The following is a 576,716-nucleotide window of genomic DNA, read 5'->3' as shown; positions in this document are numbered from 1 at the left end:
ATAAAATCATAAAAATGGTGAATTGCTTAGGATATGAAAAGAGACAGCTGAACTACAAATTTTAGCTCAGAAGATTGCAGTCAGATGTGCTATAAAGACATGGCTTAACCTGTACCTCAAAGCTTGTTAAAAACAAAGCAGGCATCTTAGAAACCCAGCAAATTAGATATACTGCTGACAGTTAACAGGAATAAAGGAGGTTAAATGGCCACTAGTCACACTTTCAAAACCAAAGGAGAATTTAGTACTCATCTGAGCCACATGTTTAAATTGGAAAGCATTCCCCTTCAGATAAACAACACCTTTTTGGAACACGGGAACTGAAAACTTTTCCAGATCCTGATGATTTTTTATTAATTTTATTTTTGCTGCAAGGAGGAAATATGGCCTCCCAATCAGCTGCTCTCACTATTAAGAATGCATAAATATCAAAACAAATCAGGAATATGGAAACAGTATGGAAATATGCTCGAGGAATGACAGACTACCTATTGGCCTAGTCTGCAACTATAACTGAAAGTTACACTGAAACTCTCTTTCTGAATAGCTATTTAAAAAAAAAATTGCTGGCAAACCAGAAAGGTCTTGTCCATTTGCACGTTTGAGGGCTACACCATATCAGGAGCAGCCTAGAAAAACCCCTTGGAAAATATACATGGAAAACAGTGATTTAGGACCAGGATTAACATGACATAACAAAGCAGCAAAATGATAAAAACATTGTGAAGGAAGAAGTCCCCTCATTTGTAACTAATTAGACTTTGGATAATACTGCAAATCAGTATTTGTTCAAATTTTAATCTAATTTTTCTTCGTATTTGAAAGCATTATTTTTATGTATGTTAATACTAAGCAAGAGAAACAATTCTGTGTGTCAGCAGCTACTGGAGAAAATAATCAAGGAGCTGTTGTCCCTTTTGTGCTTCTAATCTAAATATACAGAGAAAGCACTGGGGAAAGGAAATGTTGTTATTCCCACCTCAGAGCTGGAGAATTGAGACAGATAAGAACTGAGCAATTTTCCATCCTTAGAAGGGAAGTCTGTGTCAGAAACTGGGACAGAAGGCAAATTTCTACAGCTATTCTCAAAACAGGTTTGTTGGCATAATTGTTTTTCGTCTGCACATGTCGCCAAATTCTGAGAAACGTTTATGGAAAGCCAACCTTAAATCTGTGTATTGAGCAAAGAGCCTTTCTTGTTAAGGTAGTGGAGGGAGAGAGAGATTCTGTGCAGCTGATTTCAGAAGATGATAAATAGTGACAAAAGAGAACACATGATCCAAGCAAAGTGAAACACATTCGTGTCAGATCACAAAAGCCCAAACTGCTGTGCCTGTGTGGAAGGTGATACCCAAACACAGCTGGGTGGTCTCTGGGCAAAATATCAACTCAAGTCCCTGAACTCAGCAATGTTTCTGCAGCGAGCTGAAAGCATTGTAATACACTGATTAACAAGGTGAGATCTAGATAGAGGGGGGGGAAATGACATACAAATGCATGGGGGTTTTGCTGAGAAAGAGCTCCTATAAATTCTGAATGTCATAAGCTGACACAAGACAAATATAAAAAAGCCACACATATGTTGTTGCTATCCCACTGAAATAAACGGTTTTCCACCCTCTGGTAGAGATAAAATTTCAAGATTGGGTGTGACGAAATTCAAATGCATTGGGATTTCACTGAGGAAGACAAAATTACAGGGTGATTGTGCTGCAGGCCACAGCCACAATACTGATGTAGTTTGACCTTTTATTGAAACCCTCTCCAGAAAAAAACACACTGTGCTTGATTCCAATGTCCAGATTTGGCACAAATAAAGCTATTTTGTTAGGAGCAATTGGTTAAGTATAGCACTTAAAAGATATGTCTCAAAGGATTGCCTACTGACAGTTCTTTTCTGTTTATGGGATAATAATAGTGGGTGGATTTGCAATTAGGTTTTAAATAAAATACTAATATTTAGTGCAACTGCTCTTTAGAATCAGAATGGTTTGGGTTGGAAGGGACCTTAAAGATCAAACAGTTCCAGCTCCTCTGCTGTGGGCGGGGACACCTTCCACTAGACGAGGCTGCTCAGAGCCCTATCCAACCTGGCCTTAGACAATTCCAAGGATGTAACAATCAGCAAATGGGTCCAGTGCCTCACCACCCTTAAAGAATTTCTTCTCATATTTATTCTAATTCTACCATCCTTCAAGTTAAAAGTATTCCCCCTTGTCCTATCAGTTCATGCCCTTATGAAAACCACCCCCTCTTTCCAGTGTCCTTGCAAGCCCCCTCCAGGTGCAGGAAGGCTGCTGGAACATCTCCCCAGAGCCTTTTTAGCTGTGCTATTCCCTGAATGCCTATGATTTTTCATCCCATTAAACAAAAGGATGGAGACCAAGTGAAGCATTTGTGTGTCTGTTCCCTGGCAGTGGCTGACTCAGATCTGAGGATGATGGGTGGCTCTGCTCGCCCGCTGGGCTCTATCAGATCTTCCTTGTGATGACTTTGCCTGAGAGGCTCAGCAGAGTTCCTCCCAGGATTGATCAGCAAAAGCAATGTCAGAATAAGACCCTGTGCACTTCTGCTACAGCCTGTGGCAAAAACATGATTTCCTATTTGGGAGTTCCTAATCTATCAGACGTTAATTAATCGTATAGGCTGTAGATAGAGCACAGTTGAACAAACTCAGTAGAGAGGAATCTGAAGCCAGTCCAATATCCTGAGGGCTTTTCATAGCTCTGCCCTCCTTACTCGGAAATGTCATTCTCTAAAGTAGGTCTTACATCTTTAGAAGATGAGCGTGGGGAAGAGCTCTCATCTGGGATACAGAGACAGTTTCAGGCAAAATAGCAGGAGAGGCTGCTCTAGTTTGATGAGGGTTTCCTCATTATATTCAGTGCATTTCAAATGTGAGAGTTTGGTTTTGTAATGATATTTCACATCATCTTTGAGCCTCCGGGGGCTGGATGTTGGATTTCAGAAATAAATATATTAGCAGGAACAATTGCATCTCAGGAAAAAAAAAAAAAAAAAAAAAAAAAAAAAAAAAAAAAAAAAAAAAAAAAGAAGTTACAGCTTTCCTGATTGATAACTTCAATGTGCCACCTACAAAGGCTTGTGTGTCTCTGCTCTGGATTTTCCCAGGCTCTGGGGTACTTCAATTAATTGTCATTTATATAACCAGTGCATCCCTTTCTCAGGGGCAATGAAAGCTCTGACTCAGGAGAAAGTCATGAGATCCCTTTCATCACTTGGGAGCAGGACCTGTGACTAAAAAGCATAATATTTCACTTGGGTTTAGTGTCATCTCTGAAGCACATTGTAACAGGCAGCACACTTTGCTGCCTAGTTTTTGTTTGCTGACTTCAGGACTGTACTTCAAAAGTTCCCTCTCTTCCTAATAAAAGTGCTACACCTGTCTTTTATCATGTCCTTTGTTGTAAGATTTAGCCCATATTCCCAAATGGAAGATGAAGAGTAGGAAAACTTATTCAGCATGACAAAATCGTCATTGTGTTATAAAAAAGTGTAGTGTGTATATAAGCGAAAATGTTAGAGAGAAAAACTCCTAATAGAGAGCAAACCTACTGAGACTTTTCTTCTAACAATGCCCCTGCCCTAAAACAGAGAAAAGAGAAACAGAAAAGGCAGGTAGAAAGAAAAGGCCCATGCATGTCTAGCTTTAAGGAATCCTGTTGAACAGGGTTGGAGGTATGTGACAGGACATGTGCTTCATGTGCTTCTCATGAATCCTCTACCCTCAGCTCTATAAACCCCATGTACCAACTTTATTGGGGTCAAAGGAAGACGGCAGCTAAAATAATCTTTAAAGAAAAAAAGGTTTGAGGCAAAAAAAAACCTCTGTATTTGTAAGGTGCATTATTAAAAATGCTTTTCCTTGGCTGATTCCTGCTCATCCAACTAATTACTTTGAGGCGTAATAGTGATTTGTAGCTTTATCTTCAGGATACATTTTTGATTGAGTTTGAAAAGGTAAGATTTTAATAGAAAGGCTGTAATCTCAGGATTATTTATGTCTCGCTATGATTAAAAAATTTAGTATTTGTATGTAACAAGCTCAGTCTAGTCTTTGTGCTCTTCCTGGTGAGAGTTACACAATACTCATACCTACCTCCTAGGTCTGATTTCCTTAACAGCACTTTGGACTGGATTTGCATCAGCTAATTAGTCATTCCAGAACAGCACAGCAAGTACCTTTCAATCCTAATCTCTTTTTGTACAATTTATAGTGGCATTTAGTTAGAGCAGAGCATGAATACCTTCCTGTGCTACTCTGAAGAGCTACTCATGCTTCACATAGTTTCTGTCTCTCAACAGCCTGATTTACCTGGGCTCTGATCTGCAGAGCCCTGGCACGAGGGCACACACCACCCCAAACTTCTTGAGAAAGTACAGTTATTGACTCACAGGTGTGTGACAGATATGGGGGAAAAGATAAAAAATGGCATAATTTCAGGAACATGGGTGGCATTGTTTGTCATAGCTCTCTATGAACCTGCTTCATCCTTTTTTCCCCTCCCTTCACAGCTGGCACAGCTGGCCTCCAGTCCCAAAAAATCCTCTTATTTGTAAGCTGGTTGGCCTTAATCTACTAACTCAAACTCATGCTGAATGACTTGTAAAATGTATAAAGCAATTTTTAGGCTCCCACAAGGAAATATGAGCCATTTTGTTTTAGTTTGTTTATTTGTCTGTATCAAGAGCACACATCTCTGTGGGTCTGAGCAGCTTACAGACCTCTGGTACTCACACACCTTTGTTAACCTGAAGTATCTCCAGCTTAAAGAAATTTATCTCTCTCACTTGCTCATTTTACTACTTGACTTCAATCAAAACTATTTCCACTGAAGTCATTCTAGAGATTTCATTTCTCTACTTAAACACACCATCTATCCTCACTTGTACCACCTCCCTCCTCCTACTCATTTAAATGGGCTGTTATAGCAGGGCAGATTAATGTCACCATCGTCTGCCTTGATTTAAATGGTGTTTGATTATATCTGTCAGGATATGCTTCTCTCTAAGTATGTGCTCTTGCCCGATGTGTTAATCTGATGGAGTAAATGGGCCTGGAGACATGGCCTAATCATTGCACAACATTAAATAGTTAAGGCAAGGTTCAGGCCTCCAGGAACAGACTTGCTGTGCTGGCAGTCCCTGCAGGCAGAGGAAAAAGTGCCAGGTTTTGATGATATAATGGCCAAAACACAAAAGAAAAGTAGCATTCTCTAAGCATGAGGTAGTCAGCAAATACATTTTCTATATTTTTACATCCATCTCTTTTTTCTATTTTTTTTTTTTTTTTTTTTTGAGTCAGTCTTAGAAAAAGCTGCTTTGTCTTCAGCAGAATTTTGAAGCTGGTACATCAGCCATGAAAGCTGCTTTTCCTGGACTTCAGAAGGAAAATTAAATTTTCACCCTAAATTTTTAGCCAGTCTCTCAACTCTCTTCTGGGTGAGGAGAGACCATGCCACCTCCTTCAGCAGAGACAGCTGCAAGGTGAGGAGAAAGAACAAGACCCTGGTGATGGGAGAAGCCCAGGGAAGCACAGCAAGGTCTCCTGGTTTAGGCCAGACCTAACTAAGGAGATCTGGACTCACCTTCAGAGCAGCAATTTTGTTGTTGTTGTTGGCACACAGTGTAGATGGTGCCATGTAGACTCCTTGAGGCCTTACCAGTCTTCAATCATAATTAGACACTCTTATTATACCAAATTCATTAGCAAGGTTGTCCAGTCTAAGAGTACATTTCCTATGGGAGAATCTCTGAAAAGGTGGTGGAATTCTGTCATTTGCTGAGAACTCCATAAACTTTGGAGTTAATTTTCATTCCAAAATAGCAAAACTTCAATCAGCAGAGGAATAAAACTTCAATATTTCTTAACTTTTTACATTAGTTTTTGCTTAAATAACATTTGAAATAAGCTTTTGAGATAAATGCTTTCAGATGAGAAAAATCATTAATGAAATATTGAAACAGACTAATGACATTATTGAGGGGCTTTTTGACATTTTTATTCTATCATTTCAATCAAAGTTAAACCAAAGGCATTCTGGTCTAGTTAAAAAATAATTTAAGTAGAGAAAGTTTAGAAAATCCATGCAGAAATTTTTCTGGGAACTTGAGTAGGAACTCAATGCCATTAAAAGATGCAAGTTTTAAAGAAAGCCCCAAAATAAAATTAAAGCCAGAGCAACCCCCACAGTACTTATTTTGGATTATGTCTTTGGGACAGGAGTATTATATTTCATATCTCTTTCTCATGACACTCTCAGCCTCAAAGACACATCCCCTACCACAGCTCTGTTGCACACTTCCATGGCTGTGCTGACTTTCAGGTTACTGCAGTCCTCACCTACACAAGAATTCACGGCATTACTTCATTTTCTACATCTTAGCCCAGGGTCAAATCCACTGAAAAGCCCCCTACTCAAAACTGCTGCATCCCTGGCAGATTCATGCTGTAAATAGGCAAAGAAGGGAATAACATGGAGAATAGGCTTCTTCCTTTAAATTAATATATCAGATAAGGATGAAAATCTTCTCTGCCAGAAAAATCTTTCCTCACATTTGTGATAGATGACAAATGAGGAATCAAAGAAACACTGAGCATAGATGATGACATGAAGGATTCCTAACAACAGCAGATGAACTAATTTTTTCCTTAGTTGCAATTTTATGACTAAGCATCATTTATGAGTGATAGTAGAAAGGAAACATAAAGCTATCAGCCTAATGTATGACTGTGGTCCAAAATACTGAGATAAATGCACAGGGAGTGAAGAAAGTCTAGTCTGGGGAGGGATTGTTCTAGAGCTCTCTGGTCAGGGACTTGTTAGTCATTTTTTTGCCAGCTGACCCAGTATCAGGTGTACATACTACAGAAGCAACCACCATAACTTCATGTTTTTCTAGCCCCTCTTTTCTAGATGGATCATTATTTATATACACTTGGCTGTGGGCTAGATGTCCCCTACAGGAATTTTACAGTCTCATTTTATTCATGACATTCTGTTACTGCAGTGAAAAGAGCCATTTATATCTAAAGACAGGCAAGCATTAAGGGTAACAAACAATGGGGGAAGCAATGCAAGAGAAAAGCAAAAAAACCCAAGATCCCAGAGGTTTTATATACTGAGAAGTTTGGAATGAGTTTCTCTAGCTACAGTTACTTCAGGGCGATGGTTTATCATGTTATACTTTATATCAGTACAAATGCTTCCTGTGCATATTCACTATTCTCCTATTCAGTCTTCATAAACGCTGGATTCAGCCTGATCCAACTTTCCCCCCCGTGTGGGACTGTGGTTATGCATAGGCCCATAGCAAAGGGTACCCACAACAAGGGACTGCAGGACACTTCATCCCCTGCCCAGCTCTGCAAACAAACAGTCCTGCAGCTGTGGGAGAGCGGATGGAGTTGTGCAGCTGAGTGGATGCATCAAGGAGAAAGGACCACAGCAAAGGAGGCAACCCCATGCCACAGCCAGCTCTGCCTCCTGCCCGAGAGCCCCTGACAAAAGTGCACAGACCCCAGCAACAAACAATGAGTTATGCAGGGCAAGAGGAAGAAGAGATTGCAAATAGCACAGAGCATTGCAATTCCCAGCCCTCGACCTCTTGTTTTATGTTTCATTACCCACAATAGCAAGGCTTCCCAAAGCCACCTGCAACAGAGCAAAGGTAACGTGCTTTCTCTGTCTCCTGAAACGAGTTTGTTTGTTTGTTTTTTTTAACCAAGAAGGTTTATTGATGGTATAAATGTGAGGGAAAGAGCTACTCCTAATTACTTGAGGAAAGCAGGAAAAACACATGGAATTAGAGGGGCTAGAAAGAAGGCTTGAAAGAGTCCTTCTTTCTACAAATAGAAGCTTAATGGCGACAGGAAAAACATTGAGAGGGAAAATCCTGTAGCAATAGGAGTGGCAGTGATTCACTACTTCTAGAATTAGATCTGGCAGTGTTATGCAAAAGCCCACCCATCCATTTACTCTTTTTCATTATCATCATCAGCTCATCCTGGTAAGGGGTAGTGGTATTTGCAAGGCTGATACACAGTGATGATTTCTGGTTAACCAATCAGGCTTAGCATCATTTGCATTGCTACTCTCACAGAATGCCTCTACAATGATATTTTACCATCCTGTATTATTTTGTGTACATCTTGTATCTACCCTTTAAACTGTAGTCCTTTCACACACTGGCTGCACAGTTAACCATGCGGGCCCCTGTGTAGGCAGTACTACATCATTAATGCACACAGTTGTGAGCTACTGAGAGGCATAATAATCCCCATGAACATGGCCCTTAGCTATTTTGACAAAATCCACAAAGAAAAAATAAAGATACTGTAGTTATCATGAATTTAAAAAAAATGTTTTTCAAATAGAATGAGACTGTGCCTTCAAACACAAGCCAAAATATTTTTTCCTGAACTATGTTCTAATGCTGTTCTTTACACAAACATTGATTGTGTATACAAGATAATAAATGTTGAGAGAAAGTTTTTAGAATTGTTCATCTAGAATGAAAGGTGGATGTTTCCTAATCAAAATAACTGTGCATAGAGAAACGAATGAAAGGAAAACAAACCCAGCCATTATCCACACTTGGCCTCACGAACAAAGTGTTAGGCTGAGCCAAGCACTGGTATCAATTTTCTTTGCTTAATGAAAAGGTTTTCCGAGATGTAGTCCTTTCTGCTTCACTGTGGATTGACAATGCATTCTGACCTAATGGAGGCTGATTGCTGTTTCCATTATGCAAGGCTGACAGAAGCAATATTTCTTCAAACCACAACCTGTTGTTGAGCACAGAGTTATTGTAGTGTGACTCTGGGCTACAAAGGCCTTTTCATATCACATGTTCCTCATCTTCTTTGAAGCACCACACGTCCTCCCACGTGATGATGGGAAGGCCTGCGGGGCTGTCCTGCTGTCACTGCTGGGATATCATTGCTCAGGATTAAAAATAGAACCATGTGGAAGTTTTGGTTCAACATGACAACCACATTAGACCCACACTTCGTTCTCTAAAGACAAAAAAGCACTAAGCACCACAATTGAGAGATTAACCGGGTGCCAAGTCCTCAGCTCCTCCTGATCTCACCAAAGCTTAACTGAGCAGTACCAGAACTGGCACAAGAAACCACATCCTTCTTTCAAAGCAGCAAAGAAAAATGCAAACTGCAGTGCTGTGTACATCTTGTCCCTGTCCAAGAGCTGTTTCTACTTGGAGGATTTGGGAATTCACCAAAGCAGGGGCAGAGCCTGGGGCTGCTCAAGCCAGCCCTGTGCTCAGAGTCCTTACATAACCCTGCTCCTCTCAAAGCCACTTGTGCACTTGGTGTTTTGCTTGTATTTGTTGATCACATGCATCAATGGTCTTTTCACCATTTACATTTCACAGCCTCACAGAAAAGGCCAGTTCTGCCAGGCTCTGATGGCACACTGGAGATTCATTTTGCTGGGTGCACTTTGGGCTGCACATCCCAAGGGGAGCTTCTCGTGTCCCTTCCCTGCACAACAAGTCAGCCTGGCCAAGGCAGGTGCAGTTAAACTCACAGGACTGTGTGAAACACAAAGCCAGCAGGCTGCTCTGCTGGCACCAGCTGTTACACAGCAGTGTCCTGTGAATAGCCAGTTTTAAAGTGACAAGCTTGTGGGAATCCTTTGAAGAAAAAATCAAGGTGGAAAGCTTGGTACCAGAGGCAGAAGAAAGCATATTCAAGGGGAGAGCAAAGAATCCAGCATGTCCCAGGTCTGAGCTGTCACTCAGAGCTGCTCGGAGGCTGCTCAGTGTTTTACATCCCTCTTTCAGCATCAGTGGCTGGGCAGACATTTCAGGAGAGACCCTCCACAGTGCTTTTCTCTTGCCCATGTGATCAGTGTCACTACAGCCTGTGGGAACCCTCAGTGTCCTCTAAATTAGATGCATCCTTGCTAAGCCAGCTGTGAAACATGCTTGTGCATGCAGAGCCTCAGGAAAAAGGAAAAAAAAAAAAAAAAAACACCAAAAACTGCCACCAACATGAATAGAAGCCTTTTCCAAAGACTATTAAAAGAGGGCTAACATGGTTTTCACATGCTGGGTGGGGAGGCCTGAGTCAGCTTGAGGAAGTGGTTGTCTCTGCACCACCTCAAACCCCTCAGCCCCTGAGCGAGTCTTCTCTCAGAGAGAACAAACTGATGCTAGAACACATTCCCTAGATTTTGGTGCATGCATTTGCTCCCTGTTTGGAGTATATTCCCCCCATTATCTGCTATCAGAAAGACATCAAAGCAAGTGGCAGAGGTGCTGGAGGGCATTGTCTGGACCCTGTCCCTGCGTGCTGGGCAGCAGAACCCATCAGTCACAGCTCTCTCCAGCCTCTGCTGACCCTGAGAAGAACAAAACATCTGTGATTGCTTGGAGGATTTCTCCCTACACTTATGCTGTGGCCAGAACTTCACCTGCCAAATGTTGTATTGCTGGGTGCTGGGATTTTCTTAAGCTGCTCCCAGAGCAAAACCATTTGTTGCTTTTGAAATAACAACTAGAAGAGTGGGTGGTGGGGAAAAAAAAAAGCACACAAACAAACCAACCAACCAACCAACCAAAAAAAAAAAATGAAACAAAACAAAAAAACCCCAAACCTCCAACCAATAAAAAGAACCAAACAAAACAAAAGAAAACACATTGCTGCATGTGATTATTCTGCAGGAACATAACTGCTGGCATGGTGCCACCAAAGACACAGCAGCTGAAGGGCAGAGCCACATGAAAGGCCAGACACCAATCAATTGTCAGACAAGAGTCATTACTTGTGCACTTGTGGCTTTATTTTTCTGGGGACCAAAGGGGACATAAGGCTCTACAGCTCCATGAACTACAAATTTTCACAGCAGGCTGCCATTGCAGGTAATCCCCCTCTGTTAATGAAAATACACTGCTGTCCTAAACTTGTCCAACACAAGAAACTCCCACTTTTTACAGCTCTGCCCAGCAAATAGCCACAGAGAGGGCAATACCTGGTTTTTCCACAGGCCACTTGTCACCTCCCCTGGATATGTGCAGCCAGGCCCAGCACCCAGGGGTCCAGCTTTGCCTGTCAGTCCAGCCTGAGATGGAGGGATTTCCCTAAACAGTGCTATGCCCATCCCCTGAGGAGTTACTTAAAGGCACCCATGATCAGCAGCACAATGTCCTGTCTGTGGAGGTTTCCTGCTTAAACTACAGAAGGTAGAGAAGGAAACCAATGAAGTGACCTCTTTAAAATCAAGTAGGACCACGAGTAAAACCACAGCTCTCGCTAGCTCTGTGCCACAGATTTATTCCTGGAGCCATAGACCACAGCATTAAATTGCTTGACTTCAAAAGCTTGTGTGGGTGAATAAGAACAGCAACTCTTTTTAGTTCCCTTTTGCTGTGTAAGATAATCCTGGTATATCTCACACATCCTTGAAGCTTCCTGTCATTTGGCTGGTTTTCCTGTATGGGATACTGTTTACCACCTTTCCTGGTGCTCAGGACAGATCGTTTGGGTTGTAAATTATTCAAAGTGTTGGGCATGGTGAATACCAATTTTGTTTGCCATTTTTGAGCTACTGAGATCCCACATCAATGCAGTGTAGGAATCAGCTCTGGTCACATATGGATAACTGTGCCTTGCCATCACTGCAAAACTGTGTACTCCCCTAAAACTGACTGAATGTGGCCCATGTAATGCTTTTGCCAAGGAGAAACGAGCTCACAAAACAATTCCATAAGACATGCAACCACACTGGCATTTGCATATTTGTATGCTTAATTTAAAAGGGCCTGCTATGTGCTGTGGCTTATTTCCCAGGCAAGACTAAGTCATCTTTTCCTAACTCTTCAATTTGTAGCAATTTCACTCTCCTTCAATCCCCTCCAGTTTGCAGTGAGTGCTGCTGCTGCAATACGCTTCCATTTAGAAGAACAAATAAGTGGCACGGCCCTGTGGAAATTGTTACCACAGGTATGCAGGAATAGCTGGCAAGGAGACTGCTGCAGTTCACAGCCCCCCTGGGGCAAGCACAAGATTGGCACAGTGCAAAGCCAAGCCAAAAGAATTCATAAATGCAGATGAAAAGAAAATTCAGCATAATCCTTTTCCAAAGCCCATCCTTCGTGAATCTTGGGGATGACAGGCTGAGCACTCGCTTGGTTTCTGCTGACATTCTCATGGCTGATAAGGCTTTGGCACAGGAGCAGCAGGGAATTAGCTGTGCCTGAGAGAGACCTCCAGTTGCATCTCATACAGCCTCAGCAGGAAACTTCACTGCCTGAAAGCAGCCCTACAGCACCCTCAGAAACAGCTCTGCTGTACCAGGGGAGAGCTTTGGGCCATGGAAACAAAAACGCTCTGCAGAAACATGCTGATGATGGCAACAAGGCAAATCAGGAAAGGGTGCAGCAGAAACACAGCGAGCACCTTGTCTGCTAGGTGCCCACAGCACCCCTGCCCGGCTGGCTCCCCACCAGTCTGCGGGTGCTACCTGCTAAAATCCCACTTTCTTTCATCTCTTTGCAGATTAGGCTGTGGCTCCCAGGTCCTGGACACTGCCTGGTCTCTGCTTATGCAGAGGAGTTTCCTCAGCACTTTACAGCAGAGAGGTTTTTGATTTTTTTCCCCTACATTCTGATTTCAAACAGGAGTTTCAGCTTCTAGTCAGGTTTATTTCTAACAATAACAGCCAGATCCTTGTTTGCTGTAGATGACTATTGCTGTAGAAAATAAGGATAACACCTGATTGAAGGTTGTATTTCAGGGAGCAGTATGATAATGACCAACTCAGGTCTAGTCAGGCCAGGATTTGGACCTCTTGGGGTAGAAATTATGCATTCCAATTTCTGTCAATATAGTGCTTGACTTTTAACCATAGGCTCCTGTGAAAATCCAAGCACTCTTAGACTGCATGATCTTTAATCACATATTATGTTAAGTATCTATTGTCGTTTCCTCTTTTGTGTAGAAAGAATTTCCTCTGTGTAGTAACAATTCGAAAGAAGCTACCTAAAATCAAGTTAGTGCAAACCTATGCAAGCCTGTTAGATTCTAAGTGGTCACACTGACTTAAATGCAAAGACTCCAGCTGACTTCATGGGAAGCTGAATCAGGTCCTTAATGAAGGCTGTGAATTCAGGTCTGGTTCAGGCACACCGAAGTTCAAAGGCTTGCCTGGATCTGTTGAATAAATGAAATCACCAAGAGTTTTGCACTTTGCAAGAGCAAATGCTGCCATAAGAGTCTTGAAAATGAGGATACTGCAACACTCACCCTTCTCACAGCACTGCTGATACACTGAGTATTGAAACAAGAAAGGCAAAAATGGAAGCATTTGGTATATAGATCTCAAAAAAAGGAATTTTTTTCCCCCTTCCTGGATGCTCATCTTTATTTTGCTTTTCTGGCATTGACTCTTTTCATCAGGAGAAACAGTATGCTCCTCTCTGCTTTCTCCTGTGCTAGCCTTGCTCCAAATTACAATCTTAACCACATATATTATTAGATACATGTCCATGGCAATCAGCTCCTGTCCTCAACAAAAGACTTCTTCTCCCCTATGAACAATATTTCATCGCTGCATAGATAGATACAGAATGACAAAGGCATATGAAATAATGAACAATTCAATGAAAGCCCCTTGGATTTTCCTATTCTGCCCATAGTACAGGACAAAAATGAGGAGACATTTCATGAAATTAGAAAGGCTGCAAAGGCTGATACAGATTAAAGGGAAGACTTTTCGTCTTTAAGCATGGTTTATAACCAGTCTGTGAAATTAACTGCAGCCTACTCAGAGCAGGGGAAGAACAAGATCATATTTTCCATGTCTTTTTTTTTTAATGTGGAATCTAGTGACATTCATATCATCAAAGCTCATTTTGAAATAAAGTAGCAAGGAAATATTTTAGTTAAAAGAAAATATGAAACAGGAGGAATTGGTCTGCATAAGGCCATTGTGGGAACTTTCAGTTTTCTGGCTGGATTAACAACGTATTTAAGAGAAGGAAGCTTAGAATAAGATGCTTGAAAGACATTCCCCTGGAGGGAAGGGTGAGATGCAGATCCAGCAAGCCAAAGCCCTTCAGATGTCCAGGTAGGCTCTGGAGTAGCAGGGGCAGCTCTGTCTGTGCCACAGTGGGAAGGGTGGCTGGGGCAAGTCAGAATTGCCTTGCTGGGCTGAGGCTCAGGATGAGGAGCAGCAGGCACAGGGGACACTGAGCTGGTGCTGCCTGGCCCAGAGGGGCAGAGAAGGCAGAGTGTTGAGCTCTGTCTTCCATTAGCCAGGCAGCTCTGGCCAGAAGCAGCCCAAGCCCTGCACTGCCCTGTGTGCTGCAGTCGGCCAGACAAATTAATAGCGAGTGTTCAGATAGCATTAGACTGCTGGGTCAGAATTGCTGTTGGGTTTATGCTGTCCTCAGTAGGTTCTGAGGGTGACTGATAACCTAAAATGATGTCTGGGAAAGGATTTTGTGGTTTTTTTCTGGTGAACGCTGCCTGAGTATAGGCAGTAGCTGAAGCCAAATTTCTTTTTTTCTTTTTGTTTTTCTTTTAAAGACCTAAATCTGGGGGTCTTCTGGGTTAAACCGGTTGGAAGGTGAGAGCAGTGGTAAAGCTCAGATCCAAGGGTGAGATCTGAGGCCACAAACCTGCCTGGAGTCTGGGGAGTTCCAGGTCATTCCCTGTCCCTGAGAGGGGGAGCAGAAGTCAGTGCCATAACCTAAACCTGGGGGCTATGGTGGTCTGAAAAGCCAGCTGGAAAAAGTTAGACACCAGTTACATCGAAAAGGCCAATCCCAAAACAATGGCCAGACAAATCAGTGCCGTCTTTATCTCTCAAGAATCTGCACTGTGCCACACAGAGCCAAGCGCCTCTAATTACAAAACTTAAAGGTTGCCTTTCTCTCGGTAAATATATCAGTGAAGGTAACACTCAGCTCCTGCTGTCAGCTTGTTCTGTGCCTATAAATCCCCAGTGCTAACTTCTGATGTACCTCATGCTCCTCCTGACAGCTCTGCTGGGCACCACCTTCTTCCACTGCTGGCACAAGCAGCTGTCCTGGCTGGTCTCTTTGGGCAGTGGGACAATACAAACACCATGCTGGACCTCCCCACCAGCTCCTTTTTGTCAGATGAAAATCTCATGGTGTATTACTCAAAGATACAAAAGCTCGTTGCAGTGGCTTAATATCCACTGGCAAAATTAAAAGTGATAAGGGATGTTAATCTTCATGCTCCAGGGTATAAACTAATTACCATCTGGAGTCACAGGAGGAAGCTTTCCTCTATATACTGATACAGCCTTTTACTGTTGCCTGGGAAAATGATGAGTTTGGAAGAGGTTGTTCCTCTCTTTGATGCATTGACCTTTGCCAAAGACTGGATTCTCAGCTAGTGGATCAATGGCCTATTTTGGGATGACATTCCTGTGTTGATACATCACTTTCCATTCAAATTCATCCATTTGATTTAACATCCATTAGCAAGGTAATGCCCCAGAGCCTTGTGTTTGTCAAATTGTTTGTTTACCCTTTTTATTCCGGAGATTAGTGCAATCTTACATGCAAAGTGCAAGTGAACACATTCATGGCTCTGTAACTTCCCTCTGGTCTGAAAGGTTCCTGTTCTCTCTGTGCCTTCTGGAGGCAGCAGCAGTGGTGACACTGGTACAGACCTAAGCCTTTTATCAATGAGCAGTGTGGCAGGTCTATTTGTTTGAGCCCTTGCTGACACCCACACTTTCTGTAATTCAGTCTGACAGATTGAGGCCATGTTCCAAATCTCACAAAAGAAGCAGAGGCGGGTATTGATTTTTCTGTTATTGTTGGCGATTTGCTGCCTCATTCCTTTAACAATTGTAAAAAAAAAAAATATATATATATATATATATATATCTACATGTCGTAAACAGGAAGGTCACAGCTCCTGGTTGCAGAGCACACAGTGCTCTGTTCTTCTCCTCTGTGTCTGTTTCAATGGGCATGTTCCACAGACCTTGAGCAACAACACTGGATAAATATGAAAAAATGGCCATGGTGCTGCTAACAACCCAGAGGGACTCAGGAGAAAAATCTTTCACACTGCAACCTTGAGTAAAGCCTCCTCAATCCTGAATCAGAGTAACATCTGCTTCTGCACTCTTTCCTGCACTACCCCTGGCGAGGAGAGACCCTTCAGGTTCATATGGAAACCAGGCCCCTCTGCACACTACGCTCAGGTTTAACTCCAGCTCACCTCAGGTATCATTTGGGAGTCCCACGCCCAGTGCAGATCCTACACAGATGTGCTGAGCACTGCTGGCCACGTCCCCTCACTGCTCCAGCACCATGAGGACAGCTCTGACCACGTGCATGCCCATCCTGAGCATCTGCTGCACTTGTTTGGCAAGCTGCACCTCTTGTACCACCTTAGACCTGATGTACAAAGATGCTGAGGTACCAATCCCCCATCAAAACCAACAGAATTCAAACACCTCAAGCCCTTCCCTAATCTGTTCTATTGGTTCCTGTGCTTCTGGGAGCTTTTTAATCTCCAAGTGTACTAAAGTAAACAAAAAGATAAATCTTTATGGGTCTGTTGCTTCTATCATACATCATCCTGAAATGTTCAGGATTTCCCTTTTTGCAGTTAATTCAGGACAGAAGTTGTGCAGATTCAGGTTTGAACTCCTGGACAGAGTGTGCTTCCAGGTGTGGAAATCAACCATTTGTAGTAATTCTCACTAATTTATTATCAGTGTCTTCAGATTTCTCATAGAAGATGCTGAACACTGCTTTGTGTTTAGCACTGTGTTAAAAAACCCAAACAAATAAAACAACAGACAGTTTTAGTTGCTCAAGTTTAGTGGTTTTGTTTCTTGGGGAAGTGGGATGACGTGGAAAGGCTGGACTGCTCCCACATATCCTCAGTGGAGCAATGGATACCAAACACTGAACACTTTAATGGTATGTTGATGCCTCTAACATAATTAGAAAATATATCAGAGATTTTTTTAGCAGCCTTTCAGACTTTAGGAGAGAGCAGTTATATCTTGGTGCTGTGAGCAGAGCCATTTTCACTATCACAGGGCTTTGACAACCAGCTTCCTACGCAGTTTGTCATGCTGAATGTCACTAATACCATCAGAATACTGATACTGCTCATGACTTTTTTGTTATGCTGCATGTAAAGATTTTATGTATGTAATTCAGAAAAGGCATTGATAAATGGATATAAATCTTTGGAGAGGCTACTGAAAAAACTAATTTAATATCACACTGATGTCTGTGCTGTGTTAGGCTTTAAAAATATTTTCTACCATTTTTATGAGCTCAGTTAGATTGCAGTGATTGTTCTTAAAGATGACGAAAAAACACAGCAAACTCCTGGGAACACTGACATAAATCTGGAGTAGCTTTGTTGCTTCTGATGGAGCTACCTGTGCATTACTGGGAGTGTTATTCAGTCTGGGGATTGTGTCACACCTGCACTTACCAGTAAGAAGAAATATAGCTATTTAGATTATTGCATGTTTGCACTCTTCTCTTTGAAATCTTTGGCTTACTTGCCAAAACAAGTTTTTTCCCTTCTCCATGGGAAGTGTTGTGAAGTGCTTTCTTCTGGCACTGGCTCTCAAGAAGCATTTTCTGCTCTCCCAGAGGATGAGAATGCAGCCAGCAAAGGGGAACCTGCTTCTTCGTGGCTCACTGGTCAGACAGAAGAAAGCTGGAGCACCAAAATCAGCAGAAATCCTTATTTCTCTTGCTCCTGTTATTGCTGGCTTGCACTTCTTCCAGTGCAGCCTTGCTCCCTCCAGCTGGCTCGTTGGAGAGCAGGAGGGCAGGTCCCTGAGTGGCCATTCTGGAGCCTCAGGCAGGGCAAACATCTGCTCCAGCCAGCAAACACAGTGGGTGTGCTTTCACCACTTACACCCATCCCTCTTCTACTGCCCTTTTAAAGTTTTGCATTATTACTTTTTTACATTTAAAAACAAGTGTGTTGGAACTAAAAATGTCTCTCAGACATTTTTAGAGGTTCCAGGCCTTGGTCAGAAGCATTTTAGACCCTGGCAGGCAGCTAGAAACAGTTGTGATTTTGAGTTTGAGCCATGGAATGAGTTAACAACTTTGGAGGTAGAACAAGCAGTCAAAAAGGGTTAGATAATATAGTAAAAGTAGTTACAAAACAGAGGGGAATTTTTTTTAGTATTGTACAGGGGGGTTTTAGCACCTGTACAGGGGGGTTTTTTACTTTGTACATAGGGGTCAGAAGTTCTAAGATGGAGGAAAGTGGGCTGATCCTGTTCTTCCTCCTTCTTCTTCCTTGCCTCCATGTTCTTGGTGATGTTGGCACTCACAGATTGGTTTAGAGTAGAAAAGCACTTTGTAATATAGGTAGTAGGTACTGGGGGGATGAGAGAAGAAGAAGACAGCAGACAGAGAGGATGTCAGGGTGTGTGTGTGCCTCTGCCTGAGTTGCTGACCAAGCAGCTGCAGCCCAAGAAGAAAATCTTTTAGATAACTTGCAATAAACTGCCTTGAGACCGAACAACAAGAGTCTGTGGAGTTTTTCTTTGGAAGCAGGGGTTGGAGGAGAGACTTTACCACCACACGAGACCCCAGACCAAGCCCGGGGTTCTCACACAAGTGTGATGCTTTCAAGGAGATAAATCGACACTCCCAGGCAGGCTGGACGACTCTTTGAAAGGTTTACTTGCCACAGAGCCTGTGCATTTCTGTTTTGGGCACCCTGACCTGGAGGTGGTAAGAGGGCACTGCACTCTGCACCTAAGGATGCTGGCACAGCAGAGAATGCAGCTTATCCCAGGAAAGGGACACTGTGACTGCACTGCTGCCATTAAGGCTGTGCCGAGAGGTGACTGCAGAGGCTGGAGGGAGCAGGATCACCCCGGGGTGGAGGAGCAAGCACCGAGTCCCAGCACCAATGCATTCAGCAAATATCAAAGCAGAGAGAGATGGGGGTGAAAAGAAAGGCACAGAGAGGCAAAGTGATTGACCCAAGGTCAAAGCAAAGCTGTTTGTCAGAGCTGCAAACACAGCTCTGCTGAGTCCACCCGTGGAGCTCTGCTGATACCCTGAGCAACTTTGCCAAAAGTGAAAGAAATGCCTAATTTGATAGTATTTATATTGTGTACAACTGTAATGGTGAACTTGTCATGGCAAATTTCTTGGTCTTATATGGGATATTACTTCTTCACAATGCCCACATTATCTGGTAGGAATGCCTTACAAATGCTATTCATGATACACCTCAGGAGCATGATAAATAAAACATAAATGGAGCAAACACCCAGGCACGTCAATGGAGAAGGCTGTGAGACTTCAGCTACCCTAGGAACTTTTCCATTTTTCTCACAGAAATTGTTTCCACAAGTATTTTGATTTAAATTGAGCTGAAAGGGAGGAAGGAAGAAAGTTTAATCAGAGGGCGGTCAACAAATTTCTCAAGAGTGGTGGGCAGCATCACTACTGGCAGTTTCATACAGTATGTGTCTTTCCTACAGATAAATTGTTCCAGGGCTATCTGGAGAAGTGGGGAGGGAGAATAAAAAAAGACCACTAACACATACAATATTAAATTTTTAACTTTGTTTTGAAAAAAGAGAAGTTGCTAGGAATTTCTTCTTTGCTGGCGTATTTTTGCAAGAAGAACCTTAAACTGGTACAAAAGAGGATCCAATATAACATTTACACCCAATTATCACACAATTTTCCTCATTGTTGGGAGCTTATTAGAAAACTGTTAGAAGAAGTTGTGTTAACCAAAAGAAGGGAAACCATGGAAACACTTTCTGCTGTAATAGATACAATCGTGATACAATAGACACAATCACCTACAAATTAAGCAGTTGAAGAGCTGTCAGCTTTGCCTTTTGGCTTCTCTATCCAAGATCTTGTCTTTCAGCAAGATCCAGCCAGGGATGAAAAAAAAAAAAAAAATTGTTCATCTTGATGAGGTGCAAATTTGTCAACCTAAAGAGAGTTTTCCTCCCCAGAATGACTCTTGTGAAGACATGGGAAGAGGTGTAGGACATCAGAGAGAGGTAACACAAAGTCAGACAGTTCATTTTGCACACCTTTGCTTTCTCCCTGCCCACACTGCCCTGACAACAGCATGATTTACAACAGGAGATGAGCCAAGTGATGGCAGGGACTTGGCAGCTTGGTAAAAGGGATTTTAGGGTAAGTTTTGGTAAACAAGTGATCTTCAACAGCATTCCTGCACTCACAGTTGCATTACTGACAAGCAGATGCCCCCAGGAACCTGGGGGAGTTTGGAAGCAGAGGGTGGCAGATTCATATCTGAAACAGTCATGTACTTCATTGGACTATGATATAATGATGACTGAACAGGTTCTTTTGATCAAAAAATAGGGTTTGTTTGTTCTTTTAAATAAAACACTAATTCAAGTTCGATAGTAAATACCTGTAACATCAGAAGTGGCAGAAGAGATGGAGAAAGCTGGCTCAGAATACAAAGAGCATTGAAACTAGAAGCAAATTAAGAAGTGCTTATAAATTGATAGTGTTAAAGTCTGGGGAACAGTAAATGAGGAACACTCCAGTCAGTTATAGGAAGACTTAGATCATTTAGAAGCTAATAGCAAAGACAGTTCAAAGCTGACAAACACAGAATAATGAGGAGTTTTAAATATCTAATACTCTCTGTGAATCTTAAAATGCACAGATTAAAAAGGTAGGGAGCTCCAAGGAGACAATCTAAGGGTTGTTTTGAGGTTTTTTTCTGCTCTGGATATGAAGAACAAAATGCAAGGTCTTTCTAGGGAACAAGTACATTAAGTAAGTGCCCTTACACTGGGGAGAAGTTTAGTCAAAACAGTTAAATTGTTTAGTAGGTAGCATAAAATCTAAGGAGAACAGCAATAATTTAGAACAAAATTACTTGAAATCATCAGAAGTAGGCATCCTGGTTGGTTATGTATTCCTTAAAATTGTAATAAACATCTGAATTCCTTTGCAGATATGGCCTTCAAGCAATTACAAGTCACATTTCATATAGAAGTCAACATACTAAGGAGTTCATTTGCTTTAAATCATCCTCTACAGTGAGACTAAGGCTTTAGAGTTGCTTTTGTGCTTTGAAAACACCCCTTTGTGCCCCAAATCCAGTCCATAAAAATCACACCCTCCAGTTCGTTCTGCCAGGCCACATTTCAAATTTAAACCCACTCCATGTGAATGTTCAGAGAGTAGCTTTCAAAGTCTACAAGATCCTATTGCTCATAACAGAAACAAGCAAATCTATCATTATTTGGCAGGTGTTTAATTAGGTGTTTTAATGTTTTTCTTTTTTCCTAAAATCATGTTTTTTTCCCAAATGAGACAGCTGACACATAGCTCCCAGCAGATCCTGGCTCTTATGTGGCTTTCCCAAAAACATAAAGACCTGAGTTTCTTTCTCCACAGTGGAGCTATTCCACAACAGTAAAAAGGTATCATTTTCATGGGGTGTTCTGCTCTGTGAAATCATACTCTGGACTTGACTCACCCCTCTCCAAGCTGACCAGCCTAGTCCTACACCACAGAGAGGAGTTCAGTGACAGCTCTGAACAGCTCCAGTGCTTCACTAAAGCACTAAACTGGTTTCAGACTCACAGCCCTCCCTGGCCTCTGAGCTGCAGAAAACACAGCAGCTCAATACAACCAAAAGAGTGGTTGGTTACCATATATTAAATAACATTGATGAAAACTTCACTGAGCTCCTACAGCACAGCATACAAACTTGGCCAACAAACATCATTAAGCTTTTCTTAATAATCTTGTAGCATTTGGCAAATATACTGTTCAATAAGTGCCTTATAAATTTAATAATTTAATTTCAAGCCTTCCTTTGAGATATGCAGTTCTAAGGGTGAGCATGTGTTTTATTATAAGATATGAAAAAACCCAATCAAACAGAGTAAGTGATTAAAAGACCTCAGAAGCTTTAAATAAAAAGGAGGAAAAAAAAATTTTAAAAGTCAAGCAGACCCACAGAACACACTGGTGCTGAAATTTGCCTGGATATGGAGTTTTCAGCCATTTTGTGGGCTAGACAGTGTCAGGATGTTATCTGTGGGTATTTAATGGCCAGCATATCTGTGTTGCTATGTCATACATACATGAGATGCATCAATATCAATACAATCAATCAATCAATAAGATAAAGGGCAATTTTTGAAGGGCTTCACACCTAGAAATAGTCTTGCAGGTACTAAAAGGACAATAATAAAAAACTGTGCTGAAATCATGAAGGGAACTATCTCCCATCAGCTGGTCTGCTCATTTTCATTATGTAGATGAGAAAACCTGAACTGGAAGAAGGATAATTAAGTAAAGCATCTTGTATTTAGGATAAATTGATGAAAAATAGATGCAGTAATAGATGAGGAAACTAACCTGTAATTATCAGAAGCACAAAATGTAATTCCTATAAAGTTTCAAAATTCACCAAAGAAATGAAATAAAGGCACAGAGTAACATGTCCTTTCAATTCACAAGTGAGTCACTGGAGAGCAGATTAAAAGTTAAAGCTAAGTATTGAAACTGAGAGAAAGAATAAGTAGATTTTTATAGTTGTGTTCAAGAAGGGAGAGTTAAACTAAAAACACAAGATTAAATAGGCCAAGTATGTTATTGCTGCTGTAACATCACATCCAGAAACCCCAATGAATTAAACAGCTACAAAACAAGAGAGATCCTGTGTTGCAGGTCTGTTGGATCACGTTCTCAGTTGCTACACCTGGCACTCATTAAACTCTAATGAGCCATCTCCCCTCACCAAACACAAGGACATGGACAGCTCAGAGCATCCTAAATCCCTTGTCCATCTCTTTGCCATTGAAATGCAGCCCCTTCCCAGAAATGATGATGATGCAATGCAAGGATCATATGCTAGGATGGAGGAGCATGCCAAGAAATGAACATATTTTCCACAAGGCAAACACAAGGATAAAACTCTCATTTATATTCTTTAAATGGGAAAAACTGATTTTTTTTTTTTTTCCCACCAGGAGACTGAAGCTGCTTTGAATCTTTTCAATATTTAGGTATTATCTAAAAGCTTTTTAACCAGTTTTGCTCTAACAGACACAAAAATGAAAATTGAAACAAAGATATCAACTGATGGCCCAGACTGCCCCAGTCAGCAGACCCCCTAACCCAGGATCTGCACCTTACCATGTGAAAAATATTATTTGTTATGAAACATCCACACAAAGGACTTTCATTTGCAATGTCTTGTCCAGGTAACCCACCCCTGGCAGCCTTACAATACTTCAATTTATAAGCCTCAGAAAGCCAAAGGAATGCCTTTTGAATATCCCTGAACTGGTGTTGGTCTGTGTGAAATCAATAGGCAGCATTCATTTAGCTGGAGGTTGAATCCACGCCAATTCTGAATTAACTGAAGGTCAAATAAACACAGATATTTCAAGATTAAGGTCTGGGAAAATTAATTGACCTTTCATACTCTTCTCTAAAATTACATCTTTAGTTCTGGGACCAAATAAGGGGAGCTGGTGCTCTGCAGTGTCTAAATCACATTGCTGGCACATGAAGTTACTGCCCAAAGCTTCAATTTAAAGAATGATGCCATCAATGACTGAGCACAGACATAAACAGGCTCTGTGGTTTCCCCACAGTCATTCATGTTTTCCAGCCAGTCCAATGGGTTTTGGAGGAGAGAAAGGCAGGTGTCCTGTCCTGTGTTGGACAAATAAGTGAATAAGTGACTGGCATTGGCAAAGCTCTGACTGCTGCTGCATTTTCATTTGGCATTGGTACATGCACGTGGCAGAGGTAGCCTTGCCCACAAGGGCTGACCACCTAAATAACAACTAATGGGGATGAAAATGCAAAAATATCTTTCCCTCACCCTTGGCCTTTGTCAAATATATCCATGGAAGCCACATCTGATCTTCTGGACTTGAATGTGCACCTCCCTCTCATCACAGAGATGAAAAAGATGAGCTCTCTCTTCAAAGAGAAGTCAGCCCCAATTACAATAACTTAAAATTCCTCAGTGAAGAGGAGCTTTCTGAAGCTGGGCCAGGCATGAAGGACAAAAGAAACCCAGTGTAGACAGTAACTGTTTCACAACATTTCTTCAAAGTTTCTCCAAATGATCCAATTTTTCTGCTGTTTATCTGTGAAAGAAGGAAAATACAGCTCACCTGAGCAGATTACAGTGTTGCTGCAGGATTAAGACTTTAAGCAAGTCTTGTCATCTTTTATTAGGTATAGTCTAAGAACACACTGGTAGGGCATAAACTGCATCATTGCTAGGTAACGTGAGATTTTCAATTATTATTATTCCAGTCATCATCGTGCTAGAACATGTAGAGATTTAAAAGGCAAATACCATAATTATACCCACAGGAGAAGCATGTGTAGGGGTGTCCTTGCTGGGTTCATAAGCAGGCATTCTTGGCAGGTCTGGTTTCTATATGAAATGTTTTTTTTAAAGAACAGCATTAATTCAGGCATTCACACTTCCACTACCACTTCCTTCTTGTAAATATGCAAACCAGTGCATTAAGTATAGGTGGTCTTATCCCATCTAATTTTTTTTTAGAAATCCTAACAGGGCTACAGTTTGACAGTGATCTTACTGACATTCAGGGTCTGAGTGGTGAAGGGAGAAACTCACTTTTCCTACTATTAATCAAGTATCACTTGTTACAATTCAGTGGTTCTATTTGAATGAAATTCAGGTCAAGAAGCTGTGGGAAATCAGTGAAACTTTGTTTCAATGAATTCCTGAAATTTTGGATAAGGTTGCATTTGTGCAGAGTTTAGCCCAATGCTGCCAAAGGCACAGGTTGTGTCCAAGACACAAAAGCAGGTAAATAATTTCTCCTCATCTTCCATGACCAGCAATTCTGCCCAAAGCCTGACCCCAGCACTTGGAAAAGAGAACTATACCTTTTCCAGTTTGTTGTGATGCCAGTCAAACCAGTAGTTCTGGCCATACCCACTGCTGCCCCTGCTTTTCCCTGTGGTTTGGAGATAGTTTCAGTCAATATAACACATTTTTCCCCCCTTTAATCCATCTCTCTGTTAACCTCTGAGCAACCCCAAATTGGAAAGGTATTGGAATAATTTCACATTTCAAGCAGCACAAGTGCCCAGAACAACTTCTAGTGAAGAACCAAGTGGAAAGGTTTAAAACACTCCAGCACTCAACACCTGGGAATATTAAAAAGATCTCTACAGTACAAATTCTGATCCTTGTCTGTGAACATTACATATATGACATGTTAATGAGAACCCTAAAAATAAAAACTTGAGTTTTAAAGGCATTTGAGCCTGAAGGCCAGCTCACCACCAGCAGTTATATATATACGGGTGTGTGTGTGTATAAAATATATATGTTTATATATATATATATATATATAACAGTTTTTTATCTGAGCAGTTAACAAACAGCAGGAGCTGCACAGCCTGGAGTGGTCATGGAAGAGTCTGGAGCTGTTCTGCTACAACAGGAGGGGAATCAGGGATAATTACAGGCTGAATGAGTTGCATAATACAGTGTGCATCCTCAGCAGTACATTGTGTCCTGATTACCAGCACAGAAGCTAGAGCTGCTCTGATACTATGGTTTTAAATTCAGCTGTCTTTTTTTTTTTTTTCTTTTCCCTGAGACTGAATGCAAGAGGCAGGAACAACCAATTCCAGAGTTCCAGAGATGGAACAGAACAAAAATTGGTCAGAAGCTTAGAAAGAATAGTATTGTCTTTTGGCTGGCAGTCTGACAGCCACAGATTTCTGTATTTCTGTGTAGTTCTGTGTCTAATAAATAGGTGGAAAGGCCTTTGAACAGCCTGGATGCCTCTCCTAAGCTCTTCATTAAAAACTTTAAATTTCAGGACACCACTCTCCTCTAATTTCCATGGGATCAGGAAACCTATTTTCAGTGACTGCTGCCCATGGGATAAATAATACCAGGTCCTGGCAAAAAGAGAAAGGATGAAAAGAAAGAAACAGCTGCGCAGTCTGATGCTCAGAGGCTGCAAGAGGACAGATTTTAAAATGAATTTATAACCTGCTATGTGCTAAAATGTCTAAATAGCTTTGAGTTCAGTTCCAGATCTTCAAAAGGAATGTTTTCAATCATATCATCACAGGGGTTTGAAACTTCCTATTCCCAAAATGATTTTTCTATTCTCACCTTCTAGAGAGGCTTGTCCCTTGCTGAACATCCCCTCTGGAACTATCCCCACCATCTGGACAGTTTGTCACAGCCATTTTCATTTGGTTTTCATGCCATTTCTCACTGTATTGCATTGCAAATGGATTAAACTAATTTACCTCCTTCTTATGTTAACAAACAACTTTTAGTGAAGTCATGGCTTCCTTCAAAGACAATTTTCCTTTTCATATCTTGCTGTATGTAAGATGCCCAAAGAGCCTCTTACAGATTTCATTATTTAATCACTTCTGATAGGAAAATAAAAGGCATACAGGACAGATAAAGCTGATTTTTCCTCAGAAGCAAACATCAAAATGTCCCACCATTGGTTTGGCACAGACATGCAGGTATATCTGAGTATTCAGATCCAGGTGTGTGCATATATATAGATATACACACACTTGTGATCACCTTGAATTTATGTTCTCCAGAGTAATTCTTAATGTATGTGTTGTGTATGGAATTCAGGTTGATGTATACAGTGCAGAATTTTAATTTTCATTCTGAATTAATTAAGAATTAATGAGTACTTAGAGTGCTAGTCATGTATTAAAATGCTATTTTTCTCAAAGGAAGGCAGTGGCAGAATAAGTCAACTTTGAATAGTACAATTAGATGCAGCTTCATGAAAAGCATGAAGAGTTCAGCACATTAAAGGATATTATTTTACTGAGCATGTTATATGCAGCGAATGAACCTTTTGTACGTCTGCAAACCATTTAAAATTAATTTATTTTTCATTCTGTCTTACATATTGTATTAGAACTTCAGCTAACCAAGTACCCTTCATTTCTTCAGTCATTAAAATGAATATATTACCATAGTCTGAAGTAGGGCTGTAGCTAGAGTTAAAACAGCTCCCAGCATTGCACAGCAGAAATGTTCTGAAGGGATGCAGAGCCCTGTGGTCATCATTTCTCCAATGTGCTACCAAGTGTTACACCATTCCCCCCTCTCCATGGGAGGCTAATCAGCAGCGAGGAGGCAGTAAGGAATTGTAAAAGCAGCCTGGTTCAGCAGCATTTCTGCTGTACAGGACTCCCTGTGGGTGTGTTCCTTGGGCTGGCAGTCAGAGTGTGAAAAGAAACTTTCACTACAAGAGATATTTGCACCTGGGAAGGAGCCCCTGAGGCAATCCATCTTCCTTGGCTGCAGGTGAGGATAAACCAAACTGGGATCCCGAGAAGCACCTTATTCCCACTGCAGTCTCCACTGAGGATTATTAAGCACTGACAGTGTGCTTGTCACCCAGGGTTAAACGCATCCCACGGAGAGGAATTACACAGGCCCATATGCCACGTTGCCAGAGCCAAGCAAATATTGTTCAGGCAAATATTTTATTCACAAAAAAAGGACTTCTTTCTCAACTGAAACGATTTGCAAATGCAGATCAAATTCATTGAATTGCCTCAGTGGTTTAGTAAAAGAAGGGAAAACAAGCTTCTAAAAAAAAAAGTGCATATTTTATTTGGGTAGTTTGAAAAACAAGGCTCATCTTTCTGTTTTTTATCAGCACTATTTCTTTCGCATAAGATATTCCAAGATCTCCATACGCAGAAGCCTTCCCTCCCTACATTTTGGGTCAAAGCTTAATTTCACACAAAATTATTTTCCAAGTTTTGTGGGTAAAGAAGTCATCTTTATTGGAAAAGGAAGTTGCTGTTATAGTTAGAATACCCCAATGTTTTGGGACCTGATCGTAATTTAGGTAAGTGTAAAAAAATATTTGTTCAAGTGAAAACTGCAAGGCTAGGCCAGTTTTTACGAACTGTGAAACCAAGGTGCTAAAACATGAGCTGTGTGTCTTGGGCAGATGAGAACATGAGGAGAGAAGCAGAAAATGAAAGAACATCCACTGAGATCCTGCAAGAAACAATATCACTGCTTTTCAAAAAGCTTCAAAAATTCCCAAGCCAGCAAGGCAATTCCCATCTTAAAAATTAGGAATGTTCTTACCCATATTGAGGCTTAAATTTGCTAAGGCTAGGGATGGGATTTGGGCTAATTTAATCTAAGACAATGGGAATACAGAAACTGTGCATAGAAAACAAGGGCATCAAGAGACAATCATAATAACAGAGTTCAAAACCCTCCAGGAGATGAACAGATGATGCCAGTCATCAGTAGAACAAAGGAAAAAAAGGAGATGAAATTTGAGGGGAAGAAGCATTTTTACAGCTCCAGCTAAATAAAATCTCTAACTCTCCTACAGCCTGTTAATGTTTATTGAGCAACAGAAATACAAAGAAAAATGAGACTGCGAGGTTACAGCCACCCACAGCTGTCCTCGGGTTGTGCTTGTAGGGATAAAAGATGAAGTGGTTTAATACCTTCTAATAAGATTGAGTCATACCTCCTCCTCTCATCTGTGGCCTTCGGATCAGCACAATGGGAATGTCCTCACCTCAAGGATACCTGCAATGCCACAACTTTCCATTGTGTGAGCAGAGCACTTGGGAGGGAAATTAAATATCGCTGCATCAGACAGGCAGTGTGTCTGCACTCCTGAAAAGGATTGTGTGAGGTGGGAGCCTGGGAGGGCATGGGACCAAATCTGCCAAAGGAGAGATGCCCTCCCCACCTTAAAAACCCACTCACACCCCAGACTGGGGCCCTGCCTGCAGACATAGTCTGGAAACACGGGCTTGGACACGAGTGGGGATGCAGCCATGAGCAGGAGACAAAGGAGAATCTGCTACAAAAGCAGAATTTATGTTAGTCGCCTCCTTTTTCAAGAGATCCCCAAAACCCACTGACACCTCTTTTACCACAGCACTTCATCCATGTCAGTCCCAGGGCTTGAAGTCAGCAAGAAAGATCCTATTTTAATTCATGGTCCTGCATGAATTTTAATTCATTTTAATATAATAATAATAATATAATAGAATAAGTCCTCATTTTAATTCATGCTCAGAAAATCCAGAAACACCAAAGATATCATTGTTTTCATTCCATCCTGCTATGCGTATGAACATAAATTTTGTCCTTCTCTGATACATCACCATTCCTCAAGAACCCCCACTTCTTAAGTGAAAAGAGGGGAAATCATTTGCAGGAAGAGCAATTAGTCAGTGCTTTCCTTAGATATCCTCACTTGGAAAAACCTCTCAGCCTTTTCCCTCCCACCTCTCTCAAGGCTGAGCTCTGACAATAGCACTGCTTGTTTCCTTGTACTCCTAACTGGAATATGGGACATCACACGGTACTTGCATGATTCATGAGGAATACAACACACATCTTCACTTTTATGAGCAGCAGTATATTGTTGTCATTTTACAGATGCAAAACTGAGATGCAAGGAGATTAAAAGGGGAAAAAAAATTCCCTTTGTTCCTTGCATTTTTAGGATAATTACTTTCCACACTCATGAAATTATGACAGGGATTTAGAAACAGAGCCTTTTGGTGCCTACTATCTCCTACTATCAGGAGATGTTATCAAGGCAGCAAACCCAGTCCCTCCCTTCCACGTGATAGCATTGGAGTAAATGGCTCCTAAATCTCTGCTGTTTGAAATCTTGCATGCAACTTCTACTTTCAGCCTAAATTATTAAAACCCGGTGTGATTAAAAAGAATTAAAGCCATAAGCAGCTACAGCCAGCCTCTCTCACGATGGAAAGCCAGTAAATATTGAAAGATGCATGTTCCAGTCTGGGTTCTAAAACAAAGAACAACACAAGGTTTGTGATTTAAAAAGGTCTATGTTGGCCTCTAAGCAGCCACCTTATTAAAATTCTCTCTCCTCAGCCCTATTCACTGATATGTGGCATTGGCAGCTCCTCTGAAAATGTGTCCAGAGAAAGAGCTAGAAGCAGCAATATAAACATGAAGATTTATTACCAGATTTTGACTTGTACTGGACTTGCCATTTTTGTCTATGACAGAGAGGATAATCTGAGAATGGTAGAAGGAAACATAGATGTGAAGTAGGAAAGGATGCTTTGCAACATGTTTGCTTTTCCTTTCTCTCCTTTTTCCTTCCTCTCCCCCATGATGATATGCTCCCAGAGAAGACCAGTTCCACAGCTCTCCAGACCCACAACCCTGGCATCAGAAGAACTCAGTTGTCTTCAGCACAGAGAGGGTTAGCTGAAGTATCTGAAATGCATCAGTGTAAATACAATCTTTTAGAGCACATGAAGAAACACCTTAGCAATACCAGCAACTATGATGAAACGTCGCTAAAAGCATCAGCATTCATCAGCGTAAAAGAAATTTTTAAAAGGAAGAAGAGAAGAAAATGAGACCAAATATTTATGGATTTTAAGTGTATCTTCATTAAATTCAGTTGGTTTCAGAAACATGATTATCAATAGACCAACAAAAGTTCCAAGTGAAAAAAATCTCACTAAATATGTCTAGAAAAAGGTATAGTCCCTCTAGATTCACTTAACCTGGAATGCAATACAATTCTTATTGGGACAGACAGCCCAGTGATGTCAATTTTGGATTACTTTCTTTCCTGAAATAGAATCTTATCTATATATGTAAGTGTGTTTTCTTTCCACTTGGCCACCCTCCCCACTTTACAACAGGTTTTACAGGATTGCATATTACTCTGTGAAAACCTTGGCCTCCATATTTTCAGAAAGTAAATTTTAGTCATAAGGTGGGGCACAAAAGCATGAGACCTCTAAGGTACTGAAACCAACTGAGTCCAACTTCAGTGAGGGCTTTCAATGCACAAAGCCCACAAGCCAACTCTGTTTTGTATTTTTCTCCTACTCTTGATTTCCTGTGCACTGCATCATGTTTTCCATCAAGGAAAATAAAATGCATCTCCAGACTTAAGTTTTGTTAGAACAACTCATCTGAAAAAAACCCAAGGTCAATGTTAATCATACCTCGTATGTTTTAAGTGCAGTGGAAACAATTGTGGATAACATTCTCCAGCCATGGCTGCGATCCAAACATGAACTGGGGCAAGACTAACTCAAAACAGATGGCAGGAAATAGTGATATGTAAATAACAATAATGTCAACAGTGGTTTATGCTGTCTGCGTTGAGAGAAACGTAAGCAACCAGTCCATTGTATTTCCGAAATTTTCCAAGTTTCAACGTAATGTTTTACTATCAAAGAATATTTACCATCTGAGGCGAAAATTTTAATCAACTAATGTCCCATTATAAACTGTGTTTTTGAATACGATGTTTTTAATAATTTTAGCTGATCAATATCTCGATTAACACAATGATCCTTTATTACTAAATAGATTTATATTGATATCAATAGTATGGGGCTTTGGATTTCTAATCCTTTATAATTCAGAAAGCTCTATATTGCTTGATTGTCTAATACTGTAAAACAACAAACATGAAGGAAAGTTGTCGTTAATTTGGAAAGTAATCTGGAATCCAATTCTTTCAGACAATTTATTCCCCAAAATAACTCCCACAGCTTCAAATATTTAAGTGCTATTTCATTCCCTGAGTGAGTTCACTTGAAGTCTTTCTTTTAAAGCAATGTATATTGGCACTGACTGCTCTGAAATTAGTTTAAGTTAGATCAGAAATAGACCTATTGCCTATAAAATCTTATCTGCTATAGATCAGTGGTTAGCTCATGGTTACTGGAAAATATTTCTCTCTCCCTCTTTAATCCTGTTCTAATTTTTTTCCCTCCTTCTTTAGAAAACATACACAACACAGAAAAGTAAAAACAATTAAACTTCCCCACCCCTATAATTCTGCATCAGTGTAGACTTCAAATACTGTGACCTAATTCCCTCAGGCCTGAGATCCAGGACTCAGAAAATTCTTTCAACACAGGTCAAAGATCTATAAAAACAATGTTGCTGGAAGGGGCAAAAGCAATCTTCAAAGTCATCCAAGCTCCAGTGAAAAGGAAACATTAAAAGCCAGATTTAGGACTTTTTCCGAATTTAAGGTAGATGAGACTCTGGCCCAGAATGAGCAACAAATAATTTGTTAATTTCCTTTCAAATAAGAATTGCAACATCTCACGGGTTAAATCTGTTTAAATAGGATTCATTCTACTTTTGCAAAAAAGCTATTTTCCATCATCTTACTCCACGTATTTCCACTTCTGTGTGGGTCTCAGCAGATAATGGAAAATACAAAATGCCTTTTTCTTTCCTTGGACTGGAGAAGCTGAAGCCCTAGATTACCTGTTACCAGCAGTGCCTGGCACTCAAGTTTCATCTCTGTGCCCTGAGCAGCGATGATGTGGATACGTGCATTACTTTAACTGTCTTCTCAGTCATCTTGGTGATTATTTTTTCAGATACACAATACCTGGAAATATGCTGGGTTTTCCTGATAATACATTAAAATAAATTTGCCTGTAAAAGTAGTGCTGAAGTTTCCAATCCAAGCTGATAGCAATCACAAAATCTAGGCCAGAGTTTACATCTGGGGTAGACCAGCCGAGTGCTATTTAAGTCTAAAAATATATGACAATTTATATCAGTTGAGAATCAGACCAGCTGTTTTTAATGGGGTTTCATTTAAAGCAATTAGAAAATGTAAAGTTGGAAATCCTATCATCTCGTTAGTTTTCCAAGGGCTATTATCTAGTCCGTATCACTTCTAGAGGAGTGGAGATCTTCTCCAATTACTCATTCCTAATTCATATGCCAGACTCTCCAGCTTCTCCTTCCACGACTTCCCAGGACACAAAGAGAAGCTGCTGCATCACCTAGTGGCTAAAGCAAAGCCTTCAGAGGAGCAAGGACACTCCTGAGAAAGGTTTGCTTCCCCCAGTGCTTCAGTGTCTCACTTTAATAATGCACAGAATTAAGTGCATGCAATATGTAGCTGTTTTGGTTTTTTTGTTTTGGGTTTGTTTGGTTTTTTTTGTTTTTATTTTTGTTTTTTTTTGGTGGGGGAAGGGTTGTACATTATTTAGAGTAATAATATTAATGAATACCTAAATATATGAAAATAGCTCCTCAGTGGGAACTACATTCTGTTACAAGGTAGAAAGCAGAAGTTACCACACAGAAGAGGAGTCAGGCAGGTCTTTCTCAGTTAAAGGCTTCACCTCCAGACTCCAGGTGTGGCTTAAGCCACTGGAGCAGAAGACAAATATTTCTCCTCTCAAACCCAACCCGAGTGCTTCTTGTGTCTCACAGACTATTCATCTAACTGGAGGGATTTCACTGCACATGAATTACCCTCAAATCTCAGTTTCTCAGTAAGAACCCCTGCAGAAAGAGGGTTCAGCATTACTTTGGATGCAGTTGAAGGACAGACTTTTTCCACTATCCCAGTGGATTTGAACAGATTGTTACAATACAGGTAGAAGGAGAACAACTCTGAGTGCAATTATTAAAAAAGAAGCTGAATTCCATATTATTATTACTAGAGAAGTTGAATTTCATACTATTATTACTATTATTATTATATATGACTGAGAGTTTTTTCCTCAAAGTGATTTGCAATGAGAAAGAAAAGTCAATTAAGCAAACCAAAAAACCTCCAACAAAATCAGATTTTCCCAGACTGGAATTTGCCTCAGGAAGTACTTGCTGGTCTCTTGTCCTTGTTCAGTGCTTTGTGGAATCTGTTAAAGGGAGTTTAGCATGCATTAGACCATATTGCAAAACCATCTAATCCTGCACTTGGATAGAGGCAAGAGACACCTGAACTACCTTTTCCATAACATTTTCCCATAACATTGCACTGTATCTAAACAAAAGGTTAAGTATTTCTATACTACACTGCTCCTCAGAACTCCCCATTCATAAATTTTTTCAGTATTTATTTCGGTTCAAGACAGAAACATGGCAGAACATCAGAATTTTTTATGGGTAATGATTTCCAGTGTTGGCATAGTTCAAATAATATTTATATTCTACAGCACAGGTTTTCTCACAGAATATTTTACGTTTCAGTACTCTCAGAAGGACAGGACAAGCATTAGAAATTTGCAGACAATTATGCTCTTTTGATATCTTAATTTTGATAGCAACCCAGAGCATTGTTACCAAATGCAAAGTGAGGAGCACTCTACCCATGTAAAAAGTTGCAAGTTACCCAATACAGGTGGTTGGCTTGGTTTCTTGTCACTATTTTTCTCCCTCTAAGTGATAGGGAAAAGCAAAGAAAACTTCTAGGAACTGTGTATCCTAGAGGAAAACTAAATGCTTCCATAGACAGGCCACAGCATAAAATCTTATAAGTACCAAGAACACTTCCAAGGAAAGTTTTATATCCTCACATGCAGGTTGTTAATATGTGAGGTATTTTCAGGCCTGACACTTGGAGCTCCATGACACACGTCAGACTTTCACAGCATCCCAGGAAAGCTGCCTGCACAGTGAAGTCTTTGTCAGACACTTCCTCTGATTCATGCTCTCTATGACATGTGCTTATATCACTGTTACTCTGGTTAATAACCTGACCCTGAAAACTGGAAATATACCACAAATCACCACCATGGAAGAGTTTACATCTCAACTTCCTGACTGGATTCAAAGTTCAAATGATAAACTCATCAGTGGGTGTACTGCTTTCTGTTACCAGTGGAGAGCTATTAATCTTCCAAAAAGAACTGCAATGACTTACTCTGGATGATAACTTTGTGATGGGGAAAGCAAGAAAAATTGTATGGCAATCACTGCTGACCCCTGCCATTAAAACACCATTTAGCAACTCTGCAAACCAGGGCCTCAAACCCAGTGGGCAGCTTGCCAGCAAGAACAAAGTCACTGGGAGCCCTGCCTGAGTGAGTTAAGTATTAATAAGTGCCCAAATAAGGCACTTATCCAGAATGCAAATATTTCTTCCTTATTCAGCATGTGGAATTCCCATTGATGCAAATGAAAGTACCATGTGTGCACACAATGCAAACAGAATCTACAGCATGGATCAAGGCAAGGAATTTTGCCTGCAGTGTTACAAAATCTTAATCATTCATCCAGCTTGAGAACTCCAGGCTGCAGCAAAAAAAAGTTGCACATATTCTGTGTGAGAATCACACATCCACCATCTCAAAACCTTCTGAACTGGAATAGGGCTGCTTTTCAATTGCCAAGCTGAAGAAGTGAAGAAACTTGATGGTTTTTGCACAGTGACAGAGAATGAGGTTTATCAAATAAAATAAGCTATTCCTTACTCATGAATAAAAGTGTCAGGATATTTTTAAATGACCTTAGCTTAGTTCTATACCTCAGAAATGCAGTGTTTCTAATGCTAATGTGCAGGCACACTGACTTTAGCACCACATTTATAACTCTCTGAACAAGAATACAGTACCCTCCTCTGTGTCAGTCCTAGAGGACAAAAATACATAATTTTAGTTCACATGCCTGATATGGAAATCAGAAAACTTGCTCCCCGGTGGCCAAGTTTCAGAATTAGGCTTTATTTACAAGTAAATCAAAGCTCGGATGGACTGAAAGACACATCATTCATAGACAATGATTTTGCTAGCAGACTTAATGGATGTGGACAAATGACAAACTGACTGAAATACATCTGTAACTAAATGGCTGAGATGTGAATCATTATCATTCATGGAGGTCAGACTACCCAGGCTTCAGCAGTGCTCTTCTGACTGTTAATAGTCTTGAAAATGTTTGCAAATGCCCCAAGTTGCATGTTGCTTTCTAGTTGTCATTCACCATTTGCTACTCCCTGTCAAAATGTTTCAGTCATTAAACCAGAGAGCAGAAAATATACCACATGCCCAGTCACACATTGTGAATAATAAGAGTAGACAATTTGTGAACAAACCCAGAATCAGAATAGAATTCATGAAAACACTTTAGTAGACATCTGAATAACAGATCTCTTTCCAGACAACAGCAGTGATTTGCAGGTTTCTTCTTAATTAAAAAGGGAACAGTTAAATCCATCAAGCTTTGTGTTTTGAAAAGTGCTATTATTATAATCCTAATATTTCATCTATATTTCTGCTTTCAAAGTGGCTTTCAGGAGACTACTTCAATTTACCTTTTCTGTTTTGACAAAAATAACATTTATTAGGACTTCAAGTTGAAAATGCTTATAGAGAACATATATATATATATATATGACAAAATACATTACAGGGGAATATTGACTATCTCAAAACTAAGAATTCTAAGTCCAGAAAATGCAAAGAAAAAGTTCAATATTACAAGAAATCCAAGCATGTAACGATAAGGAAGAGTTTGATGGGTTCATCTTTAATTCTGCCCATCATAATTTTTAAAACACATCCTGACTGAAAAACTCACTGTTCCATATGCACTATGCAAAGTGACTTGCATGTTTGATCTCTCTCAGAGCCTCTTCTCTTACTGAACCAGCATGCAACCATTTTGTATCAAAGGCAGACATGACAGTCCACTTCTGATTTCTCCTGAAGTCACACAACAGAGCTATTTTTGTAAGCATTCCTAACTCCAAGTGTGACTATTTGCAGAAAGTCCACCCAAAAATAAGTTAAATGCCTCTGAAGTACTGGTAAATGGGATTCCTTTTGGGGTTATCAGCCACACAGCTCCTCCACAAATGGAGTAAACCACCACAACACCTGGGCTCTGCTCATTGCTCAGTTCTCCTGTTTGTTTAAAGACTGATATTCTCATGGCTTCTCTTTGGACTAACATCAGCACGTCCTATGGCAAAACAGAGCATTGGGCCTTGCTAGTGTGCAAGCTACAGCATAAATCTGCATTTCCCACCTCTGTCCCCAGTACAAACCACCCCTCCCTGGCACAGGTTTTACAAATGATCAGATTCCACTTTCTGTGTTCGTGGTGCTCTTTCTAGACACAATTTGTTTCTCCACAGAAGATGAGCACAAGGCTATTTAAGCCACAATTAAGCCCTCAGAAATAGGCCTTAAGTGATGCATAGGCTGCTGTCAGCTCCCTAAATTTCACCCTATGTAATTTCTGCCATCACCCACTCACATTATGTTATTGTCTATGGCTTCAGAAAATTGCTACTAGTGCATGCATAACTTCCATTCAACAAAGAGCCTCAATGATTGTTTTCTTAAACGCCCTCTGAGCTTCCCATATTGGCTCTCGTGCTTTTACAAAGACATTTCCCCAGTATGAAATCTCTCTCCCATCGTGTATGGGAAGGAGCATGATTCAGAGTTCACCCCGGAACATCTCATCAGGGAGAAGGAATTGGCTATGCATCATTTCCATTCCTAACACTATACTGACCTCTAGAGTAAGAAGTGCTGCACACCTGACAAATCTGGCTGGGAAGAAGGAGAAAAAAAGTAAGATGAGGTCTCTCAGGAGCTGTGTGCCCTCAGGACAGGTGCCAGGAGCCAGGCACTGGGACAGCCTTTGAGGCTGAAATGGATCTGCTTCAGCTGGCAAAATGGATTAAAGGTCTGGCTGTTCCTCATCCTTCATGAGCAGGACCAGCAGTCTCACAACACCCCATGCAGCATTTTACATTTTGATTCACATCCTGAGGATTAGAAAACTTCAGACTCATATAGACTGGCAATGGTTCACACAGCTTCAGCTCTTTACTCTCATTTTCACTTTTCAAACAGTATTTTAAGATCTGAACATGTTCTGAGCTGTATCTCCTCTAGGGAAAGCAATAAAAAATATGTTCACAGTTTTCTCTAATGGTATCAATTTCCTTTGCCTTCTCTTTTAGTTTTTCTAAGCACTCAACTGAAACACTGATTACAATACTTTTCAAGTATGAGCGAGCTCTCTTCAGGAAAACTTTTCAAGGCTTCAAAAGCATATTCCAAACAGACTCAGCTGGAAAATAGTCTTTACTTGTCTTCACCTGGATTTCTCCAGGAAACCCCTATGCACTTTTACTGGTAAAGTATTGAAATGTGAGCAGAAGGCAGCTGCTTGACACCATATTGACTGGACTGTCTCGTAGGTATAGCCAAGAAATAGAAATGCCTAAGAGCACATTACTAAGGCTGAGAGAAGCCAGTAGGGGACACATGGCTCCCTTTCAGGCTCTGCCACAAGAGCAATATGGACAAGCCCTGGCAGTTTCAAGAACTGCCCACAGAATTGGCTGGCTGAGTTACAAATGCCAAATGTCTTAAAATTTCATTTTACATCCCGAGTACAAAGTTCTCTGGACTTTTGAAGCTGTCTTGCAATCAATTAGAGATATTTTGGTGAGATGGATTTGCACAGTGATCACCTTCAACAATTTACAGTAGTTTCTCATATCTAGCAACAATATTTCTTTCATTTTTTTTTCCAGTTTAAGTCAGTTATTTCTGTTCTCTTGCTCCCTCAGGTGAAGTCAGCTCAATCTGTTATAAACAGGTATAGTCACAGGCAAGACTTCTGTACTTCTGCTGACTGGAAGGCAGAAAGCCACTTCATTTGATCTTCTGCATTACTGCAGCAAACCTCAGAGTAAATTTAAAAACAGCGCTAGTAAAAGTTTTTCTATAAAAAAAAAAAAATCTCTAAAATTACATTGATACTTAAAAAACCCTCCCAAGACATATGTGGCACTACAAAAAGCTTTTCTATGATTTTTTAAAATAGCAGCTTCCAATGAGACGTTAAATGAATGGAAAGCCTCATGCTTAAGATTTCAAAAGGTACACAACTTGTGCTGATTTTCTGCATTAATTCCCTTCAGGATCACAAGCAGCCTGTACTTTTCCACAAAACCATGAAAAGCTCAATTGTCAGTAAATACAGGTCAGCATAAAAGTATTTCAAGCAGCCAGGAGCTAAGCATGAACAGCCAGTGCAATGGCAGAGCCAAAACCAACTTGGTGTTAAAGCACAGGGAGCAGAGCTAGGCAATAAAGGGTAAAACAGGTTTCTGCAAAAAGGTTTATTTTTTGGTTTTTATCCAGACTACACCTTATCTGAGAATTCTCTGGTCTTGCCCTCAGCACTGTGTGAGCCTCCCAGCAGTCCCAGGGTGTCTCTGTGCTTGGGTGCTGACATTTCCCAAGCCTTGGCACACGTTCAGGCTGATGGAGACCGTGGACAATTGGCTGACTGGGGCAGGTGGGGAGCACAGGGCCACCCTCAGCTCCTGGCTTCAAAGCAGCTTTGGGGGCTGGAGGTGTGCACTGCACCACTTTGGAGTTCCACACACAAGGCTGTGATGCAAATTACACCTTCAGAGAAAGTTTACAGCAGGCTCAGTGTGGGGAGCTGGCTTGCACAGGCTGCTGAACATTGTTGTGATGAGTATCAGTGATGGAGCAGCTGCAACCTGACCTAGAAGGAAGCCACCAAAGCCTGCATTTTATTTATGTTTTACATGCTACCTCCTAAAATAAAAATCAATATGTGTCAGACTAGTGATGTTTAAATGGATAATTCCCTTTCTAGTGTACTGATGCTTCCCTTTGTCTGCATGATAAACAGTTCTGGGAACACAAAATAGGAAAAGACCTTGGAGAGAAGATGAGAGGTGCTCAAGAAATTTCAGGTTACAGGAAAAGGAGGAGGCAGCAGAAAACCAAACTCAAGGTCAAAAACCAATGTGCACTGTCAGGATGTGCTGCTTTGTTTTTTAATCCCAGAGCTAAGAGAAATAGAAGACCCCACCCATTGTGTGCATCCTCCAGGGCAGCACTGGGACAGGGACAAGGAGATGAACAACCAAAATTCAACAACCCAGAAGACAATGAGAAAAGCAAAAGAGAGTTGAGAGGACAAGGCGTGTCAAGAGGGGGAGCCCAGATCTTCCAGCAGCTTCATCAGGAGTGGAGGAAACACTCTGCATGGGGCAAATACACAGGTCAAGTGTGAACCTTCATTCCTGCTGCCATGTGAGATGCAGCTCTCTGCTTCAAGAGCACCTTGGCTGATCAGCAGCCAAGAGGGAGCCTAAAGGCTGTTCAGTCATTGGCACTATGCTGGGCTTTCTTGGTTTTCCTTGTAGCCACCATGCTGTTTCTATATTTTTTTATTTTACATCTCTAAATCTCTTTCAGTCTAGTGCTGACCCAGAAATGAAAAGAATTAACCCTGTTGCTGTTATTCATTATTGACACTCTCATTTTGTAAGTGCTTGGCTCTTGAGTGAGGAGCAGAGGGCAGTGGCTGAAGTCCTGTGGGCCAAGCTGGGGGAAACTGCCAGAAAGTTTTAATAAATATGGGTAGAAAATATAAATATAGATGATGCTGCATTGGATGCTGTGTTTTGTATTTGTTTGTAAGACCCTCAGAGTGTGCTGGGTTTGTATCTATGCTCTGCCATGCTATTCCTGATTGAATAACCTGCATGTTAAAAAGCAGTGGTGTTCCTCTCTCTGCAGTGCTACACACTTGGCTGCCAACCTGTGTGATTAGATCAGGTTACGAAAGTACAAGAAAATGCACCAAGTGACAGCACTGGGGACATAGAAGTGGGGCAGGACAAAGCAATTTTGTGAATATCCCAACTCATACTGGACAAGGGCACTATTTGATTTTTTTTTTTTCCTGTTGATAAAATTAGGCAAACATTTCTACTGGGGACAGAGAACCACTGGCCAGTGTATTTATATGATACCACAGTCTCCATCCCCCCTGAAAATATACTGAATATGGTGCTATGGTGGGGACTGCTGGTGCCTACAGACCTGCCAAGGGCACTCAGGAGATCCCACTGCCCCTGCAGGAGAAAGCATCCACATCTCAGAGAAGTTAAAACATGTTTCACATCCAGGGCAGTCACAAACTTGTTCAGGCTACGCAGCAGTTCCTCTTCAGGAATGGGTAACACTCATTTTACAATGTCATTTCTCAATCAGATGAAATCAGTTTGCACAGGCTGCCAGAAGAAAAAATCAAATTCTCTTCTAAAAACTCCCTGTGCTGCCAGCTCCTTTCTGTACCAAAACAAGCATCTGTCTGGCCAAGATTTCTCTTTGTCTTGTCAGCTTTAAGCTAGATCACTTGCTTGGCCTCCTTCTCTGAGAAAGCAAAAAGGGACTGTGTAGGATGAGGGACAAGAATGGGCAGGCAGCAGCACCAGCTCCAGAAATAGTGACAGCTTTTCATTACTTCATATGATTGCACAGCTATGGCATAAGTTGCATGATACCATTCTTGGATGAATAGCTAGAACTTCCTAAATAAGGATTACAAGTGATAAATAATTAATGAAATAACAGATAATACATGACAGGCAGTTAATACCTTTTCTGGGAACAAACGTCCAATAATTCAATTCCTCTGAAAGACAGCAATTCTTTAAACATGTATGTGAGCAAGAGAAGTCTAGTTTGAGCATCTGAGATGAATCAATAATGATGATGAATTCGGTCAAGATGCACAGTCATTGAGGACTGAAATGTCATTTGGACATGAGCAGTGCTTTTGTGGCATTCAAATAGTTCTCTGAAGGTTTTATGAAGTTCCAAAGCTTTGTAATGTCAAGCTCCTTTCCAACATTTGGAAGCCAAATATCTTGAAAAGTTCAAAGGGAGTAGAGGGAGGCAAAGAAAGGAAGAAGTGAAGAGGGGAAAACCTAAAGCATCATGGAAGAGCTACTTCTTTTCAGCTCAAAAGAATCTGTTGGGTTAAAAATGGCAATTTTCTCATTGTACCCTGAGGCCTTGCAGCCAGAGGTGTGAGCTCTGAATCCAAGAGTAATCCTCTTTAAAATCACACAGAGGATAGTGTGTGCTTATAGTGACAGCCATGGGAAGAAATTTCCAGGGATACTTTGAAACATTTCTGTTTACTCCTCACTGTGTGATCAGAGAGCCTGTGAACTAAACTTCCACAGAGATGTGCTTTGAAACAGATTTGAAATTCGTGCTTTTTGTCCTCACCTAACTTCTAGAAGCTGGACTTTATTTGTAAGTGAAACTAGTTTGGGCCCGCTTCAACGCCCACCAGATGAAAATTAATAAAGTCTTTCTCTTTCACTGCATCAGCTCAGGGTTCAGCCTTTCCAAAAGGTTTCAGGGAAAAATTCAAGGGGTCACTATCCCTGGCTGTTACCAGAAATTCCCAACACCTGACTAGGGGACACCTGGCACCCAGGCTCAGACTAACCCTGAAGGCTGAGTTAGAGCCACCCACTTATTTGGGTGCTTATATGGAAATTATCTTCTCTGCAAATCTTGCCTAGGGCAAGCAGTGCTCTGCACAGCCTCAGAGAACAGGACTTGCTGCCTTCCAGATGTGTCTGGGTTCCAAAGGCATTACTCATGCAAAATTCAAAGAAATGAAAAATAAACAGAAGGTAAAATAAAATAAAGACAAAACATTACCCCAATTATATTAAAACCTGATCCAAACTGTTAACAGCCCCACCATATTTACTGATTGTCAAACAGCATCAAGTCAGTATATAGGCAGAATTGTTTGTGATGTAAATATCAAAGGGTATCCCAGACAACTATAGCATTCCCTATGGCAACATCCTGTGAACTCTTCAAAAAATGTAAATACAAGCATAAAGTCATGTCACTGTGCACAAAAATCCTGCAGAGTGGATGCCCTAGAGATATGAACTCTGTAATCATTTCCCCTCCTGGAAGCCTTGATGATTTTCTTCCCACAGCTTCTTGTGTGTGTGTCTGAAAGGAGTTTCCTTCTTTTAAGGGCTCACATTCTGTTCTGGAGCTTGTTAGTGCAAAGGAGACAAGTCTAATTTTGCTAATCCATGCTGTGAAGAGAGTCAAACAGCATTTCCTACACTTGCTGCCAGTATGAAACAAAATCACACTTCTATCAGGTTCTTAATACTATCTCACAAGATAAACTTCTGTTGCTAATAATATCTGACACTTCTATGTATGAACACACCAAAAATACTTCAGAACAAATTGATCTCTGGTGTAACTGTATTGAATTTACTGGAATTAAACTAGAACTAGGCTGGCATGTTAGGGGGTCAAAGCAATAAGTCAGAGAGCCTCTGTTCCCCTCAGGCTCACCTGACAGCCAAGGTTAATGGTGCCAAGCATTCCCTACAGCCACCAAAGGCTTGAATCAAGATTTCACAACACTTAGAGGGAGCAGTTTTCCTTTTCCTTCCTTCTCTTCCTTCTGCAGAAAGCTGGGCAAGGAAGAAGAGCTCAAGTCAGTGTGGTTCTCTGATTCCTCATTCCAGGTTGGGGCATCCATGTGGGGTGTGCATCCTTTTCCTGCCTTGATATTTAATACACAAACTCCTCCTGCCTCCAGTGGAGAAGATGAGAGATGGAAAACTGTCAGAAATGCTCTGAGGTTAGGAGGAATGATTTGCAAATATAAAGTTTGCTCATCTGATCACTGACCAGAGACATTTTAAAAAAATGAAATTATCCCAGGCTTCATCTCCGTGTCCTGGGACCTCTCTTGCCTGGCAGAAACAGCTCTTCACGTGCCAGTAAGAACAGAAAGATCACATCCATCTCCTGAGGTGTGCATCTGGCTGAGCTATCACTGGGTATTGGGGGAACACTCTTGGTTTGCAATTTATGCATCACCTCACAAGCAGCATTTCATCCTAAATGGCCTGCTCAAAGTAGACAAACCAAGGAGCTGCTTCTTTTCTGCCAAGGTGTTTTACAGTACAATGTTAGTTTAGCAGATTGGAAATTATAATAGCCTATAACCATGTTCAAGGCTGCTCTGACACACAAACAAAGGTTGTATTTTATACACCTCCTAAGTGCCAGGACAGCAATTTAACAGACAGCAATTTACAGAATGTTCCTGCAGCTCCTGCAGACAGCACTGTGACTTCAAGAAAATCTATTTACAGCACCTAAGGGAGAGGGAAAGGCCCAGTGGTATGGAGCCTGTGTTTTGGAGCTCATAATGCAGCAAAGGTGTGAAACACATCCAGCCAGACATGCCAAGGGGTTTGGATACCTGGAAAGCAGCACCATGCAGCTGAGCCTGGCCTCCACTCATCACAATGTGAAACTGCCTCTTTGCAGGAGCCCCAGCCTAAGCAGTGGTTTATGTGATTTTATCCAAGAACAGAACACCAGACCTGCACATTGCAAATAAATACATATAAAAAAGTAGGTGAGCCAAGTTTTGTTCCTGGGGCATTTCCCATGAAAATATTAACAAAGTGACATCAGCATAAGAGAACCCCAAGGTGCTACAGGAATGGGTCATGAATACACCTGACAGGACAGAAGGCACAGAGGAGGCTGCAGATGCCTGGTTGTTTCAGTCTGTCTGCACTGATAACCTTCAGTGTCTGTGGGTGCTCAGACAGGCACATTTGAGACAATATTTATTGTTATACTTATTTGGCAATAAATGGCAAGAATATGACAATTATCAATGAATAATACTTCCATAAAATGGCTTTCTACTAAAGCAATTACTTTGGAAGCCGATATTGTACTGTGCATAAAAATTAGAAAATATCTGTTGTTGAAATAACCTTTCTAAAAAGAACATTGCAGGCCCAGTTGTCCTCTATTGATGTTAAAGGAAATCCCTCATCATTGTCACCCCAAAGAAAAAAGTGCAGGGAGAGAATGAATGTTTGGCTAAGTGCCCATGTCTTGGACATACCATATGGTAGCCATGTCTTCTCAATGCTTTAGTTATATTAAAATGTTTGTGGCATTTGCATGAGCCACATGGAACCTCTCAGTGCCATTTTCAGTTCCACAAAAGGACAATTTGGAAGCTACCCAACATAAACCACAATGGCAGTTTGGGACTGTCATTCCCCAGTGGCCAAGCCTGCAGAAATTTGGAGCAGAACTTTATTAACCTGTCCCACCCCCACTAACCCTGGGGCTGCCCTCCATGCTCACCTCTCACAGATATTTCAGTCCACAGATGGAGGCTTTACAGGGAAAACACCATGGAGCAAACAGGAAAAACAGTGGAACAAGGCTTAGAGGCAGCAGGTTCACAAGAAATTATACCCAAAAACTAAATGCCAGAGATGGAAGATGCACTGGGACACAGCAAAGTGAAGCTGAAAGCATAACCACAAAGCTTTAAATATTTAGAACATCAATATTGTAAGGGAGAAAAGCACAAAGGCAGTGCCAGATTCAAGATGAGGTCAGGAAAAATTAGCTTTAGGATAATAAGAAGATAGGAGACAGAGAGCACGGGTTAAAAAACAAGAAGAGACTACAAAGAAAAATCCATTGCAGAAGATCTGAGTGGCCCTCGGTGCACTGCAGATCTCAGTTCCCAAGACAGGGAGCCAAGAGAAGGCAGATGCAATGGCAGTGCCTTGAGAGGAATGCCAGGAAGCTGAGAGCAGAGCCCAGCAGAGAAATTAACTCCTGGCAACAGGGCTAAGGACAAGAACATTTCCGTGTGAATAAAGGACAGCCATGGTCACACTGAGCATAGGGGCCCAAGGAGGAAAACACGTGGATTTTTCAAGGCATTAAATAGGTCTTTTGTTTCCTTTCAAACTCTTACACTGGCAGCAATCACAAACCCAGTTGCATCTATACTAAAAACCTAAAGGAATTGGGAAATAACACACAGTCACCTCAAAGGGAGTTTGTTAAGTCCACTCAGGTTTTTGTATGCTAATAGCAAGAAAAGAATCTTAAATTCTGTCCTGTTTCTCTGGGAAGGTAAATATCAAGTTTGTTTGTTTGTTCTCATATTGTAGCTGATGTTTCCTCTCATGTTTTCCCATGGTTTACTCATTCACATCACAGACAGCTTGAGTTACAGGATTCAGTTTCCTCCCTATTAAAATGCAGCCCTTGTAGGGTGGAAATTGCAAGGAGAGACCTTGTACAGCAATGCTGATCAAAAGTTTGCCAAACAAGGTGCAAAATTTACCTGGGAAGGCCTCCTCCAAGGTGGTGTTGCATAAAAGAGGTGAGTCTAATCCATCAGGATGCTGGGTTTGGTTTTCACCTGAGCAGCACACACCAACTCACTACCAAAGCTCACATTTGGGGCTGGCATTGCTGAAATTTGGGGAAACAGACACTTCCCAGTACTGCTTCCCCCCACTCTTACACTGCCAGTGTTTCCTTCCCCTGCCACCAAATAAAATCAAAATGCCACAGGCAGATGAAAGCACAGCAGATATTCCCAGGATTGCCCAAGGAGAGTGCACTCCTGGGCAGGCTGTGCTGAGAGGCAGTGCACCCCAGGTACTGCCCATGGGAAAAGCTGACAGGTTTTCCCTCAGGATAAGCTGGATATCATGGATAGATGGATGGATGGATGGATGGATGGATGGATGGATGGATAGATAGATAGATAGATAGATAGATAGATAGATAGATAGATAGATAGATAATAGATAGATAGATAGATATAGATAGATAGAGCTGGGAGGGAACCAGCAAGGATCCCAGTTAAGATATCTGCTTTGGGGTATAAAATCCCAAGGTAAAATTGCAACACCAAAAGGAATTTTAGTGAAGAACTGACTGGGTTTGGAAATATGCCTTCCCCTTCCCAATGTAACCCAACAGTGTGTGAGTTTAAGAGTGTCTTTTATCCAGAGGAGGTGAAACCACGTTTTATGCCCACTAAACATTGTTTCACAACCTCCCAGGAAATTTGGCTTCATGAGGAATCACACAATATCTTAGAATGGCCTCTGGGTCAGGGTCACTTCTTTAATCTCAGCTGTTCTAAATATTATTTCTGTGAAACACATAGTTTTTTTTATGCACTTAGTCCCTGGAAATGTTTGCTTGACTGCTTTTGCTGATCTTACATGAAATAAACTGTATTTTTAAAGTGCTGGTTCTGGGTCCTGTTTTTTATTAGCAATGATCAGGAAGTTTAGCTGAAATATGTTATTTAATGAATATAATTTCTATATGTAATGTTTATATTTAATTTATAGATTTATTTATGGTCTCTTTCCAGGTTATGCAAAGGTGGCCTGTCCAAAAGAGCCCAGACTTTTGTTTTAATTGGTGATGTTGATGACACGTCATGTCCTCAAGCCCACTTCATTGTAGGATCTTTAGATAGGTCACATTTAAACTCCCAAGGATGGACAGCCTAGAAAGCCTCCATAGAATTGTTCTGACAGCAAATTCTCCTGTTAGGATTTTGCAGGTTCTTGCAAATCTGCATGTGACTATCCTCACTATCTATTTACATTCATTTTAGCAGACTGAAGATTTCCTTGTTATTACATTAGTATTTTTTCTGTAGGGTGCTTAAGACTAATCAAATACCCCTTAAATTCTCAGAATTAATCAGATGGGGCTGCTCTGAAAGTCATCCCTGCAGGTAAGGTCTTCCAAGGTGTTTCCATGGCTCTTCCCTCCCACATTTTCAACATGCATCTGGATCTGCTGCCAGGGGGACTTGACACCGAAGGCACTGAGATGGGGCTTGCAAGGGGACGCACCCCTCTCCTGTACAGCATTCCTACCTGGAATTGGGGCATTACATCAGCCCTTTCCACGGTAAAAAGTCATGTTTTTAATACTGCTGTCTCTGCTGGAATCCCTTGTTGATAAACCCTAAAACAGGAACAAAGAAGAGCAAGATCACTCATCAACATGCAGAAGTCATTAATGAGGACACAGATCAAGTAAAATTTAGTGGAAGGGTAAAGTAAATTAAAACTGATACTGACAGATGTTTATGAACAATGGACAGAAAAGAGACTGTAAAGATTTACTGTGTCTCACACAACATCAACAAGAGATGCACCAGTGACATTAAATGGCAGCAACCAGAGGAAAGGATGATAGGGAATCTTTTTTTCCCAGAATATATAATTAATTTGTGATGCATCTGCTCTGAATTACTACAAGGTCAAATTAGCAGGACTCAAAAACATTCAGCTGTTTCTATCAATAAGAATATCCAGATACTTTAAACCATGAATAAATTGTAAGAGGGAATTTCTATAAGTGCTGAAACACAACTTCTATGACAAAATATGTATTATCCTCTGAAACTACAGATAGCCAAGCACCACAAAACTATAATGTGAAGGGAATTTTCTTGAAGAAAAAGTGGAGTGCAGGGTGTTCAGGACCTGTCTTTTAAATAAGGAATAAAATAACCTGACAATAGATAGGGAATAAAGGTAAATGGTGATACTCAAAGCATCAGAATTCAAAAACAATCCCCAGAGGCAATACAAAATGGTCAAGGGTCATCCAGAATGGTCAAAGGTCACACCAAAAAGCAGAAAGTTATCAGAAAGGTCAAAGGTTACTGAAAATAATGAGTGTCACTGAAATCTCAAGGGTCACTAGAAATGCAAAAACTCACTGACACATCAAAGGCTACATAAAGATAAAACGTCAAGGACAGGTCAAAGGTCACACAAGGATATCTCACAATGTCAAAGTTCATCAAAAATTCAAGGATTGGCCTGAAATGTAAAGTCATGCAAAAGATCATGTCACAGAAAGGTCAAAAGTCACCCTGACAGTGAAATTTTTTGCCTGAAAAGTCAAAGGTCATCCCAAAGTTCCAAAGGTGGAAGACCAGCCAAATGTAAAAGGTCATCTCAAAAGATCAAAGGTCACCCTGAAATGTCAAAGTTCACTCAAAGAGTCAAACACTCCTCCTGAGGGTCAAAGACCACTGAGAGCTCAAAAGTAACCCCAAAATTCCAATGAATTCCAGTGAAATGTCTGTTGCTCTTTGCTTTCTTAGAGACACAACCAGGGAGTGAAATGGGCAGAGAATGGGGTGACTTTGGTGCCCCCAGAACCAGCGCCCTGTGTGAGGGCAAGCAAGCACTGATGCAATGGGGGTGTGCACACTGAAATGTAGTTATACCATTAGTTGTAATTAATTACAAAAGCTAAATATACATCCTGTTCAAATATTAATAAAATTAATATATAGAATGATGCAGAGAGGGGACAGCAGGACAATTTCAGTATTTTGGGTAGTAACCAACCCCTGTATTGACTATAAACCCTGTCCTTGTTGCACACAGAACAAGGTTTGGTACCTAAGAATTTACCCATGTTCTAGCAGTGCTGCTTTAATAGTGAGGAACAAAATATTTTGCTTCAAAGGCCCTTTGAAAGCCAGTAGCTTAAATATAATTTTGCTGGAAGTACTTCCCTTATTTTCCTTCATAAGATGACCAGCTCTGTGAAAAGTGAGAAAGCACAAATCCATTGCTGGCAATTACTCCAAACAGCTGTACCAACAAATTTATATGTTGGGAGGCTTGTAAATTATGTTCTACCATTAACCTGGCTCAATTATTCAGAGTTGACATGTCAAGCTTTTAACCAGGTACAAAGGCAGCACGGCCAGGTGCTCTTTCTGAGAGAAAATTATAAAGGAGGGGAAAGTGTGCTGTCATGTCACTCCACATTGTACCAAACCAAAAGGAACATTCTTAAAGGAATAATCCAAGAAAGACTAAAAAAACCAGAGTTTTCTGTTCTTCTAGAGGTCTGGATTTATACACAGGGACTTTAGTGGTGTAAGTCAATTGTCCTTTCCCTCCAAAATCAGTTGTCACCTCTTGTACAGTGTTTTCATTCCTCAGTCTTCAACCCTTGGCCAGATGCTGCTCTAGGGTTTGCAGAACCACTGCATTGGAGGGGAAGATGCAGGGAAGATGCTCCTGCCCAGGGAGCAGCTCTCAGCTTGAAGAGCAGCAAGCCAGGGCTGGGGACACTTCTGTCCCTCCTGGGTGTGTGTCCCAGGGCTGGGGACACCTCTGTCCCTCCTGGGCCTGTGTCCCAGGGCTGGGGACACTTCTGTCCATCCTGGGCTTGTGTCCCAGGGCTGGGGACACTTCTGTCCCTCCCAGGGCCATCCCTTATCTCAGCAGTGTGGATGGAGATGTTTTCAGGTTTGCTCATGGCTGAGAGGACCTCATACGGGAAAACTCCTTCAGAAAACAAGACTTGGAGGAGATGCTGACTGCATTTTCAAGGAGCACCAAGAGCACAGGCACACCTGCTCCACTGGATCTGAGGAGATTTGGGAGCCAAGTGGATTCAGGTCTCTTAATATTCCACGTGGGAACCAGATGACTCCTTTCTCCCATGATCTGCCTGATCATCCCAATGCATGATCTGTGTCTCTCCTCACCTAACACAAATTTTTAAAAGTCCACCAGCACGTGGAGATGGAAAACAGCAAAGCAAGATGCCACAGGGTTACAGGGATGGGGCTTAATATCACATTTAACAGGACAACTCCTGCAGCAGTTCTTTCACACCTCTGCTACTTCATACAGCATTTTCTGATTTTGTGCTCAAGCCAGGCTTCATTTACCCTGGTGAATGTAATCTTAATTTCTCTCAACCTCCCTGAAGTGGTTCCAGGTTTATTCTGAGGCAAGGGAAGAACCTGATACTGGCTTTTGGAAAACAAATGAATTTTCTACATCCTGGGAATTTTCAATACACGGTACATCCATCAGTTTTCCTTTCTGACTAACATTTGGCCAGGGGTACCTGTCAGAATTTTTTAATTCAAACCAAATTGTTTGTTATTTCTTCCAAGCCACACATTGACTGCCAGCACAAAAGTTTCCACGCTGCCCCTGTGGGCTCACACACGTAGCTACCCTGTGACCTACACCGAGGAACAGCCCTGGCTCTTGGAAAAGCTCAAACCCACTGAGGCAAGAATGTGAAAACACAGCTGGGCCCAGCAGCTTCTGCTGCTGCAGCAAATCCCTCTGCCCCTCCACACAGCTCCCTACCCTGAAAGTCTTTAGAGGTGAAATCAGAGTTTTCCTTCTCACTGCAGTTCTGTTTTGGCACTAAAAATCCTTTTTGAGACAAGGACAGTTTGGCATATTTTCCTTGTCTGCCCATCAAGCTCTTAAAAAATTAAGTTATTAATCATCTGAACATTCACCTCTGCTTCACTTGCTGGCCAGAAACTCCCATAGGTGGTTATTTCAAATATGAGACTGCTTCTGTTGAAGACTTTGGAATTTAAAAAAACCCCGAAGTATGGACAAATGCATCTTGTCATAATTACTGCCTAGCAGTGTATTTTTAAAGCAGTCAGCTGAGCTTCTAGTTTATATCTCAATAATTTGCTTACTTGGTAAAAAAATTAAAAATAATAAAAAAAAAAAATAACAACAACAACCAAAAAAAATGGACAAAGCCCACACTCATCACGTAGTTTATCTGAGGTCTCCTCTGTAGCAAAGCAATGCTTGCAAGAAGGAAGAGAAGTTCTCAGCTTAATTGTTTTGTAACAGATGTATGGATGGAAAAAGTTACTAACTGGGAGTGTTCTCTCCTTCCGAGCCTCGCCGTTGCTATTAGTGCTGGTCTGTAGGGTGTAGCTTTCCTCTTGGGCTTCTGTGTTTGCTTTACGTGTTGCTTTCCTCTTCCTTTTGCTCAGGAGCCTTTTTACGATCTGGCAAAATAACCCTGAGCAGCAGCACGGAATCTTCAGGACAAAAATGAGCCTTTGCCTTAAATATCCCCGAGACAAATGGAGGTGAGTAGGAGCAGTTCTGGGCTGGGGATTGCTGTTGGGTTGCTGTTCAGAAGTTGATAGCAACTGGTACTTTGGATTTCTTTGGGGGTTTTCCCCCTATTTGGCTGCAGTGTTCAGAATTTAACTGAAGTCAGGCATGGAAATATAGCGGAGTTGTAATTGCAATCCCCTTGGGTGGGGATTACAGATTTGGTTGGGACAGAAACCCTTGGAGCAGGGTTTCCTGGGCCTCCATGGCAGACTCAAACACATTTTCCTTTTCCCCAGTCTCTCAGAGTGTCTCTGTGTTTCTGGTTCCTGAGCACACTACACCTGATGAGAGCACTTACCCTGCTCCCATCACCTCCCTGTAACTCATATATAATGCAGAGGTTGTATTTGCTCAGCTGTATTGAATCCTGCTATAAAAGCAGGGTGCAGAGGGCAACTTCTGGATGCACAGTGAATCTCTGTAACTAATAAAATATAGCACCTGCCCTGCTGGAAGTGTCAGTGTGAAACCAGACTTGACAGGGTAAGTGATCCCAGTTCATAATCCTATCATGCTGGTACAGTTTGGTGGTACTGGCATAAATGTAGTACTGAGAGCTAAACTGGACTTCGAGATAAATTAAAAATGGTGTTTTTAAAGGAAAATTACTCTGTATGGGATTTGATGACATGCAGATCTTTTACTCACAGGGCGTCATACCTGGCAGTTGGGTGGATGAAAATGATTCTGTGTTGTACAAACAAGACTCCACATGAGTCAAAAATAGGCAATTAAAGACTAAATATTCTTGACACTCCTTCTTTCTGTTTTCTAAGTTATCTTTTAAGAATCTTGAAATTTACTGAGATGGAGGGTTTTTTCCCTGTACTGTTCAATGAGTATTTCTAATATCAAACTTTTAGGTTACATTAGTTTTGCATGCACACCTATGGTATGTTGGTATCCTGCTGTTTTTTCATGGGGTTTCCTGACTCTACTTCCAAAAATGAAAACATTGTTATTTCCTGTTTGCTGATAATTCAATCTTATGTCTATTTAAAAGTTTTCTAGGAAAATACTGATAGCAAACACAGGTCAGAGACCACAGGGCCAGTTCCTATATGAAACAGAATGAAAATATTCCTAAAATATTTGATGTAATCTAGAATCAACAAAAAATTCTAATAATGTAGAATTAACAAATTTTTAGGTTCATTTCCTCTACAGTTCACAGAGAGCTGACACTGCTCCCTCATGCTGTAAAGTACAAGAAAGCAGAGTTGTGTTTTGGTGCATGAAGGAAATGTAACTTTTGAGGGGACACAAACTCAGCAAAGGTGTTAGAGAGGGACAATCTTGAATTGGGGATATAAAAATTATCTTTCTCTTGATCATTGCCTCTGGCTTCTCCCTCCTCTCCCATGTAGACCTCGGGGCAGGGGCCTCCCTGACTGGGTGTTCACACAGTGCTCTGCTTTATTCATCCCTTTCCACTGCAGTGATGGAGGATTTGACATGTCTGTACCAGAGCTGACAGAATGACTGTTCCCTGGTTTCATGGAAACACTGAGTTTTGCTGCCTTTCTGTTGGCAAACCCAAGCCCAGACAGCTGAGTCACCCCACACTAAGCAGCAGCTTGGAACATTTGCTTTTCCAAAATACAACCTTCCTCTTTCACCAAGGCTTCCAGGACACTTCTTGCTGTAGAACTTTGCTTTTCATCTGCTACACCGAGACAAAAACACAGGCAGTCACACACTTGGTAACAAGGGAAGAGAGAGAAAGTCCTGTGTCAGGAGCAAACCCAGAAGGGAAGCCTGGATTGTGTTTAAAACCTTAAACCACAGAGAAAAAAATCATAAATAACCTGAATAGTTATTTTCACAACCTGACTTTATGTAAGGAAGTATTTTCTACTGGCTTTTTAGTTTATCTTTTTGCACAGCTTGAAATGCTGCCCACAGCCTCTGTAAAATCTGAAGGGGCAGTTTTTTCGGGCACATGGAAATAATGTATTGCAGTCATCAAAGGCACATCAAGGTACTCCAGGTGATGTAGGACCAGTCACCCCTTCTCTCCTGAGCTCTCAGCTGGAGCACAGACCTTGGATTTCTGCTGCGAGCAGCTCATGCTGACAAGTTCTGCTACTGAGTCATTCTAGGTGGCTATTATATTAGTTATTTTAGATTATTTTAATAATTATTCTATTCTGAAAAAAAAAAGGGGGGGCAGAATCATGTGAACTATAGAATCCAGAGGCTAAGAAAAAAAAAATAGCATCCGAGGAAGAGTACACAAAATATCCACCTGTGAAATAAAAATGTGCTGGGGAGTCAGTGGAGAGTGAAGGGAAAGAAACACCAGAGCAGCCAACTAGAAAAAAGAAAGGCCAGCATAAGACTTGATAGTTACAGGAAGATCAAAAATAAAATGAAACTACTTCAAAACCTCTCAGTTGGAATACTTTTCAGAAGAGCAACCAAGTCTCAAAGAAAGCTGTCAGAATGGCAAATTGAAGTCAGCAGGCAAATTTGAACAGGAGACGTCTTAAAAACAGGTGAAAACTATTCCTATAAGTAATATCTGACATGTCAGAAAGTAAAATACTTTTAAAAGAAACACATTGGGAATGGGCAAAAACTGAACTTGAAAATCTTCCATCCAGTGTTTTACTACCTGCTGCTGGAGATCTGACAGCCATTTAAATTATTTCTCAAGCTCATTTAAGGAAAAAAAAAAAAAAAAAAAAGCAGCTTGCTTTCCCATCCCCTCAATTAGAGAAAAATCATCACATCATTTTATGTTGAGAGTTAGTTGATGAATGTCATGTCATATATCACTGCCTCTGCATCTGACAGGAATCAAAGCAGACACTTTGAAAGGCAAGTGTCTTTGAACTGCTAATTAGGCTTAACAAAGAAAGTGTTTCACATGTTGCTTCTTAATGAAATTTCTGCTTTTACCTAAAAGGTTTTTCTCCCATCTTATTTCTGGACAGCATTAAATTATGTTGAAACTAACAGTAATCTATTGATTTCTGATTATACTGTAATGTTCAAAAAAGTGGGGGAATATTCTGTGTTTCTTGAATAACCAAAAGCTTCTGGAGATTTGTTGAGAAATAGTGGCAAAGGTAACCCCCTGGTAGATACGTTTGTCTTTTGGATATATGGTATTAAAGGCATCTCTGAATGTTGTGAATGTGAGAATAGCATTTTTGCTCAATTTCTCTACCCCCAGTAATTTCTTCTTCCTCAGCTTTCTCTTTGAAGCCTTATTCTCAGAGCAGTTTAAAATACCCCAGCAAAGTCTACACCCAAACAAATATTCTCAAACAAGAGCAATTACCAAACAGAAGGGTAATTTGTAGGGACAAAAAGATAACAAGGGTTGGGCCAGCAATTTGGCATTGTCTCTAATTCGACCACATTTAAGTATTTTGCATAAGGTTCAAAAAAAGAAAGCAGACACATTTTAAAAAATCAGCAAAACCCAAAAAACAAACACCCAGATTGCAGTGCAACCCGTCAAAGCCTCAAATCTTTTGACTTACATCCTTCTCTAATCTTAAAGCTTCTGAAGTGATGCCAAAAAGTGAAACTCCACGAGTCCTGGGCTAGGAAGCAAGTGGTGTGAATGTGTCTGCTCTGCTTTGATCTGCCAGAGAAGAGATTGTTTTTCTGGTCAACATCAAGCCATGTCTTTCAAATTAGGAATCTTCAGTCTAGTAAAATACTGGAATATGAGGCTGCAAAGAAAGTCCCAGTAATGTAGAGAGCTGCTGGCAAGTCAAGAATTGATAGTAAAACCTGCAGTACCTGATATTAATAAATAAGTTTTGTACTGTTACTCTCCGTCGCTGGAGTCATGGATTTTCCTGCTGTTAGCCAGACCAGAATCATGTTTTTAAACTATAATATTCTCTGTTTTATATTCCATGAAGTGAAGAAGGGAATGCAAGATTTGTGCTACCTCCTCAAATTGCAAGAGACAATGTAAGCTCAAGAGTGTTGATTCTCATTTTCCTTAAAACTACTTTTAAAAAGCTTTACATGTACAGACAGAATAAAAATGACAGTCAGGCCTGTTAAATAATTTAGAATTGCTCCTTTCCATTGCCAGCTGTCCCACACACTCCTGTGAGGTATGCAATTTTGGAAAAAATGCTTAAAACATATAAATAGTACAATTCAGTCAGTTGCTGTTCATCAGTAAATCAGGGAGCATCCAGAGGCACTGTCACACAGCAGAGCCTGGGATTAGCTCTCAATTGCCTCTTCTGTGAAATCTCCCTGCTGCTTCCTCATATCCATTCACAAACATTCTTCCTTTCCACCCACTCACAGTCCCTACAAGAGTGTTTAGGAGCTCAGCTAATTTGGCTGGGATTAAGATGTGGACATTAGATATTAAATGCAATTTTTAAAGTCCATGATGTGCTGGTGGTATCCTGAAATGCTTCTGATGCTGTGGCAGTGACTGGTATGAGCTCTGTGATGGTGCCAGTTTGACAGCCCTGGTGGGCTGCTGGGTTGCAGGAAGGAGGTTGGGTGCCATTCCCAGTAGGTCCTGGGGAGAAGTCCCTGGATTTGAAATGTGGGAGAGGCTCCCCACGGAACATGCAGCAAACTTCTCCCAGTGAGCCTGGGGAGTTCCTTTTGTGGGGCATGTTTATGCACTCCATAAAAATGTCCTCAAGGATGAAAAGCAAAAGGAAAAGAGGAGGATGAACCAGAGTTAGTCCAGTTTTACCTTATGCCCTGGGAAGGCAAAGAAAGAGGAGAGCAGCCTCAATGAGTTCACTAATGAGCACTACCTGGGAGCTGCTCAGTATGTGCCTAATCCCTTTTGATCCAGTTAAGCTCTTACAGGCAGCTGCATGGCACATGAGACCTAAAACCCCATCCAGCCAAAATTCACCTATGCACATTACCAATAACAACCTCACAGGCAAACATTAGCCTGTATCTTCCATTTTCCAGTCCTGAGGTTTGCATGTCCCCAAAGGATCATCGTGATTCCTGGAAGCATTAGGAAAGCACACAGTGGGTGTTGTACACCAGATTAGCATCCTTGAGAGAGGCTGCTGGCTGAACAGTTGTATTTTTCATTAAGAACACCTTTTACTTTATACCTAGTGGAGTGATATGTGATTCAGGAATTCTGGAAATCATTTTGGAGAACAGGTTAGGCAAAACAGAGAGCAGAGGTGCAGGTAAAGCTGAACCTGCCATGGGGCAGTAGATGGACCAAGTGACCCCTTTTCTATGATTTCTCTACCTTAATGCTTCTGCCTCACTAACTAGACAGCTGGCCCTGTGTTAGTCAGCAAACAAGACAAATAAATGATGGAGATGGCTTAGATGAGGCCAGTTTGGACTGTTTTGTTTGCATTCATGGGCAGCCATGAGCTGAGCTAACAGGCTCCATGCATGGCCAGTTGTTGTCTGTGTTTTCAGACAACTGAAAAACTGAAATCTCTCCCTGCAAAAGAAAGGTTGTGCATGCAAACACCGTCCATTTCACAGCTTCTGTAGAAAAGACCCAGTTGCCTACCCTAGTTTGTGATACTGCTGTTGTGGCACATATTCCTCCATTGCATTAGAATTCCTGTCACAATATTTACATTTAATTGAGGGAGTGAACTTCGTCTGTATGTTTGAAGGCAGAAGTTCTAAAAACTACTATAAAAAATTGTCAGTTCCTGACCTCATCCTCCAGCTGAGTCCTGAGAACTTTTGAGAGGCTGCTATTGGCATGCTGAAACATGAGCCAGGTTAATGCAGTTAACCCTGAATTCCTGGTGGTGTCCTGGCCTTGCCTGCCTGCAGGATAATGAGCTCACCAGTTTCAGGTGTTGAAGCTGCCTGGAAATGATGCAGCACTGGTCTGTGTGTTACTGGTACCACTGGGAAAAGGAGCAAAGGGAGAGGAAACACCACCCATTCCACCCTCACCCACACTGGGTGGAATCTGTTGGAGCAGCAGGTCCTGCTGATAGATCCCCTGAATCCTAGTGCAGTGCATTTACTCTGCTCAGGAATTTTGTTGAGAGACTTAAAGCCCTGGATTTAGAGCTATGAAAAAGCAAATAGTCTTGAAAATAAGTGTATTTGAGCAAGAAGAGCCAAGTCCTCATCTGGTGAGGAAACTTTCATCTCCCCACATCAGTCCTTCTCCAATTTTCAGTCTCAATTGTACACAGGGGAAGCTTAAGATTTATTTGAGTCAAAATACACCTGAGTTTTAGTTCTTTCATTGCTGAGAAATATGTACAGTTGTTCCCATTATTTCAGAAGGGTTGGCTTGTTGGTAGGTTTTTGACATCAACCCCCCGGTGCCTTTTTAATTTTGTTTTTGAAAGGCTCTTATTTTTGGAGCTTAGTAGTCATAATGAATAAAAACCTGTGAATGCAATTCAGTCCAGATCCACGTGTTGAGTCACGGGTTCCTCTTCTGTATGTGCAGGAGTCAAATCTTGTCCTTGTAAGGGGATTGGCAGTACCTTTGGAAATATCTGTCCTCTTTCCCAGTTTGCAATCATGAGCTGTACTTCCAGCTCAGTTTTTATATAAAAGCAAATAAACATTTTATCTACAGGCATCAGATATTGTCTTAGTAACCATCCCTATATCTGTGTGCAGCTGCACAGGGTGGGAAAGGAGGCTCTGAAATTTGTTATGTGCTCTGAGTGTGTCTTACACTGTTCATATCCATGCTACTGTGAGGAGATCCTTTTCTTTCCCTCCCTCTCATCTTTTACTCAACCTAAACAAAGCCAAACAAGTGCTTCCCACATCTCTCTGTCATCCATCACTATGTACTCTTTTATCATACCTGTGCAGCATTTTCAAAATCAATGCTCACATTTTGTCTGTTATTATTAGACAGTTTTTCAGTGCCCTAAATCCCTTGATTTGGAGATTGCCCGAGCTAATGAGGTGCACAGAACCAAACCATTTCAGGCACTGCTGGTTCAGTGAGACCCTCAGCTCCATCTCTGAGCTCCTCCTCACTTTGAAGAAGAGCTCACTTTGCCTCTTGGAGGATATTTCTGACCTTTGCCTCCTTTTACCTATTTGAAGTATATGTTCTTGCCATGCAACTGCTGGGGCAGCAGTGCCTCACAGAACCAGCCAGGGACTTCTTTGTGCTGTCCTGGGGATAAATGTCACCCTCACAGCCTTGTCAGCACACCAGACAGACACACACCTGCATTTACCCCCCATATTAATAAAGTGAACATTACTACATGTTTTGTTAAGCCAAAAGTACAACAACAGTACAACCCAGTCTTGACATTGATCCTAATCTAAAGGCAAAGCTGTGCTCAGGCAGGACAAGCTGTCAGGTTTTGATGGCTGCTTGTGCTTCCAGGTTTTGGTAAGGAAAAGTTGTTAAAAACACATTTGAAACTATTTATAATCAACTTTTGTGGCTCCAGATAGGTCAGATAAACATGGGAGCGAATTTGTTGAGGAAAACAAGCTGCCATTCTGAACAGCTGGAGGTTTAGCCATCCCCAGAGCAAAGTCCATCAAACCCAGAGATGTGGCAAACTGCCAGACTGCTGCATGTGTGTCACTTTGATGGTCACACAGGAATGCCCTCTGGGCAGGAGGGGATTAATGATAACTCTCTGAAGCCCCAAGTGCCTCATTTTTGATCTTCCTGTGGCAGTACATTTCTTCCATTTTCACTTTGTTCTCAAAGCTTCACTCTTCATTTAAACCCTCTAAGGAAACTCCTTGCAAGATAGATGTACATTACCCTTTCAGGAGAAACAGAATCTCTGGCAGAAAAATAAATTCTGAAATCTGTTTAGTAATGCCCCTCATGTAGACATCTCTCTCTCATCTTCTTTAAATATTAGTTTAGAAACCAGCTTTCATTGATAGAAATGTAATTGCCATAATCCAGATAGCATGGAATATTTCTAGAGTGATGCTCTAATGTTAATTTGCAAGAATGGGAGAACATTTGCCATCCTAACAAATTCCTTTTGTCCTTGGATGAAAGAGACAGCAAAGACAGTGCCCCTGGCTAAGTGGAGACATGAGATAGATATCCACAATGCTCTGTATGTGAAGTCTAGTGTTCAAGATGTTAAGAATTTTCAGTTTCACTCCTGCAGAAATAAAACTAAAGCTTTATACCCATTTCCAAGGAGAAACCTGCTTGGAAATAGCCTGACTTGGTGCTTTGAAAGAGGTCAAATATTAGCTCTTCATAATGACCTTGGAGATGATAATGATATCTGGGTATTTCTACAAATGGTTCTTCTCAGAGCTGCCCATCAGAGCTAATTTTGCCAAATACACATGCCAAAACCAGACACATCTCTTACTTAATCTGAATCTGTCCATTGAATGAGCCCTAAATCCTACTCCAGCAGTCGAATGTAAGACTTAAGAGCCACCATGTGAGGTACAAGATTTGGTGGACACTAATTGTAGTTAGTAACTGCAATTAAACCCATGTGCAAACCCCTGTGCTGATGATAATGATAGCACCAACCAGCCTGGACACAATTTCTACATCACCCTCCTTTTCTAAAGCAGTGGTTTAGGGCTAAAACTGTGGCTGTAAAAAAGATTTAGTTTCATTCCTCAGGCTTGATACAGGCACAGGGCACAGTCACCATGATTCACCCTCCTCACTTGTGGTTTATCCCTGTTCAATCCAGCCCTGACTGGTGTCTGTGGAGATGACAAAGGCTGTCCTATCTCACACATTCCAGACCCACCAGGAACACAATGCCTTTCACTGCAGCTAGAGGTGCTTGGGCAGAGCTGTATCAACCCTCCTTAGCTGTCAGAAGAAAGGTAAAATTAGGAAAAAGGCACCTATGGAACAGTACAGAGTTCAAGAATTGAGTTTGTCTGCAGACCACACACAAGAGTGCCATTCAGCCAGCCTGCCCTGTGGGACACTGGCTGCAGGACCAGGGCAGGACACAGGACAGCTGCATCCCTCTGCTCTGCCCAGGCTTGATGTGCACCTTGGCTTGTCAGGACCAAACAGGCTCTCCTCTGCCTGTGAGCCCCAGAGCCCAGCAAACAGATCTAGCCCAAAGTTAGAAAGCAGCACCTGCCAACATATTTGCAAGGACTGTTGTGAGCTCTGCACAAGCATTATTTGTGGGGAGCAGAAAGAGATTGGCATCTAACCACTGTCTCCCAGCAGAGTCACCTTCAGACCAGTCAGGCACAGTCCTGCTTAATCTACCTGCATTTCCTGAGCACTGATCACTATGTATCTTTGCATCATGGCCATCCATCACACCACCAGATTCTCATCTAAATACTGCCAGCAGCACTGTGAGCAGTAACATTCCCTCCTTCTCCCTCTGCATCTTATTACTGAAGTTGCTGCTGGCAAAGGAAAGGAAAGTGGCTGTGTCCACAATGACATTAGCAGAGCTGTCAGCTTAATCAATGCTGATCCTTTCCCCCCCACATCCCTGCTTCTCTGCCTGTTGTCCTTTTTGAGGCAGCAGAAAATCCATATAAATTCACCACTGTGCACAGCCATCCAGAAATCCTGGTGCCATGAAACCTTTGGTACCCTGACTGTCCCCAGCTGCACATGCCATGTCCCCCTTGGCCACCCAAGCCCCCAAGCAGAGCCATTGCCAGGGCTCCCAGAGGCCTGGCTTCTCCTGGACAGCAGGAGCATCCCTGGCAGCAGCCACAGCAAGGAACCCCTCTGCTCTCTGCAGTTCCTCATCACAGAGGAAACAGGATTCCAGCAGCACTAAAGGCAGAGCAGGGCACAAGAGGGGCTGGGTGCTTTGACAGAGACCATACTGCAACCAAATAAACTTGCAGCAAGGTTTCCCAAACCCTTGGGAGCTGGGATGGTTGTAAATAGTCTCTAAGCAATTCCATTCAATCAAAACATGGCTTTCCAGTTTGGAAAGGAGCAGGAAAACCTCCACTAGTGGTGCAACCCTAATCAACTTACTCATCCCACTTAGGGCTATTATGGACAACAGTGTGATGTGTAATTTTTGTATTATAAAAATATGAAGTATTGCTGCAGACAATATTTCATAATGTGAATTGCAGAGGATTCACCATGAGGGGACTCTCCTGGGCTCCAGGCACCCCATGAACTCAGGCAGAACTAGCAGTGTATGTGTGAGTGGAGAACAGCTGTATTTGGTCATACAGTTGTGAGGCATGACAGACACAGGCAGCTTGTTTGGTACTTCTGTTTGTGTAGGGTTTAGTTTTTTTTAAAGACAGCTTTCAGAAATGGGGATTTATTTTCTTCCTCCTCAGTTCACCAGCCTGAAACACAATTCATGGTGTTTCATAGGCCTTATTTGATAGGTGTCAGTCAGCTGCAACTGGATTTCATGTAACAAACTCCTAACAATGTACTTGGAGAGGGAGCATCAGAGCAAAGATAGACATTCCTGGACAACTAGCATTTCAAAAGTTTCAGCATTCATCCTCCTCCCTCTCTGTCTTATGTCTTGCACATTGAGGGTGTGGGTGTTTGCACACCCTCGTCTCCCTTTACCACTTGTCAGCTCATTGCAGTTCTCAGCCTGCTGTCAGTGTCACTGTCCCCTGCTGGCACCTGACATTCCCCACAGGCTGGAAAAGGAGTTCACTCATCTGCCCTGCTGTCATGCAGCCACAGGGCCTGCAGAGCCAGCACAGGCCAGGGCTTTGCCCCCTGCTCTCTCCTCCCTCCAGCCCAGCTGAACCACAGCCAAGGCACAGCTTGTGCCAGGGACAGGAGGGATCATGCTCAGGGGCTCAGCAAACACAGATATTGTCTTTCCTGCAATTTTTCCCATCACAGAGTAGATGTGGCCTGACATAGATGTGTTCCTTGTTCTGTTAATAGTTATTCTCTATAAACTTTCTCTCTTCCATTGTGTCTCCATTGCTCCTCTGGCATTATTTGGCTTCTTTGCAAAGCAGTCAAGGAAAAAATCAAGTTTTGTTACTACACCAGGTTTCCCTAAGATTTTGGGGGTTAGAGAAGGAAAGGTTTGTCTCTTCCCTCCCATGGCAGAATAACTCCCTCCAAGCAGCACTGCAGTACTAGCAGGTAACTGCATTTCAGATGGAGTAATTCCACCTGGTGCATATTCCCACCAGCCCAACTGTGGAGAGCTGGTTGTTTAATATCTGTAGATTGCACAGTGATATCAGCGTAATCATCTCCTCTCTCAATTTTCAAATCTCATTGAAAACCATACCAATTGTCTTCCTCAGCAGTACTGCTTCATTTTCCTCTTCCACTGAGCTGTTATTTCATTCACTGGCAGTAGCAGGCACTGACTGGAACACAGTTCACAGGGCTGACCTGGGGCCACAGCCCAGGGCTGAGCAGTCCTACAAGCTTGGACAAAGCACTGTGCCCCTGTTTCCTCATCTTTGACATAAGAGTAATGTTTCTGCTGCCAAGAGAGGCCGGAACAATTATGCTTCAGGAATATTCAATGCTAAACACTTCTAGCAGTCTATTCATCATGTTTATAGAGTAATGGCTTTCAGGAATAAGAGATTAGAGAATAGTCCTGTAGTTACAGAGCTGGGCTGGAGTACAGGAGAGCTGCCTCCTGGCTCTTAGGAAACAGGACAGACCCTAGCAAGTTTTTTGCTTAAATCTTTAGGATGGAAAATACAACCTTTTCCTCTGTGGAGGTTAAGTATTTGCAAACAGAACAGTTACTGTCAGTTTTAAAGTGAATTGTCACTTGTACAGTTCCAGTTTGGAGTCAGTTTATAAATAAAAGACAAGAAGGAATAGCTGTAGTTAGGAGAGGATTTGCAGCAATTGGTTAATATCTGTTCCATGTATTTAATGAAACCTTGCACACTAGAATTAATTCCATGAGGGAAATGTTTCTCACAGCCAATGTTGACTTCAATGGTCATTCATGACATTGAACAAGACAGCTGATACTTGTGTCCCTTTCACTGAAAATAAGGAGCACACCATCAGACCCAATACCTACTGAAAAACCAGACAGTAAGGCTGCTTACAGTCTGCAAAACCAAGGGGCAGGTTTTGTGGTTACTGTGGTTCCCAGACAAGCCTCGCTGCCACCTTCAAAGAGTTAAAGACTTGGCACACCTGATCTCCCACTGGAATTTTGAAGGAACAAGCAGATTTGATTAATGCCACGAGGTGTGAGCAAACAGAGCCCATCCTGCTGCTGCCACTGCCCAGCCCACCTGCTGCCCACAGCTGCTCTGTCGGAATCTGAGGTATTGATGATTATGAGATTGTAGAAAGTCTCTGTCTTTCTGCCCTCACTGCAGGAGCTGTGTGACTCAGGAATGGTTCAGCCCTCAGGATAAAAGGATGAGCCCATTAGCCCGAGGAGAGACAGACGAGGTGAGGTCTCCATGGACTCACCAACTTGACCAGAGCGTGGATGGAGTTTCTCCTTTCCCTTTCTCAATTCCCCCAGCAGAGGAGCAGCACAGCTCTGTTTGGGCAGCAGGTGTCATGTAGACATCTCCTCCCCTCCTTCAGAAGTTTGAGACCTTTGGGCAGAAACTAACTACAGGCTTAAACTGCTCATGTGCCCCTTGTGAAGGGCTGGGCTGACCTGATTTTCTTATCCTCTCCTAATTGCATCCCTTTGCTCAGACCTTCCCCTCCAACCCCCCAAGTGAAAAAGAGTGTCTCTCCAAGGCAGGCACCAAAGGCAGGCTGAACTTCTTGGCTGTATTAATAAGGAAATTAAGGCTAATTGAAGGAAGTGCAGTTACCTCCATATATAGCATTACACTAAATTGCTGCACTATTTCTAGCATCCCTATTTTCTCCAGCATGCTTAAATACCAAAGCAAGTGCAGATCCATAGCATTGGCAAAAGGCAGCAAAGGATGAGCTGGTTTCTTGGCTTATGGAACAGCAAATGTCAAGGAAGTGATTTAATTTGAATACAAAACTAGTTTTGTGAGGAAAAGAAGAATATCAGGTATAGAGAACTGTTTAATCTTTCAGAAAAAGCTGGAACAAACGGCCATCTAGAAGTCAGCTGTATCCCAGTGAGCAGCAAGGGGAACTTCCAATGACCAACCATGTCAGCATGGGTGGCAAGACTCTCCCTTCTTTGACCAGGTCTGGATCAATGGCATGCCTGACATCCAGAGAAGTTTTAACTGTTTTATATCAAGATCCTTAGACACAGACACACACACAAAATGTTACTTGAAAATAGCCCTCCCTTACAGTGGACAGGATTATTCAGTGACAAGGTGTGATCGCTTCCATACAGACTTGCTTTCCATGGGGCAGAGCTGTCCACATGACTTTTCCAGGATAACTTGCCCCTGAAGATCCCAGAGGTGCCTTGGAGCAGTGGCAGTGTATGGGAGAACAGAGCAGGCAGAGGAGCTGGGGCTGTAGCAAAGGCTCTGGGGGAGATGAGCAGAGAAAGGCCTCCTGTAGGAGGCCAGGGGTGCAGGGATTGCTAACAAGGGACCTCTGCTTCAAGGAGAGAAGGAGGAATCACTGAGTAGAAATCGGCTGCCCTTTCCTCTTCCCTTCCTTCTGGGAAGACAGGTGATCAGAAGGATCCTCCAGAAATCATTTCTGGTGGTCTCTTTGGTCTCAGTTCTACCAGGTCTGATATAGAAGGTAGGAATGGTCCTGACATCCAGGAAGGCTGGGTCCATTCTGCTTTGACTCCAGATCCTCTGGGACACTGGGAAAACTCTGGGGCACTCTTTTCCACAGCCCTGCAGTTGTGTGGTGCTCCCTGGGAGCTGGCAGCGCCTCTCTGCAGTCCCTGTGCCCCTCCGTGCAGACCCCCCTGGGCAGGGCTGTCCCTGGAATCCACCTCTAGATGCTGCTATACTACCAGCTATGGATTTCCCGGCAGAAATAAAACGGGAAAGCGATGGCAGAAACTTTTTCACGTTGCAGGAGGAAACTGCAGCAGTACTGGATCACCAAAATGTGCCTTTTTTAAAGTGTGGTGTTAATTCTTGCATAAACCAGCACACCGGGCACAGCTATCCCTCCACATCTGCATGGACGAGCCTGAGCATCACCTTCTGCATCAGGTTTTGTTTGAGGGACAGCTGTGGTTTAGCTTTTCACACAAAGGAAAAATAAGAGTTAAACTGAACTGGTGGCACTGTCAGGATGGGAGTTAACCCTGCCAGGTCAAGGGCAAGGGCACAAGTGATTTGTCACAGACAGCAGTAAATGCACTTGGGGCTGACTCTGGAGAGTGAGGTTTAAGGCTTCAGGCATTAGCAAATTAGCATTTTGCCTAATTAGATATTGATCACTCTCACAAAGCATGCCATGAGCACCGTAAGCTTACCACAGTGTGATGGAAAGTTAGAACATGTACCAGAAAGCACATTAATCCCTTCTCCTCCAGGAACTTTACTCAGACGTTTATCCAACCTGCAAGTCCTACCCTGCTGTTTTCCTAAACAAGTGACAAATATTCCGTTGTTTTCCCAAGGGCAACCTCAGTTTTTCTCTTTACTGCCATACAATGATTTTCACCTTGCATAAAAGAAAGATGTTGCTCCTCCTTTCTTGATGCCCCAAGGTACACAAATTAAGGTGTTCCATATCCAGCTGATCCCATGCCAGCTGTGACAATTGATGAAGAGGATTTTGTCTCCTCACCATCTATATATTCTGTATGAACTGTTTTCCTGTGTGAGTCCCATGCTGTGCAGGACTTAGTATGAGTTCTTTGTGGGCAGATGAGCCCTCAACAGCATCACACAAATATGTTGTTAGCATTGTAACAGTGGGTAACAGACCTCCCTGGCCCTGGGTAACAAAAACTATCAATGTTCACATTGCATCCCTGATAAGACATGTAGACTTACATAAGTGGTTTATTCCTGTATGTACTGCAGAGAGAAAGAAGCAAGAAGCCTGTGCCTCTTATAAGTTTACCCTGGTTCAGCTGGTCTGCAGGACCTTTCTGAAAGTGCCCACAGGACACTGTATTTCCTTTGAAACATTAATCTCAGCTTAGGGCAGGGATGGTGCATGATCAGGCACAAACCTTGGAGAAGAGCCCTTTAATTTTTCCATCTGGGAACTCATAGCAAGTGCTTTTAATGCCTATATGTGATCTCTGGTGGTCTTTGCATGCTGAAATGTGAGAGTTGAGTGATGCTACACATAGGATGGGAAGGTCTCAGGCATGCCATGAGAATTAGTTGGGTGACAGAGAGCAGGGTGCAGTGATGGGAGCAAACAGAAGGTGCTCTTCTGGGGCATAGTCCAACACAGGTGATCCTGAGACACAGGAGGCAAAACCTCAGGGCAGGAAAAGCCTTTTAACCTCAGGACATTTAGCTTTTGACAGCATACAGAAAGTAGTGACTGGCAGAAACTACAGATCCAGCTGCAGCAGTGTCCAGGCAATCCAGCAGGAACTGTCCAGAGACACACAACAGCTCTGCATGGAGAGGAACCTACAAAAGAATGGCCCCTACCCACTGATCTGCTATGTCAAGCCCTGTCCTATATGAGAAATGGTGCTCAAGGGCAGGGAGCAAGAGGTACCTACAGCCTGTACCACAGGCTGTGCCACCTCCCTGATGAAGCTCTGGACAGCTTCCCTGCACCTGCTGGAGAGCCAAGGTCTCTATTTCTCCTTTCCCTGAAACGAATGACAACATTTCCCCCAAATCACTCACGGGGTTGTGATGGCAGCAGAGCACTGGGTGGGGGTCCCTGAGTTCTCTCTTGGTGCCTCTCTTGATGTTTGGGAGCTGGCACTGCTGCTCCATCACTGCCACGGCCGACTGAGCCTTCAATACTGAGCAGCTCCCCCCAAAAGTGCATTTTGCAGCACTTTCCCTGTGGCCCAACCCAGAGCCGTGCTGTTACCCTGCCTTTGCCAGCCCCCTCATTCCTGTTTCACACAGCCTCCAGGCAAAACTGTCAAAGCAAGGTGCAGCTTCCTGGTGCTAAGCAGGGAAAAGGCACCTGGGGAATCCAGAGCTGATGCCAAAGTCTTAATGCTTGCAGAGGCATTAATGCCCCCCACGATATTCTGCTGTCCCAAGATGGGCATTGCTGCCCTGACTGACCCAGCTGCCATCTCTGCCCAGGCATGAAGCCATTCCCGATGAACAGATAGACAGGCTTTCCAAATATTATGTTGTATAGAATCAATCTTGACTTCTCACCTATCAGCCAAATCCTCACACTTCCCCCTGTGTGAGCAGACACACCCCAGCTTCTCTGCATTTGGAAGTGGAATGTTATTTCTAATTTTTATGCTATTTGTTGATACTGCTGGAGGTGTTTGGGGTTTGAGTGAAGAGGAGAGAAGGCAGTTTATGCTTTTCAGTACTGGAGTAGGATGTGTCTGTGGGCATGTTCTGCATCCGAGGTAATGTTACTGATGTCTGGGAGGTTTTCTTCTGGAAAACAGTGGGTACCAAACCTTGTCTTCTTAAACATTACAGGCATCATCTCTTGCCCTGTCTTGCAGTACCTCCTGTAATTAGCTTTTACATTGGAGCTCAGAGTCCATTTTCTGTGTCCAACAATGCCTCAGCAAATTTTAGGTCATGATTGAGGATTGGTATCTGTGGGAACTGAGCCAGAATTTATAGCAGAAACACAGTTCTATTTTTCACTGAATTATATCTTAGCAAATGTCAGCGGGTGTGATAATTACTTGCTGGATGAAATATACTTTTTTAATCATGTAATTTCTTCCAAAACACTGTTTCTGGTATTTTCTCCAAGGGTTGTTTATTAATGACACCTCACAAGCTGAGAAACTGGAACTTTTCCCTTCCAGCCTTTAACAGGAATGAAGGGCTTTGTTTGGGGTTACTAACCGAGACTCACTGCAAGCTCCCTGTATTTTAGGGCAGCCCTAAAATACAGATACAATTATCTGCTTTTCTTGCAGCAGATGCTCTTACAAGACCTCCTGTGACTTTGTGTTACTTGTGGCCAATGACTGCCATGAGCTACACGGTGCAATCAGAGGAAGGGCTGTTGAACAAGCCCAGGCTGTTGGGCAAACCCAGGTTGTCCTCCTCGAGTGTTGGTGGCATCCCTCCACCTCACACTGATGACCTGGTGGGAATCCAGCAGGGCAGAACCTGCTCATAGCTGAGTGCAGCTTCCCTGTAGCTGGAAAACATTTTCAGTCAGAAGAACAATCACTGCTAAAAATGGATTCAGGTCAGCTTTTTCACTGCTTTCTCTCAGGCAGGACATTCAGTGATTTGTCCTAGGCTGGGAGCACATTTTCTCTGCCCAGGGTGGGCAGGCAGTTTCCTCTGTCAGGAGTCCCCTCATGTCACACATGTCACAGCTGTCTTTCTGGCCCCTCTGTGTTCTGCATTCTTGTATTGCCTTTACTTTTTATTGAGCTGATCCTTAAAATCCTTCTCAGCATAAAAATCTAACAGTTGCCACCCTGACAGGGTGACATCTGTGTCCATCTCAGTCAGAGGCAGCTGAACCCTGCTTTAATTTTTCCTGCCCCACTCTCTTCTCTTTTCCACTCTTTACAACTGAGTGTAGGCTCACACAACACAGAGGTTCAGTTCAGAAGAACTAAGGGAAAAAGATCAAACACACATCAGTCATTTTTACTGTAGGTGAGGCATATATGCATATGACAAATCACTAATTTTCTGAGAACAGAGACTATATTCAACATGGGGGGAACCTTCCCTGTGGACAAGGCAGAGGCTGGGGCATCCACCACAGACATTTTAGGCTCTCAGAGGCTGTTAGGATCATGCATTAACTGTGCTTGTTGGCCCAGTCTGTGAACACTGATGTAAAACAAATGCTGTGCCACCTCTCAGTCACAGATATTTTCTGTCTAACGCCTGAGATCCAAACATATGTAATACGGGGTCTGGTTATGCTTCAGCATGTTTTCTAACAAATAATTTCTTAGAAATAAAGCACTAAACAAAAGGGAATTATAATGAAACAAGACAACAATGCTAATGCCATTGCATGTATCTGGGGTAATGATGGGGCTAGATCAGATAATGAAGGTGTAAAATGGATAAACATTGGCATCTCTAATACCCATAATAAATTCTAGGACATTGGAAAACTGCATGATATCAACCAATAAACAGTTCATAACACTAACAATAACGATCTCATAGAAAAAAATTATATTTAGAATGCTAGTCATTGAAGGAAAGTGTTCCAAAATACAGACACCACTACAGGACCACATAAAATGCCTATTTGCATCATGAAAAATAATCAGAGCAATTCTCTTGCTATTCCTCAGCTTCTTGGCTTACTCTGGTATCTCACAAAGCACCTTTTGCTCTTTTGGTTTCATCCTCGCACGTGCAGTGGGGGTGACAACTGCTAGAGTGGCATTAATTCCCACAGCTTTGGCATTAGCAAATTCTCTGCAGGTCCCTCTGCCTGACAGGCAGGAAGTTTTGTTTTAACAAAATGTGTTATGCTGCTTAAAAGTCCGTGTTTGTAATGATGGGGGGGAAAGGAAAGGATCTTCTGTGGGAGCATCACAGGGGAGGATGTGGAGCACAGTGGATGGGAAAGGCATTGCTGCTGCTTTGCCCCCTTGGTCCTGTCTCACCCCACACGTGGTGGAAGCAGCAGAGGTGACAGGACAGCAAACTGCAGCATGGGTGCCTGGGGCTGGCAGCCTTGCAGGGAGCTGCAGCCACCTCTGCTGCAGCAGCACTCGGATCACACCTCCAGCCCACTGACTCAGAGAGGAAGGGGATGGATATATCTCTCCTAACTGTCCAATCCTCACCTCAGTTCTCTGTTTGGCCAAAATTAAACCAACAAATCTGCTGAGGTCCAGCAGCCCCAAATTTAGCAATATATTGTAATAAACTGTACCAGCTCTGCAGAGTCCCTCTGGATGTCAGCGGGGATAAAGAGCAAAGGAGTGAAACCAGGTATCTGTCAGCATTAGCAGACTAATAACAACGTCTCACAGAAGGCAGGGCTGGGACTTATCCCTCTCCTTCAGAGCTTCCTCATCATTTTGCAGCAAGGGAACCGAGGCACAGCAGGGGTGTTGGTAAAAGAGATTCCTCTGAGCATAAGATCACCCTCCTGGAACAGCTGCCCCTGCAAGAGAGCAGCCCAGCTTACAGCCCTGGAAGCAGAGCCAGCCCCAGGGAGGTTTCAGCAGCCCACCCCTCCTGCACGAGCAGGCAGAACACCCTGCTGCCACGCTGGGCTTCGCTTCCCAGCAGATGTGGTGCGTTTGCAAGTGATAGCCATTCCTGTCATATACTGAAATTAATTTCTCAGACAGAAATCTGCTTTATTGGGAATGAAAATGAGCAGCAGACCCATCAACACAAGCACAAGTGTGTGGCCAGCAGGACAGCAACAACATTTGTGATTAAGCAGCCTTTCCCACTGATCCCTTCCTCCACATATGATAATTTAGTTATGGTGCCATTTTTCCAAGACAACTAAGTGCACATATTTTTCTCTTTTTAGTTGACTGCTGCAGAGTGGCTACACTTGAGAAAATTAGTTTTTATCACTTTAATAATCTAATTTTCATAAACCTTTTAACGCAAAAACAAAAACTACTTAACGCGCAGCAAGATAATTAATAATGAAAATAGACTCTGCAGGGGAACTGTAGTACCTGCTGCCTTGCATTAGGCTCCCAGAATAATGAATTAGCCAGGAACTTTAAGTAAGTTTGTAGGAACAATATAAACAGTACAAACACTAACACCACTTCCACTTGATTTAGACAGATCACATCAAGAGCCTGCTTAATATGTTAATGGCCTGACTTTGAGAATAACTTCACCAGTGTCCCTGCTGGAAATATAGTGACTCTTAAAAAACAAAATCATTCATATTCAGAATTTCCACTCTAGACGTGACAGCAAAAAAATAATTACTTACATGGCCTGAAGAATTTTCCTTTTCCCTTGCCACCAAGCCATGATGGAGTGAGGGAAGGGTTTGCAGCTGGAACACAGAATCTGCTCCCCACCCCCAGGACAAACATGGTCCAGTTTGGACCAGGGGCCCAGGATGTGGCTCTCTGCTGCCCTAAGGGAGTGGTAAAGGGGGATGTTCCCTTTCCTGGAAAACAATAAGTTTGTCTGGGTTTGTTTTTTGGTTGCCTTTTTTTTGTTTTGTTTTGTTTTGTTTCTTTTTCATAGAGTATGGGGAGAGATAGCAACTAATCCTTTCTGCTGAACACATCTATCCCTAAGCACATAACTCATTAATGCTGAGAACCAGGCACTGCCAGCAGACATTGAAAGGGCCCTTAAATGCCAAAAATAATGTGTGCATTTATAAAGCACTTAACACCTTCGAAATACTATACAAATATTAACTAATTATTTAAGGAAATAATTATTTCAGGAACTAATTACTGACAGCAAGATGTTTACTGTTTTTTTTCTGAGCATCAGGTGTATGCCAGGGATCCTTTGAAGGACCCTGATGAATTTGCTGGGACTGCAGCTTGCTCTGGGGGGCTTAATGGCTGATGTTTTGGGGAGGGAGCCCAACTTTAGCTTGTCTGGCCCATGGGAGGATGCTCAGCTTAGGAGGACACAGTGGCAGTGGTCCCTGTCCTGGCCCAGACCCTGCACCCATAATTACAAGGGACCTTTTCCAGAAACAACCCCTCCAACCTCTCTGGCAGCCATGATGCAGAATCTGCATGATTAATAAGTGTGCATGAAAAGTTTTTTGTCTGCCACAGTTACAGTCCCTTCACGAGGGACTGCTCAAAGGTGTGAGGTTAAAACCTGTGCTGGAATAGGAAACGGTGGGAGGGGAATCAAGCAAGAATACAGATTCATTTGAAGCTCATCAGGGAATGATAAGGATAGGAAAAAATTCAGAGTGAATTAATGCTGTCAAAGGGTTTAAAGGGAATATGAAAGATTCTTATTATATGAGTATCGGGGGAAGACAAGCACAAATCCTAGACAGATGATATGTCCATTAATTAGTAAACTAAGTTGGTATGAAAATAATGATGACTAGAACCTATCTTTAATGAGACAGATGAAAGAAATGTGAACAATTCAGAAATGAGGAAAAGCCAATAAAACACCTTTTCATAGTAGCATATGAGAAAATATTTCAAGGAAAATTAGCTGATACCTAAATCAGCTGAAACAGATCAGCCTATATTATTGGGGGAAGTGGTGAAAATGCCATGCTGCATGTGATTATTCCTCCTAATTAGCCACCAGAAGACTAAGAATTAGACTAATGAAAAGGCTAATCGACACTTAAAATGAGAAATAAATTATCCCAAACACTATGTTCTGAATATTTACCTAATACCCTTTCTAAAATAATCATCATTTCTCTGGAGGTGAGGGTGAGGAATACAAAGGCAAATGGCACAATTAGGACCAGCAAATGTTCCTTGCAGTGGTCCTGGGTGGCTGCACTCCCTGGTGGCAGTGGCCACTGCTGCCAGCAGCTCAGCAGGACAGGGAACAGGACAGGGAGAAGGACAGGAACAGGATGGGAACAGGATAGGAAATAGGATAGGGAGCAGGATAGAGAAAGGATAGGAAATAGGATAGGGAGCAGGATAGGAACAGGATAAGGAATGGGACAGGGAACAGGATAGGGAACAGAATAGGGAACAGGATAAGGAACAGGATAAGAAATAGGAAATAGGACAGGGAACAGGACAGGGAGCAGGGTGTTCTGCAGGGGGTGCTGAGGCAGAAATGCCAGCACCCAGCTCTCTGGGGTCTCTTGGGTGGCCTCACCACAGCAAAAGGGCTTTTGCTTCCAGCAGCTGGAGGGACCACAACCCCTGGTGCAGCCCTCCAGGAGAGAAGTTGCAGCCCAGGTTGCTGTATGGGATCCCAACATTCTGGGACAGAAATCACAAGTCAGTATTTTCACCTGGGCTTGCCTTGGTACAGTAATGACAGAAGTGGCATTTAGCTGAGCCCACAGTGTAGAATGAGCACAACAGTGCTCCCCAAACACTCGTTTTTAGAGGTGGTGACACATCCAGCTGCCTCAGCCACAACTCTGGTCACGGGGGTTTGGCACCTGAGAGCTGGACCCAGCAGCACAGAGCCTCCAGCAGCACCAGTCTAGCAAGAATAAATCTCACCAGACAAACTTGATTGCTTTTCTGATAGAAACAGAAAATTAATGGATGAAAGGAATGCTGGAGCTGTAATATATTTGCATCTGAGCAGTGCATCTGATACTGTGCCTCATGAAACCTTTCTAGAAAAATTAATTTAAATCAGCTTGAAGATCAACACTGTCTTAATTGAAAACAGGCTGGAAAGCCATAAAGAGAGTCTGACAGGGAATGGCAAACCATGGAGTTGAAGATGAGGAGACTGTAGAAGAACCACAAAGCTTACTCTTAATTTATATTTAATATCTTCACTGTTCATCTAGAAATGGTGAAGGGAACAACATTTTAATAAGATATGCAGATGAGATGAAAGTAAGAGGAATTAAATCCTCCACAAAAGATGCAAACATATCCAGAGAGAGAAGCAGCTGGGTCAGGACAGTATAAAATGCTTTCAGGATTAGTCACAGAACAGGAGACTGTGACCAGTTTTCCCATTTGCTGGAACAAACAGATCATTAGTTTTCATTGGTAGGAGGAAAGGAGGTTTGGGTTCATAATTTTGCATGTCTGCTTCACTGGATGTGAGTCTTGTGAGCCTGAAAGCTTATGAAAATCCAATTCTACACCAGCATGTTGTACAATTTGGATATTCTCTAAGTTAGTGACATAAGGCAAGATGTTACTTCCACATGAGTGATATTTTCAGACTGCAGTCTTCATGACAGATGTACATACTCAATAATACTTGCAAAAAAAAAAAAATTAGAATTTGCCTGCTAAACATCAGAAACAGAACAGTAGGTGAATTCCATCTACTCTCTTCAAACTTGTGGACACAAGTTAGAACCAAGTTAGAAATGAGCTGTGGCAGCAGAAGGGCAGAGCAGTTTGGGGCAGGACAGGCTCAGATCACCTTTGTGCTCTTCTGCTCTTTTTACACCTGGAACATTGTGCTCAATTCTGGGAAGCTCATTAGCAAGGAGATATTGAAAAATTGTGGTGAGTTCAGAGAAGAGTAACAAAAATTATCAAGGGGATAGAGAGATTCATTTATAAAGGAAGATTAAAGGAACTAAATCAGTACTGGAAGAACTGAATCTGTAATACACTCAGAAAAAATGGCTACAGAGAGATATTACAATCTAGTGCTGAAAGGTACAAATGCCAAAGACAGGGAAAATTAAGTGGAGGGGGGATTAAAGGAAGTATGAGAATTAGAAATGAGAAAGAGAAACAGATTAAATATCCAGAAAGAATTCCTGACAAGGAAACTCTCATGTGTTGCAACACTAGAAGTTAAAGTGAAGAAAAAGCCAGAAGAGGTGCAATGGAGGGTGATCACCCAGTCCCCCTGAGAGCCAGGAGATCACTGTGCTGCCCCCTGCTCTCCCTGGGATGGACAAAAATCCCCCTCTGGGGGTGACACGAGAGCAATCAATGTATGAATATGTATGAGACTATTGTTCACTGGGAGCTGAGGTTACATATATTTCAAATTTCCTCCAGTGAGCATTTGTTCAGAGTGGAGAATTTAGATTCTGGTGTCTGTGCAATTTTCCAATTGATTATCTGAGAGATTTAATGCTCGGTGGTACCGTGGGACCAGAGGTTTTATTCTCTGTGTAAAGTTTCCAGTTCAATCTCCCACCCTTACAGTCACTTGTCATCACTCTACAGTAGAGCACCTTTATGCTCTGTGCCACAGCAGATATCCTTTTTGCCTCCTCCATGCCAATACAAATCCTTCAGGATTTCAGCCACCTCAGGATTGTGTGGCTGATGCTACACAGCAGCTTGGGTTTCTCATCTATTTCACTTTACTTCATATTTCACCTCTCAAATAATGATTAAGTCAAGCCAAAGCCTTGTACTAATCAGTGCAGCAGAATTTGCATTGTTATACACGTGAGCCCCCTGTACCTGCCTTTGTAAAGCAGCACGTGAGCTATCTGTTTCCAGAATGAGACAAGGGCTGCATGTTTTAGCTGAGATCAGCTCCTCTCTATCACCTACGCTCTCTTCACGAGTAATTTTATGCACATTAGAAAATGTAGTTTGGCTCTCCCCCGCTCCTAATGATAGTTAATTAAACCAACTCATGTGAAGTAAACCACCTTCCATGAATGACTGAACAAAGAGGAAGGTTGGATGGCTGCATACCTTGGATATAAGCTGATAGATTGGAGGAAAAATAAGTGGAAATTAATTAAATTAAGGCATATTTGGGAGTATTGTTTGCCCCCACCCAAAAAGAAGACTTTTTTTTTGAAATGGAGAGTTGAATTTTTCTGTCTCTTGTACCAGGTGAAACTCCCAAAATGAGCAAAGCTTGTAGGGAGCTTATCTGGAGAGGAAGCACAGACCTGCTTTGGGAGCAGTGGCAACCAGTGGGGGAACTGTGCCTGCCTCGCTCCCAGCAGCTGTCAAGTGTGAATTCCTAATCTTTGCAAAAAGCCGGAGATGGAGTCAAATGACTTTGTATTACTGTCATTTGTATTCTGCCTCCGGATGCTTTCATTCCTCTTGCTTTGAGTAATATTTTTTCAACCTTGTCTTCCCATTAAAATTTCCTCTTCATTAGAGAGCATTTCAATATAATTTCCTCCTGAACGGAGCTCAGGGTACAGCCCAACTAATAAGAATTGCATGATCTGCATTATTATGCACACATAATCCATTATAATTGAATCTTATTCCACTTTAATTGCATGTGTTTACAAACACTGCAACAGATTATGTATTTTAGTTGATTGTGCCATTAATGATTGAAAAGTCAATGCTGTTTTGTGTTAAACCCATTTTTGGATTGCATAACAAGTGAAACAATATAAAAGTTCTGGGGAGTCACAAGATACATTCCTAACTTTCTCTGTTTTATTTTTAAGTGTTGAGAAGAACTCTCCCCAAACTGAAGCCATGCATCTTTAAAATTGCTACACTTTGTATCATCCAAACAATGTTCAGTCTTCCAGAGTTTGGCAGGATTTTAGTTAAACACTTGCTCTTGGTTGAATTTGGAAGCTAAAGGTACTTTAGTGACACAGACTTTGTTGTTTGCTGTGATTTACAACGGCCCCACCACCCACAAGCTGAGTGCTTCTGTATTTCCAGAGAAGAGCTTTGCACCCAGAACTCACACATTTCTGAGCAGGCTGAAATTCCTGAGCATTTCTGAGCAGGCCCCCATTGCCTGACTGGGACTTTTGCTTTTGGGCAGTGAGATAAGGTCAGCAGATGCAGAATTATTTAGGAAATGGACCTCCTGAGACTCCAGATACTGAAGAGAATTGGAAAATCTGGCAGCACACTGTGCTGTTTTGGTGCAAGGTCAGTTAGATAAGGTCAGTCAGGATGTTAAATCCAGCCACTGCCTAGTTTGTCATCACATTTTGTAATAGCAACGAAGAAGTCTGATAGTCCAGAATCCCCAGAAGAAAAAAATACGAAAACCAAGTCAATATTTTTACCAAGATTTATAGAAAATGTACTTCTTTTTATGTGCCTTTCCTCAGATACATTTACCCCGTGTAGTTTTAACAGAGATAGAAGTGCTTTATCTGGGCTCTGTTCAGCTTTTCTCCACATATGATTATTCTGCTGCTCTTTAAGCCTCTGTGCAGGGCATTTTCTCACCCTAAAATCTGTCCTTCAGACATGAGTAACACCTTGCTGAAGATACTGACAGGACCACCAATTTTAAGCATCTTGCAAAGAGTCCTCAAAACAAACAGTAAATTTTTGTCACCAGTGCATCACAAATCCAGTGGCTTTCCCTTGAGCCTCCCCTGATCCAGAAAGTCAGTAATTGGGAACTGACTTCATGGCCCCAAACATGCATATTGACTTGTTTAAATTACATTATAATGTAATAAAATATTGCTATGCTAGTGTAGGAGAAAGGGTTTGTCTGAGTGGAAGACAGGCTTTGGCAGAAATCAAAATGCAGGTGATGTGCTCAGCAACCTCAGGATGTGATTGTTTATGTCTTTGACAATAAATAATACATCACAGGCACTGAAAAATGGAGCTTCACAAAAGTCTTGTGAAGTAAATCAGCAGCTGTTACCCAGGACAGAGAGGGAAATGGGGCCTAAAAAGGTTAAGGAACTTGACCAAGAAGAAGCAGCAACCTGTGGCCACGTGCAGCTCCTGGGAGTGCCCTGGTTTGTGCTGGGAAGCACAAGCCCTTTCCCTCCCAATTCCCTTTTAGCTACCAACTACAAAGAAATAGCCACTAATAATGCATTTGGATACTAAGTTGTCAGGAGGATGTGAAACCAGGAAATAAATTAATGGTTTTTATGCTCTGTGATGGATTTACAGAGAATCTCAGAGGCTTTCATTTGGACAGGCTGGGTTCTGCCATCCCTTATTGTTTCATCTATTGGATTTCTGATAAATATAAAGCTCTCCAGTGGGACTGGGGATCTGAAGGGTTTTGTGGTGGAATTAGAGAAATATGGTGTGATTCTGTGTTTATACCAGGAAGGCTTTTGTTTTGTGCTTTTAGGGATTTGGGCAGGAACTGCGCCCTTGTCATTAATTGTTGTCCATTATGACTCGAACAAACTTACTGCATTGTTTAAACTATTTTCTAGGCATCACAAAATGTGGAGACATTTTGCCTATGTTGAAGTGTGAGATTCTGTCCACTTCTACACAGCTGTGTAAGATTCTAGATCAGGAGGGTATGCTGCTAATGCAGAGGTGATCTGGTAGACATTTATGTTTACTGTTATTTATGGCAGTTTGCTGTGATTTGAAAATACTTTGGGCTGAATCTGGTTAATCCACATGCAGTAAAGGCAGGATTTCATTGCTCTGCCTTATCCTTTCTTCCTTCCTTCCCTCCAAGGATGTGACATCCTGCTGCCTGCAGCCACATCCAGATCTGTTCTCTACAGCTCAGTGCCAAGTGGCCACAACCACAGTGGGCATTTCTGTTGAGGTTTGCACTCAAGCCAAGAATTTTTTTGTGCTTTTAGGGTAGAGGATGGCAGCATGCCTCTCTATAGTCAGGACCCAGTGCTGAGGAAATGCTTTGCTCTCCTGTGATGAGAAGTGTGGCAGAAGTGAAAAGCATCAGTGTTACTGCAGTCCTTTCAAAGGAGCCCCCCTGGGAGCTGACATTTGAGGGATTCCCTGTGTGTGGTGGGCTCTGGTGTCAGCCAGGAAAGCCAGGATCCATGAACAGGCTCACAGGTACTTTGTGAGGAGCTAAAGCTTGTGGTTTTGGGGAGCAGCTCTGCAGAGCTCTGGAAGGAGCAGCTCTGTAGCACAGGAGGAGAGCTGGTACAAGGTCAGAGCCTTTAGAAAGGGCAAAGAGAAAACAAACCATGCATGCCTCGCCTGTGTGCATTTGCATGCATGTGCATATGCAAGTAGGTCTGTGGGTGTAATTAACTCTGGTTCCTGGGTGCATTTGGAAAACAAAGTGTCAGGCTGCAGAATAAACCCTCCTCCTTGTGTAAGCACAACTACATTCCTCAAAACAGGAAAGAGGAGGGATTTAAAGCACTGCAAAAGGCTGTATTGAGGCTAAATCCTCGTGCTAAATCAAACTTGCTTCAGTTAAATAAGCTCATCCACTCCTCCATCATACAAACTAATAGTTTTTCACTCTCAATACTGAAAAAAAAAAAAAGGTCAAAAGTATTATCACTGTTTTTAACCTGGCAAAGTTATTTGCTACTGTCCTGAGGTGTGTCTTCCAAGCTTCTGGACCAATGCAATTTTTATGCTTGAAGCTTTGTACGTACAAACCTCTGAGGGTAGTGGGGAGGAGGTGAAAACAAACAAGTTATCTGACAAGTTGGCACAGTCTTAACTAGTGTTGAGCAGCTGGAGAATCTGGAAAATACATCAGACTTGGAGTCTGTGGGGAAAAGAGGAAATTCTGCAGTTACCAGAGTCTTTCCATAAAAGGAACAAATTAAAGAGAGAGGTGAGCAGGCAGAGCATTTCAAAGATGGAAAGTCTGCAGACAAGAAAGTGTGTTGATAAGACCATTAAAAGCCAGCAGAGTGATTAATGGAACAGAATTGCCTTTTGGTTCTTGGGATGAGCAGGCAATTGCATCCCAACGGGATCACCAGAGATCTGAGCACAGAAGTCAAGCCATCACTGAAAATATCCATTTATTCTCACTGCCCTGCCAAATACCTCTCCTTCCAGCAAACACTGATAAGCTGAACTTCCCATATCTACTGGGATTTTAGTGGGCAAGGTTCCTGGAAGATGCAAAAAGGCAGAGAAGTGGGGGAATAGGATTGGTGGCATGCAGAGCTTGAAGAAAAATATCTAAGTAGTTCATTGAGTAGAAACCTGGATGTGAGGACAGCTCAGGTCCCAGCCCCAGGAATTCCCTGGAATCCTGGGAATACCTGCAATGTAAACCCCATGGCCAGGGTGGGAGGTCACACCTCAGCACAAATGTTTTCTGTCCCTGCTAGGCAGAGTGCTGCGAGCTGTGGAGCAGCTTTAAGCTCATAGCCAGGAGCAAATGGAGGGGCTTTCAAGCACCAGAAATACCCAACGATTAACTCAGCAGTGGCTGAAATAAAAGAAGCGTCATGCGTGGAGGAATATTTGGCATGTTTCCAGGTCTTAGCAAATACAGAACCCCATCAGTCTAAAGAAGCATTAGGAGTTTATGATGTGGAAATAACTGGCTGGTGTGTGACGCATTTCCAGCTTATGGTGAGCCATCTATTAGAAGAAAATGTTTTAGACATTCTGGGGCTGGACCCAACCTCCCTGCTACAGGCCAAATGCCATGGACATGAGGCAAGTGTTTCAGAAACAGAATATCCTGCCATGGGCAGAGAGGGAAGAGATCAGGGAACATTAGGCATAATTACTTCTCAGCTGTTTGGTGCTCAGATGAGGTGATGGGGAAAAGTCTTCTGTAATAGCAGAGTTGGGGCAGCTTCTGTTTGTTGTGGTGACACCTCTGCTGGCTTCCTCTCACTCTGAGGCTTCCACTGCAGACACAGAAACCTTTTACAATTTGACCATTTGACTTGAAGAAAGTGCTCACAGTAAAAGGGAATCTGCAGAAATGGCAGGAGTGAGTGAACTGTTCTCAGTGCATTTATTTTAGCAGCAAGAAGAAAAAAAAAAAGGGTGGCTTAGTCATGTGCAGCAATCAAGGTCAGCATGACCTTGGGTTTGAGTAGCAGAACTCCATCCTCTCCAGTGGAGTCAGGGAATGCAGAGCATTCCATGGACACCACCTGGTTTTACAAATATCTTCAGCATCAGGAAAAATGCTTGCTTTACAAAGGAGCAAACTGAAACACAAGGAAATGCCCAAGAATCCAGCAGCACATCCAGCAGTGGCAGACTGTGGTAGGTTGTCAGTCTGTCTCTGCAGCTGCATTCTCCTTGGGAGTAAGATGGGGGAAAGTATCAGTATGTCACTGACAAAAGAGGGCAAGAAATCCTCTATCTCCAGAGTTAACTCCAAATGGTGTTCACAAGCCTTACAGCGATTTCCTTAATGGGCACTTTCTGAAGAGCGTTTCTCTAGAGAAATTCCTCATTGGAAGAAAATCTCAGGTAGTTTCAGGAGAGCAAACCTCTTCCTTCCATAACCCTGGGGTTACAGGAGCTGCCCCAAGGTATCTGCATCCTTTGTTGGTAGCAGACCCAGCAGTGAACCTCTGACTCTAAGAAATGCTGGCTTTCATATAGAGAATACAAGCAAATGGGAGCCAAAACTCAACTCAGACAAGCTGAAAAATGGGCTTGTATCTATTTTTTTTCCTTCTTTTAAACACTAATTTTCTGTCCTCTGAGTCTTTTTAATTCTTCTCTCTGCTATTTTTGTCAAAGACAAGATTTGTGCTTTTTATTTGACACAGTCTTTTCAGTTCCTCTGGGGGAAAAAAAAAAAAAAAAAAGGGAGAAGCTGTGGACATATCAGTGCCAGCTACAAAGGGCTACAGGGAAGATTTCTCTGCTGTAGAAACTCTGCTTGGTTTCACACAGCACCAAAGGAAGGGAGGTTTAGTCCAAACTCTTTACTTTTGGGCAGGCTTATTTTCCCATTTTTTAACCCTGTGACATTAAGAACCTTTCCAGAAGTAAATGTTCACTCTTCTCTCCTGAAGTACCAGGGCTTCTCAAATGTGTATAGGATCTGGACACACACACTTGTTTCCCTTTCAGACAATAACACCTGGTCACAGTGCACTTACTCTTCATGGCCTTTATGAATGAAAATGTCCAGATATTTGCAGGAACAGAGTCCCTTTTGCTTCCTGACTTGAATAACATAGTAAATTTATGGACTTTGCATGTACCTTCATGCTCAGAAGGCAGGATGTGTTGCAGGAGGAGTTTTAATACCAAATCACAGAATGCCTTAAGTTGGAGGGGACCCACAAGGATCATTGAGTCCAATTCCTGGCCCTGCACAGGACACCCCAAGAACCACACCCTGTGCCTGAGAACTCTGTCCAAATACTCTTGGAGGTCTGGAAGTCTTGGGGCTGTGACCACTTTGCTGGGGAGCCTGATCAGTGCCTGAACACCCTCTGGGTGAAGAATGTTTTCCTGATACTCAACCTAAACCTCCCCTGACACAGCTCCAGCCATTCCCTTGGGTCCTACTGCTGCTCACCACAGAGAAGGGACCAGTGCCTACCCCTCCTCTTCCCTCAGAAAGGGAAACTGAGGAGATGTTTGCTCAGACAAGAAAAATTCCTTGACTGGCAACGTTGCTGCTTCCATCACTCCTCTGCAAATGTTTCAAGAGGTACTTTAGTGGGGAACATGACATCTTAGCCATGCTTTACATGAGCTAAAGAGACATGTTCCTTGTGCCAGTAGAAGGAGAACATTTCCCCATGGGAATGGTGTCATTCTGCTGAGAAGCATCACTGTGGCACGGAGCTATGGCATTTTCCAACAGAAATGAGCAAGCCCAGCCAAAATACCAGGGCAGCCTCATGACCTGTGATGCACCAGCCCAGCCCTGACCTGGCCCTCACATCCCTCCCTGAGCCTGGGTGTGATAGCAGGAGGCCAGACCTGGGCTAGCACAGCCCTGCAGGGCTGGGGGCAAAGGGAGCTGCTGGCTCTCTGCAGGAGCTGTGCCTGCGAGTCCTGTGAGCACTGGGCTGTGAGCAGCACTGCAGCAGAGCTGCAGCCCTGCCTGCAGCAATCCTTCTGCACCTGGGGATGCCACAGCCCTCCCAGGGATGTGCTGGGTTCAGTGCTGCTCCCCGAGCAAAGCAGCGAGAGCTGGGGTCACCTACTGAGGGACTGAGGAGGGAACAGGGAGAAGAGCTGCCCCTGCTAAGCTGATGCCTGCCTGCTCCTCCTGCTGCTGTTTCCTGGGAGCTGAGGATCAGACCAGTTCTATTTTCAGGATTTAGATAAAAGTTTCAGCCACAGGTCATGACTCCCTCAGTTACGAGGGATTCTGACCATTTTTCCTGCGGGGTGGGAACAAGAGAGCAGCTGCAATGCTGAGCCTGCCAAGCTCTGTCCTGCCTGCCTGGAGTGCCCAGCTCAGGGAAAGCTGCTTCCTTCCTCCAGAGGCCATAAAGATGCTGACACCCACAAACGTGCTCAGGAGGGATATTCATGCATGGGCTCCCAGAGCTGGCCCCCAATGCATATTGTCTGTGCTCCTGACTGGTGCGAAATCTCTTCCCTGTGCCCTCCTCAGACACTGCCTTGCAAGGCACAGGATTTCACAGAATCACTGCAAAACCAGAGATCTGACAGGAGCAGGAAAACAGAGGGCTGGGAGAAGGTTCTGCATCACTGAGCCCAATTGCCTGCAGTCACAGCCTGTCCTTCCATAAGATCCCCTTCATCCAGCAGTGAAGCTGTATCATAAAACTGGTTTTACCTAGTTTACATAGTTTACTTTCTTTACCCCCGCCTCTGTCAACAGGACTAATTTAATGGCTCATTCTTCAGATAGCTGGAAATCTTCCCAAAATTTCCAGCCTTCTACCTATTTGTTCGTGTGTCAATCCTGCTCTTGAGTAGAAATAGCTCTTCCCACCCTCCAGTGTTAGCCCTCCTCCCAGCTGCATTTGTAGACAGCAATGACAAAGCCATAGAAAGGAAAGGCTGCATTTGCTACACTTCTCTGCAGCTGTTTCTTTTTGTCATAGACCTTTCCTGAGTTTCTGTGCCAGGACTGACTGTCTGGTGCTCCAGGTAAGATCTCATCAAGCCCTGGAGCAAGGATGTTCACACTGGATGTCTGATGCCTCATCATAGACTCACAGTCTCATGGGGCATGACAGAACATCTGAGCTTACTTTTTCTCTATCATTTCATAAGGATAAGCCCCATTTCACAGAAACAGTGCATGTCAGGATTCTCTCAGTGCCCAGCCTTGCCCTTCACATGATCACATCCTTCTTCACACTCCATCTCTCCTGCTGCAGCCTTCAAGTCTATCCCATTTTTGGAATAGTTTTCTGAGCCTCCACTATTGTGCTTATCCACCCTAATTTCATCTCAGCCACAAATTTTGAAGCATCTCCTTTTGTGCCACAAAAATTAGAATTATAAAATCAATCTCCCCCACCAACCCTAAGGAGACACCAGGATCACCACTATACCCCAAATTTTCCCAAAATATGGTCTCCATAGCTCTCCAGACATTTCCTGCACAATTCCACTAATCCATGTTTTCTGCAGTTTGACTAATCTTGTCACCATGTCCAATACACTGTAGAAGTCCAGAGAGATTAGATCTACTGCACTTCTTTGTTAGGAAAATCAATTATCCTATCAAATAAAATCATCAAATGCATCTGACACAACATTGCTTTGGTAAAGATTTGCTGCATTCTTTCCTTCAAAAAGAATTCCTTTTACTTCTGAAGCTTTGTATAACTTTGAGGCCAGACAAACCAGCCTTTAGTCACAGAGGCCATATTTTTCCATTAAAGAATATACTAAGTGAGGACTACACAAAGGGGTGACAGGAACAGTGACAAAAGGGTGACAGGAACAGTGCCCCATCTGAAGCCAGATTCCATACAAATTGGCTCTAGCAAAGCCACAGCAGAGTAGTACCTAACCTCTATCACCAGCCTTTCTACCTTCTTTTAAAAAATGTTTGGGCTTTTTTACTTTCTTTAATTCAAAAGAGGTTTGAAATCATGCTTTTACAATGTCAAAGAACAGACTCATGGGTTTAGGAGTCAAGCAGACCAAGTTCCAGAAAAATAATGTAAGACCTGGATTTTCACAAGACCCATGGAAACAAAATGCTGAATCGTTTCCTCTGGCAGTAAGGAAATCTCTTCCCTAAAAATGACAGGGAATTTTAAAGTGCACAGAAGCAGGTGATTAGAAATTAAAATAAAACCATGAATATTACATGTGTTGTGTTTGGGTTTGATCCAAAGGCTTCTGGATGGTGCAGGTAATGGGCTATTTGATGTTCATAGCCTTCTGGCTGGAGATCTAATTTTTAAGCATTTCTATATCCTTTGGTCTCTCATGAAAAAGAACCTGGGTTTTGCGACCTGGTGGGCTCCTATGTGCTAAATTTATGTTACCAAGTTATCCATATTAATATATTTCCTCTCCCTGTTTCCCCTTCCCCCTTCATCCCACCCACTGAGGACCTCCTTGTTCTTGCCTCAGCCAGGGCAGCTTTTTGACTTTTCTTCCTGAAACCTGATTTTTGTGATGTTCCTCCCCCTCAGGATGACCAGATGTGATTGCAGTGCCAGCTTTTCATAGCTCTGGTCTGTGAGGAAGCCCTAAAGAGATCATCAACCCACGGACGTGCAGTTTATGTGAAGACAGGGGCAGAGGAGGGTCGAAAGCCAGGAGCTGGAGGGGTTTCAGAGCCAAAAATGCCGTGGGTTTTGCAGGTCATATCACATCTTTATGATCCTTTTTCATGTCCTCATGCCTGAGAAAGAGTTTATCATTCATTGCTTGCTCCTTACGGTTCCTTTTCTCAGCACAGCCCTTGGCCAGGGCTCTGCATTCCCTCCTCCTCAGTTTCAGTATCCACTGGGACTGTTCCAGTAGCTGCTGAGAGAGATCTCCAAGCCAGACTGGCAGGTCTGCAGTAAGAATTTTTACTGGCTGTTTGTACTACACACACACACAATAAAGATGGCAAGTTAATGAAAATTAGGAAAAATGAGGACATTTCACTTGAGCTGTTCTGGGACCATCTTAAACAGCCTTGCATGGGTAATTGACCTCATACTGCTATTAGATAAAAGTAAAATGGTCAGTGACTGGAATCAGAAAAGAAAATAATGCAATTCAAACACTAGTGTTATCAAAGGCTCTAACAGGATACCAAAGTCCAGTTGAAAGTTCAGACAAATTTGAACTTAGTGGCAAAAAAATCCCACAGTTTTATGAACCTAATAAGGAAATCTTAGCAAATCTGACTGTGCAAGGAAAAAATTCTTGTTATAAATAATCAAACTCAGAAATCAGATGCCAGCAAAGGAGGAAGTTTCCTTCTCATTTATATTCTTGTCAAACCACTGAAATCAGAAGAGCTTCAGGAAAATTTAAGACTTCCTTTGTAAAGCTATATTGCTCGACACTAACAGGGCTCATACATTTAGATGGTTCTCCCATCATACTCAAATATTATTGACTGTTATTGTTTAATGGGCAAAACATCTCTGGAGAAAAATCCAGTATCAGGATTGAAGTTTTTCAAAACAAAATGCATTTCTATATCTGGAGATAGAGCAGACAGTAGTACTTATACATAGAGAATATAACATGTACATCATACCAAGTAGATAAATGTAGAATCTTGATCCTCTGTATCATTTGAAATAGCTGTACTAAAAATTAATGGCAGGAAATTTCTTCATGTCAGATATTCCAAGGAATATTCTAGTAACTAAAATATTGAGAGTTACTGAAATAAAGCACATGAATAACATCAGGCACACAATGTCTTTTTGTTCAGTGGCTGCACTGCTCCTGACACAAGAGAGCAGTGCCTGGAAAAGAAACCTGAAAGACTGAGCTGGCCAGAGTAATTAACACACACAGTGGTTTTCTCTGCAAAAGAGAGGACAGAAAAAGAACATCTGCTTTTGCACCCAGACATGTATTCCTCACTGTGTGTGGGACAGACATCACTTGCAACTAATCCAGCACCACTGGGCTCCTGCTTGGCTCCACATCGGTGCTCCTTCATGCTATCCTGCATTCAGCCATGCCAAATTCTGCCTGACTCTGGCACAGGTGGGAGCATCTCCATCCACTGGCCAGGAGCTGCTCTGTGTTTACACAGGTGGAGCTGAGGCATTAATCATGTCACCATTTCTTTACCCCTCTGATAGGTATAATTTGGATTCCTTCTGTCTTGGAAGCCTATCTGGACAAACACTGAAGTACCTCTGCCCTTAAATACGAATGCAGCCCCTGTTTTGGTTCTGCCCTGAGTTTTCCAGCAGAGACAAGAGGGCAGCAGTGACAATGGCACAAATGTTGCCCACAACCCACACTACTGCCCACAAGGGCCCTGCTCTGCCTCCAAAACAGGCCAGTGCTCCTGCCTGGGACTGCCTCTCACACAGATATTTCAAATCCTGCAGGCTGTGTGAAGGCAGGAGCCTATCACTGGTGTCGGGCATTGAGCCTCTCATACCCCACAGTCTGGGGAAGTTCAGTGCTCTCTTTGCTGGCAGAGGCTGTGCCAGGCTCAGGAAGGAAAACAAATCCCCATCCCAGGGGGCTTCACACTCCAGGGCCTTCCCTGCTATCCCCAACATCCTGCCAGTGCTCCTTTGCACCAGCTGCACCCAAGGACAGAGGAAGCCAGGCCTCCATCCAGGGAGCATCTTTCACACTTGACAGGCTCCTGCCACACCTCCAGAGCTCCAGAGCCCTCCCTGCTCACCTGGGCTTCCTGACCCTCCACATCCCACTAAACCCGGCCAGAGCAGAGGCTCCAGATCAGGAAGGACAGAAGCACTTGGCTTGTTTGGTGGATTCACCCACCCAAGTGAGATTTGGGGACACATCTGAGGATCTGTTATTCACAGTCTGTCTGGAGAGCCAGGCAGGCACCCCTTTGCTTTCCTGAGGGATCACACTGGAGCTGGCTGCTGGGGGTTGAGCCCTGCTCAAGCCCACCAGCATGGCAGGGGTTAAAGGTCCAGCTGGGACTGCCAGGAGAGCAAGCAAAAGCCAGTGAGCATCGAGGCAAGAAGGGGGGGAGCTGGTTTAGTCATCTGTGCAAAAATAATAGCGACTCTGAGGGGAAAAATTCCAGGTAAATAGACATGGTGTGTGAGATAAACGAGCCCCTGGGGATGTTTGTTCCTGCACTACCAGATCCATCACGCTTCCCCCAAAGGGTGTTGCATTTCCAGGGACTGGGGATTTTTAGTCATTTACTGCACCAAGAGGCATTTGAAATCTGAGCAGGGAAATCAAGTGAAGAAAAGAATCCTTCCTGCAGAGCTGGGGGTGGGAGGAGAGGGGATTAGAGGAGTGAGCCAAGGGTTAGAGATGCTGGGTGAGCCTGTGTGTCTGTGAGGCACAGCAGAGTGCCTTCATCCTCAAACAAAGGCAGCAAACGCATCACCAGAGCCTGATCCTGCAACATCCTGGTCACACTGGACATTAATTAGAAGTACAGACTTCCTGGGACTGTTTTTCCAGGTCTCTTCTATTCCCACCATTAAAACATTGCTGGTTTCTGTGGTGTGAGGCTCCAGCTGGGAACTGCTGCAATAGGGGTTTGGGTATTGTTGGAGAAATTCTCATGCAGTGAGGATATGGCCCCTGATCCCAGTAGGGATGAACTCCACAGCTTGTAATGCATTTTCTGTGCCTCTCCCCGAGATCAAATTTTGAGTCAAGGTTACTTCTAAGACTCCGAAAATAGAGCAAGTACAGACACAAAAACTTAAATAATCTTCTTAAAACTTCTCAGAGGAGAGAAAAGGTCAGATTACAGGTGTATCTGTGGACAATTTGTTCCTTTGTTGTTGTTCTTGTTTTAAAAACTCATGGAGGTGGAGAAATAATGACACATTACTTCAATACCCATAATGAGTATAAAATAATTTCAAGCAGATGTAAACAAATACCATTAGGTAATTAAAACCAGAGATAACTGACTGGCTAAATTCCTCTGGAGTCCACTTCAGCTTTTGATGATACATTGATATTTTTGCATATGCAGAATTGAAAAATTCATCAGAGAGGGTCAAAAAAAGAGATCAGTTTTATCAATGAAAAAAGGTGTGTTTATGCCAGAGGAGTATCCCTGTAGCTTGTCTTAAAAGCAAAGATTTATCATTATGCCTATTTCCTCTTGGAAAGCCTCTGCTAAGTTTCCAAATACCATTTTTCCCCAACTAATTTATTCATAAACATATCCTATGTCCTCAGCTGCTGTGGTGATGGGGAAGAGGTGGCAGGTTTGCACAGGCACTGTAAGATTTTCTTTATGGGAAAGAAATAACTTTGTACAAATCCTGTATAAAAGTGGAGATGTATGTTTAGGACCAAATGTTGTCCTCAGTGGTATAAATCCCAAACAACTCTGCTTCAGTAAGTATAATCAAATCCCTCTGGTCACTCCACAGGGAAACTGAGAAGAGATTTTGAGCTTTGGCGAATATTTGGTGTTCACAACCATAAATCCTGTGCTGGTGGATTTATGTGCCTCTCTAGGCACCTGCTGCAGAATATAGATCAGGAAAATTAAAAAGTGGCATCTTGTGTGAGGTTTCTGCTGCCCTGCCAGGAGGCATTTTCTCCAAATAGGCTGGGCTTTGAACCCAGCCCAGGCAATGTCCTTCCTGTCCCCTGGCTGCTGTGAAGCTGCCACCAAACCCCTCCTTCACCCTACAAACAAGCCTGCACCCCCACAGCCTCTCCCGTGAGAGTCTGTGGTGTTCTCAGACAGAAGAGCCAAAGGACATCAGACGTTGTGCCTTCATCAGTGGCTGTGTGTGAGCACAGCACCGAACACCCTGTGCAACGTGGGGGCTTCTCAGGCAGGTTTAGGCCCTTGCTCTTCTGAATTTAAAGTTCCTCAGCAAGACAGCAACAATAGAAACTTAGCAACACTGAGTTTCAGTCATCCTGTTTCAGTTCTCAGGCAAAGCTCACAAAGGAATTTGTAAAGGCAGAGGATAATTCTTAGTTTAAAAGTGGGGAAACTGAGTCACGGCACTAAAAAACCACCTCTCCAGTCCTGCTCTTGGCCTGGCCTTTTACCTGTCTGCCTCTGTTATTGCTTCACTGAAAACTCCCTCACTGGGGCATGGCAAAACCCCCTTCCCTCCCTCTTTGCACACTCTCTCCACAACTGGATCTTTCCCACTTGATCTTTCACTCCTGGAGTTCAGAGCTCAGTATACAGCACCAAATCATCAAAGAAACCCAAACAGGCGTCTCACTGATGCAAAGGACCTTTCAAAAGGGAGAGCACAGGAATAGAAGCATGAACTTCATCAGACAAGTGACTATTCCACCAAAGCAAGGCAGCAGCAGCTGAGTGGAGAATAAAAGGAAGAACAGATTAAAGGAGATACTTGAATCCTGAAGAGAGTTGTGCACAGCAGATGATTTGCAGGGGGGTGGCATGAAAAGCAAATGAATTATCTAGCAATATTTTGCTAAAATTGCTGAAGAAGTAATATTAACATAGGAATAGGAAAGTGTGGACAGAAAAAGCAATCAAGAGTTGGAGAAACAGCCAGGCACTGTGTGTAAAATCAGTGAGCATCTAAGTGGCCAATTTGGTGTTTCTGTGAAAGGTGAATGGCACAATGCTTTTTCTGCCACAAAGCAGGGAAATCACAGCAGTGTCGATTGGAGCAGTGCTTCAGGAAATTATTGAACAAGAGAGAAACAACCTCTGATCATGGCATTCCAGGAGAGGAGTAAATCCACTGAATTGCACACAGGGCTTAGGCCAATGTGGCCTGTAAATGTCTGAGCACTAATCCATTGCTTAACAAATGGGAAAGCAGCAGGCAGCAATTGCTGCTCAGCAGAACTGCTCGGGGCAGGGAACCATCTCTGCCCAAGAGTCTCACACAATATCAGGCTGAGAAAGCACTGCTACTGAGAACCAGGCTGAGGAGAGTAAAATTGCTGAAGTGTGAAATCCTGTTGGAATTACTCAACAATCACTCTGGAGACTGGCCCCAGCAGCTGGGTGTGCATCCTCAGATACATATTTTACCAGCCTTTAAGCAAGGAAGTATTCCCTGGGCCCAGCAAGCAGCACTGTGTAAGGAGACTGTTTTGTTGGATTCTGGTTTGTTGCTTTTTAAATTTACAGTCAATCTTCAGTGATTTGCTGAAGAGGATTGGGCACCCGGGAAATCATTTAATTTCATCATCTCTACCAAAAGGCTTCAATAGTTTGCGCCACCCATTGTTGTGAAAGATGATCAGTGAGCCTGGATTTCAACCCTGCAGGCAACCACAAAGGATGCCTGACCTGTAACTCTGTGGAAAGCATAATAAAGTCAGTGGTGTGGCCCCCGTTTGCACGAGCAGAAGTAGTCTAAAGAGGAAAAAAGGTTTATTCTGGTGCTTTGCTGATTACTGTCTTAGATATGTTCCAGCTCTGCTGCTCCTCAATACCTCAGGACTAGACACTATTGCAGTATGTGAAAGCTTTGATGTTTCTGAAAATTATCTCTGCTTTAGGACATATTTGCTCCAGGTAACATCCCAACTGGCAAGTGTTAAGTAATTGGCACATCTGGAAGTGCTGGAGAACTGTAAGCTTTCAAAGATGGAGTGGAAAATTAGGGAAGGAAGGGTTAACCAGCCTTTATTCTTGCCTGCAACTATACGTGCTCTGTTCCCCACCTGCCCCCGTGAAGTATGAAATGCAGCAGATGTTTGATCCTGATCTATCAGCCTCCATGTAAATGAAGGTTGAATTAGTGAAGAAGGAGGCAGAGTAATGTTTGCCAGAGTAGAGCAAGAAGATTTCTGACACCTGGGCAACTTAATGGTGGCAGATGGCAAAAGCTGAAGGCAAAGAGAGGAAGGGATGTGCACCAGCAGCTGGTGCACAAATGGGAAGTAGAGAGGCCTGCACTGAAACTACACAGGAAGGATTTAATACCAGCAGTTCTGCAAGAATGATAGTGTGAATATACAAAGAAGAGCCTGTGTTTTAATTCAGACAACTATCGTTGAAAGTACCCGATGGATTGTCAAGCAAGGAGATTTTCACAGCAAGAAGCCATCTATTTGCATCAAACACTGTCAGTCTGCAAAACAGCAGCTTCTGGGTCATTTAACAACACTCCAGATGTAGTTATTTTCTCTTAGGCAATCAGCTCAAAAAGAGCTGTGCAAGAAAAAGGCAGAGCTGGATATAAAGGGGGACAATCAAGCAGCATGTGGAAGCAATTAGCCAGTCCCTGTGATGTAACTCGGTTAAATGAACACTTGGGTGTCCTGTGGTTCTCAGCACGAGACTGCAAGACTGCTCAAACACGGGGTTGCATTCACACAGGTGCTACCTGCTCTGCCCCAGGAAAAAGAAGGGAAAGCAGGCAGAGCTGTAAATCTGGGGAGTCACTTCAACAAGGTTTCTTGATTTCTTTTTATTTAAATGACAGAAGTGAGATTAATGCTTGTTGCCAAGATAATTGTTAGGAATTTGTCTTCCCCCATGCTGGACTCATCCTTTTTGGAGAATAGCTGCCCTCTGCAAAACTCAGGTCTGAGTTCAGGCTGCACAACACCCAAGAGTATCTAGATGTGCATGACAGAATTTGGCTGTTTCTGGAGGATCCTTTTTCCTGCTAGACTAATTTTCACTGACACAGTGATTTTACATCCTGAACACAACCTGTTACCTGTCATGCACACCACACTTGCAGCCCTGCCAGGCTAATGCTGCACTGAACACTGACACTCTACAGAGACGCCCAGCATGGAAGAGTCATCAGCAGATCATTCCTGCAATTCCTTTAACACACAATTCACACCAAGTATCTATGGATTAGTGAGACTGCCTGCTGCTGTTTCAAAAAGACTCAGCAAGTGGGTAGAAGGAATGCTGTCTGATAGGTATGCAACTTCGAAATATACTCATACTGTTCCTAGGGAATTTGTGACCACAGGAGGAGAAAAGGTTATTGTATGTACAACCTGAAGCTTTAAATGTATCATGTCCTTTCTTTTTCAAGTAGAAATGTGCATTTGTAACTGATGGGTACACTTTCTAGTTACATTTCTATAAAATTCCTGTTATAATGAGGATGACTCACAATGAAATTATGCATTAGTCGCTCTGTTTGTTATATTATTTGACATATTTCAATATGCAAACTGCAAACCTCCTGAATTTCTCATGTCCTTCATCCTCCTTGGCCATTCCCTAAGTGCTGGTCAGAAACTGACAGAGGCATTCTAAATTGTTGCACTCCTTTGCAAGCAAAAGGTTTTCTCAAACAGGGTCCACTGCTGTACAGCTGAGCAGCAATTTCCTCTCCTACAGAACAGGATTTTCCTGATGGAAGGCAGAGTGAAAGCACATGTGAGCCCTCTGCTTCCCTACTTCACAACATTCATACAGTGCAGGAAGACAGAAAATTGGCATACCTGATCAGACCACCACTCCACTGCTCCCTGTTTCTTCTTTCCAGCAAGGAGCAGACTGGTGTGTCAGGAAAGCACAACAGCAGGAGAGCCACAGCAAGGATAGGGAGTACACCAGTCCCATCACTGATGGCAGCTGCTGCTGCTGCTCAGTGATTAGAAAAAGCCTGAGGAAAGTGGAGAGGATCATGGAATCTCTCCCTCAGATTGAACCATGTCAACTAATCAGCCCCAGAAATCTTTCTGGTCATGCCCTGCCTACGCTGCACATCTTGAACAGTTTATTCCCCCCTTCAAATACCACCCAAGGTAAAAACCTCTCCTCTGCATTCAGCCACACGACTCTCACAGGCAGCTGTCACCTGCTGAGCCCCAAGTCTGAGTGACTTCAACTTACAGAGAAGGACTGAGGCCTTTGGGATCACCCTGGCAGAGAGGTCCATGAAGGAGGGGGAGATGAGGGAGCTTTTAGGAATCTTCTCATATTCAGCATACACAGCTGGGGAACTGTGAACATGAGTGGCAACTTCCACCTGCTTTGACCTGGCATTGAACATTCTTGTGTCCATTCAGCACTGAAATCTCTCAGAAGGTCATCAGCAAAGTCAAGACTCCTAGACCTGGGTATCTCCAACCAGAATCTTATGTCTCTTGAACTGCTGTGTCATCCCATTTACAAATCAATGGCACAGTGAGACCCTTACTGAAACAAATATATTTCTTGCGACAATGAGAACTTTGAGAACTTTTGCTTTTTTTCCCATTTGTTTTTCTGCCTTAAGGTGAATGAAGGGCACATGAAAAATGCAAGATAGGTGGCACACACAAAAAAAATATTCTTTAAATTATTCAGAAAGCAGGTATTGTTCAGTCAGCCCTGCTATCAGGCTGTAAGTACCTGCCCACCTTGAGATTCCTGCCTACAAAATTCAAAGTCCCCTTTGCTGCCACCAGTTCTGGCAGAAGCTTGGTGTGCTAATAACACCTGACTGTAAACTGAAAAACAAAACTGGAGCCTCGAGCCCTTCCCTCCAATCCACTGACTGTGTAAAGAGGGGAAGGGAGGATGTCCAAGAGCGACAGCAAGTGCAGGCATGGGGAAGCACAGAGAGCACAGGTAGCTCTGTTAGGAGCAGCATGGATTCAGAAGCAAATATCTTGCTTGTGGTCCCTCCAGCTGTCCCCATCTATGGCTGGCTTGCACCAGCAACATGCTTGCTGTCACTCATAGCTTCAGTGAGGGACAATGAAGAAGGAGGAGAGACCAGTGGCCCATGCACTGACTTGCTGTTTGGTAAAGCAAATCTGCCATCAGTGCTATCCTAACCCTTTCCTACCCAGGGTCTGAGGCAGCCATAGCTGGGGTTTCTGTGTAATCTGCTTTCCTCCTTAATCTCTCCCAACACCATTCAGTTCTGAGATGTCTCCCAAATGATACTTTCATTTAGAGCAAAGGGCTGTGAACCAGGTGGTACTAAAAAAACAGGCAGGTGTGGAACAAGCAATGAAAGAACTAACTCCTCACTCGCTCTGTCCCAGGCTGCCTTGGCTCCAGGGTGCCTCTCCTGTCCTTCAGCCCATGTGTGCCACTGCTGCTGGCAGACACACATCTGTGCTGGTGGCTCTAACTTTTGTCCACTAGGGACCATACTGAGATCAGCAGCACCTGTGGTAGCAGACGCTTACAAGCCTTTCTCCACCTTGACCTGGGCTGGTCATTAACTGACCACCAAGAAGAAAGAGGCTTCAAGATCTCTGTAAGGCACAAATACCTCTGAGTGATATTTGGTGATTAGCACAACTTTACTGAAAACAGCAGTGTCCTGTGCCATCTCTCAGCACCTCTCTTTGAATGCTGTGCTTTGGTCTCATTTCTTCTGCCCACCATCATCCCAGGTGCTGCTTACTTAGAAATTTAGATTGCGAGTCCCCACCATCTGCAAAGAGTATTTTGTTTTGAGAAGCGCAGTGTCCGTCTGTGACTCTGTGTGCACAAAGCACAGCACGGTCCCTGCGTTCCCCTCGTTCTCTTTGTGCCCCAGCTGCCTCACAGAGTTTTAAGAACTTTCAGCTTCCAATCATCACTTCCACCGAGTCCTGCGCCAGCCTCAGCTTGCGGCGGGGGCGGATGCTGCCGGCTCCTCTCGCTGCTCGCATCAGCCGGGAGAGCTACGGCACCTTCCATTCCCGGGAGGGATTTTCTCTCTAGTTTCAAAACAATGTGTGAAAGCCTGCTCCGCAGAAACAGTAGCCTCAGTAAGTTTAAGGATGACTGAAGCTGTTTCCTCTCCCAGGGAGGTTTAAGAACTACGGAGGGATGAATGGAGTTAGACCTATCGCTGCATTTCTAGCAGCCATCCTATTACAGCCCTGAATAAAAGCAGGAATGGCATGTCTAGCCTAGGTTAATAAACCCTACGGAGTGCGCGCCTAAAAGCACTACGAAACAGCCTTAAGTCAGCTGGAGAAAACTAATTTCAAGCATGGCAGTCTAGTGTGCCTGTCATTCCTGTTATCCCTCCAAACTATTTCAGACATTTTGAGCAGCGAGTACTGAGCGATGAGTTAGCAGGGGTTGTGACATTAATGGTCCAAAAAGGTTTAAGCACCGGGAGGGAACGATGACAGCACTTAACAACCGGTGGCAGTTCGGAGGATTCCGCTGGATCTCTGTTTGTTAGCAATTAGGCTTCGCCTCGGAGGAAGATGTGACGGCAGTCGGAGGTAGGATTTGCATGGGGAACAAAGGGAGCTGTTGCTGCTCGGTGCCCGCTGCTGGTGTTTCGCTCCCCGGCTTCCCGAGCGCCGCCAGGCGCGGCGGCAGCGCCGGGGGGACAGCCGGGGGTGGAAATGCTGTCTGTGGATAGTCCTGTGTTTTATGGCAGGAATGCCTCGAGGACAAGCTGGCTCAAACCTCGCTGCCCGCTGAGTGTGCATTCCACGCTGTTCTTCCCGCGGAGTAAAATACGTAGAGGTCATGCAAGAAAACACTTTACTCCTTCGCTACCCAGCCAGCCGGGCTGGTTCTGAGATGGGAGAAGGGACAGGGGGAAGCCGCCCTAAAATGAAAGGGGAAGAGGAAAGATATGGAGCCTGTGAGATGAGGGAGACATGCTATTAATGTGTAAAATGTGTCTGGAGTGCCACTGTTGTCATTTGAAAGGGGGAAAACATTCGCGGGGGAAGGTGGTGGGAGGAATTTTCCGCGTGAGGGACTCTTTAGGTTATAACCTATTGCAAAAGAAGGCGTGATGTGTCCATCCATTTTGCATAATCAGAGCTTTCTCTGCACTGTTGGCACTGTTTTGCTGGACGAGAAATGTAGTTTCAGACGGAAAAAGGCACGATTTCCTCCCGTGTCACTGCCAGCCCCCTGAGACACCGGTGTGGGGAAGGATGTACGGCGTTTAGTTGGATGCTGAAAGGGCTGTGAGCAAGGGCTGAGGGGCAGAATGAACACTCAGCAGGATAACAGGAAGGCTTCCCCTGGAAAAAGCTTGTTTCTTCCCAGCCAGAAGTCCAAGAGGTGATAGGCAAAGTTAGAAGCCTCATGTACTTTTTTTATGATGTGCCTGTTAAGCATCACTAAGAAAGAAAATGTCCAAAAATCAGAGTCAGGTCTTCGTGGCCAAACAGGGCAGTGGGGTCTGCACGGGGTCCTGGGCAGGGCTGGGCTGTGAGTTCCTGTATTTGAGTGTGTGTGACCCTCACCAGGATGAGCAGCAGGAACATAATGAATGAAAATCATATTTCCATGCATATGCAGAGCCCCTATCATTTGGTGTGTTTGATCTGAGTGTGATGCTCCCTGGGTTGATGAATTGTTTCAACTTGTTCATTAAAGTTTCATTCCCAAACAACAGAGGGACTTCAGAGTGAGTGGTATTTAGTAACAATAAAATGTTCTGCTTGTGGAAATGCTTCTCACAGGACCCATTAAAAATGCACGTAAAGAAGCTGAGAGTCATATCTTGCAGCAAGAGGTATGGAGGCACTTGCTGTGCTAAATTTTCAAATTAAGGTTATGATACCATTCTAAATTTACTTTAATGTGGATGTCACTAAGGATATTTTACAATACAGTTGCCAAAAACTTGCAGCTTCAAGAATTCTGTTAGACTGATTGTTTTCATTAAATCTTCATCAGAAAAAGAATTCCTAAGCAGGGACTTATCAAGTAATTTGAATTTACTCATCCTAACCAATGTTCTCTTTAAGAAGAACTTCAGTGTATTATATTGCATTGTAAATAGATCGTGATATAATTCTTTTTAAGACAAAACACCAATGACAATTTAACAACAAAAGTGCTTTCAGTCTAAGTGAATACTGGTTGTACCAAAAAGAAGCAATATTGGATCAGGAATGGTAAGAATTCCTTTTAAGAAACATAAATATTCCTCATTTGATCCAAGCAAGAACTTTTCAGTTAACTGCATTACTTTGCATTGCAAATTTAGGGGGAAATCATTTCAACCTGTGTTATGTACTCTACTGAGTACATAAAGATAACAGTGAAAACTTTCTTCCAAAGAAATTGTTGCAGCAGTTTGCAATATGGATCAAAGAGTTATTACACACAGATACTAAATCTGTGCCAGAAGTGAGCAATGCATGCAGAAATCAAGTTTATGGTTTTTCCTCTCCATCTCACTTTTGTCCAGAAGCTTAGACAATTTTACTCTTGTTTTTACTGCAGTGCCTCTGAGAGAAGGGTCTGAAAGGGTAAAACCATGAGGAGGTGGGAGACTGTGTTCAGCCTGTGCCCAGACTTCTCTGGAGACTTGGGTAAATCCCTCAGCATCTCTGGGGAAAGTGCAGTGCAACAAGGCTAATGTGGTAGTGATGCAATGGAAATACAGACAAGTGGTGCTCGGGGAATGAGGCTGGACTCAGGCTCCAGATAGGGCAAAATGCAAAGCCAAACTGTCTAGCAGAAGGAGGTCAATGTTGCAGGCATCTTCAACTGTAAGATATGACACAAGGTAAATCCTGTGATACAAAACTAAATCTGCTCTCAAAACTACCCCAGACAAATTGGCCACTTAGAAAAACTTCTGCCAGGACCAAATACCCATTCATGTGAGAGCCTGTCAGAAGTGACTCCAAATCTCCCATCATTCCATCAATGGGCAGCAGATAGTGAAGCAAACTACATCAGATTGATTCACTGTGCTGAGGAACAGTTTCCCTGCTTTCTTCACAAGCTCAATGAGTACTTTTTGCCATGAATCTCACTTGCCCTTTCTGTTATGAATTGTCTTTGGAGGTCATGCAATTTTCTAATTTATTTATTTGATATTATTTAGGGCTTTCTTCAGCAAACAGCTTCTTGGCTTACAGATCTTTTGGGAATGGCAAATGTTTGCAAATTCATACTGTGTTGCTTGGTTCAGTCCTGTGGTGTTCCTTGATTAGTTGATGTGTGCACCTAACTGGCAGAAAACAAATTGCAAATTTCACAACCAAGTGTATACTGTTTCATACTGGATTTCCATCACTCTCTGAGTAGTCAGGTTTAAAATTCACGTCTTGCAAGTAGTCGTATGAGCAACACATAAGCACTGAAGTGCTCCCACCAGACAGATGTGAGAGCCAGGTTAAACAGCTTTCAATTTCATATGAATATTCATGAAAAGTGTCTGAATTCCTTCAGCTCTGTTAAAATGACTGGCATCATCCATCGTGCACTGCATGGGCTGTTCTCTCCCTTGCCATGTCCCTGTGGTCTCCCCATCTCTCCAGAGTAAGTCCACAGTGCCAGTGGAAACTGTTTGTGCAGCCAATTTAGAAGGAAAAAACACCATAATGGAAATTTCTAAATTTTCCACATTATAACCTCTCCTGTTGTGCCTGTCTTGCACATTCTGTGACACGAAGACAGCCAACAGGGAGGACAGCAATTGAGCATCAACAGTGAGGCAGTGAGTGCAGGAGAAAACACAAGAGGGGAAAAATAAGGGTGACTGGCAGAAAGAGGGATCAGTGGCACGTAGAGCAGGTATAGAGGAGGTAGGAATGGGAATAGCAGGAACACCTAATACACAAATACCATTTTTAACAGCGAATCTAGTGAATTTGGGTCATTAACCTCAAGGTCTATGGTCTTACCAGACTCAGCCCATGGCGAGCCCTGGAGATGTTGCTCCCAATCCTTCCCTGTGCTCACCAAAATTGCTACCAAGCAAGGGGGTGACATTTACTTTTTGTCATGTAGAGGGACTGTTAACATGCCATGGAGATATGGAAGAGTTGTGAAAATTGCAGATGAGAAGAAAACTAACACCTGATATATGGTTTAAAAACAGTCAGAACCAGTTGGGTGGAGAATTTCTGTCAAACTATTTCCTCACAGACACAAAAAAATTTCAGCTGTCAAAACACCAAGCTTTTTTACTCAGAAACAAATCAAGGGGAGAAGGTTATAAAACATGAATATATTTCCCTTTTGAGATATTTTTGCACTGTACTTATGTCATATAGGAGGAAACCTCATGTCTCCCACTGAGTTCTATTGTCCACGCACTTTATATAGAAAGTCTGGTGTGAGCTAAATCAATAGGGTTGCTAAGGCTTCATAGAGACAACCAGCAGTTACACCCCCATCAGATGGCCCCTTTTTACCTTTTCAATGATTTTAAAGTCCAATGATCCTAGATATCCTTTTTTATTCTAAAAATAGAAGTGGGCCTAAATTGGAAGTGCTGTGAGTCACACAGTAGAGTCACTACAGGCAACACACGTGTATTCATATTCTGTGAGGGCACACACAACACCAGACTGATACTGCCTGGGGAGAGTAAGAGAATAGAAGAATTAGAGGAACTAAAATTTGAGCAAATGCAGAGAATCTCTGCTAGGACAAAAAATTGACTAAATGTAGTTTGGAGTTAAATCCCAACTTGAAATTCCCCCTAGATACTGTTAAAACTCCTATTATGTCTTCAGATACTTTTTCTTTCTTAATACAAAGCTATCCTACTACCCATAAATAATCTCTGCTCGTGCCAAATGGGATGCCCCAGCCATTCACAGGTACCCAGCAATTTTGCCTGAATTCAGTGTTCCTCCCACTCTGTGCCACTGCATTGTCCTGAATCAACCACTGCCAGAAGGGTTTTGAAGACCAGAAGAACCAAAAGAGCATTTGTCCCACTTCCCCACTTCCCTTCCACAGGATCTGAGCTCAGAGTGAAGTTTCTGCTTCAGCCCAAAGTGATTCATCTCTCTAAGGTGGCCATCCTGGCGGGACCCCTCCATGTAGCATTGTCCCTTTGTGCCTGTTTAGGTGTATGTCCAAAGGAGGGACAAGATAATTGCCTACCCTAAAGAAGTGCTGCAGAAAACATCCCATATACTTGGCTAGGTTTTATTCATGGGTAAGCTATTTTCCACCTCAGCAGAGTGGTACTCCTCACTGACAGCCATTAGTTATTTGCAAATTTAGTTGGGCATTATAAATGTCAGGCTCCTGGGTGCATAAATAATGTTTCAGAGTAGTATCCTGAAATAAGTCAAACTAGGAATGGTGAGAAGATCTGGAGTATGGTCCCTCTGGGACCTACTACCACTTCTAATTAATATCTGGTACTTAAAGCATCACAGCCCATGGTTAAATCAAAGTCAGAGGGAATAAAGGAATATTAAATCCTCCAGGAGACCTGTGTCCAGGTCTCCTCAGCGCAGCTGCCAAATACACTGACTCCCCAACCTCAGTCAGAAGTGTATTGGCTTTTTTGGGGGGACAGCTTGGGGAACCCATCAGCCCCAGGGCTGGCATTGCCCCTTCTCTCTTGTTGCCTTCCCACTCCCATCCAGCCACTTTCCAGGCTCCCCTGGCCCTCCAAGCTCATGGAACCTCCTGAAAATTGTGCTTTGGTCTTGACTCGAGAGGGATTGCACTTGGGAGTGAACGAGCCCCAGAGCTGGTGCAGGAGGAGCAGGAGAAGAGCACGGCCAGGAGTGAGCACAGGGAGCAAGGAGCAGCCACAGCCCTGGCCCAGCTGAACACCCCAAATTGCTCTGCCTTAATGCTGGTGAGGCTGCTGCAGAACAGGCTTCAGACAGCCACAGGCTGACCAAGCAATGTGTTGCAGAGCCCAGGACTGGCTGGCTGAAGGGCAAAGGAGGACAGCAGTGTGTCTGCACTCAGTGCTCTTTGATCCTCAGGGCCCATCTGGTTACTGATGAGCCATTTTTAAGCTTGTATGTGGAATTCCAGAGCTGGCCTTATGGTGATAGGGAAAGAATTGATTCAGCTGTGAAAACCAGGCTTTGTGGAGATAGTGTAGGGAGGGCTGTTGTGTATTGGCAAAGTTTACTGCTCTGGAAAATAAGAGTTTTGGAAAGAAAGTCTGAACGGAAAGCATCACATTAACTAGAACATCTTTTAATTCCTTCAACAAAGAATATATAGTTCAAGGCTTAGGGAGCAATAACCCATGGAGGGAACAAAGGAAGTTCATTTGTAACCATAGCCTTTTATTAACTGGAGAATATGCAAATGAAAGGTCCTCTGACTCTTGAAAATCACTCTCAGTGATGCCTCAGGGCATATAGAAAAATTTCTGACAAATTCCCCCTTCTTGTTTGTTTCCATATAGCAAGTTGATCTGGGCTTCATTCTGCTCTTTAAAAGCTTTGCTGCTCTCCTAATTACTAAATGCATGAAATACATATTCCCCCATCTTGCTAAAAGCATCACGGGACAAACTCTCTGGATATGAAATATCCCAAGAAGTCCAAAGCAAGATTTCTTTAGGTCCAGTTTAATTAAGATGATCCAGTATTTTGTGTGCAGCTGATTTGGAAGGATTTTGTCACAGGTAAACAAGCTTTGGGAAAAAATTGCTTTTATCTCTCCTTGCTTTCTGTTTTAGGCATATTTCAAATGGATTAGTATAATCTTTCCTCGGCCAAACTCCACAGCCAGTCTATTCCATCATTGTTCTAATTTTATGAAAGGAAATGACTGAAAGCAATTAATTAAAAAACTCTTCAGAGATGCATATGTGGATGTACTTTTTTGCTAAAAATTAAAAAAAAAAAAACTCTGTATTTTAAAACTATTTTTCTGGTGCATTAAGCATGATCAGGAGGCCTTTGTTAGGTGCACCTACCTTTTGATATTTCCCCACATAAATATGCTCATTGTGTAGAGTTATCTGCAATAACAGCTCAGTCAGAGAGGAGCCTCTGTTAAAGCAGGTTTGAGTTTCAGGTGGGTTTTAATTTTCTTTTTTCCTGTGTGATAAAGTTGATTGATTTCAAGTGAGGAGTCTTTCCCTGCTGGGACCTGAGCTGTCAAAAGCTATCACTGAACCTGCAAAATTCTGTCATAACACCAGAAGCCCAAACTCTGCTCCAGAACCACCAGAGTTCAGGGAAAATCCCCAGTAATTGACAAGTGAGGTTTTCTTAGCAAAGATATTCTGCCAGACTGAGCCATTATTTTGTGCACACACAGGCACCCACCTGGGGGACAGTGCTAACACAAAGAGTAAACTCCATTGATACGAGTGAATTCATCATCACTAAGATGACACAAGTGGCTTCACACTAAAACCTTGGACTAGGCTATTCACAAACCCTTCAGATCCATCAAAAAGGCAAATTCCCACATTGCAAAGTGTATTTGATTTCTGTGGAATCAAATAAAACCTCTAAATTTCCTTGAATTCAGGGGGAGGGGTAAGTCAGAGCTCCTGACCCCAGAGCTGTGCCTGCCCTTAGTAAAACATCTGAGCTGTGAATGCAGCTAAGTGCTGGCATCCAGAGCCAGTGCAGAGGTTCTCCTGGCAGGGCAGGAAGAAGTTTCCTCTGCAGAGGTGCTCCTGCTCTCTGGTGAGTGTTCATCCACAGAGTCAATGCAGCAGCCCTGCTCCTCTGCAGGAACAAATTCCCAAACAGTTTAAATATTTCTAGGGAGGTTCCTAGAAGATTTGACATACCCTATTTCTTTCATCACGAAAATTTGAAGAAAAGGCATTTTTCTGCCCTTCTGTGCTTCTCAGTTTATTTATGAACTGAAAGGATCCATGAAAACATGCTGTTTGTCTGCCCTTCCACTCTCCATTCTCTTGTCTCTATTTAAAACTCTCACATACCACAGCCTGCTGGTCACTAGCCAGGTATCCAGATGGTATTTCTGCACCACATTGATAGGTGCCTTAGAAATAGCAGGGAGAGAGGGGGGAAAAGATATCACTGAAAATTTCAGATGCTCTTTTTGATAGATGGCAATTGTAGATCTAATTAGCCAGTTCCATCCTTTTGAGAAGCTGGGGAAACAACAACAGTTGCAGTCCCACAGAGCAAACACACCAGGACACGTCTCTCACTGTCAGGTTTTAGTTTTCCCCTCAGAGCAGTGTCAGACAGTGTCCATCTGTCCATCCTTCTTCTGAGAGAGACACCAGGTTCTGTCAGGGCTTGGAGGCTTGTCTCAGAGCCCATCACCCTCCTGCCTCAGCACTGTGTCAACTACTTTTATACAGACAACTGGTTTCCAGAATAAAGAGCAAACACTGCTCACCTTAATTGCATGAGCATCCCTCTGGCAGTAATCAGGCTAATTGCTTCAGTCAGGCCAGCAGGACTTGGCTCTAAATCAACCACCAAAATGATTGTAGCATAAGTGCAGGAGTTCCTTTACAACTCCAAGGCCCAGTTGTTAAACATTATTTACACCTCAGAAACACTGTTTTTCTCTTCCATTTTATCAGGAGAAAGGTAGAAAGGTGCCAGAAGCACCTGTGGGAGTGGGGGGCTGAGCCCACCCCAAATGCAATGTCAGGGGAGACAGGTCTCCTTCCCCTTTGCTGAAATGCCATGAGAAGTGTGCCCAGGGGAGCTCCCACTTGCATCATGTCTGGGAATCCCAACATTCCTCCCAGGAATGGCACAAAACTGCAGAGCAACCTGCCAAGAGGGGAAGCATTGCCTGAGTCTGCTGTAGCTGCATGCTTGACTTGCAGCTTAAAGCATGAGATACCATATCCTTGAAAATACTTAGCTTGCCCAATAAAATGGATAGATGCTCTCTTTACCTGCAGAAATTTCTAGGGGTTGTCTAAAAACCTGTTAAGCAATTGGTGTGCATCCTGTGGCAAATATTTTAGCATAATGCAGAAGTTCCAGCAGATTCATTTTAGCAGTTTGTGCTGGAGGGGACGGGGAGTGAAAACCCCCAGAGCCAGCTGGTGCACTGTGCTGGACATTTCCAAACCAAGGGACCTGGGCAAGGACCTGAGAGGAAAGGCTTAAAATCCCATTTCCACCAAGAGGTACATGGGATAGAGCCAGCTTTTGAGGGTGAGATCTTCAGTCTGTGTTTTAGAGAGCTTTAAAATAGCATTTGGGCCCCTTTTGGCTCTTTCCACAACCCCCAGTCTCAGGAAGAGCCCAGGCTGGGCTGTAGTTTTTGTCCTGTCCCCAGTGCAGAGCGTGACCCACATCTGGAGCAGGAGCTGCCACTCAGCTCCACAACCCTGAGCTAAAATCCCAGTGGTTTCTAGAGTTCAGGGGCCTGAGGGTTAGGGTGGAGGTGAGCAAGGGCACAGGGGGACCACGTTCAGCACCTACAGCCTGCCTTGGTCCTGCTGAGCTGCTCAAATCTCCTAGTGCAGCTAAAGCTGTTTGCTAAGCAGTTCCAGGCTGCTGCTTCCCCTCTTAAAAAAAAATCTTTACACGTCTCTAATAATTTTTACTGTCAATCTCTGCACTCTTTTTATAACCATTTAAGACTTTATGAGATAGGATGACCAGAAATGAAAAAAGATTCTGAGGATAAAGCATGCAATTGATTTATGTTAATGGCACTGTAATAATATTTTCAGTGTTTGATTTCTTTTTCGTTCTGTACACAGCTAAAATGATGATTACTTTTCTATACATCTTTCATTTATTGAACCACCACTTACTTTGGGCTCCACAAATTTGTTCTCAGGTCTGTTTCCAAAGCAGTTAAAGTATAATTAATTTAAAATCTGCCAACACATAAGAAGTTGAGGTGATTCTCTCCAATCCATCTTACTAGAATTCATCAATGAATTTCACCAGCTGTCATGCTTCTTGCGCATTTGTCTTTGTAAAGCTCCTCTGACTTCACCAGCTTTGACACACTTAACAACTGTTAATGCTAAAAAAAACTCCCACTCTGTAATTTCTATTGAACCACATCATCAGCCTTAGAAGTCCCCCAGATGAGCATGAATAAATATCATACCTGTGACAGCATCTTTAATGATTTTAGTATTTTTACACTGATAACTTTCATCTCTTATGCATAAGCCAGAGATACAAAAGTGAAGTGTGCCAAGATATGTTGGAGTTTATAAAGGAAATCAGAGAATAAATGCTGTTGCTTAATTTTACTTTCATAATAGATTCTGTCTTGAAATATTAGGTGTCAAATCACCTTACCCTAAAAAGGATTAGAATATGAAAAGCACCTCTCAGTGATGGGGGAATAAACCCTGACTATTTTTGTGATGGAGTTTGATAACCCAGCAGAAGGGATTTTACAGGACAGTGTCAACAATAGCCAGAGACTGAGCACAAATAGGATTTTAATCTTGTTTGTCAGCTAAAGATGAACAAAAACCAGCCCAATTCCCATCTCAAAGTTGATACAAAATCAACACAACTATTTCTTCAGAGGCCTGACAAAGCCACTTGCCTTTCTTCTGTTTATTGCAAGGTGGTTGTAGCCTTACCTTATTCTGACTGGTGGGAGACAGAAATACAATATCACAAATTTGGTATCTGTTGGAAGCTGGAAACAACAACAATAAAAACATTTTATCTTCAAAGAGCTGCCAAAATTAAGGGCTACATTTTTCAAAGCAGCTCATCATCAAGAGTGCCTTCAGACCTCCCTGGGAAACATCTGAGAGCAGGGGCACTGGACTTTCATTCCCAGCCTACAAAGCAACTTCACACCTTCCCCCCAGCCGGAAAACAGGCGAGATATGGGCAAGTGATTTATGTTAAAGGATTTCACAGTTGCAAATGGTGTCACACAAACCTGTTCTGTAGGTGTCACCTAATATCCAAAGTGTCTATTTTTTGGGATGAAGCCTTGGCATCATTAACTGCTGCAGGCACAGCATGAGGCCAGAATGTGCTCAGCTCGTGAGGCTGTGCAGCAGCTCTGGCATGCCTTCATGCATGATACATAACACAGAGCAGGTACCCAAATAACAAGTACAATTTTAGCTAATTGCCATATTTATTATTAATGTGTGGGACACGGTAGCCAATTAAAGCCTCGTGTTGAGCCAGGTGGAAGACAAACATGGAGCCATAAAGATCAATTAAATGCATTTAGAGGTTGCACATGAGTGCAACATGCAGGAGCCAGTGTGGTGTGTGAACAGGAGGGCTGCACAGAGCCCAGCACCTCAGCATCACACACACACACACACCCTCCCTGCCTGCTCTGGTCCTGGGGGCAGATTTCTGAGCTCTTTGGTGTGAGCAGCAGCCAGGAATGAACGACTGGGACAGTGGCAACTGCAAATGAATTGCTATATCACAGGTACTGAATGATGATTTTGCAGCTCTCAGAGGCTGGATGGGTGATAAGTAATGCCCAGGGGTGGAGAGAGGGAGAGCAAACTGGTCAGGCCAGGAGAGGGAAAGGCAGGGGATAATTAATTTGAGACCACACTATTTTCTAGCTCTTTCTCTCTGGCAATTTTTTATCTGGGTTGTGTGTTTACAGCATCACAGTACGAGGACCATCATCTTTTCTTTCAAAGAGCTGGTTACCTGCCAGTAAATTGCACTGTACAATAGCACAAATACAGCAGAACGACATTTTCATTCATGAGATTTCATAGTAACTGCAGAAACAAACCTTCCCTCTCTGAAGCAGTGACTGCCTTCCAGATTCTCAAGCTCTCATTTCCCAGGATAGCACTTTTTTCCTATTTCTTATGTGCTTTTTCATATGTTATATCTCTGGCTTTCATAGGCACATGACAAAATGGAAATGTTGCTTATCCAAATGGAGTTCCTTTCCCTCTCTAACTCATCTTTTTAATTTATAACTTATTTTATTGCCAGACATGAAAAAACAACTACAAGTTATATGACAGCATCTCCCCAGCTTCTGAGATTTCAGATGTGGCTTGTGCTGTGCTATCTCTTTCACTAAATCTGTGTGAATAAGACAGAATATGTGCTGTAAAAGAAGTATTTTATCATAAATTAACCCTCATTTCTTCATTCAGATTCTAGAGATCCTGTCAAATTGCTTCACCTTCTGCTAACTCCTGGTTCTCTTTACTATCTATCCTCACAATTGAAAAATCAAACTAACAGGCTGTTATATGTGAAAAGTAGTTTTTACTGTAAGAAAATGAAACATAAAAATAAATGCTGAAACCAATAAACTTCAGGAAAAGCAAAGCTACAGCTGTCATCCTTATCATCAAGAATGGCAGCAGCATCACAACTAAAAATGAAAATCCTCAAATTCAGTATTCCACTATGCCAGGTGCTGAATGTTCCAGCCCACAGGAAGAACTGACCCCTCCTCAGTGAAGGGTGTGTGTTTCAACTGAAAAGGCATCAGTAGAGGGATTGTATTTTCGTATTTGAAAGCAGATTAACAAAGACACAGAAAAATTGCCTGTGCTGCACCAAAACACATAGGAAGCCTAAAACAAAGTTAGCAGTCAGCCTCCCAAACCCCAGCACAATGACTAAACCCCATCTGATATCTCTTATATTCATAGAATCGTGCCCATTTTTGCTTTATTCTCCTGGGTGAGTGCACCTGCTGTAAGAGCTGCCACCCAAGTAAAACAAATGCTCTGCTAGATGCAATCCTGCCTTCAAAGCCAGCCAGCAACAGCCTTCTGAGGAGGCTACAGGAAATTCCTTAATTGGTAAACACAGGATAATCTATGCCAACGGTAGTTTTACCCTGACAGAGATTAACTTTAAGCCTTGAAGCATGAATTTCTATAGAGTTCCAAAATTTAATTTGTTAGTGCTAAATATTATTACTCCAAGCGCTCTCACAGCTCACAGACGTGTCCATTCCATCTCAGGAATTGCACTCCCATCTGAAGCATGCTGTCTCCTATTTAATTAGCACAATTAGTTGTGATGGACATTAGAGGATCAGGTGAAACCCAGAGATTTGTTGGTTAATTAGTATCACAGGTTAATGAAGGAGGAGAATGGAGAGGAGCACACAGATTTTTGACTGGTCCCAGTATTCACAAATGAGATTATAGAGGAAGGTAAATAACACTGAAATGCTGCCAGCCTCATTTCCCTGGATTTCTGAATTGCTTCCCCTTCACTGTTGCCATGCCAAGCTTTGAATTGCTCCGTGCCCAACTTCATACAAACAAATTTGCAGAAAATTCCTTTTAAAGTCTGACTTAACACTAATACAAGCAACAACCAAACATGAGAATAGTGTGTTTGAGCAGTTGGGCTATGGCTGCTCTTTCTGTGATCATTTAAATGTGGAAGAGAAACAATAAAGCCAGATTTACTTTTATCTCATCACAACTAAGCCCTGGATTTTGCATAAACAGATACCAAATGAACCTAAACCTCTTAATCAGAGGTTTGTATTTTTTTTTTTTTTTTTTTTTTTTTTTTTTTTTTTTTTGGTTCAAGCACACAAAACAAAGCCTAGCTTTGGGGTAGGAAGAAAAGGAAAACTTTGTTCTGTCCTTATAGGAATATTTGAACTCTCTTTTCAAAGGTCATTTTTCCCCATTAGAGCTCCCAGAAACTACATAATGCTGCAGTGGAGATGAACTGCACCAGGCAGCTGAAGGAAATCTGTGACAACAAACCCATGTAGAAAGCACACTATTTTTATATGCAAAAGTTTTTTACCAAACTGTGGGAACCAAAACATTTGTTTTCCCCTAAGTAACTGAATTTACAAGGATGCCAAAAGCAATTCAGTGCTGGGCAGGGAGAAGATGTGTGCAGGGGGTGTCTGGCCACAGGCAGCAGGAGCAGCTCCTTGGGCATCACACCACAACTGCTCCTGGGGAGAGGTGAGGCTGGCTAGGAGGCTGCAGGCAATTAGAGGTAATTAACCCAGCTGGAAATCCATCCCAAGCTGCTGTTAGTGAGACAGGAAGGGGATCATGAGTCCCGACTCTGTGTTTCCCTGTCTTGTGCGACTTACTTGACAGAAATATCAGTAGGAGCATCATTTCCCTTTCTTGTGCTGAGCAAAAACACCCCAGGGTGTGAGACACCCACCCTACTGCCCTCACCTGAAATTACCACTCCCTCTCCAGCTCCCTCCAAATATCCCAGGTGATCCTTGGGTCTCACCAGGTTTCCTCCACGCCAAGCCCAGGCTGTGAGGGGCATTCACTGCACAAGAAAAAGAAGGGTATGGCCAAGACCATGAACATGCTTTCTCTTAGGTGCCTCATTAGACACATACAGATGTAAAATAAAAGTAAAAATGAGGCAAGGATTGAGGCAGAGCTGTGGTGGTTCAGGGACACCCTGCCCAAGGGGAGGCAGGGACTGCCCTCAGCCACACTCCACAGATCTCAGAGAGTGCAGCACTTCCCAAACCTTTTCCCTTCCACTGCTCAGCCTGAAACAAAGCTGTGTGTCACTTACCCCAGTGGCAGCTGCAGCTTATCTGGGGACAGCCCAGTTTTCAGATTTGCAGCTTCACTCATGGACATTTAGCAGTTTTGTCAACAGGTAACAAGTTTGGGTCAGACCAGAGCAGCTTCCTTCCCTCAGTACAACTCTCCTTGCAGGGAATTCACTCTTGGCCTGACAGCAGCCTTGGCACAGGGGCTCCAGAGGCAGTAACTCGGTTATCTCTGCCCTACAAGATACACAGAACTGCCCAGAAGCTGTGCTTTTTTGTTCAAGAGAGCAAAGATAGCACAATTCCCTTCCTCACAGGCAGCAATTTGACCCTGCTGTGCAGCCTTTTAAAAACAACAAACGATCCAAGTAAATCCCCAGAAAAGCCTTTTCCAGCTTCTCCTTCGCCGTTAGACGTGTGAGCAGCCCAATTCTGCTGCCAGGGCTGGCTGGGCTCTGCCTTGCCCGCCAGCTCTGCTCTCACTGGGGCTGGATGGGCCCAGCTCAGAGCCAGGGGTGCCCTGTGCTGCCCCTTGTCACACCCAGCTCGGGGTGGCTTTGGCACAGCCCTTGCTCTGCACTCCAGCACATCAGGACTTTGGGTGCTGCACCCACAGCCCTCCTGCCAGCCGAGCCCTCTGCCAGCTCCTGCTTGCCCTGCTCAGCTGGGACTCAGCCTGGCACACACGTTCAGAGACGTGGGTGAAAGCAGATCACTTGGTGTGAAAAACGCCAATCACTTGGTTTTTAAAATTTTTAAAGTTTAGTAATAATAAAATGGTTATAAAAATAGTAATACAATTAGAGTAATAAAGTTTAGAGTTAGGAGAATTACAAGACAATAAAAAGCAAAGAATTATGGATGGCCAGATGCTCTCAGACACTAAGTCAGGAAAAGCATCCCTTGTGAACAAAGGAATCACCCTTAAACCAATACACTTGTTGCATATTCATACACCTTCATGGTTATGCATACATTCTATTCTAATCAAGAAACTCTGTCTGTTGTATGTCAACTGTTTCCTTTAATCCCCTGGTGTCTTCGAGTCTCAGCAAGGCCTGAAGAAATTAGCTTCTTCTGATAAGAAGCCATCAATTCCTCTCCTTTGGAAGATTTAGGTGTTCCTCAAAGCGAGTATCTCATTCCTAAAAAAAACTTCCCCACATACATAGCCTCTATTTTATCATTATGTTGGAACCTAAAACTATATTTAACACACTACTTAAGAGAATTAATACAGCATAACTTTCTAACATTACACATATAATATTCATTGTAACATTTGCGAAAAGCCAATCATAAAATATGCATTTTTCACACTTGGGTAGAATTACTCCTCTCTCCTTCCATCCCCTTTCTCCTCGTTGTGTCCTTCCCCTGCCCACGGTGAGTGGCCTTTAGCAGCACGTGCCCCATGGAGGTGGGTAGACATTTATAGTGCCCCTCAAGGTAAGCTATGGCCTTTAATCTTTCAGGACAATTTGCCTTACCAACTGTTCACTATCAGAGTTTGCTCCAGCTAAGATTCTCTGGCATCTAAATGTAAAAAATGTAGCGCACTTAAGACATGTTCTTTTGCTCTCATTAATCCCAGCTGGCAGTGGAATATATAAATATTTGCTGTCCCTCCAAAGTTTCAGAGAAGGTGACAAAGCACAGAGCCCAAGCCCACAGGGCAAGCAAAGTCCAAGGATCAAAAAATCCCAAACCCCACTTTTAGGTGGTACCATGTCAATACATTGAACACAGATGCAGAGAATGGGTCTGGGCAGTTAAATATTTCCTATTTTTCGGGCAGCAGCCTTTCCTGCCCAGCCATCACCACGAAGCTGACCAGAAAGAACCACAAAACGAGTCCCTAGTGCTGAGGCAGTCCATACAAGAATAACTACAAATGCAGAACCACCAGAAAATGGAGTTTATGGCATGAAAATGTCAGTTCAGAACTCAGTGGGGAGAAAAAAAAGTGTGAATCGTTCATTTTTAAGGACATGACTAGTTCTCACTAAGAAGTACATTTAAAGTTAAATTATCTCGACTACAGCAGAGAAAGGTCAGTTAATCCTTTTACTTGGAGCACACAGCTATTCCCTAGGATGTACTTTTTTCTTGTTCCATGCAAGTTTTTGTATCAGAGGGGTCCCAGTCTTCAACACAATTAAAAGTTATTGAATTTTCATTTGTACTGTTGCTTTGTTCTTATCTTGCTGGAGTAAATGCAGTTTTCAGCCCCTCTCCCCCACAGTATTAATTTTTCCATTGGCTTTATGGAAGCCATCAATTTACTGCCTGGCTTTTCTCATGATTTAAAAGCATCATCTCAGTAACATTGTTATCTACCAGCCATATTTCACAGATATTGGGAAAGTGGTTTATACTGATATCTTACTTAGCATCTGGCTGACAGGACAATTGCAGGGAAATATTGCCAGAGATATAAGGCCATTTTGTGATAAATAATGAGCTTTAAAGCTTAACAGGTTGTTTTCTTCAGAAGAAATCATAGCAGTTCTCCTAAGCACAAAATAGCCACTTACCATATAAAGGCTGAGATGGAAAGTACCCCTTAATGCATTGAATAAATCCTAGAGGGTGACCAAGGAACAGCTTAGTTCTGACCTGAGGTTTTTCATGGCTTCTTGAATTATCTAATTTGCCTGAAGTGAGTGACTGCTTCTGGGAGTATATGTTAGCTAATAATGCATTCCAGAGTTATTAAGGTTTATCATGTAAATCTTTATTTGAATGCTTTTAAAATGCATATTACTTTCTTGATAAACTATGATGGCTCCTTAGGAGCCATTAATACAAATTAGGGTGCATACCAGATGTAGTAGAAGGCCTTATGAAAAGTACTGATTCCACATGCAGAGTAATCAGCTTTTAAATTATATTAAATACTGCAGCTGTAATGTTTTTTCCCCAGTCTCAGGGATTAGATCACTTCTTAAAAAATATTTTTTAATAAATTCATTTCCTCAGATAAAAGCCCAGTGTTCAGTTGTGCAGCCAGGAGATGACAAGTTAAGAGACTGACAAATTGCAAGGAGGGGAGGACAAGCTCCTTTCATTTGTTCCAGTTAAAATTCCCCAGATTCTATTCATAAATAATTTCCATAATCTCAAGTATGTGTTGCTTTTGATCAAGACAATCAGAAACCTCCAATGTACATGCAGAGCAGACTTTCTTGGTTATTATTCTTACCTCCAGGTCCTTGTATTTGGTCCTTTTTACAACACACCACAGCTCCCCTGCCCTGCACAGTGAGCTCACTGTGATAAATTTATTTTCCATAGTCATAGTGGGCTTAGGTTTATTCACCACATCACAGCACTGTTGCAAACATCATCCCCACATGGAAAACCCTACCCTGATGCATGTTAAATGAATAGGATGTTGGGAAGAAAAGTTGCATTGACTTCAGCTAGAGTCAGGTCAAGTCACAGCATCTCTCCTTGGCCTCCTTCAAGCTCCTCCAAGGCAAAATGAGGTTTTGAGCCAGGCACACTCTGCAAGGCAAAACCAGGGGCTGTGGAAACAAGAGAGTTTCTGGGGGAATGGTGTAAACATTAGCTCAGCTATAATTACAGATGGCTTGTCATGGGGAGATATTTGTCATGAAATATGCAAAAGAGAAAAATCTGAGTGAAAGCCCCAGGATCTGCCCGATGCTGGATAAAGTGGCCTTGTAATCACCATGAGTGGCACATGACCTTCAGAGACTGGTTGGCACAGGCAGTGCCAAGGGAAGATGGGTTCATTTGTGTATTGGGACAGATAGAAAAACTGGATAAAAAGTGCCTTCATACAGGACGGAGACTGGAGGATGGGTCCTGTTTTGCTTTTCCAATGGAAAGCTCCCCACACCTCTCCATGAAGTGTCCTTGCAGCTCCATTCCTTCACCCCGTGCTCCCATGCCAAGCATCTTTCCTGCCTGGGTATGGGGCAATATCACTTGGCAAACATCCTCAAGGGCTTGCAAAATATTGCTGGGATCAAAGTAGCCATGAGAAATGGTTGAGAGTAACACTGAGAGCTTCTGTAGGCACTTGGGGAGCCATAAGGCGCTGCAGCACTCACCCACCCTACATGGTCAGCTAAATTAACTCAACAGGGGCTACAAACCCAGGGAGAAATCTCTTTCTGTCTGACAAAGACTGCTTTCTGATCACCAGTTACAATTTTTGCAAGCTTCTGTAGTGTCACAACTTGGTACCAATTATGCATTTGTAGACAATCCACTGGAAAAAAAGGTTTTGGCATTCTCTGACATATTTCTGCTCATTAGGTTGCAACAGGTAGCAGAGAACTATGGAAAGAAGGTTTGTTTATGTGTTAAACCTGCAGGGATCTATCTAAAAAGTCCTCTATTCATCAGTGATATATCACGCTGCTGTTGAGCACATCCTGTACACACAGATATATCTTCTTGACAGACTAAGACAGGCAGGATTTGGAGAGAAATTCTGCTTTTTAAAAACCACCTCAAGCAAACTGCCCATATCAGATTCAGTTTCCCTTATTTATGTTTTTGAGCCCCATCTCCATCATTATCACATTCCTACTGAAACCTCGTGGTTTCAGACTTTGGCAAGTTCTGTTGAAAGATAATTGAAACGCATTAAAACCTTTTTCAATGGCTCCTTATTTCATCACTGATCAAGTGAGACTATCTGAAGGATTATTTTCCTTCCCTGCAGCTGTTACCTCTATTACTTTCTTTCCTATGATGAACCTACTTGGTCCAAGTTCAAACTTTTACCTTTGCACAAAACAAGTTTGGTTTTACTATGGCAACCGTGCATCAAAGGTAGGATCTTTTCTGTCTCTAGAGAGAAGTCTCCAAACTTCTGCTTCTCTCTCCTTTAAGCAAAGATTGAAATATATGTGGCAGCAAGGCTTGTGGGTCTCAGATTCAATCAAAGAAAGAAACTGAGAGTTTCTAGCCAGGTAAAAGCCTGGGAAGGAGCTGGAGAAGAATGTAAATAATTCTTTATCTCTCTCGTTTTTCACATTGTCTATAGTTAAGTTCTATCACTGTGAGTCAAGCACTTTGCACCAATGCTGTAAGTTGTTTTCACTTCAGAACCAATGGATTTGGTCCTTGCGAAGCTCTGTATAAAAGAGCAGTGCATTTTGAATAAATTGGAGTTTTACTCTCAACATTCTTCTGAGTCAGAGTCTTCTCATTCCCGTCCTGCCTCGACAGTGACAAAGGCTTGTAAGATCCAGTTTCCACAGATGTTGGTGTGAATTTTCTGTGTTTATGAGGAGCATTGGACAGAGGAGGCAGATGCAGTGTCAGATTAGCTCTGCTCATCTCCCAGGTGTGGGGTGGGTGGCTCTGGATGTGCTCCAGGCACAGGGGCACTCAACAAATGCTGTCACAATAATGCTGCACTTTCATTCTGTGAACAGCAGTGTGAGGCACCAGTTCCCTTGTTGCTCCTTGCACAGAAAGGAACAGCACTCTGTAAGATTATAGCACAACTGGGGAGCATAGAGAAGGTATGATAATTTATATGATAATGTCCAGTAATAATGTGTGTGCATTTGTTCCCATGGATGCTGAGACACCCTCAGAAGTTTGGCATTTTCTGCACAATTGTGGTCACTACACAGTCACACACGAAGGCTTTCAGCTGCCAGCACATGTTGACATTTCTGGGGTTTTTCTGTTAAACTGAACAAGCATTTGATCAGTGTTGCATTAAGCCAGGCCTAGGAGGTGCCTTTGGCACAAGATGCTCCTGTTGCTGCCATATCCAGTGGCTCCAGTCACTGGCATGGAGCCTGTGCTCAGAGGGGGCACGGGGCTGTGTGAGCCAGGCGGCTGCAGGCAAACACTGCAGGGCTGTAAAATTCACACCTAAGTGCTGGGGAGAGCGTGAGAGCTAAAAATACTCACTGTGTGCCCACAGCCAGATTTGGAGCTTGCATGAGGCAGATTTTGTCATTTCTTACCCTGGCTCCAGGCTATCTCCTCCCAGCATGTGAGCCAGCCACTGCTCTGACAGCTTGGGAATGGTCACTGACACTCCTTTTTGTGGTTCTCTCAGAGGGAGCTGCCAGAGGAGCAGCACAGCTCCAAACCTCTTGGGAAGTGCAAGCAAGAGGGCTGATAGGCACCTTCCCACCTTGCTCTCCAGGTCTCCCCAGGTATGTCAGCAGCAGACTGGGAGCACTCGGGTCCCACTTCCACACAACTCTGAGAGGGGAGCACTGGAGAGAGCAGCAGAGAGAGAATTACCCTGCAGCACATCTAAGATGATTCCCATTTAATATAGGCTATTCTGCTAGAGACACTCAGAACTGTGTGCAATGGGCTTTGCCCTCCCAAGAACACTTCCTTTAAAATGGATTTTGTGATTATGGGAGGGCAGACAGGCACTCCCAGTGTATCACACTGGGACCGCTCTCAACCACAGCACAGAGCAAAGAGGGGTACAAATTCAAGTATAAGCAGCAGGGAAAAACTACATTTCATGCAGAGAGGAGGTGTATTGAAAGAGCAATGTGTTAGGGAAGCATTTTGTTTCCTTTCTCTGCAGTGCTGCTGTGCCTGTCATTTAAAATTTTTGAGAGGTGGAGTTAAATTTGCAAGCAGCAAGGACATAGGAAAAGTTGATAATAGCCATGGGCTCAGTCTATAGGGATTGATCCCACCAGTGATTGAGCTGCTTTCCATTAAAAGGCTGACAGCAGTGCTGGGTGTTTGATTTACCCTTCCAATATCAGGATTTTTTATCCTAACCTCTTCACTGTCCTCTCCAGAACTGTTAGAATATCTTTCCATACCACTTTTTTTTCCTTGATTACTGTAGAAATCCACAACAACATTAGTGTGTAGCAATACACTAATCAAGTAGATGCAAAAATTTCTTGAGCACAGTTACCACAGTGTCCCAGGGGGATTTCTGATGAGACTATGAAGCCAAAGTGTTTTTTACACAGTTTTAGAGCTCCCAGAAATGACCTTAAGACATTAAAAAAAAAAAAAAAACTAAAAACCTACAGACCTGCTAGTCACAGCAGTGTCTGGCAGCCTGCATTGATTTTCCTGAGTGGGTGAACTTTATTTCCAGAAGTGCTCACAAAAAGTCAGGTTGCTGCAACAGTCCCTGAGGAGATGGTCTTTCAGGAGGGCAAAACGGTGTCACTATTTATTACACACAGCTCTCCTCCACCTCAGACCTCTCCAGTCTGCATTTCCATCCCTGGAAAATCTGGTCTTATCAATCCATCTGAGGTATTTCAACCTCTCTGACCTGATACCACTCAATTCACTAATCAAGAGGTTTACAGTTCACAAAATCACAGTATCCTGAGTTGGAAGGGACACCCAAGGATCACCCAGCTCTTAGATGACTGGTTTCCCCTCAAGCTAAAAATCAAAAGTTGATCAACTACTAGTTGTTTTAAACAAAACACCAGAATCCTGTTAAAGTTTTCCTGAAGTGTCACAGGGCCTTCTTTAAAGCTGTCACTCAGTTCCATTTAGGCATCTCCAAAGCAGGATATCCTCCAGCAGCAGCTCAAAGGTCTGAGCTCAAACCACACAGCTGCCCCTCTTTTGTTGCAATCAGAGCAGGGAAATCCTGGAAAACAGATCACTGAGGGGCAAGGAGTGAGTGGAGCCCATGAAAAACTGGGACCAGGGATCTCTCTGAGAAAAGCAAAGCAGAGATTAGCACTGAGCACCCCCAGCCTCAGCAATCTCAGATGATCTATGGCTGAAGTCTGGCATGCGAGGCAGCCAGGCAGGAAGGGGAAATCATTTCAGCTCAGGGTTATTTCTATTTTTAATGCTTCTGTGCTTATTTCTGCCTTTCAAACAAAACGCAGGGCAGACAACTACTGTGCACTGAATTGCAGAGGTAACTGGGGTGGTTTGAAATGCAGGTGAAGCTGCAGAAGGAGGCATTTCTTAAGTGGAAAAGACCAAGAAAATTATATCAAGATATAATTTAAGAAAATTATATCACTTTTAACCACCTGGTAAATCTCCCTCTAGGCAGTTCTGGGACAAATTAGCAATAGGTTATAAACCTCAGAGGTTTACTAGGAAACCTACATTCCATCTGATGATTTTCAGGTCAACTCTTAGAGATTTGCATAAGAAAATGTTTTATTGGCCAAGTGTAAATATTTCTCCCTCCAATTTTTAAACAATGTCACTCCTGACCAAGGAATTGTTGGCAAATAAAGCAGCTACCCTCTTATCCAGGGGAGAGGGCTCACCCAGGCTAGGTACTGCAGACAGCTACATTGTAAGGAGTAGTTAGCAGTAATGAATAATTAATGAATAAATAATGTATTTGTGTCTCAATACCCCAAGGTCTTTGGGCACCTTCACAGAAAATAATTAAAACAATAGATTACAAATAAGATGACAAGTCCCCAGGCAAGTGGATGTACATAAACTCACAGTAATGTAAAAACAGAGAGGACATGAAGGCAGGAGCTTACAAGTTCTTGTGCTTTGTTCTACAGAGCTCACAGCTCCTGATGGTGCACTGTGCCCTACCCTGGGATGAGGAGAAACCAAAACCAAAGGCAAATACCTGCCCTAGCAAGAAGTATTCAGAAGCCTTGCTGTCAAACCCATCTAAACATTAAAGAATGGCAGCTAGGAAGGAAAGCACAGGTTTACTGAGGTGTCTGAATCCATGAGTGCAGCCAGTGATGCAGGTAGTTCCTGGCCATGTCTCCTGTGAGGGCCTTTTTTAGTCAATCCTCCAGGAATTCAAGTGGTTTGGTGGGGCAAAGATCAATTCCTGAGTATTTCAAGCTTTGTGCCTCTTATATAGACCAGTGCATGAATTTTAACTGCTGATAGCTGGGCCAGGCACCAGCATTAGCAGAAAGCAGCCCAACAGCAGGTACCTTGGATATTTGGGGTAGTCAGAGCCACCCCAAGCACAGCCTGAATTGGGAATTCAAGGGAGCAGCCACTGCTCCCTGCTGTACACAGACTGTTTTCAAACCCCCTTCACACCTACGTGAACAGCAGATTCTCCTTAGGAAAGACAGCAGTCTAAAAGCACCTTTTTCCAAATGACACAAAGAAAGTTTTCAAGCTACCATTTGAGGGGCCACAGGCATCATATTGAAATAATTCAGTGATCAGAATGGCTATGAGGAGAACGTGGAATGAGTCTGGCATTGCTAAGTCTTGGGGAGCAGAAGGGGAAAGTGGCTGTTTGCAATCTGGAGCACCTCTGTCCTCTCTGTGCAGATGCTCAAAGAAATCTCTTCCCAGATCTTTATTTCTCTCTTGATGGTGCTGTAGAAAGGTCACTGGAATCTAAAACCTGATATTAAATAACTTTCATTTATTTGTGAGCATTGTGAAACCAGTATTTCCCCACTGCAGAGAAAAGCACATTTGTCACGTGTGCCCATATATCCAGCCTGCAGCATTACCCCTTTCCACGTTACACTCCCAATTGTACAGCAGCTTGGCAGTGCTGCCACTGCACTTCATCTTCAGCATGAGCAGAAATCCCCCACTCACTCACACTCAGTGTTCCACCTGCAAACTGACCCCACTGGTCTAAAGAGAGCTGAGCCTGCCCTGTGCAATGGCACTGGGTGAGCAAAGTGGCAAAGCCTGCAGAGCCAGGACGTGAGACAGCTTCAGCAGTGCCCACAGTTAGTTCAGCTCCAGTTAGTTGGGAAATTTCCCCTTGGTTTTCATTGTTTACCTCATTGCATTCCCTATTACATTTGTAATTCTCTCAGTGAAGCTCATCATTACGTTTCTGCGTCGTTTCTGAACTCCTCCCCAGGGCTCAATGCAGCGATGAGAAAAGTGTGAACAGCCTCAGGAATTAATGAATTAACACAGCTCCTGCCAGCACCAGTGTTCCCCCACCTCCTGAAGCAGTGATTTTTACAGAGGGGACAGAGCTGGAAGCCTTGGGTGAACGCCTGAAAACCTCTGCAGAAGATCAGGACCCAAATTCCACGTGATCCCACAAAACCAGCCAAGCTCATTCAGAGATGCCATAGTGGGAATTGTATGTCCCAGCCTCTGCCTGGATTTGGGGTTAGACCTCCCCTATCCCTGAGCTGAGGAACCTCAGTGTGTCACTCCTTCCTCCCGGGGTCACGGCACAGCTGGTGGGACAGGTTAAAATCCACCCTTCAGCAAAGCAAAGTAACTTCTGGAGGTGACACTGCCTCCCTTCCTCCAGTAAAGCTCAGAGTAATGGGAGCATTTGTGTCCCTAGGCACTGCTAAGCCCCCAGATGAATTTATAAGAGACTTCCTGAACTCCAGCCCCAGTAGATGCCATGTCATGGTGGGGAACCCTTTGCCATCAGGTGGAGTTTCCAGCCAGCCTCAGCTCACCCACCTGGAAGGAGGATTCTGAGTCCTGGCCACCTTTCACTACCACCAAAGTAAGGATTTGGGTACAAAGCACAGTTCCAGAAAGGAACTTGCCATGTCCTTACACTTGGCAGAACATAACCTTGGGGTGATGTTGAGTTTAGAGGTGCTCCTTTTTCATACTTGAAAGCTATAACTATTTTTAAATAACTGTTTTATGTCCATTGTCTGGAGAATTAGGGTCAGTACATGCTATTGCTCTGAAAGGCATAAATAATTACTGCTTCAGAGTTCTTTATTCCAGCTGCCTCCAATAAGGCTTTTGGTGAGTTTTTGTTGTTTAATTGTTGTTGTGCTGTGCTTTGGTTGGTTTTTTTCAGTAGATTAAAGGGTTATTTCTTTTGGAAACTTCGGTAATACTGAAAATGAAATGTCCTAAATCAGAGCCTAGGAATGCATTATTTCACACACTAGCTACTGAATGATGAATTAATAACAGTATCTCAAATACATCTTCCATCAATATGCTTATTCAGATTCCATCAGCATTTAATTAACATAAATTATATGACATTAGGAGGATTCAGGCAGTCATCAAGAAGAACAGTTCTCTTGTAAGCTACTGAAATTCTTGTGGTTTCTGCAAGGCAGCAGTTTTTATTTTTATTTTCCTCTAGAAATTCATCACAAATCAAATGTTTTCACAGCAAATTTAGAGCTGACATTTTCCTGATTTTCCAAGGATGGGATATTAGATCTCTGGCTTTGTTTCAGGTGTTCCAAGTTTTATGCCAAGGAATAGCACTTATACAACGGAAGCATTGGCAGCATCTAACTGCAGAGGGACCTTCAGCAGTCCCTATAACTCTACAGTGAGGTGGAACATCAGTAAACCACACAAGCCACTTACTCGTTTAAGCACCTAAAGTCAAGAGAAAATAGTGATGAGTGCCCTAAAAAGACTGGGCTGTTATTTTGAATCTCACAACAATACGAAGGTCTTGTTTGTTCTGCCTTCAGGAGTGTGCAAGGAAAAGCAGAGTGAACCCAGGAATGGGAAAGTTCAGGTGCTAGAAGTGTCAGCCAAGTGCCCAGAACAATGAGGAGAGAAAGAACAGCTGTAGTCCCCCATTGGGCTGAACTGCATCCAAATGCTCATTTCCAAAAACAAGGGAACCAAGCACAAAAAGCAAGAGTGAAAATACAAGGACATGCAGGAGCCTGAAGACAGAAATGGGGATATCAATTTTTTTCTGTGCCTTTCTGAGGCTAAGAGAGGGAGGTGGCTGCTTTAACTTATCACAAAGAACTAAAAGCTGGCAGAGTTAAACTAATAAAAAGCTATTTGAGTAAAGTACCACTATAAAAGCTCATTTTGCTGTTGTTTTTTGTGGCTTGTGCTTCTGCTTAATTGTATTATTTTGTCCTTAAATTTTATTCAGCGAGAAAAGTTTAGTCTGAAAAGATGTGACAAACCAGAATATTTTATCCTGACAGATGTGGTTGTTCTTTAAACTAGGACAGGGGATTGCCAAGAAGTGTCCAGCTCCCCAGGAGGCTGCATGAATGCTGCTGTGTAGGCTGGGGGCAGAGCTGCATGTGCTGCTGGAAGCAGCATTTTCTAAAACTATACAAAAGTTTCCTGCATGTAGTAAAGAGCAGATCCTGGCCCCAGAAATCTCTGGGGAGTTTGTAACAGGGGGCTGACTCTCCTCTGCATCACATAAAGGAGAAAGAGTGGCAGTATAAATAAATTGATTCAATGTATACTGCAAGTGGTGAGGAAAGGATGAGCCCTGCATTCCATTTCACTGTTCTGGTCCATATAATCCACTCCAAATGACTCAATATAAAGCTCAGGATCCAATAGCCCTCCCTGCTATTGTTGTGAGTTACTGTATAGTGACAGCACTGAGCACCCTCAGTCCTGCAGCAAACAGCTGCTCCCTCTCCAGAGCATCCACAAGGAACCAAATAGGCAAAAGAAAATAATAACAGCACAAAGTGTTCAGGATTAGGCAGTAAGTCAGTAAGTGGAGCAGGAATAAAGCCCATCCCAAGTCCTTCCTGCCCTTGCTGTGTGCAGTGGGCTCCACACCTTTGGTCACATAGCTCCATTCAATGCAAGATGCTGTGTTAGGACTCCAGCACTAATAACCACAGTTTCCACAGGCATTTCCACAGGTCTGTACAGGCTGGAAAATACACCAGCAAGCATGGAATAGAGTCTTGAACAGGACATTTCTTCCCTGAGATGGCAGAGGATGTGTGTGCCCAAGGAAAGATCAGAGAGGCAGCCCTGTTTTCAAAGTCTGCCACTTCCACAGTTAAAGCATCTGTGGGTATTTGGGAAGCCTCAAAACCCTGCCCACAGAATAAGTCACATTTGGGGTTTCCCTATTGAAGAAAATCACTTGTCATGTTTGAGCCTCAGAGCATGGAGAGGGGAACTGCAGGACCATAATTTTTATGGTGTCATTCACTTCCATCTCATCCTTTTTCATATCAACAATTTAAAGGCTCAAGAGAGGTTCTTCAAAAACAGTAATAGTGGCCCTTAATCATCCTCCCACCTTAAGATACTATTAAAAACAGGAAAGATGAAACTATGATCCTTCCTTCATCCACAGGGCAACACGTACCAGCTGTATGTTTGCATGACCCACATGTCTTTGGGTACCCCTTTGCACCACAAAACACCCCCAGGAGCAGCTCCCAGGAGCAGAGGGAAGAGCACAGGCAGGGGATTGGGCACCACTAAGGCTCTGACATTTTTACTATAATGACTGAGATTTTCAAAGAGGAAACAAACTCTCCAAATCTGATTCTAGCTCACTGGACTCCCAACCTCTGGGGTAATTTTTTTAAAAACATCCAGATCAGAATTAGCAACAAAAGCATTTGCCCTTTTTTATCCTCCCTTTACTTCTGAATTTTCCATTACACAAGTAGGAAGCAATACTGTACTATAACAAGCAGCCCGATCTAAGCTGAAACACCTCTCCTGCTATAATCCCTCTCTTTCAGTTGCTCATTTCCTTTTCTCATGACATTCTCAAGAGGATTATTAATAATAACTGGGGACAGAGATCTTTTCTGTAATGGGTAAGTTTTCCCTGGAACATATTACTGAAATTTTTTTTGCCAGACATCCCCCTGCCATGCCCCACTCCTCAGGAGCAGTGATATTTCCAGAAATTAAGTTAGCTCCACTAACTGCCTTATACCTTCCATTCTTGACAAACCACCCTCCATTGCCTTAATGTTCCCATTATGTTTGATGCATTGCATCACTGTTCATTTATTATGGCATTTTAACTTAGGTTCAGATTATATATCACTGGTGGAGCACTCTGGGATAAAGGGCAATGAACGTTTTAATTGCCTGATAAATTATTAAGGACACTCCTTTAATTGGGTAACGTGGTGTTTACATCTTTGAAGCAAACACTTATGGAATCTGTATGGGTGCAGATTTGTCTAAACACACAACCAGCAGCCTCTATCTCCCCCTGAGAATAATAGTTTTATCAGGCTATTAAAATAAACACCACACAGGATAGATTGTACCAGATGCCAGGGGAGATCAGCAGCTGGAACAAAGAGATGAGCTTCCATCAAAGTCAGAGGAGGTGCACTGACTTGCATCAGCCAAGGGACTGGCCTTCCACAACCAATGGGGCTCACTCAAAGCGAGGCAAAATAGCAAAAACCTACATTTTTCCAGTGCTTTAGCTAACCTAGTTCATTTGAACTGAAATGGGTCACAGTGTACCCACACAAGGAGTTCAGCAGCAAACCTGACTTCAGAGGGAGCCCAGGGAAAATGCAGCTGGGGAGAGAAAGTGCATATTGTGCTAAACAGAGCCTGCTATGGCAGAAACCTGGGGTTTTGGCTGCTTCTGCATGCAGGTCAAAAGTAAAATATCCCCTGGAAGGACACAGCCCAAGCAGCCCCTTCCAGCCCACACAGAAAAGATGGGACAGTACAGCAGGGAGGAAGCACAATCCTGCCTGAAACCTCTCTGTTCCCAGCTTTTTCTTCTCTCTGTTCACCTCTGTACTTTAAAACTGGGATTTCTTCAAGTTTTGCCACATCTCTTCTTTTCTGAGCTATGTGAATGTAAAAGTATTTGCTGCATTCTTTCCAGACAGATGCTATGCTTCTTGCTTATTAAAATAGAGAGAAGGGAGCAGATTGTCTAGGATGAAGCTTTATGCTTCTTAGAAGTGTTGAAGAAATAGGCTTTTTAGGATAAGTTAACATTTCAAAGGTGTTTCATATCTATTTGTTATCAGCTTTTGGTAACACAGAGTGCCTGAGCTCAATCCCTGCATACAAAATAACACCATAATGAATTGTACTTTATCTCACTCTGACTTGACCCCTGCAAGTTAAGTTCTGCACAGGTTCAAGGTAAAGAGGTTCCAAGCCTGCAGGGGACAAAGCCACTTTTATTTCTGTGACTTTGCAGTGGCTCCACTTACAGCTGGCTTTGGTCTCCCTGTGATTCAGGGCAGTCCATGCTGGGCTAAGTGGCAAAGAGTGCACAGATCCCATGGGGAAGGTGAAGACAGAGGAAACAAACCCATAGCATTGCCCATTTTAGCAATTTGGGTACAGATACCCACTACTTTAATTAAAGGGGCTTGGCAGTGTCAGACAGTCAAGCAAAGGGCTGAGGTGCTTGCACCCATGTGAGATGAGCTGGAAGACAGGCAGATGTAGGGGGGAGCCTCTCCTGCAGTGCTCTGGTGCAGTTTGGGACCTCCTTCTCTCCCCAGAAATGTTTTCACCAGAATTGCAGGCATTGGGACACCTGGCTTTCACTTTATCTAAGGCTTCAATCTCATTCCTCTATGGCCAGAGGTCAGCAAAGCAGTTTGATAAGAAAATATGTGAACACACATACACCTTTATATACACAACTTATGTACCTAGACACAGTGCTTTTCCTAAGGAAAAATGACACTTTAGTGCCTCCTTTACCTGTCAAGAGGTCACTGTGTTTTGTTGGGGTAGGAATCTACCCTTATGCCATGACACATGACCCTATCTCACAGCTGGATTTGCCCCCCACTTCCACAGCATTTGAGTAAAAACACTTTTCAGCCTTACAGATAAAACAGCCCTCTGCCCTTTCAAGGGCTGCTGAGGAAAATGTAGTCACAAACTTGCTGCTTACTGCCAGTGAATCTAAAAAACAAAGCCAAATTAAGTGAAATCCCAGTTGTTGCCTCCTTACAGCTGTTACCTCAGCTTACAAAAGCTGAGGTTGAACCAGTGCATCCAGAAAAACAATTCGATGCTCAGATCTTAAGAAAATCAATTCCTGTGAACATGCACCCAAACAAAAACAAGTGTAGATGGAGAAATTCCTCAGGTTAATGTTTCCAAACAGATCAATGCACAAATGCCTGTGGATTGATTTCCTGGAGCTGCAGCCCCACATTAGCCCTTCAGGACAATCCTAATCAGCCATGGATCTATGAAAACAGGGTTAGGGCTATTACAGTTTCCTCTCCCACCTTCTCCAATTCTTCATCTTTTTACTTACTGCCAGACTCTGGCTCCTTGGGCACCTGCTCCAGAAAAAAAACAGAACAGCCCTCCCTACTTTAGCTATTTTAAATTAAAGAGTTAGTTAAAAAAAAAAAAAACAAAAAAAAAAAAAACAAAGGGACATTTTAAAACAAGAAAATTATTTCAAAACAGAGTGCAAGATTTTAATTAAAATATTGAAACAAGCTTTAAAGCAGAGAGAGATACAGTTTTGGAAGTTCTGAACCAAAAAATTCTGCACCAAAAACATCACTGACTTGGGACATTGTTGTGAAAAGTCTGAGCAACACTGAACCAAAAAAAATCTACTTGGAAAGAGTTAGTGACAAGTTCTGCAGCCTGTTGCCCATTCTTTCCCTCTCTGTGTGTCTTTACAATGAAAACATATCTAGAAGGGTCAGAAGCAGAAGTGTGTCATCTACACTATCTGCAGGGATTAGAAAACTGGTATGAATTATCCTTTTCATTAATTACTTGATCCTGCCTAATCCCCAGTAGATCATGTTGACCTCAATAGACCAAATCTAGGTTTCTTAGCCCACACAGCCCCTTTACAGGGTTTCCTAGCTCCCATTGCAGAGATGCTTCCCAGCTGTGTTACCTCCTGGCTTGTTCTCACTCGCTCACAAGTTCCATGGCACATCCACTGCCAGCTGCCCTGGGCAAACCCCAGCCCTGCTGCACCACTCAGCGAGCTGGGAGTGTCTGCCATAGTGCCCCAGGACATCACAAATCCTGCAGGAAGGGCAAGAAATACCTGAGACGTGTGTCACTCTGAAAATTCAGGGAGATTTACATCCTGCTGCATGTAAAATCTCAGTGGGCCAAACTAACACCAAAGGAAGGGCATAAAACTGCAGCATGAAGGAGGCAGCACTGGGGATGATCCCAAGCCAGTTCTGAGGAATACCAGTTCTGTGACATATGCAAATTGATTTTTAAGCTTAGTGGCTACTTATCTCCAACAGCAAGATTGCATTCAATTAGGCTTGCTAAATAATTCATGGCAGCACTTTTGACGTGGCAGGAAGTTCCAGCAGTGCATCACCAGTGTTTCACATCCTCGTGCTGACAGGAACTTGGATTGTTTCCTACACAAAGACATCTTTCATTGTTTCCACCATCCACACCCAATTTCTTCTGGGCTTTGAAGCCTCACGGTCTCCTCCTACCTAAGGCTGCATTTGAAGGGATAAAAGGCACCTGCAGCCCTGAGGAGAAGGGCTTGGCAGTGTTGGCTGACATGACTTGGCAATGATTCTCCCCCTCTATCGGCTCTCATGGCACCCCTGCTGCAGTGCTGCATCCAGCCCTGGGCTCCTCAGCACGACAAGGACCTGTTGGAGCCAGTCCAGAGAGATGCTCAGAGCACCTCTGCCCTGGAGACAGCTAGGAGAGCTGGGGCTGGAGAAGAGGAGGCTCTGGGGACACCTTAGAGCTCCTTCCAGTGCCTAAGGGAGGCTCACAAGGGAGCTGCACAGGGACTTTTGGCAAGGGAATGGAGATATGGGACAGGCAGGAATGGTGTTCAAATGAAAGAAAATAGGTTTAGGCTGGATATTGGGAAGAAATTCTTGACCCTGAGGGAAGTGAGGCCCTAGCACAGGTTGTCCAGAGAAGCTGCATCCACAGCTTCCCCATCCCTGGAAGTGTCCAAGGCCAAGTTGAAGGGGTTTGGGGCAACCTGTGCAGGCAGAATATGTCCCTGCCCATAGCAGGGCTTGGAACAAAATGATCTTTAAGGTTTCTTCCAACCCAATATTATTGCATGAAAAATAATTGTTCCTATTGTGGTTTTTAACCTAAAGCATTTTAACCATACATGGAAGCTGTATTTACTGCTGGATTTTTCTCCAGCAATGAAACCCTTTCGAAGCTCCGCAAAATTTTTTGTAGTGAAGTGATGCAGAACCACTGTTTAGTCATGCAAATGAAACGAGAATTAACTGTAAAGCATTCTGAGGACCATGAACTTTTTGCCAGAATTCATAGCAAAAGATTTTTATTGTCAATCAAAAGGCACAAACACTTCAAAACTGTCCTTTGTGTGTGTGCATTGTTGGAAGAAGGGCAAACAAGACAGAGTAAACATTTTCTGCAGTCTGCAGGATACACAGGGCATCAAATATTGCTGGAAGGATGAAAAGAGTTTTCTGAGAAACCTATGAAGAGATACATAGAATTACTACTGCAAGCTGAGAGGGAAGAAAATTTTCCATTCATCAGTGAGGCACCTCAACCTTTACCAAATCCATTCTTTTGCTATCTCTTTCACAACACCAGAGCAGACTTTCAAAGAAGAAGATTTCAGCAAGCAAGCTACAAAAATTCACTCTGTTCTGCTTTGCAGTCTGAATTATGTTTTCTCTTGATGGTCAGACAAACTGTTTTTCTCCCAGGGCAAACCCACTATTGCTCCACTGAAGCCTGGTGAGCAATCCCAGGCTTGGCCCAAGACAGCCAAAAATTAGCTGGCTCCTGGTCTCAGTAACTTTCTACTTTGGCATTTGAAAACCTTCTCATTAATTGTTTTTTTAAGACTTGCATTAATACACAGGGAACCTAGAAACATGGGCTGGAGTATGCTGGATTAGAAACTAAGAACCTGCAACTTTGCCTCCTGTTACCTGAATGGGTTTTTTTTATTTGTGCCATCATGTTTTACACCCTCCCCTGCAAAGGAGTGTAATTAAAGTCACCTGGAAACATGAGGAGCAGCAAAGCCACTGGCTCCAGTCCTGCATGACAGTATATTCCTCTAACTTGGTTTTACATCGTCTCCCAAATGCAGCCTGGCTCCATGTCTGCTCCCAAAAACAGGCAATTCCATAAATATGTGGTTTATTCCATAAACCCCATCCTCATCTACACTTTTCCCCTGGAAACACCAGGTGCTGGGGCCAGCAGTGCCAGCCTCCAGCTCAGAGCACCCACAGCACTGCCAAGTCAGATTTTCAGGGCACCAAGCACACACATTTAAAATCCCAGCAGAGGCAGGGAAGAGGGGAAATCCACACTGCACGTGCAGCACTTCCCTCTTTGAACTGAAGCATTTTGTAAACACAGTTTAGCAGGCTGTGTATAAAATTTGAGCTCTCTATTACCCTAATCTTAGAATTTACTACAGACTCTCACATTGCTGAGGGACCAAAGATGAATGGCCATTTTAACCTGTGCTTCCACTGTAGCCTTTACAACACGAGATGTAATGACCAGGTGCTCAGCTGGTATAAACTGCTGCAACTTTATTTTATCTGCTAACAATAGCAGCCAGTTCTCACTATCCAAGGACTTCTTGCAAGGTTAGTGTTAGACAAAGCTGGTGTGAGGCTCACTAAACTCTCTAGCATTTATTCTTTTTTTTTTTTGTCTTTGCTGAGATCTCCACTGATGCAAAACAACTCAGTAAGATATTGTCTCTGCTGCAAACACTTGAGTTTGTTGACACATGAGATCAGCAATAGATACTTTAAAAAAAGAAATATAGAAAACCCTTCCACCATTTCCAGAGAAAAGCTGGCACAGTGGGACTGAGATCCAGTGGTCCTGCAGAGCACGTGGCAAGGAAGGAGCACAAGCACTTAGATCCAGGTACAGGCTGCTTCCAAATTCCTGCTTGTCCCAGTTTGCAGAGTGTGCACCCTGCATGGCACAGCCACAGCTTCAACCCAGCCAGGGAAACAAGGTCATTGTCATCAGGATAGCAAGGAAAGATTGAAGCTGTGGACCCACAGCCTCAGGCTGTGTGTGCCTCCATGAGACAAACTGTGATGCTCAAGAAATACCCAACTGGTTGGGGGTGGCTCAACAAGCAGCAGCACCCTCTATAATGAATGAACCAGTTGTACTCTGCACAAAAGCCCCACAGAATTTGGTTTATCTCTTGGTGTCCAGTCCACTTCTAGAGCTATAACTGTCTGTGAAAGCCAGAGAGGAATCCAGCTCAAAAAGTTGTGTAAGGGAAAGATATAAAACAAACCACAGAGGTGTTCTAAGAACAAGTGTTACCAGATCTCTGGTGATGGAGCCAGGTGTCTGCTCACACCCTGCACTGAGAGCAGGCAGCACACATCATAAAACACTGAACACCAGAGGTTAAAAGATACACTGCAGGAGGAACACATGCATTATAAAAGAGTTGGTGAATTAGTCAGAGACTGGCAAAAGACCGGAAAGGCTGGAGAACACTTGAGCACGATGCCAAAAAACCACCAGCCACTGAATGGCTCTGCTGTTTGTGAGCTAAATGGCTGTTCACACCATTAGGGCCAAGAGTGACAGCACTAACAAGATTCATCACACAGCATCTACTCTGAGCTCAATGAAGAACTGCCCCAATAAAAACCTGCCAGCTCTGTTGATGTATATTATTTTTATTAGGACAGCCTCTCTGATAACCACGCTCATTAGGAATTTTAGCAATTCATTTCTTTGTAAAAACCTCTGTGTATGAATTCAGCACAGACAGATGTGAATGGGAGCTTTGGAAAGACAGCATTACACTGATTCAGAGCTATATTTGTCAGTGGGTGTAGCAAAGAGAAAGGTTTAAAGTAGTTATTGTTCTGCAAAGCACATTTATGAATGAAATGGTAAATTACTGAAGAGCCTGTGTTACCATATGAATTTGTCTTTAGTCCCCCTCTTAAACCTAAAGTCAAATGCAACATGGAGACACAGGCCATTACCCTCGGGGTGAAGTAATTAGTGTTCTTCATTTTCCATTTTTCTTAACCAAGATCTGCACATATTCCAAATTAGGCACAAAACCAAAAGTAAAGAACTTTCCTAATGGCAACTCGGTGAAGCAGGATGGAGCAGGATCCAACATCCCTCCCTCTGAGCTTTCCCACCAAAGCTGTAGGGTCAGGAGATGGCAGGCTTGGCTGTGACAACGAGTGCTATTTCCCTGCCAAGACCTGGTGAGCAAGGGTGGGGAACTGCAATAATTGCCACCTCCCATTTTCTTTCCAATTTAGCAGGGCAGACGCACAAAAGGATGAGATTTTCCCAGTGGGGCAGAGCAGCCAAACACAGTCCCTGATACATCCCCTGTGCATGGCGACCCCAGAGTGTTCCCCATTCCCATTCCAGAGCCTGTCCAGGACTTGGCTTTGTGATTCCTGCTTTGCACAAGCACTGGGTGAGCTCCAACCTGCAGCAAAGCAGGGCTGGAAAAGAAGCAGCAAAGCAGTGACCCTTTGCTGGTGTGCAGAACTTCCCAGCTGCATCTGGCCCAGTCAGCAAAGCTGCTTCTCAAGCTCAGACACACATGGAGCACAAAGCAAGATGTCAGAGGTGACCACGGGGACAAGGTGACACCTCTACCACACCCCTCCTCACCACAGACTTTTCCATCCCCAGGTTGCCCTTAGACAAGGGTGTTTCCAGCCTGGGCCATGGCAGGAGCTTTTTGGGAATGTCACTCCAAGCATGCAGAGTGAAGCTGCACTTTCCACATCTGCTCATCCAGCAGCCTAAAACCAGCAAAAATTTAGATAACAATTTCAGTGTTATCCCCCAGTGCCACAAGATGAAGCTTTTAGCAGCAAGGTCACCCAGAAATTCCCAAGTTTGCCATGCAACATCATCCCACTCCCACGACAGCCTTACAGGGCTCTCAGAAAAGGAATCAGCATCTCTTGTTTAAATCTGTGTGCATTTATGAACTCCTCAGCTCTCTGTATAAGCAGAGGATCACATCATACTTTAAAGGAAATGCAACAGCCTTTGACTTCTGAGAGCAAGGTATTCTTATAATCCTCACAGCAGAGACATTCACTGTGGTAGTGAGGGCCTAAAATCTACCTAGTCCTGCTGCTAAACTGGGGATATCATTAAATGTAGAGGGATACACTATGTTTGTAAGCCATGAACCATCAATCTGACTGTTCCCCAGTCTCTACGAAAAGCCAACACTCAGCCCCTCCTTTTCCCTGAACAGCGCTGAGGAGATGAAAATGCACGAAACAGCAGCAAGGTATGCTGAAAAAGTCAACATTTCACACCAGTAAATCCATCCTTTTTAACCTGTGAAGAAAGGGGTTTAACCTTGTGATAGTATTAACACAAATCTCACAGTATAGGCAAACAGCAACTTAATTTTAGTGGCATATTTTTATCCCTGGATGGCCAGTCTTGCTAAATGTCACTTTAATCCTCCAGAGGGACAAAGACCAGCAAAACCTGCAGTGTGCTGTTACTACAACAGGTGAGGAAAATCACCACACACATCTAGGAGCCCATCCCATGCAAGGGGACACAAATGATGTCAAAGGTAGCAAGTGCCACAGTGCATTTAACCAAAAATCTGCTGGAACAGCAGGAATAAGAGCTGACAGACATGCTCTCCTAGCAAAAAGTTCATCATGGCCTCTGTGGAAATGAGGTGTCCTCCCTGCACCAACTGGTGAACGTGAAGAGACAAGGGGAGAAAACAGACCAGAATTCTGATTACATGGTGCTGGGCTGGACACGAGTGCTACATCCAACTTCATTCTAATACTTCAAAGCCCTTCAGAGGCATTTTTAAACAAAAGGCTAAAATGCAAATCTCAGCTCTTGCCAGCTAGAGAAGAATTTTCCACTGCAGCCTCTGAAACATTGGGCACATTATTATTAACGTTGTGTGAGAAGTGGACATTAATTAATGCTGAATTGCAAAGAAATTCCAGTAGTATCACATATTTCACTCCTGCTGCTGCTCAATGAGCTCATTATGAATAAAGAAATTAAAAACATATATCAGAAGGCGCAATTAATGGTCTTCCACTTATTATTAACTGTGAGCAACTTATACCACCAGACTAGAATAAATGAGGAGGAACTTTTGTTAGAGGATAAGATCACAGCCCAAGGCACATCCTTTGCTGAGAACAAAGTGTTTATCAAATTACTTCAAAGATACTCCCTGTGACCTTGAGCCAAGCACTTAATATCTGCCAACCAGCAGGTCTTCTATCTACAAAACAGTACCAGCAGCTCTTACCTCCTGCACATTCAAAGTTGAGGGCGTGAGGTCCTCTTTTCTTCTCTGTCCTTGCACAGTGGATTCTATAATGCTTGTGAAGACCCTTCAGACTCCTTCAGCCACAGCAAGGGGACAGTGAAATTACAACTCGAGCTCTCCTGGGAGGTATTTAGGAGCAGCCCTGCTGGAGGAGGAGCTGGGGTAACCAGAAACACCAGGACACGGGGGCTGACAGCACCCAGAAGCCCAAAATGGGTGGTTACAGCCAAACAGGGGCTCAAAGAGTCAGAGGTGAGCCAAGAGCAGCTGAAGTGGGTGAGGCAGATGAGGCAGGATAGGGTCAGTCAGGCAAAACTTTGTGCTGCCAGGAGGGGAGGTGACACTTTTCTGGTGAAGGTCTAGGATTGCACAATCATCCTCAAAGAGGAGCGCCAAAGCCAGGGCTGCAGGAAGTCACCGAGGCTCCAAGGACACCTGAGAGCAGCTCAGCTCCTCCAGCAGACCTGGCCAGGGACACCAGCTCTGTTCCTCAGCATTTGCCCGTTCCCAAGACATCTGTCACCTTGCAAATTAACCCAGGCTGACATTCAGCCAGGCACAGCTGCAGCTGCAGTGAACCTTCCCTGCAAGTTCCCATGTCAGATACTTATTTCAGTACTTCTTGCTTTCACATTTCTACTATTTTTACTATTTCCATCAGTCTTTTTGGCTTGAAATGAACAGCTTACCCACGCATTATTTCCATCATTGCTCTGCCCATATCCAATATGTGTGTCAGTGACAGCAAAATTCCATGAAGCTCAACTAAATCCATGTTTTCTGGTAAATAATAGCAGTGTGTCCCCCTGTTCAAAGAAAATTATGAGAGATTTATTAATGTAGCATCAAATGAATTTCTGGTTTATGTAATTATGCATTGAATTTAAAAAGAGATGTCATGCAGGCAATCTTTAGAGTCATAATAGATAATCTGTAAGAAAGAACAAAGGAAAATAATGTTAATAAAACATTATGCCCTAAGCAAGAAATAGGCTTCAGATATCAAACATGAGTAAAGATAGTTATTTGATGTAAAACGGAGGTGTGACCTTGCTGCAGAAGTATTCATTACCTAACACTGCAACAAGAAAATTAATGGATTTTGGAATGGTGCAAATAGCAGTAATAATAATAGTAATTTTGGTTTCTGGCATTTGCTTGCTGACAGCCAGATTTAGCAGCAAGTGGTTTGTGTATTTTTTTTTATTTTTTTTTATGAAAGGCATTGCAAATAGAATTCCACATAACCTTAAAGGCATTACAGAAGCATGTGTCTAATGCAAGGGTATTGATGAGTAATCAAGGTTTTACAAATGCTTAAATGCTAAGCAGTGGAAGCCCAAAAACAAAAGGCTGGCTGCCAGAAGAGGATGTGCTTTACACAAGGACACAGGTACATGTGGTACTCTCAAGCATCCTCACATTCCAGTCCCTGCATAGGAAGGTGATGATTATGGTTACTATGGAAATTACTCACACAATTTCACATGCATTTTGCACCTGATAAATGGTGACAAACAATTAGTCTGTTGATGCTGTTTGAGGGAGATGTAGCACCGCTGGGAGGTGTAGAATTTGTTAGGTTCAAGCATCTTCCTCTCTGCAGAGACTCCCTTGCTAGGTCATAAGGGCTGAATTATGCCCCCCACAGGTCCCAGTTCAGTTCTGGCCCTCCTGGGCTGGGCTGCAGCTGTCCAGAGCCCTGCTGGCCAGCGTGGCACCACCTCGAATTATCAGCCAGAAGCTTCATCTCCAGCAGCTGCTGGAAAAGGTTTGACCTCCCCACCCCCTCAGCCTGTCTGCAGAGCACCAGGAGCAGGCCACAAGAATAATGTGCTATTTCAGGTGAAAATTTACTGCAAGAGTGACTGCTGCTCCTGGAGGAGTTGGACAGATAGGGAAAAGCTGATGGCACTGCAGTGATAGAGAGAGCACTGAAGCACGCTGGCCCAGCTGAAGGATGTGCTGCCAAAATTTACCAAAGGGAGCAGGAAACACTGTACAGGGGTTTTGCCTCATTAAACCTCACAAAACCTGAACTGGGCTTTAGGAGCCACTTGTGCTGGAGTTATGTGTGGATCTGGGAGGATTGCCTTTGTTTTTCAACAAAGATCACAAATAGATTTCTCAAACACTTTGATGTGTTTAAAACTGGGAAGTTACTAGGCAAGCAGGTACAATAAAAGAAACATCTCTGCAAATGGAAAACCCCCGAGCATATATACCTTTCTAAATGCTATTGGAATTTTAAACTCTGATAATTGCTTTGTAATGTAAGCAATTGCATTATGAGCATGAGCACCACAGCCCATGCATCACCACGGCTGCACTTTCAGCTCTGCCTTCAGTCATTTCCCTCAAAATACACTCTGCTTGCAATAGGCTTAAATCTAACTCATGGCAAGCACTGAAGTGAGCTCATTTAATGGACAAACTTTGTTTCTCTGTAGTTATCTGTTCAAGACTGGCAGAGGGAGGAAGCCCTGCGCCGTGGGGCAAGGCTGGGCACCAGCTCCAGTGCTGGGAGCCTGTCCTGGCATGGGAAAAGAGCTCCAGCAGCATTTCCAGAGGGCACCAATGTCTCTACAGCCATGATTTATTAGAGACCACAGAACAAGGCAACTTTTCTATCATAGAAAATGTCCCTCCTCAAAGTGAAACAAATTAAAATGGAGAAGGCTGAAAACAAACCCAGCTGCACCTTTGCAAGCTGTTGTTTCTTTCAGACCTGCTCTGCATTTAGCAGCTTCAGAGGCTGCATCTGAAATATATTTAGTCTGCCCTGGGTTCTACACATCTCTCCTCACCCATCATCACCCAGGCTGATTTCCAGCAGCCCACAGTGGAGCCCAGCTGCCCCAGGGACAGGTGCCAGGACAGACACAAGGATCTGCCTTTCTCTCCTCCACCTCTTCTATGGACTAGCTTACACAGTAAATCACAAAAAAAGCCCCAGCTGCATCAGGGAGGGAATGAAATGAGGAGGGAAATTGCCTGGAGGTGCAGGCAAGGCTGGATTTGGTCATGGAATCAGCAGCTCCCCAAAGCTGGAGCAGGATCTCCGTGATGCTGGGCTACAGGTGACCAGCCTGTGGCTGGTGGCTCCTCCCATGAGTTTGCTGCTTGTGTTTTTCATAGAATTTGGGATGAAGTTGTGTGGTGGGTGCCTGCTGCTGGGTTTCTGGAGTGGAAGTTTCACAAAATAGCATCACAGTTTCTGAGCAGTGGCCTGGAGAGGAAATGCTGTGTTTTCTCTGTGTTAAGAGCTCTGAAGCATTTAATTGAAAATCTTTAGCAACCTTGTACTTAGGAAGAGGAGCTTGGAATTTGACAGTAGATTCTTGGTGTGAGATGTGTGCCTTTTTCTATTTCTGGGGAGAAAAAAAAGAAAGAAAGCAAAGTCAAACTGGCCAAATTGTGACCTATCCAGCCTTGCAAATCCTCAGTAAAGGCCTGCTCAAACATAGGTGCCAAATTCTTCAGTCAGGCTTGCTCCCAAATGTTCTTCCCCCCCACCCCAGATCCCAGGAAGCGAAATTTCCTCTCCCAATTCCTCAGGTTTGGGAACAAAAGCAAAATCCCCTTCTCCCTTTGTCCTTCCAGAAGAGCCATCCCAAGTGCATCCCACAGCTCTGAGCTTCCTGCTGGGTGCTCAGGACTGGGCACACCCCACCAGGTTACAGGGGCTGCACTGTCCTCCCACAGATCCCAGCACAACAAGAGACCATGGATCATCCACACTTGGGACAGGAGTCTGTTTTAACCACCCCTGGACCCATGTACCTTTTGGCCATGCTGCAGTTGTAGTCATTATCACTTCTGAGAGTCCTGCAATTTTCTGTACTTTCAGTTCTTCAATTACATTGATTATCACATTAAACATTCCTGGTTCTACAGGAACAAACTAAAAATAATAAGCTTGTATCTTCCTAATACAAATGAAACCCATTTGTACTACTAAAAGTGTAGCAGGTTCATTGTTTCACAGTAATGAAGCTTTCATCTCAAGAGATTCAATTCATAAAAAATACTTGCCAAGGCTTTGCACGTTTTCTTCTTTTTTTTTTAACAGTCCTTTATGATCATATCTTATTCAGCATTAGGCCAACAATTGAAATAAAAGAGACACAGAAAAGCAGAAAAAATCCACCATCATCTCTGGTGGCAGGGACCCCACGTCACCCTCAGGCAGGGTCAGTGCCCACCCAGGCTGAAGGCATTGTGCACCTTCCCCTGCTATAAATAGCTGCAGACAACTTTGTGCCACTTCCCAAAATAGAGACACATTGCAGAGGAGATAGGAAGAGCAAAACACTGTACATAAGCTCTGTTTTTCTATCTATAAATACCAATTTGTAAGCAAGCCCACGCAGGGTGGGCAATAGCCCAGCTGAGGAGAAGCTGTCTGCAGGGGAGCCAGTGGAAGGATGCAGGCACCAGAGCTGGTGAGGAACAAGAAGGTTTTGGTGCTTTTCCACTTCTCCCCATGACATGGTCCAAGTCACAACACTGTGATTAAAACAGATCACATAAAAATTGAGATCTGGCCACTCCAGAGGTTCAGCAAAGGTGAACAGCCAGATCTGCTTCAGGTCTGCTCGCTGCCTCCATAGGTCAGGGCAGGCTTTGAGGGAGCATCTCCTGCTCCAGGAGAGTTGGGGGGTGGGTATGGCACCCAAGCTCTGCTCTGAGGCTCCCCCAGGGGAAATGAGCTCCTGCTACCCCTGGGCAAAACAAAACTGGTCCTGATTTTCCCAGTCTGGTGGCTTCTGGTGGATTCAGAGTGGCACTGAGTGGCAGTGCTGCTGACCTGACCTCTCTCCATCCTCTCCACGAGGGGATCCTGGAGATGAAGCCAGCCAGGACATGCCTGCAGACATCCCTCCCATCAGGGGCTCCATCTGCTTCCCTCCCTCCCAGAGGCACAGGCTCGCAGATCTGGTAGCAGCAAAGGCTTTCAAGCTTCAGGAAGGAAATTTAAAGGCAGGAGAGAGGTGGAGGAGAGGCTTCCCCTTGTAATTTCCCTTCAAGCCTGAAACAGCAGCACCTGACCCCACACAGCAGAGTCTCACCTGCCCATGCCAAGCCTCAGCACCCACAGTGGCAGCAGGAGAGCAGGAAGGGAAATGATGAGCATCAATCTCTCCTTTTCTTCCTGACTTGAGGTGGAAGACAGGCCTTGATTATCAGAACTTTGATTATCTGAAAACTCTTCCCTTAACCAGAATGAGGTCGTGTTCCTGACATGTTCAATTGCATCAAAAATGGGCTTGAATACATCAGCCCTCATTTATCAGAGCCAGTTTATTGTCACTTATATTCCTTGATAAATGCAGGTCTGAGCACTTTTGGCTTTGCTGGTATGGGCAGCACATTTACACACAAGCTTTTACCTCCTAAAATTAAAGACCCTGAAACCACAGGTCTGAATCTAAGCAGAGCTGGATCAGACCTCCCCAGGCAGAGCACCTGATGCTGGAACTCTCCTGCTCAGATATTAGAGGTGCCACAGCACCTAATGGGAACACAGATTTGGTCCCAAATTGCTGACATCCATGGAGTATGGTCTCCTTATTGCCTGGAAGAACCACACTCCAGCTGCTGGTGCTTCCCAGGGCTGGGCAAGCTTTCCCAGTGAGCTCAAAACCCTCTTGCAGGAATGGAAAAACATCTCACAGATCTGGTGCTTTGCTGCTGTTTGTTGTGATGATTCAGAGGAATTAGTGCCATGGAACATAAGGCAAGTGAGGAATTACAGAGAAGGATGTGGGTTGCCCAGTGTCTGCCTTGTGAACCTTCCCTGCTCTTCATCCTCTGCTCACCTCTGCCAAGGGCTGCTGGAAGGGTGTTGCAGGAGAAGTCTGGGAGTGATATTAACTCCTGATTTATCTGGGAAAAGGAACTGGAAGCAGCTTGGTTGCACTCATTTAGAATTTGATGTCCCCTTCACTACGCTGGTGGCCTCAGTATGACAGAAAGCCCCACACAGAGCAGGACAGTCCTGCTGGCACAGACACAGCATGCACAGGGAGTTGGAGCTTTCTGGCTGTAGGTGCACCAGACACGCACAACATGAACAGTGACCTCCAGTCCAAACCATTCCCTCATCCCTGAGGAACCCCAGGCAAATCTCTCCACAGAGCTTCCTGGCCTCCTTCCTGGCATCCTTCACTTACACCGACTTTCTGAGCACACTTACTCACTGTTTAAAACACAGAGTGTTCTTAGCCTCACCTTGGACCAACTTTTCCAGCAATACTGATTCCTAGGAAAAAAAACATCTTCAGCCAGCACCTTCCCTGCAGCTCAAGCAAGCACCAGAGCACAGACAGCACTTTGCTGTGTGTGAGGAGGGGGTCAGGCAGCAGGGGCTCGTTACCAGAGCCAGAGGGCAGCCAGGCAGCATCAAACACACCAGGCACACCTCCTGCAGAAAGTCTCCCCGTCTCTGAATCTTTGTACTTGGCAATCAGTCCCACGCAAGGCAGAAATCTGGCTTATTAAAGCATGAACTGCTGAGCCCCTTGTTAAATGCCAACCTCATCTTCTCCTGGGGGATTATTTACCCTGCAGATGGGGTTACTGACCCTGGAGCAGCAAAAAGGATTTCTAGCAGAGATGAGGCATTTGGGGCACATTTGCCATCCTTAGGGTGATACCATGCTGTCTCACAGAGAGGCTGCTTCCCACACACATCAGAAAATATCCAGTATAGCTGCATGCACACAAGGCATCTGTTTGTGTATAAGGTATCTATATAGTGTAGCTCCTCTTCTGCTTTCGCTGTGTTTTATCTTTAAATTGGGAGAGCTTTTTAGTAGCAAATCATCAGAGAGGAACTGCTAGTTACCAAGGAGATTCTCTGATGAATCAGAGACTGACTGGTATAAGACCTAGACAGGCTGTAGCTTCTTAATTTGTGAGACCTTACATTTTAAACAGGGGGAAAAAAGATCCTCTCACAACTAACTGTGGACCTCACCAGCAAAAGCCGCTTTTCTCTTTGCCACAGAAGCAAACAACAGGAGCTCAGCATGGGAAATCAGTGAGCAGCCGGAGACGAGCGGGAGCGCCTCTCCAGCACGTTCTTGACTCAGAACAGCAAACACCACCCAAGGACAAAGTGGTCCGATGGAGGTGACTGAGGGAAAGGCTGGGAAGCCCCTGATCTCACAGCAGCACAGGCAGGGGCACGCAGGGACGAGCGAGCGCTGGAGAAGGAGCCGCACGCCTGCTCCCGCACAGCCCTGACATTTCGGGACGCAGAGCCAGCGAGGTGCTGCCTGGCCACGGGCTCAGCACACTACTGGGACTGCCCCAGCCCTGAGCTCCTTTTTCTGCCCGACTCCTGCAGCTTTCTTCCAAGGAGCAGGTGAGAGGGATGAGCTTTGCCAAATGACAGAGCGGGCACCTACTCCGCACGGAGCATCCTGCCCTGGTGGAAATGGCCATCATGCCCCAGCGGAGTCATGGCAGCCAAGGATGTGCAGGCAGAGTGGATTTCAAGAAGAGTTTTTATAAATGTGGGGAGAACAAGGAGCTTCGTGAAATAAAGTTTGGAGAGAGAAAGCTCAGCTTTTTTTGGGTTGACTTTATTCAGAGGGTCTTCACACCCACTTCCTTCTGACAGCTTGTTTCTGTGTAGTTGCTGAATTCTGGTGCTTTGCCTCTATTTAAAAACCAAAAGTAATTAAAACTTCCTGGGAACTGTGAAAGCAGCAAGAAATACTTGGACACATTGAGAGACAAGATATTTGGAAGCCTTCTGCTGGTAGATAGGCTGTTTTCCCAAAGGTGGCAACTACAGAAGTTCGTAGATGAGAGGGAAAATCTCCCTGTCGCATCCCATTGAAATCTCCATTTTAGGCACTGCTGCTCCACTGCTGCTCAGGTAAACCTGATCCTTAAGGGGGGAAGCTGCTGCATGGCCAAGGCATTTGGGATGGGGTTGGTGGAAGAACTTAGGGAAGTACTGGGGAGTGGAGAGTAAAGCATGTATTAGAGCACATGCAGGTTTCACTGCTAGGTGTACACTGGAAAAGGATTTCCTAGAGTGATTGCATCTGACAAGGGGCTGGCACCAGCCAGGCTTTAACTGAGGAGTCGAGTGAAGGACATTTTATTAGTCAAACAGTTTCAAGTGCTGCTTTGAGTTATAAATTACACTTGCTCTTCTGAGGAATGAATTCACTGTTGGTAGCATTTGTGGACTGGAGCTAGAGGCTTACAGCAATGTCTAACTGGTGCATATTGTGATGTTTCAACTTATTAGTGTACCCTGTGGACCTCATTTGGAAAGCAAAATACTCCAGAATGCTGCAATAGAGACTGAAAACAGCATATGGGGTAGGGAAGGAACACAAGAAGCACTCCCTAACAGCAAGTGCTCTCAGAACCACAAAGAAAGACTGTCAGGAAATTCCAGGCTGTGGCTCCCAGCCAGGGGGGAACTCACTGTCCATTCCCCTCCAACTTCACACACAGGAGTTCACACAGCATTCACTGGCAGCGCTCCCCAGCTGTGTCAGGCAAACTAAAGGTGTAGGAGTAACAAATTAAAACAGGCTGCCAGCTTTAATGCACTTACTGGGGGTTTGTGTCTTATTTGACTTTGTATTTATGATCTTTATTTATTTTAGGGTGGACTCGAAGTCATGTATATGTTTGCATTTAAAACAGAAAAATGCTGAGGGAGCTGTAACTGCACACAAACTTCCCATTGACATAGCACAAACTTCCCCACTCTCCTCAGCTTCCAAGCTACACCACAGCAGTGCCAGTACTCCAGCCTTGGACTGATTGGGAATATCCATATTCCTCAGAATGCATTCAGAGTTTGTCCAAATGTGTACAAGCAGCAGAAGCTGCTGGAACAGGAACTGTATTATACACAGTGATTTTAATCCAAGAATAGCAAACAGGCAGGTGAGGAATTTATGAACAGAAAACCTAAGTCAGTGAGCATTTAATTTGGATAAAAACTTGAAGCTGGATAGAACAAGTGTCCAAATGGGAACTTAAATCTTCACTTGCACTTTGTAATGATATAATCTGGAAAGCCTTGGATGTTGCTTGCTTGTGATTTTTGCTACACAGTGCAGTTGGTCTGAGCACAGGGACCAGCAGTAGCAAAACCCCTTGTGGTGTGATCCCTGGGCTGGAGCAATACCTTTCTGCCTTTGCTTGTGAATTCTGACTGCAGTAAAGGAGCAGGAGACGGACAGTGGTCTGAATGGTGGCTTTGGAGTTAGGTTTGGCACAACAAACACTTGCCTGTTTGTGGTGAATAAGGTCAAGAAAAGAGGTGGGGATTCACAAGGAATGTAAACTGCCAGGTGAAGGGTGGTTTCCACCAAGCAGTGGTGCTTAGCAGCACATTTGGTCCCTCCTTCTAACCTGGTGTGGGAATGAAGAGAAATTTTGTTAGATAACACTAAAATACAAAGAGACTGAGAGGCAGAGCTTGCTCCAGACCTCCAGACATTCTTACATGGTGATTCTGGGCAATCAGTTATTCTCAGCACACAGAGTGTCTGTTTCTGAGCACGGAGTCCAGGCACTGGGGAAACTTATGAAACAGCCATACAGATTAGCTCTCTGCCATAATCTAGTCAGTCTCACTGGAAGGAATCCTGTCTTTCTCTAGGAAGCCTTTATTGCCCCATGGAAATCTTATTCTCCAGCAGCCCCTTGGCAGGGCAGATGGGGTTTGCCTCACAGGGATGCCCTGCACCAGCCTCAGTCACTGGATCCTCACCACCCAAAAGAAGTGGGCAGAAAGATGCCACAAGGTATTCTCCCTGTGCCCCCAGCATTGCCCAGCCTCAGCCATCACCCCAGGAGCCCCAGGGCTGCAGTGGGTTGACTCAGCCAGGTTTAGGAGCAGAACTCAGGACCAGCCCAGCATCTCCTATGCCCTGGAAGGCAAAGCTCCGTGCTGGCACAGCAGGGAGGTGCAGGATCATTCCTGACAACCTTTTATGAATGACCCAGATTGCATCAATGGGCTCTGGAGGGAGCCTGCAGGCAGCACTCTTCAGATGGGAGCACAGGATTTACAACATGGGCCCCAAGAGAGACAAGGAGCACAACCATGGGAAAGGAAAGCAAAAGGCCTCACCACCCTTCCCACCTTCAAAGCTGGTAATTGTTTTTTATATCCCTTTCTACTTTTGCTTTTAAAGCAGCTAGAGAAGTCACCCCTTCTCTGTGCTGCTTTGCACGCCAGGTGCAGACTGCTGGGAGAGCCCAACACCAAGGACTGAACCTTCCAGGGCCTTTCAGGCTACTACCCAAAATTCCAGAGGCAGCCTAGCAGACTGGAGCTTGCATGTATCCAGAACAGACCAACAACACCTCTCCCCTTTGTACTTCAGGATCATTTGGTGTGTCAGTGTACCCTGAGCCAGATGCAGGATGTTGTGCCAACAGAGGGCAGGGATAGCAAAGAATTCTCCTGGCTTTTTGCATGCTTGTTCAGAGGCTGCAAACAGAAGTACTGAGGCTTGCAGCACCCTGCAGGTGAAGGGCAGGCAGAGGCAGCAGAACCCAGTCAGTAAAGGGGCTCAGGGGGGACATGCCAGGAGTTCCCACTCTCACAAGAGTGTCCCTTTGGAGCACTGCAGCTCTGCAGTGCCTCTTGGGCTGAACAATCCTTTTGGCTCACACCAGCTAGTTTAAATGCAACAAGCATCCTCCCCATGCAGGTGTGAGCCACAAGCACCATTATCCCAGACACACGAGCCACTCAGAGCAACACTGCCTCTCTCTTAATGGAAAAGAGGCATCACAGCAGTAGCTACACCATGGACCATTAACTTACTGCCAGGCAGATTGATCCTAGACTTTAACATGCATTTAACTAGAGGTCTAGAGCAGAGGTATTGCAGTGCAACTGTAGAAATGCACTTTCACAGGAACAGCTTTAGTGCTGGTTGAACTCAATGGCAAAGCTGCCTCTGGCTCCCGTGTGACCAGGGACTCACTTCTGTGTGTGCAGGCAAACACTGGCAGGTGGAATATTTGGTTGTTAACAAAAAGTGTGAGGCAGTATAACTTCATTACGTGTTTCACCAGAAATTAGGCAGAAAATTGCTTAAATGTGGCTTATGTAAAACTTGGTTTATGCAGAACTGAAGATCTGCACTTCTGAGGCAGCCCTGCAGATGCTGGTAACCCTTGTGCTGCAGGCACATTGATGTTCCTTGCTGGGCTGCATCCAGATCAAATTGGCTTCACTTAGCAGAGCACCTGCCCCTTACTGCCCAACCATCATCTCCCAGCTGCATTGTTGGGGTGTGCAGGAGGGATAAATGGCCAGATTTCTGTATTTCAGTCCGTTTAATTGTATCTTGCTCAGCAGAGCCTTGCCCATTTCTAGAACAGGTCAGTTCTACCCCTCAGTTGGTAATCTGGCCTTGCTAATTGGTATGTGTCCAGCAGCAGTTATTTTCTTCCTAATATCAATGGAGATTTCAAATTGCCCTAATTGGAGCTTTCAAAGATCCCCCCCTGTTTCTTAGCAATTAGCTTCTCTACTGGGTTTGAGCTGAAGAGTAGCCCTCCACACTTGAAATACGACAAACTTGAAAAATGTTCAATTTTTTATTCTGATGTAATTCTTAAATCTGTTGTTGAAGTGTAAAGGCTGGCAGGGAGATGAAATGCATCCCATATGAGGGAAGCACAAGTGAAAAACCTCAGAAATGTTTTAAGCCCATCCATGTCCCACCCACATGCTTACAGTTGGGTTTATTCTGCTTAAAACTGAAGTCTGATCCCTGCTAATGACACAATTCTCTCAGCTTTAGGAAGCAAAGGCCAGTCCTGGGATTTCCTGTCAGCACAAGGTCTTAGTGAGGAAGGAAGAGAGCTTTCCCCCCTCACCTCATCTCCATCCCTCTCATGTCCCACTCAGCACATGTCCATCCTTCTGTGTCCCCCAGCTCTGGCATCCTTATCAGATTTCCCACCCAGGCCTTATTCTGCCTCCCCAGCTGTCCTCCAGCTAGGGCACTACATCTGACACTACAAATTCCCCCATTCTCACTCTCTTCCCATCCCTCTGCTCTCCATCCCATGGCCTCCTGCCCTCCTGCATTGCCCCCACACCAGCTCCAGAGCTGTCACAACATTCTTATCTATACTTCTGATGGGGTGCTTCCAGCACCTCAAAAAATCCCTTCAACCAAATTATTAAAGCCATTTAATACCACATCTGATTGTTAAAGGCATTGAACTAGTAAAAATAATTGCATTTCTTACCAGTTACAGATAGAAGAGACCCTTTTAAATCACTTTTTAATCATTAAGATACAGCCTGATGTGCATTACGAGATTATTAACAGCCCCATAAGTGAAATAACAGATACAAGACCAAAACCTAAATCATAAGTGTTCTCAGATGCCTGTAGATTAATCATTTTATATAGGCGCATTCAGCAAGGCTTTCCATTATCACAAAGTCTTAAAGCCAAAAGACAGCTCTGTTCCCAGTTGCATCTCTGCCTTTCCTATAGGAGACAGAAGAAGGGAAGGAAGGCACTTGTTTGCCTCCAAATAGAAGTTAATGAAAAATATGGAACAGGATATAGAAATTTTGTCTCCTCATTATTATGTTTCACTCAGTGAAAAAACAGTGCCTTGCTGTGTCTATCCTCTACAGCATTTATAAAATTAATACTGCTTTTAAAGTGTTTTTTTCCTTCAGTGCTTTCTTGAAAGTACACATCCACTCCTGATCTCATGGGCTCAGACTGTACTGTTGGTATTTTTGAAATTGATTGCAGACTCCTGATCCATAAAAACAAGAAATACCATGAACAAAACAAGCACAGGTGCTGATGAAAAGTGCAGCCACTGCTCAGAATCTGACCTCGTGGTTGCACAGCCAGAGACAGAAACCCACATCCTCCTTCCTGCATCACAGGGGCCAATTTCCCTCCATTTGGGGTTTAAAGAGATGCCCACACAGCAGTGCTTGAGCTCTGTGTACCCCTATCAAGTGCTGTAAGTGCTCAAGAAGCAGCACAGCTTGGTTTTAATTGCACAAGCACACAGCTTGTTCAAACTCCACTCAGCTCCCACTCGAGGAGCTGAAGTGGTCTTTAGAGCAGCCACGGCGCCGGATGCATCCGAATCCTCTGCGTGCACACAAGGTGCTTGAAGGCTCCCATCCTTGCTCCTGGGGTACAAATCACAGCATTTCCTTCTTTGCTGGCAACTCAAACAGACCAGCAAATTGCTGGTGTCAGGGTGGTCAGGGAAGGCAAGACAAAAATTTGAGCAGAAAGGCTCTACCAGGATTTGCTGTAAAGCACCAGATGAGTTTAACCCATCTCCTCTTTATCTTTGCAAACACACCCAGTGCACAAGCAGCACGTTTCATCAGGACACCTGGAAGCCACAGCACTGCTCCCAGCCCAGTATCTGCAGGAGGGACCAGTGTGTCACACACACAAACACCCATTCCAGACTGGGCATTTTTGGTTTTTCCGTTTTCTGCTGACACGAGCACCCAGCCACGCTCATAAGTCAGTCAAAACATCTGCAGCTTCCACGGGCAAGCCCATCCTGTGAGATAAATGGCTCACTTGTTCTCACCATGGTTAATGGCCATGAACTTGGAGGCTGAAATTTCAGTTCATGCCAAGGAATACAATAATTGCCAATAAATTCTGTCCACAAATAACCAGAGAAGCCCTGAGCTGCACTACAGACCAAGGATGGAAAGAAGACTCATTTATGCCTCAGTTGTTAGTGATCACTCCAACTACTCCCAAAACTGGCTCCCTCAGAATTACATGTAATGAGTTATTGCTGTAGCCTAACCCAGAAGAACTCAGTAGCATGTCATTAGATCTGACACTCCAGACAGCTGCTCCCACCCAAAATCACCCATTCACTTGTTCAGCTTGAGGCAGCACCTTCAGCGCTGGAGCACAGGCCAGGAGCAGCCAGGTACTCAGGTCTGGCAGTCAGAACCACCAAATACCCTCCAGGCAGGTGTGCCTGTGCTGTGAGGAAAGGCTGTTTGTTCAGGGCAGGCAGTCAGCTGGGAGAAGGGAAGCAGGTCCCTTGTCCCTGAGCAGAAGCATTACAGACTGGAGCTCCCTTTTGTGGGACCACGGCCAAGCTATTGCTTCTTCAAGGACCTGGCCAAAATCCAGCCCTTAAAAAGCATTATCAATGGCATGTTGTTAGGTGTCCTGAGGAAGAAGATATTACAGAAATATGGGCTATCATTCATTATTGCTGCCAATTTTATAGGACAGATGTCAGCATAACGCAGCCAAGGCCTCGTGTTTGTGATGCCAGCAGGAGCTCACAGCCCTGGAAAAGCAGCTCAGGCACCCTCATGTCTGACACCAGCTGGGGACAGGGCCACCACTAAGGGTGACCACAGACAAGAGCTCAAATCCGTGTAGTTTTATATCTTTCCCAAAAGTGCTTTTTCTTCCTCCAGCTGTAGCTGAAGCCCCTGACTGTGCTTTTCCCAGTGAGGTGGCTTGGTGCCCACATGGATCTTCTGGCTGCACCCTCATGCTTTCCCCCAAGCTGCTTCCCCATCAGGGGTGCTCACAGGAGCACTCAGGCTCGCTCTCATGCTGCAAACCATCTGGTACAGGGAGCATCAATCAGCTTCCCTCAGGCAAGGTCTGATTATTAGCAGTGGAATTTTCCAAATATTGACTCACTTTAGCCTAAATAATCTCATTCTGTTGTTATTGCCTACAAAGCTGGCTCTGCTTCACCTTCTACAATACTTCAAAAGTGACTTAGCTGAATCAAAGGCATCTCACATGCAACAGCACCAGAACCAGGGCAGGTTTGGTAGTTTAGTACAGTCCATCAGCTAAACTGAAGCTCCCAGACCCCCATCTGCTCCTGTCAGACAGTGATAGGCATAAATCAATACACTCAATTCTGCACTCTTTCCCCATGACTGCATGCCTACAACAGGGAGCAAAGCACATACACTGAGCCTTACTGAACTTTAACATAGATTGCAGTGAACATAAAAAGTGGCACCTTGTTGCAATATAAAATACACATTTCACCCCACAGGGGTGCAATACGGAGTAAAAATATTTTAAGAAGCAACTTACATATAAATAGGAAACACATCAGACTACTGTACACAGTACCTTGGAACACAAAGAACAATTTTCCACTTTCTTACAGCTCCCCACGCTTTGGTCCAACACCTCTTAAAAAAAACAAAACAAAACAAAACAAGAAAAAACAAAAAAAACCACAAAAACAAAAAAAAACCCCCAAAACCTCAAAATTTCTTCAAAATAGCCCACAAAGAAACACCACAGAACAAACCTCCAGGACTCACTCTCTCCTGGGTGAGCTATTCCTCTGCTCTTCATCAGCCTTGATCATGGGCACCTGGAACCCACAAGCACAGAGCTCATGCTGGGCTGATTGCTCTGAATTGCCATGGTTTCATTAACTTCAACAGATCCCTGATGATAATCAGTGTCAGCTGAGGATGCAGGAGCTGTTTCTGCTATTTGTTTATGAGCCCAGGCAGTTTGGAGAGAGTAGATTAAAAACATTCATGTTATTTTTCTTATTAAGCCTGAATTCAGGAGGGTGGTAGCTACAGTTAACTTGCTTGCAAGCAAAAGAGTTTGTTTTGTGATACATTGATTCTACCCCTGAAATTCAGGTATGAGGTTTAGCATCCATTCATTTAGAACAATTTCAAGGAACAGCAAGCAGGAGGTGGAAAAGGTTTTGGATGTTTTCCTGTTGCTAAGGAAACTTCCTCTGTGGTGGCTCTGTGCTCACCCCAGCAGGGTCACTTGGGCTTTGCTTCTCTGAGTAAGGAGTGAGTCATGGCTGGAGAGTAAATGCACAAACTTCCTAAGGGATGCCTTTATCGTGTGCTTCCACTCACATGTGAAAATAAAGATTATTAGCAGTGGTTCATAATAAAAAGCTCTAGCAAATCTCTATTAACACTTTCATTAATAGTCACATGCTCAATATTACCAATTGTATCTAACCCTTCAAACACACAAGAAAAAATAAAACTTTTTTCCACACACTTTTACAGGTCCTGTCAGCGTTAGGGTACATCATGCCAAAAATGTCACAACACTTTGAATAACAGTGCTCTGTAGTTCCCCTCACATGATACTGAATCCCCTCACAAAATCTGAATTACTCAACACCAACATATCTGAGTGGCCAACCTTAGGTGTCAGTTTGTGGTCACAGTGATTGCCAAAGAAGAAAGGAATGGTTATTAACCTTTACCAAACCAGCTGGGTGTGCTGACATACAGGAAGGGGCTGGTGCAAGGATATGACACACATGACCATTTCATGTAAATTTTGTGGTCCCTTTACACCCTTGTGTATTCTGTTTCTGAGAAGCCACCAAAGAAACACCTCCTGGTTTTGTATGTTTGTTTCAGGTTTTTCACATCTTGATTTTGTTTCTTGCAAATGGTGACAAGTTTGACATAGGACCAGGTGTTTTTAGGCTATTATAAAGTGTGGCTATTACAGATATCCATTACAAGGCTTTTGTTAATGATAAAAAATATTGTATTGTAGCTAAGGTTCCATCTGGATAATCATCCAAATGCTTCATTGAGCTTTCAGAACCTCATAGATCTTCAGCATGACCTGAAGCTGTTCTGATGTGCTCACCAGAGGTGTGAATCAGGCCCTGCTCTGCTCCTTCTTGAAGTTCTGGTCAAACCTTTGAGCCAGACAGCAGCAGTTGGTATTTCTCATCTCAGTGGTTTTCTTCATCAACCTCATGGGTCCCCTAGTTTGGGCAACACCTGTTCAGTATTGCCCTGGCAAAGATCAGGAACGAATCCCAGGGACCTGGCAGAGTTTCTGGTGAATCAAATAGTTCATCAAGCTGTACTGAACTGAAGAAATGAGCATTAAGTGACTTGTTTAACTTCACATGCCTTCCTGTAATGCAGATTTCATCTACATTTCCACTTACAGATATTTAATCTGAGATTAACAGAAGAAACTATCTAAGGGTTAAGGGTTTAAGCAATGGGGGTCATTCCTCATGAATGGGGGGCTGCTACCACACAGCACTGAGAAAGCTGGAAATGCCACATTCCTCTTTCCTCTCCTCTTCCCCTGCTCAGGGGCTTGTTTCCTTTTCACAGGCTGTAGGAGCTGGACTGTCTGTTTCTCCATTTTGCTGCCAGACAATTCTGAAAATGTCAGAAAAATAAAAGTCTACTGGCAGTCACCCAGGAAGATGGAGCTGCCAATTTGGCACCTGCCAGAGTCCTCATCCAGGGACCTGGCATTTTCAGTGCCAGGACTTCTGGCTCCAGCCTCCTGTTGGGGCTTTTGGAGGACCCCCACAAGAAGCCAGGCAGGTTTTATTTTTTATAAATGACTGTGAAAAAGCAGTGAGGGCTGAGCTCCTGCTGTGGAGCCTGAAGGCAGGCAGAGTTTAAGACTTTAGGCTGCCTGGTCCTGTCTTGCTTGACTCCTGGCCCCTCTGCTTTGGTAACCAATGCAAGCTGATCTCTGCATGATGCCTTTCCTCAGGCACATGGCTGCTGTCTCCTAAACCTTCTTACTATGGAAGTTTACAAGTGCCAGGATAAGCATTTAATCCTGCAGGGCTTGTGTTCAGTGTGCTCAGAGCATCTGCAGGAGCACTGCTGCTCATGCCAGAGCACCCACCCAGCAGGACAGCTGGGACAGCTCACTTGGAGTGACTTTAGACAGTGGATTTGGGGAGTAAAATTTAACTCAAGACTCTCAAGTAAGCATTTGACTGATCTGGGATCTGCTCAGGCACTTTGATATATATCTGACTGCCTCCCCCAGGCAGGCTGCCTTGCAGCAAGTCCTCACCATTTATTTTAAAGGAGACATGTCAGGACCTGAATAGGCATTGCAGTTGGGATTTTGGAACCCTCTGAGGCCCCAGGCTGGACAGTCTTGCAGTGCTCCTCTCCCACCTCTGCTCACCTCGCTGCTTTGCAGCAGCCACCAGACCAGGGAGGATGCTGGATTGTTGCTGACTTGTGGATCTCAACAAATGCAGTGGGTGTCTTAAGGGCAAGGGTCTTCCACACCCCTCTAACCTCCCCTCTGCCACATGTGTGTTGAATTTATCAACAAAATCTTCTAATATTTCACAGAATCATTTAGGTTGAAAAAGATTTCTAAGATCATCAAGTTCAACCATAAATCCAAAGTCCACCTCTAAACGTCCCTAAAATATATACCATGTTCCCTACTGTCTTTTGTGAAAATGTACCTTGGTAAACACTTACCATACTTCATTTACCCTTGATTTTATAGACTTTGCCAGAGACATCTCCTATATGCTGTTAGGTGCCTCCATTTGCTCATATAGGCTGCCATTTCCCCAAACATCAAAACATTGCTAGACCTCTATGTAAAGTCTCTCAAAAGTAGAAGAATGAGTTTTAATACTGCTTCTCATTAGTTTAATGGGAGATTTGTTTGGTTTTAGAGTAAAGTAAATGCTGTGGCAATAGTCTCAGATGTAACCATGTGGAAATGGTTTATGCTACACCCGTGCAACAACCAGAACACTTTGGGTATGAAGATTCAATGACAATTCCTCAAAGGCCCTTCCAAAATGCAAGCCAAAGCCCTCAAGGGAACATTTGACTTTATATCCACTGATTATATTTCTAATTATTTATAAAAAGCAATGACTGATTTCTGAACCAAAACTTTCTGAAGATTTAACAGCTTGGCCTTTGAGCATCAGTGACTTTGTTTCACTGAATTTTCCCATCCACTCCCTTAACAAGATGTTACCTCCCAACACAGAGCTCCAGGGCCAGCCCTGTGTCATGAAGAGCCAACAGGCAGCATATGGTGACATTGGAAAAAGGCAGTAAATTTTCACATGTTGTTTGGCCACTGACTGCAGTTGTACATGGCTCAGAGAGGAAATCTCAGAGCAAGCTCCTCTGTCCTCCTATCAAAAGCTGAATCATGCAGCAGGTCATGGGTTGCATCCAGGGCAACCAGAAAATTGAACCCAAAACCAGCCTACACTCCTTTGCAAATTTCATGCCTCTATTCTCCAAAATGTGACTTGCCCTAAAGATAATTCAATTTGCTTCCAGATTGCCTTAAAAAAACCTTCACCTAACTTTGACCTCAAATCCTTCTGTTCCAGTAAGGGCTGAGAGAAGATTGCTCTTTAGGACTCCAGCACTTGTTAATACTCCTAAAGAGATTACTCAAATCTCCTAAACAAATATCAGAATAGATTCTGGATTAAGCTTGGGTGCTAAAATGACCTTGCTGATAAAATCAGCATCATCAAACCTCACAGACTGAAGAGGGAAGCCTTGGATGTAATTTTGACTCGGTAGCTATTATTATGGTAAGTTATCAGACTTCTCTGCATCTCTCTCCCCATCTCTAATTCTCTTGCAATATTCCTTGGGAATCAGTATGAGAAGTGTCTGATATTCCAGATCCTTGTGGGAAAAACAATATACTGAGACAGTCACTGGGGCTAATGCACCACCCACTCTTTTCTTTCACTAACACTTCTTGCTTTTCCCATTTTGGGTATTTGAGTTGTCTGGTTTGTTTTGGTGTCAGCACAAGGCTGGTTTGTGGAGCATCCCAACTCCTGTATTGTTCAAAGTGCCATTGATCAGATGTGGATTCAGTTTTGTGCATTTGGCATGGTCGGGCATGTTGGTGCACCCTGGGGTCCAGCATGGACCATCTCCTCTGCCTTCCACCTCTGAGTGATTTCCCTTGTTTGCAGATAATGCCCAGAGTTATTTACATCCTGTGCCTGTGTGCAGTTTCCTTTGTGTCTCACTTGGGTTTCAGAAATAATAGTCCTGAAAAGACTGATGTGGATTTTAGCCTTGTAATAAATATTTTCTTAAGGACCAGGAGTGAGTTGGTGAGGTTTGTGTTAAGTATTTTTGTCATTGTGTTGTGGCCAGGAATGAATCCCAGAAATTTTCCCAGGAATCTGAGATGAGCATTTCACAAAAGAGAGGTCATTGCATCAGTTTCAGCCTACATCTTTTCTGTTGTTGTTGTTCTTCTACAATTCTTCTATAACCCCCTCAGATTTCTATGCAAAATCTCTAGTGTGTCTAATGGGAAAAAAATTAAATCCAATAAGAATTAACAGGCTATTTTAAAAAATATTCCTTAGAGGGCAAAGTCCATTACAACTGAAGCATTTGCATTTACTTCCAAATCTCTTTGCCCAATTTTCAGTTTAATTTAGTCATTTGCTAATCCTAATTTTCCGGCACTGTGCTTACAATATGTAACTGAATATCATTCATGTGGAAACACATTAAAACTCTGCGACAGACTGGAACTTATGGCCTCTGAACCCTTGTCACTTTGCTACTCAACTATCAATGTGTAATGGTGGGTCTGAGTCCCTCTCCTCACAAACATTGGCCACCAATCCCTTCCTGAGCACTCTGCTCCATTTCCCTGGACTGTTGTCCATTATGGCAAAAGTCTCACCAAACTTCAAGGACACCTAATGCAGGAACACCACTTTTTCCAAAATGTCTCTTCCTATGCTATTATTTGGGTTTCCTTTGGTCTTAAATAATTTAATACATTTCAATGGTGACAGTGTGGTGTCATGCATAGAAATAGCAAATAATTGTACTGTGTCAAAATACTGGGAATAGTGTGATTTGTGCACAGCAGTCAGAGCAGAGAAGCTGTGTGTTGTACACCCTTGACTCCCAAGTAAAAGGATGAGTGATCTGGTTTTGTTCCACTGAGGAGGGCTGAGTTTGAAGAGGCAGATCCAATCCCACCACATCACCCCAGCTCACCCGCTCCGGGTGGAGCAGGGCTGGGAATCACTTCTGGCAAAGAACACCATGCAGGGGGCCACGGTGGGCCTGGCCCTCTGATCCCAGCTGGGCTCACAGGAATCAAAAGTGTCTGCAAGGACCCCAAGCTGAGGCTGAAAGTGCATCTCCAGATGAGGCAGCTGGGAGACACTTTGTACTCAGTGCTGCTGGCTCCCTTCCCTCCACAGCTGCCTCATTCGCTCTCTCTTCAGGGGGTTAGATTTCTGTAGGCTAATTTAAGGAGAAAAGCCTTTTTAATCCAGTATCTTACAGACTCAGAGTATGTATACTTTTATATTGTGAATAAAATATGAATATTAAGCTCTTTAGGCGGGGACTTTGTCTTCCGAGATCTCTTCAAAGCCCTTAGCTTGCTGCTGGTATTACAGGCGTAAATAATGCAAATAATATAATACAGTTTGGATCCCAGAGATCCGTTTCATTGGGAATGGGCTCAAAAAGTGCATCTCTTTGTTGGACAGAAAAAGCTCAGCAATGAGGAGGGCTTTCCCAGAAGTTAGTACTGAGCCTTGACCTGGAAGAACCTGGGGTCAAGAGCCTGCTTTGATTTAGGTTTCCTCATAGCTCAAGAGACTCTTCTTGCCTTGGTTCCACCAGTTAGAAAGGGACAGCCTGCCCAAGGAACAAAAATACAGTTTAACATACAGAGCATTCCTTTGAGAAGTGGACGAGAGCTGTTTAACCCTGCCAGATAACAGCATGTAGTAGCTCAAAGCAGAAAAGGAGAATGAATACCTTAACCAGATGAAGGCAAAGAGGGGGGAATACTTAAGAAAGTAAAATCTTTATACAAAAGAATATATTATTAACTGAAAAAGTAATTTAACAGAATAGTAATGCTCTCATACCACTGAGCAAATCTAATACCAACTCTGCAAATTTAATAAAATCACTGCAAAGGCAGAGAAGTTCAATCTGAAGTGCACTCTTCTGAGGCTGAGGCCAATGCCCATTAAGTACAATAGAAATACTTCACCAGCCTCAACACCAGCTGGATCAGGTGTCCACTGGATTTGGATTGTCAGTGGCTGATATTGTCTCCACAGAGTAATCCACTCAAACTCGCCATGGTGATTAAAATAACATCTAATTTCCACAACAATACAAGCAAATTCTCAGTGTGGAATAATAACATCCTTTGGATTGGAGAAGACCTTTAAAATCATCAAGTCCAGCTACTAAACCAGCACTGCTGAGTCAACCACTAAATCACGTCCCTACGTGACCCCTCTACATCTCTTTGAAATATTTCCAAGGATGATTATTCAACCACTTCTATGGACAGCTTGTTCCAGGGCTTGGCCATTCTTTTGGTGAAGGAACTTTTAATAATAGCCATTCTAAACCTCCCCTGGCACAATTTGGGGCCACTTCCTCTTGTATTCTCACTTGTTCCTTGGGAGAAGAGACCAACCCTCACCTTGCTAGAACCTCCTTTAAGTGGGTCATAGAAAGCAATAGATGCCCCCAGCACACACATCCTTAAGTCTCATTTTCTTCTGGCTAAACACCCCCAGCTCCCTCAGCTGCTCCTCACACGACTCATGCTCTGGATCCTTTCCAAGCTCCCTTGCCCTTCTCTGGACGTGCTCCAGCCCCTCAATGCTTTTCTGGTCGTGAAGGACCCAAATCTGGGCACAGCACTCAATGTGTGGCCTCACCAGGGCTGAGTACAGGGGGACAATCCCTGCCCTGGTCCTGCTGGCCACACCGTGCAAGGTGAGATGCCATTGGCTTTCTTGGCCACCTCTGACTCCTGTTTGGCCAGTTGTTGACCTGTGTGCCCTGGTCCTTTTCTGCCAGGCATCTTTTCCATGCCATAATCCATGTGGAATTCAGGAGGCTGCAATGTACATGGAAAACTCTGGCCACTCACTGATATTTCACTCAGCTATCTTGGTTTATCACTTTTTGCAGGTCTCAGCAATGTCTCTCAGCTGAGTGTTCCATTAACTTTTTCACCTCTTATGTCTTAAAAAAGACCAGAAGTAATCTTAATCCCCCTTATCTTGCTGCACTATTATCTTGCTGCATTCCTGGTGCCTTCCCACAGAGACTTTGTGGAACTGTGTTTTTCAACTTAGCCTAAAATTGGCTTGGAGGGAGACAGTGCAAAGACTTACCTGAACAAATTACAAATAGAAATTAAACTCTTAGCTTGTTCCTGATTTTAATTCAGATCAGATCAGAGTGGGGATTGTTTTACTGCATTTTAAGAGAAGGGAGCATTTCTCTTTTGAGGTAGGAGATTGGCTCCTATTAGATACTCTCTATTGATTAGTCCCTTGGGTGATCCACACACTCAGGCCTGCTGGGACCAGCAGTTAACCCAAACCTGTCAACTCTGGAAAGAATGTCACCATGACATCAGTGATATTCTTTCCCCTGATGAACTCAAGGTGACTGTAATAAAAAAATGAAGTGTAAGATTAGCAACTGATTAGATTAAAATGACAAGAAGAACAAGTAGAAAACCAACTTCCTTTAGCATGGGATTGAAGTCATTTTGTGGATCATACATCTGTAGTAGCTTGCTGTATTAGTAAATGAAGTACAGAATCTTTCATGTTCAAAGCAAGTCTCTCACTTTATTGTATAGGTTACCATGCACAATACATAAAAGAAACAGGGAAAATTACACTCTCTTTGACAGAGAACATAATTAAATTGTAGAGCTTCTTGGCAAAAGACCCAGGGAAGGCAACGGGAGATGAGTTGGGACAAAGACCAGCTGTGAAACCTGCCAAGCACAGGATACCAGGAGGGTCTGAGAGGTCCCACAGGCTGCTCACAGTCCTCCTCACAGCTTGGTGCAGGTCCATCCACACCTGCTGCTCCTCACACCCATCCCCAAGCACACCCCAGCAGGAAGGAGCAGAGGGCAGGCCACAGGCTGATGCAGCTCAGCTCCACTGAAATCACACCAGACAGCCCCAGAGCATGGGAAACATCACTGAGTTTCATACATGGTCCAAAGGGCACTTAGGGAAAGAAAAACAGAGAGAGGGTCAAAATTTAAAAAGCATTGTGATAAAAAAACAAGGCATTGTCAAAATATCAATCAGAAGCCAAGATTTGGCAAGATCTGCTCTTGTTTAACCTTCAGCATGAGATCAGGTCTCCATCTTTCTATTCTTGGTAACAGCTGATGAACGCAGTGAAACAAGGTATTAATAAACATCTGCCCAGATCTTAGATTAATATGGAGAAGAATTAATGGAGGTCTTAGCACGTTCATATTTTCTAATTATGGCAGATGACTTTATTTATAGAAATAATAGAGAGAATGGAAATTGTCACTGACACCATGTCAATATACGTAACCAGAGCCAATCATTTAATTGCATTACATTTGGCCACGGAGTCACATCAATAAAGGGCCCTCTTTAGTCAGAGCAGTTCAGTGGTCACTACATACTTTCTGTTAGAAAGCTACTGGGATTAATTCTATTTTCAAGGAATCATGAGGAAAACAAGTCCTCTTGGACATACCTGTTCCTGTGTGTCTTTGCTTTGGCGGGCAAAGCTTTCTACCACGACAGGGGAATGTCACTGCCCCTTGTGCAGCTATCTGATTTTCATGCTCATTTCTGGACACACTTTGCTTCCAGTCCCCAGAACATCCAAAATAATGGAACAGCACCCAAACTCAGCTCTGTTTTAGATGTCACTGGCCATGGCTAAGCCAGCTCCTGCAGCAGCTCTGGTTCATGCGGTGCCCACCTCTCTACTACGATAAAGAATCACCAGTGCTTCTGTGGCAACAATAACACACTACACCACTGAGATAAATAAAGCATAATCTTAAGCCTTGATATGTTTACACCTCCTAAGAGAGGGGAAAGAGGCCTATAAAACTCCCACTAAAGGAGCCAGGGCTGTTCAGTTCATTTGCAGCTTGATAGGCAAACCCTGCAGCCTGTTTTTATTGGGACGTGCTGGCGCTGGTCTTAGGGAGCTGTTGGGGTTTAAGAAGGTTTTGGACTGAGTGTGGCTGATTCTTGAGGGTTTAAACAACATTTTATAATGTTCAATTTAGACAGGTAGCCAGGGAAGTTTAGATCTTTCATCCCAGGAGCAGGGAAAAGTAAAACAAGGCTACAATTATGGTGCCAGGTGGTTTGTCACACTCGAAGCATTGCTAGTAATTTTGCACCTTACACATAGAAGGAGATCTGGAGTGATTCTGAAGAGCTGAGAAAGTCCTCTAGTTCTCTCCTGTTCTTCCAAAATGTGTTTCCTAATCTATTCTGGCCTTCTGAAGCTATCAGTCTGAATTAATGGAAACAGAGCAAGGGAATGGTATAATTTCTATTAATTATAGAGGCAGGTTTGTGCAATAAACAGAATTCATATCCCTACAGTGCTGCTTAAGTACCTATAATTCAGCTGCCCTGCTCACAACTGCAGCATCTTCTTCACGGTGTTTTACAAATTAGCAAACCTGGAGTCAGCAGCTGTGTACAGTGTGGTGGCATTCAGTTTAACTGCAGGGAACCTGATCTGCTGAAAGCCACGGGTGGTCTTCCAAATGCTGGGATTGAGTTGCATCTCCCAAATTAAGTGCTCCTAGATCAGCTTAATGTTTTCCATAGAAATGAAAATACACTTAGGGAACAGTATCAGTTACTTATTGTAAATGCTCTTCCAAGCCAACACATGGGGGCTGCCCTTTCAAAGGTGAGCAGAAAGGGAGGTCGGGGCACTGCTGGAGCCAGCCTGACCTTCCAGCTCAGCCAGTTGGTTTGTATTTACAGCAGGGTACATGGAATAGGAACCCACACATTGGTATCTTTCCTCAGTGATCCATACCCCGCAGGAATTTATTCTGTGCATCAAAACCTGCAGAACAGAGCTGGATGTGCTGTCCCTAGTCTGCCCTTCCTCTCCCACTGTTGGGGTCCTGTGGGGGGACTGGCAGCAGCAATGGGCTGAATGAGCATCCTCTGTCACATCAGACCAAGGCTTGGACAGCAGAGCCTCAGGAGGACCTGGCTGCCCAAAGCACTGCTGCTCCAGCTGGTGAAACAAGTGAGAGCTTTGGAAGTGTGATAGACAAAAAAAGAAAGTTCCTGGGAACATAAAGGAAAGCTGGAAAGGCACAGAGCAATAATCATTTTTGTTCCACTCCTGCTTCCTGCTTTCCACATTAAATAAACTTCACTTTCCTCGGCACTGAGTGAGAGGATGCAAACTGCTGCTTCCCAGTTTCTAAGTGTGTTTGACTCCTGCTGCAAGCCCAGAACTCTGCGCCAGCAAACTGGTCTGACTGGGGAGCACTCTGGTAACTGAAACACTCCAGCAGCAACATTTTCCAGCCCCTGTAATGTGCCAGTAGCAGACCACTGTGGGTGAAAACGTGTTTTGATAGCAAATTACTTCACCAGACTACAGAAAAAAAAAAAAAAACCAAAAAGGCACTTCTCTGACTGTAGTGCAAAAGGTTGTTTTTTTTTTTAATCAACTACTCACAGGGCTGCTGGTGTTACATTTTAAGCATCTGACTCAGGCAGTCAAGTGGAAAGGTGATAAAATCCTTGACTTTGATTGAATTTCCATTGTGGCAAAATGTAAAAATAAATACAAACACTATGAAGAAATTTTAAAAACCTACTATTGGACAGAATGTTCCACATGATTTTTTGAAATCTGTACAGATACTGGAAAAAAAAAAATCTCTTTTTTGCCTTACATGAAGGTCAAAAATCAGCTTTCAAGCATTCCTTCAACAGTCATTATGTTTAAATACTGAACTGCCTGCCTGTTTAAGGAGCATGTTTCTTCAATTACATCCAGCATCAGTGCAGCTGTTAGGATTCCCCAAAGGACCACTGCAAACTGCAGAAAAGCCTTTGTCGTGGTGCTGACAGGCTCTGTGGCATTGCTCTGGCCCTTTGCTTGCTTCTGCATTCAGCTGCTGACCTCACAGGTGTAAATAAGAAGAAAATCAAATGCCCAGTCTCTTCTGAGGACATATCAAAGAGCACTGAAATGATGGACCTCATTAAGCTTGTACAGCAGCTTAAAAAGAAGAATTTTTAAAAAGCAGCTCTAGTGTAAGGAAGAGGAGCAAGTATGGGTGAAAGTTAAAATATAATAAAAATGCAGTTTCTGATAATTACTCTTATTGAATTACTACTATGAAATCAATAAGGGATAAAAGCCCTCTGAAAACATTTGGAGGAAGACTACCAGCTGTTATTTATTTACTACAGTGTATTAGAGAGAAAGGCACACACTTTACAACAGGGACAGCTCAAGGCACGAGCAGGGCATTAACTGACACCTTCCCAAGTTATCCTACAGGTATGGCTGCTTAAATGATCCAAACCATTTGGAGAATTCAATCACCAGCTTTTAGGAGTGAGGTAGAATTCTGATAATATCTCCATATGAAAAACATTTTTGGTTATACTTCCCTTAGCAGCCTCCTCAGTCACAAGCTCTGCTGTAAAGCACCTTTTTAATGGAAATGGTCTTCAGGATTTCAAGGTCAATGTGACCACACAGCTTTTCTGCATTTTGATTCAAATGTAATTCACATGATTACTGGGCTCAGAGATTCTTAAAAGACATGGAGGCAGGAAGAACGTCCATAGAAACATCAATTTGGGGGAAAATTGACATGTAATTGTTAAACTGTCCTAAACAGCAGAGAATACAGACATAACACATAGGTTCTGATTTTCAGCATCTATTTCTTTGTTTCATTAATAGCAGTATGAAATGATTAGTAAAAACCTTTTGCTCTTTGGAAGAAGATGGAGTCTGGACAAATGATGGACACCTTAGAGACAAAAACCAGGGAGCTGAGATGGTGCAGGATTTGAGGCAATTATTTGAACAAATCCCATCTGTGTGGCACTGCAGGACAGGGGCCAGCTTCTGCTCTCTGGGCAGGGGTCCCGTGTGTCTTCAGGGGCAGTGAGGCTGTGGGCACTGACAGAGCTGATGAAGCCACTCCCTGTGACATTTGGGGTGTTAGGAGAGCAATTTCTGCATTGATCCTGGTGTTCCTGCCACTCAGAGACTGCTGGGTGGCCAGTGACCAACACCCACAGCACAGCCCATGGCAAAGCCAGCAGTGTGTGGGGGTCCTTGATCCCAGGGAGGTGCCACAGCTTGGGAGTGTCCCCAGGACAGAGGTGGGGTGTTCCTCTGGCTGTGACTCCTTGGTGGTGAGGAATTTTGAGGCTGCAGCACATGAAGGTCCCAGTTTGGGATGTCCTCTGCACTCTAGTTCTGGTCCCAGCAGGCAAACGAGCTTCCCTGGAGCCTGGGAAAGGGGCGGTGCACAGAGCTGCTGGAGAAACGGGGGAGCTTTTCCCCTGAAGGAAGGTGCAGCGTGTGTGGACCTCACACATCCACACACAAGGACATGTGGCCTGTCCTGGACACTGCCCCTGAGCAGAGCTGGAGGAGGTGGGGAGGAAGAACCCCCACCCCTCACTGAGCTGCCCATGCACAGCCTCGAGGCGCTCCCCAGCAGCAGTGGGGATTAGGATGATGCTGAAATAGTGGGATTTGGAGCGTTGGGAGACCTGAATTAGGACCTTCCACGGATATGCAGCCTGCGCTGGGCAGCACAGCCAGAAGTGTTGTCAGGTGAACCCACCTGTGGAGAAGTTGTCCAGTGCCAGGCCCTTGCTGACTCTCCCAGAAAGTCAATTCTCTCTGGGAGTCTTGCACTGGAGCTCCAGTACTGAGGTGAATATCTTCCCGGGAGCTATTACAAAATAACTTCCCACAAAAAGCCCAGCAACCCAAAATCTATCCCTGCATTCTGACAATTTCAGTGTGTTGCCAGCTCACAGCTTTGCTGCCACCAATTCCTTAAGGCAGTTTTGCCCAGCACTGTTGAAAAGGAAAACATTCACTGTGCCCTGGGGGAAATGAAGCATGGAAGTCCCGTTATCACTGACAGAAGTTTTGTCTCTAATTCCCCATCTGCTCTTCTGAATGCTAACCTACAGTGCTGGCACATCAACTTAAATGATAAATAAGAATTCCGAGCAGGAAGCGACACAGTATTAGTCAGATAGGCTGGTGGTATCTGCAAAAATGTGGTGTGGATGCCCATGTTTCACAGAAGAGAAATTATAGGACAAAATATTGTTGATATATTACACAGATCAAGGGAAAATGCTGTCACAGAATAGGACAAATTAATGGTCAAAACCAGATTTATTTCTTATTCTACATTTAATACATATAGGATCCTGCATAGTTCCTCCCTATTCTTATTGTTATTTGTGTTTAGCAGCTGAGTAAAATAGCACACGAGGCAAGAAATCTGAGGAGAGTAATAATGTTATGCATAGTGTTAACTTGCTTGTTTTGGAAATATCCATTCATCTTGGTTAAATAGAAGCTTGGTCCAAGTACTAAGCCAAGTAATCATGATTAGGGAGAGAGAAAGATATTCACCTCCTTGGAAATTCAATACTTTTCAACAGTAATAGCACTGCATTGTTTGAAGCTGGATGCTTGCAGTAATTAATATAGATTATTTTCATATGAGGAATGGAAGCATCTGCGACTGCTCCTACCATTGCTTTCATTTCCAGATCAGTTATAAGACCAAAAATACACAGGGTTTTGGTTTCACGGACATGGCCCTTTCACTCTTCAGCATGCTCCACTGCCCTTAGAGCTGCAGAGATTTTGTTCTCATTTTTGGTTCAAAACTGCATTGAAGGCATATGCACACTCTTCTGCCTTAGAGAAACTTTGCTTTTGTTCTTTCTCACTATCTTTCTTCCTGACTCTAAAGAAAAACTGGTTTTATACTAAAAACTAACTACAAGGACACATCTGTAGAGATTCATAAATCCTGAGTTACTGTTTTCCCAAGAGGCTGAATCTGCATCATCCAGCCTACCAGGCACTGAACTCGTCTGCAGAGCAGCTGCTTTGGAGTTTACTCTGATTTTTGACCTCGTGGCTGATGCAGCACTGGGTAAGCCCAGTCATCAGCCTCACCTCAGCAGTCAGTTGACTCCTTGCCTCACCAGATTTCCCATCCACCCCGTACCACCTACCTGGTGCATTTCATTTCTACCTTGCTGCAGGATGCTGCTGCTCTCTTGTGCATCATTATTCTCTTTTATCTTGTGGTCCCTGTCTTTCTAACACTCTGCCTTCATGAGACCCACTTAGTTTCTAACTTTCTGCCTTGCCTTGTTCACCAGGCTGGATTTGTCTGTGTCCTAACCATGAATGTCTCCACTAGAAAGGCTTCCTTCTTCTTGAGCTGGAAAGGTTTGTCTGGGGCACATAGCTGCCCAGGAGGAATTAGGGTTTTGCATTGTTCTTCCAATCAGCCAGTTGGCTTCTGTCCCTGATATTGGCTTGGACATCCTTACCATCACTCCACAGACTATGACAGAAGATATCTGGTCATATATGAACAGAGGTCTCCAACTGGTGAGCATTTGCTGCGTCTAGAGGTCATTACAAATATGGTTTACACATTGCCCCCAAGAGCTATTCTATTTTGCTGTGAATAGTAGATCTACACAACGGAGAGAGCTCCCATTCAATTACTACCTTAATATTGAGCTCACTGTTAAACCAACAGCTCCTAATCAGCAAAAATTAATCAGGCAAAGCAACAGGGATCTCCAGAGGACACATGTGTGAGTTCAAAGGTCCACAGAGTTGTAGCCATGTTGCACATGACTTAGACTCAGGAGCCAATAGGCAGCTGCACCTACATAATTACATTTTAAAAAATAAGGACGCAGAAATTTAAAATTCTGTGAAAATTATGTGAAATGTGTGCAGGAAAAAAAATTATGTCTGGAGCTTTTCTACAGCACTTGGGCACAAAATTTTGTTTTGTGAATCTGAGCAATTTATCATATTCAACTAAGAGGGCTACAGATGGTGAAGTTTGTGTTCTGAAAGGAAGACGAGCCACTGCAGAGTGCTTATGATGTCAATTTTACCCTTTTGTAATAAGACAAAGAGGAAAGATGCTCATGAGAGCCAAGCTGGGTGTTTGTTTTTACCAGAGAGCTGCTTGTTTCACAGCTCCATGACTCAGTATCAGTCATATTGGATATTCCAAGTTTCTTTCTCCATCAAGCCCTTTCCTTACTTCCAAAGGAGACAAGCACTTTCTACCCAGGGTCTGCCATAACCAGGTTTCCAAGATGATGTGTCAGGACTATTCACAACCTACCTGCAGACATTCCCCTGCCTTCAGAGGTCCCCCAGCAGGTCCAGGAGACCACGTGTGATGGAACACAGCTGCCAGTCAGATGGAGATACACACTCAAGCTCCTCCTGCTCCTCCAATCCAGCAGTCTCTGACATTTAGAGCTCAATTATCTGTTCCTTGCATATTTCAGCAGATTTAATACAACATTTTTCACTGACAGACGGAGAAATTAAACCAGCATCACACAGCTAAGTAACTTCCTTGAATTCCCAGGTCACACTGGCAGGGCTGATCCAGCACTCCTCTTCCCTGGTCACTTTTTTGAATCAAATCTTTTAGGAACTTGCCTGCACAAACACAAAAAGTGCAAAAGTGATTGTGTGCAGTGGTGAAGGAGCTTCACATCAATACCCAAAGCAGAGAGCCAACCTGCTTACTGGGTGAGCAGTGCAGGCTGGAGCTCTTGTCTGGACCAGGGGTGATGCCAGGGAAGAGCTTTTGCAAATCCTTTGTGTCCTTGCTCTGCTCTGAGTCTCCGTGTCACACCTGTACCTTGGCAGATGTCTCTGGGCAGTGATCTTTAGTCAGCTGGGACACTGGGACATGAGAAGCTGCAGCAGTGGCTTTGTGCTGGTGCTCACTGTCCATCCCTCAGCAGTGCATGGGTCCAGCCAGATGTACTCTGCTAGATGCTAGAATATGAGCAGACTGCTGTATTTTACCACAGAAAATAAAGTCAAACAACAGCTAAAACTGGGGAGGGGAGGAGGGAAAGGGGAGCACGGAAGACAGACCAAAGGCAGCAGAAGAGTTGTATTTATTTTCTAATCCTATCTCTTTTAGTGTCTGTGATGAGCGCTGTAACTAAAGGAATCTAACTGAATTAGAATTTCAATATGTCCTGAGCAGATTGGAGCTGTTTCCATTCATGAGCAGCACGTCCCAGCTGTAATTGCCTGCTTGCTTATCCACATAGCTCTTTACAGCTAATCCAAATGCAGACTCAAAAATAAATAGTGCCAGAGTATTCACTTCCCGCTGGGCAGTAGTTTGAGCTCTCCTCTGCCTTTGCTTTGTTCTGGCTGCTGCTCTCCGTGGCACAGGGACTGACTCAAAGGAGATAAAGGATGATTGACCTGCTCAAGGAATTAGGTGACAGAAAAGCCACTCCTGCCCTATCTGCCCTGCCTGTTCATGCTTTTCCTCTGGGTGCTGCTTTGCATCTTTTTATGTTTCTCTGCCCTCACCCCCCTCCCCAGCCACATCTCTCATGCAATATGCTTCTCCTTCATGGTTTCCCTAAAAGCTGCTGGTGTCCTCTGTGTCCCCAGCAGCACATCACCCTTCTCTCCCTGTGCTGCTATCCTCAAACACACCATCAGTATTTTAGTGCTGAAGTGAAACTCTCTTCAGGGACATTGAAAAGCCACGTCCTTCTCAGATCAGCTTCTCTGGAGGGATGTAAATCCAAGACACAGTTGCACAAAGCTGGAAGGGGTGTCCCCATGGATGGGACTTGGCACAGCCACAAAGCAAGGCTCTGCCTTTGCTCTCTGACACAGGCATCTGTACGTGTCTTGGCTCTCCTCCCTCCTCGCTGGGTGGAAGGGCATTGTCCACCATTTTTTAGGCTGTTTTCTCAACTACAACCATCACAGACTTCCTGGGAGCCTTTGGCCAGGTCTCAGCAGCCTCTGTGCCTCTGCTCATCATCTCTAAAACAACATTGCCAATATTCTGTTTCACACTTTGGGGTGTAAATCTCAGGTCCCTCAAATGGAAGAGGTGAAAGGACATGGGAGTTAAGTCTGGAGCCAGTTCACTTCAGCATAGTCAGAGGCATTCAGCTCCCACTGTGCAACAAATTACTCTTAAAAATAGTTTTATTAGTATCCAGAACAGCATCCTTTAAGATCTGGTGAAGTAGGTACCCACAAAAACTCAGCTGGGGAGAAGGTCGTTCCCTTCTGATGACCATCACAGAGACTGACCTCAGCATGGAGCAGTGTGCCTCCACTCCATCTCCTTTCTCTCACCCCATCTCCATTTCCCACTGGGTTTATCAGGGCACAGCCATGAGCCACAGAGCCTCTTCACTGCCACCCACATGCTCTTGTCCAGCCAGCCTGGCCCAGCTCTTGTGGTGCAGTGCAGCACCCAGGGTGTTCTATCCCTCTGCAATTGCAGAGGGCTGTGTTAAGATTTAAAGGAGAGCATCAAGTGAGATAGTGCAGAACTTTCACTGCCTTCCTCCTTACCCCCAGGATCCTTCTCCACCAGTGTAATACTGCCTGGTCTTTGGCAGAGCAGATCTCACTATAAAACTCCCTTGGCTCAGCTGCACAGAAGCAAACTACAGGGAGGTGACCCTGCACCTGCCACTGCTACACCCCTCCCAGAGCCAGCCCCATTTTACAGGCAGATTGTGCCCTTCTCTGAAGCCAGGGAGCAGCTGAGATGATGAATATAGTGCTTGTCCAATGTGTCACTTGCTACGTAAATTCAAATTCAGCACGGAAAGCTAAAAATGTTTGCAGAATCCTGACAGGCAAAGTGGACAATTATGTTCAGCTGTTCCTCACAAATGTTGATCCTTATGACTGCAACGTGCCAAGAGAGGCATTGCCTCGTGCTTGGATTGCAAACTCACCAGCACCAAAACATGAGGATGGTAACAAGGGCTGGCTCTTCATTTCGTGCTCTGCCACCTGGGCATGGTGTGAAAGTGCCAGGTACAGTGGTGGCACCAGCGCTTCTCTTGCACAGACAAGGAAACTGAGGCCATAATGCCAGACTGCTCCAAGGCAACCAAAAAGTCACCAAAGAGGAGAAGTTGTGGGTCTCTTGCTTGCAGTGAGTGACAGACTGTAGCTCCCTCCTTTGTAGCTGAGATGAGGACACAGGAATTTCTTCAAGCTCACTGCTTCAATCAGCTAAATCAGAATAATTGAGACTAACAGAGTGTGGCCAAGGTGGGTGAAACAAGTTGTCACTGGGATAGTGATGTAGAGGAAGAGGCAAACAAATAAGGAAAAAAAATTGGAGAAGGAAGTTAAAGGTGAAAAGATCACAAAGAATAAAGGCTATAAAGGCTATAAAGTCTACAGACATGCTGGGGGGACTAGGAAGGTAGCTGTTGGGAAAGTGGAAGACAAGGGATGAGGGGTATAATTAAATGGCAAGGCTGGAAAGCTTTTTCAAAACAAAGATAGTCAGCACTGGAGAGAAGAACGTCAAGGAGATGGAAACCTGGAAGATTCAGAGGTTACTTTGGAATATTTAATTTCAAAGTGTAGACATATTGTTAGTTAGCAGGGAGATACAGATACCTCAGCCTTCCTAATACTTCTTTTTCTCCTGTATATACTGGAAAGAGGGAATGTGACTCTTGACACAACTGTCAAGAGTTACTTTAAGTACAAAGAAATACTGCTTTAGAAAACATACCCAAATGTCACTGTGTTCCACACACAGCTGATCTGCACCTCCACGTGATGGCTTCAGGTGTCTCTGGCAGCCCCACTCTCCTCCTTTGGATATGGAATGTCCTAGACATGCCTGTGACATGGGAATCCACCAAGACCACTCTGTGACCAGGATGTCTCCCTCATTCAACTCAAAATCTAGATGGAGAGCTCAGCTCTGAACTCTGAGGAGATTTTGGAGCAGGGTCAGAAACAGAGGTGGATCATTAATGAAGCATCATTAACCATCAGCCTTCCCATACTCTTGTACACTAGCACCAGCTGCCCACTGTCCATTTTCCCCTTGCCACAATGAGGATCCCCAGGCTGAAGGTCACCTGCTGGCTGGATCAGTCTGATAGAGCAGCTGGGGTTCCTGAGGTGCTGCAGCAATCTGTGTCACTCTGTCCTGCCCCTGTCCATCAGCTGTGGAGCAGCAAAGTTCTGTCACCAGGCACAAATTCACCCTTTGCTGTTGCTTTTGCTGCTCCTCCATTCAGAGCTGCTGCTGCCAGAGCCTTGAATGTTCTCTAAGTAGTGACTGTCCTCTGCTAATGCAGATGTATTTATTTTGTGAGTTAGCTTAATTGTGTTCTTGGTGTGTGTTTTCTGTCATGTTTTGGATGCAAACAAGGGTTCTTGGTCCAGTTCATTTATTCTTTTAATACCAGGACTGGAAAACTGCCCTGGATCATCTCCTGGATTGGACAGGAGCATCCTAATAGAGTAGTTACTTCCACCACTCTGCCTGGGAAACTCTTCCATGCTCTAAGGCATCCAAAAGCCAGATTACCCTCCAGTCAGGCCACACTTTACATTAAAAATTCAACAGGCTCTTTTCTTTATTCTCCCTTCCTTCATCACACACCACTTTTCCCTGTTTTCTGACTCATCAAATCCATTATAGAATATTCTATCCCCAGTCAGAGGCACGAGCAAGACCTATTGAGACACAAAGTCTAATTGCTGGTATTCAATAAATTCACTTCCAAGTGAACAACTTGTCTTCTTGCAGGCTGTCTTGGATGCCTGGTTTCAGTCTCTTCCTTTTCTCATGGGTGATGGTTGATGGGACCACTCAAAAAAAAAAGGTCTATCCAGGCATGAGAGAGACCAAATATTTCCCATCCCTCAACAGCCACTGACCCATCTGTCCAAGAACTGGCACTGGCTGCTGTGGGTGGCAAGGGGAAAGTTTAACATGTGGGCTAGCAGGAAAACTTTGGGGTTTCCAGAGAACTGCCTTGGGGTTTGAATAAATCTTCTGGCTGGGGAATACTGGGATAAAGCATGCAGCACTTGTGAGCATGGACAGTGGGGGATGTGGGTGTATTCAGACAGAGCTGAGGTGGTCAGTGATTGAATCTTTAGGTGAATGTTTAGTTTTGGTCGCCTTTTGATGAATCAGGATGTCTTTTATGAGGCAAAATTAATGCAAGTGTTTCTCTTTTTGTAGTGGCCACACTGCCCAGGAAATGAAATGTCATAAGGGGAAAAAAGCTCATTAGTTTGGTGCTGTAAATGGTTCTCTCAGGTCTCAGAAACCCTGTGATTAACATAAACATAGACAGAGGCAATTACAAGCAAACACACATATTAAACCCAGCTTTCCATCTAAAAACATGGTCTGCAACATCTCTCTGTGGCTGTTCACAGCTGTGGTGTCCTAGAGGTAAGGGACTTTTCATACCAATCATGACAGAAACTGAAGACAGAGGAAGGAGAGCAGCCAACCCAGGGTGAATGTGAGGACAACAGAGTAATATAGGGTATGTAATATAGTCCCCAAGGTACTAGCTGAGGGATTTGTGATTTACCCTCAGAATTGCATCCTTTTTTGTAGCAATTTGAAGCAAATGGTACCCTGTTGTGTTTCCTTCACACTGAAATCCTCAATTGGGTGGTTGCTGTTGTGTGGACATGTTGATACTCCTTAGGACAGAGCAGAAAAGTTCCAAAGAGCTGTCTCAAGGCTTTACCTTGCAATGGCTGAAAAAATGGACATCTTACTAGGTTTTCTAGTGAATTCCATGAAATCCATCAGCAGGTAATGCTCAGGAAGAGAATGGGAACAAGAGAAGATGGGAGGAGTGGGACAGCATCACAGACTCATGTATTTGTACCCAGCTGTGCACTTTTTACTCTGCATTTCTGCCCTTAGCCTTGAGATTTATTCAGGATAGACCCAGATGTGAAGAATGGGGTGTGTTTTGTAAAAACCAAAGCTTGGTCTCTTTGCCTGTCACTGTGGCAACCGTGTCAAGAGACAACTGCATTGATGCCACATTGTGTAAATAGTGAAGGAGACCGAGGTGTTCAGGCAAGGTCAGGTAGAAAGCCCAGAGTCCCACCAGGCACCCTGGCTAGCAAAAGTCACCTCAACTACAGCAGTCCTGTAGGAATATCCCCCACAGAGTCCTGGCAGTCTAAAGAGCAGCTTGAAGCATCTCTTCTCCACTGTTTTTAACAGGTATTTTCATGACTTTAGGTGCTCCGTCTGTTCAAGCAATAACACAATCCACTCTGAATGCAAGGCTGACATCCTGCAGAAATGAGTTGCACAGGCTGATTACTTGTTGCATGATAAAAATAAATTGCCAGCAGCTGACTCTGAGAAGCCATGGGGAAAAAAAAAAAAGAAAAATAAAAAGTAGTGTTATTTGTTTTCCCAGAAAAGAGAGAGGGGGCAGTGAAGAAACACAGTTCACAGTCCTGCCTAGTGCCCTCTCCAGCAGGGGAGAAAGGCGTGGAAGTTTAACTCACCTGGTGGGGCAGAGCATGCTCATGAAGGTTGCAGCTTTGGAGATTATGAATCCTCTAAGAACCTTCAAAGAAGGGTCCTGGGGATTTGTATTGTTTCTGGTGCACAAAAGGTTTTTATCTAATGTCTAACCCCTGCCTAAGAGAACCATGGATTTCGGTCACCTATTTGACCTCTGGAGTAGTGTTATGATGTCATCAGTGTTACAATTTTACACAAAATTAGCTGTGCAATTGTGTGTTAAATAGTGGTAGTTAGCTTGGATTGCTCAACTAACGAAGCAGGCAGCATTAAAGCTGTCACATATGGACTGCTCCAGGGCACTGGCACTATAAGGGAGTCTGAAATCACTCTGACTTCACTGGAAGAGAAGCATCCCTTTCCATTCTCTGGCTTCCCCTCAGTGGGACAGGCCCCCTCACCCAGCTCCCAGCCCAGCAATTTGCTCTGGAGCTTATAAATCTGGTTCCCTGCCCAGGGAGTCCTGTCCAGGTGTCCCTGTAGGCTCAGACAGGTGGCAGAAGCTGCTAATGACCTCTAATGTGTGCCCAAGTTTTGCTTAATTAAGAAAAGGCTCTCTAATAGCATTTGCCACCATCTCCTGATGGCTCTGGGACCACTCAGGCTGTGGCAGCACAACCAGCCAGGCTTCTCTGTGGTGTGTGATATCCTAAAGAGTGCAATGGCATAATTTAAATAAAACATAATTTTATTTTCCATCATTAAGGGACTCAGCCTGGGACAGGCTCAGTCCAGCATGCAATGTGGCCCTTGGCTAGTTGGTCTGACCCCTCCTGCATGGCTTGGAGCAGAAGTCCCAGCTGGGTGGTCACTGTGGTGCAGTCTGAGGTAATGTGGGTAAAATCTTATCCAGTGTGAGGATTTGGCTCAGGGTCTTACTAGTGAAATTCCTGACCAATATCACAATCAAAACACTTAGTTGTTGGCTATATTAATTTGATCCCAGCAGATGCTACTTCACCTTCTAAACCATAGTTATTTCAGAGAGGTAGAGCCTCATCTTGTTGTTCATTCCCCAGTACTTAACTACGGTGGCTGTATGGAAAGAGCAGAATTGTTCTTGGCATTCAGACTGCTCTGATCACCACAGAGTCAGGGCAAGGGCTGGGGAACCTTCCCCTCCTTCCTCCTCCCTTCTCCTGGACCACCTTCTTGTCCAATTTGCTGTCCACCAAAGCAGCCAAAAGCTTCATCAAACATTTCCACCTCTTATTTTAAGCAAGGTCCTTGTCTGCAAGTCCCAGTCCTGAGCCAGCATCTGAGCAGGGCAGCAGGATCCCAGCAGGGAGGAGGTGACAGGAGCACCACTTTGGCCAGTCTGCCTGGCCAGCTGCCCAACCAGGGTGTGAGTTTGGCCTGGGGCTGTGTCATGGCCCCTGTGGTGGGCTGACTCCAGATGGAATGCCCAGTCCCTCAGCACCCTCGTGCCTGTCTGCACGCAGATGGATTTTGGCTCCTATCCATGTCAGTCTTCCCCTGCAGCCACCTCTACAGTATTTAAGTATTCTCCTGGTTCACCACTATGCAAATATTGAAATTAGCCCTTTGCATGATTATGGAGACAGTGACATTAGAGACTTTCTCAGATTATGTGCCTTCTCTGCTGACAGTATCAGCCATCAGGTTTATTTTTCTGTGAACTAAAGAATGGCCCCCAGTGTATGAAAACTTCACAATGAAGTATTTGGTATCTGGAATATTTTTTTTTCCCTTAAGCCTGTATCGGAATGCATTAAAACCACAAAATGTTGTGCTGTGAAAGAATGTAAAATGCAGCCTTTATAGGAATGGCCCAATTCTCAGAGACCAGTATTTTTAACTGAGCCTCACAAAAGCCAGAAGAAATTAAGAAGGGCTACAAGGGGAGCCATAGCCCCACTAGCAGGTCCAATATGGCCTGAGATACTGAGAGAAGGCAACAGATCCCATACCCTGAGGTGAAACAAGGAAGTCCTTGGGTAGGGATCTAACTGGCCTTGGGATAGTAATTTCTCCATGGGAAAAGATATCTTTGTCATATCAGTTACATTTCCACAAAATGCTGCATTTACATCTCGTACTTGTGCTCCATTCAGACACCTTCCCTGAGAGCCCCACCTTGCAGAGAGCTGCAGAACAACCAAAACTATGTAATGAGCGTGGATGTGCTTAAACAATACCCATTTTCTCCCCAAAAAATACTGCTATAAGAACACTGGACACAGCTATTACCTTTTCTTGAACTACTGATGATTTCTTGCCCTTGGTGTGAATCCTTTGCAGCGTGGAGCAGAGCTAAGCCTGATTAGCCAGCCTCACCTTTTGCCAGTGGGGCTAATGGGGTTTATTCTCCATTCCAACACACTGGTCTCTCATCCCCATTATTTTACATCTCACTTCAAGTTAACAAATGTCCATCCTCAGAGCACACAGGGCACGGCTAAACTGGATATTATGTGCTCTGCCATGTTGGATGGGCAGTGACAAAAATTATCCCTCTTCCCCCAGGTCCTTCCATCGTCCCACTGCAGCGAGCAGAGCCAACACTGGGCAACCCTCTAAAATGTTTATTTGGACCAGTGGCCGGGGATCTACATCTTACAGACATGATGAGAAAAGGTAAAGGCGCCTGTGCTGATTGTCTCTTATGGGTTTGAACATTTGTGAGTGTGGCCCCTGGCTTCTCCCCAGTTGGAGAAGCAGGAGGGATGCAAGGGTGTCCTCCCTGTGCCCCACAGCCCCAGCTGCTGCTCCACCAGGCACAGGAGCAGCCAGGAGTGCCAGGGATGCTGTACCAAGCCAAAGCAGAACCAGGGGCAATGCCAGAGCCGTGGCCAAAGCTTTTCTTGTTCTCAGACATCAGCATCACACCACGACCATCTCTGATTCAGGTTCAAAAGCACAGCAATCCTCAGCCACAGGTGTGCAGCCCCAGCCCCTGTGAAGCTTTCATGCCTTCTACAAGTGTCCTGATTCCAGCCACCAACCACGCTGTCCCCCAGGCAGAGCATTGCCCCACACAGCTGTTACACACCTAAATGATACATCCAGCTGCCACAGATGTTTTCTGGTTGTGCAAGTGCACATGTGAGGATCAGGCTGTGTACAATACATTGCACAGTAGCTGGGGGCTGTTTAGCTGCTTGAAAGTGGTGTTGCTGGAGGGAACAGGCTGAAGGAGACAGAGGAATAAATGAGTTACTGGATCTCCCAGGGGAGCAGGGAAATGTGCCAAAGAGTAGGGAAGGGGAGGTTTGAAGTCCACAGACAAAGGCAGTGCTCAATTGGGAACAAAAGTTAAATATCAGTGATGAAATAACAATTGTCAGTAATATTCAGACTCATCCTTCCAAAATCCCTCTCCTTTGTAGTAAGATTTGCTGGACAGCTTGTCTTGTCACAACAAGGACACATTTGCCTTTCTTTTCTTTCCTTGTCCCCTTTCCACCTCTCCTTCAGTTTGTCTTGCAGCCACTATTAAATGTAATCACAAAAAATCACACTCCAGTGAAACAAAACCAGATATCAAATGTATCTACAATGCCAATTAGCAAAGCACACTCTTCAGTAATTCTAATGAGACATTACTGTTGTCATCTGCTTGGGAATATGCACTCCTGAATTCAGGCAGCAGAGCTGCCCTCAGGACCCTGAGATTCTTTGGAGAATTGGCTGATTTGCTGAATGTTTCTGCAAAGGTTGCATAGGTGTTCAGCTCTTTGGGTTATCTGATCCCAAGCAGATATTTTGAAGACAGCATGAACTTTAGCAGCATGAACTTTGCAGCATGAACTTTCATTGGAGCTGGTTGTCTAAATGCCTCCTGTACTTCTGCCAGCCTCTTCTTTAATGGAATTTTCCCCAGGCTAATGTCCTGCATTAGAACGCTGTCATGGTCCAGGGTTAGACAGTTGGAGGAGATATCTGCACACCCTTTGGGCTGGCTGGAAGTTCCTGATTAGCACAGCCTTTGACTCTCACTATGTTTGAAGCTAGGCTTATTAACTTGGGCTGAGGCTCACCAGAGTCTGGGCAGTACAAATCCAGGCAGAGCTCCTGCCTGCAGAAACAGGGAATAGGGAGTAATATCTCTGTGCCTACACACCAGCCATGGTAAATTCAGATATCTTGACAAGCCTTTGGGTGGGTTTATTTCCCAAGAGGTTCTGTAGAGCTGTACAGAAGGACTTCTTCTGTACCTCATGAGTGATTAATAAAATGTAGAGGGAAAGGGAGGAAAAGAGGATGGAAATAAGAGAGTGCTGATGGCAGCCTGAGGACTGCAGAGGAGAGGTGTGAATACAGAGCAAGTGCTGTTAGTGGGAGAAACTCATCCTCCAGTGTCTGGCAGTGATTTTAACACATGTAAGGTCACCAGTGCCATCATTATCAAACAGGTGGTGCCTTTCAGAGAAATTACTCACCTTAAATGACCCTTTCCCAAGAATTTTGTGCTTTAAACTTCAGACAGGAAGATTGTCATATGGATCAGCAAGCTTGTCACCCAACATATGCTACAACCACAGACTTCTGAGGGGTTGCACAATAATATTAACTGTGCTGCAATGAGCCACTTGCTCTAAAGGAATCACCTCCTCCTGGGTGGAGGGTATCTCTCAGGCATCTCTTTTTGCAGGATGAGCACCAGAATATCTGTATTTCATTGCTGTTTTAGCCATTGATGATTCCCCAGCTGCCACATTTTATGCTTTGGCAAGCTAGTCCAGCCCTCATTCTTTCTCAGCTGTCAAAGCGATTCTCCACACCATTGCAACCACTGGAAAAACAAAGCACTGGTTTGATTTGGCTTGATTTGGTTTGGTTTGGTTTGGTTTGGTTCAGTTTTGTCCAGCTTGGTGTGGAAGAGGGAAGGAATTGAGTGAACAAATCTGTTAATATCTATTTTGTGGGCTTCAGAGAGATTTCCTGTTGCCAGCAAAAACCGGTGCAGTCAAATAGATCTGTAAAGAAAAATGTAAAGAAGGTGACTTCTGAGCAGAAAAATCCCTGAACACAGGGAATTCTGCAGATAAGACACAGGAGTAGTTTCTGACCATTGCATTTGAGGATTTCTGATCTCAGTAAACACCTCACCATGAGGTAATTTGAGTGACATCTGCATAACAACTGTGATATCAGAGAAGGGAATGTGAATTCAAAGTCATCCTGAATTATTCAGGCAGGCATCCCTGCCTGACAAGCCCCACGACTGCGTGGTGCCAGAGGAGGCAATGTCTCCCTTGGTGTCACACCATGGTCCCTTTGCAAGGGGAGGGCTTTGAAGGTAGGTAATCTATGTTCATTTGGAATAAATAAAGTAGTTGCAGGTGCCTGGTAATTCTAGCTTTCCCATGAGGACACTTGGCACTCTTCACAGAGCTCTTAGTAGTGCTCATTCTGGAGCAGGAGGTAGGGAAGGATCTGCTGACCGCACTGCAGAGGGATCCCTGCACTGCTGCTGTGCAGGGACAGGGAGAGGGAAATCTCTGCCTGTCCCCAGCAGGCACAGTCATGGCTGAGCTCTCCTCTCTGGCATCTGAGCCAGGGGAGAGCAGCCAGTCTTTACCCCTGAGCAGCTTGGCAGAAAGGACAGGGAAATTTAGCAGGGGAGAACTTCAGCTTGGAAATTATCAAGGGCACAAAGACCTTTTCTCCTTGGGGGCTTGCTTGCTATTAAATGCCTTTGCAGAGGTCAGGGAGACCCCCTGTTCTGAGAGATGGGGCCACTTTAAACACCAACAGCCCCCCTGGATGTCATACGGGGAGTTATCCAGGGAATCACAAGGATTAGATGGAGTCACTTGGTGAGCAGTGCCTGGGATGCAGTGACCTGTACTCAAACACAGCCCAGCAGGCAGCTGGCCGTGGCTGTGCAGCTCTGGGATCCAAAATCAGCCAGATAAGCAGGGCATTCATTATTCCAGCTGGCCGAGCAGAGGGAGGCCCCTGAGCTGTGCCAAAAGTTCACAGGTACACGAACCCACCCCCCCAACACTGCTGAACTCTGATGTGCAGGGCACTGCTGCTGCCCCAGTGAGGGAGATGCTGAGACTGCTCTGCTTGTGGCCAAATACTGGGCAACACATATTGTATTCCCCAAACCAGGGCTCTCAGAGACAAAAATGTGAAGTTTTGTAGCAGCAGATGCTCCCAGCATCACACAAATAGAATTGGCACCTCCCCAGGGCAGGCACAAGCATGAGGAGGAGGAGGAGGAGGAGGGAAGGCTGCTCAGCGCTGTCTCCTGGGCTGTGGCAGGACTGCTGTCATGGGCTGGCATGTGCCACACCACCACCCACCCCAGCAGGGTCACCAGGCTGACTCCTGGCAGAAATTCAGGAGAAAAAAGCCCTGAGGTGTAGCAGGCTATCACTTTGCCGTTGTTGGGGGCTTTGAATAACAAATATTTACAAAAGAGCATTGGAAGCAGTGCTCCAAGCCTGACCTCTGGCAGAGCTTTCTTTAGTTTTATAACCTATAGTGAGTGAGCTTGGAGGATGCACCTGGCAGGTGGTCACCAGTCACCTCTGCCAGGCAGCTCATTTTCACTACACACCCTTCAGTCCATCCTTTTTGTACCTCTGATGGCGTGTTCATTGGCCAAAGGCCAAGTGGGAAGCACTTGTAACCACTCTCAATTAGTTATTTGTTTTCAAATTGTCCATTTGTATCCCTTTGATGTCCAATGACATTAGTGAGTGATTGCACTGGGCCTGTTTTATGCCTACACGTTGACATAAGTTATGCTGTGTGATCATTTAATGTTCTGGAACTGCATGACAATCTCTGCCTTCCTGTCTGCTTCCATTTGGGAGCAATGCAAATCCTAATGACAGCAGTTAAATACAGTGTGATAAATAATAATAGAAAAGTAACATTAGGTTATTACTCTGTGTTACTTCTTTGAAGGCAATTGCATCTACCAGTTTACAATATATATTTTTTTTCCCAAACAGCAGAGGAAACCTTGACAGGCTGAATTACCATTTCATTTCCAAACAGGAAAACACTGACAAGCCTTAAAGGATGGTTTTGAAGAGGAACCATGGACACCTAAAGATGTATTCTGCAGTTGGATAAAAAAACCTCAAGGGTTGTTAGGTACAGGAGACTATTGACAGCAGTACTGTCTAAGCAAGATTTTTGCTATAAAACCCCACACCATATGTGCTTTTCCTGGCTGTGACTCATCATCTAAATAGAAATTCAATTCCAGTCTCAGGGAGTCTATGATTAAACATATTTTTTGCTGTTGCTTCTACTGTGTTTATGTATGATTTTACATCTGTCTTATCTCTATTTCTTTATCCTTAATAGCCAATGTAAGTTCTCTGGTTGACCTGGCTCAGTGATTTTATTTTTTTCCTCACGGGTGAGTGAAATTTGGTGGCTTCAGCTGAGAGGAGTGGTGGGTTTGCTAGAGCCCAAAGTGACGTTGATGTTGCTCACCTGCCATTTTGCAGAGAGTAGAAGAGGAACTTCTCCCACTGTGTCCATGTTATGGTGGTGCCAGGGCTCAGAGCTGTGCGGTTCACATGCTTCGGGTGCTGCCTGGATGATTCAAAAGATCCATAACAGAAAACACAGGAGATTTTGACCAGCCTCAGGTCTGTAAGTACATTTTAAACCCACAAAGTTTGAGTGTGTTTGAAATGTACTCAAATATTTCCTTCTCCACCATTGTGTCCTCATGACCCATTGAATCATCAAAGGCTCGGAGATGAAAGAAGGACTTATGGTTAGAAAATGCAAAGGACTCTCTGCTGAAGGGGGAATGGTTTGTTGTATCTTCTTTTTCTCTTTTTTTTCTTTTTTTTTTTTTTAATCCCAGAACAAATAGCTCTGGTGGATAATTCTCTGTGAGGGCTTTCACTGTAATGAGTAACTGGCCTTCCAAAAATCTGTTTTATGAATACAGTAAATAAGCTCTCAATCAGAAAAACCCACAGAAGTCAATTGCAAAATCCCTATAGTGTTTCATGAGCTTTGAGTCACACTCAGGGTGGAAAATTGCCCGAACCAATAGCCTGTAGTTAGCCAAAAGAGAGCATGGTCCTTTCAGATAATATTAATGATGACTTCAGGCTATTTCCTACATGTGGTAACATAAGACTTGTTACCCTATTCAGCTGGAAAAAAGACACCTCATACACCTGGATATCTTTTGGTGGCCTGAGATGGCACTGGCAGGTCAAATGCACCTCTGGGATAATTCTACTGAGCCAAAGAGGCTGTACCAAAGAAGCATTTACTGAGCTGGCACAAGTGTGTAATGTTTATATTTGCTGTAAGGGGTTTTCACCTTTTCAGAAATGCTGTAATTTATTTTGGAGATGAATAAGTTTCCACCAGGTCAGAGTGAATCTGTTGGGAAAGGAGACCAGAGGACCTTTAACCCTTTCTCTCCCATGAGATGGGTATGGAGGTGGAATTGCCCACCCTGTAGAGGTTGCATTTGATGCTTAAACATGAACTTCACATAAGAATGTATTATTTTCAACCTCAGAAATATTTACCAAAAAATCAGGGATCACGACCTACTGGACAAAAGGAAAACAGTCACAGCCCTCAAAGCTGGGGAGGACCGGGCCATTCTCCTGGGGCTGGCCATGATGGTGTGCTCGATCATGATGTACTTCCTGCTGGGAATCACGCTGCTGCGCTCCTACATGCAGAGGTAACCCCCTGCTCCAGATGACTCCACCTGGCTTTTTCTTTTGGCTCTTTTTATTTGTCTGGGCTATTGATGATTCCAAAATTGCAAAAAGTCTCTTGTCTTTCTTCCCCTGCCAAAGAAGAAGCCATAATTGGTCTGTGCTGGTTTCCAGGTTGTTTATTCTGTTTATCTCTCACATGTTCTGCTGCCCTGCCCAGCTCTGTCCTGCAGGGCAGCGTGTGGGGCTCTGCCCTCAGTGGGATGTTACAAACATTAAATACCAGAAACTCCCTGGGCTGGATTTACAATAACGTGCCAATATCTATCACCTACGTTGGACAGTGTGTCCCCAGCCTGAACCAACAGAAAAATGCCAACACCACAGTGAGACATGGAGGGCATGAAGAAGGAGAAAAAGGACAAGGCACACCCAATTTTCTCCATCTTGTCCCCTTTGGACCCCTAATCTAGAATCCTAAAATTTTACTTTTGTACCCCTGCCACACTTAATTATTACTTATATCAAACACTCAGAGCTTGTAATTCATCCTGTAAGATTGAAAACCCTTTTCCATGGCCAGAGATCACAGACAGTGTCTCTGGGGGCTCTGTCCAGGGGGTTCCTGACCCCTGCCAGGGTCCCAGACCTGCCAGGGCAGCCAGAGGGAAGCTCTGGATTCCCACATTTATTAAAGTTTTATAATTGTTCATTTGGTCAGCACTTCCTTGCCCCAGTATAATAACTGTGCACTTCCTTGCCCCAGTATAAATTTGGCACAGCTGCAGTGAAAGCATTTCGGGTAATACTGGCATAAAGTGAGGGAAGAATTAGATCCCTGTTTGACAAAATCTCGATCCCCAGGCTTTAGACTTGGCACAGTTTAACACCAGTATAATATCCATATCAGCTGGCCTGCAGTCTGCTGAACCCTATAAGCTCCTCAGGGGCTGTTGCTGCAAAGCCCAGACTTGGGACAAAAAAAAAAAAAAATATTTTCCAGCCTTGAGAAACAGTACACTTCCAAATGAAAGATGGAGAATTAATTTGGGAAAGAAATCAAGCTCTTTGTAGAATGTAGTTTTCCATGTCAGTTATGACTTTCATTTTAACAAGTGAAATCCTCATGAAAGATAGTAATTTGCTGAAAGCAAAAGACCAACTTCCATCACTCCTGCACTGCACTTAATTTTTCTGAGGCTGTCTCTGCCTTCCTCCTCTGCCACCAAGAAGAGAGTGTGGCCTGTGATTCATTAACAACATTTGTAATCAGTTTTCAAGCATCAGCCCTATTTAAAATCCAGCACAGACTGCAGTAAGACTGTCAGTGATGGGGTTTTCCCTGTCCTGATTGGTGGAGTTCAGAGAATGAAAAATGTGTAACTGGGGATCAAAATATTAGTCTGCCAAGCTCCAAACCACACTAAGGCAGAGGCACATACCTGGAACATTTTGGGTTATACACCACAAGGCACATTCAAGAAGTGCCTAGAGTTAACTGGTGTGAGCATCCTCGGTTATACTGGTGCCCTGCATGAGAATATTCCCTCTAGACCCTGCAGTGATAAGGAAGACGGATGAGGATAAGCTGTACAGATTCACAGACATATTATTTATGTGATAAAGTTATTTGTCCCTTTTTAAATCAAGGCAAAATTTAGATTTTGAAAACTGAGATCAAGGCCTGTTAAGTATCCAAGAGCATTTGCTATTCCAAATTGCTCTTCCAGATCCTTCAGCAATATCAGGGTCAATTGCAGAGGCTGCTAAGGTCAAAATTGCTCATGTGGAAAGAGTTGATTTATATTATATGATATGTGAAAAAAAAAAAATTGCCAGATGATATCAAAACACCTTCAAGGCATCAACTATTCCATCTTCACAAGTCTGTGGTAGGTAGGTCTTACTTTATTAACCCCCTGCATGAATAAAACAGCAGCAGAAAGGTGAAAGTGAGGAGAAGACAACCCAGGAGCCTTTGCTGTCACTTTTTGCCACACAGATCTCCTCAGGGGTTATTCTCCTTTACAGCAACATCCCTCCAACAAATACTGCCTGGAAGGGTGAAAAAAAACCTTTCATTCAATTTCCCCCCAGAAAACATAGCATAATTTAACATAAATATAAAACAGAATATACAAGCAGAATTACTGCTTAAGTAAAACAGCAATAGAATTAGTGAGAAATCTTTGATATCCCTTGCAATGTAAAGCTCTCATAGTTTTTTACAGGGGCAAGCAGAACCTCATCCCCTTCGTGGTAGGGTAAGACAGGCTCCTTGGGGGTGAGCTGAAGGGCTGGACACGATTAAAGGGGAGCCCTGGGTGAAACCTCCCCCCAGCCCACAAAGGGCTTTTTGCAAAGCCCTCAGTGTGCCCTTTCCCCAAGGAAAACACAGCTGTAGATTTTTTAATACATGCCAGTGAATATTGCTAGTGCACAGCCAGGCTCCATCGTTCCAGTTTTAGCCTCTGGTGAATTGGAGATGAGTTTAAATCCTCCAGAAAAGTTACAACCAGTGACTTAACTCAGAGAAAACTGAGCTAGCTGCCACTAGGAAAAGCTTTCCATAGGTAGAGCTGCATGAGGTACCACTTGAGAGTTCCTATGTCTTCACATGTATGAGAATCCAGACCCTGTTAATTCAAAATTGTCCCCTCAAACTTCACTTTAAATTGAGCTGGGCTTTGAGTTAACCCTCAAGTCTTAGCTCAGGTGTCTTGTCATGCAGCACTGTGTGTGTTGTGCTCTCCCCAGCACAGGCTGCTCAGTTTTCTTTATATGGAAAGGTTCACTTTCCATTTATGCACAGACATAAGTGAATAGGGTAATTTTGTGCCCAAAGGCTAAACTTTGAGTACTACAGAATCAAACACTGTAATGTGTGACATGAGACAGCCCAGGCTTTGCTGAAACACGTAGCCTCTCCTGCAAGATGCCCCCAAGTATATTTCTGATGGGAATCCTGATGGATTTAGTGCTTATTTACCTATTCTTGCCATGCTCTAATGTCTCTTTTTTTCCTGCTTAGTGTCTGGACAGAAGAGTCTCAGTGCTCACTTCTCAATGCATCCATCACAGAAACCTTTAACTGCTCATTTAACTGCGGTCCAGAGTGCTGGAAAATCTCTCAGTACCCCTGCCTGCAGGTGTATGTTAATCTCACCTCTTCTGGCCAGAAGCTTCTACTCTACCACACCGAGGAAACAATGAAAATTAATTCTGAGGTAGGAGGACAGAATAAAATTTGTTCCTAAATGGGTTTCTGGAGGGCTTCTCATCTCATTACATCCATTCCTCGCTTTAGAGCAATATAAGGCTTCCAGCTCCTGCTTCACTGATAAATACAGAGCAGAGAAAGCAGAAATCAGGGCACAAACTGAGCTCACACGCCTGGAGCAGGGCAACTTTCAGCCTCCATCCATTCCACACGAGGTCCTGTGCCCCCAGGTCTGGAGCCTCACTCATCCTTTTCAAGTTCTTTCCAGGAGCAGGGGCTCGCCGAGCACATTCTCGTGGAGCTGTGGACAGGTCACTTCCCACCCAGGAATGGCTCCCCATGGCAGTGGACACCCCTAGAAATGTGCAGGGGGCATCCGTGAGGCAGTGAGAATGGAAATGGCACCATTTCTGCAGGGCAGGCAAGGTGGTGGGGAGTGCTGAGAGCCCATCTCCATCTCTGGTGACAAACAAAGACCCTGAAGGTTTGCTGAGTGGGGGGTGCCCAGATAAAAGCAGCAGCACAAACATAAAAGGCCTGGCTTTGGGGTGTGAGTAAGATAAGGAGTCGCCCCATCTTTGCAGCATAACTGATTCCAGACGTGGAAATAATGGAATTATTTTGAGCAAACCTGAAGAATTCCTGTCTCTGCTTCTGCAAGTACAAACTCCAGCATAAGTCCATGCAGGTGGGATGGAGAGAGCTCCTGTCTGGAGGCTGAAGGGAGGCAGCAGATGCACAGAAGGCAGCAGCAGCACAGCTCTGCAGCTGACACGGGCTGTGCATCACCCCCTGCCTTCCCCAGGGAAAGAAGAGCTGGGAACAGGGAATTGTCCCTCTCCCCACCTTCCTTTCTTTATACTGACAGTGCCTGTGCCCCTGAGAGTACAAACTGGAGGGAGCTGGGACACAGTGGAGTCATTAGACTTACAGGTGCCAGATTTTCTTTAACTGCTTGGTTATCCAAGGTCACTGAACCCCAAACTTGGCAAAGAACACCCCAGAACAGCAGAGCCCTGGATCAGGCTGCTGACAGCATAACCTATTGTGTTTCTATTTATGGAAGCTGTTCAGTAGAACAAATTAATCCTGCATATTAAGATGAAGTGATATTAAAATTAGTCAAAGTATGGCATGGTTGCACTAGGCTGCTTATTCTGCTGGATAATTAACTCTCGTGGCTGAGAGATGGAATCCTCTGGCTCTGAAGTGTGAAATGGAGAAGAGTTCCCCCTTTTTCCCCTCCACTCTGGCATCAGTGCAGGAAGAGGCACTCACTGTCCCTGCAGCCTGAGGCAGGACAGATCTCACTTCCTGCTGGGGCAAGAGCAAAACCGTGATGTTCATGCCTCAATTTGATTAAAAGAGATCAGATAGAGCTCTATGCTCCACTAATTCAAATAAATTGAGAGATTCAGCATAAATCTCCACATTATTTTATTGATGATTTTTCCTTGCTGAAATGGACTTTGAAATTCTCCCAGATGCCACCTCCTCTTAATTTAGTGTAGGCACAGTTAATACTTCTGCAGCCCAAGGTTGTTTTGCAGGTTAAGCTCTGCTCTCAGGAGGATTCCTAGGTTTTCCTGACATGCTGCTGGCTATGTGACCTGAATACGAAAGCAGTTTTGAGTGGAATTTTGCAATGTCTATAAAATACCTGTTTTCTTGCTTATGGCTCAGATCAGCAGAGTTTCCAAGCTCAAATCAGCACAGCCAATCTCAGCACTCTGGATGTGCTTTTCCCTCTTCCCTGGCCAGAGAGAATCCCCATGCAGCAGGAAAGCAGTCCTGAGCAGTGCTGGGTGCTAACCTGTCTCTCTCCATCCACTTACATCTGTGCTCCCTGTCTTTGCCCTTGCCAAATAAATAAAAAAAAACAACAACAACAAAAAAAAAAAAAAAAAAAAAAAAAAAAAAAAAAAAACACCAAAACAGAAAAAAACATGCCTGGCTCACTGAGCTCTGACATTACTGGGGACAACACGGAGCCCAGTCCTGACACTCCAAGACCAACACCAGTGACTTTCAAAAGGTGACATCCCTCCACCAACCTCTCTGCTTTGCTGAGCACCCACACACAGAGACAGAGCAGCATCTGGAGCCTGCCTCTCTCTTGTCCCCAGCAGCCAGCACGAACAGAGCAAAATCCACTTTGATTTTAAATCATGCTTTGTCCAGGAGAATTGCTGTCTAACCTGGCTGTCAGCTCAGAAGGTGGAGTGAGGAGTAGGTACAGTTTATACTGAGATCTACAGCATGCTGCTGCTGGTGGAATCAGTGGGAAGTCAGTGGATATCTGTCAGGCTGCCCGAGTTTTTCCAAGAAAAGTCAGTGGATATCTGTCAGGCTGCCCGAGTTTTTCCAAGAAAAGTACACAAGATTTCTTCTGGCTTTTCATTGCTCTTGCTGTGCTTTCTTTATCTCTAGCCTTTAGGACAAGCCCAGCCCCTTGTCAATACTACAGAAAAAACAGTTTAAATGCTTCCACATCTGCACTTTCCTCCCGCAGCTGCCAAAGGCTCTAACAGCCTCTGCAAGAGGTAAATCAGCCACGGAGCCAGGCTGTCACCATGAGGAAGGGCTGTGGTAGTTAAAGCAATTAGAGAGGCTCCATTTTGATCTCATGTAATTTTGACTCTTTTCATGTCATTGCAGCTACTGCTGATTTATATCAGTTCTCCATTAGTGAGATAACAAGAAGGATTTAATCACCAAAATCAGCTGCAACTGTCTGGGACTCAGAAATGATGTAGATTCTTGGGGTTTCTCACTGAAGACTCAGGTGTTTGTAAGTCAGGAAGGAGTTTGCCTGGTGCAGGGAGGGGAAACAGAGGTGTTCAGCTCTGGATTCCAGTTGGGAACTGGAGAATTCCTTCTGAAGGAATAAATTCAGGTCAACTCAGACACAGAACTTCAATCCTTCAATCTCCTTCAATCCTCCAAATCTGTTGCACTTTCCAAAGGAGATGTAAATTGACATCCTGACCACCTTCTCACAAAGATTGCCACAGCACATCCTGTCTAAATTTCCAGGCTCAGCTTGGACACCGATCCCAGTCACACACATATGATGAGAGCTGTGGATTTCACTGCCCAGCCTGAACTGGGGGCTTTTCTGGCAACAGCCTTTTTACTGTATCTTCACTGATTTGAGGGAAAGTGCCTCCAGCTCACTGGGAGAAGTTGTGTGATCTCCATCCTTGGAGATATTCATAACCTGACTGGACAAGTCCCTGAGCTACTCTGCACTGAGTAGGGCACTGGACTGGATGTGTCCAGGGGCAGGATACGTAGAGATGAAAACATTAAACACAACTTCTATTTGTAACTGTCTGATAGATCCTTCTGGTGCTCAGATTGCAAGGAACATAAGAACCACCTTTCTCATGCTGTATCACAAAATCTTCACCTGAGGTAGAGCACCAGACATTGCTTACTTGCAGATTTCCAAGTGTTTGACAATGCAGAAGTGCCAAAAACCAGCATTGATTTAATTGTCTACATTCACAGGTACAGCATAATACTTGTGGTATAAAATTCCTTATCAGGCATTGGAGAAAACTATTGAAAATTTATACTATGGAAAACAAAGAAAATATCAATACAATAACGATCCTGTTACTGAGTCTTCTTATTTGTTTGCCAAACACCTATGAAACACAGCCCTGGGATCTCACTGGGAAAGCTGAGATGTTGAAGGAGGCCAGGAGCACCCCACAACCAAAATTTAATGTCCTTGTGCTGGGGACCAAAGCTAAGATCATGATGTTTCCAGGAGCTCAGGAGAGCCAGATTGAGGCAGAGAGCACACAGGTAAGGGCACACATACCTTGGAGAACACCTGGGAGATCACAGCCTGGAGGGAGACACGGCTTCAGCACAAGGAGTCTGGATGAGAGGCAAAATAAATCAACTTCGTTTGCACAGCTGCACTTCAGTTTCATGCTCGCAGACCCTCCATCATGGGCAGCACAACAGGATGGGGGCTCTGTGCCAGCAGGTGCAGGGAACAGCTCAAGTTCTGCTTCAGGTCTCCCCTGAGAACACTTGGAGTACTTGGACTCACTGCACTCTTGGGATATTTCTGCAAACTTAGAGCCCAGGAATCTTTCATCCCTTTGGCTTCTACATACCTTCTGTTTTCTGTCAATGAGAAGTTGTATTTGCCAAAGTGGCCAAGTTCTCATTTAATCACCTCATTCAGGATACTTCATGGGAATTCCAGAAACAGAAATGAATAGCAAAAAAATGACAAGAAAAAACCCCCAAATTCCCCGAAAAAACCACAACACCAACCCATTTGAACTGGAAATACTGCTGTTATGACAGTGAAAGCAGATAATTTTCTAAGGGAAAATGAGGAACGCTTCCCTGAGAAATTTCCCCTACTTAGTAGATTATGATCCATTAAGGACTCATAGGCACTGGAAGAGGGCTCGTGACTTTGGACATCTAAGAAAAATTTGGTCAGAGTACAAGAGAATATCCTATAGGGAGCAGACACACACCAGCAGCAAGATGGATGAGATATTAATGCTCTGATATTTTTCATCTCTAATTTCTAGAGCTCTATGAAATATTCATAATGGCAGTGTGGCCACGCTCCACCATTAATGCTCCAGTCTGCTAACGCCAGACAATCTCTGCCATGCTTCAGATCATATTCTGTGTTAATAACTTGCCAATGAATCAATCAAATCCTATTATGAGGTTAATCCTTTGATCATAATTAGGACTAGAGATTTGTTGCAGTGTGTTTAAAAAAAGAACTCACAGCACATCATGAAAAAGAATGGAGGGACATTTATAAAGTATGTACATTAAAACAGTAATAATCAAAACCCATGGGTCACATTATTTTAATCAAAACATCTTTCTTTAGCAAAACTCACTTTTTCATTATTAAATTATAAACTCATAAATTATAAATTATCTGGGGCTACTTTAGGTTCTCACCAGGACAAGCAGCCTGCATGTCCAACAAGAAGTCAAGAAGCAGATTTCCACTCCTCCAGAAGCAGTAATTCAAAATCCTGTGCAGGTGTAGAAAACTTTCAGATTTGGTGGGGTCTAAGTGCATAGAAGAGAGAAGGAAGTGAGAGGCCCTGGGCTGCTCCCATCAATCATCTTCCAGACCAGCAGGAGCAACAGCAAGTAGAGGGGCTTCTGCTCTAGGTCAAAAATTGTCCAGACTTGGCCTCAACCCTTGTGTCTGCCTACCACCTCACCAGCCTGCACAGCTCTTGGCAGGGAGTGGTCAGCAGAGCCCAGGGCCACTGTCCTGCCTTTCCCATGGAATATCTTCAGTGCACGGACTCCATAAAGCAGTTGTTAAAATAACTTGCCTTTAGTATTCTCTGGAAATCTAGGTTGCAGATGTGCTAGATAGAGCCACCCCCAAATTTTATTTCCCTTCGGACTAAAACTGAAATTCTAGGATCATCTTCAGAGAGGAGGAACTGTTTGACTTTTGCTGGGGTCAAAAGCAAAAGAATCACAAAAAGCCACCCTGGCAACCAGGTTGATCTTCAGCTAGAGGCTGTCAGTAGGAAAACTTAGACTACTTATTTGTCTCTAGCTGAGGCATTACCCCCATGAGAATATTTGTGTAAAGGTCTCTCCTCTCCCTCTCCCCTCTGAGTGTACTCCTGTGCTCACTGTGACCACTTTGATCCAAGCCAAGTGAGAGCTAAACTTCCAGATTTGTATTTACAGAAGGTCAATTACCCATCTAACTGCAAACATATGTGTGCCACTTAAGATGAAGAGGTACTTCATCAGTTCTATTTTTGCATGTGTAAATTAGCAATAATAATATATTCACCTATCTCACAAGGCACTGTGCAGATTAAAGCATTAATGTTTGAACAGCACTTGGAGGTTCTCCAATGGGAAATTCCGTAGATGTGCAAAATATTGAGTTTTGCTGTGATAAATTCATTATTAGCGTAATAGTATTCCACTCTTGTTATGAAAAGCATAATCATCTGGAGATTTCCCCACTTGCCACCTGCAAACAGACATTGTAACAGGTTTGGAGACATTTTTCTCCCTCTGATTTCTCCCCAGTGTTCATACATCCCCAAGTGCGGGAAGAACTACGAGGAATCCATGTCGCTGGTGAACGTGGTGATGGAAAACTTCAGGAAGTACCAACGCTTCTCCTGCTTCTACGACCCCGAGGGCGTGCAGAAGAACGTGATCCTCACCAAACTGTACAGCTCCAACGTGCTGTTCCACTCCCTGTTCTGGCCCACCTGCATGATGATCGGTGGGGTCGCCATCGTCGCCATGGTAAAGCTGACTCAATACCTTTCCCTGCTCTGCGAGAGAATCCAAAGGATCAGCAGATAGGAAAGGAGACTTCTCTGAAGTTTAATTACAGTGAAAATACTGTTTTGCTCATTCTTCACCAAAGAACCTTAAGTTTGTAATGTGCAAGTCTGGTATGAGTTCCTTACTATATTCTTCTAAGTAGAGCAATAATGCAAAGGCTGTTCTATATGCAAACATGATGTTATTATTATGCAGACAACTGAAAAAGTTACTGTTTTGTGTTGACTGTCTCTATGATCTTGTTTTATGCTGGGATTAGTACTTTCTTTTCTACAGCTAAAATAGGGCTCAGTGTGACCATTGGCCAAGCTTTAGTCAATTGGTGTTTTCGGTGTAAAAGATTCTGGGGAAATTCACTGCTGGACAAAGGGCAGACGACCACTTGTGCATCGTTGAGGTCTCACACCTGGCTCAGTCCACTGGATGGATTTGTGGCTTTGGCTTTTTAATACTGACTGCAGGGGTGGGGGGAAGCACTGATAAGTATTTTTTTAATGGTAAGATGGACAAAAAGGATGTATTTTGAGGTCAGGCTGGGATAGGCATACAGTATTTTCAGCCTCGGTAGGACTTGGTGACTTTGTGTTTGCTCCCTCAGTTCAGAAGTCAATTGTACCCTATGGTGTTTGTAAGGTCTTTTGGAAAACACTTTGGAGTTTTATTTTGTGTAGTGCTATAATTTTTTTCTGTCTTATCAACATAATTTTTGTCACTTACAGAAGCTGTAGCCAAAAAAGCAAAAACACCTTGTTCCATTTTGTATTCTAGTCTGAGCCCTATTGATGGAGGTGGGACCAGAACTCCTTATGTAAAGGTTTATTATTCATTTGTCTTGTATTTGCTACCATATCACTGTAAAGAAAAAAAATAACACTATCAGCTATTTTTTCATTTTTTACTTCCAACTATTTTAGATTTTTTTACTTGATATATATACAGATATATATATATATATATAAAGAAAAAGCTATATTATATCTAGTTGTGTATTGAAACTTGTTTGGGGGGTTTTTTTCCTTTGTTTTTACCCGCTGGAAAATGAAGAGTACAATTCATGTATTTGTAACCTTCATCCTTGGATAATATCATAACGGAGAAGCAGCACTGCAGGATCTTATCCAATATTCATGATGTTGTTTCAGTCAAAGGTCTCTGTTGCTGTGACATGGGAAATGACAAAAATCTCATCCAATTCCATGGCTCTATTAACTGAATTGTTAGATAATCATCATAACACATTTGGAAATCTCTCCTGACCTTAACTCACTATGCAGTGCTGGCTGGCTGCAATGATTTATTGGAAAAACTGAGAATCTGGCTAAATTGTTGTCCTGCCTGTCAAATATTTACCACAGTATACTTGCCAGTTTAATTTCATACATACTGTAGTCACAATTTCTGCATAATTTATTTTTATTCCCCTATATAAAACATTCCTTTCTATGTTTTAAAGACACCTCTCTCAGTTCCTCACGCACCCAGCCTGAAGGACAAACACAAGGCACATCCTGGGAGAAATCCTGTGAACTCATTATACAATAGCTCAAAGAAACCATATACAGGTCTACTCAAACCAAGAAAATAACATTTTTCCCTTCAAAAAGACTGCAAATCAAGTATTCTGCCTAGTTCACCTATATATATATATATATATAAGTACCTTTCCTCATCATAGCATTAAAAATTTCAAGATGTTACAAAACAAGTCATGCAAGTGTAATGTGAGTTGTAAAAAAAAAAAAAAAAAAAAAAGAGTTCTCAGCAGTGAAAATAAACCTGCAATCTTGTAATCAGTAGTATAATTTTCCTTAGGTAATTAAATTCCTGGAGGGTGGGGGGATAATGAAGGTTCCAAAAATATGTAATAAAAATATTCAATTAAATCTTCCAGATTTCAGTATCTGCTGCCTTCAGATCTGGCTTGTTTCATCAAACTGCTTTCTGTAGCTTCCATTACCAAGAAAAGAGGAGTGCTGGTGCACTGGTGCACCAGGGAATTTCTAAATGTTCATTTGCAAAACCTCCTTTTTGATCAATATGTTGGAACTGCAGAATCCGGCGCTGGGAGATCCGGGAACCTCAGCATCAGTGGGGCTGGGCTGAGCTGCCAACCACAATTCCCAAGCCAGGAATGCAGCACTGAGCTTTCCCCACCACCACCAGCCCTTCGTGCTGCCCATCTGCACAATGCTGTACCTGCCCTGTGACATTTTTGGTGCCTGTGTTTGTGTTTTCCCTCGGTGGCAGGGAAGCTGATTGTTCAAACGCTCCTTTCAACATGCCACGCCATAAAACATTTCACCAGAGCTCCTGTGGGTGAAACATCTTGCTGCTCTTGTAGGCTGTAATCATTTTGTTGACATTAAGGGAGAGATCTGTGGGATAGCAAAACAACTTGAGTAATTGGATGGAGTGAAGTAAAACAATAATTTTGAAGGGAATTATCCATCTGATCCCTGGCACTGTTAGCCCCCTACTGAAGTGTTAGCGCTGCAAATGGGATTTTTGACAACTCCTGCTGCCCCAAAGAGAGGTGGTGTTTCAGCCAGGATAGTTAGTCTGTCCTATTTCTTTCTCCACTCTATTTTAATATCATGTTTTCCCTTGCAAAAGGCATTGATGTTCCTCTAGGCAGCTCAAATGAATGAAAAAGCATGTCATGCAGTTCAGCAGCCAGACAAACCAACCCTTGCTTCTAAGACTGGTTCTGACTCTTCCCAGCACAAACATTTCCACTCTCGATGTCCCATTTGGCATTTGGGACAGCAGGGACAAACCTGTCCTGGAAAACCATGGAAGGGAGAGGTGCAATATGAAAAAGGTTGTGCAGTATTTCCAGGCATCAGAAGCCTATGACAAGCACCCTTGTGTGATTTAAAATGATTTAAAGCCTTCATAAGAATTTCAGATACCAAATTCCCATGGCCTTTTAGTAGTTGTCATTTTCTTAATTAGATTGTATATGTCAAGCCTTATTCCTGTTCTGGAAGATCTAAATCTGAAGCTGAAGTGTGAACATCCTTGCTGTAATACTTTGAAATTTGGCACCTTGCAGCAGATTTATAAATGTCACCAGCTAGGACAACAGAGAGTTTATTTTGATTTAGTTTTCTTCATTGAGGAGATGTCAATTTATCTCACAGAATGTACCCAGTGGAAGAATTCCTATCTCCAGGGTGAGCCTGGGTGAATGCAGCAAGGAGAGAAGTTGAGGAAACACGAGGAGACACGAAGGCAATGACTTCCCACCTGAAGGACAAATAGGGAATAAAGTCCCACCTTGTGACTTTTTTCATTTTTTACTTTTGTACAGAGGATAGGAGTGAACTTGGGTAATTAATTTTTTTAATTCTCTTTGAAAAATAGGGTTGGGGTAAGGATTAGGGGTTGGGCTAGGATTATGGTTTGGGTTAGGGTTAATGTCAGTTCAATTGAAGAAGCTGCTGAGAAAGAGCTGGCTGGTGTTAATCTGTTCCATGAGGATTCCTGCTCTCTGTGACTGGCAAACCTTTGACCTTACAGCAGTACAAACTCTGTCATGAGTGGTGTTGTCCATTTAATACCACCTTTATCATTTTTCAGCTACTTTCCCTTCTCATGCAGTCATACAGGTATTAAATTAGCTCCAGGCATTCAGGGGTGTTATCCAATATCTCTGCAACAACACAATTCTTCCATAGGCTCTGAGCATCTTTTCTCCATTAGCCACTGTACTGTTCATCATCCATCAAAGATTTGGGAAAATCCCTCACTTTTCTGCTCCACTGGGCACTCTTCACTTCCCAGCATTCAGAGTAAAACCACACAGTTTTGGGAGTTCCCAAACATCTCACAACTGAATACAAGCATTGCCAAATTGTTTTTGTTGAACAGGATAGAGTGAAAAGCAGGAGTAAACTTAAATTATTTCATTCCAGTGATCTTAAAACAAAATGTTTCCATTATTCAGTTTGGACTGTAGAAGCATTTTAAAATCTAGGGATAAAGAGAAACTTTTTGTATAGGAAATCTTGAAAAATTATAGTTAGAAACATAAAAGCTCCTCTGATGTGAAAGAAAAAAGAAAAAAAAATATCATAAATTAATCTGTTCATTCAATATTTTGAAGTGTTTTTTTTTTTTTTTTTTTTTTTTTGTGAGGTTGACCAGCAAGGTTCTTTAATTTTTCTCTCCCACCAGTGAAGTGCAGGATCCATCACAAGGATTAAGCAGCAGAAGCAGCTCCAGCCAGGGTCCAGCCAGGTTCCTGTGGGTGATGGTCATCTCTGGAACCACCAGGATGGGCAAAGAAGAGCACAGCACCCACCTCAAAGAGTGTAACAGCTACTGAATGGAGGTGTTTGTGTGGACATACTCTGTGTTTGAAGTTAAATACCAGTGAACCAGGAGGCTTGATGCTACCTTTGGCCACCTGTTGGTCCCCCAACACTTTTTGTCCCTGACCTGCAGCTGTTAAATGTAAAACAAACTTAATTTGACAGAAAGGATCTTAGATTATATCTTCATCCTTCAGATATGATCTAAGAAAAAAAAAAAATCAGCAGTACTGCACCAAGATTTTTTAAATAAATCAAATTTCTCCGAACATGGAAAAAAGTGTGTTAAAATTAGCAGAGCCCTCCATACAGCCTGTCTACTTTTTCTAGTTCTCCATTTTCATAGAAGGAGCTGGTAGGTTAGAATTTATTTTTAACAGAACTACATTTATTTAGGTAAGAATTTAGTGTATTCCATTGCTTAGTGACTTTATTGTAATAGAGATGCTCATTCTAAAGTGCTTTTCAAGCTCTGTTGAAACATGGCCATTTCCAGGCAGAAGCTCAGCAAATGACTCATAAAACATGGGCAGAGATGGAAGACCAGCTCTCACTGAACACATAGAAAAGGTTTGTTTAATTTGGATGTTCAAGAAAAGCAGGTGAGAATTAGGAGCATCTCCAGAGGCAATCAGGCAGGTCAGATTTAGGGAACCCTATAAATTTGTGTTCATACCCTTCAGTATAGCACAAAGGGATCAGACAGTTCAATAGGTTGTAAAAAAAAATTTACAGGTTTTTTTTTTTTGTCCAGGAATGTGCTCAATTTTCAGGAAAAAAAAAAAAGTTAGAAAACTGCTGAAACACTGTGACATTCAGTACACACAAAAACTGGCTTCCTTTATGAAGATACCATTTTGACTGCAAAATCAAGCTGGAGTCATCTACCACTATCTCACCTCTTTTTATTGACCCAACTTGACTTTTTTTTCCAGGTTTTTCAGTCTGCAGAATATTTTGAAGATTTTTCTTCCCATTCACAGCTCAAAAAAATATTGTGGAATTGAAAACGTGCTTCCCACCCAGCTCAGGCTAAAATCTCTATGCTTCCTAGGACAGGTATTCTAAGATATCATATGGAAGGTGTCCTTTCCTGTGACAGGGGGTGGAATTAGATGATCTGTAACGTCCCTCCAAGCCAAACTATTCTATAATTCCCTGATGTGATAATGTGAATGAAGAAGGTGGGAGGTTTCATCTGCTCTTCCTAAAGTCTCCACCTCGGCAATTCTTTTGCATAACTGCAGGTGCTGTTCTGTATTCAGTTACCAAGCACTTTTTAACACCCAGCCACCTGCACAGTTAACTCTGGATCACAAGAAAAGGCTCTGCTGCTGCTGGGCAGCTCAATCCCCAAAATCCAGGGGCAAAAAGGAGGAGCACCTTGAAACCCTTCCACAGGGAAGGCACTTGTGATTTCAATTGCAGTGCATTTAAGATCTCCGTTATACTCATCAGAAATTAAATAGGAAGCACAGTCTGATGACTGAGCAGCAACACCTGAATCACTGCCCTCAGAAGGAAGAGTTCAGAGCCATTAGTACAGCAAGGCAGCTGAACACTGCAGCGAGAGGCTGCAAACACTGCAGGGGCTGCACAGCCTGACACAGAGGGGGTCTGGGTGCTGTCACTTGCCACTTGATCAGTGCCACCTCCTCATGTGCTCAAAGAGAGTGGGAAGGCAAATTTGTACCAGCAGCAGCACATTTTCCACCACTGGCAGCCCCCTTTCCTCCCCAGCACCTGCTGGCTCCCAGCCCCACTCAGGGTTTTTTTTTTTCTCAGTATGAGACAAGATCTCCCACCCGAGAGCAAAGCAGAGGCCAAGAAATCTGTCCCAGAGCAGGTTTTTCCACAGCATCTGACGTGCCACTAATCCAAGGTTTGTATTAAACAGCCGCCAGGAAGGAGAGGGAAAGGCAAACAGCAAACATGAGTAAATGAGATGTTCTGCTTTTGTCAGGAGAAATGAGGATTGTCTGCTCACACACAGGGGTTTCCCAGGGCAGGAGATGTTCAGGGGCCTCATTCTCTGTTGGCAGACACATCATCCAGGTTTTCATTTCATGGGCACAACACATGGCCCTTCACAAATCTCTGCTTCCCAAGGAGTAGCTGCTTACTAACCCCATTGAACCAGATGATAAAAGTTTTGAGTATTCAGTATCAAAACAGAATTATTCAAACAGTGAGTGATGTGCTGTATGAGGAGAACCTGCTGCAGCACAGGGTTGAGTATCCCAGCACCTGGTAGGCAAATGCCCTGAGTGCAGGTCTTGCCACAGGAACGGAGTCAAGTGAGAAGCTGTGATGGACTTGGCTGTGAGTGGAGAAATTGGTTAACTTTGTTTTAAAACCTGACTTTCTGCTAGTACTCCACCACACTCCATTTTTCACTCTTTTAACTCAAAGCATCCAGTGAAAGACATAGAATCAGAGCTGGCAGAGCTATCCAGGAGGCTTTCCCCTGTTAAAGAACACCAAAATTAGAAGTGGCATTGGAGGGAATCCAGATCCTCTGCTGTCAAAACCAGGAGGCTTTACCTGATAACTTCAACCAGAAAGTTAATCCTGAGACAAAAGCAAGGAGAGAGAGACTGCAACCCAAATCAGAGAAGGGCACAGGGGAGACCAGGCAGCTTCCAGTGTCCTTGCCCCACCTGCACATCGTGCCTTGTCCTCAGCACCCAGGGCTCTGAGGATGTGGTCTGTGCACAGGAATTTGGGAAGCACTCACTGCTCCTGTTTCTTCAGTGTCATGACACGAGCTCTGTGCCACTCTGCAGTGACCTTAAGAAGAGAAATCATCTGCAGATTTCCACTGCTGGCCCTGGCAGTCCTTCATCCTGAGCCAGTAACACTCTGGCTGCAAATAGCAAATTAATGATCTAGGAAATCAGTTGTTCCCTCGTACCCTTTCAGAGTCCTCTCCCACCCCTCCTGGCCTCTCTCCAGGTGAGATTTGGCCATGCAGATCAACACATGCAGGAAAGCAGAAGCAAAGATGAAATTCCATCTACTTCCCATCATCAGAGCCATGTAAACTGGGTCAGCACTGACCCACATTCAGATGCTTGGGCAAGGAGACTTTGGTGGCAGCAGTTCTTTGAGTTTGGTGCTGGTCACCACCACCAGCAGCTTTTTATGGACCCATCACCACAAATGACTCAAGGTCCCAAAGGGGACAGTGAGGAAGGAGCATCCAAGGCCCTCTCATGCAGTTGCTGGTCAATGACATTTCTGCTGAGCTGACTGACACCCCCAGCTCCCAAACCCTGCTGGCCCAAGCCTGAGGTAACCCTCAAACCTTTCACACCTCACACCAAGAGCAGGACAGGAGATGGCAGTCAGCTCTGGGCATGCCACCATGCCCATGGAACAGAGTCCAAATGCCACTCATTTGTTCTCCATCTCTGGTGCAGATATTTTGGTGATGATCTTTACCCTTCAACGTGCCTCTCCAAAGTTCACAAGGCATCCTGCCCACTGCAGAGGCTCTGTGTGCAGACCCAGGGGTGGGCTTGTCCTCTTCTCTGCTTTGTGACTGGGAGATGAGCAGCTTTGTCCTTCCCTCGAGCCGCTTGGCTGCTCAATACTAGCCTGACAATTACTCCCAGCCTTGGATAAAAATCTCCTGCCCTGATGCTGTTAAATTATGTAGAACAAGATTATAATTACATCCTAAAAAAAACCCTCCCAAACTCTATACTTAAAGGAACATTATTCAGGTTGCAAAAGCAGGCACTCCAAAGTTACAAAATGCCAGAAATAGAGCTGCCTGAAAAGCTTCCATGCTGCACCACTTGTACATAAGCATGGTGATACAGCTCTAACTCTACAGGGCTGTTCCATTTTCCAGAGCACCCCTGCCCTGCCCTGCGAATGTCCTTCAGGCAGGTCACAGCAGTGGCACCATAGGGGCACAGCAGGAGTGGAGCAGGGAGATGTGCCTGATGTCCTCCAGAGCAGAGCACTGCTGAGGGGCCTGTGAGGGTGGAGAGGATTAGTTTAAGGGAGGCTGATGGAGAGCCCTCTTTTCCCCAAAATACTGTGGATCCCTTTCCTCCTCAACTCTGCCAAGATTTGGGGAAACCACCCGGCTGGAGCAGAGCAAACACTGGGCTCTGCCCTGAGCAGGGCTCAGCTCAAGCAGATCATCTTCCTGCTGAAAACAACTTGAAGGAAACATTTTGACAGCTCCAAACTGATCATCTTCAGACATTTTTGGCCCATGGGAAGCAGGGCCAGTTTACTATTGGTTTTTGAACTCCTTTGTGTCAAACTGCAAAAAATCTGTTGACACAGAGACTCTGTAGCCAGCAAACCCCACATTCCTCCAGTTCATGCTGGCCACCCCATAAGCCAGGCTAAAGGTCAGGGTGTCTGTGCACTCAATGAAGTTGAACCTGGACAAAGCCAGCCATCAGCTCCACAGGTAGACCAAATCCTGTTCCTCTCACAATGGATTCTTCCCAGACAATACTTACAATAAGCCATGAGGGTCCACCTGGATGTACCATCAGTTTCCAGCCAGCAGCAGCCCTGGTGACCATCACCATGTTCTATGAAAATGTGGAGAAACACAGTAAGGCAGAGAAACAATCAGGAAGACCTTCTCTGTTCACCTGGGACAGACACCAACACTCTCCAACTCAGTTTGAGTTTTAAATAACCACGAGCGCAAGACCCACATTAGACCCAGGCTCATGGGACCAGCTGACAGCACAACCCAGCCAAGCTCCTGGGAACCACCAAATCCCACCTCAAATCCTTATTTTCCCTCTGCTACTTCAGCTCACTTGATGTTTTCCCCTGTAGGTTTTACTCCCTTGTCTTCCTTGCCCTGTATTTCCTCAAGTGTTATTAAGCATTCCAGCAACTCCCAGATCAGATTTGCAGGGAAGTACCAGCTCCTGCAGAGCAATTCCGCCTTGCTTTAGCAGAGGAAAAACCCCTCCTGCTCCAGCCAGACCTGACACTCTCAGCATAGGAGCGCTGAAATATTGAAGTACATGAATATCAATCAACCTGAAGCAAAAAATGAATTCCCTGCAGGAGCAGTACACTTCCTTCCTCAGAGAGCTGCTGATTAGCAAGGTTAATTGTGTAGCTGCCAGCAGCAGCCAGCGTGGGCTCACCTGTGCCCTGCAAGGGACAAGAGCTGATGGCAGCATCCTCGCTGTCCTTGGCTGTCAGCACCACCAGCTCTGCCAGGCTGGACTGGGAATTTGACTCAGGCAAGCCAGAAGCAGCTGTGGCTTCATGTACAACCACTGAAAGTTTTCTCCAGTAACATATCTTTCTACAGGTGTCAGATATTTCTCTCAGAAGCAGAGCAACCGATTTTTCAGCAAAATATTTTTTCTATTGGATAAGAATATTTCTTATCCCAAAATCCAGAGGTGGATTGTGATAGTATCAAAAGTGCTTTATCTTAAAAGATACAAAGAAGGCATTTGATCTCTTCAGATGAGGATTTTCTCTTTGAAATTCAAAGTAACATATTTCTTACTTCCCTTTACTCTCTATTGTAAACAAATCAAATGTCATTTTGGTGTCGAAATCAGGTATCACCCAACTGTGGCATTTGCACTAAACTGAATCATCACAAACCAAACTGTGGTGTTGAGAAACACATTCCAGGCTCCAGCTACAGCACCGAGAGCAGGTATTTCATGCTCTGAACACCCCAGAACACACAAATCTCCTGTTGGGCACAAGGGAAAATTTGGAATGCTGCAACCTCTGGGAAAGTGGGAATTGCAGTGCAAAAGCACAGTGGAGAGAGAGAGAAAGAGCAGGGAAATGGTTGCTGTATTTGGCTTGGGAGACCTGGAGACCTGAAGAACTTGGCTTTGTCAAGGGCTATTGTTTTTGGTGTGGAGCAGAACCTGCAGCAGTAACAGCTCAGCAGGGAGAGCACTCAGATTCTGGGTAATGGCTTGGGCTTGGAAGCTGGAGCTGAATTGGGTTATTTTGGCTTCCTTGTTGCCCCTTGAGCAAGCCAGGGATAGAGCTGGGTGCTTCAAGGATGTGATGGGCAGAGCAGCACATCCCAGGGCGTGCCAGAGAGCTGAGCTGGCTGCGTGAGAGGGGAAACTGAGGCTTGCTGCTCACAGGCATGGGAAATTTATCTTACAGAGGCACAGGTTCAAACCCAGCTGCTGAGCTTGCACCCTTGCAGTCGCAATTTGCCCATGTCTGTCTGGAGATGAAACTTCTGTGAGTATTTCAAATCATGCCCAGCTCATGCTGCAGTGTGGACTTAGGCAGTGGGACACCCATGGTCTGTTCTGACTCACTCAGAAATAGCAGATGCATGAAAAACTCAGCTCTCTGAAGAGCCCAGAAGGGCAGGGCTATGTCACAGCACTGCTAGAGGCTGCACTGAAGCCACCTTGGCCACTGAGGCCTGAAAGCCCCTCCAAAGCACAGAGCCAAGTGCAGAACAGCCGAGCCCTTTGGGCTGTGCCAGGCTGGCACCCCGCATTAGCAGCATCCCCCTCAGCCTCTGCAATCCAGCTGTGCTTCCATCTGCCACCCTGCTGCCACTGAGACAGCTGTGAGGCACCTCTGGAGGAGGATTCCACTCAGCTCACCTGTCTAGCACGGCACAGAGAGCTGTGCAAGGGCTTGTCTTCCAGATCCCAGCAGCAGCCAGTGCAGGGCAGCATCCAACACAGCTCCAGGAGGAAAAGAAACATTTCCAAACATTATCCTCCAAAGGCAAAATAATAAATAGTAGGAAAAGGGATGTTTGGAAATATCAATTCTTAAAGTATAAATAACATTTTTATAACCGTAGCTTTTTTTTTTTTTTTTTTCTGAAAGATGGATGCAAAATTGCAAGTTGGGTAACTTTACCTAAACAGCTGGAATGTTGTACTGGATCAGTACTGCCATTCAAGATGAAAATCAGCAGCAAGCTCTCTTTTAAAGAAATAAGTAATCCCAAGGCAGAGATAAAATTGAATAATGAATGTCCCATGTGACACTGATAAAGAGCAGGCTGGGACACAACTGAGCTTCTCTTAGTCCAAGTCAATCCCATTGCTTTTCTTCCCTATTTGACACTGACATTTTCTGCAGGGGAGGTGTTGGAGCAGCATCCATAAAGCAGGATTTCTACATGAGCTGGGCTGTGGTTCCTGACATTGCTGCAGCATGTCCCAGGCCCTGAGAGCTGCAGATCAGCTCTGACATTGCTCATTGCTCAGAGCCCTTCACAGCAGAAACACCAGGAATTCAATATACACACCTCAGTCAACTTATCAAAAGCATTCAAGATGTTTAGGCCATTAAGCAGCAATAGAGAGTAAAAATAAATAAATAAATAAATAAAAAAGCTTGCATTGCAGAGCATTACTATTAACTGCTGTGCAGTTCCAAGTCCCCAAACAAAACACTGCACAGCAAAGCCAAGGGAGGTGTGAAAAGTGGGGAGGGGAAGGTCATGGAGAAAGGAAGAGCAGAGTCCCTCAGAGCCAATGCACATCTGTGACCCCTCCTGCAGCCTCTCTGCTCATTTTCTTACTTTGGGGTGAATTCAGTGGGGAATTCAGAGCCCAAAGAGCAGACAGAGACCCCAGCACTTCCAGAGGCAGAAGCAGGGCAGGTATCCCAAGGCTGGCTCTACCACCTTGCTCCTGACCTGACATAGCCAAGAGCCTTTCTTGAGAACTTCCAAGTTCATCCCAAAAAACAAAGCAGAAGTGGCCTGGGAAAGATGATTCAGGTTGTGTCTAAAAGACTCAGATTGCAGCAGTGGTAAATACTGGATGTACTCACAGCTTGTACTTCAGCACAGCCTGACCTCTCCTCCCTGTGCCCCAAAATGCCCCAAAGCCTCTCTGCCTTCACAGCTCTGCTGGGTAAGGCTTGAACTGGGCAGCAGAGGCTGGGAGTGCTGAAAACCAGCACACAAACCCTGTCTGGCCACCAAAGTGAAGAAAAGCCTCTTGCAGCATCTGTGCAGGCAAGAGATTTTGCAGTATGTCCCACACTGGCATTAACATAGGCTCAAGCAGCTGAGAAGAAGAAAACATTGGTTTTCCTGAGTAAAAAGGCAGAAAGATGTTCTCTGTTTCTAAAAAAAAAAAAAAAAAAAAAAAAAAAGTTAAAACCTTTTAGTTCTCATCCCGTTTTTGTAAAATAAAATCATTAAAGTCTCTGGTTGGTAGATCAAAAGCAAGCCATCCTTTAATACAGAAAATTAAAACTCCCTTAAAATATGTTTCTTTCCTGTAAAATTTCAGTTACACAGAAAAAAAACTCCCATGATTCAGGAGAACGAGGGGTTCTAAAAAATTTATTATCAATTCTTCCAAGGATGCTTCAAAACTTTGCCACAGCCAAGGTAGCTGCACTGTATTCATAACATCACATGGCAAAAAAGGTGAACTATTATGAAAGCCTTTGAGCAAATAGTCTAGAGCTTCAACTCAAAGCCTGGCCTTGGCACCAACATCCTGCACAAGTCACTGCCCTTCTCCCCCATTTTCACCCCACAGCAAGAGCCCTGTGGTCCCTGCTCACCCCCAAATTGCTGTGCAACCCCCCAGTCCCAGAGAGCTGAAGGGTTAACCTGAACATGTGGGTGTTTATTTTGAGTAGAGCATAAAGCCCTGACAGGCCATAATTGCAGTGTTGATAAGCAGGAAAAGAATATTTGGTGTTTCAAACATCACATGACTCATTGGTGCTGGAACAGATGTGTGAGCAATTTGGGGATGCTGCAGCATGTCACCTCGAGCAGCACAGCCAGGGGAAAGAGGCTCCATGGACCTGTGCCCCTTCCTCTCGTGGTCCACCCCACCCCTGACACTCCTCTTAGAGCATTGTCAGGCTGAATGAATAGAAAAGTGAAGAAATAAACACCCATTTCCATTCTTTGATTGTTTTCTTGCATTGGTCTTCTCCACAGAGCATTACAGACACTCCAAAAAAATTCTGATAATTTTCAATCATTGGGCAAGAGAGCACCCAGAGAATCCTCAGAGGATGCCCTGGGCTGTGGAGAGCAAGGTGTGAGGCAGGTTGGAGTAAAAGACACCCTCATTTTCACATTCAGCACACCCAATTTTTCTTTTTTGAGCTGAAGATAAAAGCCAGGGATGTTAGTGGTCCCTAAATGCTATAAGAGCTTCAGAAACACCACAAAACCCCGAGGGTCAGACCCTGGTGGCACTGCCAGCCTTGCTGCACCCTTCACAGTGGGCTGGTTCAAGTCAGAGTGAAACCTCATTGTTTCTTTTGTCCTTCAACACTTCTCCCTTGGGACATCTTTCCACACCCATCCAGTTGGGTTGTTAAGTGAGTTTAGGTATTTATTTAGGAAGGGGTGAATATTTCATTGCTTTGAGTCTTCTTGTTCTCTTTTCTTTATCTCTCTTTGTGTCTCCAGTTTCCACCCTCCAGCTCTCCTTGGGAGAGGTCTCCCCACCCAGCTTTCAGAAGGGATATGAATTTCACAGGCTGCTCTATCATGCATCGCTTTAGAATCACTTTTTCCTTCTGTAGTCCAAAGGCAATTGTGAACTATATTTAAAGCAAAACTTGGTGCAATAAGAGCTTTTAATTATTACATACAATGTGTGCACCAGGGTATGGAGTTTGGTTCTTTTTAAGTCTCTTTAAGGAAAAATTAACATGTCTGTAACTGCTCATGAGAAAAAATCCTGACATTCACTGGTGGGAGCTATTTGCTATATGAAAGGCAAAGAACGTGCAAAAAAGAGAGTGTAAGGGATGAGGATCTGCCCCAGTCCAAGCTGGGATGGGGCCAGTGAATCCCCACAAAATCTCACATCACATTCACCACAGCAGATTTGCTGATGCCAGAGCCTCCCAGCACTGACCAGAGAGCCCAGTTCTCAGACAGAATTCAGAGAGTTTATAATTCTCCTCCATTTGCAAATGTGAATCTGTTCACCCCATCCCAACCCAGGGGCAGATGGAGTGAATGAGGCCAGCACTGGGACACTGCCCCCAGTGTCACAGACACTTTCTCTAGGACAATCCATCAGCATTTCCATGCACCTGCAGCTCCCCATTCTTCACAAAAACCTTTGGTGTCACGCAGGGACAGAGCTCCTCCCTCTTCCCAGAGCTGCCACACAGCTCCCCCAGGACCACAACCTCTCCACAGGAGCTGGATACAGCCAAAAACACCAAACAAAGTGGCACAGGCTGTGACCCATCACTTCACAGGCAGATTTGGCATCTGAAGAACCTCTGGAGTGCCTGACCACCAGGCTGGTTGGGACATCCTTATCGAGAGCCTTCAGCAGGGCTGATGGAGTCAAACCAAGAGCCTAGAGCTACAAAAATTCATTGAGAAATTCATCTGTCCTGGTGTGTTGTCAGAAGGTCCTTTTCCTCCAGCAGCCCTTTCTCTCCAGCAGCCACAGCAGCACAAAGAGCACCACTGAAGCTCACTCAGGACTCCAAAGTCACTTCCCACTGCCAGGCACGTGGTGGGTACCTGAGGAGCACCCCTGGGAGCAGCAAACGAGGCACACGTGGCAGACCAGGCTGCAAACATCTAAAGAGAGGGTCATGATTTCACCTCTTGCATTTTGCAAAGCCTGGTGCTTTACTGTAATGATGTTTTGGCTACAAACTGCAGAAGAGGGAAATGATTATGGGTTTTGCTATCTCTTAGAATTCAGCACAAGAGCCACTGAGCAGCTGTGGCTGAAATGATGAAGTATTTATATTGCTGTTTTTCCATCACAGGTGTTTCCTAGTATAAAAAAAGATTCCCTTGCACTGCAGGAAGGTGTAAGTGCACACTGATCAGAGCTGCTGGCACTTGGTCTCACAGCCAAGAGGAAAAACAACTTGCAGCTCATTTTCTATCTGTATATTTATAAGCTCACCAGAGTCATGTATGATATCATTGTTGTACCTATGCCTGATGCAACAGTAAGAGGGGTTCCCCAAATAATTTTACATCATTATATTTTCACCAGTGACATACTGTGAGGTAAATCTGAGTGTCTCAACATAGATTCAGGGAGGAAGAAGGAGTTTTTACTGTTTCCTTTTGTGGGGGGCAGGGGGAATAGATTGTGTGCTGTACTTGCCACATTTTTTTGCATGGAAAACCAGTAAATTTTTGTAGAGACCATTCTGGAGTAAATCCACTGTGACTGAAGGTGAGATAATTTAGCACTTAATTTAAAATCCACTATTATTGATTTCTGAAGGCTTTTCTTCCCCCAGGGCTGCAAATCACTGTCAGGGCCTGGCAGCACAGCCCTGCCTGTGGTCAGCTTGTGTTCCAGAGCTTAGCCAGAACCCACCAGCCCTGGGGAGAGCCCCTGCACCCAGCACGGCTGCTGTGGGCTGGGAACTGTCCTGCACCTTCCAGCCAGGCTGTCAGACATTTCTGCAGGTAAGGGGACACGGACAAAGCAGCTGCTTGTTTGGTTCTGCTCATCCTGGTCCATGGCTGTCATGGAGTGGATCCCCTTCGCTCAAAGGACTGCTGTCACCCACTGGGGCTCAGGATGTCCTTTCAGCCTCTTTTTCCTGCTTCCTCACTCACAAAACAATGTGTGTGCCCTCAAAAGCTTGAGCAGCAACACCTCAGGTGCTGGGCTGGGTGACATTGATGTCCCCAGCAGTGTCTGCTGGTGTGACTGTGGCCTGAGCTGTGCCTGTGAGCTGCTGCAGCCTTGGAGGAGCTTGGGGTGCCCTGATCTTCCCGCAGAGTCACAGCACAGGGGCCTCAGTGGGCTTTGGCCTCACCAGGGGCAGAGCTGCCCAAAGCCAGGGATGGACATCCCTCAGAGCTGGGAAAGAGCTGCCCAAAGCCAGGGGGAACAGATGAACATCCCTGGGATCCAGCCCGAGCCAAGGGCAGGGAAAACAAGGAGCTGCTGCTCTCTGGACATCAAAGCATCTCTGGAATGCTGAGCTCTGAGCTCCCCATGCAGGGGCCTGGGGATGTGCCCTGGGCACTGAGCTGCTCCCTCCCCACCCCACCCACAGCTCTGATTCCTGTGTGTAGGCAGAAAGGAAAGAGGATCCTGTGGGAGGCTTTTCCTCAGGATTAACCTCTGATATCAAAGGGAAGCTAGGGCAGTAGGATAGTTCATATATCCAAGAGCTGTGGTGGTGGTGATGGAGGAATAAACTCAGCAAGGAGACACAGATGACTGCTGGTAGTGAAAGATTTGGGATTGCTGCTCCTCTAGAAAGAATGCAATGGGAAAAGGAGAGAGGAGTTCTCAAAGGCCAAAAGCCACTCTGCCTCTTTGCACAGTCTGTGTAGCTGTCCAGACAGGAACCAAAGAGGGCAGCAGGATGTGGAAGGCCATTGGTTCCAGGAGCATAATTGAATAAGCATCCCTACTGAAAAATAAGCATCCCCACTGAAAAAAACAGAATTCCTCCCAGCTTACAAGCCTTGTTGCTGTTACTATGGGCTACTCTCAGGAGCTGCCTTGGCCATCCCACCATCTGCTGCCACAGGTCACTTAGACTGAACTAGCAGCAAGGCTCATCCCTAGTCGTGACCTAATTCACTGAAGTTTTTGCAAACTTAAGCTAAAAAATGAGCTCGTGGTGGTTTAGAAAAAGCCTAGACTGGAAGCAAAAAAACAAGCATCTTGAAAGCAAAATGAGGTTTAACTACAGCTGATGATCCAACTTTCAAGCAGATAAATTACTTTGCAAAAAGACTGGTACAGCCAAGCCCCTTTTCATTTACAGAAAGCTAACTCAATCAGTTCCTATTCTTTTTAGATAGATCCGCTGGATGTAATGAATGTGTATAATATGTGGACCATTTATTTCCAAGTACATTGCAATGAAAGTTTCTTTATGGATTTGCTGCAAAATCCTAAGTAAAGAAAAAAAATCAATAGATAATATCCACCTTTCTTAAAAAGAAAAGCCATTTTTCACCCCCAAGTTCAATTCATTTTGCTCTGGCACTTACTGACTTTGATTAAGAACCTTTCAATGTTTGTGCAGGGGCTTTCCTCCAACCTCCCTGGAAGAAGTTTCAAGTCCTTAAGCCACAGGGGTGTCTACAGAATTGGAGAGGCTTTGATGGGGCGTGGGCAGAAACCACAAAGCTGAATCTCATGTCTGCAAGGGAAGGTGAGAGTTGTTTTATTGCTCTTAGCAATAAAGAGGTGGGGGTGTCCTGAGTGCTGTCTGCATTGCAGTATCAGCTCCAGGGGCTGCAGTGCCCCCAGCATGACCAGCACAGGTTTGGTGTGACAGGCTGAGGATGGAGGACCAGCCCAGTCCAGCCTGTGGCCACCAGATCCCTCTGAGCTTTCCTGCTGCTCCCTGACTTTGAGACGATGCCTGAGGCTTGAGGGCCCAGCAGAAATCATCACTGAAGTGTTGGTGCAAGTCCTGAGGCAATGAGTTCAACAAGGGTCTTGGGAGCACAACAGTGCACTTGGTCCCACTTACTTAAGTATTTTGCCTTGATTTGGCAAAGGAAAGAGGCCCAAAAGGTTCTGGCACATCTGTCACAGCAGCACTGGGCAGCTGTGGGAGATCTAAGCATGAGTCACTCTGGGAGATGGGTGGGTACCAGCAGAAAGCAGGAGGCTCTGCCAGCTCCCTTTTCTCTCTCTCAAGGACTAGCTTGGCTCAAACACCATTATTAGCTAGCAGAGTCGAGGGTTTTCATCACCCAGCAGCTGCAAGGAGGTGGTTGTGCTCACTGGGAAAAGAGATAAGACGTGGGATGGGTGGGTTTGTGTTTCTGTGAGCTGCTGTTCCCCTGGACCTTCCAGCAGGCACACACAGCCCCTCCCAAGGGCTGGGCTCTGCAGGGGCAAGACCCTGCACAGAGGGATGCTCTGGGGGTGCTCCCAGAGTGAGAACCAAACAGATCCTGTGCTTGTAGTGAGCCTGAGGTTATCCTGTGTCTGAGGCAATGGAAAATGTCAGGTAAATGCAAAGGCACCTGTACCTTCACTCCATCCAAAATCAGGGGATGGCAGATGAATCAGATGTCTACACATACAACATGCTTTGTAGAACCTGTCTCTTCTAAAAATGCTTCCTTTCTTTCAAAAGAAAGGCAAAAACAAATTCAGGCTGAATAAATATTTGGAGGGAAATATTTTGCTTAATTTCTTGAGATTTCCTTAACTGGAAAAAAAATCCACGAACTCATTATTGAAAAGAATACACTTTACCTTTGATAAAACACTTTTTCATTCTGTTTTGCTGGTGTTAAATAGGAGATCAGAAGAGAAGCACAAAGGAGCAAATGATTTCCTGAGATAATTTTCAAACCCAAATATATGACTTGAGCCACTCTAGACATTGTTTATATGGAAGTCAGTTGTCCACAAATAATATCATGTAACTAATTAAACATTGTTCCTCAGCTGTTATAGATGAAGATATAATTGTGGTTTTTAGTAACAAGTGTCTTCTATCTGATAGTTTTACCTTTATCTGGGGTTGGGGAGGATAGATGTCTCAGATTAATTATCAACCAGATTGCAGATTAATGTGGGAAAATGTCTACCCTGGCCTTAAAAATGTCTGACTACTTTACATTAATTGGCAGTCAATTAAATTGTGGTAAAAAGTGCCCAGAGTGGACACACTCAGAGGAAAAGAATTCACTCTGTGTGCTGTGTATGTTAATTTAAAATCACTGTAACAGCCATTTCAAAGCAAAGTCTCTCCCAGCGTGACCAAGGATTAATCTTCATTCACATTTCAAGGGGAATAAGTGCACTGCTGTTAAATAAAGCCATTTTTCAGTTTCCCAAGCTAGAGTTACGACCTTTCTGTCAGAATATGAATCACAATTTTGGGTTTTTAAGTGACCAGTCTTTGAAGTTCTCCTCTGGGTACGCCCCATCAGACCTTGTGATGTAAGTGGAAAACCCTACACAGGGTGTGGAGTTTCCCTCATCCCCCTCCTTACCTGTGGAGGGCAGGTGAGTTACTCAGGGTTAGGGAGGACCCTCACTTCTCTTTGATGAGAGGGCTCCTGTGAACTGAGCACCAAGAGTTCATTTTTTATCAGAAAACCAAAAAGCCCAGCAAACAAAAAGTGTGAAATAAGAATTAAGAACCAATCAGGGAACTGTATGAATTTTATTGCAAGGACTTTCATAGGGACATTAAGGGTTTTGCTTCACTGCAAATTGTTGTTATGAACAACATATGAATTTCTTGTAGACTATTTTCTTCTTTCTTTACCTCAAAAAAGGTATTAACAATGCTCTCAGTTATTAAGGAATCACTTTATGCTGTCTGAAATTAATGTAAATTGAAATCAGAGCCTCGGGTACTGAGGCGAAATTTGAAGTTTTCTGTGATGTGAAGAAAAGAAAGCTGAAAAATCTCAAGGATACTCATCAAAATGGACTATTTTATCTGCATGGCTTTTTCTATTTTGAGAAGGCGACAGAGGTGAGATTATTGCAGCAGTCAAGAGAAGAAACTGAAGTCTCATTGAGCTGGCACACCTCGATAAATTGAATCTGGTTGTGAGATGTAAATGAATAAAGAAGACAGCAGACAAGGAAAGGGGGAAAATTGTTTCTATCCTGCCCCTGAATCCCCATCTCCGGCTTTGACTGTCCAGGCTGAATGCCACAAGAATCACAGAATGGTGTGGGTTAGGAGGGACCTTAAATATCATTTAGTGACAATCTCCCAGCCATGGCACCCACTGGACCAGGCTCTGTTCAGCCTGGCCTTGAGCACTGGGGTACCTTGCTTGTGTTTTGTGGCAGCTCACATCCTCTGTCCTGCAGGAAAAGCCCTGGTTCTGTCCATATTTACTGATGTGGTCACACCAGAATGTGCTGGAATGTCTGAAGTGTGTCCTTCAATGTGCAGCAAAGAGGTTGATAAATAAGACTGAGATTCTTCTCCAGAAGCAGCACAGGCAAGCTCCATCACACTTAAATACTTCTGCCTTTTAATTAAGGCTAATAGGTTAGTTCTGGTCTGGAGCAGCCTACATGGACCAGCTGCTGGCAGCCCTTGAAAACTTTCTGGCAGTGCAGCACTAGCTGCACTCCTTCTTCCAGATCCAAGAAAGTGAAAAATATAAATTAAAAGGTCACTTTTCCACATGGACAACTGCTATCCGTGCCAAGAAGGTCTTCTATTAACTCACATAAGGAAAATGGAGAGAGGAGGTGAAGGATAGAGCTCCAAGGGGAAATACTCCTGGCTTCCAAAGAACAGGTTTCTGTCTGCCTCTCTGTCCCACATACAGAATTAATTCAAATGTACCACGTGGTTGTAAAACACAATAATATAAAAAACAGTCAGCAGTTTAAATAGTGCAAATGTAATATAAGCTTTGGGGACAGAGGAAAATACATGGCAGTCTAAGTTTTCAGAGTAGAAAACAGACCTTTCCAGAGGATAATGTCTATTAGATTGAGGAGGGATGTTAGAGTAAATTGCCAGTGCTAAGCAATTTTCTGATCTAAGGCATAGGAGGTTTATAACAGCCTCATGTGCTTTGGTTTAGATCATTTAGTCTGTTTTGCTAGCAAATATCACCATGTGCTGAGCAGCTAATTTTCAGCAAAGCTTGGTAGAGCCATCAGGGAACCAGATTTGTTCTGTGCTTTAACTTCATCAGAACACTTTAATTTTTTTTTTCTTTTGACTGAAGCACTGCAAATACTCTGATCCCAATCTGAAGGAACAATCTTGCACAGCAAACACAAGCTGCAGTCCCTGGAACCTGCCTTGCCCTGTCCCAGGTCCCCCTTGGCAGGTGCTTTGGAGGAGTCACGATGCCACATCAATCATTCCAAGCTCCCGTGGTGCCTCCTCAACATCGACATCAGTTCCTTGATGTACAGCACTTGGAGAAGAATTAACCCAGCATTATTATGCTCTGGATTTCTAGCCTGCAGCTTCACAGCCAGCTTCCTTTGCTCCCATGTGCTGTAATTTGCCTTGTGGTAATTTCTGGGCCCCAGCCCAGCTCCTGGGGAAAGGTCACTGCATGCCAAGGTCGCTCCAGCCCTCAGCATCCAGCACAGAGGGAAAAAGGAGGAAAGGCTCCATTTTCTGTGGATGTAATCACATTTCTGACACATCCAAATTATTCATTTGGTTGGAACAGGGCAATCTCCTCCCCCTGCTCCAGCAATATTTCCACTGTGACCATCAGTGGATGCAACCCAAATCCCTGGGGTCTGGCTCCTGCCCAAGAGCCCACCCAGCCTCTGTGAACCTGACTCACGTGGAAGAATTCAGACAAACAGGGCATGGCTGTGCTGTGCCTAATTGACAGTAATGTTAAAAGGCTGATTGTAATTTGAATGCTAATTAAGGAAGATAGTTATTGATTTTAATGGGAGACAGAGCAGGCTTTTGCACATCTACCACATATGAAAAGTACCGGGGTTGCTGTCAGTGCTGAGGAAACAACCACAAAAATAATGTGCTGAGAAAAATGCAGCTTCCTCTTGATAAACCCATAACAGCAGCAAGAAAGGCACTAAAGAAGAAAGGATTTCTGTGCCCAGCCCTGGGAAGTTTAATAATTTCTTTCTGTATATTTTACCATAGTTAGAACCGCACTTACAAACCCCAGTAAACACAAATATGGATCTTATGAGGCCATCTACTAGTAAATTATATGGACAACTGGAGCTTTTAAGATGCTTGTGTAAAATGTCATTCTGTCCCCACTCATTCTGCTCAGAATTTTGAGTATTCAAAATTCTCAATTTTTAGTACAAAATTTTGATTTCAAAATTCTTTACTTTTAGTAGGTTTAGCATGAGCTGAGGTCAGCACATGGTCCATGATTTCAGGGAAATTTAGAGAGAAAATTATTTTACAGTGACATTTGGAACTAAGTATTTGGTTTACAAATATCCTTCCCCAAAATTCAACACAGTAAGATTTTTCCTGCCATTTCATCTTTGATTTATTGCTCCTTTTTTTCAATAGAGGAGGAGAGGAATGGGATGTTCAAATTCCACACTATCAAGGTCCTCACAAATAAATAAGAGCTCAAAAATCCATAAAACTGGCCATTGTCTTTCAGCTACAAAATCCATGTCCCATGCCAAAAATTACCACAACAATAAAAACTTATCCATCTTTATTGCAACAGAGAGTGTGAATCATTGCAAAGTTTTCCAGGAATATTTGTATTTATGCACAGGACTCCAAATTGACCAGAGAGGGTGGAAAAATCTCCAAGCCCTCTCTTTGGTCAAATTAGATTTCACAGCTGAATTGTTGAGATTATATTTCGATTTTCAATGCTGGTGCTGGCATTTTTATGACAGTGGCTCTGGCTTATTAACAGAGCATATTGAAACCAGCTTGGTGGTTTTCCCCTCTTTCTTTTCACTCTGTTATACCAAAGAACATTTATTACTTTTTGATAAAAGATGCACACCCCTCCCTTAGGAGAGGGGCACTGAAGCAGGATGAGATGGCTCCTGCCTTTGTCACTGTCTCCAGAGTAACTGGGGAAGGGCAGGGACTGGAGTGTAATCATTCAATAGAGTGACAAAATACAGGGCTGAAGTTAAAAAAAGCTTAGATTAAATATTTCTTCGGTGTCCCTTATGTCTTCATCTATTTCTCAAAAGGCATTATGTGCAAAGCAGAAAATGGTATTACTTTTTTGTGTTAATGGCAGAGATGAATCATCTAATGCCATTCAACAGTTGGAACTAAAATCAAGATTCAGGTTTCAGAGCTGGCTGTAAGGGAGACTAGAAAAAGTTGCATAGATCAAAAGATGTTCATGTTTTGGGGAAGGTCCCTCTCCAGTCCCTCAGTCTGTGACTTCCTCTGATCTTGGAAATTGAAGCTCTCACTTTAAAGCTTTCAAATTTAATTCTTGTTCTCCTGAATGCCAAACATCCAGAGAGAGCATCTTCAGGATACGCAAGGAGGGCAGCTTGGGCTTGCTGCCATAGCTCCAAAACCCCAACAAAACATTTAGGACGATGATGACAGGGTCCTTCAGGGTGTTCAGAGCAGCTTGTCAGGCCAGCAGCAATCTCCTGGCATCACCATGAAAGATCCAAAGAGCCAGGTGGTTGCTGAGGGTGGAGCCCAGCCTGCCAAGGACTCACTAGCCAGGGACCCCCTCCCACAGCCCACTGGCCCCAGGGACCTGGCAGGGTCTCCACGCACCCCTGGGAGGTTTGGAGGAAGTCTGGGGTACAAAGTGGCTTTGGAGCCATAAGTGGCATAAGTAGATCTACAGATAATGTCAGATCGTTTCCAAAGAGCTGTGCTTTTTGGGAGGTGCACTTGGAGTTAGAGGCTGAGTGCATGGATCATTCTCTCTCACCTAGAGGCTGCCTGGCCTCCACTTCCACCCATGCCCCACCAATCCCTGAATGACCACGTGAAGTGGCACCGATTTGTTGGTCTAATAAAGGAGCCCATGGAGCCCAGAGAAGCAGGAGCTGCTCCACACGAGGTTCAGCTGCTCCAGGTACAGACTGCCACAGCCATCCGTGGTTTATCCACCTGCATAACCAGTCAGCTTTTTTGGAAAAAGCCTGGATGTGAGTCCATGAGGACATTATGACTAATCATGAGAGGGGAAATAGAGGGAAGAGCACTCAAAAGGGGCATGAGTAGTAGTGTCTCCAGAGCAGGAGGAATTAATTGCTTGCATCCGAGTTCTTTGCAAGCTGTGGAAGTCAGTGTGAGGGAAGGATGCCCACAGAAGGAAGGTGTGTAAAGCCAGGGTCACCTTTCACAGCAAAACTTCATAGAAATTAGATGACAGCCCAACCGTGCTAAGAGTTTCTCCACATCAGAGGTTTTGAATTGCAGCAGAATAATTCCAGCATCTGTAATTAGCGTTTCCATTAAATCCTCGTTGCTCTCATATTAATTTCAGGAGTTTCGAACTGTCAGGAGCATTATTAAGGGATGCTATCCTTGTCAGGAGCTGCAAATAAAATCTGAGCCTCTAATTAAAAGTTTAGGGCAGCCCTCATTATTTCCTGTATCAGAAGAGCAGTTTTGGGCTACCCTTTCAGTCAGTACTGTTTCATTATGGAGGGTCTCTAATTATTTCTGCCTTGGAGCTACTAAAAAAAAAAAAAATAGTTTTTCACATGCTTCTTGGTGCAGCCAAATACAAAAATTCCCATTTGTTTCCAGAGCTGGAAGGACAGAGTGGCACTGGGAAGGTGCTGGGAGAAGTCACTCTTGAGTTTTCCAAATTACCTACCTGGACCAATGAAGGCACTGGGAAGTACAAGACCCACATGTACAGGGATTAATTGCCCCTCTCATTAAGAGAGAGAAACACACAACAGACTTGGGCAAACAGGTCCAGGACATGTGTTTCCATGGGATTCAGTACAATTACTTTGACTTTAAAAACAGACCAAACTTCCTGACTCTGGATCCAGCCATGCCACCAGCACAGTCCCAGCCACAGGGACCTGGGAGTTTTGGATGGGGAACAGGCATCATGTGGAAAATCAGGTATGGGAAATTTCTTATGGAAAACCTGGCCACCCTGTGCTACACGGCTGCACTGCCTATGTGCTGCTTGCATACACTGAAAAATAGGTGTACAGGCTGAAGGGAAGGCAGGCTGGGGCTGGTGCCAGAGCAGAGCTGCTCTGGGCCTGAAATCAGGGCTCAGGGCTTCAACTAGAGCAGCTACATGGTCTTCAACCAAATATTTGCAAGGAAATAAAGACCTGGATGAACTTAAACTTATTGCGATCTCCTGTCAAACTTGTGTAATTGTTAACATTGGAAATGGAAGTTTGAAAAATCAAGATGACTTATTTGATAAATTACAAACAAAGATTTCACTCCAGGAGGATGTTTTGGTTTGGAATTTATGCATTTGTTGTTTAATACAAACTCTTTCAATTAAAAAATCCCCATGCATTTGAGGGGGTTGAAAAACATTTACTAAACCTGATTTTTCCATGCATACAGACAGTTGACAGCATTTTTTTTCTTCATGGGCAGTAAATAAAGAAACTGACTCAATCCAGTGAGCTGCAGGTGCTTTTTACTCTATCTGAAGCTGAACATCTCTGAAGACCGAGTTCTGTATTCCCCTGGTTACTTTTTAATTACATTGCAATAAAATTGCAAGGAATCTAATTTTGCCAGACAAAACCCAGGGACTCAGTGGAAGGTGATGGGGGTCCAGCTATTTCACACACTAATTACACCAGCATGAGCCCTGAAATACTGTGCTATTTTTATTCATTCATGAAAAAAAAAAAAAAAAAAAAAAAAAAGAAAGCATTTCCATCTAGAGCTGAGTGACTGCTATTTCATTCTCAAAAATAGTCAATGCACTCTTCATTTCCCAAAAAACAGCTGCCCTCTTCTGTTTCCAGGGAATATTACTACCTTTCAAAATCCTAACGGGCGTGCTGTTGAAATCAAAATAAAATGCCATCACTCTGCCTGCCTCAAAACAACAGCCCAATCTCAACAAAGCACTGCCACCTTTCTTAAAACCTCTGCAAAGGGGGCAACATTGAATAAGAGCTTGAAATATGGGTGTAAGGAGGGAGTTGCTCGGGATTTCTAAAAGTATGTCTGCAGTGCCATCAGGAGGTGTGATCACAGCATAGGAGGGCAGGGTGAGGCACTGCAGCCACCAGGACAGACGGACACCGAGCATGGATGTGGGGAGAGGCATCCCACCTGCCCCCCTCCAGGGACAGCAGTGTTATGTGTAGTAAATATAACTCGCACCATTCCTTGTATGAAATATGTAATATTGGATACTTGTTAGATTCTGCCCGTTTGTATTAGTTCCCCTCCCTTTGCAGGCGAGACTGGGTGTATATTGGAAATTGATTTACAGGTAAAAGGATGTGGCTCGGCCAGGAGATGGAGATGGGCCATGGCTGGACTCCAGGTGCTGACCATCGGGACTCCAGGTGTTGATCATCGGTGCTGATCATCACATAAACAGCCCAAGATGGAAATCATGGAAATCCTCAGAGAGATCCATGTGAATGCAGCCTTCCCGTAAATCTCATCAGGGATTCACCTACTCCGGACACTGAATTATTCCTCCTCATCACCAAAAAAGAAAACCTTATTAACCTATGGACTCTGAATAGAAGAAAAGACTGATTGCTGAAATCTTGGCCTCAGGTGGAATTTTCCCTATAAAAACTGCTTGTGGCAGGATGGAGGTGTGTGGGCATAGGGGAAACCTCTGCTGAGGCTGACTCCTTGTTGCACATCCAGGGTCAATTCCCGGGCTCGGCACTGTTTCCGTGGCTGGCTAGATAGAATTTGGCCGCTAATAAAATTATTTTTTCTTATTTTTAATCTGGCCGAATAAATTCTCATTTATAACAGCAGCATCCTGAGTGATCCAGGCACCTGCCAGAGCCCCCACAAGGTGTTGCCACCTCTGCTGCACCTGCCTGGCTGCAGCCAGCACATCAGGAGTGATGGGAATTCTGCATCCAGGAGGCTCAAACACGTGGAAACAGGCAGTCTTCTAAGGGGCTACAAGACTTTGGTGATTTATTTTCTCTTAATTTTCTGGAAGCCAATTAGGAAACCACAGGCTGAATCTGTACAGAGACTTGTCAGTGCTGCCCAAGCAGGACACCACAACCCACAGGAAAGCTGCTGGATCTGCAGAGAGGTGGCAAAACTGGAGCCTGAGAAGGTGGATATCAACTAATATGAGTTATTTTTGAGGTATGAATTACTGTGACCCATTTCCACCAAACCTGACCTCAGATGTCTATTGTTCTCACTTTCCCAGTTACCAAAGCATCCCTCCAGGGAATAAAGATTAAATGCTTGTTAGAGAATTTCAGGAGGGTGACTCGTCCCCTCACACAACCACTGCTCACTCATCTCCTCAGCCCCATAAAATGCATCATAAAAATGCCATCTTTACTGCCTAGTAAAGAAAGTTTAAGTGTATAAACTGCATTTACATGAACGTTCAGGACAGTAAGATTTGCCACTTACATCTTACACCTTGAATTCTATTTTTTTCCTTGAAATAGGAATTAATCCAGTCATACCACATCTGTTCTTTCCCCAGAGAGACAGGAAAGATTCCACTGAGACAGAAAAACATACGAACTTCACTAAGGTCCCTTTAAAAAAAAAAAAAAAAAAAGGAGTGGCCCAAATAGGTGAAGGTGGAGAAAACAGCTGTTCCCTGTTCTGTGCTGTACAGGAAATCTGGGCATGAGGATGCTGATTAAAACTGGCCTCTTCTTGTGCAAGTGGAAATCTTCCAAATAATAGAGCCTGCCTGGACTTAGTGCATCTAGCCTTGTACATGTGCTCCAAAAGAACAAGTCTGCCCCCCAAAATATTGCATTTCAGCACCAGTTTAGCTACATAGCAAGAACCTCCACTGTACCTGGTGCAGAAAGGTTTAGAAAGGTAACAACAGAAAGATAGAAAAAAGTGGGAGAGAAGCCAGGTGGCTGCATTCCTCCTCAGCTTGGCTCTGGACTGGCACAGCCCTGGCATCTCGGAGCCCCTGTTTTGTTCCTCCTTCCATGGGCTTTCCATCCACACCACTTAACTTTCCACATTTCCCTGTGAGCAATACATTTCCATGCTTTGAGGGTGTAAAAGCTCAACTCTTTGGAAAGAGCCTCAAAGCACACAAAGCAGATGAAGATCTAACACTCTTTTAGCCATCAAAGGCCTAATTTCTGCAAGGTGACAATTAGCTTTGGTCATACAGCAAGTCTATGGAGGCAAAATGGTGCAGACAGGATTTTTTCACAGTGCTGTAGGTGGAACCAGCTGTATTGGGTTAAAGGCAGCACTTCCAACATAGATAAGTCATTTCTAATAAACAGAAATTGGAAAAGCCTCTAGCACCGAAATAATATTAAAGATTGAATCCTTCTGGGAAAGACATATGATATTTGTCAGGCAAAATTGCCACCAGCCATTCAATGCTATAATTGCATAACACTGAGTTTTATTCCAAATGCCAAGCATTAAGTGATGCTCCTGCATGATGTCACACAGCTTCACTTCCTTCTGGAGGAAATCTAGATCAAATTCAGTGGCACCTGCTGAGCACAGGGTGACCTCCACCAGTCTCTAGAAAGACAGTCAAATATTTGCAGTTTGACTGTGGCACTGCAGCATCGAGATGAGCTTCTACATGGAAGATGTAGCTTGGAACCAAAAATGTACCCTGGCAGCAACAGGGGACTGCAATCCTTAATTTTGGTGTAGGCAGATCAGACAGCTCCAGCTCTCTGCAGGGAATTGCCCTGGAGAGTTCTAGCCAGGCTCAAAGGCTGCAGCTTCACCCACTGCAGTTGCACAATCACATGCTGATGAATTTAATCCTTCTAGGGTTACAGTCTGTAAAAGACTAACTTGCTTGGGGGTTTAAGCCTTATTTTCAAAGATAACTTGCAACCAGATTTACAGAAACGCTACAGCAATTTAAAATGTCTGCTGGGGTTGATGAAAATGCCCAAGCAGATTGAGGTGCCAAACGTTCTTAAATGTTACTCATGACCTATATGCTGGTCTTGGGTCCCAGGGTTAGCAGGATCATGCATGGGAAATTCAAATTTTCTCTTTGTTTCTATTATTCTTTCTTCCACTGATTATTACTTTCCCTGCTGGGATGTGTATATAATATTCTCTTTAAAGTGTGACAGCCTGTGATCTGGACCCAAAGTGTATCTTTCGGTGCTCATATTTTAGGGATGCATGCTCTGATTTGGAAGACTTGTGCAGCATTCACTGTGGGAATATTATGTTGTATGCCAATGACAATAAGTGCTGGCTGGCATTTTTCAGCCTCAAAGCTCTCATGAACCATTGCAGGGAGCTTGGCTGCTCATCCATTTACCATGCAGTTTGTTAAGTGGGCAGCCTGACAGTGGCAGTACCACAGCTTCATTTTCTCCTAACAGCTTTAGACAGCATTTCTTAAATCAAGACAAAGGCTTTGAAGTCAGTGAGTGAAGAAGGCAGCCCTGGCTTTGTTAGAGCAATCAGAGATGCAAGTTGAAAGCATGTATGCTAATTGCCAAGACTGCTGCCATATAATTAGCATATACAGTCTGTACCCAAATTAAGAACTCCCTTGAAAGCTTATTATGCCCTAATATATCTCCAGTATGGCTATACCTATGGCTGTGCTCTGTCCCACCTTTGCATTTCTCAGCAGCTGTGTGAGGATCAACACTAATCTATGTGAACAAAGTGTCTGCAGAAACCTTTCCATGTGTTAGACCCTGGGCAATGCATGGCAGGAGTCCAGGCTGATGTATCTGTCCATCCAGAGCCCTGTTAAGAGGGGAGGTGCTGCTCTATGCAGCCCCTCTGACTTCCCAGTGCCTCTCTCTGTGTCCTCACCTGCAGCCTCCAATGCTCCAAAGCTCCAGGTATGTGGCCAAATCTTACATTTTTATCATGGTTGTCATGTCTTTTGTGCTGACACCAAGCTAACAACAGCCCACCCCCAAGGACATGGGCTTTATCCAACCTGCTTGGCTCTGCAGAACAATCCTGAGCCTCCTGCATCCCGCCTCTTGTCTGCAACTGCAGATCAGCCTTGGGGAAAGGATAATTCAAGTGGTCAGCAGTGCAGCTTGGATTTTATCACACTTTATTTTAAAGGTATAATTGCAAGTATGGCAACTGACCCTCAGATTGTCTTGGGACTGTGGGAGCAGCAAAATTGGAACTATCCACAGTTGCCTCCCATTCCTCACTTTTGTGTGCCTAGGGTCACCACAACCTTGAAAACCTCTTATTTATATTCTTTTTCTGTTACCCCTCTTCTTTGTACTTTTCAACAATATCCACTATAAATTGGGGTTTGCATAATAAAAATCTGTGCTTCATGCAAGTAAATGTTAAAACAAGGTGGTGTCATGCTAACTGCACTTGTGTGACTGTGACAAGGCAAACCAAAGATACACTGGTCAAAACCAGACCTTCAAGGACACAGCCACTGAGAGGAGGCACAACAGGAGCCATGAGAGGCACCAGCCCTCACACCTGGGTACCTCAGTGCTAGCTAGAGACCAGCAGAATGGATGGCAGCCCACAACCCCACCTGACATAAACAAATGCAATATCCTGCAGATGAATGGCTTTGCTCCTCTGTCAGAACTCAGATCTGCTAATCCAGACATGCTCCTAGTATCACCAGCTTTTACAAACAGGAGATACTTGTCCAAGATCTCATGTGTTGGGTGGTTTGGCCATTTCCTAATCAAGCTGCTGCTGAGATGCTGTGAGGTGTTAGAGAAAGCTGCAACAACTGGAAAATGATCTTTAATAATCAGTGGACAAGAACGAGGAGGAAAAGTCCTTAAAGGGACAAGCAAGTACATACATGGCAGAATTTGCCCCTGGAGGCTACTGAGATGACAGCCCTGCCTTGCACAGGAGCCTCCCCCTTTGCTGAAACAATCCCCTCCCACACAGGTTCACACAGAGCAAGAGGAGCTATTGTCATAAACGACATCTCAGCCCCCAAACTCTCCAGTCAGCTGCAATAAGAGATTCCTGGCATCATGATGATCTTTCTACAAGCCTCTTAATTCTGAAGTACTCTTTCCAGACTCCCCAACATATCAGGTGTTAAGCTGTATGTCATTATCTCTTCTGGTGCACATGGATTTAGAGGTAAGGGCTCAGTGCCTAGAATAAGAGAGGACAGGGGAGTGCAGGGATTCACAGTTGCTTTTAAACCCAGATCTGTGCCCCAACAGCAGTCACACCCCCAAATGCCTTTGGTGTGCCCCCAGGGCACTGCCCTTGAGGTCAACAGCTCACTGCACCAACAGCAGGGCTGCAGCACCTCAGAAGGGCTGAGCTCTGCTCTTACCTGAGTTGAACTCAAAAAGCCCAGATTTTCTCTGCTTCCAAGGCTCCACTCAGAATGTCCTTTCAGTTTGGAAAGTCATTTATGCTGCACAAGTATTTGCTCTTCTGGAGCCCTCAAGTAATGAAATGGGGAAAGAGCACACTGGTAAAAAAACGTGCAAATGTAAGTATCAGGCTCAGCCTGTCCCCAGCTTTTCACAGTCAGAGTTGAAAGTGGTTCAGCCTGGGGCTGCTGCAGAGCTTGTGCTGTCCACTAAGGGGAAAGCACAGACAGAAACAGAGCCTTTTGTGCCCCTCCTGCCTCCCACCCTGCCCCATGCTGAGCACTCCCAAACCCTCCTGAAGCCAGGACAGCTCTGAGCTGGCTTTCAGTAACAGCTGGAAGTACACTGACCCTCCTCCAGAGTAACAAACTCTACCTTGAATTATACTCCTTTATCAGTGTGTGAAAACATATTCATGTAGTTGCACTCAGAGCTGGGCTAACTCAGTCATTCCTAGTCCAGCTATGAGCAGCAGCAACACCAAACATCAGGGCTGTGCAATGGTAAGAGCAATATGGTTTATTATATAATGAAGAAGAAAAAAAAAATTCATTTTCATCAAGTATTCCCTTATGGGGGTCAGTACAATATAAAGGAAATAAGGAAAAATGTACAAAACAACCTGACAAGAAGGCTCTAGATGAAACATGTTCAAAGCACTTGCAAATGGTGTTGCTGGACAGATGCAGAAGGAAATGAAATCAAGTAATTTTTCCCCTGCAAAATACATATTGAAAAACTGATTTTATTTTCAAAAATTCAATTCTATCTTTACCTGCAGATATTTCAGGTAAGCTGATACAATTTTAGCTGTGATACATTTTTTAAAGGAGAGATTCCCAGAACTGTTTGACCACATTTATTTCAAAGTGGATTTTATTTTCCCTTCCAACTTGATGCAGGTGGTAAGCCCAGCTCAAAATAAAAGAAGTTTAGCCACTAACTTCAAACAAACCAGGTCCATATTTCTCCATTTTCTGTTATCCAACCATGGCATTTGTTTTTCCATAATCAGCAACAGATCTCCATTTCATCCAGAGCATCCTTGTATATGTGGTTGCAAAATTTAAAAAACATTCACAAAAAAAACACATATAAAACATCAGCAGTGAGAAATTCCTGAAGGTTTTCAAGTCTTGCTCCTAACCCAACTAAAGTCAAGGTACTTCAAACTATTTTAGCTGGAGCAAGACCAAATCCTTACAGATCCAGATAAACGGTCCTCAAAAAGCAAAACCATAAGAGTGTTGTAATCCAAACGGAGGAGTAAGAGACAAACTTAGTAATGTACCTTGCCTGGCCCCAGCCAACAAAATATCTTTGCCTTGGGTATTTCATTTACTCCTGACCCAAGCAAGATTCCCATTGTTTACAGTGAGAGCATCACTTAAGTAATGTAGCAAAGGGACATCAAGCATTAGTAAGCTGAAATATGAATCCATGCTTATGGCAATAGTTTTCCCTTCTAATGCCCTATAATAGGCATCTAGGAAAGGAAGTAAGCAGCTTTACAGAAAAAAAAATCTGCGTGTTGTTGCACTGATGACCATCCTAAGCAACTCCACAGAAGTTTTCAGTGTTCCTTTCAATGTGCATGAAGAAAGCAAAAAGTCAAAACCAGACCAACGTTAGGCAAGATTATAACAGATTTACTCATTAGTGCAGAATGCAAAACAAAAGCTAATGCTTAATACAAACAAAATAGTATCGCTTTCATACTCCTCACAAGTCATGGATTCCACATGGTTTACTTCTTTGCCTTAGAAGAAATGAATGTTTAAATGAAGCATGAACTTTGTGTCTCTAAAAATAACATCCCAAGTTAGCAAAGGAATCATTTGAGGAAAAAGAAATTGGAAATTGACATTTGATAACAAGTTGCAAGGAAATCCCCATTTTGTTTAGCATGAAAAGAAACAAAGATCCATGGGCCAGATCTGGTTGGGGGGGTTTGCGGTGGGGTTTGCTGTTTGGGTTTGGTTGGGTTTTTTGCATCAAGGGAAAGAAAACAATAGCTATGTGGGAGGAAAAACATTTTCACAAATACAATAAATAATTGCTCTGATCCAAAAGCAAAGTGCGATGTAGAATTTTTCCACTTAAAAACAACCTACAGCATAATGCCTTAAATATTAACAAATCAATTAGTGGTCAGCACAGTAAAATAAATATGAACAGATTGATTTACATTTTGTTTCTAGCAGCAAAGGTCATTAACCTACTGGCCAATGTGACAGCTTCACAGAAGTCCTGTTTCTTAGGTTTGGTACTTGGTTTAACATCAATTGGGTCTGGAAAATGGCACTTCAGCTGTACAGTGTTCTCCCCAGCCCACCTACATCAAAAGGGTTTGCCCAGAATGTGTTTTCAGTATTTTTTGAACAGTGGTTGGAGAACACCTTTCACAAAAAGAAATAAAATCAGGATCTACTCAATGTTGACAAGTATGAGTTTGGGTTGTCATGAACCCTAAGGATAATGGGGAGATTGGGCGTTTTCTCTTTGCAGTAAGCAACTTCCTATGCTGAAAAGGGAGTGGGAAGATCACAAGCCATTAAGCAATGCTGAAGAGGGTGAGGAAAGCTTTGGTAGCTTGCAGGAAGGGCCACAACAGAGCACTGGGGCAAAGGGAGTCTCAGCTGCTTCTCCCAGCAAGACATCTTTCCTTCCATGGAGGAAATCTGTCCTACCTTGTCACTTGAGTCCCACTGCCTGCTGTACATCTGCTCTACAAGCCACCACTCTGAAATTACGAGGATGATCACATTCACTTGTACTCCCTTGAACAGAACAAAGTAGATTCAGGCTTCTCTGCTCAGGGCCGACTGAAGCCACTACTCCAAACCAGACTCAGCCCTACGCAGAGAGGAGCCTGCAAGAGCAGTTCCCTGCACATCCCTCACACACCCTCTCAAAAGCACCAGCACACAGCTGGGCTGCATCTGCACAGCTGGAGCAAACCAGGTTTTGACACCTCCAGCAGTCACTGGAAATGCCAAATGAGGAGCAGATGGCTGGGCTGGGAGTAGGAGCAGTAACCAAAGCTAAGTGGTGAACAGCTGATTTTTTGGGACACGTGAAAGCAAGCAAAAATGCCTCCTCATCTCTAGCAATAAGCCAGACAGCAGCAGTACTGACAGCTCCTCCAGCTCATATTTCACAAAGGGTTGTTTTTCTGCTACTAATTGCAGCCTGTAGGAAAAGCCATGCTTTAATTTACAGCCAGAGGGGTGTTTAACCATAATGCAGGGATCACTGTGCTGAAGTACATTGTGGTAAGGCTCATCTAAGTCCCTCTGTCCCTCTGGACAGTAGTGTCAGACTGGCAAACCTAAGGACAGGACACAAAGAGAAAACCAGAGCCCTTCTGTCAATAGAATGATGGGGAAAGGCTGATGAGAGATTCTGGAAAGGCAAATGTTCTTCTAAGGCTACACAGGGGGTGAGGCAGGGGGCAGGAAAGCACAGCAAAAACAGATTTACAAAGCTGTCAGAACTGTTCAGTGAGTGCTCTACAACCTGGGCACCTGCTCTACCTTCTCATGTGCTCCAGGGCACAAACCCCATTTAACTGAGTTTTGCACAAGGGAGGGGAAGGAATCCCATTCATGAGGACACCTATTCCTCTGTGTCTATCTGCAGGGCAAGGATCAGCACAGAATGATCTAGGGAGTTGTTTTCAACTACTTTGCAAGCACTCACCTTGCCTGGATTCAGGAAGGCTGCATTCAGCTTGTATAGCTCCCTGATGCTCACTCAGGGAGCTGAAGAAAACAACAGTCAATTTCTGAGGAGCAGCCAAGTGCAACAAACCTTTTGAAGATGGACTGGGAAGATGAATAAAGTTTACCTGGATTTTTTTTGTTACTCATTCTTCATTTTTTAAGGCAAGCAGAAAGTCCTTCTGGAATGCAAGAGGCAGGATCAGAATGGCAATAAAAGGAGGTGGGGGAGCTACCTTCAACACTATGCACTAGGTACAATTCATCCCTGCTAAAATCCTACTAAAACTAATGGAGCTGCATCTAATTCCAGCTGCCTGAAGAGGGGTGAGAGATGAGCCATGGTGCTTCCTGGACCGTCTCTCTGCACCTGCCACTGAAGTCAGTGAAGCTACACCAGTGCACAGCTCCAGCAGCACAGTGGGGGATCAGGTCCAACAAAAGCCACCTACGTGCTGCACTTGCCACTTGGAGACACTGTGAACTGGATTCCAACCACAGCTCCTCACATCTACCCAAACAAGCAGAAGAATAATTGACAGTCCTACGTCTGTTTTTTTCCCCTTCCTACTTTTGCTAAGGAATATCAAAACAGACACACACACACCTTTTGAGTTTGCCTAGGATTCAAAAGTTGCTTAACAAGTTTCTTGAATACTTCCATGAGGCCAAAAAGCCGTTACTAAAACAATTATCACCCTGACGTTTAAATCCTACGTAACTTTGGATTTTTGATGGTCCCTAGAATAGTCAAGTATACATCAAAGAATGGAATTAAAACCCATCCTGAGATGGAAAAAGAAAGAGTGGGGGGAAAGTCAACCAATATTGGCAGCGCTAGTTCAAAGCTAGAAGTTTCATCTTTGCTAGGCTTTGCCCAGGGAATGGTGTGGAAGTGGGACACACCAATATCTGTTACACAGATTTCAGGCAGCCTTGCTTTTCCAGAGTAAGGACTGCAGGCTAGAGACCAATTCTTGCTCTCCTCTACATTAACATGCAAAGAAATCACAGCTGACAGCTCCTTCCATCTATTCTCAACCTCAGTCTAAGGCAGAATCAGAGCACAGCGCATCTCACCTGAGCAGGTTTGCTTTCCAGTTCACTAAGCCACTGAGATCCCCAGAGATTCTCTTCAGGGGGATGAGCTACATCCATGGTATATTAAGGTGTCCAGGCAACAATATCAAGAGTAGAAGAGTATTTCTGAATGGGGCTAATCAGCTGAAATCCATGTCAGATGTTCAGAATGGAGTCTGCATCACAGAGGAAGCAGTAAGAGGCAAGATCCTCCAAGGAGAAGAGGTATGCACAGCCTTTCTACAAGGATGTGGAAAGAACCTACTCTGGACTGTAATGGGGGCCAGAAGCAGCAAAGTGTGGACAAATACACCACCTAATTCACACATTGACAGGCCCTACTCCTTCCCCTCTTACAAGCTGCCCAGAGATTCAGTCTGCTGTAGGGAAGCATTCTGGAGCACTGCTCTGTGGTGTGCCAAGAGGGGAGTGGGCTTTGCACACAGTCCACCCATGTGGTAGGACCACAGAAGTTTCCAGCACTTCTTGGGCTTTGCATATTCATGCAGAAGGCTGGGGAGAAGACACAGTTCCTCCCCACCACTCAACACAATGAAGAGCCTTAGATAACTAGCAAACAAACACCGAAAACACTTCATGTCCTGCACAGCGTCATCCTGCCGACTATGATAGAAAAAAAATCTAACCATACCAGTAAGTTTGCAGGTGTTACATGTACAGCTCGAGAGCACACTCCTACCCAATGGAGCACAAAGCAGGGCATGTGGCAAACAGCAGGCGAGAGACAAGCTGCTCTAGTTGCAAACTACTGCCGAGGGCGGCGCGTCATTGGACGTAGCCCAGGTTCTCCATCTCGCTCCTGTAGCGCTGCTCGGACACTTTGCTCTTGTGCTGTTTGCTCTCCAGGTGCTGCCGGAACTCCAGCTCCTCGCTGGCGCCCGCGTTGCACATGGAGCAGTAGAACTGCCCGCTGGGCGTCACGCACATGGCCAGGTCCCGGGGGATCCTCTGGCGCGAGCGGGGGTTGAAGTAGGGACCTGGGGAGACAACAGAAAAGCCAGGTTTACCTGGAAGAAATCAAAGCTTGAGGCAGCTCAGTGACAATGCCTAAGTCCAAGGAATGACTGAAAAGCAGACAAAGGTTTGCTTCTTTAACAAATTAGAGTCAAGGCTTATTTTCCCCACAACTGCTCTGCTGATTTCCAGGTTGACAGAGGTGTAGCATACAGGACAGCACTTGATATTTTATAAAAGTGTCCCAGTCTTATTGAAAATCAGGAATCTAATAATTTAATTAATTAATCAATTCTTCTTTTTTTCCCTTTAACCATCTAATTGTAGAACTGGAACAATCTTTTGATTATAAGCTGCCTCAGTTTAAAACTCACAGAATTATATTTAATAGAACTTTAAAAGATTTATCTTTTCCACATGACAGTGATTAGAATGACATGATTAAACCAAGCTTCACCAGGATTCAGAGTTTCAGCTAATGTGTGCTTGTAAAACAACCTGTAATGAAAAAGAGAAATAGATGCCTGGCTGGAGACTGTAATACACTCTTTGAATCATAGTAAAGAGGCAAAGTTAGTATCTAACACCTGAGGAAGGACTCTATGCTAGGAACAGATGGTCTTAGAGGGAGGCTAACATGCTCTCTCATTCTGGTCATGAGAGTGCAAGTACAGGTTGATGTGCCACAGTAGGAGTCAACGCACCTGGCCACCTGCCAAGAAAATAAAGCAGGAAAACTGTCACCACTTAGAGACAGGCAGATGGTAAATTAAGTTACAAACTGAGAAAAAGAACTAACAAGCAGGCTGACAAAACAAAGCAACTTTAGCAGCTGGGGAAAAAAAAAACATGCAGATATGAAGGATCAGCAGAGCTTGGACCTGCTCCCTTCACAACCTGACTCTGCTAAAACAGACCTCAGAAACAGAAGAAGGACAAGTCTATTTATTATTAATTACTATTCCAAGTACAGAAGAGATGCAAGCGCCAAGTTACCTGTGTTGTTCTGAACCGCATACGTGTTTCTTCTGTTCTGCATCATCTTATATTCATTCCCTTCTTTCCTTGCCCTTCGTTTACCTAGTTCTGAGGCATCCCTGCAGATTAAACAAATATGAACAGCTGCAATTCAGAGTTTTCTAACAAAAGAACTATCAGAGGCACTGCCACATGCTTTCAGCCTGAGCATGAGGTTGAACAATACCTACGAGAATGAGTTATTCTGTGCCTCTGCAAGACGCAGCCGCTTGGCGTGATTTTTCCCTTGGTAGTGAGCCTGTGCCACAGCCGGAGAACTAAATGAGGCATCACAAAGCTTGCAGTAATCATTCTCTGTAGCCAAGATCACTCGGCCACCTGGTTTGCTGGATCCCATCTAGCAGCAAAGGGAGAGACAGCATGTGAAACAGAAGAAGGTTAAATCTCTGAAATATTTCAATCGAAGAGACTGAGAGCATTGCTGTCCTCATCAGACAGCAGGAGAGCTGGAATTAAAGCCCATGGATTAGGACACTCTCAAGTTGTCCCGAAGTGTTCTTACAAGAAATTCATTGTTCCTGCATCACCTCCAGGAGAGCCTGCAAATTCCTGGCCTGAGGTGGAGAGAAAAGCAATCTGAACAAACAGCTCTGCAACAGCCACAGAGGCTTGTTTACATCACAGCAATCATTTAACTCCTAACTGCTGGGAGCTGATGAGCAGTGACTTTCACTCTGAGGAACACCCACTGAAAGGCAGAGGTGCTTCTCTCTCCTATTCACAGTCCACCTAATCTCTCCACAGCACTCTCTCTTTACACAGTTCTGTGACCACAGCAAGAGGAAAAAAAAAAAAAAAACAGTAGCAAAGCTGCCAAACCTCTGATCCTTAACCTTCAGGTGGGAGAACACCTGGATCCAGACTTCAAAGGAAGGATCCAGTTTCACATGAGTAGCTCCTGCTATATGAAGGACACCTTCATGTGTCTGTGGAGTCAGACCACATCCAGTGACCCAGGCAGGAACCATGCCTCAGCAGGTAACATCCAGGGAAAAGTGTTTTGTAAACAGTGCAGCAGCAGTGATTCATGCAGCCATGTCACTGCAGCACTTGACAAGCCAACATTCTTTCACATCTCCTTTGATACTGTTCAAACTTAGAGACACACAGCTTTGACTTGAACCCTCACATGGCCCCAAAGGTATTTTTATTGCCATGGGCCATTTATTTCTTCCATTAAAAAACACACCACCAGATATCCTGGCAGGTACAACAGCCACATCCCCAGGCAGGACCCCACCCCATCCCAGTTCACATCTGTGAGCTGCAGTGCCAATTTACATGGGGCCAAATCTCCCTCTGGCCAGGAACAGTCTGCCACTCTGCAAATACTCTGCTTCCCTACAGGCAACACAGGCTTATGTTGTGGGGACTGAAAGGCAGAGCTTCAATCCCCGTGACCCTGCACAGTCACAGGCAAAAGCCAGGTTAGCTGTCACATTTCATGACAAACCTAAGGGATGAATTCTAGAAGGAGGTAACAAAAAACATATCTTTTTTCATCTAATGTGCCCAAAAGAGAATTAATCTGGATCACTGAGAGAACAATACATTCACTCTGCACACAGGAATGAGCATTTCAAAAGGAGCAACAAAAGAGGAATTAGCTAACAGCCCTGGGCAATGGGTGTAGGAGCACCAAAGCACTTTTTTCCTCACACAACAGAGGGATGATTATGCAGAGGATGCCACACCCTCACATCCAAATCCAATTCCAGCAATGCTGTTTTATACCTGCCCTTACACAGCTGTCATCAGGAGCACACTGGACTTACCTAGGAATCAAAATATTTGCCAGGCAGAAATAGAACATTTGAAGTCAAGCATTGTGCTGCAAGTGCAGATCAATATCTGCATCTTCAAAGGAAAGCAAACAGCTCACAACAGGCCATTTCCACCATCCTGTGCCACCACAAGGAAAATTCTTTCCCAACTCCTGTGGTAATCCACAAAGCCTGAGATCTGGTTATCCTTGCTGGGGTTAGGTGACAAGCAAGATGATCTCAGTCCCCTTCCCATGCCTTACCTGAGTTGGAAGGGAGACAACCTGAGGCGGGGCAGGCTCAACAGAATTACTCATCCTGGCAGGTGCAGGACAGCTGTTGGCAGCATAGTAATTCCGGAGTTTCTTACTGTGGTTTTTACCCTGCAAAGATAACCCAGATTAATTACTGTCCTAACAATAGTATCTTACTCTGAAAGACAAAGGATCCAGAGACTGAAATGAGAAAGTGTCCATGAAGGTGGCAGCTCAGGTAAAGGAGCTGTCACCCAGCTCTGAATTTAAGAGATGCAGGCATTCCTCCCTTTCTCCAAAATGCTCAACACCTAGAATGACTGGGCCCCATCTTCAGCTGATTTTCAATTAGTTTTTCAGTCTGATTCCATTTCACTTAAAACCAGTATTTTGTGTTTTAAGACTATCAACTGCTTTGCACCATTTTTTGATATGCCTAAACACACAACACAGATTTCATAGGACTGCAAACTTGAGTTAAAACATGAGATTGAATTTAAAACCCACTTCATATTTTATTTTTTCTTGAAAAACATATACCATATATGTTTTTGGTGTTCTGAAAACCTGATAGAATAACACAAGACTATGCATATGCACATTGTGGATGCATAGTAAGGCAAATGCAAGTTACATCCCCTCATGGCAGAAATTCTGCAGAAATAAGATGTTAAAAGTGTCACACCAAACCAACCTACCCCTTCACTAGCAGGATACCACTTTTTCAGTGCCAACAGCAAATCTGAAATCTGGCTCTGGTGTCCTGAGGTTATGGACAACCACCTTTTTGCATTCACTGGTGGAGAAAGTCACTATCTCCAATTGCAAATACAGCACTAGCTAGAGAGGCTGTAGGAAAATGGGATAATGCAAGGCTGGCATGTTGTATCTTTCAGCAAGAAGCATATGCAAAGAGTCCTTACCCTATTTCAGAAAGCTCAACAAGATCAACTCAAACAAAATAAATTTGATCTAAGCCAACCCAGCTGAGGAGAGTTTGCATAAAAGGCCCCACCAGATCAGTGCTGTGCATAGCCTCAGAAAGGAGACCCTGATAAACACATGGCAGCAGCCCCTTTCCTAATAGCACACCTGGATCCAGCAGAAAACACTTGACCAGGCCTCACAAAATCATGTCTGGAATCAGAAGGTCAATTTTACTAAACTAGTGTAGATATCAAATACAGGTTGCATAAAACAAAGGAAAAATCACAAGTGCCTGCTTTTTCACCCATGCCATATTGGCACCACTTCTCTGTCCCTATGGACAGTGTTTTTGCAAAAAGCTCCAGTAACAACACCTTAAAAGAAAGCACTGCAGCATGCCTGGACAACCAGCAAATCCAAGCAAGGTGAAGATATGTCTACAGAGCAGTTTCAGTCCATAAGGTAGTGCAGAGGAAGCTCCAGATGAGCAACTTGAATGCTGCTGCTGGTGTGCAGCACACAAAACCCCCTCAAGAAGCTGAGTTAGTCCTCCTGCATTAGCCCACACTTCCCTCTGTGCTACCACAGCAACGCTGCTGGCAGTACTCATGCTGGCACAGGAATGTCTCCACAAGCTGCAGATGCAGCAGCCCCAAAAGCTGTGCCTCCTGCTGCTCTTCTTACCTGGTAATGAGCCTGGGCTTGCTGGGCCGAATTCAGAGTGACATTGCAAAGCTTACAGCACAGGGGCTTACATAGTTCCTCCAGCATAGGGTCCTGCTCCACCACCTTGGCAAGTTCCTCTTCTTGTGTGTGATGAAAGGAAGGCCCCAGTCCGAGAGACTTTGGTGGGGACAGTGGTGAGCTGGCTCTTGGCCTTGTAGCCACTGACATAGGAAGGGATGAAGGCTTCTCAGGATGAGGAAGAAGTTCTGCTTGCTGTAGAAGAATCATTGGCCAGGAAGACTATGGGCATACTAATGCTGAAGGAGGAGGAGTCTTCTTCAGATCTAGACCAGAAAGAAAAAAATGCTGAAATAAGCAACAAGAACAGGAACATCAAGGATCCAGGGGCAATCCCTGTAACTCCACTGCCTCTACTTCATGCCTTTTCGAAATGCCAAGCAGGATAAAGTCAGTTTGCAACACTTTACCGCCCATGGGAACAGCAGCATCCCAGACAACCAGGGCCACATTACAAGATAGTTATATAAGAAGTGGGTCCCCTGGCACCTTCCTGGCAGGTGAAGATTCCTGACACCCACAGCACCTGACAGCAGCACTCTCTCCCCAGTGCTCCATGCCCACAAGAAGTGGGCACATACACCATGCACAGCACACAGAGCTGTGTCACTGGGGGGATACATCCACCTTCCACATCCTCCTTTGGAAGCCCAAGGACAAGATCACTCTCCAAGACCTAAACAAATATTACAGCAGACTACTGCAATGAACATTTACTAAGAATCCAAATACTTCAAAGCAGATTTATTGTATATAGGTAGATGCAAAAAACATAAACACATGTATCCCTCAAATACTCACAAAGACTTTCCTGAGGAAAAGCTTTCCTCCAGTAAGACAACAAAAGAGAAAGAGTGGGAATGAGCTGGAGCACACCTTGTTGTACAGTCAGCTGCCAAGGGCTCTCCCCCATGGTCTTCTTGAACGACCTTGAGCTATTTTTCACATTCCATTACTAACTACAAGCAATGCAACATTTAGAGCTACATCTTCTTCTGCAAAATGGAGAACTTATCTCATATTGACTTTTATTCAATTATTTCTCAGTTAATTCAAGTTATTAGAACTAGCGCCACATTTCCAACAAGAGGTTCTGAGAGATTTATTTAATTAAAGTTTATAAATCTCATCTACAGCCCAGTTGAACATCCCTAGAATAATACAGAGCAGTGACATTATGAATTAAGGCATAGCTACTTTTGTTCATGTCTTATTAGCTTCTTATCATAACAAATCCTGTTCAGTGCCACACTGGGATCAAGAGAAGCATTATCTTGGCCTTTGCAGATCATTCCCAGCTAGGGCTGCATTGGCACCAACCATGTTTATGCTCTGGGCTTTGTTCATTTGTTTAAGCAAATAAAGAGACACATCTGCATTTTAAAGCAACACTTGTGAAAAATTAGGGAAAATTACATGAAATGCCACTAAGGAATTTTGTTCCTGAGTCGCCTTTGAAAATAGGGACTTCAAAGGCATTTAGGAACCTAAAGAAGCAGATAGCATTTATCTGGGATAACTTCCGGGATTTCCAACCTGCTAAAATTAGCTGAAGATAAATACCCTCCACACTCAAGCTATGGAAAATCCCAGTTGAAGCCTGCAATTTTAGGTACTGTATTATCTTTGGATCTCTCTTCCCAGAGACGTCTATGTTCTGCTAGGAAGAATAAAACATAATTTAAATGAATGAATGGGACTAAAGCATTCAAGTGACAAAACAATCTCTGAAATGTTTCTCTCAAACCCAAACTTACTCTAATACAAGACTGGAGGTAGTTCACTAATTACTAATATTAAAGGTAAGGAAAAAAATTATTTTTAAAAAAAGACAGTATGCACTGGCTTGGGGACAATGTTTTAAGGCAATAACAGAGCCACCATGAGTTTTCATGTTTATATTATTCCTCCACCACCAAGGATCTGCAAAATTTCAGAGTAGAATCCACCACAAAGAAGGAAGAGGATACACAGGAATGGTGCTGCAAATCATCCATCAGCAGTGTAAATTCTTTAGTGTTACCTAACCCCTTTTCTATTTTCAGCACACATGACCCTGGTTAAACAGAACAGAAGACAACTTTTTTATCTTTATTTTCCTCAACTAGTACTCTGTAGACAGTCTAATTTCTGTGGGACTACAGATGGAACAAGTTCATATTCATGTTGGTTAAATACATCATAACATAGGCCTATCAAAGCAGTTTAAATCAACTATGCAAGCAGGTACACATGCCAGCTAATTTCAGAGTTTTATTACACGAGTATAATTGGCCCCTTACCTTAAAATGAGGGTAAATTATAGCCAAATACTTTGTAGAGCAACATAAAGAGATGTACAGTAAATGGCAATTGAGATTCATCTGCTTAATTTTGCATGAGCATTTGTTGCATTGCATTTTCTTGCAACTGTCACAAATGGGATTTGTCATACACAGGAGGGAACAGTGCTTAGGGAAAAGGTATAATGCAAGATTCTTAGTATATCTTTAACTGTAAGGTCATTTACTGTTTTTTAAAGTAAGCAGTTGTCTGAAGATAAAATTAAGGTTGTATGAGCAATTTCATAATAAGACTTCTTGATTTGGCTTATGCAATGTATGTAATTCTGGTTTTCCTCGGACAGTGATCTTTAACCACTGAAATTGCTCAAGTTATGTTCATTTCTTTCTTACTGGTATTATTTATAAGAAAAAAAAAATCAGCTTATTTCCAGGTTCCTTTAATCCTCCACTGCTGGTTGTTACAGCTACCCTGCACAACAGAAGGAAAAAGAACATTTCTAACTCCTCCTTTCCCTTCACATGAGAAGCTGTAAAATCTTTACCCTAGGACACAACAAAGGCACCTCCATCACCAGGGACCCCAACCAGCAGAGCCCAAGGCAGGGTAAGGATGCAGCTCTCCAGGGTGAGCTGAAGGAGCCATTCTGCCCCAGGACAGCACCTCTCAGATCCCAGCCACGCCAGGATACACTTCCACCCAATCCAGCTGTCCTTGAGTGGATGAAAGGGGGACAGGTGCAGAGCCCTTCTCCCTCCTTTCACCGGGGCATCCCAAGGGCAGCGCTGAAGGAGGAGACCCAGGCTCCATGAGTGCCATAGCCTGGTAATGCCCACCTAAAGAGCTGGAAAGGAGCTGGTCCTGCCTCAAAACTAAGGATGGGGAAGGCACAGCCTGACTTTCCTTGGTGAAAAGAATAAACCACAGTAAGAAATCTATGTGTCCACCAGAATTGTTTCTTAAAGGCAGCTGAGGCAACTAACAACAAAGATGAAATCTGTAGAAATGGTGAACAAGCTGTGAGTTCCACTGCTCTATCTTCGAGACAGGAGGCATTTCTTCTCAAGTTCACTCGTCTATCAATACATGGACATCTCTTAATGTAATTGTGCCAGAAAGTTTCCTTTGGCCACGCACCCGGCCTACACCCTTCTCCATGAAAGGCAGGTTGTTTTGTAACGCTGCAGGGCTTGAAGGCAGCACCAAACACACACACAGCATGCACAGCTCTACCTTAAGGTGCGCTGACCCTCCGCTGATGATACACATTTAGCAACTCAGAACCATCCCTTACGTCAACGGGGCTATCACAAACCAGGGTGTAAATCCCGACTCCCCGCAGGCATTCCTGCAAAGCTGCTTGCCTCGCAGTCTGGGGGCTGGAGAGCAATTTAAAAAATACATGCTCTGCTACCGTACTGCCCGGGCACCACCGCAACCTCAGGGCACCGCCGCACCGTTCCGGGAAGGCACCGACCACAGCCGAGAGGCAGCGACAGGCATCCGCATCCCCCGGGCGGCACGGGGAGCGATCCCCGGCACCACCCCGCAGCCCCCCGCGCACCCCGCACCTACCGGAGCGGAGCGGGCCGGGCCCGGGCTCGGGCGCTCTCAGCTGCGGGAAGTGACGGCGGCGGGGGCGGGCCGGGGCCGCGCCGCGCCGGGGCGGGGCCGCCGCTCCGCACAGCCCCCGGGCACCGCGGGGAAAACTCCTCCAGCAGCCGCGGGCAGTGCTCTTCGCTCCTGGCCCCTGGTTCTGCATAAATCTTTTTTCTTTTTTTTTTTTTTTTTTTTTTTTTTTACAGCAGACGTTACAATGAAGCTGATTTGCATATATAAACATCTTATTCATGCTGCTCGTAGCCAAAATGAGTAATGCTTTCCCCTCGAGCCACCAAGGCCTCACCCGTGTGGTTGGGCCACCCCGTTTCAAAGCATATGGAGTTTCTGTTGATTTTTCTCCCCTTTTGTTGGAACAAGAAAGTGCTGAGACGTCACTACAGGCTGAAACCATCACCCAGATTTTACAGTAGCCGTCAGCCAACCCACTTGGCAATTCATTGGTTTGACACACTGATTGTTACTAATTTGTGTTAGATCTTTTTAAAAAGTTCATTTAGCAGATTCATAGAATCATAGCACAGTTTTTGGGTTGGAAGGCCCCTTAAAGACCATCTCATTCCAACGCCCTTGCCATGGGCAGGGACACCTTCCACTAGCCCAGGTTGCTCCAAGCCCTGTTGAACCCAGCCTTGAACAATTCCAGGGATGGGGCAGCAACAGCTTCTCTGGGCAACCTGTGGCAGGGCCTCACCACCCTCATGGTCAAGAATTTCTTCCTAAAGTCTGATCTAAATCTGCCCTCTGTCCTATCACTACATGCCCTTGTCAAAAGTCCCTCTCTGGCTCTCTTGCAGGCTCCCTTTGGGAAGGATGCTGCAGAACGGAATCAGGAGCCGTGGTGATGTGGAGCCGAAGCAGCAAAGGGGCAGTTTGCCAGCAGGGATGCTCCCGGAGCCTGCTCTGCCCGAGGTTTGCTGGGTGTGTTCTGCCATGCCCCGCACGACTCCCACTTACCGCAGAGCTGCCTGCAGCGTCTCAGCCTGGCCACGGCTGTGAATGTGGTCCCATGCTAGACCCTGGGGCTTGGAGAACTACTCAAAGTAAGAGAATTCACCAACGCCCTCACCATGTTCACACCTGGCTCCAAAACTTGCTTATGCCATCTCAGTTGTTGAAAGGATAAATATCCCTTGACAATAGAGTGATTTACCAAAACGCCTTAACAATTAATAACAATTAATAACCGTGTCCTTCTTCCCTATCATCACCTCAGTGCCACCCTCACTTGTTGCATCTTGTTGGCTCTCACCAAGGTACCCCAGCCCGGCGTTCTCATTTCACACCCTGAAAACCCACACCCACTTGGGAGTGCGTATTTACGATGCTATTTCTCTTCGACTTCTAATTTGTACGGGCATTCGCTTGGCGGGCCAACAAAACACCGGACTCACGTACAGCGCCTTGATGCCAGTGGCAGCTGATTGTAAAGAAACCTGGTGGTCCAGAAGCGGGAAAAGGGTCAAGACTGGGCCAGCCGCGCTGAGATGTGCAGGGCACGGGGGTGTCACTGACATCAGGGCAGGACGAGCCCGCGATCCCGCAGCGCACGCCGCTCCCCGACCCGCTCCCCGCCACCGCCGCGCCCGCCTCCCCCCGCCGCGGTTCCCGTTCCGGCGGGCGGTGCCTTCCCCATCCGGGGTCAGCCCCGCTCCCTTCCTGTTATTCCCGTGCGGGAGGCGGCGGCTGTCGGGGAGCGGCTGCCGGCGCCGCTGCCGCCCGCGCCCGGGGCACAGGCAGCGGCCGAGGCGAGCGGGGCGGCCGCGGCGGCGGAGGCGGCGGCGCGGGGCGCGGCCGGCCCGGGGAGGCCGCGGCGGGCGGTGAGTGAGGCGGGCGGCGGGGCCGTGAGGGGCCGTGAGGGGCCGCTCCCGGAGCCGTGAGGGGCCGCTCCCGGAGCCGTGAGGGGCCGCTCCCGGGGCCGTGAGGGGCCGCTCCCGGAGCCGTGAGGGGCCGTGAGGGGCCGCTCCCGGAGCCGTGAGGGGCCGTGAGGGATCGCTCCCGGAGCCGTGAGGGGCCGCTCCCGGGGCCGTGAGGGGCCGCTCCCGGAGCCGTGAGGGGCCGTGAGGGGCCGCTCCCGGAGCCGTGAGGGGCCGCTCCCGGAGCCGTGAGGGGCCGCTCCCGGAGCCGTGAGGGGCCGTGAGGGATCGCTCCCGGAGCCGTGAGGGGCCGTGAGGAGCCGCTCCCGGGGCCGTGAGGGGCCGCTCCCGGAGCGCCGCTCGCTGAGGGCGTTCGGTGGCACCGTGGGCAGAGCTCTCCCGCCGCATCCCGCGCTCGGGGCGCTCGCAGGGACGCGACCCGGCAGAGGAAGAATAGCGGCTTGTTGTTTTCCAGCGTGGGTGTCTCCAGCCCTGGAGTGGAGCTGTTTGCTGGGGATGGGGCTGGGTGATGCCGCTGGGAGCACAGCCTCTCCCGATGGGTGTGTGTGGATCCTGCCGCACGAGCTTCCAGATGCGCTCGGCTGACAGCGGCAGTGTCTCGTCCCTGCTCCGTCTAAAACCTTCTTTCCTAGTTTATGCTGCCCAGAGATCGGTTCGTACTGATGTTAAATATGGAACTGCTGTTTCTTGCCGGTATTTGTGTGTTTTCTGGTAGACTCTATATTAGCAAAACTTTGGCCAAACTAGCACAAACTGCTTATTTGTTTTTCTTTGGGGCTTTTGTGGCTGTTTTCAATATTCCTTAAGTTATTAAGATATCAGGGCAATTACTTCTGTAGCTGTTATGTCTTTAATTTTTATAATTTTTGTGCGTATTTCTTTTCTTTTTTGACTAAAGACCTGATTGAACTAAGGTTGCTTTATAAGCAGGACCTATTCAGAACAAACAGGAGGCAAGTATATATACTTTAAAAGTAGACAGTAAAGAATATGATGCTTTTCTTGATTTAATTCTGCAGCAAACTTATAAAGGAGTGGTAAATTGGGTTCTGAGTCTAGATTTTGTAGAACTTAATAGAAGAGAATCTATTTTGTTTTGTTAGTTATTTATACTTTCACATCCCTGTAGCAATTCTGCAGCAAACTTATAAAGGAGTGGTAAATTGGGTTCTGAGTCTAGATTTTGTAGAACTTAATAGAAGAGAATCTATTTTGTTTTGTCAGTTATTTATACTTTCACATCCCTGCTTTGAGCTGTACCAGGTGTTCAAATTTATCACATTGGATAAAGTTATAAACTTTCCCATCATGATCTGACTCATTCTTTAGTTTCTTCCATCTCACAGTTAGTTTATTTTATAGAGGTGTACTCATACTTGTTGCTTCCATGCTGCAGTTCTATAATGCAATGTAATAATCAAAGTCCACTTCTTGTGTGTAAACTTTGGTAGTTCCTCGGAATATTCCAGTATGCAGGGTGATGGGATTTAATAATGTGTCTGCTATGAGGAACTGTCTGGATAAGCTGTTCCAAAATAAAGCCCCATGTGAACTTAAAGCTTCACAATAAATAGCTTTATTCTCAAAGAATAGCATTGGAAAACTTTCAGAGTTGTTAACTTATTTAGAAGCCTGTTTTAGCCAATGTAGAGAAAGCACACATCAACCAAGCTCACAGTGTTCACAGAGGAATTTCTGGAACCACACAATTCCTATGGGATCCATGGAATATTCCACTTTTCCATTAGGACAACGAATGCAGCAGGTCCAGAGCTGCAGTTGGAATTTGACTGATGAGATGCCCTGCATTTCCTAGGTGTTAACTGGTGCCATTCTTAGCAACCTGGAGACAGTGCTTAGTGTTTATTCAGGATAGGTGAATTCTAGCCTACAAATCCATCAAAGTGTTTTAATTGGCTGCTCCACATTGTCCTTCTGTATCCGTGGCAAGTTTATTCTGTTTGTTGTTGCATTTACTGCATTTACATTTTTTTTTCTTTCTGGAGTATTCTTTGGGAAAGGGGGTGTAGCTGATTTGTTTACAAAGCAATTGTGCTTTATTGGAAGCCATAAAGTGGTTCAATACTTAGTTAACTGTTTCTCTGATAATCACGGTATTCCTGCTTTCTGTGAGCAAATGGGGAATACTTCTTCCTGGGTAACTCTTTTAAAAAGTTGTTCAAAGCTTTAGAATATGAATTTCTGCAACCAGCAAGGAGTTCATGCTTTACGCTGGTGCTATCACAAAATGAACTAAGTAACCTCACAAGAGGTTTCCAGTTATTGGAAGAAAAGCACACCATTAAAAAGTGTTATGGCATAAGAAATGGACATCCTGATCCACAGATGCTCAGATTTGTGTGTGTGTGGCATGCTTTTTAATGAATTGCTCGTGTAATACAACTTAGAACAATCTTGATGTTCATCTTTAATTTCTTTATGAGCTAAAACTATCTATAAATGACTAGACAACAAGCCTAAAGCTGACATGAAGTCATCAAAAACTGTTTTCTTATATTTTGTTCTTAAAACATCAACTCATTATGCAATCTTTAAGATTTCTGGTGCAGGTTCTCTCTGGGTGTCAGGAATACCCCAAACACCTTGCAAATATAGCTCGTTTCCAAATGGAAGATTGTTGCTATTGGTTTTGTTTGCTTGTTGCAGGGGAGTGGGAGTTGGGGGAGGAAATTGGGATGATGATACCTTAGTTCCAAATCACACAAGAAATAATAGCAGCTCTAGACTGGTATCATGTAGCTTTGCTTTGCCTAGTGGAGTACATTAATGAAGTTAACAAAGACTGTAGTTAAGTGGACATTTGAAGAGCGTTGTCTTTGGGTGAGGGGAAGGTAAGATACTTTTTTTTTACTTCAGTACTAATGCAGAAACTGATTTTGTTATTTATAACTGGACAAAAATAATCCTGTAAAACTTGTCTTTCTAGTTTAGTCTTCAAATAACATACAACTAAGTTTTGTCTTATTACGTACTGGTTTGTAATTACTGAAAAATATGTGAGATCTAGTACATCCTCTCCACTGAGAAAAAAGTGGGCCATATCTCCATTTTTTGTGTGTATGGTAGAGTTCAAGGGGGAGCACTTGGAGGGAAAGAATAAGAATTTACACTTTGGCTAACTGGAGAACAGATGTGGCTTCTAGTGTGAGCTAAGGTTTGGGGGTTTTGCAGTCCATGCTTGTGGGAGTTTTGTCTCATACTTTTAAAAAGCCAGACATCCAGCTGCTCCAAGGGGATGATGCCTGTCTGTAGCTATGACTAGAAGAGGCCACAAAAATATTTATGCTAAAACTGGATGGGAATTTTCTTTTGCTCTTGAAGTTGAATGTGTCATGGCAAGGAATTCTCTTACAATTGTCTCTTTGTAGTATCCTAATCCAAATGGGAGCAATGGAGAGAATAGATTTGTTTCTCTCTGTATTTAATTGGACAAACATAAATCACATACATAACAAATGTATGTGATTTGTTTTGATTACAGAGTTGGTCAAAATAACCTCCAGAGGTTCCTCCCAAGTGAATTTGCTCTACAGATCTGTTTTGGAATGGTTAATGAAGTGTTAAATGAACCAGAAATAATACTCTGATTATTGTGTTTTGGTGTTTTTTTTTTGTTTTGTTTTGTTTTTTTTTTTTTTAATTTTTTTTTTTTTTGCTTTTGCAGCACTGGTATAATATTAACTTTAACAAAACCCAAACAAACAAACAAACAAAAAATCCAGCACAAAACAAAGCCCAGCTAGGGGATAGAGAGAATTAAACTGGTTTTAAAAAGAAAAAGAGTCATTTTTATAGATCCTGTACGTTAACTTGTAGCCATATAGAAATGCAGCACTGAGTACAGTTTATGTAATTCTGGATCTGACTTCTCAGTCTAAGCAATACTTAGCACATATGTTATTTTATATGGGATGTATCTACACTTGAATTCTATAAAAGTATTTTTCTAGTTAATTCTGGGCAGAGAATTTGTGCAAGGCAGTCTAAGAGGCCTTTGTACTTCAAAGAAGGAATGTGAGGGATAGTAGACATCATCACCTGTTCTCTATTTCCAGTGTTCTTAAAGCCAGCAAAGCAGGGGATAAAAGCACTTGGTGCATTGTGTCTGCTGAGGAAACTCCCTGGGAATGATTATAGTCTGTCTCTGGAAAACTACGCTCACATACCTGAGCTCCAGAAATGTAAAAACAAAGTTGTAAGAGGCCAGCTTACCTTTGCCAAGTTGAACAGGAAGAATGATGGAGCACTGGTGAAGCTTTGCCTGACTTGCAGCAATAGAAGTGGCTGCTTCAGTCGAGTTTAAGAACAGACAGTTGGGTCAAACATTCAGCTTTAGGTTCGGTGATCTCTGCTTTCATGTCCTGTTGCTTTTCACCAGTGGAGTGTTAGATAAATCCCAAAGAGATTTGGGTTTGTTGTTTGGGGTTTTTGTCTACTCATTAACACATTTGCTTAAATTAACTTACCTTCATAGATTTTTATGCAGGAAAACCTTGGCAGTTTTGCCTACACCTGACTGAAGAAAGATTTGCAGATGTAGCTTTTGAGGGTTGTGAACCACAAAGCATATTTGTTGAACACAGGAGACATACTGAATTGACTAAGACTGGCTGTAAATTCCCTGAAATTTTGAGTCAGCTGAGTCATATTTATTGTGGTAAATCTGTATATTCTGACCCTTTTCTAAGGGAAAGAAATGTAGAGAAACATCCCATGGGTTATTTCCTTTCCAACAGAAAAGAGAAAGCTGGATGGTTGCCTCCTAGATTATACAACATGTCAAAAACTTATCTGTCATTAGGACTTCACGGTTTTTCTTTTTCATACTCATTAGTCAGTCTTTTGCCAATACTTAATCTAGCAGTTAATGGTGATGAATGACTCTTGCCCAATATGTTCCAACACTGTTCCAGATTTTTAACTCCTGCTGTTAAATTAGGTCCCACTTCTTACAAAAACATGAATTTTCTGCTGAAATTACTATTGTTGTGTTGAAAAAATCAGCTCTTTAACTGTGGATCCTTGCAGAGGACACTAAATTATTGAATAAAGAAGTTACTCCTTGTTGCAACCTTGTTCCTTCTCTTAGCTATCAGCAATTAATAATGAAAAAGAATTCTTGAATGCTCTCAAAATGCAAGAAACTGAACAGTACTGAACTGAAAATATTCAAGATTCAGCATTTCTTGTGAGACTAATCAGCCATAAGTAGAAATACATGCCTGTTCTGTGATCTGAATCTAACAGAACAAAATTTCCAGTACCCTGGGACTTTGACATCTGACTTGCTGGAAAAGTGAGGAGATTGATCTCTGTAAAGACGTTGGCAAACAATATGGAATGCTTGAAAATACAAGTGCAAACGAGGGAGAATGAGCAGAGGGGTAAGGGCTTGTTTACCAGGCAGGCAGAGTGGAGGGGAATTGTTTCTTTCTCAAACTATTCCGTTTCAGTTCTGACACAACTCAATACATACACTTTCTGTGATGAGGAATGTTGTGATCCAGCTTCGGTGCTTGTGCCATTAAGATACTTTTCATTAAATCTGGAAAACACTTAACTTGACTCTTGACTACCGGCACAGTTTGAAAGACGGAAGTTAATGGTGCTAACAAAAGAACTTTCTAGATAGAGCTAACTTCCTCTGGGAAAAGGGAAGTCAAAACTAGCATTCCAAATACTCCAAAACACGCCTGTGGTGTCGTTAAACTGCTTAGACTCTAAAACATAACACTTAGTCATTTTTTTATTTATATTCCCAGCTCTTTACAGAATTATCAGGAAATGCTGTGACTAATAATAAAAGTGGAAGTGATACTAATACCGCTGAAAAATGCTCTTCTGCCTTTGTGGATGTTGAACAACCAGTTCTACTTACCAGTTTATCAAGGCAGTCTCTACTGGTGGGAGGGAAGTGATAAATATATTGTGTTTGATCTTCATGCAGTTTCATGCTGTCACCTCTGAAATCTTCAATTTTCAGGTGTTAAGTACTGTAAAAGAGTGCTTGTCCCAAGAAGGCTTCTGGTGTTTAAGAGCTAATTTTTAAGCAACAACCAGACATCTGGAATAGTCTTGATTATGATGTATAGTTGAGGATGTGCCTGTGAGTTCCACTGCCAGTCCAGCAAGTTTTTCACAAAGATCGATTTCTGATAAATTGCATTTGTATTTTAGTGTAAGATGGTAAGAAATGAAATTGTAATGCTGTAATTGGAGAGGATAAAGTTATACAGTTACATTAAGTTTTTGGATAAGAGATTGCTAGTTTAAAAAAGGGCTTAAATTGATTTTAACATTTTATTTGAGAAGGTAGAGATTAACACTTTTGCTCATGTTCAACCAAAGTTGAACATACAAAATTCTAATAACTTGCCTTCCTCTTCAGCTTGCTCTGAAATGGAGGATAAAGCACTGCTGTTGTTATCACTGCTCAGCAGCACTGCCTTGATCTCAGATAGCTCCACCTTGGGATGTTTTGACAATTCAGGAGCGATGGCATAAACTGCCACCAAGAGATAAAGATGAAAACAGAAGTGAACAGGCAATAAAATAGCAGAGTTTATACATGAAGGAAAGGATAGCAAAACCTATTCCTGACAATGGAAACTCTTCTTGAATATGTTGTCAAAGTGCTTTGTAATCCAGCTCTTCAGGTCTTCTTTCATCACCTCTTTTCCAGGCTTTTCATTGCACATCAGCAGATCGTGCAGTATCACAAACAGCTTCAGGGTGATACAAGAAGTGTAAGCATGATTATAGATTCCAGTCTCTTGTTGTCCTGGTATGTGAGCAGGCATTTATTTAAACAACAAAAAAGATGCTTTGCAAGATAGATATGCTTCCCTAATTGCTGTTTTTTTAATGGGTGGAAGTTAAATTCAAAACACTTGAGCTTTTGTTGTCTTCTGTTCTATTCCATGGTTAAACTTCACCAGGATGAAAACTAATTTCAGTATTTTTGAATATAGAAACCTAGAAAAACATTAATGAAGAAGAACCATCTATGTATTTAAAGAGTACTTCCATTTGTGTATAAATGTGTAAAATTTCCTCAATAACAGTGACTGATTACTACCAGTACCTTTTTGACTTTTTTAAAATAAAGGCCTTTCAATTTAATATATCCTTCTTACAGAGCTCTGATTGTAGTAGTAGGCTGCATGTGCCTTAGTCTCAAACCATTTAATCTGGGTATGAAAGTGACTTTCTAAACTGAGAAGCTGGAAAATCCTTAAACTACTGCAGAGATGTGGCTGATAGTCACTGCTTAAATACCTATGAGCTTATGTCACTTCTTTGGAAGTTCATGTTCACTGCAAACATTATCTATTCAGACAAACACTAGCCATTTCTTTCTGATGCATCAACTACAAATTGCTGGTATGCTGACCTTGTTAGAGAAACAATTTGGGTTACAGCTTGAAGTAGAGGAAGAAGGGATGTATAACACACAGCTTCGAGTTTCAGTAGCCCCGTGCTTACCATGCTTGTATTGCACAACATTGTTTGCAAAGCAGATGCTGTAAGGAAAGAGATAATAACATTTCCAGCATCTGCCTTAAACACTTGCTCAGTGGTGAAACTTCTTGCAGAAACACCAGAGCTACCTGTGCATGAGCCAAAAAAATGAAGCGTTTCAGTTCTGACCAAAGGTGATGCTTTTCACAGCAATGCTCTGTTGGAGTGTGTTATAGAACAGGTGTGTAACTGCACAAGCCAAGGAGTGGGGTCACAAAGAGGACTTTTGGTTTTAGGGATGTGTGCCTCGTATGAGCCACAGAGGAGACCCTTAATGACCACCAAAATAAGACCTGACCATGTGCAATGGTGAGACCACGCCCACTCTCACCTCTCATGCTAGTGAGGAACCAAAAACTACTCCCACTCTGCCTCATGCTAATGAGGATCTGGAAAACCACGCCTACTCTCACCTCTCTTGCTAATGAGGAGCCAAAAACCACTCAAGCTTTTCATGCTCGTGAGAGATGGTTTAAATCTGACTGGGAGTGAACCACTGGGATTTTGTCACCACTTTGAAGGGCACTGGAGGACCAGCAGGACACCACAGGATCCATGGTGGTGACTCTGTCTCTCTTGTTTGCACTCTCCTCTTTCCCTTGTACACTTACTGTGGCAGAATAATGTTGATATTGTTTAACAGGCATTTGGTTTCATCTGCAGCCTAAATTCTGCAGGGAACTTTAACATCAAATCATAACAGATGTTTCTAAAGTCATGTACAAGAATGATAGCCATTTGATTAAGGATGCTAAAGAATCCTGTCCTCTTTTACCAGAGCTGGTTTTGAGCTTCAGGCTGGAGTGTGCAGGGCCTGCTGACACAGGCAGTCACAGTGAATCATGTTTGTTTGCACTTGTTGAACCACAGATGCAAATGTATTGATGTCTTGAGCATCACGATTGTGGTATCCAGCCTGTAAATGCAGAGAAAAATGCTCTTCAACCAGGGTCAACAGCTACAATGAGAATAAACACTCCTTGAGGTTTCAGAGAAACTTTTCTTTGTAACTTATGTGAAGCAGTCAGATAAGTTTACAGAATTGGGAATTTAGTCTTGCAGTGTTGTTTCATATAGAAGGCTCAGTTTTCCTGTGTGCTTAGGTGCAGTACACCAGTGTGATCTGTGACCTTTAGGGAGATGAAGCCTGATGGGAGCAATTAATGTTGCCAAATTCTTTGCAGATGAATATTATCCCCACTTGGTGTGGGGGGTAGGCAGGACAATCTTGGTCTGTTGAAAATATTTTATGGAAAACTGTTGCTGTTTACCTCTCAGCAGGGTTATCATCTACTGCCAAATTAATATTTAGTTAATCACCATTGACTGTATCACAAACAAATGGTAAGGAGTAGGACTTCATTTGTGGGAGTAGGACTTCATTTGTGACTGACCCTTGAAAAGCTGTGGTATTTTCCTGTTGTGATTACAAGTGGAGGTAGACAACAGCTTCCACAGGGCAGGGTTTGCACGGCACCGAATTTGTTTGCTGCTGACTTATTCCATGTGTCTTTTATAGGATAACCTGCTAAGAACTGTGTGAGTTTCAATTGTTTATTGGATAAGTGTATTTAGCTGCAGAATTGAATTTTTTCATTGCAGTGGCTGTGCCTTTGTGTTAACTCTGCTACAAACTTCCTTCACTCAACAAATGGTTTTGAAAAGGGAGCTAAGGAGTAGCTCAGTGGAGAAAGCATTGTTTTAGTTTTTCAGTTGAGGAGTTTAAACAAAGAGAAAAATAAAACAACCTACTCTCATGGCTTTTGCTGAGGCATGTGGTTCCTTACAAATCCTCTAACAAAAATGAAGTTGCATGCTATCCTCTGTTTGCCAGTAAATAAAAGATAATGATTTCTGCTAACTGAACTCAGTAAGTCCATGCAGAATAAACCCATGCTCCTGTTTACTACTATTTGGCTGCAGAAGTCTGTAAAGATAGCATAATTGGGAAGCTAATTTATATTTGGATTACAGAACTGAAATTTCTGTTTCCAGTTCAGTGTTCTAGGTTTACTATTAAAAGTCTGTGAAGATGCAAGAATGGTGCTATCTACTGCCACTGCAAAAGCTTTTCTGGTTTTACACATTGGTTGCTTTCAGGGTCTGGAGTAACTTAATACAGCAGAAGCACTTTATCTCAATTTAAAGTTGCTGCCAGACTGCATCCTAAGAAATGTTACATGGGAAGTAAACAAGATACTGTAAGTCAGTCCGAATCTGATGTCTTTTTCAGCTGCTTCTCAGTAAAGAAAGGCTCACAGGATGACTATTCTATGTAAAGATGAATGTAAATTAATAATTGAACACTCTTGACACCGTTGCTTGTGTCAGAGAGGTAAGTGCAACTGTGTGAGGTCTGCAGTACCTCCAGAATTTATTGCAGTTCTTTCCCTGCCTTTCTGGGTAGGGACAGTTAGGAGAGGAAATCTTTCCTCTTCCTCAGTGCAACTGGAGGTTCATCATGCTGCAGCAGTTACTTCTAAAAGCCAAAGTGACAAATTTGGGGAGGTCAACACTGGGAGAGGCCCTGGATCTGAGTTACAGGTCTGCTACACAGCTGCTTATGTAGAGTGGGGGTTCATCCTAGACTGGAGCAGAGAACACCTGGATTAACTCTGCTCTGGTTCCTTGTCTGTGTGCCAGCACTTCCTGTTTTTAAAGATCCTGTTTACTGTCTGCATTCCAAATACCCCAGGAAGGTGGGAGGATGGGAAGAAACATGGAAAGAAATGTAAACAGCGTTATTTAAGGTGGAATTTTTTTTTTTTTTTTTTTTTGTTATATAACCAGTATTTGTTACTTCTCAAACCTGGTTTCATTAGTTACATTCTAGAGTAAGCTTTTGTTTACATCGTTTGGCACTAATTTCCAAAAGCAGAACTGCATGTAAAAGCTGACATTGAAATCATTAATATTTGCAGCAAGGGGCAGAGTAAGGTTTTGTGGTGTGCTTTGGCTTTGTGTTTTTCCTGGTGTTCACATAAAACAATGTTTTTCAGCCATGCAAAACGGAGTATTAAACAAAAATATGTAATCAAAGGAAAACCTTATTTCTATGGGTACGGAATGGCATGTTGCTCTGATTTTGTTAGCAAACTTTAAAACTTTTGATTTAAACAGCTTAAAAGAATTTGGGTGCTGCTCACTGACCTTCAGAGCTCACAGCCTACTGTGCAGGAGCAGCACAGAGCCAGGTGGAAAGGTAATTCTCATCCTGCTACACAGCAAGCCAAGCTAATTCCTGAAATAATGAGTAAGCAGCTATGTGAAGTGTAAATAGATGGTATGTTGCTTTTCTAATTTTTTGTTGTGCTTTATGACTACTAGTACTCTATAAATAAAAAAATCCTTCCTTTGAGTTGGTGGAGCTAGGGATGGAATTAGTGAATGATTTTGGACTAAAAAGGAAAATTTAATTCCAGGCTTTTCTTTGTTTAACAAAGAGAAAAAGTTCTGCCTTTAGCTGGAAGAAAATGTTCTAGGACAAATATTCTGCCTTTGGTATGTCATGAGATCCCCAGGGAGAAGGCACAGTCGTAGTGGGAGTTCTGGAGGTCACCAGCAACTTGAAAATGCTTCTTTCTCGTGATCCTGTTTTCATGGCTCCCAGGCAGTGAGGGAAGCTATAAACACTGTGCCTGCATGGATGGGGGAGGGCGAGCAAGGGGATTTCAGAATAAAAATTCACAAAGGACTTTGGTTCACTTGGAAAGGAAAAAATAGTCCAGCAATAGTAAATCTTTTTAAACTGATCATCTTGGATTTGTTTCATGTTTGATCCTGCAGCAACACAGCACATATAGCTCCTCTTGAGAAATACTTTGTAGTGAGTTCTTCTTTTTTCAGGATGACCTCACCATTACTTTTATTCATAGTATCTGAGAGTCACTAGGAGAATATTGTATTCCGAAAAAAAAAAATCTGGATGTAAGATAACTTTAAAGAGAACAGCTCTGAAGCGTAGCTACCCCATATTGTCATATCTAACTAAACTGAAACTGCTTTTCACTAATGTCTAGTGAGCTTTTGTATTCAGGAAAAAAAAAATCTAGTACTTCAGCAGTACTATTTTTCTACAGATGTTGCCAATAATTTTAGGGGTCTTTAGCTCAGTCTAGGACAAGGCAAATGTACTCAGCACTGGTTTTCAAGGGTGGAAGAAATGGGTAACTACAAATAAAATTGGTAGTATTTAGAAATACTTGCCTGTTTCAGAAGGAAACAAAATGCTAAGATGTTTTTGACAGTGTTAAATCCTCCTGTTTGCTTCCCTTGGGCTGCTGTTTGTGATCAGATAAGGAGTTCCGGGTATCTGCATGTTTTCTGGGAAATAAGGACGAAAGCAATACGTATGAATTAGACATGCCTGCAGTGCAACAGTCTGCTGTTTTCTGTTCTGAACAAAGCAGTATTTTTACCAGCTAAATCTGTGTATAATAATGTTTTCATGGGGGACAGTTTCAGACATCTTTGTACTAGTCTTCCTAGATTCTGGAAGAGTGCCAGCTTGGCAAAGAGGAAGAACAAAAGGACAGTACTGAAAATACCTAGTCTGGGTCAGTCTTACTGTCACCACACAGCAGGTTTGGACAGCAGCAAAATGAGACAGACAACTCTGTCCAGTTCTCTTCATGTTTTAGAGAGTCTGATTTGTCTGATGGTGAGAATAAAACATTTTGGCATTTAGAAAGGTTGAAATCTCCCTTGCATTCTGAAAAGTGTTGTTTTTGTTCCAGGAACTCTTTATTTGCACAAACTCACTGCTTCTGTTCTGGGAATTCCACAGAAAAGTTTATATGGGGTCATACCTGTAATTGATACTTCTGTCAGTGTGATAGAGAATCAGGAAAATCATTTAACCTACAGATGGGTGTACAGTAAATCAGGATCATAAATTGTTGGACTGTTAAATGAATAGAAGACAAGGAGTCTAAAGGAAACTTCTGCCTGGAAAAGAAATCAAATCCAGACACAAATCCTAATGAGCAGCTCTCTGATACCAAAGATGCCACATAATATTATAAAACATTGCTACATCCTGTCTGTAAAAACAGTGTAATGGGATTTGTCTTGTGACTGGAGAAACTAATGGACTTCAATTAAAGTGTAACAGTTTGCTGAATGACTCATTCAATTTCAATCGTGGGCTGATAAAATTGTATGGAGTGTTCAGTCTATCCTTTTGAATGGGTTTTGGAACAGTGGCTGATGTGTACAGCAGTGCAGATTGTTCAGTGCTCAGTCACTGGGATGTATTTACCCCTGCATGAGCATCCCATACTTTACACTTCAGTACAATATTACAGCATAGTGCACTTTTTGCTTCCTTGTATGCTACTTACATTTCTTGCTAGTTGGTTCTTTAGAGAGGGAAGAACTTCTTGCAGAGCCTCAAAAGTAACTGTAGCTGCTTATGCTGATGACAGACAGGCTATGTCTGCTAAAGTGAACAATAATATTTTTTTCCCCTAGATTGTCCCTCTGACATGCAGAGCATGTCTTCATCTGTGAGGTGATAAAACTGTCATAGTTTTCTAAAACCAAATTTTCTAAATTTGTAATATCATATTCTTAATAAGGAACTATACCATCTATATCAGATGATGTTATTTATGTAACCTATAAGAAAATAGGTTATATAAATTAGCATTCATATGCTAAGTGGAAGCTATGGAAGCAAATAAGAATCTGTATCATGGAAGGCATATTTATCTTCCTGCTGTCTTCCCTCATGCATGTTTATTCTTTTTGAATGGAATCTTAAAACTAGAGATTGTTTGTGCTAGTCCAGATGTCCCAAAGCTTTTGACAGGAGAAAAATGTTTAAGGTGCTTTAGGAAGGTCAGGGATTGCAGGTGTGATGAAGTGTTCATTTGGAGTTTGATTTAAATAGCATCTCTCTAGAATTCCCTTAAAATTACATTCCTTTTACTGTCGAAGAACATAATTGATTCTATTTATTCCAGGCAGCCTTCCAGATTCTAAAGTGTACACAGAAACACAAGCTGCCAGCTATACTTCAAAACTGTTTCTGTTTACATTCTTGCCTTCCAAATCCAAACCCTGGAGGCGTGCTTACATGTGCAAGTGGAATGAATGTGCACACAGTGACTGCATGCACCATTCTAGCACATGCCTGTATCCCAGCTTGTCTTGGTGCAGTTGCTCTAAAAATTGTAGATTTTGGTATGTCACATTTGGACCATTTACAAGTTTTTAAAGAAAAGGTACCAAGTTGTCATTTAACATTAGAATTGTTTAAGGAAGCCAAGGCTGAGGTTTATTTTGAAGGGATGCGTGGCTAAAAGGATTTACATTTATACCCCTCACTCCTGCCTCTGTTTCTTTGCTGCTGCTCAGGAGGGAGGAGAACTTGCAGTGGCAGGAGGCACCATCCTTGCAGCTGCCCTTGTCCAGCCCTGCTGCAGTCAGGCAGCCCCCCAGTGCAGACCTGCACTAGGCTGACTCCATGGGGATCTCAGGAAGGAGCTAAAGAACAGAAGGCAGCACAAGAAAGGGAAAGTGAATTGTTCTCTGCCTCTTCCATCCATCTGACCTGTAACAGTTGGCTCAGGGAGCCCCAGTGCCAGCAGGGTGAGGAGTGAGAACACACACCTTGGGCAGGCTGAAAATGCGCTCTTGTGGTTTAGAAGAGCCTCAGCAGGATGGTGGAACTGAAATTAAAAGGCTGCTGGTATAAGCTGAGTCTGTGTTGTGAATATTTAATTTGATTGCGTCCATCTGTACTATCATTGTGTGTGTGGACAGGAAAGCTCATATGACTGCATATTCTTGTTTGTTTGGGGGCTTTGTGCTGGTTTGTGCCATAACAGTGATGTACTTCTGCCTGTGTTTGCAATTAAGAAATGTAAATAGGCATGTGATTGAGTGATAGGAGAGGGAACCTTGTTCATGCTTTGCCTGATCAAAAAGATGCCATTTAACTTGTGTATTTCATTTTATCTGTGAGCTGAGGATAGTTATCAGTGGTTTGGAACCCTCCAAGTTACTCTGAATGGTGTTATTTGGGTTCACTGGTAATGTTTTGTAATTGGTAAGCTTCCCAGTTTTGTCTCTGTAAATACACTGTGTGTGCTGAGATCTTTCATTTCAGCATCCGCTCACTGAGGCTATCACAATGATGGGGAAATAAAACAGCTTCTTTAAGCACTTTCTTAAAAAGAAATCACTTGCAAAGTGTTTCTAAATATGCATGAGGTGGTAGTGGAGAAACATTTTTCTAAATCTGCAGTGGCACTTTAATACTTTTGTGGATATTTTTAAAAGCCTTAAACTACAACTACAAAGGAGGGATTAAAAAAGACAACCCTATTGCTACTCAGAGTTGCTTAGGAAGCAGTGGATTTGGGAAAACCTCATTTTCATTCTGATGTTTCTTTGTAAGAACCTGAAGCGTGGCAAGAGCAGGTACTGGATGTACTTGGAAGAAAACTTTTCAGAAAAGAAATGCTAATGCAGTAGGGAGGATCACTTTTTCTTTACTCATGTATAAAATGTTACACATTAAGTATATATGTATATAATTTAATTACCATATACAGAAATGTATTTTTATATAAATGCATAGTTTTAAAATTTGCTGAGCAAAGGGCAAGCATTTCAACTATTGCTTTTCCACAGCAAGAGCTTTCAGGAAGTTGATCCAACAGAAGACATGTGAAGCTGTTAGCTTGTGGGTTTCCCATCCTTTCTGTTGTGAAGCAAACTGAGATACAGAGGCAGTCCTAAGAGGGCTTGTGACTGTAGGACACAGAGGACAAGGAGTAATGGGTGCAAACTGAGTGAGGGTAAATTTAGGCTAGGTAGATGTTAGGAAGAAATTCTTGATTGTGAGGAAGGGGAGACCCTGGCACAGGTTGCCCAGAGGGGCTGTGGCTGCCCCATCCCTGAAGTGTCCAAGGCCAGGTTGGACAGGGCTCGGAGCAACCTGGGATAGTGGAAGGTGTTCCTGCACATGGCAGGGAAGTTGGAATGAGATGCTTTTTAGGGTCCCTTCCAACTTTTAACATTCTATGATTCTGTGATGGATCTATCCAAAATTAAGAGCAATGAATGCACAGATAAGCAACTTTATTTCATTACAGAAAAATCTAGGATACTGTGTGAAAGTATCAGGATTCCAGTAAAGAAGACCAAATATCTCACAGCATGAAATGTTCCTCAGTCTTGTTACAGGATGCCAACAGTTTGTATTTGAAAACATTCTAAACAAACTGGATTTCTTTTGCGAAGAGACAAATATTGCCCCTGGTTAAAGAAATTAAAAATAGGGATTAGGAGTGTTTATTGGTGAAGTGTCACTGTGTGCCTGCTGGGTAGTTCTGCTCTCTTTCTGGCATCTCCCCTCACCCACTGGGCTGTAAAACATCTCTGCTCTATCCAGACTGTGGTTTTTTCCTACTCTGTCCCATTCTCATTTTCTCTCTTTCTCATACTCGTTTCCTCTGCTCTAAGATGGCCTGAGCAGCACAGATAGAGGGTCACACGTGTTCCCCTCCTTTCCTTTGGCTTGGCAGGGACATTCATGCAGCTGCCAAAGGGAACTGGAACAGGGTATTGGCACTAAATAAAACAAGCCCAACTACAAAGTGTTAGTGGGGCTCTGTCTCATTAATGGAAAAAAGGGTTTGTTGTTGGTGTAAGTAGCTTATACTGATCTGAAACAGCTATAGCCAAGTCTTGTGTGTACATGGATTCTTAAAATCAAGTTTAGAGCTTTTAGTAAATATTTACAACTATAATGTAAGTGTTGTTTCAATATTTAGAGGCTTGATATGACAAAAAAACATTTTTAAATGTGGAAGCCTTGGTTTAGCTAAACTTAAAAGAGTTGATGGTTTGTATCATCCAAATTATAGTAAATACTTTACTTTCTAAATTAAAACTGTAGAGAACTTGGCTTGAGATTTGGTTAAAAATTTCTATAATAATTTGAGTATTAGGTATTTTCATCCCTGTGCTATTGAAGTGTTCTATTAATGAAATAAAAGTTCAGATTAAAAAAAAATCCTCTGTTCTTAAGACTATATGTATATTGGCATTTTTCCAGTATCAGCTGTTATGTTTGAGTAGATATTTGGATTAAAATATAAGTTCTTAGGCTTATTTTTATGAATGTAAAATACAGCCCTGCATATTCACCTGCAGTTGTAAGTGGTGTTTGAACCATTTTACCTGAAATTCTTGGTGATGTTTGTTTTTTTAATTTTGACAGTTAAATTTCTGATTTTCACTCAGGTTTACACGTACGAATCACTGCTTGAAATACAAAGTTACCCCAAGACTTAAAAATGCCTCCACGGCCATCATCTGGTGAACTATGGGGCATCCACTTGATGCCCCCCAGGATCCTGGTGGAGTGTCTCCTCCCAAATGGAATGATAGTGACTCTAGAATGCCTCCGTGAGGCCACCTTACTGACTATTAAACATGAACTCTTCAAAGAAGCAAGGAAGTACCCTCTCTATCAGCTCCTTCAAGATGAATCTTCTTACATTTTTGTAAGTGTTACACAGGAAGCAGAGAGAGAAGAGTTTTTTGATGAAACACGGAGACTTTGTGACCTGCGACTGTTTCAGCCTTTCCTGAAAGTTATTGAACCAGTAGGTAACAGAGAAGAAAAAATTCTTAACAGAGAAATAGGTGAGATTATCTTTTTTTGATTTTAAACACTGTTTAACTGATATTCCTCCTCAAAATATAAAAAAATGAAATGGGTCGTGTTTGTTACCTGTATCTGTCATGTTTCATAACTGCCAGTTGTCGCATCAAATGTCTAAAAATGCTGATCACAGTAAAGCCAATATTTATAATGAGTGAGTGAAACTCCTGTTTTCTGATCTGTTTCATTCACCTTGGCTTTGTAAAGCATATTTGTCGGCTAGAGAATATCTTTTTGCTCATCTGTTTTTTAACAGGATTTCATATTATTACAGAGCAACACCTGTCCTATTATTTGGGAAGTCAGTTATAATTTATCTTGGAGTTTACAGAATTGTGAGTTGTAGATTTAACTACAAATCTTAAACCATGTTTGTGGACACAGATTTTAATACTGATCTAGCTTGCTCAGAAGGTCCAATTTCAGAAATTAGGTTTTTTCACCTTTCTTCTTCCCCCTTCTGACAAAAGAGCATAGGGAGAGGAGGGAAAAAAACCACTTGAGATTGGAGATGTGAAGGTGAGACAAATTGATGTTTTGAATTATCTCTGGAGTAGCTTATGATTTTCCATGATCCATTGTGGAAGCACAGGGAACCTGACATTTGTTCAAACATCTTGGTTAAGAATTAAATTGAGGCAATACAAACATACCCACTCCTGTTTCATTGTAACATATGTGTGTACTGCAGTGGCAGAGACTTGTCAACTGGAAATACTTGTTCTGAGGTACTGCTAATGGTTAAATGATTTAATTGCGACGAATGCATAATAAGTAAATTACTTCTGTTTTGTAAAGTTCAACGTGTTCAGAACTTGGGGAGAGCAGTGGTTAGGTAACCATGCAACACGACAATTGAAAGTTTCCATTTGAACACTCATGCATAAATGATGATTTATCCAAGTAATCCCATTAAAGTAAATGGAATTACATCTGAGACTGAGGACCTGAAAGAAATGCACTGTTATTATGTGGATCTGTGTCAAAGAGCTTAAGTTCAGTGTCTCTTGGAGTGCTCGCTTAAATAATGTGGGTCATTAAAAAAAAATTAATAGCTGTCATTCCATTGTAAGCAAAGTTGATTGTGGTCCTAATAGCTACCAATAATCCTGCCAGGGTTTGAGAAAAAATCAAATTTCACAGCTTCTCTGGTCCCCTTAGGAAACTCTGTTCTGACTTCAAAGGTAGTCGAGTCCTGGTCCTTTACCTCCAGGAGGAATGTTGGCTGTGAGAGCAGTCATTTAAGGCTTCCAGGATCTTCAGGGAATGTACACCTGTTTTTTAACCTTTTCTGTGTCTGCTGAGTGCACTTAGCTTTAGAACTGTGTAGTTCTTGAATGGTATAAAACAATTATGTATGCATGTAGAAGCTGGCATGTATTTTAGGCTGTATTTTGCTTTTTCTGTGACTGATTGAAGAAATTTTTAGCTCTACTTGTCAGTTACAATTTTATCCTCATGCTGCTGCAATGCTGTAGGTTTTGCTATTGGCATGCCTGTCTGTGAGTTTGACATGGTCAAGGATCCAGAAGTGCAAGACTTCAGAAGAAACATTCTGAATGTGTGTAAAGAAGCCGTGGATCTGCGAGATGTCAATGCCCCACACAGCAGAGCACTGTATGTGTATCCTCCAAATGTAGAGTCCTCAGCTGAACTCCCCAAACACATATACAACAAACTAGACAAAGGTAAGGGCAATATTTACACCAGAAACATAATATATTTTCAGTGTTTGAAATCAAAGAGTACAGCTGTTGACATAGGCAGATCACTGTTTTATGTGCTGTATTTAGTACACTTCAGCAATATCTACACCTTAAGTTATTCAGAATAATCTTCTTGACGGACTCTACATTCAAAAGGATATTTAAAATTGTGCTATTCTAACTGAATCTTGAAATATAACTCAGTAAATAGAGGCGACTTTTTTAGTGGGTGGGAACAGCTTGTTGGCTTTGCATTTTTCTATGGCATTCAGATATCTGCCATAAATAATGCTGAATCACTGAGTTACTTTGTAGTCCTCAAATATGAAAGCGTTACTGCTGTTTTTTGAAGGCCAAATAGTCAGTAGTTTTCAGTTAATAAAAATATTCTTAACCTCAGGGTTAAACATTTGCTTTTCCACTAGAGTAAAAAATAAACTTAATGCATCTAGTTCCTTGCAGAAGTTATAAACCCTCTCAGTTTGGGCAGTGAATCTTGTTTACATCTTCTTTTAATGCTAAAAGCAAATCTTTGTGTTGGGGAGGCATGGGAGTTGTTTGGTTTGTGGGTTATTTTGGGTTTGTGCTTTTTGTTTGAAAACTGCATTGAAAATTATAGGCCTGACATTATTTTATATTTATTCCAGGGCAAATTATAGTGGTGATTTGGGTAATAGTCTCACCAAACAATGATAAGCAGAAATACACCTTAAAAATCAATCATGACTGTGTGCCTGAGCAAGTTATTGCTGAAGCAATTAGGAAGAAAACTCGTAGTATGTTGCTGTCATCTGAACAACTGAAACTTTGTGTCTTGGAGTACCAGGGCAAATATATTTTAAAAGTCTGTGGCTGTGATGAATACTTGCTAGAAAAATGTCCACTGAGCCAGTATAAGGTGAGTAACATAAAGGATTTCTTTTGAACTACACCAAAATAATCCAAATTTGTGCAGAGAAAAATGATCAGTATTTTTGGTCTGGCTTTTTTATTATATTAATCCAAAACATAGGAAGTGACATAGCACAGATTGCCTAATCCATGTGCTTCAGAAGGGAGAGGGGGGAGAAACGGTAGTTTAAACTAGAATTTCTATCAGTCATGTAATTTTTCTTCTTTGAATGTTTCCCTCAAATGTTAAATCAAAGGTAAGTTCTTTCAGAAATATCCTAGATTTTTAATGGCAAAAGATGAGCTATATTTGAATGATGCTGATGTAATGAAACAGGAAATTTGATCAGATTGTAAATTATGAAAAAACCATTACTGTAAATCCTGTCCTGAAGGGGTGTTAAAAGAGAAAACTGTTTTCCTGTTACAGCTTTATCGTTACTTTAATAAGATAACAAATGTAGTCATCCAGCACTACAGAAATCATTGCTGAGTCTTCCTTGTGTCTGTCTGTCCATCCTTCATTGCCTGGATTTGTTAGTGCTGGGAGTCTGAGACAGAACATGGGACAGAGGAGAATCTGAGCAGCTGCTGCTGCTTCCTCTTGGAGGAATGTATTGTAATAAACTGCTCCCATTCCTTCGGCTGAAATGGTTGACAATCTGATCTTCAGAGCAGTGGAGGAGAGGAGGGGTGGGGTATCCTGAATAATGGGAAAAGTATCTCTGTACTGTGGGAGCTGGGGAACAAGTGCAGGCATACATGAATAATTTTGCAGAGTCATCTGAAGATCAAACACCAGACCTATTTGATCTAGCGTGGTTTCTTCAGAAGCATCTGGTCTGCCTTTGCTGTGCCCCAGCAGAGCCTTCTCATTAACTCCAGGCTGGACCTGTCCTAACACACTGTGTTTTGTGGTAGTGCTGCCAGACTAAATGCTCTCAGCACTCAGACCTGAATGGACAGGTGAAGTGTGTCAGGATCAGTGCTGAGTGTGAGGTAATGAGCACAGCTGAGCCAAAAATGAGCGTGTCTGCTGCTTACCTTGTGTTCCTGTCCTGGGACTGGCACTGTCAGTCACCTGTGCTGCACTGCAGGCTGCTACAGCCCCTGCTGTTCCAAAACAGCTCAGCTGCTTCCAGGAACAGCTCAAATCCATCTGCTCTGTGCTGTGCTGGGGCTGAGGAGCTCTACAGCAAACCCAGCTGCTGTTTTTCTCAACTCCCATCTCTCTCTCCAGTTCAGCCTTCCATTATTGTAGATCCTCACATCTCAGAACCATGAGATGTGGCTGTGTGACCCTACCCACCAACATGTCCAAACTGCTGGATGCTGTACCTGCTATCACTGTGCAGGGTGTGCATGCAGGACACGATAAGCTCTTTCACTTTCCTGTCTCCCCAAGTATCTTTTTAGAGTGTAGGCTTTGAAAGGACACAGCACTTTGGTTGTTTCCTTGCAGTACATAAGGAGCTGCATCATGCTCGGCCGCATGCCCAACCTGATGCTGATGGCCAAGGAGAGCCTGTACACACAGCTGCCCCTGGACACCTTCACCATGCCATCCTACTCCCGCCGCATCTCCACGGCCACGCCCTACATGAACGGAGAGGCCACCACCAAATCCCTCTGGACCATCAACAGTGCTCTGAGAATAAGGATCCTCTGTGCTACCTATGTAAATGTGAACATTAGAGATATAGACAAGGTATGGCGTCACTTGTGGCTCTTCAGCAGCTCATGGCTTCCCTCTTGAGTGTTTTGTTTTGACATAGGAAAAGAATTGTTATTTAGCACGTTAGAAAATGATACAACTCTTTTACTTAAATTGGAGTATTTAATTCTAAAGAACACACCAATGTTTTAGCATCTGGAAATTTTTTATACTGCTTAAAATGTCTGAGTTGTGGTAATTAGCTAAATATTCTGCCTGGTAGGAGCAGGAGTCAGTTTGTGTAGCACTTCAGCAGAGATTGTAAGGGATAGAAAAAGAAATGTTGTTATCTGTCTTCTAAATAATTGTTTAAGAATGTATTACAGTAACTGAGAGTGCTTTTGATGAGGGCATGCTGTCTTTGTTTATGGAAATAAAGGTGTGGAGTAATAGGGGATAAAAATCAGGTATAGGGTTCAATTCCATTGAAGACATCTACAACCCTGGCCCTCTTTCCTTGGAATTGCTTTCACAACACCTTGGCACAGGAAGAATGGAGAATGAATTCCAGGGGTTTTAGTGTTCAAGTTTGTTACTGTTTTTCTTAAGAATTAGTTTTGCAATTAATGAGGAGAAAGATCAAAACACTTTTTCTAGAATGATAAGCTTATAAACACCCAACAGAGCATGAATTAACTTGGGGAGTGCTGGAGCTGTTTGGTTTTCAGTTTTGGTTTTGTTTTTCACTTGCTGAAAATGAAAGGATAATGTGTTGTAATCATGGTATATGTTGACTGCAATGAAAACATTTGTTTACAGTAACATTTCAAAGACTAATATGGATGTTATTTTCAGATCTATGTTAGGACAGGTATCTACCATGGAGGGGAACCTTTGTGTGACAATGTGAATACTCAGAGGGTACCTTGTTCTAATCCCAGGTAAGATGAATACCTGAGTGACTGCTGAGAACCTGACTTTCAGGGCAGTAAAGGCTTGACTTAGCCATTACTCAGGTAGAGGTCCTTGCTGGGAATCCTTTACCTTAAGTTTTGTAAAAATATATTACACATCCCTACATATATATATATATATATATAAATAAATGACATTAATTTAATTCAAACACAAGCATTTTGTCTTGCACATAATAGTATAGTATAGAATTTGTTTTCAGGAGTTTGACAAACCATCAGTATTACCTGGAAAAAATGAATCACCTGAACTTACAAGTGCAAAAAGAAGTTTTATATGAGCATATATAAACATTAGGGATATCTCTTAGCCAGCTGTTCTCATAACTTTAATGAAAGTGTGAAATTTCAGCACCTGCTAAGATTAGATGCAAAATATCTGTGCAGAGGTAATTCTTTGCTTGCATTTTCTGACTTCATGTCTTTAATAATTTTTGAAACTCTTATTTTTATGTGTACATTTACTATGAATATATGAATATGATTAGTTTTTATAATTAAAGAACTAATAATTACATAGTTGGTGAAAAATAGGCTCTCCTCCTGAGTTGTCTCAAATACTGCTGTACTTGAGCTGATAATTTCTACTATGTTAGAGATAAAATCTTGGAAAGGTGGTGAAGGTTATGCCTTAAAATCATGGATATGGTCACACAGATCTGTATTGTATGAAATGAACACATAAGTGAATTAAAGTTTATATGCCAATTTCTTTATTCCTAGAGAAGGGCTTTCACAGTTTTTTCTTCATAAAATTGCTTTCAGTAGCTACAGATACATTGGCTTCCAAGGATGGCATTAATTTTTCACTGTCTCTTTCAACTGAGAAAATTCTGTATGACAGTCTGCTTTGGGGAAGAAACTAGATCAGAAGTTCCTCTTCAAAAGCACAGTTCTACCAACTGAGAGCTAAATTCTCATTAGAAAAGTTAATGAAAACAAAATCAAACTGTTCCTGTAGAACCAATCTGTGTTCTTATTGCTATAGTAAATAGAAAAATATTTGACTTGGTAATATTGCTTTGGATTTCCATGTTCTATCCCCATCTTGCAGATACCTTTTTATGTTCCAACAGTTGAAGTTTAGTTTGGTTTTGAAAGCTCTTTTTCCCAGTTGCCTTTTTCCCCAAAGGGAAAACTCTTTCACAAGCTAAACCTTACATCAATGTAGCATATATGCAAATCCACTATCTTTAGGTTGCAGGAATTGAATTGACATGGCTTTTTAAACACTGTTGGGGCTAGAAGGCTATTGGGGAAGTTTCCATTCTCAAAAGCAGTGAATGTGGTCAAATGCATATATGGGGACCCTTTTTCAGTAAGAAAGTATGCTGTATATGCAAATACAGTGTAGCAATGTAACAAATGCCTTTTGGTTGAGTGGATGATGTCTCCTTTAACGTGGTTTCATTGTGCCTTTTGAATCCTGCAGGTGGAATGAGTGGCTGCTGTATGACATGTACATTCCTGATCTCCCACGTGCTGCTCGGCTCTGCCTTTCCATCTGCTCTGTTAAAGGCAGGAAGGGTGCTAAGGAGGTAAAACACCTCATGGATTTATTGCACTAATGAGCCAAAGCTACTTAAATTTAAGTTCGGGAAGATATTTGGTAAATGCTGTCCTGGCAATGAGTCTCAGTGCAATGTTTGATTTGAATCTGATTAAAATAAGGGTGTTTCTTTCCTTGTGGGTTTTTTTTTGTGTTTGGAAATTAAACAAGACAGCAGAAGCTTATCAGTTCAGCACTGTAACTCATACCTATACTGCATTGCAGACATAAAGAACAGTGTTAGTGTTTTGAGGTGGAAATGCTTTTAAAATTAATTTTCAAAAATCATATTGCTAACGTATTTATTTTTAAAGGACAATATTTGTACCTTTAGGCTTGAATTTTCAAGCAAAGAAATTCTGTATTCCTTTAGCACTTAATGCAAGATACCAAATAGTAATTTTGAATAATCTACATGCAACATTTAATTTTTAGCCAGCAGCATTGTTACATTGGGTTTCAGTGTGTGTCAGAGGTAATATATAGGATGTTTGTCCATGAGTAGGTCTGTGAACTTTTGGGTTAGAAAGGATCCTTAAAGATCATTCAGTCCCATCCCCCTTCCACTATCCCAGGTTGCTCCAAGTCCCATCCAACCTGGCCTTGAACACTTCCAGGAGTGGGCAGCCACAGCTTCTCTGGGCAACCTGTGCCAGTGTCTGACTACCCTGACATAAAAAATACATATTTCTTTTGTCCAGTCTAAAAATACTGGCCTCAAGTTTAAAACTGATGCCCCTTGTTCTGTCACTACAGAACTTGGTAAAAAATCTCTTTGTCAGAAAAGCTTTTTCCATCATCCTGACTTAGTCTGCTGTGAGAAAGATATGTGCATGTGTTTATAATTCATTTAGTATCAGTTTGTTCAAGGGCTGCCATGACAGTCATTCCTAAAAAAACATGGTAAAGCTTCCACAACTTGCTTTCTACTAATCTGGGAATGTAACAACTTGATCTGGGGTGAAAATGTTATTTCTCCTGACTTGCTCTAGAGTAATCCATAGATGATACTGAAAAAAATCATATTTTAATCTCTTTAAGGAGCACTGTCCATTGGCTTGGGGAAATATAAACATGTTCGATTACACAGACACTCTGGTATCTGGGAAAATGGCTTTGAATCTTTGGGCAGTACCTCATGGGCTGGAGGATTTGTTGAATCCTATTGGTGTTACTGGATCAAATCCAAATAAGGTATTTGCATGCCAGCTTCCCCCTTAAGAGTGCATTTTCAAAATATGTTTTCTTCTTGTTGCTATCATTCAGCAGAAAAAGTAATTTGAATTCCCTTGACATAGGAAACTCCATGCTTAGAGCTGGAATTTGATTGGTTTAGCAACCCTGTAAAGTTTCCAGATATGACAGTGATTGAAGAACATGCAAATTGGACAATTTCACGGGAACTGGGATTCAACTACAGCTACGCAGGGCAGGTAAGGCAAACTCCCCCTCCAGGATTAACTATTCAAATATGAAAGTATTATTTACTACTTTATTTTACTCAGTGTATCAGTAACAAAACATTTTTTACATCCTCATTTATTGTAAAATCAAAAAATTTTTGTTGTGTGTTTGGTAAAATGGGCAATATATTCTCCTTTCTTTATATTACCAGTAAAGTGCCCCAATGCTTCGCTGACCAACCAAAACACTCAGAAGAGAAACTGTTTTACTGTGTTTTGACATTTTTGTATCACTAATTTGGGTGTTAAACTACTTAGTTTAATCTTTTTAAAAGTTGCAGTTCTCCTTCAGTGATACTGTTTTACTTAGTTGCAGTTTCATGATTATAGTTAGGCTTTCCTGTGTAACACAAAGGTGCTTAGAACTCTTTCCTGTCTGTTTTATGGGGTAGTTATGACCACAAGCACAGGGAATTTTGAGGGAATTGATGGACATACACATGGGTGTAGTCCTTTATCTCACTTTTTCCACAAACAGAGCTTGTGCATTACAATTGGCTTTTTGGTGAGGTTTGGAGCTTTCTTCAAGCACTTTTTTGGATGATGAAAAAAAGTAAAAACAGAAAAGCAGTAAAGCTAAAAATGCTCCTTATTTAAAGCCAAGGCTGTGAAATTGGTTGGTGTGTTTTACATTTTCTTCTGGAGGCTGGTTCAAAGCTTGTGTTTGCCCAGGGAGCTCTGTGCTTTGTGTGAAGAGCTCTGTGGTGGGAGTTTGGCTGTGCTGGAGAGCATGGAGGTGGCAGGAGCTTCCAGAGTGGGAATTCTGGGGGTGTTTGCAGCAGTCCTGTCCCAGTGTATCCTGAACAACAGGCTGTGGGCATTGGATTTCTCTTGATACTCAGCAGTATGTCCATCATAGAGTAGCATTTCTACTCTTTATGCTGTGACTGAGCAGGGTCTTAATAAATGCTTAATGGACAGTTGTCTTCTTGGTAAATAACATTCCCCAGCCTCTCACCTGGGCTTCTGTACTCTCAGCTCATTGTTTTGTTCCATGTGGCACTAAGGAAAAATGGTGAGGAGGATAAACTCACTTCACTAACAATGTAGTTAATTTCTACTTGTAGCAGTTCTGTTTTCTGTGCTCCTTGGGGAATGTCTTACACTGTGATATAATATTTTCCATCTTCCTGTTACTCAGGCATTCCTACAGCCTTCTACCTCTTATTTACCTGCTTCATCCCACATGTTCTGCTTTTTCAGTTCCAATTCCTTTTCACTTCTTTTAACAGTTATCATCAATCCCAAGCTGGGGTCAGAAATTACCAGTCTCACTTTGTGCTGCATTGTGTCATTCATCAGATGTCAACTGCTGCTATTTCTCCTCACAGCTGATTTAGATGAAATGTGCCTCCTCTTGTGCCAGCAGTGACTAAAAGCAGTTGTGGAGATCAAAGGCCTAGTCTTTCATCTTCTTTCTAAATTTTGAGCTCCCAGTTATAACCAGTGAATACAGCAAGATAGTATTGCATGACACAGGCTGTAGTGGTTGCTGGGCTGTTCAAATACTGTACTTCATGTGTGTGGTTTGGCAGTAGGAGTTGTGTGGAGGGCTAAAGTGTCACTGTCTCTGCAGAGTAACAGAATAGCTCGGGATAGTGAATTAACAGAGAGTGACAAGGAGCAACTGCGAGCCATTTGTACCAGAGACCCTTTGTCTGAAATCACTGAGCAAGAGAAGGACTTCCTCTGGAGACACAGGTATTGCAAATCAAAACCCAAACCAAAGAAAAAACCTTCTTGGCATAATCAAACTTCACCCCATTCATTCCAAATTTGTCATGGGTTTTGCTCCCTTTTCTTCCATGCTGAGGAATTGGTGTTTTACACAAATCTTGTAAAGCAATCTGCATTGTGTGGTTTTGTTATAATCATCTGGAGAAAAGTAAGTTGTTGAATGAGCTCCCATTTTCCTTATTACTGCAGTTTTACATGCATGGATGGATCCTGATAGCACCTTGCTGACAAAGGAAGAAAAAGGTGCAAGGCTGTGGGGTTATCAAAGCAGAAGTTTTGTTCAGTACATGCAGCTTTTCTTTTTCCTCTTTTGCAGACACTATTGCGTGAATACTCCAGAAATTCTACCCAAATTACTTTTGTCTGTCAAGTGGAATTCTAGAGATGAAGTGGCCCAGGTAACATAAAGCACTGAAGAAGTGCTAGATTTTGAAGAAGCTTTAAAATATGCTATTTTAAAGAACTTCTGGAAGTTAAAAGCATATTATGTGTGCATGATACATTGAATGAATAGTTGGAGTTGCCACTATGATTGACAGGTGTCTCTGGTCCATAGTTCTTGATCTTTAGCCCAGTCTGGTCTTAAGATTTCCTCTTGCTGGCATTACTCGAATCCCTCTTATGCTGCCAACCTGTCAGTTAGAGTTAAATGTGAGGCTTTGTTTTCATTCTTTTTAGAGTGGCTAAAACAACAAAGTCAACAGGCAACTAATACCAGATTGTTGATTGAGAGGAACAGCAATTAAACAGCTTCTACTCAGATGTAGTTTGTGTCTGACAATGCCTTCTAATGGCATTAAAGCTAATGTGTTACAGCTTCTTCCTGAGCAGTGCAAAGTTGTAATGTGCTTGTTCTTCTTGCCCTCAGATGTACTGCTTGGTGAAGGACTGGCCCTCAATCAAACCAGAGCAGGCCATGGAGCTGCTGGACTGCAATTACCCAGACCCCATGGTGCGAGCGTTTGCAGTTCGGTGTCTGGAGAAGTCCCTGACCGATGACAAACTGTCTCAGTACCTAATCCAGCTGGTGCAGGTACTGAGCATATTTTGGCATGTTTGTTGTCTTGTGTATATCCAGTGATCACAGGGGCTTAAAGTACAGCAAAAGTTAAGTTGTTGTGAAAAAGAGGTCATCAGAAGTGTGTTTGCTTTGTGGATTATTTAGGAAGAGGTGCAATGTTAATTTTTCTGTAGTGCTGTGGTTTTGCTTGTTGGTACTTAAATGCCAACATTCTGCAGAGATGCAAGACTGTTCCACCAACTGGAACAGGCAGCTATTTCAGCTGTCCTAACATATGGGAAAGGATGAGCAGAAGCATCTTCTCAAAATTTTGAGCAAGTTGAGGCTAAAATATTTGGTAACAGAAAAGCAAGCATCAGATGGTAAGTTCCTGAAATAGAGGCAGCCAGTGAACAGTTGGCATATATTGTTCAAAGCCTAACACATGCAAATATTAATACCAAGATCAGTCATTCCAGAAAAAAAAGTAAAACGTAGATGGCTTTTTATTTAACTGCCTTTAATTTGTATATTGTTCACAGAAATAATGACTGTATCTGTTTTTTTAAAATTTTCTCTTTATACTTAACTAGGTCCTGAAATATGAGCAGTATTTAGATAATCAGCTTGTGAGATTTTTACTCAAGAAGGCACTGACCAATCAAAGGATAGGACACTTCTTCTTTTGGCATTTAAAGTAAGCTTATTATCATGTTAAGGGGTGGTGGGCTTCCTATTAGCTGTAAATTATTATTTATTCTAAAGGTTTCACATACTAAATATCCTTTCTTAGAAAAACATTACCACTTTAAATAAAGATTGTGTTATACTGGTTAAGAGTTTGAATACATAGTTTGGTGGCAGAAATCATGCCTTGTAGTTTCAAAAGTTACTTGATAGTACTTGGATTTGTACTTTGTTTTTATCTAATGATGTTTATTCTGAAAACAAGGTAGTCTGAGACTGCTGAAAGTCTCCCATATTGTTAGCTACCTGATGCCCCATCTATTTTTTCAGAAAACTTTACAAATATATGAGACCTAAAGAAAGCCACCCAGTTCAACAAGGTAAAGCTTTGAAAAATGACTAGTAAAAGCTTTATTTTTACTTCCTTATTAAAGGCTTCTTATAGAGCTTGATAGCTCAATCTGCAACATATTGGGTTGTATCTAGACGTCACCTAAAAATTCTGTTCTATTTCTGACCAGAAATAGAAGCAAGGCATCTTTGCTGTACTGTTTTCTACTTGCCTCGGTGTCACCAAGGATAAGGGAGGGGATTGTTTGAGGGGATGTATTTTAGGACTCTATGAAGATATCACAAGTACAGCTTCATTTTTGGCACCTCTAAGTGGTCTTGTCTCTAAGCTGTAACTATTCCTCCCTGTGTAGGTCTGAAATGCACAACAAAACTGTCAGTCAGAGGTTTGGTTTACTTCTGGAGTCCTACTGTCGAGCATGTGGAATGTACCTGAAGCACCTGAGCAGGCAGGTGGAGGCCATGGAGAAGTTGATTAATCTCACAGATATTCTCAAGCAGGAAAAAAAGGATGAGACACAGAAGGTATCAAAAGTGCTGCTGTTTAGTCACAGGAATTACTTCGATCAACGAGGAAAGTTTTAATGCTAATTTCAGTAGGTGCTGTTTCCTGGGGAGCTGCAGTATTTTCTGTGCAATGCCCTTGTCTAGCTCTCAAGGCAACAGAACTAAAGTTAAAGGTTTCAATTTGTGTAATATGTAGCTGGGCTGTACTTAGATAAGAACTGTGCAAAACCATGCTTGAAAACCAAAGCTAAAATCTGATACCTTGATTTACATGTAAATAATGTTCTCAAAACCTGAATGTGCTTATTGATCAGGTGCAGATGAAGTTTCTTGTTGAACAAATGAGACGTCCAGATTTCATGGATGCCTTGCAAGGTTTTATCTCTCCTCTTAATCCTGCCCATCAACTAGGAAACCTTCGGTATTGTATCCACTTTTGAAATTTGTCTAAATGCTTAAGTAAATGTTTAGTAATGGTAATAATAACAGTGTTGAGGTTGACTGTTAAATTAGTAGATGTCAGTATCTCCAAAGTGCACTGAATAGAATTTGTAGGAGAATAATCCGTAAAGAATAGAGTCGTGTCAATCTAATGGTTTAACAAACCAGGGAACGTCACCTTCAGTTGTTCATTTAAGGTGCCAGGAATTTCAGTCCTTTTTCCAGTTGTCAGAAGCTCATATTGCCAAAGGAATTTTTACAATATTCCCTTACAACACAACCCTTCTGTTGGTCTTGGCAAACATAGCATTTACTAATTTAAGTTTGAATCTGAAAGTGAAAATGGTGGATTGTCAGTCATCTTTGCATCTTTAATTTGGTGCTGGTTCAGAGGTTGACCAACACAGGTAGAACTTAGCAGTATTAGAAAAATATGGTACAAGGATCAAAGTATGCCTATTTCATAGAAACCTTTCTCTTTTAGGCTTGAGGAGTGCAGGATAATGTCATCTGCAAAAAGGCCGCTGTGGTTGAACTGGGAAAACCCAGATATTATGTCTGAATTGTTATTTCAGAACAATGAGATAATATTTAAAAATGGAGATGGTAAGGAAAGATAAGTGTAATTCAAAAGCTATATACCTGTCTCTTTTCCTAACCTTTTACTTAGTGTTTTTATAAGCTTATAAAATACATACATTAAAAAAAAAAATCAGCTGAGCAAAGCTATTTTCTTTTACAGAAAAATTAAGCATAGACAGATGAGTATTTATCTCAGTCACGTACAAATTTTATATGTTCTAAGATGCTCATGATACTATTAAATATTTGTTCTTTTATCGGAACACAATACTATTTAATATTTGTCCTTTAAAATTGTAAATGTCTTCAAGATATTACAGGTGTGTAAACTGTGATTCCATTGTCCTGGTTTTAGGGTATGTTTTTAAAATCACCACTATAAGTTTATACTCATTTTTTACTACCTACAACCTGCTTTTCTGTACTGAGGGAGCAAAATCTGCACAAAACCACGCAAACCTTTAGACGTCTTTAGACGTAGTTTTGGGGGGAAAGGGAAAGTAAGATCTAACCAAAGATTCTGGTATTACAAAATTTACAAATTTAATGTGTTTGACTATTTCAGACTTGCGTCAGGACATGCTGACACTTCAGATAATTCGAATTATGGAAAACATCTGGCAAAATCAGGGTCTTGATCTCCGGTAAGCATTAGAGGTCATTCCCAAGTAATGCTGATCTTAACGGTTTTGGCGTTAGTTTGTTCCCAGAGATTGCTTCTGTTTTCCCAAGGGTAATAAATGCTATAAATATACTTTTTTTTTTTTGTTAACTAAACTACTGGATTTTATAAACATGAGATCATATTTGAAAAATACTTAATTCTCATTCAAGCGGGTCTGAGTGAGCTGTGTACAAGGAATCGATACAAGAGCCAAAGTAGCCACACTGTGGCCAAGTGATTGTGTCCATAGGTTTGGCTTTGAACAAAGTGCCAAATCCTCAGCCCTGCTGAGCAGTGACTCTTTGTAGTTGGTATCTTCACTTCAGTTCACATTTCCCAGTCTGCATGAGCTTCTCCACCTCCAGACAGTCTGTGGGTGCAGCAGCTTCTGCAGGGCATCCAGGATAAACTGTTCTGCTTCTGGAAAACTGTTCCTAGACAGATTACACCTTCAAATTTGTGTTTGCTGCGTGGTATGTTTTTAGGTGGGAATGAAGGGAGCTGCCTATGCACTGTCTAGAAAGCCCCAGTTTTCATTTCCTTATCTAGGCAAAAGGACCTGTTGGTTTATGTTATCTCTCATGGGACACAGTTTTGTCTCCAGTACTGTAATGAGTGGCATAATTAAGCCTTTGTCCAAGAATGGTTTGCAGAATGGCTAGTCTTTAAGACATGGGGAACTGTAAACAGATAGAGGAATCTGCAAAAGTATATCCTCTCCCACCTCTTGCCACCATTCTCTATAAAGGAGGAAAAAACCCAACAAAACAATGAACCTTTGTCTTCCAGGATGCTGCCCTATGGTTGTTTGTCGATCGGTGACTGTGTGGGACTCATCGAGGTGGTGAGGAGCTCTCACACCATCATGCAGATTCAGTGTAAAGGAGGCTTAAAGGGAGCACTGCAGTTCAACAGCCATACATTGCACCAGTGGCTCAAGGACAAGAACAAAGGAGACATGTGAGATTGCCTGTCACCTCTTTTTCTTGGCCATGTGCTTCTTTTTGATTGAAACTTCAAGACAACTAAAGTTCAGCAAGTGCAAGATTATGTCCATAACTACATCAATATGGTTATGGTTTTGTTGTCTTTTTTACCTGTCCTTGTTTGCTCTTTTGCAAAAGAAAAATGTGCATGTCTGTGTTACTAGAATATCTGAGGGAAGTGTCTTCTTTTTTGTTGAATAGGTATGATGCAGCTATTGACCTGTTTACACGTTCTTGTGCTGGCTACTGTGTTGCCACCTTTATCCTGGGCATTGGTGATCGCCACAACAGTAACATCATGGTCAAAGATGATGGACAAGTAAGAGATGTTTTCTGAAATCATACCCTAAGGTCATCCTCACTTTGGTGTGAGTTTGTTTTGGAAAAAAAAAAATTTTTGGAATTATAACTAAATGATCAATTTTACTGCAACTTCATTTAAACAAGGAATTATTAATCTTAAAATACCTTTCTGTCTCTCCAAGCTGTTTCACATTGACTTTGGGCACTTCCTCGATCACAAGAAGAAAAAATTTGGTTACAAAAGAGAGCGTGTGCCATTTGTCTTAACACAAGACTTCTTAATAGTGATTAGTAAAGGAGCCCAAGAATGTACCAAAACAAGGGAGTTTGAAAGGTGAGCTTTCTTTTATGCATTTAACTTCCAGAGTGTTTTGTACCTAAAATGCACTTTAGTACTGGTGACCTTTAATAATTAGACCTTTTACTGAACAGTAGTCTTTTAATTGGCTTGCAGTGGGAATGTTCTAGTTTCTCAGTGGAAGATCAGCCATCTACTTGTAAGTCAGTGGGTAATCTTAGCACTTACATGACCTTTGGTCCATGAAATCTCACTTGAGATTTGCAGGGTCAGTATACATGGGAATAAAGATGGTAATTTTTCAAACATCTGATATTTCTTTGACTTTACACTTAAAACCCTCTTGAGATGGCAGAACTGCAGCTATTGATAATTCTTAAATGTTGGGTGTTGTGTGCATCAGAGCCTTGCTGGTCATCCAGCCATATTTCTCTCTCCTATAGCAGTTCTGATATCAGCTCTTCAGCTGGCCTGTGTAGTTTGTGACAATGGCCAGAACCTGCTGAGCAAGAACTTTAAAATAATAACAGTAAAGAAATAAATCTGTTGCTGTAGTCATTCTTAATATCTCTTTCCAACAATCCAGTCTTTGAGAGTTTTCAATTTTAATCTTAATTTAATTATGTTGATGGCAATGGAAGACAGAATTTGAATTATAGTGTCTTTCTGAATACTGCAGTGAAGCTCTTTTGCATTTTTCCCCTAACCTGGGTATTTCTTATCCAGTGTGATATAGTAAATGCCCCTGTTTTCAGTGCATTCTTCAGAGTACCTAAAGAGTAACAGTTGCTGCCTTTGTAAAACTACAGGAGAAATGCAACTCTGAAGATAGCCAGGAAAACTCTCATTTTAGCAGTGTGTCAGAAAATACCTTTTGAAATCTGAAATGTCAGTAGCAGTGACAAAAATGGCCCTGTGAGCTCACAAAAATTCCTGTTGAACAGTTGTGTGAATTGCAGATGGAGTTTAAGACTAGAAAGCCTGTCTTTGGATGTTGTATTAGTCTGACCACTATTAATCCTTACACAAATAAACTAAGTAGGAGAATGAGTGCATCTTCTCAGCTACATTATGGTGTTCTTACTAGACTAAGACTGCTTTTTTAGCATCTGGATACCTGTAAAACTGTTTTGGAGCTGAAGCAGTGATAGGCATGCAGTAGAGCAATGCACTGAGCTTTTTCCCCCTGTCTCTTCCAGGTTTCAGGAGATGTGTTATAAGGCTTACCTAGCAATCCGACAGCATGCCAATCTCTTCATCAACCTTTTCTCCATGATGCTTGGCTCAGGAATGCCAGAACTGCAGTCCTTTGATGATATTGCATACATTCGAAAGACACTTGCATTGGACAAAACTGAGCAGGAGGCTCTTGAGTACTTCATGAAGCAAATGAATGATGCTCACCATGGTGGCTGGACAACAAAAATGGACTGGATCTTCCACACAATAAAGCAACATGCTTTGAACTGAACTGACAGCAAAGAAAACAAGAACTGATACCCAGCTTTGTGGGTACTGCACTGTTAATACCTGTTAGCAGCAAAGACTGGTTGCATAGGAATTGCACAAACCATGAACAACATTAGAATTTATTGCAAGAAAAGCGATGAATTGTTCAGACAACTATTGGAAAATGATGTAAAACAGGGTTTCAGATAGCACTAAAATTATAAACTTAAAAAATTAAGCTTTAGTACAATGTGTGCAGGGACCTCGATGAATTAGAGAGATGGGCAATCACCAAGTGTATGAAGTTTAACAAGGGCAAGTGCCAGATTCTGCACCTGCAATGGGGCAATCCTGGTTGTGTGTATGGACTGGGGAGTGAGAGGCTGGACAGCAGCTGCAGAAAGGGACCTGGGGGTCCTGGTCGATGGCAAGTTGAACAGGAGCCAGCAGTGCCCTGCAGCCAGGAGGGCCACCTGTGTCCTGGGGGCATCAGGCACAGCCTGACCAGCTGGGCAAAGGAGGGCATTGGCCCACTCTGCTTTGCACTGGGGCAGCCTCACCTTGAATACTGCAGGCAGTTTTGGGTGCCACAATCTAACAAGAAATTAAGCTGTTAGAGAGTGGCCAAAGGAGGGACACAAGGATGGTGAGGGGTCTGAAGGGGAAGCTGTATGAGGAGCAGCTGAGGTCACTTGGTCTGTTCAGCTGGAGGAGACTGAGCTTAGACTTCATCAAGGTCTGCACCTTTTTCATGAAGGGAAGTGGAAGCACAGGTACCAATCTCTTCTCTCTGGTGACCAGTAATAGGACTTGAGGAAATGGCATGGAGCTGAGTCAGGGGAGGTTTAGATTGGATATTATGAAAAGGTTTTTCACCCAGAGGATGGTTGGGCACTGAACAGGCTCCCAGGGAGGCGGTCACAGCCCCAAGCCTGACAGAGTGTTTGGACACGGCTCTCAGGCCCAGGGTGTGATTCCTGAGGTGTCTGTGCAGGGCCAGGAGTTGGACTCTGTGATCATTGAGGGTCCCTTCCAACTCAGCATATTCTATAATTTGATGATTCATGTTATGCCTTAAGCTCAGAAAGGTAAACTTGGAAGAATGTTTCCTTTTCTCATTTGATAAGATAAATTAGAAGGAAAAAGAAAATAGTGCTAATGTGAACATAAGAGTCCATCATGTCTTACCTTACATCTGGTACAGCAGGTGGAGACTGCTGGATTGTGAAGAATGGAAAGAGAATTCAAGTGATAGCAAATACTTAAATGCAGCATAGTTTAAAGGGAAGAACTTTGAAGCTCAAAGATCTAAAAACATTAGAGGACAGTGCCTTTTAAATGTGCTCAGAGGCATTAACATTTGTGGGATTTGGGTGGCCCTTTGATTTCTGGGTCCGTCATCTGCAGAGTTTCTGAAAGCAGTAGGAAATAAGCCCGCTCAGTATGGTGTTTCTTCTGCTTGGTATTTCTAGGAGTGCGATTCATACTTTCACAAAGAAACTCCCTACCATCTCCAAAAACTGACTAACCTGGAAATTGAATGGTCAGAATTGGGTTTAGTGCAACAGAGAGCTGTAGTGTTCATCTTAGGTTTGCTTTAATCTAACTTGAACTGAATAGATTTTTTTCATACATGTTTTCCAGAACCTAAAGAAAGGTGAGTTATTAAAATTATTGAAAGATTATTTTTTTATAAAGGCTATTTATATAATAGGAACTATTATTAATATATATTCTTTATTTACCTGATTTGTCCAATATTAACTCTCTTAATTTTGCAACCCAGTTCTATCTGTCCAAGACTCCCGTTTTCATTAATGTCACTGAAGGTGACCAGACATACTCCTAGGACCAAATTCAGCCCTAGTGAAAGAGGACACAAGTACCAGTGAAGTAGTGGGAATATACCCACTAAAGCCAAAGGTGAACTTGGCCTAAGTCTCTAAAAAACTTTTGGGAATCACTTTTTGCATTACTGAAGTGATATGCTGGCTATCCCAAGAATGCTCATTTAAACCCTCAGAATTTGGGTCTACCATTTCTCCTCTTTTTTCCTCCTTTGGAAGTGGTTGTTGAATCCAGTAAGATATATCAGAAACAGCAATTTAGGTTTTCAATATGATCAATAATTAGCAGTTCAGCAGACAGATATGTTGGCTAGCTCAAAGCATGTGGAGTTACCAAACATTTTATAGCTTTGTCTGTTTTGTGTGTGTGTAATATATATTTGTAAATCTAGTTGTTGTCCTTTAACACAATTACAATGTGTGCAATCAATGAAATTGGCACTGTGTTTTGAAACTGTTCAGAGTACCAAGGATTTCGGACTGCCCTTATGCACAACTTCAGGTAGGACTGTTTTTCTAATTCCTAAACAGTTTTTTTTTAAAGTTAGCAAAGCCCATAATAGTTCTGTGGGTGATGTTCACCCTAACATTTTAAACTTGCTAGATTGGCAGCACTTGAATTCCAGAGGTTTGGGGCTTTTGGGGGTTCAGCTTGTTCACTTGCAAACACACACCGAGGTGCCACTCAGAAAGTGCAATACCACGTGTAATGTAAAATATGCTGGCAGTTGGTGTTAGACTAGAATATAAGCATATAAATAAACTGTACTTTGTGCAGGCTGTACTGATGAGGTAATGAGTGGTTGGCTTCATTTAGCAAATTGTAATATATTAAAAATGTGCAATCAATTACGTTATGAAAGACTTCGGGGATTGTAAAGCCAAGGCTTTGGTTTTCAAGACACTTTCAGAGTCAGCATCCTGCAGCTGATTACTGCATGCATGGATACTTGATGTTGTGGGGGGAAACCTGGTTTTGTGAAAACTACAGAAGCTCTGAGAATAGTATGGGAAATGTGAAGTTTTATTTTCTTAGCTCTATGAAATATTTTGGAGTAGTCCAATAGACTTCCCATTGCTCTTTTTATTGACTGTTACATACTCCTTTTTGTTCATACGAATATTTTAACTCCTGCTAAGCTTGGTTGTACTTTCTAGAGCAAAGTTACCCTTGTATCTATTACTTTGCAATCAACACACAATAATGGTTTAGCTCTTAAAATGGATTAGTTTCAGTTTAAGTTTAGTTCACAAAATCTGAAACCCTGTTGGCTATAATTCTTAATTTAACTGAGTAAAACTGTTGCACAGACATCACATTAGGTGCTATATTATCCGTATTTATCTGGTGTTGAAACAATGCTTTACCTCGTTTATGCAAGAAATGGTCAGCCTTTTTCAGCCTGGGTGAAAAGATCAACTCAAATTTATTGGATGTTATGAAGCCAAATTTGTTTGTACATTGCCCCTTCCTAACCCTTCTGTAAATATGAGTATAAATATCTTTCAGTTAAGCACAGTATTCTGCACCCTTTTTGCCCAGACCAAGGTATGAGGAGTCAGGCTCTGTTTCCGAAGTTACTCCAATGAAATGTTGTGCATAAGCTCTAGAAGTTATTATGAGAATCAAATAGTAAAAGAAAGGAAACCTCAGAGTAGTACATAATGCAGTTACAATAATATAGACATAATACAGTTAAGGATAATTGTAGGCTTTCAACAATTTTTTTTAACAAGTAGGAGAAGCTCTTGGGCTTTACCCAGTTCTTTGCATAACCAGGATGGGCATTTGAAAAACATTCTGCCAGTGTTTCACAGAAAACAACAATCCTTTTCTCAGTTTCAAAGTGTTGAACCCTAATTACTGTATCCTGCCACAGCAGTTCTGTGCTGATGTAACTTCACTGAGGATAGTGGAGGCACTGTTTGCTTACCCTGGTGGAAATGAGAGGATGTCATCTGCTCCCAGTATCAGAAAGAAGATCTGCTTGCAGACCATGAAAGCACTTGTAACTGAGTCCTAGTTTTTATGGAAATAGCTTGGAATTTGGCTTATTTTTAACTATTCCCACATCATGGAGATTTGAAAATTCTCCCTTTGTTCTGGGAATCAGATGCACAAAACACTAAAGTAGTTTATTTTGGGCTTGAAGTGAATCTGGTCACCTTGCTCCTGCAGAACTTGTAAGATTGCCAGAGCAAGGAGCCCAGGACTGGGCCATGTGTTTTATCACAAAGAATTAGGAAATGGTGTTTTAGTGAAATAAAATTTAAAACCAGTAACTTTTTCAGCTGTGAAACTGTGTTTGATATAATGACAGAACAGGCTGCTGCATATTAGTTTTACTTAGAATTACATTCATTGCTTTCCTAAATGTAGCAGAAAAAGTACCTGTACTGATTTTATATATGCATACTTCTTTGTCTGAAAGGGTGCATTAGTAGTTTTTACATAGATGAAACAGACTTACAGTATAACTTTTAAAATTTTTTTAAAAGGCTTTTAAATAAAACCAGAATTGTAGGTGGTTTGGCATCTTGTGAAAAAGATATGAGCCTGCATATTGAAGACAATATAGAAATTACCAGGTTTAAAATAACTTTGTAATGACCCTGCTGTTGGTGGTTTGGCAAGTTTTTTGTGGGTATTAATCCAATTTTCCTTTTCCTGTAAAGTATTAAATGCCCTTTAGTGGTCAGTTGCCCACGTTTGTTGACAATTTGAAGGTATTGTCTTTGCTTTGTCATTATATAACTGGCATGTTCAAATGTCTGTTCTTAATAGTCATTATGAATTCCTCCTGTTTTGCATGTCTGTACAGGTTGCAGACCTGGGCTGGACCCATTCAAAAAAAAAAAAACCAAATATCAGAAATGCCACTTGAAATTACTATTTTTGTTGATGTCTTTGACATCTTGAAAATACTTCAAGTTAATGAAAACGGTGTGGTATTACAGAAAGAATTGTAACTTGCTGCTTCTAGGTTTTTTTTTAACTTCTTTCAATTCTTTTAGTTTTACTTGAATGGAAGAACCACACATGTTTTTTAAAAACACTATATAGCTGTGGATGTTGTTGCAGATTGTTGTTGAATCCCAATTTAATTTTGCAATACATGTTTCATACAAATAATGAATTTGCATCTTTTTATTTTGTGCTGGAAGTTGTCTCAGTTTAGGAAAGGCTCTGGCTGTCCAAAATGATGTGTAGCTTACCACCCCATCAGCTGGTATTGGTTTGGGGTTCTTTGTTTAGATTTACTTTTTTTTAACCTGTGTTAATGAAGGCAAGCCAACTGGAAATTGGCTATAGAAGTTCTCTATTTGCATACACTAACCAAACCCATAGGTGCTCTGCTCTGAGAAATTCTGATTTCACTTCATGCTGATACAACACTCACTTCATTGGAATTGCTCTGGATTCACAACAGCATATGAAGTCAGAATTAGGCTGTATGTATATCAGAGTTCCAGATTATTTATTTCTATGATTCAGTATGAAAGGTTCTCTTAAGGAGGGGAATGTTTAGTAGCAGCCCAGTTAAACGCTTATTAATTTTACTTTGAAATAGTCTTTATTAAAAGTAGCCTTTTCAGCTCTCCAAAAGTACAGTAATCTTGTCTACAGTTTGTTTCATTCTTGACACTTCAATATTTTTTTTCCTTGCTAGCTTAAATGTTTCCTCTTCCTACTTGTTTGTAGCATACAGACCTGTTGAACCTACATTCAGGAAAAATCACTGTTCTTCATTTGCCATACAGTGTTCTGGACATCTGAGCTTTATGGGATAGACTCTGAAAAGTCTGAGCTCTTGCTGTGTTAGTGCTCCTGACTCAAAGCCAGAGGTGAATCCCTCTGTCCCTTCTCTTCTCTCTCCAGCACCCCTCTGGGACATGCCCAGAGCGTAAGAACATCAAAAATATTTGTAAGAGAAGATCAATTGAAGCAATGTTCTGCCTGTACTTTGAAGTTGGTGTCCCCACTGGTTTGTGTACATGTCTTTTAAGTGTCCTTACTGTCATTTCTGTATGTGATGCAATATTTCTGCAGCAGAAGGAAGGCAAAAAATACACTCTACTGTCTTGATTCTTTTTGAAATTCTGGTGCCTGATTCCCAGTAGTTATTAAACTGCTTCAGGAGCCATTCAGTTCAGTGTAACTGCATTATTTTGTCATGCTCCTCTTCCACACACAACTAAACCTGACTTAATTGTATTGCTGAAGTCACTGAAAGCCTAATTCAGGCAGAAGGTGTTTTTTTCAAGAATCTTTGTGTTTGTTGTAGTTTAGTTAATTCTTGTGAGCCAAAATATGGATATTCATAGTTGGAATCTCATTCTGCCTTGTTTCTTTAACTATTTTTAATCTGTTTTCAGGCTTTATTAATAATGTTCTATATCCTGAATTATCAACTGCCCCAGGCTGTCCAAAATTGTCTGTTTCATTCGGGGCTGAGGAATGAAAAGATACATATTAATCTTCTTATCTTATAGCAGCTGTGGTCCAAATTCTTCATTTCTCATGTGAAGATAAATGTGTGATCTGTTATCTGGGACTATCATCCTTTCTCTTTACCCCCTTGCACCTCTTCAAGTTTTAACTGTGAATATCCACTACACTATGAAAATCTACTTCCCTGGTGAAGAGAAGGGCTTTAAATATATACGGCTGCAGTCTGAAGTTCTGGATTCTTGGGTTTGAAATTTTGTAAGTATTGTTGTCATTGTAAATGGCAACACAACTGCAGAATTTTCACAGAACCATTGAGGCTGGCAAAGACCTTTGGTGTTCATTTAGCCCAGACACCCTGTTCAAAGCAGAGTCAGCAATAGAACAGGATGCCCAGGACATTGCCTAGCTGGGTTTAGAGTCTGTCTGAAAAAGAAGAACACACAGCCAATTTTTTTTCATAATGTTTATATGAAATGTCTTCTATTCCACTGCCTGTTGTCCTGTCAGTGGGTACTTAGAAGAGCTTTGCCTGTCTTTATTCTTCCCTACCAAGTATGTATGTACATTGACCAGAAGCCCCCCAGGCTTTCTCTCTGACCAGGATCCCAATCCCAGCCCTCTCCTCTCCTGTGCATCCCCTTGGCAGCCCTTCACAGAGCCATTCCAGCACATTCACGTCAGGTTTGGACTGGGAGCCCAGTGCTCCAGGGGTGGCCTCAGCAGTGCTGAGCAGAGGGGCAGGCTCCTCCTAAGGCAGCCCAGATCCTGTTGGCATTTTGGGTACAAGGAGAGCCCAGGAGGGTGTCAGCTCTCGATGCTTCTGTGTAACTTCACTGAAGTTGAGAGCAGTTGCCTGTCTGCATCAAAGGGAAAGTAAAAACCCCACCAGTGCTTCAATTATCTTTTCAAAATGAGACAATTACCTTTGAAATAACCACTACTGGGGCAGGGGGGATGTTGCCATGTGTGTGTCATTCTGTGATAAAGGTCTGTGGTAAAGTAGGTAGAAAGCAAGACATTTTTAGTAACAATGGGCCAAAAAGTATTTAAGATACAGCAAGATGCATGTGTTGTCATACTGAGAATAGTCTTGCAGTACTTTAAATAAAAAAAACACAACCCCTTTTTTAACCCTTCTGCTGTGCTACTCAAGTAACAAAAGTCTGCCTATGATACTTATTGTAGTTCATGTTCATGGGAAACTGTAAAAAGTCTGCTTTTTATTTATCTTTGCGGTCTGTATCATGCTGTTTATTAAAAGAAACTACTTTGGTTTTTATCACATTTTTGAGTGTTAATGTATATACTAACAACTAAATTAAAATTATATGGTTGGTACACCTGTGAATTCTGAAGTGAAGATTTAAGGAATATTCAGTCTTGGTGTGTGATTTGGTGTTGCAGCTCTGCCTTTGAAAAAGGCTAGAAGAAAGGAAATGGAAATTGCATACCTCAGTTAATTTGGAGGGAACATAAACAGAAATTGCATTAGTTGAGGGTGAAAAGTCCAATATGTGTGTGGCATTTGTTCTTGTAAACGCTGATCCTCAAAATAAGTAATTTTATTTTAGTTTTAGACGTGGGCTGTAAAAATCTGTGACAAGAAAGATGATGTTATTGAAGTGTTTCAGCTTGATGGTTTACATTCCCTGCTACATCAGTCTGGTTTTAAAAAATAGCTTCATGCTTTCATTACAAAATAATAATTTTAAAAAACAAACAAACAAGGTTATATTTTTGTATCCAATAGAGTGACAAACGTATTTGAGGAAATTATTCACTGGCAGTATAATAGCATGAGGTTGCAAAGGAGCTCCTCCTGTGACTATGTTGGCCTACTTTGGACGCCAGCTGCTAAGGATTTGAGTTCTCTTGTGAGGATTTCACTTTTTTTGGAGGGATGAGGCAAGTTTTTAATCAAGCCCCTTCCAAAACATTTTTGTCCCCAGTCAGTTCTAAACTTTGTACTGGTCGGTTCTGTTTCAGGTCACACTGCCCAGCTTTGAGAGGGGCTGTGTACCAGCAGGTGCTCAGTCTGTGCTGGACCAACCCTGTAATAAAAGATGGACATCATCATCCTTACATTTATTTTGAAGCTTCAGAAGAGCTGTGGTCTGAAAAGTATGGCTGAGGCTTTGGAACTAGCTACTTCAATAACCTGAACTAACAGGTTAAACTTATGTTTATTATACATAAGGTGAGTTTTACCCTTACCTAATAACTAGGAAATGGTTGTGAGTGGCTACAGCTGTGTGTTAGTTGCACAGGATGGTTCAGGATAAGAGGATCATCAGCTCTTGCTCAAACACAAATTTTAGACTTTACTGTCTTGTAGTGCCAAGGTGTGATTTTTGTGGTAGTTCTAAAGTCTAAACATGAAAAAAATCACAGAAAATTTGCAAAATAATGCTGGTGAAACAAGAAAGATTTGCAATGTGGGCAGTTTGCTTTAGCATGGGAATCTCAGTAAGCCCTCCTGATTTTATGCTCAGAAATCAGTCTGTTTTCCAACCTGCCTTGGAAAGACTCAATCTAAACTCTGAACCCATGTAGCAAAAGAGCAAAGAACCTGATGCTAGACAAGACACCTCAGGTAACCTCCTACATGTCCTTTTAAACACTAACAAGCCTACCTCCAGTGAAGGTTATCCTCATGAGCTGTGCTAAGTGCTTTCATTGAAGAAAGGGCTTACCCCATGCTTATTTTGGTCAGGATACATCCCCACTAATTGAAATGAGCATCATCTATGTTGTCCATTTAAACAAGAATGTGAATGTCACATGGGCTTTTCTCTGTTTTCAGTTCTGAGTGATTAAAACCTCACCCAGAGCTCTCTCAACATCCCAAGAACGTGGTGGTTTAAAAAAAAAAGACTAATTTAGACTAATTTAGGCTTTTCCGTCTAAAGCATTGATAGCTCTGTTTGATGCCTGTGACTTTGAACTGGATCTGCAGCTTCAAAGGGGATCCTCCTCAGATGTTCTTCTACTCAGAGCCTTGTCTTTTTATCTGACATAAGTGGTGTTGGGCTGTGCCGCGTTGGGTGGAGAATAAATCAGTCCAAAGGCACAGAAAATGCTTTGGTCCGCCTGAGTTTGCCTCACAAGCAAGACTGAATTCAAAGCAAAGGCTTGGGTTTGGTTTTTTTCCCCTCTCCCTTTGCTGTGTGTGGATTTTAGGTTCTCATCACTGCCCTCCGCTGGGAACTGGGGAAAGCGCTTTCCTGACGCTTGTATGGAAAACATTTCGGTGAATAGAGGGAGAGGTACGTGGGCATCCGCCCTTTTGGGTGGCTACAGTCAATCTGTGAGACCTTTAACACAAGCTGGTCTGGGGAAACCTCAGCAACCATGGCTGGAATAAAAAGCAGAGAACAAACTGAACTGGGAGACCAGCATCTTGTTTGATTGGTAACTCAGTGCAGGAGATTGTAGGCATACAACATTTATTTTGTGCCAGCAAAAGGACACCTTTAGTTCTACTTTGCTGCTTACCACCAAAACTCCTGTGTGATCATAGCATGAAGCTCTTTCCATCTGACTCTAAGCAAGTCACATTACCCTAAAGACATATTTCCAGCCTCAGGACAAAGGCTAAAGGCAGGATTTTATAGACAGAGTAAGTCTGGTTTCATTTGCCAGATAATGAATAACACTAAGGCCAGAAGATGGGTATGGTTTCTTTTTTTACTAATCAGTAGAGCAACACCATTAGGGATATTGTGGATTCTCTGCTAATTCAAAATTTTTTCAGAGAAGTAGGTAAATTCAGAGCAAAACAATTCAATGAATACAACACTTAGCAAAATTCCATAAGTTATTTTAAGTCATGGAAATAAGGGACTGTTGTGGCCTCATGTCTTCAAAATTATTGAGGTATTTTTTAAAATAGTAAGATGCTGTTTGTTCTGCTTTGTGAATCAATACCATTTGGTGCTTTGTCCTGTGGCATGATAAAAAGATTAAATAAGCAAAAAGGGATGTGACTGTAAATTTGGAAAAGAGAGTGATGCTTATTTTAATTTTCAAATCCTTATTTATACATATTTCACAGAATCATAGAACTGTTAGTTTTTGAAGGGACCTCTGGAGATCATCCAGTCCAAGGCACGGTCACCTGGAGCAGGTAACACAGGAACACATCCAGGTGAGTTTGGAATGTCTCCAGAGAGGGAGAACCCACACCCTCCCTGGACAGCTGTCCCACTGCTCTACCATCCTCAATGTGAACACGTTTTTCCTCATGTTGAGGCCAAACTTCTTGTGTTTTGGTTTATGGCCATTGCTCCTCATCCTGTTGCTCGGAACCACCAAAAAGAGTCTGGCACCATCTTCTGGCCCCTGCCTTTGAAATATTGATGTGCATCGATGCGATCCCTGCCGGGTCTCTTGCCCAGGCCCATCCCAAAGTCTCTCCACAAGAGACACTCACAAAGCTTTTGTGCCTCCCGGGACCCTCTCCAGCAGCTCCCTGTCTTTCTTGTATGTATTTCGTTATTATACTGTATATCTTTATGATATGATATTTATGATACACTTTATATTGACTCTCCTATACAGCAGCGTCTATACTGACACACAAACTAAAGTTGAGCTTTACGAGGTCCCGGCTTTGCCACCACCGTCTGACGTGTGTAAAAGCGGAGCGCTGGCGCTGCTCTGAAGCAGCCTTACGGGCTGCCGGCCCGGGCGGGGTGTGTGTGGGACGGGGCCGTGCGGACGGGCCGGTGCGAGGCCCGGCCGGGGCCTCACCGCGGGCCCGCGCTGTCGCCATGGCGACGGGCGGGCGCCCGCTGCCGGCAGGGGGCGCCGCGCACGGCGGCCGCTCTCCCCTTTCCCGCGCCGCGCCCGCGGAGCGGCCGCGCCGGGCCCGGAGGAGCGGGGCGGGCGGAGCGGCCGCGCCGGGCCCGGAGGAGCGGGGCGGGCGGGACGGCCGCGCCGGGCCCGGAGGAGCGGGGCGGGCGGAGCGGCCGCGCCGGGCCCGGAGGAGCGGGGCGGCTCTGCCGGCCGGCAGGTGAGTCCCGGGAGCCGCGGGGCGGGAGCCGCCCGTGCCCGGCCCCGCCGGGAGCAGAGCCGTGACTCACGGCCGGGCCCGCGGCTCCCGGCGCGGCCCCGGGCCGGGCCCTGTCCCGGCGCCCCTGGGCCCGCGGCTGCGCGGCCGCCCGGGGCGGGGCGGGGCGGAGCCTCCGCCGCGCTCCCGCCGGGGCTCCCCGCGCGGCCTCCGCGCAGGCCGCGGGCCGCTGGGATCCGGGTTCTGGGGCCTGCATCCCGCTTTTCTGGGCCGGGAAAGGCGCTGGAAGAGAGCCCGGCTTGCTGCCCCGCGGGCCGGGCCGTGCAGAAAAGGTTGAGCTTTTCACGTGCGGTACCTGGGGTGAGACTTGCGGTGTCAGTGCGCTGTCGGTTCTTCCCTTGCAATCACAGAAAATCACAGGTGAGAGTACTGATACTTCCAGATCACGATATAACGTTAAAATCAATTATTTTTTCATCTCCTGAAATAAAATTTTAGTACAGAAAATATTTAATCTCAGGAGAACACCGCTGACTTGATCGGGGCCCTTTTTTCCCTCCTTTCACCTCCGGTGCATGGCACTGACTGCAGAAGATCCTGGGCCCACAAGCGCTCTTCAGTTACGGCAACGTGCATCACATTCCTTGTTTGCAGCCTTTTCTTCCTCAAGACTGTTTGTCCCATATATAGCTCAAATATTTGTGTTGCATTTCCAAATATTTTTCTGCTCTCAGGAGCTGGCAAGTGCAGCAAAGCCAACTTACCTGAGACAAAAGAAAAAGAAATACAACAGTGCATGGACCATACTAATTTTGATGCTCTTAATAGAAATTAATATCGACTTCTTGTGTTGCTTTCTAGCTTCAATTTTCATAGATTTGTTCTTTGTAGTATTTGTATCACTTGTATCTGATTGTGTTTTTTCTATTTTGTGCTACTAAAGTTCTGAGCAGGTTAAAATGCCATCTCTCCGTAGGTGAAAGTTGTCTTGAGCTGATGCATTAACTACGTTTGGAAGCTGTGCAGTCACCAGCTTCTTACCTACTCTGCTTCCTGATACTGAAGAGTCTAGGATTTTTGGTAAGAGAGCATGACTGTGTTAGTATTTTAAACAATAAAACTTGTTCCTGAAGGGCTCTGCCTCAGAATGTCCTGTCTCTGGTGAAAAGGGTGATTGAGAGAGGGCTTGTAGATGACCCTTGGTGCTGGAGTTCTGACTTGTCTGTCTTGTAGGTGAACTTTTTGCTCCAGGGCAGGAATGTGAAACTGGACTTCAGCAGCTGTGTGTATTTAGTGGGTTCTTATCAAAATGGGCTGGGGGCAAGAAGGGGGAGTGGGAAAAAACTTTTGTCTTTGATATACAGGTTTTCAAAATGCTGGTATTGTTCCATAAGTTTCTGAAAGATAAACTAGATAAAGCCAGTCTAATTCTTTAATGTTTTTACTTTACAGTTCATGTAGACTGTTCAAAATGAATGAACATCCTAAAAAGAGAAAAAGGAAGACTCTGCATCCTTCTCGTTACTCAGGTCAGTTTAGAGCTTTAGTTATGTACACTTTAGTAAGTTAATCTTTTTTCTCAGAAAAATTAACTTTACAAGAAGGGACCATTTGTGCCAACATGTGGGAAAGCAGTGACACAAAGGATGAGATAAGAAATCTTGGCTTGAACGGGCAGCAGCACTCTGCAGGCTCCTTTGTTGGGCCACCTTGAGCCAATGCACCTGAATGGTTTGTTCTGTACTCCTGCACATGGGGGAACTGGCTTTAGCTGCAAGTGAAGGTGATTCTGCTTCCACAGAGGGGAGGAATTCTGTAAAAGTTGGGGGGTTTAGAGAGGAATGTTTAGCACCAAACAGACCACACACTTGTCAGTGTCCTCAGTGGGAGCAGGGACCTGATACTTCGAACATCAGGGCAGCAGCTGGAAGGTGTAATCACAACAGGAATTCTTGCAAAACAAGTAAAAATGTGAAAAGAATTTTCATTAACAAGAAATATATCTGTAGCTACAAGAAGACATGAGTACTTAGGTGTTTTTGTTGATGTTTTCTTTTAGATTCTTCAGGTGCAAGCAGATACATAGACAACAGTGGAATTTTTTCTGACCACTGCTATAGTGTCTGTTCCATGAGACAGCCAGATACAAACAGAGGTAAGACTATGTTTTGGGGTCTTGTTCTGTAGTTCTTTATTAATGTTCCTATTCATAGAAGCAGATAGAATGCACCATATATAGCAGGTGATTTCTGAGTGTCCTTGTGATTTGATAGGCCTTAGACTGGTGGGAGGTTGTTTGTTAGTTTTCACAGAAATGCGGTTTTCAAAGTAGAAGAAGACCCTTCAATTTTACGTTTATAACGGTGATTAAAGTATTTCCAATACTCACTACCTAGGTAGCAAAGTTGATGAGTTCAGATGGAAATTACCAACAGTTGCATTGAATTGTATTTGTACCTGGCAAAACAAAATGCCTTTTTATAAAACATCCAATAGTGGGTGGAAAGTTAGCAGAGTAAATGTGATGGTGGATTTTTAGTTTATTTAGGGTTTTTTATTTTATTTATTTATTATAGTCTATTTAGTTTCCTTTTCGCTTTAATAATTAATGATAAAGTCTGCACAAGTTTTAGAAAGTATCATATTTTAAAACTCAGTGTCCAGAAATATTGAAGAATAGTTTTTAAGTTGTGTTTTTTAAATGTAACATTTTATTTAAGGATTTTAATTTTTTTTCTGTATAATCAGCAGAGTATTTTCAGTAGTATATTCAGTATTTTTTGCTGAAATCTTCTAGACAGATTTGTCACTTTTTGAATTATTTTGGGGTTTTTTGCATGTCTGGAAATAATTTTCAAGGTATTTGTTGTTACTTTTTTAAAATGTAGGTTATTATGTGCTTAGTATATAACGATAAATTTATGCAAATAGAATAAATAAACAGTAAGTAAGGTCTATGACTAAATTCAGGAATCAGGATGGGAGAAACTATGAGAATGAAATGCTTCCCTTCCCTTTGCAGGAAGATTCCACAGTCCTGTGCAGAGCCTGGACACGGATGATGACGGGAGTCCGGTGCATGCCGGGAGCTCTCACTGGAGCGGGCCACACTCAAATGTTGGGATGCACTGCACAGACCCTAAAAAGAAGGATAAAGGTAAAGGCCAGTGTGTTTGCAGATGAGGTGCTGGGAGGTTGGAGAGCCCAGCTGCTGCTGGCTTTTTGTAGAACTTCCTTTCTTTGACAGAAATGCTGAAGAATTTATAGTTTCTGGTATTGCTTTGTTAGCTGAAAATACATCATGGTCTGGCAGGGAAAAAATAACTGGTCATTGCATTTGAAAGCTGCTGCAGCTGACTGAAAAGTTAAAAATGGGCCCAGGTGTTTTGTAGTGGTTTTTTTCCAACCTTCTACTATGTATTTCCTTCTGCAGATAAAGGTGCTAACAATGGAATGTGCAGAGACTTATGTGACTCACCTATATTCAGTGACAGCCCCACAGAAGAAGAGAAACCTCTAGATATCCAGACTGTAGAAATTTCTACAACAGAAGTGAATGCAGTAGAAGTTCATGATATAGAAACACAGACTGTGTCACCTGAGAAGCTGGAAGCTGAGGACCTTGAGGAAATCCCTCTGGAGACCTGTAAAATCTTTGAGAAGAACCAGGCTTTGAATATCACAGCTCAACAGAAATGGCCCTTGCTGAGAGCCAACAGCAGTGGTCTGTACAAGTGTGAGCTCTGTGAGTTCAACAGCAAGTACTTCTCTGATCTGAAGCAACACATGATCCTGAAGCATAAGACATGTACAGACACTCATGTCTGTAAAGTTTGTAAAGAAAGTTTCTCCAGCAAGGTGCAGCTCATTGAACACGTAAAACTACACGAGGAGGATCCATACATCTGTAAATACTGCGATTACAAAACGGTGATTTTTGAGAATCTGAGTCAGCACATAGCAGACACTCACTTCAACGACCACCTTTACTGGTGTGAGCAGTGTGATGTGCAGTTCTCCTCCAGCAGCGAGCTGTACCTGCACTTCCAGGAGCACAGCTGTGACGAGCAGTACCTGTGTCAGTTCTGTGAGCACGAGACGAACGACCCCGAGGATCTGCACAGCCACGTGGTGAACGAGCACGCGTGCCGGCTCATCGAGCTGAGCGACAGCTACAACAACAAGGAGCGTGGCCAGTACAGCCTCATCAACAAAATCAGTTTTGACAAATGCAAAAACTTCTTTGTGTGCCAGGTGTGCGGCTTTAGGAGCAGGCTGCATACAAATGTCAACAGGCATGTAGCTATTGAGCACACCAAAATATTCCCTCATGTTTGTGATGACTGTGGGAAGGGATTTTCAGGTATGTTGGAATATTGCAAGCACCTAAGCTCTCATTTATCTGAAGGGATTTATTTGTGTCAATACTGTGAGTATTCAACAGGACAGATTGAAGACCTTAAAACTCATTTGGATTTCAGGCATTCAGCAGATTTGCCTCATAAATGTACTGATTGTTTAATGAGGTTTGGGAATGAAAAAGATCTTCTAAGTCATCTTCAGATACATGAGACGGTGTGATTGCTTTCTTTCCCCGTAATCAATTTGTTAGAATTGGAATTAATTTCCAGTCACTGGAATGTGATATTAAATACAATTTTAACAGCAATTGTACATTTCTAATGTTTTCGTCTTTATATCAGCAAAGCATGTATAGCACTTGGTGTTGTGAATTCCTTGTCTAGGGGTTTCAGTAGGAATAATCACATTTACACTGTGATGGATCAGATTTTGGGGGGAGGGACAGTGGGAGTAATTGCATGTTGTGATACCAGTTCTGGTGGTCATCCTGCTCTTTTCATGTCTAGTGTACAAGACCAGTTCTCTTGAGTTTAAAAAGGCACAAAAACAAAGCAAATATCTAATTCCATGTTTCAATAATGCAGTACTGGTCTCAGTTCCACATCCAGCTCATTTTACCCTGTGTGGTAGCAGGTCATTGCACTGGTGTTTAGCAGTAGCACTGGCCTGCCAAAGATAAGGGTGCTCCAGAAGTTCCCAGGCATGGACATCTCCAGATTCACATACCAGCCTTCATTTCCCACCTCATGCTCCTGATAAACTTTTTCAATTGTCCTGTTTTTCTCCTGGGATACCTTTCTGACCTCACTGTTCACTTTGTTCTGTGTTTAAGTCCCATCTGTGGGACTGTCCAACATGAGTACAACACACTCTTCCACATATGTACTGCATGACTCCCACATGATATTCCCTTTATTTACCTTCAGTTCTTTTAATGCACTGAGGAGACACACATTGCTTGGGTTTGAATTGGATCAAGTTCTAAAGAATAATTGCGAAAGGAATTTGCAATGATCCTGCTGAGAATGTACAAAATTAATTTCTTACATAAAATCCTAATACAGCTCTCACTGAAATTATGGATGTCACCAACCTCTGACTAGAGAAAACTTCTAGTAATCTATATTATTGTAGTAATTCTGTATATTTATAATTATCTTTCCACCACTAGTAACTTGAGAAATGTTATTTTAACTCTATAAATTTTAAATTTCTATAAATGGGCTTAAAAGACTGGTACCTAACAAAATTTTTACTAATGACTCTCAAATTATTTCTCACATTTGTTTATATTATACAAAGCACTATCCTACCATCGTAATCATTAGAAGTGAGTTTTTACAGTTCATTCTGTAGCTCTTTATATGAGTGGATACTTGGACAGATAAAAAAACAAAGAGTGGGGTCACTTAGATCATGCTAGATACCATGGTGGAAATGCCCATAGTAATTACTGGTGGAGTTTACATTTCTTTCTTCATTGATTGTAAATTGTAATGTAAGATTGTCTAATGCAAGCTTTGTATAGAGATAATTAATGTATCAAACATTTCTCGAGCAGTGAGATTTGGTGTTATCAGCTTCAAGGCATGCAAGGGTCTTTGGATTTGATTTTTAAAGCTAAGGATAAAACTTGGCTGAATGTTATCGACTAATGGAAGTTCTGATTTCCAGAGAAGTATTTCTGGAAAGTCTATGAACCACTTAGTGTTTATTTTGTTGTGAGAAGCAAGACCATTTCTGTCATTTTGAAATGCTGATTTACTACTAGATCTTGTGTTTTGTCACTGAAAGGGCAACCTGAGGGTGTCTTGCTGTATTTTATTACTCCCTTGTATAGAGAATGACAGTATCTGTGGTAGAATTGCTGATTTCCTATTTTGAACACATTCTTCCCTGGCTGGCTTAAAATGGTAGCAATAATACAGTTAACAAAACACTAAGATGAGTTATTTTCTACATGGAAAGTTAATTTTGCTCATATATCTGAAAGGGGGAATGCTGGTTCTCTGAAAACTCTGCTCCTGCTGATGGCACAGGGGTGGAATGGCACAGCTGAGCTCTGGAGAGAAAGGTGCTCTGGGAGGCAGTGAGAAGATGTGGAAAAAAAGGCATTTAAAAAAACCCAAAATAAATAAGGGGCTTAAGAAGTGTGTATATTTGTGTAGACCAGCATCGTGTCCTCAGCAGGAAAGGTGGTGTCCTGTGCCAGCAGAGAGCCCTGTGACACAGCAAACTTGCTTGTTGACATTAGTAACTGTGGCTGTCTTTGAGTTGGGTTATTTCTGATCTCTAAAATGGGAATCAAAACAATCCCCCACAGGAATGCTGTGAAGCCAAATCATTCCAAACTAAAATGCAGCGTCTAAACAGGAAGTGTATCTAAGGTCATTTTAGGTTGGATTTTATAAATGAGGGATTAATGTCAGCATTTTCTTTTTAATATCTTTCAGTGAGTAAATGGAAGTGTACAGGAGTAGCATGTCTTGTTTTAAAAGGGAACACAAGTACACTGCTGGCTTCCATGTGATCTGCATGTTAAAGCAATAAAGTTACTGAGTAGTAGGAAAAAGTCTGCCTGGAATCTGGAGGGCTGGAAGGCATGGCCGAGCATGCCAAGGACAGGACAGGGATGACATTTGGGTTATTTGTGTGAGGTGGAAGGTGAGTGCTCTGACCTGTGCTGCTCTGGTAGTGCCACAGATCCGTCACCCTGCAGCCTGAGCGGCTCCTCTCACTCTGGAGAGGCACAAATAAACTCTAGGGACCAGGACTGTGCCAGTATTTATTATTTTTCTCCAAGGCAGTAAGTATCAAAAATTCTGGTTGTTCGCTGGTACCTGCAAGGTTCAGCTGTTTCAGGAACAGCGTTCCAAGCAGAAGCTATGCAAAATCACGAGATTGGTTTTAGTAGTGTTTTGTATTTGTGAGATACCTGTATTTGATTATTTGTTTTTCAGACTTTTGAACCCTTAGTTTCGATGTGTGACTCGATTTTAAGGGTATTTTCCAACCTTAACAAATCTCTGTGTGTCAGATTCCTGGACCGTGTTTCTTCTTGAGCAAAATACCTTATTTTATGTGAAAGACTGCTGACTTCAAAACAAAGTTTACATCCCACAAATTATTACAAGATCTTAAAATACAGTGGATTACTAATCATCAAACAACGTGTCCTCTAGAATGCTGTTGTCGCCGATTTTGATTTTGGTTCGCTTTTCCTGGTGCTCCCGTACCAAACGCATGCGGTACCGGTGCTCTTTAACTCCTGGGAGCCCGCGGCGTTGCCGCCGTGCGGATTTCGTCCGAACCGCGGTGCGGTGGGTGAGGGCTGGGGAATGGTGCCGGGGCCGGTCCCGGGCCCGGTCCCGGTCCCGGGGATGGTGCCGGGGCCGGTCCCGGGCCCGATCCCGGGGATGGTGCCGGGGCCGGTCCCGGGGATGGTGCCGGGGCTGGTCCCGGTCCCGGTCCCGGGGATGGTCCCGGTGCTGCCCGGGCTCTGCCCCGGCCTCTGCCCGGCTCCATTTCGCGACCTGCCCGCGCTCAAGATGGCGGCGGCCGCCCTCAGCCCGCACTGAACATGGCGGTGCCGGCGCGGAGCGGGGTCATAGAGGAGGAAAGGGAAGTGACGCCCCCGCCCCGTCCCGGCGGCGGTGACGGGCACGGCCGGGGCCGACAGGGCTCCGTGAGGGACAGGGGCCGGGACCGGGAGCTCCGTGAGAGACTGGGGGAGCGCGGGCTCATTGAGGGATCGGGGCTACGCCGGGGCTCCGTGAGAGACCGGGGCGAGCGGGGGTTTCGTGGGGAAACGGGGCCGAGCCGGGGCTCCGTGCGGGACCGAGGCCGAGTTAGAGCTCCGTGAGGGAGCACGGCTGAGCGTGTTACCGTGAGGGAGCGGGCTGAGCGTGTCCCCGTGAGGGAACACGGTTGAGTGTGTCCCCGGGAGGGACCGGGGCTGAGCGTGTCCCCGTGAGGGAGCGGGCTGAGCGTGTCCCCGTGAGGGAGCGGGCTGAGCGTGTCCCCGTGAGGGAGCGGGCTGAGCCTGTCCCCGTGAGGGAGCGGGCTGAGCCTGTCCCCGTGAGGGACCGGGGCTGAGCGTGTCCCCGGGAGGGACCGGGGCTGAGCGTGTCCCCGTGAGGGACCGGGCTGAGCCTGTCCCCGTGAGGGAGCGGGCTGAGCCTGTCCCCGGGAGGGACCGGGCTGAGCGTGTCCCCGTGAGGGACCGGGCTGAGCGTGTCACCGTGAGGGACCGGGCTGAGCGTGTCCCCGTGAGGGAGCGGGCTGAGCGTGTCCCCGTGAGGGAGCGGGGCTGAGCGTGTCCCCGTGAGGGAGCGGGCTGAGCGTGTCCCCGTGAGGGACCGGGCTGAGCGTGTCCCCGTGAGGGAGCGGGCTGAGCGTGTCCCCGTGAGGGACCGGGCTGAGCCTGTCCCCGTGAGGGACCGGGCTGAGCGTGTCCCCGTGAGGGACCGGGCTGAGCGTGTCCCCGTGAGGGAGCGGGCTGAGCGTGTCCCCGTGAGGGAGCGGGGCGGCCTCGGCCTGACCCCGCGGAGCCGGGGCTCCGGGAGGGAGCGGGGCACGGTGGCAGCGCTGGCCCGCGGGCGGTGGGGAGGCGGGAGCCGAGATTGACGAGGGGAAAGCCTCGTGTTTCCGGGGGACAGATAGCACCGGATCGGTTCGAACTTGTCCCCGAGTTTCCCCAGCTGCTCTCGGCGCTTGTGGCGAGGAGAGCAAACAGCGCAAACTGAGCTTACTGCCCTTTGGAGTTTAAAGCTTTGATTTGGGGCTTCAGGCGGGTTTGGTTTGGTTTGTTTCTAAATGGTTGCGTGAGCAGTGTATGAGTTTTAATTAGCTGGATGTACGGAGTGTTTGGTCACCTGATGCACCTTTCCTTGCAGCTGCAGCATGGCAGAAGCCTCCGTCTCTCCGCTGAAGCATTTTGTGCTGGCCAAAAAGACCATCACTGCCATCTTCGACCAGCTGCTGGAGTATGTCACTGAGGGAGCAGCGTTTGTGGAAGGTGAGCTTTCCCCTCAAACATGAGGGCCTTGTCCTTTGTTCTGAGTACGTTTTACAGCACCATCATGTACCTTAAGTTATCTGTTACTGTGCTGTTTGTATAAACATGCACCTTCAGAAATAATCACATTTTTCATTTGACACTGGGGTTTTTCTCAGCTTGTGCTGGAAGGAATGTCTGGCATTGCTACATAGCTGAAAAGCTGATTAACTCACTTGAATTGGCAGTCTGGTTCCCTTTCCATGAGGGTGAAAGCTTAACCACTCTGGAGTGACAGTTCTGTGGCGGTTTCTTTTGCATAGAAGGAGGGACAAACATCTTTCAGCAGAAAGGTGCATCCGTGATGCAATGCAGGGAACCACTGGGCACACCCTCAGAGGTTTTAGCAGCATGGAATTTTGTGACTACACAGAGTTGGTTGCTTATTATCCCAGTGAGCTCTGCAGGAGCAAGACAGCCCAGCTCAGCTGGTGTATCCATGGGAGGTCCTGGCTTTCCCTTCTGAAGGAAGCAAGTATCCCAAGGAACTGGGCAAGTGAGCCCATCAGGCTGTGTTCACAGGGTTAGTGGTTCCGTGGTTGGGCTGGTGATTGATCTGAAGTGATTTATGTCATGATTTCACCAGTGCCTGTGGCAGAGTCAAATGATAAGGGCTGTTTTTTCTTGTTTTGTTTAATTGCTGTAATTAAAATTTGTAGTTGGCATCTTAAGTACTGATTACTTACACTTTCTATCACAGAACACATTCTCTGTATGTGATTGCTTTTATGTTTTTTCTTTCTGTGTGTAGCCACATATAAGAACCCAGAACTTGATCATATAGCAACAGAAGATGAACTTGCAAAAATACAAGCATATAAAAACAAGTTGGCAGTCATTGGAGAGGTGCTCTCACGGAGACACATGAAAGTGGCATTTTTTGGCAGGTAATGAACAAAATTACTAGTATTTAATTTCTTTTTTTTTTTTTTTTTTTTTTTTTTTTTTTGACTTGGGAAAATTGGAGGTTGTCTTGTTCTCCACAATGGTTTTTGGGTGTTTTTTAAGGTGGTGGTTTTGTTTGTTTAATGTATTTTTTTTTGTTGTGGACTGTTCCTGCTTAGGATTTTTTATTTATTTGATCAGAAGTGCTGAAGAACTAAACTTGGAGCTGTTCATGTTTCTGTCTATAAGCAGCGGAAGAGAAACGGAGATGGTTACCTGGTTGGTTGTAACATCAGTCTGATTGATCTGTGTGATGATTTTAAGGATAGCAGTAACAATGTGGTCTACTAGTCCACTTTGCTTCAGGGAGATTGATTTTCCTGTGCTTACATTTAGGCATATTTTTGGAGTGTAAATCTTCATGGTTCTAAAGATTCTGTAATAGTATTGGAAAAAACTTGTACAACAGTGGCCTTGCCTTAATTTTGCTAAAAGTAGTTTAGTTATTTAAAGAAAAACTATAAAAAGTTCTGGAATAAAGAAATCCATTATATCTCAGCCTTGATATTTCAAAAAGTTAAAAGTTGAATACAAGCTATGATGTGTGATAAAAGTTTCCCTTTTGCAAAGGGAAAAAGTTCTGATCAGGACAAAGAGAAGTCAACTCTCCCTCTGGCATTTTGAATAAATTTGTGAACTGTTGTACAGTGAGTACTGAACTTTTTCTGGAAGTAGCTCAAAACCAAGTTACAGTCTATGTAACTTCATGCTGTTGTGTAATAGCTAAACCTCAGATATTTATGGGTGAGGGGTAGAGGGTTAGTGCATAGTAGGACACTGCTGAGCACTTGAAGTTGTTGCAGGAGATGGAGTTGGTGACCAGTTGCTCTGAATGAGCACTCCCCGCTCACCTGGTTGGAGCTCTGCACCCAAACCAGCTTGTGCTCTGTGGGGCTGGTGCATTCAGTTCAGCACAAAGGTGTGTTTAATGCTGCTGTGTTCTGCTCCAAGTACTTTTGTTTTCTATCCCTCTAGAACAAGCAGTGGGAAAAGTTCAGTCATTAATGCAATGCTGTGGGACAAAGTGCTTCCCAGTGGGATTGGCCATACAACAAACTGCTTCCTCAGTGTGGAAGGGACTGATGGAGATAAGGCTTATCTTATGACAGAAGGATCAGATGAAAAGAAGAGTGTCAAGGTACATTTCTTGGATGATTTAATGCAAATTGTCACATAAACTGACTCTCAAAGAGTCTCTTTTTTAACAACAGTTACAAGTTTGGCAGAAGTATAAGGCTCACTCATTCTGCATTTTTAAGTTCTTATTTAGGAAGGGAGAGCAAACTAATGAAAATGTTCTGCTCCACAGTTTTTCCTGGCTGTTCTAGAGAAACAACTAACGTGTGTCTCATTGTAGCATAGCATGTGTTGAGTGATTTATTTTTATAGAGCTCAGTAAGTCCTATTATCCATTAAGGATTTGGAATGTGCCCTTCATTTGGGCTTACAGTACTCATCTTAGTGAAGTGCATACACTGTTATCTTAAAGCTCTGAGGCAAATTCATGATGATGCTCAGCAGCACACAGTCCAGGCCTGTAGGGAGCCTTTGTGGCTCAAAAGAAAGTCTTGTCTGCATTTCAAGGCACAACTTGTTCTTTAGATGCTGGTGAGTTGAATAGCTTAAAGAAAAAAACCACAGCTATTCACCAGAACAAAGTATGAACTCTGTTACCCTCTTCAAGATAAATCCTGTCCAAGTTTGCTTGAGAACTGAATTAGACTGGTTTACAGACTTGTTTGAGGTGCATATTCATGTTTGTCTTCTCTTTAATGCTCTCTCTAGACAGTCAATCAGCTGGCTCATGCACTTCACATGGATAAAGATTTGAAGGCTGGCTGTCTCGTCCATGTCTTTTGGCCCAAGTCAAAGTGTGCCCTGCTGAGAGATGATTTGGTTATAGTGGACAGGTATCTCTTCTGTTTTAGTAAATATTTTCTTAAGCATATTAGCCAATACAGTGTTTAGTAAAGAGATTGGTTTAGATTGAAAATTCTTGAAAGGCTTTTCTGTTTGAAAGGACAGAGTTGTTTCTTTTGTATGTACTGCTTGTCATCACCCTCCTGATTCTGTCCTCGTAGCAGTTGGAACAGACAAGTGTCTTGTGACTGAGCTGAAAAGGGGAATAGCTTTTGCCTGAGGATACCTTTTAAAACAGACAGTATGAAAGTGTGAATAGGGTTGTTGCAGCAACAACCTTTTGCCCATTTCCTTTCTTGAAATGCTTCAGACTGATCATGTGAAGTATAAACATTGTGGACTTCGTTTTTAAAAGGTTCTGATACGACTTGCAGTGCCTACATGCCAAAGGAATGGGTGACCTCAAAATGTAGTTGTGACTATGGCAGCTGTGTGTGCCCTGTGTTAGGCTGACATTTCCTATGTGTTGATGTGTTTAAAGAATTCTGGAAGTGGTTGTTTTGTCCATGCTAAATGCCCTTATTTTTGGCCACTGCATTATAGCTTCAGACCTTCAGGTGATCTGTACCTGACATGTAAATCAAGAAATACTGAAGTTGAGATTAATTCACACAGGTATCAGTGAATTTTTAAGTATGGTTTCTTCAAGAAAACAACACTCAGAGTGTATTCTAATAAATTGCAGTGCTTTTTGTTCCATCTCTGTCTTGTACTTTGAAATCACTGGGAATTCGTTACTACTTTCTTGGCTGCATGATCGTGTATCTGTACAGCCTCTGTTGGTAAAGGGAAAAAAAAGAACATATATTCTGAGAGAGCAGGTACTTGAAAAAAGCAATTCATCTTTTTACTGTTAAATTGAGAAAATTTGAACCACAATATTTTAAGTGTTGCAAATATGGCCCATATTCCGCTTAATTTCTTTAATGGATAGCGCTATAGTTTTAACTTCATTTTCGTTTCTCCTTGAATCTATGCACAGCTTGCATAGCATATTGCTTTAAACTTGAACTTTATTAATGAAAAACAATATTTTATGAACTACAGTCTCTTTGATTAAAATTAGGATCTGAGGAGGGGAACCATTGTGTGAGGCTGTCTGGGTTTCTGATGGACTGCCTGTCATTTCACTTGGCAGTTAATTATATGTGCATACTTACTAATCAGAAATTACATTTTGGAATGAGTAGGTAGTCTAATGATCAAATGACTGATAAATTCTAGATGGTAATTGGCTTGTGCAGTGTTTATCTTAAGCTGGAGGTAGGCATCAGCCTGAAGATACAAACCTCTGTAATTTCTTGCAAGGCCCTTAGGCATTTCCACTCTGTTTTTATCAGTTTATAAAAATCAACTATTTCTTTGGTGTGTAAATAAGAGTTTGTGTTTTTTGTCCTTGACAGCCCTGGCACAGATGTCACTACAGAACTGGACAGCTGGATTGACAAGTTCTGCTTAGATGCTGATGTGTTTGTCTTGGTTGCCAATTCTGAATCAACTCTCATGAACACGGTATGATGTGCAATGATTTTATGTTCCTTCTTCATTTAAATATTCAGCAGTTCCATAACCAGAATAGCTGAGACCTTTACAGAAGGTGAATCACTGCACTTAGGTCTTGTGAATAGGATTTGGGGGTGGGAGGAAAGAAATAATGTGTATCCCTCACTAGGAAACAGAACAAAATTTAAATTTCTTACTGGCTTGGCTTACTCTACCTTGGGCATCATTATGGTCCTTTCCAGATCAGTTGCATTTTTGATAAATGAGTGATGGAGGGCTTGTCCTGCCTTGCAATTTGTTGTTATTTGTTACCAACAAAAGAAGACACATATTATCAAAGAAATTAAGGAGTGTTTCATATCTAAAAATACTCCATAAATTCAGTAAAATACATTAATGAAGTGAAAGGAGTTGAGTTCCCATCTTGCTCCTCTCTCAGGAGAGGGTGCATTCCCTTGACACACCTTGTGTTGAGGATGAGTGCTGCAGGTGCCCCTCAGTGAGCTGTGTTTCTTCTGAAGAAGGTGTTAGCAATAAGGACTCTGTGCAGTGTGGAGAGCTGAAGATACTTTTGTCTTTGTTCTGTAAAGCCTTGTTTCAGGAGAGAGGAGAGTTCTCTGAGCCTTGCAGCCTGAGTATTGTAGGACTTGTAAGAGGAGGGGAACATTTAAGGTAGCCAAAGCAGCTGTTGCAATAATCAAAATACAAGACCAGAAATTTGGTATAATTTTTGTAGTGATCTCCAGTTTTGACTTAACTAAGTATTGTGGATGCTGACAATAAAAGGTTTCCAAGTTATTGCAAGTGTGACTGCCAGAATGCAGAGTAATGCTACTGAGGAAATTCCTGATGATTTTTATTAAGCCTACTGCAGACAAATAATATGCTCTGGTTGTTCTGAGCATGGTTCTGACCTGAAAGGTGTGAACTTTCTGACTGTTGAGACAGTTTTTAATACAATAAAGAACCGAGTGTGCAAAGACAGTATTTCTTTGCATTCTAGCAAATTAGAATAGTTTGGTAGAAGTCTGAGAAGGATGCAAGTTTAAAAACATTGTGTTCCATCTTCTGAGCTGAGGCCACAAAGAGTCAAATACAAGGGATGTAATTTAGAAGAGAAAGAAAATTCTTAAAACATTCCAAAGAGGATTTGGAACCACTGTGGCCATATTGTCTCTGTTATGCACAAGTGACACTTTTAGGCTTTTAGTAAGTTGTTTACATTATGCATATAACACAGTTGCTGGGGTCTTTTAATTAAAGGAAAAAGAAAAATTATTTCAGTGAACATCTCACTGCTGTATTGATGCAGATAAAGCTTTTGACCACTAAAAAGTTCTCATCCGCCTTAAGCATTGTTTTTGCCTCTTACCATAACAGGTTTGAGAATACTTGGCATTGTTCTGCCACACTACCAGAGATTTTTTGTAGTGAAAATATGATTCTTCTACTGTTCCCTCATAAATTCTTTCAGGCAAAGTTCTGATTTCTACAGCAGTGATCTGGATTGCACATGCTTATTCCCAGCTGAGGGAGAATAATGGCTCTCCAGTGCTGTGACCAGGATATGTTGTGGTGTCTTGCTGCAGTCTGGAAAAGTTTATGGCAGCCCAGAGATCTCTTCTGTTTCAGCATTGTTGAGTGGGGACTCACTGCATCACGACTTACCCATTATGACTCTGTTAACAGCAATAATGGGTGGTAGGTGCAGACAAGAGACCTAAATACACTTAATTTTGTTAAATTAAGGCATTCATCAATGTCTTCTTTTTCTGTGTCTCAACTATACGTCCTCATGCAGGAAATGTTATTTCTGTAGCTCAAGCTGATGTTGCCTAGCTGAAGAATAGTTTAGATTATGTATTATCTGGGTATAGAACCAGATTTGACAGGGTTAGCAGGAGCATCTTGATAGTTCAGGTAAGGGAGACTTCATTCTTTAAGTCAGGCATCAGTGTATTTTGAACTAGTTTTTGGACGTTTTCTTAGTTTGTATTTTTAGCAAGTTTTAGAGAAAGTTGCAGTGTCTTTGACTAACACTAGCATCAGTTTTAAGACATTTGATGACTTTTGGACTACCCTAAGCCTGTTATGTACTGAATATCTGTGGGTTTTTAATACTCATCAATTCTTTATAATAAACTTTCAAAAAGCTGGATAAACTTCAGAATCTATTACAGAAGAAAGCATGACTCTGGTTTGGATGTCTGGGAAATTTTCTGTTTGTGCTTTAATTCTTAGGAGAAACATTTTTTCCATAAAGTGAATGAACGACTTTCCAAGCCAAACATCTTCATCCTCAATAATAGATGGGATGCCTCTGCATCAGAACCAGAATACATGGAAGATGTGAGTGAACTGATGGCTCTTACATGGGTTGACATTTAATTAATACATATTAATATGGAAACACCAGCTTTGTCTTTTTAATAAAAGGCTAAGGTACATGGTCAGAAAATGGAAATAACCTATTCCTCATTCCAACCAAAAAGCAACTTGCAATTCAAATGACAATATATGCAAGTAATAAAATGGGAGACTTCTTTAGATCCTTTTTCCTCCACAGTTAAGCTTGTTTTTAATCTTATTTATATTACCTTTTTTTTCTGCAGTGATGGTGCAGCCTGAGTGCACAGTTTATACATTTATATCTCCATAGAGTAGCTGGGAAAGTGCAGCGTTAGATGTGAACAGTTTGGATCTTCAGATCTGGCCAGCAGCAGCCAGCTTGCAGTAAGAATTATTTCTCCATGTATGGGGAATGAAGGGTTTACCCCAGTAACTGGCTGAGCTCTCTGAGTTACATAAATGCAGTTGTAGAAGGAAGTATTGCTGTGTCCAGGTCTGTTTAAAGGAGTAAGAGAAGCTGCTGCTTCTGTAGGGCTGGCAGGCATCTGCTCTCAGAGGGTGGTTTAGCATCTGTTTCTGACTCTGATGTTGCAATGTGCTCACAGCTCAGTTTTTGCCTTCTTTTGATGAGCTTTTTGCCTTTTCTTTAGGTGCGTAGGCAGCACATGGAGCGCTGTCTGACTTTCCTGGTTGATGAGCTCAAAGTTATTGATCCTGTGGAAGCAAGGAATCGCATCTTTTTTGTTTCAGCAAAAGAAGTTCTGAGTGCCAGGAGACAAAAGGCCCAAGGAATGCCAGAGGATGGTGTGTAGCAACTCCTGCTTTTCCTCAAATACAGAAAACCACCATAAAAGCTAATAAATACATTTAAGACACAGTCCCTGCTGTGAGGTACTGCTGTGTCCCTGATAGTGTGTTGTTTCACAGGTGGAGCACTTGCTGAAGGATTTCAAACAAGATTCCAGGAATTTCAACATTTTGAGCAGATATTTGAGGTATTTATGATGGGCTTTTTAAACTGCCTGTTTGTTGTTGTAAAGGTAGCTTTTTCTTATGCTTAGCTTAATTATACTGAGCATTACCCATATTAGCAAGTGGAGGAGTGTAAGGTATTTAAACCATCTGCAGCTTTGCTTTTCTGTGAGTTCTGTTCATACCTTCTCACCTTGAGTAGCAGATAGTTTTTGGAAAGGAGAATTATATCAGTTGAGGGAAGGGACCAAAACTCTTAGCTCATGTGTTGAGATCTCAAGACCAATATAGTCTATATAAGAAGAAATTATGGTCTTGAAACGTGTATCACTTACAGGCACGTGCTGGTGAATGTTCGCAGTAAGAAATTTAGTTTCATCCATGTAAATCTAAAAATTTACTTTCATTTCTAAAGCCAGAGTTTTGAATCTGTCACCATTATGTACCTGTTATCTCTGTTGCTCTGATCATTAACACTTTCCTTGCATCCTTTGTGCTGTACAGAATCCACCCTTCTACCTTGGTTTAGCCGTATTTGTAGTTCACAGTTTCTACAGAAGTAGGTCTGGCTAGACAGTTGAGTGGTTTCTTTGTGATAGAATCCATTTGACTTGGTAATTTGATAACTTTAATTAACTAAAGCCATTCTTGGATATCTTAAGGAATGGCTTTGTATATGAGTATTTTAAAAAAATCAAACTGCCTCTGAAAAGTCTTTGTTCTTGCATTACAACAAACCCATTTAACCTTAGTAAAGCTGAATTATGTAATCATGTGTGTATATGAGAAAGGCTTCAAATTAATAGCTTGAGTCGGTCTTGCATAAGCAAGAAAATGTCAGACTAAATTTAATCCTTATCCACACTCTTGTGATAGGTGACTGAAGTGTTGAAATGATAGGTTCAGGGTACTGGCAGGGCCTGGCTCCATGAGACATGACATTTCTTGTGTCACTAGCTGTAGTCAAACATGCATGTTGTTTGCAATTTTTGTCCTCAGAACCATAGTGGAAATTGAGCTTCTAAGATCAGTTATTGTGTTTTATTGTATTTTGCCATCTGCTGTACCCAAAGCTTTTTTGACAAAATCTCTTATAATTACAGTTGAGCACTCAATGCTTAGAATATTTCAATATGAGGATAGATGATGACTTATTGAATGATGTGATGCTGCCAGCACCCAGCACATCTGTAAATCAGATGTCACAGGCTCAACCTGGTCACCACAATGAGAAGTATCTGTCACAGGATCACAACCATGACAAGTTTCTGTGGCAGAGGCTGGGACAAGGAACAGCACTGCATGGCCTTAAACCAACCTTTTTTCTTTTTTCCCAATGTGTTACATTTGCTGCACAACCTGACTCCAGCAGTGAGAGTGGATTCTGTAGTATTTTACCCTGCTCAGCTGTCTTTCGTCCTAAAATCATTATTTATGGCTTTAAGTAGGGGTGTGATCCCATCATTTAGAGAATGACAGCTGTGCTGACTTAAGGTTGCCAAAGCAGTTTAAATTTTGAGTGCTTGCTGTTGCAGCCTCCTTCACATTCAGGTTTTGTGGCACTTTTCTAAGTTATAGTGGCAGTTCATGTGCTCTTAAAGCAAGGTTGAGACTGAAATGGTTTACCAGGTCTGAAGTTTTCAGACCTAATACTCAAATTTCTGTCACCTGAGTGGATAAAGTAGCTGACATCAGCATACTGCTGTCATCAGTTCTGCCTGCTAGCTCTAGGCTCTGTATTAATGAGGAATCTCAGGCTGCAGGGAGAACTTTCTGTGTGAAACCCTTGCTGATATACTGTGCCTTGTGCACTGCCAGACCAAACTCAGATGCTCTGCAGCCCTGAGTACAGCCTAAGCAGTTCTACCTAGAGCATTTTGCATTACTCTGTTTCCTGACAGAGGAGCTGCAAATCCCAGCATCTGGGGTTACATTCCAGTGTGTGAAAAAGAAAGGATGAGAGCACAGATGCTTCTGTCCGTCCTCATCAAACACTGATTCCTCCTCTACCTTAGTCTGTCTTGCCTTTAGCTCCTTGTCCTGTGCCCTCCTTTGACTTCCCAGACATCTCTCACTTTTCTGTCCAACTCACATCTCCCAGTAATCTGTCACCTCACAGACCTGTCCACATGTGCCTTGTTCTCCCTGGCTGTTACCTGCTGGGTTTGCTCCTCCTGGATTCTCTCGCCCTGTTTTTGTCGTCACTTATATTGGACAGCTTTTCCCTCTTCTCCATATGGGCTAAGAAGAGAAACTGTTACTTCTCCAGTACTTCCACATTCCTGATTTTAGTATCACTTCCCTGATGGGAAAGCCTGTTCATTCCAGGACTGGTATGAGCTCAGTATATATAGAATCTTTAAAAAAAAAAATTCTAGAAACAACCCATCAGTGCTAGTTAGTTGTGATATGAGAAAAACTTGGACTAATTTAGAAAGGCTTGTAAGATTTATTTAGACTTTTGTGTGAGGGCAAAAATCATTCTGAAACTAGATGAAACATGTTTGTCTGCAAAGCACAGGGTGGCTGAAATTGCTAAAAAAAACAGCTGGTGCAGGCATTACTAGAAACACTTTTAAGCAGTGGGAAATTGGGATTTTAGAGATTCTTGTAGTAGCTTTAAAATGTGATGCTACTATGTCAGCTGTATTGCAGCAAAGGAAAGGAGAGAGGCAGTCTTAAAGTATTAAATTCTTGGATCAGTGGTGGGTTTTTATATTGGGGAATAATAGAAAGTGGTCAGTGTCTTTCCTGTAGTTTTACACTGAGGTACATAGAATGCCTTATTAAAACAGCAGAGAAATGCCTGGACCCTGCACTAGAGGATATCCTACATAAAACCAACCCCACCAAGCCTTAGGTTGGTGTGCTTCTCAAGTTTCTGAGAACTGGCAGCAGAAGTGCTGTGGGGAGCAGTGGAGGAGGGAGGCAGGGTGGAGGAGTACTCCTGGCTGGCAGAGCTGGAACGAGGCAGCTGCTGCAGAGCCCTTCCCCAGCTCTGCCCAGGGATGGAATACAGGACACACTGGCACTAATGACTGTGCTGTGATTCTGGCAGTGGGCTGGAATGTAATTGGTTTTGGTTAGACTGTTGAAACATCTTGGTTTCAGTAAATACTTATGTACAGACTAACAGCAAAACTGCTGCTGTCCCCCTCTTATCTTTCCCCATTGTTTAACTAACCTTTGTGTTTTTCCTAGTGCTCTAACTTGGATTTTCTGATTGTGTTGTGAGTGATTGTCATCCTTTTATCTACCACATACTAACGTTGGGAAGACTCTGCTCTGTGCCTAGTCTAGCTCTTACAATGTGCTGATATTTAAGAAACTCTGGCCTTTCATTGCTGATTTCTAGATCTGCTTCGTCGAGGAACAGGGACTGTTTTATCCATTTTGTTTATTTTGTTTTCATCTATTATTTTTAGATAGCTGAAATTTATAATTACAGCCTATGCTAAGGTCATAGGCAAGCCCTCTAAAAGTAATCCAAACCTGTGCCATGAAAGGTGAATCCACAGATAGAGAACAATTCTAAAATCCCATGGATCTGGGTTAAGGAAGTCAGCTGCTTGCTCTCTTTCCCTCAAAGTCAAGAGTTCTTCAGTCACTGTCCTGTATTTCTGAATTGCTGTTCAGTGTTGAAGATTGATTAGAAATTGTATCATTAGAGCATTTTCTGCTTACTCATTTAACACTTCAATAATATGCAAACAAGCTGGTATTTTAAGGACTACTTAGATTTTGTTTATCCCATAAGAAAACCCTTGTTTCTTATTCCTAATTGTATCTTTTGTTCCTGGATGGTCAGTTTTGACATGAGAATGTCAAATTCTATTGACAGAATTGTCTTTTGAAAGTAAGACTGTGTAGTCCAAATAAAACTCAAGCCAGGCCATATTGCTAGCATTCATAAATAGATGGTTTTGAAAATTTCCTGAAGAGATAGATTTATCTTATGTATTCATCTGAGTTTCTTTTTTTTTTTTTTTACATTATTAATTTATTTTAAAAGAATAAAAACCTATGCACATTACTGTGAATGAACATGAAGGCAGATTTGCTGCTATAGATTCATTTGAGATTTCAGCTTCTGTTGTCTTTTAATTTCTTTATACTTTCTCCCTTTTTACTTCCCACTGGTTTAAGTTCATGGTAAAGTTGGCAGCATATGCTTTCTGAGAGTGAAATTCCTGATGGTGTTGGCATGGAATTGCAGTAATGTGTTGTGGCTTGGGCCCCTCGCAGGAGTGTATCTCGCAGTCAGCCGTGAAAACCAAGTTTGAACAGCACACTATCAGAGCTAAACAGATAATAGATACTGTGAAAAACATTATGGACAACATAAACGTTGCAGCAGCAGAGAAAAGGTAGGTGGGGTGGAGGGCTGGTTGGATTTGGTTTGTCCAGATCATCTGAGGAGCCATTTCTGGGCTGGTGATTTTCCTGGGCCATTATGGACTTTAAAGTTCACTTTTTCTGCTTGGTAAGAAACAGACAATTTCCCTGGTATGTGAATATGTCAGTCTTACCATTGTTCACTTGCCCACTCAGTTCTGTTCTTGGTCTGTGATTTCTGTACAGGGATCTTTGGTGTACAGGGTTTGCTTTGGTGTTCTTTATTACTGATTTGCAATCTGTGTGTTTTCAAACCTTTTTTCAGAAATATTTAAAATGTGAAGTTTTTCTAGTAATATCCAGCATTTCAGAGATGATATTTGAGCCTACTTAAAAATTTAAATTTAATTAACAGTTACAATGAAGAAGAAAAATGGAAGTATGTAGAGGCTTTAATTTGCAAGTGATTAGAATACTGTAAGGAATGAGATGAGCCCAGGCTAACAGAGGCTTGGCCTCTGGCCCTTTCCAGATTGGATCCTTAAATATCCTTATTCTCTTTTCACTCATGTAATCCTTTAGTGCTAATGATAGCAGCTCGTCTGTTCTGTCTGGTAGCTTCATGTATCCTTTGAGGTTTGCATATGTGTACAGTTTTTCCTCACTTTTGTTGCCACCTTGTGTCTCTTGTACACAGTGAACTTGCTGTCACAATTAATCCTTCCCATCCATCTCCTTCTTGCCTGTCAATAATGTGTCTTTGTGTTTCAGCAGACTTCACTGTGCTGTCAAACACTCATCCCCCTGAGTATGTCAGTTTTTACAGACTGCCTGTTTGCATACTGACTTGTCTCACATTGTCAGATACCGTGAAAACATGCTGTGAAATGTTTGAAAATATTCTGATATTCTGTTTCTTTCTATCAATTGACTTAACCAAAATATGTGTGGTGATGCCTCTTAGTCTGAATTGCTGTTTGTTGTTTCTGCTGGCCCTTCAAGAGGAAATTGCTCCAGGTTTTCAGGAATTTTTGCTTGAGTGATAGGTTAAGGAATTCTAAAGAGACTTGTTTGTGACAAGGTTGGTTACTGCCATGTCCCCTTTGCTTTGCAGGGTCATCAGACCCACATCACTGTTAAGGAATTGTTGAGTGCTGTTTGTGAGCAGCAGTTTTACCCTTTTTTAAAATCAGGGTAGATGAGTTATTAAAGGCCTCTGATTCCCCACACCTTTTTTAGTTGTAATTATGTGACAATACAGTGATAACAGTTCTGACTCGAAATGCTGGTTTTGAGTTGTGTTTGCTCAGCACAGCCTTTGAATGCTCGTGCACATGGAGCTGCCATGTACAGCCCTTCTTGGAGCAGTATCTCTGCTTTGGGCAGCCAGTGTTACCTGTGATTCCCCCTGGCTGCTCAGAAACCATCAGCTGGATGATCCAGGCCTGGTTAAGGGCTTGTTTCCTTCCTGGGGGAATACATGGTGGTGATGGTGATTTCCTTTCTGCTGGGTTAGAGTCCATTCCATGGAAGAGCGAGAAGATCAGAAGGACAGGCTGGACTTTGTTAGAAATCAGCTGAACATTTTGACAGAAGACACCAAGGAAAAAATCAAACGCGTTACTGAGGAAGTGGAAAACAAAGTAAGTAAAGGCAGTGGGAACAACTTCTCAGATCCAGGTGTTGCCTTTTCTCTCAGGCAGCTCCTTTTGCAGCCCACCCATCTCAGGAAATGTGTTTGAAATGTCAGAATGATCCTTTTTCAATTAAAAAAAGAACAAAAGCTTAAAATGGCAATCTTTCCTGACTGTCAGGTGATTGAATGATTTTTTTGGGACAGTTCATGCAGTAGTCTGTTCTCACTCTGTCTGGAAAAGGCAGGAGAAACCTTTTATGTGTTTCCTGTGTTCTTCCAGGTCTCCGCTGCCATGACTGATGAGATTTGCCGGCTCTCAGTCTTAGTTGATGAATTTTATTCTGATTTTCACCCTTCTCCTCAAGTTTTGAAGCTCTATAAGACAGTAAGTTTTCTTTAATGGTTTGAAGCCAGGCTCTTTGTCTTTCCCTTAATTTCTGCTTCTGTATTTTCATAAATTTCATAGATTTTTGTGACTTTGAGCATTGCAGGATTTTTGTTTGCTGATGTGTGCATATCTCTACCCAAAACTGAAAAAGGTTGAAAATACTTTTTGCTTTGTTTTTGGAAAGAAATTAATTTTTTCAGCATCTTTTTAGTAGTATAGTGGTTCCTAATTTCAAGTCTTCACTTCCAGTAAATATGATTTTGCATAAATAATTTTCACTACTCCTAAAATTAATCCAAAAAGAAAATGAGCTTGAAAATACTCAACACTTCTCATAAGAACTTCTTTGGGTTTTTTTAACTTTTATAAATTCCTCTTCAAATTTAGTGCTTTAAATTAAAGCACATATACCTGTGTTTGCCTCTTGTGCTCAGACTTTGCTGATAATGCTGACTGCCATAGCACCCCCCTGGTGTCACAGAGTGTTCTGAGTTGGAAGAGAGTCCAACTCTCACACAAATGGCTCATATGGGGATCAGACCCACAACTTTGGTATTAATAGCGCCATGCTCCAACCAGCTGAGCTCATCTCAGGCTGTTCCATCCTGGCTGATCACCTGGGAGTGCTGCATTTTCAGGACAGTCTGTGCTGGTTCACCTCAGCAGAGCATCCTGAGCAGGCCCCCATGGGAGTTGGTGGGATGGGTTTGTCCCTGTGCAGAGCAGTGGACTTGGCTCCCATCAGATGAAACAGTAAGGGCTTTGCAGGGCAGTAACTGGTGGTTTGCTTTTCACTGTCACAGTGAAAAGTACAGACTTCTGTGCCTTTTAATGTTTACAGTTCTAGGGAAATCTTTCTTGTGTCACTTTAGTTAGGTTTTCAGTCCCAGTGTACAGTTGGAAAACATGGTATTTCCATGGAAACATGCTTTTCTTCCCATTGTATATAACTTGCTTAGTGTGTAACATATTCCTGCTCCATGTAATGTAACTGAATGGCCAAATGCAAACTGATGAGCTTGATTTCTTTGTAACACTTCAGGAACTGAACAAACACATAGAAGACGGTTTGGGAAAGAACCTGGCTGAACGCTGCTCCACTGAAGTCAACCAGTCAATGCACCAGTCCCAGCAGGAGATGATTGGTAGGAGGAGGGAGGAGGAATGGTAACACTTCACATTTAAAGGAAGAGAATCTAAGAAAATTCAGTTTTAGAAGAATTTTCCTTCTGATCATGCTTAACATCGATGCTATAAAGGAAAAGCCATAATAGACCAGGAGTGTTTAGCTCTGTCCTCTGTTTCTGGTACTTACCAGTAGCAGATGCTGAAGGAGAAGAATAATGAAGCAGGGTAAATATAGCAATCCCTCTCCTTTTTATGGACTTCCTGGGCTGGTATACTGCATCTGGATTAATGGCTTAAGCAAGTAGTAATGGGCCTGTCCTTTGGAAACTCATCTAATCCTTTTATAAAGTCACATAAAATTTGGCTTCAACGGGAGACACACCAAATATACTAATTATTAGGAAATGTTCCTGCAGTATAATGTTCTCCCTATGTTCCTCCAAACCCATAAAGCAAAACAGTTCATTTCATAAAGGATTTGTGCACTCCCCTTTTTGTTTTTCTTTATAAGTAGTAACTATTGCACATCCATCTCTATTGGTCTGGTAATAAAAGATTCAGAGGAAGATTATGAAATTATGTGAACCTTTCTGTCCTCTTATCTAATAATGTTGCCTTTTCTGTGTGGCACGATGGAACTGATGGATAAATAGATTTTTTTTTCTTACTCCATCCCTATCTTTTGACTACTGGTAGACATCTTTCAGTTAATTTGAATCTTTCTTCCAGTAGTGTTTCCTTGGTGACCTGATTTTCATGACTGTTTTCTTGTATCAGAGCAATAAATTCCCTGCTCTGTTTGGGTAATCTTGATGAAATTCCACTGATTTTACAAATAAATAAATAAGTAACAGATCCGTTTAGATTCTCTGAATTGACAAAGCTGGTCAGCAGTGCAGAGGTACTGCTGGTGAATGTGCTCTTCTTGTAATGTTAACTCATCTTTACTGTTTGTTCTTATTTCTAGAAAATCTGAAACCATTGTTGCCTTCTAGTGTTCAGGATCAGCTCCACTTGCTAATTCCATGCAGGAAGTTTGATCTTAGCTATGATCTAAACTGTCATAGCCTGTGTGCAGATTTTCAAGAGGATATAATGTTCCACTTTTCTTTGGGATGGACTTCTCTTGTAAACCGTTTCTTGGGTCCTAAACAAGCTCAGAAAGTACTTCTGGGATTAGCAGATCCAAACCTAAATGTGAGTCCTTCAGTGCTTGGGCTGGTTTGTTTTACCTTGATGATAATATATTGATTCTTACTCTGTGCCAGTGCTATTTATACACTTCCTGCTACCTTTCCCTAGATCCATTGTGTGAAATATTTTTGGTGTGGGTTGTTTTTATTTGATTATATTCAGGGTTAAAATGGAACTGAAAATCTCTTAAACTTTCTGCAGCTGTTACACAAGTTGGTTTTCCTTTGGATTGAACCGTTTGAGTAGCCTATTCCATTTGTAACATTTGGATCCTGAGGTCTGAACCAGCCCTACACAGACCCTTATTCTCTGTTGGGGGAACTGTCAAAGCCACCATGGCTCCTCAGGAGTCTTGTTCAGATTTCACTGCTGAAGGGTTTCCTTCAAGTAAATCAAAACCTGAATATATGAAAATGAAACCCATCTGTGTAGTTCCCTGATGCTTTTGATTCAGGCTGCTGTGTTCCCATCTTCTAGATCCCTCGTCCTTTAGCCAGCACCCCGTCTGCTGCCAGCCTTCCTGCCATAACTCCCGAGAGCGTGCCCCAGGATGAGTTCATGGTTCCTTTGGTGTTGAGTTTAGCCTCGCTGACTTCCCGGACCTCCATGAGCATCATCGTTGTTGGTGGAGTGGCAAGTAGCACTGGCAGCATTTCCTGCTGGAAGGGGTGGCGGGGGCTGAGCTGCTCTGTCCTGCTTGGGGTGTAACACAGAGCGTGCCGTGGACTTGACACTGGGCCAGATGAGCACGAGCAGTGCTGTGGATACCCACAGTCAGTTTGTAAACCAGGCTAATCCCTCTGAGGATAGCTGGGTATATTCTCTGTCCCATAAGTCTGTGTTCAGTGCATGAATCAAATGATGATCTGATGGTACCTCCTTCAGTTTGAATTTAGTTGGAGTTTTGCTTCTTCCTTCATGAAAGAGCAGCAAGCTTCTGTAACCTGCACGTTCTCTGTGCCACTGGAGACCAGCTCATGTGAATGTACTTGTATTGCTCTGCAGTAATATGGAAAACATTTGTTTTCTCAAACAAGTCCAGTGAAAGGGCTATGGAGATGATTTTTAAAATATGGGTGGAATTAGCATTTATTCTGTAGGGTGACTTATTTAAATTAATGAAGATTTTATTTTTCAGATCTGGAAAACCATAGGCTGGAAAGTGATCTCCTTGTCCCTGAGCATGTACGGGCTGCTGTACCTGTATGAGAGGCTGACCTGGACCACTCGGGCCAAGGAGAGAGCCTTCAAGCAGCAGTTTGTGAGCTACGCCACCGAGAAGCTGCAGATGATCGTCAGCCTCACCAGCGCCAACTGCAGCCACCAGGTGCAGCAGTAAGTGTCACACGGGCTGGCCACAGGCCATTGTCACTGGCCCTGCACCTCCAGTGTCCCTTGGCACTTAGTGGGAGGGAGTTTGAAGAGAGTTTAAAATGCCCACCTGAAAAGGCCAGTACCTGCATCTGTGTGGCTGTGCGTGGTGCTCTGAAGATGGTGACTCTTTGTCCAGCACCTTTCAGTAGACACATGAGAGATCATTCTAGTGGAGGCTGAGTTGCTCTGTCCTTGGAGTCCCTGGAAGGATGAGAACAGCTTCTGCCCCAGGGGCTGCTATGGGCAAGCTCTGAGCAGCCAATCCTGGCTCTTCTGCACTGCAGGAGATGAACTTGGCTAGCCTTTCTGAACTATTCCCTGAGCTACACAGGAGAGGTGTTCTGCACCCTGCGGGCTAGAGGGCACATTAGCAGCCCTAATTTTCTGAAATAATAATTCAGTCAAAACACATAGTTTCAAGAAGCAGCTAAGGAAGACAGGCAGACATTACTTAGCAGAGACAGGTGGGAAAGTGTTTTGGAAAGAGAAAACAAAAAAAAAGGAAGTGAAAAGTTAAGCTTCAGTAGAGGAAATAGATCCATCCCTGTGTCCATTAGCTCTGTGAGGACATGGAAGAGCTGCACTCAAGTGCTCCAGTAGAGAGGAGAGGGTGCTTCATCTCCTGCATGAGAGCTTTGGTGCTGGGCCCAGGCTGGTAACTGGGTTTGTTTTCCCTTTGTTAGAGGAGGATTCTTGGAACAGGTTGGGGTGGGCAGGTCTGGAGTGCTCGTCACCCTGCACAGGGCTCATGTTCCTGTGAGCAGGGCACTGAGTGTGGCACAGGGTGCTGAGCTTGGTGGTGTGGGGCTGCTCTGGCACCTCTTGTCACAGCCAGAGCCCCATCTCAGACCTGGACCTGTTAATGTTCTATGAAAATGGCCAGGCACGATGTAGGTGTAGACTGAGGTGCATTGGGTGTGTTGAGAGTTTTTTTTCTAATTTAAAAAGTACCCAGTTCTCCTGCTTTCTGCTATTCTGTACTCCCTTAACAGCTGCAGGATTTGATTGCTGTGTTCTGCACACTTCAATGCCATGAGTTTTTATTTCTTTCCTTTTTTTTTTGCATAGACTTCTGTAAATCATGATTATAAACTTGTTCTTGCTTTAGGGAAATGGCCACTACTTTTGCTCGGCTCTGTCAGCAGGTGGATATTACTGAGAAAAACCTGGAAAAAGAAATAGCTAGGCTTTCCAAAGAAATAGATCAGCTGGAGAACATACAAAGCATCTCCAAGCAGCTGAGGTAAGTCTTGGTGTGACTGGCCACAAGCATCTCTTAGCCCTGCTGACTTCAGAGTGATCAGTGTTTGCTGTTACTCTGGAGTTGAACTAGGTTAGCTCAGGTGCAGGAGATGCAAAGATATCCTTAACAGCTCTGGGTAAGTTCATCAGTGAATCAGCTAATCTCCAAAAATATTATTTCTTAGATCATCTTTACTCTTGTCTGTCTTTAGTGTGGGAGACAGGCGTTTCACCAGAATTTTAGTCTCCTGTTGGTAACTTGAGGGTGGCACTTTCCCAAAGCCCCCTCCCCAGAGCAGAGCAGGAGAGCAGCTGTGCTGTTTTGAGTCATCCAGTGCAGTAGTGGTGGTGCCAGTGGTAGGTGTTTGCAGAGGAGGTACTTCCAGCAGTTGGTGGTTCAGGGACTTGGAAGCAGCCCTGCCTGTATTTTCCTGTTCTTTGCACCTGCTGAAAGGCTGCCCTGGCTCTGGGCTGTCGCCTCCTGGCCTCGGGTATCCACCACCACTGAAGGTGAACATCTGCCCCCACACACCCTTTCTATAAACCTGCATTTATGTTTTCTTAGTGCTGGGGCTGTGGGTAGACAAACAGAAATGAAACACTGATATTGATCCTGCCTTTGGGATGTTTGGGCACTGAAGTAAATCCTTTGTTTTTGTTTGTTTTACAGAAATAAAGCCATTCACCTTGAGAATGAACTAGATCGCTTCACAAAACACTTTCTTCAAAAGAGTAAATAAAACATCATTGTGAACTTTCCCGGTGCTCCTTTGTCGGGCAAAGTAGAAATTTTACAGGTGACACTTCTATAAAAATTATTTATATTTTTAATGTTACTGTGGTGACAGTTGTAAAACTTGGACTTTGATGGTGAACCAAACGGAAGAGCTGTGGTACTCTTGAGTGTTATGTTCGTTTTGCAGATTTTGGGTTAAAAATTACCTTTAAACACTAAATTTTTTGGGCACTTGACAATAAAACTCCAAATTCTCACTGGTTTTCATGAGTATGTAGCAGTGGCAAGTCTCACTTCCCTGGCATCCAGGACCTTACACAGGGAAAGAGCTTAGCCCAGTCTCCTGCTTTCAGCTGCTTAGGAAGCGTCCAGGTATGGAGGGTGCTGGTTTTCCACGTGGGTGTGAATTTGTTTAGTGAAATACAAAACTCTGGCATGGGAAAAGACTCCTGACATGTTTGGAAAGCAGGTGCCAGTGTGTTGAGTAGCAGTTCCTCTTGAAAGGGCAGCAGAGATGAGGGTGAACTGCAGTAAGGCAATGCAGTGGGCTCAAGGTTCCTCTGGCTACATCCTTGAGCCAAGAAGGCACTGATGACATAAAAGTGAACCTGTTTCTTGCAGTTGGTAGAGCAGTGAAGTGGTGTTTTGCCTGTGAGCACATGGCTAGAGCCAAGCACAGCAGGGTCTGGGCACAACTGGTTCAGGTTAGAAGGGGCTCAGGGTCCTGTTGCTGCATTCAGGGAGCAGGACATGGTGAAACTCCCTGCCCCCCCTCTGCTGTAGGACAGGTCTCCTCTAGGTCAGACTCCAGGCAGCTGTGCTGGAGTCCTTGACCTTTGCTTGCCTCCAGCAAAACCTCTTTAAAAGCCTTCTGCTGTTGCTGCCTGCAGTCATTCAGCATCTACTTTTTTCTAACTAGACTTTTTACAATTATTTTAAGAGAGGCCTTTCCAGAGTATATATTTTTATGGCAGTGTTAATACTGACTGAGTTAAAGATGGAGCTCTAAGGTATAGGAGTTTGCTATTTTCAAGTAATTAAGGGCTGTCTCATCAGGGAATAGATGTAAGATGCAATGCTAGAGATGTTAAGGGAAGACAGCAGTTCCACCAGTGTGCTCAGGTGTTTCTTCTAACTGTTGGTTTGAGGGAAAGTGTGGCACTGACCCCTGAGAAACAGCCCAGCCTTGGTGTTGGTGAGGGCACAGCTGCAAATCAGTGCTCTGTTTGTGGAGCATTTTTATTGATAATGTATCAAGATAAAACTTTCAATGCATGTGTTTTACAGTTATTTATTAAAAAACGTCTACCCCTTTGCTCTGCTAAGTTCTTTGGCAGCTCTGTCCCAGGTGGAGGCCTGCACATCACTCCCACAGGTAATGCAGATCCAGAACAGGTCCCAGCTGCTGCTGTGTGGCTGCTCCATCCCAGCCCAGGGACACTTTCAGCCCAGCGGCTGCTCTTACACAACACTGACAAATGAGCCAGGCTGGTTAAAAGCACTTGTTTATTGGTTACAATATCAACTCATGGCAACATCTTTCACTGAGCCACTGTACAAATACAAAGAAAAAGATCCATCGTGGAAAAAAAAAGCTATAAACAAAGTTCATAGCAAGTGATTTTTTTTTGTCACAGGGAAGTCTTTGTACAACAGCACTGTTAAAAGAACAAATGGCACAAGTCCCTGGTTTTTTAATAGCTTAAATAAAAGCTTTAAGACTGTTTCTGAATACATACATAATCCAAAGGCAGTGCAGAATCACTTCATAATTGGTAACATTACCAAAGTTTTCCAAAGTAGTCAGCAACAAGTAAAAACAAAACAAAACAAGCTGATGAGAGGTGCTGGTAACTAAAAGCAAAGTAAAATTAAGCAGGTTTAGAAACACTTTGCTTTGGACTCCTTTGGATGTAATATGTACTACAAGTGTTCAGATGCTTTTATTAAAAAAAAAAAAAAACAAAACACAAAGAGAGCACCATTGTGTAAGTAAAACAAAGGTTTGAAATACCTAAGACTATTCCACCGAAGTCCATATTAGTTAAAACCTAAACATACTGTGTGGTATAAGAATGTCAGGCACATGTAATCTGTTATCATTTATATCAATTAGTAACACTGTTCACACATTTACCATAACAACACTGCATTAACATTCTGCATGTATTTTACATAACCAGCAATTGGATAAAAGGCTCTGGTGCCTCTGAAGTGTAGGAGGAGTGTGACCAGCATGCATGCCAGAGTACTGGATACACAGTGCACCATCAACCCATGCTAAGTACTTGGACAGGAAATGCTATCTCAAAACCAGCCATTCTGCTACACAACCATTGATACCAACTAGTCCAATTAGCCAAAACTCTCACCAACATCTTAAAGCACAGCACTAAACCTAGTGGAGGCGACACTGTCCCCAGAGAGGACAGACACAACTCTGGGAATGTTTTCACAATGTTTTCATTCCATCTTAAAGTAATTAATGGGAACTTCATCAAGGGATGAGTGGTTACACAACTGAAGGAAGGAATCAACTACTTCCACCCTGTGCATTACAGTAAGGACACACTGAGAGCTGCTGCTGCTCCAGTTCAGCTTTGCCAGCGCAAGGTCAGGCCCTCTCCTGGGGCAGGAAAAGCCTCTTTAATGCATGTTCCCTTTGGAGTGGTACAAATCCTGTCAATCCACGCAGTTGTCAGCTCTGCCAGCACTGCCATGGATTTCCAGCTCAGCCCAGCAGAGGGACAGCAGTGTTTGGAAGGAAAAGGGCTGCAGACAGATGGAACCAGGCTGCATTACTGAAGTGCATGGACAAACATCAGCACAAAGCCACAGCAGCTTTCTGTGGTTTCCAGACTATCATACTGCTTTCTCCACCAATTAACAGCCATCTAAGGCTACATGGGAACAAGCCCAAGCTGGGCACTTGCCTGAAGGGAGAACTCTCTATTGGAAAGTTAGATCACATTAGAAAATGCTGACAAACTCTACCAGAATAAAATAAACCTTGCCACACCAAGCACATGGTTCTGCTTCCCAAGCCACAACAGATTGCCTTTAGAGGACAGGCTGGGCAAGAGTCACTGTGCCACTGTTTGGCACAATGCTTTTGGTTACTCCAGTTCTGTAATGACACAACTTATTTGAAATTCAGCTAAGGATGTAGTCTGGCTACAAGCTTTTAAAGCCAGTGAAGATGTGCCCACTCATGCTGCAAGACCTGCTGCGAGCAAGTTTGCTGTCATGGTGCGGAGTCAGAAGTCACACAAGCTGCACACCTGGGCCCACGTCAACTGCAGACACATGCCAGTTTCTTTGAAATTCAAAGCTGGGGTAAAACCTATCAAGGGTCATTTTATTACCTTCCTTCTTTTAGGAAGAGCTTTTACCATAAAAGCCACTTCTGCTTTAGCTGGGGCACCAACCTCCAGAGGTCCCTGCCAGCCATTGGAAGAAGAGAATGCCACAGCCTGAGTCATTCTGTGGCATCACACAGTACCTGTGGTACTGGAATCTGCAGGCTTGAAAAATAACCCACAGCAGGGCAGGAATGGAACAGCAAACACCACCTGGGCAGGATCTGTCACAGCTTCCAGAGGCTCCAAAGCCGTGCCAGACGCCAATTCCCCTGCTGTGCTCAGGCATCTCCCAGGCCTCATGTGCTGACACCGGAGCCCCTCAGACCTGGGGTGAGCGAGGAGCAGAGGCAGGCAGAGCTCTGTGATGCTGCTGGAAACCTCAGCAAGTAGTTGGCATTCCTTAGGATTTATTTTAAAGGCAGCTGAATCCAAGAGGCAACAGCCATCCAACAATGACAGTGAAGTTATTTGCTGTAATACCTGTACAAGAGCCATTACCACTGTTACAGGCTACCTGAACTGGTAAGAAAAGTTATATACAGCTGTAAAATTGGTTTTGGAGTTTCACAAGTAGAAACCAGTTTTAATACCAGAATGTAAAAATGGCACCTGTCTCAGCAAAGGTCCTGACTAGGAAATTGGTTCAAAACACACTTCTATGGAAAAGAATTTTTTTAGAAAAAGAATATTTTCTTAAAATTCCTTAGTAACAAATTTCCAGAATGATTCACTCAAGGCAGCTGTGAGTTAAAAAAAATAATCAAGTGCACCACTAAAAAATAAACTGAGTCTGCAAGATCCCAAAGAGCAGCTCACTTAAGAGAGTTACAAGAATTCCGTAATAGTTCTATAAATGCAGACATATCATTAAGCAAAACACTGAGGAATTCCTGTGAGACACAATACAGTGGGATTTTGGTCCTACACCACAGGCTGCTGTTAGGAAATGTTCCTTCTCCAGTATAAGAAGCGCCTTTTTCTCAGTTTAAAAGTGAATTTACCGTGATTGACTGGTACATTTATTGGCACCTTCACCATTATAGACATGGTGAGTTTACAGGCACAGTCTGGAAGTACTGAAATTTAGGATTAAAAAATGTCAGAAACTTGACAAAAGTAATCTCAACCAGAAAACCATTTGGATATACTGCAGGATTCTGGGTCCTTCTCTTTCCTACCTGACCCAGAGACACCCAGACTTCACATCAGTTCCAATGAATGATGACTAACAGCATCTTCCAACCTGGTAATTTAAAATTCACGTTATCTTTAAAGTAAACCACTTAAGAGAAGCCAATAGACTTAATCCCCCATTCCAAAATAGCCACAGATGTCCAGATTCCTTAAGGAACATCCACTGCGAGTGCAGACATGCTGCCAGGCACCAAAAAGTTAAGCAACCTCCCTGAGCAGTTTCAAATGGGCATCAGTCACATGATTTTCCTGTCTCTGCACTGAACTGTACTTGGTGAGATTTCTAGGGAACTGACATCAAAATCAGAATCAAATCAGGAAAAGAGCAGAAATGGCCGTTTACGATGTTGGAGCTGCAGAACATCCAGCATCACAAAACCCCCATGGCACAGCCCTCAGTGAGAACACGGAACAAGCACATATCCTCAAGGTTATCCTGGGAAGTTTTCAGGGGTCACACAGTTGCAGTTAAGTTACACAATTCCTTTGCTAATTCACACTGCACAGAACTGACAACAAGCACTTTTGGCTGTGGTGTGCTTTGGCAAACCCTGAATTTGGAGGGGAATTACGAGCAATTAACTGCACAGTTAAATCCTCTTTAGGAATTTAAGCAAAGTCCTCTTGAATTTTGCAGTTGGTGTGGAACAAGCACTCTTTGCACACACTGCTCTGGGCTCTGAGCAGCAGCCAAGTCACTGTGAGTGCAGATCAGCTAGAGCTTGTGAGGAGCCAAACCCACACGTTTGGACAGAGCTTAACTGGCCACAGCACTCAGCCACTTGGCTTCTGTACCCACAGACTGCATAGAATAACTGATGCAAAAACCTGCAGGGAGGAAGCTAAAACGTCTGGATTTACTTTATTTTCCAATTATTTCTTCTGTTGGTACAAGTCTACCTGGCATTAACTCCTTGGTGTTTGGAGGTCATGACTGCCAATGGATGAACCAGGAACCACTGGCTTGAAGGAAGAACCCCCCCAATCAAAAATAGGCAAGCAGGTCAAGAAGTGAGTGAATAAGGCGGTAGGTATTAACTGGGAGTCTCCAGGGCCTTTAAAAAAAATTCAAATGCCTTCCATTATAAAAAACACATACATACCATTGGCTTCACTTTATCTACAGTAAATTCACAAAAACATTTAAAACAGCAATCTAGTTCACCCACTACAAAACTCAGAAGTGACATCTCAGGTTAAAAGCAAAGCTATAAATGTAGTTCCATAAAAAATGCAAACATATTTCTTTACATACAGACAAATGTTACATGATTGGCTGCTATAATGTGTATATTCTGTTATGTACAAAAAAAAGTACAGGATTAGCAGACTGAGCACAAGCAAAAACCCTTCAAGGACAATCTAACCAAACCACCAAAAACAAAAAGACTGGCTCTTAGTTTGTCGGTCACCATGATTATGTGTGCTGGCCCCTTTTAAAAAGTCAGTGATTTCTTCCCCCCTCCCCTATTTCTTCACTTGATTTTTTTTTTTTCTAGTTTACAGAAAGCCTTTTTGTGTAATAATCAGTGAATAGAAAAACTTCACCTGCAAATACAAGGTAGAAATGTTATTTCACAGCTATAGGCTGCAGCATTGATCTCTCCAGATCTCAAATGGAGAATGTACATGTTTGGCTCCCAGTTAATTCCAGATTCTGAGAAAACTGTCCCAAGACCCTGTAGCTACAGCCATGCCGTCATCAGTAACACCTAAACAGCTGACACGGTTGTCATGGCCAGCCAGGACACCTGGAAAAGAAGAAGCAATGGAAGTTTAGTGTCTGCAAAATGTCACAGAATTCAGTTGTTACTCTGCTTTCCCAAGTAAATCTTAAGTGTACTAAAAAAGATGCAAGATCTTAATTCTCCTTTTTGTCTTTACTCTGAGGAACCACATAGAACATAACAGCCTTATCAAAAAACCTAACAATAAGGTATGTAAAAGTATCTACATAGAATACTGCCTCTATTTTTCTCTCTGCCCTTACAAATGTCTTCCTTCTAGACAGGCTCTCTACTGCTTTTTCCCTGTTTTCTACAGTGCTGTCCACTGCCATCAAGCAGTCCCAAAATCCAGTGTGATGTCTCCTGACAAAGTTCTGGATGCATTAACTTCCCTGAGTTTCCCAAATTTTGCAAACCCTAGGGATTACAAATCCCCCATATATTGTGAAAAATGGAAGAGCAGCACTAGCCTGCCTCTTTCCTACTTTGGTTATGTTTTCTCTCTAAGTCTTCTTGGCCTTGTCTGCTCTCCCAAGGTTCCCCATCCAGGTGTAGTAGAACTAAGGAAAACAATTTATTTTCAGTCTGACCAGCAGAACTGGTGTTGAGAACCAAACCAGGCCCAAGCATTTAGATTACTGAAAGAAGTGAAAAAGAAATAGCTGTGCTATAAAACATGCTGTGTCCTGACAAAAGTGATTGATTCAAGGACCAGAAGTTTCCACTTTCCCTTTCTCCCAGCAGCAGGGAATGCAAAGCCAAAAGACTCCTGTAGCTACATCTGAATTACTGCCACTCACGGGTGCAAAATACAATGCAAACATGTAATTTTGCACTACTTAATTCCATACACTTCCGTGAAATACATTTTCTGTAGATGCAATTTTGCAGGGTATTCCTCAGCCTGCAGAGCTGGGATCTCCCAGCACACAGATCTGTAAGGCCCAAGAACAGGCCTGTTCTCCTGACTCATTTACTGCTCACACCACAGGGATGGAACTAAAATGCAGTGTAACTTCTGGAAGACACAACCAAGTGCAATAAAAGGATGCCATTTCAAGAGAAAACAGCATTAAAAGGAATCAAGCAGATCGACACCATCGGCACCAGCACTGGCAGCGCCCTGGCTCTGCATTCTGCAGGGATTTGGGCGGCGCAGGCCGCCGAGGCTCGGGACAGCTGCCAGCAGCCGTGTCCTCACCTGCCCTCTCCCCTTTGAGGGTGTCCCACACGTTGCAGTTGAAGTCGTCGTAGCCCGCGAGCAGCAGGCGGCCGCTCTTGGAGAAGGCGACGGAGGTGATGCCGCAGATGATGTTGTCGTGGGAGTACATCATCAGCTCCTGGTCGGCGCGCAGGTCGAACAGCCGGCACGTGGCGTCGTCCGAGCCGGTGGCGAACGCGTGTCCGTTGGGGAAAAACTGCAAGGTGTGAGCAAGACAGGGAGTGACACCAGAAACACACACTGCTCACCTGCCAGTGAGCAACAGCACCAGGTTGTTGTACCACGCAAAGGCAGAATGGATTATTTTAAAGGATTATCTGCATGTTGAAAAATGCCTGTATGCAGCTGTGCAAGAGAACACCCCTGGAGATACCCGAGTGACTGGAATTAGTTCCTGTGTGTGCTGTCACAGGGGGTGCCGCTGACTCCTACAAAATGAAGGCTTTGCACACCCTGGCTGAAGTGGGACACTGCTCCATCCTGAGCTGTCAGCCAGGCCGGCTCAGCCAAGACAGAAGATTGCAAACGAGCAATTCAATTTCCTAAAAAAATCTACTCCAAATCCAAGTTATTCTCTTAATAGCAATATTGATTGAAATAGGAATGCAGAGAGCCCAGCACATCTCAGGGTCCAGGTCTAAGTATAGGAACTGCATTTTTGTACTTGTCATGTGTTTGGTATTTTCTCAGCCTTAACAATTTTTCATGTTTATCAAAAACAGATGCAGCTTCAATTTAGATTTCTTTCTCTATTTACCAGAGCCTGGATCTTGCAGATCAGAATATAGTGTTACTATGACAGAGGGGAAATATAATCCAGTTTCTAAATATTACCAAATTATTCCAGGGAATATTCAATATCAACAGTGATTTTAACTGCCTCCAGAATATTTTGCTAAAAGCTCTTTTTGTTCAACAAAAAAACTTCAAGATGAAGATGCCTGTCTGTGTTGCACCTTCTCTGTATATTGCTTTTATCTACCATTTTCAGTTTTTAACACATTGCCATGTTTCAAAAAGTTTCCCTAGTCCATTCTTTACTTCTTAAAAAGAGTGATGTCTCAGTTACAGAATAAAAACACAGGTGAAACTATTCCAGGGAACAGCACAGTGCATCACAGAAAATGGCAATAATAATTCAGTTACAAAGCAGATTGTAAGTTATTACACAACCCTTCTCCATTATATACAATTTAACATTCTCTACCCTAACTAATTGATTTAAATCAAGGCAGCTCAGTAGACTCTAAGCTGAATTCATGCAAATGTAGCCTTTATCCTCCCCCTTTCTTCCCACGTGGAAACAGGAGATCACTTACACAAACTGCATTAATGTCTGACACGTGCCCTGTGAACGACTGCCTGCACATCCCATCACGGATATCCCAAAGCTTCGAGGAGGCATCGCAGGCGCCCGAGACAAAAGTCCTCATGTCTGGACTCAGGGAGAGGCTCATCACATCTCCAGTGTGCCCAGTGAACGTGGTGGTCTGCTGGCCAGTTTCAATGTCCCACAAAGCACTGCAGGTGAAGTTAACACAACGTCTGTCATTATTTCAGAGTTCAAATTTTAAATACAAATTAAGGCACTGGAGAGAAAAAAAATTAAAGTAAGAAAGAGGGGGTGAAGGAAGGCCAACGGAGCTCAAAAACTCACCAAGTGGTGTCTCCTGAGCTGGTGACAATTTGGTTGTCATCTAGGAAGCGACAACAGGACAAGTATCCTAAAAACAAAACAGTTGTGTAAGGACTGATCCAGGAGTAATGACTGAAGGTTAAAATGCAAGAGCAGCATCCGAGTTCTCGCCCACAACCAGAGCACAAGCAGTGGCAGCCCCAGGCAGGGCTGCTCCCCTGGTGCAGGAAGCAGCAGGTGGAGCAGGAGCACGGCTGACCTGTGTGCCCCGGCAGCTCCCGGCTCACTCGCACGTTGCCCTCCCTGGTTTTCAGGTTGTAGATGGAGCAGATGTTGTCCAAGCCTCCGCAGGCCACGTAGTTGCCAGAGGGAGCGTAGGCACAGGTCATCACCCAGGAGGACCTCAGGGGGATGGCATGCATCTGCAGAGACACAGCTCCTGGGTCAGAGCACACAAACACCACAGGGCACCCCCAGGCCAGTACTTGGGCTTACAACCCACCACATCCAACTCACTGCATTTTACACACCCACACCTCCTGGGAGACAGATACCAGCTGTAACTGCAGGGCAGATTTACAGTATTTTAGTACGTTATTTCATAGCACAGCTATTGTAAACTTAACATTTACAATCTTCATTTATTTTAGCAAAGATTTTTCTGTCCAACTTTTTTACATCTTTAAACTCCAGGCTGTTAGACAGGATGGCTGTTCCCATGGAGACTGCGTGGTTTACAGAAGAAAAGCTCCACTCCATACTACCTAAGCTTTTCCCCAACAGCTGTTTTTCTTCCTTCTCCTTCCTCTGCGCTCAAATGCAAAGCACTCTTGTAAATTCAGAGGTTGTGTATTTCTATAATTCAAAACCAAATCAGTTTTAGAAGCAACACCACACAGGCAGAGAGCTACAGCTACTGCACTAGGAAAAGTAAGAGTGAAAATGTTATGTATTACTGTGTAATTAACTACTGCTTCAGAGATACAACATACAACACATCACTAGTGCTCACCCAGCCATGAAACGAAGAAAAAAAAAGATTGTCTGCATGAGAAAGACTGCTTTTGATTTTTGACTTGCAAACCATGCTAAAAAACAGACACAAACCCATTCAAACACACAACTTATACGTGAATTATTGATAAGGATTATAAATATCTACCTTATTTGTTGTATAACTATCCCAAATAATTAATTTTCCATCTTGAGAAGCACTGACTAGTAGCCTAAATATGAACACAAAATAAAATATGTTAATATAAAACCAACAAAAAAATCACAAAATAGACATACATCATGCATGATTATCAAGTGATTCAGAAGTTTCATCATTTATTACCCTCTGCTTTTCCATTTTTATCAATGGGGTGCATTTGTTGGAAAAAATCTGCAAAGATACAGATCTCCATATCACCTGACTGAGGAATCCCATGGGGACTCATGACTGAAAATGAACACAAGCAAACAACTCACTAAAAATACATTTTATGAACTCTCTCCACAACTGCTTTCATTATTCATATAACTACACAGTTACACAAAAACAAATAAGGAATTTAGGCAAAAATAAATCTTGAGAACAGATTATAATGAATTCCTCTCTGGAGGATTACAATACAGAGCAGACCATGAGGCAGTGTTTACACCTCATCATCAGCTACTCTAAAGGCAGCAAAACAAAACTCCAACTTACTTTTCCCATTATGTACAAAAGGCTCTTTCAATTAAATAAAAATTTGTCAGTAAAGTTTTTAAATCCCTACCATAGAAGTTACATTTTGGAAAGTACAACATCCAACATTCCAAAAAATCACATACTCTCTTGCTTTAACAGACTCAAACACTTAAGTTAAAACTGAAAGAAGGAGAAAGCAAAATGCCTATGGCAAGAACAGGCACAGTGCCTCCTCTCTGAACCCCCAGCAGTGCTGGTCTGTGGTCCCCTGCAAGGGCACCATGAGCTGCCAGGACGGTGCCAGAGGATTCCCAGCCCTGCCCTGGCACTGCAGGGCTCCGGGTACACACCTGGAGTCAGATCCCCAGTGCATGGCGTGGATTTTGGCTAAGTGACCTCTGAGCTGGCATTAAACTGACAGTGCCAGGGGAGCCCCAGCCCTGCCCTGGCACTGCAGGGCTCCCTGTACACACCTGGAGTCAGATCCCCAGTGCATGGCGTGGATTTTGGCTAAGTGACCTCTGAGCTGGCATTAAACTGACAGTGCCAGGGGAGCCCCAGCCCTGCCCTGGCACTGCAGGGCTCCCTGTACACACCTGGAGTCGGATCCCCAGTGCATGGCGTAGATTTTGGCTAAGTGACCTCTGAGCGTGCGCCGGGTTCGCATCTGGATTCGACCCACAGAGTCCAGACTTGTTGTGATCTAAAAATAAACAAAACAAATCCCTGAGATACTGGGAACTATTTTTAATGCACAAGATAACAAAAATACATTTGAACTTTGATAGAATATTATCTATCTTGGCACACAACAAAAACCATTACCAAGTAGGTACTGGTGTACACCCAGCAACACTGACACAAACAGATTTTTCAGAGACATAACACACTTCACAGTGGCTACAATGAAACTTCAGGAAGCTCTTTTAAAATACTTCTAACCTTATAATATTTCAGATTATTAAATTTCCAAGTTTTCAATTCAATCCAATGAAAGAAAATGCTCCAGCATTCACTGCACTGTTACTTTTTAAAACATGGCAGAACTTTATATGCAAAATAATTCTGTTTCCAAAAAACTGCTAAAAGATGTTTATTTAAGTATTTCTAAATATATTCAACACAATAAACATACTCTACTTAAAAGGTAAACTGGAAGCAGGATCCATTAAGGTGGGGGGGGGGGGGGGTTGACTTGCTGGGGTTTTTTCTGTTTTGTTTATTTGGGGTTTTTTTGTTATTTAAAACTAAACAAATACACTGTACATTTCAAAAGGTTTCTTCCACTTTATTCTTTCAGTTACTGAACAGGAACATGCTAGAGTCACAAACTGATATTTGTATTTTTTTATCTCTCAACTAACAGCCTACACAAAGAACAGGAACATACCTGAGCAAGAGTTGTATCACTACAGGCTTTCCTGGCATCCTGAAACAAAAATGGAACAAGCTGAATTGGAAAGGTAACACTGAGCATCAACTGAGAGGGTCTAAAGGAAAAGTAACTCTTGAGCTAAATTTCAACACACTCAAAGCCACACACCACCAACAACTGACATGCCAATATTCCTTCTGTCACCCTAATCTGTTTTATTGTGCAAGGAATCTAAAAAGCAATGGCACACAACGAGGGGTATTGGAGGAAGAAGGACTCAAGAAAGGCCATGCCCCAGCAGCCTTTGAATCTCCTTTTCTACAGACTATGGGATTCAAAGGCATTTGGAGCCATCCTGAAGTCCCAGTGCCTACCCTTTTCCCTGTATTCCTTCCCTGGGGTGGATGTGCTTGCTCAGGGTGTGCTGAGCACAAGGGAAGAACTGATCCACCTGGAAAAGTAACCACATATTACACAGGATTAGCAAGCTGTGCCACACGAGGCTCTTGCACAAATTAACCCTCTTGCTGCCTGGGAGAGGCAGGGTGAAAATCAGCAGGCAGGATCCCAGGAGCAGGACAGACAGCAGGATTATCAAATCTTAGGGATGATGTACTTGACACAAACTGAAGGGAAAAAAAATGGCCCAGTTACACCCTCACCCATTTCATGGAATGGATGGTGCCCAGATCTCCACACAGACACTCTGTGGTTTCTTCCTTATCACAAACTCTATGGACACAGAATTGTTTCCTGCAGATGATTCAACCTGACCTAGAAAACAAACTTGACTTTCACTTGCGTAATTCGGAGCCCCAGATTGAACCCCTGGCACAGGTGAGCTCCACTGAGCCTCACCTGCAACAGGGATTGTGCAAGACCTGGTTTCAGTCCCAGCTGTGACTGCGCCGCTCTCCTGCAGCTCAGGGCCCCTTCCCAGGACACAGAAACAGGCCAGCACCTCCCTCTGAGAACATGGCTTTAACTGGCTTGAAGTTAGGCAGGAACTGTGCAGCACAAATTGAAGTTAAAACCATCAACAGGAGCAGCCACAGAACCCTCTCAACTCCTGGAAATTTCTCCAACTTGTGCAACCACTGAAGCAGCCACCCAAAAACGATGGTGCCTCTTCACCAAGACTCTGTGTGTCCCTCCAAAGTTCAGTCTGTGCAGATTGCTCTGTCTGTCCCTTTGAGAGCAGGAACAGAAACATTTGCTTGCACATTTTGGAACTGCCTCAACACGTTCAGGCTGGGATCTTCACATTTTTTCAAGTTCTTGCTTGAGAGTTACTTGACATTGCAACTTTAACATTTCTTAAGTGTATGTTTATTTTGACCACCCTTTATAGCTCTCCTCCCAAAAAGCAAGCCTGAGAGTGGATTAAGTCATCTCAACTTATTTTTATAATGTCTGAACTGCAGAAATATTTATAAAATGTTGACGTCTAGAATCAGGAGGGGTTTAAAATACCAGAGCAGCAAATCCCTTAGCACTCAGGACTTATTTCATCCACAGGAAGAAAAACACTGGGTTTTAAATGACTACTTGTTTGATTGTCCTGAAATACTTGAAAATGTTCAACGTAAAATGAATTCAGAATGCAGTCTGAATGAAACAAAGCGTTTTTGCTGTTTAAGAGTGAGCTATTAGCAACTCCTATATTTGAAGCTGTCTAGTATTTTCCATACAACTAGCAAAATGGCAGGAAAAGGAGAGTTTCAACAGGCTATTTTAATTCTTACCTTGAAACTGTATTTCTACAAATGCATAATCATACCAGAATCATTAGTGTCAAAACATAAAAAAGCTCCTCTATGGAATTGCAGGTTTTTCTCAGTTCATGCCGCAGACAATGCAAAATTTGTGAGAAAAATCTAACTGCTTGATCACTGTGCAGCCCCCAGACTTTCCTAGCACACACTTCAGGTAGCAGTTTTTCCCCCAAACTACCTGTATTTTAAAAAATATATCTGACAATTCATTCATTGCTCAGTGTTCCAACTTCCTGCACTACAGATTCCTGCATTCTCAGGTCGTACAGTGTGCACAGACCAGAGCTCCAGCTGCAGGGAGAGGTGCCCACAGCACCTAGATACTGCAAAAATAAAATTAATAGTCATGAAACACTTCTAAAATACTGCAGACTGAAGTCCACTGGGGAATCAACAGCTCTGCACTGCAGTGTCTACACCTTAGGATGCTGCTAGCTACAATCTCATCTGGACCTCACTTATAGGCACAAAGCCGATTTTCTGTGATTATACTGTTAGAGGAAATAACAAAATGACAAAACCCAAGGGTTGTCAACAACTAAGACAGAAAAATGGTAGCTATACATAAAACATCCAATACTGTTAGTGACCTCATCTCTTTTCAGGAGTGCATCAAAAATAATTCCTGAAGATAACCAGCCTGGTAGATATTCTTGACACTTAAAAATCCCCATTTTTCAGATGCTGTATATCTATGCACTTACCCATCCCAAACAAAAATAGTGCAATGATTTAATAAGCAAGATAAGTAGCCATCTCTTCAAATATGAAATAGAATTATTTGGTCAGAAAGTTTAATGGACGTTAAGTCATCAGAAGTATTTTTAATTGCCTACTTATCCAAAGTTAGAATTAAGCACAAGGTATCCAAGCCTGCACTCAGATGCCAAGAGGCAATCACCAATTGCCACTGCTGAGCCAAGGGACTCCAAAGGCAATATAACCGTGGGACTCAGCTGCAGCTGATAGATCCAGTTACAAGTCTGGGTGGTAGAGTTACAAAGGAAATGTTAATTCGACCTAAAGCCACAAAATTACCCAAGAATCCATCAGATTTCTGTGCTCCAAAATTTAAAACATAAGCAAATGTTCCTGCAGCACAGCCTAAGCCCTCTAACTTGCCTGGTAGCTCTTTCTTCCCCCAGTTTTGCATGAAACCAGACTCACTGATTACCAAGTCTGAACCAAGACTTAACTGGCTCTCCTCAACATAACATCATGATAAAGTCTTTACACAGCATGCAGAGAAGAACTGAAAAATTATGTACCCCTTTCAGCAATGCAATTCTGCAATAAAGCTTAAACTGGAACCAAAACAAATTAGTATTTTAAGCTAAAAATTACTTGTATCCTCTACAGAGCTGGTGGAAGGGGCACAGTGCCACAGCACTGCCTGATGCCCACCTTGTCTCTCCACAGTGTGTGAAGTGGGAACAGGACACAGAGCCTTGGGTGGCACTGAATGAGCAGCATCTGCCCCCAGCACAGTCCTGACACACCAAGTGTGCTCAGCACAGGGCTGGCACCACCCAGCAGCCTCACACCTCACAGGAGACACCACAAACTGCTGCCAGCACATGCCATGCTAAAAAAAGCCTCTGTGCATGCAACATATTCCAAGAAACCTGTACTCTTCACTGATAGGAATGTTTGCAAATAAGCCATTCCCATATAAATCACATTTATGACTGCTTCATGCTTTGAAAATTTTGATGAAAAATAAACAGACTTTGAAGATCTTTATTATGCTTTACTGAAAAATGCATCATTGATACATAAATGCACATTGCAAAAGATTCCTGGAAAACTGACTTTGGGCATGACAGCTCATACTTGGTTTGTCTTCACTGAATAAATACAACAAAAAAAACCAGCCTGTATGGGAGCATCAGCATTTAATAAATATAAACTCAACAGGAAGCCAAGAAACAGTGCTTGTAGAAATGACATCCACTCTGGAAGGCTCTCTCACACTCCCTGCTTTAACCTCAGGCTTCTCAGGGATCACTTTTAGCCCAGGACCAAGCTGTTCTAAGACCCTTAAGCCAAACTTGTCATGCCTAAGTTCTAGAAGTTTGCTGCTCCCTTCTGTTTCTAAAAACCCAGAACATAAAACTTGCAGAAACACATACACCCATAGCACCAAAACTCAGCAAACTTCATCAGGAAATAATTTTTTTTTCAAGAAATATGACAAATTTACTTCATTATACCAATGGCTTTTCTGATTTTTACTCTAATATTCCAAGCTCTGCACAAGTTAAACAGGAACAACTGATAGATCTTTACAGTTTGTTCTCATAAAGGAGAAATTTCATCAAGGAAAACAGGCAATTCACAATTCTTACTCTGATTTGGTTTCGCAGCTGCTCTGCCTCCTGCCGTAACTGCTCCAGCTCACTCATCTTCTCCAGCCTCTATTTCTCACGCTCCACTGGTGAAGAAAATCTGCCAAGAAGAGGGAAGAAAGAGACACTGAAAGTTATTTTTCTCCTTTTTAAAAAACATAACAAAAAAATCTAAGAATTTGTGCGTATATGTATATATATTTATTCAGCTTTTAGAAGGCTTCCAAAGAGACATTCCCATTAGTACACCATATTAATGAATTTGGCAAGACCTGAGTGATTTCAATTCCTGAATTACCACAAAAAGCAGAATTAAGTTTAGTCTGTTTTGAATATAAAAGCAACTGTCAACAGAACCACCCACTACTTTATAAAGCTGTTTTGTAGCAGCTCCCAGCTCCCCCGCCCAGAAATCTCTGTCAGACTGTGCCCCAGGATGGCAACACAGAGCAGAGGCTGCAGGAGCCCCCAGCATCTACTCCTGCCTCAGCAGGGCTGTGATACAGGCACCTTGCACAGAACATCCAGGGCAGACTTGGTTTTAAATTAAAGATGAAATTTTTGAATCTTAGACTACAGCTGAAATAACAGATTATCTCCACTTGTTTCTCATGTATTTTTTGGGCAAAACACAATGATCTTTTGATTTCAAAAGCACCCACAGAGTGAGAAGGGATAGCAAAAACCAAGCCCTCCATAAAAGCATCATTTTGCTGATACAGCCCTCTGCTCCCTAAAGCAGTTGCCATCTGAACCAGGACTCCAAGCAAACTTAATAAAAACATCCATTAACAGTAAGACCACATGCAGGCACACTTTCAGATTAGTAAGCTTTTTTTTTTCAAATCAGATTTTTGCATTTGATTTTTTTCAGTGTGTTGAACAAAGTTTCTCAGATCAATTTTCAGGCTTTTTATTCCCAGCACAGCAGTGCAGTCAAACACTACTAGAGACCTCTTAAGTCTATTCACACACATGGAGACTTCAAAATCCTTGCAGTGAAAGCAACATCAGCAAGTAAATTGCTCACAGACAAGCGAGGCACTTATTTGTAATTTTTTCATGACAGAAAAAGCACACCAGAAAGGTGATGATGGTGGTCCCATGATATTATATAAAAAGCCAAAACACTTCCAGCTTGTAGAAGAAGACAAGTCAGACTACTGCTCACAAAATGAAAATGAGGAAGGAAGGAAAAGAAGCAGGAAGAAGAACCCATTCAAAACGTTAGTCTAAGTTTCCTATTTACTCCACTGAAAAATGGCCAAAAACCAGAGGAAAAAAGGTCACAGTGTGTCTGGTAAGTTGTAGACCTCTGGGGAAACCCCTTCATTTGGTCCAGCTATTGGTCCTCTGCAGTTCAGCAGTGATGCAACCAAAAGGCTGACTCTGGAAAGGTCTTTTCATCTATAAAACACTCATAGATTTAGAAGAGCAATTTGTAGTAGAATAATCATCCTTAAACTAACAGTTTATACAAGTGTTTGAGAGCTACAAAGTTTATTCTTCTCAAGAAAAGTATCTTCACTAATTATCAATCTACTTCCTTTCAATCTCTGTGCTTGCCACAGGTATCACTTCAAGTCCATTTCAGAACCAACTCACAAACACATATTACTTTGGATCATCTCCAAATCAAAATACATCTTCATCAGTAAGAGGGACGGTGACTCAGCTCTAACTAGTATTTCCAGCTACATGTAAGCAAACTGCGAGGTTCACACACTTCCCTTCCTTAAACCTGTGCTCTGCTCAACTACAAAGATGTAATTCATATGGGAATTCTCAAGGAGACTTCTCCATTTCCTACTGTGTTCCTTTTTCAGCAGCCCAGACTATTTAACACTGCTGAATGCACAGCAGGCATAACATACAAGCCATCAACATTCATGTCCAATTTTAAAGATTAAGCATTAAAAACATGACTTTAGCAGACACATTAATCACATACCTTTACAGGCTATCGAATTTAATTACAACCTTAATGCCTTTAATGGGGATACCTCCATGAAACATAGTCCCACTTTCAGTTCTGACAGTGCCAAATTAACCTTTTCAGTATGATTTTCCCTTTTTATTCCAGAACATACTCAAAGGTAACGTAGACAAAACAATGGTCTTAAAGGTCTAAAGCCAGCCAGCCATGCTGCCTGCCAGTGCTTATTAGTCTTGTGTGCTATTTTTAACAGAAGATGAAGATTCCTGGCAGGGAAGTTGATGTATCTCTAATTTTCTGGGAAGGGAAGTCAATTTCTGCCCTGTGATGTGCCACACACTTCAGTGCTCTGTAGACAGTCACTTCAAATTCTCACAGAGAATTACTGATCATAAAGAAAGCGACATTATTCACAACTGGAAGCATGCATGGCCAGTCACAAGCACCCAAAGTCAGGGCATTTTTCTATTCAGAGGTAAAGCTGTGAGCAGATTTGAGAATGGGCTGTAGCATTGCACTGGCATTCAAAGACCATCAGGGACAATTATGTACATAAAGTTAATGTTAATTAAAGTCACTCATATCGGCACTGTTCACCACATTTCTGCACCAAGCTGCACCAGCAGCTGCACAGCTGTTGAACTTCACAGCTTTAAATCATGTTATGCTTCTCCAAGTTCCTACATGGACAAACTGCAGACGCCTTCCCACTCACCCACATGTCTTTAGTTTAAAAATAATTCTGAAGCAAATAAAAGGATAATGATCCTTCATATTTTTGAAAGAAACTTTTTTGGTAGTGGAAAAGCCCGAGCAGCACCATCATGTTCTAAATCTGCAAAGCCTTAAGCGTCACTGCTCAGTAGAAATGTGTCACTGGTTCAAGGTCAAGCAGAGCTGCCTTCAAACCAGCACACACTTCCACAAAATCCAGGTTCACTTTAGAACTGGCTCACTCTAGCTTTAAGCATTAAAGTTCTTTTCCAGTACACAGCATTTGAACAATTAACTCTGAGATATTAAACTATGTATAAACACCAAGATACTACAGTAAACAAACTAAGTGCAGTTCAACTATTAAATTGAAGTCTATCCAACAGTGTTGCACTGCCTGGCAGCAGCTCCTAATGCAAAGGCCTGTGTTCAGATCATCTCCCACCCTTAAGTATTTAGCAGAACTGGGAGAAAGATGCTTCCACTTGGGATTTTCACTTTTTTTCCAAGCACTATTTTCATGTGCCCACAGGAAGCTACAGAAATTGAGTGGGTAGGGAGGAAGCTCTCACGGATGCATTTCCAGATTCACACCAACTCTTCAAGCAGCATCTCTGAACTCCTGTCAAACTCCTGTGGGAACATCTTACTGATGTCACCAGACTCACAACTCCAACACAGGAAGATAAGTGCAGGCTTAGAAGCTTGGAACTCGTGGATGCATCTGTGTCTGTTTTTATAGTTCAGATGCTCCAGCAGTATTGTTAGTTATGTTCAAAACCATTACCCAGACTAGATTTACTTGCTGTAGCAGTGTATCTAAGCCTACCAGCGAGTTGATCAGAGATGCACAGAAGAACACAGAACTGAGATGCTTGGCAGCACTGGCAAAGCAGAGGCTGCATCCTACAAACCTGTCCTCACTGCAGAGAAGCAAGACACCACCACAACCTTGAAGTGTGCTACCAGGAATCAGGTAAACAACTTGGGTTTTATCAGATTAAATTATGGGACTGCTTTGGCAATGCTTACAAGGATTGCCAAGAACAGAGGTGATTGCTGTGTTGCAGATTTTTCCTCACACAAATTACTGAAAACCTCAGTGGATTCATCACCAACCCATACTAGGTTACAAAGGGCATGATGCCTGTTCACTCTCCCCCTCCAACATCAAAATACCACAGCCTGGAAGGAATGCAGCTTCACAGCCTGGAAAAATCTTTATTCCAAATACAAATTTCTCCAGGAGCCCAACTGTACCATGCTTGGTCATATACACATCAGCTCCTGTATCTGTAGGGGCAGAATGAACGAGTGAGGATTCCTCCTCCCATCTCAGGAGACTGTGAGTAACATGATGTCTACCTCCCTGATTTACTCATAATTTTAATAAATGTTGAAGCAGATAAAAAATATATTCTGAGTTTGCTCAGATGCAAAATATTCAAGGTATCTGCTTTTCAGCACTCAAGAGGCAGCAGCTCTGATCAAAGAGGTCAGATGTCTCTCCTCAAATAAAACTCACCATGTGCACGATGTACTATGAACAATTCCACCTGCTGAGGCCTTGAGGGGAAGAGCAAGGACAGGGAAAAACCTTTTAGCATCTTTGGTAGCCGAGGGTGTGCCACTGCAGGACAGCCAAACCAGCAGGAAAGGGAGCCAAGGACACGAGATGCTTCCATGAGAAGCAGCAGCACAGGGAGCTCGTTGGGAGCAGTGATTTGGTGCAGCCAAAGGCACATCCTTGTCCTCAGTCATTTGTAGGCTGAACTGCACCTCAGTGCAACTTCTCCTCAGCAGACTTGCACAAGTGAATTTACTGATACCAAAATAAAGTGCCTCCCAAGGCAACATATTAACTAAGTCAGATTCCACAGTGTGTCTAGTGCCAAGAAAGCCACTGCCAGGCTTGAGCGCTCCACAGATAAATGACTCTCCTTACACTATTCCTGATTCAGTAGCAGTATCATTTGCTAAGAGTTTAATTCTTCATTATACAGGCAGACAGTGACAAATTACCCCAGGGTCTCGTCTCCAAAGTACTCTCTCTGCAACCTGTGAACTCAAAACCTTGTGGCTGGAAAAACACGATTTTCTCTGCAACAGTTACTAGAGAAGTGTAAATATGCCCCTCCCCACAACAAAGGTTTGCTATTTTCGTGCCAAATATATAGAGATTAAAGGGACTGCAGAAACAACAGTCTGCTTGACTGGATTCTTAAGAGCTATCAGACAGTTATTTAATGTAAGAATTTCATTTTGTTCAAAAACAAAAAAAATCAGTCCTTTAGAACTGAAATAAGTGCTTACCTACACATATCAACCTCAGGTTTTCAACTCCTATGCAGCAAGATCTCAGTGATCAACAGACAGGAGGAGAAGGGAGGTTCCACATGGCTTTCATGTGATCATCCCTACTAGTGATCACACACAGGGAATGTTAACTACAGCACTTTGCTAAAGATGGGGGAAAGACACCAAGGAATACTCCAGCTCTCTCAAGGGAGATGCACTGGGCACTCAGACACTCAAGCTGTGGACAATGGGTTCTGGCTCTGAAGCTGAGCCCTGCCACCACACACAGACCAACACTTTGTATATTCAGGATGTGCCAGAGAAGATTTTGATAAAACATTTCTTCATTCACTGTCACTAAACAAGACTTTGGCAGCTTTTCCCAGTCATTTATGTCTCCCCAAAGCCATGAATAGGGCAGAACAAAAAGAGGTTCTATCTCTTACAGACTGAAGAGAATGGATTTGACATATTCAAAATCTACAAACTTGGACATAGTGGACAAAGCCTTACATCAAGTAAAATCTCTGCCTGCACAAGAGTCCTGTAAAGTAAAGGTATTAATGCTGTGCTGCAGTTACATATCTCCACAGACAGCAACTATTTCAGGTGGAATTTTGCATAATGTATTTTCTACAGTAGAGCTGCCTGAGAACCACATACACTCAGCTCTGCACTGAGGAAAATGAAACATTTAATGGATTTTTTTACTACACCTCGGCCCTGTGCTGCCTCTCCTTTGTTTCTCAGAGACCTTTCCAGCTATCCATTCTCCAATCCTTCTTTGTTCTGACTTGTAGCAGTATTGCATCAATAAACAAAGACAACAAAGCACAGAGCTTTTATACTGGTCAACTAATACTTGAATCCCAGGAGAATAATGCTGGGATAAGTTGAAATAACAGTACGTAAGGGCTATAATTGCCCTATTGTGTACCTTGGTCTTTATCTTTCCTCTCAAACCTCTTCAGTGCATCTCCCTCCTTTCTTTATCTTTAATGTATGTTTTGAGGAGCGCACTAACTGCAGAACATCTTACACACATCAGTTAAGTAAGGAAATAATGGTTATTCCCTCAAAAACAGGTTACAATTTAGAAAATAAGCCTGGAAATCCCAACTGAATCTTTTCCTTCAGATTTCTATATGTCCACTTTGTCAGAAAGAATGAATTGCTGCTCTGATTTCTGATCCCCAGGCAGATGCAAAGGAGAGCTCTCCCATGCTCAGGGCCTCTGGTCTCCCCAAGAAGAAAACAGGAAGCAGCCTGGGTGTGACCTTGCTCACTGAGGTCAGTGCTATTGTTGCACTTCTGCACATTTTGGAAGTGTTTTAAAGTGATATGTCTCCATTATAGCTTTGGTACAAAAACAGGAAATAATCAACCAACGCCTCTCAAGAGGAAGGGTATGAGCAGAACTCACTTAAACACCCATTCCTCTAAGAGACACCATCCCCAATTTTAAGGGACCAATGAATGTGTGTGCTCAAAAACTGTATGGACAGCTGGAATGGGGAGGTCACAAGAGAGGCTCCAGCAAACTGCAGATGAGTGGGATTCCAGTGTTGCCTCTCGGTGTGCTCACATGCCCTGAGCAGTCACATCAGGAACACAACCCCACCCACCAGCCGGGTGGCACCAGCAGTTTCAAGACAACAACACTGCTCCTCCCTCCCTTCCCCAAAACACCTCGGACCTACTCATCCTAAAGAGCAGAAATATGTGCCATTTCATACACACGTACACACTCAGCCAGGGATTTTAACAGGACTTTGATATAAAGCCTGCCACATCAAAACACTTCTATATACCACAAGAACTACTTGGAGTTAAGAACAGAATTTAAAGCTCTGTGTTTGCCTTCAGATTGAGCCCTGTGAACATCACCCTGGAGTTGTTTTTCAGCCAGAGGGGAGCAAAGGGAGCAGTAGCTCCAAGACATCCCATGGTGCTGCTGCATCTCAAAGCCATCACTTGGCTCAGAGAGTGAACCCACACAGGCCAGGCTGGAATTGGGTCATCTTCAAGGTCCCCTTCCAACCCAACCCACTCTGTGGTTCCACAGGACCAGCCCCAGCACGGCCCATGTTGGCTTTGGTGACTGGTTTGATGACGGTTTCCATGGAGGACAAACAGACCAACAAACACTGACCTTGCTGACAGCAGTCGCAAACAGACAAAGGAAATCAGTTTAGAAATTGAAGTGAAGTGATTCTTAAGTTTACTTGTAAAAAACATCACTGACTTGAGACTGCTACCCTTCATTTGGCTGACAGCTCATGAGACTGGTTTCTTAAGCTCAGAGATATGAGAGTTTATTTCTAAGACCCAGCTGAAGTCTAAGCCAAGTACATTCATAAAACACATACAGAAAGGCCTTACACTTCTTAACCTACACATACTAGATTCTAGGAAAAAAGTCTCAAGAAATTCAGTGTTAAGCATAAAGCTGAGAAAAGCACAGGAAGGAAGGAATTTTTTAGTCATGAATATTTCACAGTCCAACAGTGATTTTTCCAAAATTAACATTCTTGCATCTTATATTCATTATGTTCATTTCCAGGTCAAAATGTTTTGGTACATAAGCACAGATTTATTTTTATCACACTCCCTGCAAACAGAACTACATGTGAAATTCAAATGATCTTGTCTTTAGTGACTATAATAATGATTCCACAGTAAAAACTTGGTTCACTGACCTCAGGACACTCCATCACTGAACAAATTATTACTGGTTTTGCAATTCAAAACATGTAAGAAATGGCAAGAAAGATCTTAATGAAGCAGAACAATATAACCCTAAGTAAGAAGACAGAGATGGTTCCGGTCCAATTTCTTCCTTGGGGACAGACAGGTGGACACACATACGGAGTGAGCTGAGGGCTTTTGTCTCTTCAAATACCCAGCCATACCCAGAAGCTATTTTAACATTTTAGTAGGAAAAGCATACTGCAGAGTGACAATTCAAAGTCATTCTGAAAGACTCTAATTTACATTTAAATCCACCTCTAAGCAAGTTTGACTTTGGATTTTTTTAAGGGGCTAATGCACTGGTATTTACTGAAGTGGCATCATGTAGGGCCAAGCAGTGCTATGCATATAAAATCTGGTCTGGCACCTACAGGCACAAAAGATTACTGAAGCAGCCTCCTGTTATCTGAGAGTGAGCAGACTGCACAGCATGCATAAAAAGCAGCAAGTGCATAGCAAATTTTAGGTTTAAAGTCAGTGAAGATACACATTAAGAGAAACTATAGTGTCGACAGGAAAAGTGCCTTCATTCATCTCAGATGACTGTGTTCACTTGCCTGCGATAATTTCTGGCTGACAGTTTTTGAAAGTGGAGCATTCTCACTCTCCTGAGCAGCAGAAAGCCCAGCAGTACCAGTTACACACACACACACAAAATATCCTTTCAAATGTACCACCAGCCCGGGAGAAGCCATGCATTTGATGGATCCATGGTCCCCAGCCCCTTCCCTCCTCCCCAGGCAGCAGCACAGGCACTGCCCTGGTACCGCAGTCACAGCGAGGCATTATGTGCTGCTCATCCCCCCGCAGCTGAACACAGCTTACAGCTGCACCCTTGCACAGCACAACAAGGCAACATCGACATTGGAGCTTTTCTCAATACCAGTTATCCAAAGGTCAGATAAAACTACTGCCCTCAGGTCTCATTTTCATTTTGCTTTTGGTTCACAATACATTTCTGGTCAATTATTTGTGATTTGAAGCCATGAAAATTGAGTTCTTGTCCAGACTAGAGTTCAGGCTACCTTAGCAGGCTTTTCTAAAAAAAAAAAAAAAATTTTTTTGAGATTCACATTTATATAAGATGCATATATGTCAAAAAAATCTACCAAAAACCTCACACTACAAAATGATCAGAAATCCAATGTAAGGAAGTAAAAACCCTATGTACTGTTTTTTCACCCCTATTACTGCAAATATAGGATTAAGAGCACATGGGCTGTGTTGCCACTTCTGGTACCACTTGTGATGAAACTGATATATCTAATCTATACTCCTTGGAATTGCTTTTGACGTTTCTCAAGCAGTAATGTCTGTTTTCAAACAGTCACTTGCTAAAGAAGATACAACATCCAACACTGAAGAAAGAAGTTATGTTAAGGAAATCAGCAGCACTGTGTTCCTAATTATCTCCAAACTTGCAGGGTTCTTAAAACAAAGGCTGGCTTTGTAGAAGTAATTTTTAACTGGTTCAAAGTCAGAAATTATCTATCTGCCTGGAAAGAAAATTGTCCTAGATTGTTTCCAACAGAAGAGGATAAAAGAGAAACAAACTGTTGCTGCAAAGTACAATATTGAACCCACCTGTAGTAGTCATCCACAAAGTATAACTTTATTTTTTGTATGAAAACTTTTTTATGAATACATGATGCTCACTAGGTTATAAATAGCAGAATTCCCCTCTGGAGACAAAACCTAAGATTATAGACAGGAATAATCAGTCAGGCACCATGGCCAGGAGAGAGCCCACGGCTCCACAACCTGCTTTGCTCAAGGTCTTTCCAATCCACTGGAACTTCTGTTGCTGTAAATGCTCCTTCCACGTCTCAGTCATGGTCAACCAGGCCAGATCAGCTAAATCCATCTGTTCTAGCCCTCACCACAGAGCAGACACTGCTCTTGGAAGTCTTTTGGGTTCAATGTTTGAGACATGCATTCCAATACTCAGGTTTTTCTCAGCAATAGTGACTGCCAGATTGATAAAAGTGGCTAAAGATTCTTGAGCTCCTGCTGCCAGAAGCTCCAGGCAAAGCACAGAGATGCCTGACTCCATGAAAAGGCAAAAACAGGCTCAGCTCTGAAACTCTGCAGCAATTCAACTGTTTGCTAAGGCTGTTAGCCTTTCTGCCACAGTTATCAAAGCTCTACAATTCAGGGCCATGAGGTTTCTGTAGAGATTGAGAACAGAGAATTCCTTGAGCTTCTGAAGCAGCACCACCAGGAAAAGTCAACTTTCTTCACTCCATCCCTTTTCAAAGTGCATGTTTAGCTTTTGATGCTCATCTATCTGCATTTTTAAGAATGGTCTAACAGATAAGCAGGAACAAAAAAAAGCCTTACTCACTTCCCATCTCCAGCTACCTGACCTTCCAAATTAGCTGCTTTTTCCTGAAGTGTGGGCAACTCCAGTGAAGCACTCACATCATCAAATACTCATTTCCAGGACATTTCCTCTGCACTAGAATTTTATTTTTATTTTGCTGTATAAAAATAAATAAATAATCCAGCTCCCTCTTTTGGGATGCTTCCAAGACAAAAGAAGAGTTTCCCCTTTTCTGGTGCCTATCTTAGAAATTAAGGTTGTGTTTGTAGCACCAAAGCCACAGTTTTACTTCCAGGCCAATCTCATTCTCCATGCTTTCAATGAATTTTGTGTTTAGACACCTTGTATTAAAACTACTTGAAAAAGCAATGAAGAAGTTTCTTGTCCAACAAGTGTCAGTCAGTGATGCTGAAAACAGGCATTCGCTGTCCTAGAAAAAGCTGTAACACTTCCCTGTGGACCACTGCTGTTCTCCCTGAGACTGTCAGGAGCACCCAACCCCCTGCTATGTCCTTCCTACCCTTCAATGGAAGGAGAATGGTACTCAGGTCATGATTAATTTCTTGAAATTCTAGGGCATCTGGACTTAACACTGTCATGGAAACTTTGCTGTGCTGCTTTTTTAACTCTGCTTTATCATGCCCAAAGTTGACACTACAACAAAATTTAATCTTTCCATCAGCACTGTGCACAAGCAAAGGGAAGGGCTCCAATCTGCCTCCTCAACAGCAACACAAGATAAACACATGGTCCTAAACTTAATTCATACTTTTTTGGGGGTAGAGAATGCTTTTATAGAATTTAACTACCTAAGACCTAGTGTACTCCAATTCACTAATTTTTAGTACCGTGGCATTACATTGTACTGTCAAAATCATTACATTGTACTGTCAAAATCTTTAAGGCAAATCAACACTGATCAAAATCACTAGGTACACACTAAATTTAGTGTGTGAAATCAGATTTTGACAAGCATAACATCCATACATAGAATATGAATACTTTTTTCAGCTCAGTAACAACTAAGCTCAACTTAAATCAAGAACTGAAAGAAGAAAAATCTCTTCCTTTTCCAAGCTAGGAAAAAAAAATGTTTTATATAAACAATCACCTAAAGCAACCAATTATGACACAAAGGGTCACCAGAAAATACTCAAATATATCTTTTAAACAGATCAATTTTAAATATAATATGCCAACAATAGATCACAAAACAGCATCTTCAATTTCAATGCAAGACTTCAAATGTATACAAATGCCACATAAATTTAATTTCAATATATAAACACAAAATTACACAAGTGTAATTTATGTTAGATGCAATTACTACATATATAGATATATATATATCTATATCTATATATATATATATATATATATATGAGGAAAAACATATTAAAAAATAATCCAACAAGAATTAAATCATCAGGTTATCCTGAAACTGCTTGGATGCTCTGTGCTGGACTAGATGCTGACCACCTGAATTAATGTCTGCATGCTGAAAACAAACCAGGCAGGTCCAAGAGTTCCCACTGCTGATTGCAATGAGGTGATTTGTTCTTGTAAAGCTGCCAAGACAGTCACTGAAAGCAGCTCCCAGACCAATCTCATTTAAGAAGCACATTCAATCCTTGGGATTGATTTTATGATTTCATTTTTTTTCTCCTCCTTACCCCATTTGAAAATTAAAACCTTATAAAATAATTTCAATGTTAACATTACTCAGCTCTTTTAGTGTTTCAAAACACTGAGATTCACAATGACTCAAACATTTGGCTTAAACTGAAAATCCATATGATTAATATTTGTCTGAGATCTAACATAAGAAGGAGGGGGAAAATAGACCCTGCAAATTGTCAAATCTGTTTTGCCCCAAAGAACTAATTTTATGTAATAGGTGGCACTTGAGAGTGATTTTTGCTCTACAATACAATCAGGCACTTCCATCTTTCCCCTTCTTTCCAGTTGAAACCCTTTTGGAAGGCAAGAGATTGCAAGAGTTACAGCAACTGAATCAAAATCTGGCTTAGTGCTTGTCAGCATTTCACAAACTTTTAGAAGCCCTTAAAGGAAATGAAACCATCTTCAGTGAACTGCAGAAGTATCTGCCAGGCAATGTCCACCTGCAGCTGTGTTAATTCTGGCTTTCACAAACCCTGAGCCCAGCTCTCCCTGGCAGTGCCCACAGGAATCTGTCTGCACGCCCAGGGTCACTGGTGGCATCCGAGCTGACATCCACTCAAAGCATTCACCAGTTCCCCTCCTGCTCTTGTGTTTCTGTTGTTCAAACACTGCTGAAGACATGACCCCACTGCTGAGCAGTGCCATCCTTTTAATTAAAGCTGCAGCTCAGTGCAGCCCTGCCTCCTGATATCCAGAAAGCTCCATGAAGCCCTCTGCACCAGGATCAGGTGCAGCCTCAAGAGAACAGCACACACTCTGTGTTTTTAGGAGCATTTGCTGTAGTTCTGTTTCAGATCTTTCATGAAAATTCTGTTACAAAACTCTGGGTTGCAAAACACAGAAGTTTCATATAAGAACAAAACAATAACAACTGAATTTAATTACACACTTCCGAAGATGAAGTAAGTGACAGGTTTGCATCCAACTAAAAAAGAGAAAAATTTTGGTGGAACTTAGAAAATATTTTCTTGATTACCAATACTGTGAGTACTTTCTAAACTGCTGGTTCCAGGCACTTGGGAGCTGCATTAATCTAAGCATGGATATTTCCAGACAGTGTTAAGTACAAAACACAATCCTGCATTACTGTCCCAAAGTATTTACCTTCTAGGAGCATGCACTGCACGTCAAGCTCAGAGATTCTGGATTTCTTACTAGTTTGATAAGACATTTCAAAGTCACTTCTGAGATATAAAAAAATATAAATTACTGCCTTCAGTAACACAACAATCATAAATTAAAGACTGTCAGAAAAGAAGAGTAACGGAAGAAGATCTCTTCTCTAGATACTGTGGGGATTTTTTTATTTGTATTTCTTATTCACCTTCAAAGTTTTATATTCATAAATTTTGTGCCATTTTTAAAATTCCATAATGGTCCAGGAGAGAATTACACAGTTCTGTATTCAAAACTATTTTTGCAAGGTTTTCTAGTGAGGTTTTTAAGTCCTGTATTTTTCTTTAGAATCTTGAAAATTAAAATACTTGGACAAATTAAACAAAAGATGCATTAGTCCTCAACTAAGCAACACGGAAATACAGTTGAAACTTCCATTATCTAACATAAATGTAACACATGAAATTTGCAGCCAACAATTTTTTATTTAATATTTAAATGACCTGAGCAGTTAACCAAGACCAACTTTCCAAGCACTCAGGAAAGGGCTAAAGTAGAGATAGAGCAGCAGCTATTTGCTGTAGGACTTTAATACTACAGAAGAGAGAAAAAGACACATCTGTAACCTGAAACTCAATTTTTTCATGATTAACAGGTGAAAGGTATATACTATATGCTATGAAGCCTTCGTTCTCAGCCTGTTAAATCTGTATAACCCATCTACATTGTCCTCCGTGAAAACTGCTCATTTTAGAGAAATAATAATTCAAAATATAGTTTGCCAGAGCAGACACACAGCGAGACATACCCATACATTTACAATCTCCCTCATTTCCCTAGCCCCTTTCTTCCAAGATAACATCAGTCTGTTCTTTGGAAGCACAAATTAACTTCACCACAGCTATCGTGCTTAAAAATCACAAACAAACACTGCAAAAACCCACTGAAGATTCCCATCCCATTAAGAGACTTTCAGGACTGTGTGTGCTTGTCATGTGGTTTGTTTAATCTTAATTTGTTGATAGTTATTATTCCTTTAGCACAGCTTCAGACTTCCCCCAGCTCTAACCAGCAACTGCAGCTCAACACTTCACTGCCAGGTTAGTGACTGTCTTTGACATCACTTCCCATATTTCTAACAGAAGTCAGGAAGCAGCTTCAGGTTTTCCTCTGAACACTCCCATGACTTTGCAGACTCATGTCCCTGCTATTCCTACAGAACAGTTTTCATCTCTCCCCGTGCTTTCACAGCGGGTTTTACAGGCTGCTACCTGTCTCCTCTCTCTGCACCATTTTGCCATTCCTTCCCCTTCCTTCTCCAGGACTCTCCACCCAGCAGAGGAGCATCTACTCCTCTGTTGCTTCAGAAACTGATTATACCTAATTAAATTAAGCACTTTTTTCCTCAGCTCATACTTAGCTTTGAGACTTACCCTGCTTCTATTTCAGAACTGAAAACCATCCTGGAAAATCATGTACTTTCCAAACTACAATAACCAGCCTAATAAAAGACAACATTTTCAACTGTATAATTAACAGGAGGGAATGGATCAGAGGCTTATTTTGCATTAGTTCAGATAATATTACAGCATAAAGTAGTCTACCACATCTATAGCTGGTAGCAATTTGGATGCTTTTCACAATTTCCAAAAGAAATCAAACTAAAAATTAAAGATTATAGTCTCAGCAACAAGTGCAAAATTAAAAAAGCAGATTCAAAATAAATCTGGATAGGGAAACGAGCAACACCTACGAAGTATGACACGAAAACCACCTAATGACTTTGCACTTTTCCTAAAGATGGGGAGCACTTTCCAATTCACCTTTGCCACAGCAGTCACGAAAAGCACGCAAGTCACAGCCCCTCGCCACAAAGCCGATTTACAGAACGCTGAGCTGGGCTGCTCTAGCCAGGTACAGAGCCGAGAGCGGAGCTTCCCGAGCCGTTCCCGCAGCCCGGGAGCCGCCGGTCGCCGCCCGCAGCACACACGGGACCGGCGCCGGTCCGGCCGATGCTGCTGGGCTGGCGGAGCGCTCCGCACGCCCGTGCCCCGGCCGGCAGCCGGCACCGCCCGCAGCAGCTCCTCCCGCTGTGTGTCACCCCGCGGTGTCACCCCGCGGTGTCACCGCCGCCGCGGCGCCGAGCCGGACCCGGCGGCACCGGGGGTCGCTGCCCCGCCCGCTCCTCACCTCCCAGCCCGGTGAACCGCCGCTCCCTCCCTTCCGCACCCCGTCTGCGGCACCGCCTCGGGGACCCTCCGCGGCCCCTCCCTTCCCCGCGGGCCCGGGCGGGACGCCGCCGGGCGATGCCGCCCGCCCGTCCCGCCGCTCCCGGCGGAGCCCGCGCCCTCCCCGCGCCCTCCGCGGGGCCCGCCCTGCCGGGGGCTTCACCTGCCGGGGGCTCAGGGCGCTGGGGCCGCTGCCGGCGGCGCCGCCCGAGCGCCGCCCGCCCCCCGGCGCTGCGGTGGTGCCGCCCATGCCCCCCCAGCGCCGCGGATGGGGCCGCCCAGGGGCGGGGCGGGCGCGGCGCTCCCGGGCGGCCCCGCGGGGGCAGCGCCGGCCGCGGCACCGGGACCTGCCCGGGACCTGCCCGGGACCGGCGAGCCCCGGCCCGCCCCGCCGGGGCCGAGCCCGTCCCCGGCCTCCGCGGCCCGAGCGGGAAGCGCACTGGAGCCTCCCGCTCGCCCGCAGCCCCGCGGGAGCGGCCGGCGCTGCCGCCGCGCCGGGAAGCGCGGCCGCGGCCCCACGCGGCCCCGCCCGGCCGAGGCTCCCCGGCGCGGCGAGCGGAGCTGCCGGGGGAACCGGGCACCGCCCCGGGGCGGCCGCGCGGAGCCGCGGGGAACGGGCAGAGCCGCCCGGCGGCAGAGCCCGGCCGCGGGGACATCCCCCGGGCGGAGGTACCTGCGGTGTCCGGGCGGCCGCGGAGCGCGGTGTCACCGAGCCGCCGCCATGGCGCTGCTGGGGCGGGAGCGGCTCCGCCCCGCCCGCATGGACCGGACAACGTGACGGGCCGTTGCCATGGCAGCGCCGCGTGACGTCAGAGCGCGCGCGGCGCCACGCCCCCTGCGGGCGGCGCCTCTGTCACCGCGCGTGGGGCGGCGCGAGGGAGCGGGGCGGGGACCGTGAGGGGACACAGCGAGGGAGCGGGGCGGGGACCGTGAGGGGACACAGCGAGGGAGCGGGGCAGGGACAGTGAGGGGACACAGCGAGGGAGCGGGGCAGGGACAGTGAGGGGACACAGCGAGGGAGCGGAGCGGGGACCGTGAGGGGACACAGCGAGGGAGCGGGGCGGGGACCGTGAGGGGACACAGCGAGGGAGCGGGGCAGGGACAGTGAGGGGACACAGCGAGGGAGCGGGGCGGGGACCGTGAGGGGACACAGCGAGGGAGCGGGGCAGGGACCGTGAGGGGACACAGCGAGGGAGCGGGGCGGGGACAGTGAGGGGACACAGCGAGGGAGCGGAGCGGGGCAGGGACAGTGAGGGGACACAGCGAGGGAGCGGGGCAGGGACAGTGAGGGGACACAGCGAGGGAGCGGAGCGGGGACCGTGAGGGGACACAGCGAGGGAGCGGAGCGGGGACCGTGAGGGGACACAGCGAGGGAGCGGAGCGGGGACCGTGAGGGGACACAGCGAGGGAGCGGGGCGGGGACAGTGAGGGGACACAGCGAGGGAGCGGAGCGGGGACCGTGAGGGGACACAGCGAGGGAGCGGGGCAGGGACCGTGAGGGGACACAGCGAGGGAGCGGGGACCGTGAGGGGACACCGTGAGGAACCGGACACGGGGCAGGGACAGTGAGGGGACACAGCGAGGGAGCGGAGCGGGGCAGGGACACTGAGGGGACACCGTGAGGAACCGGACACGGGGTAGGGACAGTGAGGGGACGCAGCGAGGGACCGGGCACGGGGACTTGGGGAATACGGACAGCGGGAAATGGGGGCTCTGTGGGTGACGAGCCTGAGTGGTGGTGGGACCCCAGGGCATGGGGACCGAAAGGATAGGGTCACTAGGGAATGGAGAGCTGATGTGGGGACCCAGAGATTGCAGCTGAGTGGGGAATGGGGACACTGGGGGACATCAGTGGGGGTCCATGGAACAAAACAAGGGTGGTGGGGACCTGTGGAGAGCAGGGGTGGGTGACACTCCTATCCCTCGCAGCCCCCCAAATCGCCAGATACACGGGGGCCTTGAGGGAAGGTGGATCAGGTGCTGGGCAAAGATTCCCAAAAGAGGCTTCAATTCCCCTGATGTGGTTAAGCTGTTTATTCTGTGAGATGAAGGGGAAAAGAGAGAGAACCATGAAGGGACAGAGCCTTATCCAGGCTCAGGCCAACCCCGTTGGGGCAGGAAGGAGGGGATCACACTATCAGATCCCAGTCACAGGGGTCCCAGTAGGGAGGGAACGACCATAACCCAAGAGCAATGCAACAGTGGGAGTGGGGATGTGGGATGTCCCCTGCAGCCAAGGGGAGCACTGCCTTCAGGAAGGCTTCAGCTCGCTGAGCAGCCACAGGGCAGGCAGCCCCTCTGCTGTCCCCAGGATTCCATGGCTGATGCTCCCCTGTACTGGCCTCGGGAGGGACCTGGGGGCTCAGCCTGCAGAAAAGGAGGCTCGGGGGGGACCTTATTGCTCTCCACAAGGTCTGACAGGAGGGTGCAGCTGGGTGGGTCAGGCTCTGCTCCCAGGGAACCAGCCACAGGACAAGAGGACACAGCCTCAAGCTATGGGATGTTTAGTTTGGACATTCCTTCCATTAGAAGGAATTTCTTCAAAGAAAAGGATTGAAGGTGGTGGTGGGGTCACTGTCCCTGGAGGTGTTTAAGGAAAGACTGGTGATGGCACTCCATGCCGTGGTCTGGTTGACACGGTGATGTTCAGTCAGAGGCTGAAGTTGATATCTCAGAGGTCTTTTCCAGCCTCAGTGATTCTGTGATCAAGTAAAATCCTATGTCCCCCTCAGCACGCAGCAGGGAGTGGTGTTTCTCTTTGGTTAGCAGCAAGAGTTCTGTCACTGAACTTGGCAGATCAGTAATGTGGGGAAAAAGAAGTGAAGTTTTGAATGGGCACTCAGATCCCGTGTGTCCCTCACAAAGCTGCAATCCCACATCCCAGAATGGGGCAGCCCTCCTCACACCAGCGTGTGGGAGACAGACAGACCGCAGGGGCTGGCTGCCAGGGGTCTGTCAGTCGTGTTGCACCTGTCTGACCATTCCATGGCTGATGCTCCTGCTGCATCAAATTGCCAAACTACAACCACAGCCAGCCAGAGACCTGGAAAGATGTGGGATGGCTGCTCTGGGGATGCTCTGGCCACAGCTCTGAGTCTCCTGCTCCACGGACCCTGATGGGACATGTGTGCAGAAGTCACAGCCCTAAGGCTCAGCCCTCCAGCACCAGCCATGGCACACTTGCACCATCCATCTTCTCAGCATGGTTCTGCCACACCCTCAGCAACACAAACTGCCAAAGTTTTGCAAAATACTTTCCATGAGTACCAGAACCTCTGTGAGTAAAGCAAGCTTTGAGCTGTTAGTGTGTCACTGATACATGGCTCAGTGTTAATGACAGCACGTGCTGGAACATACAGTACATACTGTAATGAAACAGCTCGTTGCTTACCCTAAATCAGCCTTACAAAACATACACGTTCCCTAAGTGACTCAAGCCTGTGATTTTAATAGCTCTGTCCTGGTTGCAAAGTCTGTGTTGTGCTTCCCTGTGCTGCAATACATCTGTCTTCCATTTATCCAAAGGACAGATGCCATTCAGCAATGTGTTTACTTTGCATTTAATGAGTGATCACACAGCAAAAATCAACAAGGAACATGTTTGATTTTGTTGGACCATATTTGAGGAAAATACACTTGTCTCAGAGTCACTGTATCACCATGTAAGTAACTTAAAATTTTATAGAGGGGAGAAACTGATGCAAGGATAGTTCTCCCTTAGAAAATGCTTGTTCCCTTACATTCCTCCTAATACAATCTTCAGAACCCTGAGGGGTGATTACTGACAAGATACCATCCCAAAATGAGCACACCATTTCTTGTCTTCTGTTTTCAAACAAATCTGGAAAATAACAGCAAGGAGAGCCCTAGAGAAGTTCAGATGGTATTTGGGTACTTACATATTATTCAATTATCAGGTTTCATCCTTCCAGTGCTAACTAAACATTTAAAATTACATAATCTATTCTTATGACTCATTTGGGAGACAGGGAAGATTCTTCAGTTGCAGGCAGTGAAAATGAAGCACACAGGACAGGGTTCTCTATTGATGTGGCTGTGGTGGTCCAAGGCAAACAGGAATATCCCATCTTGGACCAACCAACAAATAACAGCAACTGCCCCTTCTTATAAAACTCATCTCACCCACTGGGTAGTCAGTTTAGTAATTTATTAGATGAAGTTACAAATTCCTAATGAAATAGGAATCCTCAATTCTCCTGCTGGCAGTGTTTTACCACCAGCTTTTGTCCAGTTCAGCTTCTGATCACTGGTTTCATGTGCCAAACCCCACTCTGCAAAATCAGAGCTACCTCTAATGGAGCCATTTCTTATGCCAGTTCTGCAATATGCTTTGTATTATTTTAAAACTTATATAAGGCATCAATTTGTTCTGCAGTGAAAGAGAAATCTTGGGACACAGTGCCAGATTAGTTTTTAAAATCAATATCCAGATCAGTTTCTCTAACATGTTCCTTTTGAATTATGAGCTACTACAGCCAACACAGCAACTTTGGTTTCTGATAGATTAAATGCTACTGGAGGCCTGTGGGGCTTGGATTCCTGCCCGGTGAGTCTGAAACACCTCGGAAGGGAAGGCAGAGGAAGGGAACCTGTTTGGAGATTGTGCTGATTCAGCTGTAACTGAAAACCTCAGCCAGGGCAGCTCCAGCAGAGCCCTAAACACCCTTTGGATGGAAATCTGTGAAACAATGTGTTAGATCAGTGAGCGGGTATGAAAAAGCAATGAGATGTTTTCTAACAAATTTCCCAGTCTTTGCAGGGCTGAGGCTCAAAGGCACAAAGATGGACAGGGGCATGTATAATCTAAATTATTAAAAATTCCACCAGAGTCTCTGCATGTCTTTTCTTGGTTCCAGGAAGATGTAGGGTTCACTGTCAGCCTGGTACTTTGTCTGTACCAGAAAGCCCCCACATTTCATTAGCCCATTATCTAATTGCCTCCCAAAACACTTCAGGATACACATGAAGGTGTCATGTTTGCTCAGGAGACAAGTCAAAGGAAAAAAACACCCAACCCATAGCTAAGAAACACAGAGGGAATCCCCTGCACTGGTGTGACTGAGTCACACAACCCCTTTGACTGACTTCAGGAAAACAAAAGAAAAAATAAATTGCTCATTCAGAGTCAGAATTAATTTATCAAAGGGGCAGTCCACTTCCATGACACCTCTACAGTGGCAAGGCTGATTTCCTTTCAGGGTTGGTTGTGTCACTGCTCTCCCCACAGTTGCACCACTGCCTTTGCTTTATCCTCTTTCTTTGTTTAATGTCTGACAGCTCTTCTGCCACTGCAGTCGGCAGCTCTTCAGGTAAGATGTGCTAATCTACATCTCTTCTCCCTCACTTTGCACCTTTCTTTCCAGATCTAGGAGCTAAAATGGCACTTAACCCCTTATTAATAAGTGAGCAATCTCACTTAATTTTATTCAAACCTTATGGAGAGCATGAGACTTAAAAGTTCACTTAATTTACTGATTTAATTACTCTGTTAAGCAGGATTACACATATTATCTTTATATTCTATATACATGATGGAAAACATATCCTCCTTCAGATATCCCTTCCTCAGTTCATTCGTAAATATGACAGCAAAGGTTTTCCTGCTTTATCTTCCATCTCCTGGTTTTACTCTCACTGGGGTCTAACATTCACTCCTTCCTTCCAGACCCCTCTGCTTTCTCAGGGCACAGCTGGCGTGGGACAGATCCTCTTCTCTCCCACTGCTCTTCTGTCACCCCACAGCTGATGCAGAGTGGCCTTTCACAGCACCAGGGAGTGGTGACCTCTGCACATCAGGTGATACTCCACATGAAAAGCATCATGAGGTTCAGTTCGCGTTGTTTCCATGTCTCTAGAATTCCTGGAAGGAATGTGTGAGGCGCCTGCACTGGCTGCTCACCACCAGCTCTGCCCCACGGATCACTGATTAATGGGGCAGGTGGAGAGGAACGTCCTTGATGTGTTTTATGAGTGTCCCTGTGCTACCAAGAAACAGAGAACCTCAATTTCTAGGGCTGCAAATCCAGCAGTTCTTTTTATATCCTCATGCTAATTTTCTACTATTTAATTTAAACTAAAAATCAAGGAAAAATAATATAAGCACAAACCAAAATAATGGAGTAGATGTCAGTGTATTTACTTTTTGAGGTCCAGTAAAATAATTTATCAAGTTACACAGCTGGATTATTGTGCAGCTGCAGGTGACTCATCCTTTTAGGAGAACTGAACAATCACTGAACACTATTTAAATAGAAGAAAAGGGGAGTGGGGCTATATGGATAGATGCTTTACGTGCAGCCTGTATATATGCATGTATTTCTGAATATATTATTATTTCTTTCAGATAAAATGATGAAGGATACTTGTGGAATCACTGAAAGTGCTCATTGTAAAAGAAAAGCAAAGGGGCTGAAAAGGACGTTTGATCTGTAGTGCTCCCATCTAAGGATCAGTTTTGCAGGGTATTTCAGTGCTGGAATTTGCAGGGTATTTCACTGATATAATTTGCAGGGTATTTCAGTGCTGGAATTTGCAGGGTATTTCACTGATGTAATTTGCAGGGCTGGAATTTGCAGGGTATTTCACTGATACAATTTGCAGGGTATTTCACTGATATAATTTGCAGGGTATTTCACTGCTGTCTGAGATGACTCGGTGAGACAAAGGCAGAGCTCTTCTCAATCACGGTGCTTCTGCAGTTCTCTGCTGCTGCAGCCCAGCCCACTGGCAAGGATGGCAGGTAAGGGCTCAGAAAACTCCACAATGTGTTTCAGAAATCCTCTGATTCCTTCCGGAGGGGGAGAGGAGTAAGCAAGCAGAGGAAGGGGAATCTTATTTAAAACCTACACAGAGAAATGTAAGAGTCTGCCTACAAATGCCAGACTCAGGGAAAGAAGCCTCACATCCGCTGTAACTCTGGCAGCACCTTTGCTTGCCCTGGCCAGGGAAAAGGCTCCTTTCTACCATGGGTGTGGAATTGAAATAGACACTTCCATAAAGTGCTGTCTGCTCAAATGTCACGATGTTGGCTTTCTGCCCCATTTTCAGCTGCAGAGAACAGCAGATGGGAGGGGCAGAAACAACGAAGATCCCTTTTTAACTCTCAGTTTGAAAAATCTCCCAGTCCTTTTCAGCCAAGTAGGTCTTCTCCCACCTATCCTGAGCATGGCATTTTCTACATCCTGCTTTGGAAACTACACTTTGTTTACTATATACCAAACCTAATCCTAACCCCCCAGAATTCTACAGTGTGTGCAGTAGGGAGCAAAAAAGGACTAATGTGCTGCCCAAAGAACAGCAAGTGATCACTTTTTGGCATTTTTCAGTTACTTCCTCAACAAATGAAGAGTATAATGTACAAAAGTTGTGTGCCAGGTATAAAGTGTAATGAATGCAGACAAAAGAGAAAATTAATAGTCATGAAAGGAGCTTAACAAAGCATTCAGTAACTGACATGGGTAGTAAAAGTGTGGAATTAGGAAGAAAGGAGTATTAAAGAAGTGTTATTTTGTTCAGTCTGTTCAGAAATTGTTTAGCCTTTTGATGGAACAAGAGAGGAAGCCAACTGAATAAGCATGATCAGGAATATTCATTACCTTTAGAAATTCTAACAAATATAAGCTACTTTCTAATCACAAGAGAGCCAAACTGCTTTTCACATTTTTAATGAAAGATTCTTGCATTCCACTGCTACCCAATCTTAGGAAATCACAGGTGTAATATTTTTCAGTATGTGTATCCGCATAGTGCCACCCACAAGCACATTCACATCCGAAGCCCTGCAGCACATAACCTCAACACTGTCCCCTTGAGCACAGTTCATGGCAGCTTCCTGCAGGCTGCAGAGCACCAGGCTCCCAGGTGCCACACTGGCAAATGCTTCGGTGAAGATCAGTAAAATGAAGCAAGAATTTAACTCTGTGAGTCACAGTTGCATTACAGTAAAGTTCACAAATTTACTTTTGGGATCTAAGGTAACCCTCGGGTACAGTGCAGCAAGAAATATTCACTGCAGCCAGGGGTTGCATTCAGAATAATTACAGATGTATTTCCTCTTCCCCTGGACTTTGAGGCTGAGCTCACACCAAGCTGTCAGCAGTGGTGCTCAAGCTTGTCATTTTGAAGTTTTGCCATTTAATTTACAAAACCTTTGGTAGCCAAAGAGTTTCATGTTCATGAATCAGGAAATCTGATGGGAGAGGCTGGGATTCCAGGTCAGCAGGGAGACAGAGACCATTTTTAGGCAGCTTTTCAGCACAATGCTGCTGCTGGCTCTTTATCTCCATCAACATCCACAGTGCTGCTCTGACCCCAGCCTCTCCTGAGGGAAAAGGGATGCAGTTGTGAATTTATGATGCTGGAAATGGCACTGTGGAGGAACAAGACAGAGGGATGACACTGTCTCTGGTGTTACCTACAACACTTTTATAGGGCTGTAAGTAATATAAAGTTATGTAACAATTGTGCCCTTAACAAACTGCTGTGCCCTGCTGGTGAACACTTTATCCAAATTAAACTGGGGAGGGAGGGAATAGAGACAACATTAAAGTTTAAGGAGAGAGCAGTTCATACCCTCTGCAGTGCCAGTGCAGATCTGAACTGTAGCTGTGTCTCAGTAGTTACTAGGATTTGCTACTTGCATATCACACCTGTTAAATGGGCTGAAGTATCCAGAACATTTGCAAGTTAAAGGCTAAGGTGTCTATGGTGGTTTGGGTGTGTGCATCAATGATGGTGACTCAACATTTAGAACTAATTCAGAAAGGAGACTGAAGAACAGAGGCTTACTTAACTGATAGACATTTTTAGGAGCACATGGAATAAAATACCTGTTTTTACGTGTGTTTTCCTTCAGTAAATAGCATAAGTAGTTGCACAGTTCTTTTTTGTCAAAGATTTTGAACTGTTCTTCAACTATGAATCTCTTTCTCTGGGAAAGTAAGGCACAGAGTGATGTAAATAGCTTGCCAAGCAACCAGTGGCAGAGCCAAAATCAGAATTCAGATTGCTTGCCCACCTGTTTCCTTCTATCCTTGCTGCTGAGCAAGTTACCCAACACGTGAGGTTTTCAGATGGAAGAACAAGCGAGCAAACAAAGGAGTGAAATTAAATATAAGCAGAGTGAAAATGACCAGTGTGAGAAACTAAATAATCAAACTGCAAAAAAGAAATAGCAAAAACATTATAAAATAAAATCAGAGATTACAACAAAGAAATAATTTCCATTTTAACGCAGGACACCTCATAGTGTGCTAATGATTTTCCTCATACACAGAGGGCTTTGGTCCAAAACTCTGAATGAAACCATTCATGCTCTTGTGTGTCTTTTTTTACCAGAAGATATCCATGCTCCTAACCCAAGATGCTCCTGATTTCTCTTCTGTTGCCAGCCTGTTTTCACTGTGTGTCATCCCAGTGCTGGGCAAGGCATCACCCTGACAGCTCCACAGGCTGGAGTTCCCCCTCTGAGCACAGGGAAGGATGCGAGGCAGGAGACAGCTGCTCCCCCAGAGCCTCTGCCCTGCCCTGCCCCAAACAGCATCTCTCACTCTGGCATGTGAGAGAGTCACTTGGGGACAAGGGCAGTGCTGGCTTTTGTGATGCTCCTTCTGCTGGAGCTGGGCCGAGGCACAGCTCACATCATCCATCAGGCTGTGCTGACACGGGAACAGCTCCTGGTCACTCGTGGCCTGGACTGGGTTGCACTGGGCAACAGGCCATGAACAAAAATCCTCTGTGAGCCATTCCCAGCTCCTCTAAGCCAGTCAGGCCCCTGTAACTCAGCAAAAGAAGAGGCACTTTTTAAAATGAGGCTTCTGACAAATGACAGGGAAGCAGTCGCCCCCGCACACACCTGATTCACTCTGAACTGGCATTCCTTCAAGAGCTGGGATGGGCCAGAGCTGCTGATTCAAAGACACTTGGAATAAGAACTCAAGATTGAAAGGGTTTTGTTCCTTCCTGGCTTGGTTCTTCTTTCCTTGGCCTGCTCTGCCTGCCTTTGCTGAATGTCAATCAGCAGAGCAGTAGCACCTTTGCAAAGAAGCCCCAAGTATCTTGGCAAATACATTAACAGGTGAGTGGAAAAACCCCAAGGTTTCCACTAGTCCAAAGAAGAAAAGCCTGGAGTAGAGTGGTAGAGCTGAAAGCTGGACAGGACAAAAAGGGTTAGGAATTGATAAAGCTGTACATCCTCATTTAATCTATATCAGACACAGAGGTGTCTTTTCCAGAAAACATTTCTAAATGATGCTCATAGTGCATCCATAGCTGATTCTCAGAGACATTTCCATCAAATATTCCTGGAAAAATTCCCACAAGGAAACTGCCAGAATGAATTGCTAATTGCACATGCAGAGAATCTTATGTCAAAGTGGCTGTGATCAACCCGAAGTATTTCTCAAAAAAGGCAATTGCATTTTTATTCAAGTCTCTGCCACTTTATAATTGACAGCTATTTGATGTTCTTGGAATGAGGAACAGCTTAGTTTGTTATGAATTTCTTAAATCCTGCAGTTAGGACTAGCCTAAGTGAGCAGAGAAACCTGAATTGAATTCAACAAATTCAAGTCTTCCTCTTTGATGGTCTGATGAAACTGGATCATCTTGATCTTTTGTTACTACTGAATAGCTGGGAATAGGTTTCTTCTGCAACCTGTCAGTTTGACAGCTCCATTTAGAACAGGAGCTGTTTTCCTGATGATTTCCATGTGAAGCTCTAAGTGACTGAGCATTTTATAGTTTCATTTTAGGAAGCAAATGTTTTGTATTTACTATGTTTAACAGAATTTTCAAGGTCAATATAGCAGGATATTCCTTACAATAGTTTAAATTATTAAAACATTTTGAATCTTAGAAATAAATACAATGGTTTTAAGATGGCTGGTTGAATTCTGCACCTCCATTGATTAGAATCCTAAATAATTCCATTCATTTAATGAAATTCATTGCAGTTTCAACCACCTGTAACAGGGAAGAAACTTTGACTATTTTTTTTTTTTGCAATGCTAAAACAGAAAGAACAAATGAGCACTCAGTAGTGCTAATATGGATCTAACATTTTCTCCATTGGGATGCAACAAAAAGATATTTAATCTTTCAAGGCTAAGTCATGTTCAACAGTGCCTATTACACAGGCAGGGTAGGCTTCTCAGAGCAAGTATAAGAGGTTTGGTTGCTCTTTGGATATCTTAAAGTTTCCTGCAAGTTGCCGCTGAAACAGGGAAATGGAATGTTGAGCAACAGACCTGGCACAGTAACCTCATTGATCCCTCAATTATTTCTGCTAAAAGAAAGACAAATAAATATAACAAGAGGAATTGGAGAAGCCAGGCCATGCTGGCTTGTGTGTGCACTGCAGAAATGAGTAACAGAGGCAGAAATGGGGTAATGTCCCTGCATGATTATCTTCAGACTACCCTGATTAGTGGCAAATAGTAGAGAGCTGGAGATCTATACAAATGTCATTAGGCCGAGGGCTGTAATGTGATTTAGTGAGGTGGCTGCAGTGGTAGCTGGTCCCTTGACACAGAAACAGATGGTGTTTTAGCAGTGTTGGTGCTAAAGAGCAAGAACCCAGCAGAAAAGTGTGTCTGTGTGAGGATGGGGTTACTGGCATCCCTAGATGTCAAACTGGTGACTTAAGCTGGCTTGGGGAGAGTCGGGGCCCAAGACAAAACATCCTTCAAAACCCTGCACCAGTGCAATGGGGTTTGATTTTCCAGCATTCAAAGTAAAAGAGATTTCCTTTCCCACTGTTCCCCTGCCTTTTTTTCCTTTCATTCCTGCTCACTTTGCTTCATCTTGGACTCCCACAGGCCAGGCTGTCTCAGGCTTCTCCAAGCAGCACCTGCCAGGGCAGCTCTGCTGCAGCTTCTGCTGCACAGTTTTGCTTCAGGGGCTCACCAGTCCCAGTCCCACTGCTGGGCCCCAGTCAGCCCTGCCCATGCTCAGATTGCTTTTCCTGGGGATTTTTTTTGGCAGTTGTCTTCCCATAAAAGGGCAATTTTTAACTCTTCTCTCAAGGGAACTGGCAAGAAATAAACTTTCTTGGGATAATAAGAGAATGATGTTTGCAACTCCATAAAACTTTTGGGGTTGTTTTTATAATCTTAATTTAACCTGGTGGTCTCTGTGATATAGTAGCATCATCTGCTTCAAGGCATTATACCAGGAGAGCCAGAAGAAAGTCTGTAGGAAGCTGCCCCACTCCTTTTTTACCCTTCAGCCAATTAGGAATGACTGAGCCTCTCTCTGATGATTGACAAAGTCTGGATTTGCTCAGTGCAGCAACCTCAATGCACTCATAAGCAAATGGATTTCTGTCATCAAATGATAAAGTTTTAGGAATAACTGAATCTTAGTATATTTATATCCAAACAGCTTCCATCCATCAAAAAAACCCCAAAACTGCAAACAAAAAAACAAACCACACAACACAAAAGGACAGTGAGCATATAGGACAGAAGGAGGTTAACAATTTGAAATCTTGGTTGTCAATTTCATATTGGTGATTAGGGTCTTAACAGACTAATTGAAGCTGATCTGTTTTTTAACATTTTATGCTGTCTGTCATCAATCTGCAAAGCACATGAATACAGTGTTCTGGTTTACAACCTTGATTTAATTCTGTTTGTAAACACTGGGGAACAAATGCAGCGATGTCATGCAACAGACGAGCAAGGCCCTGAAACACAGCTCACAAAAGCTTATTCCCTCTCACTTCCATCCATCTTCTGAAGGACATCATGCAGTCACTGTTCACCTTCCCTGGTGGTCGTGCTGTTCCTAGCGGTGGGAGGATGCTCCCTCCTGTCAGTGTGCCTTGGGAACACGCCCTGCCACAGCGTTCAGGCACTCTGCGTCCAGGCAGAGATGGATGGAATGAAAATATTCTGGGTTGGGAGAGGGGAGGTGGTTCATAGGCTTTGGCACTTCCTTGGAGCCCCGGTGAGGTGATCAGCAAAGGCTGTCACAGATACACCTGAACTCCCTGACAAAGCAGGGAACTGGGTGCTGAGGGACCTTCTAGCACAGCTATTCCTGTGGTCATGCTGTATTTGTCAATTCACAGGGGAAGGACAGGGACTATGCACAGAAGACAGTGCTGTGCTTTCTGTTTATTCTGGACACAGAATAATACCCAGAGCTTCCTCTGAGAGCCTGCAGAGGACATGGGCTAAAAGAAAGCCTCTGAGAGGAAGTGCTGAAAAGTAAATAGGCAGCACAGGCAAGCTGCTGAGACACTGCAGAAGACAGGCATTGTATCAGAGTTTTGGTCTGTACCCTGAACGTAAGCCTGGGAGACAGAAATTGCCATATAATTCTTTCTGCGACATATAATTACATTCTTAACCTCTTTGTCTTTTTTCCTTTTTCTGATAAAGAGGAAATAATTCATTTCCAGGGATATAAGTGGTTTTAATTCACTTAGATCAAGCCTCTTTCTTTTTCTTTCTTCTTTTCTTGTTTTTTTTTTTTTCCTGATTCAGTGCCTGATTCAGAACCATCATTCTTACCACTTCTGTCAGACCATCCCACATTTCCCAGTGGTTTTTACTACTGCAGTTTGGAAGCACTCTTTGTTCTTACAGTCCCAGTGCCTACCAAGGCTTTTCTTTGCATGTTCTTTGACGTTTATGCCCTAGGAGCCGGATCCTTGTGTCCTTACATGTGAGCCAAATCTCCCAATGAATTTGCAAACATGCAGGATCAGCAACTTAAACAGTTTATTTGTTCTTCAGGGTTTTCTGTGTTCTCAGGAAAAAGGACGCCTATAGGCAAACACTGCATCACCAGGTTTCATCTGCACAAAAGGGAAGCTTAGAGAGGAAGGAAGGCACAGCAGTGCAGAGTTAACGATTAAAAAACAAAAACAGCCTTCTCAGGGGTTTTTTTCTGAGAGGATGGTGGTGACAGATGCAGTTACAGGACACTAAACTTGTTTCTTGAAATACATCAAAAGACTCCTTTGCTGGGTTTGGCTCAGTGTCAGCAGTAATAGCTGATTCCAGTGCGTTGTCAGAATAATATAAATCTTTGGCTGTATTTTTGAGACACCTTTCAGCTTGGATATCTATACTACATTTACATTTAGGAACCTGGAATTTCTAATGGCCTGGCACCTCAGGCTGAGAACTGCCTGCTCCCATTTACTTCAGCTTTGGTGTTTGCGTCAGAGGATTCTGGCTGGGCACGTTGAAAATGTAATGTATTCAGTTTATGCCCTACATAGAACTTGAGATCAGCATCAGCGACCAGATCCAATCTGCAGCATTAATTCAAACAAACTGCACCGCTGCCAACAGGATTGCTGTGGATAAGGACTCCATCTCACAAACTTAAATATTAGAGAAGCTTCAAAGTTCACTTTAATACAGGTGTCTCTCTTCTGGTGTCAGAAATTTTATAGCAAGTAGTGTTGGTGATGAGCCAAGGTTTGACACGATCTAACTATGTAATTTTGTGAAAATTTATGATGAAACAGGACCATTAATATTTTATTCTGCAGTAGAATAAAACCCTTTTTTTGCTCTCTGTCTGCTGTGCACATACAGAACAGAGGTATTGCTACAGATCAATGGATTTTCCAGCCAGAGGGATTATTCTGATCTCTCAGTCTGGCATTTTACAGCAACAGTCAAATGTATTCCCTGAGAAGATTGTGCATCAGATCCCTTAACTTGCTGATATTAATTCAGATTACACAGGTGTAGTTTGTGTGGACAAACCCTCAGCTTACTGTGAAACATCACAGTTCTTCTCCAGATATGCCAGTGACCCACACTAATGGACACATGCCTCATTTCCAGTCTGACTCTATCTGGACTCAGCTTCCTGCTATTGGATCTAAGTACATTCCAGAAATATATGCTGTTAAATTGTTCATCATTTCAATGGGATAGAGTTTGGGACATATAATACTGATTAATATGTACTTCCACAGGTATTTTACAAAGACTTTTACCCTAATTCTGCTGATTATTTAGGTCCACCATTCTTACATTTTCTACAAAAAAGTAGATCCATTCACAGATATTTACCCAGTTTTGTTTTCCACACTGCTTCAATTTCAGCTGAGATAATTTCCATACATGTCAGGTCCACTTTTTGCACACAAAAAAGCAAAGGACAGGGGTCTGACTGCTCAGCTGAAGGCAGAGGACATAAGGCTCAGGTACTTCTGCCTCTTACTGGGAGTGTTTTGTACACCTCTGTATTCAACCTTGAAAACAGAACACAGGAGACAGAGACAATGCCACCACCTACAGAAGTTTATACCACATCAGCACTATTTTGCCAGCATTCCAACAGAAAATCACATTTTGCAAAGGCTATTTCCCCCCACTGACATTAAGATGGGTGTCAAGGCCATCAGGGAAAGCATCAAACAGACACGAAGTCTGCCACAAGATCTCAGCTGTTTGTGCTGCTGCATGTGCCTTTATCCCTGATGGCATCCCTCAGAGCAGAGAGACTCATCCTTCTATGAGAAAATTCAGATAAATCCATGTTAGAACAGTGCAATGCTCTGGAACACTGAAATAGCTTGTGAATGTAAAAATCATTCACAGTACAAAACCAGGGCGTTGCTGCATTGTCTGCAGGAGACAGCAACGTTCAGCCCTTGGGGGAAACAGCGAAGGAAAAATGAATGCAGCAGGAAATCTTTCTAAACAAGAAGTTGGCCACATGCTAAGAACTATATGCACATTTCATAAAAGCTTACCTGTATTTCTATTTCTTATTATAATTATCTTTAAAGATGCTGCTCCTTCAGGTCAGAGCCACCTAAACATAGTCCTCTTCCTAAAAAAATTAAAACTCACAAATCCTTGGAATGAGGAAATATTCCTTTTTAAATTATATTATATTTTACTGCTATGGATAGTAACACTGTATATAGAATTTCTTACATTTATTTTTCTTTTTTTGGTGCCTGTTTTACAGGCTGAAGAAAATTACTGTAAATCAGTTTGCATTCAAAACACCACACTTGCACCTAAAAGAACAGGATATTACACCATTAAAAATAAGATTCAGTATAATGGAAAAATTTTCTGACTGACAGCACAGCACCTTTAGAGTCATAAATTCTTATTTTTATAGGACAAAAGGGACTATCACAATCACTCTCTGAATTCCTACATAACAGAGACAATGTAATTTTAGACAACAATTCCTGTGTCAGTCTTGCCTTCTGATCCACAAGAAAAACCTCTACTTTACATGCCACACCCTGCAAGCAGAATACCCAGAGATTCTTCATCTTTACCCATTACAATTATCAAACAGATTTACAAAAATCTGATAAGCAATAGGGCAGAATCAAATCCTAGTTCTAAACAAATTTGAGCACAGATAAATCAGCACAGGGAAATAACGACAGGATGGCAGTATCTTTTAGAGACATCCTCTTTTACAGGCTAAAATCAAACTATTTTATACTTCACAAAGTTCCTGTAATTGGATCTTGCAGAAGGGCTAAATGCTGTAATGGATCTGTGGCTTCATTAGCACACCCTGACATCCTGCAGCAGCGCATCCATCAGGCTCCTCACCCCCTGGGGCAGGCTCCGAGGGGCTCTGCAGGATCAGCAGACCTGGGGGCTTTGCTGTGCCCCGGCTGCAAACCCCCAAATCCATCACTATCTGTGAAATCCCACTCTCTGTGGAAAATGTGGTAACATATTTTGCTACTGAAGGAAGGAATTGCCTGCCCATCCCACCTAGGACATAAGCTGGGATTGAGTTAGCTTTAGCATGGCAGCTGGAAGGTCTGTGGTTTAGAGGAAAAATTGTTGAAAAGAGAGCAGTGTTTTGGCTGTTGCTGAGCAGTGCTGGCACAGCATCAAGGCTTTCTGCCCCTGCCCAGCAAATACCCTGGGGTGGGCAGAAGATTGAGCAGGGACCCAAGGTTGAAAAAGGGTTGTTGAATACAATATAAAATCATGCTCAGCAACAGAAACTGGGACAAGGGAAGAAAGGGAGAAGGGAGTGGCCATTGCTGGGAGACTGGCCTGGCATCAGTCTGATTGTTGGAGGTGGTGAGTGATTGCTTTGCATCCTGATTCCCTCCTTCCCTTCACTCAGCTCTCTGGATCTCAACCCAAGAGTTTTCTCACCTGGGGTCACTCTGTTCTCTCCCATCTCTCTGGGGGTAAATGTTTCTGCAGTGCCAAGTTTGGAGGGAGAACAGGCTGTCCTCCCCACTAAGGGGATCAGTGATTTCTGATGGCTTTGAGTCACCACGAAGCTGCTGTGGGTGAGTACAAAGGGCTGAGACAAAGATTATACTTGGGCCAAGGGAGCTCCAGGCCAGTTTGTTACTCTGCTGTTTGTCTGGGAGAGTCACAGCTTTATATTTCTACCCCTGCCTGCCTTTATACAGTAAATTAAGAAGTGCAAAGAATATGGTTAGCAGTAGCTCAGGTTAGAAGATCTCCTAAAAGCACTGATAAACCTAGTTAAACATTTCTGTCCATGGCCTAATTAGTATAAAAAAGTCAAGATGAGATTTTCAAAGGTTGTGAGACACCCAGTCCTGCGTTAATCTTAATTTTCACCTTATATTGCTTCTGTACTTACATGTGTTTTCTTTTAATTAGATCAACTTTAATTTGGAACAGTTTAATACCTGAAACACCTTATTAATACCACAGAAACATTAAACAGAAGTTTGCATTACAAAACTGGAAGTCAGTTAAAACCTGAAAACGTGACCTCTGTCTTCAAGCCTGTCTTAGCTCATAAATCTGTAATCAAGGCCTAAAGGCTGTAACATTTATGCCAAACAGCCCCAAAACACAGGATGAGCAGGATACTTTCTTGAACTTGGAGACTGGAGGCACCATCTGTGCCCACGTGTAGTTTTTACTGTACCTTATTTCTTAACCTTGAATACTTTATTTTGCAAAATTAGTATTGCTTTGTGTTTTATATTTTAAAAGAGCTGTGATTGTACTGGCAGTAGCACTAACATGGTTCTCGTGAATCCCAGTTACAGAAAGGACTGCAAAACACAGATCACTCAGATCAGACCTAAAGAGTGGGAAATAAACATAAAAAGCTCACTTACCATCACAGTTCTGGAATTGCACCAGGGATGACCTTGTCTCTGTGGGCTCTCCCAGCTCACAAATCCTAAAGCATCACCTGCACCAGGGTGATGCCCAGAGTTGCTGCCCTTGCATTTGAACAGAAAGCCCCTCAGCTGAGCTCAAGCTCTTTGCCTCCCCATCCACTGGTGGTTTAAGCAGACATTTGATTTTTCTGTTCCGAGTTTGCCTGTAACTATTCATAGCAGCTAATTCCCCACACCCTCGGGACTGTGATGTCAGCAGCAGCAGAGCTCCCCCAGCCAAACCCGAGCTCAGCACGGTGAGCTGGCTCAGGGACTGCCACCACCACAGCCCAGCTCACACACACCAAACAGGAGGAAGTCCACCTCAGCTTTTCAATTAAAGAAATCTCTTTCTCTCGTAAGTAATCTGCAGGCAAGATTTGTAAAATGGTATTTGTTTTTGAGGCTGCCGAGTACTTTGTGCAGTATTCATAAAAGCACTTATTGGCCATCCTCCTGTCAGTGTCACGTGCAAAAGTTTTGTGCACTTTTGGAATTAACACCAGTCCACAATACACATCACAAAAAAGCTACTGAACAGGCAACAAATGGCAGCTCAGCTTTGCTAGTGATCTCAGCAGAGGCTGCAATGGTGATGGACACTGAACCTTTCCACACACCAGTATTTGCTTCCAGTGTATTTAATGATTCGTCACCCTAGAAACCTCCATTTGGTTGGGTACATGAGGCATTTCTAATTTCCCTTCAAAGCTCCATTCCCTTGCTTATCATATACCTCTACTTTACACCTCTCACATTTAAGTTAATTTTTCTGAAAATTTTTACACCCAGCTGTAGAAATACTCTAAGAAGTTTACACTCCTTGTAAGATGGTACCAATGTTTCCTTCAAATTGTTAAAAACATATCTCCTTCCAGGACTGCATTATGTTTTCTACCCCAATTATATTCCAATGTTTTATCACATTCATCTTTCACCTGATAAGTGCATTCAGTTTTTTTCCCACCTCTGCTACTTGCAGTTCACAAAGCCCCGGGTTACAGGTGAGGTTATTATTGAACCCAGAGCATCTGGTTTGTACAGTATGAGACTTATTTATATGACATCACCAGCAAGCTGGTAAAAAAGTTAGCCTAATCCTTTTTGAAGATCAACTCAATCTTCCTCAGCATTGACAATGCCTCCCAATGTGTCTTACCCAGGAATTTCACCTCACCACACTGGTAAATATATTAAATAGACCAGGTCCCAGCTGCCTCAGCAAGTATTTACTGTCAATACTGCACACACTTCCTGGTGACATTATCATCTGAATTGGAACTCCCCTCTAGAAAGGGTCACTTAATATGAGGAGGAAGTTTCTTCTTTCTGCTTTATTTAGGGTTGGTGAATGCTGATGCAAGATCTGGTGATGAATGTCAGCTTTCTTGTACCATGAAACATATTATTGTCATTGTTCTCCTGCTTCATTTGGTCTAAAAACAGCTTCCTATTACTATTATGTTACACCAGGTCAGGCTTTTTTTATGGACAAATATACAGGAAAGAAGCATGTGCTTACGTTTTTAATTCCTGGTTGCAGCACTAAGTAAAACATACAGTGAATATCAGGATCAAATCATAGCATCTGTCTGTTAGGATTTGTTGGTATAGAGCTGTCACCCACACGGCTCCTTGTCTGGTATTAAACAAGACAAGTGCAACAGAGAAACATGAGAAGTGTTAATAATGCTGCAAGTCAGCTGCAAAGAACTTCCAAAGCTAGGCCCAGGATGCAAAATTTTCAGCAATTAAATTGAAAACTGTATTTTTAACAATAATTTTTTTTTAATTTTTCTTTGAGTTAAAAAAGCTATCTGTTTTAATGAAAAGCCAAACTTTACATATCTTCCTTTCCATATCTTCTTTTTCCGTGTCTTCCTTTCCTATTCTCCTTTCTTCCTTTCCAAGTAAATACTGCTTTCTTATTATATCAGATATGGCACAGAAACTATTGCTCTTGGTTTGGCTGTGAACCTTGCTCTGTTTTTCAGAGATGTTATTGAACTAAACAACACAAGTTATGATTTTGCCAGGGGCTTTTATAGAAGTTAACCCTGACTAGAGGAATATCCTCCCATGTCTAGGTAGGAACATAGAGAGTCTTGGACTTGGTTAAAAGTGCAATGCACAGACCTAAGATCAGCTCTGTCCTTCAGACAAATGATTCAGCCTCCACACATGAGGTCTGTGTGTCATATAAAGAGCAGAAAGAGAAGCCTGAGGGGAAAAAGGAAGTTTCCCAAGAAAAGAAGATTTTCAGTTGGGGTACAAAGTTGCCTCTGCAGTGGCCCTGCTTGGGCTGTGTTAACACCAGCCCAGGGGCTCAGGGCAGGCACTTCACCCCAGCTTCCCAAAAAATCACTGAAGGGTCTCCAGCTCCTCCAGAGGTGCTTCAGAGCAGAAGCCATATGTGTGGACTCTGATTTATTTTCTGAAATAACTTCCTCTGTATTTAATCTTTCAATAGTCCAGGAAAAATTGTCTTCCTCCTTTAGGCACCTGTGTTAGGCATGCAAGGTTTGGCCATAGGAATTGCCTTACACATCTTTTCCCCTGAGCATCTGCACCCCCTCTCTGATACCATCACAAATTTGGCTGAAGCTGAAGTAGCAGATTTTATCAGAGCAGTAACTGGTTCAACCACACTCTTCCTGCTCTGACACTTCTGGTTGTGTGCGTGCCTAAACAGCAGCTCAATCTTTGATCCCCTCTCGAGAGCATGTGCTCTTAAAGTTGACTATTTTTAGTTCTGTGTCTGTGACCATCCCCTCCAAGATGAAAGAGCATGGGATGATGATGCCTACCTATGCTTGTGGACTGCTTTCATGCTGATTTGTGAAAATTCTTTTACAGGAATAGTACATTGCATTTTTATGGACACGCAGTCACTGCTAGTCTCCTGTACTTCACCTGAATGTCAACTTATTTACTTGTAATTTGTCACACTTTGATAAAATCATTTCCCATTTCTGAGAAGACAGCACACTGATTAGTAAAAACTCCAGTCCACAGCTTGTCCTTCCTGCTGTGATCTGTGGGCATAGAACACATTGATACATTTTTCTGAAACAAGTGACATAGAAGAGTGGTTTAAACTTTTTGAACAGAAAAGTTATAACAAAAATTTTATGAAAAAGTCAGTACATTGTGCATGTAATTGACCTCCATTATAAAACACATTGAGATCTGTGGATGAAAACTACTGCATAAAAACTAATTATTATCATTTAGGGTGGAAAAGACCTCTAAGATCATTGAGTCCAACCTTCAGCTTCTCACTGCCAAGTCCACGACTAACACTTGTCCCCAGGTGTCACATCTCCACATCCTTTAAATAACTCCAGGAGTATTTAAAGGTATTTAAAAGACTCATCCACTGCCCTGGGCACATGTGCCAGGACTTGAGAATCCTTTCCATGAAGAAAGTCTTCCTAATATCCTAAACCTCCCCTGGTGCAGCTTGAGGCCATTTCCTGTTTTATTATCACTTTTTATTTGGGAGAAGAGACCAACACCTACCTTGCTACAATTCCTTTATGTCACTGAGTACTTAGTGTTGCTCTGTGACAAATCCAAGCTTTACTTGAAACCTACCTCATCATCTGTGTTTTACCATATTTCTTCAAAGAATTTGCTATTTAAAAGCTGAATGCCTTAGAAAATAGAATTACTATTTGCTCTCACACCAGTTTTCCTCTGTACTACAAACTGAACGAAAACAAAGCAGACACACATGGACAGTTTTATTGTCAAGCTGATTAGATTTTATAAAGCCATTCAGAAATTTATTTTGAGTATACCCTGTATTTCTGTAAGACCAAAAATATTGCCCTCAATTCTGTAAGATTTCAGCTTTTTTCTTGACAACCCCCTTGCTCCTTTTGGATGGTTTTTAGTCTTTTTTTAAACTTCTTTAACAGGAAAACTAAATCCTGCCTCTTGACAGCATACCAACATACCTAAACCAAGAAAATGTTTGTGCTGAATGCTTCTTTTGCTACATGCTTCAGATCAAGTCTTTGATGGGAAAAACACATTCTTTTTTGAAAGCTGAAACACGTCAGCAAATGCTGCTGCAATATATCTGCTTTAGTATAAAGAAAAGCCTCTTTAAGGAAGGGCTGTGAATTCACATTCCCAATCCAAACTGTGCGTCACTCTCTGAATTTCCCGTTCTGATAGCACCACTAAAATGCCTCCCAGAGACTAAATTCAGCCTTAATTCAGGTTTGTGTGGCCAGCAGAGAATTAAGGAAACCCCAGAGTGGGGTCTGATGGCTCTAACAACTTCTGTGCTAACTCCCAGATTCCCTCCACACAGAACGCAGCCAGGGAAAGGAGCCTTCCTCAAAAACAAATGTTTCAGAGGAAGATGAAAGAATCCCTATCCAAAGTAGGTAATTCAGAAGTAGTCCAGCCTCTAAATGACATTTCCTTTTTAGCCTCCATTGAACATTAATGATTACAACTCTACATTTCTAACTTGTTTTACGATGTTCTTTCTACATTGCATCACACTACCTGGTGTATAAAAACAATGGAATGAAAGCCTCTAATTTTAGCTGTCATAAGTTAAAGAATAAATGGCAGCAGAAGCTCTCACATATAATTGCAGGATTTTAGGTGACTACAGAAAAATGTCTCTTTTCTGTAGGTGCACAAATGCTCAAGCCTTCAAGCAAAATTTCAGGAACTGAACGAAGTTGTGTGTGCTCAGGAGTTAATGGTGAAGGTGTCACTGTGCTCAGAAATAGAGCCAACTTCCCCATGTCACATTCAGCTTATTAATAACCCATTATTTCTGTCGCAATGGCACATGTCTCTCCACTCCTTGTTATTGTTATGCAACTGGAAGAGCTTTCAGAATCTCTCCTGGCTGAGCTTGAACAGGTAAACTGTAAAATCCAGCTTGAATTGAGCTTTATGCTGAAACGCTACTGCAATTCACCCGAGGAATGCTGAGTGACATAGAGTATGCAATTATGCAAGAAGAGTGTTTGCAACAAGCCATCTTGGAAGTACTTCCATTTGTGAGAGGATTTTTTCATATTCTGAATCTGAATACATTAAAAAGCCTGTAATCACTTAATAGAGTCAAATCTGCAATTCTTAATTCTGAATATCTTCTATAACGAAATGAGCTTCTCAATTCTTGTGATTAACTTGCAAACAAAGCCAAATACAAGAAGCTGGCTCAGAAAAAATCAATGCGGGAAATCACTGCCAGATTCCTCATAAATATTTCTGCCTTAGAAACCACTGGAATTTACACTCTCTTTATCACATATTGTATGGGACTGTATGCAATTACAGCACTTCCTACACAAAATAATACAGATCTAGGTAAGATCTTGCATAAATGGATATGAAAATTCTATGCAACTTCCTGGCAAATTGCCAAAGTGGCCCTTATGCTTAGAAAGCAGCGCATCGATCTCATCTGGTCTCTGTGTTTACACGTGTATGCCAATATTGCCACAAAGCTGCTTTGTTTAGATGTGCATTTCCATGACCTTGAAGCTCAGGATAATGTATTTTTCATTCTATTCAGCATCATCACACAAGGGTAGCTACAATCATTATAAAAAATCTCCAGTTGGAGAAGTGGGAAAAAAAAAAAGGGACTTGGACTGCTCAGTTTCTAAATTAAGCTACATCTGAAGTTAAAAATAGCCCTTCCAACTGAAGATGCTATGCTGCCTGAATTTAAATAGCATGCTTCTTTCCCTGACAGATAACATTTATTGTGTTCTCTGCTGCAAAAATAAAAAGCCTTCTATAAAGAGGCTACCTTTATTTTTATGTCCAATTTCACTTCACTTACCAAGACAGAATTAAAGAAAGTCAGTATTGTCCCTGGGAATTTTATAAATTTTACCACAGATGCATTTCTCCAATTTTCCTAAAACAGACCTAAAACAATGCATGTTATATATGTGTGACCTTTCCTAGCTCTTCCTGCAGAATTTTCTGGGAAGGTCTGTAGTAAGAATATTGTCTGAAATTCAATCTGATTTCTACCACACATCCTCAAACTGCTTGTGCCATCTTTTGTTTTCATTTACTTAACATACACATACACACACACACACACACACACTCACACACACACACATATATATATATATAAATATATAAATTACATCTATTTCTAGATGTTTCATTGCTGTTCCTGGATAAAAAGAAGTATGAAATGCAATTGCACACAGCACATGTGAAATGGTTTACTCACCACTTTCCCCCAAAGCACTGAATGATAAGGAGAAGCTGTATCCCTTTTCTCTCCAGGCCTAAAACAGCATAAGGATTTCTATATTATCCATATTCCTACTGTAGTCAGAGGCTGAGAGGTCATAATTTAGGTACACAGGGTCTGCTTGTCACATAGTAACTCCAAAATTGGTTCATAGCACATGTAGATTAGAAAGGTAAAAATTCTTTCAAGCTACCCTGACCCTTCTCACCAGTTTGAGTTAGTTCCTTTTGTCAGAATTTCTGGTACTCCAATCTGCATAGTTTTAAATTCCAGTCCCTGTATTCATGCTCACCCCTGGGAAACTGTTAATTTTCCTCAATATTCATTCTAAATTTACTGTGCCTTAATTTCATCGTTTTATGAGATTAAAATCAATCAGATTCACTTTTACCTTTTAGGCAAGAAAATAAGAAAGGTGCACTTCTAATGTTCAAAGTGAAACTTGAATCTTGCTGTATTGAGAAAATTCTGCTTTCCCCCTCTTTGTTAAATTGCAGATTTTATATCAGCATTCCCAAAGGAATAGAACAGAGACTCAGGAATAAGTAAATGAAAGATGAGATGGATATAAATACTCCTCTAACCCCCGAGCAAGACCTCCATATTAGTCACTTTGTGGACTAAAACCCTGAAAGATCCCCAAAAGCTTTATGAGCATCAATAATATTTGCAGTGATGTAAGCCAGAGGCAGTGATGTAAATTCTGCAGTCCCTAATTGAATAAAACACCCATGGAAGTCAATAGGAATTGCAGTCAATTAAGCTGTAAATATTTCAGGTCCTGAGCTTTTTACATAATGTTACCAGATGGCATCTCTGAGTACTTTCATCTGTGCAGGGCAGTGTTTGCTCAGAGGCCTCTGTGAAAGCAGGCAGGGCTGGGGCAGGTGTGGAGTCACCAACTCCCACCACCCTCTGGCAGGGTGTCACATCACTTGTCCAGGTGCAAATATGAGGCTGCTTCACGTGAAGGCATCAAGCAGCAAGGGCAATGTATGGATGGGGGCTGAATTTGGCTCAAATTTTAGGTAAAATGGTAAATAAAGTTAAATCCTCATGAAATTTGATGTGCGTGCCCAGAGCCCATCGGAGGAATGCAATTTCTCTGACCAAGTGAACCCAGGCTGCAGGCAGAGCTGTTAATTACTTAGCAGTAAATGGGAGGTGTGTGGTGAGTCCTGCCATGTACAGAACAGTTCATATTACCCTTTGCTGTTACTCCCTAACTCTGCTTTATCCCAGCTGTGAGAAATGAGAGCCACACGTGCTGCCCTGAGGAATGGCAGAGGAAGCAGGGTTTGTGTGCAGCCCTGGCACTGAGGATGGTTTAGGATCACTCCTGCTGCTGGAGACAGGGCTGTGGCTGCCAGAAGCCATTCACAACGTGCTGTGTCAGGAGCTTCACAAAAGCACACAATAATGCATGTAATGAGTCTCCAGAATCACATTTGTGAGGCCTGCAGAATGTTTCTCTTTCCCAATGTGAATTACTGAGTCATCCTCTTCATGTGAGACAGACTGAATTCTCTTCCCAAAGAGCTCCTTTGAATCACTATTACCACCAGATAACAGATGTTGCTCTCCAGGAAAGTTTTTTCATACAAGCTCTTATAATCATGGGGATTATTTAAATTTGACCTTGTAACTACAACAGAAAAACAGGATGAACTGGGGGGTCCCAGAGGGTTGTGCTGCAGTACTTTGCATATCTAAATAACTAGGCCTTGAACAACATGGCCACTCAAAACACTACACAAAGAATAACAGGAACACCCATAGTCTTGTAAGGTAAATGCTACTAATCCCAGTTTACATAGGGAAGGAAACAAGCCCCGAAGTGTTTAATGGACTTGTCTGGCATCACGCAGCAGCTACATAACAATTCAGCAATAAGTGATGTAATGTTCAAAAGCATCTCTACTTGAAACTTATAGCCTATGGATGTGCAATGAAACTCAAATACTTTGAAAATAGGACTAAAATTATAAATTGGAAGCTTTTAGTAAAAGTGCTCTAAAGTGCCCATCTTCTATCAACCACTTCTGTTTTAAACCACAAGACATTTTCTCTCTCAGCACTTGCTCAAAGTGAACCATACCACACACTTTAAAAGACACATTGGCAATGCTGTAACACTTTCCAAATTTCAAGCTTTCCTAACTGTGCATATTGCTGGGCAAGCAGCAGTAATGCTTTCCTTTTGTATGCCTTTGTTGTGTTTCTGAACTGCAGTTTTGAATGATGAAGCACATTTTCACCACTCTTTTTTCAAAAATGCCAGTAAGTGACAGTTTAAAATGAGACATTTATGTTGCAACTGTTCTGTGCCTTCTGGGACCACTTTAACTAAGTTAATGCAATTAAATTATTCTTTAATGCTCTGAAAACACATGTACCATGATTTCACACCAGAGTTTTGGAATTACATCACCAGATCCCAGAAGCAACAGAGCTATGCTTACTCATAGCAATGAATAGTCAAGGCCAGGTAATGAAATAACAACCTGGTGATAACAAGATACAAAACCATAAAAATCATCATTGGTTTGATAAAAATGAATTAGTAAATTTTTCATCTGATGTTCTCATGAACCACTACAGTTACATATTAAAACTCACAGTATTCCTGTGAGATATAGATCCAGAGAGATACAGCTCATTGAAAAAACCTACAAACCAAAAATGTGATCTATTCCAGATCATGCATAGATGATGTCTACCAGATAAAATAATCCATCAGGTCAGGAGAACTGACCTCCAACAGCAAAGGCCACAGTTCAGAGCTGTCCAGAGCAGAGATAGCATTATCCTGTTATCAAAAGTGATTTGCTTTGTCATACACTGTGTTTAGAAACTATTGTTCCCTCGATGACTATTTACCTTCATTTATTTTTTGTTTTCTGTTTCTCAAGGGATAAGGAGTTTGGACTACTGAATGTTTCTAGACATCCTTGAACTTATCCAGCCTGTATCAGTCTCTCCTGGAGAGACTTCTCCTTTTGGCTTCCCTTTTGCCATTCTGACATGTCCCCCCTTTCATGAGCATCTCTTTGTTTTTCAGCCTGTGCCATACTTTCTCATCCTGGTCTGAAGCCTGACTTTTTGTCAGTGGATTACTTTGTGCTGTTAATTATTCCTCTCCTCAGGGCCACAGATACCTTGCCTGAATTATTGGCAGTTATTCTCGGCACAATACAGCTACAGAGCATTTTCAAGTTTGAAAGAGAGATGGTGAAGCAGATAGACAGGGAAAAGGTGGACAGAAAGATAAGGAATGAAGCTTGTTACCCACCATCTTCTCCAGAAAGGTTTACCTTTGAATCTCTCATTTGAAAACCTACTTTCCTAGTACCTGCCTTATCTAAATGTCTTCATGTTATTTCTCTGTCAAAAGATACCACCTAAAATAATACAAAACTATCATTTAGAGGTTCTGTTTCCCAGATTACTATAAATAGGGACATCATATGGAATGCTGATAAACATTAGATAACAGTAAATTTTCTTTGAGCTTACTGATTTTTTCTTCTACAGTGCAAGCATTTAATATTATTCATACCCTAAACTGCTTAAAAGTGATATCCAACACACAGATGTCAAAAAACAGCAATGATTTTTAGAAAGGGGAAAATTTCTGAACAAACATATTTTCTCAACAGCCTGATGAAAAGATCATTTTCATCTCAGACCTTTAAAATTGTCACTTTGAATTCTCTTCTCCCTCACGTATACAGATCCAGACTCACTGCTGCACTCCAGTTTTGATAATGCAAAGCTATCATAAACACATCTGAACACATAGCAACACCTAAAAATTAGCAACTGGAATTTACCATGCTAAATTAAGTACCCCAATATATTTTTCTGCCAGGGAAAAGTGTGAGCCAAAATGACACTTTTTATATAAGAAAATAGAGTGAAATGAATATATGCTTTATTCTGGTTTATATATACCATGCCCATCAGGACAGGTGAGATTGCCAGGATGTGAAGCACGTGTGTAGGTGCACATATATTAAGCAGTAAACAGTAATTCGGATGAGACACTTACTAATTTGAACTTTGATATATTGGCAATTTTACAGAATAACAATACAACCACCTCATCAATTGTCCTTCTTTCCCAGGAAGTTATCACACAAACAAGGAACTGTGCCAGAGTAGTTTTAGGGGGTCAAACAGCAACAACAAAAACCAAATGAAACCATCCCAAACCAACCACTTCAGTCACATCCATCACAGCCCAGATTACAAGTAAACACTTCACAGAAACTTCTGAGGTCATTGGGAACATCTGAATAGATTTTTTTCCTCCTTTCTCATGTATTGTTTAGGTGCCCTTTCATGCAAAAGAACAAACTCTGGGTCTATTCTGTGAGGCAATGACCACCACCAGCTTACATTACTGATCCTAGTGCCAGGAAAAAGGTTTGCAGCCTGAAGGCTCCATTGTCCATAGGTGAGGAAAGAGTCACCTGTGAGCCTGCAAGTGGCTATTCAACAGAAAACATTTAAAACCAACAGGAGTTCCACATCTTCAGCACCCGAAGACAGGACTCCTTTCTGGATTTTCAGTTCCCAGCTGATGTGGCCTAATATACACATACAGCACAACGAAGAGTATCTAGAACTTCCCATTTGCCTGAGAGACAACCACACTTCATGCTCTGGAATCTGCATTACAACACTCAATGTGTTTCTTATTTTTAATTAATTCTTCTGAAAATATTTTGGGGATGAGTGGGTGTATATGGTGATTACAGTGCTGAGAGAGGCTGTGGGGTTCATAATTACAAAGAGAACCAAATCCTGCCCTCCTGTATATGCAGCACTACTAAGATTTCATTGTTCACATTAGGCAAAACCTCTCTAATTTCAAGGTCAGTTACGAGTATAACAACAACTACAACAACAACAACAAAATAAAGTAATGTGCTCAATACTTTGAATAAATCCAGACAGGACAGTTAATAAAATAGAAAATTCCTCACTTACCTCAATAGTTGTAAGATGTTATTTCATACTCTGTAAACTTTCCCTCCCTGCTAACTAAACAAAAGTTCTGCAATCTCGATGCTAGAATAGCTCTCAAATACATACTGCAGAATACCAAAAAAGAGAAAGCCTATGTTGTCCTTACTAGCAGGCATCTCTCCAGGGATGATTGGTCATTACCCTGGCAACCCTCACAAATGGCAAATGACGTAAAGAGAGTGGGAAAAAAAGCCTCTGAGAGAAGAAAGCACTATATGCATTATAGATAGTTCTGGGAATCCATGCTCACATATGCATTAAATGGCTTCAGAGGAGCACAGGGACCTTCCATTTTGCAGAGCTGTCTGCTGAGGTGAATAAGAAACTTTCTAATTTTTTTCTTAATCAAAACATTGGGAGCGTCTCTAAGTATTTAATTGAAGCAAATTGGGGGTTGATTATTTTAATAATTCAGACACTGGGTTTATTCTCTTTTTTTTTTTTCCAATTCCGTTAAAATTTCCCATTAAAATGGCTCACAGTCATATTCAGATAAGGGTGGATGCATTTTTCATTGTTCCTTTGCACCTTATTTGTTGCTACATAAAGTTAACTATTATTATATTTATTCCCTTTATGTCTCATACCTTCATTTTTTCCCTAACAATTCATTTGTAAAAATTGTACAAGAGTTCCCATGTTTATGTCATTAAAACATTAGCCATTGTATTCAGTGCTACTGATAATTATGCCTAAAGAAGATGTAGCTCTAGCCGAACACCAGGGGACAAAATAAAAAGCATTTTGCTATTTTTGCACAGAACGATTACAGTGAATTTAATCATACTATGATCTGTCAGTCACACAGCAAGATGAATTTGGGTGTGGTTACTTCTTCTACAATTAGATTTTAAAAAGCACAAGTAAGATAAAAAGGAAATCTGCTTTGAGATTGTTTAGCATCTGCACCACTCTACAATTCAGTAAAACTGAAGGAATTCTGGATACAAAACCCAAGAAAAGCATCTTCCACCCCTGCTTGCGTGTGTTACCAATTACAATCCAGGCATCCTTCTCCTTGCTCTTTGTTAGACGTCAGATTTCTGCATTCCTAAATGTGCAAAAAACAACTTTCCAAGAGCATACTGGAGAGCATTAGCACTCAGATAATTTGATAACCTAAAGGGCACAATTCTCTGAAATAAGAACTGAAGAAGTAAGTGAGGTGAGGTGGCTGCTCTAACCACTCAGCTGTTATGGAAAAGTTGGATGGAAATGGCTCTACCCTGACAACTGAGTTTCCTGTTGAACTGATGGGAACATGTTAGGTGTATTTGAACTCTGCCCCACTCCAAACCTGAACTGAAAGGGAAATAACCAGCAGCTTCCAAAAGGATATTTCTGTCCCTGGCTGCCTAAATTCAATTAGTTACAGTTTTATGGAGTAAAAGTTAGCACTCGCTGCAATTCAGATTGTTATTATTTTCCAAATCTACTACTCCATTGCAATCAGGAGGAAGGTGTTACACTCCTATCATGACAATTTTCCAAAAAGCCTGAATGAGCCACTGGAAGTGGCTGAGTTTTATGACCAAAGAAGTAATGAACAGAAAGGATATTCCATAATGCTCCATTAGGTGTACTTTATTTATTTGCTGAAGACAACTCATTTTTAATTATTTAAACTCTGGCAACATCATACTAGCAAATGTTCTGCAGGGTTGTAATTGACAAATATCTTGGTCTGAACAAAGTGAAATCTCAGTATAACATTACCTCTAATATTACATCTTTTTCCTGACAGAAGGACAAGGATTACTTTGTGTTTAGAAACCACAGAAAGCAAAGTTTAGCCATTTGTGCAGGGCCAATGAAAGCTCTATGTTCCCATAAATCTTCATCCTGATGGTCCAAATCTAAGCTTCTAATTTTTTTACAACTACTCTTTGCAGAAATTGAAATCTAAATACAAACTTTCCATCCACCTTCCCCTCATTATCAAAACTAAACAAAACTCCTACCATTGGTGTTCCCAAAGTTGCTTTTGTAAGAACAAATGTGGCCTGCCATGGAAATATTTTGTATGAAATGTCAGTAGAAGTAAGACCAAAAATATTGAAATATAAAAAAAACTTTGTATGTTTTAGCAACACAGATTGTACAGAGATTTCTGTGTTTTGTGGTCTTAACAAAACCTTTATATTTTCAGATCATATCCAGGCCTGTCAACTTGCCTTTGTCTGAGCACGTGAGATTGACTCATGTGAATGTTCTGGGCAGCACAACAGGGACAAATCCAGGCAATGAGCGAGGAGATGGGGAAGACACTGGTGCAAAGCTGAAGCCAGGAAAATAGAGTTTTTAATGGAGTCTTAGGAAGAGGCACAAATGAAAAAAGGGTTGCCAGTCCTTAAAGGACCCTTTCTATACACTGGTATAATTTGCCAACACATTAGCAAATTAAATTAAAAATTCATCAGTATGTTAAAAAAGACTGGAGACAGGAATCACTCAATAAGTAAATTATTACTGATTTTAAGTGATTCATCAAAGAAAAGCATCAGCTCACTCAAGTGAGTGGGAATTAAAAGTTTTCAGCATTTTTCTGGCTCAACAGTTGAAATGCTTGTGAAATGCATTCTGTTGCAGAATCCATTCACTTGACTATGCCTCTAGTGACCTGGTGTAAAGGACAATCATACCTTCTCCGTACTTTCCAAATTCTGTCTTTTCTCTTAGGTGTGTCTACTCCGATCTGGTTTTTAGCTGAAAAAAAAAAATGAACTCAGGTTTAGCAGGCCCAATGTCCTTTATGCCACAGAGTTACAGAAAAAAATCCCAAACCTATCAGAACATATTTTCTCTCCAAAAGCCCTTACACTGTCACATCATGTAAACATCAAAGGGAAGAATGATTTTTCTTTCCTAGGCTATAGATATGATTCTGAACAATACCCTGTTGAGTAAGGACAATATATTCTTTTTCCTTCTCTGTCCTTCTAGAAGGACAGACGTGTGCCTCGCCAGATGATGCCAAACCCATTATTAGTGTCCTTGCACTTCTCCATTAGCAATATTGCAGCAAGACCAGATGATGTCAAGGGTGTTCATGCTGAAAGATAACAACATTCCTTAGGAGGAGATATTACAGCCTTTTAGCAATCTCTGGCTTTCCCACAATTTAGCTTTATCTGGGAACATTATTACAGTGAAATTCTGTGAGATAAACTAAGGAATAGAAAGTACTAACTTTCAGAAAATGCAAACATCTGAACAGGAAGACACTACTGTAAAGCAGTATCCTTCACTACCCCATTTTAATGAAATCCATATACACGGTCTGCATTTTAACACAGATCCATCCAAACACAGGAGTTTGTTCTCTGACTCTGAATTTTTCCCAGTTCCTGCATTTGTCATCCAGCACCGTAGTGACCCAGACCTGCCCTGCTGACCCCATAAACCCTGTGCTAAAATACTCCAGTGGGTGACAATCACTGTAATGGGGAATGCTGGGGCAGGACACTGGAGCAGTTCTGACCAGAGGGGACAACAGCAAGTCCAACCAGCCCATCACACCACAGGGGTCAGGGCCACACGTGCAGGTGGCACCTGCAGAGTCTTTGCTGATTCACTCTCAGGGCTGCTGGTTCAGATTGAAACCAGCCAACCAAACCACAGTCCGGAGGGGTGCTGCAGCCTCAGGATCCTCACAGCTTGGACTACAACTCTCAGTGAGCAGCAAATCTGAGGTGCCCAGCACTGGCTCTCCCTGTGCTGGCACTGGTGAGCCTGAAAACGCTCGTACACACGTAGAGACACCACATCTGCAGCTCTGATTAAGGCAGATCTAAACAAGCCATTGAAAATAAGCAGCTTCTGGGAAATACAGCTTAAAAGGCCTGGCTTCCTCCAGTTTTGTTTCATGTTTAGATTCTTTTGTGTGTCTCAAAAAAGCAAAAATTTCTGATCAAAGCTTTTACTAGGATAAAGATACGCATGCAGTCTGTGTTCTACATGGATGATCTGTTGCCAGCTAATACAACGCAGATTATGCTGCAGCCTTATCATTTGTGGAAGCAATCAAAAAGGTAGCATGAGCCCAGTTTCCTAAAACACTGCTTTAAAAATACCTGAGACTTGCTTACATCAGTTCTCCCTACCATAAGCATTCCACAGTGCTAGACAGATTTCTATCTCTATTTTTCTTGATTGCTCAAAGAAATCAAGCAATTAATAAATACAAAATACCAAGATTTTCATGGAGTGGTGCTTTTATATGCTGTTTATGCTCTATGAGAAAGAACATCCCTGACCACCCTCCTAGCCAGGACTCTCTATGCCACACCTAATTCTCATACATAGGAGTAAATAATGAAGACTACCCACACATGTAAGCTGACATATCAGAACTCAAGGAAAATCCATCATCTGCAGATCTGATCAGGTTCTCCACTGTACCACATCTTTTTCTGATAACACTTGGAAACACTCATTCCTCTCCATTTCACTTGCAAGGAAGATGTCTTGAGTCTGATGCACAGAATTTTGCCGTACTGAAATAAAAGACACTCTGTCAGTGTGTAGAGAGAGAAGAATCAGTCTACAAGATAACCATATAAGCAGAAGACAAAGGGATTACAAATTTGCATGTGATATAAAAGTCAGAATTCTTACATTAGTTATAAAAATCCCATGAACGTATCTGTTACAGCAATTTCAAATCATCAAACAATAAACATCAACAAATGCAAAGATCTTAAATATATCATACCAATACTTTTTAAAATGGAGCATAATAATGCAGATGTGTGCTGATGATGTAATTCAGCAGCTGACACTTTTGAACAGCTGTAGCATGGCTGCCCTATGATAGATCTTTTGTGAATTAATATTCAGATAAAGCACTGCAATCTGAAGCTTCCCTCTATAAACTGGTAATTTTTAACAGAAACAAACCCTTTTCTCATCAGACTTCTTGCTGCAATGCAATTGCATTGCTCTACATGCTCATTTTGAATGACAGAGTACCTACTTGTCACTGTAATGACCTGAATGAATTCAAGAAAGAAACGACAATCACTTTGCAAACATGCCCATCCAGCAGCAAATACACTGTTGTTTTTCCTCACTACTGTTTAATAATTTAGTTTACAACTATATATATATATATATTTGGTGATACAGTAATGCTTGTGGAAATGCTTACATAAATCTAAACCCCCAATACTTTGGTTTTTGAAGCCCACAGAAGTAACGCTGCTCTCACTTGTATTCCAAACCCTGCAGCACTATGTGCATTGCCAGTGTCTCTGCCCCTGCTTTGCCTGTGCCCTCTCCTGGTGGCAGAGCACACAGGACAAATGTGCTTACACCAACACCTCCCCTGCACAGCAAACATTTCCTGATGCCAAGTGCAAACAGCTCTCTAAAGTAAACCAGACCAAGATTCCAAGCCTGATGGTGACACAAAACGTGTCACTAGGTCTGTAGGATGAGTTGTGAGCACACCCTTACAGCTCTGATCCCCACACTGCCGCATTTCACCCACAGAGCCTCTGGAACAGGACCTGAGGTTCTCCTCTCTCAGAGGAGGAGGAGGATCCCATTGGGATTCCCCCTTTTGCACAGAACCATGGCTCTGAGCTGCACGGCACCACGGCTTGAAAATGCTACTGAGGCAACCCAGCACCTCCTGGAAAGCCAGGAACAGGGATTTGAACCTTGCCACGCTGCATCTGGCCTGGAAGAACATCAGTGCTCCATGCTACCTGCTCGGCTCTTATAAGCACATTCCCACTGTCACCAGGGGATCAATGCCCTCATTAATGGCAGGGCTCAGGTGACACAAAGATCTTCTGTTTGTCAGGCTAAGCCGGTTCCCAGCTCTAAGGAGCTTTGTTTCTGCAGATGAGAGGTACTGAGCCAGGTCAGGATTGGCCCAGCTGCCAAGTAAATAAGCCCTGCAAGAATCCAAAGTGACTGCAGACCAAGCACTAAGCCTGAAACAGTGAGTTCTGCCAAACCTGAGCCAAGTGAGACATACGTGCACAAGAGACTCATTTGAGAAGGGCCATACAGACACACTTCAGTTCTGGCCAGGGCCAGCTCATCCCAGAAAACCAATTACCTCAGAACCAGTTCCAGGCAAGTATTGCTGTCCATTGCTGATCAAATCTGGCTCTGTGATTCCTTACTCTGCCTGATCTGAACAATGAAAGGGTCTGGAGGCCTCTAATTGTGTTTCCCAGGAACCACTTACAGAACAGAACTATAAAATAGTTCTGTTATTACATGGTTTCCCCCCTATTCTCCAGCATATCCTAGTCACTATCACTCCAGACAGTCAGATGGAAGCTCAGCATGATCTCTGAAATTGAGTCAAGCCATCCATTGGTGAGGGAAAGTTGACTGTGCATTAATGGCAAGCACCATCACCCTTTCTTTCAATCATGTTCTAGAATGAGAGTGAGTCATGGCTCTTTTGCAGAACTAGTTAAACACACCAGCTCCAAAAGAAGATTCTGGAACATATAGCCTCAGGACTGCCTTACTGGAGTCACAGAGAGATTTCAGACACATCTCCGTTCCTCAGAATTTTCCATTGTTAAGAATCAAACAGCCTCTACGGTTCTTATCCAGGTTTAAGGTGTGTCTGTCTTTAGAATATTTTATATGAAACAGAATTAAATGCTTGGACTTCAGTCTGAGATAAGAACCTAAAAGTCATTGTGCCAGTGTTGAGGCTCCTTAGTGAGGCTCAGCATTTAATTTCTGTTCTTGCTCATTTTCTGCAGAAGGAGAATGATACTCAGCATCCCTGTGAGGAACGGAAGTATTTAAATTGACAAAGTACCCAAGTAGTTTAGCAAATAAAGTGGAAAATTGAGAGGTCATACAAAGTTATTGAGTGAATAAATATTAATGAGTATTTTGCTTTTTCATCTACAGATGTTTTCCTAGTTCACATAAACATTTAAGACCTCATCTGAAAGCAGGAAAAATAAAACCTTTAACATGCATTTTGCAATCCAGAAACAAGGAGGAACCCAGACATGCTGAATAAGCCATTGTCCCAGCCAGTCTGCTGGCACTGCAGCCTGGGAGAGTGGCTGGCAGTTGGATGGCACAGCTCAAAAGCAACAGGCCACCAGCCACCCCAACGGGGAAGTGCTGCTTGTTGAGAAACAAAAAATCATTCTGTTCAGTTTTGGCTTGACATGTACATTACTTTCCACATTGCTTTATGTTATCAAAAAGGTGAATGAACTTGCTTGAAACAATGAAGTCTTAAAAATCTTAAAGCAATAATTAGGAAACTTCTGTTTCTCCAGATTATCACTGATGGAATTATTTTTTGCCTATGAGTTAGCATCATAATTTGATGTCTTGGTTCATGCCTCACTTTTAAATGATTCTTCTCTTTATTCCCATGGACAATTTATGCCAGTGTTTGGTTCTATAATTATTACATAAATGTCACATACAGTAAATCAATATGTAATATTCCCATGAGAAGCACATGGTTTGTGTCACACTGGCATCCACAACTCCTGCCAAGATATTATGGCTATTTGTACCAATATAGGAACCTAGATAAAATACAGTTATTGTTCCTATCTACCCTGATTTTATAATCCTTGCTTCTGATGAAACAAAGCAAAAATTATCAAAAGATCCACAAATATTTGGGTTCATTGAGGAAAGGGGTAGCAAAACTACAGATTTCACCTGCTTTTATGCAAACATAGGATGATGTGCATGAGTTCACGGAAATAATCTGAAATTTGCTAGTCTGTAAATCAGGCTCGACCCTGCTGAAAACAGATGCCTCAAATCTATTTCTCTTGTGCACGGAACAGTGTAGAGTTATCCACCTGCTGCAAAGCAAAGTCACTGTAGAACCCTGTCAAACCACAGCAACATGATGCTCTGCACACTTTCCACTGATGGAAACACCCGGAACAGTACAAGGAAGACAAAAGTAGGATCCAGAGAGTTGTCAGTCTACATTTCCTTCCCCTTATACTCCAGACTTCTTGTGAATTGCATGGATTTGACTTTGTTCCTTATAGCTATCAAATCCTTAGACTTCTGGATACAACATGATTTCTAGGGCATGTTCTTGTGTTGAATAGTGAAGAAAAATAAAGCAGCAGAATGCTGTGTTGGTCCCTGTCTTGCAGGTCAGTCACAAGCAGCGGTTGTGCAGAGAGCAGGGTCTGGCTTAAAGTGTCTTTTATCACTTGAGTTCAAAGGATCATCACTGCAAAATAAAGTACAAGAAGGAGCTAAATGAAGAACCTCTGGCATGGTAATTCCAAATTTTCTGAACTGCTTTTCCCATCTGCAATTAATTCCTCCTCCTCAAAGAACCATGCCTTGAGTATTAGTGCCACATACTGGAAATCATGATAACATACTCGAAAATATTTCATAACACAAAATGAAGGTGCACTGGCTTTATGAAACAGCAGGATTTATCTTTATAATGCTAGAATCTATATGTTGTAGTGATATTGTACTATAAATTATAAAATAATTTCTTAATTGCATGATAAAATTATGACTTTGCTCTTTAAAGAAATAGACTCAAATTGTGTGTCAAATTAAGTTCCTTGCCCTTGAAAGTTAGTAAATAAAATAATCTCCTTGTACTGTTTAAAAAGCCCAACTCAAGTGGTTGTCCCTTGAAACTGTTGGATTTTACTACTTTTCCTATGTTTTGACACCCTCTCCCTTAAACAGGGATTGCTGTCTACCAGCCCAATGTTAACTGCAGCAATTTAGGAGCTGCAGTACAAACACACACATCTAGGCTGCTTTTACTCTTCACCAGCATAAAGTTTGCTGACATTTGTAGTAATTCATTCAATTCTCAACAGCTTTACTATTAAGCTGGCTAAATCGAATCACTTGAAGATTCTTGCTACGGCATTACAAAAATAAGCTACCTATCTTAGGTAAACTTTAAAAGAACACACAGCTTCCCATTCCATCCAAAAAAACCCACCTCACATAAAAATTCAAAAAGGTGTACACCAGGAACACTTGCCCTTTAAGCCAATTCCCTTGTTCTCCAGTTAAAATATTAGTCTTCTCTAATGCTAACTGTTGAGGTTTTTCTTTTGTTTTCTTTAATTCCAACAGCTTTATAGTTACCCATCTCTGGCTGTCCTGGCTGAACACCAGGTTTGGCTGAACGCTCTGACACCAAACAAGGCGATGTGAAATCCTAACTAGAAATCCAGCTGTAAAACTGGCAGCTGAACTGCCCAGCTCTGCAGACAAACCAGCCTCGGGGACCAAGGGCTCTGCCCCAAGCAAGAAGGGAACCACACGAGGCAGGCCCATTAAGATAGACTTCAAAAGCTTTATTCTCAGTGGAAGAGCCCAACAGAGCAGTGATAGCAGCAGGGGAATCACAGAATGTTACGTTGCAAAAGATCTCTGAGATCATCAAGACTACCTGTGCCTGGCACAGTTTGAGATTATAGCCTGTTGTCCTGTTGCTGGCTGCCCAGAAGAGGCTGATCCCACCTGGTTACAGCCTCCTGCCAGGTGGAGCTGGGGAGGGCCCAGGAGCAGCGGCTCCTTTCCAGTCCCGATGCTCTGGAGTCATCCCGCTCCTCATGTGGCAGCGAGCTCACCCTGCGAGCCCTCAGGATTCACAAGCCTCCTCTCCCGAGTCCAGCCAAGCCGGCAGCCTTCCCCATGTCCAGCTCTGGGCTCCTCAGTACAAGAGGAGGAGCTGCTCCAGCCGAGGACGATGAAGGGACTGCAGTGTTTCGTGAGAAGCTGAGCAAGCAGAGCCTCTCCAGCCTCGGAAGGTGACCTCAAAGTCACCAGGGAGGTGTCAGAGGATGGATCAGGCCCTTCTCAGGTGGTGCTGAGCAGCAGAACAAGAGACAAGGGGCAGAAACTGGTGTAGAGGAAGTTCCACCAGAACGTGAGAAAACTTTGCTGTGCAATGACCGCTCACTAGAAATGACTGCCCATAGGAGATGAGGAGTCGCCCTTACTGGAGATACCCCAGAACTCTCTGGGCGCAATCCTGTGCCACGTGCTCGGGGACGACCCTGCCGGCGCCGGCAAGTGCGACCAGAGGATCCAGCGCGGTCCCCTCCTGCCCGAAGCGTCCCGTGACTGCCCGCACGGTCCCCAGCGCACCTGCCCCGCTCCGCTCGCCCCGCCCGCCCCTGCCCTCTGCCCATCCCCGCCCGCCGCTCCCCTCACACCGCCCCCCGCCCGCACTCCCTCGCCTGCCCGCCCTTCGCGTCCGGCTCCAGGATTGGTTGTCCGCGGCAAGGTCCCGCCCCCCGCCGCCCGGGATTGGCCGGTTCTGCCCGCGCGGCGCTGCTATTGGCGGGCGGGCGACGGCGCTGCGGGTCGGGCCGGGCCGCGGGCGGGGAGCGTGGCCGGGGCGCTTTTGTTGCTGGGTCGGCGGCGAGAGGAGCGGGCGGGGAGCGCGGGCCCCGCGGACACCGGGGCAGGCGGGGAGCGGGGCCGGGCGGCGCGGGCACGGCGGACGGCGGGGCCGGGCCCAGCGGCAGCCATGAGCGGCGGCGTGTACGGGGGAGGTGAGTCCGGCGCCGCCCTCCCCTCCCCCGCCCCGCGAGGCGGCGCGTGCGGCCGCGGCGGGCGCTTCCCGCCTCCCTCAGCCCGGCCCGGCGCTGCCGCGGCCGCTCCGCGCCCCACGCGTGACGGGCAGGCGGCGGCGGCGGCGGGCCTTGTTGGTTCCTCGGCGCCCCCGGGCTGCCTCCCCGGCGCGGCCTTGGGCAGGACCCGCTCTGCCGAGGGCCGGGGAAGGTCCCCGCTCTCTGGGAGCCGGGTGTGGTTCCCCGAGCCCCTCTGCGCACCCCCCGTGGCCACCGCTCGTTTCCGACAGCTTTCCTGTAGGATGTGCGTAGATCAGCGGCGATCGGGCCCGTAGGAATGGGCGCTTATGCCCTGAGCCCTTCCCTCACACAGTTGATGTTTGCACCACCTTCCTCATCCTCATCACCCACAGGGGCTCTGGGCTCACCTGGCTTCGTGTGACTGCTAAATTAGAACTTTCTGAAAGCTTTATCTTGCCATCCGTTAAGCTGCTACTACGTTCTCTCTCTTGTACTAAAATTTTCTTCTAACACCAAACAGGGATTGCAATGCACCAGTTAAAGCCTGTCTGCAGTTTTCCAATAGCTCTCTGGTCGCGGGAGCTCTGAATAGAAAAGTTTGTCCTTGCTTTGTAAAAGATCTCTTGATTTGCTTGTCTTGTTTGCCAGTAAAGCAGGTGGTGGGCAGGGAAAGGTCAGGGTTGCAGAAGAGCATAACCATTCTTTCTTAACAATCTTTTCAGATGAAGTCGGGGCACTGGTTTTTGACATTGGCTCGTACACAGTGAGAGCAGGCTATGCAGGCGAGGACTGCCCGAAGGTGAGAGAATCTGTGCCTCGATGGAAATTGAACATGAATTTATGCCTTAGGTCTTCTTTGTGAGTTACAGCCCTTCTGAACACACTGGGGCTTGTTCTGACTGTATTGTATAAAGAAACTTCGGAATTTGTGAGAAAAACAACAATTTCCAAAACATTACTAGTCCTTATGTACTGCTTGCCTCTTGCCTTGCAGGTGGATTTTCCAACAGCCATTGGTGTGGTGCTAGAAAGGGACAATGGCAGCACTCTGATGGAGATAGATGGTGACAAAGGCAAACAAGGGGGCCCAACTTACTACATAGACACTAATGCCTTGAGAGTTCCAAGGGAGAATATGGAAGCCATTTCACCTTTAAAAAATGGAATGAGTATGGTGCTCTTGTCTTTTTCTACCTGATTTTAAAATAGCATTGCTAGGAAGTTATAGTTGTGTTGGCAGCTGTTATGTACAGCAACAGAGGCCATAGGAACAGATTCCTGGTTTACAAATTGCAGGGAGATGTGGTTGGTTTTCAGTGTTAGTGGGCTTTCAGCATAATTGTTGAAGTTGTGGTGGTTGTGGAGGAAGAGAATTCTGCAGATCTGTTAAAGGAGATGTGTATCTGCTGAGGACAGCTTTTGACTGAAGAACTCTATGCAAAAAACTAAATTGGAAAGCCTTTGTGTTTATGAAATGAAACAAAACTTAGGAGTAACTAACCTGTTTGTCTCAATGTTGTTATAGTTGAAGACTGGGATAGTTTCCAGGCAATTTTGGATCACACTTACAAGATGCATATTAAATCTGAAGCAAGTTTGCATCCTGTCCTTATGTCTGAAGCACCAGTGAGTAAAACCAATTGTGCATTATGATAAGTCTTTTTGCTAACTCTGCAAACATTAGTCCTGGATAAGTCTGACAATGGCTTGTAGGTGACAAGTGCTAAAATGTAGCTACAGAAATGACAGTTTTAAAATACTTGGACAGCTTCTGGAAAATGTCTAAAAAACCCTCATTTTGAAATAGTTTGTATGAGTTGTATTAGAAAGTATTTACAATATGCTATTGTTTTTCACTTACTGAAAAGAAGCCAAAAATTAAAAAAAGAAATTTTACTGCCTAGAATAAAGAGAAAAAAGATGTTTGGATATCTTTTATATTAAGTTACACTTAATAAAGTGCCATCAAAAATCTTGCTTCATTCAGCTTTACAAGTAGTATTAAATGACACAGAACAATATTTATAATAGAGAAGTTTTAATTTTTCTGTCTTTGTTTCTGTAAGTGGTCCTGTAAGGCAGCTGAAGTGGATGAAAACAAAGTTTAAAATGCTCAGCATTTGAAGGCAGATCTTGAAAGTCAGAGTAGAAGAGGTAGACATGCCATAGACAAGTGATGCCTTTCTGTAATAAGACCTTATGAATATTATTTTCTTGAATTTCATAGTTTCCTTGTGTTGAACCACAGCTTTTGGAGTGTGGATGAATTTGCAGTGGCTGTTTGATGGCTCAGTGGATGTCTGAATAGAAACATTCCCATTGAAATTCTGCTTACAAACCTCATCTTACTTTCTTGTATTGGCTTGGAAAAAAATCCACATTTTCCTTAAAGTGTTGAATATTTGAGATATATCCTGGCTTAATAACAACTACAGTAGAATCGTAGGAAGCTGCTTTGGGAACTGGAAAGTCTGGATTTATTTTTCTTCCCACTGGGCAAGTTCCTTCATGTATCTTTCCCCTTGTGGAAGGCAGGGTGCTTGCTTTAGAGAGTTCTTTGGGAACCTGACACTGGAAGAGCTGCAGAAGTGTAAAGAAATCAATTGTAACACCAGAGGTGTGCAGCACTTTTGTGTGACAGATAAGATTGATGTATTGCAGTATAAATGGAATGAAAAACGTTACTAGAAATCCATTTATGTAGAATTGTGGTATAACTTGAAACTGTGGCTGCAGGTTTTCTGCTAACTTCTTTATTGTGTTAGCAATCTATTAGTGTGCAAACGAGAGCTTCCTTTTGGTCACTTACTTGTGGTTTGGGTTTATCATTTTTAGTGGAATACCAGGGCAAAGCGTGAGAAACTGACGGAGTTGATGTTTGAGCACTACAACATCCCAGCGTTTTTCTTGTGTAAAACTGCTGTTCTGACAGCGTATCCTTTGAAATGCTTCACTGCATGCTTTTATTTTCCTCCCCCCAGGAAATTATGGTAAACTTTTTCCAGGCAATTCCAAGCTATGCCTAAGTTCCTTCAAATTTTTTTTTCAATAAATCCAGGGAGGAAGTAAACAATTGCATTTTCTAAACTTTAAGGGATTAGAGCTCATTTTTGAATTTCTCCCAATCTGACTCTGTCCTTGAGGGTCAAAGTATTTTTTTAAATTATGTTTTTTTTCCCATTGTATACTATGGATAAAAATATTACAGGTATGAAATGGCACACTACTGAATACAGTAATTAGAGCTTGATGTTTTCATAGCCTTAAGAAGAATATCTGTAATTATTTTAAACTAATAATATGTTCCCAGCTTCGAGTCTAAATGAGTTGGATGTACTTAGAGCTTGCTGCATGGCATTGGCATGAAGTCTCACCCTTGTGCCTCCAAAGCTTGAGTTAGTTCACAGATGGAAGGAAGTTAAATGCTGCTCTCTATGAGATGGGGCATTTCACAGAAAGATGGTATACACTGGAAATTCCTTTGTAGAGGAGAGGAATAACATGTTGGAGTCCTCGTTCCTAGTTAAGATTTAATTGTATGGCAGCATTTTTTTCTAAAGTGAAAATTATGGTATTTTCCTTAATCACTTTGACTAGTTTTGCTAATGGAAGATCTACAGGTCTCATCTTGGATAGTGGAGCAACACACACCACTGCTATTCCAGTGCATGATGGATATGTACTTCAGCAAGGTATAAACTTTCATGGATAACAGCACTGCTGTATCAAGGCCAAGTTAGAGTGACTTCTGCTTGTACAGTTTTGTTACTGCTTTTCCATTTGTGTATCCCCTTAAAAAGGAAAAAACACTAATAGTGTTCACTGAGAAATAATTGGGAGAGTATCCAAATGATCCATGATTTGGATACTTTCCAGGTTAGTTGTTTTGGTTTTTATTTTGGATCCCCTCTTTGCCTTCTAGGTATTGTAAAATCACCACTTGCAGGAGACTTTATCACTATGCAGTGCCGGGAATTGTTTCAGGAAATGAACGTAGAGATAATTCCTCCATATATGATTGCTTCAAAGGTGGGAAAGTGAATTTATTTAGTGAGTGTTGTCTTGGAGAGAGGCTGCAATGCTTACGTGATGACTTTGTACCCTACAATCTCAGGAGGCAGTTCGTGAGGGATCGCCAGCAAATTGGAAGAGAAAAGAGAAGTTGCCCCAAGTCACCAGGTCTTGGCACAACTACATGTGTAATGTAAGTAGGTCATTCCTCCTGCTCTCATCTCCCCTGAATGTTCCATAAATAAGATTTGTTTGCAAGTGTGTCAGTGCTTTCTCTTGAAGAACAAGAAAATATTTGAAAAGTTAGTGCCAATTCTATAAATTTTATAAAACTGAAGACTAAAATTATTATTATTTATGTTCATGTTATTTTTAACTCCACAGTGTGTCATTCAGGACTTCCAGGCTTCTGTCCTTCAAGTATCAGATTCAACCTATGATGAACAGTATGTTACTTTCTTCTTTCTTTTAAAATCAGTTGCCAGTTTTGTATGTGGTGCTCAGCCTGTTTATTGCTGTTGGCTGTTTTTGTTATGAAAGAAGGTTTTATCTAGAGCTTGATGATTTTTGGAAGTAGGAGTACTGCATATACCCAGGTGATAGTTTTTTGTTCAATATTCCAAGATGAGGTCATAATAAATATTATTGGATGTGTAAGTCTTATGGATCCCAGTATTCCTGTTGGAACTGTAGTTTATAACACTGCTTAGATAACTTGACATCCTGTTTGGAGAGCACTTTAATGTGTTGCTTTCTGTCTGATGCTCCAGGGTGGCAGCACAGATGCCAACAGTTCATTACGAGTTCCCCAATGGCTACAACTGTGACTTTGGAGCTGAGCGTTTGAAAATTCCTGAGGGGTTGTTTGACCCTTCCAATGTAAAGGTAAAACCAGTGTGATAGCTGTGATTGGAAGGCTCTGCATGACTAGGCTATCACATGGCTTTCATTTGTATAACATTTTTAATTTCATTATTTGGATGTATTTGCCCTGTAGGGTTCTCCTGGGTGTAGAATTTGCCTGTCTTGAATTATGGCTGGGGAAGGGAAGGATGAGCTGTTCAAATTGGATGGTGATGAGCTGACAGGAAAAATAGAGATATTTTTGTTCCTTCCCTAACAAAATGCTTAGCTCCCTCTCCAGTAATACTTGTAAAATTCAGCTTATTCAGGGCTTTTCTACGCCTTGCTCTCCTGAAGCAGTGATGTGCAGATTCCCAATTTTCCCTGCAGGGTTTATCTGGTAACACGATGTTGGGTGTGAGCCACGTTGTCACCACAAGCGTTGGAATGTGTGATATAGATATCAGGCCGGTAAGTATTACTCAGCCAGGCAGTGTTTTAAGGCACAGAGATTTTTGTGCTAATACATGTTTTTGGGACTAGAACAGCAACAATGATTTCCTAGGATAATGATAAATATGTTAGAATAATTCTGTAAGTATTTTGTATTTGTATATAGGGTTATGTACCATTAGCGTTTCCTCTTACAAAATGTTAAATCAGGACCTTTCACTTAGTGTTTCTACCTCTATTTAAAAATCTGATGTACAGATTTTGTGGCTAGCACTGCATAATGTGGATTGGACTGGCTTCAGATAAGTGTTTATGTTTCTAATTTGGAGTGTTACCTTCAGATTTTTAGGCATTGTTATGTTTAAAACATACATGGAATTTATAAAGAGGAGAAGTTCTAAAGAAAAACATTATTTTTAAAATTAATGTGCTGTTATTCTCAGGTGTCAATTTGATACAGATTGCTTGAGAGTTCTTCCAACAGTTTTTTTTGTTAGCCAGTGTGTGAGGAGGGCTTAGTGGGCTGGGCCAGGGTGTGAGTTCACCAACTGCAGCATTAGTGAGATAGAAAACTGCAGCAGGGCTGTGGGGTTTTCTTTTGAGGCTACATTCATCTGTAAAAAAACTCAACAATTTGCATACAGAGGAGATCTGCAGGTTGAGGGTTCTCCATAGTAGAAATTGTTCCCTGAAATCATATAGAATATACGGCTTCTACCTTCCTTTTATAGTTTAATATTAAACTGCCTTGCAGTATTTTTAAGTGATTAAATAATAAATTGAATTGGGAGAGGTAATACTGTTGGCATCAAGTGATGTATTGCTTTTGTTGACTATACATACTTGTGCCACCCCTCTCTATTGTAAGAGTTGTTTTCAGAATGATTTCTGAGGTGAAGCTCCAGGTTTGGTTTTTTTTTTTTTCTCTTTTTAGGGTCTCTATGGCAGTGTGATTGTAGCAGGAGGAAACACTCTAATACAGAGTTTCACAGACAGATTGAACAGGGAGCTGTCTCAGAAAACCCCGCCGGTAAAACAACTTTCCATTACTGCATTGAGTACTTCGTTTTACTTTGCTGCCTCATAAGTACACAAGGATATTGTGGCTTTGACTTTCTTAGGAACCTGACAGCTGAATGGATTTCTGCAGGGTTAAGAAACCTCCCTCTCTAAAGAAACAAAATAATTATTGAAGAGTTTTATACAGAATAAACTCCAATATTCCTTGAGTATTTTACTGCTCCACTCTTGCTTTCAGATTGTGATCCTAAGTTCTGTCACTGTCCCCAAGCAACAGCCAGTATTTCTCTTGATGGTCTCTCTTTTGAAGTGTTGCCGACTAACTTGAGGCACATTCAGTCAATCTGCCTGAGGTCACTTTGTTGTGGCAATTGTTTTTTCTTGGTTCTGTAGACAACCTAAATCATAGACCAGGTTTTATCCATGAGTAACATATTTACATAATTTTTAATCACTTGATGTCAAAGAAAGTATTGATACTTTGCATCTGAGAGTAGATATAGATTATGATATTTCTTGAATTTTAGTATCCAAGCAAAACTGTTCTGCTTGGGACAACTCTGTAATTATGAATGTTAGGAGAACTGAGAAATGTATTCACTGCTTATAATAGCTGAGGAGGAGCCCAATTGAAATTCAAAGATTTTATTGCTGTAAGGCATTTTGAAAGCAAAAGGAATGAATGGATCCAAATAAGACTAGATAACTTAGCTCTAGCAATATAAGTCATTTTAGTCCCAGTGCAATGTTGGAGATGACACTATGCAGTGTGATGTTACTGCTCTCCACCTGCCCCATCCTTGCCTTAACCATTGGGAGACAAGGTGAAAACCGTATTTCCTTTTCCACTGTAATTGTAAATGCAGGGCAGATAAGCAGTATTCAAGATGCACTAAAATGGACCTTTTTCAGCTGCATATTGGTATAGACACCGAGTTCCTTGTGCTGCTTGTCTGTAAAGGTCACCAAGTTACATTTATGTGATGTTTGCTTTTGCTCCGTTCTGTGCAGAGCATGCGCCTGAAGTTGATAGCAAACAACACCACCGTGGAGCGGAGGTTCAGCTCGTGGATTGGGGGCTCCATTTTGGCTTCTTTGGTTAGTAAACCTGGGTTACTGTGCTGCTGTGCTGAACAGCACTGCCACCCAGACATCTGATTCCCCAGAAGTGTGCATTGCAGAGTCTGTGCTACGTAGTCATAATTTTGGCTATCCTCATGGTAAGGGGAAGAGAATCTGTTTTAAAAAGAGGTGTGAATGTTTCCAGTCACAGCATATTCTCCCATTTTTAATGGCAAGGTAAAACCTTAAAATGCATGCACTTTCTCTAGACTGTATCTAGTAGACTATGAAAGTATCAGACCTGTTTCTGAATCATATTCCTGAGGTTAATTGTACAAGTTACTGAGCACTGAAATGCTTTTTGGGGGTTAATTTATCACTTGGGAAAGGGAGAGTGGAATCAGCATTGGGTGCTGCACTTCCTGTCTTGACTTTAATCCCTTAGCAATAAAACTGCTAAAAGCAAGAGACAGTTAAGCAGGTCAAGTCGTAAATGTAAGGACTTGCTTGTTTTCCTTCCTAGGAAAAACTAATCATGTTTCAATTAACCATAATTTGTGTTCTTATATTTTTTCATTGTGTGTTGCTTTTGTTTCTTTATTTTTGTAGGGTACTTTCCAGCAGATGTGGATTTCTAAACAAGAATATGAAGAAGGAGGGAAACAGTGTGTAGAAAGAAAATGTCCTTAGGCCTCTTTACTGTGAAAACTGCTGCCTGCTCGGTGCTCCTTCTGTTTTATAGCTTTAGCATACTCAGGAATGGGATGGACTCCTTTTTGTAGGAAGTTTATATTGGGTTTTTTGCATAATTCAAGCTCAATTTTAACAAACCTTAGAAATTTTGAGAGACCTAATTGGTACTATAATAGAAGAAGGATGTTTACCTCCCTTGTAAAGCAATAATTCCTGTAACAAGCATTTTATAATTTTGTATAAAGGTCTATTTTCTCTAGTATCTTTTCCTGGGAACAGCTTTACAGGTTAGCTAATAGATAGAGGCATAACCTTGCAAATGCCTGTGCTTATTTATTAATTATTTCTTGTCTATTTTCACATACTAGTCTTCCTTGCTGGTACTTTGGCCTTAAATTGCTCTTATTTTTCTCTTAAAAAATAAAATTCGGTCTTTTATATTTGAGCAAGCTTGTGAGTACTTACGGAGAAAGTTACTCTGCTGTTTTAAAAGTTGAAAGTTTGTATTCAGCAATCTATTTTAGTGTAAACTTTTGCTGTCTCACAGAAGTGTTACATTCCATGGAGTGAATGTTATATTAAGCACTGGTTTATTAATTTTTTTATTATGGAGCAGTTTCATTTCAATAAGCAAGCAATGCTTTCCACCTGATGTCTAAGAATGTATTTAATGCCTTTGTGATGGTTGGAGACAGGGAAATTAAGACAAAGAATTGCCTCTCCAGGACTGGGAGCAGGGTCAGAAGCTTTCAGTGCGTGGCTTGGCCCTGCTGCAGGGAGCCCGAAGTGCCGTGGCTCCCCCTGTGCCTCCCAGCAGGGTCTGTAAGTGCCTGTGTTTGCAGGGGGAAGGTGCACTCAGGGTCACAGGAATGGGGATGACTTTAGTTCAGCAGGAATTGGCTGTCAAGACACAGCTCAATGTTGCTTTTAAGCTTAATTTACAATGGTGTGATGATCTGTTTTGGGACACAATGAAGTTTTGCTCCTTATCTCAAAAGCTGTGGAAAACCAAATAGCATTTAACTGATCTAAAAAAAAAAAAATAAACAGTACTGCTACATTTTTGTATCCTAAAAGATCTTGTGGGTAAATAATTATGAGGCCTCTATTTGAAAAGTTTCACATTACCTCCAAATAATAAAGTAATTTATCAAACCAAACTGCTTTTGTTTTATCATGAGAATCTTGAGTTGCTCTTTAGACAAAGTTACTTGATCAGATTTTCAATGCTACTGACAAACCATATTTCTTTTGCAAAATGAGGCAAAGTGAAAAGTCACCAGTTCTTGTCATTGTGGAAGAAAGACTCAGTCCAATTTCCATTCAGGTGGAACGTGGAACATAACTGCTACCTCAGTTGTAGCTGCACTGCAGTGATGCACATCTGTTACACTAAACCAGGTAAATACTACCCCTACACTTGTTACTGTCAACTGGCACTCGGTGGCTGCTCTTCACTGTTGCTATCTCTCACTCTTCTAACAGCTGGCTAACACAACATTTGTTCCTGGAAATGTGAGAGATCAGATGGTTTGAGTTAGGCACCAAAGCTGCTTTTTAATTCCAGATCACAAGTTTAATTAAAATCACATGTGGTATTAAAGACAAAAAAAGATGGGAGACTCTGGAATGCTCAGTGGAGTTGTTTGTGGTTCCAGAACAAGATTCATGTTCCACAGACACTTGACCAGCTGCTTGCAGTGCTCTTCCAGCATGCTACTGGCTCTGGGATTTCACAGCAACATCAGGGAACTTCCTTTCCAAAACCTTCTGCCTCGTCCTCTCCAGGCTTTGCTGCCTTGCCCTTTTCCGTAAGGCTTTTTCAAGTCTGAGTCTGAAACAGAAGTTGGTGTGGTTAATTTCCAGCCACCCTGTGACCACTTTAATGAGCTCCCCCTCAAACAGATAGAGGCACTCAGTGATTAATAACTTCAGTATTCATTTGCTCCTGATAAATAAAAAAGCCTGCAGAGTAACATTTTTACTCTGCTTCTAAATTTTTGATATTCTGTATTTGAAGTTACTTTTACAGTGCCACTGCATAACCATGTACCTTAGTAACTAAGCTGAGAAAAAAAAAAAGAAACAGCAGCCTGTAATTTTAAAAAGCCCAATTTTCAGCCAAAATATTACAGCTATTTTTTCCTTTTAAATTGGAATAAGGATACAAACAGATCAGAAGAAAACTTTCAATGTCAAAATAATCTTTTTACCTGATGAAGTGATTCACGTGAGGTAAGTAATAAAATCTCTTCTTTTTGTGTTTTTTGTTTAAGTGCCATGGTATTGGCCATTCCTTGTAACTGTACCTGTTGGAGACAGATAAAAATGATTACAGAATGTACACGTTGTCTTAATTCTAGGATTTTACCAGTTTCTCTTGGTTTTAAGTACAGTGATAAAGTGGTCTGGGAGAGGGTGGAATTTGTATGTGGATGTTTATTTCCAGCTCCTGCTGGCTTGGTTTGTAACTGTCTCCTGTGTTCTGTACAGTTTGTGCATCCTTCCTTGATTAGACAAGGATTTTCTGGGAGAGAGACACACCCCAAGAAAAACTCACACATTAAAAAAGGTTTTCCATACCAGAAGGTGCGTCCCAAGAAGTCGTTTCTCCACTCGCCGGGGACTGGCTTTTCATGGCCCGTTTGTAAAAGCCTCAAAGCAATTTCTCTTTCTCTGACAACCAAGTCTATATTTTTCATAGATGTTTCTACCTGGAAATGGTAAAAAGTTTCAGGATGCACCAACAAAAAGTAATGCTGAAAAGTCAAAAGATCTCAAAGACTTAAGAAAAAATTTAAAGAGAAAACAAAGGTAAAACATGCTGGAGTTTGATCATGAGTTCTCTCTCAGCAGGCCCTGTGTACTAGAACAATAAGGAATGGGTGCTTCAAAAACCTGATTTGACAGCAGGAGAGATATAAAATAGCTGACAGTCTGATACTTGATTGAAGACAAGCTGGGTAATGCATAAACCCACATCCAATGCTGATGCAGAAGTATAAGAAGCTCTGAGGCAGGGATTAGAGGGACGCAGAAGATGCAAATATTTTTTGTAGTGGCTGTTGGTTATTTTAGTTTTCATTGGAGTCTGGTCACAGCCCCAGTAATGCCCACTGGACAATGAGAAAGCTGCCTTGACCAAATTATGACTTCAGCAGTTAGTGCATACACTAAAAATCAGGGAAATAATTTAAAAAAAAAAAAAGGTCTTTAACAAATTTACAAACATTTGATCTTTCAGCAATTTTATTTAAGAGTTGTAGTTTTTATGTAGCATGAAAAAGTTACCTTTTCTAAGCGTTCTGGACTTGGCATAGGCTTGCGCTGTCGTTTGGATTCTTGCTCTAAAGTTAAGAGCATGTTCTTTTCTTTCAGCAGGACATACCTAGAGCAGAAAGCACAGTAAATCAAAAATGCCTTTGGGATACCTAAGCAGTAATTCACTTCCTATTTGTAATCCCAAATCCTGCTGGTTTCATGTAATGAAACAAAAGAGGAGAATGAGGGAGACAGGTTTACATAGTCTGGAATAAAGAGGGCTTAGGAGAGAAGAGTTTAACACTAAGTTGTCTTCCACTACCTGGACAGAGCCAGATTCTTCTTACATGTACACATGAAAAGGACAAGACAAACCAAGGAAAAAGCTGATCACAGTAATGATTAAGTTCAGCCTGAAGTGGCAATGCAACCTTCAGCTTCAGACATTTCCAAAATCAGAATAAATGCAGGCCTGAGCACCCTGATGGAATGAAGTGCCCTCCCCACAAGAAGGCACTGACAACCAAGTCTGTCCCACTGAAACAACCCCCAGAGGGTTTTACCAAACCTGAGCCCTCTGAACTAGCCACAAGTGTCCCACAGCCACCTGCACTGCAGCTCTGAGCAGGGCCAGGGCTGCTCCAAGCCCACAGCTGGCTGGAGCCTGCAGAGCTCTGTGCCAGACTCAAATTACTGGATCATAAGTTCACCAGCCACATTTTATTGACAACTGCAGAGCTGCTCTGAAAGAAGAGAAGCTTCTTCACTAAAACTTACTTACCAAAGTTTGTGCAAGTCTTCACTACTCTTGCCCCTTAGCTGCTTTATATTCCATGAATCCCCTGTAAAAGATAGAAAACCACCATTAATTTAAAGAAACAAAGTTCTCTCATGCTGGAAAATAAAAAGTGCTTTTATTAGGCTCAGCTGACACAACAGTACAACAGTATAAAGACCACTTTTAAAATACTACTGCTTGGACAGCCATCCTTGAGGATATTCAGCTTTACTTTTAAAACATAATACAAAAAAGCAATTATATGTAGTGTTTATTTGTGCTTGTAAAAGGCTGGGAATACAGAAAGCTGTCAGATGAAACTTTACACTGAACTAATTTTCTTCCATAGTACTTACATTTCAACAAAGCACATCTCTTCTGTGATACTTCAGAGCAAGGCAGAGGATTTACAGCAAAATATTTTGCTGCACAATTGCTATTTGCTTTCATAAACACAGCAAAAATTAACAGGCATAAGGATGCACATGTGGATGTATGTACATATACATAGAAAAATAAGTTTTATGTTTATAGGGAGCATTCATAAATGCTCCCTATAACACAAAAAAAAAAAAAAGGTCATATTTCAGTTCAAAGATCACTACCAAAAATGCTATATAAAGCTCACCAGACTTTACACTTTTCTCCCCCCAGTTTCCTGGATCATCAAAAAATTCCTCCAGACCTCTCCGAGACACAGTTGTGTGCAGGAACTTCACCTGATGGAGGGTCTCAACTTTTGGTAGGTTCTTGTGGTACAGGTTCAGTGCCATGCTGCATAGAAGATAGAAGGAAAACTAAGTATTATAGGAAAAACAGTATTCTGCTAAATGAGAATATTTGTTTCATTCATCATGCTGCCCTTGCACGATGCCGGCAGCCACGCACGGCGCGCAGCCCTCAGGGACACACGGACACCGGGACAATGGTCACCCGCCTTCCTCCCGGGAACGCGCCCGCCCTCCGTGCCTCAGCCCGAGTCCCGGGGCGCAGTGCGTACCCGGGGAGTCCCGGCCGAGCCCGGGGCAGGCGGAGCGCGGCCGTGAGGCTCCGGCCCAGCGCGGCCGCGGCCGCCGCCATCGCCCCGCGTCCTCCCACAGCGCCGGGGCACGGGGCGGGACCTGCCCTTTTCCAAGATGGCGCCCGCTCGGCCTCACCCCGCGCTCTGCGACTGTACATGGACCGCAGGGAAGGCTCTGCCCTTTTCAAAGATGGCGCCTGCGCGGCTTCACCTCCATGGCATCCCACGGCGCCGGGGGCACTGGGAAGGCTTTGCCCTTTCCCATGATGGCGGCCGGCGGCTTCACCCCGCGGCGGGAAGCGGCGGCGCCGGCCCCGCCCCGTGCCAGTCCCAGCCATGGCGGCCATGAGCCGGGTGCTGCGGGCGGCCGCGGCCTGGGCGGCGCGGCGGGCGGGCAGCGCCGGGACCAGCGGGATTGCCGGGACCAGCGGGATTACTGGGATCACCGGGATCGCCCCCCGCCTCCCCGGCATCCTCGGTACGGCCCAGAGAGGGAGGGGCGGGGCGGGGGCCAGGTGACCTTGCGGAGCGGGACAGAGATGCCCTCCGCGGCCGGGGCTGAGCCGGTGCCGTGCTGTGACCCCGTTCCTGTGGAAAATACCGGGTGTGGGTACGAAACGAAAGGGAACGGGCAGGGGGCTGCCCCTCCTGGCGTTGGAATTGTCCATTTACTCGGCCCTGTACGGTGACATTCACTGACTTCGTGTTGCTGCTTACAGGTGGGCATAGATCTGTATAGTTAGGAGAAAAATAGGTTCATGCTAACAAAATACGAAATTACTTCAGACGAACTGAAGTAATAAGATAAGCGAGGTGAAATTACTTCACTTATCTACACCACTAACAACAGAGGTGAGATTTAGGAAGCCCAACCTGAGTTTGACCCCTCCAAAATCAGGTTTTGGATAAATCCTATTATAAGCAGCAATAGCTGATTTGATACAACTCCCTTCATATGAACTGCAGAAAACTCAGCTGCTGTTGTATGTACACTCTTTTTTTTTTTTTTTTTTTTTCTCCTTTCCCCACATATGTTTGACCTTGTCCTGGCATAAGCACCAACAGGGTACAAAACCACAATACTCTGGTTCAATTTGCAGTTCCTGTACGACACGGTGGTGACCATGGGAAGAGAATGTTTATCATCAAGGCAACAAGTTTTTATGATTCTCGATTTCTTAGCTTGTTGGTGAGTTAAAAATCAAATGTATTGCATTCAGTGTAGCACCTCACTTGCAAATGGTGTAAGAGTGCCTAAAATACAATTTCTTCTCTTGTTTATGTGATAGTATCTAAAATGTGGCTGGCACTGTTTACCTAAACAAGAACTTCAGGTCCTCTTTAAGAATTTTGTGGTCATATGCTGTAAAATCAGGGCTAGATGAAATTCAAAGACTGCCTATATAGCAAAGGTTGTGATAGGTACTTAAATTACTGCTGTAGTTGCATTCTTAAATTACACATCTGTGTTCATATATGCATGACCCACAAATGCTTTCTACTCCATCCTCCTTTTTGAAACATATCAGTTACTCTTCTGCAGGGTGTGCCTTCACTTATCTACATCACTAACAACAGAAGTGAGATTTAGGAATTCCAACCTGAGTTTGACCCCTCCAAAATCAGGTTTTGGATAAATCTTATTATGAGCAGCAACAGCTAGTTTGGTACAACTCCCTTCATGTGATCATTTCTGTGCCTTCCTCAGCCACAGAGCCCACAGTGGCTGCACTGGGGTTGGATTCTTGCTTTGCTGATTGCAGCTGAGTGCTGGAGCCAGCCCAGCCCTGCCAAGATGCTGAGGGGTTTCAGGGAGGTGTTGCTCTTTGCTGCTGCCCACACTGACCTCACTGGGAGATGGGAACTGACCTGAACAGGCTCAGGGCTGACACAGCATCACTTCTGTGTGTTCTGGTTCATTAACGAGCTCACTGCAATCAGCAGTGTTTGCACAAAGCATCCCTTTCCAACCTAGAAATGCAAATCTCAGAGTTACTGGCTGTTCCACTATTTTCAGATATTTTCAGATCTCATGTAAGTTTTGTCAGGGCTCTGAGTTTCCCACACTGACTGTTTTTATCCCCTCTGCAGAGATTCTATTTATTCGTGACGGGAATACCAGTGGCTGTGCTCTTAACATATATCAACATCTTTGTTGGTGAGTGCTCTGTCAGGGCTAAGCAAAGTACAGAGTTACTAAATGGGAATTAAGCATGCTGGATACAGAAAAAAATACTCTTTTATGGCTCTGTCTTTGGAAGACCATGGAATAAGCCTAACAAATACAGTGATATTGTATAACTACATTGAAAATATTCCCAGTATATTTGCTTTAGTTGTTGCTTTTTTAAAAAAAAAGTTTCTCACATAAAAATAAAAATACATTCTCTCTTCTGGCAGTCTTTCAAATATCAGTGTAGTTTAGTAACTTGCTTTAACAAGATTGCAACTCTGGCTTTTTATCTAGAAAAGATGCCAAAATTCTTCTTGGGAATACGTGTAATATGTAATTAATTTAATAGAGAAATCAGAAAAAGTCCATGCTTTCAGCTCCTGTCCTTTAAAGGGTATTTCTGTGGACTTGATCCAAGTTGTTTCTTCTGTAAAGCTGCTAATTTTACCCTTTTGGTGTGTCACTTAAAGTCTGTGAATAGATATTTGCAGTGTGATGTGTCTGCAAAAACTGAAAGTTCCATTTTTCTGAAAAGAGCTCACACTGAGGGATTTAGTACTCTCTGTGTGGAACAATGATCTTTTCCTTATCTGAAAGGCAGAATATAAGGTAGCTTTGAAAAATAATCACAGAGTTAAATATTCCTCCCCTCCTTTCCTTGTCAGGTGAAGCAGAACTTGCAGAGATTCCTGAAGGTTATGTTCCAGAGCACTGGGAATACTACAAAGTGAGTGTAACATGTTATGGACAGCCTTTTGGGATGATCCTTTTGGGATGATGCTTTTGGGACTAAAATTAATGGAGTATGACTAACTCAAATAGCACAGTTCTGATTTTTGTAGACTTTTTTTGTGGCTTTATGGAACATGTAAAAGGCTGTAGGAAATCTGTTTATTGACACAAGCAGATGCAAATGCTCTGTATGCAGTAAACTGCTGGAACTGTATGCCAAGAATTTTTCTGTAATATTACTAAATAGTAAGAAAAGTCTCTGCATTCATACCATGGTTTTGTCTTTATTGTTTTTCTTCAATGTCTTAAGAAACTGGAGTTTACAGTGACATTTCTTTCTTTTGTGTTGTTTGCCAGTATTGTTTTAAAGTCCTATATCACACACACTTTTGGATCTAGAATTAAAGATTTTTATAATCACAAACTCAAGGTTGTATGGTTTCAGTTTAATTGTATTTTCTTAAAATTAGTCCCTGGCTTCTTGCTGCAAGTACTGTTTTGTTCCTGATAGGAAGTAATTGAATTCAGCAATATTATTGTGGGTGTTTCAATTAATTTAGACCTTTTTTCCTAGTGAAATGCCCTCTGTGTGGAAGCAGAATTTTGAAATGTTGCTGATTACAGTAAGATTTGGAGTCCACTTCTGTGATTACTGTGGCAGTTTAAGGAACTTTAACAGAAAGAAAATAAATTATATCTTCCGTTAAATTTTAGTTTTGCTACAGAACAGTCATCCGCAGGTTATTTTGGCATTAAGGATTGCAAAAGAAATATGACTTTTTAGGGTTCTGATCTCACAGGTAGTTGTGCACGTTTGTAGCTTTACTGCTATGATTTGAATGGCAGCACCCATGGTGCCCATGACATCTTTTCAGGCCTGTGGATATACAGAGTGACATTTCCACTTGGCACTTGCACAGACAATCTCTGCTGTTATGTTTTCCAGCACCCCATAACCCGCTGGATAGCTCGTTATGTACTTGACCCCCCTGAGAAGAACTATGAGAAGGACATGGCCCTGCTTGATGTGGAAATGAGGAAATCTGAACTGAGGTATGCTCTGTTGGGGGGGTTAAAATCCTGATCCATGCTGTAGCTGACTCTGTGATTTTGCATGACATACTGAGCTGGATAAACTGCTTTCATGTGTCCCCTGAGTGCTGCCTGCACTGGCTGCTGCCAGAGTGGGAGTCACAGAATCTGTTATCTATCTCTGCCCTCTCAGGATTCAGGTTTCCAGAACAATCCAAGGGCTGGGGGTCTTCAAAACACTTTGTACTTATAAAGGTGTAGTTCTGTCTTCCTGAATCAGCAAATGGAGCTCTTTCTGCCCCTGCTAATGCTCACAGCTTAGAGAAGAACCTGTGATAAAACGGCCAGTATTTTTATTACTCCTTTGTGGAATGACTTGCTGAGGAAAAAAAAAAAAAAAAAAAAAAGAGAAAGATGCAATAGCTCATGTCTTAGTTGAACCCTTCATATTTTGGTCCTAGCTATGCTTCAGCAATATTTATAAACCATTAATGCTAAAATCATTGCTTTGTCAGTAAATCAAACTTCATGCTGAGGGTGTCTGTTGCCTTGTGTTTTAGGCTGCTGGAGTTGGAGGCACGCAGACTGATGAGACACCGGGGAGATGGGCCTTGGTACCATTATGAAACACCTGATAAAAATCTTGTTGACAATTCTATGAAAGCCACACCTGACAATTAAACAATTTTAGGGCAGTGTGCAAAGTCTTGTATGCACACTGACAAATTGTGACTGCGCTGTGGAGCAGACATCCTGCTGTTTGCTGATGGAAATGAATAAACAGTGTTTGTGTTGATTCCAGTATCTTGAAAGAAACTATGGCAGTTAAGCTCATACAGCTATTAAAACAGTTAATCAGTGAAAATGCTTCATGTCAATTCCCAACAATCACTCCTTTCCTTCAGAACATAAGTACATGAAACAAGTTGGTAATACTTGTTTCCATGTTGTGATTTCTAGTATCTATAGTTTTAAGTGGAAGAAGCTAAGGGTTCTTTCTTTCTCAGTGGTTTGTGTCAGGTAATTGGTGGGAGATGAAGTAAGAGAAGTACCTTCACACGTACCTGCCACGCATTTTCAGACCTGTACAGCTGTTCTTTTACACCACTTTTGTCAACTCTTTAGGGAATATGAAGAGTTCTCTCATCACCTGGCAGGTTTTTGCCACTAGAGGGATGTGTTTCCTCAGGTCCTACAGACTGTGGTACTCTGTTTTGAATTTCTCAAGAGTGATGGAAAGTGCCTCTTACAGTTTGTGACTCTAAATTATCTGTCCATATTCAAAATCCTCACTTTTTAAAGTAAATAAGCCCAAACTAAACCAATATCATCTAGTGATACTTAAACTAGTGAAACTTAAAACTCTAGATTCTTTTTTACATTAGGCAACAGTGCATGGATTATTTTAAGCAAAAACTGCCTTGTTTGCTGTTTCCTGGCACTGCCAAACATTAGAAGGACATTGATTTTCTATCAGTGCTTTGCTTGTCCTTTTTGTTAGAATCAGTCTCTCAGGTTAGATGGCTCATATGTCATATTATGGCTCTCATTGTTTATAAATGCTGAGTTATTAATAAGATAAGCCATTAAAAAAGCACAAAGTCTCCTCAGGTAAAATAAACCTGACTGACCCTGCATTAGTGTTTTTTATCCAGCATCCAGTGATGCTTGCAAGTCTGATGTAATGTCTGTTTTTCAGTAAGTCTGAAACCACTCCATGGACATGACATTCTGCACTCAGTGTTTCACATTGCACCCAACACTTGATTTTTCAGTGGCGAAAATTACTGAACACTGTGCTGCTCTGCTCACCCTCACAGCCTGCTCATAGCTGGGTACAAACATTTTTCAATTCTGTTTTTGAGATTTTCATAGAACCACCTTTTGGAACTTTTAATTTTGAGGTAAAAGGTGATTCTAGCGAAGGTCACATCGCCTCCTTGGAAGTGATCAATGAGTCCTTGGATGATGGGTGGAAGGCAATTCATCTGCTCTGTGCATCTTCATTTTACATGGACTGGTCATTTCTTTAATGCTGTTGCTGCCAGGCATATGTAGTAGTTATTAGATACTATTTGAAAACAGTAGCAATATTTTTCTTCCTACAAAGGTCACTCATTTCTCCTTTCTCTGACATTATTCTTTCAAAGTGAAGAGCAGAGAGAAACACAGCAAAGGCCAAAAAAGGTAATTTTAAGGCCCCTGAAGACATGAAATTGGGAGTTGGCTCCTGGCACTGCCACAGGCTTCTCGGGCATCCCAGGCTGGGCATTCCCACCCTGTATCCCCCCACGCTGACGTGCTCTTCTGCACAGCAGAGACATCCCACCTGTCAGCACGGCCCCGGGGGGACCTGCCAGAGCCGTGTGAGACACCTGCACTGCAGCGAGGGGCTGCGAATGAAAATACAGAGAAGAGAGTTCTTACTGCATGTATTTTATACACATGCGTATATATGTATTTATACACATATACATACGTATATATGTGTGTATAGACATATATGTATATATGTATGTGTATATATATATAGACATATATGTATATATGTATGTGTATATATATAGACATATATGTATATATGTATGTGTATATATATAGACATATATGTATATACGTATATATATATAGACATATATGTATATACATATATGTCTATATACACACATACATATATATACATATATACATATACTTACATATGCCTATATAGAAATACCTATACACATATATATCTGTGTATATATATACATACATACACGCACATATATCTGTATATACACATATACATATATACGCACATATACATATGTATATATACATGCATACGCATATATATAGTATGTAGTCTTTAAAAGCTTAAAATAAATAAAAGAGCGTATAAAAGAGTATTACCGGGCAGAGGGAAGGCTACCCGGGCGGACCAGGAGCCGAGCGTCCGCGCTGCCCCGCGGGGAGCGAAGGTTTTGGGTCCCGGCGGGAACCCCGCCCCGCTGCCCTGCCCCTCGCCCGCCCCCGCCGGGACCCCCGGGTGCCGCCGCCGCAGCTGGTGCCGCTCCGCTGCCATTGGATTAAAATAGCATCTTCCCTCCCCCTGCCCTCCCTCGGCCCGGCTGCCGCCGCCGCCCTGCCCCGGGCCCGGCTGCCCGCCGCCTCCGCCGCCCGCGCAGAGCGGCTCGGCAGGGCGGCCGGCAGGGCGGGGAGGGCAGGAGGATGCAGCGGGCCGCGCTCTTCCGCGGCGGCGATGCGCAGATGGCCGCCGGGGACCTGGGCGAGCTGCTCGTCCCCTACATGCCCACGATCCGTGTGCCCAAGTCAGGGGACCGGGTCTACAAGACGGAATGTGCCTTCTCCTACGACTCGCCCGTGAGTGCAGCGAACCGCCCCCGGCTGCCTCCGCGCCCCCGCCCGCCGCGGCCCCTTCCCGTCCCCGCCGTCCCCTCGCACCCTCCCCGGGCTCTGCCTCCCCCTGGGGCTCCGGGATGCCCCGACCCCTTCCTCCACCTGCCGCGCCCCTCGCCCTCCCGCCGCCCCCAGCCCAGGGCGCGGCTGCGGGCGCGGCGCTCCCGCACGTCGCTGCCGGCTCCTTCCTGCGTTTGTTTGTTGGTTTTCCTCCTTCAAGGCGCTCTGGAGCGGTTGCTTGGACACGGGGATTTTGTGGTTTCGGGGAAGCTTCCCTGCTTGCTCTGGTTGTCGGGGTCTGCTCCGCCCGGAGCCCTGCTTTTGCTTTCACATCGAGGTGGTTGAAAAGGGAGAGTAATGGCCTTCTCGTTGGTATATTTTGGCGAGCATATGTCAGTTATTTTGCTTTCCTGTTCGCTTTCCTTTGCCTTGGTGCTCGTTCTATTCAAAAGCTTCAGAGAAAGCTTCCAAGGTAAAGGCTCATCCTGAAAATCAGAGTGAAAGTTCCCCTGAAACACTTTCTCCCCCGGGGTTTCAATTACATCACTGAACTTCAATGGACTTGTTGTATTTCCCCACCAGCTTGGTTTATTTGCTGTTAGATCAATGTTTCATGTGCAGTAAACTTTCTGTGGTGTTATTTCTATAGTATCTTACAAAACATCCACCAGCTCCACCGATTGCATGTGTTCCATTGCAGATTTGGGGCCTGACTCAGTTTTCGACTTCACTGCTGATACTGGAAGCCTTCATAAATGGGCAGTGCTTTGTAAGAAACAGGTGCTTAGAAATTAGACTTTTTCAAAAGAGGTTGAAAATTTTATTAAAAGTTGCTTCTCCACAGGAAACTGAGGTTTCCCAAAGGTGATTGAGCACTATATATTGTTGTTAATGTCAGTGGCAGCAATCAGAAGGAAGCTCATTACATTACAGAATAGTCATTAAAAGATACATTTCAGACACAATTTTTGAATCCTTTATCCCCTCCTAATTGATAATTCCCCCTCTCTCTGATAATTCCTTTTAATACAGAAAATCAGACTTGAATTTAAAGGTGACTCAGCTGTCTGGTGTTCGTCATGTCTTGTTGAACAGAGGTTATTTTTACCCACACTCTTCAGATCTCAAGTGTCACCCAGCAGCCCTGACTGTACTGGGAGCTGGGCTGATTAGAACTGCCAAATCGGACTCCGCCGCAGAGGCGATAATTGCATTATATACTTAAGGAGGTTTTGGCGGGGGAAAATCAATATACCACATTCTTCAGATTTCTGCTTGGGTGAGCACGTGGTTGATGTTTTTAGTAACACTTTCAGGCTTCTTCGATATTATGGTTTAAAAAAAGTTTCTGTTAACAAGTAAGAAGGGATATAAAATACTGCTACAGAGTAAAAAACAATCAATCACCACCCCCTGCAACAAACCTCAATTGAACGCAGCAAAAGCTGTGTTTAGCTAAACAATATGTTTGAACAAAAAACATTTGTGCCAAACTTAACAGAAACTATGGATAAAAGTAGCAAAATGAGTGGAAAGTTTTTTTTTCTTTTTAAACTAAAATAATTTTCATACTTTTGACATTATTGGGAAGAGATTTCAGATTTAGGAAAATGTTGCCCTCCAGTGTAAAAACTTCTTGTTTAAATTGTGTTATGGGCATTCACTGGGCAAAAGGTTTGACTGAACTTATGCAGTACCAGGAAAATAAAAGTAGTCTTGGTTTCTGTTGTTTGCCATAGCTTTTCAGCCCATACCACTCCTCTGCTTTGCTGAGTGAAAGATTTGCCTCAGATTTTATGTTTAATTCCCATATAATCCAATAGATACTTGAATATCGTTTGTAGGATGGAGATTCTAAGTGGCATATGTAATGTGTGCTTTCTAGGATAAAACACTGTAATTTACAGATTGAAAATAGCAAAGATGTGTTTTTGAAGTATTTCATTCAGAAGGAAAGTGAAAGGATACTCACAGGTTATTTCTTGGCTGAAGAGAGATGTTTATATTTGGTAGTAGGTTGATTTTGTGACTTACTTTCTTAGGTCATCCATGTATTACCTAAGTGAGCCTCTTCCTCTTGAGGTACCTGCCTCTATTTGAAAGAAGATATGCTGTTGGCCCTGTTATAATGTTCAAGAATTTAAAAAAAAATCCCTCTTGGTTTTGTTAGGCATGCTAAAATTCCAGATTGCTTTTTTTGCTGGAGGAGGTTTTTTCTCATGTAAGAATAGTCCACAGTATTTCCTCATATCTTCTCATTTTGCCATTTTAAAATATGCTTCTTGCAACAGTTTAACTTCAGCATGTCATGCATGAACATGAACCTGGTCATGCAGCGGCTCTACATTCAAGTGTATTTAGCTGTATTAATTGTATATTAATCCTTTGCCTGTAGGGATTGTTGTGATCTTTAAAATACACTGAAAACCATCAGACCTGTGAGTGTTGGGGTACAGAGTAATTTTATTATTGTAGAGAAAGATGCTGCAGCAAATTTGCAAGGACTAAGCAGAGTGGAATGGTCAAAATCAGGGCTTTTCCTGTCAGGGGTGCCAAGGAAAATGAGGTGGCTTTTGCAGCTCAGTTTGTCACTCTGCCAGTTGTGTCATCTTCTCTGGGTTTGAGTAGTGCATCTTCCAGTGGATATAGGGCAGCTTCACTGATTTTTCTCAAAACTGGTTGAGGTTCCTTTTCCATGAGCTTTAAATCTTCCTTGGATGAAGATATGAGAACAATGTCACCTTTGTGCTACAGTGAGAGTCATTAGCTGAGAGACTTCAGAAGTGAGAGCTAGAAGTACAAGTGGCTATTTAGTGTATTTGTTCCACGTGGATTAACTGTCAGAAAGGTTATATTGTTAGAAATACAAACAGAGGAGAAATTAATGTCTTTAGATTTGGCCTACTTCCAATGGGATATACTGGGGTTGGTCCTTGGAAAGTTGGCAGGAACAGGAGGCAAATTTCTTTGCACTTAAGAGATCTAGTGACACTTTTTAGTTTGCTTGGCTCATAAGATGAGAAAATATGCCAATATGATTTACATCTTAATTACTTTTTTGAGATTTTTTGATGTCTTCTAGAAAAACTATGTTTCTCTGACGAGGGCTCCTACTCCAGGTAGCCATTCCTTTGTGCAGGAATTGAGGAGGGAAGGCAGACTGTGAGTTTTGCTTCCTCCAGGGACTGACCCAGCAGCTCTGGGAGCCAACCACCTCCCTGCAACTTGGCTGACAAAGTCCTGCACCTCTCATTATTCAGACCTGAGTTGCAGTCATGCCTCCTGGTGACTTTTTCCACCAACTCCAACACTGCTGCAGGTTTCTTCTCTCCTATTTTGTCCACTGTGACTTCTCCTCCTCTTTTGGTGGAGGAGCCTGACTTTGTGTTCCGTAGAATGCAGATGATATGAAGGTTACATTAAATAATCTTTTGTTGTACTATTATTTTTTTTAGAAGGATAATACTCAGCTTTGGAAATTCCACGTTTTCACGTGATCCTGGTCTCAAAAACCTCTGATCATAGGGTAGTAGAGTCATAGAATGTACTGAGTTGGAAGAGGCCCATGAGGATCATTGAATCCAACTCCTGGCCCTGCACAGGACACCCCAACAATCCCAATATGTCCAAATACTTCTTCAGCTCTGTCAGGCTTGGTGCTGTGACCATTTCCCTGGGAGTTTATTCCAGTCTCCAACCACCCTCTAGATGAAAAACCTTTTCCTAATATCCAGCCTAAACCTTCCCTGAGACAGCTCCATGCCATTCTCTCCATTCCTGTCACTGGTTGTGAGAGTGACACATCTGGGGGAGAGACAGCAGCTGGAAAAGAGATACAAACTGGGGCATAAAAAGGGCTTAATGTGAGCTATGTGGATGTGCTCTGAAACCTTCCCCACGAAGAGCATTGGTGACAACCCCAGCACAGCTCACAAGCCTGACACGGTGACAGGACCAGGCTCTGTAGAGTGCAGGACTGTGTTTGTTTGAGCAGCTGAAAGTTTGGCTTTGCTCTGCTGGAAAACCTTGCTGCTGACAACAGCTTCCTTTGTGAATCTTGCTGACTTCATTTCTGTGGCTCGGGAACTCTGTAATGGTTATGCTGGGACAATTCCCAAAGTCTGAGCTGATGCTCTGCTGTTTGTTGTGCAGTTGAGACTGAAATCCTTAAGTCTGGAGTGTGTAAGGAATATTGGTGATTGTGTTGCACAAAACATTCTAGAAATAAGCACCTCTTGTCTGACAGCTCCTTTGCTCAATATTCCTTAACGAAAATCAGAAAGTCACCAAGGCCCATGTTGTGAGGGGTAGGCTTGGATCTTTGTTTATATGGATGGAATGAGAGCAACAGAGAAGAAACAAGAGGACTGACCACACCAAGGTAAAGGGAGTATTCCAGATGAGGGTTTTGGCCTAGCTGCAAGATGACCTCCAGTTAGTGAGGCAGTAAATTGCTTGGTGGTGGGTGATCAACTGAAAAGTCAGAGCAGTGTGGTACTATTGCTTGACAGGGACATGCCAAAGCTGTCACATGGGCAGGTGTTTTGCTGGCTGGAAGTGCACCAGGACACTCAGCTGGGTCACATTAGTTAACTCACTGGTCTCCTGCAGTTGGAGATTGGTAACATCAGCAAAAGTTGTTCCTGCAGTGGTTCACACATGAGAAATAACTATGGTGCTTGGGAGATCAACCAGTGTGTATGTGCATTGTGCATTTCCTTGGGGTTGATTTAAATTAGGATCTTAATAGCCTTTTCCTCTTTATGCATCACTGACCATGCTGTCACCCAGAGTGGTGATGGACTGGAATATGTTTGGTAGCAGAGGGATCTGAATTCTGAGGTACCCAGAGTGTCGGAGGATAAATACAGAGATGCAGATGGATGGACAATGCTGGAGCTCTGCTGACATACTGTGGAACCATAAGTTTTCCTCTCAGCTCTTCTCCCCAGTTTTTCTGTTCTGGTAGCACAGCACTGGTTTTGTGACCAACAGACCTGTACAGCCAGGGTTCTGCACGCAGCAAAATCCCCACATCTCAGGTGCCGTGGAAGCAGTGCAGGTGGCACTGCTGGGGCTGCAGTACTGGGCTGGAGCTTGGCAGTCAGCCCTGGTGGATCTCAGACACCTCTGCCAGTGGCTCACAGCCTGCACCTGGATAAGCTGCCCCAAACTGTGGTGGTGGGTGAGTGGAAATTCTCTAATCCTGACCCAGAATTAGTTTTGTCATTGTATTTGCTCACTAACTGAAGCCTGTGCATGTCACTTGTCCAAGACACTGCTTTGGAATTCATGTGCACTGCTCTGGAGTCCACCTGTGATTTATAGGTGGGTGTGAGCAGTCGATCCACCTCTTGGAGGTTTGGTTTTGGTTTAGTGGCTGTCTAGCCCATGCAATTTTTTTCTTCCCAGGAAATGTTCCAAGTGCTGTACTGGATTGGCCCTGTGCATGTGCCCATTCAGGAGCTAAACAGAGGTACCAGGAATCTTTGTTAAGCACTTGTGAATTAATTTGCTTGTAGGGAAATATCCAGTGCTGTCCAGTGCTTTTGTAAAGGAAGAGCAGGGGAAGGATTTCTTTTGCACTTCAAGCTAACAGTCCAGTTACTGGGCCCTGTAATTTATTTCCTACTTCCACATCCTTTGTCCTTTCTTTCTCTGCCCAACCCAGCTCTTCCCATCTCTTGTCTTTCACCAATTCCAGTAATACATGGCTTCTCTTCACTGCTTGTGTGTATTTTGACATTAATATTTATGTATGTCAGTGTCCTTTCATTCCTTATTCGGATTCTGTTGCTTCTCCCTCTGATCCTTTTTTTACCTGATACCAAATTTTACTCTCTTAGTATTCCTCTTCTGCTTTCCTTTAGTCACCATTACTTTCCTATCACCTTTGGGTGACAGAGGGCAGTTGTCTAAAAGGCAGACTCACCCCACTCTTCATATCCCATGTTTCTTTTGAATGTGACTAGATATATTCTTGGCCTTAGCACACATTTTTTGTGTTGGTTCGCCCCACCCCACCCCAGAAGTAACTACATTTACTGTAGTGGAAACTTCAAAATGAGCTTTTTGTTTGCTGGAGGCATCTCTATGTCCTGTTCTGTTTAGGTGGTTGTCTGTGTTTTGCTGTGGGATTTTTTTTCTCCTTGTTTCAATGTAGGTAGTACTGGTAGTACTTTCTTTTTATTATTCAATGTAAATTATTATGTGTTGTTGAGATGAATATTAAGTGCCAAAACATCTGTTGTCCTTTTTCAGCCTGTCCCAAAATAAAATATGTGTCATTTAGTTAGACTGTTGTGGGATCCAGTGCAATGTGTGTATGTTAGGGATGGTCCTGTAACTTTTCAGATATATTAAACATTGGATTGTAGTTATACAAGCCAGATTCTTGTGACCACAGCCAGATTAATTTATGGTGATTCCTGGTGAACAGACACCCTGAGCAGAGCCTGCAGCAGTTCTGTATGGGCATGAGTTTTGTAGGGAAACACTCTCATGGAAACCATGACAGAATGCACAAAGACAGTGATGCTGTCTCATAACTGTATGATTTTTTTTTAAATATATGACAGGATGGATGTCCTTTTCATTCTTCATGTTTGGGTGTGGAGACTTGTGGAGACTCCAGGTGCCATTTTACTCTCTTCTGTGATACTGTCTTAGCAGAATTTGCCATTTTTGCAGAGGATCTAAAGCAAACACCTGTGCATGAGACACTGTCCCTGAGTCTGCAACTCTTGTTAGGAGATCACCACAGCCCTCATGTTTGTACAAAGAATTGTTGTCTGAGTGACAGCAGGGGCTGAAATTGCTAAACCCTAAATTTCCCTGAGGGGTCTAAATGGTTTGTGAGGCTTGGTAATGGGGTGGAGGTCATTAGTTCAAATCCTGATCAGGTTAGGGCTGTTTGGAAGCTGCTGGTGTCTGGTGCCACGAGCAGTGTGGACTGAGGATGATCATTCTGTCTCTCTCTGTCCCCATGGCACTTGTGTCTGCCTCTCACCAGCTTCCTTACTCTGCTTCTGAGTCCAAGAGGGAGCAACTGGTGCATTTTGCCTCTCTTTCCCTGGGGATTCTCTGCCTCTTTCCTTCCTCCAAACATGAATTGGTGTCTAAATAAGTAAGAGCAGCTCTTTTGTCTTTTCTTAAAATACTTTTCTCCGTGGTGTGGGTTGTGTGTTTCCCTCTCTGAATTAAGCACCTGGCGTACCATGAGCACCTTAGCAGCAAAGAACAGGCAGAAATACAGCGAGGAGCAATGCATTTTCCTTCTGCTTAGAAGGTGAGAAGACTGATCTGCTCTTGAGTGGCTTTCTGGGCAGTGATGGAGCCTGACCAAGTTCAAGCTTCTGCCCCAACAGTGCCTTAGATTGGAGTGATAAGGGAAGAGAATGTTTAGGCATTACTTTATCCTGAACTTCACACTGCATGTCTGCTGCATCCTCAAGCAAGAATGAGGGGGAAGAATACCCAGCTAAAGTTCCTGGTTTTGTCTGTCAGGACAAGTTATGCTTTTCTGGTGTAGAATAGTGTCTCCAGTACTTCAGATAAGGTGCCTTCCTCCAGCATAGACTTTCACACATATCTAAAATGATTGTCAAATACAAAGATTTACATGCCACAGATAATGTAAAATATCATTCCTTCCAGAACTTTTTGTCTCCTCAGTGAGGTTGAATTAACCAGCACAAAGTTTGTCTTAGATCACAGTCAAGTGTTTTTTGAGCACCAAACAGGGGCCTAATCCTTCACTTGGCCATCTGAAAAGGTGTCTTTTTCACACAGGCTTCTGTTTTACTTTGACCTTTTGGGCTTTTGTACACTCTGTCCACTTCTTTCCAAGCTGTGGGAGAGAACACTCTGCCTGTGCTCTCTTGGAGAAACATCTGTTTTGTTAGTAACCACAACCAACTTACTCAGACTCTACATTTAGCTCCTATACTGAAAGTGTCAGATTGTTGTCATAGGCTGCCTCAGAAACAGTTCAGTGGTCTCTTGGATTCCCTCCAGAAAAAGAGAGAATGATCTCCAAGAAAACAAAACTTTAAACAAAGTTCCTGAGACCTTAGAGTGACAACAGTATATTTTTATTTAGACTGGGTACCTCTAGGATCCTCGTGTAGAGGACACATCCATGACTTTCTCACAGAAGGAGGTAATGCAGAAGTATTTGAAATGCAGGATAGAAGAGCAGGCAGCATGTATGTGTCTAATATGACTTACTTCTGGAGATAATGAGCCTTACTTTCAATATGTATTTATCATTTACTTCTCAGTAAATGAGTGAGTGTAGTTCATGTTGTTTGGGGAATTTAACACAAGATGTTCTGTGCTATGCAATAGCACAAACGCACTCACAATAGATGGAAGGTCACAGAGCTTCTGAAAGGCTCAATCTTTGTTCTGCACCACCTACTCAAAACAATACATGTTAGAGGGCTTGGAAAAATTGATCCAACCCCAATGAGCAGATGACTGAAAGTCCTTCTGGCAGTCTGATGTAGGAGAGATCTTAGAGTGGTGCTAAAATTGAACAAGATTCTGGTAACAGCCAGCATCAACACCCAGTTTTAGGGAGAGCAAAAAGTGATGCCAGGTTATGTTACTGAAATGTCAGCATTTGTGATCAGCACCAGAGTATATATCTTTATTTTCCCTTTGTGATGCCCTTGTCTCCAAGCTCTCCAAGTTGCATGAATAGAGAGGATTCCTGATACTGAAAAATGCACCCAAAACACTTGTCAAGTTTTTGTTAGCCATTAAGGGCTATGAAGTCATTTGAGATTTTTTTTCCAAACAAGAGACACTTCTTCTACAAAGAAGTTGTGGCAGAATCCCTGGACCATCAACTCTGCTGTGCCTCTGGTTTGGGATCATGTTTTTGCAATCAAATGCCCACAAGAAATTCTGCTATTTCAAATAATTGGTCATGCTTATTTCTGTGCTTTACAAATTTCTGTGCCTATGAACCTCTGTGGGTTGGGCACTCAAGTGGAATTTTTCAAGACTAACTTCTAGACTTTCAGTTTGGACACTCACTACTCTGTAGTTGAAAGGGAACTAGTTTCAAAGAGTTTCTATAGGCTGTGGGATGATGTGTTATGGTATGTGATACGATGGGGAAGTTCCTTAGAGGGCTGATAGTGTAAACCCCATAATATGCTATGAAAGCCATATTTTAAGTGTGTGCCTGATAACAGAAAGGGTCTGCAATTCTTGGGTTTTTTTTTTTTCCTGTGTGCTGGGTCCTTCCTGTCCTTCCCTGCTGTAAGTGTTTGTGCCATTCCTTGTAGGACTCCGAAGGAGGTCTCTACGTGTGCATGAACACGTTCCTGGGGTTTGGAAGGGAGCACATGGAGCGGCATTACCGGAAGACAGGACAGTGTGTCTACCTGCACCTGAAGCGACACGTGAGACAGGTGAGACCTGTGCCTTCCCAGGGAGCTACCCCAGCACTCCTCCTGCCTCTTGTGCCATTTGGGTAATGCAATTTGAACACACACCAAGCCCCGAGTGACTGAAATGCACACAGTCATATCTGGGGCTGGCTATCAAATCCAGGTGTTGGATCCCAACCAGTCCTACAGCTTCAGTTCTGAGATGAATCAAAAGCCCTAAAGAGTCAGACCTTAAAGGCAGCTCCTTCCTGACTTGCACTGATGCTTTTCACTTCTCATTTCTGTGCATCACATGCATACTGTCTGCATGTTATGTGCACATTGTACATAGCCAAATACTTTTCTGAAACCTGCCTTTCAAGAGTGCAGTGACTGGGTTTGGCTCAGATTTGGCTGGAAGCTGCTGATTTCTATTTTTCACATGAGATTTCATCTCAGGGTGACAGGACTCCTTTTCATCCTAAGATTCCTGTACAGTTAAACCCTGACTTGGTCTGGGATCTTTAGCTTAGCTTAAATTAATGCTGGATTCTAGACACACACGCTTGGCCCTCATTTAGCCTTTCCCCACACATGGGTGTACACGTACAGCCTCATGTTTCCTGCTCTTCCACACCATCACTGCATGTCAGCAGTCACCTATAACCTGTGCTTTATAACCTCTGTTTGTCTGTGGTTTGTCTGGAATCTTTAAAAGACTCTTAATTACTTCTGACCTGAGCTATAAGGAAGGCACTGGGTTTGCTTATAGCTCACTCTCCCATAAGCTCTGCCTCTGTTGGCAAGTTAGAGGGCTTAAAATAGCTGCTTGAGTGGGTTAGAATCCTTGTTTCTCATTCTCCAGCAAGGCTTCCCCTGAGTGATGAAGGCCTTGAGTTATGTAAAGTGCCCTGACCACTTACCTTATTTCCAGCGGAGGGCTGTTCATATTTTATCAGAATTACAAGTGAGGTGGATTGCATGTCTTCCAGGATGAGATGGTAGATGATATACTTTAGGATTGCCTTTCCTTCTAAGAGCAATACCAACATTTTCCTTCACTCTCTTAACTGAGTTTTTGCAGAGCCTACTCTGGTTTTAGCAATGGTTCTTCTGACTGAATTTAACACTCCTGAAAGATGCTATCTAGAGACAGGTGGGCAGAAATCCTGTCAGCTTTCCTTGTATATAACTTCCTTCCACAAGTTCAGGTAAATTTGGGTTAAAATGAGGCCTCAAAAATTCCTTTCCTGCTAAAGATTAGGTTGAAGAACTCCAAAATGGAGAAACAAATATCCCAACTGTTGTTTGATGTTTAAAACCCCTTTGATTGAAGAAGGTCAGTGGGTCCTGATTTTCTCTGGGTGAATCATGATGTAGCAGAGGGGCTGACTCTGTGTTGTTAGGTGACAACACATTGGTTCTCTGGGTCATGGGGCAGGAAACAGGGTTTGACTACACAGTGCAGGTGAATATTTTATCATCTAATAGGGCTCATAGCCAGGATTCCTCATATATTAACTGTAGATTTCTTTTTTCTTTTTTTTTTTTTTTTTTTTTTTTTGCCATGACTATTTTCTTCTTAAGTGCTATCCATGTTTTCCTTTGAGCAATGTGAAACATCAAGTGTTTTATGAAGTGTCTGGCACATGCTGCATTGTGGTTTTGGTTTTGGAAGCCAAGTTTTTAATGGTGTAGGATACAGTAAAGCCAAAGGCATTGGATGTGCTATCTTAAGATTCTTAGAGTGAGGCTGCTATTCCTGCCTGTGGTTCCCTTGGCATCATCCTTGCAGGATGCACTGCATTGCTGCAGAAATCCCAGGTTGCTTCTCAACATGTTTGGAATAAATGTAATTTGTGTATCTTGTCACAATTCATTTAGAAAATGAGGGTCACATCTTCAGCCTGCTGGCTCAAGTACAGCTGGAGCATCTGCCCATGGCAGCTCAGCACCAGAGGCCTCTGCTGAATCACCAGAGATGGGCACAAGTGCAAGTTATGGAGCACCCCCATGTAAATTCCTAGCTAAATAAAGGAAATGTATTTTTATTTTTCCTTTTCCACAGAGTTACATTATACAGAATTTTTAAAGCAGCCTCTTCTGTGTAGTGTATGACTTTTATACAACTGCCTGCTGGGTGCTGTTCGTTTCCAGGCAGAACTTCAGCTTGGTGCTGTAGTGGTAACTCAGCCCTGCTGAAAACCCTGGGCAGAGAAGCACCAAGATTTCCTAGAGGGATAGGTTTCTGGATGTTATCCAGGGATGATGGTGTTAGAAAAAGTGAGAGACAGCAGAACAGGCTGCACTGTCACCTTGTCCAAGGAGCATCACAAATGGAATTTAATGCCACTGCTGATGCCTCGTGTCACTCCCATTTGTTGGGTGTGTCACATCTGTTAGAAACAAAAATGGATTTGTGAATGGAGAATGTTTTCAGTGATTTCTGACAAGGTAAAAAAAGCAGACTGTCAGGTTGAGGTTGTGGGTGTTTCAGAAGTATTGAGCAGCTTTGATTCTGATGCATTTCAATTTGGAAAAATCAAACTGAAATCATTGTCAGCCTGAGTTGAATATAAGCACTCCATGTGAATTCTTTCTCTTTGAAATCTCTAGTCTTAATGACTTTCACAATATCACACTTGGTAACATCAGAATTCAATTGGAGCTTACTAGTATTGGAAAAAAAAAATTTTTTTTTTTTTTTTTTTTTTTTTTTAGTTCTGGAAATATGCTCCTTGGAGAATGTGTAATTTATTCATAATGCATTTGCAATTGGGTTATGTTGTTTCTTGCTACTGCTTTTAAAAAAATATTTTAAATTTAAAATAGATTCCTGGCTACTTCCTTCCCACTTGTTAAATTCCAGTAGCATTAAAGAAAGAAATGTTCTGCATGTTATTTTCAGTTGATTGAGGAATTTTTATTTTTACTTGAACTGCTGGAGTTGCAACCCTGACTTTTCCCTAGGGCTTTTCTACGTGGATAATGGATTCTGTTCTTAAATGCAGCCAGGGGCTGTTTGTCAGCATCTGCTCTTTCTAAGAATGGAAAATTTTCCTATGATGTATAAGACCTCACTGACGATTAAAGCAGTTTGCTTAGGCCAGAGCTTTAATTTACATGGTGAGGGGAACCACCCAAAATATGTGACCCTTTTGCCTGCAGAGGGGCAGAGGCGAGCATGAACTTTCCCTGTAGGCTGACAGGTTCTTGGCTGCTTTTTCTCCACCTGTTGTATCCCAATATTATTATTAAAAAAAAAAAAAAAAAGTTGCCTAACAACCTTGCCAGTTACACTAACATTACACACTACATCATGCATCGTGTTGGCACCAAATAGCCACAGAGGCTTTTTTGATTTAATTTGATTTAATTGTGCTGTTTAATAAACAGCTTAAGGAGTAAGTGCATTGGCTTTGACATTTCCTCAGTTAGTTGTGTTTTCCCTTGTAGTCTGAGGTATTCTGAACTGGAAAAGTAGTGCAACTTAATCTCATTTGGAAGTTACTGTTCTCTGCTATGGTGTTTAAATTAAAAAATACAACAAATCCCCCACTAAACAATTGCTTGAGTGTTGTTGAGTTTCCTCCATACTTCCTAATATTTAGAAAACATGGTGGTAATTTGGATTAATGGAAGCAGAAATGACAGAAAGGGCATTTTTTTTCTGGAGAGAAGAAAATGAACCTAAGGAACAGATCAAAGTAAAGTGGTCCTACTGGAATTAGTTATGAAGGGTTGAATCCTTTATGCAGATAATAGCCTTTTCTTCTCTCTAATTCAGTTTAGTCATTAAGAAGTGCTGTTGGGGATCTAGTGGCGAGAGGTTTGAGGGGTGCTGGGTGTCCCTGCCCAGGTGACAGAGCAGCTGCCACCCGTGGTGGCTGTGGGACACCCTCTGATCAATTGCCAGCAAGCCACGGGTGAAGGACTTGGGTGGGAGCTCCCTCTCTCCTCGGGGTGCTGGGCACTGAGCAGTCCCAGTGTCAGAGGAGAGCAAAGAGCATTTACACTCTTGCTCATCAGGGACTGTGGCTTGATAGGAGGGGTTGGTGCAGACTTTCTGTTGTCTCACTTGATGGATATTTAATCATTTCTTTCTCTCTTTACAGAAGGTACCAGGAGCATCTGGTGGAGCTTTACCAAAAAGGAGGAATGCTAAGCTATTTTTAGGTATTGTGAGCAGCTGCTTTCACACAGTCCTTTCCTGACCCTGCCTGCATGTGGACTTGGGTTCTGCCCACCATTGTGTCTGGCTCTGGGGCTCCTTTTGGGTTTTCGTTTCCTGCTGTTTGTTTTTGTTTTCTTTTTAACTTTTGGTTCTAGATTGTAAAGTTGTTCCATGCAAAAGGTAATTCTTAACCATTTTGGTGCATATTGAAAGAGAATATGTGTATGTATGTATACATGAAACATTTTAATGCAAAATAGATCCTCAACTACTCTGAAACAGTCTAGGCTTTGAAAGGCACTTTTTTACTAATTCTGTCCATTCTCTCTCTCTGGAATTTCCACAAAGCACTCTTTTATTAGAATGTTGACCCATACTTAATGTTTTGGTATATTAGGGCCTCAGTGTGGCTCTGTTCTGCTCAGCAGCTGGTCATAGGAAGGGTTGTTACCATTTTAAAGTTGTTACACAGGTAAATGTTCTTCAGTGATGTTGTGGTCTCTCCTGTAGTGAATGCAACTGCACATACATCATGAGCATCTCTAATTCTGTTATTTCCACATAAGTTCTATTCCCTTGCTTCATGGAAAGCAGTTTTCTTACCATGCCCATATCATCCAAAATCCATTTATTCTTATTACCCAGAAAACCTGAGGGACTCATAAATATGGATGAGGAGAATGTGATGAAAAGTCTGTATTTTCTCTTCTCCCACAGCTTGTGGTATTTCTCCAATTCATCTATTATTTATTGTCTCTGTATTAATAGTGAATAGTGAATTTTTCTTCAGGTAATGAAAAGGTGAAATGTTTTCTTTACAATTGCCAGCTCTTACAACTAAAGAGAAACAATAGAATGACCTTGTGTTGGAATTGCTTTGATTTGTGGAGTGTGTCCCTAACAGGCCTTTGCAGATTGTGATTGATTAAATTGTTGTTGTTAGTGTAAGTAAGTCTTGCAAGGAGGCTGAGAAAGAAAAAGGACTGAAAATGAGTCATAAAAAAGCTAGACTTGTAGGAAGAGAGCATTACATCACAGATGCTGCTCTAAATGTCATTTACTGCCAGTTTACATTGAAAATCATGATTGTCACTGGATGCTGATAGAATAATTGGTTCAGAAGCAAAGCTGGCTGCAGTGCAGCAGTACTTGTACAGTGTTAGCAACATGAGTGTAAATACAAAGTACAAAAGCACATTCAGATTTTGTTCTTGCTGATCTTCTGAATACACCTGAAGGCTCCTGTCACTGAGGCATGCCAGCACAAAGGCAGAGGGTACTCTCTCTGATGTGCCACGCTGAAATCCTCAAATTCCACCCTTGTGCATCAGCATTTTGTTCCCTGTGAGTAGGTCTTGAGCAGCAGTTCCAAGGGAGCTCCTGAGGGCAGTGCAGTTTCACTGGGGTGGGTTTAGGACATGGATCTATCACCATTTAATCCAGCACTTCTGGAATCTAATGCACTTTTAAAAATGTATCTCATCTGGTCTATTGTTCTACTGCAGTCTGCATTGCAGCCCCTGCTGGCTAGAAGTAAACTGGTATCAGGTCTGCTCTGTTCCTGGAGGCAGTATTTCCATGCTTCCAAAAGCATTGTGTCCACTTCTTTGGATCAGCAGATGTTACTGGTTTTGGCCATGCTTAAAGGCAAGAACAAAAAATTATTCCTGTCCTTGTTCAGAGCCGAAGAATCAAAAGCACAGACAGGTAGCTGATTTGAGCATTTTGCATGTGACAGCAGCAGGGGTGGTTAGCAAAATTTAGTGTTTTATCTCTTAATTCAGCGTATTTTTCCTTGGTTCAGAACTGCTGATCTCATCTAAACAGGTTGTTTTAATTCTGTCTTTCTCGTTGTGACCCTGGGCACTACCACAGAATGGTTGGGGTTGGAAGGGACTTCTGGAGATAATCAAGTCCAATCCCCTGCTGGAGCAGGTTCATGTAAGACAGGCTGCACATGGTCCTATCCAGGCATATTTTTAATATCTCCAGAGAAGGACACTCCACAAACTCTCTTTGCAGCCTGTTCCAGTGCTCTGTCACCCTCAAAGTAAGGAAGCTTTTCTTATTTAGATGTAATTTCCTGTGTTTCAGTTTGTGCCTGTTGTGCCTTGTCCTGTCACTGGGCACTGCTAGAGAGAATCTGGCCCCACCTTCTTGACACCTGTCCTGAAGATATTCTGTGCCCTGATAAGATTCCCTCTCAGTCTCTTTTCCAGACTGAACAGGCCCAGCTTGTCCACATGAGTGAGATGCTTCAGTCCCCTAATTATCTTTGTAGCACTCCAGTGGACCCTCTGCATCAGTTCCTTGTCTTTCTCAGGCTGGGGAGCCCAGAACTGATGCAATACTCCAGGTGCAGCCCCACCAGGGCAGAGTAGAGGAGGAGGATGATCTCCTTTTTGGGCCCCCAGGAAACCACTGGCCTTCTTAAAGGACACAAGGGCACATTGCTGGCCCATTTATCCTGAATTTATCCTGCCTGGTATAACCCAGGTATGTGATCTGCCAGGTAGGGCTTGCCCTGGCAGACAAAACCAGACAAGGATCAGTGGCTAACTCCAGCATCCCACTGTTCCTACGTGTCTATCAATAATTCCCTGAAGGCCCAGAGATTTAAGCTTTGTGTACAAAGTCAATCCAGTTTGGGCATTTATTACATTGCTTATTATAATCCTCTTTGATGTAAAACTATTAAAGATACTAAACCCTTTTCAATCTCCTTAGTATTAGGAAAACATCTTTTGGATGCTCATTGATTGCTTTCTAGCACTGCTGCTCTCTAGTCAGTGCAATAGAAACACAGGCTGCTTGGGCCACTCAGCTGCAATATTTATCTTTCCCTAAATGTGGAAAGATTCACAGCAAAGTGTGTCTGCCTGTGCACATGTGCATCAAGTTCTGGGCACGTTTTGGTTTGGTTTTCTTTGGAGAAGGCTGGAGGGTGTTGGCTGTGAGTGTTCTGTGTAATCAGGAAGCATAACAGCATTGTTTATTGAAATGTATGAACTGCCTTTAATCTGGCTGGTTTAGGTGTCGCTAGACAGTGTGGACATGACAGCTTTGGCTCAGGCTGTGCAATGGTTCAGGGAATTTGGGGTGATATTTAAAGCAGACTGTCTTTCTTATTCAGTGCCTTTTGTGTGAATAAGAAAAACTTGGTTAATGGGGTGTACTGTGATCATCTTACAAGCTTCTGGTCAAAAGGGGTAGCAGAATTGGGGGAAGATTCTTGTGCTGAAGGGATTGGAGGTCAAATTTTTACCATAATTACCAGCAGAGTCTCCCTGAACATATTGTCCCAGGAGTTACCAGCAGAGTCTTTCAGAATGTTCTAATTATGAAGAATTAATGCAATGTAAGTGGTCTGAAAAGGGCTTGAACTGAAGAAACAGAATTTGCTGGCTGATTTAAAATTACCTAAGAGTTAAATCTAAAAGTGATTTTTAAGGTGTTACTGAGTAACTAAACAATGGATGAAGTAGCTGAAAGATGAAAAGAGTACAAGAGAGGTGCTTGGACTGTGTGTGCACAGGGATGTGGTCCCAGTTACCTGTTGCTGCTTAGAGAGGTGGTTCTGAGAGAGAGATGGGGTGAATGGTTCTCTGAAATGTCAGCTCAGTCTTCAGCAGCAGTGGGAGGTTTTAAGTGGAACACTAGTAAAGCAACACTTTATATTTTGTTCTCTATCATTTTGCTTTAGAAATAGGAAGCAAACCTCTCTTTTGAGTAGTGAAACTGCATCTACACACAGTATTCCCCCCTATTTCCTTCTCCAAAACCAAACTAGCAAACACCATTCCCCCTAATTCCCAACAAACAAAACACCTCAGGCAGATATTTGCACTCTGCATTGAGGGATCACCCCACTTTTGCTTGGTTCTGGTGCCCTCCTCCTGAGCATCTGTGGGTCCATGCCAGAGCCTGGACTCCTGCTTACACAGAGCTGGCAGAGTGACTGTCATAAAACTTGTCCCTAGACAGATGTCCTGTCTCAGATTGGTTACCAGAGCATCATCTGCCCCTGCAGCAAGCTGTGGCAGCTCTGTTTTGAGCAAAGCCAGGGCTAACTCAGACCATCAATTAAAAGTGTTTTGAAGTCCTCAGATGAACAGCTCTGTCAGCAGATCTGTGATTGCTGCTGGGAAGAGTATCTGTGACACACAGCAGGTCTCAGCAGACCTTGGAAAGGAAAACTTCCACTTGGAGAGTCTGGGAGAACTTGCAAACTTGCTGATCTTTTCCTGGATGGCACCTCCCTGCTGATGGCAGTGGATGGACTCATGGCTACTGTTCCAAGTGTAAAGACCACTCCTAAGAGTGCCTGGACTGGATTTGACCACAGCTTCACTTTGTTCTCCCAGGTCTCATAGGCAGGAGCAGAACCCTGTTTGCAGTAAGGATGTTTTTGTTTGGAGAGCCTCTGAAGAGGATTTTACCATGAGTGGTTAAAGTTTAGATTTATGTGAGTAAGCAGAAATAGAGTGGCTGTATATGTAAATTAAAAGTTGCGATGTAGGAGAATTTAAGCATTTCCTGACAATATTTTTGCAATTTAGTCCAGTAAGACAGTGCATATTCCCCAGCAGCAGCAGTAGGACTGATTAGCTGTTGCTTTTTAGCTTTGTCATGTATGCTTGAATTGAGTACAGGATGGTGAGCAGATACCTTACACTAATAGACTCTTAATAGTTTACTGGTTTGGGTAGAACTGTGAAAATTAGACTAGGTCAACACAGGCTAATGCTGCTGTCAAAAGAGATCTGAATTTGAATTTTCATGGTTTAAGCAAGTTTTGCTTGCTTAACATGTGACTGTGCCAGAAATGCAAGGGATGAGGTCCTACCTTGTAATAGGAGCAACATAATGCTTTGGAGATGTAGCAAGCAACCTGAATGTTCTTTTACAAGTAGTGAATCCCCCAAATAATCCTTGTAGAAAGTCTTACTTTTCATTTTTCTGAAAACTAAAATGTTATGACTTAAAAAAATTTAAAAAAAAAATTCTTCTGTTTTATAATTCATCTGATGAAGTTAATATTTTTTAATTTGCCTGAAAAAAAACCAACTTAATGGAGTAGCTTATAGTTTGCAAAGTGCTGCTGCTGCAATTCACTATTATTTAGAGGCAGGAAGAAATAGTTTGATTTAAAGACCCAGGTCTCCCAAGTAAATACAAATTTGTCCATTGCTTTCAGCAAGAGCAGGATCAAGCCCAGATTCCTAAGATGTCTTTCTAGGGTTTCAAAATTAGTTGTAGGTTTGCTAGTCAACACCCTCATTCAATTTTCACATTTGCATTCCCATTCACACGCACACAGACACATCCACATGTGCAGGAAATCCTGTTCAGGGGTCCTGTCTGGAGTCTTTTATGCCCCTATTATTAGTGCAGTCAGTTGGTAACTTGTCTAAATCTGATCTGGCCACATCCACTCCTTCTCTTCCCCTCTGCTGGGTTGGTTTCCATTACAGTGGTGTCTCCCAGCTGCTGTTTTCAGTCAGTTCAGCAGCAGCACCTTCTCACCATCACTCAGTGATGCCTTGTGAGGTGCAGTGCATTTACTCTACTCCCCCAAAATAACAGTGCCAGCTGAGCCTCTGCTTTGAGGTGTCTGCTGCTTTGCTTTGCCTGCCCTCCCAACACAACACAACCTGTGGATATTTGGTTTTGGTGGCCAAAGAGCTGAACTGAGGCTGTCAGAAGGCATCAGAAAGGTGTTACTCCACTGGAAGGGAAACAATGACCATCCAGCTGTCACTCCTTGGAAGGATTGCAAACTGGCTGGCTGTCTTGTGGCTCAGTCTCAGAACTGAGTAAAGCCCTTTTGTTTACCTTCTCCTCACAGTGCATCTTGGAAGAGCATCCTTGATCACAAAACAACTTTGGATGAAGTATTGTGCTTGAAAGTTCATACTCTTCAGTGTCTTTAGTGGTAATTTTTAATCAAATATGCTCCTTTTGCATGTAGATTTCACCCTATTCCTTTTTCCTGTAGTTACTCTTAGTCCTTCCTAAAATTCTGCACTATAAACTACCTGCAGACTGCACAGGATGCCCAGTGGCTTCAGGGTCAAATTCTGTCCACATTTAGTGTGGGCTCCATTGCCTTCTAAAGTCACAGTCATCTGTTTTTATTCCTTCTGCCCTCATGATATCTCAGCCTTGCTGGCCCTTGCACAGGCACGGAAAACGAAATGCAGGTACAATTTCTTACTAAACTTAACAGCTATGTCTCTCAAGCCAAAATTTAAAAATATGAGTGGTGATCTGGGTGTTTTCAGGTGACATCATTAAGGGGTCCTTCTGAATGTCCCTAAAAGGGATTAGTTTATATGGTCACCTGTATGGAAGGATTTCAGTCTGTGATCTTAGAAGTCCATCCACTCTTATTTACTGGCCTGGATCCTGGGAAATTGTCTTCAGAGTGAAAAGGCAGTGCCTTTTAATTCCTAGTCAGAGGGAGTAGGTGTTGGGTGGAAATGTACCACTTTTAGGTGGCCACCTTCAAGAGGGGAATTTTAAATCCTCATGGTGTTTCCCGGGTCTGAAGCTTTGTGCATCCTTTAAAATGACGAGTGGGTGCTGCCATATTGGTGTGCCAGGCAGAAAGGGTCCTGTGCTGGTGGGGCACTGTTTTCTGCTTTTCTGCTGATAGGAATGGCATGAAGCCTGAGCAGGTGGGAAGGAAATTCCCTTCCCTGCCCATTGCACACGGGAGGCTGGTGCTCCCAAGCGTATGAAGTCCTTAGATGACAGCAGACGATTGCTAATAGGATTCTCTGTCTTTGCTGCCTGGATCGCTGGTTCAGCTGCAGGTCAGGCAGCAGCGCTGAAGTCTCTGCTGCTGTCTGCCTTGGGAGATGAGCTGCAGTGTGTGTCCAAATTCTGAGCACAGGCAGCCACATCGCTGCTGTTTCTGTAAGGGTGCTGTAAGTTACTGTCCAGAGCACAGGGCAGTGCGGACCCGCGGGTCACACACGTCCCCAGGGCCCGGGGCGCCGTGAGCGGGTGCCAGGTTCCTTCTGGCGGCTGCGGCCCCTGTGTGACCACAGCCCTGCCAGAGCTCCCACTGCCCCCAAACATGAGCTTTTATCCTCTCTGGAGAGCCTCTCTCCTGTTCAGCAGGTGGTCAGTACTTTTGGCTTTGTTGTGCTGGCCATCAGATTTCTGGCATTAAGTGAAAATCCCCCGAGATGCGTTGCCGTGTGCACCATCAGCTTGGAGAGCCTCAGTGTCCTTGTTCCACAGAACAGAAGAGCTCTTAAAAACTACAGCTGTGGAGATTCACTCCTGTATCAAACCCAGGACTGTAATACAGACTAAGAAAGAAGCCTGGAGTAAAGTGAGGGATCATCATGAAAATGGTGTGATTTGGGGAATTAGTAACGAATTAATACATTCTCTAAAAATGTCATGCATTCAGTGTGAGAAAATGTTCTTGCTTTTGTGTCTATGTTGAGCTGATGAGAAAGGGCTATTTTTGGTTGCTGCTGAGAGAGAGTTCATGTTGCTGGAAATCACTAAGAATGGGTGTTGTCACCTCAGGGCTGGCTGGTGCAGCAGGTGAGCCAAGAGTTGATGTTCCTCTCAAGAGCTGTTCTTTCCAGGTCAAGTTAAAATATATTTTGATACTTGTTTTATCATTTCTGTTGCTCAATCTGTTACTGCTCTCTGAGTAAATAGAGAGCTGAGTTTTCTGAATCTGGCTTTTGTCATCCTCACCTCTCTCCCAAACATACATTTGAGATTTCAGGCATTCCCAGGCTGCAGTGGTTGCTGCCAATGCTCGTTTAGGATTGAGTGACTCATTAAGCATCTGCTTGTACTAGGGGGAGAATTAAGAGCCAGCTTTGGCTACTGCTCACACATCTCATTTTTTGGTTGAATCTTATTCTGTCAGTGACTGGTACATCAGAATACAGTGGATCCCACATGTCCAGATGGGAGAAGGATCCAGAAAACCCCATTGTTGCCTGGGCAATTCTTGCAGTTGAATCTTGCAAGATTTCTGACATCTGCATGTTTGGTTTTCACTTAATTTTTCTAGGGAGAACAAAACAAGGTTTTACTCAGTCTTGTCACTATGTGATAATTAATTATTAATTATATTTTTTCATGAAGCTAGAGACACAAACTCTAGCCATTTAATTCCCAATGTACGCTTCTCCTTCTCTCTGTGTCCACATATTTCTGGGCAAACATTTTAGCTGATGTTGCTTGGTTAAGACTCATATTTAAGAAAATAAGTCACTCTTACACTGGAAGGAAAATGTACACAAACACTGTGGTGGAAGGCTTGATCTTCAAAGGAAAGCTTTAGTAGCTAATGAGTGCTTTTAAAATAAATAGTTGCCCTGATTAAAGAGTGGAGATAGCAAGAGAGGGATGATGTTGTTACTGCACTTGCTGTAGCTATTTGAGACTATGGATGAGACACAGGAATACTTCCAGCCATGGACATCTTTATGGGAGGAAAGGCCACAGGTCCAAGATGGATGGGAGCCACAGCACGTTTCAGACAGGTCTGTGATCTGGAAAATATGGGGTGCTCTTTTTATTTGTCCTCTGCAATCTGGGCATGTGCAGTGCAACCTGGTCTCCATGCTTTATAGCATTTCAAGATTCTGGGTAAAAAGCACAGCAGTATGGCATCCTGATTTTGTCCAAAAGGAGCAGAATTTTGTTTGCTGCTTTGCAGAATGCAATGTCTGCAACAATGCACTGATTGCAGAAAGACCAAACCAACTGTACCTGTGATTTGGGATGGCATTAAGTGGAGATTTTGGTCCTCAGAACATTCTCTTGAAGGATGGTGAGATTTTAGTTTGGATCAGGGTTTCACCAATATTTCTAGCTAGAGAAACAGCTGGCTGATGCCAGGCAAGCAATGTTTATAGTGGTACCCCTGTCACAGTTCTAGAACCTTGATCATGGGACAATCTCCTAACTTTGCCCATCTTGTTTTCCAGATCTGGAGATAAGCAGTGACCTCAACAGCGATGACTTTGAATATGAGGATGAAGCAAAACTTGTTCTCTTTCCTGATCACTATGAAATCTCACTACCCAACATAGAAGAGCTACCAGCACTGGTCAGTGAGTGTGTGGAAATGGTCATAGGAATTGTCTCCTCTTTCTGTTTTTGTCAAGGTGTTGACTTATGTTTTCTTATGTGCAGTGCTTGTTTGAACATAAAAATTGTTCTTTACCAGCTATAATGGAGTCTCAGTCATTTTTAAAAGTGATATTTGCCTTTGTTTCATGCATTTCCTTCTATCTCCTGTATTTCTTCCCTTATTATGGTGCCAGCTTGTCCTAGGAAAGCTCACATAGCACACGCGCTTACTCTCCTGCTAAAATAATGACGACAGTTTAGAAGATTAGATGCATATTTGAGTATATAAATAGTCCTACTGATAAGCAGTTCTGTATGTGGTTAGCAATAGGCTGAATGCCAGGTTCTGTCCAGTCACTGAGTCGTGTCAGGCTTTGACTGACATCCATTTGTCTTCCAGGTGACGATAGCTTGTGATGCACTGCTCAGTGCAAAATCACCCTACAGGAAGCAGGAACCTGACTCCTGGGAAGAAGAGCTGCAGGCATCTAAACATGCTAAAACACTTGTACAGTTAGACAATGGTGTTAGAATTCCCCCCAGGTGAGGGCAACAAGGTTTGTTCATCGTAGGCTCTCTAATTCAGTCCAGGGTAACTGAACTAAAGGCAGGAACTCAGCCCACGGTTCCCTTGGGCTCTGGGCTGGACGTGTGGGTTGGTTTGGCCTGAATGGGAGATCAGAGCTGCCTCCTGCCTTACATATTGCTGCTGATTGTCCCTGTTTGTCTGGCAGTGGTTGGAAGTGCTGCAGGTGTGACCTGCGGGAGAACCTGTGGCTGAACCTGACGGATGGCTCCGTGCTCTGCGGGAAATGGTTCTTCGACGGCAGCGGGGGCAACGGGCACGCCACGGAGCACTACAGGGAGACAGGCTATCCCCTGGCTGTGAAGCTGGGAACCATCACTCCTGATGGAGCAGGTCAGCTCTGGGATCAGCTTCCTTCTGTGCAGGAGGCTGACAGTGTGTGTCTACTGCCAGCTGGGTTTGTGCTTCTAGTGCAAGAGTTTGAGAGTGTGAAAGGAAACTCTGTGAGTCTGTGGATGTTGATCAGGGTTGAGGGGAGTGACACACACTCCGTTCTGAGAAAGCCCATACCTGTTTTATCTGCTGATTATATATTTTCTATTAATATTTTTGGCGTGTTTGCATAATACTAGGCTTATAACAAGAATGGTATTAGTCTGAAACAAGGCACTGGAGAAACAATATTTTTTAGTTCTGCTACATTCCTAGGATAAATGGTTCAGTTTTTTGTAACAAAGAAACAACAACAGGGTAATGATCTTTTTAAATTTAGAAGTCTGTTTGTAATAGCATGTATGGGTTTTTTAAGCATAGTGGAAAATCCTCTTTTTGCTTGTTGAACGAAATGTTGCTGAAACAGTCTAATGAACACTCATCTTCATGGGGCTGCTGTGATGCTCGTTTGTAAAATGTGTGATGATCTTGAGAGGGGAAAAAAGCTGTAGCTGTATCCTTGTTTGCATATTATCCAAGTGGGATGTTCTGCAGTGTTGCTGCAGAGGGGATTATGGTGTGTGAGGATTAGATAGAATAAAAACATGAGGAGCTGAAAGAGTCGTAAGCAAAGAGATCTTTTGTTGCAGCTGCATGGAGAAGTAAAAATGGAAGAACACATAGCATGATTATATTTTGGCTTCAGTGCTTATGACTACAGAGATGAAAAATTGCTGTTTAGAGCAGCCCCTTTTTTTAACAAGCATCAGTTGAGAGGTTTTCTGAGTCCTATTCAATGTTGAGGAACGGCAACTGTAGTCAGATTCAACCAGCTGTGCCACAGAAACACTAAGCAAAAACCATTTTTTTTTCTCTCCCAGATGGAATGTTGTTTCCTTGCACAAGCCCGACCTTGGGTGATTTCTATCCAAATCTCTCAGTTAATGAAGGTGTTTAGGATTTTCCCATCTGTAGCTTTCAACTGCATCTACGCAACAAACAGGATAGTCTGTAGTGGGTTTTTTTCAGAATTTTTTCTTTTCTTTCCCATCTTTAGCAGCAATACTTGTTTCCTTATGGCTTCTGTCCCTGTGCCTCCCACTGATCAGCTGCTTCCTCTCTTATGTGGCCTTTGGGATAACAAAGGACAGGCTGTCATCCTTCCCTCTGAATGAGAGGCACCAGCTGTTCTCCACAGACCTTTGTTCTTCTGGATGATGTTTACTTGGTTCCCTATAGAAAAGTCTTCCCTCCCCCAACCTTCCTTGTTCCTTTTCAGTAATTATTCTGTCTCTGATCTATATTTCTGTAGTACACATAACCCCTCAATGGGGCTGGGTGATAGATGAGCTTCAGGAAAGAGGCTCTGTGGCTGATGGTGACACAAAATCTGTCTGTTTTCTGCTTCCCTGGGTTAAAGGTGATGAGATGATGGTACAGGAGTAATAATCACTGGTCCCTGCCCTGACATAATTTATTCCTTTTTCACAGCAGTGGGAAGGAGAAGGAGGTGGTGTCAGTATTCCACTGACACTCACCCCACGTGTACACAGAGGAGAGCTCTTTGTCTTGCCCTGAGAAATCTGGGCTGTGCACACTCTGAAAGGTTCCTGAGGTGTTAGCCCCACTTTGTAGCATTCTGTCAGCAGACACATCTGGGATCAGGGCAGAGATTGAACCAAGCTTCTCTTCCACCCTTTTACCTCGGACAGGACACAGCAGGGATGGGATCCTGAGCCACTTCTTTCTTTAGGAATGGTGTTACCTGTTACCATGTAAGGAGAGATGTCTGCAGAGTCAGAACAGGTGTAAATCTTGAGCTGTGGAAGAGAATGAAGTCAAGTAGCATTTACATTTTTATTTTCTTAAAATAATATGAATCATAAAGACTATTATCAGGAAAATACTGTTATCAGGAAAAAATTTTCCACCCAGGGGATGTTTTGGTACTGGAAAAATCTCCCTAGGGAGCTGGTTACAGCACCAAGCCTGAGTTCAAGATGTGTTTGGGCAATGATGGGATCTATCTCAGGCCCATGGTGGGATTCTTTGTGCATCCTGCACAGGGCCAGGAGTTGGACTGGATGATACTGATGGGTCCCTTCCAACTCAGCATATTCTATGAATTTTTTTCTCTGTTTAATAATATTCTGTGTTGTCTGTCTCAGATTTATCTTGGTGGGTTTTTCCCCCCTTTCACTCCTCCCTTTTTCTCCTTTATCACTCTAATGACACCACGTTCTTTCGTGTCACATTCACTGACTTGTCTACATTCCTCATCTACCACAGTCTGTGTGACAGAATTGCACACCTGTGTTTGGCAGCTCTTATCTTCTGTCTTTGATTTTTTGAAACAAGTGAATTCTGTCTTTTTCCCATGAATTTAAGCTACACAGCAGAAAGCACTGAAGGCATGAGCTGGCCTTGAGCACAATATTAGTCTCATGCTCTACTTCTGCTGCTCTGGGCCAGTAGTCCCAGATGATTTGCTCTCTGCAGTTGCCAGAGCAGAGGGAAAACAATATCAAAAGCTTCCACACTGAAAGCAGTCACCCAATCTCAGTTGCTGTGTAATCTCACTCCACTGGGGGTTTGAACTTTCTGGGATCATCTGGCTGTGCTGTGACCTCACCAGACTGCTATGGAACGTTGTGATGTGTGTGTGTGTGGATGGACAGTCATGTCCTCTGGGTGCATTTGCTACCACACACTGCAATTCCAGCAGATGGGCAGCTACAGCCACGCACATGCCACAAAGGTCATGGGCAGCAGTGTTAGTGGGGCATCTGCTGGCTGATCAGCAGCTGGCAGCACAGCTCAAAGCACAGCTCCCTGCCCAGAGAGGTTTTCCATAGGGCTGGTCAATGTTAAAAGTTCATGTTTGAGTTCTTGGCTAACCTTCAATCACTCATTTCAGTGTGGGTTTGGTACTAGCAGACATCAGGAGAATGCCTTTTGTTAAAGGGGATGGGCTGAGTCAAAGTCAGGGTCTGTGGCTGCCAGGAGAGGCCAGGGTGAGGAGCTTCCAGAAGTGATATTTGTGCTGTGAACAGCCTTTATCTGTGCTCCAGATATCTCCTCCAGTGTTTGCTTCTCTTCCTTTCTTCTGGCTAAGCTTTCTCTGTCAGCCTAGGTCTGGTCTTATGGAGCAAGGTCACTGTGAGAAACTGCTGGGCATGAAGGGAATTTACCTGGGGAAAATGCAGAGAGACTGGCACAGGGGTTCTGGATTTTGGTATGAGGAGACACTAAAGCAGTCATTGACTACAGAGGTAGAGAACTGGTGAGAGAAAGGATGGAAAGCCTGTTCAAGTCTTACAAGTGCATGTCTTACGACTTGTAGCCTTGTATGATGCCTACAGCTTTATTGTTATTTGTTCATGTGGGTGAAACCTGTTCTGAACTCAGTGTCATTATAGGACTTGATAGGTAAACTCTAAAAAAAGAATGTTTTTCCTCTCAATATTCTTGTCCTTCTTTTGGATTTATTAAACTTGGTTTCATATTGAAAATATCATCCTTAGACATACTCCTTCCCTTCACAATCTGAACTTTGCCCTGCCAGAATGTTTATGAGCTTTTGCTTAAGGCTATAAAGGTCTGTCATAGAGAACTGAAATCTGAATCTCCTGTACAATAAAGCAAGGCAACTCAGCCTTTCTCCCTAAACCCCAAGGTTAGATTAATCTTGGAGGTCCTACTCAGTGGTGTGTAATCAAAAAAAAACCCCTCATTATTCTAATAAAGAATTTCTCTGTTCTTTCTGCATCTCTGTGTGAAAAGGGCAAAAATGGATTTCTTAAACTGTATTAAAAATTAAAATACCATTGTCAGTAGTGATTTGGTGTGATACACTCACAGCTTTAATGGATCTTTCTGTATCTAGTAGCTCTACAAAAATTCATCATCTCTTGTTGTCATGTTCAAAATGTGGGCTGGCTTTGCATGCCCTGTTCCTTGCTTTCCCTACAAATTGCTTATTTTGGGGAGAGGAAATACTGTGATCCCTATAAATGTTTTTAGGTTTTAACACTGTGGAGGCATATAATTTCTTTTGAGGAAAGTGCTTGAGGTGATTGTGTTAAGATATTTACTGAGCTATGTGTTTGTCTGTGCACTTCTCTGCTGGCCAGAACCAAACTTGGAGAATATGAACAAGGCATTTGTATGGGCAGCCCTGTGCTGAGAGTGCAGTGTTGGTAAACAAGGAGAGGGGATAGCCTTTGATACTGGGGCTCACTGGTTTCTCTCTGCTTTTGCAGATGTCTATTCCTTTGATGAAGAGGAGCCGGTTTTAGATCCACATATAGCAAAACATTTGGCACACTTTGGAATTGATATGCTGCAGATGCAAGTGGTAGGAAATCCATCTTTTGTTTAGCTTGTTGTTCACTTCTTTGTTCACTTGGGGGTGGGAGAGAAACAGCAGAAGAATGACACCTGTAGCTTATTTGTGATTCCTTCAGACTGTTATGACACTATTCAGTTTTGTAAAGTTCAGCCAGCTAATGTGGGGATTGTTGTCTGAGTTCTGAGTAAATCATTGCTCTCAAATCCAGAAATTCCCTTCTGAAAGAGGTACCTTGTGTTCTTTAGTTTACATATTTCACTTTTCCTGTGTGATGTACCATTTGTCTTCAAGATGAAAAACCTCATTCAATTAAAGAATGTCTGGAATATTTAATTACAGTGAGTGAAGGAAAGCCTATCGAATGTGTGAACAGATACAATTCATTAGCAAAAAGCTAAGCAATGGATAAGTTAAAAAGTGGCTGAAAGTTATGTAAATTTCAGTTTAGGTTTTCTCAATATATAAAAATATATAAAAATATATAAAAATGAGAAAAAAACATTCTCTCAAGTCTAGAAAACAGCATGTCAAAGGCGTGACATCCTATGAAGGGACTGGGGAAAAAGGATTCTCTGTGTGTGTCTGTATTAGTAAAGAAGTGCTTCTAATAACTTGTGTTTTAGTGGATGTTGATTCCAGTTCTCTTTAAATGGTGTAGGAGATCAGAATGGGATATGCTTATAAAGGCAGGTGTGGTTTCTGTGGTTGTGTTGGTTTTTTGTTTGGTTTGATTTTTTTTGTTTTTTGGTTTTATTTTTTTTTTAACCCAAGCATATAACCTAGTATCATTGCCTGGAGAACATGAAAATGTTAAAAAGGAACAAACCTGCTACTGGTTAAGTGTATTTCATTTTCCAAGTGGTGAGAATAATTGAAATGATAGAGAAAAAGTTTCTTTTATCCGAATCATTCTGGAAAGCCTGTTTTACTCAGAGCCTTGAAAACCTAGTCTTTGCTGTTGCAAAGGTTTCACCTCTGGCCTTTGCCTGTACAATTCTTTGAGAAGTCACAGAGCAGTGCCAGCAGTAAATGACACTATGGTGACCTGCACCTACAGGCTGAAGGCTGACTGTAAAGGGGAGAAACTTCAGTGTCACAAATTATTGGCTTTTACCATTTGAAAGAAGGGAAGAGTTCTTGGATCTGCAGCTTTTCATGCGGTTTATTTGTTATGAGCAGCTTGTAGAGCAGCAGCTATTCCTGACCATTATAAATGAAATGGGAAACCTGAAGAAATGCAGTGTTTGGTGCTGAGGCTTGAGGTCACAGGCCTGAGAGAAGTGAAGCTCCCAGCTGGGGCTGAGGTCACGACTGGGAGCACTCAGTGCCAGTGGCTGTGCTGAAGAGCTAAGGCTGCATTGGAGGAACAAACTGCTGGCTTTCTGACCCTCATCTTCCCCTACATGCAGGATTTACCTCCCCTTGCTCTTCATTTCTTGGAGTACAGCTCACAAAGTTGATGGCAGCAGCATAATTATGGCAGAAGTTAAAGAGACTAAGATGAAAATCTTGTTGCTTTCAGACAGAGAATGGGCTAAGAGATAATGACATAAAGCCAAGAGTTTCAGAATGGGAAGTGATTCAGGAAGCTGGTGTGAAACTCAAGCCCATGTATGGCCCAGGATACACAGGCATGAAGAACCTGGGGAATAGCTGCTACCTCAATGCTGTCATGCAAGCCATTTTCAGCATCCCAGAGTTCCAGCGAGCGTAAGTAGCTCCAAACTGCTTCTTGTCACTAGCTGCTGCATCCATCAATTCATTGTTTTTCTAAGAAAAATGGTGATTAAATTTTTGTCTCGCCTGCAGGCAGGTGTCTTTCAGTCAGCTCAGTGGCTGCTTGAAGGATTTAGTGATTATTTTAGTCTGTTCTGGAAAAGGCTGGAACACAAAACCCAATCTGCCTTTAAAGTAAAAACTTACTGTCTCAGCTTCAGTGGTGGGAAATAATTTGCCACCTTGGAAATTTGATGTCTTGGTCTCTGCTTTTTATATACAGATGCGGATATCTCTGCTTACCTGGGTATCATCAGTATCACATTAGAGGGTTTGTACTGGCCTGTGCCAGGAGTTATTCTGTGTGATTTGTGCCAAAAACTGGCACAGACATGTTGATATTTATCCATGCTAGTGAAAAACAGTGCACATGTTGCATGCAGGTCTGGCTAAAGGGAGGAACTATCAGAGGCACATTTTAATTAAAATTTTAAAAAATGACAAGAATAGTGTAAATGTATTCTTCCACTGAATAACTAAAAGAATAAAAGGACAAAAGCACAACAGAAAAATATTAAATACTCCTGACTGATCAAAGCTGAACACATCACTCCAAGGAGAGAAGCCTTTTTATAAAGGACAGTCCATGGTTTGAAATAAAATTCAGAGTACCATTTCCTTCCAGCATATGCTGGAAGTGAAGCTTTTAGATTTCGGAAAATCTCCCAGGTTTTCATGTTAGAAATTACCTTCTGGAGAAGAGGGAGAAAACTTGTGTTTATTTGCTTTGTTAGTCACATGGAGTACAGTTTGTAGATTTATTAAATGCCAGCTCTTCTACCTCCACCACTGAAAAATATCAAAATGAACTTTGTAAAGGAAGATTATTTTCCACAGCATGGTCCTGGGAGTTACCTGGAGGACTCAGAATAGTGACATACCATACCTACCCAGCCTGTTTTGTCCTGTGCTCAAGGGCAGCCAGTGCTCAGAGAGTGCTGCTGAATACTTCACTTTCCAGCAGGCTGGCTAGAATAATGTTTCCCTCAGTGTTATCAGAATGACTTTTCTTGTGAAACTCATTTGGAACGTTCTTTTTACATATTTTTGTCGTGATACTAACCTGAAGTTACTCAGTTATATTAATTGGGAGTAAAAAGTACACTGGTTCTCAGCTCAGCTCTGTGGTTTTGACCAATACCATCCTGCAGCTTTTGCAAGAGTAGGGAATAGAATGTAAATTCCAGATGGACAACACAGCCATATTCTTTATAGCTAGAAGCTTCCAAGTAAAACCTCAATGTCTATTTCTTTATTTCTTTACTATTATTTTTGCATGATAGAAGCACTCATTGGGGATAGACTGAATGACTCAGCTACAATATTTGAATGTTTCTGCTTTGTTCTTGCTGCCCAGGTATGTGGGAAACCTTCCACGAATATTTGACTACTCCCCTCTTGATCCAACACAAGATTTCAATACTCAGATGTAAGTGACATTTCTCAGTTATTTACTTGGTCAGGTTAAATAGAATCTAAATGATTTAAAGGCAGAGCAAAAGAACTCTTTTTCATGAGCTCAGAAGTGAGATACGGTACAGGGAGATTGAGATTTGACCACGTAGTTGCAGGTAATGATGGTTCATCAAGGAGTCAAAAGCAGTAAATTTCTTTTTGTGTTGTTTGAAGTAAGTCTTCTTTTCTGTTTTTCTCACGTTTGTTTCTACCCCTCCACTTTCTTCCTTACAGGGCTAAACTGGGACATGGCCTCCTTTCAGGCCAATACTCTAAGCCACCCATGAAATCTGAGCTCATTGAGCAGGTGATGAAAGAAGAACACAAGGTATTTGCCTGAGTTTGTACAGCCACTGGTAACTAGGTAAAAGTGATATCCTGAGAAAGGGGAACAGGTGCTGGGCATTGAGGAACACGTGTGGGTCCAGCATGGGTGGGATGCTTAGCAAGGTGGAATGTGAAGATTACTAAGTCAGGGATAAATTAGTCAGGCACTATTTGTGCAGTGCATCAAGGCAAGCACTGATAAAGTGCTCTGCTGCTCCAGTGATGAGTGCAAATGTTCACACAACTTGCAACCAATGTTTGTCTTCTCTGAGGAACAACAAGAGCAACAATGCTATGCAGAGAGTCCTGGAAGCAAACTTCTCAACCCTCTTTAAATTTCTGAAAGAAGTATAAAGAGCTAAAGAATTGTTTCCAGGAAGTGTCTGACAATACTCCACTTGATTTCAGGAGAAGGTAATGGAGATTAGGTGGTGCTGGGGGCTTTGGAGATGGAGGGACCACGCAGAGCCACAGGAGTAATGCATGCTTCTGCCATGGAGGGATGGTGGTGGTTGCCACAGAAACAGATATTTTCCTCTGCCTTCATCTATCACTTATTGACATAGGAATTTCTCCTGAAATCAGAATGCCAATAAGATTTTGGTCAGACAGAGCATCTGGTGCAGAGTAGTTTGCGTGGTCTGGAAGTCGTGTGTCTCCCAGGCAATTGCTTTGTACAGTGGCAATTCATTGTTTTGGAACAGAAAATGAATCCTGCTTGTTCCCATTAAATAAACTTCAAGGATAATCAGCACTGCACTGGGACAAAGGAATAGTGCACAGATTGCAGCAAACTCCATACATTGAATTATGTGTACTGACTGACCTGCTTTCCTAAATACATACAGGATGTGACTGGGATATACTGTGCTAGAAGTTCAGGGATCTGAATCCTTGGAATAAAGCTGCACCTCCATGTTTAGCTCAGCAGCCACCATTGGATGAGATATTGAGAACTCATTAATGACAGATGGTATAAAACTCTGTCAGGTTTTAGTAGGCATCTACTGACATTTAACATGTGTTCATTAGTTCAGTTTAATGAAGCTGAAGTTGCATGCATGAAGCATCCTTATCAAGAAATTCAGAGCATATATTAGGATTTGAAACAGCTTTTACAGCTTTTTTTTTTTTGCTTGTTGTACTGATGAATTGTTTACAGAAAAAGTCAGGTGTAGATATTTTCTCTATTTCTTCACTCTTGCAATACAAATCTTTGTTTCTTTCAGGTTGAGGATGCTTTTTTTTTGTTTTGTTTGCTTAGCATTTTAGACCTTAAATGTTTTTAAGTGCTTCTGCTTTGTGTCTATAATATCAATTATTAATTTTACTTTTGTTCCTTTATTTTTTTTTCCCTTCTACATGCAAAGAAGTTCTCAGTGTTTCTGAGCCTTTGGAATTCATCCAAAGTTTTGGGGAGTTGTTGCCTGTAAAAGCATTCATATGAGATCTCCAGTGGTCCAGCACAATCTATATTTAGCTAAACTGTTTTGCAACTGTTGATGGGGAAAGTATGCCAGGTATCCAATAAATATTCGTGGTGCTGTGGAGTTGAAAATTTTTACCACAGAAGTTTAGCCTGGAAATGGCAGCATTTTTCTTGGACCCACTTTAGGATTGAAAAGAGGCTGAATGCCTAAAGGGTCATCAGCCAGGGCTTGATTTTCTGCTTTGAGCTTTAACATTTCTTCTGGGTTTGGTTTTTTTTTTTTTTTTTTTCCTTTTATTGTCCTTGGGGTGAGGTTGCAAGATTCAATCCTTTTTTTGCAGACTGTCACACATGGCATGCTCCTCTTCTTCCTGCTCAAGTGGCTGAGTACAAAGTGTAGAGGTGGAAACAAGGCTTGATTCCAAACTCGCTGCATTATACAGAATTGTGCCACATTTTTGCTTCTGGCATAGGAAGGAGTTATAATGTGAAGTTATAGTGCTTTGTAAGCACTTCTCTCTGGGGAGAGAGTGCACTTCTCTCCCCAGTCCTAGTTTTGATGAAAGGCAGCTGAGGACACTGAAGCAATGCATAACCCAGGATGCAGAAATGCCCAGAACATCTCTCTGTCCAAGCCATAGAGACTCTGTCTCTTGATGGGAGCCTTTAAGGATCATCTTGGCCTGATGTGGTTGGTGGTGTACTGCCAAAACTGGAAAAAGCATTTAAAAATTAGAATGTGCTTCTGATTTCAATGGGTCTAGGCATACTGCACCCTGGTGAAACAAAGAAAAAAAATTTACTCTTCCAGTATTTTATGCTCCATTTCATGCTGCTTTTTCTATTTTTATATTCATATGACAGTGCAAGAGTAATAAGGAATGAAATTGGCTGAGTTTTTAACAGCCTCTGAGAGCTCGTAAAGGTTATACTTTTGATTGGATTATCCAGAAAATTATTTGGTTTTATGAATGGTGAGGGCAAATTTGACTAATAGCTTCTGACCCTTCAAAAATGTTATTTGAAAGGCATAATAGCTAGGATCTGGAATGGTTGGAGAGGTTCTTAAAGTGGTATAAAGGATTAGAAAGTCAAAACCAGGACTGTCTTGGAAGCCAGAGATTTTCTAATTTAGAGCAGTTTGCTCCTGATGTAACTGAATGGCCAAAGGAAGTAAGTTATGGTTTTTCAACATGACCAACACCTGCAAATTGCAAATTCATGTCTGCTCATAACAACTCACCTGGGAATGCATGCTGCACACATTAGTTGTTCTCTGCTTGGTTCTGCACAGCTCTCTGGAAAGGTTTTGTCCTGAGGAAAGATGCCAGCTGACACACCAAAGTGCTTCAATGCTCTGGCACAGGGTTCTGAAAGCAACATCAAATGTTATATAATAATGTAGGCTTTCAGCCTTTCTGAAAACTACTAACCTTTAAAAACCTCCAGTAATCTCTAAAATGCCAATTGCCAAAGGACAGGTAGAGTGAGTTCTGTAGGAACTAAGCCATAAAACATATTCTAAACCTCCCCCAGATCTTGTTTCAGGACCCTTTCCATATTTATTAAAATGGAAAAATAGGTGAAATGGAAGATATCATTCCTCCAGTGCCAGAAATGGGCCATAGATAGATTTAGTGGAGTAACTTTGAGATATTTGGTTCATGATTTAATAAAAATTCCTTTTAAAATGGTTTTTCTCTCTTTATTTAGCCTCAACACAATGGAATATCTCCTCGAATGTTCAAGGCTTTTATAAGTAAAGGCCACCCAGAATTCTCCTCCAATAGACAACAAGATGCACAGGAATTTTTCCTGCATCTTATAAATCTAGTAGAGGTGAGAAAACCTGAATTGCTGCTTCTTTTTCTGGTTATATTAGATAATTAAGGCTAAACTCTTACATGAGTGGCTTATATTTTATTTGTATTATTTTTAGCCTTAGATATGTAGAAGGTGGGACTAATTACAATGTGTTTTGTTTTAGAAACATTTACTTTCTTAATTCTTCTTTACTTTAGACTCTTGCAGGATCATGAACAGGGCCAGTGGTGCTGATAACAAATATGAAGAGGTCAAGCTTCACTGTACAGGCTATAAGATTCATAAACATATGTGACCTTTTAAATTGCTGTTCCTGTTTACCATATTGAAGTGTGCCATGGAATATTAATGAATTGGGTATTATGATTATTATTGTTATTGTTCCAAATTCATATAATCGTTGGGAGCAAATTAATTACCCTGTCCAGCTGTTTTACAAATCCCAGCTGTATGTTATTGAATCATGGGAGGAAGGATTCCTCTGCTGAAAGCAGAGTGGATGTTTGTCAATGGAATATTTCTCTAAAAAGCTTTAGTTCCACCAAGCTCCAGCTCAGTGCTGTGTGTAAAGGAATCATACTGTGAATTTTAATGCTGTCTTTCTGAAAAGGAATTTACAAATACATGCAGTTTTGATGTAAAGCAATTCTTGTCTACCCTTCCTCCCTCGTTTTCCCATCTTCCTCAGGAATTGAGCCTATTTATTCATGTGTTCAGTCTCTAGATGAAGTTACTCACATTTGTATGCATAATGTTCCACATCCCTAAATGCATGTACTGATTATAGGGTGGTTAGAGGAGACTTTTCTGTTTCTTGCCTGATAAGGGACATTAACATGAACAACAAAGAGGAGGTATATTATTTGCATGACATTCCCATCTGGATAATGAACTACAAGTTACTTGTTCTGTTTCAATGCATATTCAGAGTGGTAGGAGCAATTCTACTTGCTGAGAGGATGCACCATGTTATTTATCTGAGCTTTCTGTCTTTACTGTAACATGCCACCTTCCTGCCTTCTGTTCACCTTGACTCAGGTTCTTGGGGTGCATACGCTGCAAGTTCTGTGTGTAGAAGGATGCTGCTGTGAGTGCAGAAATTGTGGATTTTGGTGGTTTTCTCTGTAGGTGCCAGAGCTCTGCACGCAATCCAGTGTGAGCTGAGCTGCCTGATCAGTGTCTTTGTGCTTGCCTTAAAACAACCAGCAGCCTTTGAGTCTTCTGGTCGTTTTAGTGATCACCACATGTCGATTCTTTTGCTTCTTTTCTTTGCTAAAATTGGGATTAAATCACAGGATTTTATTTCTTGTTTGGACTTAGATGTTTATTAGTCCTTATCTATATTATAGTCTTACAAGTTGTGGGTTTTACAGTACTTCTCTCTAACATGGTAAAAATTAAGTTGTATCTTTTTCTCTGCAAGGCTTTTAAAGGATAAACTATATAATTAAGAAATTACACCTAATTATTTTTACTTTTAAGCTAATAACTAACTTCTTGTGCTCTGCAATGGGGACTTTTTTATCCAATTACCCAATACTACTTAAACCTATGAAGAAGAAGGTGAAGAAGAAGAAGATAAGAAAGACTATCTTCTGCTTTAGAACTTACACTTTGCTTTATATATATTACTACATTCTAAAACCTTCAACTCTAGGATTTTCACTATGGGATATTACACACTGCTATCCAAACCACACACTCATAATCTCAGTTCTATCATTCAATTTTGGAAGCTTTCTCTACGCCTTCAGGCTTCCCTAAAACGCAGTGTTCTCATGGGGGTCGGTGTCTGTCAGCACAGAAAGTCTAAAATTTGTAGCCCCCAGGGTTCCAGCAGGCACAGAAGTGACTGGGTGTGCTGTCCCTTTCAGAGGAACCCCGTGGGCTCAGAGAACCCCAGCGATGTTTTCCGGTTCCTGGTGGAGGAGCGCACGCAGTGCTGCCAGTCCAGGAAGGTGCGCTACACCGAGAGGGTGGACTACATCATGCAGCTCCCTGTGGCCATGGAGGCAGCTACAAACAAAGGTAAAGGAGCAAACTGCTCTGCTTGACCCAGGGATGTGCCACATTGTGCCCAGAGATCCCCACCAGTACTGAATCCCCTTCGTCCTGCACAATAAAACAGTTTGGGAAAACTTCATTATAAAAATGAACGTACTAGCTAATGAATATATTTTAAAAGCACACGCAAAAAAAACCCCTGAAACCAAACCCCACAAATCTGCTTTCTGTTCTTTAGGAGCAGGTTATAAGATCTAATGTGGTAATAGAGAATAGGAGTATAAGGTAGTTTGTCATGTATAAATCTAAAATACATAATTTGGATGTTCTGGGCTTTAGGGGAGGAAGGAGGGAGGAAGTGTTGGATGTTGATTTAATTAGCAGGAGCGTTTTTTTCTCCCCTGTGAAAAGCATCCTTGGTTTTAAAGGAGAAAATGGCCAAGGAGGTTTGAAGACTTGGGAGTAGGATGGAGGCACTGACAAGTTGTGGTTGCATCTGCAGTCAGTGCTGAAGAGCCTTGCAGAATAACATAATAAATGTATGCTTGAGGTAGAAGTGAAGGGAGATGTGCCTCTGATTCCTACATAATCTGAACATTTAAAATATTTTAAAACCAGAAGGTTCTATTCTGATTGTTTGATGAGATCCTATAAAATACCACAAGGCAGAGAATTCTACCTTCTTTTTACTTAGTTAGCCTACAACTCCTTGCACTGGACATGAAGTTTTGGAGAACTTTTCATTCTTTGTTCATCAGTTTCAGTGCTGACTCTGTTGCTTATAAAAGAACATGTTATTTCCAGGTAATGACTCAGGAGACAGATTAGTTTGTGAATTTACCATATGTCACTGCTCAGCTTACCAGTGTCAAGACTTTTTCTAGATCATACATAATCCTGGCCTGTCTAAAAAGTCAGATGACACAGATAGACAGCAATAACTTTCCAACTCAGATTGAGCTCTGATGAAGTGGGTGTGTGGCATTACTGTTCACGCAGGATTTTGGCTGTTGTGACAAAGTTCTCATACCTGTGTCCTGGTATTTCCAGTTCTGTGTTTTAACCATGAACAGGAAGCTCAGAGATGTGGCTGTAAGTGTAGCTCCTGATCCCAGTGCAGACAAAAAGATTTGATGTCTAGCTTAAAGTATGTAAAACTTTTATTGCTAAGTAGGTTTTTGTTTTCTAAAACTTGCAAAAATAAGCCTGATGAGGAACACATAACCACGACAATGTTCATTAGCTTCTAGTGTTGTGTGTATTTCTCAGATGAATTAATTGCCTATGAATTGAAGAGGCGAGAAGCAGAAGCTGCAAGGAGACCTCTGCCAGAGCTGGTCCGTGCCAAGATCCCATTTAGTGCTTGTCTGCAGGCCTTTTCTGAACCAAGCAACGTAGAGGATTTCTGGAGCAGTGCCCTTCAAGCAAAATCTGCAGGAGTTAAGTAAGTGTGTGTCTGGCTGCTTGTTAAAAACTGTGCTCTGTGCTTATCTTGCTACTTGGACGTGGTGCAGAGAGAAACACACAGATGCTCAGTGAGCTCTGGCATCACATTAGTGTTAGGGCTCATCAATGTAATGTGCAGACCAAGCCTTGCAAGGGTTGTAATGATGAACTGAGCAGGAAATTATTTGTTCTCAATGGTCAGGCACCAAGAAGCAATGCAGTCTGGTTGTTGAGAGCTTGAACTTGAAATGCTTGTAGGGTTGGATCCTTGGTATCAACCAGCAAAACCTCATGTCAGGTGTGCATGAGGTACTGGGATCTGTGCTGCTGGGGATTCTGTTGCCTGATTTCAATGAATTGTGTTTCTTGTCCTTCACAGGACTTCCCGTTTTGCTTCCTTTCCTGAGTACTTAGTGGTGCAGATAAAGAAATTCACCTTTGGCCTTGACTGGATACCCAAAAAGCTTGGTATGTGCTTTTTTAATTTACCTTTCTATCCCAGATAATTAATAAGCTGTGCAAACCTGAGGACCTGACTCAAGTCTTAAGTCTGTACTGTGAAGATCCTTATTGAATCTTCTTCCCTTTTACAACAAATTTAACCATCAGGTCTGTGGATCTAAAACACAGTTTCATGTAATCTGAGCTGGTTAAATTGTAATTTGGCATTCCAAATTTCTCCAAGAGCTCTTTTCAGAAGGAGAATCCTGGCTGTTCCTGTAGCTTGAGTGCCAGAGTCCCCTCTCTGAAGGGGTAGGTTGCACCATAAGATTGTTTTGCTGGCTGCAGAAACTTAGCCCATTTCTTTGCTCTTGCAGATGTTTCTATTGACATGCCAGATTTCCTGGATATCAGTCACCTTCGGGCCAGGGGGCTCCAGCCAGGAGAAGAGGAACTCCCAGACATTGCTCCTCCCATTGTCATTCCTGATGACCCAAAAGGTATTTGCTGACTTACTCTCCCCTGTATTCCTCTTTCCTTCCAGCACATGGGGATTCTCTTGAACTATGAACAAAACCCAGCTCTGTGCTTCTGTAATTGAAGATTGTTACAACACCCCACAACCTTTTTTCATCCCTACTGGACAACCTAGTTCTTCCAGCTTTTCTATTTTGGGGATTTATTATAGAATCACACAGTTTTTTGAGTTGGAAGGGATCTTAAAGGTCATCTAAAGCCCCTTGCCATGGGTAGGGACACCTTTCCCTGGAAGTTTGATAATTGATGTTGCTGTCCTTGTCTCCAGGGAACCTTCAGTGCATGTCCATGGCTCCCTTGGAGTAAAGTCACTGTTCCCTTCCCAGGCCCAGCACAATACAACAATACTTAATACACAAAGGACTACAGTTTAAGAGAACAGCTTTCCAGGCATAGGCTAAGACTCTAAATTGTATTTATTTTAAAATTACAAGAATTGTTAGGCCTTAACAACTGTGCCTGCATTCATAGTCCTCATCTCTGGATGTACATGGGCTGCATTAAAAAAGCTCTGTCTCAAGGAGAAGATGGCAAACAGCTGACTATAATGTTTGTGGAGAAGAAAGAAAGAGGAGTGATTAAAATGCTATGCTGGTTCTTTTTTCCTTAAATACTGTTTCTTTTATGCTAAAGTTCAGAAACAAGAATATTAAATATCCTCCTTCTTTATTCCCTGGGTTTCCCTGCAGAATCAAATGGTTTATAGCAAGTAAAATCATGTTTTTATGGTGTGACCTTAGACCCAGGTGGCTGCACTTTCCCCCAGATGACTGTAGTTTGAGTGCCTCAGAATTTAATATGAAGCCAGTAATGCAGCTGCTCTCATGACATGAGTGCCCCCATTTGCTTGGATATTTATAATAATGGTGGCAGAATACCAAGCTGTATATATGTGAAAGAAAGCTATACCTGAAATTGTGTGCAGAGCAAGGATATGACAAACTTCAATTCTCTAAAGGTTTTAATTCCATCCCTTATCTAGGTAACTTCCTCATGAAGGCTTGTACCTTTTTACCCTCAGGCTGAATGGACTGACCTAGTTTTAGTGTAAATGCATGGGTGATGGTGCTTTATTTTTAAGATTTTTGCTTAGGTCAGCCATCAGCTTTATTTCCTACTGGTTTATGGTATCAGTGACATTTTGCTCTGAAATGAGTTAGGGAAAACAATTAGAACAGAAATATCCCTGCTCTAATTCATGGCAAAAACATGAGGGAAGTAAGGATGAAACTGCCCTTTCTTCTTGAGGTCAAATATTTCTACGAGTTTAAAAATATGGAATTGTTTTACCCATATGGATCTGCTGAGCCTTCATGTATGTCCTTTTCCCTGTTTTTTTTTTCCCCATTGTTAATTTTCAGATCACATGGCGAACCATTTCGTGGAGTGTACGTATCTCATTTTTCTACTATTTAAAAAATTGTTATGCTTTTGCTCAGCTAATGGCTTCTCTCTCTTCATAGAGATGCATGAAGCCTTACTCTGCATGCTTCCAAACAAAAGCTGATTTCTGTGCTTGTTCAGTGTTTAGTTCCATGTGTGAAGGACTCTCTTTGAGGGTTAGTATAGCCAGAATATGAGCTGCTCCTCTGCCTGCTGCTCCTCAGGAGGGTCCTGCAGTGCTGGGGGTCTCAGCCTCTCAATCCTGGCTCCCTCTGCACTCTTGATCTCCCACAAAGCTGTCTGACCCTGTCATCCAGAGGCTGCCAGATCTGGCAGCTGTTATTTCTCTAACCTGCAAGATCCTGCCTTTGAGAAGGGCTTGGTTTTGGCTGCCATCTCTAGCTGAGCTCAGCCCCTGACTTCCTCACCCCTTAAAATCTAGTGCTGACGTATTTTAAAATAAATTAAGTCCTGTAGGAATTCATCAAGATTTAATGAACTATGTGGGGATCTGTGTCCCTGCTGAGACAAAAGATTATCAGTAAGTCCATAACAACAACTGTAATGCTTTGTACAGGCCTGTTTTCTGATGGCTGTGGGTTTATTGAAATACTAAACCAAGTCCAAGCAATATGTACTGCAATGTATGGCACCGTGAGTAACAATAAGAAATATTATGCAGTGGATGAAATGAGACTTTTATATTTTAGAAGGTCCTTTCTTGCAGCCCTAGATATTGATGAGTCCTCAGTTATGCAGCTGGCAGAGATGGGCTTTCCTTTGGAAGCGTGTCGGAAAGCTGTATACTATACAGGCAACCTGGGGGCTGAAGTTGCTTTCAACTGGATCATTGCACACATGGAAGAACCAGGTCAGTGACTGGAGGGTGTAAGTTAAACTCAGCTCCTGGTTGTGGATTTTGGCAGTCAGTAGAAATTTTATAATGTGTGACAGAGAAACAACGACCCCCCTTCCCCACCTGGAGGTGTGAGTGAATTTTCCTAAGCTGCTCCTGGGATGTGCAGATCTTGACCATTATGTGGTATCCTCTGCCTAGAAGAAGACAACAAACTAAGCTACACCAGAAGTCCTGTCCTCACCACTGGTGTGGGCCAGCTCTGTTTCCACCCTTTGGCTAGGTCCGTGCTGCTAAGGGGGAAGCTGACTTGTGACCAAGTGTAAGTACAAAGAATCCTGTGGTCTGGATGCTTTCCTTCCATATCAGCCTTCTCTAGCTCAGGCTGGAGCATTCATGCCATACTTGGGCTGTCTAGTGGTGGACAGGGCTGCTGGATGTTCTCCACTTCCTGTGTTTCATCTGTGCAAAGTTTGGACTCATGACTGAGCACTGAGTGCATCTGAGTACTCCCTTGCCAGGAAACTCCAGATTTGGTTGGGTTCACGCTTCACCATGAGCTTTTGTGTCGCTTGTGTAAATGGGGAATGAGTTTCACTTGGGCTTAGCAGACATTTTCAGATATGGAATCAGTTCATTTTACATCTATGTGCTGGGTTGTCTATTATCCTGATGTCATCATTGCTTCCACACCAATCTTTGCTGCTTTCCTGCAGTTGTTTCACTTCTGCAATGTGCTGAGTTATTCCAGTCTGCTCAGTATGAGCACTTAGATATTTTGTAAAGTGCACATCCATTTTGTTGTTTTTAAGGCTTTACACACATGTAATCTGAATTTAGATGCCAGTGAAATGAACTTATATTTATTTCAGGACTGCTTTTGAGGTCCTCTGTGTTGTTTGTTCGTGTTTGTTGTTGACTTTCCAGTTAAGTGAGGCAAAGGAAGGAACTGATGAATGTTTGTTTGTTCCAGACTTTGCTGAGCCATTGGTCATACCTGCATTTGGAGAAGTGGCTTCCAGTGGGGCAGCTGCTTTAGGAGCTGTAGGGTTAGATAACCAGCCTCCTGAAGAGATGGTTGCAATTATCAATTCCATGGGATTCCAAAGGGATCTGGCTATTCAGGCACTGAAGGCAACAGTGAGTTCATGGGTTATTGGTGGCACTGGGGTTCATTTTCGTGTGCTGTGCTTTGCTCATGTGAGTGCTCAGAAGCCTTGAAACATGTGTATAAATCCAATTAGTGGATGGTGAGCCTGGAACTATCCTGGCAAAGTGTGGGATGCCTGACTGCTCTGGAGTGGGGAAGATGCTTTGTGGTAAAGAGTTGAAGGCAGTGAGGAAAACATACCTGCTTTTACTACCTGTTGAAAAATAACCTGGATGCCTGGAGACTGTGTATCTGCAAGATAAGAACCTGGGGCAGTGGGTCTTAGTTGTGGAATTATTTCTTTTCTATATATCAGGCTTTGCAGAGTGCTTGCTGAATACTATTTTTCAGGGAGGTAGAGGTATCCTAAAATTTTTAAGTGATGTAAACATGATCCTTAATCTGTTCAAAGGCAGCATGGTGTTAGAGAGTGTATTAAAGGCTGCTCTTTTGATTGTTTGACTGGCAGAACAATAACTTGGAGCGTGCACTGGAGTGGATCTTCAGCCACCCTGACCCTGAGGAAGAAAGTGACCCTGCCTTGGACACGATGGATATGGAGAACAATGCTAATGCCAATATCCTTTCAGAGACAGGGTCAGAGGGACCCAGGATCAAAGATGGCCCTGGAAGTAAGTTCTGCTCCAGCTTAGACCTGGCTGTCACTCTGTTGTGTCACACCCACCCCATTCATAAAGCTCCTTTCTGTTTTGAAAGTAGTTATTGTGGGTTCTTTTGGACATGATCCAGACAATTTACTGCAGTCTTATTTCTGGGGCTGAATGCAGCTCTGTGGGCCACTGAGTTTTGTGGGCTGTGTTTGCTCAGAAAACTCTCTGCTTGAACTCACTGAATAACCAGAGCCCAAAGTTTCTTGCTACCAGAGCACACAAGTCTCTCCTGGCCTAGGTTTACTTTGTGTTCTGTTGTTCTAAGATAAAAAGACAAAGAAAAGCTAGAATGTTTAAATCTTCAGAGGTTGAGCAGCCTAAAGACAGCACTGCTGCTACAGACCACCTAAGTTTCTGTCCTCCTGTGGTCTGCTGGGCAATTTGATAATCCCTTCCACCAAGTTCCTTGTTCTCAATACCACAGGTATAGTCGGTGTCCTGCATATTTCATTTTCTTTTGGTTGAGATTCTCTGTCACACTGCTGCTAAATAAACCACAAGATGGGGCTAATGTACAGCAGGCAAAGTTGAGAATAACCTCCTGGAGGTGTCACAGTGCTGGGGTACAAAAGTTCAGTGGTGGTGATAAGGATGTCACAGAAAGTTTTTTGAAGGGTCTTTAGTGATGAGTTCTAATAACTGTAGTATGTTCTAAACTTCTACTTCTGATCTGGAATGTAAAGGTATAGGAAAAAAAAAATCCAGACAATTTGATTTTCTGTGTCTGTGGTTGCTACTGCTATATTAACATTATGAATATCAACCTTATGTCTTTTGGAGACATGGGAACATTGATTATTACTAAATTAAAAAAAAAAAACAAAACAACAAACTTGGAATAATTATTTTTTGTGGTACTTAGCCTTTATAGACTGAGACCCTTTACTGACAACAAGCATGATTCTATGAAATTGCTCCAGAAAGCCCTCTCCAGCAAAATGCAGGCCCATGTCCTTATGCAATACCCTGAAAGAAGGTACCCTTTTCGTTTTAGTGATAATTCAGGTGAGTGGCATGAATGGATGGGGATCAAGAACCAGACACTTTAAGCATAGAAATTGTCCTTGTGTTAAAGGAAGAGCTTTCTTTCCTGTCCTCTCCTCTATGTGCTGCTGAAATATGAGTTTTTTGATTTATAGGAGATAAACATATTTATAGAAGATCACGTGTATAGACATAGCTAATTTGTGTGCAGAATGCACTCCCTGTTTGGCACTTTCTGTGGTGCTCTCTGTGAACTGGGACTGAATCTGCTGTTTTTTTTTCCTAGCAGGGGTTGTGATCACAGCCCTGCTGTATATGCACAGGTCTCTGTGGGTTTGATTTGGATTGGTTTGATGTTTGACAGTGAATCTGAGCCACTAGTTAAGTTGGGAACATGCTGCAGTGTTAACAGAAACTGAGTTTGGGGATGCAGAGTCTGTGTTGGGAGTGCTTAGCTGGAAAGAACATTTCCCCTGGAGTCATCTTGCAGTGGTAGCAGTGAAAGACTTAGGGTACCATTTATATTTCTTAAAACAGGGTATGAGCTGTTTGGGTTCATCAGCCACATGGGAACATCCACAATGAGCGGCCACTACGTTTGTCACCTCAGAAAGGAAGGAAGGTGAGTGCAGCTGGGAGAGACACGTGGGGTGAGCAAATGTTGGATTGAAGCATCTGTACAGAGCAGGGCGTGCTCATGGCAGACAACACAGGCTGTTACCATCTGTAGGTTTCCCACCAAGAAATGAAAACTGTCACAGATGTCATGAGTCAGTTCTGATCCCACTGAAGTCTGTGGTGAAGTGTACCATTGGCTCTCCAGTGCTTGCCATTCCAAATCTCTATTCAGTTTGGGGGATTGGTTCTGTATCTGGCTGAGTGTTCCTGAGCTCTTCCCAACTTCCTTTTGTTGCCATTTTTTGACATTGAGAAATCCCTGATTTTGAGCTCTAACTACAAATGCCTCTGCACATCCCTCCTCCTTTTCAATTCCTGACTCTGGCAGCTGGTTTGGCTGTTTCTCTGATCCTTTGTTCTCATTGCAATGCCTAATTTTAGATTTTAAACTCTTTTTGATGTTTGGGTCTGAGAAGTCCCTGATAAACCTGTGGTGATTTTTATATTAATGGAATGTAATCAATCTTGTTTTCCTTTCAGATGGGTGATCTACAACGACCTTAGAGTCTGTGCCTCAGAACGACCTCCCAAAGACCTGGGCTACATTTATTTTTACCACAGGATACCAAGTTAGGCCTCAAATCTATCACCTGGCCTTAAGAAGCCATAAGCCTTTTTAACCTGCCCAAAAAAAAGCGTACAATAAAAATCTAAAACCAACAAAAGACCCCTTAACCCTTGGACTGCCAAAACGCAAATGAAACCATGGGATGTTTATAGTGTATTTAAAAACAATCATTTGATGCCGCCTTAAGTGTTAGACAGAAGATTTCTATTAGGTGCTGTATAGGACATTGTTTTAAATTTATATACCTTACAGGCCATGTGGATTTCTGGTGGAGTTTGCAGCTAGTGTGTGGAGAATATGGAAGCTTCAGTGTTGAGCAAAAACGGTTCAGCCCAGCTCCTGCCTGTCCTGTCCATTCATCCCTTGAAGACCACAAACAAATATTTGTTCTTTGGTGCCTGGGAGCCTGTGTTTTCATCCAGAGTCCAGCTCATTAGAGAAATCATTTGAAGGGAGAGGGTTTGTGGCTGTTCTTCAAAGCAGAATGTCCTTTTTCAGAGATTATTTGCAGTGCAGTGAGAAAGGTCAGCTGAAGTTGCATCTGTTGGAATTCAGTGGTACACTATCTCGATTTGACTTTTCCAGGCTTAAGCCTAAGAGATTAATGGAGACAGGAGCAATCTCCTGTCGGTGCCCTCTACATTTTTTGCCAAAGAGAAATTTTATTTTTGCAGACATAGGTTTCTTCATCTTCACTTGAATGTTCATTTTGTAGGTTCTACCAGCAGATTCAGGATTACAGATGGCTAAAAGCAGCAGACTTTCTGACTATGAAATTAAATGCACACCCTCAGGAAAGGCAAGGTTGTTATTTAAAATTTGTTTTCTTATGGAGAAGGTAAAGAAGAGTTTAATGTTCCATTATATTTATGTCAGGGAAATTTGTATCTAGACCACTCACATTCCATCTGAAATCAACTCCCTGACAAAGTACTCGCAGTGCAATCCTGCTTACTGCTAAAGATTACCTAAATATTGACTTTCATATCTCAGTGGGGAAAATTGCTTAGTAAGTTTTCTTATTTATTGATTTACTCCTCTCTTCCTCAGAAGATACCAAACCAAAACAACAACCAAGAACAAAAAAAAAAAAAAAACCAACCACAATAAAACCCCCCTTGAATTGATATTTTTATTTTCTTTAAACTTACAAATGCATCAATAAGCTGATCTCTTCAACAGACACCTTCTGAAAGGGGTTTGATATGTCTAGCAGGGATGATGGGGTGGGTAGGCAGGGGTTGGCCTATCCTGTCTTTTTTTTTTTTTTTTTAGTGTTATTTAAGTTTTTTTCAAAGTGAGAATACATATGTGGGATTTAAAATTATATTTTAAAACACTCATTCTAAAACAATTACAATGGTGAGTGCAAAGCCTTTCATGATTCCAAAAAAAGAACAAACCCAAAGGTTCACAGTGTTGGACACTGCTTAGAGGCTGCTGCTGGAGTTGCCTTGTACAATGTTACCAAGTCCTCAAAATAAATTGCAGCAGTCTAAAAAAAATCTTTTTTTGCAGAATGCAGGAGAGCCAGAGAAGTGTCATTGCATTTTCTCTGCTGTTAGTGCCTGTAAGTTTTAATAGCAAAATTCAGGCAGAGGAGTACCAAAATTAAACATCTGTTTATGAGAAGGGAATTTTAGTTTTTGCATTGTGTGGGGAAATATAATTCTCCCTCTGCTCATAAAGCCTCACACAGAGCCAAAAATCACTGTTGGTATTTTAATCAGGTTTTGATCTTAAAAGATTGTGAGAGAAACTCCAGTGCAATAATTTTGTGGAGTGTAAAGGTGTCTAATTTCTGGGAGAGCTCCCTGCACTTAGAGCTCTTTTGGACACATTAGTGCAGTGTCCTGGCACATTAATGAGTGGCCCCTGTGAGATTCAGCTGCCTTGTGCTTATTGAGCCACCAGTTCTGGATGAAATAAAAGCTGCCAGTAATTTCTTTGCTTCTTCCAGATTTTGGATATTTGAGGACTTCACCAGAAAGTGACAGGTTTGAAAATGGGATCAGCAAATTATGCAGTGATACATCTTCTATTTAAAGTGAAAGAGCAAAACTTCTGTATATCTGTGTGTTTCTTCATTCTGGCAGTAGAAAAAGGAGAAAAGGCCTTTTTTCTCCCCTTCCTTTATTTATTTTTTTTTTTTAAATTCCCATGTATATTCAAAAGAAGTTCAACACAACAGCTTCCCTCTTGCCTCATGAACTTAAAGGGCTATTTAGAAACCACCAAGATCTGGTGATTGCTGCCTTTTTATTTAGAAATGTTGGGTAAATAAAGGCCAACTGAGTAACTCCCATGTTCATTACCCAGCTGGAAGCATGACTGGTCCTTGTAGGATCAAGGATGGAGCTGGAATCTTGCAAACTAATTTGGTGCATCCCAGAACTGTGATGTTTGTGGAGCTGCCTGGTCTCAGGAGGCACACTGGGAGGGTGACAAACTGGAAATGGTGTTTGGAAGGAGAGGGCCCTTGGCTGCCTGTGCTGAGTGAATTGGAGCAGCTCAGCTCCTGACCTTCTTTTCAGTTCATCACTTTTGTGTTTTGCCTGCCCAAACCAAAGTTAGTCAGAATTGCAGGTTTTCTAAAATTTAGCAGTTAAATATATGTTAGAAGTTCTTCAGTCAGGTGCTTGAGGAATTACTTTATTGTCTTCAAAAACAGTGGCCTCCCTCCTTTTTTCAAGTGGCTGGTTAAATTGTCTCCCTTTTGTGATGGGTGTTGTGTGAAGAACATCACACTGGAGGAGCAGGATGTAAACTCCTCAGCCTAATGAGAGGGAGTTTTGGTGGGTTTTGGGTTTTTTAAACTCCAGCATTGCAGAAGCCCCACTCAAACAGACTGAACTGAAGAGATGACTGATCTGCCAGGCTGTGCCTGCTGCAATCTGAATGTGCTGACTGGTGCCAGGGCACAGCCTGGGCACACTCCCTGTGCCTGGGTGCTGGAGGCTCCCTGAGCTGGGACCTTCGTGACAAAAAAGAATGGAGGAAGAAAAATCACTGTGAGCTGTTTGAGACAATCTGACCTGAGAATCATGGCAAGCCAGGACGTGGCAGTGAATAATGCTCTTATTTCTCAGACTTATTTTTACTTCTTTTGTGTTATGCATTTAGGTTAGGAGATAGGAAGGAAGAAAAACTCAATAACTTTTCCTTGATTTCTTCTTCTCCTCTCATTCCTAGCAGCATGCTGGATCCTTAGACTCCTCATTCCGAGTCACAATCTCCTGTCTCAAAACACATGTAGATAAAAACTCCTATTTAATCTTCCTAGCTAAAATATAATTAGGACAAAAATTAATTTATTTAGACCTGTAGTTTTAAAATAAGTGTAGATGTTTCTGAACTCCCAATCACTTGTGACTCCACTGGGTTCAGTGCCATTACCTCTGACTGACTTTGGTGTAAGTGAAACCAACATCAGCCCAGTTCTATGATTCAGACAGCCTCCACCAGGTCACAGAATACATTCAGAATGTGGGTGCATCCCGAGCTCAGTAGATTTCTTTAGAAACCTCTCCAACTGATTCCTTTTCTTCTCCATCCTGGCAGCAGCCATTTTTATCCTTTTTGATGTTCTCATGCATTGGAAGTCTATGCAAAATATGTAACTGGACATTTTATTGTTTTCCCTGTTGCCCTTCCTACCTTAATGGCTGAGATTGGTGTTTGATTTCTACTCAGTCTTCAGTGGTTTTACTGTTGTATCCTGGAAGTGTCTGTCCTGGTTTACTTTGCACCATTCAGAGTTGTTTGCTTGAAGCACTGTTAACTTTCTGGAGAGTTTTTGTCTGAGATGAGAAAGGCTGTGAATGACGTTGTTGCAACCGTTTTAAATTAAAAAGAAATATTCTCACATCTGGTGACTGTGTGGGTTCTTGCTTCTTTATTCCTGTCTGAACTGAAGAGGATTAGACACAATGTGTTTTGATGCTGTCACTCTTTGTGTTCACATTTGGTGTTTTACTTAAAAAGACCCTGCACAGGGAGCAGAGAGGTTTGTGAGAGTCTTGGTTTCTTGTGACTCCTGGCATTTCTGTGGATTAAAAAAAAAAAGTAAAATCCCCAAGCTCTGAGTGGATATACAACATGTTAAAAAATAGAAAACAGTTTTTAAGTTATAGATTGGTTTGTTTTCTTTTAACTATTAGGCCTGCTGATGTTCTTTGATCACAAGAGTTGGCAATGCTTATGTGGAATAGTGCTGTCATTTCACTCCAAATTTCTGCTTTATCATGGTCTGTTATTCCTCATGCTCAGAAATTTCTTCTGCTGCTTAGTAAAGGAGAAATCTGTCTTCTTAGTAAGGACTTTGCATAGGAATGTGACTTTTGGGACTCTGGTAGATGCAATAGGCTGAAAAAGAGACTGAAGGGGTATCAACTTTTTATAGGCTCATGGGACCAGCAACTGGAGCAGAGGTAAGAAATAAATTTGCTGGGCTCAGTGACACTTCTTGACACAGAAGTAGAGGGCATGTGCCATGTTGAGTGATAAGAAGTGTAGAGATGGTTCAGCTTCTGACGTCTAAACTTAATGATCTGTTTTGGTTTCTCTTCTATCACAGATGTCCTTTGTGGCCATGGCAACTCAAACCACGCTGCTCACACCCCTTGTGGCAACTGGGAGAGGTGGGAGAGTGGCTCCCTGTAGAAGCTAACTGGTTCTGTTCAGAAGTTCCAGGAATTTCCTGTATAGGATTTGTGCCTGCTAGTTGTTGCAGACTGTGGGAGGCAGTTTTGGGTGACTGACAAATTCCCACCCTCTGCTCCCCCTCACTGAAGTGGGAAGTTGCATCTTTGTGTCCTTCAGGTGTTCTACAAGCCTAACCCAAATAAGGGCAGCCATGGTGGAAGATAAATGCTATAAAATTATTGAAAACAGTTACTGCATGACTGACAGATGTTTGGAGTGGGTGATTATGTTTTCAGATGTCTTTACAGTGATTTTTGAGCAGATTTGTGCGTGGATTTGGTACTGATGCTTTTCTCCCATTGTCTTTGGCTTTAGGACAGCAGTGCTGGGTTCCTGATGTGAAGGGACCCAATGATTTTCCTCCTGCTGCTTTGTCAGTGCATTTGACCAAAAAGAACCAAACTAGCTTATCTCCCAGCAAAACACACCAGTGTCAAGAGCCCACGGTTAACTTCGTCCTAACCTAAGGGTTAGTGGTTTTTTTTTGTCTGTTCCCTTTTGTTCCTTGGTGGAAGGTTCTGGTCAAAACCATAGGTTTTAGCCAATTGTTTTTTCTGACAGAGCTTTCCTTCTGCAGGCAAACCATGGCTGTGTGTTCTGTTTGTTTTTCTGGGGCAGCCCCCATGTCCATGGAGAGAGTTCTGCTTTTCTCATGGCCCTGTGCTGTCACTGTCACAGCCCCTCACTGCTCATCAGCTTTTCTGTCCACAGCAGCACACAGGAATTTTTATCCCTCGTGTCTGTGCTTATGTTGGTGTCTCACAGCAAAAGCAGAGAGTAGGAATGGCATCATCCTTGTCAGCACTTTCACCTCATCCTGTGAAGGACAGAACTGGAAAATGCTGAGAGCCAACTCCTACAGTGGTATGTGGGAAATTGCTTGAGTAGTGAGTTCAGTCACTGCACGTTGGTTTGCTTTTCATAAAGGTTGGTTTGTGATATTATTACTTCTGTTTTAATTATTGTACGGTCTTCAGGAAAAATTCTTATCTACTTTTTCCCCATTTTCCTCATACGGGCTGTATGAGGAAACAATAGGATAGAATACCTCACTGAAAAAATCCTTTCAGTTGGAGACTTAGATTTCTCCTTTCAGTTTAAGTAATTGAAGTCAAGACCCTTTCAAATTGAAAAGAGATTTTTAAATATTTGAAGCCACAGACAAAGTTTATTTTTAAAACATATTTAAAAATTGCACAGTTATAAATACAATTAATAAATACAATTTAATATGTGGAAAAGAACCCAAGGAAGGCATGCTTCCATTACAGTACAAAAATACTACATTAAGTGTGGTGCTTTGCAAATAGTAATCTGTGACCTTAATAAATTTAACACATCCAGTATGCACATCATACTCTTTTGAGGAAACAGATTGTTTTAAACAGCAGTGCAGGGAAACAGCAAATTAAAGCATCAGTAAACTATAGGTCTGTGTTTAATATTATACACAGCTGATAATGCACTAAGCATACAGAGGCAGAGTTACCTGTAGTAAGAAACTGACCTTGTACCCCGTGTGTTCTTACATTCAGACTCTGAATCTGGGTCAGTGGGAGCCTTTGTAAGGGAATGTAAACATTCAGGTGAGGGCTGAGCTCCCACCTGGGCAGCACTGCCCAGCCCTGCCCTGCACTTCCCCAGGGACACCGGGGAGCACAGCAGGGCTCTTCAGATGGCCCAGGTGAAAGTATCTGCCAACCCTGGAATCACTTCTTTCCTCTATGTTGGCTTAAAAATAAAGCCAAAAGAACTGATGCAAGATTGCAAAGGTTTTCAAACAGTTTACAGCATATAGAAGAAGCCACACAGAATGCCTCTCAAAACTATATAGTTTTATTTTACTCTAGATATGTTATACTCTGATATATAAAATATATTTATAAATTTTTTTTATTTTTCTGAATTTACAATAGCTTACTGATATTAAAAAGGCTATTTAAATTAAAGGTTCAGCCAATGTCAATGGCATTCTGTAAATGTAGAAGGGGAAAAAAGATCAAAGCACATCAAGTCTTGACCATGCAAGCTTGCTCAATGGGCTGTCACATATTGCAAGCATTTGTAAAGTTACAGCATATTTTAGGAAAATTTAGATTCCTTCTCTTTACCTTACCTAATGCCTGTTACTTCATGGGCTGAGGCTCTGAAACTTCCCATGGATTCTCTGACATGCCTGTTTTTCATTTTTCCTATGTTTGTTCAAAGTGTCAGTGATCTCTTCATCCATGGCACTCCTGTTGTCTGATTTATTTCACCAGTCCAAAAATCAGTAGAACCATAATGAAGGAATCTGATTCTAGCCTAGGTAAGGTTTGAATAGTAGATAAAACTGTATTGCATATCCACCATTTTTTTTCACAACGTGCAGTGCATTTTGTCTTACCGTTTTTGTGAATACTTGGTATATTATTAACATTTATTACATAGATTCACTGTACAGACTGCTAAGCTGACAACACTGGTGACCAGAAATCACATTTTTTTCAACTGTGCAGGTAATTCATGCGAAAATAACTAATGTCTCATTTTGCAGATGCGTGTTTGGGCAAAAGAAATCTACAACCAATTTATGCTCTGCTCCATTTCTCACTGGCTCCAACAGACAATGATTTAGGCCTCGGGCTTTGGCTGTGCCAGTAAGGACAGCAGTTGTTATTTCTGCCATGGAGGCCCGTGCTCTGTGGATATTCCTAGGATACCTGGCTGTTCTGGGGTTGAGAGTAGAGATGAAAATGTGAAAATCCAAACAACCCAGCTTCCCTGTGAAATTTAGCTTTTCAATTCTTGAGAGGGTCCTGCTCTCAGGACAAAAAAGCAGGACTAAAACATGTCTGCAAAAGCTGTTATACAGATGTCTGTTAATGATTAAACACTTGGAGCAAATATGAAACCCACAACACAAAGTGAATTCTAAGGATGGGATTTTAAAAGGGCTCTGTGTTTGATCTAGCCTGTTCCAGATAATATTAACAACTCAGATTTGAGTCTGGCAGGTGCAAGGGACCTGTAAAATGTTCCACAGATGATGTGAATCAATAGTTTTAAGAATACCCTATGAGTGAGCCTTCTGCATGCATTCTCTAAACACATGCTCAGGTAGCATTGCTGCATGCTTGGGGTTAATATTGCATAGTGGTTACTGGTTAATGCAGTTGCATGCAATATTGTCACATGAGGTTTTGTGGCATTTGAACCTCCCCCTCGATATTTTTACAAGTGCTGTGATTTATCAGCTCATAAGAAAACACCACTAGATACAGGTATGTTTATGTGTGTGCATAAAAGTCAAATTGGTTCTTCAAGCTGACATAAACCAGTCTCTGGCCACAAGGATGCTGTGGTCATTCCAGTTTAAAGAGGTCAGGCAGAAATGAGCCTTTTGCCCTCATGGCAAAGCCTCACTCCCTCACCAGCCCCTGTGATTCCAGTGCCTGTTCAGCACATGCAGTGGTGCCAGAGCCAGCCTCTCCTGGAATGCCTGCGTGAGAAGTGACCATGCAGAGTGCTGAGCACTCTTGTGCAGACTCCAGGCTTACAGTGTTCAGCAGCTTGATGGATCAGGCTTCTAGGTCATAACTATTCCTAAAGGTTTGCAGAGGACAAGGACAGTCCCAAGCTGGGGTTAGGAATACTTTTTTTTTTTTTAATTGCATGAAATATAAAATAGAAAAAAAATATTCAAAAACTTGGAATCAGTTGCCTGGCAGTGATAAATCACCTCTGGAAAAAGAGAGGAGTAACAAGAAAGGGACATGGTGATACACCATTGCAGCACTCTAATTGGGCCTCACCTCATAGATGCCCTACAGCATCCTGAAATGTCTGAGGCTCTCCTCTGCTGAAATCAGTAGTTTCTGTGTGAAGCTGCTTCCCTTGACCTGAGCAAGCTCGTGTTTGTGTTACCTTCCTGCCCAGGGGAGTGGTGACCTGGCCCCTGCAGTGTGAGGCGGTGATTCCCCCCTGCTCCCAGGTAGTGCCAGGAATGCTGTTTCCCATCTTTCTTCCTTGCACACCTGGGCAAGTCAGGGATGGCAGGAGGCTTTGACTTGGTTGAGCTCCCAGGGATGCTGAGAACAGGACCCAGATTGCTGTCTCTCACTCTCAGGCTCAATCTGCTACTGTTCAACACCTGCCTTATTTATCCCACCTCATGCTTGGTTAGCAGCACAAGTAGATGAATTTTCTATCCAGGTTGTTAATATGCTGCAGCCTCCTCACATGTTTCCTCTTGCTTTTCAGGCAAATATACAAACTTGTCCTGAATATTTAAGGAATGCCAAGAGGAGGTCAGCTCAAAGCTGTATCTAATGCTGTCTGCTGCACTGACAGCGCTTGGCAGAGGGGGCTAAAGGGGGATGATAAAGCCCAGCATCCTAAGGAAGTGCCCAGAAGTCCCAAGAATTGCTGGGCCTGACCTGTTAGAGTGAGGTGAGCTCAGTCTCCAGCCACTCCCCAACCAGTCCAGAACTGTGTGAGGTGTGCCACTGTCCCCCTGTCATCTGCTTTAGCCTCTATCAGTGGCACATGGCTGACTGGCCATGGGCTAGCTACAACAGGAGAGAGCAGCTGGGATCCCCTCCAGGGCTGTGCCCCTCTCTGGACAGGCTTTGTAGCCCAGGTGCTGTACAGCAGAGCTGAGATGGGCCAGGGCCAGGGAGGGCAGAGTCCAGCCTGGTCAGTTGTCTCAAGGTTACACACACAGCTCGTGCCAGTCCCATGGGCGTGGACATTTGTCAGCAGATAAATGTAGTTTTGAGCAGTGCATCCCAGGATAAACAAATAGCTACCTACTTAGTCTGTTCTTTTTGGAGAGGCTTGGACACGCATAAGGTTTTCCTAATGATTTCTGTGTTACTCATCCACGGTCTGGAGGAGATGTTTAGTGAACTGCCACAAGAATCAAATACCAGTTGTCATCCTGACTCTGAGAAATACTTTTTTGTTGTTGTTGTTAATTTCAAAGATATAAAAATAAAGTCCCTGAACAGCTAATTCCTCTGCGTAAGCACTGATTATACTACATCACAGCACAAAGGATATCCTAGAAGAACTTGTGTGATGGCAGGGCATCAAGCAAAGCCGAAGCACATATGCCTTTGCTTTACAGCCTCTTCTCAAAGCTGCCTCCCTTCTCTCTTATCACTTCCCAGATTCAATTGCACTGCACCTTCTGCTCTGCCTTATCAATAAAGAGCTGTCATCACACATCGCTGGCAAAGCAAAAGGGCAAACTGTTGTCAGCAGATATGCATACACAGCCCACTTAGCCAAAGTGACATTCCCAGGCAGTCCCATCCTCACAGAAAGCTGCAGGAATCGGTTATGAAACACCTGGTAGATAAACAGGAATATATGTGTAAACAAGGAATTAATAAGCACTCTCAAAAATTTTTGGTAGCTGTTTCGTCATCTCTACTCAGTGGGAGAGAGTGAGGGGTAAGCCTTTTATTTTTCTAAAGACAATTATTTTTATTTAACAACCTATATATGGTGATTAGATGCAGTGATTACACTGTCTTACATGGAATTTTCCTTTAAGTGGTGGCTCAAAATAACAGACAGCTGCAAGAAACTTTAGGTTTGTACTGGTGAAACTATCCAACTCCCACAGAGCATCTTTCTCTGTGATCTGTGCAGTTGGATTTCTTTTTTTATCCCTCTGAGCTGGATTTTTCTTCTAGTGTTGTTTATAGGAAATGTGTTATTTGTCCCACTTTAACACATTGCAGCAGCTACTCTTCAAATTGAATTCCTGATCACAGATCAACACATCTAATAACACTTTTTATGTTTTGCTATTCAGGAAAAATATTTAAAATATCAGCAACTGAAAATCACCTCCTAAAAATTTCTCTTCCTTCTTTGATTGACACATTCACCCTGAGCTAAATGTGTTTGATTGTAGCTGAATCAATCCATCCATCAGGGATTGGTACTGCCCCAACCCTGCTCCTCATTCATCCAGCCAGGGAAAATGAAGATAGGGTGTTTATACACACATTTGTAAGCAGTTACACATACTGGTGTTATCTAAGGATTTTCTCTGGTATCATGGAGCTCGTGGAGACTTTTGCTGCTGTTTGCCACAACAGCAGGATCAAGCTTTGGTCTCAATCCTACAAGCATAGTATAGACCAATTTCTTCAGGGAAAGTTTTCCCTTGAGCACTCTCTGCAGGCAGTAACTTCTATGAATATTTTTCTTCATTTGCAATGAAGATCTGCAGCTTTTTATGTTCTGAAATGACATCATTTGCATACAACATGTATGTGCATGCACATGCATGTATATGTGTAGTACCTGATGGATGCATATAATAATCTTTCTAGTTGTTAATACAGCTTATACTGTATTTGCATTTTTAAACAAGAGAATATTAAAAACCTTCTCATTACATTTCAGGAAATTATATTTGGTCCTCTCTGCCAACAAGGCCATCCTGTACATTCCATTGTTGGTGACTAAAATAAAAGCATAGCACTATTTTACAAAAAGGAAGATTAAAGTGCGTAAGTACACAGAAAGGTGCAGACCCTGCCATGAGCTCCTTCAGACTGTCCCAGATCAAGGACAGTTGGTTTGAACAGTAACAATTCCAGTGCAAATTGCCTCTTCTGCTGGCAACACCTGGCTTCCCCAAATGTACCTGGCCTCATCCCATAGCCCTCCATGGACTATGTTCCCCTTGACATTGCACATGGCTTATGAGCCTGCAGAACTGAGTCCAAACTAATCCAGGTACCTTTGGAAGCAAAAAATTGATTGCCAGCTAATAAATACATTCAAAACAAAACATATCCCTTTTACATGCATCTATTTTCAGAGCTGTGTTAAAAACGGACCTTGGGAAGATTTTTCATCAAAGAAAACCAAAGGACAGGGAATCCCCACTGTGGGGCAAAGTGGTGTCAGCATAGTGCAATGAGCTCCTAAGCAGGTTCCTTGGATGCACTGCTTGCCATTCTAAGGTGCAATAACCATTATCTAGGTTTCTTCTTAAGATACTTTTCTTTTTACTGCTGTATGTATATAGAGAGAACTAGCTTGCATGGGATGAAGATTCTTCAGAAATTGCTGTTTCATGTAGTACAGGGCTTTGTCCAATTAGCCACAGCTCATTTCAACCCTTTGAGTTTGAATTTATTTACACTACTTTTGTGCTTTTGAACTTTCCCTTTATGAATAATGTCTGAAGGAATTCCCCTACTGATCTACAGTCATGATCTTTTGGAAAATGTGGACATTTGGGGATGTGTAGTAAAAAAGTTCTCTATTTCCTAATACAATTTAATCAATTCTTGAATCCTTTTTATTACGGCTCTAGATTAAAAGCTCTTAAGAGAATGTCTAGATCACCCACATTGGCAGCTTGAAATAGTTCTGGCTGGTCCATCATAGACAGAGCAATCCGAAGTGCTGCCCAAATATTGCCTGATAGAGCAGGGTGGGGAACGTGCTGTTGATTCCTGCTTTTTCTTTGCAAACTGAGAGCAGTGAGGAAGTTGCTGACAGCCTCTCTGTAGGGAAGAAGAAAAGAAAAAAGAAACAAGCAATATAATTTGCTTAAGGACTACAGGCAAACTTTCTAAGGTTCCATGTCAGGATTAAATACACAATTTTACAGTGCAAAATAATAAAATATGTTGTTCTTCCTTGATTTTCATCAAGCAAGAGGGCGTGGCTTGGAGTAACACAAAACTTAGTCTACCCAAACATTTTGGGGGTCTGTCTTCACTGCAGCAAAACTCCCCTTCATCTTCCCTGTCTCAACCTGGCAGCTGGGACCCTGGAATATCACCTTCATTCCTGAAGAATGTTTTTGATGCCATGAACTACTTGAAGCAGTTTAACTCAAGTTTCTCTTTAAAAGACAGGCTCTTACATTTTCTTTTACAGAGACTCTTAAGAGCAGGATTATTTTAAGTGCAAGAACAATCCCACTGATTATGAGTACTTGTACTTAGAGCTACAAAGCTGCTTTTTAGTTCTTTGTAAAAAGTGATGACAACATTTTACAATAGCTGAGATTATGTTGCTATATTCTGATAACTTTTTTCTTAGCTACCTCCAGCTTGAAAATGGATCTTCACTTGGCAGCTGTGATGCCTGACTTTTTGTTTACACATCTTTCACACTCACCTGTATGCCCCTAGGTTGATGCAGCTTATCCCCAGGTTGTATCTGGACCTGATGAAGCCAGGTTGAATTTCCAGAGCTCGTGTGTAGGCCTCCACAGCTTCTTCACTGCGGTCCCCGTTGGCCAAGGTCGCCCCAAGGCGGTTCCACAGCGTGTAGTCCTGGTGAGAAAATGACTTTTCTACTGTAGGTGTCAAAAACCAGACATAATGTCTCATTTTTGCTTGCAAAGGAAAGAGGACTGCATAAAATATTAGTATTGTATCTCAATTGACAAGGAACGTGAGGTTCTGCCTCGTGATCAAAGGCAACTTTATGTACTTAATACCATTAATCAGCACACAGGTAGGAACTGGACATGCATAAATCTGCTTCGAAACAGAGGAATGACGATGTTAATTACATCTTGTAATTAACATTTCTATTTTGTGTCTTAAAATTTTAATGTCAGAAGTGGCATGTCATTAATAATAGCCTGATCCAGACAGGAAAAAGGAAATGGCCTGTAAAGCTAAATTTAAAAAAATAGAAAAGTTTAAAATGTACCTCTGGTCGAACAGTTAAAGCAGCACTAAATGCATCTATTGCTCTGTTAAATTCTCCATTCAGGTGAAAAAGAACCCCAAGTCCTGTCTGCAGGTCAGGGTCTATCATATCACCATTCTGGTGAGCAGCCTCCAGGTACAAATCCTTTACTTCTTCAAGTAATGAGCTAGACAAGGGAGAAAAATAAGTTAAAGATACATCATACAGTTATTTACAAATTTTCAATGTTGATTTCATAGCCTGAAATTAAAAACTTTGTAGTGGATTTATCAGAAGTGCTATATTTCTAAAATTTGTGAATGAGCTTCTTCATTGTGGCAAAGTTGTACTTCAGGGTGCTGTTGTAAACTCTTGTCTGAAATAAAAAAAAAGTTCATCTATGAAATGAGGTCAAAGTACAGCCATGAACCCAAGTGGAATGACATGAAAGTTTATTAAAACTATTCAAATTAGATGAGTTTTTCAGACATAAAACAGCTCTTTACTTGCAAAAATAGTATTTTTAAGAGGAATAGATGAGGGACCAGCCAAGACCCTTGAAGAAAGTTCCCAAAGCATAAGACTTCTGTGCCCACTGTAACTTCTTAAAATCTTTGCACTGACAGCACCAGATGTCAGCAGGATGAAGCCAAAGTAGAATAACACACTTAGCAATTAAGCAGAACCTGCATATTTTATTTTTGCTCATATGAAATTATCTTGTCAACCCAGGACTTGTAAGTGATGAGGGTAAAACATAAGGCCTGTCTTCAAAATGACAAGCAGTGAGCTAGCCTGAGTTGTTTGCTTCTCTAAATCATGTTTATGCCTTTAATGACTTTATTCTGCATCTCACAGTCCAGAGGTACTTGTTTATTGTCCTCATGAAATCATAATGGAGGGCTGCCAAATCATGATTTTTTTGTTATTTAAGATGGCCAAGATAAATCAAATGGCTGTGTTGTCTCTTGGTTAGAACCACAACACCTTTTAAATAAGCAGGTTCCACCTCCCAGTATTCTCAGAGAGCTCATGTTGCACTGCAAAATGGCTTGTTCCTGGATTCTGCTGGGCTGGGATGTGGGAAAAGAGCAGGAACAGTGAACAGTAGGAAACACACACACGTGGAGCTGGATAAAGGCTTAGTATGGAAGTGGAAGCAGCTGAAGGATGAGGGTGCAGGATGTGGGAATAGAAAGGCAGGAGACAGGGATGGAGGAAAGTGATGGGAGTTGAGGGGATACAGCTTCATTTAAGCTGTTTTTTTTTTTTTTTTTTTTTTTTTTGGGTTTTTGTTTGTTTGTTTGTTTGTTTTTTAAACTTCCAGGGATGGCATAAAAGACAAAGCCTTCAGTAATTAAATCAAATGTTCTCTATTGGCTTCCCTCTCCTGCTATTAGAGACCTGTTCTTCCATCACAGAGAACAGGCTGGACTTCTAGAGAGCACAGGGACACAGCAGGCACCACCAGTTCCAGGGCTATCATTAGCATTTCCACTGTGAGGATTTCCAGTGCATTTACCTTTCATCTGCTGTCTTAGACATCCTCCTGGTAAGTGCTGGGGAGCCTTTTTTGCTTCTCACAATGTACTTGTATTTTGGATTTTGCTTTATCCAGTTTCTCAGGGATTGGTAGGCTTCTTGTTGATGGCCAGTGTTGGTGTAACTCACAGCCAGGGCCATCAGAGCTTTCAGGTTGTTTGGCTGCAGTTCCAAGCACCTAGGCAGAAAATAAAAAAATATATTGAGATATTTCTGCAGCCAAGCACAATGCTTGAATTGTTCCAAAATAAACCCTGTGAAGAAAATCACAATCATCACTGTGGCTCTTTGAAAACTGGGGATGAGCAAGATCCTAAATCAGAAAATCCCTTGGATTTCTATCCAGGTAAGCTAATAAGGGACATATAAACAAGTTTGAGTGTCCGTAGGTGAAATAACTTCATGGTTATCAGTGTTGATGCAATTGAATATTGCTTCAAATAGAAACATAAAAAACCATTACAGAAAGATAATAATAATGCTCATATTTTGGAGCTCACATTTTATGTACAAGAATTCTGTGATCTTCACATCTCCATCAACCTAAAACTGTTGGCAGTTTAGCATTCAGCAGCTGAAGGGAGCTCACTCCAATTAAGAAAACCTCTTCATTAAAGGACAGACTACAGAAAATATGCCAAGTGGCTGGAATGTAAAAAAGGCACTTCATTTGCATCATGCCTAACTAATTTTTATTAGGCGATGTAACTTTTGTGCATGTACGTAAATTACTCCATGAAATATTTCACTTACTTAATAAAACAGAAATATTAATCACTGGTCATACCTCTGAAGCCACTGGAAGTTTCTATATCTGTGTTAATGCTCTACTCTGCTAAATAAATGCTTCTCATTCCAAGGTAGGAATGGAATTAAATATCCCCAGATCTCCATTGCCCAACACTCATCAGAGCCCAGATTTAGGACTGATCTCTACCTTTGTAGGGCCACGATGGCTGCCTGCTCATTTTCATTTTCTGCCTGTGTTATACCCAGGAACTGCCAGGCCTGCAAAAATAATAATCATTTAGTTTGTTACATATATTCAGCTGCAAACAGAGTAAAACAATATCACTGTTAAACACAGGGGTGAGGAAAAGCAGCAGATGTGTCCAGCACTAACCACAGATTTTTCTACAGTGTGCACACCAACAGCCCAAATCAATGCAGTTCTAAATATCTTTGGGCCTAATAAATATTTGTAGTCAATGAATTCATGGGTATTCTGTCAGTGTATAATCACAAGCTGATTTCTTAAATTTGAGTTATTGTACATTTTAAATTTTGCTGCAATTTTATGGAAAATAGAGAAGAACAATTATTTAGTTGTATATTATTTATAGGGGTTATTATTTATATATTATATGTATATTATATATTAGGGGTTTCTAGAGAGCTTGGGATTCTCCAATTTTTTGAAGTAATTTAATTTAATGTAGGAGGAGATTCAAAGAGTCCTAGATACAGCATAAATATTTTTAATATTTCACAAAAACCAGACTTTAAATATAAACTAGTTAAAAACAGCAACATGGAAGAAATTTATATAACTTTAAAATTTTTTTCAACAGTCTTGTTAAATCAAAAATATTCACCTTTTTGATAGCAGTGTTTACAAGACAGTTTGAAAATACCAGGATGTGAAGGGAAGGTTTAAAGTACTTCAAAAACAATATTTCAGAACCACATTCTCATCATGTGAAGAACTCATTATCTGTTTAAAGGCACCCACAAATTCATAACCCTTAGAATCCAGTGTTTCAGTCAGTCATGCCTGGCAGAGGTTTGAGCCCAGGAATCATTCCCTCATTCCATGCTGCAGGGAGGTCCCTTTTCCTTTGCCAGAAAAGGCACAGCAGTGAATACCTCAGCATCGTTGGGCTCTTGGAGAATTGCAGCCTCCAGGTACAGGATTGTAACAGGCAGGTCACCTTCTTTCATTTTTTTCAGTCCTTCCTCAAAAGCACCAGGCCAGTCTTTGAAGGGGTTGTCAGTGTGGAAATAATAACCCTGGAGCAGGGAGATAATGGACCCGTGATGAATGACGAGTTGCAGGGCATGACAAGTCTAAAAACGCAGCGACTCACTGTTTTCCAAATGGCTGCAGACAACCTTTCCTCTGTGGAAATGGCACGAGCTCCCCCCGTGGAATTTCAATGGCAAAAAGTGTAAAAAGTCACACCAGGGGGTATTTATGTTTCTGCTCTCTGTATTTTTACTTCAGCTCTGGAGTTAAACCTGCCGGTACCTGTGCTGGGCTCTCCATCAAAGGAAATGCCAACAGGTCCCAGTGCCGGGTAAGAGCAGAGCGCCCAGAACATCCAAAGTGGTGCTAAAGGAACACACCCAGCAGCTGGATCCCTGCAGCGCTCAGAGCCCCACGGCTGCTCAGCTCAAATCCTGAAACCCTCAAGTAACCTTCCAGATGCAGAGCAGTGCTGCAAGCACCTGAGTTGATTTTAGTACTCCTTTAAGTTTTGCCTTTTTCTCTTGCCACTGCAGTGTAAAGGGTGTGTGGTAATATCAGCTGCATAATAGAAATCAAATTAAATACAGAGCGGAAGGAATGAAGAAAAGAGATGGAATCACCGTAATTTCTATCATCAACAGTGTTTGAATGTGCCAGCCCAGGTATTTTTGTTTGGTGTTTTTCCTTATGTGCTTGTCTTCAAAAGTGCTCATAAATCCAGCAGTTGCTGTGATCCTTTCAGCTGAATTTAGGCTGTGTGCAAGCCTAAACCTATTCTCCCTGTGGCAAGGTCGTCTAAACCTGCCCCACCCACAGGCAATTAAAGAGGATGAGCTCTTTGGGATAAAATTAAAATTCCATGGCCAAAGAGTTTCCTTGGGTTCCCTGGAAGAGCTGAGGCTCATCTCAAAGCTGCACAGGGGGGATGTACTGCAATAAAAAATCTGGTGTCACCTTCTCGATGGTTGAGATGGTGACTTGCCCTGGTGCTTCCTGGTTCTCTGAAATCCAATTTCTGCGAGCCATTTCTTCCCATTCTGCTTGCATTTTATCCCAAAACTCTGTGTCAGACTAGAAGAAAAGGAGGAAAAGATAAAATTAACAACAAACTTTAAAATAAATGTGTTTTTTTTTTAATTTTGAATTTCTTTCTACCAGTGGTCTGTCAATTTTGCTGAGCATAATTAGTTCTATTAATAATCACACAGACTGAAATGCTACAGCTTCTGTTAGAAATTCCATATAATTAAAGCTCATCTCTTATATTGGAATGCCATTTGTCAACAGAAAAGTCTTTATCTCAGAGGCAGTGTATGTCCTGTTTGAAGCAGGATTTGCAGCAGTTTACACTGCATCTTATTGATGCTAACAGCAAATTGTTACATAATATTTGAAAGTAATCAATGCTGCAGCTCCCTGGACAAAGAAAAGAAAGGAATAAAAAAGAAAAATCAAGTAAGTGCATATGCAAAAGAATAACAATAGATAAAACAGTTTGAAAGAGAGCAAGCATTGCTAACTTTGGTATATTCAGCATAATTTTCAGCTATGAGAAAGAGAAATGCCAAGCTTAGACAGAGGGTGTTTGTGCAAGGAATGTAATACAAATTGGGCTTTTTGACATAGTGGAGAAATCTTAATACTGCATTGTATGCTCTGCTAGTGAGAGGAATCGACAAGAGATTATAGAATCATACAGTAAGATTACTATTCAGCTCAAAGATGAGGGGAAAATGCACATACAAGGGAAAGAGAAATTATGAAAAACAGATGAGATTTAGGATGACGAATGAGATTAGCAACGACCAGAAGGAGGGAACAAATGTGGCTACTAGAAAATGATGCCAAGAAATAGAAATAGAATTATAGGACAGAAGCCAAATTAAGGTGCTACTTTTTCAGCCTCCACACACTAGTCATGGGACTCTGCAAAGGAGATCCATAGCAGAGTATTTGCAGAGCACTACGAGTCTTTCCAAAATTCTCCAGTTCCTACAAGGACATGGCCAGTGTTTCAGTGAGCACACAGCACTGGGGGCACAGTTTCTCAGCTTATTCACATCACACAAAACATCACAAATAAATCTACTGAGATTAAGACAGAACCATTTGAGAGTGATTTGATTAATTAATTTTAATTAATCAGATTTGATTAATTAATTTTAATTAATCAAAATTAATTGAAGGTTTTATGAACTGGTCCAGATAGTTTTGTGTGAGTCTTTATTATAAGGCTGACAACTCTGGTGCAGCTCCACAGCCAGGCATGATTGGAAAAATAGAATTTAGACTGTGATTGCATGGCTTGCTGCAACCCTGCTTAGGTGCTGGGGAAAGGAAAGCATACTGCCCTCCATTCAGGAAGAAATTCAGAATTGTATGAACTCAGTCTTCAGGATTGTCTGAATTATGCAGTTACTGGATCTGTGAAGGTATCTGCTATGTTACTCCATGGAAAAGGAAATAAATTGGGAATCATTCACTCTTGGAGAGGAGACTTCACTCCAGGTAATAGCAGTGAACTGCCCCGACCTCTCTGTTACACCACTTCTGAATTTGCTCTCATTCCAGGCTTGAAGAAAATACTTTCATATAAAGAGTTGTGAGTTTGTACTGAAATGCTTATTTAGGGTCTGAAAAGGCTGGGAAAATAAGTCAGATCACTCCCTCTTTAACTCTTAGCAGCCATAACCAGAGGCAATTGAATCTCCAAAAAAATCCTGTTCAACAGATGCCTCCATCAACTGCTTCTCATTCAGCACAAATCTGCCCAGCACTGAAATAAAAATTATGTGATCATGTTTTAACTAGCAGTAATTTTGAGATTCAGCATGAAGTTAAAATATGGAAATTTCCCTTTCCTTCAGATTAAAATTAATAAAACTACTGAAAACTAATTAGTAATGGCCCTATTTAACCAGATTAATTAATAGAAATACTTAATTTATAGAAATAATATGTATGATATTTATATTAGAATTTTTGCTTCCTTTTTTCCACAAAAATGCCTTATTAATCAATGGTATGGAAACATCAAATCATATTTCTGCAGATAGTAAGCAAGTGGATTTTGGTCTTAAATTCAAATTCTGCTGTTTAATTATATATTTATAATTCTCACAGAAGTTCACTGTGTTTACACTCCACATAAAAAGCCAGTGAATTACTGTGCACTCAGGTAGCCACCCTGAATGTTCATTTACAGAGCCAAAGGAGGGAGGACAATGCAATGAGAGCAGCTTTGCTGTAATTGCTCTCAGCTCATCCTACACTAGCTGGACACAGGACCCAGAGTCATTTTGGGTTTATTTTTTAAGGAAGGTTTGGGCTGGGCTACAGAATTCTGAGGATGCTCAGCACGAGGAGTTACTGACACTGCCACAGCAAAGCTGCCCTGAGCTCCTGGACCAGGCTCTGACCCAATGTGGTTCCAATGTCAACAGCAGAGCAGTTCAGTGTCCTTGAGGAAGAGAATTATAAATATTACACACATTTAAATATTGTAAATATTACAGTCTTTGCTGAAGGCGTAAGTCTATTTCAGCTGCCATTTTTTCATTGAATTCAGTAGCAGGAGGGTTAAATTAGTATTGAGCCTTTCTGAGAACCTGGCTTTGGATCAAGGCTCCTAGGTCTAATTTTAGCTCTATTTGCTACACCAGCAGTGCCTATTAACCTCATTTCAGTGTTTTTGCCACATTAAGCCTAGTGAAGTACTTTGATAAACCAAAAGTTTTCAGCCCAGTTGAACACATTTAACACATTCTCAGATCATCTGTAGCAGTTAAGAGGAATGACAACCAGGATAAATGTTCATACCATCTGACTTCTTCCAAGCAGAAAATTCTGCATTTTGTCAAGGAGGCTATTTTTATTCTTAGTATTTAAAGATATGTTCAACCAGTTAAACAAATGGGAGGCAAAATATTCCCAGGCTCTTTATTTCCTATGATCCAATGAAAGGAGGCAGGGGAAGTATTTATAAATTTACATATTATCATAACTTCTAGAATTTTGCCTATTCTGTATTGCCAAAAATTAATTTGAACATTCCTCATTGACCAATGCATAAGCAAGGCTCTGCCATTGTTCTCTAAATTACTGCATTACCATACTCTTTGATGTGAAAAACACAGTAAATTAAACTTGTGTACTTAACTAGGTAAGCTTTCCTTGGCTGATATAATCTTGAAAAAAATTCCGAAAATTTTCCCGAAGTTTAGTGATGAAAAATGTTTATCAAAGCAAAGATTCCCACTGTGTTTGGAAAGAGTATCAAATGAAATGCATCTGAATGACTCAAGTTCCTGGTTCCTAAGTTAACATATGGTTTGGCCAGTTTTAGGCTCATCCAAAGAAATGTCTAAATAGTGAGACAGGAATGTTGTAGGTGCAGAAAGGATCCAAGCAATACTCATGGGAACCACAAAGCTGATGGTCCTGGAATACATTTTCCTAGGCTAGAACAAATTAATCCCATCTTTTTCCTCCTATTGTCACATAATTTAGCTGTAATGTGCTCTGATGCTTCAAAGCAGTACATTATACAGCAGATGGTTCATGTGACATTGTGTTGTAAATAAAAGGATGCTGGGAAGGACAGCTCAAAATTTCTTATGCATAAGCTCACAAAACAGTGTGGCATCTGCAGTTTAATCAGAGAAATGTGGAATAAGAAAATAAAAAACCAGGTTTTTTTCCATCTCTGAGACTGCTCAGTTAGAAGTTTTTGCACCTTCTTGCTTTTATTTTGTTTATTTTAATTCATCACCAGTAGGATGGTGGTTGATAAAACAAATGTTTTAATGAAATATAAGTACAGGATGGATCTCAATCCCCATCCTGGCATTTTTAAAAAAATCAAAAGTAAAAAATTTTGGTGAAACAGAGCTAATTATCAGAAAGTTTGTGTTAAAACATAGTTCTTATAGCACTTGGAAAATATTGAGACAAAAAATCATGAGGCAAAAATCAAATCCAATTTCCAGATTAACAGAAAAGGTAGCAAGGTCTGCAAGCACCCAAACACTGCAAAGGAATCAGGACCCTCTCTAGTCAAAAAGCTATTTTATTCACCACTTTATTCTTAAAAGATTCCCCAATGGCATAGACATCTTTAAACCGTCTTAATAAAGAATTACCTCACAAATCTTCATTAATCTCAAAGTTTGACATCTTAAAACCATTCCCAAAGTGCTGAGGTGAATACTGGGTGGAGGATAAACTTTGGTGTCTTCATTTACTGAATTGTTAATTAATTCCTTTTGAACTAGGCCACCAAGAACCTGAGACTTACTTCCTTTTCTTGATAGTTTTCTGGCTAATCTTTCTACTTGGAGCTTTCCCAAAATCAAAGAATATTACAGAAACATCCAAAGCCCAAAAGATGAATTTTTGACCTGTATCTATTCTCTGCTTAAGAAAGAACTAATCTTTCTGAGATGGGTTCCAATTTATTTCAATCACTCCAGCTTTCTTACTACTTCATTTTAGCTAGGATGAAAATTCAGCTCTTTTCATATGCAAATGGGAATAACTGCTCTGTAAGGTCTTGAAGGATCCTTTCCTTTACATTTTAACTACCTGGCCCAAGGTTCTATTTTAAGCAGAAAGAATAACTTAAGGCTGCCAGCTACAGCTGGGGAAACATTTAATTTGATTCTTTTTAATAGCCCTTTTGGAGAGTATTTTCAAGTATTTTAACAACCTGTCTCTGTTACCTCAGAATGACCTTTTAGTCTGTAGGGTTTGGGATTTTTTTTTTTTTTACAATATATTCTCCTCCTTACTTTACTCTGCACAGTAATTCAATAATGTCTTGTAATCTGTTGTTGGACTCAACTGATTCTTCTTTCTGCTGAGTGTCTGGAAACTCCCCATCACACAAGTTCCTGGCAGTTGCAGGAGTACTGACATCATTTGCTCAACCACCAGCACTGGGATGTTCAACATGAGATTCCCTGTGCTGCCTGCCCAGGTCACAGCACAGCACTTCCCACCCTGAGGATCAGCCTGCCCTGCAAGTGGGAACATCTAAAGCGTTTCAAGCAGTGCCAATTTGCAAGCAAGTTCCCTCCTTTCCTGCCAGGAGCGAATGTGTGTGATGTGTGACACCAGAAACATCTCCTCTGCCCCAGCAGAAGTTGTTTGTGAAAGTTTATTTGATCTGGAAAGAAAAAATGCCTTTGGTGCTTGGTTTATGAAAAAGCTAATTTACTGATTTTGTCTATTTTGGCCTTGTATGCTGAGACTAGATTTTTTTGTGTGTGCAATAAAATCCCAAGAAACCATGGTAGAAACCCTGCATCTTACCATAGCATATAATGGAAAAAGCCCATACAAATCAGATTAATTACTTCAACAAGAGTTTCTCTTTCTAGCTAGAAGCCAGTATCAGACTTAGGCATAGTTTTTTTTTCTCATCAGCCAGTATTGAGCTAGAGTAGTTCAGCTGTCAACACTGGCATTAGAATGGTACATAACTTGAGCTACAAGAGTATTAAAATACATGACTAAAATTTAAATCTAAACTCAAACATCCCTAAAGTGTTTCTAGATGGTTTCAAGACTAATGAGCCTGCAGTGCTAAAAATGCTAAAAATAACCAGTTTAGAGGAACTAGTTTCACAGCTTCATCCTCTGCACCCTAAGAACTCATTTCAGTGGCTGTTACATAATTTAGCCTGAAATTCTGTCCTTGCTGGCATGGAGCTGTCTTGGCTCTTTGTGGTGATGGGATTTTGAAGGGCTGCCCATGGAACCCCTAAGAAGATAATGAAAATAATGATACTCCAATGCTTACATCCAATATTTTTGTGGAGTTCTGCTAAAAAACCTGTGTTCTACTTTGTGTCTAGACAAGGTTAATTTGAACTAGTGGTGTAAGACAACACTCAAGAGATGCTTTAGATGTTGGAAATGTAGTAGTGAGTGAAAAAACCCCAGAAGTGCAGTAGGAGAACTATCCAAATACTTCTGTCTTTTCAAAGCAGATAGATTTACCAGGAAACAAGAATACTCCTGTGCTTAGCATTCTGCCACTGGTTGGAAAAGTGTGCAAATGGTGCATGGCTGGTGCCTCTGTACAGCTCTGTCTTACAGCAGGTAATTGTGCTGCTCATCAGTGATTCTGAGCTCTGGTTTCACAGGGGAGACTTGGTTTGAGTCTGGGTGTAAAGAAGTGATGGCACACAATTGCTGGGAGAAATGTTTCCCTCTTTTACTTGTGGTTTGGAATTAGCATTTACCCATTTGCTCTAGCAATAAAAACCCAGCTTAAAAACTTGGTTCTCTCTAATGTTTTTTTTATAGATAAGTGTTTTGAATTTCCTTTTTTTAAAGAGACAAGCTGCTATTTTAAATCAATCTCTCCACAAATTGCACATTTTCTTTGTTTTAAATAATCCAATTCCAACTCTCTCCTCTGCTTGTGATGCAGATAAAAAAGAAATCCGTAGAACATCAGCTGAAAATGAAAACAGAAAATTAAATAATACCTCAACAGCTGCCTTTGCTCTTTCAAATTCCTCCTCCAAGGAGTGATTTCTGGAGAGAAGAGGTGTTCCCCAACGCTGCTCCTTACTTGACCGTGCCTAAAAAATAAAAGAATAAATCAGAAAGGGATGATAGACCCTCTGTCACACTTCTGAGTTATTTCCTTAATTGCCTAGAGCCCCAAATGGCCTTTTTCTTGGGGAAAACTACTTGTTTCCCTGCATGAATTCCTCTGAATTCTCTTATGCTGTAGCAGAGACCACTTCTCATGGGAAGCAGAGTAATTTATCTTTTCCAGACTTTTCTTTTCACTCAAGATGTGTGAAAGATAAGAGACATAAGAGAAAAGGCAATGCAAGGGTTGGACTACAAAAGGAGAGAGCTGACTATATTGTATATGACTTTTACTTTCCTTGTTCCTCCTGCATTATGATTGTGGCAGTGCTTTCCACTGACTATGAGCCTGGAAGAAAATATTTTATTTCCTACATATTTTGTGTTTTTCTTTCAGGTTTTCTTTTGGGATCCCATTGGAGAGCCAGGTTTGCCCTGGATACCACTGGAAGGGCAAATAATTTTCACAATCAGCATCTCTTTTATGTACCATAATATTGGTCAATCCCATGGGAAGCACATAATAACTTTTTCCCTGTTCTTTTTCTAAAAACAATGGGATTTTTTTTTTTACAAAACGCACTGTACAAGACCAAACAATATTTAAGCATGACAGAAAAAGCACAAAGTGGCCTAATCTTGCTAAACAAGGCTCTGACTGCTAATCCCTTCCCCAGTGTTTGTCAAGAGGTTAAACTCATTAGCCACTTGTGTGCCCGTGCTTCCATGTGCATTAATTTCCCTGATTGTATTTCTGATGACTGTACTTGTAATATTAAATTTATGTGAACCACACTGCCAAAAGACTAATTTTGATCTGATCAGACTCATTGGGCTGTCTCTGTTGGAATGGGCTCTGCTGGGATGGAACATCTGACACTCATATATGTCACATGTAATGTATGGTCAGACACATTTCTCTGTGGTCCTGAGGCTTTGGTCTCTCAGTTAGTGAAATGCACATTGAGTGGATGGAACACATGAGGTAAGAAAACAAAGATAGAGCACAGTTGCTGTGAGAAGCTTGTGGTGGTGGTGGGCACTGTGGGTGTTCTCCTGTGCTGACCTCTGCACTTGGCTCTGACAGGAAACTCAGAGTGTGAGGGAATGTCCACACTGAGGATCTGTTGCTTTCACATCTTCTACCTCTAGCCCATGTTTGGAGAATACTATTTTCATTTGGTGAGGCCTGGAAGAGGTTTCAGGCTGTCATTGAAAACAAACCAAAACCCAGTCCTATACATAAAACAGTTCTTTTACTGATTAATAGAATTTAGGGCAGAAGAAATAACTGGTTCAGGTAATTCCATTCTTTGAAGAACATAATTTTGTCTGTGTATCACATGATGGCATTTGTCACTCAACACCCATGGAACCAAAATTTTGTTCTTCAGAGAATAAGCTGAGGTTGTCTGGAATAAATGTCTTAGAGGAAGATGCTTGAGTTTAATTTAAAGTTATCAAGAGACCTTAATGTTATCACTTTGTTTTCAATTTGTTTCACTGCCTTCCTTGTTTCTCTTATTAATTTTAATTTCAGTTGTCCTCTATTACTTCTTTTTTTTCAAACTTTTTAATACTCATTTTCTCTGTAGAAATATACTGATGATTTTAATCAGATTTTAGTGATATAAAGACATTTAATAATATAAAAGCATCAAAATATTAAATATTCTCAATATGAAGCATTCATATTTTAACCTTTTTGTGTCACTTTTACTCTCCCCCTTAATTTTCTCTAGTCATACAGACAATCAAAATGAACCCTTTATTCCAGCACCTGTCTTGCTGCTTCTCTATGCAGAGACCAGGTGATCTCCTGTCTGCCACTAATTGTGTTTGCTTCTACAGACTCCTCTTCCCCCAGTACTGCACAGGGAACACTCCTGTTGTTTCAAACTGCCACAAAGCACAGTGGTGTAAGCAGAGCCCGTGTTCTTGCTCTGAAATGTGTGATTTTCTAAGGGACTGTGTTGCAATATGTATTTATACAGTTGCCTTGCTCACCAGCTTCTTTTTACATATCTCTTCTTTTCTTGTTTCTTTTTTTTTTTTTTTTTATTATTCCACTCTTGCATCATATGGAAATTCTCTGAGGGATTTGCTTGCATGTTTATTTCATTCTTCAAACAATGAAGAACATTGTTTGTCTTTGGAATCCCAGAACAATCCCTATGTGATTACAATTCCTAGTAAATAACTACTGCTCCTGAGAACTCAGGTTGGCCAGTTTTAATCTGTTTAACAACTGCTTTATTCACAACGTGTTGTGCCAATTTTACAATCAGAATATGACATATTAATTCAGAACTCTTGTAGAAGATCAGACATCAACATTTATCAACTCGACCTGTAATCCGATCAAAGAATTAAATTTGTTTTTCTTGACACAGGACTCTATTGATAGGCTCTAATTATGTTCCTGGCCTTTTCATTATGTATGACTTGGCTCCTGCAAACAGCTTGATTACTTCTGCTTTTTACCCATTTGTTTCCAGTGGCTGCCATTCCTCAGGTCAAGGACAGTGCTGTAAATGAGGATGTTCAGCCTCAGCTGTACTGCAGAAGGGCAGGGTGAGGGGGCAGAGGACAAGAAGCAGAGGTCCCCTCCTCTGCCAGTGACACTTTGTCCCCACATCATCCCCACAGAAACAGACTTCCCCCTCCATTAAATGAACATTACAAAAGCCACATCAGCTGCATTTGCACACAGGGCAATGCAGAGCTGCCCTGTGGGTTGTGACACCCAGAAATGAAAAGCCTCTTAAAAAACCCCAAATTTGCTGGTCCAGGGAGAGGGGGTGGGAATGGAGGGGCAGCCTGGAGGGCTCCAGAGCTGCAGCAGGTGATGGGGTGGGGCTCTGCAGCTGCCCAGGTGGGCCAGGCTGTGCCCAGGGCTGGACACTGCCCAGGTTTGGTTCTCCCCTCTCTACAGTGCAGGTGCTGGAGCTGATCGTGGCTTCTGTGTTCAGGGACAAACCCTTCCCTTCCAATGCATTTGCACACACTTTCCTGCACTTGTATTCTCCTTATGTGCTGTTGGACTTTATTGGTGAGAGGCTTAAATTATCCTAACTTTTGATCAAGTCTTCAAATAATGAACTAAATCTGCCCCTTGTAACTCTTCATTTCCTTAGAATAAGTGGCACATCCAAGGGAAGTTAGGGCCATTAGTCTTTCTGTGATTATTTGGGAGAAGTGGGCAATTAATTTCACATGCTAAATACTCTTGCCTCAAACTGGAGATTTTTAAGTTTTGCAAGATTTGCACTATACCTTTGTCTAAGAGCACTGACATATTAGAATTAGGTACAGATTTTTAGCATGTCAGGGGTTTTGTATACTCTGTGAGCAATGAAATATTTAAAATGCCCAGGAAAATATTTATTTAAAAAGTTAAAACATGAACAGACTTCATGAAGAAAATGGAACATATTCTCTTCCTCTACAGTTTATAATTTTAAGATTAAAATAGCCCTTCAAAATCCCCCCCTTCCCCCAGACACTGTAGGACATCTCAGTACCAGTAAAAGCATAACGAGGAACTTTTCAGAATGACAGATAAAAGAAAGAACAAGGGTACTTTGGGCCAGTATAGTTTAAGAGTTAATAATATGTAAAATATGATGTGAGTAAATGCTGAGAAGCAAGACAGCCACATCCAGTGACAGCCACCAGTGACCACTGCCCATTGCAGCCTTCACATTTCTCCCTTGTAGTTCAAAGCTTGTCTTTTGGAATTTGTATTGGCAAAAGTGCTGGTAAATAAAGGATTTTGTTAAGAAGATTGCATAATTTTAATGAAAATATGACCTAGTTACTTGACATTTCACTCTGAGGAGCTAAATCTAACATGTCAAAGATGAGTGATGAGGTGATTGGGAAACTGCTGATGGAAAACTGCAGCAAGTTTGACAAGATGAAATCTTTAGGGTATGGCAGAATGTGTTGCATTTGCAAAGGCTACCCTTAAATGAGATAGACAAGACCTATAGAGGACAAAGTATGGAAGACATATGCTTTGATAAAGGCTCTAATGTGATTTCTTTTGCAAGCAGATTAAGAACTCGGTCAAGACAGATGAGCCTGAGTGTTGGGAGCTGACAACTCTGACAGCCCAAGTACGAGCAGGATGAAGGAGGCAGTGAACAAAACCACATATCTGAGTAACCTACCTAGCATGAGAATACAATCTCACTTCAGGTCATTTCTGTGCATTAATAATTACCACTTTAACACTTTGTTGCTCAAACGGACGACAAGTTTGAAACAAGCAGGCTACGACAAACCACAACAAAACATGGAATGTACCAAGACAACAGATAAGAAATCTAGTCTCTGCTCTTTTTTCAAGTTGGCTTATTCAACTTCATTATTTTTTTTTTTATTTTGAAGTAATAGTCATTTTAAAAAACATTATGGAGCCTCAACTGACTGAATTTAAACTGAGTGAAAAATGTGGATTTTTGCTTCTGCAGTTATTCTAGTGGAAGAGAAAAAGGAAATAGACCTAATAGACCAAGTAGAAATACCCTGCACTTGCAATTGCTTTTACAGAAAGCCACAGCATTTAAATCCTGTGACTGTCTACTTGGCTAACACACGTCTTGGTTGAGCACAAATGTCCTGGAATTTAGATTTGCTGGGCTGAGAAGCAGCTTCCTAAAAGAGGGTCAGAAGTGCTTCAATATGATCTCAAAGCACATGAGAACACATCATCCATTTCAAGTGGATGGCACTGTGTAATAGTATTTTCCATTACTAAGATGTACAAGTCTATTGCAGAGAAAGGGAAGATATCATGCATCACAACTAGTGTGAGGCGTTCCAGAGGGGAAAAAACCTTGCTTGTAATGTAGAGATGGCAGTGAAGTAAAGAACATGTTTTTGCCTAAGAGAAACCCAAAAATGGATCTGATAACTGGGTTCTGTTTCTAGTTTCTGGGGAAAAAAAAAAAGGTATATTATCTCAGGATATACATTTGGCAAGTAGTATCTATTTTTTTCATTTTTCCATTTTCAAATGAGGCAATTATTTTTCATTAATTTCCAGATTTTCTATCTGACAGAAGGTTTTTGAAGTCCAAGACTAAAAATAGCTGTGGGAGGCGAGAAAATTATTTTTAACTAAAAGCTAATCCATCAGAAAACTCTCTCTTCCCCCTTCCAGTGGCAATGGCTGAAGTCTTCCAGTTAAAAAGTAAGAAGCAGCAAAGAAGGTGTGTGAACAACCTGATCTATCAGAATACACATATAAATGTGCTTGTATATCCCTGTACCTGTGCATGCATACATACATGCAACCCTCAGTAATAATTTCCAACAAGACCTGTCCAAGACACAATACAACAGTGGAATTGGGCAAATCTACAAACCTTTAGCCCAGAGCCCTCCGTATTAGAGTTCCTTTTCCAGCAGGAAAAAGTCCTGTGACCACACTGCTCCCCCACCTGTGGAGATAAACTGCTAATGAGCATTGCTGTAACCATTGCTCCCTGCTTTCCTCAGCAATTTCCCACTTCTGGGGCTCCTGCCTGACCAAGAGACCTCAAGGATAGAATTTAGCATGGGTGGGGAACCACTACAAGTCTGAATTTCAGAACTGGGGTGAGGGAAAAAAGATAGTGCTGTAAATGGTAGTGTGAAGTTTTTCCCTCTGTACAGGAAGGCCATAGTTCACTGCAGCATTAAACTCTGAATGTTTCGGGTGCTGACATATTTTATTTCATAACCTATTCATTTCAGAGGTGTGTGAAGATATTTTCTCTAATGATCCTGAAAATATCCCTTGAACAGTTCTCCCAGGATGTCAGTGATTAGCCAGTGGGAAGTCACTCCTTGCCTTTTTATGGTTAATAAACCTACCAAATCCTCTTACCTGTATTGCAGGTGCAAGTTCTAATTCTGATGCTGAATCAGAGTCCAAGGCACTCTTGACATTGGTCAGCTCAGACTGTGATCTGTTTTCTGTGGACCTGGAAATAATGCATTTACACACTCAGCACTGGGACAGGCTGCCGAATGTCTTTCAGGTTCACAAGCACACAGTGATTAATCAGGCTATTTCTTTCAACTGAATTGTTTAACTTGCAGTAATCAAAATTGCCTGGACCCTTCTTTATGTTCTCACTCTTCTATTTCATTGACAGGGAAACTGAGGCTAGACAAAGACACAAGTGTGTGCCTCAGTCAGTGTCTAAAAATCAACCACCACAATAAAGGATTGCACTGCATGTCCCTGTAGGATTCTCACCACCCTTTATTAAGTAATTGCACCTGCTACTTTCTACAACATTAAAAATTGCTGGCAAAATGGCATTTTATAGTGCACTTGCTTATGATACATTGTCAAAAATATGTGCTTGAACACATTTAATGTCACCATAACAGGTTTAAAATTATGATTTGTTATCAAGCAAGTATTTCTGTGAATTAAGAAAGCTGGGCTGGAAATATTTTTTTTAAGGAAAGCAAAAAGTTGTACCATAAAATCTCTTTTGATGGAGCTCTGGATGATGATGATGTTCTCTCTGCAGAAGGGTGGACCTTGCTACTCCTGTCTCCATGAAAACTGGCATCATCCCATTTCTCTATCTGTGTCTGAATATCAACTGAAAAATGAAAAATAAATATGAATCTTTTAAAGAAACTACTGCTGAGAATTTTATCTTCTCTTTTAAGTGGGTTTTATAGAGAAAATATTGCCACCAAAGCCTATATTTTAATAATGGTCCAACATAAAAAAATATTAGTTGATATGGTGTGAAAATATTTGGAAATTCACAGCATTTTTCTGAATCTGTTAGCATTCATGGTCAGAATGTCAGTGTAACTCTTGACTTAAAATCAGTGATTTGTATGTAATTTAAACAAATTGTAAAAATGAAGCTTCTTTTAGAGACTAACATGTAAAAATGACTATGTAGGCAACTGGTGTTATTCAGTCATGTCAGACTCACTTTGCAAAGATCAGATGTTCAGCTCCTGTTTGAAGATAAAGGTCTCTGAAAGAATTTCTGTGATGATGAATGGAAAATTTGCTGCCTTGGTATAAATTACATTTACCTTGCAAATTTCTCAGTTGCACTGCAAGTAATTTAGTTTGGATGGAACTAAATCAAATTCACCTTTTCCAAAGCTTGTCGATAGATCAGGCTTGGCAGGAAATTGAGTTGTTTTGGAGATTTTTTTTTAGTCTGTATAAATATATCTTTCTTGTCAAGAATGGATTTTTTTTTCTCTACTATGCATAGATAAAGCATTATTTACAAACATAAATGTGCATTTCTGACACCTGCAGTTCTGAAAAGGGCATCAATATGGGCTGCCTCTCATTTGTGTCCTTTACCAATTTCTCATCACACCCCTACAGATTTTTCTACCATTTTACACACCCTGACTAAATTCCTTTTCCAAAGAAGTTTCAAAACTTTATTAGCACACTTAGGGTCAACTTAATAGGCATAATGGCAGAGGCAAAATGTAAAATGTGTTGACAGTGTTTGAGGTTTAAAGGGCCTTGGGTAGTTTATAATGGGGAGCAAAGGCTACACTGCTGAAACGTGGTGCAGCAAAATTCTGGTGTTGCTCATTATTTTGTGATAGTAGCCAGGAGCTAAGCAGGGCAAGGGAGCACTGATAAAACAGCTGCACTCTTACCTAAATCTAGAGAAGACTTGTCTGCAACTCTGCCAGCCTGGACTTTCTGCTCAGAATCCACACTGATCAGGTCAGGATTCTCTGTCTTCTTTCTGTGGGTTGAAGCTTTTAAGCCTTCAGTTCTTGAAGGATTCTCTGATTTCTTTGCTTTGTTTTGGGTTTGTAAGACAGGTTCACTAAGATCCAAGAGATCCAGACCTGTTGATAATACTTAGAGACAAAATGTTAAAATTCAGTGTTGTTTTAATTCAAATAGCTCACTTCTAAAGTTTCGTTTTAACTGGGGAAAAAATTATTGCTGTGTTTGCATTTGGTTAGAGTGAGTGTGTATTTCCTGGCTAAAGATGATGACCAGTATATTAAAATATGCCTGGGGATTTCAAGTGCTTAACTGAATGTAGTTTAGTGGATTTGCAAAAAAAGCTTTTAATCTGAAAATCTTAAAGACATCTGGGGTCTTCACAGGTTTTCCTTTTTTGTGAGGGCTCCCTGTTCAATTGAGCCTTTAGAAAATATTTGATTTATTCTTCGATCTTTAAAGTCCTGGTAACAGCTGCTTAGGGCAGTGTTGTTGTGCCACAATTCTTTTGAGAATAGCTCTGGGAGTGGACCTGGGTCAAAAACCAATGAACAGGTTTATTAATGTTATTTTCTATTGTTGTTGGTGTTTGTCCTTTGGGCCATAACTACTAAATACAAAGTCTAATGCCATTTCTATTAAGGACTGTATCAGTACGAAAGAAATGTTCCATTTCAGCTCTTCTTTTAAAATTTGCCTAAAGAGTAATATTCACAATTCTTTAGCATGTAAAAGGTAGAAAAATTCCTTTTTTATCAGCATGTTACAGAGCAGGTGTTTTTGAAAAATCAGTTTGCATTACCTCTTGCAGTGCTTTATCTACGTTCTTGGAAATCATTGAATTTCATCAGTCTTCATAGAATTTTTTTTATTTTATTATTAAATAAATCTAATTAACCTCCCCACCCCAATCTGATAGATATTCAAAGCAGGTGTAAAATTTACAGGTACAAAAACAAGCACCATTCTTGAACAATCTGAAATAATTCTATTCATCCCTGTAATATCTTCAGCTATATCGCTTCAAGGGAAAAAGCATTACTTACAATTTTTATTTAATTCAGTATTTCAGTTTCTGTCACTAGAACTTGCATGCTGCTTTAGACGCATTAATTGATGTGAAGATAATTATTCAGCTGTCAATTATTCATTTAATAATTTTCATGGATATAAATTTTAATTAATTGGCTTCTAACAAGCCAAGTCCTTTTCTGAGAGAGGAAGAGAGCCCAGCAGTGCAGTGCTGATATTATTGTCTCAGCTGATCTGCTCAGCAGCATCGATTACCTCTGCACAGATACTGACTAGGTGTGGGTTGTTTTCTAAAAATACTTCCAAATGACAATATACTTCAAATAGAATTTGGTATAATTCAAAAGGTTTTCAGGATTCACTCTTAGATTTTACTACCTTCTCTGCTACCTCATTACAACACAAAGAAGGTAAGAAATATATTAAATCCTTTCACTAACAAAGTGTCTGAACTCAGCCTGGATAAAATATTTTGATATCTCCCTCCTTTTTCTCTCCAACATCTTATTCAAGATTTCACTAAAAAAAATCTTTCTAGAGTAAGGAATGTGTTTGATTAAACCAAGACCAAATGTGGGTTTTCCCATAGGTTAAATTGTGCTAAACCAAATACAGAGAATTGATTCAGACTCATATGTACATCCTGTGGGACTTAAACAAATGGCATCGATTTCAGCCCCAAAGATCTGCTAGAATTTATGTGATTTGAATCACATCAGTTTTCCCCTAAAATGTAATTAACAAAGTTTTTCTTTTAACAGGTCAGGCAATTAAAATTCAATGCCAGCTTGCGGTTTTGTGCAGAGAGTAACAAACCAAGAAATCACTTGACAAAAATGGGCCATAATGAAGCCAAAACGAAAACTTTTTTTCTCTAGTGAGGTGTAGTAAAGAAGATTGTTTACCTGCAGTATTCGATGTTACAGGCCTTGCAACAGCTTCTGGCTTAGTTTCACAGAGAAAGTCATCAATGGAGGGGCTCAGGAGGGGTCTGCTCTCCTGTTGCTCATTCACCAGCTAGCAACAAAGAACCCCAGGTCACAGACTGTTCTTGGGATGCAGAATTTACAGAAATAAAACGTATTCTCACAATATCATGTACTTTATTTTTAATTGTGAGAGCAAGACATTGCAATTAGATGATGCACAAATAGCACTGGGATGAAAATAAAATAAGGTTTAGATACTCTTTTGGGGCAAAATTATATTCCAGTTTAACAAATCACACAAAAAATAAAGCAGCAAGATGATTTTTCCTCAGCAGTTATTGCATACTATTGCTTTTAGGGCTAAAGTTACAGGGCCTGATGCAGCTCCCTTCAAATCCGTGGTGAAGTTGAAGTTGCCCTTCTCTATCACCAGGAGGCTAAGCAGGGCTTTTTTTTTTTTTTTTTTTTTTTTTTTTTAAGTGGCCTTTTTTTTTTATTTTGCACAAGTAACATGCTTCCACACAGAACTTCCACAATAGCATTTCATCTTGCTAATAAGCATTAGCCCACTAAACAATAACCTGCTGAGACAGGAAACACTTCTCTGCCATAAAATGATGTGTGAATGACAGTGGATGGAGCCTGGTGAGTGTATGAACTTCCTGCATGAGTTCTGGCTGTGGGAAGAGTCATAAAATGCTTTTTATTTATGAGCAGTTTTCCATTTTTAATTGGATGAATGCAAGGTGTTCTGTTGCCTGTCAGAAATCTCTGTATTACAGGCTATTTAATGTATCAGAATTAAAAAGGTAAAACTGTACAATTCTCAGAAATAAAAGTCTCCTCTTTGCCATCTATCTCTGATTAGAGGATTAAGACCTAAATTGAGCTGGAGAGATGTCTGATGGTGTGCCTGCACTTACTTTATATTAGTATCTTAATTTCTTTATCTGAAAAAATGCTTTCCCACTGTTGCTTTTGTCTAGAGCTTTTTCAGCTTTATTTTATCCTCTCCATCTTCTTATCAACCTTCTGTCCTGACTCTTTTTCTATTGTTGAATTTTCAATGTTTTCTCTCAGATATGTTAGAATTTTTAAATTTAGTATGCTAACATGGACTAAAACTGGCCAAGGAGGGTATTTACTCGCCATCATATTTGTTAAGTACTGGCTGTGAACTTCTCCAGCAGCAGGATTATCTCTAAAGTTATTACAGCAAACCAGATTAGATTCACTGCTGTTCAGTGCTTGATTTGTGTCTTGCAAAGCTGCAGCAAAATACTGGAGCTACTGAAATAACAAGCCCACTATTTCAATGGATCAAACATTTGATATCTAGCACTGATTGCTGTGCTGCAAGTCCTGCACAAATGCATCTGCCCAGGACCTCAGAGCTGTGCACTCAAATACAAATTTCCATGGAGGACAGAGGAGTGACTGCCTGCCCAGCTGAGTGCAGCACAACGTGCAAATGTGGCTGAATTTAGAAATCTGGCAGTGGTGCTGTCCCAAACTCAGGTGCTACCCCAGGCTGCAGATGCACCTCACCAGGGAATTAATCATGGGGTTTAACTCTGGGTTGCCTGCCCAAGTTATTTTCTCATTCGATGCACAGAAGGCACCTGCTTAATTTGGTAAATGTCAACACCTTATTGGAGATTGCATTTATATCAACTGCACACCTTTGATTTCCATTATACCCTGGTCTACAAATTTACTTAATGATTATATTTAGGAATTAAGCAGACATATATTTTCTTTCTATGATTTGGTGACAATCCTTACTCATGACTATTTTGAAAAACATGTGGATGACTTAAGTTCAGAGTTGAGTCTTTTCCAAACTACTTTAGTATTTTAAAATTTTATCCCAATATCAGCAAAAGCTGCTTGTATATATTTTTCTTTTTCCATTTACACGGCATAAAGAAAAGTCCCAGACCATTTGGAGAGGGACAGGAGGGGAAAAAGAATGGGTTCTTTAGGAATCATTGAAAATATAAAAACTTTATAGGAAATACTGTGTTTCTATGTGAGTAAGACTATCAGTAGGGTACATTATCACATAAGATTCAGGTGCTTATCAAATTTCCCATTCCATTCCATGGAAATTTTCTTTGATAAGAAAGATTGGGGGAAGGATGAAATGAAGAAAGATTATGAGAACCAAAGTACCCAAGCTCACTTATTGCAGACAGTGAAGAATAGAAAACCTGAAGACCAGCTGGAAAGGCAGTTTATTGCCCAAACCTGCTGCAGAGGTCAGAGGATAAACTCTGGGAAGACCAGAAATAATGTTAAGAATCAGAGTCATGGAGGGGAAGGAGATAAAACTTAATAAAGAGCTGAATTTTACCAAGGTCTAACTGAAGTATGAGGTCTGATAATTATTTTTCCTTTTCAAAGGTGGTTATCATATCCTTAGAATTTTCTTTATTGTGTTCATTAGATTTATTACATTTTAGAGGAAGACTAAAAGAGTTTGACTTTCTTAGGCTAACAAAATGAAGATTGAGTAGGACTGTAGTTATTATAACAGAGTTCTAAACTGGGCGTGAGAACATCTGGACTGGGAATTAAAAGAACTGAACTATCACAGCAGTGATAGTATGATATATGAACACTTATTTTTTACTGTAAGAGGACAAAATGCCCACCTATTTAAAATGGCTTTTGCCAAACCTTCTACACTGCTGTTTATGATGTGACTGTGACCCAGTGGATCCCTCCTAGTCCTGGGTCCTGTGCTCCCATGGCTAAGGACTAAAAGCTGTAGGAATGTCTTATTGAAAGGTTTGTTCCTGTGAAAAATAATCTGCTTTCAACTCAAATATTTTTGTCAAAACAGATTGCAAAAACATGACCACAGCCACTAATTCAATCAACACAAACTATGTATGTATAGCAATAGAAAATATTAGAAAAATACTATTTTGGCTTGAAGTTGACATTTAATGATTAATTAAGACTTAACAAGTTAGAATGCTATGAGATTATACTTTTTCTGTAGAGAAGTGGGCAGTGGGGTAGGTTTCTAACATTACTCTCTGAGAAATGCCACTTGTTAAGCCTTTGGTCTCACAGTTGGAATTTCATTTTGCTGCCTCATATATTGTAGAAAATTTATCCTTCGCTTAATACTGAACAAGTTATTAGAGTTATATCAGGCATGAATTTGGAGTAGAACATAAAAGATTTATGAGATGAAAACTATGATCTATATTAAACCAATAATTTATGGTTCTGAAGCACCTTTCAGACTGAAAATCACAGAATGCCTTAAATCATTCATTAATCAAGCCTGGCACAACCACAGAGCTGAAGAATATTATCTTTTCTGTGTTGCAGAAGAGGGAAACAAAGTGAAATTAGGGAAGTGACCCAGCATCCCTGGGTGTTGGAGAAGCAGCACTGGGGGCAGGAGCCAATCCCACACCAGATTTATGTGCCCAATATCTGTACACATGCCAAATGGTGCAGACTCAGCCTGGGAAAATGGAGGTATCTCAGTACTAATTTAGCCAGTGGGTGCCATAAATTCTCATAATGTCTCTAGGAACTTAAATTCTCTCTATAAGATTCACTTTAATTAAAGAAGCCCACGCACTCCTTTAATTGAGGGATATGTGAAATCTGTGGAGGCTGATATTTCCTACTACCAACACATCTGAAGACACTCATCCATAGTATAAGATACTCCTAAATTCAAATGAGTCTTTGGGGAACAGCACAGCAGCAAAAGCTGTTTTTTTACTCCAGTACTGCTACTGTAATTTTTCATTCCAAAAAGCATATCAGTGGGGCTTTTGGGTGCTTTAGGAGAGATACGGGGAGAGTCAAAAGTGGTATCAGCCCCACTGCTTCAAAATATGCAAAACAAGGATCATTCAGCAGTAATAAGGTGTGGTCCTTCCACTCCACTTCATATTCCCTCTTACTGTATTCCTGATCTTGATCTGTTAGCAGAGCACAAAGCATGGTAGTTTGTTTCTTTTTAAAAATTTTACTAGGACATAACATAATGGTAGTCTTTAAGATAAATTATTTAGACTCTAAATTGGGAGGGCTTCCAGTCAGGCATGGGCAGATAATTAGCACCTATGTTTTGGGCACAGAGTGAACTAGTTTTCTTAAATTAAGTGCCTAAATTCCCTCCATGTTCAGTAGGGAGAGATAAATGCCTAGAAAAGCTACTCCAGAGGGAGATGGTGCCTGCCCAATTTAGGCTGTCCCTCAGGAGGCTCTCAAAGGCACCTAGCTTTCCCCCTGCTATATATGGGATTTATTTTAGAAGGACTGGCTCAAAAAGCATCCAAAATTTAGATTTAATTTGCTACTGAAGTGAGTTGGATTGAATTTTGGATTGGATCCATTCTGTTGCCTGAGCCTGATTGAATTACTCACGGCACTAATTTAGGAAACCCCAAACTGCTCCTGGGTAATCCCTGTGCAGTTCAGCATCAAAGCTGCTCCTGGGCACTGAGACTTTTTCCTGTGCTGCCACTCAGAGGGGTGAGAGGGTGGCAGGGCTGCTCAGTGACATGAGCTGCTCCAGAAGGCTCAGAGCAATAATGAACAAGGGGTCACGGGCATGGGAGAAGGCAGGAAACATTGAACTCAGATTTTCCATGGAAAAATACTATATTTGAACTTTGCTCCGAGAAACTTGTCTGCTCTTTGGGTGACACTGGAAAAACAGGTGAAAGAGTCAGATTGTTTCCAGCAGCTTGTAAGTGTTAGGCTTAGGCAGAGACACCAGCTAATTTCAGTCACTAATTATTTTTGTGATACACAGCAATGGTTTCCTGACAGACAGGTTCCCTGCTCACACCTGGGACTTTGGTGGCACTTACTGGGGTAAGAGCAAACAAATCAATTGATTTCTACTACTTGGCTCTTTCTAAAAATTGATAAACGGGAAATCCAACTAAGAATGTAGGCTATTGTTTTCTAGAGCATAACTGGAAGTATTGGTCTGACAGTCATGTCTGTGGATCATTATCTTGGCAGAATAAGAACTGAAAAAACTCCTTTCCTGGTCGCAGAGAGGTGTTTGGAGAGGGAACTTCTGACAAGCTCAGTAGTCTCATGATAACAGTTAATTGCATGAGTTTTGTTTTTCTTTTCTCACTTTTATAGTAAATCTATAAAGATTTCACATTCATAATGAATGCTTCACACGCTTTATTTACTCTTGTGTAGTAAGTGTATTACTTCTTGGCTTTTTGCCACATCTTTGTGCCAGAGTGATACATTTATTTTTCTCTGTCACTCGACTATGAATGTATGTCCCAATGAAGCTGACACGAGAGCCAAACATCTGGTTTTCACCAGAAGAGAGAATCCATGCACATGGCACATGGTATAACTGACTTCTGCCTCCCATGAGCTGTGGGAAGCTCTAAAACTGAGATGAGCTCCTTGCACCCTCCTCAAAGAGCACTCAGGTGCTGCTGCCTCTCTGAACACCAGCCCTGCTCACCAGGTGATGAGCAGTGCTCTCTTGCTGGGTAGTAGGAGGTGTGTGGTGTGAATCAGAGGTGACAATTTCTCACCTGAAATCACACAAGCTAAGTCACCCCAGCTCTCAGGGTTTGTGTGAAGCAGAGAAGCTGTGGGAGGGTTGCTGTAGATACTGCATGGGATATTTGAATTCCTGTGCCAGCTGTGTTGTTTAAAACCTTTGTTTATGTTGCATCTCCATAAAGTTGCTGGGTGACAACTCTTGCTGCGATCTCTGTGTCACACCAACACCCTGCCTTGTTTCTACGTGCTGACCCGTGCAAGTTATGGTGTATTATTGTAAAATCAAGCATCTCACAGCTCAGTATCTCCTTCCCTCTGTTCAACCTGGTCTGGTGAAAGGAAGTTGAACATGGGAGTTGTGTCTGGCTCCTGCGTTTTGGCCTGGCTCCAGCTAAGCACTCAAACATGCCCTGCAAAACTCAAGGTTAAGCACGTGCTGCACTGTCCTGCTGGATCAGAGCTGTGGGGGAAGAGGAGGAAAGGTACTCTTGTCATACTTTAACTGTGACTGACAGTTTGGCCTTTGCCCAGACAGAAATGTGATTTATTGTAAATCTGCTGGTTGCATTCATGCCTCCATGCACTTCTTTATGTTAAAGGAAGCTGTTATCAAAAATGGAGTGCCTCTTGCTCCTGGGTGTTAGATTTTATTTATCACTTGGCCATGGGTTTTCTTTGTGATGTTACCTGGTGATTTTTCTTTTAGCCTCTCCCCTGCCCCATATAATTATCTAGGCTGAAGATCTACAGCAGTGATCAAAGACATTTTGTCATCACCAGAGATAATTTGAGATCCCTGCTATATTTTTGCATATGGGCTGTAATTGCTTGAAAACCACATGGATTTTTTTTTTTTTTTCTTGTCCTCTCTGTGGACTTTTCTTCTCAAACAAAGTTCTGTAGCATATCTAGAGGTAGGCTCTGTTTTTGGATGTGTTACTGTGTCTGGTCATGGGAACCAAATCATAAATGGTTGTGATTGTTAAATGGCCTTTCCCTGTCATGGCATGTCGGGTTGCTTTGGAATGTTTTCAGCAGATTAGAGAGCTTGAAACTCATAAGCTGTTTGTGAATTGCAATTCAGTAGAGCAGTCTCACTGAAAACACAGCAAGTTCAGTGAATCTAGAACTGTAGCACATGGTTTGCAACTCTTTAACAAAGCAGTATATTCATATTTGGAGTGTTCATGAATGAAGAGCCAAAAAGTTTCTGAAAAGTAACTCCTATTACTTAATATAAAAACCACAGCGAAACTTACGTATTATATTATTCACAAAAAAAAAAATCTGTCCAATCTTTCTGTCCTTTAGGAATAGTAAGGAATTTTACAGTGTATGAAATGGTATGGTTAATTTTTTTACTTTATTAAAAAAATACACCATCAATTCCCATGGTAATTTCAAATTAAAATTGTAATTTTGTGAAAAATGTATTTAATTTATGTGACAGAGCGATCTACATAATTTTAGGAGAGCAGCCAATTTATGACTTTTAAGCATATTGTCAAGGCAATTTTATTGTACTCAAGAGAATATTTCTGCTGAAATTATGCATACAGCCCTAAAAGCAATATTTAACTTAGAGGTAAAGAATAAATTAATATTTGTAGTGCTAAGCATGCATTTATTAATTTTTGTATTTCTTTTTTTGTTTTTGCTCTTCATGTATTTACCCTGTCCTAATAATAGATGAAAAAGAGTTATCAATAGGACTTAGGATATGTCCCCTGATAAAGTACTCAAAGCTTTTGTAATAAATCAGATATGAGATGTATAGTACATACTGCTAATAAATTTATCATTAATCCTTTAAAAATTATCCAAAAAATAGGATCTCAAACATAGTTATCCTAAGATCAGTGAGGAAATTACCACTGTTCTCGGAAGGCAGATTGGAATCTACAATGAATTCCTGCACTCCAGACTTTGATAATGACAATAATTAAAACTGACATGATTTTTACCTTTTTTACCTGAATGTATTCCATTTAGTTAAAATGAAGTGAATTCTGGTTTAGGTTGGTGTAAAAGAGAAGGGAAGCTAATTACATCCCCAGGAACATCCCACCGTTCTGTTTTAATCTTATTGAGAACACATTTATGGAGTGGGCTGGAAGTCAGTGCAAGCCTAATGCTAAGAGGCTTAGAATGAACATGATTGATTCAAATGGGACTGTTAAGTTTGTATGGAAAACTGTGATTATGCAATCAAATTCATGTACTGAGCCCTTGATACACACATCAGAAAATCTACTAACAGCATTGGGAGCTGAATAGTAGCTTTAATATGTTTCCTTGATAAAATTGAATGGAAGCATTTAAAAATCTCCTGCTAGAGACTTTAAAAACCCCAGACAACCCACCAAAACCCACAAAAAAGCCCCAGAACACAACAAATAAAAGCCTAACAGAGCAAGCAAGAAAAGAAAGCTAAACCTAAGCAGAAACATACCACCACCACCAAAATAAGTAAATAAATACATACATACATATATACATACATACAAACATATAAAAAAGCAAATGAAAACCAAATCACCAAAACAGTGGAATTTAGGCAGTGGAAATGTTGGAGTATTTTATTCACAAGCCCTTAAGCAAATATAAATGTGCTTATATCAATTAAGTATTGGCATGAAAATGAAGTTCCCTTAAAAAAATAATAGTTCCTACTTTGAATACTAACTAATACCTTATAGACCATAAAAAAAGCCTTAAGCATCTGGTGCAGTTAATTGGGGTAGTACTGAAGCATATGTCTTTTTCTGACGTCTGCTCTAGCCTGCATTTTTCACAGGGGAGGATGAATTTCAGCATGTTTCTTATAATGTAATTCCAGCTTTTTAAATTTCTTCTTTCCTATTCAAATTCTAAACCCTAAGTGGTTTATGGGTTAACTTTTTAAATTCTAAGTGCTCGAGATTAAAACTGCTCTGAGCAATGTCTGTGTGGTCCCATAAATTCTAAGTAGGCAGCTCCTACATATTTCAGTTAAAAGCAGAAGTGGGGAATGGCTTTCAAGATATACTTTGCTTTTCTTTTTCCTATTGGTGAAGTTTTCATGGACTCCCATTTCTGTTCTGACAATTCCAGAGTGTTTTGGCCACAGGACTTTCATGGACCTGAATCCCCCCACTGCAGATTTTGTTTCTTTCTATTGCCTTTATAGGGATCCTGCCCCGAATCTCTTCCCAACCTGTGTACTCTAATAAGGAATCTAAATTAGGTGTGATGGATCTGGGACAAGTAACTCTGGTGTCACTGTGAGATTTCTTTTGTTTTTGCTGGCAAAGCATTTAAGCATGAACTTTTTTACTGCTCAATAAAGCAGTTAATCATGTTTTAAAGTATAAGTCTGGGTCAAAGTATGTGATTGAATCAGATCCTTTGAAGTTCACTGACCTGTAGTAAATTGGGAATTTCATAGCTGGCTGCACAATTAAACTTTGACTTCAGGGCATATTTAGGTTTAAATTTCTCATTAGGAAGTAATTCTGAAGCAAGATTTTTTTCTCCTAACAAATGCAAAGAAGTTGTGAAGAGGTTAAGCAAAAAATTTATTTTGCAATTAAAACCAAATTTATGCATGATTTTTCTCATTTATTTCTCTGCTTCAGGTAAAAGTAATTGGTTCATAGCTTAATATGCAGGTAATCTTTGAACCTTCAGCAAGCTTTCTTACATGTTTTCTAGGTTCAATTCATATGAAATATTACCTTTTTTTCATTTGTCCCAGTCCCTTACAAATTATCTTTTAAAAGATAAAGGGAGACAGCAACATGGATAGAGTTATATTCTACAAAATCCTATTAGAACTGAAAGATCACTCTCTTGATGCTTAAAGTATTAAATTTTGTAACTACTGAATCCTTTTTCACACCAATAAGTGTGAGGAAAGTGACTTTTATGGAAGGTAATTGAGATAGGAAGACAGGATTACAAAAAATAGACACTGAAAGGTCCATTCAATTACCAGGAATACTCCTCTGCCTACTGTTGTACACTCATTACCCCTGGAATGATGATTGAGATTCCCAGTTGCCATATACTGCCACAGCCCCACAGGAGTCTTCAGTACATTTGTCATTTGTGTTATTTGAAGATTTGCCTTCAGTTTTGATGATATAAAACCATATCTAATGGTATCAAATAATCTGTGAGTTGGAAATATAATTTGAATTTAATTCACAGTACTTATTAAAAAAATAGGTGTCATATTTTAAAAGCTGGGCTTTTTTGCTAGGAGAATTACAATAAAATGGGACTATTTATCTGTCTTGTTCTGTGCTGGATATGTTTTTACCATTTTCCATAGGAAAAGAGGAAAGAGACATATTTTAAATTACAAATGCAGGGGCGTGTGTACATTATCAAAAAGCAGAATTAGACTCTTCTTTGTGTATCAGATTCCAATTATGCTTCCTGTGGAGTCTGTCTCCACAGTCAGACAGATTAGTCCTCTATTCATCAAGGATTTTGGAAGTGGGGGATATCACTTTTTTTGTCTCTTGGAAAAGCCAGTGCTCTGTCTGGGCTTGATCCTTGCATTTCATTTGCAGATTTTTTTGCTTAGGTAGCTGTAAGGTTGGAGCAGCAAGGACACTCAATGCATTAAATTACTCCCTAAGACATGGACCTGCCCACACTGGGTTTGGAGGTGGCGAGAACTTTGGAAGGACCAGGCTTTATTCTCCTGACCCATCTGGCTCGGGAAGTTTGCAGTCAACCTGGAATTTGTTCCACCCCGCGAGCAGCAACTACATCCATCTGTTTCATCATGTAAAGAGCAGAGACAGACACTGGGATGGGGATGGTTGGCACAGCAGAGCGTTTTCCTACGTGGATGAGGATGAGGGGTTCACACGGACACACTGCGGTGACAGCATCCCAAACCAACACTTCAGCCACAGTCAGGGGACAAACGATGTATGCAACGTGGTCGTACAGCTGCACATCACACATACATGATGCAGAGATGGCTATGGAAAATACTCACTTTTTCACTTGAGTCTGCTTCCTTTTGGCTTCTGCACCCCTTTGGTGCATAGCAGGGAAGTAGGTATTTGTGTTTAGTGGAAGAAATTACACTGACTAACAGACACAAGCATTTTACTCATAAATTTATCATAGGCTATTGCTGAGGAGACTGACAGACAGCCACTACAAATGGTGAGTTAAACATTTAATGAACCCAGGCTGAACTCCTGGCCCTGTTGAAGCCAATGGAAGTTTTTGCATGTCAATCTTTTTTGGGGTGCAGTGAAGATTTAGAGAGGGTGGCACTTTATGTGGGTTTCTTGTTTGTTAATCACTTAATGGAAAATTAGAAATGATGCCTTAAGCAGAGAATCTTTTTCCTCTGTGCAATTTCTTCATAGACATTGAAGCTCACCATGAACAAAACCTGGGTTCAACAGGGGCTGAGGAGAGGTGCCAGACCTGGTTTCCAAATTAGTAGATGATATTTCTAGAATGTGTATTAGTGCAGCATATCTACGATGCTCTGCTAGAGAAGTATGTGTTGGTGTGTGTGCATCTTAAAACTTTCTAAGTACAGTAGCTGTTATCCTAAATCATGAGAGGAATAAAACAGGACTGTGGATTTCATTTAAGGCTCTCATGTAAAACCAGATTCCAGCAATTTCCATTCCTGGTGATCTGGGAGCATTTGTGTGCAGTAAATATCGGCAGTAAACTAAATGCACATGCTGGGGAAACAAATTCATGTATATGAGCAGAATGAGGGAATAAAATCCACTCTCATAACAAGAATGCTGTGGTTTACAGTGGTGTTCAGTCACTGTCTTTAGGAAACTAATGGAACCACCAAATTCTTGATGGCTACTCCAAGGTATGTGTAAGGGTTAATGTGGGGATGTACATCCTTCCTTGGACTGAAAGTGTAGAAATGAAAGCAATGAGATATGCCAAGTCACATATTCTGATCCAGACCAGGAGCAGAACCCCAGTGAGAGCTTAGGAATGGGATCTGAGATATCGGAAATGACACGACTGTGAACTGGTTTTTCTCATTTTACATATGCACCGAATGGGAATATTTTATGTATGAATTGCAAATGAGTATTTATGGCGTGACGATGGCATGAATTAGAACCGAAATTTTAAACTAGCTTTAAACAACTTTCTGTTAACTGAACTGGCGGGGAAAAAAAAAAAAAAAAGCATTTTTGTTTAAATTTTCATGTCAAAACATCTACACCCCCAATATTCACGCCAGGCTCTTTTCCCCCCTCAGTGAAGCAGCGGGACGCCGCTGGCACGGGTGGGTCACCCAGCGGGGCTGGGGACTCGCGCAGCGCCCGCGGCCCCCTCAGCGCCCCGCGCTCCGCCCACCTGGGATGCCACAGTGAGGAGGGGCTTTTCTTCTGCAGACTCCTCCCTCGGAATCTCCTTCATCACCATGGCCACAGCCTTATCGGCCGCCCTAGCGCCTTTGCCCTACAACAGCGAAACCAACAATGGCGCCAAGTCAGCAGCGGGCTCCGACCGCCTCCCGCGCGCGCTCCCGACCCAGCCCGGCGCCACGCCGCCCGCGCCTGGAAGCCAAGCTCGGTTGGAAGCAGAACACACACACTGGTTAAAGATAGTAAAAATAATAGTAATAGTAATGACAATAATAACAAATGGTCCATCAACCCAATGGTTAAGGAGGCAGCTGGGGTGCAGCCGTGGTCTGGTGGCTCGTTAGAGTTGCCCCAATGAAGTCAACAGGAATCCGGCGCTTTCCTGCTGGGCCAAGGCCTGATGGAAGTTTCCCGTGCCAGCCTTTTGCAGGATAGGATCCCCAGAGCAGTAGGGGTTGGAGGATCAGCCCGTTGATTTAATTTTAGTTATCCAAGTTTTTACCCAAAATACGTCTTCGTGGGTTTTTTGGTTTCTTTTCCTTAAAAATAGCATCAAGTGGAGTTTTCAAATAAAGCACAGTTCCTTGTTGTTCACTGAGGCAAACTCTCCCTGAAATTTGAATGTATAATCTGGACCCACAGAGTTTATAGCTCTAGTAACATTTTAAAAGCAATTTACATCATATAAACAGTCTGGGTTGTTGCTAACAGAACATACGGAGCCAAATTCTGCCATCGTAGGCATTGCTACAGCTCTCCCTAAAATGATCGTTGTAGAAATTGCTGTAAGGATTTTTTTTTTAACTACACTTGTCTTAATCTTCTCTTTGTAAGTTCTAAATATTCTGGACAAGGTTAAGATATTTCGGCATTATTTAATATAAATTAACCAAACAAAACTGCACCAATATTATGTGCCGTGCTGTTTGATGCCATTCTTTTTATTTAATGAGGGTCTTTATCATCTTGAGTTCACATGGGTTTCTGTATCTTGATCTTTGGTCCTATTTTGATCTCTGCCTCTTGCCAGTGACAGAGAAGGTTGGAGCTTACACATAAAGCATCACAGCAGAGCTGTATTATGCCAGTGACCCTGGGCAGGGTCTTATTATTATACTTTAGAAGCTCCCATTGATTTCTATGGAAGTTTTAGCTGTGCAAAGACTGCAGGATCTGGCTCCATAAAATAAGTATTTTACTCTGGACTTAAATATATTAAAATCATTAAAAGTCTTTTAACAGAAGGGGTTCTTTGCTAAGACATCATATACAAGAATTATCTTCACTAGCAATGTATTCTGTGTCAAGTAAACCCCCACTATTGCTTATACCAAACTACAGATGGTTTCAGGAACATTTCATCAATTGCAGGTAAAACCATTACATACTACTGCAGGTTCTCAACGGGTTTTATTACTGGTCAGGTCAATATTAGATTAGCTTGCTTGTGCAACACATCACAGATACCCTACAGAGAGTTCTTTGCATGCTGCAAGAAATTCTCAGAGCAGAAGTGTCATAAATTATAAGCATGCTGGACTTGTGATGCCTTTGATATCCAAAGAACTGCAAAGTCATTGTAAAATTAAATATATTAAGTTCAATGAGAATTACATTTAATTGGTAAGCATATCAAAGGTTCTGGGCCAATTACGTGTTTGTTCATGATTCATATGACATATTCCAGGTCTATGAAGCTTGTTTCCAGTATGACACATGAGCTATCATTAGCTAGCACTAATAGCATGCTATTGGTCTTTGGAAAATGTAGTCCTTTTGTGCTGAGTGCTAGAACAAAATCGTTTATCAGCTAGGAAGGATGCATTGGAAAGCATGCAGTGCTTTTTATTTCTTGCAGAGTAAAAACCCACCAAAGCAAAGGTCAGGTCACTTTTTTGAAGACAGAGCCACTTTTTCTTCAAGGTTTCACCTACTGCCTGAAAAGAGTCATGATACTCGTATTAGTGCCTGCTGTTCATCCTCCACACAAGTAACTGCAAAGCCCTGGGAGTGGCTGACACCAAAGATAAAATCTGTTTTACCAGATTAAAGTGGCCATGCTATAAAGGAGAAAAGCAACACAAAGGATACCTCTGTGATATTTTTAACGAGAAAACTTAGTTTATTTGCTGGGCAAAGCAAGTGGTTTCATGCTACATGCTACCTTTTTTTTTTTTTTTTTTTTTTTTTAAAGTTAGATCTTTAACATTCCTAAAAGAAAAACACACTTTCCTGCATGTAAGTCAGGTTGACATCTCTGGCTGCTCAGCCTATGCTGTGTGAAACATTTTGAAACTAGAAGTTGGTAGCAATTTCCTGGATGCCAAAGAGAAAGCCAGGGCATTGGAGTAGCTTAAATTGTCAGATTCTGCTGGAGAGGTACACAGGGGAGGAATTCACTGGAAAATGCAGTGTTTTATTCTGTTGACTAGAAATTAAATTGTCCTATGTAAAGTAGAGAACCTTGAAAATTTTGGTCTCTCTTCCGTGCAGTGACCACTGTGTAGCCAGTTCTTGCCTGTGGAGCCATTAGGCTGAAGAATTGGGGAGAAATAAAACCAGATTTTCTATGGTCAGGATGACCTTGTTACTGTTGTCAGCTGTAGCTGAAATTAAAATCTCCAGCACATATATTACAATAACCATTAAAGAATTATTTTTTTAAGGTTCTATTTATTTAGCCTCTTTTGATATTAAATATTGTTTCTTTGCAAGTCAAAGTGCTATATAAATTTACCTGGCACAGCAGTTTATTGCTTAAACCCTGTAAATCTGTAACAGCTAATTTTAGGTATGCCACGACTTCAAAACAAACAGTTTGTTGGTAGTCCAGGTTTGCAAGGTAAGTTACTTTCTCATGTAAACCACAGTTTAACAATTTAGTTAATAAATTTCATCATTCCCTTTTGGTTTTCAATATAGAAATGGAAACAATTGTGATGTAGAACATGACAAGCCATGTGCAAATGATGAAAAATGTGAATTGATGAAGGAAAAATGTATTATTTGTTTTAATGGAACATACTGCTTAAGAGAAACTGAGAAATGTGTCAGTGTTTCATTATTTGGTACATTAAAAAAAAAGCAACCGTTCCTTTAGGTAATATCTCCAAAGCAAAATAAAGGGTAGAGTTCAGAGTATTCCCCTGATGCTAAATATTTAAAACACCATTGGGTTCAAAACTTAATAACAATTTCTCTAAGCTTATCCTTTGGGATCAGATAATGGGTAATAATAGACATTTCCATAGGACTATGCTGATATAGCAGGATTTTGTAAGGAAATACTTTTATTCTGCTGCTCTTTTTGAATAGTTCCAAATTCAATTGTGTAAAAGTCACACTATTTAAATGTGGTACTTAATAATGGCTATTTAATTAAATTACTGTAAGAGCATATTAATGTAAATTTCTAGTGCAGCATAAAGTTGATTTTTTTAGTAAGTGATGCATATTGCATTGTAACCATGGTCATCTATGATAAAGCTTTAAGTACTTGGGACCAATGGATCACCTTCAGGTCCTGATGGGCAGATCAGAATGAGCACATGCTAACACTTGAAACATTACTATTTAGTGCAATACTCTATAATTCTGTAATTATTTTCTTCATTATAGTGATTTGCAAATTTGTTCTTGCATATGAAAAGCCAACAACCAAATGCTTTGTAAATGTTTAACATTTTGACAACAGTATTTAAATTATAATTATTAATTGCAGAAATTCTTTGTTGTCATCTATGCAATAAAAGGATTTTATCTAAAACCATTTTATAATTATAAGTTTGATTTTGACAAATATTTAAGGCACTTGAGTCCTAAATTCACTTTTCAGGAATATTTATATCATCTGTTCTTGTGAGAATATAAGCAGAAAGAAATTGAGTGATCAGATTTTCTTTTTTTTTTTAACATGCATTCATGAAGAAAGTATTCCTTCATTACACAGACCTGTGCTGTTCCATTTAGTTTTCAAGGGTCCTACCAAGCTGTTTCAGCTTTAATTGACACAATTACAATACATCCCTATTTACAGAAATCATCTCAGCATAGGCATGTTTAAGCTTCTCTAAAATAGAAGTTTTAAGACAGCTTTCCTTGTAAAGAAATTTGATAGAATATTTATGTCCGGACACTGCTGGTACAGGTATGGCAGGATTACTGCTTTCATGGGCATCTCCCTATCTAGCTGAGGAGAAAAAGAATAACACCTTGCTGCATTTATAAATGTAATGCCAAAAACATGGCCAGATGTCCTGACCTTTCCCACAGGGCTGTTGAATTGAAGTGTTTGAAAACAAAATAAAAACAAAACCCACCAGTTCAGGACATCTTGAAGTACTGGTCTGCACTTTACATAACCTTAATAGGTTGGAAGGGCCTTTGTAAAGCAAACTTTATGAAAGATGCATTAGTGAGAACTTGGAGTTTTAGGAGCTGCTGTTCTCCTGTGCTGGGGGGAAGAACAGGAGAGCTGCTGAACGTGTTGGTTCTGGGGGGCTTGGCTGCTCTCCAGATCCCCCAGCAGCTGATGTATTAGAGATCCAGCTGAGCAGCCTATTCCAAATGGCTTTTTGCTCCACAAATCTTCCTGGTTTGTGCAACTTCAAAATAAAATTAAGGGGAAAACTTGGCTTTATTTTTTAAATTGTGCAGCGCTAAGGATTTTACCTCTCAGAACGAGCACACAGAGCTATGCAACGGTACCTTGGAAGTTCCAGTGTCCACAATACAGCTGTGAGCTCTTGATTTACATAGGATCAGTTTATGACTTCAAATTTTTCCCTTCTCAGGCTTTCATGTTCATGTTTTCTGTATATGCCTTTCTTCTCATCTATACTTTTCTATTTTTTTCTGGTGGTGTTATAGATTACATTATATAAATAATTAAAAATCATGAACAAACATATGGTGAGGCAGTTTTATGGATGAATACAAGATTGATATTTAAAGAGAAAATTCTGTTCCATCAAAGCTCGTGGTAGTTTTTTTATTATGAGCCTAACAAAGTCAAGTATATATCTAAGATAAATGGGAACACAATTCCGTTAGGCAATGCACGGTTGACCATGGTGAGGAAATGAGAACAAGCTCTCAGTCCTGCACTGGAAGTAGCATTGTCAGGGTAGACCAGCTTTCAGAACATGAGCTATTATTTTGCTATTGTATTTGCATCATTTGGAACCTCTTACCAAGCTCTCTGTTAATGATTAGCTAAACTCTTTTGACTTGTGATCTTCAGTAGCTCCTTCTTACAAGATTATGATGAAATACAGTTTGCTACACATGTGGAAGCAGCTATGGGAAGACTTGTCCGAGATGTAATTTATAGTAAATCAGATAAATCCATATTGGCTGAGTTCACAGTGTTCTACTCCTCTTTCATCCCTTTCCCCATCTTTTCATTCTTACGCTGATGGAATAACAGATTTCAGCTTTAATATGGGAAGACTTTACTGCATTCAAGAAAAATGGCAAAGAAAGGGACAAAAGCTTATAAAAGGCAATCAGCATAAATATTCACATTTAGCCTCTTTGGGTTGTCTCTTATACCCATTTAAATGTCGATAGGGTGGTTAAATTGCACTCCAGTTTGAGAAGCATTTGCATTGAAATGGCACTGTAAGGTTTTCTGTTTATTGACTCTCAGTAACATTTGCATCACGTGTGCTCCCTTGAGAAGCTGTCTCAGTCTGAAGCCTATGGATTCATTCCCAAAGCCAAGTGGGACAGCTTCCAAAGCATCTCTGGTGGAAGCTCTGCAAGGCCCATTTTGCTCTCAAGAATTTGTGCGAAGTTACTTGACTTAACACATCTGAACACAAATTATGACTGGAAATTTATAAACAATTCTTCCCATCTCACTCATTCTCTATAAGCTAATATGATTCCTGCAGGCTAAGAGGAGGAGGAGGAGAATGTGAAATAAGGTTTTTTCTCTCTTAAGTCAAAGAGTTTTATGTAGGGCACAATAGGGAGTGCACAGTTTGAGATACCAGTGAGATAACAACACTGCAATGTTGGAATGATAACGATGATTTAACTGTAAATAGTAATTCCAGCTGGGAATATAGAGCAGGGTTGGGAAGAGGAAGGAGGTCTGGGATAGAACTAATACTTAGAGGTTGTTTAAGGTTCTGCTCCTTTTACAAACGAGTTATATAACATATCTCCTTGTGATAGAAGGCTTGGATGAGACGTTTTGCAGTCTTTTCTTTCTTTGCAATTGTCATCTTTTAATAGGACCATTGTGAATATCTAGAAACTATTTTTTAGCACTTTTTTGATTGACTTCTTAATAATTTGGAATTGCATTACCAAAGGGATGAGTGCTTTGCCTGCACAATGGTATATGACTTCAAAAATCTTAGGGAATAGCTGCAGGATTTCTTTCATCTCTGCTTAGTCTGTGACAAGGAACTTTGTGAAATCATTGGGTTTAGCAACTGGCAATTTTAAATGTGGAAGTCTTCAGCAGAGAGTTAATACTGAAGTATTTTCTCTCCCATAATTTGAGTTCCTTTTATGTTGACTTCAGTATCATGATCCCCAGTCACAACAGAATTACCTGCTATTATTTGCTATATTGCCATGATGATGCATGTCCTGAATTAGAATAAGAGATTCCTCTGGAACCGGTTCCAGTGAAATTCCAGGCGATCAGGTAGCTTTCAAAATAAATAATTGTTACTACAGTGCTGTCTATTATTTAAATGTTTACTGCACATGATGTGCAAATGATGAATTTTGCTCCCTCATTTCCTCCCAGCACATGATGTATTGTTCTTTGAAGTGGTAGGGGTTACTCACCTCTTGATACACAATTTTTATGGTTTTGTTTCATGAAACATTCAGAGAACTCAGACTAACTCTGCAGTCTGTTTAGGAAAAGCAATGAAATAAACTGAGAAGTGTGAAATTTTATGTGGAAAAATCAGAAGCTTATCAGTGAGCACAAATACAGGATAGACTTTGTAGGAAATGCAGAATATAAAACATTGTTGCAAGTTAACTGGAACAGGCAAGCTTTTACAAGGCAGCTGTTTATTTTACACTTTATGTGTAAAAGACAACTGGAAGTATAACTGTGTCTTGAATATAATGCAAGTTATTTTTAAAAGAAAATTATTCAGGTTCTGATGTTTAAATACTATAATCTGTGTTCTGCCAATCTGGAACATAGAAGAAACATGCATTTTTCAAGTGTTTGCAGATTTTGTTCCAGATACCATTATTAAATGATATCATTATTAAATATTGTTGTAAATAAAGTTGTAGGGTTCCATTAGCCCCATATTTTTGTTAGTGTAGACTTTTTCTAGATTGGGCAGACACTCATCAGACATTTAGAATGAGAAAAAGGCAAAGGAATGAACACAATTTAAAAGATAAAGAAATCTCTGACAGAGCTAGAAAAAACATCTGAATGCATAATAATTTGATCATATCCTACAGGTTCAATTCAGTGAGAGTTTTAAGATAATTTTCAAGTCCAGTGGTTTTCTGCACAGAAGGGAACTGGTACTCCTCTAAAGAATATAACAGGAATGTTTATCAAAACTGTTGGAGGGGCATAACAGTTGCCTGTTGTTTCTTCTTGTTTTACATTACCAGACTAAGAGTCCAAATTGCTTATTTTCATAGTCAAGGTTTTTACTCTTTTTTTTGGAAGTCCTTAAGGAAGGTATTGTTCAGCAAAGATGGAGTTCTGTTGAATGATGGTGACTGTTCAGATGACCTGTTATAAAATTCTGCATGCTGCTTTAAAAAATGAGGTATGTATTTAAATAAGTGAATTGGTATATGTCTCTTGCTAGGTACCTAATCTCAGAACCATTTAAAAATAGTATTAGGTTCTTAAATTACTTATTTTGATTATTTTGGGTTTTTATATGAAGGATGACAGCTTGGGCACTGAAGACAGTTTGTGATGCATTGTCACCACTATTAACTCTTATTGAAGATTAGGATGAAAATCTCAGGATTTGAGTTCTATAAATATTTGGTAAACATTATGTGATCAAAATTCATGTCCTCAGTTTAATATTTTCATACAAATTCTTTCATGGCTTGTGTATAACCGTGCAAGATTTAATTCTGTTTAGGATTTTTTTGTTTTTCTTTGGCTTGCCTGTTAAACACAAAGGCTATTAAAAACAATGAAAGTTTTTATAAATACAAAATGCTAAAATATATTTAATCCAAACATAACAATATATGTGATTCTACCATGTAAAAGGATAGAAAGATGATGAGGCAGAGAATTAATGGAACAAAAAAGTATCAAAGGGTAGCTGGAAGTTTGTGACTGGGTTTGTTTTGAAGCAGATTGATGTTACTTTCTCATCATCTGTGATTAGACCTCTACATATTAAATAAGGAAAACATATCATACTGGATGGCAGGTTTGAAAGCAACAGATCAGGATAGTTTATGATGGAAAAATACTTTTAAGACTTGTTTTCTTGACCTATTTGAGTTCTCTCCAGCCATGGTTCTAAATGCTGCCAGGATAAATTTAGCCCTTCCTGTAATACAAATATTTGATTGCCACCATAATATAAATTCTTGATACCATTGAATTTATTATATATTTTGTTGCCACAACCTTAAGATTTGAGCCCTTTCTACAGTGAATGGTGTCAAAGTAGAGCTCTTTTAGCACTTTGGTCATAAAGGGTCTTTATGCTGTATCCTTGACCCAAAATTCATTCTGAGTCTCTTGTGCTGCATGTTCTTTGCAACAAAGGACTCAGAATCTGAGCGTACTTACCTCCAGAATAAAACCCTATTTTTAACCTGTATAGTAGAGTATATTTACCCCCTTATTTTTATTCCCTAAAAAGAGTAAATTGTCGCTTATCAGACAATGGCAATAGCAGATGAGGAATTTGAATAACAGTGTGGCTGCAAAATAACTTCATGTCCCTGACCTAGACATGGCCTCTGCCTGCAGTTTCAGCTTCAGAATGATCTCATCTGATGTTCCAAAGTATGTTAATGCTGCAAATGCAGCATTAACAGCATCATACAAAAGCAGCATTAGCAGCATCATATAAACCTATTTAGAGAGGATTATGCTACTGTCCCTTCATTTACAGAGTTTGGAAACCTTCAGGGAGAAATTCTTAAAATTGAGGTATTATGGTTGTGCTCTTAAAAGATGTTTCCAAATCTCTGATGTGTGCTGTTAGTGTGGAGAATGGATTTTTCTCCTCTAATATTGCAAATACATTGTAATTACAGACGTGAAAATGAAAAAAAAAAAAAAAGTAGGTGCATTAGTAGGTAATTACTTCTAGACTTAATCATAAGTTCAGCTGCCTTGGACAACTAAAAGCTTGTTCTAAGCAAAGAGTCATAGAATGATTTGAGTTGGAAGGGATCTTAAAGACCATCTATTTCCAAACCCCTGCCATGGACAGGAACACCTCCTACTAGATCAAGTTGCTCAGACTCCCATCTGGCCTGGTTATCTATCTTGACTGTTTTAAGATATATTATTAGCATAATGGGCCACATCAGTTACATTTGTATAAATCTGCTCTTTTGCATATATTTGCAAGTATTCCATACTCTTTTTTTGCTGTGGTGGATTTAATTTCATTTTCATATCAATGACAGTAATTAGCACCTGGCCTGTTCTACAAGGAGCTGAAAGCAACATCTCTGTTTCTGATAGCCAGCACATCACTGATATCGGATATTCTCTGTACTGTTCTGCTTGAATAGGCATTTACCCTCTCCTATAGATTTTTTTTTTGCTTAGTTTATTTATTTTTTCATACTTATATGGTACAAAAGTACCTATTAAATAAAAACCAAGAAAATTATGTACTTATTCACTCACTTTATACACACTTTTAATATGTTTGCTTTAAGAGTCTATAATGTTTATAAAGTGCAGTGTTTTGCAGTCCACTTGTGCTTAGGTTGGCAGGTTCCTCACTAGGGAAGCAAGTTCTCTGTTTTTGTTTCTGTAATTCAACAGTATCACAGAATTCAGTTGTTAGCTATCAGTTTGAGGATGTCTGCAGTGTAATTAAAAAGGTGGTGAGTCCACACTTTTTACAGCAGCTTAGTTTGGCTGGTAGTGTAGCAATTCTGTTTAATAAAAACTCTGTGGGTATCTACAGCACAATATCCATGACCAAGTAGTAAAAGCAGCTGGTAACAGCAAATGGCTCTTATGGAGAAATTCTTAATTCTCAAAGCATCTTAATTAAGATTTCATATGCAAAACAATTGCTAAATCATCAGTCATATTTTCCAAGAAGCTTCCATTGCGATGACTTTCTTGGGATATAAATGATGGTACTTGTATTTCCAAACTGGGTTCTGGCAGATACAAAACCCCTTGGAAGTACAGTTGCTTCAGTTAATGGATTGTGCCTCTTCAGCTGGGATGTCAAATCTAGCACCAGTCTGTCCTGAGCAGTTAAAGCAAAACTGAATCCCCCCTGCACCCCAGGGCACAGTAACCCAGCGCTGTGGAGGTTAAGCAGCCTGACAAGAGCACAGCAGCTATTGTCAGAAATATTTCTCCTCAGAGGTTCCATAAAAAAAATAAATCTCTCTCAATTGTGAGTGCAATCCTGTACTCTGCTGGTGTCTCCTTCCACAAGATCACATTCATTTACCACAGGCTGTTCTTGAACATCAAAATCGATCTTGCTCAAGTGAAAGAGCAGGGATGAGTTAACCATCTTCTGAATGGCTTGCAGGCAGCCTCGATAAATGTGCTTGTATGAGAGAATTAGCAAGCTCACAGCTGAGGGAAAGGGGTGCAGCAGCTCACTCATGTCTCATGGTACCAAGGACTAGCCCAGGATGTGGCTGAGAAGCACCTGGAGAGGGGTTGGGTGTTTCTGGCACCCCGGGGTGGGTGAGGTGGGTGTTAGGTGTTAGCCTGGGTGTAGAGAATGAATTGTGGAGTTTCAAACACACCTACTTGTATCAAATTTGTATATATGTATGTGTAGATATATGTAATATCCATCTATCTATATTTCTATCTTTGCTTTCTACTCACTGAGATCAACTGAGCCAGCAGAGGGAAGGAAAGGTAATTTTGCTGTTGTAGTACTGCAGTAATCCTGTCTCTTTTGTATTTAGGAACAGAGAGTGGCCTTAGATAGCTTCTCTAATGACAGTGCTATGACTGACTGAAATCAGTCTCTCAGTCAGGACTCTGGATTTTGTATTCACTGAAACACTCTGCTGCTTCATTTCACTCTGAAAATCTTGTAAATAAGCAAGTTTTACCCCGACTTCACTCTTTCCCATTAAGTGTGAGCCACTTCACAGTAATGAAACTGCAGTGAAATGATATGAAAGATGGTATTGTCGACTCAGATCGTTAAAAATTACTTGAAAAAATACACAGGCATATGCTTTGGCTGGCAAGGACTGGAAGTTTCTTTTCAGCCCAGATAGCAGAAGCATAATTGAGGAATAAAAGAAGCTGCCGCAGATGGTGATAGCAGTGAGAGGCCCAGTGACATGTGCTTCAACTCCAAGTTTGCTACAGGGGAGTTACTGAGGTAGGATAACACACCAGAGCTACTGCCAGGATCTCAGGCTCCAAGAAACATGCTTATTAGCTAATTAAAGTTGCATATTCATGAAGAGACAGAATCAAATCCCTCCTTCCCATGGGGAGGTGTTCACGAGTTAAAAGCGGAGTGAGAAACGCGTGTCGGTCCCGAGAGATCAGCACCAGGGAGCACCTGGCAAAGAGGAGGGCAGGAGGATTTCCAAGAGTGAGCAGCCTGTGCTCCTGGCACTGTGTGGGCACTGCCTGGGCAGGGGGAGGAAGAATTACCTATAATTGTGTCAGCTGCCCGGCAGGATCGGAAAACCCCGGTGCTTCCCTGGAAGGGAGGGAGGTGGCACCTGGGTCACAAGGTGGCCTTGTTTGAAACCCTGCCAAGCTGTGCTTGGTCTAAAAGCTGAACTAAGAGTGTCCACAGCAAGACCAGGATTTTTTTTTTTTTTTTCCATCCTGTTCACATCTTAACATGAAGTGCCTGTGGAGTCATTGGCAACCAAAAAAAAAAAAAATCAAGCAGCTGATTCCTGGTCAGTGAAGTGGAAAGGGTAGCTTGGGTCAGATTTCACACACTCCTTTCTGAATTGCACTCTCACATTCAGCTACACTTGAATTTTTACACGTTTTGCCTCGTTTCACTAATAGACTAAGTTTTTTTGGTACTAATAGTGCCAATGGTTGGAGAGAGTTTGGCTACAGCAGACTGAGAACTTTTATCTCATTACATAAAGACCATCTCCTTTCAAATATTACCATGTTATCCTGAAAGTGCTGGAAAAAAAAAAAAAACCTTCTCTTTTTAATGCTCCTGTTCTCTGAGCAGTAGAGGAATACCTCCAAATATACTTGCTGAGGCTGTTTCTGTTTTCTCCAAAAAGGTTTTTTTTGTGTTAGTGTTTTTGTTAAATGCTGACATTTTATTTGTCTATTGTCTGTGACCATATAGTTTTACAGTGCATTATTTCCATATAAAGGCTTTAAATATTTTTTTTGCACTCTCTAAATAGCCTTACATTACCAAAGGCTGTGAGTTTCTAGAAACGCACTCAAAGATCTGCTTGTAAATGCAAAAATATGCATGTTCCACACACAAAGATAGCTAGAAATCAATTGCTAATTAAAACAAGGCATTGTCTTCTGTGCAAATGTGAGCTCTTTAAGAGTAGATACAGACAAGAGACACAAAATGAATGCATCAAGTGCTTGCATTTGAGTAAATTTGAAATTTCAGCCTGAATTTTGCAGGTTTATTTATAGACCAAAAGCTCTGTGCACAACTGTTTTTTTGTGCACAAGAGAAGGATCAAGAACAAAAGATGGACTTCAGATTGTCTTGTAGCTGCCTAATTTAGAGCTCCTGTTACTGAGCATAGCTTGTTTGGACTATATCAAGATAACCATTTAACCCTAATGAGGAGTATTACAGATATCACCAGATCAGCAAATTACAGATGACATTTTAAATTGTTACAAATACTGTGGGAGCCACAAGAAGGAGGACTTCCAAAGGTTTTTTTGTACCATTGAGAAAGGGGTTTTAAATTTCTGGGCTGTGTGATACCATGTGATAGAGTAATTCTTAGTAATTCCTAGCTTTTGAGGTTATGATATGCTTTGTGCTCACTTTAGCTGGCCTCATATATTGCAGATAGAAAAAGCCTTTATTTGTTTTGTACATCACTTGTATCTTGCAGGGAATATCCTCTAAAACATATATATATATATATAATTTTTGTGGAATTTGTTTTATTCTGCTTGTGAAGTGCTCTGGTGCTGCTCTTAAATCAGAGGAACATCTTTGCTGACTCTCTGACCTTTCAGCTTGGAGAAAACCAAGCTCTGATGGAGACACTGTTTTGCTCCCTCCACCTTCCTCATGAGATATATCCCCAAAAACCATTCTGCTGTTCACATCAAGATGTCAGCACTTCACTGCTCCACTGGGAGTAGATGGTGGTGAATACTCCCACAGGCAGGGATTTCAGCAGCCTGGAGAAAGGATCTCAACTAATCTGGAGGGGAATGTTTTATTTTGGGAACCTGCTACCTTTCTTCTCCTGGGTTCACACTTCAGGACAGGTGTGATGTTGAGCTGAGAGCATTTCATGAATTTTCAGTTTGCATCTCCCTTCAGTGTCCTTATGATTCTCTGCTGGATGTCCTCCTTTTTTTTTTATTTCTTTTTGATGCTACATTTCTGATCTTTGCAGTGCAGCCCAAAAGGCAGCAGACAGAGCACCTGCTATCACAGGAGTGCTCTACTGAATGTAGCAGTTGAACTCCAGATAATCACTTGCTGTCTGCTTCAAGTGTGATTTCTATAAATCCTCCTAAGAGATAATCTATAAAACAGCAATGATGGCTGGTTTTTGATCCTTAATTTTGCTTTGCAATAAATCTATCAACACTTGAAATTCATCCTCTGAGAATTACATGTTCAGTGAGTCAGAAATGCTGTTACAGAACTAAAATGAGATATTTCTGTTTCACTTTGTGACTACCAGGATGTTTGCCCTGATGTGTATTGCCCTCTATTCTATTTCTTATACAGAATATCATACCTAGAAACAATAGATACTCTTTCTATAGGGGGATGGGAAATATTCTCTATTGGAGCTGCTGAGTTGGAGTTACACACTCCAAACACAAATAAATAGCTGTGGCCTCTCAGGGACACATATCCTGTTGCAGAAGCTATTGTACTGTGTTGACATTTCTCCTACCATGTTTATATATTGATTTAATATCATTATTTAGAAAAATATATGAGAATGGTCTGGAATAATGATCACCTTACAAGATGTTCTGAATAAAGCAGTGTTAAAACATGGATTTATCAGGAGAACTGCTGGAACTTCTGCTCATTTGGCACCAGCACCAGATGTAAATGCCATAACAATACTCTTGTAAATGATCTTATCCAGTCTGCATCTGCCTGTTCTGGCTTGTGAGTCTTTGGCTCATTGTCTGACTGGAAAAACCACAATGAAAAAATGGTTTCTTTGACCCAGAGCTGAAGTGACTATCAATACAATGCAAAAAGAGTAATGAATAGGAACAGCTGTCCCTCACCACTTTAAAGAGAAAATATTTTTCCACAGCATTTTTTAAAACTAATTTCAGCTATTAATGTGAAATCAAAGATTAGATTGTCCTTTTTGCAATAACTGTGTCTGTAGTCTTCTACTTCTTTCAGATACAAAATGCTGGAAATAGAAGTGAAGAGCCACAAACATCAGAGAGATGCTTTGTCTCATCTAGGACGCTGGGAAATCATGATGTAAAACAAGCTATAGAAAAATCATAGCATTTTTGCTCAGAGAAATCCAGAACAGTAGCTGTTGTTCTCTAGCAGTTGTTATCAACTAGCAATTACCAAAATGACTAGAAGCCAGTTTAAAATACTACAGATTCTCCTACTGTGAGGTTTTATACAACTGGTACTGCTGTTTTACAAGCCCCTGAGAACATGAGTATGGTGTCTTTTGGAAGTATTTCCTGAGTAATGCAATTACAAAACCAGAAACTATACCCTGGATTGTAGTTGTAGTTACATGTTACTCTCATATAAAGATAAAAGCTTGTTTAAGACATAACAGCCTATTTTGATGTGTGTAAGGACTAAATTTCATATATTCCAACCCTAAATATAACTCCCTGTGTGTAGTTAGGGATGAGACCCAGGCCAGCCTGGTTATCAGAGCACAAACCTGCAGGCATTCAGGCAGTGGCTGTGGTTTGACATTGTAAGAAGTTAAATGCTCCCAATCCCATTGCCTCCTCCAGCTGTAAGGGGGGCTCAGTAAATCCCCTAAGCAGGAATTACATTTAGCAAAATAAGTCGTCCTACTCTTGTTTTAATCACTTGAGTTCCTGAATTAGTGGAAGTATTCAGAATCCATTAAAAATAAACATCAAAAAGCAGCCTAAAGTTTGTATTCAGTCAGCACAAACCCATTTGTGACTGAAATTTCCAACTTTAGGCTTTGCTTGGTTCCTAGTGGCAAATGAAGCTCATAATTGTATTGTGAATGATGGGGAAAATATGATAATGAAACATCTGGAATGTTTAGGACTGGGAGAGCCTGGAGATAGCATGAGTCAGTGTGCACAGCTGCAGCAAGCCAGAGCTCCTGGGTGGTAAATACTCCTTATCAGTTCTTTGTACAGGTTTAAGAAAAAATAAAAAAAGAGTTTCTGATGAGGTTCACAATCCTATTATCAGTTACACCACACCTCCCTGTTCCAAATCCCATCAGGAATTGTGTATACTTACAGAGAAGTACTTTTCTCCTGGTTTCAGGAGAACAGAGACAGCTGTGAAAACTGCCAATGTCAGAGAGAGGAAGAGAGGACAGATAATGGAAATTGTCAGATGTAAAGAGAAGGAGAAGACTGATGAGATCATCAGCCCCCATGAAGTATGTAATGTCAAGGTGGCTGACATGATGAAGTGAGATAACAAGCACACACCACATACTGAAAGATTCTCTGTCTATATGCTCACATACCTGCAGCACTATTTTAGTATTTCTTTAAACACTTTTCATAGAATTGCTGGATTTGGAAGGGACCTTAAGGATTATCTAATTCCAACCCTTCTGCTATGAGCCAGCAGACCACCCACCAGCTCAGGTTAGCCAGGGTCCCATCCAGTCTGGCCTTCAACACTTGCTAGGATGGGGCATCCACAGATTCTCTGGGCTCAAAAATATCCTGTGTCCAGTCTTTGGCAGTTTCTGGACTACAAATGAACCTGAACTTCCACTTTGAGAAAGTTAAAATTGGTAGTAAACAATGAAAACTGATTTTCCTAAACTCCAGAGCTATAGAGCACAAATCTGGCCTGCAGTAATCCTACAGCTCTGCCTCTCCATGCACTGCACGTGGTAAGAAAATATTGTCTCCAGCTGCTGCCTGCAAAAGACTTTCTATTCTGAGGCACAGCATTTCTCTGTAGGGATACATTAGCTGAATTTATATATATAGCCTGTCAGAAGTCATAATCTAGAGAATTAAGCTTTTAAACATTTGTGAACTACCTTGTATAATGAACTTCTTATCCTGCTTAAATTATTGAAAAGACTCAGTGAAGTAAGACATTTAATTTTTGTAGAGTGAAATATTTTTAAAAGACCAGTTAGGGAGAAAACTCAGTATCTGCACAAATATCAATATCAGAGTTTCAAAGCTTCTAACTATTACATGACTATTTCAACAACATGCACACATTTGCAATAAATCACATTATCCATCATGTTTTCCTAAGTGTACACAAGGCTGCAAATAGGTATCAAAACTTCCACTGGAAAGTTCCATTATTTGCAAAATTTTGCAGGATTTGTGTTGCCATCTTATTTTACTCATTGCATGTGTAAATACCAAATAGAGAGACAAGTAGCACAGGGCAACCTGTCTTCTTGAGAGTAAAGGTCTAGCACATAATCAAAGGTAGCAGTAAAAATTACAATAAAAACTGGAATTGAGTTGTTAACCTCTAGAGTTCTAAATCAGCCTTAAAAGTAGTCCCTGGAGGTTTAGTCTCTGCAATCCTCCTCTTACAGTAGGTTTCCAGCTCGCAGCGTGCAGTCTGGCAGCAGTAAGTGCTCTGTGGCTGGGAGCAGCTGTTCATGATGGTATCCAGCAGCTGAAAAAAACCCCACTGAGAATGCCCAAAAACAAAGTTTTAAAATCTTCTCTAGAAACATCCCTCCATCCCTTTCCCCTAAAGGACAACTTATTCACAAAAATTAATTTTGGATGAAAAAATAAATTAAAACGTAGAGAGTGTTCTGCTTGTTTTGGGGTTGGTTTCCCCATCTCCTCCCCCTTTTTTCTCCTATCTATATCTTTGCACCTTCTGAAACTAATCAGATGCCTTGGCACACCAGATTGTGTGACTCCTCAGCCTTCCATATGTTATAAATTCAGGATCCTCTTTCTGACAGGCTGGGGTGTGATGGGATGTCTCCTGTGAGTCTGTCACACCTGGAAGGCCAGGTGCATCCTTCCTCCTAATTCTGTCCTGGCAGTTTTTCAATTTGACTTTCTTGGAGCTGGTAGCTCTCCAGTGTCAGATATATCTTTGTCAGGAAGATGTACTTGTGCTTTTGTTGCAGTGTCTTTTAGACCAGTTTGAAGCACTTGTGATTCTATATCCTCCTCTTAGAAAATGTAGGTGGATTTTGACATTCCTATAGAAGCCAGAATTGTTGATGGATGGGTTGAAGTCAGAGGAGCACAAATAATCTCTTTCTTTTTACTGTCCTCTGCTCTAAACCCATTTTCTGTAACTTTTACCTGCTAATGCTGTGATCAGGCACTGTGGTCAGTGGAAGTAAGGGGCACCACAGCATGGAGCTGGAATGGAGTAATTGGAAGAGAAACTCATAAAATTATTTAAGAGCTTTCTTCAAAGGAGTTACTAAATCTGCTTTGCCATAAGGAGTGCTTTGGTGCACAGATGCAGGTAAAGAGTTTCATCTTTGTAAAAATGTCGTATTTGATGTGGATCCACAGAAAACACAGCTGAAGAGGTGGCCCAGAGAGCTCTGTTAGGGTGCAGCTTTCCACTGAGCTCCCTCTGGGAGTGTTTGTAGCCAATATTCTGAGTATAGCTATGCTATACTCAATATTGCTGGAGTATAGCTATGGGCACAAAAACTTCTAGTGGCTAACTCAAGTGCTGTACTCTGATCCTAATCTCTCTTTTGAGTCTGGTTTAACTCATTTGCACCAGAAGTAATGCACGACCTTTACCAGATCTGTACCTGGCATTGGATCTTTATATTTTGCTTATTGATTTCATAGCATTTAATGAAAAATGTGTCAGGGTACGTCCTAAGCTATGAAAAATTTTCACAGTAAATGATGGATCTATGGATTTTTAAAAATCATCTAGTCCATTTCTTTTTATTTAACTGGGCTGTATTTCTGTCATAAAAATAATTTTTAAATGGTATTTTTTAATAGAGCACTAATGAAATCTGCAGGCAGCATCAGAAAGCCCATTGATCTCCTGTCATTGGGTCCCACAATACTGGCTGATTATAATTTTCTTTTTATGTCAGAGAACGTATTTCAGTGTAAGCACTCCAAACTTAATTAAAACTCTCAAGTTAGTTTAAATGCCATTTGCATTTGGCTGCTGCTGTCTGTGTGGGGAAGAGTGGGATGACACAGCTTCTTGGTTCCTTTAGCTCTGCTGTGGTGTTGCTGAATGAAGTTTCCTTTTTTCTTACTGTAGGATGGAAGACAAAGCAGAATACTTGTTGTTTTATTGTAACTGTTCATTGCTGCTGTCAGTGTGGGACTTGCATCACATGAGAGGCAGGAAATCATTCATATTTAGGAAGAGTTTTGTTAATACTTATCCCAGGAGCCTGAATGCGTTTCCCAGATAAAGCCTATGATTAGATCAGTCACCAGATATCAAAAAGTACAAAGGTTTTCAATGCTTTTTTGAACTTGTTATAAGTTCAGTTAATTTCTATGTCCTACAAGGGTTATTATCATATATGACTCTCTATAAGATTATCTCCTGCAGATTTATACATACTTCGTATGACATAAATACAAATACCTGCTTTGGTGGAGCTAGGGGGTTTGCACTAGGGGATCTCCAGAGGCCGTTCCAAATGAAACTATTCTATGATTCTATTCCCTTATCTTGAATTTAATCTTTGTTTCCTTTTAAGTGGAGAACTTTTATATTTTAATAGCAGGCCCAAGGTGAGGGAGCCCAGCCCCCGTGGTGGGAGTCATTCAGCACCTGGGTGAGAGCTCAGGATGGTGTTCACCAAGCTGCCCGAGGTTCCTGTTCTGCAGATGCCATCTGGCAAATTGCTTTCTTACAAACAGTGGGAGCATTGGATCTCCAGTGTGTCATCTAGAGTATATACTGTGTGATAATCCTCGGGACACTTGCTGCAGCACACTGGGTCCTGACTCAGGGAAAAGCAGCTGTGAAGGAATGTGAATGAGTTGGGAATTTGAAAACACCCAAAGTGACAGAGTGAGTGATTCTGAGCTGAAGGGGGAGGGTGTGAAACCCATCCCTGCTACTGAACTCGAATGCAAAAACGGAGTCTGTGCAGCACAGGGAGGTGCAGGTCCCAGCAGGATCTCAGGGTTTCCTCTCCTCTTGCTCACCCTCCTGCTCTGTCAGGGCCCTTTTGGTCCAGAGCAGGGAGAGGGACCCCAGGAACAGCCCTCCAGGGATGCTCTAATTGCAGATGGCAGCGGCGCCGCTGGGTCAGCTCCTCTTCCCAGCTCTGTCACTTGGATTAATTTTTGCAAGGATGTTCTGCAGCCTCAATGCTGGTGATTTAAGATTAGCATGGGTCAGAGAAACAAAAGTCTCTGATACATTTCAAGATTGATGGATAGGAGCAGTCCTCTGGTGCAGAGGCTCAGTGGCTCATTAGGGCATTTCCAGAGGAAAGAAATGTTACATTCTGTGTTGTTATACAAGGCAATGATCTTTAAAATTATAAACTGTTTGTTTCAGTATGAAGATAAAATGACTCTGTTTAATAGTTGCTCTCCACTGATATTCTCATTAAAAGAGGGATATCACCCTCTAAAGGGTAAAAAATGTCAGAATAATGAGGAATATGCTGAACAGACAATGGGAGCTTTTTGCTGGCAAGGTGCTAACTGGTAAAAATGTAAATGCCTGACCTTTAGATTTCTGTTGGGAGTTTTGAAATGTGTCTTCGTTTTTGAAAAGTGAAATTGTTACATGGTTTTTGGTGGAATTGATGGCTGTAGAGACAAAAACATGATATCTGTGAAACAAAGGTAGAAATTAGGCTGCTGAAGAAATACATTTGGTTTCTATGTTCTGTCAGAAGACTATAAACAAGAAATAATCATAAATGGTATTGTTCCTTCTCCAATAATTTCATTTTACTGATCTTTCAAAAGCTATATTAAAGCTTCGGATGTTATCCACCCATCAGAAACATTTAAAAGTGCAGGTAAACTCTGAATTCTTCCTCTAAAATAATTGAACCCTACAGAATTGCTAACTATGTTCAGGAGGATGATTCTACTGAAGATTATTGTCTCCTAGGAGATAATGATCATCTTCATTTTCACGCTTCTAGAAAATTCCCAGTACCTTACAGAATCACTGAACTAAGAAATTAATTTCTGTTGCTTGTATGAGAACAATAATGTCTCCAGACTCATTGTTTTCAAGTAGTCCTTTGAGTACTGATGTCTACATCAATTTGATTTTTTCACAGGTAAAATTCTAATAAAAAAAATTGGCCACATGCTTCCAGTTCTTGATTTTCATCTCTTCTTGTGTTGTAGTTGATTTAGACCACAAATTCTTCATGTTGGTGCACATCATTTGGTGTAAATTGTCACAGAAATACTGTAACAAATCCATGTTCACCAAATTTTCTTGCTGTTACAAGAATGCACCCAGTTCCTGTGTACCTGGAGCAGCCAGGCTCTGCCTCTTCTCCTAAATTTAATGTTCTTTCCACTCCTATTACCAGTGAAATAGGCACTGGCCCCTGTTTGTATCCTAGCTTGACATCCATGGTGAGGTATAACATAAAACAAATCTCAGTGTTAGGCCTCAAATTTTGAATAATCTTGTGACTTAATAGTGTGTCACTCACATAACCATTGAGGTAAAACAAGTCTTCAAATAAAGAAAGCATGCCTAAAAGGCTAACAGATTAGAGTGTAAACCTTTTCCTCCAGTGAGTATTTGATATAAATAATGAATCATAAACTACTTTATAAGTGATGCTAGTGATGGGTTGAGTATTCAGTCTGTCCTTCTTGAGAAGTCACATGTGAACAGTTCTTTATTTTCAATTCCAGATTTTTTTATTCAGAATTACTGAATGGATTCTTATGCAAACATATTTCAGTCTACTGAAGAATTACAAATGTGGCTTCAGTATTCAGCTCCTGTGTGATTTGTTGCTTTCAGGATGTGGTGTTGGCTCTCTCTGCTTCGTGGTTGGATGAATGCAGCTCTAGCAAAGCCTGGAGAAATGTTATCAGAGCTATAAACATTTCTTAAAAGCTGATAGAGGAATGCTGACTGAGTAAGGGATCTTTACATATTCTCTTCTGGGTTTCCTGAGCTGAACTTTGCTACAGGCATTGTTACAAGGAGAAACTATCCTGTATAATATTTAATGTGGTGAAATTTAAAGCATATGTATGCATTTGCATTTCTGTGTCAGGACTTAAGCCTCAGGCATTGAGGACACTTTTTCAAGCCCTTCTGTTAAATCCATTAAGCATTAACCTCTGCAATGCTCTGCTAATCATCGCCAAGGTTTGTAAGCTAAAGGTGATAAAACATGAAGGAGGAAAGTATTTTCCAAGCAAATAAATTTAACTCTGTGGCTATAACTCACATTATCGTGTCACAGATATTGGTATTGTTCTGGAATTATGCTGCCTATGCTCAGACACAGTAACTATCAATGTTACTTTTGTTTTTCTTGGGGCAAAATATAGGGAGTAGGAGAATGATATTTAACAGAATATATTTTAAATTATGTTAAACGGGATAAAATATGGTTGATGATGTTGCCAACAGCTGAGAGAAAGAGATGTGCTAGGATGTACTTGGTGAAATTTATAATTTACTGTGAGAAACTAATTTTCCTTGCCTGTGTATACTAGTAATCTGTCCTTGAATTCATCTCCTTAGAAAGTTTGTGAACCAATTTGTTTACTGATTTGCTTAATGCAAATTTCTACTGAGCTTTCAAGTTTTTTCTTTCCTAAACTGGTGCAGTACTTAAAGGGTGATTTGGGCTCAGGCTTGGTGCAACTGTTTGCATATGAACACATGGACTCTATAAAAACACTTTTTTTTTCTTTTCATTAACAAGGATGGGGTTTTTTCTCCACCTACTTAAAGCATTTTTGAGTATTTGATACTGTCCAATTTGTAGAAGACTGAAATTTTATTGAAATTGAATATTTTGAACATATGATCTTTCCTTGAAGGCTTTCAGGGTTGCTTTGTACACACTTTGAATTCTGCTTTGTGCATAATTCTTCTAAAATAATTTATATTGGAAATCAGATACAGATTTTTTTTGGAAAGAAACTTACAAGAAAATACTACATATATCTTCAAATCTTCCTGCATTTCTCCTAACAAAGGTACTGAACTTGAATAAACTCATTGTGAGAGAATTGCTTATTAATTACTGAAATTTAGCAGGCTCTGAAATGTGATTTAGGTCCTGGATTGCATTACAATGCAAGTGTTACTAGGTGAATTGGCATTTAAACAATTTGTAGCTATTTGCTAAAAAATGACTCAATTTTATTCCTTGAAAGCTTTAATTCAGAGAAGCTTTTGAGTTGCAGATGCTTTAAAATTTTGAGAATTATGAGAAAAAATGTGCAGGCAAGTGTTTCTTTCAGTTTAAATATGAGTGTTGGCTGACTACATGAGCAGCTTTTAGGTTTGGGTTTCCATTTGCATATGCAAGGCCAAAAGCATTCATGCTTTGCTAGGCAAAATGAGATCCAGGTAAGCCCATGAAATCAGGCTGCACCATCCCCTTCCAGATGACAAAATTATTTGCAGATGCTTCATGAAGCAATGCATTGTTTATTACCTTTTTCTTTTATAGACCATTTAATGTGCTTCCTGTTTTTCTGCTGAGAAAATGATGTTATTCCAAGACTTGCCATCTTCCTGAAGACTATTCAGCCTATTTTGTATGACTTGAAATAGAACTGAAAATGAATAGCATTGCCCAAGATGCAGAAACCATTTTCTGAGAAGTTTACCGGGGACAGGGAACATTGTATTCAAAGATAAACCTCAGGAAACCTTCCCTACAGAAGTCCTGTATGGTTCTGCTTCAGAAATGTAGCCACCAAGCAAACAAGCAAATAAGATTGTTAGGGGAGGATTGTTAGACATAAAGATGCTAAGTATGATTTATTGCAGTACTTTGTTTCTCAGATTTGAATGTTGTTTTTAATTTTGTGTGTTTTATGGATTACCACTCACATATTTTTGTTTGAATAAGTCAGGATAAGCCCTAGTGAGATTTTTATTGCTTCCTAAGATGTTTTATGAGTGAGGTTATTCGTGTGATCACCTTTCTGTTACTTGTGTTTATCACAGCAGTCTGTGAATGCTTCTCAAATATTTATCTTTGCATTCTCTTACCAGATCTGTCTGGGCCCTGACAAGGACAGCATTAACCCTGCCTGTGTCAGCATATGAATGCTGGCACTGGAAGTTATCCTGCTTGGGCACTGGAAATCACACAAATTGAATTTTAATGCTCTGGCCTGCACTATCTATCACCTCTAAAATCCAGTGCTGCCTGTTCAAACACAGATTTCTGAATTCACAGCTTAGCCAACAGGCAGAAACACCCTGCACAAAGATATTTAGATAAATACACAAGTTTTTAGCAGCCTGGAATGGTTCAATGAGTAGTTGCATTTTTGAAGCATCTGAGTTGACCAAAGCTGTCAGAATCCTCAGCATTATTTAGTGCATTGCAAATCATTTTACCTTATGTTACTTCTTCCGCCCCTATTTAATATATTTTTATGTTGTTTTTAATTTTTGTGCTCTTGGTAGATGTATTTTTCATCTTGGGCATCTGGGAAAAAGAATCCTTGATTGTTACTACCTCCACTGGCAAAATCTTGCAATTTATACCACTTTTTAGCTTGTATATCCTTACTGACAGGTGAATGTGAAAAATAGGGGAGATCTTTTGACACTTTGGGCATCAACATTTCTGCTAGAGGAGGAAATACAGAGTATCTTAGAATTAGCCATGCAGTACTGTTTAAATACTGGAGGCTTTGACTGTCTTTGAACTTATAAATAATTAGGGGAAGCATTTTATTATCATACCTTAGTATCTAGAAACAGTGAAGAAACAAGTTCCTGTAGAAGTACTGTCTTCCTTGCAAGTGCAAAATGAAATTCTTTTATGCTGTGACTGAGCATACCCCAAATAATTTTAAGCTACTGATTGATTTTCTCTTGCTTCCTGTAGACTCTTTGGTTTAATAAAGGGTTTGAGCAGTGGAATGCAGAGCAACTCATTTTATCCTGTGATTAATCTCATGTATGACACTTGAGGGATACTTCTGGCTTTTTTCCCCCATATTTTTTCCACAAAAATCTTTCATTTATTCATAGCTGTCCCATAAATGACTACACAGATGACTAGATGCTGTTTCTAATATTCCTTCTTCCACAGTGTGGTCAATAAATCCACTGGTAATTACAGGCAGCTTCCTTTAGGAATGTTTCTAAAACAATTCGATTGACAGCTGTTCCTCCAATAGTGACACCTATTGACAATAATCCATTTAAGTGCACACCTTCAATGCCATTCACAAGGATCTGAAGAGACAGGGCAGTGCACGCCCTGTTCTGCAGGCACAGCCTGAGGAACAGAGGGATTGATTTTCTAAAGGTCAAGTAAGTGCAAGCCAAGGCAGGGGTTTGAATATTTTTCTCCTGCTCATGATCTCGCTTTCTAAATAATGAATTGTTTCCCTGGGTGGGAAGTGTGGGCACTGTTTGTAAATAATTTTCACTTGTAGATGCATGTGTGTGTGTGTGTGTGTAGGTTGGAATCTTTGCAGAGGGAATTTGGGCCTAACAACTGTGACATTGCTTTTGTTGACTGCATTTCTAAGTCTCTCTAGATATCAGCCATGGATTTTCCTTCATTGTGAATTTTCCCTCTCTCTGAGCCACAGATAGAAAACCACTGATGTGGGTTAAGAAATAAAGGTGGTATTTTTGTCTCTTGTATTTTACTACTGCTGCCTGGATGGCTCTGTAGTTGCTTGGATATTCTGGATCATTGCCCCTGGCTCATGTGCTCCTTCACAATAAATGGTAACTTAAATACCCTTATCTTTACTACCCTTATGATAAAGTTTCATTCCTTTATGCACTTTTTTTAGCTAAGTTTGACCACTATTGCAAGAAATGAGATGAGGTCTTCTCCAGTGAAACGTCTGTCTTTGAGAGGAACTATCTGCCATCTGATCAGAAACCACACTGCTTCCTGTAACTTCACACTTACTCATCTTTGCAGAATCAACCCACTGAAAACTGGCAGAAGAATTTGGGGTAGTTTTAATTAGTGGTAGAAAAAACTTTCTTAGGATCTACTAAGACTGCATAATCTGGAGGTGTGCAACAGTCGCCGGTCTTGCACACAAGAATTTCCACCAGTTCACCTCTTTAAAGTCTATCCTTCACTTGCATTTTGTACTCTAAGAGGTCTTGTTTGGGTTGAACTTCCTCTCTGGAACCATATGAACTCAGCACCAAGCAAGTGAAAAACCAAGCACATTTCTCCTGCTTTTCTGCTGACCTTCCTCTGCTTGCTCCTTCTGTCACTCTCCTGCTCCAGGTTGTAGCAGACTTGTGAATCAGACGTGAAGCAGGACAGAGCTGGAGAAAATCAGAGCAGGGAGATGTCCAAAGATGAAGTACAAACACAATTTCAATCAAAACCAAGCTGTCTGTTTCTTGTAACAAGAATGGATATATATAATCTACATAACCTTCATATATCTTCAGTCATTTACCCCCAACTTAATTCAGAGAGGAATGATGCTTAAATCAATGTGATTAGGTTCAGCTCCTGGCTCTGCTACAATCTTTTCATGAAACTTTGCCCAGATTTTTATTGTTTCCATTTGTCACCACTAAATGGACAGTAGCAGCTATTTTCTGATCTACGAAGTAAGAATAAAAATTTCAAAAGTGGCAGAATTTTTGGCAGTGGACATTTCATATAAAACACAATTCCTGTTAGATTTTTCCCAACATTTTGGTTACCAAAAGATGCAGATAAGAAGTTTTTGATATTTTTAAAGTTATTTACAAAAATTAGGTTGCTGATCCTAAAGAAAGTTGGGAAGATAGTTGCTTGGTGATTCTCTGACTACTGCAAAACCTCATCTTTAGGCACTTAATGAAGTGGGACTAAGACTCAGACAAAAATAAATTGCTTGAGCTGTAGGAAAACACTCCATGTCTGTTTGTCTACCCCAGGGATCAATACTGGATGAACACTGTTAAACATCTCCATTAATGACCTGCCTGATGGGCCACGGTGAGCCCAGCAGGGCTGCAGACGCTAAATTGGGAGTGGATGCCTCACCAAATGGTGCTGCTGTTTAGGGGGATCTCAAGAGGCTGGAAAAATGGGCTCCTGAGCTCAACAAAGCAAAGTCCTGGTGAGGAATAACCCCCTGCACGAGTACAGGCCATGGGGTGTCTGGAGAGAAAGGAGCTTGGCAGAAAAGTGCCTGAGGGTTCCTGGTGGGCACCAAATAGAGTCCAGCAAAGGGCAGTGAAGATGATGAAGAGAACTGGAGAATCTTTAATATGAGGGATGGTCAGAGTCCCAGAACAGGTTGCCTAGAGAGGCTGTGGAGTCTCCATGCTTGGAGACACTCAAAATCCCAATGGACACCATCCTTGGCAGCTTGCTTTAGTTAACTCTTCTCCTAGCAGAGATCTCACAATCCCTATGGGATCCTCCAACATCAATATGTACATGATCCTGTGGAGCTGATGAAAAGAGGCTGAAGTAACTGGGGTTGTTTTCTCTTTGGTGCAGTCTAGGAGAGTGGATCCTTGTAGCCTGGTACATTAACTCACTCATGACAGTTCCATGTGTCTATGCCCACAGTGTCCTTAATTTTACAGTTAATTTTGACAGATTTATGTAAAGTCTTTGATGTGAGAACGTACTTTTTCTTTGTGGGGAATATGGCTCTGAACCCTCCCTGAGCTGTTCATTGACGCTTCCTCAAGAGCTCTCAAATCTTATTGTGATGAGCAGATCCAAATCTTCATGTACTCTCACATTTATTTTGAAAATAGGCATGTTAGCTTTGAAAAGTTTAAGCTTCTATATTTTTATGTACAGTGTTAGCATATTTGTGTGTGAACAGTGGCAGACATGCAGAGCTCAATGTGTGAGTCTGACCTCTGGGGCGTTCTGCTTTGGCAGGATGCTTCTCCCTGCTGGAATAATTAATCCAGCTATGTTTGCCAAGTCAGTTGAGAGGCTTGGATGGGAGGTGAAACAAAGGTGCAAAATATTACAGTTACAAGATATTTACTCTCAAGCTAAAGGGCTCTGAACCCGAGAACCCAAGGGATCTTTTTTATGACAAAAGTAACATTTCATTCCAGGATTTTTGCTAAGCTTACACATCTCATATCTGAGCACTTTGCAGGCCTTGCTGGTATAATTGCATCTGCAGGTGATGAAAAGAAACAACTTTTCCTGCTGAGAATATCACAAACAGATGCTGAATTCACAGTAGATTATAATACATTGAGCCTTTGCAATTTTTACCAAAGAAGACATGAAATTGTTGAGACTACACAGTATTATGTTGGAGAAAGCATAGCAAAAATACATATTTTCCACAGCTGTGGAGTTTATTATTCTAAGCCAGTTAGGTTTACATACTTAATATGATACTGAATATAATAATACTGAAATATATCTATTCTCTTAGGAAAAAAATAATATATATAATACACCAAACTTTCTAATTTACACTAATTTGCAGCCAAATGATTGTTCATGTGAATCCTCCTAATGCATATAGTGCAAATTTGGTCATACAGGATTGTTCATGAGGATTTAGCTTGGAGGAGCTGAATCTGAGAGAACAGTTTGGCAACAAAAGAGAAAACTTTGTACTTCAACCCTAATTAAAGCTGTCGATTTCGGATTCAAATGCTGCTTCTTGTGATTCACATTGAGGCTAGTTATTGATTTCAGCACAAAGAAAGAGCAGCATTAGAGGAGATGTCTGCTGCACACGTGCAGGTGTCTGCCCCAGTGTAGGGGCTGGAAACTTTGGATCTTGGTACCATGGGCAGGGTCAGAAAATCTCAGAAGCTGAAAGGAAGTGGGTGATTATGATGAGACACTAATGGCTGGAAAATGTTTAAAGAGAAATATCCAAAAGCCACACTAATTTATCTGTGCTCAGCTTTACTAATAGAAACTGTTCTGCATATTACATACAAATCTCAACATCCATGCTTCCTGCACTGCAATAGATCTGATACAGCTTTTCACAGCATGCTAATTTGCATTTATTGGCATTCCTGTCCCCTTCAACAAGGGGTGCCTTGCTTTATACACCCATCACAAGAAAGAGGTGAGAACTTGAAAGACTGTTCCAGATTAAAGCCCAGTAGAAATTAACTTGCTCAGAGACATCACCAGTCACCTGCTTCTTGCAGCTTTCATTAAGAAGCAGATCCCTCTTTGGAATGCAGATTTGCTAACAGCTAATTAGTTTATGTAGCTAATATTTTACACAGTCTTTCAGGTTATGAAGATAACTAAACAGGATGAATAGGAAAAAACATCTACATTTTGCTGATAATAATCAATCCCTAGATATTTTCCCAGCTTAATGTATATTGAGACATCTTTCAAAGCCAAATGGTGTTGGAACAGCTGAGAGAAGCTGCAGAAAAGCCTTGAATAGTGATTAACATCTGTCTGCTTTGGACTTAAGTACAGAAGGGCTGCTTACTGTAAGGTGCTTTTCACTGCTTGAATTGGGGGCTAGGAGAGATCAGTGGGAAAGAATGATCCAGGCAATGCAAGGGAGGGAAGGAAGTAACCAGATTAATCTGTCCTGTTGGGTCAGGGCAAGAATGAATGCTGTATTCACCTCTGTGAAGGCAATTTTCAGCTGAGTGAGATGTGGATATGGAAAAGCCCATTTATAGTGAAAAAGATCAGAAGGGATTTTTCCAGCTTGCTGTTACACAGATTTATGTGGCACCAGTCAGGTTTCAATGAACAGTGTCACATCAAAATATTTTGTTCCTTCAGTAACTCTCTCTTCAGTCATTAAGTTTAAAGGTACTTCTACTCTTTGTTTTAAAAGAAAATAAGATCTGTTCTTTCAGTGTGCTTTATTTGTAGTTCCATGTGAAGCAAAATCAAATCAGCTTAAACATGGCTCTTTTTGTTTTTAACATAATAGGGAACAAATACATAATTCTTCTTTGTATGTGCTCAAGCACTCTAGGAGTATGTTTGTGGTTCACTTTGCACAAACAATTATTTTCAATATAAGGAGTTTTCTACTTTCAAATTCCTGAACTAGTCCTACTTGCAGGTCTATATCATCTGAAAATTTGCTCTCTGAAAAGAACATTGCAGATTTAGATTCAGTGTTGTCCTAATGTGGCACTGAAAGTCAAGAATTCCTGAATTCTTTAGGAATACAAACCAACATTACCCATAGTGAGATAGTAAAAATAAAACTGTCAATTATTGTTTTTTGCTTTGTGGCTTGTTAAGTCTACATTTTAAAGCTCCTCTCCACAACCAAGAAAAGCTAAACACATTTTTCCAGAATCAAAAGATGTGCAACTCTAGAGGCTGGCTGTATTAAAAAGAACAGAATGAGACCAAAAAGCAAATTGGTGAAAATGAAAAAGGATGCAACATTAAAAATTAAATTTATGGAAGAAAGCTTCTTTGTGTGGTACACAGTTGTGGGTGGAAGTCAGCTGGCATTCATTGTATGTGGGTATTTTATTTATTAAGCCAGGAGCACGTGTACAGGAAGGGGACAACTGATGCAGATGAGGAAGTGACAGTTGTGTGTAAAAATGTGCATTCAATTTGTGTTTTGTTGAATGCTGTCAGTAGATGGCTTGGTGAATGGTAAAGCATCTGTCTTTTTTAACATAATTAAATTCTCACTGATTTACATCTCAGATTTGTTCTCTTGATAATAAGCTGTTCTGTGGATGTGGCATCATCCATTGAAACTGCTCAGAACATCACACAATTATTAATATATTATCACTAAATTGATAGTGAATGGTTTTCCAAGTCATAAAATGAGGGACCAGATCCTTTCACAAAAAAAAAGGATGTAAAATAGCTAATTACTTGGACTGAATTGCCTAAATGATTTTGTTCTGTACTTTGTGTGTTAAACACTGACAAATGAGGGCAATTAATACAGTACTAAAGTCCAGAGTGTGCAACTTACAGCACATAGTGCTAAGAAAAATTATTTCTTCTCCTTGGTACAGTTGTTTTTCAGTCCCTCTCAGGTATTAGAAACCACCTGTTTGCATTTCAGCCAAGATTCCAACAATAGATAAGTCACCATGATTTTATTGTGCCTGTCCTGGCCCATATGTGCTGGATGTGTGGGACATCCATCAGCTCTTGTGCTGCAAAGCTCATGAGTGCTTGTGAGATCTTCCTTGTTACATGGCCTTGCAGCAAGACAGTCCTTAAACTTTACACAGTCTCCAAAAGAGATTGGTTATCTTTCAAATGTATTAAATATTAATTATATATTGTATATATGTCCTCTTCTATGCACCTACTTTTTTGCTGTGACAATTTCCTTTAGGTGGGCAGATTTCTGATAGAAAATTTCTACTGTAGTCTTGTAAGTTCTAATTTTAACTTCTCTAAACAAATGCTGTCTTGCCCAAAATGCTTCTAAATGAGGTAAAGGCTTTTTATTTTAGACAGTTTGGGTTTTTTTGATGTAGAAAGAAGGTCCTACAGTAAAAGTAATTTTGCAGTTTCTTGATTACCTAGGTTTTACTTCTGGACATTCCCATCTTGATAGGTCTCATTCTGCATCTGTAAAATTAACAAATAAATGGTCTTGTGTCTCTTTTGTCTGCTTGGTTTAACCTGGGAAGCCTTTGGGGAGCATATCATGTTCACAAAACATCCTTCTGTTTCACCCAGGAGTGCTATGAATAATCATCCTCTACCCCATTCTGTCCATTTTCAAAAATAATTTCATTTTCCTGACTCCATCAGGGTGTTCACACACCAAACTCTAGGACACCCTGGTGTAGTGGAAGCCATTCTTACTACTTTTTTATTGTACCAGCTCTAATTTGTATGGAATTAATGTTTTTCAGTGGACTGTAGAAAGCCCTGTGTATGAATATAGAGAAAACCAAGTGGGAGAAAAACTAAGAGGAGAATATCCTGAGTTTCAGACCCTTGCTTTACTGAACACTTTGTTTATTATTTTAAAATAATCAGCAAAAGAAAGATTAAAACTCAGGTGTTTTTCTTCCCAGCATAACTACTTTGGCCTCTGGGTTATATCCAAGTTTGCTTTTATCCCTCTTCTGACTGGGGCCATGAATATTTCATCAACTCCACGCACGGTGGAGCAGATTCGGCAGGAAGGAATGAAAATTCCATTAATGCAGCAGATTGTCCTGCATCTGCTGGCTTGGGGACACCTTGAAGGTGGCAGATGTTGCTGTGGATCCCACAGAACCCTCTGGAGGTACCTCTCTCCTGGAGCCTGAGGTGCTGGAGGGCACTGCTGCTCCTCTGCTTTCTGTAGCTGGGCAGGAACACTTGGGCAGTTCCACAGGGACGTGTTGGGTGTCGGGTCCCCAGGAAGGGTCAGAAGAAATCTTTGCTCTGTCTCAGTGATAAGCCAAACCTGCCTTTTCTGAGCAGTGGATTTCCTGAGCAGCTCCAGCTCTGAAAGGCTGGGAATGGTGATTTCAGGCACACATTCCCCTCAGGTGTCTGGGGCACAGCTTGAGCTGAGCATTTCAGGGCACAGCACAACATTCTGTGTTGCATGATGCCCTGTTCACCACCACTGTGCCTCTGGGCTTCTCCTGCCCTGGTGCTTCATGGAAAGAGTAGAATCCTAATGAACAAGTGTTTTCCAAGGATTTAATCTCTTCCCTCCATTTTTTCTCTTTTTTCTATTTTTTTTTTCCAGTTTAAAGCATTATTTTATCCACAAAAAATAATAATAATAAATAATAAAATAAAATAAATAAAATAAAATAAAATAAAATAAAATAAAATAAAATAAAATGTTGCTCAAATGATCAAAATCACTGTCAGCAGTACATGGAGCAAACTGTGCTTTTAATGATGCAATTTGAAAAGCACATGTCAAAACACAAATAAAGCACCTTACTAAAGATCACACCAGTTGGGGTAGCAGAGCACAGTACTGTTGGATGAAAGGCTGTAAAGAAAGAGTTCTGCCTTCTGTCTCCCTTGTTGAGCAGCACTTCACGTGACCTTCTCCTGTACTTGAGCTGCACAGCCACAGCAACACTTGCAGGTACAGCAAAGAACTTTTTTGGTCCTCTTTTACAGAGGAGATAATTCAAAGCAAAGAGAAGTAAAAGTAGAAAAGCAGAGGACATACAGAAATATCCTTGGTTTCTTTTAGCTCAGAGGCAAACCATTAATCCCACTAGGTGTGCAACAAGGAGGGCAGAGAAGAGCTGGGATGTGTGGGCACACCCATTGCTGATCCTGCCTTAGAGCAAACCCAGGTAAGACCAGACCTCTCAGAGCTGAGCCAGCCTGTCCCTGCTCCCATCTAGATGCAATATTGTTCTTTTTCCTTGGAAGCCTCCAGAGGCTCTTGGGATGCACTGCCTTGTCCCTCAGCGCTTCAGGCTGCGTCTCATTACAAGGTGATAAATAACTCGCCTGCGGTTTCTGCAGCTCGCTAATACCAGAGACAGGAATAAAACCAGCCAGAATTCTTCTCCCTATTCATTTTCAACTTAATGAATAGTGAATGGAAATATTCTCTATTAATGAGCTTTGATGGAAGCTGAAGCCTGGACAGGATGGAAAGAAAATAGAGAACAGTGTCACCCTTTGTACACAGTGACACATCCTCCCACGTAGTCCTAAAATTGTCAGCTTTGATGCTCCTTTGCATCCTTTCTTTCACCTGCATCATGTTCTTCTGCAGCCTTGTGTGCTTAGAATGATCTTTGTGAGATAAGTTGCAAAGCTTCTTGCCTTTCTCAGCCTAAATGCCACTTTCATGGTCCTGCTTTCAGGAAGGAGTTACTTAGCAGCAGAGTCAGAAAGAATTAGAAGACAGCAAAGTTTTGTGCTTGATGAAGATGAATAAAAACATTGTGCTGGTGCAGTAATCAGTGCTGCACTTAATTTGCTTACTGTAGTTTGTCTAATAAATACCTGGTTCTTTGGACACTCACATCTAGTTAGATGTAAATTAATTAAGATAATTTTGACTGACACCGCTGCATTATTTTTCTGCTGACTTACAAAAATTGTTTATTTTTTACTTAGAGGTTAAATTATGTTTTGCTGTGGAAAAATCTAATTGTCAGCTATTAGTGGCACTGCCAGGAATCACCATGGATTCCACTCATTAATGGGATTGCTATCTGGTATTTTCTCTACTCTCATCATTTTTCTCTCCTCTCATCAATTTATTAGTCTTTCTTTACACCTCTTAGCTTTCAGGCAATCTGCCTTTATTCCTCTCCTGACCTTCCCTACTGGCCTCATCAGTTTCTCTCTATTCCTCCTTGGCTTCTTCTCCTCACTTTAAGTGCAGGTTCTCTGTCACTATTTGATCTCCCAATAGTGATGGCTTTTTATTCTCTGCACTTTGTTTCTCTGTCTGGCACAGTCACACCAGCAATCCAGGCTTGGGCATCTCTCACCTGCTGCTCCCACAGCCTTTTCCTGACAGGATCTGCAAGAGGAGCAGGACTGTGCAAGGCAGTGGGATTTCTCTGCTTATTTTATGTGTTCAGGTAAAACACATACTGGCAACAGAATCTTTGCTGTTGCATGGAAACTTTAGAGTGAATATTGCTTTTGTAAGAGTTACCATTCCCAGCAACAGGCACAGGCAGCTCTTTGAGGAGAGGAGCATGGGAGGGGCTGGAACACATCTTGTGCTTTTCCCCCCATAATCTTGACCAAGGCATTTCATTTGGCTTTACATGGAAGTTTGAAATTTCATAAAAAAATAAAAAAAAACTTTCAAAATATCCCTCTTCTTACTTAATTCCACGCTTATACTGTAACAGCATTGTTATCAATGTAATAAGATTAAACTGAAATTGCCTGTATTGACTTAGATTTTGCTGAAGAAAGCAGCTTGTACCCAAAAGCATACTTGCTTTTTTCAAGCTGTATCAGCTAATCTAATAAAAGATACCATTTTCACAAAACTCTCTTTGCTTATGCCCATTCCTCATATCCTCCTAAATCAATAAATAAAGTTAAGAGTACCTAAAAATAAACCAGGCTTGTTTTGTGGCAGGTTCCCAGGCACACCATGCAAAATACCTTCAGAACCTGGCTATCCATCTGCTCAGCACTATTTCATCTGGGAGGCAACTGCTAGGAAGGAAACCAAGGCAGACTCAAGGACCTGTATATTTTTTAATAGAATGTAATTTTCTCACTTTGCATAAGAGTTATTTATGTACAGTGAATCCTAGAGTCATGTAAAATGGCATGGTAAATTGTTTACTGATTCCTTCCCTAAGAGCATAACTGTTGAGAGGAGTACAATTTCACACACCACCTGATGCTGCAGATGTATTTCATTCTTGTATGCTTGATTGGTACTGAAAATTTCAGTATTGCTGTAAATAAATGAAATACATGGCAGGTAAAGAGCTTAGAAGCACATTTCTTCAGTGTAAGCTGGAGGTTTTCAAGCAAATATCTCTTAATGATGTGTTGACTAATCCACAGTCCTGCAGTTAGTAAGGCACTATTCCCCTGAATTTCATACAATGTAATAAAAGTAGTCATACTTATCTAACCTTTAATTCCTCATTTGAACATTTAGGATTCTGAGATGTGATTATAACCTTACAAATACTTGTTCTGTAATTATTTGCATGGAAAAGAAATCACGAAATCACAATATTTTACTCTTTTTCCCCCCTGCCATCCCTTCTTCAGCTTCTTAAGTGGAACCTTCTAAGGGAATGTCAGAAGTTTTGTAAGTCCTTAAAATGGTTCATCCCCAGATGTTGATTTAGTGCCCATTATTTGAAATCAAAGCACTTCCTGGTTACAACAGTAAACATGAGCCCAGTGTGGTACTGGGGATGCTCTTAATCCCCAGGAACTGCCAAGTGCTTCAGAAACCTGAAATTCCTTTGGGTCACTGCCTTGTGGAGCATGAGAAATTCCCACCAAATCACACTGACAGATATTTGTCAGAATATATCTTAGAAGATATTCTTTTATTGAACCTTCCTAGAATGCATTATCCTGTTCCAGAGATGTTGATTGAGATATACAGACATGTAGTGTTTGAGGTTCTGAAATTCTTACTTTTTCTTCACTAGTTGTTACTTAGAACTCACAACTAGATTTATTATTTGAATGCAATTAGTCAGGATTTAAACCAATGAAAGAGGATTTTTTAATTTTGCATTTACAACTGGAGCCACTTGGTTACTATGAACTAAAGGAGAAATCTACCTTTATCCTCAAAAAGACACAGAAACATTTTTTCCCCTAATAATAATTCAATTAAAAGACAAAAAAACCTTTTACAAAACAGTCTGCTTCTTGAAGTTGCTTTTGCTTTTTTTTCCTTTGCACATGTTCTGAGATAACCAAACCCCTCTGAGAAAGCAGGTTATCAACTCCCCACATGAATAGAAGTCTTTTTTCTTTCATCCCTCTTGCCTATGTGAAAAGTAGGCAACCTGGAGGGAAAACAGCATGCCTTTACTGGTGTTAGAACCAATCATTTACATTAGTGCTTGAAGATTGGACTACATTTTCAGTTTTCTCCACCAGCATTCAGACATTTGTGAAGCAGAATAAGCTCAGTTGGGGAAAACATAAGTTTAGAGAGTGTCAGCTGAACCTTTTTTCTTTCAAATCTGTCTCAATGTACTGTAGGAGGAGAAAGCTTTCCCTAAAATAAGGGGGGAAAGGGTATTTACATCGATACTGTAATTAAAATTATAACTCTCCCAGTTTCTCTGTGTGAAACTATCAGGAACCCTCTGGAAAGTGTTAAAGTGGATTTTAATATAAAATATTAAACTGATGCAAATCAAGCATTATATGAAGTGAGCATTTCATAACTCCTCTGTGAGAGCTTTCAGTGCTATTGCTCTCAGATTGTGCTTAACTTTAATATAAATTATGGCAAAGTGTTGTCCTGGGTTTTACACAGTGTCTTCAGAATCTAGGATATTGCAATAAAAGAAATGTGTATAATCTGTTTTTTGTGTTAATAATAAGCTACATCAATCAACGGAGTTGTTGAGAATTTTGACTGATTTGGGTCTGACCTATACCCAGCAGCTGGACTGAGGTCACTGCACTTTACCTGTTTGTGTGATTTCTGCCAGATTAGGAAGCAAAAATCCTTGATGGCCTGTGACCTGAAAATCTGCTCTGCTGTAAAATATAACACAGGCACAGTTTGTGGAGGGGAAAGCCCAAACTACCAGTGCCTATACTCAAGTTTCCTCTCTGCTCCCTGCTCTGTGGATCCAACAAGCACCAGATCTGACTTCTCCCATCAGCAGCAGTGAGCAGTGGTCAGAGAGCAGCATCCTCATTAATTCACCCTTTGTCCTGCTCGTTCCTCTGTGATTTGCACTCATGAAGCAATCACCAGCCCTTGCTGCACGTCCAAAATTCCCATTTAAGCAGCAAGGCATACGGGATTCTTTGCATCAACATTGTTGAGGTGCTTGTACGCACTTACAAGGCAATAATCTGACTGCAGTTATTATCCAATTAAACTGACAGAACATGACAGGAATAATAATATTAGTGTAATAACTCCAAGGGAGAAGGTGTTAGTTAAACATTGTCTATATCCCAAATACTTTTAGAACTTCAAGAGTTAAGGAGATTTTAATTTTATGTTTATTTTAGGAATTACTTGGTACTGTAAGGTGTAAGTCAGATATCACTGTTAGAGTTTGCAAATACAGATGAAGTCTCATAATCAAAATGATGCAAAATAAGTCCTGATCAAAGTGAATTTTTTTACTTTTATCTTTTCTTGCTTTTCCAAAAGACAGTTTTGATCAAAACCAAATCATCAAATAACACAGATTCTGATCCACTCCTATGGCATGAGCTGATACTAATTATGGCATTTGTGACATTTATGTAAGAGTGAAGCTCACAGTTGTGTAAGGGCCATGTTGATTGACGTGAGGCATCAGAGATTTTATTTTTATTGCTGTGCTGAGCAGGCCAATTTAGAAGGCAATTGGGTTTGTACTGGGCTTCCAATTTAGAAATTGTGCTGGTGAGGAAACTGTAATTGAGAAACCAGTTAGGTGACTGTGTTTGGGAAGAATGTAGAGGGAAAGGACCTCCATGTGATTTCTCTGGTCCTCTGTAACACAGCACATCTGCTCTACAGGCTCTTGATCAGTGGATAAATCCTGAGCTGAGCTGGGAGCTCCCACCTCCTTCCCCTGCTCTGTGCCTGTGGCTGCTGCTCCCAAAGGAACCACCCAAATTCCTTCTGCTCTACAAAGACTGGTCTGCTGTCAGGACTATACAACTGATTTTGTCCCTGTGTGGGACTCTTGCTCATCAGGACCTCAGGCCCATCACTGCCTCTGAATCCTAGGACTTGGAGCACTATATGCCAGTCTAGACAGTAACAAGGGTGGTGCATTTCCAAAATATCTTGGAGCTCCCAAAAGCAGCCATGTACTGAAGATGGACTTATCATTAATGAAAATACAAGTGTTCCTTTTTGTGTTAGGACTTCTCTTATCTTCTTAGATGAGTTGCCTGTGCACAGATTGTCTCTGGTGCATGGTCCAAGTATAATGCCTTGAAAAATTTGCATAAATATTAAATAAGCAGCTCAATGATATGTAGTAAATGACTATTTGAGGGAACAAAGCCTCAATGTGATGGATTTTCTGGCTTGCAGTGACAGATCTGATGTCATGCTCTATGCTAGAGTAGTTACATTACTTCATGCTGCTGGCAATGAGAGATCCCAAGCACTTCCATCAGCAGGGAAGGAGGAATTGCTTTGAGTGTAATAATGTTCCCTACAATGTTAAATTATATTGGACCCCTTGGATAGCTGTTTCTGTTGTTTCTCTATTTGTTTTTAGGACACAACTGGGTAGATTTTAGGATTATCTAATGATTAATAATGAGAATCAGTCTTGCAAGGAGGTAATAATAAAAAAGTTTTGTTTGTTGGTAACAGGATTTGGGCACAGAAAAGCAGAAGCTGATGCTGACTAGTAGCAGTAAGTGTCTTTAGTTGACTGGTGTAACCTAAGCAGATATTTTGAGACATAAAATCATTATAGTATCAGTGTTTTCCAGATGGATATAATCTAGGGAATAAACCCTCCCTTTGTCCTAGTCTGAGTAAAAGGTATGTCAAATAAATTCTTAGTGACAAATCTGCAACAAGCACTAGACTGTCTCTGATTTTTCCAGACAACATCACTTATTTTTTTTGACAAAAGAAACTGCTGAGAATGGATAAGACAGCAAAACATATGTATCACCCAGAGACATCAGCACAGTCTACCTGCCCTCTGCTGACTGCTTGTTTTCACATAATTCTGCATATTTTTGCATAATGGGCATGCTATAATTTTTGTAAGTACCTCTTCAGTTTGGAGATTTTAAAGCAAACCATCTTTTTTCTCTCAGCTGTGAAAAGCTTCTTCCAAAGTTGTCATTATCATGAAATTAGTGCTGGGTTATACAATTAGGAATAACTAATTAGACAAAACAGGTAACAGTGCTGAAAACACCCCAACCACGTGTATTTGAGGTGAATGATGCATCCTGCTTAGCTGGGAATGCACTGGGAAATGCAGCAGATTGTCTGCCTCTGGTTTCTGTCAAGATTGCTTGGCTTTCTGAAAGGTGAATTCTGAACAGAGTCTTGGTCTCAGCTGAGGAACTGGAGTCTCATTCTTTGGTTTGTGCCACTGCCACTGGAAGTGATCACTGTCCTCTGCCACCTTCTGAACCCTGCCTGGGAATTGCTTGGAAGACTGCAAGCTAACACAGGGTGAAAGCCTGTCAGGACCATTGTGGCAACCTAACAGAGATTATTCCAGTCCAGCATCCAGGCTCTTTCCCTGGCCTTTTCCCTGCACAAATAAAACCTTTTACATTAACATTTAAACAGGTAACAGCATTCAGCTTAATTTCTCAGACTCTGTGCTCAGGATTACTGCCTGGAGGTTGTTAGCCACCTATGAGTTATTATTTTAAAAAGAGGCTAGATTTTGAAAAATGAAGCTTGAAAGTTCTTTGAGGATATTTTATCCTAAACCTGAGAGGTGGGGAAACACTGCATGCCATGCTGCTTTCTCTGCTTACAGCTCAGGATTGTTCTCCATAACTTTTAAAGCAGACAGACAATGTGTTTCAGAAAGATTTATGGTACAATTACAGTATCCTGGAGCACCAGAATGAGGATTTACAAAGGAAAATGCAACTTGTACGTGTGATTAAATTGCTGACCACAAACTGGTTTGTGTTCCAAAAGCATGAATTTGTCAGATAGTTTCCTCATGGGGGACTGCTGGAGTTTTCTGTGGACCAGCCTCATCCACACATGGCTTTCTGGAATTGCAAATGCCATGTTTTCTTCAGGCACTGGTGTTTGGAAGAGGGAAGGAACAGACTGAAGAAAAAAGGCAGCATGACTGAGTGGGATCCTGGAGTCAGTGGTTGGCTGTTTGCAGAACCCAGCAGCAGGCACTTCACTGCTGCAGGAAGGGAATAGCTGCATGTGCTCTCACAGGGAGCCTGCTGATTTCCAAGGCACCTAGGGAGCTAATTTAGGGACTGAAACTTAGGTCTACGAGTTCTGATGTGTTTTACCTCTCAGTCTGCTGTGCAGAACTGAAAAGTGACTTCCTTCTGTAGCTTTTACCATTTACAAGATTGGAGATAAAACTACTGACCTGATTTCCAATGACATTCCGGAAGTAAGTGAGAATTGTTTAAGATACTCTACTGAGGAAGCCTCACATGTATCAGGAGAGCAGCAGGTACAACACCTGTGTCTGCAGCACCTCAGTGACCCTGGTTTGCACACCAGCCCACACCTGGGCTCTCCCCTCTGCCACTCACTCCTTACTCCCATCAGCATTTTAAGGCAGAATTCTTTCACCGCTGTCACACCTGCCTTCTCTGCCTATGTATGAATGAGAAACTGTGTGTATTTAGTATTTTTTTATTTTTTCTAAGTTATCATGGTGATAAATAGAAGAATTAAAGGCACTTGTATTTATAACATACCTACAGACCAACAAAACCAGAGAGCTCTTTCTTGTTTCTCCTGATCCAAGGGCCTGAGTCCCAAAACAACTTGGAGGAGACCACAGGGTAGTGTATACAGGACATTTGTCTACAAATATATCACCTGTGGTGACATTTTGCAATCATTTTCCTATCAGGTACAATGTAGCTTGAGCCTCCCCATGTATTTTTCAAAAGACACTAAATCTTTGGAGATTTTAATTTTCATTGCATATATGTGTGGAAAACAAGCAGGCCTTTGCAGTTCACTGGTGGGTAATGGAGTTGGAGACATTGCCTCTGCAGCTTTCTCCATCTAACATCTCACCCCAACTTTCATTTTGTTTTTCTCTCTCAGTATCTCTTTGCTCACTACTGCCAGAAAAACAGGCTGAAGCTCTCTAAGATGAAGTAGCTGGGTCACACTGCAGAAAATGCTGATGTGAGCTGTTTCTTAACAGGTTGAGCTGTTATTTTCCCATATAACCCTCTGGATGTGCTGAAACAATAGATTTTTGTTTTAGCCTGGGAATGTATGTGCATCTTGGACTAAAGCTGTGGATATACGGAATAATTTTTAATGGTGCAATAATTTAGTATTTCCTGTCCTATGCCTTAAAATCTAAATAACTCGCCAAATTGTAGTAGCTAATAATTCCCACTATTTTGAGATACTTCAGATTATATCTAAGGATCTCAGAGAAGAATTTGATAGGAACTAGTGAATTTACCCACATGATTGATCTCTCTCAGATGGGCTGGTAGTGTCCCTGAGGTGTTTTTATGAAGAGAGGAACTAAGGCACAGAGGACAGGGGATTGTATTTACAAGCACAGTGAGCCTCGTGTCCCGTGATACTCACTCTTCAAACACCATGGGATCCAAATAAAAGATCTTTGGTGTATCCCAAGCTAACAGCACGCCAATATATATGGGTATGAAAAGTTATTTTCATGTTGATTTGCTGACTCTGTGGTCTGTACGGGGTAACTTCCAGCATGACACTAAAAGTTCATGTTCAAGACAGAGGGATTGATAAGAAAAGATTAAAGTCCACAGACAGAGAAGAATAATTTTTAGAATTATTTTGGAGTTTATATTCTGGTGTTTGCTGGTAGTTTTGGGTTGATATAATAGATCTCCTTTAATTTTACTTTTCTGGTTATGTATATAAAAGTACATATATAAACAAAAGCTTGCTTTTCCAAGATGCATTTTAGAATTTTAGCCTTAGTGATTACCTCTAGTGAAGATATAGCTATTGATTTTCTGGGGACAAGAGTACTCTTATTATGTAGAGGTTATAGTCCTACAAATTTTCATAACAACACAAAATATTTTTCCATTATAGATCTGGTAGAAAGGAAGGGAGAATGGAATTTTTTTTGCAGTCTCTTTCTGTGACCTTCCAAATGATTCTGTTTAAACCTGCATTTATCTGCCTGAAGCATTAGTCATACAGGTTGCCTATTTAGAAAAGTTCTTTACTTATTCTACATACAAAAGACCTAAACTTCAAGTGAAGACAGATTTTGATAGATTTCTCTAGCTCATTCTTAAATCTACCACTGGAGATTAGTCACAAAGTTAAAGCCACATTCCCCAAGTACCTTTGGCTATAGAGCTGAGTATGCTCAGAAGTACTCAGGTTGGAAAAATTCCTTACACAAATAGCTTTATTTCCCACAAGGCTCACATTCTCTTCCCAATTCTACACAAAAACTTTATTCTTTAAATACATTTCATATTTTAGATAAAGCCAGAAATCCTTCCAGACACTTGCACTTCAGATTGCTGCACTGATAAAATAGATGGGGATTTATTTTAAGAAGTTCCAGAAGGGTGCAGCCTCTGCAGTGTGAGCTGCAGCAGTTGTGGCCTTGCCCACTCATTGCCACGAGCTCGATGCCAGCACCCAGAACGTTCCCCAGCTGCAGGCTGCCAGGGAGAGCTCGCTGCTCATGGTGGCAGTTCAAAAAGGGCTGTCTTCCTTCTGGCATCTGCCCATCCTTATTTTTCCTTAGTGCTTAAAGCACAATAGATACAGGATCCACAGTGTCACGTGAAATGATAAAAGGTGGAGTTTCATCGTAGGGTGTTCAAGCTATTTGTTGGAGCCATTGGAAATTTGTTATTTCTTTCTACTGCGTAGTCACTGCTTGAGGTGTTGGTAAGTCTCAGTCACTAAATTAACTCCAGCCACTCCATACAGAAAGCACTTTAGACACTATCTTTTGTGGGAGTGAAAGTGGAGAACAAGTATTTAAAAGAACATGTAACATTGCTCAGTAAAGTGATTTTTTAAGGAACATCTGTGTTTTGTTAACTCGCACACAGCCATGAGCAGTGGGCTCAGACTGAGTTACACGGGGAAGCCTGGCACAATCCAACAAGTCTGACACACTGGGAATCACAAACACCTCACAGTCTGTCTGGGTTATTAACTTGTCCATTCAGTTTCTGTGAAAACTCTTCAGTATAACCTGGTATGCTGAGCTGTCAAAATGTTATTTAAATAACACTGATGGATGGCATGTAGGAGACAGGCTTCCCCTAAGCAAAACACCTGGCACTCAGTAGCTATTGATACAGCTTTTATTTTACCATCTAGTATTTTTAACTGTAATTTCACCCCTAATTGTGTTAAAAGTAAGCTTTAAAAAGAGATTATCTTTTCCTGGGAATTTCCATGTAACAACTGACAGTGTTCTCCACGTGGAACTGTTCCTGTGACCCCCAGCTGGAGCTGGTCACAGGGCAGGACACAGACTGACCCACACTGTGCCCAGTGGGACACTCTGGGAAGGGCTGGGCTGCCAAAAAAAGGGACAAGCTTTAGCTCCTCCATCAGCTTCCAACAATGGCTCAACAGGCACAGAAGGAACAACATTTCTGCCGAGTTCTTTGGGGACCCAGGTGAATCTTAAATCAGCTCCATGTGGCATGAATGCCACATGCCAATGGATCAGCCTGCCCTGTCAGTGAACTGGCCAGAATTCCTGTCTGGGGCTTCACTGCTGGCATCCCCAGCTGAGGGATCCGGGTGGATTTGCTGACACAGTGAGCAGAATGATGTGTCTTGATTAAGGCTCATTTGAACAGCTTTGTTTTGAATAAATACAGCTGCAAGGGAAAGGTGCAGGCACACAACCCTCTCGGTGAATTATTAAGTATCAACTTTTGCTGCTGGAGAAATACAAGAAAAATACTTGAGAGAAAAAAAAAAAAGTTGGTCAAAATGTTAAAAATTCAAGGTAAGGCACAGGTCTAGCTAAGTCAGGCTGACAGCATCCAGGCAGGCATTCATTGCAATAAGTTCTGCTGAGTCTGTTCTAAATAAAACAAGTGGGTTCATCTACTGAGTCCCTGCAAATGATTTTTTGCCTTTATATTGTCATGAAGGTATAATAAAAACATCCCTTAAATCCTCATCCAGTATTAAAAAGATGTGGTAGATGTATTTCAGTTTGAATTAATGACACTGAATAATTTCTGTGAAAGGAAGTAAATATATAAGCTTCTGAAATTCAGTATTTCTTAGCTGATTAGTCCAGATAAATATTCAAGCATTTAGTAAGGTACTTTTCAGGCAAGGTCATTCTATTTCTGTTTTATCTGTACACAAAACATTTCCAAATCAGTGCACTGCATTTTGGTATTAGTTTCACAGAAATTACTACTGTTTATGCCAAGAAATAAGAAGGGAATTAGCCCAAGAAACTGGTGTCCTGATGGAGTTAACAGGATAGAAATGAATCCAGATAATGCAACTGGAAAGCATGAAATATTGTTTTAAGTGCTGGGAGTATTGGCTTGGTTATCATAAATAAAGCAGGGGTGGGTGGGAGATGTTTTATGTAATTTCCACTGAACAGAAAATGATAACTTGGTAGTGGAGTCAATGCTTCTGCTATTCTAACCTCTGTTTATTATTACCTTGATTTACCAGCACAGTGTAATTTCCTCTTTCAGCCTCCCTCTGGTCTTTTCTTGGCTTCTAACATTCTCCTGGAGAGAGGATTGTCTCCAACTGTAGTCTGTTCAGTGTCTTTAAATATTGATTATTCTTCTTCCCAAATCAGGACACATGCTAACCTATTTCTTTCACTGACAAGTACAAACTTCCTTCTTTTTCTTCCATTCTTATTGTGGGTAAAAATGGTTCTTCCATGTTTTGCAACTGGTTGAATAACCTTATTACCTTTCCATGCAAAAGAGAGGATTTTCTTATCTGTAGCCTTGTCCACATCACTGTTAATGAGAATTGTTTCCAGGCTCAGAGACTGTCACTCCCTGTTGTGTTAATTGGACTGTAAAACCCCTCACTGGCAGGAACTTTCTGAGAAAATGCTAAAATAGATGGATGATCAGAGGAGGCAAGACTACATTTTGCCTATGGTAATATAAAGATGCACACTCCCGATAAACATGTTAATAGATTTTGTATTTTCTCTGCAGAGCAGCTCTCCTGGTACGTGACCCAGCTGTTTTCTAAGAGTTGATCAGAATTCCCTCCCACCAGACTAGAGGTGAATTCCTGGTTCCTCCAGAGGCAATGGACACTTTTACACTGTAAGATAATTTTGTGCTGTGTACAGCAGGAAGCTGCTGATGCCTTGAGGGTTTTTCCTCCAACTCCTCCAACTGCTACTTTTGACCACTGTAAGTGAACTGGAAAACTGTTCTGGGAACAAGAAGGCACTTCTGACTGATTCTTTGTGTGCTTGTTTACACAGCTCCTGAGTCAGCTGCATGCTTCATGGCTATAAATGTAATTTCAAACCTTTTCATTACAATACAGCCTACCTGCGAGTTCTAAAAATATTATGTTGCTTTATTATATTACTCCAAGGTTTCTAATGTATTTTGTGTGTGTACGAAACAAGTATTTTGATGATGCTAGGAAAACTCTGAAGAGTCTGGAGGACCACTGCAGGAATATCTTGAGCAAGTGATAGTGGATTCCTCATGACTTAAATCTTTAAGCTTAAAATAAATGCTTGTCCAGAGCATGTGCTGTTCCCATTCAAATGATGATGTTGAAGATCAGTGGTCTCAAGTGTGTGAAGTCCATGAGCCTGTATTATGTTACAGTTCATATGACAGGTCAATAAATGGATCCTCCCAGACTCAAAATCTGTCAAGGTGTTGAAACACAATTAATTTTTTGTAACTTCAGGTGTTGTCCAAACGTCAAAAACATTTGCTAGTTTTGCTATTAGTTGTGCACCTCAGTATATGTTTATAGTCTTTCAGTCAGTACAATGTCATAGTTCAATGGGACCTGCTGCCTGGTTTTGTCTCCAGCTGCTCACTATACATTTGTATATAGGTGAAAACTTAAAACTAGTAAAAATTTTGGTATGATCAGCTTAATTTTTCATTTTTTCCAAGAGTATGAGGTTCTAGAGTGGCTAATATGTCTTCATTTCCCTTACAGCTGTTGTTAAATTGGATTAGAATTTAATTTGGAACTCTTTTGTATTTTCTCCTTTGGGACCAACCATATGGAAAATCATAAAATACCTTGCTTGCAGCAAGGAAATAACTTTCAATAAAAATGAAAGTATTGAAGCAACTTTACTAAGTGACTAGGATTGTTCAAATTAATTACAAATGGTATCTAAGTGAAATTTTAGAAGAGGCTGTCTAGACCTACTGAAAAAGAATATGTTAAGTGAAGCTCTACCTTTCAGCAGAGTAGAGCAGAGTACCACTCTGATCAAAGAACAGTTAATTCATTCATTCTTATACATGTCAAGAACAGTTAATTCATTCATTCTTATACATGTCAAATGATTCACTAGAAAAGAAAATTCTCCACGAGGATAAATGGTATGAAAAGGAAAATACTAAGCAAGAATTTTTTTTTTTTGTACATGCAGAAATTTGCAATGAAACTTGAGTTTGCTCTAGAGAATAAACCACAAGTAAACAGGAAGTGGTGGCTGAGGGCTGGTTTATGGCACACTTACTCCAAGAAAAATCTTACTCCATTAGCAACACCATTAAATCCAGCAGTGCTACTTGTACAAAATCTCATTTTCATTCCTTTAACTTGTCACAATCTGACGCTACAGGAATATAGTTTGTAAGACAGCCATGAAATGTTTTTCCATCGCTTCTCATCTGCACATTCATAATACATCAGAAATACCTTTTTTTTTTCAGCTCTGTTATCTATTCTTGGCTATGAGATTTTGATACAGAATTCGCACAACATCCTGCATCCCTGATGTTTTGTTCCTGCCTCCCCAGCTGTACCTGTCTGCAGGTACCATTTCGTTATGTACATCTAAGCACTGACATGGTCAAAAGGTTAATGCGTTGCAGGGGAGGAGGAAAGGGTTCCCAAAAGGTTATGAGCCTCCCTAAGGACTTCACAGAAGCCATGATACTTATATTCCTTTTAGATGTTAATATTTGGCAGCACACTGGCATGCTGAAATTATTATATATGCAATTTCTATTCCCCTAGTTTGCTCTCAAAGCCTCGCTGTTCTGAAGCAATCTACTGCTTGGTGACAGAAGATCCAGATCTCGCTGCTCAGCCTCGGAATGTTTGGACATGACCCTCTTTTTTCAAAGGTGAGAAAACATTCTGATCCCTGCATTTTACAGTCTCTCCTGCAAGCTGCCCGTTTCCGACTCCCTTTTGCATTTAGTCTCTTTACCACAAAATAGAAAATCCTCTTAACAATATTCCCCCCCCAAAACTTACCTTGCAGTATTTTGGTAGCATATTAGCTCGCACTGGACTTTCTCCCCTGGAGCCTGGCATCAGAGTCCAAATGAGGTCATTAATCTAAAAAAGTGGAGTGGTCTCATCCTAGCCCTGGTTCCGGAGGGCGCCGCGCTGGGTCCCGTTCCAGGAGCTCTGCAGCCCGAGCTGAGCCAGGCTCAGGCTCCCACAGCAGGACTGCTAATGGTCAGGAGTGCACAGCCTGAGCACTGCTGTGTCAGTAGCAGGAAGCTTTTACCGTGCCTGGGTTCCTGTCAGTGCTACTAATTCAATCACTTACATATGCAATAAATTCACATGAAAAATTAACAAACACCTAGCCAGCAGCAGTGCCCTCTGTTAATTCACTTTTTCCTAAAAAAGCAATGTAGCTTTCTCTTAAGATTATTGTATTTAATGGTTTATTTCAGCATTTTGTGAAAAAAATCCTTTATTCCTAAATAGCTTCTCAATATTAATCCATTACATTATTTTATTTTGCTTTTATTATAAATATCTTCCATCAGGTTCTCTTCTAATTACATCTGTATCATCCCTTGAACTAAAAAGGACTGTGCAGATGTCAGGGTGGGGTACAGCTCAGCAGCTTGCAGTGATCTATTCCACTCAAGATCTATTTGATTTGATTCTATTTTCCATTTCTAAGATCCACTACAGATAATTTTTGGTATCATTAGTAGCAATAGCTCTAAAGGCAGTGCAGCCTAAAGAGGAAGAAGGAACTTGGGACTCCTTTCTCCTCCTAAACAAAAATCCCTAGGGAATTGAAGTCCAAGTATCACATCTTTCCTTATTACCTTTTTTGAGAGATTGTTGATGCTCCCTGGAGAGCAGGTCTGGGATTCTACAAGCAGTAGCCTACAGCTCACACAGTCTAATAACAAAGAACTGTGTTCAGAACGGAGAGCAACTTAAAGCAAAAACTGTGGTCTTTAACAGCAGGTTTTGTTGAAACTGTCATTCCTACCACAGCTTGAGAAAAGAGGGTGAAGTGAATGCACACATCCTCTGCCCATGGGGCAGGCTGAGATTTATACCAGCTGTTAAAGCAGCTGGTGACCACAGGATGCCTTTGGCATATTCCTTCTCCCATAGAAGTGCTCCAGCACCTGGGGCCATGTGTGTCAACTGCCTGGCCCCTCTCACAGCTGCTTTTTGACACTGTAATAAACTGAAAATCACGTGGGCATGGATGTGTCCCAAGTAATATAAAGGAATTTATCTTAAATTCCAGTGTCCGCTAAGGTGTTTCCTCTGAATGTAGTTATGGAGATTAAAATACCTTAATTCTCTAGAAAATGCCTCTTTCTGAGGCCTTAAACTCTTTCATTAGGTCAGTCTTTGAGAATGTTATCTCACTATGTTCTTCAAAGTTTCTAGTTGATATGTGTGCTAATTACCATGCTAAGATCCCTTCCATGCTCCAAGTAGTGTGCTCTGTTGTTTGTGACAGTCCTCCGTTTTATGGCCTTTTTCTTAGAGTTATTCAAACTGGTTCTACAGCTTTTCATGAACTCTACTGCTTCAGACTTTTTCAGAACTCTATGTTTTGAAAAGCCACTTTGAATATCTAAATCAGTACAGCAGTTTTTTATTTGCAATATATCAATACCAGTCTGTTCCTTGTCCTCTTGTAATTATCATATTATGTGTTATTAGACTTAGAAAGCCACCCTGAAACCAAATCACCTCATTTTAGAAAAAAATGCTAGGGGCAATACATTGCAATTTTTTCTGCATTATATATGAAAAATAGAGAAACCAGAATAATCTTTCACTGTAAGCAACAGCAAATCCAGCAGGGTCAGGTTGATCTGAAGACTCTGCTGGTGCAGCCCAGTGCAGCAGACTGATCTGTGGAAATCAAGAGTGGCCTCAGTCCTTTTCCATTGACTCTATTTCCTTTGTTATGGATTTGGAGAATACAACAGTTATGAGGTAAACATTGAATGAGCTGCATTACAGTTGATTAGGCCGACGTAGGTGGGATTAGACTCAGACACAGTGGTGCAAAATCATTTGTTGTAGCTTCATAGAACCAATGGATAAAATCACAGGGTGGGGGCTGTGCTATCTCCTAAAACACATATTCAACCAGCTCCCCTCCTAAAACTCTGACTCCTCTGTAAGCTGCTGAGCCTGGCTCAGAATGGGATTTTCCTCCTCCTCCTCCTCCTCAGCCCCTGTGGTTGGGGTTCAGCTGTGCCATCCTCCCTCCCTCTCCAGCCTGTTCCTGGGCTGGATGCTCCTGGCTGGAATTCACTCCAGAGCTCCTCTGCTCTTTTCAGTTTTCCTTACCCATCCAGGGTTCTCTGTTATTGTAATACTCATCTGCCTCTCTTCCCTCCCACGAATTAGTGTTTTGTCCATGTCCTATCAGCAATATCTCAGAAGGAAAAACTACATTTACTTGGCCAGGTTTCCGTGTTTTGAAGAGACTCCTCTTGAATTTGGGATTGCATTATTGGTTTGTATTTACCAACTCCCCTACTAACTCAGTTATACGGAGAGCACTGAATCCTCTACCATGCAGTTACACTCCAGTTCCTGAGTGAGATCTGGCAAAAAATTTGGATTCAAACATAAAAGTAATTTTACGAAGATTTTCGTTTTTATAAAACAGTGTCTTAATGATTAAAAACCAAAGTCTTCTCCATAACTGGGTGGTATCTTTTAGCATACATGCTGCCATGGTTCTCTGCCAGTACTAAGTATTAATAAGAAAGTGACACAGGAGAGAAATCTGCAATGGATTTCCTCTGGAAACCATGCTTCTCATATTTCAGAAATTATTTTGCTGTCAATAAACACAAATTCTAGGGACTGCACAAAACTAAAGCTGCAGAGAAACAAATGGATACCAGATGCACTAAAAATTGCTTCTTCTCTTTGTGAGATTCTGTAAACATACGTCAGAGTAGAATTAAATGTCATGTCTGTAATATATTTTTACTTTAAGAAAATGATTTGATGACAAAACAAATCTCAAGTGCAGTTAACACTTAGGCAGTGATTCTGCGCCTCTTCAAGAAGTGTCTGCTATAAAGAGTTAAAAAAAAAAGAAAAATTTAAAATTGTCTTTGACTAGTAAACCTAGAGTATTCTGTAAAGTATTTGCAGTTCTTTGATATGTGAGCATTTAATTTTCAGGTAATAGAGATGATAGACATCATCTCCATGGTTTAAAAAAAAACATACTCTAGAATGTGTTATGTAAGTTTTTACCTGTAGATGAATGTAAATATTTCTGCTGTACTCCTTACAGACTGCTGTCCAAAAGAATGTGCAGTTGATAGAACTATCTTCTTATCTGAAATGCTAGATGGGATTTTAATTTTCAGAACTGTTGTTTTATCAAGAAATACCAGAAATTAAAGTTAGCCTGTTGGCAGTAATATACTGAAAGCACCATAGTTGAAAAAAAAGTTGGTTGTTTATTGTGTATTAGTGTAAGCCAAGAATTCTATTTTCTTGTGAACAGAACTGTATAAAAGTCACTGAAAACATTATTAGTCCTGTGTTTTGTATTTGCAGATATGGGAACACTTTGTGCATAGGTTTCAGCCATTTGCTAAATTCAGGTTTGATATTTGTGGTCTCTCTAGCCTGTGTCTATCATGTCCGGTTGGCCACATCAGTAACACCAACTCTCTAATTCTGCAAATGAAACACAGGATGGAACTCAAGCATGTTTGTGTGCATGAAGGAATAGAAAATACTTGCTTGTAAATTCATATAAAATTGCCTTACTCGGTGTTTAGCAAATACACAGAATCTATATGCAACAACCTGAATATACAGTTTTTCTGTGATGATTAATGAGTCTGAGTTAATTATTTGAAGTTTTACTCAAATTTTTATTTCTGGTATTTTTCAGCGACTACTTGAGAAAAGGGCAGTGAAATTTGCTTTCTCTGACAACTGTAAAACACTTTGGAAACAACATTTTTTTCTGTAATGGCAGACACAAATACTTATTCCCCTGCTCAGTAAATTTAATGATATGCTTTTGCATATATTTGTCTAGCCAATATCCAATGATTTCCCCTATTTAGAAACTCTTTTGCTGGTGTGAGTCCTGAAATTCTGAGTAGCAGAGTGATGCTCAGTACACTACAGCACAGAACTGATAATGACCAAGAGCTGCAAGGCTGCAATGATATTATCAGATCCTGATGGAGTGTTCAGGGACACCTGTCTCCCTGATACATTGTGGGATGCAAATCACAGATATGAGATGGGACAGGAACTCCAGAAATCAGATCCTGAGATACTTTTATGAGCCTGAATCAATCCAGAAATACTATTCTGACTCAGTACAGGGATGGAGCACTGACTCTAAGATGTGGCTTTGTGATCCCTTCCAAAAGAACTGCCCAAAGTGAGTTCAGCAGTTTTTCCCGACTAGGACTGCAAAACAGAAAACAGAGTTCTCTTATTTAAGACCATATGCTCTAAATAATAACCAATGTATTTGTTTCTGGAGCTCAGGAGAGAAAAGTGAGCTGGTGGTGCCATGGAAAAAGAGCTTAGTCCTGACTCAGCCAACGTCAGCGAAAATATACCTGCTGGTTCTGATGGGTTCTAGTTTAGATCCTCATGCACACAAAATTTGGTTATTATTGAAATATATTTAAGCTTCCTGTTACACAGTGTTGACACAGCTGGTGATTTCCAGCCCTCGGTGCCCACATGAATACGAGATGGTGAAAGGCTTCAATGTCTCTAACGTGAGCCATTGAGTTTAGCTGGAAAATACATTTCCTCTGATTGTAAAGGTTTTAGATGAAGCAAAAACATGAGTTCAGCAGAGTGGGAGACTTGATAAGAAAGCTGGCAGAGAGAATATTCAAACTTTAGAGCTCAGCTCTACTCAAAATAATGTTTTGGACTTGGCAAAGTGGTATAAATTTGTCACTGCCTGTGTGGGTCTCTTAGCAGGAGGTTACTCAAGCTGTGAAGACAGTCAAGCCCTCCACAGCTGTAACAGGAAGACTTTTGACTTTCTGATGTTGAACATTTTGGTCTTTCTAAACCAGACTCGGGGTGTGTTTCTGCTGAAGTCACAGAAATTTCAGACTGCAATTTCTGAAAGACTTCTCAAGAGGACTTCAGAGGGGCAACAAAGAGGGGACCTCATTCATTTGTATAAATGTCTAAAAGAAGGGGGTCAAGAGTATGGACCAGGCTCTTCTTGATGGTGCCAAACAACAGGACAAGAGGCAATGAGCAGAAATGGATTCACAGGAAGTTCCACCTGAACATGAGAAAGAAATTTCCTTGCAGTGACTGTGCATTTGAACAGATTGCCCAGAGGGGATGTGGAGTCCCCCTCACTGAAGACACCCCAGAACCATCTGCACACAATCCTGTGCCACGTGCTCTGGACAACCCTGCTGCAGCTGGGGAGTAGGACCAGGTGATCTACTGTGGTCCACCTGAACCAGGTGATCCACCTGAACCACTCTGTGATTCTGTTAAGACAAGGAAGGTGATGTTCCTTCCTTGCAGGTTCAATCTTCTGGTCTCATAGGCAGCATATCATACCAAATCTCTCAGAAACTGTGTTTCATCTTTAAAGTAATTAGTTTTTTGCTTCCACTATTTCAGTTGGAAGGCTACTGGAAGTCTTGATTGCTCTAGTGATCAGAAACTTTCTTCTAATTTCCAACCTAAATTTATTCACAGCTGGTTAATATCCATTTGTTTCCGTGCCAGTTTTGTTCTTAGCTAATTTAGTTTTTTCCATATCTGGTGTTTATCTCCCCGATGCATTTACATGCTGTGATTATGGTCCTGCTGAGCTGTCATTCTGCTCAATGAAATAAGCCAAAATCTTTTGGTCTCTTCTTGCAAGATAGACTTTCCCTTCTCCTTGATCATACTTCTTTGGACCTGTTTCCATGCCTCTCTTCTCTACAAGATTCTCAGCTGAAAATTTGCTACTGGCATTGTCAACTGGCACTGATATCTTCCTGACTATTCTGGAAAAAACTCTTCTAAAACTAGATCTGCATCTGTCTTTTTTATGGATGTATTTTATCGACAACTTACAGCCATTATGTATGTGCAAGTCATTCTTCTCAGTAATTTCTAAATCATAGTCCAGGGCTTAGGGTAGGTTTTCTGTTATTGATGACCAGAACTATATTGTAGTGTTAAATGAAATTGTATTTTTATCGCTGAAGTACAGACAGGTCCCTCTGTCTGGTGACTGGAGCTCAGCAGTACTGAATGTTTCCCAATATTGACAATGTCTTCCAGCACTGAGTAATCAACAAATGCAGTCACCATCTTCCTGCTTCTTGTATGTTTGTGGATGAAGTAACAATCACTTCCAAAAGTGATCCACAAACTTAACTTTCCTCAGTCTGACAGTCCTTCCTTTACTGCTCTATTTTTCATTTCCCCATGAATGAGTTTCCTGCCTTCTTTACAGATTTACTGCTATTCTTTATTTTCTCCAACTTCAATAATTTCTTTTGTAACACCATAACAAATGCTTACCAAAGATCATATAGATCACTCCAGTGATACTTCCCTTCCCTAGAACCCCAGTTATGAACAGAAGATGCTGTTGGGTTAGTCTGTTGTCCTGATAAATTCAAATAGCATTTTTTCTTTATTTCTTTGTCTAGGTTTGTTTAGTTTTCCTTGAAATCTGTTCCCTAAAACCTTGAAGACTACAGATAGCCATATGGGTATCTGGGCTGTTAGCTGTCTTACCATTTGTCTCACCTTATCTTAAATCTGGTACATTTTCTGTTGTTCTGTTCACATTTGTAACTAGACTATAACGTATTTTCTGCCAAGTCTCCAATTTAATATAACACATTTGTAATAGCTGAAGAACTCATATCCTCTTAAACATTTTGGTTTTGCATCATAAATTAGGTTATCCATAACACAGATGCCACTTTGAGTATGTTTTACTTCTCCTCTCCTTTTTTTTATGAGATAACCAAAAAAGTTCCAATTGTTTTAATATACTTGAATATATTTCTAAGGTCTAAATAAGCTTTACTTTAAGCAACATGCACTTTTTCCTTCTGCCTATGAGGAACTATATTCATCCTCTGTCTGCTCTCTATGCTCTGTGTTAAGGCACAACCTCAACAACTTAATTATTTGTGAAGCTTCTTAAAAATTTTTGCTCATTTTCTTTGGGTCCAGGTTTTTAATATAACCAACACCTTTGTTTTTCTGCCTTTCCTGAACAGCATGTAATAGTTTCTTGTGAGTGCTACATGGATTATTGTTCTTTCACTATTTCCATGTAGTATCTACCTGTCTTCTAATAATTATGATTTATTTTCTTTGCACAGGTCCAGGAAATCCTATGCATCTCTTCCAGCTGTATATAACTTGCCATCTTGTGTATATTACCTGGATTAGGTAAAGTGGTAATATCAACTGTTCAGAACAAAACCAGCACTCACTTCCTTCCTAGTTGCCATACTTTTGCTCAGTTTTCTCTGCTGTACACCATAATTTTCCCCCTTTCTTTTATCGAACATTCTTTCTTGCGTTCCTTTTACAAAACCTTCTTAAAATTGTCCTGGTTCTTAAAAGAATGTTGGACAACAAATAGCAAAAGATGAAAGATGTCATCAACATCTCAAGCCTGCAGCAGGAAAATTATATTCCTTGTTAAACAGCCATGAATGACAGCAGAAATAACCTGTCACTTTGATAAGACACATGTCAAGCTGTATTTTTTATTTTATTAATAATTTCTGTCACATTTCTGTCATTACTCCTATGACAATGGTGTCCAAGGCCATATTGAGGACAAAGGCCATCTCCTACCTAGCATAAATAATATGAATCTGTTCTTTTGTTTATTTTTTTTCAGATTTTAAGAGGTTGTGACGGATTGCTAATGTATCAAAATGTGATGTTTACTCTCAGTTTTACATAATACTCAGAAATACTCAAAAAGTTTCTATTTGTTGTAGTCTTTGTTTACTCCTACAAAGATTAGCAAAATTTACCACATGAAATTCTGTGAAGTTACACTCTAATATTTAGTATTATTTATTGAGAAACGTATTTCTGTATTTCAGGCTAGGCTTAAATGGGCAAGTATTTCTCCCTATTTAACTGACTTTTAATTAACAATGAATAACAGTTCCTGGATCTTTTATTGATACACCTACTAGTCAGAAAATGTTGAATTTGAAAATGCATTTTGTGACAGCTTTCCTGCCCCAATCCAGGAAATGCTGTATTCACCAATTGACACTGTAGCTTTGGAACCCAACTGGTGACATTGGGAAGACAAAAATTAATGTGAAAAAAGGCTGGAAGAAAATCACTCTGTTTCTTCCAACAGTATAATTTCAAATTGTTTCACTGATACAAAAGTTAAGATACAGCTCACTCTAACGTTGATGAAGCAAATTTTAAAGTTTGTTTCCTCAGCTTTTGAAAATTATTAGTCTATACAGCGAAATGATTGACAGTAAATGGATGTCAAAATAATTCTCAAGGTTTCATTTTTAAATGTCAGTGGACAAGAGCATCTGAATTTCTTCTATGTATCTCATAACAGCAGTCATAATATAATCAAAAAAGGTAATTTATCTAAATTCATTGCACTGCACTTTCCTTATCACACATGCTTTTGGTGTTGTTCTAAATGCATAGATGTTATTTTGTTCTAAATGCATATTTTATTGAAAAATGCTGTCCAAACGTGTTGGTAACTTGTATTCAATATCCATATTGGGGTAAGAGGTGTAAAAAGGAAATTATATGAAATAAACATGTTACCAGAAGACAGCAGACTGCTCTAACACATGTGAACATGAAGCAGTAGAGTGTTCCACGTTTTACAGAGAACCTCACAAACACTTCATTTACTGTGGGGTTTGTAAAAATAGAAAAGCATGTGAGAAAAGTGAATTTATGGATACCCTGCAAACATTGTAGATAAAATTCAGGTGGTTTTTATAAAGCTGGCTGCTTCCCTCCTCGTGGCAGTCCCTTATTGCTTCGTAATCCTCCCACGGTGTGAAGAGGGAGCTCTGCTGGTGACAAACTTTCCACCACCAGTCCACCTCCCTCTACTCATGTGAGTGAACACTCAGTGAGTAGCACTTTGCTGTGGAACACTTTTGGTTCTGCTTTGTTTTGTGCCCAAGGGGTGCTGGAGGGGACTCAGCCCTGCTCAGGCACAGTGGTGGGGGGTGAGCTGCCTGCCCTGCATGGGCAAAGCTGCACAAATGGGGCAGGAGGCAAAAACATTGCACGAAATGCTCCAAACTCCAGCAAGGAGGAGAAAATCAGCAAGCACGACAGTGAGAGGAGCAGCAGTGGCAAACCTGAGTGTCATGATAGGTAATGGAGAAGTAGAAGAAAAAAACTTAATGCTCACATAGACTATGAAAATCTACAGAAGTTTGGCACAAAATGGTTTTTTTTGAGAGGAACTGCAGTAATGCTGATGCATGATTAATTGTGCAAACTTTGGGAAAATCACATTCAGTGGCTAATATTAAACTTTGGGTTGTGATTTGTATTTCTGGGCATGGGTAAACTGATGAGACATAGTTTTTTTTTTTTTTTCTATTGCGTATAATGAGTTTCACTTACTTGATATTTTAGAATTTACTTTATTTATATGCAAATAAACCACTGGAAGTAAAACTAATGTACCAATGACTCAGAACTTCAAAAGCCTGAGAGCAGAGCAATGAAATGTTAGACTGTTTATAATAATTCTAACCTGGCAGAAAAATTTGCTGAATTTGGTATTTATGATCCTTAGGCATTTTAGTAGAAATATACAATGACAATGATGAAAATCCATAGATACAGAAAGTCACCTCCTAGCTTACATGCCATGACTCTGATTTGGAAGACAAGTGTTTCTCAAGTTTTGCCTTACCTATTTCTGAAACAGACTGTACAAAATTAGATTCTGTGACACAAACAACTAGTATGTACTTTGTGTGCTGGGTAGATTAATTTTAAGTACTATTACAATGCTTTTAACTTTTCATTTTCAACATTTGCAAAAAGTAAGCTGGATAGAGGATTTAAAATGGACCTGGTTTGTACATCAACGCCTTTTCTTTAAAGCTTGCTTAGAAACAAGATTATTACAAATTACAAAGTAATCTAAAGATGAGCTGCGAGACTGCAATTCCTAAAGTCTAAATTTCTGTATGAATTATTTTTTCCATCCCTTCATGCCTGTTCTTCTATTTGAATAATTCTTCCTGATACAGCTGATGAATTTTATTCCAACGTTTTATCCTCCTCCTTTGCATAGTAAATTGTGACAATAGTGGTAGATTAAAAAAATAAAGTACAGCATGGTTCTTGAGTAAACAGTGCCTCTTTGGTGAAAGTTATATACTGGGTTTAGACTAACATTTATATTAATATATGACAGACACTACACTAGGGGCTGTTGTTTTTTTATTTTTTTGAATGAACTTAATTCCAGAATAGAGGGGTGAATCCTTAGTTGGTTAATAAAAGTTCTTCCTAATTTACATCCAGTAAAACACAGCATGAGCCAAGAATTTCTGAGCCTTTGCAAGATTTTCTACTAGGCTCTTGTAAAATTGCTCAGCAGCTTGAAGGAAAGCTTCTCCCTACCAGCATTGCAAATGCTCACAATTTTTACAGTTTCAGTCTGTGCCTTTGCCAAATGCAATTTATCATCTACTTTCTTTGAATGAACTTCATTCTATGAAAGTGAGCTCATTAGTTTTACCTTTTTTTAATTTACAAGCAGTTCATAATCTGCTGTTCAAAACTTGGGAGAACTGCTACTGAAATACTGGCAAATATCAAGGCAAAATGGAAAACATACCACCATAAACACTGCCCTAGTGTTGTGAGTACATTTAGAAAAGAGTTGTAATAATAAAATATTATCAGTTTATCGCCATGTAATTTTACCTAGGATAGGAGTTATGATTCAGAGACACCACTAGTGATCAGTTAGGATCACAGCCATGTGCCAAGATTTTAAAAATTTTGTAGCTTCAAGTTATTAAGTTTATGTTGGTATTAACGGCAGAGCAGAGATTCAATTTAGCACTGAATTGAATTTTACATTCTGCATATTCTTTGTGGGCCATTTTATTAATGTAAAAATACACATGACTTTTTTTTTATTCATAACTGTTTAATACTTTGGGGTTCATTTATTTTAGGTAGAAGTGTCACCAACACTGTCACAGTATTTTTAATATGTTTCCAAGTAAACCAAAGTGGGATTTGCATCTGCAGTTAATATTGAGATTGTTCTGCTTCCCTTTCCTCAGTGAGTTAGCTGTGTCTTAAATGTTGAGAAATGAGTGCAAAAATGCCTTTTATGAAATATTTAGCAGTACTTTTCATGTGAAACATGTGAAGCCCTTGAGGTTCAAACTTGCAAGAATTTTCATGTACATATACTTAGTTTTTAATAGACCCTCTACAAACATATAGGCGTATGTTTGACAACTGAAATCATAATGAAATGTGAATGATTAATATGGGAAATGCCAATGGCACAATGTTAAATATCACGACACAAGAATTAAGAGCATGAAGCTGATTGCAATTAAAAGTTTAGGAGACTGAACTGATCTATCTGAAACGATCTCATCTGGAACTTGGCCAAGGCATTGTGACTAACAAGCCTGCTCCTGCAAAAAAGTGCCAGAGGAGCTCTGATACCCCTGTGTGGTCAAGATTTCTGCTTTGTCTAAATTAAGCCATCTCAAAACATAACACTGCCATATATATAATCCCATGCCAACATTTGGCAAAGCACTTCTTCTGTTCAAGCATTTGTGCTGGGGAAGGCTGACTAAATACAGCATCAGGGCAAACAGTTTTGAAAGCATTTATTTTGTATTTCATAGGAAGCCAAATGCTGTGCACATACCATTCTGTGACTGAAATTTTCCCCCTGTTCATTTATAGTACTTTCATAGATGTCAACAGGAGGACTGGCACCAGGTCTGTAATATACTGTAAAAACTTTGAAACATCTTATAGTCGGTTGTGAAAATTACAGCAATTTGAGAGCAGTGATTGGGGGATGAACTCAGCTTATGTTCTTCTTCCATCTGGTCTGCTACTGTTCTGTTGAAGATGGAATTGGATTGCACACATTATCCTGAGAGACAAATACTCTCTTTCACCTGTACAATTTAGCATTTAGACTTGGCTCTTCTGCCTTATCTGTGAATCCCAGGGTGCGCTCCCGTATCCATCTCCTGTCAGAGCCTACATCTACTGAATTAAACAGGATCCTTACATAACTGAGGCTGTACATTTGTGGACAAAGAACCCGTGCATTTCATCAGAAGTTCTCTGTCTGATGCAGGAGCCTCAGCCCCATGCTCAGGAGGGGCAGCTGCTGCCTCAGGACCCCGGCAGTCCCTGTGGTTGCTGCAAACACAGAGAGAGCAAAGGCTCAGGCTCATGAGGATGTGAAAGAGCTTTCAAAGAGCTCCCATGGCACTGCACTCCTCTGCATCCTAGTGCTGCTCGGGCTGCTGGCTCTCTGCAAGGCCACCTCACCTCTCTCCCGGTGTTTTACCTGAAAGCAGGCGGTGCACAAGTGATGGCAAAAGCAAATCCTACAGAAAGGCACCTGGAAATGGGAAGGCAGGACATATCTTCCTCTTAGGTGTTTTAAACTGCCTTTGGAATTTATTTTAGGACCACTCTAGTCTTTCTGTGTTGTGAGGCTTCACTTAGAAAACAGTAAGAAGGAAATCTAAAGCTAGATCTTTGAAATAAACAAAGTGGTTTTCTGGCTTTTGGGGAAACAAAACCAAACCAACAAACCTAATCTGTACTATAAACAAAAAATTAAGAAGAGATACACACATTATAGCATGATGTTGTAAAGTACTTTCGGTGGTGGACTTCAGCAAAGCTTAAATGCAAAGTATATTTCATCTACACTTGCACAATTTACTGAGCTCAGTCAGAAATTCCCCGCTGAAGCTGATAATGATTGATGCCTCTCCAAGATAGGTAAAATCCCAATCTCTGTAATTATGCTTATTACCTTGTTACAGTTGTTAAGGTTCTCCCCTTTTAGAAGTATTTCAAGAATTAGCTGAGTTACAGCAGGTTATTAGTGAAACATGGGCTCTGCAAGCATCTTTTAAAATAAGGGGACTATGGAATTAATTCTGCAGACTTTACTTTTATATCTGAGAACAGAACAGTAGGAAAAAAAGGAAATGATTATTGAAATTCTAAATCAGATCCTATGTTTGACCCCGATAACTTCAGAAGAGCTACTGCTCTAATGCATGTAGGATCAGGTGTTATATATTGGCCCACCATTTTGCATTTGGATGTACCCAGTGTAGTTTACCCAGCTAAACACCCCACCTTCTCTTCAAGAAGTGTGAGTTCTATTAAGAGCTCAGTGTTTTAAAAATCAGATTATTTTTGCTTAGGAGTCCAAGGTGCTGACTTATATGTCTGACTTGATCTACCCAAACTGGGATGGGTTTATGGTTCAGCTTATTTTAGATTAACAGGTAATTGAAAATAGTTCTTCCTAAATTAGTAAAAGTCTTAGAAGAAGCCTTGGATAGTAAGAAAGGACCTATAATGCTTAAAATGTGCCATGTACATTTTTTTTTACATGTATTTGTATGGTAACTTAGCTTATGTTCCAACATCGTTTAATCAACATTACAGTAGATCATCTCATTGCAAAGAAATTAGCTTTTTACTGTCTTTGCCTGACTCACTTAAAGGCTCTAATTAAGGATATACTAAACACGAAAATCTCTCCTAAGGCTTTAGGCTTTGTAGATGTTATCTGAAGCTCATTAATGCTTCCGGTTAGGACAAAAATACATTCAAAAGTTTGGATGATGAACTTTTGGGCTTTTGTTTTTAAAAATGATAAGTGTAATCAACAGGAATAGTATTTTTACTTCAGCATGCCTTTTAAGATAATTTGTTTATAATTTATTTGTATTTGAGCCAGAAAAATAAAAGTATTTGGAAAGAAAAAATTAAAATACACCTGTTACAACATATTTGTATGTTCTGATCTTATTTCCTACTGCAAGTTTGACTTCAATCTTTGAATGACTCAGAAAATTTACAGTGCTGTGAGACACCTCAAGATTCCATTAGATACCCTTTTATAAAGTGCTGTACATCTGTAGAAATCTTCCAAAATGTCACTCACAGCAAAAAAACTTCTGCTTACAGATGTAAATACCTATTTGGCAATGTCCCGTTCAGTAGCATTATTTATAGGCTTGGTTTTGTGTCTTAACCTTATTATCAGAAATAAACGGTAACACGCATACTCCCTCCACTGATGACATCTGTTAAAACCTGTTTGCTCTCCTATTACAAGCAGTATTATGTCACATTATTTATCACTGCTGCGACCAGGTAACACAAACATGAAAGAGTAACCGGTGTCATTCAGCTCTGGCAGGCAGTGCTGAATCAGATGCTCTCTGAACTCCCGGGTACCGCGCACTGCCCGCGGTGCCAGGAGCGCTCGGTCGGGCTTTAAACGCTGTGCGAAAAACCGAGCGCAAGTGGCCAGCCCGCACCTCCTGAGGCTGCGGCTCCCCTCTGAACGGCCCCGCTGCCAACACCGCACACAAGGATGTGCGTGATAAAAGCATCTGATCGTTCCTGGCAGTGAGCACCAAGCCAGACTGGGTCAAAGCAAAGGAGGGAATCTGGGAGATCAGTGTAAACCTTTACTCCGCTTTGATACTTCCTCCTTCAAAACAGACTTGGCTTTCCAAGGAAGAGCCACGTGAAGGAGAGCGGGAGTCAAGGTTAAAGCCATCAGGTCCAAGGCAGTGGAATGTTCTTATCAGGGAGGGGTGTATTCTGCCAAGGCAACACAGATCAGTAGGATCATAAGACAAGATTTCTGCCTAAAATCTTGAAGTCTCTTCGCCGTGTGTTTGAATTCATTCTACAAAGTCATTCCGTGGCTTAGCAAAATTAATCCTCATCCCGTGTCGGGAGGGAGGAATAGAAATCCATCACCTTTAAACACAACACATTGAGCAAATCGACAGTTTGAGTGTGGCGTGAAACCTTTGCAGATTTTGCAAAGCAAGTGCTCTGTCTTTTCCCTTATTGTTTGCCCTTCACTTGACATACAGGAAGAGATGCATCAAGAGGATGGCAGGAGACATGTGTCACTTAAAGCATGCCATAACAATGTTTGCCCTGGAATACTCCCTTGAATCTGTTTGAACAAGCAGGCATCACACATGGAAAAACACACAGAGAACTTCACCTAGTTACAAAGTTGACAGAACCCCTTCGCCATCCTCCCCCGCTGAGCAGCGCCAGCCCCGGGCACGCCGCTCCCTTCGGCCCTGAGCTGGAGAGCCGCGGTCACGGCGCACCGGGTCACTTGTTGCACAGTGCCAGGGTGGCATCTCCCCTCCGCTCAGCCCACCGAAAGTCGCCGGAGCCGCGTTTCGGCGGAGCCCGCTCCGAGCTCCCGCCGCGGCCGCTTACCTGCATGTGTCCCTGGTACATCCTGCCGCGGCTGCTCGGCTGCCCTCGGGCCGGCAGGTGCGCTGCGCTGGGGCGCTTCTCCGGCCGCTCGACTACTAGAAAGAAAAAAAAAAAAAAAAAAGGGAAAAAAAAGGCAAAAAGGAAAAAAAAAAAAAAAAAAAAGCCTAACCCTGAAGGAGCTATTTTTGGCTAAAGCTCCGTTTGTCCTGGCAGCTCCTGTACCGGTTTCAGTAACCCAGAGCTGTTCGCCGCCCTCCTCTCGCCTCGCTGCCTGTTTCCCCCTGCGAGGCGGTGCCGGCACTGCCCGGGAGCGGTGCCGGGGGCGCTGGGCAGGCGGGCGGACCCGGGCAGGGCTGCGGGCGGCCGGGCGGGGAGAGCCGCGGGGCGGAGCGGGGCCGCCGCTGCTGCCGGGCCGCGCCCGCCCCGCCGCGCCTCGTCCCGCTGCAGCCGCCCCGGCCTGGCGGCCCCGGCCCGGCCGCCCTCCCCCGCCTCCCGCCGGCAGCCCCGGCCTCCTTCCCGCCCCCCTTCCCTCCTCCTCCTTCCTTCTCTCCTCCCTCCTTCCCTCCCTCTCTCCCTCCGCAGGGGGAGCGCGCAGCATCCAGGGAACGCGCGGAGCCCCGCGGCCGCCGGGCGGAGCCGCCGGGGTCCCGCTGCAGCCCCGAGCCCACCGCCCCGCCAGCGCTGGCGGATCCCGCTGCAGTCATTAAAAGAAAAAAAAAAAATACAAAACAAGGCCAAAAACCCCAGAAAAAAAAAAAAAAACCTGCTAAGCATAACAGCAGAAATCGGAGCGTCCCGGAGCCAGGACTCGGCAAAACCTGGATGTGGCACACGGAGCCCGCGGTGGCGAGTTTCGGCTGCCCGCGGAAGCGGAGGCGCGCAGGGAGCGGCCCCGGCGCGGGCGCATCCCGGCGATGGGCGCTGCCCGCGGAGCTCCCGGCCGCGGGGAACCGGGCTCAGCAAAAGGAGCGGGCCGGGCCCTACCTTGTGCTCTGCGTGTGAAGAGCGAACGTGATCTGTTGTAATTCCCAGGAAATATCAGGAGACTCTGGTTCTGGCTCCGTAGTATCGCTTAGCAGCGTTTTTCAGCGCTTGCCAAAGACAGTGTTATATAGGCAAAAAGCTGGCAGCGGCCCGTACGTGCAAAATTCTGACCTTGTAAACTGGCACAACAGGCCTGGCTAAATCCTGAAGGAGACACCTGCATCGTCTTGGATCCAGCTTTTTTCTCCACTTCGCCACCTCAAACCTGAAACTCCCAATCTGCTAAAAGGAGCAGCTGCTTCAATTTCATCGTAAATTTCTGTCCTACCCAGTGTGTCTATATTCAGTAGCACAGAAAACCTCCAGCGCCTGGAATTTGCTAGATTGTGTAATGTCTTGGCTCTGAGCTCTCAAGTTTCACTATCAAACTACACAAAACTTTATGATGCTTTTGATAGACCAGAGCAATCCAGCCTTAGGCATGCTCCTGTACTAGAGCAATGCAAAATAGATTTCTTATTCCTGAGACCAGCACATTTGTATCATCACAGCTCTCATGTCAGCTGACTAAAAAAGCCTTTTTGAAGTGTTCTCATTCAGCTAAAAAAATGGGTTTTTGCAGAACATGAGTTCATAAAGTCTTCAGTGATGGCATAAGCAAAATCTATCCAATTATTTTTTTCACTTAGGCTTAAGAGTTTTATCTTTTAGATAGATAGCAAAAATGACAGTTCTTTTACATCCAGTGAATATGTATCCAGCTCACTGAGATTTTCAGAACGGCCGAGGAGTTTAGCCTTGTATTGGTGATAAAAGGAAAGAAGAAATGATTTTTTTTTTTTTTGTCTAAATCCCTTAAGCTGCTTTGAAAACCTCAATTAAGAGCTGATGAGCTTAAAATACATCTTTGGGATTGTTCATACATGTTAGACATATATTACTGTAAAACTTCACAAAGGGTGACTGCACTGATTTGAATTATCGTGGTTTCACTTAAAATACACAATACGGAGAACAGATTTTTCAGATGTAAAATTTTGGCTGCCTTTGTGCTCAATTTATAAGTTTAGATCTAGGTGAAAAAACCCAAGTCCTATTTAAACTTGGAGCCCTGATGTCTTTGCTCTTTGTTGAGATTTATTAGACTCTTTAGCTTTTAGTAATCTTGAAGGTGCAATTCTTCACTCTGACTACAGTAGATCCAGAGTGAGCATTCCTGTGTCAGTGTGCAGATTTTCCATAGTAGCTGAATGTTTCTAAGGCACTTGAAAATATCTTTTTCTTACTGTTTTTTTAATTGTTATTGTTCTTTTAAGTCTGAGGTTCTTGTGTTTTTCTCAGGGGGAAAACTGGGGGAAATTTGTCAATGCCAGTGTGTAGCAATAACTAATTTTTCTAAATCTCAGTATATGCGTCATGACTTAAATTTTTTCTACAAGGTATGAAAATCACACTTATAGTAAAAGAGTTGTTAATTTAGCAATGGTTATTCAAGCTATGTTATTTGTGAGTGTAGGACAAACACTGGTAGAATTTGTCAAGGTCCAAATGCTAGAGATTAATAGTGTAGTGTGTTACAGGCATTTTTCCTAATGCATCTGAAGCACAATTCGTTGCACAATTTGTTGATGTCACATTTTGGCAGGATTTGAGTGATCCAGTAAAGCCAGATAGATCCAGCTTTTGCCTTTTTCCTTAGCAGGGGCTAAATCACTTGGCAGTGGTCAGGGAGGGAGCTGGCAGAGCAGCAGCTGGTGCAGAGCAGAGATGGAGGGAGAGGTGTGCAGGTACACAGGGGCTGCAGGGGCTCCTCCTGCTTGAGGAGCTGCTCCTCAAGTATGGCTCAGCCCAAGGCACACTCACAAGTGCTCTGCTTCCACAGGTGTAAACTCTGCCTTTGCTCTCCCTCTTCACAAGAAGAAGCTTCAGCGAGATTGTTTCTCTCTCCATCCAGTCCTAATCTGGAATCAGTTATTGCTCAGTTATTGTGCAGCTTAAATCTGGGTGCTGGGTGGCACAGAAAGCATTAATGTGTAATTATGTACCATGCATATAAAGGCAAGTTCTTTACAGTTTAAAAGCAGGTGAGTGCCAGGATCCATAATCTCTCTGACTCTGCTCTGTTTATGAATGTGAAAATCTGTTTTGTTGCAGGGCATAGATAGTCACGCAAGGTTCACTTGCTTAAAATGCTTTGAAAATATTTTTCTTTTGTGCTCCTTTTTGGTCTGTCTGTGTGGCTGCATTAATATTTGAACCAGTGATGTCTGTGTGCTATGATCTCTCTAATCTTTGTTGTTTGTTATGGCAAAACTGGAAAAAAACATGGTAGAAAATATGAAAGTCATAATGTTTGTTAAGAAAAAGAAAAGTCACCATATGGCTGAACAGATTTTAATTAATATTAAATTGCCAGGAGAAATTTTGAGAGAAGTCAAATAAAAATCCTTTATTTTACAAATAAATGCTCAGATTTTGTTTTTGAATACATTGCTGAGGCGATTTGGACTATTGGGAAGCCTGAAGACAGTAATGGGAGGGCATTCTCAGAAATACAAAATGCACAGAAATAGAAAAGGTGATTTTGGGGAAGCTGGCAGCTACCTAGCTACTGTCAAAACCCTGACACTTAACTACTCCTGGGAGGTGGTAGAGATTTCATTCCTTTAGACCTTACTGATATTTCTGTCATCCTGTAAACTTAAAAAAAATACTCTTAAATCACTGACTGTGAAACTGGACACAACCATTTCTATAGATTCCAAGCTAAGAACACTTATTCTAACATTCTTCATTAACACAGTGATGGGAATGGCAGGGTCTGTGATTGCCACACCAAGAAACCACATGGCAAGGGTAAGTCACGATTTTTATCAGGAAAATCTTAAGCACAGATAAACAGGCCTGCACACTTTGTGTAGAAAAGTGAAAATATCCCCAATGTGTTGTGTGCAAAGAAGTGTTCAGTGGAAGAGTTTGAAATGCAAATTGAGGGGGATGAGTCCTGGCACTGGAGACTTGGAGGGGCCACTCTGGGGAACTTGTGCCTCCGAATGCCCAGCAGGTTGCTGTACCCATCACTCAAGGGTGCTTCTCAGATCCCTCTGAATTGCTGGTGTTTCTCAGGTGTGACAACAGATTGTGTTGGCAGCATCCAAGAACAGCACACATTTGGTCATAAAGACAGATTTACTGCTTTGTTCAGTAATAGATTAATGTTCTGGTGCATATATGTTGTATAAAACATCAGTCTATCAGCTCATGTAACCATGGAGATGAGTAATTTGCATACATGGAAACTTTGGGTTCATTTATGCTTAGTGCCTATATTTTCTTAAGAAATAGATCTTTACAAACATTATTATTAATAAATATTTTCATTAATGCTGTTTTCTGCTAGCTGAGAATAATTGGCCTAATTTGTGAAAACATGGAGCTGATTAAAAATTAACTACTGAAAATAATCTAGCTTATTCTTAGACTCAAGTGAGACTGTAAAAAACTGTCAAAATTAATATATTAATATATTAATAGTGTTAAACTTTATAAATAACATAAAATTAGAATTTGTAATATTGTTAGCTCTGACAGAGTCTAATTACACTTTATACTTTGTTTTCTAGTGGCAGTCATAAGGTATGAAAGGCACAACCACACATTAGTGAAAGTGCTAATTATATTATGTGTATTTACACATTCCTTTCCTATGCTAATGTGTTTATATATGCTTAGGGAATACATATAAAGTAGGTTTTTGAGATCCTTTACGTGCTTTAATGAATAATAAATGTGAACAAGACACAATCCAAAATTAATTTTAAAATGCAAGAAGTTTTGCTAGTGATGCATATACAATGTTTCATTAAAAAGACCCAATGTAGAAACCACCAGCCACAGTAACAAATGGCAATTCGGTTGCAGATACTGCGAGTAGAATACTAACAGTATAATTCTTCATTATGTTGGAATCACACCACTTTTATTGACCTGCAGCTCTGTATCTGTTAGTAAATACCAGCCTAGAACTTGTCAGCAGAGTGAAGAACAATATCACATTATTACAGATTGTAACCAGCATAATGACAAACTCCCAGTCCCGTTTCAGTGGGGGTTTCTGTTCCGTGTGTGGCACGTCCCCTGTTTTTGTGCCCCAGTTTGATGTGTAGGGTAGGTGCTGGGAGTGGCACTGGAGGAGCAGCTCAGCTCTGTCCTGGCCAGCTCTCGTTGTGGCATGTGTTGGAGCCAGGTCACTGCTTCACAGAATCACAGAATAATTCTGGTTGGAAGGGACCTCTGGAGGTTATCCAGTCCAACCCCTGCCAAGGCATGGTCAGCAGAAGCAGGTGACACAGGAACATGTTCAGGTGGGTTTGGGAGACTCAGTGCTGCCCATCCCAGTGCTGTGCACCCTCAATGTGAAATTCTCCCTCATGTGAAGGTGGAACTTCTTGTAGTTTGGTTTATATTTAGTCTGTGCTCTCCTGCCCATACCTGAAACGAGTGCTGTGGAGAAATTGTGACTTCCTTGGGAGAGGTGAGCTCTGAGTGGCTTTGCACTGATCTCACCTTTCCCGCTTGTGATGAGCTCAGCAGGAGCTGGTGCTGCAGTGTGCAGCCACTGAGAGAGGATGCAAGCCATGGCCAGGGAGTAACACATCATGCACATCAAATCATCAAATCATCTGCACAGGAAATTGCTTCCCAGTGGGTCTGTCCTGCCTTTACCCTGCGTGGTTGTGTTTCTTATCACCATAGTTACTGTTGTTTGTGCAATCCCACAGCCACACACCTCCTAGCACAGGAGGTTTTCTTTGTTTGCAGAGGAGCTGGTTTGGATGTGTAGTGATGCTGTTCTCCACAAAGAAATGCCTCACACAGAAAGGATCATCTGCCAGTGTAGACAATGAAAAGAGGAGAAAGCATGGCTTTCCACTCTCACCAGGCACCTGATTGCAGATCCAAGAAAGTTACGTCAATGGCCAAATGGCCATGCTCTGAAGTTTTCTTGAATTGGACCCTGGTGTGCATCTGCTGAAGTCAACACAAACCTTCCACTGACTCCACTGAACAGAGTGCATGGATAGGCCTCATCTACACAAGTGCTGCAGACTTGTAACCTCACCATTCCTCATTTATGGAGTAGGAAAACGTTTCATGGCAGATTTAGAACCCCAGAGATCCGCTGGTCCTGCAGCTGCTGTGATTGCAGTGTAGCACAAATGTATTTGGGTTGATTCTGCAACCCCATTGAAAGTCTTACAATGTGGGAAGTCCACAACTCAACAGATAATCAGCTCCAGTTTTTAACTATCCTATTTGAGTTTTTCCTATTGACCTTATTTAAACATGCATTGATTAAGTTTATGCCCTTTGTTCTACTTGCTTTAGACAAAATTGACATGAAGAAGGATATATTCCATTTTCTTTTGTAGCTGCTCTGTACACATTTTTAAGAAAATTATTGCATCTTCCTGTAATTTTTTTTTTTTTCTAAAAGAGTAAGCAATGCCAGTTCTTTAGTGCTTGTCACGCAGATTGGGTTTTCTAGATCTTGATAATTTTTTTGTTACCTCTCTTAGTAATGACCCAAAGTGGATAAGTACCAGAAGAAATTCTTCCTGTGTGTTTTCTGTTTCTACATCTCTCTGTGGTATTGCAACACTAGGATCTTGTTGAGTGGTGTTAAGCTTGTGATCCTGTTACCTCTGGTGATATTACTGAATCATTGAATCATTTTCTTAGCCACTGTGGTTTTTGTGGTTGATTGGTCCTACCTAACTTCAGAATTTTGATGCTGTACTTAACCACTTGTATTCTGCTTCTTCAAAACCATTTTCTACCTTTACTTAGATGTTTCTAAATTTGAGAACATCCTTATCCTATTCTCTTATGCTTTTTCTAGATTTATATTCCCTGTAAATGTAACTAATATGCCTTCTATTTCTTTAGCCAAATCATTAATCAAAATACTGAATTACATGCTGGAATGCGACTCAGAAAAACCCTCTAGTTTGACAGTGAATCATCAGTAACTATTTTCTGAGTAAAACTAAGTAAACATGTAAGTGGGATTTTTTATAGACTATGGTTTTCCCCCAGCTCTTTATGACTAAATTGCAGAGTTCTTATTAAATATATTATTAAATATATCTACTGTGTTTTGCTTGCCTGTAATATCTATGACAGTGCTGTACAGAAAAATCAGTCTGCAATTCTGATTACTGCTCTCCTTATTTTCATCTAGGTATTAAAATAATTTCTTTGTTACAGTGTTTCTGCTGTAACTAGAAATAAGCTTCCCAGCTCTTTTTGCCCTGTTTTTAATGATAAGCACTGTGGTTTTACCTCTTTATAAGTTCTGTTTGATGCTTCTGAGGTTGCTTCTATTTATACTCAGAATATTTGAGGGCAAGTTTTGATCAGGTGGTGTATTCTGAAGACAACTCACTTGCCTAAATACTTTCAAGTCTGTGTTTTCCCATCACTACTGTTTGGTCTGTTGTGCTTCCCATTACACCTGATCATCTTAGGTAATTGAAATCTATCTTTTCTTCAGATACCCATAGGATTTTAGTTTCATATAGCTCACTGATGTTCCAAAATATGTTTTAGAAGCTGCATAAGTATGCAGGCATTTATCTACTACAGACTCCTGATGTCTGTGCTGGATGGGTGACAGCATCCAGCCTGGCTGTGATTTACAGCTAGCTTTGGTATATCTGCACTGCATTGCCATTATAACAGTGAGTGCAATTTAAACACATAAATTTACCTTAAATTAGGAAAAATTGCTTAGGTAGAAAACTTGCTTATATAGAGTTCATGAAAGTCTGGCTTAAATGGTTGAGTATTGCTAAAAATTTTTCTGCTGTACTAGTACCTAAATAATTCTGGCCCTGAAATGAAAGGAAAATTTGAAAGGATTTTCTTCTGATAATTTTTTTCTTCAGTACAAAAACTCACTTCAGATCTCAAAGTGAAAATTTGGTGCTCTAATTAGATTTTATCCACTAGTGGTTGCTGGTGATATAGATGAGACATAGTCTTCTTACTATATTAACTGCTTTTGTTTGTTGTATTAACAAACCTTCAGAAATTACTGGATTAATCAGAACATCCATTTAGAGCATCTCCACATGCTTACTGACATAAGGGACTTCCTGACAGCAAAGGATTTCATGTTGCCATATAAATGCTTGGTAGGCAGCAAGAAAAAGATATGAGAGTACTTTGTTCCTCAGATCCTGTTGAATATAAAGGAAAGAAATCTTTTTATTGAAGTAGGAATATTCTTACTCACTGGAGAGGTAATGCAACACAGAAGAGTTAGAAACCCAAATACCTGGGTCTTAAGAATTTAAAGGTCTTTAAGGTTTAAAGGTCTTTAAACCACGAGGCATTTTGGGAGTAAGTGATGTTATCAGCATTTTGTGCAGGCAGAGAAAGAGATTGGGAAATTCCATCACTGACTGCAGAGGTTGTTAAACAGCTCAGAAAGTTGAGACATTTTATGATCAGCAGTTCCAAAAACATTCATCAGGGAGTATTCAAGGAACTGCTTAAGAATGTCTCTGGACTGTTAATGTTGGTTTTTATTAATTGATACAGCACTGGGAAGGAAATACTGTGCCAGAATTTTAAATGGGATGGCTTCATAATTACAGGCCTTTCAGCCTGGTGCCAATCTCTGGCAAAATAATGGAAGACTGATATGGGATATTATTAGCAAAATAATCAGGAATAATGTAATATATGGCAGTTCTTATTGGTTTATGGAAAATATATCTTGTTGGACTAACTCAATAACTTTCTTCTGATATATGAGGTTTGGCTGATGAATGTTCTGGTGCTGATGTAATGGACTTTCTTGGGGCATTTGTCATGGTACCACACAACCCTTGATTAAGAAATGAGAATAATGCAAATTAAACTGGGCAACATATTAAAAAGACCCAAAACTGCTTATCTGGTAGTCTTAATATACAAAGTGGAAATTATTATCTAATAGGCTCCCTTAGGGATTGTTGGGTCATGGTCTCTTTCCCATTTCTTATTAGGACTGGGAAATTATTTTGAAAATAACTAGTGGTAAATTTATGTAGATAGAATAAATTTTGGGCCTTTGGAAATAAATTTAGTGCATGAAGTAATTAATAAATCATAGACACTTCAGAAATACTGAAGGTATACCCCTGTCTTTTGAAGGGCAAGGAACTGGACTTTGATGATCTTTATGGATCCCTTCCAACTCAGGCTAGTATATGGATCTATGATTCTAAATAATTATTACAGGATGAATGACTGACTGGTGAAATAATCACTGAAAGGTTTGTGGTGGATTGTGATAGATAACTGGGGGAATATAGGGTTTTACTGTCACACCAAAGGCCTAGAAGTGGCCCAAAGAGAACCTTCCAGCAGTGATGATGGAGCTATCCTGTGTCAGGAGTGAGGTGGTAACTTCCCCAACAGCTGAGTCCATGTGAAGATACAGATTCACGTGTCAGACAGGAATAAAGAGCTGATGAAGGCTTAGAGGATGATTTTTTGCAGAGAGGTACTTAAGGACTTGAACCTATTTAGTTTAAGCAGAGGTAATTTGTCCCAGCCTGTCTCTATAAGGCACAGAATATGAGGCTGAGAAACTTCAACGTAGCAGTTATAAGGAAATAAAATGGTGTGAGGTTGGAAGTTATGCAAAGTTAGACCCTAGGTGCACATTTCTGTAATAATGGTAATAAACCATTGAAACTAGTTTTAAAGGATCATTATGGGTTCTCTGCCTGGAGTTTTTAAAATCAAGATTCCTTGGGTTTTATTTTTTCTGGAAAATATATTTTTCTTCAAGTAGGAATTGATTTAGACTGAACCTGTAGTTGTGTTATGGGAACATTGTGTCATGATATTGATTATTGTGTTATTCATCATTGTTAGAACTGTTTTTATAATTTCTAAACTCGAGCCTACCCAGTGGGACACTGAGAGGACAGTACCTGTTCCTACTGATTCCCAGCCTAGGGTTATCCTCTATACCACACAACTTCCTACTAATTAAGAGAAGGGCTGGAATTTCTTCAATACAGGGTTTTTTACACATGCATGTAGGTGTGGGAGTCCTGCTTCAGTCTCAGTGTGGAGGTTCAAGGGAGCTCTTTCCCCTCCTGTGCACCTTGCCCAGGAGCAGTTCTCAAGCTGTGCTTTGTGCTGGGTGAGTGCAGCACTCTGGAAACCCCAGCCGGGCCAAGCTGAACCTGTCTGTGGCCTCTAGACAGCTGATTCACTCTGGGAAGGCTCTTCTTGGAAGGGCTGATCTCCCAATCTCCCACATCAACCCCATATCAGATGAAGAATGTGCTTTCCTCAGTTCCCTTGGAGCCATCAAAGCTTTTTTCATTACAATTTTTGGCTTTCCTCTGCTGCACTGGTTCCCAAGTCATTTCTTTCCTCTGCTGAGCAGGAAATTTGTGTTTCAGATGCTCCTTTTTTTAATAATGCATGTTCAATTTCAACCCCTAACAATATTTTTTATTAATGATGGGTCTTTTTTTTTCCCCCTTTTTATTTTTTTTTTTTTACTGAAATACCTGTATTGGTTAAATAGTTCCTATCACACAGATCAGGAATTATTTGCTGACAGAAGAAAAGATGCACTGCCTAAAAAGGAAGATATAAGGAAAGATTCTGCTGAGACCTGTTTTTGAGGGACCCTGAATGTGTGTCTGTCCCACAGCTCAGAAGGCCAAATCCTTATGTCCTTGCTTGAATATGAGAGGTGCTCTGAAATTTTTCAGTCCAGCTGGGCCAGTTCTGGAGTGATTCAGTGTCACCCCTTAGGTCATTTGGTATTCTTTATGTTTGATGTGGTGCCATGTGGAGAGGCAGCACAAGGATCTCTGTATTTTACAACATCTCACAGCAAGAGGGGCAGCCATGCAGGGAAGTGTGTCCATCACCTCTTTGAGAAGAGAACAGATCCCCATTTGACTTGCCAAGGGAAAAGCTGCTGGGTCACCAGCTATGGTAATACACCAGCTTCAGTTCATCTTTTCTTCTGCTTCTACAAAAATGCCAGGACAGAATTAATAGCAAGGAAGTCACTTTTAAATAGAAGGAGTTTGGAAATGTCAGACTAGGCTGCCACAAACAAATTCTGCTGCTTATTTTTTTTTTTTTTTTTGGGTTTTCTGTCATTCACAAATAACCTGTGTTTCAGGCTCATGATTTAATGGTTCTAGGCATATTCATAACAGATATTAATTTTGACTACAGAGAGGAAAAAAAGGCTTCTTTTTTTTCAGTTGCTAGCAAAATATTATCAACATATTGGGATGTGTAGATGGTAGCAGACAAAATTTGACTGGAGTTCTTTGACAAAAAGAGAATAAAAAGCTCACTCTGAATTTTAAAGTTCTTTAAAGAATGTACATCAGCAGCAATCAGGTCTAACAGGCTGAGATAGGGTGAGAATAATCATTTGCATCTCACAGTTATGTGAGAAATACCTCTGTAAAACAAGTGATTAAAGTGCACCACTGGGCTCTGAAGTCTGTCTTTTGAAAAACTGATTCTTTGAAAGCTGCTTTCTAGTTTGTCAGTGCCAGGGAAACCAGTTTTATTTTAGGAATTCTTTCATATCTATATGATAATATAAGACTCCAGTGCAGGGGAAATATTTTTACTTCGGCTTTGGGCCAGTTTGACTACCTGTCCTGATTGTGAAGAACAGAATAAAAACCCCACTGCACTAAGAAGAGGTTATTTCAATGCAAACATGACTGATACAATAACACAAGACTCAGAGAAAGACATGAGATTTACTCTTACAGATCTCTTTGTGCTTTTGTAAATCTAATTCCAAAACATAAGACCTTCTCATTACAACCAGCTATGTCAGAGAAGTTCTGCACAGCTGTGCAACTGAATAAAGCATAAAAATAAAGCTTTACAGCACAGTTGTTACAAGTTTTAATTGTTCAAGTTTTGTTGACTTTAAAATAATTTTTTTTATAATTTTCAAAAAGAAACACTTCCTCACTTTGTCAGGGATGTTACCTGGTCATGTAAACTGAGGGCTTAGGCCAGGAATTTATCTAAACTTTCCTAGCACTGCTTCTCTTTAAACTTGTCACTAGCACAGCCTCCCTAGTTCTGCTTTCTCAGATGCAATTATATCATTAGCTGCACATGTCTCAGGGCCAGCAGAGACTTATAAACTCTGATAAAAAGCTCTTACTCACAGCTCATCTTAATGGGGGATTTCATATTCAGAAAGTAGCATGAGCAGATGTGATCAGGAAAAAACAAAAAAACCCCAATGACTAACAGACACAAAACCAGAGAGCTATAACTATAAATACAAACAAATCATTGTGCTGTGCTCGTTTTCACCATGACAGACAACCTTGCACTACAACAATACATACACAGCAATAAAAGCTGGAAAATCCTGGAGCAGATCCTCAGCAGGGATAAATTCTCACAGCTCCATGACAACAGCATTGTGACAATTTATACCTGGCAAAGCCTTGCTCTTTACAGAACAACTCCACCTCTTTTGGAGTGGAATTCATCTTTTTGTAGAGAGGCATTTACCTTCCCTGGTGTAGGCTTAAAGTAAATCCTGCATGAGGGGTTGGAAGGCAAATAGATCCTGTGCTGCTTTGCTGTGTCAGAGTATTTCACCTGCTGTGTTGTGGCATTATTCAGATGAATAATTTGGCCTCCAAAGAATTCCTAATAGGAAAGGCTTTGCTAACTAATGTCAGAGTCAGCTGGTGTCCCTTGAGATGCTATAATTAAGATACAGCAGATGTTGAAACTTTTCTTCAGAAGGTTCTAGTGATTAAGATATCATGTGTAGTAGACATATGCATTTGCTTAGATACAAGGGAGAAAATAGGGATTAAGTGAGATCACTGTTTCATGAGGCAAGGAGGAAGATGCAGTGTGTGCTGGAAGATTTTGTTTAGACAAGCTCATGGCAAAAGAATTGAGAAGTGTCTGGCTGATTAAGAGCAAAAACGTTGCTGATGTGTGAAAGCTGGAGGGCATGTGGAGAACTTGTACTTTGGCAAAATAACTATTTGATAGGTCCAAGGAGGAGCCAACAGCCTAATTTCTTTAATGCATTCCCCCTTTACTCACTTTATTTGGATTACTGCATGCCATCCTGCTTTGCTCTGTAACCAAATGCATAGATGGAGGCACTTTGGAGAAAAGTTTGGGTCTTGTCTTTCTCTACTTTGGAAGCTGTCAAATCCCTTGTCCTTCTCTGAATATGGAGTGATTTCATCTGAATTTTTGCTTTATTTTCTGCATTTCTGCTTGTCTGCTGTTTCCTTTTGCTTAAGATACTTTGCCTAGGGTGTATCTACTCCTTGTGACAGGGTGTTTCTTACCGATGTGCTAAAAATCCTTCCAGAAGCTGATTCTGGAATACTGATGTTCCAGTCTCAGTGCCTCTTCATAAATCAGATCAAGGAAATTGCTGCTTAAGCACTGTTTATGCAAACTTTGGTTCAGAAACTGAGTGGTGTTTCTGTTAAGGATTCAGAAAATGCACTTTGACTGTATAATATTGAAGTCTTTGCTCCAATAATGGATAAAGAGACTTTTAATGTGTTCAATTAAAGCTTCACAATTCTTCTAATGGTAACAGATTGTGCTATCACCCTATGAGAACTGTGAAGTGAGTTAATAGTGATCAAAATATCTACTGTGCCTGCATATCAATTTTCTTACATTACTGGCATGTTGGCTCTGCTGTCTCACTTAAATTCCAGCTAAAAAAATTATGTTCTGCCCACCTTAACTGTAATTCCTTCCAAAGCACTCAGCACTCCCTCAGTGCCCTACTTATCCTTTATTTCTGCTCCAACCTGTTGAGCAGTTACTGGGAGCTGTCAGGCTATGGAGCTCTGCTCATGATTCCTACATGCAATCTACAGGTTCATTTTCACAGCACCTTCTTAGGACAAAAGGACATATGAGTTATTCCTTTCCAATACAGCTGTATAATTTCAGATAAAAATATGAAGAATAAGATAAGGCCAGATAAATGAATGTATCTGGGAGTTGTGTTGGCGCTGTGCGTTTTGTATGCTTTTATATGTGTGTCATTTGCAGTAGAGAATTTAAAATATTTTCAGAGCCAAAAACATTTAAAATAATAACATGACAAAAACATCCATCTCTTTAAAATGTGAACTGCAGTTCAACCCAGGCATCACTCTTCTATTCTAATAGAGCAAAAATGCTTTCAATTTTTGTAACATTTTTCTCTTAAGCACTGAAAAACCTTTTAGAAGTTTTAGAAGTTATGGATTATCATAATTTTCATTTTAGAGAGGAATGTACTGAATCTCAGAGGAAAGTTAGATGAATTGGAAACTTTGAAGTACTGACAACTTCAGTGTTGAAATCATCCTCTTTCTGAAATGTAAAATCATTTGTCACTGAAGCAAAACTGTTCCCAAAATATGACTTTCATTTTTGAAAGGGAGTCAGAAGAGTGTTTATATAAGCCTCTAAATACCTAAATCTCTTAGGTATGACTGAAGCCATTTCTTCAGGCTGGGGAGTGATTGCTTGATCACTTCCTGCAATCAACAGTCACAACCAATTCTTACTTGGCCATACTAGAAACTGAGCTGTTAATAAAAATAAAAAATGACTGTTTCCTTTAAAAACATGAGCAGAGATAAGTTGAACCAGTTACCTTTTGAGACCTTTTTTTCCTTTGGTTTAGTTATTTTTTATTTTTTTTTTAACCAGATGAGCATAATAAGTTTCTGACCTATAACTAAGTCTCTTAAGCTGGTTTTGTTTGCCCAAAAACGCAAAGCTGAATGACTGACAGAAGAAATACAGCTTAACTCATTTTTGGTTCAGTCAGGAACTTAACAGAGGAGTAAAAATGTTGAATTTTAGCTTCAACATTAACTAAACAGCATATATTCCTCCATCAACTTTGAATTTTTAAATCTGAGTCACAAAGGGAAGGATACAGCTGGGGAGATGAGACTGTGTTTCCATAACAGATTTTTCCTCCAACTTTGCTCTGTGGCCATGGACTTCCTCTGTAGCCATACCACTGTCACAAAGTGAGTTTCTTCTGATAGGTGACCTCTTCCTTCTCTTCTTGTCCATATTTTAGATTTATTCATGCTACAAAAATTGACATCGTCAAGTGGTTCTTCTGTAAGGTTCCACAATGTCCTGCTGGGGTCACCAAGCAAAGCTGACACTGAGATACATATGGCCTTAATTGGAGAAAAATAGGTAAAATAAACTACAATAATGTGTTTATCTAAGTGAGTGTTGAGGTTCACAGTAGTGCTGTGCAACTGAAAAACTGATACAAAGATATCTTGAGACTCACAACCAGATGTTTCAGAAAGAAGAACAATTCTTTCTCTAGAAAGAAGAGCACAATTACATAATAACTGATAAATATTACATAATATCTAATAAATGTGGGAGGTTGGGAAATTCCATTCCCTCTTGTAACACTTTTCTGTTTTATAAACTTAAAGCTCCCTTTCCCAGAGGGCCTTGACGTGCCTTTAAATTTAACTCCTATTTTGGACCTCAGGAAAGGTTGGCACACCTGAAAGCCCCTCTAGTTTGGCAGCTTGGTCTGAGAAAAAGAGCCAGCTCTGTTTCTCATCCTAGAAGATCGTGGCTCTAACAGCATTTACCATTGGCTTTTCTGTTTTAATGTTGAGAAATTCAACTACATGGGTTTTCCACATCTCAGAAGTTACAAAATTGGAGCTCACTGAAAACCTGAAGTGGTTAAACAATGAGCAAGGTAGTTTAGAAAGCTGGTAAAGGATTTAGCTTCTGCTGTCGCAGGATGAACTGCTCATGAACCAATGTAAAAAGAAGGGTAAGAATCAATTCTGCGTGTTCATGCAATTCTTCATCTCCTTCATTGGCATATCAGGAGTTTTAATGAGATGTCTCTGGCACTCAGACATGGATGGAATGAACAAATTTGAAGAGCTATAAGTTATATTTATAGACCTATCATTCACATAAGCCAGATATGCAGTGTGTGCTGGTGAGTTACACTTAGAAGAACAAGGAAATTCGGCGTGATGCTCTGCAGTGCAGCTTTGGGTCGTGGTCACTTTTCAAGTCCTTTATCAATTCAGATTTCAGTGAACAGCTGTAAGGACAAATCAACATCCAAACACACGTTAGAGGTGGGTACCAAAATGTGATGGAAACATCATCTCTGCAGTGCTGAAAGAGTGGAAATCATGGGAAGGAAATGGATTGGGGCTGTATGGTACCAGAGAAGGCAGGTGTTGTGGTGAGCTTATCCCAGCAGTGGGCTGGGATGATCTGTTGCCTTTCCTGCTGGTTCTTCTGTGATGCAACGTTCAAGAACATTTCAAAGCAGAAGAATCCACATCCTTTTGATCATAAATCCTGAGATTTTCTGGGCAGAAACCTGGAACATTTGCTGTTTTGTGAAGAATGGGGAACACATGGTTCTTTGTAAATAATAAATGATAAAAATAAAGCATGAGTAACCATGCTGTAAAAAGAGAGCAGCAAATGCATTGAGAAATATCAGCTGCAGGACTAGGATTACCTAATAAGCTATAATTTATTATTTGTCATTTCCCTTTAGATTTTTAACTCCTAAACTTAGCTACTTAGTTACTAAACAAAGGGCTTCTACAAAATTGGTTTTTAAAAAAATTAAAGTATGGAACTCCATGTAGGATTTGTCAAAAACTAGAAACAATTGGAAAGAGGGTAATGAGAAAAATACAAAATGCAATACAATTCAGTTTGAACAAAAGAACAAAGTTTGAGTTCTGTCTACTTACAGCTTATCAGTAAGATAAATGAATTTTGTGGGATGTGGAATGCTCAGATAATCTTCTGAGTAATACTGAATGTCTCTGTCATAGGACATGCATTTAATAAAAGTTTTTCCACAGAGTAAAATGATGTTTTGAGCTGTTAGGGTTTGCCAAGAGTGGCATAGGGATGAGAATAGAATGTGTTTAGTCAATACATATTTTATAAATATTATTTTAATTTTTTGGGGGTTTTTTTTGTTTTGTTTTGTTTTGTTTACATTAAGAAATTAACTTGATAAAGTTTCTGGCAGGCCAGGCTTATGTGACAGCAGAATCATGAGAAGTTTTTACATGTGAAAGATATATTCCAGTCAAAGTCATACAATTCAGGAATTGTAATATTTAAAATTTTATCTCTAAAATAAAACTATTTTTGTGTTTGAGGATTTTATTGTTTTTTATTTTTTACAAAGAGCAGAGTTCTCTGTAGAACTGGCACCTTTTATTGCAACTTCAAAATGAAATTCAGAGACTCCTGTCCTGTAAATATTTTATATAACCTAAGGACAGAACTGATCCTGCCCATGAATGCCAAATAAACCACTTACTTCTTTCAGTAGTCACATTTACTATTTTTTCCTTCCCATGATGGTATGAAATACATATTTTCAGGATCATATTACAATAATGTCATGATAAAATAATTATTGATTTCTTATAAAAATCTCTTTACTGTGATAAATCTAGCTTGGTTTTCCAAGTCCAGCTCTGAGTCCCAGGCTCTGAGTGATGCCAGGAGGCACAGAGCTGCAGAGACACTGCTGTGATAGACTTGCAGGTGTCACTTCAGTGTCTCCACTGTTTATTTCCCTGTATTTTAGAAACATAGCATAGGAGCTCAACAATATGAATATGGCTTCCTGCTCTATCATAAACACCTAATCTAACTTACCTCAGGTGAATTCCACATGCATCCTTTTATTATTGTTTTCTTCACCAGTAAGAAAAATTAGTTTTTATTATTCTGCTACATCCTATTGGTACTTTATATATTTATCTTCAAAGTCTGGAGACACATGAGTCCCATGTGTAGCAAAATGTCATCTCTGGCTGTAAATTTGTCTATTTATCTTTCTCTCTCTTTCTCTCTATCTATCTATGAAAAGAGGAGAGAATCGCTAAAGAAGAGAATTATTTGCATTGGAAAAGATTAATTTTTTTGGTGACAAACTTCAGCACATTATTTATAGGCAGATCTATCCCATTAAATCTTGATAGAGGGATGTGTCAGCAGAATTTTCTGTAATTGATATCCACAAAGTGATCCATACTGCAGGTACCCCATAGCACCTGATTATTTTGAAGGCAGGGAGCAGTGCATTGCATTCTTTTCCATGTAGAAGTTCCCTGTGCAAGTTTTGGAGCAACATCTTTAAGAATATTGTCAGCAAATTCACTATATTTGTATGCTCCTACAAGACCATACTAATGGGAGAGAACTGCTTTGTTCCATGAAAAATACTTCCAGGTAAAGGCTTTACTCACAGTGACAGCGAGTGCTTGTGATAATCCAGAAATAATTCTCATGACTGTAACTTTTTTTTTTTTGCAACAATTACCTGGAGTCTGCAGAATTCCTCACTGAGGGCTGGAACCATAAAAAGCAGAGTTGACTAATGGAGCAGTGTGTAAGTGATACAGAGGTCACCTACCCTTAGAGAAGTAGAAAAAGGTGCTCCACATTCTTTTAACAGCACAGCATTTTAGAGAGGAGTCGAGTATTTTTTCACCAGACTATATTTAATATTCCAGAGAATGGCTTTTTCTTCTGAGTTTCAAATGTCTGACTATGGGAGGTATTTAGGTATTCCACTGTCTCTCACCTAAAACTGGGAGGGCAGAGAATGTGCAAACCCCTTGGCAGCTGCTGCCATCTGGCAGGAGGGTGCTTGACTTGAGTGTGTGATGGCCAGTGGTAGAGATGAGCAGTGTCAGACAGTGAAATGGGCCTGCAAAGTGATGGGTCGGTTTTCAGTCCAGTCCTTGCCTACAACTGGTTTTTCTATTTTATTTTAACCATTTTATTTTTTATTTTAACCATTTATTTTACCCACGGAACCAGGGTACAGCTCTTCTCACTGTTGGGAAAACTGTCAGGAATGACCCTAAAATCTAAATAGAAAGTTGCCTTGGACTGTAGGAAAGTTTCAAGGATCTGTCAGGATGTGCTGGTGGATTTTAGAAAGCTTAATGAGCAAGAATCACCGTGACAGCTATTTCAGTCATAGACAGGCTTGCTCTTTACACCTTACAGCCCCAGAGCTGCACCCAAAATAGCTATTTGCATGTTCCAGGCAGGAAACACATTTGAGTTTAGTAATGAGGTGAAAGGCTGTGTTTTTTGTCTGTTTCTCTGATTTCTGCTGCAAAGGGAGGAGTCCTGGTAAGCACATGGATCTAGCAGGGTCTGCCAGTCCCCAGCTTCGTGATAATCAGTGATAATTCTCTGCTAAGGAAATGAGTAATAAAAAACAGGTTGAAAAAGGTAAGTGAAATAAAAATTATATCTTTGGGGCAGTTCTGGCCAAAACACAATTAAATATTGGGAGATTATTAGGGAGCTAACTCGTGTTACTCTCTTTCTTCCAGTGCAGGGACACAGAAATCAGATATGAACTAGATGTTAAATTAGTGAAGGTTAAAGCCAACAGTTTTAGCTGATCTAATTTTCCATTGCATAATACAGAAAATCTCTCTTTTGGGGGTTTCTTTTGAAGGTGAGCAAGGGAAGTGGAATGAGATGTGTCCCTGAGGTTTCTGAAATGTCAAACCTTGAAGGCTTCATATACATTCCTCTAAGATGTACAGTGCTACAGAGGCTCTTTCTGATAGCAAATACCAGAAGATGTGAATGAAAAGTACAAAGTTTTGTTAAGTAATTAAAAGTTAAACAATTGTTCAAGCCAAAACAAAGACTAAAATTGCAGAGGAGTGAGTGTAATTAATGGGAAGATCCTGCTCTGTGATATGACAAATACAAACCCAAATCTAAGTGCTAGACCTGTTATTTCATGCAAATAAAACAATGAGAGATGAGAGAGTTCAACCATGAAAGACAGGAAATAGAATTAGAGATGAACCAGAGTGAAAAACTTTAAACTTT

The 576,716-nt window shown here is 42.0% G+C and overlaps 11 protein-coding genes and 1 long non-coding RNA gene across 31 annotated transcripts; 7 read left to right on the top strand and 5 right to left on the bottom strand.

The window, feature by feature from the left end:
• Positions 1–95,172: 95,172 nt before the first annotated feature.
• Positions 95,173–189,028, top strand: KCNMB2 (potassium calcium-activated channel subfamily M regulatory beta subunit 2). Of its 3 annotated transcripts, XM_077785728.1 has the most exons (6): positions 95,173–95,788; positions 139,589–140,467; positions 172,347–172,457; positions 178,345–178,515; positions 181,524–181,719; positions 187,785–189,028. In XM_077785728.1, the coding sequence occupies exons 2-6, from the start codon at positions 140,394–140,396 to the stop codon at positions 188,067–188,069; spliced, it is 837 nt and encodes a 278-aa protein (XP_077641854.1). In that variant the 5' UTR covers positions 95,173–95,788; positions 139,589–140,393; the 3' UTR covers positions 188,070–189,028. The 3 variants fall into 3 exon arrangements, with proteins under 3 accessions (XP_077641854.1, XP_021400002.1, XP_021400001.1); XM_021544327.2 differs by lacking the exon at positions 139,589–140,467; XM_021544326.2 differs by lacking the exon at positions 95,173–95,788 and having other exon boundaries at positions 138,762–140,467.
• Positions 189,029–191,278: 2,250 nt separating this feature from the next.
• On the bottom strand, positions 191,279–198,979 carry LOC110478035 (uncharacterized). The gene is made up of 3 exons (XR_002466689.1): positions 198,967–198,979; positions 196,855–196,929; positions 191,279–191,300 (listed from the first exon to the last, which is right to left on the bottom strand). It is a non-coding gene; the product is annotated as an uncharacterized LOC110478035 (long non-coding RNA).
• Positions 198,980–219,718: 20,739 nt separating this feature from the next.
• ZMAT3 (zinc finger matrin-type 3) lies at positions 219,719–235,206 on the bottom strand. 5 transcript variants are annotated; one of them, XM_021544333.3, is made up of 6 exons: positions 235,023–235,206; positions 229,666–229,991; positions 228,064–228,183; positions 226,208–226,374; positions 225,996–226,096; positions 219,719–225,022 (listed from the first exon to the last, which is right to left on the bottom strand). In XM_021544333.3, exons 2-6 carry the CDS (start codon positions 229,933–229,935, stop codon positions 224,811–224,813), a joined length of 870 nt encoding a protein of 289 aa, XP_021400008.1. In that variant the 5' UTR covers positions 229,936–229,991; positions 235,023–235,206; the 3' UTR covers positions 219,719–224,810. The 5 variants fall into 5 exon arrangements, with proteins under 5 accessions (XP_021400008.1, XP_021400007.1, XP_021400005.1 ...); XM_021544332.3 differs by having other exon boundaries at positions 235,027–235,205; XM_021544330.2 differs by lacking the exon at positions 235,023–235,206 and adding an exon at positions 233,590–233,649 and having other exon boundaries at positions 229,666–229,992.
• A 196-nt stretch (positions 235,207–235,402) lies between these two features.
• PIK3CA (phosphatidylinositol-4,5-bisphosphate 3-kinase catalytic subunit alpha) lies at positions 235,403–277,555 on the top strand. Of its 3 annotated transcripts, none has more exons than XM_021544337.2 (21): positions 235,403–235,448; positions 252,306–252,710; positions 254,208–254,417; positions 255,083–255,333; positions 256,789–257,034; positions 257,836–257,921; positions 259,387–259,492; positions 260,545–260,697; positions 260,802–260,936; positions 262,543–262,667; positions 263,020–263,101; positions 263,572–263,736; positions 264,297–264,400; positions 265,095–265,266; positions 265,563–265,669; positions 266,174–266,295; positions 266,837–266,915; positions 267,725–267,895; positions 268,123–268,240; positions 268,407–268,558; positions 269,722–277,555. In XM_021544337.2, exons 2-21 carry the CDS (start codon positions 252,359–252,361, stop codon positions 269,990–269,992), a joined length of 3,207 nt encoding a protein of 1,068 aa, XP_021400012.1. In that variant the 5' UTR covers positions 235,403–235,448; positions 252,306–252,358; the 3' UTR covers positions 269,993–277,555. The 3 variants fall into 3 exon arrangements, with proteins under 3 accessions (XP_021400012.1, XP_021400013.1, XP_021400014.1); XM_021544338.3 differs by lacking the exon at positions 235,403–235,448 and adding an exon at positions 235,893–236,157; XM_021544339.2 differs by lacking the exon at positions 235,403–235,448 and adding an exon at positions 251,688–251,706.
• Positions 277,556–281,204: 3,649 nt separating this feature from the next.
• On the top strand, positions 281,205–287,208 carry ZNF639 (zinc finger protein 639). 3 transcript variants are annotated; one of them, XM_021544341.2, is made up of 6 exons: positions 281,205–281,285; positions 282,259–282,362; positions 282,735–282,811; positions 283,342–283,437; positions 284,305–284,439; positions 284,716–287,208. In XM_021544341.2, exons 3-6 carry the CDS (start codon positions 282,754–282,756, stop codon positions 285,861–285,863), a joined length of 1,437 nt encoding a protein of 478 aa, XP_021400016.1. In that variant the 5' UTR covers positions 281,205–281,285; positions 282,259–282,362; positions 282,735–282,753; the 3' UTR covers positions 285,864–287,208. The 3 variants fall into 3 exon arrangements, with proteins under 3 accessions (XP_021400016.1, XP_021400015.1, XP_031361475.1); XM_021544340.2 differs by lacking the exon at positions 281,205–281,285 and adding an exon at positions 281,455–281,702; XM_031505615.2 differs by lacking the exons at positions 281,205–281,285; positions 282,259–282,362 and having other exon boundaries at positions 282,715–282,811.
• A 2,054-nt stretch (positions 287,209–289,262) lies between these two features.
• Positions 289,263–311,738, top strand: MFN1 (mitofusin 1). Of its 2 annotated transcripts, none has more exons than XM_021544342.3 (18): positions 289,263–289,360; positions 290,540–290,661; positions 291,452–291,587; positions 292,621–292,783; positions 293,431–293,555; positions 294,969–295,077; positions 297,310–297,417; positions 298,068–298,221; positions 298,345–298,412; positions 302,635–302,756; positions 304,241–304,367; positions 304,641–304,745; positions 305,791–305,893; positions 306,844–307,073; positions 307,548–307,703; positions 308,209–308,405; positions 309,553–309,687; positions 310,357–311,738. In XM_021544342.3, the coding sequence occupies exons 2-18, from the start codon at positions 290,547–290,549 to the stop codon at positions 310,424–310,426; spliced, it is 2,223 nt and encodes a 740-aa protein (XP_021400017.2). In that variant the 5' UTR covers positions 289,263–289,360; positions 290,540–290,546; the 3' UTR covers positions 310,427–311,738. The 2 variants fall into 2 exon arrangements, with proteins under 2 accessions (XP_021400017.2, XP_021400018.2); XM_021544343.3 differs by having other exon boundaries at positions 289,293–289,416.
• Positions 311,739–311,911: 173 nt separating this feature from the next.
• GNB4 (G protein subunit beta 4) lies at positions 311,912–342,581 on the bottom strand. Its single transcript, XM_077785727.1, has 10 exons — positions 342,459–342,581; positions 326,737–326,836; positions 322,629–322,667; positions 321,835–321,941; positions 320,726–320,789; positions 319,823–319,985; positions 319,585–319,651; positions 319,247–319,448; positions 317,907–318,123; positions 311,912–316,729 (listed from the first exon to the last, which is right to left on the bottom strand). The coding sequence occupies exons 2-10, from the start codon at positions 326,791–326,793 to the stop codon at positions 316,623–316,625; spliced, it is 1,023 nt and encodes a 340-aa protein (XP_077641853.1). The 5' UTR covers positions 326,794–326,836; positions 342,459–342,581; the 3' UTR covers positions 311,912–316,622.
• Positions 342,582–381,676: 39,095 nt separating this feature from the next.
• ACTL6A (actin like 6A) lies at positions 381,677–391,021 on the top strand. Its single transcript, XM_021551080.2, has 14 exons — positions 381,677–381,740; positions 382,502–382,578; positions 382,774–382,948; positions 383,305–383,405; positions 384,615–384,712; positions 385,377–385,471; positions 385,702–385,808; positions 385,894–385,983; positions 386,175–386,236; positions 386,561–386,675; positions 387,024–387,104; positions 388,021–388,116; positions 389,118–389,204; positions 389,778–391,021. The coding sequence occupies exons 1-14, from the start codon at positions 381,716–381,718 to the stop codon at positions 389,856–389,858; spliced, it is 1,290 nt and encodes a 429-aa protein (XP_021406755.1). The 5' UTR covers positions 381,677–381,715; the 3' UTR covers positions 389,859–391,021.
• A 371-nt stretch (positions 391,022–391,392) lies between these two features.
• On the bottom strand, positions 391,393–395,006 carry MRPL47 (mitochondrial ribosomal protein L47). Its single transcript, XM_021551081.1, has 7 exons — positions 394,901–395,006; positions 394,529–394,674; positions 393,904–393,964; positions 393,153–393,249; positions 392,445–392,575; positions 392,075–392,170; positions 391,393–391,695 (listed from the first exon to the last, which is right to left on the bottom strand). The coding sequence occupies exons 1-7, from the start codon at positions 394,978–394,980 to the stop codon at positions 391,578–391,580; spliced, it is 729 nt and encodes a 242-aa protein (XP_021406756.1). The 5' UTR covers positions 394,981–395,006; the 3' UTR covers positions 391,393–391,577.
• A 232-nt stretch (positions 395,007–395,238) lies between these two features.
• Positions 395,239–399,723, top strand: NDUFB5 (NADH:ubiquinone oxidoreductase subunit B5). The gene is made up of 6 exons (XM_021551079.2): positions 395,239–395,399; positions 396,022–396,110; positions 397,013–397,079; positions 397,760–397,821; positions 398,773–398,879; positions 399,419–399,723. Exons 1-6 carry the CDS (start codon positions 395,258–395,260, stop codon positions 399,537–399,539), a joined length of 588 nt encoding a protein of 195 aa, XP_021406754.1. The 5' UTR covers positions 395,239–395,257; the 3' UTR covers positions 399,540–399,723.
• Positions 399,724–402,003: 2,280 nt separating this feature from the next.
• Positions 402,004–451,639, top strand: USP13 (ubiquitin specific peptidase 13). Its single transcript, XM_077785726.1, has 21 exons — positions 402,004–402,224; positions 411,560–411,685; positions 415,759–415,819; positions 424,790–424,911; positions 425,335–425,477; positions 425,669–425,853; positions 430,155–430,249; positions 431,766–431,953; positions 433,377–433,448; positions 433,709–433,802; positions 436,944–437,069; positions 438,929–439,082; positions 440,328–440,502; positions 440,884–440,972; positions 441,323–441,445; positions 442,844–442,870; positions 443,593–443,736; positions 444,695–444,861; positions 445,341–445,503; positions 447,064–447,148; positions 447,685–451,639. The coding sequence occupies exons 1-21, from the start codon at positions 402,072–402,074 to the stop codon at positions 447,776–447,778; spliced, it is 2,586 nt and encodes an 861-aa protein (XP_077641852.1). The 5' UTR covers positions 402,004–402,071; the 3' UTR covers positions 447,779–451,639.
• A 1,985-nt stretch (positions 451,640–453,624) lies between these two features.
• Positions 453,625–557,118, bottom strand: PEX5L (peroxisomal biogenesis factor 5 like). 9 transcript variants are annotated; one of them, XM_021543354.3, is made up of 17 exons: positions 556,749–557,118; positions 495,721–495,786; positions 493,839–493,943; positions 492,481–492,519; positions 481,935–482,046; positions 479,919–480,128; positions 478,744–478,870; positions 478,138–478,234; positions 477,635–477,709; positions 472,148–472,243; positions 465,606–465,722; positions 464,549–464,692; positions 463,620–463,690; positions 462,663–462,860; positions 461,162–461,327; positions 460,619–460,776; positions 453,625–459,996 (listed from the first exon to the last, which is right to left on the bottom strand). In XM_021543354.3, the coding sequence occupies exons 1-17, from the start codon at positions 556,767–556,769 to the stop codon at positions 459,792–459,794; spliced, it is 2,007 nt and encodes a 668-aa protein (XP_021399029.1). In that variant the 5' UTR covers positions 556,770–557,118; the 3' UTR covers positions 453,625–459,791. The 9 variants fall into 9 exon arrangements, with proteins under 9 accessions (XP_021399029.1, XP_021399055.1, XP_021399073.1 ...); XM_021543380.3 differs by lacking the exon at positions 477,635–477,709; XM_021543398.3 differs by lacking the exon at positions 479,919–480,128.
• Between the last annotated feature and the right edge of the window lie 19,598 nt (positions 557,119–576,716).

Source organism: Lonchura striata, chromosome 10 (assembly GCF_046129695.1).
Source record: "Lonchura striata isolate bLonStr1 chromosome 10, bLonStr1.mat, whole genome shotgun sequence".
NCBI classification, from domain to species: Eukaryota; Metazoa; Chordata; class Aves; order Passeriformes; family Estrildidae; genus Lonchura; species Lonchura striata.
Note: the sequence above shows the minus strand (reverse complement) of the source record. Positions and strands in the feature narration are given on the sequence as shown.

What these genes read in the sequence shown, in the direction of transcription:
- KCNMB2 (XM_077785728.1), top strand. Translation starts at nt 140,394, where the DNA reads ATGAGAGGGAAAATCTCCCTGTCGCATCCCATTGAAATCTCCATTTTA. An exon ending in TACAGACATGATGAGAAAAG is followed by an intron (nt 172,458 to 178,344) that starts GTAAAGGCGCCT and finishes TTTCAACCTCAG; the next exon opens with AAATATTTACCAAAAAATCA. An exon ending in CAATGAAAATTAATTCTGAG is followed by an intron (nt 181,720 to 187,784) that starts GTAGGAGGACAG and finishes ATTTCTCCCCAG; the next exon opens with TGTTCATACATCCCCAAGTG.
- ZMAT3 (XM_021544333.3), bottom strand. Translation starts at nt 229,935, where the DNA reads ATGATTCTTCTACAGCAAGCAGAACTTCTTCCTCATCCTGAGAAGCCT. An exon ending in TTGTCTCCCTTCCAACTCAG is followed by an intron (nt 226,375 to 228,063) that starts GTAAGGCATGGG and finishes CTTTGCTGCTAG; the next exon opens with ATGGGATCCAGCAAACCAGG. An exon ending in TGCGGTTCAGAACAACACAG is followed by an intron (nt 225,023 to 225,995) that starts GTAACTTGGCGC and finishes TTGTCTCCCCAG; the next exon opens with GTCCCTACTTCAACCCCCGC.
- PIK3CA (XM_021544337.2), top strand. Translation starts at nt 252,359, where the DNA reads ATGCCTCCACGGCCATCATCTGGTGAACTATGGGGCATCCACTTGATG. An exon ending in ATACAACAAACTAGACAAAG is followed by an intron (nt 254,418 to 255,082) that starts GTAAGGGCAATA and finishes TATTTATTCCAG; the next exon opens with GGCAAATTATAGTGGTGATT. An exon ending in TGGTCAAAGATGATGGACAA is followed by an intron (nt 268,241 to 268,406) that starts GTAAGAGATGTT and finishes TGTCTCTCCAAG; the next exon opens with CTGTTTCACATTGACTTTGG.
- ZNF639 (XM_031505615.2), top strand. Translation starts at nt 282,718, where the DNA reads ATGTTTTTACTTTACAGTTCATGTAGACTGTTCAAAATGAATGAACAT. An exon ending in GCATCCTTCTCGTTACTCAG is followed by an intron (nt 282,812 to 283,341) that starts GTCAGTTTAGAG and finishes GTTTTCTTTTAG; the next exon opens with ATTCTTCAGGTGCAAGCAGA. An exon ending in ACAGCCAGATACAAACAGAG is followed by an intron (nt 283,438 to 284,304) that starts GTAAGACTATGT and finishes TTCCCTTTGCAG; the next exon opens with GAAGATTCCACAGTCCTGTG.
- MFN1 (XM_021544342.3), top strand. Translation starts at nt 290,547, where the DNA reads ATGGCAGAAGCCTCCGTCTCTCCGCTGAAGCATTTTGTGCTGGCCAAA. An exon ending in ATGAAAAGAAGAGTGTCAAG is followed by an intron (nt 292,784 to 293,430) that starts GTACATTTCTTG and finishes TGCTCTCTCTAG; the next exon opens with ACAGTCAATCAGCTGGCTCA. An exon ending in CCAAGGAATGCCAGAGGATG is followed by an intron (nt 298,222 to 298,344) that starts GTGTGTAGCAAC and finishes GTTGTTTCACAG; the next exon opens with GTGGAGCACTTGCTGAAGGA.
- GNB4 (XM_077785727.1), bottom strand. Translation starts at nt 326,793, where the DNA reads ATGAGTGAGCTGGAGCAGTTACGGCAGGAGGCAGAGCAGCTGCGAAAC. An exon ending in AGCTGCGAAACCAAATCAGA is followed by an intron (nt 322,668 to 326,736) that starts GTAAGAATTGTG and finishes TTTTTGTTTCAG; the next exon opens with GATGCCAGGAAAGCCTGTAG. An exon ending in GGAGCTGCCGGGGCACACAG is followed by an intron (nt 319,652 to 319,822) that starts GTCAGCCGTGCT and finishes TTTTGTTTTTAG; the next exon opens with GATACTTGTCCTGTTGTCGC.
- ACTL6A (XM_021551080.2), top strand. Translation starts at nt 381,716, where the DNA reads ATGAGCGGCGGCGTGTACGGGGGAG. An exon ending in GTGATATAGATATCAGGCCG is followed by an intron (nt 387,105 to 388,020) that starts GTAAGTATTACT and finishes TTCTCTTTTTAG; the next exon opens with GGTCTCTATGGCAGTGTGAT. An exon ending in GCTCCATTTTGGCTTCTTTG is followed by an intron (nt 389,205 to 389,777) that starts GTTAGTAAACCT and finishes TTATTTTTGTAG; the next exon opens with GGTACTTTCCAGCAGATGTG.
- MRPL47 (XM_021551081.1), bottom strand. Translation starts at nt 394,980, where the DNA reads ATGGCGGCGGCCGCGGCCGCGCTGGGCCGGAGCCTCACGGCCGCGCTC. An exon ending in GCTCGGCCGGGACTCCCCGG is followed by an intron (nt 394,675 to 394,900) that starts GTACGCACTGCG and finishes TCTTCTATGCAG; the next exon opens with CATGGCACTGAACCTGTACC. An exon ending in GGAGAAAAGTGTAAAGTCTG is followed by an intron (nt 393,965 to 394,528) that starts GTGAGCTTTATA and finishes TATCTTTTACAG; the next exon opens with GGGATTCATGGAATATAAAG.
- NDUFB5 (XM_021551079.2), top strand. Translation starts at nt 395,258, where the DNA reads ATGGCGGCCATGAGCCGGGTGCTGCGGGCGGCCGCGGCCTGGGCGGCG. An exon ending in CCGCCTCCCCGGCATCCTCG is followed by an intron (nt 395,400 to 396,021) that starts GTACGGCCCAGA and finishes TTCAATTTGCAG; the next exon opens with TTCCTGTACGACACGGTGGT. An exon ending in CTCGATTTCTTAGCTTGTTG is followed by an intron (nt 396,111 to 397,012) that starts GTGAGTTAAAAA and finishes TCCCCTCTGCAG; the next exon opens with AGATTCTATTTATTCGTGAC.
- USP13 (XM_077785726.1), top strand. Translation starts at nt 402,072, where the DNA reads ATGCAGCGGGCCGCGCTCTTCCGCGGCGGCGATGCGCAGATGGCCGCC. An exon ending in GCAAAATCTGCAGGAGTTAA is followed by an intron (nt 440,503 to 440,883) that starts GTAAGTGTGTGT and finishes TGTCCTTCACAG; the next exon opens with GACTTCCCGTTTTGCTTCCT. An exon ending in GGCGAACCATTTCGTGGAGT is followed by an intron (nt 442,871 to 443,592) that starts GTACGTATCTCA and finishes CCTTTCTTGCAG; the next exon opens with CCCTAGATATTGATGAGTCC.
- PEX5L (XM_021543354.3), bottom strand. Translation starts at nt 556,769, where the DNA reads ATGTACCAGGGACACATGCAG. An exon ending in GTGACCTGACCTTTGCTTTG is followed by an intron (nt 493,944 to 495,720) that starts GTGGGTTTTTAC and finishes TCGCTGTTGTAG; the next exon opens with GGCAAAGGCGCTAGGGCGGC. An exon ending in AAGCAGACTCAAGTGAAAAA is followed by an intron (nt 482,047 to 492,480) that starts GTGAGTATTTTC and finishes CTTTGTTGCTAG; the next exon opens with CTGGTGAATGAGCAACAGGA.